Genomic DNA, 479,941 nt, shown 5'->3' on the forward strand with positions numbered 1-479,941 from the left:
TCAAATAAGTCATATCAAAAACAAAGTTTTTCCATTGTAGCTGATCATTTTTACTTAGAAATTTTTTTAAACGCGTCATTTTCATAGTGTTTCTTGGCAGTATTCATATCTGTATTCAGCTCTCAAATCTTTAATGAAAAATGAAAGGCGAAATGAAAGTCGCGAATCCAATCAAGGTCACTGTTCATAACAGCTCGTTGTTTAAAGCTGTATTGTTGGCCTCAGGGCAGCGTAACATCACAGTACAGTCTTTCTTCCCTCACGCTTTAATTACAGGCAATTACATGACAATAATGTTTCATTATATATTTGTTCTCTCCAATCTCCGCTATCGACTCTTCAATCCCACCTGGCCGTTCACCAGAAGCCTATCGGCGGCTCTCGACTGCGAGGAGCGCGGCTGAATTCTAATAAACTGCTATCAGCAAGCCACAGGGGGAGCTCCTTATCTGTAGTAGGCCAGCAGCTTGTATTACTGCCAGGGCTGCTTTTTTTCCCTGAGATATAAAATAAAATTGTCTTTGTGTGTCAATAAATCCATCCATCCAAAACTCATAAAAGCACCACTCCTATGGGTTCTTTACTGTATGTATGGATGCTGTATATACATTCTTTCATCTATGCTTCATCATGTGACCCATCAAGACGAATGATATTGACGTTAAGTGGCAGCTAACAGTTGTTGGTTACTGGAAATATTCCTGAATGCTACAATTATGCTTTACTTTCAGAGCATTTAGCATTTAGATGTTCTTATTCAAAGTCGGTCAGTGTTAGGAGTCTTGCCCAACGACTGTTATTAGTGATGTAATGCAGCATGCACCCAGTCACCCAGACCTGGAATTGAACCCCACTCTTCTCCCACATGATGTGGTAGCTCACTGGAAGATAGCGGTGTGATCCGCTGTGCCATATCAACCATAGCCATTAACGTTCTTTGACCAATCAATCTGTTCAATCAAGTTTTCTTGTTATTCTTATTAGAATGTTTTTATTTAACATTTTCAAACGTTCTGGTAAAGTCACTGCAATGTTATCAATGTTAACAGAGATTTTTAGAATCTCTGTAATCTCTTGTCCTCCTAAAATTGGTTGGTCTGCGGTTTGCTTCAAACAGATTTCCGAAGGACCAGAGATCGATACCCCAAACACAGCACATTGAGCAGATAGCTTGCACACCTGCAGCAAGCCAACCACAATAGAGTGTGTTTGAAGTGAACCCAAGAAACATGATTTCAGATGGACCAGGTATTGGTACTCTGACCAAAATGAACCAATCACTTAACCCCACACACAGCACAGGGAGCCAATAGCTTCTATGCCTGCAGTGGATCGCACCAGAGTCTGTTTGAAGTTAACCCAAGACAACACTTTTCAGGAGCTCAGTACTCTGAAGAGAATGAACCAATCACTTAACCCAACATACAGCACAGGGAGTGGATAGCTTCCATACCTACAGTGGACCGACCACCACAGAGTCAACTAGAATTGAACCCCAGACCACCAATTTCAAGAGGACCAGAGAATGTGTACTTTAAACAGAGTGACCCAATCATGTAACCCTACACATGGCAACAGGAGCAGATAGCTTCCACACCTACACTAAACCAACCACCCCAGACTACCAATTTCAGGAGGTACTAGAGATCTGTAGTCTGACCAGTTACCCAGCTTTAAACCCACTTGCACACTTTACCAAATTTACCAAACCCTCAGAGCAGGCATTCTAGTTCCGAAAGAAAAGGATAAACAGTCTAAACAGGAAAAGAAATGCATAAACATTTGAGAATGGCTGAAATTTATTGCATAATTGTTTAAAACCAGCCATCAGTCACTCCCACCACTGTACACATGCCTCCACCCAGACCAACTTCAAACTTCCGCAGAAGATATATCAGTCAGTGAGAAGCCTCGCAAACACCGTCTCTTATCCAGACTTTATTTGGAGGCGTGTTTACAGGCCCATTTCTCGTGTTCACAGGGAGACCGTGTGGGTGGGAGAGATAGGAGAAGGGGTCATCCGTCACGCCGCGCGATCTCTAGACGAATGTTTCCGCAAACTTATAAAAGACCCCCGAGTCAAATCACTAGCTCCTTTGGAGGGCAAGCTGGAAATTGCATAACACTTTGATGTGGCCACTTCCTCATGCTTTTCCCTCCCGAACATGGGGAGGAGATGCAGCAGGTTATTTATTTTTACAAATAGCCATCTGCTGTGGCAGATTGCAAGATGGCTGCTCTCTAAATAACATACCTGACCTGAATCGTGAGCAGAACCCTGCCCGGAGAACTGTCTGTGGAGGTAGATGAAAGAAAAAAAAATTAAGACCTGTTGTTTTTTTGTGTTAAAACAAATTGAGCTCCAGGAAACAAACATCCTGACACTTCCTGTTATTTCCTCTGGTAAAGGCGCGAGCTACGATGAACAGCAATCACTGCTGTATCTTCAACTGTTAGTCTTTCAGAACAATCCTGCAGGTTCTTCTCAAAGAAAGTAAAGACAATTTAGCTTCTACCAAATACTGTAGAGTCATGAGGCAAGCATGCAAGAATAAATGACTTAAAAAAACATAAGATATATAAGATAGATAACAATGCTTGCAAGTTAAAACTTTTGATGCAACCCCTGGTCTTGTAACACCTGGACCCTTGTAGATCATGCTGTACCTTCATGACATAGACAGTTCTTATCACCGGGGCAATCAGGCAATGATCAAACTGGTGGCGAGACTAAAGAAAAGCTAAGAGAAATATCAGCAACTAAAAACTGCCATGTGGACATGCAATGCCAAGTTGAATTTGCTTGATTTTATCTCAGACTTTCAATTGACAAACTGTTTTTGGAGATTACAGATAAACTATCTCCCATTTGCTTCTAGCCTTTAAGCATTTAGCTTTACTCCCCTTTCTGGTTAGCAAGTTTTTTTTTAGTCAATTTTAACCTTGATAAAGTATCTTCCAAAAGTAGCACTTTCACTAATGTAAAGGCATTTACTAGTGGATTGGGTTTATGTAAAATTTGGAAATTTGGTTTATCATTTTTAAGTGCAAAACTCTCATTTTCAACTATTACAAGGTAAAACACAATTTTAAACCCATTTTCTGAAAGGTTCTTTAGAATCAAAAAAGTTTCTTCCATGGTTTCCTTTAGTTAACCCGTTCTAGCATCTTTAGCCTTACAGCATTTTTTATGTACAGTGCTTGAAAAGTAAACCAAGAAAAATAGTTTGGGAATAGTCCTGCCCCTCTTCAAAATAAGTTTTGATTGGCTTATGTATTATGTTGACTGTACTTCTGTTTTGTTAAGCTACCAAAATGGATCTTACACAGCTCTGAAAAAAAAGACTACCCTCTAGAATATAATCAAGAGGAAGATGGATGATCACAAGCCATCAAACCAAACTGAACTGCTTGAATTTTTGCAACAGGAGTAAAGGCATAAAGTTATCCAAAAGCAGTGTGTAAGACTGGTGGAGGAGAACCGGCCAAGACGCATGAAAACTGTGATTAAAAACCAGGGTTATTCCACCAAATATTGATTTCTGAACTCTTAAAACTTTATGAGTATGAGCTTGTTCTCTTTTCTTTGCATTTTTTTTTTTGTTATTTCAGGCATTTCTCATTTTCTGAAAATAAATGCTCTAAATGACAATATATTTATTTGGAATTTGGGAGAAATGTTGTCTGTAGTTTATAGAAAAAAAACAACAATGTTCATTTTACTCAAACATAAACCTATAAATAGCAAAATCAGATAAACAGATTCAGAAACTGAAGTGGTCTCTTAATTTTTACCATAGCTGTATATCGTTATTGTTGATCAAGAACCTTGTACATTTATGTTTTCTGTGTTTAACTTTTAGGCATAATGTGAATCAATCACATAACTCTTACTGATTTCAGGTGATTCCAGAGGATGGTAATCTGAACAGAAAGAATCAATCACATAACCCCACACGCAGCACAGGGAGCGGATAGCTTCCAAACCTGTACGTAGTGTGAACCTTTTCTTGACAATTGGACCAAAGTAAATGTTTCATTCTGTCTTTTACTATTCATTATGATTCTTTCAACTAAATTATTTCAGTAAAGGTGTCTTTACAAGGAAAATTTCCTCTTCATCTGTGCCCAGTCAGAAAGCAGCACAGCATTCTCAGACTGGGCATGGTTGGCTCTGCTTGTTGGCGCTGCTCTCCTACCACTACAGGCAACTTTTCTAACTTTTAGTTTTAGTGAAAGTTCTCCATAACTGTGGATTACACTGATCTGATTGCACTGTGATTGCAACAGTCATTTGATGGAACTGATGGGCAATGAATCCGTTGAGTCGTAGCTCTATCATTTCCAGGCCGTATCATTTGATGAGTGCTAATAATGACCAGGCTAACTCCCAGAGTATCCATCTGCTGTGTGATGAGTCTGGAGGGAGTGACGGGCGTGGTACGGGCAGAGGAGAGTAAATTATCTGTGAACCATGTCGTCTGCTTGCAGTGTGGAGCCACCAGGTGTATATATGAGAAGATTAGTGCCAACCCTGCTGTGCTTTCCAAAGGCATGGTGAGTTCTGCTGCTGTACCACACAAAGGGCATATTTATTTTATGTTTTTATTATGCCTTTATTAAGATTTTTGTCCTTAATGGCATCCTTTCTCTTTAATTACTTTTACTTTTATACTTTAAAGCATCAGTCTGCATTATTTTGTTTCTAAACTGAAAGCAGAAGCATTTCTGAGTGCAGGAGGAACAACATATAGTGTTTAATGGTACCAGTGTGCTGGAACGGCCATCCCTGCTAAGCCTAATAATATATTAATTCTAAAAACTGGGGCGTCTGGTCGCTTTTTGAGTGAGTTTTTCTGGCCACGTCACGTGTCATTACATACTTACGTCACACGTACAGCCTCTAAAAGTCTCTAAAAGTGGATCTGACTTAGTTTTACTGAACGCGAGCGGCTAATGGAGCATTGGAGACTTCAGAAGGGGAAACTCAAAACTCAGTAGCTCATTCACTCATAGTAAAACCAAAGAAATGAAGGAGTGAAGTTTCTGACTGAGCTCTCTCTCTCTCTCTCTCTCTCTCTTTCTCTGACTGAACATAACCTGGATGCAGTCTCCTTTAAAAGGAGACCACATCACACCCACCCAGTTTAAAATGATTCTTCCGCATGCTCGATGTAATTACCCATTCTCACCAGAGAGGGCCCTAAATCCTGAAACTTACAGACATCAGCTTTGAGTAGTTTTAAATCCAGTACTTTTACTCTTTTACTTAAAGAGTAAAAACCTTGAGTTGATACTTCAACTTCTATAGAAGTATTTTAAACCCACACATTATTGTTAGCTTGTGCTAAACATACTCATTTTTTGTAAACAACTTTTTGCTTATGGAAAAGATGAGCAGTGGGACAGGTCAGTATGATACAGTGGATGATGTAAAACACCAAAATATATTGTCAATATACACAGTATTATAACATTAAAAAAATAATAAACATAATTATGTTGGACTGAGATACAACAAAAAAAAAAAAAACACAAAACAAATACAGCTCTGCAAAAAAAAGTTTCTGAATCAGTTTCTCTGATTTTGCTATTTATAGGTTTATGTTTGAGTAAAATGAACATTGTTCTTTTATTCTATAAACTACAGACAACATTTCTCCCAAATTCCAAATAAAAATATTGTCATTTAGAGCACAAGTTCATATTCAAAAAGAGTTCAGAAATCAATATTTGGTGGAATAATCCTGGATTTTAATCACAGTTTTCATGCATCTTGGCTTGTTCTCCTCCACTAGTCTTACACACTGCTTTTGGATAACTTCATGCCTGCACTCCTGGTGCAGAAATTCAAGGAATTCAGTTTGGTTTGATGGCTTGTGATCATCCATCTTCCTATTGATTATATTTCAGAGGTTTTCAATAATAACTTATTATTACTAAGTTATTAATGCTTCGTTTTATATGTCAGAATGTCAACTGTCTCCAGATTCTAGCTAGGAGGTGTTAAGCTACTTTGAGCTGGATAACGGTGGAAAAGGCGATTAATCACCCAGTCTGAAGGGTGTTTGGATAAAACTATTAAAATTTCTGGATCTCGGAATGCTGTGGGAGAGCGGAGGTGTGCTATTCATCAATTTTATCATGTTTCATCATTTTTATCATGTTTTACTACACCAAAAGTCCATTTTACTCCGGAGTTCTCCAGTAAGATGGAACTCCAGCAGAAAACGATGTTCAGAACCCATCCGGAGAAGAGCAGCGGGGATTGGATTAGACAACTGTCAGTCAATTGAGGACATGTAGATCCAGGCCCTCCATGAAACTTCCAAACAGATGGCCTACCATGGAGTCTTGAGATGGAAGCCCCCCCACTCCTACCCTCCCTCCCTCCTCCTCATCATCACCAATCCCTCACCAGAATAAAACCCGCTGGCGAGATGCTGTAAGCCCCTAAGATTGGTCTAAACTCCTCTGGTGGACGGGGGGCTAAATTCAGCACAATTTCTTTAATGCTGGTGCTTTTAATCTGCACTGCAGTGCTTTCCATCCGTTTTCAGACCTCAGTGCTCCTCAGATTGAGCTGCAGAGCCACGGGTTGCAGCATTACGCTGGTATTAGGCCCTGGTTTCATTTAGGGAAGTAATCAAATTTGTCACACAACTTTATACTGTTTATACTGTACACACACGAACACGGGCCCCGCAAATATTTGGACTCTGACACGTGTAAGTGTCTGTAAGTCTGTGTGTAAGTCTGTGTGTGTAAGGGGGGGCTCAGGCCTTCTTCTAGGGGGCCAAAAGCAGCAGCAGGAGGAGGAGGACAAGGAGGAGGACAAGAAGAAGGAGGAGGAGGAGGAGGAGGAGGAGGATGATGACCCTGTGGGCCCAAAGCTGAGGAGGAGGCTGAGCCTTAACCCAAGCAGGTGTCCCCGCTGACATCTGCCTCAATTCTCTGGGGAACCACCAGCACACAGCCAGCAGCACGACCCCAACAATAGACGACAAGCTTTGATGAACTCCATCTGCATATAAAAAGGTAGGTTTTTATTGCTTTCAGAGGCAATCTTCACTTTTTTTTTATTTTTGCTCGTTATTTTGGTGGATTTGGTGAAATGTGTATCATTAAGGACATGTAGAATTTGTTGGCTTTTGTGAATGCATTTTAAAATTTGTTTTATGGGATTTTGATGTTTGCAGGTTGGTAGATCTCGATTCTTTTTTTTTGACAAAAATTATTGATTGAGTAATTTATGATGACGCCAACTTTCTTCTACATGTTGACTGGCTTTAGAAGATGTTTTTTCTATTTCTTGCTATAGTTTTTTAAGGACTTTTGTATTCATTCATTTTAGCTTTAATGTGGTTGGTAGATAAAATTTCTTTGATAGTAAAAAAAAAAACTCTACCTGCATATAAAAAGATACTTTTTATTTTTGATAAAAAAGTTTTTGGATGACATTTTTATGATTTCTTGCTAAAGTGTTGAGCATTTGAATGATTTTTTTTTTTACATTTTAATTGGTTTATATGACATTTATGAGGTTTCTCAAAAATAATGATGAATCTTTTTTGGTCCTTATGAATCTGCTTTGATCCTAAAATGAGCTTTTAAAAATATCTATTTCTTTATTGGTTTTACAGGACATTTTTGAGTTTTCATTTTGGTAGAAACGTTTTTGAATTTTTTACTAATTTGTTTGTATCTGTAATCTGTTAGCTTTTGGATTTTTTTACATGTTTTGGATGTAAGTTTTGGGAAATGACTGTAACTTATTATAAGGCAAACTTTTGTGCACAGTTGTCGAGTTTTAAAGTACGAATATGTGAACAGAATTTAGATTTGATTTTAAGATTTGTTGTGGCTGGCCTACTATTCTACTGTATGGACAAATGGCTTGGTGATGAGGCCAAGTTGTTTGGCATTGCTTTAAGTATAAAATTATTTTTTACTTCATATAAAAAAGGTCCAATATTGATTTGTTTTTAAAGAAGAGGTTTATTCTAAAAGCTTTGGTGGATTATGAGATATCTATTCGTATGTTTGTTGAATTTTTTGGCATTTGGATATTGGATTGTTTTGAGTTTAGATGTGATTGGCTTTGGAATATCTTCTTTTTTGATCATTACTTCATACATTTCTTCAATACGCATTGCTTCAAGATACATTTTAATTGTTTTTAGTTTGGTTTTGAGTTGAGATTTTTGAAATTTCATGCTATTAATTTTTATTTGAGATTCATTCTATTGATTTATTTATTTTTTGAGTTTGCATGTGGTTGGCAGATCTCCGTTTTTGAAAAATCAGATGATGAGTCCAACTTTTTTCGGCACTGCTTCGAGCCTAAAGCCATGTAATGCAGTTATTTTGCTGCTTTTGCTGCTTGGAATCGTTGAACTAAGCGCTTGTATCATTTTCACAACAAAGCCATCAGCCTTGTCATCAAATATTCATGGATTTCATTAACCCATTTTTCCCTTTCTGAAATGTAATCAGGCAGAAAACTATCACCCCAAAGAAAAAACAGCCGTCCGTGTGGAATATTGATCCCTTCCCATCTAAAATTAAGCACTGAACAGCCCTCATCCGTTTCAGTCAACATGGAGCAGTTGGCTCCCCCTTCTTGACCTGGATAATAAGATTAAAAAGTCCTGTGATCAGCAATGCATCAAACAGCTCAGTGGGAATATTTTGAAGATTTGCAGAGATGTTGAGATGATCTGGATGTTTTGTGTGTCAAGTTGACTGCTGGGTGTTCGTGATGCTCCTGACAATAGTGACTGACTGGGATTTTACAGAATGATGCTGTAGATAGAAGAATAGTTTTTATTAATGAGATGTTTGAGTGCATAGAAAGCTTAGAGAATTTCTACATCATTTAAAAAATAATCTGGCCTATTTTAGAGAACCCCGACAGAGACTTAGACTCCACAGAAATACAGCATGAACTGAAGAAAGTAATGTACAGTATCTAGTCACTACTCAACTTGCCTCAGCTATACTTACTTTTTGGTATCTGGTACTAGATTCATTTTCCACTGCCACAATTTTTAGTGGCCACAAATTTTCCCACCAAATATCAATGATCACAAATGCTTTTGTTGGACACCCAATAAATCCACGGAATGTGTCTACCGATTAAAAAGATTTGGACCACTTGTACGTGGTTTAAATCCGATACATGTGACCCAGTCTGAACGGCCAGATTGGAATTCATGCAATTTTATGTCAAGCCAACCTACATTCTCCCAAGCCAAAGCCAAACCAACCCAACTTAATCCAATACAACCCTACACCAAACCAACCCAACCCCAAACCAAACAAATCGAACCCAACCCAACCCCCAAACCAAACCAAACCAAACCAGACAAGCAAAATTAATCCAAATCAAACCAAACCAAACCAAACCAACCCAACCCTAAACCTGACTGGCCAAATCGAGCCCAAACCAACACAACTCCAAATCATACCAAATCAAACCAAACCAACCCTAAACTAACCCCATCACAACCAAATTTAACCAAATCAAATCAAACTTAACCAGACAAGCCAAGCACAAACAACCCTGCCCCAAACCAAACCAACCCGATCCCAAACCTAACCCAAACCAGACAAGTCCAACCCAACCCAAAACCACACCAGAAATCAAACCCAAATCCAAAACCCAATAAAACCAACCCAACCCCATCTCAAACCAAACCCAAACCAGACAAGTCCAACCTAACACAAAACCACACCAAAGATCAAACCCAAATTCAAAACCCAATAAAACCAACCCAAACTTAACCCAAGTCTGGACCCAGACCCCAACCCAACCCCAAAATCCCAACCACAAGACCCAGACCCCAACCCAAACCTTCCTGAACTTTAACCTTAATCTAAACCACACCCAAAACCAAATCCAAACCCAAGCCCAACCCCAGACCAGCCCAACCCAATCCCAATCCTAAACTCAAACCCAAACCCAAACCAGCCCAACTCCAAATCAAATCAAATCAAATCAAATCAAACCAAACCATATGGAAAACAAAACTGCAAATGAACAACCGTATTAACTGATTTAGACCAGAGAAAACCAACTACACATGTTAATGCTCTACGAAAATGGTGAAAAAAATATCCAATTTGGGCCTTTTTCAACGTAGCCTTCTTAGAAAGACAAGGAGAAAGCAATCAAGGAGATGAAGGAAAGTGTGAAAGAGAGAGAGAGAGAAAGAGAGAGAGAGAGATAAAGAAAGACAAAGAGAGATAGAAGGAGAAGAATGGGAGATTGAGGCTGAAGTGGAACACTTTAGTATTCAGTGCTAACAATGAAAGTGAAGAGCAGGCGTTTGGCTTTTGGAGAAGCCTGTAGCTGAAAGGTCATTGAAGGCATGCTCCTTCCAGATGTTCAACAGCCAGAAGCTTTTAATGAGGGCAGCTCACTCAGTGGACATATTAATGACTTTAGCCCACGCTGATTTCTGCATGCAGTTAAGAAAGAAGACTCCTCGTTTGGACTGGATTTAATGAAAGTTCATACCACTTATATTCTATCTGTTCTGTGGTTTAAGCAAATTGCAAATTTTTCTGTTGCTAGAAAATATTCTACCATTTCAACCTGTGGTTGGGGAACAATGGCGTTCAATTAAATATGGATATAAGTGGTTGGGAGAATGATCTCCAGGATTTTTGTAAACGTTCTTTAGGTTCTTTTCTTAAAAACAAGGCGATTCTTCAGGGATTCTTTAGAAAATAAAAATAATAAAAAATAATGTATTTATGCAGAAACACATCAATTTCTGTTTTCATGATTTTTCCTACTGTGAGGAACAACATTATCACTATTATTGCCAAATTGACCCTATGCATGTTTAACAATTAAAAAATACAATACAATAATAATTTACCCATGATAATTCACATTTAAAAATTCACAATTGTTTTTTTAGATGTGACACAATGAGACAAACTTTGAGACAACAGATTAACATTATAAATTTCATATCTTTAACCTTTAAAGCCTCTAGTTAATGATTTATATGACCCAAACAATGTGTGTGCATTAAATTTGACATATTCCGTTTTCATGTTCACAAGTACACAAATTAAGCTTTGAAACTTAATTACAAATGAGTCAGTTTGTCCCATTTTATAACAGTGACGTTAGGCTTGCTAACGTAGCATCAGTTAGCTATTACTTTACCAATATTTACTTTTTTATTCTGCTTTATTCAATTCTTTATTCTTCTCACAGAGATTTCTAAAAGGATACTAAGGCTTTTTGCAGGACACTGTGTTTGCCTGTAAGTGTGTTCCGTACCTGGCAAACTGGGGTGTGGAAATAGGACTAGGGCAGGGGTGTCCAAACTTTTTTTGTTGGGGGACAGAACAAGAATTATATTTGAAGTCACGGGCCACAGACTCTGTAATAAAACAAATAATGAAATATACCACTTAAAATAATACATTTTCCTGAATACTTTCATTTACACATCATTTTACTTGATTTACTATCTTAATCTTTGACAGTGTTGTGTAAACTAAGATTTTTCAAGTTGATGTTTCATTTCATGATGTCTCTTAATATTAAACTCCTTAATTACGGCAACTTTTAGACTCTTTTGCCCTTTTTCTACACTAAAACCGCGCACTCTCTTCGCTTTTAGACTCTTTGGCCCGTTTTTTCTGCGCTAGAAATGCGCACTCTCTCCGCTTTTAGACTCTTTTACGACGTTTTTCTGAGCTAGAAATGCGCACTCTCTCCGCTTTTAGACTCTTTGGCCCGTTTTTTCTGAGCTAGAAATGCGCACCATCTCCGCATTTAGATTCTTTGGCCCGTTTTTCTGCACTAGAAATGCGCACCCTCTCCGCTTTTAGACTCTTTGGCTCGTTTCTGACACCCAGCGTTTAAACTTTGAATCTCACATTATAAAAACCTGCTTAACCGCGGGCCAACTTTCATTCTATTTTTAAAATACCTCGCGGGCCGCTCCAAAGAAGGAAACGGGCCGCAAATGGCCTGCGGGCCGTAGTTTGGACACCCCTGGACTAGGGAATGGGCAGTGGGTGGCATCAGAGGCTAAAACACAGAAACAGATGTCCGCTATGGAACAGACAATCCAAAGAAGGAAGAAGAACATAGTGTAAGAAGCTCTACTGTCAAGAGATACCAGTGCTAATATTTGTTAAACATGATTTCTTAATATGACAAAAACATATCTCAATTATTTAATGAGTTAGCACAGAAAAGTAGAGAGAATTCATGCTGCTCTACATTGAGAAATCTGACCGGTGTTCTGTCGAGTTATGCTATGTTGTCAAACCATGCTTCCCTAGTGTATATTTAAGTTCTCTGTAAAACGCAGAGTCAACCGGAGATCCTATTTAAACCTATAGTTAACGTTACTTACATAAGCTCTTTATCTGATGAGACAGCCTGGCTTCAGCTTTGTCTGTTTGCTGTCGTGAGGCGAGATGGGCGAGGCCATGAATACTTCATCACGGGTTGACGTAGACCTGTGTGCTTTTTCTGATCCATTCGTTTTTCTGAGGCTTTTTTTGTTTTCTTAGCTACTGCAGACAATGGTGTCAAGAACAGTTTCATGGGCAGCGTGTATATACAACTTAGAGAGATCTACAGTAGTGGAAGGAGACCTTTAATAAAGTAAATATTACATGCTAAGAGTACTCTTAAAACCCCATATTTTGGTACCACTTTAAAATAAGACTACCATTATAAAAGTTTTATAAATGGTTTATAAATTAGATTAATAATTATTGTTGATAAGGTTGTAAATAATGTCTCAAAAACCATTGATAAGCAGTTACAACACATCAATTGAAAAGGCAACAGTGATATATATATATATATATATATATATATATATATATATATATATATATATATATATATATATATATATATATATATATATATTAATATGACAGTTTAATTCTGATTGATGGAAAACACAAAGTAAGATCAGTATCTAGAAAGATCTGAGGTTTGACAGGATAAATGAGTGTGGAATGAATTTGTGTATTTATCTTGATATAGACTTTATTCTATTTTATTTTATCTTATATTTATCTTATTTTAACAATTGCTCTTTTGGGTGTAAACTGGATCATTTGTATACAATTTCGTTCCACCTCAATATACCACATGATGTGATGTGAATAACAATAAAGTCTTCTTGAATCTTTGAAAACTGCTTTTTAATGGGTTTTAAAGTATTTGCAACCTAGTTAATAACCATTAACCATTAATAAACTCCCTTATAAATCATTCATAAACCCTTTATAAAGGTTTAATAAAACCTTTTGTAACAATACAGTCACCTCAATCTTTCAATGTAAAAAAAAAATATATATATATATTTTTTTTCGATAACCCAACTAAAAAACGAATGAAAATGTGAATACTGAGGCTTCAGCACTTTTACTAGTGTAAAAAATCAAGAAGTTCACGTATATATTAAGACGTGGAGCTCAGTACTGAGACCTGCTCTGTGGTGGAGGATTCTTCCAGACGAGGGTGAGCCGAGGCTGGAGCTTCCTGAGCTGGATTCAGTCTGTCTGGGTTTGGGATTAAGGGGAAGATTTTTAGGCAGATCAGTAGCTTTGGGGTCTATACTCACGCGAAGACAAGGCCCTCGTGATTAGTGCCCCTATTGTCAGTGGTGGCATCCGTCACTGGAGCAATGCCAGCAATTCCCTGTGATCTTAATATCATCTTAATATCATCTTAATGATATGGATATGAGTTATGGAGGGACCAGGATGATGTTCTTAGTCAGTGGCTTTTGTGGTTCTCTCCTACAGAGCCAATGAAGGGACATGTTTTTTATTTTTATAAGTGTTAGGCATGGATATTAACAAGTGCGCACCAGATACTATTGAGAGCGCACTACTACATACTACTAGGTAAGCCTATTATATGAACAGGAGTGTACCATGTATTGGAGCCCCTGAGGGGATGTGTTTTTTATTTTTATAAGAGTTAAGCATGGATATTATCAAGTGCGCACTAGATACTATAAAGTGTCCACTACTACATACTAATAGGTGAGCATATTGTATGATCAGAGTTGTACTACCTATTCCTATGTACACTATGTAATGAAAACCAGATACTTTGTGGTGAGCACCATATACTATCAGGTGAGCACCAGATACCATTAAGTAAGATAACATGATATGGGCACAGGATACTATGTGGTGAGCATCTAATACTGTCAGGCGAGCCACTGAAACTAATAGAAAAAAAAACACTGTTCACTGGGCGACATAATATCTGGTGCTCACCTGATAGTATCAGGTGCCTACCAGATAGTATCTGTAGTGCTCTTAATACTATATAGTGTTCATCTGAAAGAATATGCTGCTTATCTGTATCCAGTGCTCAACTGCTTCTAGTTTCTAGCATTTACTGTATTATCTGGTGCGTGCTTAATGTTATCTGGGCTTACCCGATAGAACCTAGTGCTCACTTGATAGTATCTCATGTGACCATATAGTATTGGGTGCACATTTGATTGTATCTGATGCTCAGCTGATAGTATTGAATGTGCACCTGATAGTATCACGCAGGCACCTGCCGCTATCTAGTGCTCATCTAATAGAGTCTGGAGTGTATTTAATAGTATATAGTGCTCACCTCATAGTATTCAATGCTCACCACATAGTATCTAGTGTGCACCTGATAGTATTTAGTGCTAACCACATAGTATGTGGTGCTTATTACATAGTACATTGTGCTCATCTCATAGTATTTGGTGCACACTTAATGTAACCTAGTGCTCGGTTGATGTTATCCAGTGCTCACTTGATGTTATCCAGTGCTTACTTGATGTTATCCAGTGCTCACTTGATGTTATCCAGTGATTACTTCATGTTATCCAGTGCTCACTTGATGTTATCCAGTGATTACTTCATGTTATCCAGTGCTCACTTGATATTATCCAGTGCTTACTTGATGATGTTATCCAGTGCTCACTTGATATTATCCAGTGCTTACTTAATGTTATCTGGTACACACTTAGTGTTATCCAGTGCTTACTTGATGTCATCCAGTGCTTACTTGATATAATCTGGTGCACACTTGATGTTATCTAGTACCTACTTGATGTTATCTAGTGCTTACTTGATGTTATCTGGTGCTCACTTGATGTTATCTGTTGCTGATTTGATATTATCCAGTGCTTACTTGATATTATCTAGTGTTCACTTGATGCTATCCAGTGTTTCCTTAGTGTTATCTAGTGCTCACTTGATATTATCCAGTGCTTACTTGATGTTATCCAGTGCTTACTTGATGTTATCCAGTGCTCACTTGATGTTATCCAGTGCTCACTTGATGTTATCCAGTGATTACTTCATGTTATCCAGTGCTCACTTGATATTATCCAGTGCTCACTTGATATTATCCATTGCTTACTTGATGATGTTATCCAGTGCTCACTTGATATTATCCAGTGCTTACTTAATGTTATCTGGTACACACTTAGTGTTATTCAGTGCTTACTTGATATAATCTGGTGCACACTTGATGTTATCTAGTACCTACTTGATGTTATCTAGTGCTTACTTGATGTTATCTGGTGCTCACTTGATGTTATCTGGTGCTCATCTTTTCTTTTTTTTTACATAAAATTCACGTCTCTTCAGGGTCTTTATATTCTCTCAGTTACAGAATAAAGAAGAAGAATCATGTAAATAATGTCTGTGTGGTTTTCTGAGAGCTGGATGAAATTTTGATGGTATCCAGTTGGAGGGAATTCATACTAAATCCACACAAGCAGCCTAACATCTAATTCATATACTGAGAAATCCAAACGTCCAATTACCTCAAAGCAGCACATGTTCTCCAGCCCTCTGTAAAGCTTTCATTTATCCGCAGTGTGACTCAGTGTCTTCATATTGCCGGTTTGTGTGTTATCGTTTGTTGTCAGGGAGACGAGAGGAAGGATTGGAAAAGAGCTTCAGATCTTCAGGAACAGAAGAAGGTTAGAGAGTTCGCTCTGAATCCAGTTTCTGCAGCTGGAAAGTTAGCAGGCTACTGTTTTAACTCCTCATTAATAAGAATTAGCCTGTGATCTACAGCTATAGCCTCCGATGAACTTCTCAGGGTGTACGGGAATTTAGTGACTAAGAAATGTATATTCTTTACTTACTCACAAGCTTAATTTTTTAATATTTTGAATATTATTTTTTTTTCACAATTATTATGTCACGGATGACCCAGGCAGGGAGACGAGGAAAGCGGACACAAGTGCAGGAACAAAAGGAAATATTTAATAAATAAATAACAAAGATAAACAAAGAAACAAGTAAACACGTAACAAAGATAATAAACCAAAATAAACGAGGGAGACTAGAGAACATAAACAAACTAGAGATAATAATAATGATAAACAAACAGGGAATATATATAAGGAGCAAAACTAGAAAATAAACACAAAGCAGGGTATATACAAGAGAATAACAAGGGAAACTAGAAATAAACAGGACTAGGAAGACTAAACTGAGCAGGGCAATAAACAGGGAAAATAACAAGGAACAGAGGCTATAAAAAACGGAGAAACTACGAAACACGGAGAGACAAAACAACAGGGGTTAGTGCACAGACCGACGGAGACAAAGTGGTAGACGAGGGCTATTTAAAGAAACAGGAAACACTATAATTAAAAACACCTGGGGAAGGGGCAGAGCTACAAATGACACACAGGTGGAAAAGTACTGAGACAGGAGACACAGGGGAGCACAGGTCACGTGGGGAAGACACACAGACACGAGACGAGACCAGGATGTGACAGAAGCCTCCCCCTAAAAGCGCAGCTCCTGAGGCGCGTAAAAACGAACCCCGGGGGCTGGCGGCGGGGAGAGGCCAGGGAAAACAAGAGACAAAACCGGGGACTGAAACGGAGACAGGACAGAGGACAGAGACTGGACGGGAGACTGAACGGGAGACAGAGACTGGATGGGGAACTGGACAGGAGACGGAGACTGGTCAGGGGACGGAGACTGGACAGGGGACGGAGACTGGACAGGGAACTGGACGTTGGACAGAGACTGGACAGGAGACAGAACGGGAGACTGGACGGGGAACTGGACAGGAGACGGAGACTGGACGGGGAAATGGACAGGAGACGGAGACTGGACGGGGAACTGGACAGGAGATGGAGACTGGACGGGACTAGACATGGGAACAGGGACGAGGACATTAACAGGGACAGAAACAAACACGGTGACTGGGACAGGAACGGAGAAACCACCAGGGACAGGAACCGGAACAAACACAGACACGGGAACCAAGACAGGGAGAGACACAGGGACCAAAAACATGGGTGGGTAACCAGGACTGGCAAAAGTCTGTGGGGAAGTCCAAGGAGCCAGCCTGGGCACAGTTCTGGAGTGAAAGTCTGGGGGCCTCTGTGCCTGCCAGGGTCCTGGGGCCCTGGAGCCAAACAAAGTTCTGGGAGCAGGAACCGGTGGGGTGGCGACTCGGGCAGCGGGAGCTGGTGCTGGCGGCGCGGCGACTCTGGCAGCGGGAGCTGGTGCTGGCGGCGCGGCGACTCTGGCAGCGGGAGCTGGTGCTGGCGGCGCGGCGACTCTGGCAGCGGGAGCAGACACGGAGGCTTGAACAGCTGGAGCAGACACGGAGGCTTGAACAGCTGGAGCAGACACGGGGGCTTGAACAGCTGGAGCAGACACGGGGGCTTGATCAGCTTCTGCAGACACGGAGGCTTGAGCAGCTTCAGCAGACACGGAGGCTTGAGCAGCTTCTGCAGACACGGAGGCTTGAGCAGCTTCAGCAGACACGGAGGCTTGAGCAGCTTCAGCAGACACGGAGGCTTGAGCAGCTTCAGCAGACACGGAGGCTTGAGCATTTTCAGCAGACACAGAGGCTTGAGCAGCTTCAGCAGACACGGAGGCTGGAGCAGCACGCACAGCAGCATATGCAGGCTCTAGGACAGCAGGAGTCCGGGGGCGTGGCTCAGCAGCCGAAGACACCTCGGAGATGGGCGTGGCCGGCGAGAGAATTTTGGAGCTGGGTGTGTGCATATCCAGCGCTGCTGCTGTGAGGCCTGAAGCCGCGGGTGAAACAAAAACCCGGACTGGATCTGCAGCCTCGCCGGTAAAGTCCATTGCAAGCAGCGCGGGGCCGCCGGTAGAGACCGGCGCGGGAAAAGTTTCTAAAATAGTCCCGGAGCACGGCTGGGTTGCCGCGGAGATAGTCCCAGAGAGCGGTTGGATCGCAGCGGTGGAATCCAGCTCTGCAGCTGCCATGAAAGCCAGCTCCTCAGCCTGAGGTGCTGGCGCTACAGCTGTGGGGCTTGAGAGTGCGGTTGCCGCAAAATCCCGGACTGGATTTGTAATCCTGGAGAGCGGCTCAAGCACCGCAGCAGTCCCGGAGCCGGGTAGAGCACCGCCCCTGGGGGGAACGGCAATGGAGTGCGGGCTGGTGCACGGTAGAGCTCCTCTTCGTCCTCGGAGCTGCTGGGAGCGCACCCGAGAAAGTCCCACGGATCCCGCTCCTTGAGCCTCGGGTACTCGGAGGCACCGAGGCTCATAACACCAACCCTCATCGCCCCCCCAAGAAAATCCTCCCCGGAAAAGGGGTCTTTTTCCGGCTGGTGGGACCCCTTAGAGCGCCTACCCCGAGGCCTGCGGCGTCCATGAGGCCTCGAGGTTTCCTGCGCCGGGATCCCGCCTGGAGTACGACGAATCGCCATCCTGGAGCCTGTCCACGCAGAACCTGCTGTGTCCATGTTTGGTCGGTCTTTCTGTCACGGATGACCCAGGCAGGGAGACGAGAAAAGCGGACACAAGTGCAGGTAAGAACAAAAGGAAATATTTAATAAATAAATAACAAAGATAAACAAAGAAACAAGTAAACACGTAACAAAGATAATAAACCAAAATAAACGAGGGAGACTAGAGAACATAAACAAACTAGAGATAATAATAATGATAAACAAACAGGGAATATATATAAGGAGCAAAACTAGAAAATAAACACAAAGCAGGGTATATACAAGAGAATAACAAGGGAAACTAGAAATAAACAGGACTAGGAAGACTAAACTGAGCAGGGCAATAAACAGGGAAAATAACAAGGAACAGAGGCTATGAAAAACGGAGAAACTACGAAACACAGAGAGACAAAACAACAGGGGTTAGTGCAAAGACCGACGGAGACAAAGTGGTAGACGAGGGCTATTTAAAGAAACAGGAAACACTATAATTAGAAACACCTGGGGAAGGGGCGGAGCTACAAATGAGACACAGGTGGAAAAGTACTGAGACAGGAGACACAGGGGAGCACAGGTCACGTGGGGAAGACACACAGAGACACGAGACGAGACCAGGATGTGACATATTACTACTCTATTAGTAAAATAACAATACTTATAAAAAGCCTACAATAATTAATTGAACCCAAAACGCGTTAAAACACTCGAAAATTAAATTATTCTACTGAATGCTGAGAATAATTTGGAATACAGTAGTTAAATGAAGTTATGATCCTGTCATGTGGGCACCTGTCATTTTAGTGTGGGAGGTTTCATGGCTAAATTGGAGCAGCCTGGTGTCCAATCTTCATTAATTGCACATTATTGCACCAGTAAGAGCAGAGTGTGAAGGTTCAATTAGCAGGGTAAGAGCACAGTTCTGCTCAAAATATTGCAATGCACACAACATTATGGGAGACATACCAGAGTTCAAAAGAGGACAAATTGTTGGTGCACGTCTTGCTGGCGCATCTGTGACCAAGACAGCAAGTCTTTGTGATGCATCAAGAGCCACGGTATCCAGGGTAATGTCAGCATACCACCAAGGAGGACCAACCACATCCAACAGGATTAACTGTGGACGCTGTAAGAGGAAGCTGTCTGAAAGGGATGTTCGGGTGCTAACCTGGATTGTATACAAAAAACATAAAACCACGGCTGATCAAATCACGGCAGAATTCAACGTGCACCTTAACTCTCCTGTTTCCACCAGAACTTTCCGTCAGGACAATATATTATTGTGGTCTAAAACCAGGTGTTTCAGTTTCATTTCAGTTTTGACTATATGCAATTTATCATTTTCCATTTTTATTCATATGAAATTGATTTCTTGCTGCAGTAGCCTGAAGAAACATTGATCCGTCAGGGACCTACAGCACCAGAGATGAGGAATGAGATGAACCTACACTGATTGCTAAAAGATAGCCCTGCAAATATTTAACAACCCTTAGAGAGTCCACTCAGCTGTCAGTCAGAGGAAATTATGTGTGTGTGTGAGTGTGTGTAAGTGTGTGTAAAGGTAAAGGTTACAGGTGGGGGAAGGGGGTGTCTCCAGCGGTTGAGGAACCGCATGAAAGGCATTGGAGAGGGGGTGGGGTTGGGGGGGCGGGGGTAAAGGTCATTATGTCATTATGTTCCTCTTCCCTCAGCAAGAACCTCAGATACAGTGGAGATCTTCTCTGGTAGTCAAAATGCTTGAGTGGAAATGCACATTTTCCCTACGCTGATGTTTACCAGATGTTTCAGGCCGTGGTCAGGGCTCCACAGGACCACCATAGAGCAGATATTATTGGGGTGGTGGGTCACGCATCATCAGCACTGCAGATACAGCAGTGCTGCTGGAGTTCTTAAACACATTAGTGCAACTGCTGGAATAAACATGGTTTACCAACCAGAAATATCCAGCTAACAGCATCCTGTGGATAGCTTCCTGTGACTACTGTTGAAGGAAAACCTAGCAACCACCTAGCAACATGACAACAAGCAGATAGCAACCCCATAGCAACCACCTTGCAACCCCAGAGCAATCACAAATTAACATTTTATCAAATACAGTACATATAACACCGTGACAATAAGCTAGCACCTACCTAGTGTAGCAAATGATACACACCAAAGCAACCACCTGGGATACCACAGCATCCATCTAGCAATACACCTATTGTGTACCATTCCAGAAGTTTAGCAATCATCTAGCAACACCTTAGCAACACCATAGCAACCAGATTTGATTCCACAGAGACCACAGAACTACAGCTAGGAACTACCTAACAACACCACATCAATGAGTTGCTTAGCTACCTTAGCTACTACAGTACCTAGCAACACCATAGCATCCAACTAGCGAATGGTTAGCCACACCCCAGCAACCTCCTTGAATATCATAGCACCTACTTAACAACCACTCAGCAACACTATAGCAGCCACCTTGGATACCATAGCAAGCAGCTAACAACACCTTTACAATCATTTGGCAACACCATAACAAGCACTTAGAGACCATACCAAACCACCTTTGATAGCAAGCTAGCAAGCAGCTAACAACACCTTAGGAATCACTTAGCAACAACACAGCAACCAGTACGCAACTACTTACCAACACCATTGCTGTAGCACTTGGCAACACCAAAACAAACACCTTGGATACCTTAGCAACCACCTAATAACCACTTAGCAACACTATAGCAACCACCTCAGATACCATGGCAACCAGCTAACAACACCTTAAGAACTATATAGTAACCCCCATACCGTGGATACCATAGAAACCAGCTTGGATATCACAGTAACTATAACCATACCATAATCTGCAAAACCATAACAACAAGCATGCAATCTATTAACAACAACTTAGTAACCTCCTAGTAAGATATTAGCAAACACCTAGCAACACCATTGCAACCACCCAGCAACACCATAGCAACCACCCAGCAACAACCAAACAACACTTTTGCACCTACCTCACAAACAGCTTGGATACCTTAGCAACCACCTAATAACCACTTAGCAACACTATAGCAAATACCTAAGAATTAAATAGTAACCCCCATACCGTGGATACCATAGAAACCACCTTGAATATCACAGTAACTATAACCATACTATAATCTGCAAAACCATAACAACAAGCTTGCAATCTCTTAACGACACCTTAGTAACCTCCTAGCAAGATATTAGCAAACACCTAGCAACACTATAGCAACCACCCAGCAACCACCAAGCAACACCATAGCAACCACCCAGCAACAACCAAACAACACTTTTGCACCCACCTCACAAACACCTTGGATACCATAGCAACCACCTAATAACCACTTATCAACACTATAGCAAACATCTAAGAACTAAATAGTAACCCCCATACCGTGGATACCATAGAAACCACCTTGGATATCACAGTAACTATAACCATACTACAATCTGCAAAATCATAACAACAAGCTTGCAATCTCTTATCAACACCTTAGTAACCTCCTAGTAAAATATTAGCAAACACCTAGCAACACCATAGCAACCACCCAGCAACCACCAAGCAACACCATAGCGATCACTGGTGCAACACACAGTCAGTGAATGTAGAAAGAGAAGATGGTGTTGAAGTCATGGCTGATCTCTGTACAGTTTATACTCTAATTCATTAATTAAGTTGTGCATCAGGTTTTCTTTCACAGAAAAGCAACATTTGAGCAGTTATATTCCGCCTGTCACTGTATATCTCCTTCAATACTTAATGAAGACCAGGCAATGCATTGTGGGTAAGCAGAGGCAGCCATGTGTCTCCTGGGCTTTGGAAGATAACAGCAGTATAATACTGGAGAGAGTGAGGGGGGGGGGGGGTCTCAGTGGGCTGCCCACCAGGACCAGACTTTCTGAGGTATTTGATTGCAGAATTATCCTGGTATGCCTGCAGGTTACACTCCACTGGGAAAAGGCCGCCAGTGTTTTGTGCCAAGAAACTGGTGGGTATCATTATGGTATCATGTTTAAAGGGAGCCCAGTGCTTGCAAACATGCGAATACCCCCCCCCCCCTTTCAGTTGTGCCTTCCATCTCCATTTCTCATTTTCTTAATATATAGAACCAGTCAAATAGTTTTAAAAATATGAAACTCATAAAGAATCATATAGTAACTTAAAAGTGTTAAACAGACCAAAATACTCTGTGAAGAAGCATTTACGTGCTTTTATCTGGGGAGCTGTTAACTTTTAGTGGTTTCTGAGGCTGGTAACTCTGATAAACTTATCCTGTACAACAGAGGAAACTCTTGTTCTTCTTTTCCTGGAACGGTCCTGATGAGTGCCAGTTCCATCATAATGTTTTTGATGGTCTCTGCGAATGCACTTGAAGATACTTTTCTACTAAGTTTCTTAAAAAACATGAAACCGCCCGTTCTCTGGTTCATTATCTGGACTGTTCATTATATGGACTGGAGAGCTACTAGTCTGTAGCACTCCATCCCATTACACTTCATTTTCCAAAACAATTTTTTTGTTGTGGCCTTAATTGTGGACCCCTGGATTAGAAGTAGGATTCTGTGGAGACTTACAACAAATTCAGTGACCCCCGGTGACTCCAGTTAGACATCAGCTTCAATAGTTAAAGAAATTTGAACAGCATGCATCAAGTTATTGATGATTTGTCACATATATCGCTAAAAATCTCGACAGGCATACAGGCACACAGTGAGAACATGAAAAACCCCACCCAGGCAAGGACTTGAACCCAAGACCTCAAGATTGAGGTGTTGCTTGGTGGTTCCAACATCTTGAGGAAAGTAATGCAGATCCACAAATAATGATCCAGTGATCCAGTGATCCAATGATCCAGTGACCTGGATCATTGTTTTTGGACACCAGCTTCAACAGCTCAAAAAGAACTTTGTATTATCACTGATACAATGTGCTCCATTAATACCTACTTTTGCATTTCCATTTACCATTTTTGACTGGTACATAGGCAGGAGCAATTAGTGACTACGTGCATGAGTGACTACCTTCATTATTGCAATTCAAAGTGAATTAGAGAGAATTTTTCATGGGAATTTGTGAATGGAGGATGTAATGATAGGTTGCTGTGAACCCAGAAAAGAAAGAGTGACCGAATGCAGAGCACTGCACCGTAATGAATGGCCATTAAGTAGTTTAAGCATGGGTTAAAGCGTGGGGCACTCTTTCTGATTCATTTAGTTTGAGGAATGATTGAGATGCGGTGGTGATAGGGCATAGCTCACAAATGATCGCGCTCAGTGGGGAAACTCCATTTAAACACACTTAAGTCATTGTGAATGAAAAACTTAAAGTATAAGGAATATTGTGAATTCTAAAACAATGACATGTGTTTATAATTGGAGTATATATTAGATAGATTATCCCTATCAAACTGAACATCTGGTAATGGTGCATGGTCACATTGGCTATAGTAATAAATTTAAGGCCTCATTTCTTGTTGGATGCGTTGGATTTTTTGGAGCATGCAACCTCAGAACATCTACATACTACATCTACATACTAGTAACTGCTAGCCAACTGCTAGCCAAAATCAGATATTTGGGATGTGAAGATTGTATCCATATTGATACAGTATTTGATAGTCTGGACAGCAAAAGGTGAACCACGTGAGATTAGATTTTTTTTTTTCAAAGCAGATCAGCTCCACACTTCCAAACCACATTTGGAGGTGGTTTGAAATGTAATTACAAATCAGATGCATCTTGATTTGGGTGCTCTGGAGTGTTAAATCAGATTTTTTGTCTGATTTCTTTTGTTGGAGTGTTTTTTGCATCATTTGCAGAGCAATAAGTCAATGACTATGCAAAATCCAAAGTGATGGAAGTGTGTGGATCCAATAAAACTGCCAAAGGTTAGTTAGTGATGCTTATGTTGTTACTACAGCACCCATGCAGATGTGAATTTGATGTTTAGACACACAACTCTGGTCTGAACAAATCTGATTTAACTGCAGTGAGATGTATAAACACTTCATAAACTCTGGAGCAATGGCTTTGGATCTTTTTTCTAGAATAATGGAAGTCCATCCAATACCACTGGTTTCTGTGGTGATAATGGCATTTGCGATCCAGAATTCATGATGCTCTCATTGATGATGGCAGGCACAAATGGCTGTTTGCAACCAATCCTCACAGCAATGTTGAATAAATGAATGAATGTTGAACTTCCACAGTGCCTTTCAAGTACCAAATGATGCAAGATGAATGTAGACAGTGTTTTTACACCAATTTCAAAACCAATTTAGGGTTATCAATTCATATTTTTGGACTGTGGGAAGAAACCCTTCTGAACAGAGCCCAAGTAAGGACTTGAACCCAAGACCCCAACACTCAGAAGCGAATTTACATACCCTGAAGGTAGCTTAGTCATAGCAAAACCTAGAGGAAAGACTTCCATGCTGAGTAGAGATAGTTACTGAGGCATAGGTGCCATTTTTATTTGTTAAATTCAAAACAGAACCATGTGACCACGTACTGTAGCATCAAGTGTATCATCTAACAAAGTAAATGCTTTTTCACTTTCGAGAAATCAAATTACGCTGACTAACAGAAAGAATGCTCGATAACACTTTCTGTGAATCAGGTATCTATAAAGCATTATAAAAGCATTATAAAAGATATATAAAGCATTCATAATGCTTTATAACACTTGACATAAGCTTTTCTAACTATACATAAATGTTTATAATCTCAAACATAAAACATTATAACACCACAGTATAAAGCTTTATAGCGATTATAATATATGTGTAGTCGCTGTTCTTAACATTGTTGATGAGACCTGTTTCATAAAGCTTAATAGATGTTGAGTTCACTCACATAATGCTTTATCAAGATTCACAGCAATGCCTTCCCTCTAACTGCTTTATGTTATAATCAAAATTGTTCTGTAAATGCAATCTTAACATAACATAAGTGCTTTTTTTTTACAGACATGTGAAAAAGTCATGTTATTCCACATTCCAAGGCATATAACACATTCTAAAAAGGCTGTGATATTATGAAATATATTTTATTATATATTATATTATATTATAAATATTATACTTTCACATAATAAAGGTCATTATGTGAGTGAACTCAACATCTATTAAGCTTTATGAAACAGGTCCGACCAATAATGTTAAGAACAGCAAATGTGAATATATTATAATGCATTATATCGCTTTGTGATATAAAGCTTTATACTGTGGTGTTACAACAGTTTATGTTTAAGATTATCAACATTTATGTATAGTAAGAAAGGCTTACGTCAAGTGTTAAAAGCTGTTATTATAATGGTTTATGAAGCTTTATGAATGCATTTATAATGCTTTATAGATACCTGATTCATAGAAAGTGTTACCGAACATTCTTTATGTTAGTCAGCGTAATTAGATTTCTCGAAAGTGAAGTAGCATTTACTTTGTTAGATGATACACTTGATGCTACAGTACGTGGCCACAATGCTTTATAGATACCTTTTATAATGCTTTATAGATACCTGATTCATAGAAAGTGTTACTGAATGCTCTAAATAATATGTTTTCAAAATTATTTTTTTTAGTTCTTTCAGGCTTTCAGCTGTATCATATCCTAAATCATAAACATTGCCATGGGTAAACACTGAGACAACAGACAACAGCAATTCTCTTACTCTACAACAGATTGACAGCTTCTAACCACCCTTTGAACAGATCTCAACATCCAGACGTCTCCTCTAAGAGATGCAGGCTATTGTCTGTAAGCTGACACTAATGCAGAGGGCATATCTGTGAGAGTCAGGAGGATAATTGCCCTTAAAAGCTGTAAAGTGACATGTATATGTAGGCGGAAGATCCCTGAGCTAAGCTGGCGCACAGCTAAGTCAATACCACTGCACTGCGCTCCAGCACCTTGATTGACACGATGGGTCAAGGTGAGGATGGCGACTTGAGAGCCATTCAGGCAAAGGAAGGCTTGAGCTGAGCGGAGACTGGGTTTTTCACAAAGACCTGCTTGAAGAAACCGGAGACGTTCTGGTTTTTTGACTCTCAGATGGGGTCCTTTGCCCTTTCTTGACCAGTGATGATAGACCGTTGGGTTCCAGTCACAATGGCCGGCTTGTTAATGGGACCAGTGTGTTGACAGATAGACACCAGAGTGTGGCAGTGTGCGAAAATTACGTTCTATTTCCTGAGAACGTTGAGAAAAGTTCGCCAGAGATTTTGACAGAATGTGTTCTGATGTAACGTTGCATCAGCTAGTGAGCAGAGAGGAACTTTCAGGTCTTCTTATGAGCTTTTTTTATAAAAAGGATTGTAAAGAGAAATGTCTGAATGTATACATTTAGAGGTGCTACCTGGTGAGTGACGTTAAATGTTGGCCAGCATGCTTATGAAGAAGTTTGTACAAGACCTGATAGTGGATTCCAAATTGATTGGCCTATCCATTCCCATTTTAATTTCCATTTCTGAAGATGTGTAGGCATATAATATTGTATTTATTTTGGAAACATTGAAAGTATTACCACTCTGACTGGACAGTGCAGTGCAGTGGTAATGTGTTAATCATGACCGGCAGCATCTACTCTCAAAACTCTCAAAAAGAGACCACTTCAATATCTGAATCAATTTCTCTGATTTTGCTATTTATAGCAAGACGTTTCAGTAAAACGAACATTGTTGTTTTATTCTATAAACTACAGACAACATTTCTCCCAAATTCCAAATAAGAATATTAGAATTTAGAGAATTTGTTTGCAGAAATGAGAAATGAGAAATGGCTGGAATAACAAAAAAGATGCATACCCTGATTTTTAATAACAGTTTGTCAGGTTCTCCTCCACCAGTCTTACACACTGCTTTTGGATAACTTTATGCCTTTACTCCTGGTGCAAAAATTCAAGCAGTTCAGTTTGGTTAGATGGCTTGGGATCATCCATCTTCCTCTTGATTATATTCCAGAGTTTTTAATTTGGTAAAATCAAAGAAACTGGTCCAATGGTCCAAAGAGACAAGCAAATTTGGCATCCATATTCAATGCAAGAGACCCAACACACCTATACTGTAGGTCAGTACAGCTTTCTTTAGCCTTTATGTCCTATGACATGGCAAAAGTCATGGGACACAAGACTAGTTTGTGTAGGTTCGGAGTGTTTGTCAATCTGAACCTTCTGGGAGTCTGAGAAACACAACTGGCATTGGTGAGAACAAGCTCTAGACTAAGCCTAAGCCTACATTGCAAACGCAATTGCATTGCAAATGCACTCAAATAGTTTGTCTATTCCTTGTAGACGAACAATTACCAATAGAATTGGACTACAATATCCCTGGTGAAATAAATATAATGTCTAATACTATGTGAATGGATTAGAGGGGTTCAAAAAAGCCCCTCCTCATTGGGTTATGGAGCAGTGGAACTATGGAACTTCTGTTCTCTGGAATGGTGATGCTCCATCCTGTACCTTTTTTGGGGAGTAAAGTTGATGTCAATTGGATTCAGATTGTCTAAGCTAAGGTCTTTTTGGTGGTGAAAGTGCTTTGCTTTGAGTCTAGGGCCAACCAGCTTGAGCATTCTCAAGTCAATCCATTAAGCTCAAAGCTCAAATGTAATTTTGCCTATGCCTAGGCTTTTTTGAGATCGTGCTCAGGCATGTTTTCTCTTACCATAAACAACATACAGTACAGACCAAAAGTTTGGAAACACCTTCTCTTTTTCAATGCGTTTTCTTTATTTTCATGACTATTTACATTGTAGATTCTCACTGAAGGCATCAAAACTATGAATGAACATGAACCCAATCCAGATGGTTTGGGGTGAGCTGGACCACAGAGTGAAGGCCAAGGGGCAAGTGCTGAACACCTCTGGGAACATTACTTCAAGACTGTTGGAAAACCATTTCAGGTGACTACAGGGGTTGGACAATGAAACTGAAACACCTGTCATTGTAGTGTGGAAGGTTTCATGGCTAAAGGTTTCATATCTTCATTAATTGCACATTGCACCAGTAAGAGCAGAGTGTGAAGGTTCAATTAGCAGGATAAGAACACAGTTCTGCTCTAAATATTTCAATGCACACAACATTATGGGTAAAATACCAGAGTTCAAAAGAGGACATATTGTTGGTGCACGTCTTGCTGGTGCATCTGTGACCAAGACAGCAAGTCTTTGCGATGCATCAAGAGCCACGGTATCCAGGGTAATGTCAGCATACCACCAAGAAGGACCGACCACATCCAACAGGATTAACTGTGGACGCTGTAAGAGGAAGGGAAGGGTCTGAAAGGGATGTTCGGTTGCTAACCCGGATTATATCCAAAAAAACATAAACCACGGCTGAACAAATCACGGCAGAATTCAATGTGCACCTCAACTCTCCTGTTTCCACCAGAACTGTCCGTCACCACAATAAATTATTGTGGTCTAAAACCAGGTGTTTCAGTTTCATTGTCCAATCCCTGTATACTGTAAATAGTCATGAAAATAAAGAAAACGCATTGAAAAAGAGAAGATGTGTCCAAACTTTTGTTGCATTATGAGCATTTATGATCACATATAGGCCATCATTGTGGTTGATAATAGCATCCACGTTTGAGATCTTCTTCAATGAGATGTCTCCTCTTCAGATACACTCCTACTTGGCTCCCAAACTCCAGAGAGAGCTCTCTCTGAGCTGAGCTTGTGTGACACATAACGGCTATGTAAAGCCAGTGAATACACACCACCCAGCTGTCCGCTTGCCCCCCGCTGGGCGCTGGCACAAACAAAACTCATTTGGCCGCAGCTCCCCTGAATCAAGCGCAGCGTCCGCAGAGAGAGGGCTTCATCTTTCCACAGTCAAGTGCATTTGGCAGCCAATTACTGGCGAGCGGAGAGGAGGGGGATGGCACCTCGCACGGGGTCTTTCGCTCTGCCTCTACCTTTCTGTTGACAGAAGCTAGAGGAGGGTCAAACCGTCGCTGGGAACAGGTAGTGCCGCAGGCTCCTCGGGGCTCAATTAAATCCCTGTTTTCACGATCGATTGGAAACTTTCCAGCTCCGCAGTACGTGGGGGGCTTTCGCTCGCCTCTTTAGAGGCAGGCGCTTGTGGCCTGCCTGAGACCTCTTTTTTTTCTCTCTGGGAGAAATCGAGGCACTCTGCCACTGGATCCATTGCCAGCCGAGGTAAAACTAGGGTGCCAGCTCTTTTTTTATCCTTTAGAATCAAACTCTTGGTGTTTTTCAACTTGTTATGTCGCTAAAACAAGCAGACCTTCACCATTCCATAGAGCCATGCAGCCATTGGACTGTGGTTAAAGTATTCTGACGTAATACTCTGTAACTCTGTAATTTGTTATTTAACTAATTACACACTGAATTGAAATCACCATTGCTGCACATTTACAAAGGACTCTTAAAACTTTGCTATGCAAAACAGAAGCCTTGTGGATATTGATCCACAAAGCTTCTTTAAGCTTCTTTGGAGGTATCTTGGGTGGATCATTGAGTAGACAAATCTGTTTTCCATGTCTTTTTTAAAGAAATGGATGCTATGTGCTTTGGATCCATGATTAAAGAACTGTCACACTTAATGAACCTCATCACCAGAAGAGTGAAGATTAGCACACACTTCCCCCCTAATGCATGTGAAGCCAATCGATGCATCTTTTCGAGCTGCTGTTGATGCAGCATTGCCGAATAGCATCACAGCACGCTCGGAGGAAAGCGCAGCGACTCTGTTCCGATACATCAGCTCACAGATGCAGCCACATGCTGATCCACATCACCCTTTGGAGTGATGAGGGGAAAGAGCACCATCTACTGTACCTACCCATCCAGAGAGAGCAAGGCCAATTGTGCTCTCTCGGGGCTCCGGCAGCTAATGGCAATCCACATGACCAGGATTCGAACCAATCTCAATCTGTCGATCCTAGACTACTGGACCACTCGGCGCCCTTCACTTGGACTTTTTATTAGAGAAGTTATAAAAGCAAGGGTATGTCAGAGTTTGGAGTAGTTTTTTTGTGAGGAACATCATGTGCTTTCTTCAAGATGAAACTTTTCCATGTGTACTTTTTTCGACAAGACAATGCAAAAACAACATGCTGCACACATTGAAAAGCCATGGATCACCCTGTATTTGTTCAATTAAAGAATACAATAGGATCCATTGTTAAAAAAGCAGAGTTTTAAGCTCACTTAGATTTTTTATTAGGAATTCCCTAAAAGCAAGGGTATGTCATGGAATGAAATAGAATGGTTGTTTTGGATAGTATCATTCCATAATGGCATTATTAATGCAGAAAAGTACCCTGAGATGTTGGAGCAACATTTGCTGCCTTTAAGTCGACATGTTTGACAACTTTTCCAGGGATGCCAGTGCATTTTTCAACAAGACAATGCAAAACCACATGCTGCACACATTAATTACAAAGACATGGATTTGTATGTATTTCAATTGATGAATAAAATAGGAAACACCATTATAAAACCTATTTTTTTCTCGAGAACACATTAAAAAAAAGTCTTAAGAATATCTTATCCTTTTTTATTTAGCCGAAAGTTCTTTTTTTATGGCGTTGCTCAACAAACTCATTGTAGCAGCTTTATTTTTAGGACTGTATGAGATTATGTAACTTCACAGCTGGTTCCCACTAAAACAGAACCAATGGAACTCCATGAATCAGCAGTTACACCAGTTACACCACACTCCCTCAGACAGATATCGCCGCCTGCTCCAGACCCTCAGACTTGTAGCTCACAATGCCTGTGAATTTCATTTCCATGCCGTATTCCTGCCTGGGCTCAGCCCCTGCCTTAAGTGACCATTCAAGCATTGCAATTCTTTCTCACTTTGTCTAAACAACACAGAGAGAGAGAGAGAGAGAGAGAGAGAGAGAGAGAGAGAGAGAACGAGAGATAGAGAGGCAACATATGCGGCGTCTGGAACCGCTGCCGTACCGCTGTGTTCTGGTGTTGTTGGCCGGTTGCTGGTTCAGTGTTCGGTGTCTGTTCGGCTTCATTCAGTAAGCGGCCGCTTTCACAAGCTACCAGTCAGGCCAGTTCACAGCTATGCTAATGGCCAGACGCTGGCTGGGTCCTGCAGTACGTCTGAACGGACGACCAAATAGGATTTAGCGTGACATGGATTCCTGCCCTCCAACCAACAACAAAAGCAGCCAAAGCTCCTCGGCTTTCTTTTGGCAAACCCCCGAGCGGTGAGGTCATTTTCCAAGTAGGCCGAACCCATAGTTCTCTTTCTCTTTCTGTCTCCCTGTCTGTCTGCCTGTCTGTCTGTCTTTCTCTCAAATAATTGTTTTAAAGTCAAACACACAATCATAAAAGATGTCTTTCTCTGTAAGTCCGAAACTGACATAGAGCATTACGAGAATTCAAGAATTTCCCCCGGGGATCAATAAAGTATCTATCTATCTATCTATCTATCTATCTATCTATCTATCTATCTATCTATCTATCTATCTATCTATCTATCTATCTATCTATCTATCTATCTATCTATCTATCTATCTATCTATCTATCTACGAAATCTGTTCATTTTTTCCCAAATATATTTTTTGTCTTATTTTCTTTGTTCATGGATTTCATTTTTCCCTATTTAGATATTTTCTCACTTTTATGCTGCATTCAAAATACCTAATTACAATTACTTAATCTATAAAGTATTACTCAAATCCTTTATGATACATTTATTATAATTCCTGACATTTTAAATATTTCTAGTTAAAACACACATTCAAATATTTACATAGTCTCAAAGATTTATTTTGTAAACAGGATGGCATGTAATACATTTTATTTGCAGTATACTAAAAACAATGTATTACATGCCATCCATGTGTTGAGACAGTGTAATATTTGTGTTTAACTAAAAATATAAAAAATTCTGGAATTATTATATATTATGTATCATAACTTTTTTGAGTACTTTTGTCTAAATTAAGTGATTGTAATTAGGTAATATTGTTTGCAGAAATTAAGTGAAGTTTACTAAAAAAAACAAAGTTGTAAAAATGAAAAAGCATAAGATTTGCTCTGCAATTTCTGGTGATGTTAACAGTTTACTGAGAAGAAGACTTCAAAGGATAACACTGGGCAGAAATAGACTGATCAGTGTTTTAAAGACCGATTTCCATTGGCAATGATCTCTCTGCTTGATCAACTAATTGTACTGATTGGGAGCAGAGCTAGCTTCTACATTAATCACAAAGCATGAGCTGCAATTATTTGTTCACTTCTTCACAGGCATTTCCGAAGACTGTTCAGAATGGCCCTTCATATACAGCTGTGAAATGCAACTAATGTTTGTAGTTATTTTGAGGACACAACTGGTGTATCCTTCCAGGCCCTCAGCTAACCACAATGTGAATAAAAAAAATGGGCAAAAAAATGCAGAAACCAAAGTTTGGAGAAATTAAAAAGTGATGGGACCTTCTGGTGATGTTAGCAATTTATTGAGAGGAAGTCTTCAAAGGATAATATTGAGTAGAAATGGACTGATCAGTGTTTTAGAGGCTGATTTCTATTGGCAATAATCATCAGGTAATATTGTACGCAGAAATTAAGTAAAGTTCACTAAAAGAAAGGATTGACTGAAGTTCAGTTCACTTATTTACTCTATGAAACATTTTAGTCTTGAAACCGAGTTGAAGTTACTTAAATTTATCTGAAATTAAATTTACTTATAAATTTACTTATAAAATATAATAATTTTATTCATCATTTTTTTCAATGTAGTACAGTTTTAACACAAAAAAACAGTAATTGATCATTATATGTTTGTTTAAATTATGTAGTAAACTAAAAATCAACAAAAAGGAAGATACTTGTCTTTCATAGAACAGCGGCTATTTTCTCTCACAGCCATCGCCATGTTTTTGCCATCGCCATGAGTTTTCATTATATTGGATTTTTAATGACACATTACTCACTTTTATCTAATTGAAATAAATGTTCTGAATAAATGTGTTCTAATATACAGATCTTAACAGTCAGTTGGTACCACATGTGTGCTTTATGTGTCAGGATAACCCAGGCAGGGTAACGAGGAAAGCGGACACAAGTGCAGGTAAGGGCGAAATAAATAAATAATTTATTAAATAAATAACAAAGAAACAAGGAAACGAGGAACAAGTAAACATGTAACAAAGATAAACCAATAACCAAAAACCAAAACAAACCAGTGAAACAAAAGAACATAAGCTAAGCCAACAAGAGATAAAGATAATAAATAAACAGGGAATATATAAGGGAAGAAACTAGAAATAAACAAGGAAAATAACTATAAACGAGAAAACAAGAAATAAACAAGAAACAAGGAACTAAGGCTATGAGAGAACAAGGAAACACTGAGAAAAGCTATTAAACACTGAGAGAGACAAACGACAGGTGAAGGTGCAAAGACCGACGGAGACAAAGTGGCAGAGGAGGGCTATTTAACAAACAGGAAACACACTAGAATTGGAAACACCTGGGGCAGGGGCGGAGCTACAAATGAGAAACACATGGAAAAGTATTGAGACAGAACACAGGGGCACAGGTCACGTGGAACACACACAGAGACATGAGACAGGGCTAAGACCTGACATTATGTTATCCTATCTTAGTCATATTAAAAAAAAGGGAGGATTTAAGAAGTTAATATTCAGTAGTTTTACAGTATTATTATAAATGTGAAAACGACTCCTCAGAGTCTTCTACAGCTACAGACACTACACACAGCCCTGGCAGCTCAGGAGATACACACTCCGTAGGTCAGAGGAGCAGCAATATGTTCTCATATTTCGAGGCTTGCTGGCATTTACTGCTCCTCTCAGAATAATCTTTTACACGGCTCGGTCAGTGGGCACACATTAATCCCCCATCTCTAAACAGTGATGCTGTCAGGCTATCCTAATAATTGGAATTGACTGTCCAAACCTCCCGAGAGTTTCAAATCTCCACGAGAGAGAAGTTTTTTTACGGTCTGAAAAAGCTTCAAGTGTCCTATTTAATGATTTGCCTTAAGGAAACTACCCAGAAGCCCCCACTGGGGTGGATTATCAATGTCAAAAAGTACTGTTAAACAGTCCTAATTCTCTACGCCCCATTTGTACCCAACCTTGCATTGAGAATAAGCAGAAAATGAAGGGGAAAGGAATCCAACCAATTTTGATAATTGTGAGGCTCCTGAGTGGGGTAGCTCTTTAAAAGACCCTTTGACACCAAGCAACCAAGAAAGTGATTTTTACAGATACAAATAATTGTTTTAAAGACAAACACACAATCATAAATTATGTATTTCACTGTAAGTCCGAAACTAAAGTAGAACATTATGAAATCTGTTAATGATTTTGCCAAATTCATTTTTTTTGCCTTATTTTCTTTGTTTACGCTATTCTTTTTTCCCTATTTAGATTTTTTTTTTTACTTTTATGCTGCATCTCAAAGCTTAGACTGCAATTACTTGGCCGCTACTTCCCAGGCAGTTCCCAAAACTGTTTAAAAGTGAACAACCATTCGTATACAGCCAAGTATTGCATCTAGATTTGTAGTTATTTTGAGGACGCAACTGATGTATCCTTCCAAAAATGTGAAGAAATTAAAAAGCACAAGATTTGCTCTGCAATTTCTGGTGATGTTAACAGTTTTTGAGTAGAAATGGACTGATTAGTGTTTTAGAGGCTGATTTCTATTGCCAATCATCTTTCAGCTCGATCAGCCAATTGCCCATACTGATTGAGAGCAGGGCCAGATTCCACATTAACCTTAACCCTATGGGGATTTTTTAGCATTTAGTTTTTTCTTTTTAGTTCTATGCTGCACCCCAAAGGTTAGGCTGCCATTACTTGGCCGCTACTTCATAGGCAATTCCAAAGACTGTTCAAAAGTGTACAACCCTTTTTATACAGCCAATAAATGCATCTAAGTTTGCAGTTCTTTTGAGAATGCAACTGATGTATCCTTCCAAATTGTGGGGACCAAGGTTGAAGAAATTAAAAAGCACAAGATTTGCTCTGCAATTTTAAGAGATGTGATGTTCTGTTGATGTTAACAGTCTTCAAAGAATAATAAGGAGTAAAGATGGACTGATTAGTGTTTTTGAGGCTAATTTCCATTGATAATCATCTTTCAGCTTGATCAGTCAATTGCCCATACTGATCGAGAGCAGGGCCAGATTCCACTTTAACCTTAACCTTGTTGTACTTATAAAATGCTGTGGACCTTTAAGCTCCAGCTGAAAGACTCTTGAATTTTCATACTGAATTGCACTGTGGAGCTCAGACTGTAAACACAGCCAAAAAGGTCTACTTAACCAGCGATAAAAACTGCTTTAATTGCTGCTGTAATTTTGCTGTAGATAAATTGAGTCTGCAATGTTGGTTGTTTCATGTGGATGCTGCTGTGCTAATAACTACTCACTGTATAGACTGAAAGATGCACTTTTGAGAGGGATATCCAGTTATCAGGGTTTAAAGTCTTTATTACCTTTCCTCCATGAGCTGCGTTAGTCTTACACATTCTACAAATACATCCAGCAGATCGAAGGAGTGCTTCCAAGCTGAACCAATCCCAGTCGTGTGCTAGCCCCATAGTTCTTAGCATTATAGTGGTTAAACAAGGAACTGCTGCTTCCTGTCATTAAACACTCCCTACAAGGAGCCTGAAACAGATAATCTGTAATCTTTAACTCATGAATATTAATTTATCGGCTCTTATAATTGGCTAAATTAGAGAAATATTGACAGGTTGTCTATTGATACAGATACATAGCTGATTTATCTTTCCATCTTTACATACTTCTGAGATCTTGCCCTACCTTGCCATACCTGTAATATACTGCAGCTATTGTGTGATATGGGAGTTGTAGTTTCCATTGGAGAATAGGATATGACTACAAGTCCAGGTTTCCATATCCAGTTCAGTGGTTTGAGCATATGCAAGATGAAGACGTGCTTTTAGAGTTGTAGAAAGATTCCTTCTAAAATTGGCCAGAAAACTCCCAATATCACTTTTTGGACTTACAGGTTTGTCTGATTACTTTCCAGTGTGTGTCTGCACTCCATTTTACATCTAAATTAGGCATTGTCTCAGTGAGAAAATGCAGGAACCCGAGAACAGCATGCAATTTAACCGCAGCCAGAATGATTCACAGCGGCAATGCTTCCCTGCGAGTTAGAGGCAAAGGAAACGAGTCTGTTGAGAGTTCTTAAATAAGGCACATAAGGTAGGCTATATATGCTCATGTTCAAAGACTCTTATTTAAAAGCTAAATCTCTTAGTGCTGCTTTTCTTCTGGCTTAAAATCAATGAAACAGTTTGCTTCCTTCACCGGTATTCCTTTATGAGTTCCCTCGACTCGCATTAATACGTACCTTTTGAACTGTCTGTGATCTGTGATAGATGACTGCAACCATATGCATCCATCCTCAGGAATGACAGTGATGAAAGGTTAAACATTTTTTGGCGAGCAAAATTACATAGAGACAGATCAAGCTGTGATGAAGCAAGACATTGATTTTTTAATGCATGCAATATGCAATTTGAATGCTGTTATTGACCTTTACTGTGCATGTATTTTTGTACTGTTTCAGTTATGATATTTTACTGTCCTGTAGGACATTTAACAGTTTACTGAGAAGAAGTCTTCATAGGATAATCCTATGTAGAGACGGACTGATCATTGTTTTATGGGCCTATTCCTATTGCCATTTATCTTTCAGCTTTATCAGTCAATTGCTAGTAATGATCGAGAGCAGGGCTAGATTCCACATTAACCTTAACCTTGTAGGGATTTTTTGCATTTAGATTTTTTTACTTTTATGTTGCATTCCAAAGCTTAGGCTGCCAACATTGGTCTGCTTCCCAAAGACTGTTCAAAAGTGTAAAACACTCACATTAACACTATAATCTGTTGTAGGTCTTTGGAGCTCTGTAGGTCTGTGGGTTGACCATGACTGTTCTCACCATCCTTCTCCTCTGCTTATCTGAGATTTTTCTTGTTCTGCCACTTAAGGTCTTAACTAGAACTGTGCCTGTGGTCTTCCGTTTCCTCACTATGTTTCTCACAGTGGAAACTGACAGCTGAAATCTCTAAGATAAGATATTTTTGTATCCTTCCTCTAAACCAGGATGTTGAAGAATCTTTGTTTTCAGGTCATTTAAGAGTTTTGAGGCTCCCATGTTGCCACTTTTCAGAGAAGATGCAAAGGAGAAAAACTTGCAATTGTCCACCTGACCGCTTTTTCATCATTCTCAGGATTCACCTGTGTGTTTATGTAGGTCAAGGGTCAACGAGCAGGGCCAGATTCCACATTAGCCTTAAGCTTGTAGAGCTTATATAATGCTTTGTGAATCAAGAGATTCTTGAATTATCATACAAAATTTCACTGTGAAGCTCAGAGTGTAACCACAACAAAAAAGACCTACTTATCCAGTGCTAAAAAGACTGTTGCCGCTGTAATAAAAAAAGAGATAAATTGGGTCTGCAATGTTTGTTAGTTTTTTCGTGTAGATCATGGTATGTTACTGTGCTAATAACTACTCAATGTACAGGCTACAAAAGTTGCACTTTTGAGAGGGTTATCCAGTTATTGGGTTTTGAGTGTTTATTACCTTTTCTCCATGAGCTCCATGCGTTAGTCTTACACATTCTACAAATACATCCAGCAGACCAATGGAGTGCTTCCGAGCCAAGCCCGGCCAAACCCAGCCATATACATTGTGTCTAGTGTCTAGGATAAACAAGGAGCTGCATCTTCCTGTGATTTAACAGTTCCTACAAGGAGCCTACAAGGGTCAAAGAGCTTACCGAACTAATTTTGTTGTTTCAATGATTAGTGCTAAAGGTATTTCAAACAATAAAACGACAAGGGCGCCTAAATATATGCAGGTGATTCATTTAGTTTAAAGAATTATTGCACACTTCCTGTAAATCCTTTTAACTTCATTTTATTTAAATACTCAAATATCACTGTGTTCGTCTGCTATATGATATATTTAACTGAAATTGCTGATTCAAACAACCAACGATTTATAAAGTGTAAAATCATGAAAATTGTCAGTGGTGCCCATACTTTTCATACCACTCTAGGTAAGAAAGAGCGAGGCTTGGAAGGCTTTAAATGTAAGCGGCAAGAATCTGAGAGCTGGATTTTTCTGACAGTGTTTTGTAATGACTGTCCAACCTAATCTCAGTTGCTAAGAAAATTTGTGGGAGCTCCAATTGCGTTTTTACAAGTTCTAAGTCCAAGCAGACAGAGTCCATTCCATCATTCTATTCATTTCACACAATAAGCCTCAGAGACAGAAATACGGAGATATGGAATCTATGAAAACATATTTACTGCTAATAGGAAACGTCTTGAGGAGGCCCATAACTCCTCTAGAGTTTCAATAGCACTGCACATCATAGACGCCTGGAATTGTGCTGCCATATGTCTGCCTCCAGAGGAGCACTCTTGTTATAAATGTATCTCGAGGAGCCCAAGGCAGCCCCGGTGACAGTGGGTAGACACGCTTTCAGTCAATGCTTCGCTCGATGCAACGGAGCGATAGAAGCTGTAGAAGGAGGAGAAGATGGTGGAGGAGGGGGCTCGTGGAGTGGTGGTGGGGGTACGGCCGAGGATAACGTTTCAGGGCTTGGGTGATTTACAGCCGTTCTCCAGGTCCAGTATGAACGCTTTCACAATGCAGGTGATTGTGTGGTGGGGAGGATATGATTGAGCCTACTTACTGCTTTATTAGTGATAGCTTAGTGGGAGCTTGGAAGACACCAGTCATCCGTCTGAGCCTTATTACCATCGCCCAATCTCTTTTCTCATTTTTACCCCTACCCCTTGTTTTTGGGGGTCACCCTTCCCTTTGGTACTGAGGTACGAAATGAAAAAAGCCTTTAAGAACCCAATACATAAAGTATGTAAGTACATAAAAAGAAGGTTTCTTCATTACAAGGCTATTAGCAGTGCTAACAGAGGATGTGACAATTATTTATTTTTCATGCCAACGTCTCTAATTCCTGTGGGAAAAGGAGCTGAAGTTAGTTGTTTGCAGACTTCTTGTTCAATTTTTTCCATTCCACCTTAAATGCCTCAGTTAGAGCTCAGATCGGGCCCATAAAATCCTGTGCTTGTTCTACACGAACCTGTCCCGACCTTCACCATAAACTTTCATTACGAGTCTGAGCTTTTTAATAAAAAAGAGCGTTAAACAGACGCCGAGAATCTATGTTCTAGCCTCAGTTATTACAGCAGAACCATTTAAGGTGGAATGGGAAATTACCTAGCTAGCCCTTTTAAGCTTATTATGAAGAAAATGATCCATCCATCCATCCACTCCAATCCAACGTGAACTCAGTTTTCTCTCTCTACATTTTTCTATTTGCCAATAGTTGATGGCATTGTTATGAACTAACAAAATAATAGTTACTGTCATTTTTAACAAGGAAAGTACTACATTTTTGGGTTTGTTTGGTCACTTGTGCCGCAATATTTTTCAAAACCAACCAATTGGAGGCAATGTACCCGTAGCCACTTATGAACACTTCTCTTTACCCCCCCAATCCCAACAAGAATTGGGACGCCCTACCCCTAGGCATGAGTATTCGAGACAGAGGCATTTAAAATGGACTGATGCAAAATTTAAAACACTTTTACTTTTGTGATCAGAAGATCTAAAGGTCAGAAGATCAGAAGATCTATCCATCCATCCATCTATCTATGAACTCCAACCCAACGTAATCTCGTAAGTGTCCCCTCCCCTACGTTTTTCTCTTCCTGAATACTTATGTTGATGCTGTTGGCATGTTATGAACTAGCAAAATAATAGTTATTGTCATTTTTAACAAGGAAATTTCTACATTTTTGGGTTTCTTTGGTCACTTATGGCGCAATCTTTGTGTTGATTTCTCAAAACCCACCAATTGGAGGCGGTGTACCCCTAGCCACTTAGGTACACTTCACCCTACCTCCCCCAATACCAACAAGAATTGGCACACCCTACCCCTTGGTGGGATTTGTCAAGACAGAGGGGTAGGGCTAAGTGTTGAAATGGGATTGGTAGACAAGCCAATGCAGATGACCCATAGCATCTCCTCTCCTTCCACGCTCCAGTGGTCCCTGGTTCCCTGCCGTGATTGGCCGTGAGTGCTGGGCCACAATGGAAGCCCACCCATTCCCTGAGACGCCTCTCATGGCTGATTGTAAGTAGAGGAAGCTATAAATATCCACGTCTCACCTGTTCCTGTTCCTCTGAGGAACAGATGATATGACTCACAGAGAGACAACATGCAGGAGCTTTAGGCAGAGGGTGTACAGTCTCTCCAGGCACAGTAGGACAGCAGCTCCAACAGCTCCAACAGCTCCAGCAGCTCCGTGAGGTTCATTAGAGGCACCACACATCAAGTTTTTATATGGCAGTCTGAATGTGCCTGACTCAACTGTAGCAGCAACACAGCTAACAACAGTTGAGTTTCAGTTTCAGGGTGAAATATCAGGATGTTTGCAGATGTTTTCACAAATTTTGTTACATGATTTTGTTTGATCACAATGCATAAAGTATTTGTACTCATGCTCCCACAACAATAGAACACTTTAAAATCATTTATTTGATTAAATACACTAAAATTCACCATTCAAGACATATAAAGTCTTATTATATATTGTAAAGGGCAGGGTCATTTTGTTCCTGGCAGAGTTGTGTGAACCTGTTAGTTGCCAGGTTTGGTAGGTCTGTCCCCAGTTGACCTTTCGGTAACACTTTACTTGAATGGTCCATTTTATGGCCTTGTTGATGCTCAACTGACATTCAACTAACACTGAATTGAATGTCCATTCAATGTAACTTAACCCTATGTTGAAGGTAAATGATTCAAAATAGAACCTAACCCTACACCTAACCCTAACCTTAACCCTTAGTTAACCATAAAATCTAACCCTACACCTAACCCTAACCTTAACCCTTAATCAACCCTAAAATTTAACCCTACACCTAACCCTAACCTTAACCCTTAATCAACCCTAAAATCTAACCCTACACCTAACCCTAACCTTAACCCTTAATCAACCCTAAAATATAACCCTACACCTAACCCTAACCTTAACCCTTAATCAACCATAAAATCAAACCCTACACCTAACCCTAACCTTAACCCTTAATCAACCCTAAAATTTAACCCTACACCTAACCCTAACCTTAACCCTTAATCAACCCTAAAATCTAACCCTACACCTAACCCTAACCTTAACCCTTAATCAACCATAAAATCAAACCCTACACCTAACCCTAACCCTAACCTTAACCTAAGATTAAAATCTAACTTTAAACCCAATCCCAAAATGTTAAGATTAGAGTTTTGGTTAGAGTTGGATGTTGGGTTACATTCAATAGAGAATCATTTACTTTCACCTTTCAGTTCAATTGCATTTAATAGAGATGTAGTTGAATGCTAGTAGAATGTCAGTTAAGAATCAAAGAGGCCATCAAATGGACCATCCAAGTAAAGTGTTACCGACCTTTCCTAGACTATAGCCATGATATTCTAAGAAACATACTTTGTCACAAAAAACTCCCCAATAAAATCCACTTTAAACCCTCAAGCTCTACCTTGTTTTGCAGTTGCTACATCTTAATTTGACTGATTCTACTGTTTAAACTTCTCCCAAAGGGGACATATTTCGCAAAACTCACTTTTGCTTTTGTATTTTTACTTGGGTCTCAACCGTCCCAATAAATACTCAATAAAAACAAAAAAAATCCATCCATCTGTTTCCTGTGAATCAACCGAAAGAGTTTGGTGTCAGTGTGAAGCATATGCTTCAATGAGCCGTTTGGATGGTTTCCTTTTTGTGAGCCCCCACACACTAGTTGAAGAACCTCCATTTTGGTCATTTGGGTTGAGAACCTCTGACAGTGCACAGCAGGAGCAGGATTAGCCACCAGACTTTATCTGAAGGAGGGATCTGTACCGACTGTCCATGGCGATAGTTGCTTCTATACCGCAGTTAAGCGTGAACTAGCTTTTTTGTGTTTTGTCATTTAGCACAAGCTAAAACTAACACGTTATAATCAGTCAGCATAAACATGCCATGACCGGGAACAGCTTATAAGAACCTAAAAGTGTCAGAGCCCTTAAACGACCCCTTTTGAGGGGCTGAGGGGATTAAAGTGTCAAGAATGGAGCTGGTGAGATAACTAAACTTGTTTTTTATAGCCTATAGACTTAAAGATTTGGTTAAAAAAAGTGAAAACGTATTTGTTTTTTGTTTCGTATCTTAAAATAACTTTTTGCCTTGACTATGAATATACACAGGAATAATAAAAAAGTTATGAGGTGTTATTTTGTGAGTGAGAACATGAACACTGGTTTATGGAGTATGCTTATGGATCAAAGCATAACAGTGGGTGCAGGATAGATTGGACCTTCCAGTTCTGAAGTTTAACATTTCTCAATCCACAGTATCTTGTGTATACCGGGAATACAGTACATCATAGAAGGCATTACCAACCACAGTAGTCGGCTCAGTAGTCGTGCCGAGAGATCTCGTGAGATTAAAACAGACGATATTTCTCGTCAGGCTTAAACCTGTCTCGCGGGGCAAAAAAAAACAGTTAAGTGTGGAATTTTTAAGAGGGATCTGGCAACCCAGTAGCGATAGCGATAGAGTATGATGGCTGAGCAGTGAGAGTTGTAGGTCTGGCTGCATTTCAGCTCCAGTGGAAACAATAAACGGTAACAGAGTGACCAACAAGACATAAACCATATGTACATACTGTAAGTAAATCCTACATGTGACTGTTTCATAGGCAGTTGTACCAATCCCTTAGCTCTGTACTGTATTTAAAAAAATGTTCTGTCTCTGTTTGCACTTCAATCATAGTCTTAATATGACTGGTTGTGGTTTGCACTTATTGTTTGCTCTATATAAGACCTAGACAAGTTTTAGTTTTATTTTTTAATTCTTATTTCTGTTTCTTATAGAATCAATGTGTGAGAGAAACCAGTCTTTTAAGTTTGCGTTAAATGATTTTGTCAAATAAAACTCTAATTTTCAAGCCATTTTTCATTTTTGATGTTTTCTTTAAAATTTTATTTTTAAATCTCGTCTCGTCTCGTTCTCGTGAACCCAGTATCTTGTCTCATCTCGTCTCGTGATATTAGTGTCTCGTCACACCCCTAGTAGTAAGTATTGTGACCAGATGCATCTGGCTAGAATTGTCCGTAAAAAAGATAAGTGACTCTGAAATGACTCTGGCAGAAATCCCATTGGCATTCATTGGTATAAAGGTTTGGGCTTGGCCTGAGTGGGAATTGAACCGTAGTCTCCCCGCTGGGGGAAGCAATTTGCTCTACCACTATTTACCACTACGTTTTTATTTTATTTTATTTTTTTATTTTTTTTACAATCCTACATCATGCAGCTTTTGCAACTGCTACAAAATTTTGTAGCAGTGTAAGGGATGTGGTCACGGGTCTTGTGAAGAGCTTGTGATTTAAAGGGTATTATATTTCACCTAGATGACATCACTGCGTGCGGTAATGCGGACGTCGCATTTTTTCTTTTCGCAGCTTTCGCCACTTTTGCAGATTTCGCAGCTTTCGCAGTCCTTGCAGGAATGTGTACGTGCTGGTGTGTGTCCTCATCCCTCTCTCTCTCTCTCTTTTAAACACCTTGAGCCAGAAAACAGTGTGTTCTTTGTTTTAAATCTTGCCCAGTGGCACATACACACACACACACACACACAAGCACACACATACTGGAGGTTACTGGCGGAAACAAAAACAAGAGGACCACCGTGCCTATTCATTCCTCCATGATACTCCCCCAGCATTTTAATGCACAGCGCCTTTTCTCTAATGGACTTTGCAGGCGTCTCCAGCTCGGCCCACAATGGGTTCAGGGGTCCACTGTGCATGTCAGTCACACATGAATGAGCCCTGTAAGCCTAGCCCCTTCAGCCCGCCTTTATGCTATAGAGCGAATATTGAGACAAATGGAGGGCGAGGAACAGATATGGCAGTCTTCCGACGGCGGGGGCAAAACCAGCAGGATGTGAGAGCGTTATACATCCCGGCGCCGCACTTAATGTGTTTAAAAGTTTCGCTTTTCTTTTTTTTTTTGACAACTTCTACAACACTGCCGCAGTGTACCCCAGCTCCCCTGAGAACTGCTGGGGCCTTCGGAGTCTTCGGAAAACTCCAGAACAAGTGTATATATATATATACATATAAACCAGATGTGGAAAGTAACTAATTACATTTACTCACATTACTGTAATTGAGTAAATTTTATGAGTAATTAAAAATGTAATTTTTAAAGTAGTTTTTAAAATAGGTAATTTTACTTTTAGTCAAGTACATTTTGACACAAGTAATTTACTTCCCTACATTGGAAAACTCCCCATTGCTGAGTAAAAAATGAAATGCTGGAGAAAAAAAAAAAAGTTTTCCCATCGATATGTGCCTCTTTACGCATGCACCGACCGCGCATGCACCGATCAACATTTTTTTTGTATGTTTTCATGTTTTTCATAATAATTCCTTAAGTTTTTATTAGGAACATCTGCTTGGATGTTAAAAAAAAACATGTAAATATCAGTTAAAGCATAGCAATGGCAAGTTAAAAAATAATAATTAACTGTAAAACTATAAAAACACGGTTTATGGTCACCTATATGATCATAAACTTTTTAACAGTAAAGAAAAAAAATGGATCATAAAAACCTATGCCACTTGTTCTTAAAAATGTTTCATGGGGTGGTCTGAACAAATACTGCCTGAAAGGTCCAAATTATTGAATTTAATAATTAATCAATTTATGATTTGTTGTAGTTTTTTACATCAAATAAATAAAAGTAACTATGTAACTTTCACTCAAAGTACGTTTTAAATTGAGTACTTTTTTACTTTTACTCGAGTAGATTTTTAGATGGGTACTTTTACTTTTACTTGAGTAGGATTTTAGCAAAGTAAAGGTACTTTATTTAATTACACTTTTTCAGTACTTTTTCCACCTCTAATATAAACAATGTAATATATATATATATATATATATGTATATATACAGAAGTGCATTCCAAACACATTCTGGTTGATGGATTGAAAGGCATTTAAATGTTTAAATGTACCATCCCTCCTTTCTGTCTCATTTAGATGGATGTTACTATATGTGAATCCTGCAGAAGTGAATTCTAATATCTAATGTAGGATTACTTACTTAAAAAATGCTTTTAAACCTCTTAACATGTTAGCATTTTTGTCAATATTCCATCTGATATTACATGCAGTATTTTTGAGGATTTCTTTTCAAGCATTGTAATAGAAAGTAAATCCTGTGAAAGTTTGTCCTGTGTCTAATTTGTCTTCTCATCTTCTCACATTTTCCTAGCCATGTGCTCCTTAGCACCACGTGCCCTTGTTACCTTCCTCAGGTGTTTTCTGTTTCCTGTCTGTTTCTCTTGTGCATTTTACACATCTGTGTGGTTGCTTGTGTTTTTTTTTTTTTTTTTTGTTTTCTCTCTCATTGTATTACATATTTCTATGTTGTTTAGTTTTTGGTTTATTTTCATGTTTCGTTCACCTCCTCATCCCTATTCATATCTACCATCCCTCCTTTTTTTTGTCTAATTTGGATAGATGTTACTGTATGTGAATCCTGCAGAAGTGAATTCTAATGTCTAATGTAGAAGTACTTACTTAAAAAATGCTTAGAACTGCCTTTAAACCTCTTAACATGTTAGCATTCTTGGCAATATTCTGACTGATATTACATGCAGTATTCTTGAGGATTTCTTTTCAAGCATTGTGATAGAAAGTAAATCCTGTGAAAGTCTGTCCTGTTTCTAATTCATTTACTCATCTTCTCATGTTTTCCTAGCCCTTAGCACATGGCTCTGCGTTGTTCTCCGGTGCCTCCGCCCTATTGATCAGTGTTTTCACCTGTGTCCTTGCAACCCCTTGTAACGTCCCCTCGTTACCTTCCCCAGGTGTTTCCTGTTTCATGTCTGAGTTCTGTGTGTATAAATAGCCCCTTTGTTTCAGTGTTATGGTGTCTGGTCTTGTGCATTTTACACATCTGTATGGTTGCTAGTGTTTTCTTTTTGTTTTGTTTTCTGTCCCAGTGTATTCCATATTTCTATGTTGTTAAGTTTTCGGTTTATTTTCATGTTTCGTTTACCTCAATATTCTGTCTAATATTACGTGCAGTATTCTTGAGGATTTCTATTCAAGCATTGTAATAGAAGGCAAATCTGCACAAGTGTCCTGTCTTTTTTGATTTATTTCTGTTTTTTTCCAGTCTTCTCACATTTTCTGCGTTGTTCTTTGGTGCCTCCGCCCTATTGATCAGTGTTTACACCTGTGTCCTTGTAACCCCTTGTAACATCCTCTTGTTACCTTCTCCACGTGTTTCTTGTTTTCTTGAGTTCTGTGTGTATAAATAGCCCCTTTTGTTTCAGTGTTATGGTGTCTGGTCTTGTGCATTTTACACATCTGTATGCTATTGCTAGTGTTTTTTATTATTTGTTTTCTGTCTCTGCGTATTACATATTTCTTTATTTTTTAGTTAATTGTAGTTTCTTTCGGCTGCTCGTCCCTTGCTGCCGCTGATGTTTTACCATCCCAGCTTTTTTGGATTGGGTTGTATCACTGAAATGCAGGAAAGGATGTACTGTATATTGATAAATGAAGTGAAGTTGAGCACCCAAAACTATTATTCATGAAATATTTGGGGTTGTATTGTATCGTATTGTATTGCATTGTTTTTTGTAAAATAACTATAGTGACCTCGCTTCAAGTTACTGCACCAACTTACTTCATAGCTTACTTTACAGTATTTAAGTAAAAAACAAAGTTTGCTTCCCAGACAGGGATTACTGTACATCTACTCTTGGACTGATCCTCAAATCTTGCTTTGTCAAGGCTATAAAACAACCCAATAAAAGTTGTTGAGATGTTGTTAAGAAAACACTGAGAAACTCACAGAACTCCTGTTTTTACTGCATAAACACATCCCTGCAGAACTCCCAGCACGTACCGCTTCCGTACTGATTGACAGCTCTGGTTGCTGAAGGTTAGAGGCAGAATAATTGAGAGGCAGAGCCGTGCAGAAATCCTGGCCCAGGCCAGGAAGACTTCTGATGACTGCTAAGGCGAGAGAGAGAGAGAGAGAGAGAGAGAGGATTGCACCACGGTTTGTGTTGCATTTACATCAGCCATGCTCAATTGATCTTAAATCCTTTCCTTTCAAAGCAGGCTTTCTCTTTCTCAGCTTTCTAAGCATTATTCACCAGCTCTTAGTCTGCATTTTAGAGGCAGCGAGAGACGCTCCGCGCTCTTTAAGCTCGCTGTTTCATGGCAGGAGTACCGTTTACGGATGTTGGATGCTTTTGTTGGGTGCAGGCGTGGTGGATTTTGGCGGCACTTTGTGCGCTGCCTGTAAAACACGAGTCCATGGTGCCCATTCAGCAAAAACGCAGAAGGTCTGGTTTTATGGGTTTCAAACAACGTGGAATAAATATATCTTTAGTCTGTTATTTGAGGACATTCAGTTAGAATCTGGTGCTGAAATGAACAAAACTTAAAAATTTCTCCTTTATGTGATTTTTAAGTCAGCTGAACCAAAAATATTGCAGAATTACACCATAACTATAAAACTATAGCAAACTAATTTCCACAAATAACATCATTAATTTCTTGTTAAAAGTTGGTCTAACTAAATAACTAAATAATCTGCTGCCTTCTCCTAAGATTTCTATACTGTATGTGTTATATAATAGTTAGTAACTGTCAGTGTTGTAGGCTGTAAGAGCAAGCCCATGGTGCCCATTCAGCAAAAACGCAGAGGTCTGGTTTTATGGGTTTCAAACAACGTGGGATAAATATATCTTTAGTCTGTTATTTGAGGACATTCAGTTAGAATCTGGTGCTAAAATTTATATGAATTATAAAGAACAAAACTTACAATTTTCTTCTTAGTGTGATTTTTAAGTCAGCTGAACAAAAAAATATATAGAATTGCACCATAAAACTATAGCAAACTAATTTCCTCAACTAACATAATTAAGTTTCTTGTTAAAAGTTGGTGTACCTAAATAATCTGTGTTGGCAAAATGTACAAATTGTAGATGAACCCCAGTTGAGGCCAAGCCAACTTCTTTTCAGTACTGCACATGCTCAGTTAGACTCTTTCTTTAAACAGGGTCTACGGAGGAATTCTGCAGGGGGAGTTCACCTGATGTTGGTCACACTATTTACATAGACAGACAGACAGACAGACAGACAGATAGATAAATAGATAGATAGATAGATAGATAGATAGATAGATAGATAGATAGATAGATAGATAGATAGATAGATAGATAGATAGATAGATAGATAGATAGATAACTTATTAATCCCGAAGGAAAAATGCTGAATGAAGAATATATACATGAATATATAAATAAAAAGTAACCAGTCGCAGTCATGAGGTAGTGCAGTAATACAGAATAAATTAGGTATTATCAGATACGACAAATCCTAAACATAAATCTGTGCAGATATTGTATTAAAGTTAAGTGTGAGTAGTGTACAGGAATGTACCTTAAAGAGTCAATAGTACCCAGGAGCACAAATTAACAGGATGTAACGTAAGTGTAAAGTGTCCACAAGTGTGAATGTCCAGGATGTGCAGTAAAATTTTAAGAGTGCAGATGTACATGTTGTACATCTGTGATTATAGTACAGATAAAATAAAAATAGGCTATGATAAAAAAAACATATCAGACTCGTTCCTCATCCTTCCTTCTCTCTCCTCTGGCTCTACTTGGAAAAGTTGAAGAGTCTAATGGCTCTCAGGACAAAGGATCTCCTGAGTCTGTATGTATTTTTAGCAGAGACTTCATATTTGAAATCTTTATTCACTCATTTTTGTCGATTTTTAGTTTACTACATAATTTAAAAAGACAAACTGTCTGTTAAACTGTGCCAAAATTTCTTGATGAACGGACCAATAGAAACTCCTCAAAATGACCTCAAATAACTTCTTTCTACACTGACTTCCATTGAAAGGTTAAATGTTTTTTTTTTTTTGTAAAGTTGCTGTTTTGGAGATACTTGGTTTTCATTGGACAGTGACGATATGAAAAAAAAAATCTATTTAAATTTTCAACTGATGGTTTTCTTCAAAACTCAAAAATCTAGTGCAGGGTGTTGTCTTGTGACTCTGAGTTTTATTAACTTTCTTTCTCGATTTTACAGCGCATTTATGATATAAATCTTTGGTATTGTTGTACATTCATGAATGCTTCAGTTGCAATACTATGTTTTTGCTTAAAGCTTTTTTTTGCTTGCCTTCAATTCGATATCTTTTTTCCAGAGATGTCCATGCATTTTTCAACATCATCAACAATACTATGTTTTGCTTAAAGCAGCAGGTCATAGAAGTGGTCCTTATTTGGTCTGGTAGGTTTGTTAAATGTAATTACTCTTTATTTTGCTTTAAGTTAAAGCTAGCTATATCTAAACGCTGGTGATAATAGACCGCTTATTACACACTTTACATACTTTAGATCTCAAGAGATGCTTCAGCAGAGGATCTGCTTTCATGGCAACAAGCTGGCACATAAAGCACTCTTTACCCTTCAGAGTGTCGAAGTGCCAAGCTCTTAAAGATCCTCTATAAATGAGTGTTTAGCTTCAAAAGCTGAGGTTTGGTAAATGATGAAGGAAACTCTGTGGTGGTAGCCCGAAACCATAACATCCAGTCCAACTGGGTTATAGCCCAAGGCCTTTCCCCATCACTCCATTAATGGCCCACCGCATTCTCACGGACCTCCACAGCTGGAACAGAAGAATCAGGCTTCAGGCTTTTCTCTGACTCTTCTCCAACACACATTAAAGGATCTTCAGATGTGAAGCACAGCTGACCTATTCAACATTCACTGGACATATTTGAGATTTTTCCAACTATAAAGCCAGGATATATCGCAGGCACCTTTTTTAAGGTAGAAGAAATATCTATTGTTCACTTCAAAAGCTAGATAGGTCTTTATATTATAAAGAGGTTCGTACAGTTCTTCGAAAGGTTTTTCACAGTTGCAGATCTATTTCACAATTTTTCCTTAAATGTCATGTGAAAGATAAAAAGTGGTTATTCAAGGGCAAGGCTCGTTAACTGCAGCCTAAAGCCATATATAGCAAGAAGAATCGTACCGAGATTGGCTGCTCTATGTCAGCATTGGCTGAGTCTACACTGGCCATGTGAAACTGGGCTGAATGTAGTTTATACCTGGCAACCAGAGAGTTATCAAAAAGGGCTCGGGACAATTCCCGTTTTATACTCTGCAACCAGGGTGTTGACACTAGTGATGTGGGCCAACTCCCATATTATACTTGGCAACCAGGGTATTAGCACAAGCGATACGGGCCTATACCTTAATTATAATATGTTAAACAAAATGTTGACACAAGTGGCTTGGGCAAATTGCCATATTATACTCTGCAACCGGGGTGTTGGCAGAAGTGGTATGGGTTGATTCCCATATTATACCTGGAAAATGTGGTATTGACACAAGTGGTGGGGGTTAATTCCCAAAAATATACTTGGCAACTAAGGTGTTGACAAAGTGATGTGGGCCAACTCCCGTACTATACTTAGCAACCAGGGTATTAGCACAAGCAATACAGGCCAACACTTATATTATACTATATTGAACAAAATCTTGACACAAGTGGCTTGGGTAAATTGCCATATTATACTCTGCAACCGGGGTGTTGGCAGAAGTGGTGGGGCTTGATTCCCATATTATACTTGGCAACCAAAATGTTGATACTAGCGGTGTGGGTTGATTCCCAAAAATATGCATGGCAACTGAGGTTGTCACATGCAGCTCAGGACAATTCCCATATTATACTCGGCAATCGGGGTCTTGGCACATGCAATTCAGCAATTGGGGTGTTGGCACATGCAACTTAGGCCAATTTCCATTATATACTCGGCAATTGGGGTGTTGGCACATGCAATTTAGGCAGATTCACATTTTATACTCAGCAAACAGAATGTTGGCACATGCAATTTAGGTCAATTCCCATTTTATACTCAGCAGTCGGGGTGTTGGCACAAGCAGCTAGGGTCAATTGTATATATATATATTTTAATATACTATTTTACCTCAAACCTAATTTTCACTATTTTTCATTACAATTCAATTACTTAATTTTGATAAAAAATTTAAATATTCAATTCTGTTTCACCTGCATCATTTTCCTCTATACTGTATTTCACATCCTCATTTTATAGCCTCATTTTTTTAAAACCTTCAGAAATGGAGCTTCAGTATCCATCAACTTTACAACATCAATGATTTTAAATATCATTACTTTCATACTGTCATATTTGGCTATATTAAAAAATCACCAGCTGTCCTTTATGCTCTTTCTGAAGACCTCGTGACAAATGGACCAACAGAAATGATCTGAAATTGCATTGGCATAAAATCCCATTACATTATCATACATGAGTTAATTTTTTCTTTTTTTTCTTTGCTTCTCCGGAGTCATGAGGTTCCATTACGACAGAAGCCGTATATATAAATGACTACTTGAAATATGAAGCCTCAGAACTGCAGGGTCTCAAACTCAAACCCTCAAACAGACGAGATCTGCTGTCTGAACCCACGGCCTTCAATGAGCCGAGCCAAAAAAGTAATAAAGCGTAGTCATGGCAACCCTGCTAGGTGATATATCGCTCCATAATTGCATTAGTTACACTGTATTTTCCAGGATTGAATGACTGAGTGTTATTTTTCCACAATAAATTTTCATTTACTTTTGCCTCAGAGGGGGAGAAATTATATATCATCCGACGGCGCGAGCGAAATTGAATTTGAATTGAATTACTCAGCATACCTGCGTGCACACAGGAGGAAAAGTGCTGCGGGGTTGAACCATTTGTTGAGTTTTTATCATGTAATTTCATATTATAAACAGTCTCTTTTCACATATATGGGCAATTACAGTATACATAAGGTATCAGAGCTGCTGTATAGTTCTTTTTTTGATGGACCACCTGGAGGGCCGGCCTAGAGGAGGCAATTCTGCTTACTGACAGACAGCACAGCTAAAATATAAGAGAAAAAATACTTTTACTGAATCAGTTATATTAATCTTTAATTAGGGATGCATCTATGTGGGTATTCTGGACCAATACCAATATATGATGATATTTATAACACATTTATAACATACAGAGAGACTAGAAACCCTGTGGTATAACTTTATGACAACAAATGTAACATTTATTTAAACCTTATATTTTAGCTTTCAACCTACTGTGAACAAACAATATAATACAACGTTTTTCCTAAAAAAACATATTTTTTTTACATTTTTTTGGTAAAAGAAATTCCGATTTGTTGTACATTGAATGAAATGGTACATAAACTGTGCCACAACACCTTTTAAAAAATAAATGGTTGTCGAGCTTGTTTTTTTATATTATCTGAAGAATATTTAAAAGCAATAGTTAAGTGTGAACCTAAGCTGGAGTGAAAATCTTGACGAAGTTGACCCAGCATTCCACCTGTGCACGACTTAATATGTGTAACACCCAGGAAATTACTGGGAGGCCCATGAGTGAACAAAAGCCGATACAGGCAGCAGTGTGGAAGATTTTCTGCCACTTTAGTTTAGGAGCCAAAAAGTCAAAATACTTAATAAGTGTCATATTGGGTACAGAATACAGACACTCGCAGATACAGATAAAATGGCTGGTTATTAAAGGCTTAGACAACACAGGGGTAGTCGGAAGCAAAATAAGTAGAGCACTGGCAAACAGTAGCCACATAGACAAAACCAGACCGTAATTGGGAGACAGTCCAGAGTTCATACACGAGAGAAGCCAGCAGTAGAGATAATCCAAAAGGGGAGAAACGATAAACAGTCCAGATCAAACACGGTAAATCCACAATCAGAGGTACAGGCAAAAATTGGCGTTGAAAAAACAAAAGGCAAGGTCATACACGAGAAAAACAACAATAGAGAAAGTAACGCTTTGTAAAGTGGATAAACCAAACAATACTCGACAAAGGTGTGTGCGTGGAGTGTCCTTTTATACTGCAGGTAATCAGTATTCGGGGCTTCCTGGAGGAAGCAGGTGAGGTGTCACGTGATCGGGTGTGTGTGTGATGTCAGCGGGTGGTGCGTTCTTTTGTGCGTCTCAGCAGAGACAGACACTGAGCTGCATGTTCACACTGTGAAGATACACCAGAAGCTCATTTATTAAGGGAACAGCAATGTTATTTTATTCTTTATTCTGTTTATTGTTGATGTAAAAGCTGGATTTGCACACTGCTGGTGCTCCTGATTTGCACTGCATGGCGCTCCTGATTGGCTAGTATATGATTGGGCGGTTGACTGTTGACTGTTGTCAGGGTTTTAATCAGTCAGTTGTGCACCTGTGTTTCCGGTGCGGGTGCAAGGAGTGAAAATAGACTGTTGATTGCAACGAGCCTTGCAAAGGGTGTACAATCGGACCCATCATGAAACAAGGGGAGTTCTAATCTAGAGTATATATATGAACCATATTTACGTTCTGTCTTAGTGCACATATATTTATAAAAACAGTACATTTAATGTGATGAGATGTTCACCAACCCCACAACATTAATAAAACAATACTGTTTTTTACATGGTATAGCTTAAAGACAACCAATTGTTACTCCTTATATTTTTTAAAGAGTACATCAGCAAATTTAGACTTGATCTGATGGTGTTCTACATGCTTTTAAATGGTAATGAAGGTTATTATCTAAACAAAAGATCAACAAAAGAAAGTTCTGGGTAACCAGGCAACAAACTCTAAAGTAATAAGTATTTACTGTGTGACTTTATTGTGTGATTAAAGTAATTACACACTTATAAATGTGTAATTATCATATAATAACCATCCAATAGGTTCTAAACTTAAAGTATTTAAGGGCTTAGCTCAAATTCACTCAGTTTAAGGTACTGCTAAACAATGATTTGTAACAGAGTGATACGAAGGAGGTCTTACTAGGTTGGATTGAACAGCCTAAGAGCTTCTAGGTATGAACAGAATAATAAATAATTATTTAAGTTAATAAAATGATGATATTAGGGTTATAAAACATTCAGAAAACATTTAAAGCTTTGAAACTGTGAACAGCTTTTATACTTTTGTATTTTCTTTGTTACTTTAAATCGACCCTTTACTTCTGGTGAACTGGTGAACTAGTGAACTGCAGTGGTCTGCAGGAGACGGCTGTATATTAACTTGCTTGGGGACTTGGGCAGCTATTATTGCTAAATTCCTCAGACGAGGCTCTATAACCTTGCTCTGGCTACTCCAGCCTTCAGGGACGGAGTTTAAGTGGTCAGTGTTTGGAGAGGGATCATTGGTCTCTGTGATTAACGACACCGGGGCTTTAAAAATGGGCTCTGCTGATACAGATCTGCTTTATTTGCAAAAGTTAGACAACAGGACTGAGGAGCACGACTCAAGAAAACATCATTTATCATGAAGAACTTTCTTTTGTGTTTTCATAAGAAGTGATATTGTGATTCAGAGGTGATCTTGTTTATAATAGAAGCTTCTTTCTAATCCAGAATTCACTTTTATTGTGTGGATGTTGATCTTTCATGTCTCAAGAGACTACGATGGCGTTTTAGGGCCAGTCTTAAAAAAAACTTTGTTTCAAAAAAAAAATTTGTTTCAAGAATAAAGTCGTAATATTACGAGAATAAACTCTCAAGGTTATGAGAATAAAGTCGTAATATTTCGAGAATAAAGTCTTAAGGTCATGAGAATAAAGTCGTAATATTACGAGAATAAAGTCTTAAATTTACAAGAACAAAGTGGTAATATTACGAGAATAAAGTCTTAAGGTTACGAGAATAAAGTCATAATATTACGAGAATAAAGTCTTAAGGTTATGAGAATAAAGTCTTAAGTTTATAAGAATAAAGTCGTAATATTTCGAGAATAAAGTCTTAAGGTTACGAGAATAAAGTCTTAAGGTTACGAGAATAAAGTCGTAATATTACGAGAATAAAGTCTTAAGGTAACGAGAATAAAGTTGTAATATTACGAGAATAAAGTCTTAAGGTTACGAGAATAAGTGTAATATTAAGTGTAATAAGTGTAATATTATAAGATTAAAGTCGAAATATTAAGTAAATAAAGTTGTAATATTATGTACTATTAATTTTTTTATAGTGGCCTTAAAACACCATTCTGCAGCTTATTACTGTCACGTGGGCCAGACAAGACGTAGACATGCGCAGATACTTAACCTACGTTTATTTACAAAATTAAAATTTCAAAGTTACATTTGCAAGAGTAACATGGGACAGGCATGGTAAACATCGAAATAGGGCAGCAAGATACAACAAACCAGAGGCAACAGGCAAAAAAAGGTCATACACGGACGATCCAAAACAGAGACAGAAGGGCAAGGCAAACGAGTAGTCAAAAAATAAAAAAAAAACAAGGTCGGTAACAAAGTGGCAAAAACAAACAAAACACAGAAGAAACACAGAGTATGAGAGCTAGAGATAAAGGAATAATGTGAAACGATGGAAAACAGAAACAGAGGAGTATCTATACAAAGGGACACAGGAAATGACAATCGGAGTGTTCAGGTGAGCTGGAGCGCATGTCTGGAAGGTTGAGCACAGGTGCATTTTGGGTAATAGAGTCTTTAGAGCTCAAGGTTTGGTTTAAGGCCTGGTTTTAGGGTTAACTTATGTTTAAGGTTAAGGTTAGAGAGTTAGTACTAAGAGTTCAGCTACATTTAATAGATATTCAGTCTATTATGCTAGATGAGCATCTATAAAGCATCTAATGTATAATGGACTATCTAAATAAAGTGATACCAGCAATATTTATTTTTTTTTTTTTTTATTTAGATCAGTATTAAACCCAAAAAGAGACACAATTTAGATCTTTCTTTCCTCTGGGATAGTTACGCAAATCAAACATTCAGGGGATGTGTTCTGGAGTTGGTGGAAGTTCTCGTCCGTGTCTAAACTCACACAGGATAAGCTTCAGACCCTTCAGGCGTAAATTACCTTCACTCACCTGCTGCTGCATGGAAGTCACCTCTGTAATTAAGCGATTCTGCTCGGAGCTCTGTTCCTGCTCCGGCGAGAGAGCGCGAGAGCGGGAAGTGAAGGAGGCAGAAATTAGCAGATACGTCTGCAGATGTTTAGGCGCGAGAGCGTGTAGGAGCGTATAGGAGCATATGTACTGTGGCATGTGTTCATGAATAACATGCACTGAGAAGATTGTGCAGCTTTTAAACGCAAAATACATTGAGAAACACAAGGAAAAGGCTATGCAATACAATATCATGTATCAATAGATACATTTACTGTAGCATTGTTACATGAGATTCATAACAATAGGATTTTATTCTGGTAATATTACGACTTTATTTTCATAATAAAACGACTTTATTCTCGTAATATTACAACTTTAAACACATAATATTATGACTTTATTCTTGTAATATAACAACTTTATTCTCATAATATTACGACTTAATTCTTGTAATATTACGACTTTATTTTCATAAAATGATGACTTTATTCTCATAATATTACAACATTATTCTCATGATATTACAACTTTAAACACATAATATTATGACTTTATTCTCGTAATATTACAGCTTTATTCTTATAATATTACGACTTAATTCTTGTAATATTACGACTTTATTTTCATAAAATGATGACTTTATTCTCATAATATTACGACATTATTCTCATGATATTACAACTTTAAACACATAATATTATGACTTTATTCTCATAATATTACGACTTAATTCTTGTAATATTACGGTTTTATTTTCAAAAAATTATGACTTCATTCTCATAATATTACGACTTTATTGAATTTCTAATTTACCTGATCTCCATGTTTTTGGACTTTGTGAGGAAACCAGAGCTCCCAGAAGAAACCCACACAGACACAGGGAGAACATGGAAACTCCACCCAGAAAGGGAATTGAACCCAAGACCCCAGTGCTGGGAGACGAACGTGCTAACCACTAAGCCTCCCTATAAAAAGACTCTTGGACAGGGGCTCAAGGACTCAAGATTGTCTCTAATAAACAAAAAATCAAAGAAAAGGTAGATCTTTAATAGAATCTCACTGTAGAACCTGTAAACAAAGAGAAAGATGAATAAAAAAACAATGGTGTGAATCGATTTACATTAAAAATGTAAATTAATTTACTTATTAACTTAATAACTTATTTTGCTGAGCATAAACGGGCATTAAACTGGATCAATTGATGAGTTTGGAGTGTTTTCTCCCTCTGTTTGGTTTGGTTTCACACAGGCATAAACCTAAACACACCAAATACACACCAAAACCACACGAGCACATCGTCTCTTCTGACTGAAAAAAAAGAGATCACTTAAAAATCTTAAAAAGTTTCTTTGATTTTACCAAATTGAAAACCTCTGGAATATAATCAAGAGGAAGATGGATGATCACAAACCATCAAACCAAACTAAACTGATTGAATTTTTGCACCAGGAGTAAAGGCATAGAGTTATCCAAAAGCAGCGTGTAAGACTGGTGGAGGAGAACACACCAAGATGCATATTTTTTTTTTTATTGAAAACCAGGGTTATTCCACCAAATATTGATTTCTGAAATCTTAAAACTTGAACTATGAATATGAACTTTTTCTTGCATTATTTGAGGTCTGAAAGCTCTGCATCTTTTTTTTGTTGTTTCAGCCATTTCTCATTTTCTGCAAATAAATGCTCTAAATTGCAATACTTTTTTCGGGAATTTGGGAGAAATGTTGTCTGTAGTTTATAGAACAATGTTCATTTTACTCAAACATAAACCTATAAATAGCAAAATCAGAGAAACTGATTCAGAAACTCTGAAGTGGTCTCTTAATTTTTTCCAGAGCTGTATATTTATATATAATGATGGCTAATATGGCTTTTACTGTATTTGATTGCCAGAGCCTGACTGGGAAAATCAGTAGTCACAACTATTCTTTCTCAATAAAAATACTCTTTTTTGTTGCTATTTTTGCACAATTAAAAAAAAAAAAAACTATAGGAACTTACCTGGAGGTGTCTATGCAGTATCCTTACGGCGAATCTTCTCTCCATGTCTGTTCACAGGCCAGTTCTGAGATGGATCCACCTGAAATAAACTTCTGGCAGCTGTTAGAGGGTTAATTGGTCTGTTATCCGAGCCTCTCAATGGATTGCAAACAAGAAGGCCTATAAAGGAGCCTGTGCTTTATTTCCCCGCCATCACGAGTACATAACTTCCCTGTTCGTTTTATAGTTAGTGAATCGTTTATAGCATTTGCTGGAGATTAAGTGCTGAAACTCGGTATTGAATAATAGACCTCGGGTTCTGGGGGTTAAATGAGTGAGCTTTTATGAAATTTGCGATTTTTCACACATCGTATTTGGAAATGGAGCAATCCGCTAATGAGATTTACAGCCGTGTTGCTAAGCAGCCAGACGCAGGGCTGCTGCAGGTTTTCAGTAAACTCCAGTGGAAAGGAAGCGGTATGATTCAGCACGTCTGGTTTTGACAGCAGTGCGGCTCTGGCTGAGTTACATTAAACATGTTTTTTTAATGCATAATTAAGACGTTAAACGGTCTAGGGTTGAATAAGTTGAGTTTACTCAGAAATGTGGTTTCTAATTTGTTACTTCATCATTTTAAATTGTTCTAATTTTCAACTTGTTTACAGTGTAATTTAATTACTTTTAATTACTTACCTGCAAATAGCATTGCAAGTAATCTTCTTCAATGCTGGACAAAGTAAGTGTAACTTAATTACTTTTAATTACTTAATTGCAAATAGCATTGCAAGTAATCTTCTTCCATGCTGGACAAAGCAAGTGTAATTTAATTACTTTTAATTACTTACCTGCAAATAGCATTGCAAGTAATCTCCTTCAATGCTGGACAAAGCAAGTGTAATTTAATTACTTTTAATTACTTAACTGCAAATAGCAATGCAAGTAATCTTCTTCAATGCTGGACAAAGCAAGTGTAATTTAATTACTTTTAATTACTTAACTGCAAATAGCATTGCAAGTAATCTTCTTCAATGCTGGACAAAGTAAGTGTAATTTAATTACATTTAATTACTTACCTGCAAATAGCATTGCAAGTAATCTTCTTCAAGCAAGTCTCAGCTGGACAAAGTAAGCTGTAATACGACCCTATTGGAAAATATGTCATACGTTCTTATATTTCTTATATTTATCTTAACATAAAAGCTAAAATGTGCTTAATTTTGACTATTTCTACTTTATACTTTATTTCTATTTTCTGTTCTATATGAACGATCTATAGCGTATCAATCGATTGCTAATTGCGCAGCTGGATTTAGGACGTGTCGATGTGTCCTTGGTATAATGAGTTCGCAAAAAAAAAAAAATACACCTTGCCTGGCTCAAAATGCACAAATGGCATGAACTAATTCTCTTAATTAATCATGGGCGTGTTTTGGGCATGTAATAAATAACCAATAAACTAATCAGAGTGTCACTTTCTTTAAGCGCCATTCCCTTTAAGAGTCGGGTGAGCTCTGACTTTGGCACGTTCTTATCTTAACAACGCGGCACCTTTGCGCATCAGCAGTTCAAGCATTTAAAGGAACAGCAATGTTATTTTAATCTTTATTTCTGCTTTAAAGCCATTTTCCATTTTTTCTGTAACTAATGTTGGAAGTGAGTTACATTAAACATGTTTTTTTTTTGTAGTTTGTAATCTGTTACTTCATCATTTCAAATTGTTTTAATTTCAACTTGTTTACAGTGTAATTTAATTACTTTTAATTTATTTAACTGCAAATAGCATTGCAAGAACTCTTCTTCAAGTAAGTCTCAGCTGGACAAAGCAAGCTGTAATATGACCCTATTAGCAAATATGCTGTACTTTCTTATATTTCTCATCATAAAATACCAAAATGTGCTTTATTTATACAATTTCTTGCTAGAATTACTCACAATGTGGATGACTTTTCTGTTCTATATGAACGATCTATAGCGTATCAATCGATTGCGGGATGCACAGCTGGATTTAGGACGTGTCGATGTGTCCTTGGTATCATGCACGAAAGGCATGAACTAATACTCTTAATTAATCATGGGCGTGTTTTGGGCATGTAATAAATAACCAATAAACTAATCAGAGTGTCACTTTCTTTAAGCGCCATTCCCTTTAAGAGTCGGGTGAGCTCTGACTTTGGCATGTTCTTATCTTAACAGCGCGGCACCTTTGCGCGTCAGTAGTTAAAGCATTTAAAGGAACAAAAGTGTTGTTTTTTCTTTATTTCTGCTTATTGTTGAGTTGTTGAGTTGTTAAGTGTAATAATGAGATTTACAGCCGTTTTCCTCTTTTTTTGTAACTAATGTTGGAAGTTAGGTACATTAAACATGTTTTTTATAATGCATAATTAAGACGTTAAACGGTCCAGGGTTGAATAAGTTGAGTTTACTCAGAAATGTAGTTTGTAATCTGTTACTTCATTATTTTAAATTGTTCTAATTTCAACTTGTTTACAGTGCAATTTTATTACTTTTAATTATTTAACTGCAAATAGCATTGCAAGAACTCTTCTTCAAGTAAGTGTCAGCTAAACAAAGCAAGCTGTAATATGACCCTATTAGCAAATATGCTGTACTTTCTTATATTTCTCATCATAAAAGGCCAAAATGTGCTTTATTTAGACTATTTCTTGTTAGAATTACTCACAGTAGGGCTGAGCTTTCTTTATTTTCCTTATATTAACGATCTATGGCGTATCAATCAATTGCGGATTGTGTAGTTGGATTAAGGACGTGTCGATTTGTCCTTGGTATCATGAACACAAAATAAAAATACACCTTGCACAGCTCAAAATGCAGAGTGCAGTGTGCAGAGGTGAAAAGTAACTTATTACATTTACTCACCTTACTGTAATTGAGTAGATAAAATGACTAATTAGTAATTTTTAAAGTAGTTTTTAAAATAGGTCATTTTACTTTTACTCAAGTTCATTTTGACACAAGTAATAAAAAAAAAAGTAAAAAAAATGCTGGGGAAAAAACTAATTGTCTGAATAAAAAAAGTGCTTCTTTACTGCACTGCGCATGCACCGACCAACAGTTTTTTGTATGTATTCATATTTTTCATAATAATTCCTTACGTTTTTATTGGGAACATTAAACAATCTGCTTGGATGTTAAAAAACCATGTAAATAGCAGTTAAAGCATAGCAATGGCAAGTTAAAAAATAATAATGAACTGTAAAACTATAAAAACACAGTTTATAGTCACATATATGATCATAACCTTTTAATTTTTAAACATTAAAGAAAAAAAATAATTATAGAAACCTATGCCACTTGTTCTTAAAAATGTTTTATGGGGTGGTCTGAAGAAATCCTGCCTGAAAGATCCTAACTATTTATGATTATTTATTTATTATTTATTATTTGCTGTCCTTTTTTTTACATCAAATAAATAAAAATAGCTCTGTAACTTTTACTCAAAGTATATTTTAAATTGAGTACTTTTTTACTTTTATTCGAGTAGATTTTTAGATGGGTACTTAAGTAAAGGTAATTTTACTCAATTACAGTTTTTCAGTACTTTTTCCACCTCTGTCAGTGTGTCACTTTCTTTAAGTGCCGTTTTCTTTAAGAGTCGGGTGAGCTCTGACTTTGGCACGTTCTTATCTTAACAGCACGGCACTTTTGCGCGTCAGCAGTTAAAGCCTTTTAAGGAACAGCAGTGTTATTTTAATCTTTATTTCTGCTTATAGTTGAGTTATTGAGTTGTTAAGTGTATCGCTAATGAGATTTACAGCCGTGTTGCTAAGCAGCCAGACGCAGGGCAGCTGCAGGTTTTCAGTAAACTCCAGTGGAAAAGGAAGCGGTATGATTCAGCACGTCTGGTTTTGGCAGCAGAGCGGCTCTGGCTGATGGCTAAAGAGCCGTGTGAGATGGTAGAAGTCATTACCGCCAGAACAGGAACTGTGGGTCGGCGAGGGCTGCTTCTGCAGAGCTTGTGCATTCTTCAGAAATGTGCTCAACAAGGATTTACCTGAAATACAGAAACACATGGAGAGCAGCTTTTAGACTTTAGCAGACTTTCTCCATTAGCAATGTTCTGAGCTTTAGTGCTGAAGTGCTCTTCTGTCTTAATTTACCCTTTTAAGGAGAAATACAGTGATTTCATAGAAATGTACAAACTTGAACATAATTATACACTACCAGTTGAAAGGTTGGACACCCATTTACCCTTTCAGACCTGAATTATGTTCCAGTGAAAAAAAAAAGAAACCTGTTTTCTGTCTGCAATTCACAAAAAAATAAGACTCTAAAAGTCTAAAGAGAAACAAAAATTAAATTAATTGCTTTTTTTAGTGTCCGTTGCTTTGAATTCCTGTGTTTAAAAGTGTTCTAAATCACATAAAATTAGTTAAAAAATTTGCTCTTATTTGCTTAATTGGCTCTAGTGCTGTCATGCCCCAATGTCTGAGTTGCTGTCTTTTTTCTAATGCCGTGGGAGGGGCCTAAGCTGCTGTGAATGTTTTATTGGCTTGTTTAATGGCTTTCAGTTAACAGCTGTGCTGAACTCGTCAAGAGTTAATTACTTGAATATCCACAAGATCCGTTGCAAAGACATCAAAAAAGTTATGATGAAAGCGGCACTCATCAGGACCATTAGTCCAATTTTTTTAAAACATAAATTCAGTTCTTTTTTTGGAACTGGAGATGGAAGTTGGAAGTGTGTTACATTAATTTAATGCATTATAGAGACAATAAACGGTCTAGGGTTGAGTAAGTTGAGTTTACTTAGAAATAATTCATTAGTAATCATTTAAGTAGTTTTAACTTCCTTAAACTTGTTTACAGCGTAATTAAATAAATAGCAATGCAAGTAATCTTTAGTGTCAGATGAACAAAGCAAACTGTAATATGACTTTATTAGCAAATACATTATACTTTCTTATATTTCTTATGTTTGTCTTTACAGAAAAAGCCAAAATGTGCCTTTTTTTAGACTATTTCTTAAGAATTATTTGCAACAGTTATGATTTTTGGGCCCTATTTTAGCGATCTGTAGTGCATTGGTCAGTTGCACGTCACGCAGCTAGATTTAAGGCGTGTGTTTGGTATCATGAGTGCACCAAAAAATACACCCTGCACAGCTCGAAATGTGCAAAAGGCATGAACGAATTATCTTAATTAATCATGAGTGTGTTTTGGGCATAACATGAAATAAACTAATGCGCCAATCAGTGTGCCAGTTCTCAATCCCTTTAAGAGTCGGATGAGCTCTGACTTTGGCGCGTTCCTATCTTAACAGCGTGGTGCTTTTGTGCATCATCTCAGCATAGGAATCTAACCTGCATGTTCACATTGTAAAGATACACCAGCAGATAATTTAAGGGAACAGCAATATTATTTTATTCATTATTTCTGTTTATTGTTGAGTTGTTAAGTGTAGGATGTGCAGGATGTATGATAGTGGCTTTTATCTTTAATTATTGATTCCTCCCAGAAGTTGGTTATTCATTGGAAGGGCGCTATTAATGAGGAGCATGGATGTAACAAAAGCCAATATAACAAGACGAAAGTGGAAAAAAACACTTTATATACAAACATACAGAGGTTGGACAATGAAACTGAAACACCTGTCTCATTTTAGTGTGGGAGGTTTCATGGCTAAATTGGAGCAGCCTGGTGGCCAATCTTCATTAATTGCACATTATTGCACCAGTAAGAGCAGAGTGTGAAGGTTCAGTTAGCAGGGTAAGAGCACAGTTCTGCTCAAAATATTGCAACGCTCACAACATTATGGGTGACATACCAGGGTTCAAAAGAGGACAATTTGTTGGTGCACGTCTTGCTGGCACATCTGTGACCAAGACAGCAAATATTTGTGATGTGTCAAGAGTCACGGTATCCAGGGTAATGTCAGCATACCACCAAGAAGGACCAACCACATCCAACAGGATTAACTGTGGACGCTGTAAGAGGAAGCTGTCTGAAAGGGATGCTCTCCTGTTTTCACCAGAACTGTCAGGTCAATAAATTATTGTGATCTAAAACCAGGAGTTTCAGTTTCATTGTCCAACCCCTGTATATATACTGTATATATATACATATACATATATTATATATATATATTTTCCTGCAGGTGCGGCAGCACCTTAAAACCGCTAACCGTGTTAAAATGTGTAATGTGTTTTGTGACGCATCATCAAAACCCCTATATGTTTGTTGCAAAGTAAGTGAATATAAGGATGTGCTTGAACAGCACCAGGTGTCCTCCACCTCTATTGTCCTCTTTCACTCGTCCTTTTCACCCTCGCTGTAGATAAGGCTGTTTATTGTCCTCTCTGCTCTCTCTCTCTCTCTCTCTCTCTCTCTCTCTCCGTGTCCCTGCACTTAAAATGGCTGCAGGCACCTCCGAGTGCCAATCACTGCTATTGTTTGTGCTTACGTTTTTTCCTCCAGAGAAATTGCAAGTGCAATTACTGCCTCAACACTTTTCCCACCACAACGCTCCAGAAATCCCTGAGAAATCCCCTCAGGACCCAGGTGTTCATGCACAGTGCTGGCTTACACCTCCTTAAACCTGCACTAGCGTGGGCTCTGGGTTTCAGGCTCTGAGATTCTGGATCTGAGAAGGTTCGTAAAACCTTCAAAGTGGTTCTGTAGAAGATCTCACATCTGCTTTTCCCAAAAAAATGACAGATGCCTACTAAACTGAATAAAATACAGCTCTGAAAAAACCTCTGGAATATAATCAAGAGGAAGATGGATGATCACAAGCCATCAAACCAAACTGAACTGCTTGAATTTTTGCACCAGGAGTGTAAAGGCATAAAGTTATCCAAAAGCAGTGTGTAAGACTGGTGGAGGAGAAGAGAAAATGTGCTAAGCAACAGATAATTCATTTGAATAATCTAAAATCTAAAACATAATCTGTTTTTTTTTAACACTTTTTTGTTTAGTTTTAGTTTTATGTTATTAGACATTTCACTCTTTATTCTTTCATTCAGCTCTGGAACAAACAAATAAGAGACCACCTTAAAATGATGAGTTTCTTTGATTTTACCAAATTGAAAACCTCTGGAATATAATCAAGAGGAAGATGGATGATCACAAGCCATCAAACCAAACTGAACTGCTTGATTTTTTGCACCAGGTGTAAACGCATAAAGTTATCCAAAAGCAGTGTGCAAGACTGGTGGAGGAGAAGAGAAAGGTTCAGCACAGCTGTTAACTGAAAGACTGAGAAAATGCCAAGATGTGCGAAGCAACAGATAATTCATTTGAATAATCTAAAATCTAAAACATTATCTGTGTTTTTAACACTTTGTTGTTTAGTTTTCTAAATTATGAAAAAAAAACACTAAATTTAAGATGTGTCAAAACGTTTGACTGGTACTCTATATATTGAACATTTCTCTTTTTATTCTTTCATACAGCTCTGGAAAAAAAAAATAAGAGATCATCTTAAAAGTATGAGTTTCTTTGATTTTTTCAAATTGAAAACCTCTAGAATATAATCAAGGGGAAGCTGGATGATCACAAGCCATCAAACCAAACTGAACTGCTTGAATTTTTGCTCCAGGAGTGTAAAGCATACAGTTATCCAAAAGCAGTGTGTAAGACTGGTGGAGGAGAGGAGAAAAGTTTTTTTTTCAGAGCTTCTGTTGCAGATCTTGCATCTGCTTTTCTCCACACAGATGCCCTACTTTTTAACGGTAGTAATAGTGGTAGTTATTGAAGACCTGACACTGATCCCCTACAATAAATGACCTGGAGTTGGGATTCCTGAGAGGCTCTGGCAACCCCTCATGGAGAGCCGGGTCTGTTTTTATTTTCCTAACCCACACATGCTCCTCAAAAAAAAAAAAAAAAAAAACGAAAAAAAAAGCACACACACACACACACACCTTCACACCTTCACGCCTCCAACCCTCACATGTGCTGATTTAGAGGTAGTGAGCTTCAGGCACTTACACACACCGTGTATCTGGCGTTTACACACCGCGTGTAGCAAAGTGGAGGCTGTGCTGAATTCAGAATTTAGTTCATGCCACGCAAATGTATGCGTCTTGAAGTATCAATATAGGTGTTCGACCTAGGGCTGTTAAAAATGCATTCATTAAAATCAAAATAATGCATAAAAACATGGTTATCCATTAATCACCTTCCTTGGTGACCCAGCACTAAAACAGTTAAGTAGTTAATGGTTAATTATGGTCCTTTTTTGTTTTACTGCTTTCAGAAAGACTCTTATACCTTTTTATTTGTTTTATTCATTTATTTTAGTTTTTTTCTTTTATCTTTTTATTTAATTTCTACCATTTATTTATGTAATAATCTTTCAGAATTAAAGGCTAACTGGACAGGCTACAATGTACAGCAGTCAAATAAAGAGTTAAATAACTAGAAGATAAATATACATAAAAAATAAAAATAAGAAAAAATTACCAAAAAATATTGGTAGTCTTATAAACACAAATAAAGAAATAAAATTAAAAGCAGAATAAAAATTAAGCAATCTTCTGAACACAAAAAAGTAGTCTTCCTGAAACAGATAAAAAAGAAGACAAGCATAAGTAGTCTTCTAAAGACAATAAAAAGATAAAGAAGACTAAAAACTAAAATTAACTGGTCTTTTTAAAACAGATAAGAGAAGAAGACTAAAACATAAGTTGTCTTCTTAAAACAGATAAAAGAAGACTAAAAATTAAGTAGTCATCTTAAGACAAATCAAAAATGAAAAGAAGACAAAAAATTTGCAGTCTTCTTAACACAAATAAAAATAAAATTAAGTAGTCTTCTTAAAACAGATAAGAGAAGACTAAAAATTAAGTAGTCTTTTAACGCAGATAAAAGAAGACTTACAATTAAGTAGTTTTCTTAAAACAGATATATTTTTTAATTAAGTATTCTTCTTAACACAAATAAAAAAGGACTAAGAAATGAATTAAGTAGTCTTCTTAAAACAGATAAAAAATAAAAGAGGACTAAAAATTAAGTAGTCATCTTAATACAAATCAAAAAGTAAAAGAAGACTAAAATTAAGTAGTTTTTTATTATTCTATTCATTTAATCTTTATTTAACTGCTTTAAAAATTAGCCTGCCCACTTATCCTTTAATTCTGAATGATTTTATTTCTATTAATGAAATCTTAATTGTTTGTTAGCTTGTTTTGTCTAATGTTTTTTTTTCTATTAATTTTTTATTGTTTTGTTGTGAAGTTCTTTATTTTAGCTTAACCTGATTAGAGTTCATTGGGGATATAAATTCTCGACTGCATTGAAAATGAAGGTTTCCTTCAGTGTATTTCCAAGTGAAAATAAAGATTGATTGATTGATCGTGGTTTAAAGGTGCAGTTCTAGTGTAATTTCTTTAGATCTTAAGAAAAGTGTTCTTTACACTTTTAGTTTTAAAAGTCTTTTTTGTGCTCTGTTTTATAGACTCTTCTTAAAGAGTGCTCTGTTTTAAAAGAGACACTGTCCATTGTTGCTTTTTGACCTGCTAATGATGCGTCCGTCTCTGTCCATCTGGACGTCCGTGATGGACGTTTGAAGCGTCACTCACTTGCTCCCTTTAAAAGGTCTCATCAGATCTTCTGCAGAGGTGGCTTTATTTGTCCACTTCACTCCATGCGAGACACAACCGGGCTCAGAGTTCTGCCCCCTGATTCTGACTCCTCTGTGCTGCAGCTGCTCAGTCATGGTGGGAGGTTGTTTATCAGAATCTGCAGAGTCCAGCGCTCCTCTCTCCCCCCGAACCAGACCCTCGCTGAGTTACTGTGACCCGCGGCGGCCGAGAAACAACAGAAAAATTCCAGGACTCCGACATTCCCCCTTCAGTCCTCTGAGCTTCTTTTATAGACACTGGACAGGCAGTGAGAAAAGTGACAGGAAGTGAGTGCAGAGATACGGCCAATTCCTAAACCATAAGAGGAAAAGGTCACTTCCCAAAACCCCTCTATAGCCAGCACTACTACAAGACCACCTGAGACCCCCGACATTTAGCTACAGAATTACAGAGCCCTTAAAATCAGTCAGAATTTTAAAGCACTCAAATAAAGGGTTAAATACTTAGAAAAAAAAAACAAAAGTAAAAAAAAACATAAAAGAAGGTTAAACTATTAAGTAGTATTCCTCACAAAAATAAAAAATAAAAGAAGACTAAAATATTAAGTAGTTTTTTGAACACAAATAAAAACAAAAGAAGGCTAAAAATTAAGTTGTCTTCTTAAAACAACAAAAAAAAGAAGACAAAAAAAATTAAGCAGTCTTCTTGACACAAATAAAAAATAAAAGGAGACAAACAGCATTACTACAAGACTTCCTGAGACCCCTGACCTTTAGCTAGAAACATATAGAGCCCTTAAAATCAGTCAGAATTAAAGGACAACTTTAAAAAAATAATTTAAATAATTTAAATAAAAAATAAAAAAGACAAAAAATTAAGAAGTTTTCTCAACATAAATAATAAATAAAAAAGACAAAAAATTAAGTAGTCTTCTTAAAACAAGTAAAAATAAAAGAAGACAAAAAATGAAGTTGCCTTCTTAACACACATAAAAATAAAAGAAGACTAAAAATAACAAAAAAATAAGTAGTATTCTTAACACAACTAAAAAATAAAAGAAGACTAAAAATTAAGTTGTCTTCTTAAAACAAGTAAAAATAAAAATCAGTCAGAATAAAAGGACAACTGGACAGGCTATAATTTAAAGCACTCAAATAAAGGGTTAAATAATTACAAGAAACAAAAAATAAAAGAAGACAAAAAATGAAGTAGTTTTCTTAACATAAGTAAAAAAAAACATAAAAGAAGGTTAAACTATTAAGTAGCATTCTTCACAAAAATAAAAAATAAAAGAAGACTAAAAATAAAGTAGTCTTCTTGACACAAATAAAAAATAAAAGGAGACAAACAGCATTACTACAAGACCTCCTGAGACCCCTGACCTTTAGCTAGAAACATGTAGAGCCCTTAAAATCAGTCAGAATTAAAGGACAACTGGACAGGACAAAATTTAAAAACAGTCAAATAAAGGTTTAATAATTAGAAGAAACAAAAAAAAAGAAGACTAAAAATTAAGTAGTCTTCTTAAATAACTAAAAATAAGAGAAGGCTAAAATACTAAGTAGTCTTCTTCACAGAAATAAAAAATAAAAGAACACTAGTTCTTTTATTAAGTTGTCTTCTTAACACAAGTAAAAATAAAAGAAAACTAAAACTAAAGTAGTCTTCCTAACGTGAATAAAAAATAAAGACTATATATTAAGTATTTTTAACACAAGTAAAAATAAAGGAAGACTAAAAAATTAAGTTGTCTTCTTAAAACAAGTAAAAATAAAAGAAGACAGAAAATTAACTAGTTTTCTGAACACAAATAACAAATAAAAAAGACAAAAAATAAGTAGTTTTCTTAACGCAAATAAAAATAAAAGATGACTAAAAATGAACGCAAGAAAAAATAAAAGAAGACTAAATTTTTTATTGTCTTCTTAATACAAATTAAAACAAAAGATGATTAAAAATTAAGTTGTCTCTTTAACACAAGTAAAAATAAAAGAAGAAGAAGATTAAAAATGAAATAATATTCTAAACACAAATAAAAAACAGGTGATTAAACAGCATGGTTATACAAGAGCGCATGGACCGCTCTGCTCAAACTCTGTGGATGTGATTTATTTATAAATTAGAGCGATTAAGCAATACTTAGCCCTGGGTTCATGTTATGCTCTGTGTTCCTACATTGAAGAGATATGAATCATAGAGTCGTTCTGTCAGATCTGACACCTGCAGCTGATGGCCAATTATTCTGAGATCATCGTGTCTGTCGGAGATAGCCGTGCTGTCAGTGATAGATGATGGATGGGTGCGTGTATAGAAGTGTTCTGGGAAGTCGTTTCAAAGTCGTTTTCATCGGCGTACAGGACTAGACCTTTGCAACCGAGCAAATCGTTGCTGGCAGGTCAAAACCTTGTAACTCTATTGTAACTATCTTTTCTTTCATCTTACACCATTTAAAAATACCTGTTAGAGCTTTGGAATATGTGGATCTAGCACAGCGAAAGGTCTTAGAGCATAGAAATGGGAATAAAATATAATCTTTACAAGCTTCACAGACTTATATATTCTGTTACATCAGCTGAGCATTACACTGATATATGTACAGCTTATCTAATGCCTTTAAAGAGAAGTATTGCCAATAGAATAAGACTCTCTGAAGCAGATAAACATATATCTGGTTGCATAAGGCTCTCTGAAAGCATTGAGTTGTGAAGTTAAGCAGTAGAAGAATTGTGTTCTCTAGAATGATGGAGCTCCATCAATTCATTGATTCATTTTGGGATGAGTTAAGGAGTTGTGGATGAGATGATTCATGTGGTGATCATCCAACATCCCGACCTCCCTAATGCTGATGCAGAATTTGATGAGGAATGCAATCAAATTCTCACAGCAATGCTTCAAAATGTAGTCAAATTTAACTCTTTCCTAGAAAGTTATTCCAACAAAAGCAGAATAAACCTTGATTTTGGAGGAAACTGAATAAACAGGTGTCCCAATACATATTTTGTCCCCATAGTGTAGTTATTTATCAGATGGGGTAGATGGGTAGATGGATGGATGGATGGATGGATGGATGGATGGATGGATGGATGGATAGATAGATAGATAGATAGATAGATAGATAGATAGATAGATAGATAGATAGATAGATAGATAGATAGATAGATAGATAGATAGATAGATAGACAGACAGACCGTGAACCATCCAAAGCTTTAATGGATGCAAACTGGATGAACAAGTGTCCCAATACATTTTGTCCCCATAATGTAGTTATTTATTAGATTGGATGGATGGATGGATGGATGGATAGATAGATAGATAAAGATAAAGTAATCCAAAAGCAGTGTGTAAGACTGGTGGAGGAGAAAATGATGCCAAGATGCATGAAAACTGTGATTAAAAACCAGGGTTATTCCACCAAATATTGATTTCTGAACTTACACTTAAAACTTTATGAATATGAACTTGTTTTCTATGCATTATTTGAGATCTAAAAGCTCTACATCTGTTTGTTTTGTTTTTGTTTGTTATTTCAGCCATTTCTCATTTTCTAAATATATAAGCTCTAAATGACATTATTTTTATTTGGAATTTGGGAGAAATGTTGTCCGTAGTTTATGGAAGAAAACAACAATGTTCATTTTACTCTAACATTTACCTATAAATAGCAAAATCAGAGAAATTGATTCAGAAACTGAAGTGGTCTCATAAATTTTTCCAGAGCTGTGACCAGCCGCATCTCCAATCTCTGATTGAAAATGTGCGGGATGCTATTTAAATGCTCTATCAACACTTCAACCACCCTAACTGCAAAATCTACTGCAGGAACTGTGGCAGAACATTATCACAGGACCCCGTTAGGAACCTCTACAACTTCAGATTGCCGAGCTGTTATACATGAACTAATTTACACACTAACTCTGATTGTGTAGCTCAATAAAAATGACCAGGAGTTATAGCCTATACCAGTCTATTGACTATATTGAATCATTTATCGTTCCTTTATCTGCCTTCTGAATAGAATTGCAATTCAACACTTTAATCCGAAAAACAGAGGAATCTTAAGCACATGCATATGCTATAATGGTGAGGAACACAACGCCACCATCATGTAGCCGCCATCCATCACCACACAGGTTAGACTATCTGCTCACCCATGCAGACGTTCGGATCAGATTAATGGACGGGCCAATATTCTTCACACTGCTTTAGACTCGGTGACCCCGGCTCGGTTCAGGACTCGACAGCAGTGAAATAGCTTGTTCAATCATCCTGACGTGATAACGTCGTCAAGATAGCGCGCGTTATGAAGGTGAAGAGGACGCTATTTTCCATTTCGTCTTTATGTTGTTTTTTTTCTCGCTGGAGATTAGATAAAGATCGGGTGTGGGACTGTGGAAATACAGTGCAGTGTGTTTTTTTATTTTTGTGTGTTTATATGTTTGTGATTGGGTGTAAAGTAGTGTGAAACGTATGCTGACTTACTGAATGGGGTTATTATGGTCGGGAGAAGCTGTGATGGAATAAGATGGTAAGCATTTATATTGCGAAAGTCTGTGTTTTGGAGCAGCAATTTATCTTCATATTTCCCTCCATTTCCACGGATGAGTAAACGGCTGATGAATTTCATGCCTGCAGAGCTGCAGAGCTATGCAGCGATCTCTATACTGTAGTGCATTTCAGTATTTATATATATATATATATATATATATATATGTGTGTGTCTGGTGTTAAACTTTAATGAGAGCGATGCAGCGAGGCAGTATTCCCATGACCACCGTTTAAACTTTTCTTCACTTCACTTCAGTTCTTGCGCTCCAAGATTTTCTTATTAAATATTTTTTATGAAGTTGTATTATATAAGTTCTTTAAAGGTGATACATCTGATATTTTAAACATTAATACAGCAGCAGTTCACAGTTATGTTTATTGCTGTTCTGGTCATGCACATGAAAACATATGTTTTAATCCTGTCCTGTGAAAATTTAGACTTATTGGGCGGTGAGTGGTCCAGCCTGGTTCGAATCCTGTTCATGTAGCTTGGAGCCCTGAGAGAGCACAATTGGCCTTGCTCTCTTTCTGGGTGGGTACAGTAGATGGCGCTCTTTCCCCTTATCACTGTAAGGGGTGATGTTGATCAGCACAAGCGTCTGTGAGCTGATGTATCAGAGCCGAGTCGCTGCGCTTTCTTCCAAGCGTGCTGTGATGCTACTCGGTAATACTACATCATCAGCTGCAGTTCGAAAAGAGGTGCTAGTCTTTAACCTCCTGGTGTCGAGGCATCACTAGTGATAGGGGGGAGTCCTAATAAGTGGTTTGTGTAATTGGCTGTGTAAATTGAGGAGAAAATAGGAATAAAATACAATTAAAATGATCAGGTGAAATCGATTGACTAAATATATTAAGGGTTAATGTTGGCAGTTTTAGACTAAGCTAGCCTAGGTGGTTGCTATGGTGTGGCTAGGTGGTTACTAAGGCTCAATACAATTTCTCTTTTATAGTTGAGCCTAAGTGGTTACTGTTGTATCCCAGGTGGATGCTGTGGTGTTGCTAAGTGGTTATTAACGTCTCACGCATTTCGGTAGTGTCACATAGAGTCACATATGCATCATATACATCTCCCGGAATTCAGAACGAGCGCCCCAAACGCGCACACAGGCCACAGACTTTTTTCTCTAATTGCGTGTGGGAAGGAGAGAAAGAAAACAGAGAGGGTTCTGATTGGCCTGTTCTCTGCAAAGAGTCTGTGAGACAGCCAATCAGTTTTTAGTGTGGGCGGGCAGTGTTTTTCCCCCCTCCCGGATGGGATTTGTTCAGTGAGTGAGAGAAAGCAGATCATGGTGGAGGCAATATTAATAATTATTGTAATATGATATCAAATGTTTTTGATGTTGTGCAATTTTTTGTGATATTGTAACTAACAAATAAAGTTTTTTTTTTTTTTTAAAGGGAAAGCAGAGGCTGGGCCTTCCAAAAAGATCAAACTCATTTCACCTCTGAATACTCTAAATTTAACAAAAAACTAAGTAAAATTAATTAACATAAAAGTAAAGTTTCGTTAGCTTTTGGTGTGTGTGCAATTTTTTTATTTTTTATTTTATTTTTATTTTTTTATTTTTTTGCGGTAGGGTAACCTCCCTGAAATCAACTTTTGCAACTTGGGATGTCTGTGCTACCAATGAGTTACTAAGGATTTCTCAGTACCAAACTTTTTTATATTTTTTATCATTCAGCGATACAAGGAAAAACATAATTTATTTTACTTTTAAGGTACTTCTAAGCAGAATATAGAAGTATTGCTTGCTTGCATCTTCAAATATTCTGCAAATATTTATTTTTCTATTTACACCCTGTAGCAGGAAATAGATTTGCGTGGATTTACTTCTTCTTAAAACTTCTTAAAACATAATTATTATATTTTTTTTTTTTCGCTTCCGGATCTTCTTGAAATACTTATATTGAAGCAATAAGCAACATTTCGAAGAGCCAGTATGGGCATGTTGGGCATGTAGCAGGTTGTGGGAGATTAGCGACATTAGCATGTGTGTGTGTGCATGTATGTAAGTGTGAATGCATGTTCTGCATGATGTGTGAGGATGTTGGAGTGCATATGCCGGAGTGTGTGTGTGTGTGTGTTATGAGTGTGTGTGTGTGTGTGTGTGTGTGTGTTATGTGTGTGTAAGTTGACAAAGCTGGCTGCTGGTGCCGAGGCGTGACTTGTCCTCTATTTAACACCCCACAGGATTACTGACACGAGGGATGGTGATGTGCAGATGAAAGGAAGTGGTGATAAGCAGCAGAAAGAGAGAGAGAGAGGGGGGAGGAGGGAAGGACGGAGAGAGAGAGAGAGAATGAAATTTCAGCTCAGTGGTTGGTGAGGAAAGAGCGCAGACGTTGGAAATGGCACGCTGCCATATTAAATCCATGACATTTCAGTGGAGCTCAGCTCGATCTGGAGGCCGGGGAGGTGGACGCCGCTGGCTGTGGAGAGACGTGTGAAGATAGAGAGCCTCTTAAAAATACAGTTATGGAATTTCTGCAGGCGTGCATGTACATATAGCAATTTCACCCTATAGTGAAAAAAGTAGATTAAAGTATACTGAGCTTTATTGTGCTATAGTGCACTAAAGTGTAGTATAGTCTTGTAGCCACATTATTATTAATCAGTATATTTAAAGAGTGATAAAATAGAACAATTTTTGTGGTACTTATTATACTTTAATTGTAAAATAAAAATAGTGCAAAAGTCTTACTTAAATTGTGCTTAAAGTGTACTTAACTGTAATAAAAGGGAACTATTTTAAATATACTTAAGTAAAATTAAAACATACTATATATATATATGCTTACAGTAAAAGTATAATACATTTAATGAGTATTACAACTGTATATTAGAAATGTACTAAGAATTGATGTTAAATATATGTGATCTTTTGTAAGTAGCACACTTCTAGTACTTACCAGTAACTTTATTGGGTGTAAAAATATATTTTAATATACCCTACTACAATTTTTAGCGTGCTACAAATGAACTTTAATTTTTTATTTAAAATTTAAATGTTCTTTAACACGGTATCCTTTAATTTAAACTTGTGGTCAACAACAAGCAAAATCAGTATTTAAAGATAAAGATTAATACACAAGGCAATAAACATAATAAGACAGAATAGTGAGACAGTCCAGGTCAAAAAACATGGCAGGGTAGTGTATAGGAGGGCAGGGCAAAAAAAAAACTCTTGGTCAAAAATACGACAAAATACATAAACTTTTTGAAAAGGTGGAAGGAACCTATCTTTACAATCTAAAACTCGGCAGTGAGTGTATGAAATGAAGGGGTATATATAGTGAGATGAACAGGTGAAATCAGTACTCAGGTGATTGTGCTCTATGAAATTTCTAGGAATCAGTCATGTGCTGAATCATGTGAAGTGTAAAAGTGATGTCAGTGTTAGGTGCATTGTGGGAAATGGAGTTTGTAGGAAGAATAGAAGCAAATTCGATGCCAGTTGTCACAGTTTTTAAACAATACTACGTTTTAATGCTACAGAATGTTATAAATACTGTTAATTAAAAAATTAATTGAAAATAAATTACATTAGTTAAAAATTTGTAAACAATAATAATGTAAGCTTAATTAATGATAGTCGTAAGTACTCTTAATGAATGCACCCTTAATATAAAGTGTTCCAGAAGATTTTATGATGAATGAACCTGTAGAAATCAATAAAAATGAATGAATTTTTTATTTCTTTACATTTGCATATACTCATATAGATTTTCATATGCATGGTTGGGTGTTTCAGCTGTATTTGTATCATTATTACTGTATATTTGAAGATGCCCTAGCACCACATTTATACCTATAGAAGAAAAGGCTGTATGCAATCAAACGTCACATTTTTAGTCCGAACAATGTGGAGCTGAACAAAATATATATTGTACCTGCCAGAAAAGATATGTGCCAAAAATATGGCAAAAAATAAGAAAAAAATAAGAAGAATATACATCAATATAAAACAATATTCGGCAGTCGCGCATTGCTTTGCAAAGAACAATAATACGACAATATATTCTTTTTGGAAGGTAATAAATCCTTTATAACAGCAATCATATTTTTAAGAGTTTTGTGTGTTTTGTATTTTCAGAAAAAAATTAAAATCTACAATAATTAGCTATTAAAATAGTTATTAAAATTATCTAATAAATAGCTGTAATTTAGATTTTTCTGTACTTTGTAGTCCATTTGTACAAAATAATACAAAAACATATTGTCCTGCATTCTGTTCATATCCAGCAGATTGTTTTGTTGTCTTTTATATTCCATATTTCAAATTCTATGTTCTCATTCAATGCATAGATGTTTGTGTGCAAGAAAACAGCACAAAGCCTCTTAAAGCAGAGCCTGGTCTCATCAGCATTTCAATGCCTCCGTCTCTGGCTCCAGGTCCTCGTGGCCGTGCCCTTATCTGGCCTCCTGGGAGCGTCTGCGTGGAATTCAGGTACGAGCAGAAAAAGCAATGAGAAAAGCAGAACACACACTTTTACCGTGAGCAGAATCTCTGCCCACACTGTCTGATTTACCCTCCTCACCGCGCTGGACGATCCTGAGCTACTGCTGCATTTCTTCAGGATCGCCTGAGGAGGTTTTACCTTAAATCGTTCTGAGGACATTTAGAGAGATATCTTTATTAAATGGTTATTTATTATTAGAATACTATACAGCCCCTAAAAGTGACACAGTCTATTTTTATTAGGTACAAAAAGTGGTTCTAATATGTGGTGAGCACCAAATACTACTGCATGTGGTGAGCACCAGATGCTATGTGGTAAGCACCAGATACTCTATAGTAAACACAAGATACTGTGTGATGAACACCCAATGCTATTATGTTGTGAGCACCCGATGCTATGTTTTGAGCACCAGATGCTATGTTGTAGTGTACTACTGTATTTGGTGAGCACCAGATGCTATGTGGTGAACACCATATGCTATGTGGTGAGCACCAGAAACTATGTGGTATACACCAAATACTATATGCTGAGCACCAGGTACTATATGGTTACCACGTAGTTTGTGGTGAGGACCAGATACTTACTAGGTGGTGAGCACTACAGATTATGTGGTGAACATCATATACTATGTGGTGAGCACCAGATACTACTTTGTGTGGTGAGTACCAGATGCTATATGGTGAGCACAAGATACTATGTAGTAAGCACCAGATACAATGTGGTATGCACCAGATACTATTGTATGTGGTGAACACCAGATGCTATAAATGTAATGCCGAAAACACACAACCTAAAGTGTTCTATTGCTTTTATACAACAGTTTTTTTTATTTTATAAAATGAATAAAGAAAATAAATCAAATAAATTTAAGAAATTAAGAATGAATGCGCTTTAATATGGACTGTGCCTTCCGCCAAAAAATAGTTCAACAACAACTGTAACAGAACTGAAACTTAACTAATGGTGCATGGTTCATACAGACTAACACCACAAAAGTTAGTTTGAATTCAAAATTGGGAATAAGCGAAGATGGTAACATTAGGAGGGTGAAATGACGCTAAGCATTTCTGCCTGTTTTGCTGGGTGGTGTTGCTTTTAGCTATCCGGTTGGACTGTGGTTAGGTTAGCGTAGCTTGCTTTTAAACTCAGCATTAACTTAGCTTAGCCTAGCCTGGCTGGTTAGCGTTCTGGCTGCCGAGTGATTTTCTTTCCCTTTTTTCCACAAAAGTCGAGCCAGTGCTGCGGGCAAGCGTGCCATGGCTGAGCGCTAGCCTGTGCTAAGCTAACGCTGGTATTGGTGCCGCTGGAGGTGATGATTCAAAACTGTCCTGTGTGTAAACGCAGTTACTCGGCAACGCGTCGGCGGAGTGATACAAGTTTAGTATGAGAAGGCCGTGATGTTATCACGAAATATCATCACGGCTAGATCACTTCTCAACCAATCAGATTGTGAGGTCGGAACTAACTGTTGTATAATATGAAAATAATAACTGCTTCGCAAAGCAACCCCCCCAAAATGACCTCAGAACATCATTTGAGGTGAAATGTACTTAGAAAACAGGACAGTAAAGACTTTAAAACTACAGAGTTGCTTAAAATGCATTCAGGAAATTAGTGATATTTTTAAAAGTTTCATTCGCTAAATTTGTTAAGTACTTAAAATTATATTGATACACATTTTAATAGGAGTGAAAAGGATGATAGGAAGTCACTGTAAATCAGTCTAGTAAGTAAATGGGAAACTTCCTCCAGGAACATTGTCAGCAGCTCCAGAGCTGTAGCTGCCGAGTCCTTGGCTAAGCCAGGGTGTCCCAGAAAAGAGCCCGGATCTGCCCTTTGTTCTGCCCCCGGCCGCCCCATTCATTCAGCCAGAGACGCATCGCAGTGAGCAGACAAAGGGCAAGGAGGGCACAGCTCTCGCCTCAGACAGGGTGGGGAAAAGCACACCCACAAAAGCTGCTTCCTCAATGAGCCTGTCCAGCAATTCTTCAGCTTCTGCCAGTACAGCAATTCCTCTCTGTCTCAACACTTTCTTCTGCATTTTATTAGACGTGAAGCATCTCATAGACCTGATTTGTGACTCACTGACTCACTGAGTCCTTTAAATCCTGCAGACTTAATACTGTAAATCTCCACAAGGGGTGCTATCATGACTCGAGTATCTTTTTAAGGGCTTATCATATTGAAAGAGAGGAAACTTTAAACTCAATGTTCAGAATATTCATTGTAATGTCAATGACATGAATGCTGATCATGAATTATGCACATGAACAAGTCCAACATGACACTTAAGGAGACATTTAGGAAGACCATCCAGTTGCATCGTCCCTGGAAAAAGTTGGGAACACCTTAAGATACTTGAGAGTGTAGCTGTTAACATTTAGGGAAACATAGAGTTTCTTTAATTTTACCAAATCAAAAACCTCTAAAATATAATCAAGAGGGAGATGAATGATCACTATCCATCAAACCAAGTTGAACCGCTTGAATTTTTGCACCAGGAGTGTAAAGCATAAACTTATCCAAAAGCAGTGTGTAAGACTGGTGGAGGAGATCATGACGCCAAGATGCATGAAAACTGTGATTAAAAACCAGGGTTATTCCAGCAAATATTGATTTCTGAACTCTTAAAACTTTATGAATATGAACTTGTTTTTTTTATGGTAATTATTTTCTCATTTTCCGCAAATAAATGATCTAAATGACAGTATTTTAATTTGGAATTTGGGAGAAATGTTGTCCTTCATTTTTTTTTCCAGACCTGTATAAGGAAACCATCCAGTTGCACTCTGAAAAGAGTTGGGAACACCTTAAGATACTTTGAGGAAGCTTCAAGAAAATTTAAAGTGCTTCAATCAACCTTCAGTAAACATTGAATGTTTCTTAAAGCAGCTTAAGGGGTTCTTTAACATTTTTTTAATGTTATTAAAAGACTGCAGTTTTAAGACATTTAAGGACACATCTAAGAAGACTATCCAGTTGTATCGTCCCTGAAAAGACTTGGGAAAAGATTTGGGAAAAGAACTGGGCATCAGATGATTTATCAGTATACTCATGCTCTAGTCAAAAGTTTCTAGTCTAGTTTGAAGAGTAGTCTGAAGTTAGTAGTCTACATTGACTTGCATGTGGAAAGGTCGGGATAGCAGTATGTAAGTAACTGATCATAAAGTCTTATTTCAGGGGACAGCATAGGAATGCCCTAGGCTTATACATCTGTATAAGTTGTAAGGTGTTATCTAGTGAGTGAGGTTAAACAGTGGTCAGCATGCTTATTTTCCTAAAGCGTTGTGAATCGTTTAAACAATTTAAGCAAGGCCTGATAGTCGGAGTTCCGGGAATACATCATCATGGAGGAGTAGAAATGTCTCTCCAGTTCTGACTAGAACTGTCTATGTACAGGGGTTAAACAATGAAACTAAAACACCTGTCATTTCAGTGTGGGAGGTTTCATGGCTAAATTGAAGCAGCCTGGTGGCCAATCTTCATTAATTGCACATTGCACCAGTAAGAGCAGAGTGTGAAGGTTCAATTAGCAGGGTAACTCTGTACCAGAGTTTAAAAGAGGACAAATTGTTGGTGCACGTCTTGCTGGTGCATCTGTGACCAAGACAGCAAGTCTTTGTTATGTATCAAGAGCCACAGTATCCAGGGTAATGTCAGCATACCACCAAGAAGGACCAACCACATCCAACAGGATTAACTGTGGATGCTGTAAGAGGAAGCTGTCTGAAAGGGATGTTCGGGTGCTAACCCGGATTGTATCCAAAATACATAAAACCACGGCTGCCCAAATCACGGCAGAATTCAATGTGCACCTCAACTCTCCTGTTTCCACCAGAACTGTCCGTCGAGACAATAAATTATTGTGGTCTAAAACCAGGTGTTTCAGTATGATTGTCCAACCCCTGTACATGTCCATTTATTTCTAGTCTCTAACAAAGCAAGCAATCAATAATACCAAAAACATAATTCTTCAATAGCTAACTAATAACTAATTATTTTTTGAAGCTTCTTAATATGCCATGGAGCAAAATTGGCTAAAGAGGCTCTTGGAAACTCTAGTAATTGTTATCCACTTGACCTACCTCTACTCTAGTCTCATTGTATCGATGAGCCCTGAGTTATACTTAGGTTTTACCCAATCTCTGCTTTTTACAGCATGCCCCCGGCTCTCGCTATCAAACCGACAACAAGCCTCCCAGCTCGTAGACACAAAGACGTAAACCTCCAGGACGTCTTAATCTCCCTAGAAATACACCCTGACACCCGGCTCTTAGGCTCTACCTGCACAGCATTAATAAATCAGCCAGCCTGCCCGGTGAGAACCTGCCGGCACGTCCCTCTTCGGGAGATGTGGCATTATTCCCAACGTTGCCTTAGATGGGGCTTTATCCTTAGCAGGCTCAGACATAAGAGAAATGCCTGTCCCCAGATATCCACAGCAACTAATGCTAAAGAGAATGTCTGCACAGAGCTGTGATAGTGACACAATGTGCCTGTGATTATATATCATGCCATTCACTTTACAGGACATGAAGAAGAGAAAAGCTAGAGTCTTTTCCTTTTCCAATGAAAGTCGTAGTGTCAAGGAAGGTTTTTTTTTTTTTTCTAATTTTTCCAATTTTCTCCCCAATTTACTAGGCCAATTTTCCAACCAGGGTGTGTATTACATCAAGTCAAGTCAAGTAGTTTTATTGTCAATACTGCATATGTACACTGAAGGCATCAAACTATGAATGAACACATGTGGAGTTTTATGTACTTAACAAAAAAAGGTGAAATAACTAAAAAAAAAAATTATATTCTAGTTTCTTCAAAATAGCCACCCTTTGTTCTGATTACTGCTTCGCACACTCTTGGCATCATTCTCTCAATGAGCTTCAAGAGCTGGTCACCTGAAATGGTTTTCCAACAGTCTTGAAGGAAGGAGTTCCCAGAGGTGTTTATTAGCACTTGTTGCTCCCTTTGCCTTTTTCACTCTGTGCTCCGGCTCACCCCAAACCATCTGGATTGGGTTCAGGTCTGGTGACTGTGGAGGAGAGGTCATTTTTGTATGTTAAGTACATAAAACTCCACATGTGTTCATTCATACTTGTGATGCCTTCAGTGAGAATCTACAACGTATCTAGTCATGAAAATAAAGAAAATGCATTGAATGGGAAGGTGTGTCCAAACTTTTGGCCTGTACTGTACAGAGGATTGAAATTACGTTACTCTCCTTTCCAAAGTTACAACAAGAACAGCAAGATAAAATAAAAATATAAAAAGAATAAGAGACTCTCAATGCACAAAACAACAAGGTCAGAGATAAAGACGTACATGAGACAAGAGACACAAGACAATAGTGCGATAGTGATGGGGGGATTAAGTGGAAATGACAGGACACATGGGATGTAATCTGATGTGGGTAAAGGCTGGTATCCAGCATGCTAACACAGTGGTAGTGATGCTAGATGGCATTTGTTTGTGGTACTAATGCTAGTACTTTAGTAGTGATGAAATTGGGCGAAGACTGTAGCAATCTTGGACGAGGTCTGTACACTGTTGAAAGTTTCTTTTAAGGAACGTTAAGAGGTTATTTTCCATTTAAATCTGTGAAGAAGTGCCTTAAGATGCTTTGAGGAAAGTTCAAGAAAGCTGAAAGTGCTTCAATGAACCATCTGACAAAGTTAATGGTTCCTTGAAGCACATTAAATCAGGGCAGGAACATGAAACAAGACACATCCAACAATAGCAACTGTCTTGCAACTATTACGACACACTAAAGACATTAAACTTCCTGGTCCTGATTAAGCAACACAGCAGTGGAAAAGTGATTTCAGGATAAGCCCAGTTTTTGTTTAGCACAGTTAGCTAACCATACTTGGACATAGGACTGTAAGGATTATTAGTTTAGGATAGCTTAATGACTTTGGGATCTGCTGATTGGCTGGCCTTTGTGCTGATTGGGCCTTTCTAACATTGCCGCAGACTGGTAGGCAGTGTGCTAACACCATTGTAGTGATGTGAAATTAGACTATTAGCGAGTGTGCTAATGCTGCAGTAGTGATGTTGCGTGTTTATTGCTGTATGCTCCATTTCACAAGTTAGCATCCAACAACAGAAACTGTATCATAACTATAAGAAGACACACCATGCTATTCCTGGTTCTGCACATCCGCCATTGGCATGGAATGGTATGACTGGGTCTTTGTAAGCATTTGACCCTGCAGTGGTCTTAAAGACAATGGTCCAGATTCATGAAACGCCAGAACTACTGTACAATTATGCCACAGATTATGAGGCTTTATAGGCCAGGAAGTGAAAGGCTAGAGTCTTGTCCTTTTTGCTGACAACCATAAAAGTTGTGGGGTCCAGGAATAACCATGACCAAAGAGACATATACTTAGCCTTGCCTTGCTATTGTGAGGTGTGTATTACGGGTTATCTAGAGAGGCATCAGTCAGCACATGATGTCACCAGATAAGAAGTGTCTGGATGGGCAGATGGAGGAGGACGGAGAGATGAGGTGTCTTAAAAGAAAAGAAGAGAGGCAGAAAGGAGGAGTGAAATATCAGACGAGCAGGGAGGTCCTTTCCACGGCCAGTGCAGCTGGAGGCTGAGGATCAGGGTGATTCCTAAGGAAAAAAAAAATGCCCAGTGCCTGGTCTAAATTTGAAGATCTCTAGAGCTCTAGTACCCCAGATCCCAGATAGTGTGTCCATATGGGGCCTGTATGGATTGTCCAACTGGAAACCAGATGGTTTTTTCACTGGGTTCAAGATTGACATATGTAGTATAAAACAAATATCAGGGTCAGTTATGGAACCAGGAAGGGTTAAAAATGGGCCATATCTGGGATGTACATTGCACATGGGTCCATTTAGGAAGTACAATTGGATTCCACTAAAAACACAACATGTACCAACCCACTAAGAGCCTATAATGCCCACCTGAAACCCACTAAGCCCAATGTACCACCCATTTGAGCCCCACATGAGAATGCTGGCTAGGGATTTGCTAACTGAGTATTTGGAACAGGTGTATTAAAGCAGGGAGGTGTGTTCTTTAAGGGCAGGGTTGGGAACTATGGTCTAAACCAGAGTTGGTTACATTATATACATTCGCTCCAGTTAGTTTTAGTTTCACACTACAGTTTAGTGACTGAACAAACTAAAGAACTTTACTTCATCCTGTCGTCATCGCCTACATGGGTAAAGTCTTTCTACACTTCACCCTGATTGGTTGGTAGAATGACGCCAGCTCAACAAGTTGTCTTTCCAGGTTTTTGCTAAATTCTGTTTACCTGCCAGAAATTGAAAGAGTCAAACAGTAGAGCAAAAGTAACAGATTTCCTTTTAGCTCTGTGCAAAAACAAGGGTTAATCTACAGTTACAGTAGATACAGGAATCACCAGCCCATACTGTTTTGACCATACTGCTGCATGTCTTGTGTACACATGAAGAGTAGTCATATTTGGCCCAACAACTGTTCTTTTTCTTTTTCTATTGTTTCATGGTTGATGATAGCCTGTCTTAACTTCTTGCAATTGGTTTAAAAGTCTGAAACATCTAGACGAAAAGGGGTATCACACTGCAAATGAACCTGACCATGGTTTAGATGATCTTTTTTGTTCGGACCATGATTCCCAGCACAAATTTCACACCTGTTGGTTTGGTTTGGACTATAAATCACTCGTTCCCAAAGACAACACCTTCAGATTTGGACATATAAAGAGCATGTTGTCGCTGCTCAATGAAAAACACTTATCTCCAAAACAGCAACTTTACAGGAGAGAGAAAAAAACCTGTAAACTTTCAATGGAAGTCAATGTAAAAGGAGTTTATTTCAGGTCATTTTGAAGATTGTCTATTGGTCCGTTCATCAAGAAACTTTGGCACAGTGTAAGGGAGATTTTTTCTGTAACATCTAGAAGAAAAGGGGTATCACACTGCAAATGAACCTGACCATGGTTTAGATGATCTTTTTTGTTCGGACCATGATTCCCAGCACAAATTTCACACCTGTTGGTTTGGTTTGGACTATAAATCACTCGTTCCCAAAGACAACACCTTCAGATTTGGACATATAAAGAGCATATTGTCGCTGCCCAATGAAAAACACTTATCTCCAAAACAGCAACTTCACAGGAGAGAGAAAAAACCCTGTAAACTTTCAATGGAAGTCAATGTAAAAAGAGTTTATTTCAGGTCATTTTGAAGAGTTTCTACTGGCCCGTCCATCAAGAAACTTTGGCACAGTGTAAGGGACAGTTTGTCTGTTCAAATTATGTAGTAAACTAAAAATCCAATCATATTTTGGCACAGTGTAAGGGACAGTTTGTCTGTTCAAATTATGTAGTAAACTAAAAATCCATATCGATATGTGGCTTAAGATCAAAGAACATAAATATTTAGGATGTAGGTTAAACTGTACTTCACAGCTAAGAACCATTTAAAGGACTTTGTTCAGTTGTTCAGTTTTGTTCATAGTTTCCATAGTGATTCATACGTCCGGTGCAGCCCCGTCTGGGAGTTCCACAATGTACCCCCAAGAGTGTCCACTTTCTCCCAAGCTATGCCGCAAATGCCACAGTTGACTCATCTGTTGCCTGCGATGGAATTCCAATGTAGCCACTAAAGTGACCAAGGTCACATCCCAGGCCCCCTGGGGCCACCTTTCCCTTGCCCTCCTGCGTTCCTCCTCCAACTTCTTTTACAGCTACCCTCCCGACGAGTGGTCTTCACGCTTCTTAGCTCCCGGCTCCGGAGCAGGTGATGCTTTCTGCTCAATTATTTCACAACCCAAAGTCCTCAAACACTTCCTGCCGAGACGCCTTGCTTGATCGTATTACAGTAATCTGACCTCCCCCTTGTTAAACACAGCTGACACATCCATGATGCATCTCCTCTAAACCTGTCGAAGATCCTCCACTCTATTGACAGGGTCCCTAAAAAAGGAGCTCGGCTTTGGCCGGGGGTCACCGGCGGTGTCACAGGACAGTTTAAAAGAAACAGTGAAAAGCAGTTACGGCCAGTAACGGCTATGTTTTCTCCTGTTCCCCCCAATAAAGTGCCTTTCAGCTCTTCTGTCTTTGGCCTGGAAGACCCCCCACTCACTAAGCCGCCATTGTTGCGAGTCGCTCAAGAGGAAAGCATTTGTTTGTCTTTGGATGTTCAGCTCGGCCCTATTTGTTTTAAGGCAAGATGTGAAGATCAGCTGAAGATCTGCTTCAGATTTAGCCGTAGCGTTTTAGCCACAATGTCCATGTAGACATTAAATCATCCCTATGATTTCAAAGTAAACTCAACAATTAAACACAACAATCCCAAATCAGAAAAAGCTGGAACATCTTGCGAAAACTCACAACACTCAAAAAAGATTTTTGGCACTTTTGTTTCTCCTGCAAACACGACTCACATAAGTTGAGCAACACTACAGGGTTGTCATTGTTGCATATTTGTTTCAAAATTCCCCACATATTCTCCATTAGGGACAATTTAGTACAGTGCAGGCAAGCCAGTCCAGTACCCATACCCTCTTCTTCCAAACTCACGCATTTGTAATATGTATGCAGCATGTGGGTTTTAATTGTCTTGTTGAAAATGCATGGGTATCTTTGGAAAAAGATCTTGGAAAAGTCTTGTGTGTTGCTCTAAGATCTCAGTGTATTTTTTCTGCTTGAATGCTTTGTGATAGAAGTGTACTGATTCCACCCAATCCCAGGACACACCCTGGCTTTTGGACCCTTTTGGGTGGTCCTTTTTATCTTTGGTCCAGAGCTCGCAACATCAGTTTCTTCCAAAAAAGACTAAAAAAGTTCTAATCCATCTTATATCCACAATACACATTTTTTTTATATGGCGTGATGGTCTATCCTAGAAGCTTTCAAGCCCAGAGAAGTTGACTCTGGACATGTTTCTGGACATAAGGAGTCTGTTTTGCACGGTTACTTTTTAATTGACCCTTAAGTAAAAAAAGTACCTCTGTATTTTACTGCTGAACAAAGATTTGCCAAAGTAATCCCTTGTCCATGTAGTTCTATCATCATCTATTCCTGAATAATAATATTAGGTTCTTAATACAGTGTAATCTGAAGGATTGGAGGTCCTCTTGGTGTTTAGCTTATGCTTATGCTTGCGCTTTTATCCTCTATGGTCAAAGAATTCCTAAAAAAGGATTCCATGAGTGGCTTGATGATGTTATGTACTGTGAAAATTCTCAATCTCTATCCACTGATTCTACAAACGTCCTCCTCCATGGCCAAGAAAATGTCTCCACTGATGAGACCAAGATCTACTAGTATCAGCTGAAACAGATAAGGCTCTTAGAGAGGTTCACTGGGGTCATGGCAAAGTTCTAATCTTCCGTCGCCATCCGCCATAGCAGGAATCTACAAGACTTTTCTGACCTGTGTGTGGTCCGAACCTTTAAGGGTGGGCCTTCAGCATCTCTTTCCCATCTTTTCCCATGTTTTACCTTAACTCCTTTGCGCCACAAAGCCTCCAAAGCCTCAAAAAGCCTCCAAAGGCTGCCACAGGCTGCCAAAGGCTGCTAATACCCCAATACCTCCATGTCCGCCCAATAAAAGCCTCACTTCATTACTGTAAACCTTTATGTCGATTTATAGCCCGTTCTTAAAAGGGCTAAACGTGTGAAGATATACAAGAGAAGCCGTGAAGCAAGCAAATTGCTTTTTTTTCGCTTCTGCCTGCAGATCCCATCTTTTCTTTTCCCTTTTTTTATGCCGATTGCTGTCTTTGTGTTATAAATTATGAATCAGCCCTAATAGCCTGTTTGTGCTTCTTGCTGCTCACCAAAGCCGCAGGGCTAATTTTGCTGAGGGGCAATTTTTTACTTAGTCTATGCACTTTACACTTTAAACACAGCAGCACAACTGTTAATTTCCTGCACCAGAGGCTGTGCAGGTTATAGGAGGAAGAGGGCGAGAGACATACTGGGAGAGTTGACGGCTTCTGTGGCGAGCGAGTGGCCGAATGACCTTCCCTGAGTTAACCCATAACCCATCCTAGCCTGTTGGATGCCTCTTGCATAATGGATGACCAGGAGGAGAGAGAGAAAACGAGAGAGAGAGAGAAAGAGAGAGAGAGAGATGGTGAAGTGCCAATATTACCTGGCAATTCATTTTTAATGAGGTAAACAGGTCTGTTCGGGTCACCGGGGTGCCTCGGAGATGGGGGCGTGTCCCTCTAGCCTTCCGCTGGCTCCGAACTGTAGTCTCCTCAGCCCTTGACACTTCGCCACACTGCAGGCACTTATAATTAGATCTCTCCAGCTCTGACAGAAAGTGTCTTACTACCCGTCGAGGCCTTGTCCTTTTCTTCAAATGGACTGCCACCAATTACAGAGGAAAAGAAGCAAGAAAAAAAGAAAAAGAAAAAGAGAAAAAGAAAGAGAAAAAGCACTGCCTGCTAAGACAGTGCACCCAACAACCTTTCTCTTAGTTTCCGGGGCTGATGATGATGGTGATGATGATGATGCCTGCGGACCGATCTTGTTATGGAAGGGAAAATAAATGTGCCCTCCACATGCACTTAGCAATGATTGTGCTACTGGAGCAACATCGCTAACATATAGCTCCGTAATAGCCTGTTCCTTTGCTGTTGCTTTGTGATAAAGTCCTCCTTTCTTCCACCTTCCAATCGCTTTTTTAAAACACCATTAAGAGAAATGTCAAAATGCTTTAAAATAAAATCACTCCACTGCATTTTTCTCAGTGGTTCAAAAACTTGCACAGGGTCTCTATGTAAAATTCCCTGCAATTGTCCTTTGATAAAGTCCTCCTTTCTTCCACTTTCCAATCGCTTTTTTAAAATACCATTAAGAGAAATGTCAAAATGCTTTAAAAAGGAGCACCACTGTATTTTTCTCAGTTGTTCAAAAACTTGCACAGGGTCTCCATGTAAAATTGCCTGTCCACCCTGTTATCTTGAGATAATCTACCCCTTTAAAACATCCATGATTTCACACATCCAACCCTCACACTGTTATTCTCAGAGGAGCTGAAGGCACTTGTTGCAATCGTTCAGCAAATAAATTTTTTATTTTACTCAAAGAAAATCTCTGTGTACCTTTTCAACTGGATTGCTTCATCATACCAGGGCAAACCAAGGCTTTTGGAACCTATGGATGGTGTTTTTTTTATCTTTGGTCCAGAGCTCACACCATTAGTTTCTTCTAAAAAGTCTTAATACACAAATTCATCTAACCACAATACGTATTTCTACTGGGTAATGGTGCCAGAATCCCAGATGCCTCCAAGCCTAGAAAAGTTGACGCTCTTTCTGGACATGGCTACCATAAGACTGCTGTTTTGCACGGTAAAGTTTTAAGGGACATTTTGGAATGTAACTAAGTTGCTTTGCTATTGCTTTGTGATAAAGTCCTTCCTTCTTCCACCCTCCAATCGCTTTTTTTTAAAACACCAATAAGAAAAATGTCAAAAATCACCACTGCATTTGTGTCTTAGTGGTTTAAAAACTCGTACAGGGTCTCCATGTAAAATTTCCACTGCCCATCCTGTTATCTTGAGATAACCTGCCCCATTAAGGCATCCATGATTATTTTCAAAGGAACTGAAGGCACTTGTTGCAACTGTTCAGCAAATAAATGTTTTATTTCACTTAATTTTTTAGTCATAATATTGTCTCCATATTTAGTGAGTAAGAGGTGAAGCTTAAGCTGTCCACCCTGTTGTTGTGGTACAATATCATGGTAATTTAATGAATTTAATTAAATCATTTAAAAAAACTCAAAATGCATCTTTAAAACAAACAAGGTCACCATGAACAAGTCAGCAAGTCTGAAACATGTCAACATGTCATGTTTTCATCATTATCCAACATGTTATTGTCACACAGCTTACCATCACATGATGAACGCATGCATGCCAGGAAATAAAAAGTGATTAGTATAATTTCTGTGTAGTATTTTAATAGGTCTAAGATGCCAAAAGCTGCTGTATTCTAATAACAACTATCTGGAAATAAACCTGGTTCCCACCAGCCAGCGTCAGTTCCAGGCTAGAGAAATTGGCTGATGGGGGGGAGGATGGTTGCGCACGTTTCTGTCTGTCATTTGGGAAATCAGAACTGCATGATGCATTTTCCTCCGAATGTCAGCGGCGCAGGGAAAAGCCTGACGAAGCGAGGCGCGTGCCTCTCCCTGCGCTATTCCCTGTGAGGCTCAGAGATAGTGTGAGAGAAAGGTGAGAGGAGGAACAGATGGGAAGGGCTGCTGTGTGTTCTTATGAACCCAGTCTACCTCCCAGGAAGAGTCAGACAGACACACACCTCACAACCACACAGTTCTTACAGACTGGCCAAGATACTTAAGTGCTTCTTTTAATGCCAATGCAAAAAAAGGCTAATTTCTATTAGAATAGATTAGGTTGTCAAATGTTTACTCTAGCTGCACATTAATGGCTGTAGACAATCTTGAATCTGAAGGTTGTGACATTAGGTGACCAAAATTTAGCATCAAGATAACCATCTAATATCTAACTGATCTAATATTGAAGTCAATTAATTCAAATAAAAAAAATGTGAAATTAAGAATTCCAAAGTTGCATTGGCCTGGCTCTAGTTTGAATCTTGGCCCAATTCTGGTCCAAATGCTTTAATCATATCTGAGATGAATTGGATGTTCCAACACCCCGGTTGCAGAGTATAATACATCAGTCGGCCCAAACCATACGTGCCAAACACCCTGGTTGCTGAGTATAATATGCAAATCGTCCTGAAATGCATGTTGCAACACCCCTGGTTGCTAAGAGTAATATGGAAATCGGTCTGAATTACATGTTCCAACACCCCGGTTGCCAAGTATAATATGGTAATCAGCACAAGCCACTTTTGCCAATGCCCCAGTTGCTAAGTGTAATATAGAAAATGCCCTGAGTTGCATGATTCAACACCCCGGTTGCTAAGTGTAATATGGAATTCTTCCTGAGATGCATGTTGCAATACCCCAGTTGCCAAGTATAATATGGAAATCTGCCCATGCCACTTTTGCCAACACCCCGGTTACCAAGTTTAAAATGGAAATAAGCCCAAGTCACTTTTTAAGTGTAATATGGAAATCTGTCTGAATTGCATGTTCCAACACCCCGGTTGCTGAGTGTAATATGGAAATTGGCCTGAATTGAATGTTCCAACACCTCAGTTGCACAGTATAATTCATCAATTGGCCCAAACCACATGTGCCAACACCCCGGATGCTGAGAGTAATAAAGAAATCAGCCCAAGCCACTTTTGCCAACAACCTAGATGCTGAATAATATAAAAATCAGCCTAAATTGAATGTTTCATGTTTCAAGTCCCTGGTTGCTGAGTGTAATATAGAAATTGTCCAGAAATGCATTTTCCAACACCACTGTTGCTGAGTGTAATATGGAAATCGGCCTGAATTGAATGTTCCAACACCTCAGTTGTAGAGTAAAATACATCAATTTGCCCAAACCACATGTGCCAACACCCCGGTTGCTGAGAGTAATATGGAAATCAGCCTGAATTGAACATTCGAAGCAGTAATGTTGTTTAACACATTTGGTGCCAATGTAACTTTGGCTCAACTTCTTGTAATTGGTAAAATATGTAAAATTCATAGAGTAGATGAACCAAACGATGGTTTAGATCAGCCTGACCAAAACAGTTTTGATTTTGCTCTTTTGGTCCAGACCTTGGTTCATGGCACCATTCACATTTTCTATTTTATTTCTAATTTTGAATCACCCCTCCACTTCCATTTCTTGCTGGTCTAGAGAACTGGACCTTAAAACCTTCAGATCTTTAGCCTTCTTCTCTAACCTTCTAGCTACAGGTGTGTTATCAGTTACATCCTGATTGGTCTGTCTTTGTGCTCTGTGGACCTATCAGTGAGATAATGCTCTACAACTACCTGTATTGCCCATGGTGGGCAAATGACTGCCTTCCTGAAATTAGCTTAGGTAGGGTGGGATGTCTAGTATATTAATGTATGTTGGAAACAAAACGAGAAAACGTGGTACAAAATATCGTCGCTGTCCGATAAACACACCATTTATGTCAGATTTTTGTTTATTACATACTGGAATTTGAACCTACAGACTGTCCCTTACACTTTGTGCAAACGTCTAGATCAGGGGTGTCCAAACTACGGCCCGTTTTCTTTTTTGAAGAAAAAAGAAGAGTCTAAAAGCGGAGAGGGTGCGCATTTCTAGCGCAGAAAAACGGGGTAAAAGAGTCAAAAGCGGAGAGAGTGTGCATTTCTAGCGCAGAGAAACGGGCCAAAGAGTAAAAGCAGAGAGAGTGCATGTTTTTAGCGCAGAAAAACGGGGTAAAAGAGTCTAAAATCGGAGAGGGTGCGCATTTCTAGCGCAGAAAAAGGGGCCAAAGAGTCTAAAAGCGGAGAGAGTGCGCATTTCTAGTGCAGAAAAACGGGCCAAAGAGTCTAAAAGCGGAGAGGGTGCGCGTTTCTAGTGCAGAAAAACAGGCCAAAGAGTCTAAAAGTTGCCAAAATTAAGGAGTTTAATATTAAGAGACATCATGAAATTAAACATCAATTAGAAAAATCTTAGTTTACACAACACTTTCAAAGATAAATCAAGTAAAATGGTGTGTAAATGAAATAATCAGGAAAAAAGTATTATTTAAAGTGGTATATTTCATTATTTGTTTTATTATAGAGTGTGTGGCCCTTGACTTCAAATATATTTCTCCTTCTGGCCCCCAACAAAAAAGTTTGGACACCCCTGGTCTAGATGGATGGACCAATAGAAATTCTCCAAACTTACGATCTCCAGTAAAGTTGCTGTTTTTGTTGGATGGTGATGATATACTCTGGAAAAAGAGATATCCCTCTCTCACACCAACACACACATACTACATATATCCACACAAATAAACATACAGAAACCAATGGAAAATATCATCTTCCTCCACTCTTCCTCTCCTGCCATTTGTCACAGTGAAGGAGAAATGAGTCTGAATATACACTGCTTATATAGTTTTGTGCCCCGTGGTGGAGGAAGCGGCGTGAATTCGATCAGCAGCCCGGGTTTGATATGAAATGCAACGTTTCTCATCCTCCCCCCCGTAACGAGTCCCAGATTAAACTCCCATGTCGAGCGAGCGTGTTATCACTGATTCATGACTTATTGAGCTCGGTTTGATCAGACTTGATTTCCCTCATCACAAAAAGGATTCCCAATTCTTCCCTTGGGAAAAAAAGGCCCACCACCCTGGCTGGGGCGTCTGTAGCACACTATCCCCACATTCACAAGCCTCCGCCCCCCTCCCTCCACTCCACCTACCCCACTCCACCGTCTACACAACCCCCACCCAGGGAGAGAATGGCTCTGGGGTCAGATCTTCTCCTGATGAGAGTCATCATCCCCAGAGCTTGTGGAGACTCTTCAGAGATATCTCTGAAGAACACCTACTCTTGGTCTGGAAGACGCAGAAAAAATACTGTATTGCAATTATAGAGCTGCATGAATTGCGATTGTGATAATGTGCCTTGCAATATATTCAAAATACACTGGAGGATATTTGATTTGATGGCTAAGATTGACAATAAATATTCAAACCATCAAATGCATTGGTTTAATACTTCAATGTGCCCGCCTTCCATGTGTGTATAGAGGGGAGGGATAATAGGGTAGTATAGACAATGTAAAGTAGTATAGCGCAGTATAGTGGCTATAGGGTTGTATTCGATTGTTTAGGGTTGTATAGAGTAGCATAGAGAGGATATATTTCCTTAAGGTATATAAGGTAGTACAGTAGGGTGTAGGGTAGTATAAGAAGTAGTGGAAGTATAGAGTAGAATAGGGAGTACAGAGAGTATAGGGTGCTATGTAGTAGAATAGGGTAGTATAAGGGGTTTAGAGTAGTAGAGGGAGTCTAGGGGATTACAAGGAGTATTGGGAGTATAATGAAGAATAGGGAATGTAGGGTAGTAAAGGAAGTATTGGGAGTATAGAGTAGTTTAGAGTAGCATAGAGAGTATATAGTTCTATAGGGAATATAGTGTAGTATAGGGAGTATAGAGTAGTAACGAACACTATAGATAGTATATAGTATTATAGAGAAGATATAGAAGATATGTAGTATATTTAGTATAGAGAGTATAGGTAATATTGTGAGTTTAACATAGTATAGCATAGCAAATGAGTATATAGTTATATAGGGAATATATGGTAGTATAGGGAGTATTGGGTATTATAGGGCGTATAGGGTAGTATAGGGAGTATTGGGTAGTATAGGGAGTATAGGGTAGTATAGGGAGTATTGGGTAGTATAGGAAGTATAGGGTACAATAGGGGTATTGGGACTATAGAATAAAACAAGGAGTGCAAAGAGTATACAATAATATAGGGTAGCATAGGCAATATAGGGAGTATAGAGTAGTATAGGGTAGTATAAGTAATATAGGGAAATATAGAGAGATAGTATAGGGAGTGTAGGGAATATAGAGTAGAATAAGGAGTTCAAATAGTATAAGGTACTATAGCGTCTTATAGCTAGCAAAAAAGAGTATAAAGAGTATAGGTATTATAGGGAGTATAGAGCAGTATAGGGGTGTAAAGTAGTAAAGAAAGTGTAGGGTAGTATAGGGAGTATATTGGACTGTAGGGTAGTGTAGGCAGAATAGAGAGTAGAGGGCAGTATAGAGAGTATAGGGGAGAGTATGGAGTATATAGCAGTATAGGGGGTGTAAGGTAGCATAGGAAGTGTAGAGTAGTATAGGGAGTATAATGTACTATAGGGTAGTGTAGGCAGTATAGGGTAGTATAGAGAGAATAGGGGAGAATAGGGAGTAAAGAGCAGTATAGGGGGTGTAAGGTAGCATAGGAAGTGTAGAGTAGTATAGGGAGTATAATGTACTATAGGGTAGTGTAGGCAGTATAGGGTAGTATAGAGAGTATAGGGGAGAATAGGGAGTAAAGAGCAGTATAGGGGGTGTAAGGTAGCATAGGAAGTGTATGGTAGTATAGGGATTTATAGGGTAGTGTAGCGAGTATTGGGAGTATAGAGTAGTATAGCGAGTGCAGAGATTATAGGATACTATATGGTCACCACTGCAGAATAACTGTAGCGTAAACACTGCATATGGTCTTAATTATTATTTATACTGTATGTATTGTTCATTGCCTATTTGCATAAGCGTCAATTAGAGGACAAGCCCCTCCCACCATGTAAGTGGACTTGGCTAATGAACCTGATAGTGTTTATCTGAAGCACATGGCTGATTATTGAAGAGGTCTGGGGTCCAGTTGTACCTGCCGTCTACATGTATATGTGTGTGTGTGTGTGTGTGTGTGTGTGTGTGTGTGTGTGTGTGTGTGTGTGTGTGTGTGTGTGTGTAAATGTGTGTAAATGTGTGTGTGTGTGTGTGTGTGTGTGTGAGAGTGTGTGTGTTCTGGGGATGGGTTTAGGTAGGGGGTGGTGCGAGGAGAGTGGTGGAGAGGCTGGTAAATATTCAGACCCTCTGATTAAAAGGCGGGTACTTATGGAAGCACCCAGTCTGACACACTGAGGTAGCGGTATAACAGTGTGGGGCTGGTTGGGGGGGTGGGAGTACTGGGGTGTCGAGGGGGGTGGGAGTATTGGGGGGGGGGCTGAATTAAGCTTTAAAATGGTGGCTGCTGCTATCCTGACTAAAATGACCTTTTTGGGGGTCTTTTTTTCTCTTCACACTGTTGGAAGCGGGATTAAGTGTTGATTATGCTGATCAGCGTACAAATCCCCTCAGCAGCAGTGTCATCCCACCATCATCCCTCCATCACACACACTGTGCAGCCCTCCGCTCGCTCCGCACCCTCGTCTCCACACGTCTGTTAATGTTAATGCAGCGCTGCGCTTCCTCCTCCTGCTCCACTTTGTGCCTTTTAATGCTCGCTCTCTCTCTCTCTCTTTCCATCTCTCTCTTTATCTTTATCTCTCCTCTTCTCTCTTTTTTCTACCATCTGTATCTCCGTCTTTGAACACATACACACCCAATATCTCTATATCTTCTATATCCATTCTATATCTTACCCTCTCTCTCCTTCTTTTTTCTCTCTTTCTCTCTCTCTCTCTTCTCTCCCCTTTTTTATCTTTTCTCACACACTTTACTGTTTAAAAAAGTCCGCATTCAAATGTTGAATGGAGACTTATAGGAAGTATAGAATAATACAGGGAGTGCAGCATATACTACCCTATACTGTCTTATATCACCATATAATATCATATACTCCCCTATATCCCTATAATGTCTTAATATATTGTACCTTATACCCCATAAAAATACTTATATTCTCTCTACTCCCTGCAGTACACTTTACTTCCTTTTAGTACTTTGTACTACACTATCTACTACCCTATACTTACTATACTACCCTATACTATTCTATACTTACTATACTACACTAATCTACTTTATATTCCCTGTACAAACCTATATTTACCATACTCCCTGTATTACTGACCTATAGTGTCCTACAGTACCCTACATTATCCTGAACTCCATATAGTACTTCCCTATTCTCCCTATAGCCCATATACCACCTGGCCTATGTGCCAGATTTGACTCTGTGAGGTTGTTTGAACTATAATGAACGATAATTTATAAAAATAAATAAATAAAATGCTTCGCTGGCAAGCTTTTCTTTACAATCCTCCCCTGTGTCGCGCTGGGCGTGACTCTATATACTCCCTATAATTTGCTAATATACTGTACCTTATACTCCCCATACAAACTTATATTCTCTCTACTCCATACAGTACCCCCTCCATACAGTAATCCCTATACAAAGCTATACTAGTCTACACTCCTCTGCATTATCCTAAACTCACTATACTGCCCTATACTCCCCTATATCACTATATACTACCCTATAGTCTGCCAATCCACCCTAGACTTCCTATACAAACCTATACTCTGTACTACCCCATAGTCCACTGAACTCCATATGCTCCCCTATTCTCCCTATGCCCCTATATCTCCATATATTACCCTATACTCTACCAATCTGCCTTATATATATACTCTATAAATAAACCTATTTTCTATAGTACCCTATAGTATCATACACTACCCTATACTCTACTAATGTAACACATACTCCCTTTACAAACCTTTACTCTATATTATCACTCTTATATCTTACATGAATCTACCTTTCCTATACAAACATTTAATTATCTATACTATACTACCCTAAAAGTATTATACTTTACTATTCTACCTCATACTCCCTATACAAACCTATATTCTCCCAGTACAGTGTCTGGAAATGGCTTTTTCTGCCTTTTTTCTGATGAAATATTGTCATTTTTGAAACAATTGGACGGTTTCTTTTACATCTTCTCGCACTCTTATCTCTCTCTCTCTCGCAAATTCTCCGACAAATTCTCACATCCTTATCTCCCTCTATTTCTGTGTATCTTCTATGACTCTCTCTTTCTCTTAATTTCTTTCCTTTCTTGATTTCTCTCTCTCTTTCTTACACACTCATCCTTCTCTTTTATGTGCCACTGTGCCACATACTCACTCTCTCTCGTGCTCTCTCTCTCAGACACTCTCTCTCTCTCTCTCTCTCTTTCTCTCTATCTCAGACACACTCTCGCGCTCTCAACTCCTTGAGCCTTGAGGCATCCCGTTTCAGTTCTTCAGCTTCCAGTCAGTGAGGGAAAGGGTGAGAGAGGGTAAGAGAGAGAGAGAGAGAAAGTGGGTAAGAGACACATACCCAGTGAGGCAGAGAGAAAGAGAGAGAGAGAGAGAGAGAAGACTAGGGAGGGGAGGGGAAGAGCTGGAGCAGGAGGAGGAGGGGGTGTATATAAGAATGGTAGGTGGGAGTGGAGTGGGGTCTGACCGCAAAGTGTCTACTGTTTAAGAGAAAGAGGCTCGCCCTCCCTCCCTCTCTTTCTCTCTTTTTCTTTCACTCACCCTCGCTCACTCGCTCGCTCGCTCCCTCTCTCTCCGGCTGCAGCACCAGCAGGCTCTGTGCCTATATGGAACACTAGGCTTCTGCTGAGAAGAGAGAGAGAGAGAGAGAAAGAGAGATAGAAATGAAACAGCTGGCATCTCTGTGAGGGAAACAAACAAGCAAGCAAACAAACAAACAAACAGACAGAACAAGCAAAAGCAACAACAGCAGAGGAGCAGGAGAAGCAGAGGAGCGGAGCTTTCAGAGAGAAGTTAAAGCTGAAGTTTGGGAGGAAGAGAGGCATCCTCCAAAGGTAAGGTCTGAGGCACTTAGACATCCTCATCTTCTACCTCTTTTCTACTTTGTGTGCTATCTCAGTTCTACCTAACCTACTATCTCAGCTCTATGACAGCTCTACTTCATCTTTTACCTCAGTTTTATGTCATACAATCAATCAGCTCTATTTTATCTTCTACATCTACTATACCTCTGTTTTACCTCATCCATTCCTTCATTTCTACTTTCTGTGCTACCTCAGTTCTACCTAACCTACTATCTCAGCTCTATGACAGCTCTACTTCATCTTTTACCTCAGTTTTACCTCATACAATCAATCAGCTCTATTTCATCTTCTACTTCTGCTCTACCTTAGTTTTACATCCTCTACACCCTCATTTCTACTTTGTATGCTACCGCGGTTCTATCTAAGCTCTATGATAGCTCTACTTCATCTTTTACCTCATACAATAAATCAGCTCTATTTCATCTTCTATCTCAGTTCTACCTCAGTTTTACCTACCTCATCCACACCCAAATTTCTACTTTGTGTGCTACCTTAGTTCTACCTAACCTACTATCTAGGCTCTATGACAGCTCTACTTCATTTTTTACCTTAGTTTTACCTCATACAATCAATCAGCTCTATTTCAACTTCCACCTCTGCTCTACTTCAGTTTCATCCTCATTCAGTGCTTCAGTTTTACCTCATCTACTGCCTCATTTCTACCTAACCTATTATCTCAGCTCTATGACAGCTCTAGTTCATCTTTTACCTCAGTTTTTTTTAATCACATTCCATACCTCAGCTCTATTTCATCTTCTAGCTCTGCTCTACCTTATTCTACCTCTATCTATTTAGAGCTTCAGTTTTACCTCATCTACACACTCATTTCTAATTCTACCTTACCTAAGCTCTATGACAGCTCTAGTTAAGCTTTTTTCTCAGTTTTACCTTATCCCTCTGCTCTACCTCAGTTCTACCTCATTCACTGCCTCAGTTTTACCTCATCATTTACCTAATTTCTACTTTGTGCTCTACCTCGGTTCTTCCTAACCTACTATATCAGCTCTACCACAGTTCTACTTTATCTTTTACCTCAGTTTTACCTCATCCAATACCTAATTTCTACTTTGTGCTCTACCTCAGTTCTATCTAACCTACTGTTTAAGCTTTACATCAGTTTTAGTTCATCTTTAACCTCAGTTTTACCTCAGCCAATACCTCAGCTCTATTTCACCTTACTTTTACCTCAGCTCTTCCTTTGGTCTACATCATCTAGTGTTTCAGTTTTACCTCATTTACTACCTCTGTCCTCTATCTCAGTTCTATCTAATTGCCTGTTCTACTCCCTCCACTGTCTCAAATGTACCTCATCCACTATTCCAGTACTTCATCTGCTACCTCTATCTAAGTTCTATCTTATTTACTACCAGTACCTCATCTATTACCTCATTTACTACTTCAGTTCTACCTCATTCACTGCCTCATCTCTATTTGTTTTAACTCATTTAATACCAATATGAAGTAATACTCCATTTATTACCACAGTTCTACCTCACCTACGATCTTATCCACTATCTTGGTTCCACCTCATGTACCTCCTCTTCCACTGTAGTTCAGTGGTGAGGCTGGAGCCGGCAGCACTGCTCTCTCACTTCATTCTCACTTCATTCTGCCTCTCTCTCTCTCCCTCTTTCTCTCTCTCTCTCTCTCTCTCTCTCTCTCTCTCTCTCTCTTTCTTGCTCTATTCTGCTCTCTCGCTCTCTGCGCTGGCTGCTGATTTTAACAGTTCTGGGCTAATTAGCATTCTGTGTTTAACTCGATTGCTGAAGTGTGAGAAAGCTGGGATGAAGTCAGGGGGTGTGTGATGGTTAATAGAGAGTATGGTATTTAGCAGCTGTTTGTTTAATTTCTGTATTTTTTGCATTGGGTGTTTTTTTAATTGGTAATCAGCTGTTCTGTTGAGTGATGAAGTGATAGTAGAAGGCTATCTTGATATATGTTTGGTGACGCTGAATATATGCACTGTATGTTAATACATAGTGTATTTGCCTGCTTTTCATTTTTTCCACATAATATAAATCTGGCAATAGTCCTTTATACTGTCATTATAACTGCATCATGAATGGACCAATAGAAGTGCTTTATTGAGTTTTATTGGAAGTTAAAAAATGTTATTTCATCTTTTTGATGATACGAGGTTTGGCTGTCATATATATGAATGAAATTGCTGGATTTGATGTTGTGTGAAGTAAAGTTAAGATGGATGTGATTTCCATATCTACATATATGTTGTATGTATGTACAGTATGTATGTATATTTTTGCACAGGCAAATGTTGTGTGTCTGCTGTGATTAAGTGTGATTAATTCCAATTCTGAGTGAAGCTATTCAAATTTAATATCTAAAGGTAAAATAAAATAATTATTGTAAGACTAATGCAATGGGTTCAATTCGGTTTTAAAAAAATTAATCAAATTAATAACATTAATGTTCTGTGATTAATTGAGATGCTCTAGATAGTAATACATATACAACTTTTATCCTCCTGTCATTCTTTCATTCCTCTCAGTCTTTTATCCCCCCCCCTCGCCTCTTTCTCTCAGTATGAGGCTCCTAAAGCTGCTCTTGATGCTCTCCATTATGCCTCCCTAAAGGCCGCCCATTATGGTTTATGAGGGAAGCCATTAGCATTTCTTCACACTGTTTCTGGTGACAGCATACCGTTTCTGACCAGCTTCTGAACACTTTATGATCAGCTTATGAATAGCTACTGAACACCTAATAAATAGCTTCTGAAGAGCTCCTGCTTATGAATAGGTTGTAAACTAATTCTGATCAGCTGTTGTTCAGCTTATGCACACCTTCTGAACAGGTTTTAAACAAATTCTGAATATCTCCTGTTCATCTTATGAACACCTTCTGAACAGCCCCTAAGCAGCTTATGAACACCTCGTAAACAGCTTCTGGATAATTATGAATAGCTTCTGAATAGTTTGAGATGAGCTTCTAACCCTTATGATCAGCTTCTGAACATATTTTAAAGCTTCTGAACACCCTATGATCAGCTTCTAAATAGCTTATGAAAACTTCATAATCAGCTTCTGAATAGCTGCTGGGCACCTTATGATCAGCTGCTGAACATATACTAAAGATGAGCTTCTGAGCACCTTGTGAATATGTTATAAACAGCTTCTGAACACTTTATGATCAGCTTCTGAACAGTTTACAATCAGCTTCTGAGCACCTTATGAACATATTATAAACAGCTTCTGAACACTTTATGATCCGCCTCTGAACAGCTTCTGAACATAGAAAGCTTTTGATCACCTTATGAACACCTTATAATGAGCTTTTGAACAGTTTGTGGTCAGTGTCTGAATAGTTCCTAAACAGTTTAAGAACAGTTTCTGGATAGTTATGAATAGCTTCTGAATAGTTTATGATCAGCTTCTGAATAGCTTGCGAACAGTTTATGATCAACTTACTTCTGAACATCTTGTGAACATATTATAAACATCTAATCACTTTAGGTTCAGCTTTTGAACAGCTTTTGAACATATTATAAAGCTTCTGATCGCCTTCTGAACACCTTATGATGAGCTTCTGAATAATTTATGATCAGCTTCTAACTAGCTTCTGAACACCTTATAATCAGCTTGTGAACAGCTTATGATCAGCTTCTGAACATAATATGGTCAGCTTCTGAACGCCCAATAATCAGCTTAGGAACAGCTTCTGAACATGTTATAAAGCTTCTGAACACCTTAAGATCAGCTTCTGAAAAGCTTCTAAACACCTTGTGATCAGCTTCTGAACAGTTTATGATCAGCTTCTGAATAGCTTCTGAACAGTTTATGAACGCTCTATGAACAGTCTCTGATCAGTCTCTGTTAGAGGTATGTTCTGAGGTGGGAGGAGTCTGGAGTCCACTGTAGCGTGGAAGCTCAGGCAGGGTCAGCAGGTTTGGGTTACCTGCTGGAACGTCCACATCTGGCACTGCCAGGCTGCTCGGGTAACGGCAGGCTGGGTCAGCAGCAGCTGCTTTGCGTTACGGCTGTTCTTTAGTCTTCCTCCAGCTCCTGGTTGGCTGTCGGCTGCCAGCTTCTTAACTTTTTCACCTCATGTGTTTGGGGGCAGAGGGTTTGAGTTGCTTGGGGCATAATTTGTGTCAGATATTGGTCATTTGGAGGGGGTGTGGTTGAGTGTGGGTGTTGGATGATCATGACCCATCTTTTCTTTGACTCCACAACTTATCCTAAAGGTATTGGATGGGGTTTTATACCCATCTAGCCATTGGTAGACTGGCATTAGGCATTTTGATCTATATTCTGATGGTATTCTTTTAGCAGTATTGCTTTAAGAGGAATAGAAAAACTGTTGGTGCTCTTGCACATCAATGTCAGCAATGGGTGCCACTTAAAATAGCCCAAACTGTTTGTTAGCTTGGGTGTCCACAAACATTTGGACCTATATTGGGTCTTCCTGCTGAGGGATTGGTCTGTATGTGTGTGTGGTTGAGTGCGGCGGGTGTTGGAAAATGAGAGGAATTTGGAGTGTCGGTTGGGGGGCTGGGGGGCGGGGCTTTGGTGGGTGTTTCTGACAGAGACCCCCAGGATCTCCAGGCTCCAAGCTGGATGGAGGTTCCTCTTAATCACACACTCATTGCACTTTTCTTCATGAGTTTTGTTCATTTCTTCATTTCTTCAACCCAATATGGCGCCCGTGTTGTTATCCACTAAGCTAATCAACCTGTCTAGGTTCAAGAACTGCTGGCAACTGAATGTGATAACATGTAAGTTATCACAAATCAGTAATCATGAAATGCTACCTCAGGGTTGGAATGACTTGTGTAAGTTGTGAGGTGTTGTCTTGTGAGTGAGGTTGAACACTGGCCATCGTGTTCATGGCAAGATGGTTTGAAATATAGAGTTTCGGATTGAGTGAGGCCTTATATTGAGTGCAAAATAAATGGAATATTCCACTTCCATAGTGTCATAGAAGGCTAATATTACTGTAATGTAATGTTTGTGACTGGTGGCTTCTGGCTAGAATTGTCCATGTGAAGAGAAATCTGAAAGAAATATACATCCCACATCAGCATTTATTTGAGTATAGTGCTCTTTAGGTTACATGGGACATGGCAAAGATCATATTTTGTGCATTTTGACATAATTTGAATCTGTTTTTTTTTTTCTTTCCAAATGTAATAAGTAATAGACCAATAGAAATGCTACAAAATTAAGTGAATTTCTACATTCTACATAAACTTTCATTAAAAGTTGAGAACGATTTTCCCTTTTCCTAAAAGGTTGGCAGTTTTACCTTTCTTTTGTATATTTTTGTATATTTTTCTTTTATTTATTTATTTTTGTTTGATTGGTATTGATTAGTTATTGCTTATATATATATATAGATATATATATATTTACTCCTTTATGCGCTTAGATTTACTTATCTGTAGTTGCATTTTCATTATTTTTTTTTCTTGTTATCTTTATTTTATTTATTGTCTTAGTATCTTTAATATGTTATATATCTTATTAAAATGCTAGGTCTTTTTATTTATTTATTATTTTTCTTTGACAATCCTTTCCCTTTGTATTGGCTCGGCTACATTGTAAATGAGGGCCATCCTCAATGTACTCTGAGTTTAAATATAGGTTGATTGATTGATTGATTGATTGATTGATTGATGTTATTTTTTACTATATATGTAGAAATTGTGCAGTTTACTTGGCAAAACTTGCTTGGATGGTCCGTTATAAAGGCTCAACTAACATTAATCTGAATATCAATTACGTGCAACTGAACTCTAGGCTGAAAGTAAATGATTTACTATTGAATGTAACTCCACACCCACCAACAATAAACTCTAATTTTAATTTTTATAGTTACATTTGAGATTCAGATTAATAGTTTGGGTTAGGGTTTGGTTTTAGGGTTGATTCATGGTTGATGTGAGCTACATACATTTTGGTTCTATAGAGAATCACGTACATTTAGCTTAGAGTTACGTTTTTAAGCATTTAATTGATATTATTGTCAGTGTTGACTCTATAAGGCATCTATAATGGACCATCCAAATAAAGTGATCACAACTAATTTAATCAAAGCAAAATACAAAGCAATGCAAATCTACCTACTGTATCTCTTTATGTCACTTCATTTTCCACTATCACCAAATGACTGCCACTCTCCTGTGTTATCATTGGCCCTTCAGTCATCGGCTCTAATGATCAGGGCTACCTAACGGCTGCCAGCCACCCTGGTGGTGTTGCCCAGGCTCAGAGTGTAAATGTTTTATGAAGGGTGTGCTGTGAGCAGGGTATTCACTGACAGTGCCACTCAGAATAAAGACGAGCGAGAATGCTGCCTTTGTTTGAACAGCTGTTAGCGCTAGCTTTAGCGGCTCCTGGCTTAGTGCTGCGTTTGGAACAGCTGTTTGGAGCTGAGTGGGCTTCACTGAGATTCCACTCATTTCCGAGCCTGTATATCTGTCAAGAAGCTCCTGCAGAGCACCTGGTACAGAGAGGAGATAGAGGAGGACAGACTGCATTATTTTCTGCTTTTACTGCTTCAAACTCAACACCTCCCTGTCTGTCTGTCTGTCTATCTGTCTGCCTGTCTGTCAGGCTGTAGATTTGAAAGAAGAGGTATTCTGCTATTTATAAATATATGTTTCAGTAAAATGAACAGGGTTGTTTTATTCTATAAACTACGGACAACATTTCTCCCAAATTCTAAATAAAACTATTGTCATTTAGAGCATTTATTTGCAGAAAATGAGAAATGTCTGAAAAAAAAAACTAAAAATGCAGATGCAGAGCTTTCAGACCTCAAATGATGCAAAGAAAAGAAGTTCATATTCATAAAGTTTAAAAAAAAGTTCAGAAATCAATATTTGATGGTATAACCCTGGTTTTTAATCACAGTTTTCATGCATCTTGGCATCATGTTCTCCTCCACCAGTCTTACACACTGCTTTTGGATAACTTTATGCCTTTACTCCTGGTGCAAAAATTCAAGCGGTTCAGCTTGGTTTAATGGCTTGTGATCATCCAGCTTACTCTTGATTATATTTCAGAGGTTAATAAGGCATAAAAAGAATAAGAGATCAGAATTAAGAGATTTAAAATGATGAGTTTCTTTGATTTTACCAAATTGAAAAACCTATGGAATATAATCAAGAGGAAGATGGATGATCACAAGTCATCAAACCAAGCTAGCATAAAGTTATCCAAAAGCAGTGTGTAAGACTGGTGGAGGAGAACATGATGCCAAGATGCATGAAAACTGTGATTAAAAACCAGGGTTATTCCACCAAATATTGATTTCTGAACCCTTAAAACTTTATGAATATGAAATTGTTTTCTTTGCATAATTTGAGGTCTGAAAGCTCTGCATCTTTTCTGTTATGTCAGCCATTTCTCATTTCCTCATGAATTAACCCTAACACTGAGCCCAAAACCAAACCTTAAACCTAAACCTAAAAATCTAACCCTATAACTAACTCTAAAATGTTACGATTTGGGTTGGGTGGAGCTTTACGTTCTATGGACAATCGTGTTCATTCACCTTAGAGTTCAGTTGCATTTAATAGACATTTAGATTAATCTTAATTGAGCATCTATGGGGCATCATTAATACAGTAGAGTGAAAACAGATTCCAGTTTTCCAGCTGATAGCAGTTGACCTAGTGATAAAGTTAAAAGTCAAAACCCTAATGCTAAAGCTAACCAGTGATCAAGAGCTACAACATGAATAAGATATTTGGAAAACGTCTAGGAGCGTTCTGCATCTGCAGCATCGACTGTTGCCACATTAACTTCTTTAACAATTTCAACTCAATAGTGCATAAACCCATTATAGCCACTGTCAGCCAGGCAGCAGGCCATTAACACGCTCTAGAAAGAAAGAAGCTCCTCTTTCTCTTCCAAAAGGCGTCCGCAGAGGCTTTCCGTACAGCTCATCTAAATCAGAGCGAACAAAGATTTCCCTCAAAGTGTAAAAGTCCCACACAGCTCCAGATGGTTTTAATGTCTGTCTGAGGCTAATGTGAGAGGTCTAGGAAAAGCGAGCCGGCCCTGCGCCAGCGTCTGCACTGCCGGCGTCCAGAAGATGAGCACATGTGTCGGATTCCTCGGCGACTGAGGGCCAGCAGCGGTGACCCCTCGCACGGGAACGGCCACCATTACCATGACCGAGCACAAGGCAGGACTATTGAGTATTGAGCCGGGCGCAGATGCTGCTGGGTTTAGTCTGGGGGAAACTGGGGTCTGAAAAAGAGCCATAAAGCTGCTCTACAGCATAAAGTCCTGTAGAGCAGGGGTTTAGAGAGGAGTTCAAGGGTCTGAATGGATGGCACCCTTCAGCGTGACACAGGCCACACTTCTGGTCCTTCACTGCATAATAAATACAATATACAAAAAAAGAAAAACCCCAGCAAAAAACAGATGTCCGTACATCATAGCCAACAAATTCCTGCAGCCGGAAAACGCTCCTTTTCCTGCCAGGATGGAGGAAGCGATGGGTAATTTTGCAATTTCGGACTATAGGTTCTTATCGAAGCATATTTTTCAGATTTTCAGCTTTTTTGTTTTAACTCTGCCCTCGAACAACCCATAAATTATCCCCCCTCAATTGAGCCTGATTAGCATTAGCATGCAATATAGAAAGAAGAAGGCTTGAACCAAGGCTTTAGCAGAAAAGATTATCGAAGATTACGAAGCAGCATGTGTTTCCCGTTACTTCTCTTCGGTATGAATGGAGCGTCTTTCGGGAGCGTCTTTTTTTTTTCTTTTGACTTATTAGCTCGACACGTTTGCCATGGAAAATGTTTTTCATCAGCGTGGGCTTTTCAGCATTCGGAATTTCGCTCCCTGCTGCGGAGCTGTTCACTTCCACTGCAGTGCAGGAAAAGGAGTAGAAGCAGGACCAAGGACAGGGGAAGTCCTGCAGCATGGAAATTTACAGCAATGACTCTGTAGACTCTGTAAACCCATACGTTGTCTGTTTTGCACAATGTGGGCACATATACAGGGGTTACACAATGAAACTGAAACACCTGTCATTTTAGTGTGGGAGGTTTCATGGCTAAATTGGAGCAGCCTGGTGGCCAATCTTCATTAATTGCACATTGCACCAGTAAGAGCAGAGTGTGAAGAGTGTTCAATTAGCAGGGTAAGAGCACAGTTTTGCTCAAAATATTGCAATAAACACAACATTATGGGTGACATACCAGAGTTCAAAAGAGGACAAATTGTTGGTGCATGTCTTGCTGGTGCATCTGTGACCAAGACAGCAAGTCTTTGTGATGCACCAAGAGCCATGGTATCCAGGGTAATGTCAGCATACCACCAAGAAGGACCGACCACATCCAACAGGATTAACTGTGGAATCTGTAAGAGGAAGCTGTCTGAAAGGGATGTTCGGGTGCTAACCCGGATTGTGTCCAAAAAAACATAAAACCACGGCTGAACAAATCACGGTAGAATTCAATGTGCACCTCAACTCTCCTGTTTCCACCATAACTGTCCGTCACCACAATAAATTATTGTGGTCTAAAACCAGGTGTTTCAGTTTTATTGTCCAACCCCTGTAGATTCAAACAGAAATCTTTGAGTTGCATCACCTTATAATAACTTTAGTGAGGTAGTCTGTTGCCATTGGCAGCTTCTTTTTCATTGGCTTCCTTTACAACCTATTTGCATACTGGGTGTGTCCAACAGTTTCTGACTAACACTCACCATCAGTGTGTAGTGATTTCCTCTGGGCTACCTTAAAAATAAATCAATTTCCCCTTTTAGTTGTTAATTAAAAAATTAAGCAAACTGGCTGCCTTAAAAAGTTAAGTAAACTCAACTTATCCGGTCTTACAGTGTAACAAAAAAAAAAAAAAGTTAATTAAATTCCCCTTTAGTTGTAATAACCTGATGTTCTAAATTATGTGAACTTAAGTTTTATTACCTATAACTTACCAGGCAACCGGTTTCCTTACATTTTTTTAATAAATTTACCTTATCCGGGCTTACAGTGTAGAAGAGGTAAAGTAGTTAGCTGAGGGTATTGCAAAGTCCATTTCTAGTCCATTTCAAGGCCTGTGCCTTTGAAAAGCCTTTGAACAGCCTATGAACAGCCTATTAACAGCTTTTGAACAGCCTTTGAATTTCTGATTTCTGGTTTTGTTAAAGGAGCATTGGTCAAGATCCAAGAAACACAGTTTTTATAAGGTTAAAAGGTGGTGAACACAACTGCACTGGAGCTATTTTCCTTTTCTCTTCTCTTTCATTCCACAAATCTCTTTAGCAGAGATGCTGTATATTCTACATGCTGCTGTTTTATTACACATTTCTATTGGTTAAGCAGTCGTGTTAGACCAGAGCTGACAGACATCATGGAAAAAAATAAGAGATCATTTAAAAATTATGAGTTTCTTTAGTTTTACCAAATTGAAAAACTCTGAAATATAATCAAGAGGAAGATGGATGATCACAAGCCATCAAACCACCAAGCTGAACTGCTTGAATGTTTGCACCAGGAGTAAAGCAGCATAAAGTTATCCAAAAGCAGTGTGTAAGACTGGTGGAGGAGAACATGATGCCAAGATGCATAATTAAAACTTATGCATGATTATAACCAGGGTTATTGCACCACATATTGATTTCTGAATTCTTAACTCTTAAATTTATGAATATGAACTTGTTTTCTTTGCATTATTTGAAGTCTGAATGCTCTCCATCCTTTTTCTCATTTTCTGCAAATAATTGCTCTAATTGTTTATCATTTGTATTTGGAATTTGGGAGAAATTGTGTCTTTAGTTTATAAATATAAATAGCAAAATCAGAGAAACTGATTCAGTCTCTCATTTTTTCCCAGAGCTGTAGATACAGTGCTTTTTTTTAGCACTTTATACTACAGTTTATAGTTTATTGCCCTTATGCCCCTTTAAATTGAATCACAATTACAGTTCCTGTCTAAAGATACTTTTGCTGTTCTTAATCCTCACATGCTGTTTTTCCAAGAACATGGCATTTAGTCCAGCAGAATCCAGAATGCTGTTTTTTGCTGAAACTTGGCAAACAAGGCTTCCTACATCTGTCCCTGCGAGGCGTATTATCTGTAGCAGCTGAACAGCAGCTCCACTTCTTAAGCAAACAAGAAGTAATGAAGCAGTATTGGTCTACAGGCTTCAGAGGGGTGGGGGAGTGAGCAATCAATAGATTGTCATTTTGAGGAGAGTAGACTCCCAGAGTTTCGTGTTGAAGGGAGAATTGCTTCGTGCTGTTTGAGAGCTTTCTACCTATTTATATGTTGAGCAACCTCTCCGCGTCTGCGGTGGGGGATCAACATTATGCCTACAGGAGAGAACAACGCCATGCATAATTCACACAATGTTCTTCAGATATCAACACTGCTAAAATACAAGTGCTGCACTTTGTACGAGTTTATGGTGTGTAAAAGGATCTATTACCATGTTTATAACATTATTATAATGCATTTTTCATTGTAATAAAGCTTTTTTTATACTAGTTTAGTTTAGCTGAAACCAAAACTTCGCATAAAGCATTGCTTTTTCAGAGAATGTATAAATAGGAACTTTAGACTTGAAACTAAGAGTCTGCTAACATTGTTTCTGGTGTAGACTGAAAACATATGGATTTGAAATGAAAAGATCAACATTTTAGCTTTTATTATCAGATTTTACATCTGTATTTGTATACACACAGTTGATCTGAACACAAGAAGATCTGAGCAGCACCTTCTGTCTGCTCTACCTGTTCAACATCTGTGATCTAGTACACCAGTGATGACTTTCTTCTTCTTCAGGACTTGTAAAATTGGCTGTACTGGTTTTGCCCAATATTTGAGCAATGGTTCTGATTGATTTTCCATCTACTATAAATAAGACAAAAGAACATTTCAGCTTTTAGTTCCAGATTTTTATATCTATATCTGTATATACACAGTTAAGAAGTTCTGATCTGAACAGCACCTTCTGTCTGATCTACCTGTTCAACATCTTTGACTTAGTACACCAATGATGACTTTCTTCTTTTTCAGGACTTGAAAATGGCTATACTGGTTTTGTCCAATAGTTGAGCAATGGTTCTGATTGATTTTCCATCTTCTATAAATAAGACAAAATACAATTTAAGCTTTTATTTCCAGATATTTACATCTATATCTGCATATACACAATTCAGAAGATCCGATCTGAAAAACACCTTCTGTCTGCTCTACCTGTTCAACATCATTGACTTAGCACACCAGTGACGACTTTCTTTTTCAGGACATTTAAATCAGTTGTACTGATTTTGCCCAATATTTGAACAATGGTTCTGATTTTCCATTGTCTATAAATAAGACAAAAGAACATTTCAGCTTTTAGTTCCAGATGTTTATATCTATATCTGTATATACACAGTTAAGAAGTTCTGATCTGAGCAGCACCTTCTGTCTGGTCTACCTGTTCAACATCTGTTACTTAGTACACCAGTGACGACTTTCTTCTTCTTCTTCAGAATTTTCAAAACGGTTGTATTGGTTTTAGCCAATATTTGAGCAATGGTTTTGATTGATTTTGCATCTTCTCTCAGCTTGACAGTTGTTTGTTACTGTAAAAAAAAATAAGAATGTTTGTGGATTAACCATTTTGAAAGAATCCGGTCAGCTACTTTAACCCTTTATATAGTTCCAGACTCAACCCAACTGAATGGTTTGAGTTATTGCCCCCCAGGACCAGGACAACCACCATACAGCCTCACTGCTGGCATCCTCACAAATAAAGGAATTAAAGAGACCCCTGAGAACGCCTGTAGCTGCAGGTTGTAAACCCAGGCCTCGGGCTGATTGAGGACTGAAGGTCTGTGTTGTTATGACGGGGGCAGTATCAGGGGGTCCGTAAGTAAGTGTTGTAAAGAGAAACTACAGGCCTGCTATTCTGACTGCTGCAGAGGTTACGCTAATAAAGGTCAGGTCACCGGTCCTAACAAAGTAAAACCAGACAGACTCCCACTAACAAATGTTCCAGCCGTCCCCCGCGAGCAGACACCACAGCCTGGAGTCCGGAAACGTTCGCCTCCGTTTCAAGGTCACAGTTAGTGTCTCCGGTATCTGTTTCACCATTAAAATAGAATCAATGTCCGGCGCTGATGGAGTGTTTTAAATAAGTGCAGTCACTTAGACACTGTTGGCGACTGCAGACGGTTTACTTCAGCTCGGCCAGATCGAAATACAGCCTTAAAATAAAAATGCCAGAAAGGATTAGCTGAAATTAGAGTATAGACATTAGAGCATTCTCTCTTAAGAACCTTTGTTCTTAAGATACACCTAAACAAGTGTCTTTTCTTTGGTAACCGTGGTGTTTTTGCGTGTATAACACTTCTAAGATAATGTAAATGTTCTACGTTAATTAAACAGGGTATACACATTGAAGGCAAGAACTATGACAAGACAAGAACTTTTATTTTAAAGTATTAAACCAAATGTAGGAATGGAAAATACTTGAGAAGTTGTTCTTTATTGCTATACTTAAAAAAGAAATTGAATAGGAGTGAATGGGAGAAATGAGTGACTTGCTACGGACAGTAGGTACAGATCCCTCCCTCAGAAGAAGTCTACTGCTTAGTCCTTTTATGTACTGTCTGAGGTTTCTTTAACTGGTCTATCAAGTGGGTGGGGCTCTGGTGGGGGCAGATGGGTGAGGGGTGGTGCCAGGATGTTATTATGCAGGTTTCTTTTCTTTATAGAGGGGGATTTATACACTGAGCATTTTCCTTACATTATTGTGATTGAAAGTACTTACTCTTATCTCCCGCATCTGTTGTCTTGCTACGGACACAAGGTACAGATCCCTCCCTCAGAAGAAGTCTGCTGGCTATTCCAGGTGTTCACTGTCTGAGGTTTCTTTAACTGATCTATCTAGTTGGTGGGGCTCTGATGGCAGTTGACGGGTGAGGGGTGGTGCCAGGATGGTATATAGTAAGGTCATAACAAGGGAACTTCCAAATGGCTCTCTTCAATGACTCTTTCAGATTATTCATAGAAAAAAAAGATGGATGGATTTTATTGGGGGGTTTAGAGTGTTTATAGGGGTAATGGAGACGCAATTGTAAAAACAAAAGCATGCAAAAAGTGAGTTTTGCATATTATATCCACTTTAAAGTCTCCAAATTTTAAAATTTAGGTTTGAGTTTCATCTATTTTTGTCCGTGTTGAGTTTTTACTTAAATAAAAAAGCTGTTAATTGATATATCCTTTGAGAACCCATTACATTAGATGGTCTAGCTGCTGGAAAACTAGTCAACTATCTTTTTGACCTCAAGTTCACTTCTTAGCTCATCTCACATGTCAGCGTTACTTGCCCAAAACTTTCCATTTGCCCTTAATCAACAGGATAGCACTTACCCTTGGCAATGTCACTCAAGCCCAGTTCCATTTAGCTTAGTCTGGAAGCCGCTATTGTAGAGCGCGGTGAAGCCGGTGAACCGCCGGACCTCTCGGAGCAGCGTGTGAACGTAGCTATCTCTGCTCATCCACCCCCTTATCACCCTCACACACACACACACACACACACACACACCCTCCTATCAGCGCCATCTGAGCCCCCGGAATCATTAAAGCTCTATAAATGGGACCTGGTTGACATGAAACCCAGCCTTTCCACGCCTTAAAAAAATCAAACTGCCTCCGCTGACTTTCAATTATCCGTCCACACGGAATCACACGCTTCTCCTGCGCAGGCGGAGCGTCTGCAGGGTTCAGGGCTGCGAGAATTCAAATAGAGGGATATTTTCAATATATAGTGGGTTAATTTTAATATAATGGAAACTTTATTGGCTGCAGAATAGTTAACAATATGTTTAAATGTCACATAAAATCACTGTGCAACAATATTTCAATTGTTTTTCTAAATTTTACAATGATTAAAAAAAAAAATTATCATTTATTTGAAAAAAGGTTAAAAAATGACTCAAAATAAATACAAACAGTATGTAATATTACTTATACATTATTTATATGTATTTATAAATTTGCTCTACTTTTACACAAACAATGTTTAACAATATTTTAAAGGTTAAAAATTACTCTAATTTCGAACAAACGGTATGTAACAATATATTCTTTTTAATTTACATATTAAATTTAATACAAGCAAAATTTACTCTAATTTCATACAAACAGGTCGTAAAATTTTTTAGTGTTGTACACTAATTTTATATACGCAATTTAACTTTTTTTTTTTTTTTACATTTTTCTAACTTTTTTTACTTTAATTTCATACAAGCAGTATAAAAATAAATTCCCAAAAATGTATTCCATTTTCATACAAACAGAATGTAACACTACTTTTTGTCAGGATTCATTTTATTTTTTTATTTAATTTTTTTATTATTTAATTTTTATTTTTTAATTTTATGCAAACACTGTTAAATGTTTTCAAAATGTAAAAAAAAAACAAATTTAATACAAACATTATGTAGCAATCTATGTTTTAATAAACACTGTGTAACAATATTTTCAAATGTTTCAAGATTCAATATACAACAAATCTTGTTTTTTTGTCACTTTAAAGACAGTTTTTGTATCTTTTATACTTTTTTTATGATGTGTGGGATGTTTTGTTTGCCAGTGCTGCCTAGTAAGGTTGAATGATTCTTTCTTTTTGATTAAATTTTATTTATTTATTTATTTATTTTAGTTTTTTTAGGAATAAACCCCGTCTCTCAAGGATAAAAAGTAAAGATTGACATCAGTGACATCACATCATATCAATCGTGTTTTCATTAAATGCCAATTATTGCCCAAACTGTTGTCCACTCTGCCAGCCATGCAGCTTGCTGTGATAGGGTGGACAAATACATGCATGACAGGAAACATAAATAAAGAAAATGTAAATATATATATAAAGTGATTAAGTTTGGAAAATATGATTTATGTGTCGTCTGAAGTCCTATAAATATGATAAAAGGTCAAAATATTCAAGAAATTATCATTTTGAGGGCCAAACAGCACATTTTTCTAATAATTACCCACTTGTATTCATGCTAATTAGATTAAGAAGACTCTCATTAAGTGCAGGAATCATATTCGAGCCCCGGAACTCTAAAAGTGTCATTTAATTCTCAGTAATTACTCTATAATTGCATTATAGCTCATATTCCAGGGTTTAATACGTCTGTTAGCTTAAGCTCTGGTTGCTGTTAATTTCCCTCTCTCGCCTCGCCGCAGCTCCAGCGCTGCCTCCGAGTGCTGCGCTACTTTCCGTGGCATTTAAAGCCTCTTTGAGCTTCTCAGCGTGTGAGTGCGGGAGTGTGTGCAGGCGTGATTGTCAGCGCCGTTGATATTCATTTGCCTGGATCTTGGTCACTGGACTCGAGCCAAGCCTCAAACGGCTGCCTTTTAAAGAGCTCTATGGCCAAGCAAAATAAAGAGCCGTGCAGGAATCAACGCTCATAGCCATACACTATAAAACAGCATCCAACAATATCATGGATGTATCTGTTTAGATTTTATCTTTCTGGATCTACTGCATATTTATATGTGTATCTTTCTTTCTGGAATTTTAATCATCTATGCTTTGTCCAAAAGAACACACTTTCCAAAGGGGAATCCCCTCAGAGCCTATTAGACCTTTGGGCATAGTATAATGTTAGTCTGTTCTGTTTGCTACTGTTCTGTTTGTTTCTCAAGTCAGTTTTTTTTTTGATAATAATCTTCACAAATAATACTTATCTATCTGCATCCCATGTAGCACAAATAATCAGCCCAAGCTTGACTGATGTATAGCAGCTTTGGTTGAGATTTGGCATCGGCCATGCAGAATTTGACTCTATATGGTTTATATACAGCAACCGTGAGTTGTCAGTTTGTCAGAGTTGGCGGTTTGGGGTCAGTTGCCATATTATACTCTGCAACCGGGGTGTTGGCACATGTAGCTCGAGCCGATTCCCATATTATACTCTGCAACTGGGGTGTTGGCACGTGGGGCTTGGGTCAGTTGTCAAATTATACTCTGCAACCGGTGTGTTGGCACATGTAGCTTAGACCAATTCCCATATTATACTCGAAAACTGGGGTGTTGGAAAATGCAGCTCAATCCAACTCACATATTATACTGAGCAGCCAACAACAGCTTGAGTGGATTCCCATATTATACTCTGCAACCGGGGTGTTGGCATCAGCAGCTTGGGTTGATTCCCATATTATGTTTTGCAACTGGGGTGTTGGCAAGTTTGGTTTGGGCCGATTCCCATATTATTCTCTGCAACCGGGTGTTGGCACACGGGGCTTGGTCCAGTTGTCACATTCTACTCGGCAACTGGGATGTTGGCACATGCAACTTAAGCCAATTCACATAGTATACTCTGCAACCGGAGTGTTGGCACAAACAGCATGGTTATTTTGTCATATTATACTCTGCAACCGGGGTGTTGGCATGAACAGCATGGTTCTATTGTCATATTATACTCTGCAACCGGGTTGTTACCACCAGAAGGTTGGGTTGATTCCCATACTATGGTCTACAACTAGAGTGTTGGTAAATTCGATATGGGTCAATTCCCATATTATACTCTGCAATGGGAGTGTTGGCACAGGAAGCTTGGGTTGATTCCCATATTAAGCTTGGCAACTGGGGTGTTGGCAACAGCAGCTTGGGTTAATTCCCATATTATGGTCTGCAACTTTAATGTTAGCAAATGCAGTTTGGGTCAAATCCCATATTATACTCAGTAACTGGGGTGTTGGCACATGTAAACTGAGCCGATTCCCATACTATACCCTGCAACAGGGGTATTGGCACATGTAGCTTGGGCCAATACCATATTATACTCTGCAACCAGGGTTGTCAACACAGACAGGATGGTTCTATTTTCATATTATGCTCTGCAACTGGATTGTTAGCACCAGCAGCTTGCGTTGATTCCCATATTATGTCCTGCAACTTCAGTGTTTGGGTGAATTCCCATATTATAGTCTAGAACCATGGTGTTGGCACATGCGGTTCGGGCCAATTGTCAAATTATACTCTGGCACATGTAGCTTGGGCAGATTCCCCTATTATACTCTGCAACTTTGGTGTTGGCACATGGGACTTGGGTTGAACCTCATAATATACTCTGCAACCGGGTTGTTGGCACAGGTAGCTTGGGCCGATTCCTATATTTTACTCGGCAAAATGCCGAGTAAAATATAGCATTTGGCAATACCGGGGTGCATATAGCATTTGGCAATACCGGGGTGTTGCCAAATGTAGTTTGGGTCAATTGCCATATTATACTCTGCAACCAGGGTATTGGCACATGTAGATTCCCATATTATACTCGGCAAGTTTGATATTGGCAGTGGATTGTTGGAGTGTTGGCATATGTGGCTCGGGCCTGTTGTTGTTTTATACTCTGATTTGGCTCGATTCTCATATTATACTCTGCCAACAGGGCTGTGTGCTTGTGTAGCTCTTGGCCTGGATTTGAGCCGACCATTTGGGACAGAATCGGGCTGAGATTTGGATTGGTCGTCTGAATTATTCTAGTTTTGTTTTAAGCTTGATTGGACAATATTCTGCTTAGCATCGTTTGACGAATCTAATCTTTTTTTTTACCAATTTGTATTTTTTGTAGTAGTATCTATGTAGTAACAAATGCAGCTGTACCATTGGTTGAGACTGAAATTCTAAGATTAGCCTATTAACCATTGGTATCATGTTCTGATTCACAGAGAATTAAATCTATTCAAAAACTCTCAAAACCTGACCTAAAAAAACTGGCATAAATATGAGAATATCATAAATCAGAGAGGTGAGAACTTCGGAATCTGATTATGAACTCCAACTCCAGCAAATGTTTGCTTGCTGTGTCATCGATCCAAACCTCCCAACCTCCAAACATCCCACCCTCCGAACATCCCAACACACATGCCCAGACTGCCTTATGAGCTGAGCAGGAGATCTATCTCTGTGTTTGATGATTAGAAATCTCAATCATAGTGCTCTCCCCAGCAACACTGGCTGTGATTGTGACCTTGGAGGATGGCAGATCAATAAAAAGGAAGAGTGAGATAAAGAGGTAGGGCTCTGCTTTCTGAAGGGTATTTAATCGAGGCTTGTCTTTTTCTTTAGTTTTTTTTTAGTATTATCACCAAACTAGACACTTTTTTGTGGAGTTACTTCTCGAGAACTTTGCTCTTCATTGCTAAGCTTGGCTATTTACAGGGGTTGGACAATGAAACTGAAACACCTGTCATTTTAGTGTGGGAGGTTTCATGGACAAATTGGAGCAGCCTGGTGGCCAATCTTCATTAATTGAACATTATTGCACCAGTAAGATCAGAGTGTGAAGAGTGTTCAATTAGCAGGGTAAGAGCGCAGTTTTACTCAAAATATTGCAATGCTCACAACATTATGGGAGACATACCAGAGTTCAAAAGAGGACAAACTGTTGGTGCATGTCTTGCTGGCGCATCTGTGACCAAGACAGCAAGTCTTTGTGATGCATCAAGAGCCACGGTATCCAGGGTAATGTCAGCATACCACCAAGAAGGACGAACCACATCCAAAAGGATTAACTGTGGACACTGTAAGAGGAAGCTGTCTGAAAGGGATGTTCGGGTGCTAACCCGGATTGTATCCAAAAAACATAAAACCACGGCTGATCAAATCAAATGTGCACCTCAACTCTCCTGTTTCCACCAGAACTTTCCGTTGGGACAATAAATTATTGTGGTCTAAAACCAGGTGTTTCAGTTTCACTGTCCAACCCCTGTATCTACTAGCATTGATGGGGTCCATGACTGAGATCTTGATATGTGTGGAAATCTATGGATAAAACCTTCTGTATGTTATCTGGGAATGTCCATGTGGTAAACCCACATTAAACAAATTTTCATTCTGAACACACTTCAATACTTTCAATACTTTCTGCCAAAAAGCCCTACCACAGCTGATGAGTTATTACCAAGCAGTGTATGGTAACAATTCCCTAGTGTGCCTTAACACAGTAGGCTACAAAAGGCATATGGTTTTTATTAGACGTGTTACATGCTAATGGTTTTCTCATCTGTGGGTGAAATTGATGGATGACGGGTCGTTTGTCACTCCCTTTGCGTCTCATTATTTGAATAGTTCAGAGCATGGCTGCATTGTTTGCAGGCCTAAACTCAACGTCCACCAAACACCAGGACCAAATAAGTGGAGGTATGTATGTTTAGGGGCCTGTTGAGCTCTAGAAACAGTTTAAAACAACTGATGATATTTAGATATTATAACAGAACTGACATAATCTACTCATGACACCAATATTTTAAATGAGAATGTGGAATTGCATGCCAAAATTGTATGGAGAAATGTATTAGTGATTTTATCAAGAACTTTTTTGTGTTGTGCTCTCATTTATCTCACTAGCTAATTCTTAACTAGTTCTAATTCTGTGGGGTTTTCTTTCTTTCTTTCTTCCTTTCTTTCTTTAAAGCTGATGTCTGTAAGTTTTTGGATTTAGGGCCCTCTCTGGTTAGAATGGGTAATTGCACTGAGCATGCAGAAGAATCATTATAAACTGGGCGGGTGTGATGCGGTCTCCTTTCAGAGCAGAGCAGAATAAATCCGATTCCAGGTTATGTTCGTTCAGAGAGAAAGAGAGAGAGAGAGAGAGAGAGAGAGAGAGAGAGAGAGAGCGCTCAGTCAGAAATCTCACTCCTTCGTTTCTTTGTTTTTACTATGAGTGAATGAACTATTGATATCTGAGTTTCCTCTTCTGAAGTCCCCAATGCTCCACCAGCCGCTCACGTTCAATAAAACTGAGCCGGATCCTCTTTTAGAGGCTGTACGTGTGACATACTGTAAGTACGTAAAGACACGTGGAGTGACCAGAAGAACTCCCGCGAAAAGTTACCCGACACCGCAGTTTTTAGAACTAATATTGGGCTTATCATGGATGATCATTCCAGCACACTGGTACCATTAAACACAGTATTTTGTCTCTTCTCCCCTCAGAAATGCTTCTGCTTTCAGTTACAAAATAATATGGACTGCCACTTTAACAGCCACTTTGACAGCTCCACCCTAAAACAAACACTTAAAATTTACTCTTGCAAAAACTCACTCCATTAAACATTATTTTAGTATCACTAACAATGTTATAAATCTGTGCATGCAATTTTTCTAGTGCTCACCCAATTTATTTGGGTGAATAAAGTGCTTTTATGCCTTTTTATGCCTTTACCACCCTAAAGATTGAGTTTGTTGTTCTGATATCTCCAGGTTCGCAGTAGTGCTTGTAGTGTCAGAACTATTAGCAGCACTATTGGTGCACAAATGACCAGCAAATTCTGTCACGGCCAGAAAAAACTCCATAGAAAACCTACCAGATCTCCTTGTTTTTACAATTAATTTATTCAGCTTTTTATAGGAACAGCCGCAAATGCAAACTGATGCCATTTATTACAATATTTCATCCCCTCCAGACTCAGGAATACTACTACTGTACATTATATGCCCTGTTTTCCAGAATTACAGTAACTATCCGTGCACTCGTCTGACACCTCTCAAGGTGAACAGACTCTCCAGACAATAGCAGTTCATTCAGCTTCTGCACGCGACCCACATTAAGACCCAATGTCCCCGAGAAGGCTGGAGCCTTGCTGTCATGGGTGACCTACAAAACTAGGCAAGCTTGATGATTTCATACAAATGAACTGAAAGAGGGAGAGCGGGAGTGTGTCACAGTGCTTGTGTGCGCAATATTTCTTACAACTGAGAAGAATAGAGGACATGAGAATAGAACAGATCTTTGTTGAGGCTTAATGTCAGTGTGTGCTTCTGTGTGGAATAAAAAGTGTAGTTTATGTAAACCAAACCAAAGATAAAGTTGAAGCTAACTGTTTTTCCAAGCTGGATTACTTGCTGATAGTTGATGACAGTGTTGATGTCAGCCCAACCTTGTGTTAAAGGAGAACTCCGGTGTAAAATGGACTTTTGGTTTTAGTAAAACATGATAAAAATACTTTTAGACTCTTTGCTCCTCCCTCAGTGTTCCAAGATCCAGAAATTTTAACAGTTTGTCCAAGCACTCTTCAGACTGGGTGATACAGGGCATAATTTGCCCTGATAAATCGCTTTTTACAGTGTTATCCAGTTCAAAGTAGCTCCACAACTCCTTCCTAGAATCCGGAGAGCCCTGACATTTAAAACGAGGCATCAATAACTTAAAATGTGCGCAAGAAGCTTATTAAAAACCACTGTTTACATCCCATAACGCTAGCTTCAGCTCCGTGAGACACCATATTTGTATTATATTTGGGCAAACTGTTCAAATTTCTGGATCTTGGAAAGCTGTGGGAGAACGGAGGTGTGCTATTCATCCAAGGTAAGTACTTTTTTATCATGTTTTACTACAACAAAGGTTCTCCTTTAATAAGGTGCTACAACCAGAGACGCTTTTCTAAGTGCACACTTTACTCTTTGCGGTGCGCTATTCCAACAAGACAATGCTTATCCATATGCTGCTGCTTTTTTAAGAGCATTTAAAAGAGTTCAAGAGCAAAGACTGATACCACTGATACCAGACCTATTCCCAATTTTATTTAAAATGTTCTGCATTGTAGATAAATAGTAAAATCATGAATAAAACTATGAATAAAAACAAATTTAAATATTCAGTAAACAAAAATAGAACCAGAATATGTTTTATAATATTTTAGATTTTTCAAAGTAGCACCTCTTGCTTAGATAGAGACAGTTTTGCACATCTTGGCTTTGATTTTCTCAGTCAGCTTTATGAGGTAACTTCACCTGGAATTCAGGCTTTCAGTTAACAGCTGTGCTGAACCCATCAAGAGTTAATTATTACTTGAATTTCTTGCCTCTTAATGTGTTTGAGAGCATACAGTGAATAACTCTATTTGAGTAATTTTCTAATCCATATTATATCAAAAACTACTTAACTAAGTAAATAAAAAAATGCTTTGAAGATCCTTCAGCGTTTCAGACCTGAATTATGTGTCAGTGATGAAAAATATAAATAATAATAATAATAATAATAATAATAATAATAATAATAATGCTGTTTTCTGTTTGTAAAGCACACAAAAGAAGACTCTAACATTCTAATATAAATTTATATTAACATCAAATCAAATTCCTAACCATTTCCAATTCCCAAACATTCATAAACACTAAAATAAACATGAAAAAAATGTTCTAAATCACATACAATTAGTAAAAATAAGCTCTTTTAATTTGCCTCTTTGGCTCCAGTGCTGGGTTTTATTTCCAGTCCAGTTTAGTTGGCTTACAAATGTTTCATTGGCTCATTTTTTGTCTACTGTGATTAACAACAGGTCTCAATTAAAAAAATGTGCAACAAAACATTTGAAAAAATAAGAAAATACATGATGTCCATTGTACTGGATGCAGGGTCTGAAAGGTTTAAGTGCAGTCGCCTTCAAAGTCCATCAAAAAATGCTATGATAAAACTGGCTCTCATCAGGAACATCCTAGGAATGGAAGAGCAAGAGTTTTCTCTGTTGTACAGGATACGTTCATCAGACTTACCAGCCTCAGAAACCACAAGTTAACAGATCTGATGATTCCGCATGTTTTACTTCATAGTCGGACTATGAAGTAAAACTTCAGTATTGATTTGCAATGTTGGAAAATAATAAAAAATAAAAATATAAAAATATGACCAATAGTTTCCCATATCAGTCTAAATTATCAATCATTCATTGTTCCTGGAACCTTTATCTTTCTTTCAAAAAGCACTAGAATCCAACACTTCCTTCTGGGTGCGAGTATTTCTTTGACAATTAATGTATTATCCTTTGTTCAGTGTGTGGAACTGGAAAAGCCTGAGGTTGTGTCTTTGGCTCGAGCTTTGGAACAGCGTTCCAGACTGTGTTCCATCTTTTACAGCTCTTCAGGATCACTGGAATGCTGTCTTTGGAATCAGATTAGGAGAAAGTTTTATTATTAGCATGCGATACAGCCTGTGCGTCTACACCGAGTGTCTCCTGTGTTTTTGCACAGAGAAGTCAGAGAAGATTGCATTTCAGTGCAACGTCGGTCTCGATATTTCAGCAGTCAGTAGCTCTTGTGCGAGGTTGTGCGAGGTTTGTAATCACCTGAGAGTGAAAGACCTACATCATCCATCATCAGAACAAATTCACACTGCGAGAAAACGCACTGCAGAAAACACAACTAAAAAATATCATCTCTGAAACGTGAATGTTGAAAAGCAAGCAGCGAGTTTTTTTTTTGATACTCTACCACAATTCTCTTTTTAATTCTTTGTGATAATGAGAGCCAGTTTCATCATATATGGGACATTTCATTTCCAAAGTCATAGAAGACTGTGGTTTGGTGATAATGATTGTGACCGATGTAATCTGGCTAGAATTGTCCTTGCCTAAAGATAAACAACTCCACCTGAATTCACATCTACAGAACATTCAATGCACAATTAACTTTGGCAGCGGGCCAGATATTTTCCAAGCCATTATGTGGCGGGCCACAAAAAAAACTGTTTTAGAAAATGTAGTGTAATGTGATGGAGCTCTACAGACTAGTAGCTCTCCAGCCCAGAGGTTTGTTGAACCCAATTGCAGAACAGCTGATCTAAAAGCAGGTAAACCCAAGAAGAAAGGAAAAAATAAATAAATGATCACACGGGATCGAACCCGCGTCCTCAGGGTCACGGTCCAATACATTACCGCTGCCCCCGCTAGTGAACTGGGATACAGCTGGGAAAAAACACCCTCATAAGGAAAAAAGGGTTATCTTGGGGCGAGGTTGCCCTTGGTATTTTCAAGGCAATAAATCTTTCTTTTTCTCTGATAAAGAAATATTTTCTCTTTCTATTTCTAAGCATTGTGTAAGTGTAAGATAATTTATTATTTGTTTTACTCAGAATTCGAAGCAATTTGAACTCGAAATAAGCACAAAAAGTTACAGTTAAAGTCAAGTTATTCTGATTCTTGTATCCAAAATTAAGCCAAAACCAGTCATATTTGCTTGATTTAAGTCTTACGTCACTCACTTTGCCACTTTTAAGAAATTTTATTAAGAAATATTTGGTTACATCATTGGCAGATTTACTCCTTAGAACTGCCTTCAGACTATTTCTTTAAAAAAATCTTTAGATTTTATATAGTATTCTCCATGCCACAGAGATGCACGTAAACACAACAACGAGTGGAAATGGAGGAGCTACTGAACACTATGTCATGTGACCGAGAAAGACAAAAAGCTCACTGGTCCGGCTGTTTTATTTTTTCAGTTGCAGTCTGGATGCAAGAGTTTTATCACTTGTGAATCACTTGTGAAGTGTGAAATATTTTTCACAGATGTTCCCCTGAGAAACTAATCCCCCTGATAGGGCTTTAAATGACTCTAAACTTTCATTTCCCATCAGTCACTTTGAGTGTGTTCACTCTGCTTCTATGGTAGTTTCAATCTCCTCATTTCACGAGCTACCAGGGCAATTTCAATCTAATTTATAACAGCTGTTGGGACACAGATAATGTAGTTGTGTGATGCTACTGAGAGTGGTTTTATTTTATTCACGCTTTATTGCAATCTGGCGAAAATTACTTTGTGAGCAAATCCCATTTAAAGTTTGGGCACCTTCCCTTAAAGCCGTAAAACATGCCTCTACGCCAAGCTGCGGACAGTAAACTGTTGGCATGTTAATTGTTCGGTTATTACGATGCTTGAACAGCACAATTCATCACCTTGTTTACTGCGAGACCAGCTTCCTCTGGCTAATTCAACAAACTGCATGTTAAGCAAATAGTCTTTTTTATTAGGCATGAAGGTGGCCAACAGAGCTCAGGTCCAATTAACTTTGATGTTTTAGCTTAGCGGAGCGCTAACGGCTTATTAAAGTTTGCGTTTTAGGCTCTGTGTGAGGTACACCCCCGGCTGTTGGGGTCCATGGTCCATGTTCAACTTTCAGAAGCTCAGGAGTCGTGAATAACGAAGAGTCTTGGACTTATTTAGCTCACTTGTGCTACATTTATGTGCCAACAGGTTCAGGTTCACCCCTCAAGACATATCGTTGCCAACTGGCTCAGTTAGTTAGCGGTGCGGTTGCTTTAGAAAGCAGCCAGGGCATTATTTTGGGTCTGGGTCTGAAAGTGCCAGCAGCTAACAGCATTAGCATACTGCCCTGGAGCTGGTTCTGACTGGATGGAGATCCAAAAAAGCCGGCAAAAGTTTTAGTTTTTTTCTCAGGGAGGTGAAAGAAAAATATAAGCTAACTCTGGACAGGTTTCCACATGCTAATATGCTAAGCTAACTCCTAAAATTGCTTGTTTTGTGGTTCCTCACTATCGTATCAAACTGCTAAGAGGTAAACAAATAGATGTAGTCACAATAGAAGTGTGTTATTTTGGGTACAAAAATTTTAGCAGCTAACAGGATTAGCATACTGCTCTGGACCTGGTTCTGTCTCAATGGAGAGCCAAAAAAAAGGAAGCAAAAGTCTATGTTTGTTTCTCAGTGATGGTGAAACAAACTAAAGCTAACTCCTATTTTCAATGGTAACTTCTGGACAGGTTTCCACATGCTAATATGCTAAGCTAACTCCTTTTTCCTGGCTCAGTTAAATGACATGTTTCTGGGTCCAGGTCTGAAAGTGCTAGCAGCTAGCAGCATTAGCATACTGCCCTGGAACTGGCTCTTTCTTGATGGAGATCCCAAAAAAGTGGCAAAGACTTTTATTAGTAACCTCTGGACAGGATTCCACGTGCTAATATGCTAAGCTAACTCCTTTCGTCTGGCTCAGTAAACTATTATTTTTTCTATTAGATGTGACTGTTTGTGGTTCCTCGCTATTAAAGTTGTATTAAACAGGAAATAGTTGAACAAGTACATGTGGTTGCTTTAGAAAACAGACAGGACATTATTTTGGGTCTGGGTTTGAAAGTGCTAGCAACTAGCAGGATTAGCATACATACATCATACAACATACAACATACATCCCTGGACCTGGTTCTGTCTTGATGGAGATCCAAAAAAAGGGGCAAATATCTTAGTTCGTCTCTTGACAGGTTTCCACATGCTAATATGCTATGCTAACTCTTTTTTCCTGGCTCAGTAAAATAGCTTTTTTTTCCTTTTAGAAGGTGGCTAACAGAGCACAGGTCCAATTAACTTTGATGTTTCAGCTTAGTGGAGCGCTAACTGCTTATTAAAGTTAGCTTTTTGCCTCTGTGTGAGGCAAATTTTTCCCGCCATCTGGCTGTTGAGGTCTGTGGTCCATGTTCAACTTTCAGAAGTTCAGGACTCAGGAATAATGAAGAGTCTTGGACTAATTTAGCTCACTTGTGCAGGTGGTTTACTAGCAACTAGCAGGATTAGCATACTTCCCTGGACCTGGTTCTGTCTTGATTGAGATCCAAAAGGGTGACAAATGTCTTTGTTTGTTTCTTAGAGATGGTGAAAAAAAACTAAAGCTAACTTTTATTATTTATAATATGCTAAGCTAACTCCTTTATCCTTTATGGTTCCTCACTTTTGTATCAAACTGCGAGTTAAGCAAATAGTCTTTTTTTATTAGGCATGAAGGTGGCTAACAGAGCTCAGGTCCAATTAACTTTGATGTTTCAGCTTAGTGGAGCGCTAACGGCTTATTAACGTTTATTTTAGGGCTCTGTGTGAGGTAACTGGCTCAATAAAATGAATTTGTACCTTTTAAACTTGTTTATGGTTCATCATTTGGTATTAAAGCAATTTATCTTTTTTTTATTGAACATTAAGATGGGCAGCGGAGCTCAGTTTGGACTTATTTAAGGCGCTAGCTCACTTGTGCTAAATATAAGTGCCAGCAGGTTCACCCCTTAAGACACATGGCTGCCAACTGGCTCGAATAGCTAAAAGTCTGAGAACGTAGCCGTGTGGTTGCATTAGAAAGCAGCCAGGGCATTATTTTGGGTCTGGGTCTGGAGGTGCCAACAGCTAGCAGGATTAGCATACTGCCCTGGACCTCCTGGCTGTGTCTTGATGGGGGTCCAAAAAAAGAGTACATCTTTGTTTTTCGTTTCTCAGGGATGGTGAAAAAAAAAATAAAACTAAAGCTTACTCTCAGCATTTTCATTGGTAAACACATGCGAATATGCTAATGCTAACTCCCTTTTGGCTTTTTACCTTTTAGACTTCTTTATAGTTTTTTGATAAGTTTTTTTTTTTTCAGTACTTTTGGTGGTATTCATCTGTCAGTACAGGTCAGTCTTGGCCAGAGGTTTCAGGCAGTGGTGGTCCACTAAGACCATCCAAATCCTTCAAAGTGTTTTTTTTTATTTTTATTTTAATTCAGATTCTCGTGGCTACAAGCCAGGCTCCGAAGTGAAAAAGCCAGCTATCCACCCAGAACTAAAACCCTCGTCGCGACTCAAAGCAATTTTCTGGCTATTTTGTTGATTTAATCCCCGGCTCGAGAGGTAGGGGTTGTCCCCGACACCCTTGAGGGTCCAGATCGCGAGGCTCCCATCAGCAGGACGCCTCAGCGCTCCATCTCCAGGGTGCTCATCCCTGTCTGTCTAATCAGGGACGGGCGGCCGCAGCCGTGGGATCCCGCTCGGTCCAGCTCATCTGTCAGGACTGCTAATCACATGTCGAGGCGAAGGCTCTCACAGGATATTACCTGCTGGACACTTCACTAACTGTGGATATAACGCCCTGTCAGCCCTCTGCTCTTTCATGACCTGGGAAGAAGATTCATGTACCATTGAATCACTATCACTTCTTGTTTTGTTTTTTTTTTTGGTTGAAAGAGAAATGATATGAAGAAAAATAAAAAAAAATGTTTTATCTATTGTAAGATCATGTTCTTTTATGGGTCATTTTAACCCATAATAGGTCATTATTAACATCAGTTGTATACGCCCCAAGATTGAGCCTTGAGGAACCTTGAGGAAATAACAACACAAACCATATATATTTATTTATTCACAACAGTAGTATTAGTATCAGTGTATTAGGATTCTAATTCAACTAAACTAAACATTGAATGAATGGATAGCATTGGACATTGCACTGGCCAATGGCATCATATCAATTTAAATATGAATATGAATGTTGGTAGTACCTGTATTTAAAAACACCACTTTTAAATTTTACTGTTTTACTTTCATATATGCCATTAGTTTTTTAGGCCCCAAGATTGAACCTAGTGGAACTCCAAGTTGTGCAACCAAAAAAACAAATACAAAGTAAAGTCTCGAGTGGTCTTGTGGTTGAACATTGGTATTACAAACGTAAGGGCACGGCTGTATAAAAAATATCCTCTTTTTTGAGCTGAGGTTTTTCAAGTGTGTGGCATCAGTGCTGGGAGGTCCCTGCCCAGCAGGGTTACAGTTATTAAACACAATACTAGTCACAATAGTTTTTTTTTTTATTAATGCATTAAAACTATTAACTGAATATTAAATATATAAGGTATAAATGATTAAACACATTGCATTGGATAATGGCATTATTTCAATATACTTGATCATATTAACCCCTTTTAGACCATATATTTAAGGATACACTTTACTGTTATATTCACCATTGATTTGGGCCCCAATATTGAACTCTGTGGAACTCCAAGTTGTGCAAGTTATGCTAACCCATTACAGTTAATACAGTAAATAATTCACAATAGTATTTATTAATGCATTAAAACTATTAACTGAATATTAAATATATAAGGTATAATGGATTAAACACATGGCACTGGATAATGGAATTACTTCAATATACTTGATCATATTAACCCCTTTTAGACCCTGTATTTAAACCATTTAATTACTTAACCATTGATTAAATATTGCCCAATAGTATTTATTAGGACATATTAACAGAATAGTAAACAAAAGGCGGCATGAATTAAACACAAGGCATTAGAGAATGGAATTTTAAAAATACACTGTGTAAATATAGCATATTTTATCCAATGTTTAACGACATGATATAGGGGAAATTTAAGTTTTTTTTTTCTTTATTCTTATTAATAACCTTACAGACCATTAAGTCAAGGCCACACCTTGTTCTTCTCATAACTACACTACATTTTATTGCTGTAATTAACATCAGCTTTATAAGTCCTAAGATTGAACCCTGTGGAATATCGCAATATATGGTAAAACATTTCAGATTCAAATTTAAAATAGTAGTATGTAGTGCATTAGTACTATTAATTGACTATTAGCACAATACATTGGCTAACGCCATATAAACATGTAATATAAAACATCCAGTGTTAAACTAAACATGTTAAAAATATAATTTATAACAGATGTTGTCTAATGTTGAAAATAACAGGATATAAGGAAAATGTAAGTAAATCCTGTCATTTTTTACTTTGGTATTCCATGTCCTTATTAATTACAGGTCATGAATTGAGGGCCACACTTTGTTCTTTTCATAACTTCTTTATTTGACTGCCATAAATGGGTCAAATACAGTTTTTAAAAGACCCTAGGATTAAACCCTGTGGAACTCCACAATACACACTTTAAATTAGTGGGTAATATTAGGATATTTTATCTTCGAATTATATTGACAACATATATTTTTTTTAAGCAAATACTGTCAACGCTTAAAGAACATTTGACTCAACAACACACTTCACTACAGAGTGTGTAACTAATCCAGTTAAAGTGGGTGAAGGACCAGACACATAAAAGTCATTGTCCTCAGTATTGAGTTTTTGAAAATGTTTTGATATATATTTTGGTATCAAAATATTCATAATAGTTCATAATTTATTTGTATTTGGCTCTAAACAGTGCATGGATTTTGTCCATGTAGCCAGAAACGTTTTATATGAACCTGAAATATCACAGCATGTTTCCCCTCCCCTTCACAACCACACCCCACCCCCCACTCCTCCTCCACCACCACCACACCATGTTCCAGTGAAAACACCAGTTATTACCTCCTTTCACAGCTGCTCACACAGGCGTAAATATATGTAGCATAATAATATCTAAAATGAAAACATCTTCTCTTCCTCTCTCTCCTTAATGTCTTTCATCAGTATTTTTTGTGCTTCTTTGTCTAGTGCAGGTGCTGGTTACCTCATATGAGAAAAGAAATATAAGTTTGTTATAGATGTATAGAAATATATGGAAATATAATAAGTTGTCACCATCAAGTCTTTTCCTTTTTTTTTTTAGTTCTTATTTTATCTTTATTTTTGCAACAAATGATAGTTATAGGCTTCAACAAGCCAATGCTTCATAATGAGAACAACATGAACACATATTTATTAATTTATTGCAGATTATTCAATGTCATGGATCAAAAGGCATTCAAATTGCATTGTGTACATTAATCACATAGTGCGTTATTTTAAAATATCTTTATGTGAGCCATAAATTTTGCACCGTGCAGGGTGATTTAGGGTGTGCCAGTGTGTCTTTGCTTTCGTAAAGACGGGAAAAGTACACCTTACACAGCTCAAAATGTGAAAAATTATCTTAATTAAGCATGGGTGTGTTTTGGGCACAATGTGCAATTCTCTTGCCATTCCCTTGTCATACCCATTAAGAGCCAGATGGGCTCCGACTTTGGCGGATTGCTATTTTAACAGCGCAGCACTTCTAGAGGTGTCCAAAGTTTCGTTTAGTAGTGGAAACTGACCTTCTTGTTCATGCCTTGCATCCACCAAAGCTCCCCCAGGTGAAGCAGGCATGAGAGGATGTAGAATATAGAATACATAACATTGATGTCAAGTCAAGTCAAGTAGTTTTATTGCCAATACTGCATATGTACAGGACATACAGAGAATTTAAATTACGTTACCGTCCTTCCCAAAAGTTACAGCAAGTGCAAAAAATAGATATAAAATATAAAAGAATGGGAGACACTATATTTACAATACAACAAGGACACCAATAGACATACGTGAGACAGAAGACAATAGTGCAGTAGTGATGGAGGGGGTGAAAATAAGATATATAATATAAAAGAATGGGGGACACTATATGTACAATACAACAAGGACACAAATAGACATACGTAAGACAGAAGACGATTTTGTATTCTATTTATTGATGATGTAAAGTTTCCATTATATATGAATATTAAGTAGGGATGCACCTGTGTTGACAATTAACTGCCAAGATAGCAATTAACGTCTGACTGTTGACGTCTGTCTAGGGGGTATTCAGTCAGTGGTGCAGCTATGTTTTCTTGTGTTGCCAAGATACTGTTGCGGTTTGCCAGAAATTTACCTCAACACACTTCACCTCCAAACCACCTCGTCCAATCAGCGTGGATATATTCAGAATATTTAAACGAAGCAGGCGGAAGGCTTCAAAATAGACATATTGTTGGTGGGGTGTAAGATAGCAATGAGTATCATGACGTGTCTTACACAGGGTGTAAGATCCCACAGTCCCACAGTGTTACCTCATGTGACATTTTGGGAATGCCCACACCTGTGTACTGTGCAAGTAGTGAGGTGTTATCTTGTAACTGAGGTTAAACACTGGTTTTAACATGCTCATGAAAGGACAAGGAAAAAGATTCAAATAATGTAATGTACAGTACCTACAGGGAATAGAATAATCTCTAGTGGAAATTTCCACTGACCCTGCTGTTAGGGTCGAGACTTAACCCAACCATGTGGATATAAGATAAAAAAAAATCAGCTTTCCTTTTGGAACTTGTTCAGAAATACATGTCTAGTGTCTCGTTCACACATTCTAAAGGGTTTTACAGCTGGCTCCATTTCACTGTAATTCATTTTCCAGCAGGCCACTGCTCCTAAAAATAAGAACATGCCTCCTGAGCCCTGCAAAAAATAAGTACTGCTGTTATTTTCCTTCTATTTTTTTACAAAGGAAAAAATCTTGACGTTCCCCTTTTAGAAACATTTGCAAAAAGGCATATCATCATTCAAAAAAGTACGATTTTTTTACAGTGAGCTCTGTTTAATTTGGAGCCAGAATTAACGTGTAAAAATGTATCAAAGAAATTAAATGCAATTTTCTATGAATGTCGTGTATATGTGACTCTATAAACATAGTCATAACACATTATAATGCATTCATAAGGCATTATACGCATGGTTATAAATATTTATAAAACTGCACATTATAAACACATTATAGCCATGTTTATTATTGTATTATTATGAATTGTGGTCATAATACCTTATAAGCTGTGTTTATACTATGTATGTTAAAGTAGTATAAATCTATCTATCATTAATAATCTTGTCCCATCCATGATAAAAGTCTGTCACTTTACTTGAAATGCACAATGTTATAATACACTATAAGTGACTATTTAATATTATATTCAAGACAAAAATATGCAGCCTTTTCAGTCGTTATAATGCATAACTGAGTTGCTTGGTATTGACGTATAACATGTTATAAACACAGCTATTAATGCATTATAATCACAATTCATAATGCATATTAAACTTGGATATGATGGGTTATTCATCTTTATAAATATTTATCGCCATGTTTATAATGCCTTTTGGAATTCATTATTATATGTTTTAAATGTGTTTTTAGAGTCTTATAGACATAACATGCAAAAAAAGTGTTAAAAATGTTTTTTTTTTTTCTTTTTCCTTTTGAGACTTTTTGATAACATAGACAATTTGCCTTGTGGATATAGGATAACAATTGTAAAAAGTAGGAACATGACAAAATATACAATCACAAGTCATCATGCTTAATAAACATGGCTATAGTGGGTTATGCATTTTTTCAAGCATTTAAGTATTTATAGCCATGTTTATAATGCCTTATGAATGCATTATAATATATTATGAATGTAGTTATAGAGTCTTATAAAGATGACATTTATAGAAAGTGTTACCGAAATATTTTCTCTATATATGTTCCTATGTGAGACTACATGACAGTCTAGAGAGAGCTGGTAGTGTGTTCTATTTTATTGTTATTATTATTATTATTTTATTTTTTTTTTGCAACTAGAGCAGATCCAGATCTACCATGTTCTGGAAGGCAGTGCAGATGTCTTCCGTAGACCAGTATTAATCTGTCAGCTTGGGTTATGGGCTGCCATGTCAGTGGAGAGAGAGAGGAAACAGCTCCCGAGATGCAGGTGTTGCCGGCGCTGTGATCGCGGCAGCCTGTCACAGTAAACACCGTCAAGAAATACGCATTCGAGCACAAGGTCACAGATTCCTGCTCTGTCTTTAATTGCCGCAGGCGCTCCCCGGAGAAACGCGGGGCAGGGAAAGTGTGGTAGAGTGTAGAGTTAACCCTCCGAGACTCGCGTCTCCCCTGCCGAGTGCTGTGCGCGGCTGATACAACTTGTGGCAACCCGATAATGTATGGAGATGTTCTCCTTTTACAGGCAGTTATGTAAGGTTAATTGCTTTTGCGGGGATGTTTTGACACCGTGCGGCGCGGGGGATGCTCCCTGATGAGCTGTCGAGTGTTGTTTTTCTGGAATTTGATCCTCAGCAATATGGTTGAGTTCTCCCATTCAGCATGTTTACTAGGGCTGTGCGATTAATTGTATTTTTTATTGTTATCACAGTATGATTTTTCATGGTAAACGCAGTAAAAAAGACAGGCGAAAACAGTGTGAATAATAACTAGGCTGGAGGCAGAGCGAGGTAAAGCACACACAAAAAACTACTTTTTAAACCCTATTTGATTGTGAGTAATGTAATGTATTGTATCTTTATTACAGGACATTAGAAACATACAGTATATGATTATATATGTTTGTTTGGCACAGGATAAAAATTATAATTTGACTAAAACGGCTAAATGAAATGGGAGCGGCAACTTGATTTATGCAGTAAAAAAATAGTATACAATAGTATAACCAAAGTGTCAAATAACAAAGCACAAATACCTTCTTATCTTACCTAAGTAGAAATTATAATTATCTATACTAAATACTAAAATATTTTTCAGACGATTTTTTTTATTTCTACTCTTTTCTCACAATTATCTGTTCTTTCTACTCCTTACATTTTAACCCTTTCAGACCCTGCGTCCATTACAGTGGACATCATGTTGTTTTGTCTTTTATTTTAATGTTTTGTTGCACATAACACTAATTAAGACCTGCTGTCCATCACATAAGACATTTACAAATGTAAAAAAACAACAGCTGTAGTATGGCAAGACAGCACTCTAGCCAAGAAAGAAATGTAGGGGCTTTTTTAAAACGTGTTTGATCTAATTTAAAACACTTTAATCTTGTTTGTTTGGTTTAATCATGTGATGTTTGTGACGTAAAAAGGTCAATAGTAACAATGGTAAACACAGGATTCCAGTGCAATGGACATAAAAAGTAAAATATTATATGATAACATTTAGAATTGTACTAGAATTGTATTACATTTTAAATAACCTTGTCACTTCTACTTAATTTAAGCTTGATCTCATTCCTCATTCCGAAGATGATCCAAGATGAGACAATATTTAATGGAAGGCTTTATAAGCTACAAAGTCATTATCTAGCTCAGAAAAACTGTTAGCATCTTGCCTTAAACCCAGCCAAGGCCAGAGGCTATGTCTGTTGGCATAGCATCATTTACCTGGCTGTTAGCATAGAGGCTTCGACTTACTCCCACAAAGCTCAGATCAGCGGGTGTGTCTGTTGGCATAGCATCATTTACCTGGCTGTTAGCATAGAGGCTTCGACTTACTCCCACCAAGCTCAGATCAGCGGGTGTGTCTGTTGGCATAGCATCATTTACCTGGCTGGTAGCATAGAGGCTTACCCTCACTTCCACCAAGCTCAGGTCAGCAGGTGTGTCTGTTGGCATAGCATCTTTAACCTGGCTGTTAGCATAGAGGCTTCGACTCACTCCCACCAAGCTCAGGTCAGCGGGTGTGTCTGTTGGCATAGCATCATTTACCTGGCTGTTAGCATGTGTTTAATGTATTCAATGGATAAAAACGTGCAAAATGTGTTCAGTATTTGCTTATTTCAGTGCATCCCTAATTAAGATCTTAATCACAAATCTGTGTCTTTGACGAATCTGTACAAATATTAATTCCTCAATTTCTTCTTTCTATTCCAGGAATAAGGTTCAATCCAATTCATCAGGAAAAGGGAATTCTCCAAACCTCACTGAGAGTGCGTCATCATGGGGATGCGAGGCCTACTTCTGGCCTGTGTGGCTTTGGTCATCCTGCTGGACATTTCTAGAGCCGGCCTCGTCAAGAGAGTGATCCGGCACCGCAGGGAATCCCTCCTGCCTCCCAAAACAGAGAATATGACCTTACCCAATCCAGACCAGCCAGTGGTCTTTAACCACGTCTACAACATCAACGTTCCATCCGGATCCCTTTGTTCAGTGGACCTAGACTCACCCGGAGGATCTGAAATGAAGCCCAGGTCGGTCCCGTCTGAACAGCACATGGAGCACACTGTGGACGGCGAGAACCAGATCGTTTTCACCCACCGGATCAACATCCCCAAGCAGGCCTGCGGATGCAACAACCAGCTGCCAGATCTGAAGGACCTCCTGAATAGGCTGGAGATGCTGGAGGCGGAGGTGTCTAGCCTGAGGGAGCAGTGCGGCAACGGGGCTGGTTGCTGTGGAGCTCAGGTTACAGGTGAGTCTAAATGCGATATAAGCTTCACGGATTTAACGGTTTTGTTGCCGCACCCTTTGAAGGTATTATCTTTATACTGTTTGATCCTGACACTGTAAATCTTCCTGTCATTGGCGTCTTCTTTGTTACTGTCTTCTTTGTATAGTCCCAATTCCTAAAAAGCTGAGAACCTGTGTAAAAAAGAAATAAATGTATGTAAAGTTAAGACAGGGCAACAAAAGGCTGGAAATGTAAGTGTTACCAAAATAAAAAAACTGCATTATGAGCAATTTGAAACTAGTTTCCTTTTATAGGGTAAAAAGAGCATTTTAAAGAGGCAGAGTCTCTCGGAAACAAAGATGGGCAGAGGTTCACATGCATCTGCAAATAACTGTATCAAAAAATTTAGAACAATGTAAGAAAAATGTTAAAGAAGACTTGACTGGATATCCCATCATTAGCAATAAATAATACAATCTTCTAAATAGTTTTGATGAAATGGTAAAATGTCTCATTTTCCACTGATCTGATGTATGATCAGATTTTATGTTATATTGTGAATAAAAAAAATAATCTATGGGATTTGCAAATATGGGATTTGGGAATCTCAACTTTTTGGGAAGATGAGTTTGAAGGCTATGATTTCATAACCTGAAGGTTTTTTTTCTGTTTTCTAGGCGAAGTCACAACCAAGCCGTACTGCAGTGGTCGAGGCAACTACAGCACAGACACCTGTAGCTGTGTATGCGAGCCTGGCTGGAAGGGGGTCAACTGCTCTGAGCCTGACTGCCCCAATTTCTGCCAGGATCAAGGCCGCTGTGTGGACGGGAAGTGCATCTGCTTTGAGGGTTTCGGTGGAGAGGACTGTGGAATTGAACTGTGCCCTGTAGACTGTGGGGAATATGGAGAGTGCATTGACGGTTCTTGCATCTGCGAGGAAGGTTTCGTGGGGGAGGACTGCTCTATGACCAACTGTCTCAACAACTGCCTAGGTAGGGGGCGCTGTGTGGACAGCGAATGTGTCTGCGATGAGCCCTGGACCGGATTCGACTGCTCTGAGCTTATCTGCCCCAACGACTGCTTCGACCGAGGCCGTTGCATCAATGGTACCTGCTACTGCGACGAGGGATTCGCTGGGGAGGACTGTGGTGAGGTTACCTGTCCAGGGAACTGCAACAACAAGGGAATTTGTTTGAATGGTCAGTGCGTATGCAACTTTGGCTACACCGGAGAAGACTGTTCCAAGTTGACTTGTCTCAATGACTGCAGTCAGCGAGGCCACTGCTTCAACGGCAGATGCATCTGTGATCCTGGCTTCCAAGGCGAAGACTGTAGTGAACTGTCCTGCCCAGAGAACTGCAACGATAGAGGGAAATGCGTAAATGGCGAGTGCATATGCGAGGCTGGGTTTCAAGGCGACGATTGCTCTGAGCTGTCCTGTCTCAACGACTGCCATAACCGTGGGCGCTGTGTGGACGGGCAGTGCGTTTGCCACCAAGGTTTCACAGGTGAAGACTGCAGCATCAAGACCTGTCCTAATGACTGCCATGGCCGTGGCGAATGTGTGGATGGCAAATGCACCTGCCATGTTGGATTCACAGGCAAGGATTGCAGTGAGCTGACCTGCCCTAACAACTGCCATAACCGAGGTCGCTGCGTGAACGGTCAGTGCGTCTGTAACGAGGGCTTTACTGGCGAAGACTGCAGTGAAAAGACGTGTCCCAACAACTGCCACAACCGAGGTCACTGTGTGGACGGTCAGTGCGTCTGCAACAAAGGCTTCACTGGGGAAGACTGCGGCATTAAGACCTGTCCCAATGACTGCCACGGCCGTGGTGAATGCGTGGATGGCAAGTGTGTCTGCCACACTGGCTTCACAGGCAAAGACTGCAGCGAGCTGACCTGCCTTAATAACTGCCACAACCGAGGTCGCTGTCTGAATGGTCAGTGTTTGTGCGATGAGGGCTTTACCGGAGAGGACTGCAGTGAGAAGACGTGTCCCAACAACTGCCTGGACCGTGGCTTCTGCGATGACGGCAAGTGCGTCTGCTTCGAAGGCTACACTGGAATTGATTGCTCGGAACTTACCTGCCCAGACAACTGCAATAACCAAGGTCGCTGCCTGAATGGCATGTGTATCTGCGAACTGGGCTTCACTGGAGAAGACTGCTCTGAAAGTAAGTCAGTTCTTTGGTGCATATCATTGCTGTCTAATGAAAAACAAGATTGTAGCTTACTACATCATTTAGAAACAAGAACTATCCTTTAGACTGTGTCAACATATCCAAACTTACCTGATATCACAGTTGCTATGGTCTGCTTTGCAGCAATGTCTTAGACTACAGTGTAATTTGATGAATTGGCCTTTTCCCCAGAATAAAAGCCTGTGGGACTCCCCAAGAATTGCTCACCCTAATATACTTAAAAAATATTCACAGTTGTTTTTGCACTAGGCGTAATAGCTGAACAATAAACACAAGGTTTAAGGGGTTTAATGGTTCAATGTTCTATTTCTGTTTCTGCTCACCACAGTCACCCCACCAAGAGATCTGACCGTGACCGAAGTCACCCCAGACACAGTGGATGTATCCTGGGTTAACGAGGTGCAGGTGACCGAGTACCTAGTCACCTACGTGCCTACTGCCCCTGGTGGTCTGGAGTTGGATATGCGAGTAGCTGGAGACAAACGATCTGCCACTATCCGGGAGCTTGAACCAGGAGTAGAGTACCTGATCAGTGTTTATGCTGTTTTGAAAAACAAGATGAGCGTGCCAGTCAGCGCCAGAGTGGCAACACGTAAGTCGTTGTCAGTTACAAATCCTTTATCCAGTTACAAAGATTAGATGTATTTGGTTTTCTGTAGAAGTAGTAGTACTAGTATACTGGTGTGATATTAAATACTGTCTTTTTGTAATATCACTCTTGACCACCTTTCTTAGATCTTCCTGAGCCTGAGGGCCTGAAGTTTAAATCTGTCAGAGAGACATCAGTAGAGGTTCAGTGGGATCCTCTGAACATCCCCTTTGATGGATGGAATCTTATCTTTAGGAACACGGTAAGTCTTATATGTTATATTGCAAATCATAGACCAAAGTTTGGACTTATAGCAATTTAGCCTTTACACCTGGGAGAACCTCCACCGTAGTGAAAAAAACTTTTTTCTTCTAAAACCTAGAATGGTACCAGCCAGCCTACTAAGACTTTCTCAGTAAGACTTTCTCAGTAGACATGATTTCTCTGAAATAGAAAAACGGCAGAAGAACAAACATGGTGAGCTACATAAAAATAAAAAAGGTCCTATTCTATGGCCTGCCTCTTTTTTTTATTAGTGTGAACTCCTAGCATAGAAAGGTTAGAAAGATTTTGTTTTCTATAAACCATTGGAATAGTACAGAATTTACACTAAGATTTTTACCTTTCATGTAGATCCTAGGCTGAACCCTAAGCATCCTTAAACCTATACTTATACTTCCTATGAGGGGACCTAGCGTGGCTAGCATAAAGTATGTTTTTTTTTTGGCTTAAGTTTGATTGGTCTCTTAGAATGACCAACCTGACCAACAACCAGTGTTGACCAAGCTTAACAACCAGTGCTGACCAAGTTAGTCAACCAGTGTTGACCAAGCTAGTATACCAGTGTTGACCAAGTTAGTCAACCAGTGTTGACCAAGCTAGTCAACCAATGTTGACCAAGTTAGTCAACCAGTGTTGACCAAGCTGGTCAACCAGAATGATCAAAAACTTGTTAACCAACTGGTTTCACCTGGACAGCTATCTTTTCAACCACCTTTGACCATCTAAATCCAGCATAGGACGGTCTTAAGGTGGATTTTTCAGCAGAGCACTTATACTCTGTAGTAAAATCCTAGCATTATTGTAAAACCAGCATGACTAAGCAAGGCCAAAATTAAATGCAATCAAGAGCCAATTAACTAGCTGGTTATGACTTGGGATAATCGACTTTTCAACCACTGTGACCGTCAAGGATCAAGGACCAATCTAAACCATCTGAATAAAGCTACCAGTAGAATCTGGTCTACTCAGCAGAGCCTAGCATAAGCCTGAAATCTGCTGCAGTAGCTGTATATGTACTGTAATATGAAATGGGCCTTCTGTTAGCCAGTAATTGTTCCAAAGGGGAAACTGTAAGAGTATCCTGTGGAAAATAGTTGAGTGGTGCCAATATGCAAAAGGCTGCTGTCTGAAAGTCTGAGAATTATTTTTTTTTTCTCCTAAGAAGCTTCTGGCAACACGTCTGGTGGCCATGTGCAACAGGACGGTTACTGTTTTCACAATGCTTTATTTTCTTTTTCAAGGAACCCCAAAAAATAGCTCCTGTCAGGGCATGCAAACCAAGTCTCCCCTTACCCAGTTCTTTCAAATTCTTTCAAACGCAACCTGGCAGCTTCATTCATACATCAAGTTTGAGGTTGCTCATGCCAAACAAACCCTTCACTTTGAAGTAAAGCACTTAAACCCAAGTAAATGCGATTGAAAAGTCCCAATTGTTTACTCTTCAGGATCGCTCCAATTTTTTTTTCTTCCTGCATTTGGTGAAGAGTTGCTGAGTCCACACAGCCTGGAGCCATATCCATTTTCTGATTTGTGGTTCCTTTCTGCTGAAAAGCCACCGAACTGAATCATTTGCATGCAAATTATACGGCTACATATGCCAAAGTCAGTAAACATTATCCTTATTCATAATGGCAATCATTGTTTCAAAAATGCTTAGTATAAAACCACTGGGTATTTGTTTTGTCTTGGGTTGGTTTTTCACAGCTGGAGTAGCTTCCATATGCCAGACCAGTGGGCATAATATATATTTTTATGTATTTCTGATTTTAACCAACTTTCTACCAATTATCCAATCATTGCTCAGGCAATCGTTTCATAAGGATTAGTGCATGCCTCCTGTGATACATGTAAATCATCCCAGAATCATCTTTTCAAACTGAAGGCACCAAAGCACTGGATTCCCAGATATGAAACATCCACTAACAGATGCCTGTGTTGGCATATCTACCCACGCAAAGAGAGCATAGCCAATTAAAATTGTGCTCTCTCGGATTCTGGAAGCTGAGGGCTGATTGCAGTGTGATCTGAGATTCGAACTTCAGGTCTGCTTGAAACACAATGAATTTTTTTATTTTTTGATGATGTCACTTGACGCTCAAGGGTCGCTAGTTCAAATCCTGGTTCATGCAGCTTCTGCATCAGCAGCCGGAGTCCGAGAGAGCACTTTTGATCTTGGCCATGCTTTGTCTCTAAGTGGGTAGATGGTGTTCTGTTCCCTGTGATGTTGAGGTTGGTCAGCACAGGTGTCTCTTAAGAAAGCTGGGTACTTTCATCCAACTGGGTGCTTTCATCCAAAAGCTTTGGCTGCATAGTGATGCTGCTTTGGTGGCAGTTTAAAAAGAGGCGGAGTCTGACCTCAGACCTATCAGAGGAGGCGACTGCTTTTCTTGTGGTTGGGTTAATTTGCTAAGTAAAATGAGAACGTTTATTGGAAAAGCTGATACATTTGTGTAATGCAGCCTTAATACAAATGAACACTAAATTAATAAAATAATTGATTATACTGTGTTACTTTTAATTATGTTGCAAAATGGCAGAAAGAGGAGAACGGAGAGATTCTGAATTCACTCTCCCCGCCTGAGACCACCTTCGAGCAGTCCGGCCTGGGCCCTGGCCAAGAGTACGAGGTTAAACTGGAGGTGCTGAAGAACAACAGTCGTGGACCACCAGCCAGCAAGAATGTGGTTACAAGTAAGTAAGATAATGAAATTAATGCACTGAGTTTCTTTATGTTGCAACCATTCTTAACATACTGTAGATGCACACACACAGCTTGTCTAGTCCCTATGAAGAAGTACTGCCTATAGAATAGACAGTGTTGGGCATTACTTGGGTTGGGTTACTTTGAAAAAGTAATTATATTATAATAATTATGTTATATGTTATAGTTACTAGTTACTTCTCCAAAAAAGCAATTGAGTTACTAACTGAGTTACTCCACTATAAAAGTAACTAGTGACCAGTAAAAGTAACTATTGGGTTACTTTTGTGTTAATAAGAGATCGCTTACAAATGATGAGTTTCTTTGATTTTACCAAATTGAAAACCTCTGGAATATAATCAAGAGGAAGATGGATGATCACAAGACATCAAACCAAACTGAACTGCTTGAATTTTTGCACCAGGAGTAAAGGCATAAAGTTATCCAAAAGCAGTGTGTAAGACTGGTGAAGGAGAACATGCCAAGATACATGAAAACTGTGATTAAAAACCAGGGTTATTTCACCAAATATTGATTTCTGAACTCTTAAAACTTTTCTTTGCATTATTTCAGGTCTGAAAGCTCTGCATCTTTTTTGTTATTTCAGCCATTTCTCATTTTCTGCAAAAAAAAAATGCTCTAAATGACAATATTTTTATTTGGAATTTGGGAGAAATGTTGTTACTCAAATATAAACCTATGAATAGCAAAATCAGTTGTTGCCTGGAATATATTGCAGATCTGTTTAGAGAATATAGACATAACTAGAATAAAAAAAGAAGAATGTAGAAATGTTATAATTAAATGTATAATTGTAATTGCAAAATCTAGGTCAAAAACTCTACTTGATTCTCATGCTTTTAACTAAAGCTCTTTAGTTCACTGCACTTTTCAATTCTCACCTTATTTTATTATCTTACTTTGTTTTGTATTGGTTTTCTTAAATCTTTGTTTTACTTTTTAATGCATTTTTAAATTTGTTTTTTGTTATTTTAATTCAAACTGTTTTAATGCTTAGACCTGTATATTCTTGCATAGAAACTGTAGAGAAAGAGTTACTCCAACAAAAGCAGCATGAACTCCTTCTTATACCCCTGATTTAGTTGGAAACAGTGGATGAGCAATAGCTTGTGGGCATTGTGAAATGCGTATACTGTAATACAGTTTTGGGATTTGGCGATTTGATCTGGGGAATAAGGAAGCTTAGGTCTGTTCAATTTGTCAAACTAATTGGACACAAGCTGGTGGTGCAAGTGCAGCCAAATGCTTTCTAAAGAATTTCTCGTGTCATCTTGGGATGATTTAAATATATATTACTGTCTGGGTTTGTCTGGATGTAGCTCTAGTTTTGAGATAAAAGTATTTCTTTATGTATTTAGGCTTCTTGAATTGCATTAAATTGTAGTTGTCAAGAGTTCCCTAGTGATTAAGTTTAAGCAGTGGGAGTCTGAATCCAGAAAGTCTGAATCCATTGGCCTGCATACTCTTACTAACCTCTTATTAACTTAGCATTATATTAAATTACATTACATTACATAGCATTTAGCGGATGCAAATACTGAGCTACATAAGCAATAGAGGACTTAAGAGTCCAAGACAAAAAGTAGGAACATTTAGCAGGACCTGAAAGAGGACAGAAATGTAATTATTTAGAAAGAGGACAAAAAAAGAGGGGAAAGGAAAAGAAGTTAGAAGTAGTAAGTGTGTTAGAGGTGTTAGGAGAGTTATTGCTCTTTGAAGAGCTCTGTCTTCAGGAGTTTATTAAAGATAGTGAGAGATTCTCCTGATCTGGTAGTAGAAGGTAGTTAGTTAGAGGTGTTAGGAGAGTAAGTGCTCTTTGAAGAGCTCTGTCTTCAGGAGTTTATTAAAGATAGTGAGAGATTCTCCTGATCTGGTAGTGGAAGGTAGTTAGTTAGAGGTGTTAGGAGAGTAAGAGCTCTTTGAAGAGCTCTGTCTTCAGGAGTTTATTAAAGATAGCGAGAGATTCTCCTGATCTGGTAGTAGAAGGTAGTTAGTTAGAGGAGTTAGGAGAGTTATTGCTATTTGAAGAGCTCTGTCTTCAGGAGTTTATTAAAGATAGTGAGAGATTCTCCTGATCTGGTAGTAGAAGGTAGTTAGTTAGAGGTGTTAGGAGAGTAAGTGCTCTTTGAAAAGCTCCGTTTTAAGGAGTTTCTTGAAGATAGTGAGGGATGCTCCTGATCTGAAGCTCCAATTTCAATCTCACTTAAAAAAGACACTAAACTCCCTGATTTTTTCTGTCTACACCCAAATTGGAGGAGTTGTTTGGAAGAGTCACTGGATGATGTATGGGTTTAGATGCCTTGTGCTGCTCGACATCACTCTTTGAAGTGATAAGGGGAAAGTGCATCATCTACCCCCCACCCAGAGAGAGAGCAAGGCCAATTGTGCTCTCTCAGGGCTCTGGCAGCTGAAGGCAAGCTGCATGACTGGGATTCGAAAAGTCGGGATCCCTAGATCATAGTGGCAGTGCTTTAGAAAGCTGTAATTTTTAATAGTAAAATGGGATTATAGAGAAACTAGTAAAAAAGAGAGCTGAAATTCATCTAAATCAGTGCTAACATGTGACAAATTACAATTACATTACGGATAAGTTGTGATGGTAAAGCGACTAAAAAGCCAGAATCTGATAAAATAAGAATTTTACTAGTAAAATAGTCTATTTTAGACGCTGTTTTATAAGTCACAGTGTTTTCGCTACACTTCTCCTCTGACTGTGTTAGTAAGCTGTGTGTTTGTGGCTCAGTAAAGCTTTCAACAAAAGAAAAAAGCCTGGTTTCACATCTTTCAGCGACTCCCACACAGATCCGGGGACTGGAAACATGGCTAATGGTTGGTCTACATAAGCAGAACCATATGTGGGAAAGCTATTAGCGCTGTGACATTGTGGCATCTTTCAGTACGACCCTTTCCTTCTGGTGATTTGTGGTCAGCTCGTAAAACACCAGGTGTTGCAGAGATGTGTTCCCTTTTAATTTGGCTTTTACATACCTGAGAACTGTTTGCTGTGTGTTACTTCAAGCTAAAAGCTTTAAAAAAAGGGGAAAAGCTTATATTTTAGCCAACCAACAGTTTATGAGAGCACAATTCATTAGTTGTGTCATTATCAGTTTTAGAATACTGTGCCATTCTGTCTCTTACAACTTAAAAACAAATGAGATTGAGATTTTTAATACTTTTGACAGTTTATAATTTTTTTAGGGAGTTAAGGCTAAACAGAAATCCTTCATACAATATATCTTAATATATTGCGATAATATAAAATCAGATTTTCACATGGGACAAAATATTTTGCTGTTTTTTTTCCTGTATTATATTGATATACATGTTTATGACATATCCTGTATAATTGTAATTATTAATATTTTTTTATTATTTCTAATTTTGTTCCATTTTCACCTAGTAAGAGCAAGGCCAAATTTGCTCTCTCAGGGCTCCGGCAGCTGATGGCAAGCTGCATGACCGGGATTCGAACCAGCAATCTCTCGATTATAGTGGCAGTGCTTTAGAGTGCTGGACCATTTGTGGCCCCACTGTAATCCTTTTATATCAAGAGAAATTGAGACAAATGAAAATACATTTATTTTCAATGGTCAAACAGAAGATGCAGCTGAAACACTAGAGAGCCTAGTGCATCCCAAATTTATCAACATTACAATTTTATTTACAAAACATTATAGTCATTATGGCTTTTAGAAAAATGCGTTTTGGGGAGGGGGGGAGGTGGTATTGCATTATAGGACCCTATAGTGGTGCAGCCTAAGCTTTTGTCCTTAATAACTTTATTTTTTCTCTTTACATTACTTTTACTTTTATACTTTTTTTTTAAACACTTTTACTTAAAGAGTAAAAAGCTTGATTTGATAATTCAACTTCTACAGAAGTATTTTATTAACCTCTGGTATCTATAATTCTACCTACAGAGTAATGAATTCTATTGAATGTTAACGAATGCTGTCGCACCTTTGTATTAGAGACACTTTGTATTACATTATAAAGTGGGACACACATATTGCCATACTTTTTTTTTGTTGCTGTATTGATGATATATTCTTACACGTTCGTAAGCATGCTTGTTGCTGCTCTTCTCTGAGATGATATGCCAGTCAGGAAGAGCTTGGGGAGGGTGCACTAATTGCTGAAAGTAAGCTGAGCTCTCCTCGCTGGTGAAGCGCTGGTCTCCGGAGAGTTCCGCAGCTTTGCACAGCCGCAAAATCAGCTCCGAGCGAAAATGCTGATTTTCTGTTTTATCTACTGCTCACAGAAAGATGACCCCTCGCCGCAGTGTCTCATGTGGCGAAGCGATTTTCCCCCCGCAGGAGCCTCCTCTCGCTCCCTAGGAATACGTGATCTAAGGAAATTACAAATAATCCATTTCAATGACCTTAAATACACACGCCGTCAAATCCCAAAGCATGTCAGAAGCAGCTGATTTAGCATTCTCCACACAAACCTTTGATGCCGTGATCCGTGGGACTATTTATAATAAAAAAGTGAATTAATCTGTTTAGCCCGGGTATACAGCCCTGCCTTTTTGCCCTTGCTTAAATAAATCGCTTTTCAATTCACGTTTCAATCCTTATTTTCTCCTCCACGCAGTGATTGACGCTCCCAGCCAGGTGGACGTGCGAGACATAACGGACAGCACTGCCCTGATCACCTGGTTCCAGCCTGTAGCTCACGTGGACGGAATCTCCGTGTCCTACGCCCCGGTCACCGACTCCTCGGGCGTGAACACCGTGGAGCTCTCAGCTCTGGATACCCAGTACCACCTGGGTCAACTCTACCCAGATACGGAATACAGAGTGTCTCTGAGTGCCCACAGAGGGGAGATGACCAGTGTGCCCGTCCATGAGATGTTCACCACAGGTTCGAGACTCAAATCTTTATTTAATTTAATTTAATTTAACTTGGTTTAATTTGTGTACATAAGAGAAAAGAAAGTGAGGCTTTCCCTTTCCTAGAAAGTCCAACAATTGGTAGATCAACAGATCTGGGTATAGAACCCACAACCTTGTGATCAATAACCCATCACTACTGTAGTCAATAACCAATGTCCATAAAGGAAACAGGTCTACAGGTCTTGGACCATAAGGAACTAAAAAAAATACCCTTTTCTGGTTGTTGGTCACTAGGTTGTAGGTTCAATACCCATTTCAACTTTTGAGTGTTTTTTGAGCACCCACAGGGGAGATACAGTAGTTTAGACTTGGGTATTGAAACCTATTTTTGACCATGAAGACCTGAACAGCACGCTATTTCTAACAGTGTACTGGGTTTTTAATCACAAGGTTTTGGGTTCAATACCCAGGTCGACTTCTGAATGTTTCTGGGCACCTTAGGGATTGAACCTACATCCCACCATTTAGCCATTGTTGACCATAAAGACGTGAAAATGACTAATTTTTAACAATGTACTGGATTATTGACTATGGCTATGGGTTCAATACCCAGGTCGACTTGTTTGTGTTTCTGAGGTTGTCATGAGTAAAAATGAAATTTACTACAATGGAATATAATATATTATCTTCCCTAAATAAAGGTACAGAAATGAATGTACCCCCTGGGGTAACACATTGTGTATCTAATAGTATACAAAATATAATGTATATACTGAAAATCTACTGTAGTATCAGGTACCAGGTCCACTTTGCTAGTATTGCTGATATTTCTGACTTCAGCCTTCAGCCTCCACCCCCCTACCATGTCAATCAAAGGAAGCACCACAGGATGATTAACACTGCTGTGCCTTTGTAATTCTTAACCCAGCACAGCACTCATACCAGCACAGCCCACATTAACATGTCACCACCGTGTCAGTGTCACTGCTGTGCTGAGAATAGCCCACCATCTGGTGCTGTGGTGGTCTCTTTCCTTTTGATTGACAGCGTACACTTGGTTTAATAATTGCACACAAATAGATACAAATAGCTGCATACACGAGTTGCAAACCTGCCACCTATATATACAGTATATGGTAGATATGCTGGTTATAATGGGCATTGAGCTTAGACACAAAATTGTTGCAGATTTGGACCATGAGGACCTGTATGCTACCCTTTTTCTGACAGTGTACTGACAGCATTATTGATCACAAGGTTGTGGGTTCGATAGCGAAGTCTTCTAAGTTACCACCATTCTCCTTAAAATGTATAGTGGGTAAGCAGGTGGACCATAAGAACCTAAACACAATCCTTTTTTTGACAGTGTACTGATAGGGTTATAGATCACAAGTCTTCTAAGCTGCCACCATTGTCCATAACATATAGTGGGTAATCACTTTGACCATATGGACCTAAACACAACTCTTTTTCTGACAGTATACTGTCAGGGTTATAGATCACAAGGTTGTGGGTTCGATACCCAAGTCTTCTAAGCTGACTCAACTGTCTATACAGGATAGTGGGAGCTCTGTTTCACCATTAGTATCTGAACACTACCCTTTATCTGACAGTGTAATGACAGGGTTATAGATCACAAGGTTGTGGGTTTGATCTCCACAGTCTTCTAAGCTGCCACCATTCTCCATAAAGTATAGTAAGTGCTCAGGTGGACCCACTATCCTGTATAGACAGTTGAGTAAGTTTAGAAAACTTGGGTGTCGAACGCACAACCTTGTGATCAATGACCCTGTCAGTACACTGTGAAAAAAGGGAAATTTACAAGTCTGTAAATTTACATGTCTGTAAAAGACATGTAAATTTCCCTTTTTTTACAGTGTACTGACAGGGTCATTGATCACAAGGTTGTGCGTTTGACACCCAAGTCTTCTAAATATAGTGATAGTGGGTAAAGTATAGTAAGTGCTCAGGTGGACCATACGGACATGTAAATTTCCCTGTTTTCACAGTGTACTGACATGGTCATTGATCACAAGGTTGTGGGTTCAATACTCAGGTCTTCTAAGCTGACACAACTGTCTATACAGGATAGTGGGCACTTTGTTGGACCACCAGTACCTGAACACTACACTTTTTATGAGAGTAGCTGCTTAGCAGACTTGGGTATTGAACCTACAACCTTGTGAGCAATAACCCAATGATTTTAGTCAGTGAGACGCCACTGTCCATAAAGTTCACAGGTACACAGTTGAACCTGTGGACATAAAGACCTGTTCAATTCCCTTTTTCCAAAAGGTTGTTGATCACAAGGTTGTCTATTCAATGCTCGGGCCTATACACAAAACTCGTGCTTTGGTTGAATCAGGTTTGGAAGCAGGGTACAGATTAAAAAGTGTAGAGCAGGATACCTCCAAAAGCAGAGTTGACATAGATCTTCGTAGTTAGCTTCAAAGACCATGAGAAATGTCTTATAACTAAGCCGGGTTGTTGTGTTCCAGACCTGGATGCCCCCAAGAACCTTCACGCCATTGATCAGACTGAGGAGACCATCACCCTGGAATGGAAGAACAGCCAAGCTAACGTCCCCAGCTACCGCATCAAATACGGCCCACTGTCTGGAGGAGAACATGGAGAACTTACCTTCCCTACAGGACCACAGGACACCACTCAAGCCAAGATCACTGGTAAGACCAGCCATTTAACTATTATATAAAACATACAATATATAAATGCCAGGAGAAAGCAGCAGTAGCCTGTGGAGAATGACTACACACTGACGGTGAGTGACAGATGGGAGGATACACCCAAAATATACGTAAATAGCGTGAACATTATCAGGTGAAAACCTTTGCAAAATTACTCAGTAGACCCCCTATGAACTAAAAAGTCAAACTGAGCATGTGTAGAGAGGTTGGCTTGGTCTCAATTTGGGTTCAACCACAATTTGTACATTTTTCTAACTTAAAGTTTATTGAGATGCATTTTGGAGCTTGGATTTTTATCTATATGCTAACAAAACAATGCTAAACCAAATACTGCACATATTACAAAGGCGTGACAGAGGTAGAAGACATTATGGCTTCTGAACTGACCTGGCTAAAAGGTATAGCATGTGATTTTGCTGTTTAGACACTAAAGACACTCAGAGATGGAAGCTTCTTCCTGTATTTACTTTCTGGCTCTGCCCCAGACAGCTCTGACCAATAAGCATATCTCTGAGCTTGAAGGAATCTGGGAAAGAACTCAGAACACAGATTAAATATCGATGCATCCACTTTTTAACCAAACAATGCTAAACCATTGGGAGTGTACAGTTGTACAGCTATAAAAAAAAAGAGACCACTGATGAGTTTCTTTGATTTGACCAAATTGAAAACCTCTGGAATATAATCAAGAGGAAGATGGATGATCACAAGCCATCAAACCACCAAACTGAACTGCTCGAATGTTTTTGCACCAGGAGTAAAGGCATAAAGTTATCTAAAAGCAGTGTGTAAGACTGGTGGAGGAGAACAGGCCAAGATGAATGGAAACTGTGATTATGAAGCAGGGTTATTCCACCAAATATTGATTTCTGAACTCTTAAACCCTTATGAATATGAACTTGTTTGAGGTCTGAAAGCTATGCATCTTTTTTTTGTCATTACAGACATTTCTCATTTTCTGTAAATAAATGTTGTAAATGACAATATTTTTATTTGGAATTTGGGAAAAATATTGTCTGTAGTTCATTTTACTCAAACATATACTTATAAGTAGCAAAATCAGAGCAACTCTTTTTTTTTAGAGCTGTATGTATTTAGTGTTCAGTTCATTCATTGCACTTATGTCTAAATGAGTCTCTTCTTGTTTTAACGTCTTGAAACAATCGCTAGCCCAAAAGAAGATGGTCCGTCTTTGTGCGAAAACAGCCGGAGGGTCTTTTTTCTTTACATTCACACAGTAAATGAAATAACACTACACTTGTTTCAGTGTTAAAATCCTGGTCAAACACAGAAAGTAGACTTTTCTTTTCTTTTTCCCGTTTAAGCGCTGCTGCTATTATACACAGCGCTCTGAGGCAATCTCATTCTCCGCTGCCATGTGTTACTGCACGGAGGGATTAGCCGAGCTGGGGGGAAAAATATATTCAAAATGCGTAATAGATTCTTTGTCTGGTCTGCTCCTTTGTCCTTGGGAGGCCCGTTCCCTTCATAAGGCACTGAGTCTGTTGTAATAAGCGAGTGTGTTCTACACACACACACACACACACACACACACACCTCACTCCGCGTCTCTTTCACACAGTTATTATCTGTAATTGCTGTCACGCTCGTGATTTTATTGATAGTAAGAGTTTCCTCCGCATTAGGTGTAATTTCATGCTGGAAGGCTCCTGTGCAGTGACCTCTGCTGGAGCCAATAGAGGCATTAAGAGGAGTAAATGCTGGGATTTGGAGCTGGGGGCCCTTATCAGCGGGAGCTGCGCTGATCTAAGTGCCTCTTGTAAGACAGTAAATATTGCTTTTGGCCTTCAGTGAGAGCCTCTCCGACACGCCGACTGGAGAAGAGCTGATTGAAATGGTGCGCTGCTGAAATGTAAACCTGACTGATGGTGATTTGGTTTCAACAGCATGTTACAATAGAGGAGCTTCCAGACTGTCCGAAAACATCGTAAATAAAAAAAGACCTTCGTAAATATGGAGCTTCCTCTAGACTGTTTTGTATTAGCTGCAAAGTATAAGTCTAACACTGCAAAAACTAAATCTTAGCAATGGTGTGCAGTGAGGCCCTTCTAAACCTTTAAAGAAGGAGTGACAATAGGTGCATGTCAATCATTACATAATATTTAATCAAGAAATGTAAGCAATTGTACGCATATATTTCATAAACTAACTAAAATAAAAAAGCAACTAATTCAAAGCAATAGTGTTTTTCACTTGCTATAGGACGGATACAGAGGTACTGACTGACAGAGGTACTAACCAATCAACACTGCTTATTAAAATGGCTTCTGTACCTGCGTGGACCCTTCTACAGAATAGCAAAGTCAAAAGACAATCTAACCAATCAGATTCATGGCTTTCACTACGGGGGCTCTCTAACCCCTTCTTAGCGTTCTGATAAAGGGGCTATGCATTAGTTAGTCGTAAAATGGCGCTCATGCTGGATTAGTTCAATAGTTACCAAACTATTATATGACTATCAATTGCGACTGGAAATTAGATAGATATTGTACCATATTTCATTAAAAAGCCTTTTTAAAGGCTGCCCTTTAATGGGAAACTAATTCACAATAAAAGGCTGCCTGACAGGTAAGTTTTTGTGTGTACTTAATGTTTTGGCTGCCCTGATGTAATGTAGGCATACAAATGAGTGATCTGTGTGAGCTGTATTTGTAGGAAAATTAAGGTTAAAGTTATTAACAATATATTATACAATAGAGGCACTGTATTTAAACAGTAACAGGAACCATGAAACCCAATCAGATTTCCTCTAATTCATTCCAAAAAATTAATTTCCTACCCTCAGATGTCCTTGCAAAAAAGGGCAAAATTAGGGCTAATGTCAAAATATCATCACAATATTTAAAATGTTCATGGTGTTTTTTTAAGAAATTACAGAATTAACCCTTTGATCAATCTCTTCAACAGGGCTCAGGCCTGGAACTGAGTACGGAATGGGAGTGACAGCAATCAAAGATGAGAGGGAAAGCCTGCCCACCACTACCAATGCTGTAACTGGTAAGATATAATAAATGAGTGGTTTCTGAGATTTTATCACCCTTTGATTGATTGATTGATTGATTGATTGATTGATTGATTGATTGATTGATTGATATCTATATAATGCTACACAATATTTCTTTGCCTCATTAGCCAGCATGTGTTTTTCACTTGTCACCGAGGGTTCTGTATTACTTAGCTTGTCCAGAAATGCATGTAGGAGGAGCCAAGGAGCATGAAATACCAATTCTAACCAATTCTAAAACATATTGCCATGTCTTTAATGTAGTAAATATATGATGAAACCATTAAATCATGACAGTTGGCCAGTTTTCCAACATACCTGGCCTGGCTAATATTTAAAGTTAATACACATAAAGCACTACTGATATGTTGTTGGAATGCATTGAAAATCTGTCAAAGTTAGCTGTTTCCGAGATGTTACCATCCTTCATCCTTAATTAATTGATTGATTGATACATTATCTATTGATTGTAGCCTTCTTATCGTTTAGCACTCGGCTACAACTGACTTGTTTCAGAAACTGCACTGTGTAACTCTGGTGAAGCAGCCTGGACAACTTTGCAAGATCTGCATATATCTATATAACACAATGCTTTATTACTTTACGTCATTAGCCAGCATGTGTTTTTCACTTTTACTAAGGGTTCTGTATTACTTAGCTTGTCCAGAAATGCATGTGGAAAGTGTGTCCTTTAATTTGAAATAAGTACGAGTCTCAAAGCACAAATTACACGTCTAAACTGTATGTATTTATACATACCCTACAATTTGGCGTTCATTCAGGAGTTCCTTCCAAACAAATTATGATCATAATATTTAATGATTTAATTTAATCTTCCTCTCAGACCTGGATGCTCCTAAAGACCTGGAAGTGAGCGAGGCTTCAGAAACCACGCTGGTGCTGATCTGGAAACGACCTCTGGCTAAATTTGACATCTACAGGCTGGTGTTCACGTCCGCTGACGGCCACAGGACTGAGCTGGAGGTTCCAGGCAGTGCCAGCACCTACACCCTGAGGAACCTGAGCCCTGGCATGCTGTACACCATCACGCTCACTACTGAACGAGGGAGGAAGAAGAGTGCACCAGCCCATCTCTCAGCCACCACAGGTCAGTCCTGCACTGCTCTATACAGTACACACACTACCACCTGTTCATTTACTATACACTGACGTGTCAAAGAAGTCATGTGACCACAGAAGTCCCTGTGAATTGAATGTAAGGTGTTACATCAGTGGACAGTTGTGAGGTGCTATCTTGTGACTGAGGTTAAATGAACACTGGCCAGTGTGCTCATGGCAAGGCTATGTGAATTATTGGCGTGAAGTCAAACGAAGCCTGAAAGTTGGTGTCAAAAATCAGAAGTGGAAAAAGTCATAAAACATGACTGTAGTAGCTGTCCCATGAAATGTATAAGTTGTGAGGTGCTATTTTGTTAGTGACGTTACATAGACACTGGCCAATGTGCTCATGGCAAGGTTATGTGAACTATTGAAGCTAAGCCTGATAGTGTGTGCCAGTTTGTGATATTAGTAGCTGTCCTGTGACATGTATAAAGTGTGAGGTACTATCTTGTGAGTGACGTTAAATGAACACTGGGCAGCGTGCACATGGTAGAAATCTATACTCTAAGTCCACATTCAATGCAGAAGGCTTTATATATTTGTACTCCACCTTATCATAGCAGGCTTTAACTTCCATGAGACATGTATAAGTTGTGAGGTAATATCTTGTGTGTGAGCCAGTGTGCTCATGGCAAGGCTATGTAAATTGTTGATGTAAAGTCAAGCTAAGCCTGATAGTGTGTGCCAAATTAAATGTGGAAAAAGTAATGAGATGTCATATTAGTAGCTGTCCCATGACATGTATAATCTGTGAGGTGCTATCTTGTGAGTGACGTTAAATGAACACTGGCCAGTGTGCTCATGGCAAGGCTATGTGATTTATTGATGTGCAGTCAAGCTAAGCCTGATAGCGTGTGCCAAATTAAAGGTGGAAAAAAATCATGTGATGTGATATTAGTAGCTGTCCCATGACATGTATAATCTGTAAGGTGCTATCTTGTGAGTGACGTTAAATGAACACTGGCCAGTGTGAACATGGAAGAAATCTATATTCTAAATCCACATTCAATACAGAAGGCCTTATATATATATATATATATGTGCTCCAGATAGATAGATAGATAGATAGATAGATAGATAGATAGATAGATAGATAGATAGATAGATAGATATTGATGTGAAGTCAAGCTAAGCCTGGTAGTTGGTGCCAAATTAAAGGTGGAAAAAGTCATGAGATGTGATTGTAGTAGCTGTCCCATGACACATGTTGTGAGGTGCTATCTTGTGAGTGACATTAAGCTAAGCGTAATAGTGTGTGCCAAATCTGAGGTGGTAAAAGTCATGAGACGTTATACCAGTACCTATCCAATGACTTGTATAAGTTGTGAGGTGATATCTTGTGAGTGAGATTGTGTGCTCATAGCAAGGTGGCATGAATTATTGATGTGAAGTCAAGCTAAGCCTGATAGTGTGTGCCAAACTGAAGTTGGAAAAAGTCATGTGATATTATTATATTAGTAGATACTAGTACTTGTGAGGTGATATCTTGTAAGTGAGATTAAATAAACCTTGGCCATCATGCTCATAGCAAGATGAGGAGAAAATGTCTGATAGTGGATGCCAGATTATCAATGCAGATAAACATTATATCACATTATACACTACATTATAATAATTCTGTAATTATAGTAATACGCTATATGGCCACTGGAGCTTAAAAAAGTGAACAATGGATCTATAAACAAGCAGTTAGTCATATTGTGTCAGCATATTAAGTTATGCTTGATAATTATATATATATACAGCTCTGGAAAAAAAATTAGAGACCACTTTGCTGTTTCTGAATCAATTTCTCTGATTTTGCTGTTTATAGGTATATAAATTTGAGTAAAATGAACATTGTTGTTTTATTCTATAAACTACGGACAACATCTCCTCCCAAATTCCAAATAAAAAATAAAAATATTGTCATTTAGAGCTCTATTTGTAGAAAATGAGAAATGGCTGAAATAACATAAAATTATGCAGAGCTTTCAGACCTCAAATAATGCAAAAAACATATTAATTCATATTAATACAAGTTTAAGAGTTCAAAAATCAATATTTGGTGGAATAACCCTGTTTTTTAATCACAGTTTTCATGCATCTTGGCACTTTCTTCTCCACCAGTCTTACAGACTGCTTTTGGATAACTTGAATTCAAGCATTTCAGCTTGGTTTGATGGCTTGTGATCATCCATCTTCCTCTTGATTATATTCCAGAGGTTTTTAATTTGGTAAAATCAAAGAAACTCATCATTTGTAAGTGGTCTCTTATTTGTTTCCAGACAAAAATCAAATTTGATGAAGAATGTGCCGATATAATTTTCTTCTATTTAACTTCTGTATCTAAAAAAGGCTAACTAATACAGAATAATATTATTAATAATAAGTTGAATAATGTATTTTTTCCTGATTAATGTTCAGGAACATTAAATGCATTCACTTGCTTGCCAAAGATATGGACTACACACCACACCACACACAAACAAAGCTCATTCATGTGGTAATTGTCCAAATGAGGCCACGCCCCTCTGGCTTTGTGCGATTTGACCTCGATGAACAGTGGGGCGGGGTAATAAATAGGCCCCATGCTGAGGCTCTGACTAAAACAGTGTCTCCCAAATCAGGAGCGCTATAATCCCCGCCGATTCATTCCTGCTGCCATTATCCACCCCAGACACGGAGTGCAAACACGGAGCGCACACTCTCCACAGGCCTATAATGGGATGAGGTGGGGTCGGGTGGGGTGGGGTCGGGTGGAGTGGGGTCGGGTGGAGTGGGGGCAGGGAGACCCCTCGCTCCGGGCTGTTCTCCGGATGGACAATCACTCGCTGCCCTGCTGAAAGGATTACAAGGGTTTCAGCTGGAGCGTCTGGGGACCTGTCGTTTGTGGTCATTAAGTATTGAGAGACAGTATGCTCTCATCAGATCCGAGGCTATAGGTCTAGGTGTATCATTTTAATATAGGCATACATACAGTGTACATATATATCCTGTATTTAAAACCATTTATCTGGACAGGAAGTGTGTATTTTCTTGCAAAAGCTATTGATTATTACAGTAGAATAGATTAAAACAAAGATTAAAGCAATAAATAAGTGGAAAAAATAGAAAGTTGCTATGTTTTTAGTTCACAATAATTTGCTCAAATACATCAACTGAACATCTGATAAGAGAAAAAATAAGAGACCACTTAAAATGATGAGTTTCTTTGATTTTAACAAATTGAAAACCTCTGAAATATAATCAAGAGGAAGATGGATGATCACAAGCCATCAAACCAAACTGAACTGCTTGAATTCATGTTATCCAAAAGCAGTGTGTAAGACTGGTGGAGGAGAAAATGATGCCAAAATGCATATAAAAACTGTGATTAAAAAACGGGTTATTCCACTAAATATTGATTTCTGAACTCTTAAAACTTTATGAATATGAACTTGTTTTCTCTGCATCTTTTTTTGTTATTTCAGCCATTTCTCATTTTCTGCTAAATGCTAAGTAAATGCTCTAAATGACAATATTTTTATTTGGAATTTGGGAGAAATTTTGTCTGTAGTTAGAATAAAAGTATAGAATAAAACAACAATGTTCATTTTACTCAAACATAAACCTATAAATAGCAAAATCAGAGAAACTGATTCAGAAACTGGAGTGGTCTCTTATTTTTTTCCAGATATATATATTCAGATATATATATATATATATATATATATATATATATATATATATATATATATATATATATATACAATACAGTTACTGCATAATTGTTTACACTGGATTTTTTTTTTTACCATTTCTGGTTATTGACTGAATCTGAAAAGAGAATAAGGAAGAAAAATATTCTAAAGCTTTTAACTAGAAGTGTATATTCAGATTTTTATTTAATATCATAAAATTGCATCCCATACGGGGCAAATCCGTCCGTAGAGTTCTAAGGGTTAAGATCCAGAGTACCAATATAACTCATACCTAGTGTGATGAATCATGCGGAAATGCTTTATTTGACCAAAAGAACTTCACCTGGACCTGATGCTGATCTCTTTATAGTCTATATGACTGTACCGGTGGATTCATGCATGTATACGAATGCTCCTGCATCAAATATCCTGCCTGTGACTGCATGAACACTCTCTGGCACAATGCCCACCAAGAGAAACTGATGAGTATTCCAGTGTTTTCTAACAGATTTAATAGATTAAATGGTTCAATTCTAATAATAACAGAGGTAATAGAAGCACAGAAGAAGAAGAAGAACCTGAGGAAGAGACATTTTCCTCAGCTCTGTAAGTGTTTTTGTTGAAGGACACTGGAGTATTTCTTATTTCTTTGTGAGGTGAGGCTTGGTTGTTTATCAGAAGTCATCACCATATGAATGAAGTGAAGGCCATGTCTGAAGCATGCACACAGAAAGGCCAACAACAACATCATTCATATATATGTATACAGCTCTGGAAAAAAATGGATGATCACTAGCCACCAAACCAAGCTAAACTGCTTGAATTTTTGCACCAGGAGTGGCATAAAGTTAACCAAAAGCAGTGTGTAAGACTGGTGGAGGCGGACAGCCATTTCTCATTTTCAGCAAATAAATGCTCTAAATGACAATATTTTATTTGGAATTTGGGAGAAATGTTGTCTGTAGTTTATAGAATAAAGCAACAATGTTCATTTTACGCAAACAGATACCTATAAATAGCAAAATAAGAAATAACTGATTCAGAAACTCAAGTGGTCTCTTCATGTTTTCCAGAGCTATATATATATAAAATTCGCTGTTGGACAAAAACCTCATGTCTTTATTTTTGCTATAAATAACTTTTTGTATTTTATTAGTTCATATTTTAAGATAAATTAAACAATAGAATTTATTCAAAATTACGTGGAATGAGTGTTTTTATATTTGGCTTCCACTTCATTTTTTGAAGGTTTATTTATTTTTTTGTTTTGTTCTCCATTTGAACCATTTCTGGTCTATTTATCATAAAGTTCTCACACAATATTAAGCACAATTTCCAAATTCTAGTTTAAATTTATGTCAAAGTGAATTTAGTTTAATGATACTGACAACATATAGCTATTACGTATATATATATATAGATATATAGATATATATTTTACTCTTTTATAAAATATGAATATGTCAGGAGTTTGTGTCCAAATTTTGGATGAATGGACCAATGGCAGTTTTACATTAACTTGCATTCAGTGATCTTTCATTCTGAAATTATATACAGTATATCTGAAAAAAATATATATATAGTGAATTTAGCTGTGTATATATATATATATGTAAAAAAAAAATATATATATATATATATAGCTGTTGGTCAGGTGCACGGCTGCTGTTAATGGGCTAAGAGCGAAGAGGTGACTCCTCAAATGAGCCTGTTTATCACTGCATGCCTCTAAATATGCCTATATACAGCTCTGATTAAAAAAAAGATAATAGACTACTTAGAAATGATGAGTCTCTTTGATTTTACCAATTTTTAAAACCTCTGCAATATAATTAAGAAGATGATTGATGATCACAAGCCATCAAACCAAACTGAACTGCTTGAATTTTTGCACCAGGAGTGAGTAGCATAAAGTTATCCAAAAGCAGCATGTAAGACTGGTGGAGGAAAAAATATATATAGTGAAATTCTAAAAGTATAATATAAATAGTCAATGTAGATTTTAAACAATAAACAATAAAAAGACAGAGATACAAGGTTTTTGTCCCAGCAGTGACAATACATGTATATTACCCTATATATATGATGTGATGACCAAGATGGATGTATAGCCGATGTGCTACAATGGAGGTCAATGGAATGCTAATTGTAAGTTCTGAGTCTTGCTCACAATGTTACCTTTCATAAGCAAATGAAAGCTGGATGTCAGCTGATGCCTGAGAAAGTCATTCAGCCCGGGCTCATTGTCTTCCTCTCCGTTCTGCTCACCGTGCTTGTGCCCACTTCAGTGTGCACTGAGAGGATAATGGCAGCCTGTGGAGCATCTCCAGGCTATCTGCTCGTGTGTTGGTGCTGCTGAATGCTGACGGAGCACAATGCTACTCAATTACGGGTTCGGGCTGCACGCTCGCCTCTCGCGCTGCACGGCTGCTCTCGCGCTGCTCTGAAGTGTTGGACGTACTCCTGCTCCGGCGGGCTGCGCAGAACCTTCAGGAATTAATGGCTCTGTCTTTCTCCGAGTCATTAATACCGGAGCTGCCTCAGCAGGCTGATGATCAGGTGCACGGCTGCTGTTAATGAGCTAAGAGCGAAAAAGGTGACTCCGCAAACGAGCCTGTTTATTACTGCAGGCTTTTATTGCATCGCATGCCTTTAAACATGCCTATATACAGCTCTGAACAAAAAAATAAATAAGAGACCACTTAAAAATGATGAGTTTCTTTGATTTTACCAAATAAAAAAAAAACCTATAGAATATAATCAAGAGGAAGATGGATGATCACAAGCCATCAAACCAAACTGAACTGCTTGAATTTTTGCACCAGGAGTGATATAGCATAAAGTTATCCAAAAGCAGTGTGTAAGACTGGTGGAGGAGAACACTGTGATTAAAAACCAAGGTTATTCCACCAAATATTGATTTCTAAACTCTTAAAATTTTAAGAATATGAACTTTTTAAAAATTGACTTCAGCCATTTCTCTTTCATTTTCTGCAAATAAATGCTCTAAATTACAATATATTTATTTGGATTTTGGAGAAAAGTTGTCTGTAGTTTATAGAATAAGGAGAATAAAACAAAAATGTTCATTTAAATCAAACATATACCTATAAAAAGCAGAATCAGAGAAACTGATTCAGAAACTGAAGTGGTCTCTTAATTTTTTCAAGAGCTGTATATATATATATATATATATATATATATATATATATATATATATATATATATATATATATATATATATAAACTGCATCTATGGGTTAACTGCACCTTATAGTGACAACCAAGGATTAACACAGGTAGTGACCGATAAACTCAAACGAGCTCAATACAAAGTACAGACAAAGTGCATACATTAACTTTCTGCATATGTTCACACACACACACACACACACACACATATATATATATATATATATATATATATATATATATATATATATATATATATATATATATATATATATATATGTGTGTGTGTGTGTGTGTACAGTACAGGCCAAAAGTTTGGACACACCTTCTCTTTTTCAATGGGTTTTCTTTATTTTCATGACTATTTACATTGCAGATTCTCACTGAAGGCATCAAAACTATGAATGAACGCATGTGGAGTTTTATGTACTTAACAAAAAAAGGTGAAATAACTAAAAAACATAAGTTTATATTCTAGTTTCTTCAAAATAGCCACCCTTTGCTCTGATTACTGCTTTGCACACTCTCGGCATCATTCTCTCAATGAGCTTCACCAAAGAGATGGTCACCTGAAATGAAATGTTTTCCAACTCCTCAGGAAGGAGTTCCCAGAGGTGTTTATTAGCACTTGTTGCCCCTTTGCCTTCTTCACTCTGTGCTCCAGCTCACCCCAAACCATCTGGATTGGGTTCAGGTCCGGTGACTGTGGAGGTTCAGCTCATTTTTTTTTTTTGTTAAGTACATAAAACTCCACATGTGTTCATTCATAGTTTTGATGCTTCAGGGGGAATCTACAATGTAAATAGTCATGAAAATAAAGAAAACGCATTGAAAATGAGAAGGTGTGTTCAAACTTTTGGCCTGTACTGTGTGTGTATATATATATATTTTTTTTTTTTTTCCTTTATTTTTTGCTTTGTAAGCTCTTCAAGTCCAGTCAATAACCAGAAATGGTCACTCTGAAAAATATCACTTTGTGTGTAATACATCTACATAATATATGAGTTTCACATTTTCAACTGAATTACTGAAATAAAGTAACTTTTCAATGATATTCAAATTTTTTTAAGATGCACTAGTAGCGTATCTCACTGCACGGACAGATGTTTGCTCTGGTGGAGCAGATGGGATGGAACTGGAGATCAACAGGCACAGATGTTGATTACTCTTGGCTCACAGAGGGGAGACGTTTTTCTCTCAGATCAGTCCAAATAGTTTAAAAACTGTAGCCGAGTTGACATATTTCAACTGTTATGGAAAAAACCCTCCAGTATTGTTTGACATATTTTTTTTATTTAAGAAGCATTTTTTAACCCTTTATAACATTTAAAAAAGTAATGGCTAAAAACAAATGTTGTATTTTTTTTTTTTGTTAAGAGCAATAGTGTGCATTGTTTCATTTTAAACATCTTTTAAAAAGGTTTTTTTTTTTTTTTCAAATTTTTCCCATTTTCTCCCCAATTTACACGGCCAATTCCCCAACCCACTCATTAGGACTCCCCCTATTACTAGTGATGCCCCAACACACCAGGAGGGTGAAGACTTACACATGCTTCCTCTGATACATGTGAAGCCAGACACCGCTTCTTTTCGAGCTGCTGCTGATGCAGTATTGCCGAGCATCACGTGCTTGGAGGAAAACACAGAGACTCGGTTCTGATACATCAGCTCACAGAGGCCCGGTGCTGCAGACATTACCCTAGGAGTGATGTGGGGAGAGAGCGCCATCTACCCACCCGGAGGGAGCAGGGCCAATTTTGCTCCCTCTGACGCCGGCAGCTTGATGGCAAAGCTGCATGAGCTGGAGTTCGAACCTGCGACCTCCTGCTCATAGTGGCAGGGCCTTAGACCGCTGGACCACTCGGCGCCCCTTTAAAGAGTTTTATAAATATCTTTAAACACCTCTATCAAATGTTTGAGATAATACACACATACATACGGTGAAAGTGAAGTGAAGTTGCTGTAGTTACAGTATATATTTCCATTCATCAAAACCCTGAAACTAACCCTGAAACTATAATATGTTGAGAAATAGGTGGAATTCTCACCTGCATCGTTGTGTTTGGTGACGTAAGGCTTGGATGGAGCTGCTCGGCAATGGAAACTTTCCATTCAATAAATCCCTCTACACTCTACTGTTCTTAAGCAACACCAGCAGATGACATGTCTCTCCAACTCCAAGCCATCACTGATTGGTGGAAACTTCACACTAGACCTCGAGCAGTTTGGACTGTGTGTCTCTTCATCCACTCTTCCTCCAGACTCTGATCTCTTGATTTACAAATGAAATGTAAAATTTACTGATGATCACTGATGGTTTGGTTTGGAGAGTCATGTATGTCATCTGCTGGTGTTGATCCACTGTGTTTTATAAATATCAAGTCCAAAGTCAGCGCAGAACATTTTCCGACAAAATCTTACAGCACTTCAAGCTTCCCACTGCTGCTGACACCTTTTATGGAGATGCGGTTAGATTTCATTTTCCAGCAGGACTTGGCACACTGCCCACACTGCCAAAAGTACAAGTTGCTCTTATATAATATTCTAATCTTCTTCTAAAAGACATAAACGATTAAAATATATCACTCTGTGTAATACTGTACATCAATTCAATGATATTCTAATTTTTTGAGATGCTTCTATCTTTTCCCGTATTGTAAATGTGGCACTTTGCTAGAAGAATGAAGACTGGACCATTTACCAGACCTTCTCCTCCAAACTTTTTCCATGGTCTTCTTCCATACTCTTCTACAGGTCATGCTCAGCCTATACTCCACTTCCTGTCTGCTTAACCTGTTCTATTTATCATCCAGACGAGCAAAAGCCGCTGATCGGCAACGTGACGGTCTCCGAGGTGTCCTGGAACAGCTTCAATATCTCCTGGGAGCTGGAGAGAGGGGAGTTTGAGGGCTTTGTGGTGGAGGTGGCCGATCCGGACGGCCTCTCGGAGGGCCAGAACCACACTCTGTCAGGGCAGGAGTTCAGCTTAGCCGTCATTGACCTCTCTCCCAGCACCTTCTACAGGGTGGCTCTGTACGGGCTGTACAGGGGAGATCTCTTAGAGCCGCTCTTTGCCGAGGCCATCACAGGTACCACCGTTCGCTCGGTGCCGGGGCGTCACGTCTCCTTTACGCACCCTCTCTCTTTCAGCCTACTTTTACTAAGAATAACTCCTAACACATTCTCTAACGGCTTCACACTCTGTAGAATACAGTGGATGGTGAATGGATACTAACAGCTAACGTTTAAAGCTGGTAACCTATTAGCATGTACTAGCAAAATGTTTAGAGAGCACCCTCAAAATGATCTACTCAATACTCATTCTTCAGTTATCAGAAACAAGAGCTTTTTTAAGAAAACATCCTCAAGTTTAGTTGCAAAAAGACAGTCAAAAAAGTGATGGAACTGGCACTCATCAGGACAATCCCAGGAGTAAATAGTTCTATTTGAGTAAGGCTCTAATCCATATGTCAAGAACTACTCAACTAAATGAAGAAAAAAATATGACTTTAAGAAATGAAGGTCAGTCAGTTTGAAACATTTCAAGAACTTTGAAAGTATCCACAAGTCCAGTCGCCTTCAAAGACCATCAAAAAACGTCATGATTAAAAAACGTCTCTCATCAGGACTGCCCCAAGAAAAGAAAGAGCAGGAGTTACCACTGTTGCACAGGACCAGTTTATCATAAAGTATTGCCAGAAGAATAGGACTCTCTGGAGCATATAAAGATCTACTGAACCTACTGATACCATGCCTATAATGCATTGAGCTGTTAAGTAGAGGAACTGTGTTCTCTGGAATGATAGCAAATGGTGAACATCTTACATCCCAACACCACTAAGGGTTGGATACAATAAAAAAAAAAATCACAGTAAAATCTTGTAGAAAGGCCCTTGTAGTTACCCCAACAAAAGAGAGATAAACCCTTTTTTTAAATGATACTCTTGGTGTCCCAATTGTTTTTTTTTTTTAGACCTTTTCTGCATATGGTTTAACCGTAAATATACACTGTAAGCCTGGATAAGTTGAATTTACTTAAACAATTTATGGAAACTTTAACGACTAAGTAATGGATAATGAAAGCTTAAGTTAGCATAACTTAGAACATCAAGTTATTACAACTAAAGAGGAAGTTGATTTAACTTTTTTATCTTTGTTATACTGTAAGACCCGATAAGTTGAGTTTATTTATTTTTTTAAGGCAGCTGGTTTGCTCAAATGTTTTAGGTAATAGGAAATTAAAACTTGTGTTATTACACCTAAAGGGGAAGTTGATTTATTTCTAAGGCAGCCCAGGGGGAATCACTACACACTGATGGTGAGTGTTAGTCAGAAACTGTTGGACACACCCAGTATGCAAATAGACTGTGCCAAAAGCCAATGGAAAAGAAGCTGTTAATGGCAACAGACTAAACTCAGTTATTATAAGTTGGTTCAACTCAAAGATCTCAGTTTGAATAGTACAGTATACATGCCCACAAATGTTCAACTAACTCAAAATAGTTGAGTATTGTTTAGAAATATCCAATTTCATGTAAAACAGACTTAAATTATTTGAGTTCAAACAACGTATGGGTTTACAGTGCGCTACCACCATGTCAGCTGCGGTAGATCCGGCGAGTTTGAGCATGCTCACATTCAGAACACACCTGCAGCACAGCATAATGAAGCCCTGCGCTTTCTGCTGGGCCTAATCACAGACAAAGGCTGCAGGTGCACAGGCTGACCTCCCCCTATGATCACAGCCTTATTTATGTTCATCAGCCAGAGAAAAGTCAGCCTAATAATAGGCTTTTATTTTTAATGGGGCTCAGACTACAACACGCATTGTGGGCACGTCAGCGCGGCGTGTTCTGAATTTAAGCACCGGCTCCACTATATCAATTACAAAACCCTGCTTTCCCAGGACTGAGGAGATCAATATGACAAATGTTTCCAAACAGCCCCAGCTCCGATAGCTCTCCGCAGCCCGCTGCATTCTGCTGTTGACGCCGGTTATTAGCTCCAAGACGCAGTTTTTCGGCTTCGCTTGGTTACTCAGCAAATAAAGATGCCGACTGCCAGCGAAAAAAGCGATCCCAAGGAGTTTTTGTGGCTCCTTCTTAAAGATCTCGTCAGTATGCAGACTCGGTTTTCCAACTCCGCTACAGCCTTCATTCTCCAGCCTCACTTCCACACATTTTCTTGGCATTTGTCAAGCAGTGGCCGCAGGGGCCACAGTTGTGGCCGACGCGATAGCGTGCATGCTAATAGGTGAACTGAATTAGGCCAAACGATTAAGCCAGAATCAATCTAACGCCATTCTAACTTTTACAGACTTTATTCATCTTAAAACTATTTAAAACATTGAGCTTATTCCCAAAAAAGTGCAGGAAGTTGAGCCAGGACAAAGTTGACAATAGAAAAAATCTGAAAATTGAGGCTACATAGATATACAGCTTTGGAAAAAAAAAAAATTAAGAGACCACTTTTCCCAGTTTCTGAATCAGTTTATCTGATTTTGCTATTTATAAGTTTATGTCTGAGTAAAATGAACATTGTTCTTTTATTCTATAAACTACAGACAACATTTCTCCCAAATTCCCAATACAAAAAATATTGTAATTTAGAGCATTTATTAGCAGAAAATCAGAAATGTCTGAAAAAAACAAACAAACAAACAAACAAACAAACAAAAAAAGATCAGAGCATTCAGACCTCAAATAATGCAAAGAGTTAGAAATAGAAATCAATATTTGGTGGAATAAACCTGTTTTTTAATCACAGTTTTAATCATGCATCTTGGTTATCCATGTTCTCCTCCACCAGTCTTACACACTGCTTTTGGATAACTTTATGCCTGCACTCCTGGTGCAAAAATTCAAGCAGTTCAGTTTGGTTTGATGGCTTGTGATCATCCATCTTCCTCTTGATTATATACCAGAGGTTTTCAATTTGGTAAAATTAAAGAAACTCATTTTTAAGTGGTCCCTTTTTTTCAGAGCTGTATGATACAGTAGCAGTAGAGAGTTTGGACACACCTTCTCATTCAGACTATGAAGGAACATATAAGGAATCATGTAGTAACTTAAAAGTGTTAAATAAACCAAAATACTCTGTGGAAAAAGCATTTAGGAGCTCTTATCTGGGGAGCTGTTAACTTTTAGCAGTTTCTGAGGCTGATAACTCTGATGAAATTATCATGTGCAACAGAGGAAACTCTTGCTCTTCCTTTCCATTTGCGCTCCTGATGAGAGCCAGTTCCATCAAAGCATCAAGTTGTGCCATAAAAGTGTTGGGAGCACTGCAACACTAATGTCATAAAGGTGTCCTCTCTTAATTTGAAATGGACGTTTTTAGTAAATAACGTGTAAAGAACCTTGTAAAGGCAGTTTCTGGATCAAAAAAACACAGGTTGAACCTTATTTATGCCTGAAAATGCTCAGCTCACAGCTGGGCCAGGTTATCAACAAAACGGTTATCTAGTATAATATACATATCGGCCTGTGCTACATGTGCCAACACTGGTTACTGAGTATAATATGGGAATCAGCCCAAGCCATTTTTGCCAACCCTCTGGTTGCAGAGTATAACATGCCAATCGGCTTGAGACACTTGTGCCAGCAGCTCGGTTATTGAGTGTAAAATCACGTTCAGCCCAATTTTGCATGGCTTATGTTGCCATTACATACATCAGCCGAGCTTAATGTTAGGTCGATTCTTAATGCTATCTGGTGTAGCATGTGTTTATTGTGGCTCCTGCCTTTATTTTCTTGAGAGGCATTTTTGCTATATATGTTTAGTGCATAAAAAACGCTTTGAACCAGGCTGAGCAGTACATTTCACATCAATGGCCAACAGTTCACTTAAATACAAGTACAATGGGACAGCAAGTACAAGGCCTAAACTCTCAGTACCTCATGGTAATCCACCATTCAGCCCAAAGCAAGAAACAACAATGGACACCAAAGCCCTGAAAGCATCTGACATGACTTAAAACATCTCCTTACACTATATGCCCAAGCCATTTCCCAATCAGTCTGGAAAGAGTCTGGAAAAGCTGTACTCCAGTCCTAACCCAATGGTATTATCTCTATAATACTATATTACGATCTTTATGAAGTTCAGAATGTAATATTTGGTGGAATAACCCTGATTTTTAATCACAGTTTTTTTTATGCATCTTGGCATCATGTTCTCCTCCACCAGTCTTACACGGTGCTTTTGGATAACTTTATGCCTGCACTCCTGGTGCAAAAATTCAAGCAGTTCAGCTTGGTTTGATGGCTTGTGATCGTCCATCTTAACCCCAAGCCATTTCCCAATCACAGTTTGAGAATGCTGCATTTTTTTGGGGGGGGGTTCAAAACGTACTCCAGTCCAAACCCAATAGTATTATCTCTATTATGCTACGCTACAATCTTACCGCCTTGCACAAAGCTAGAATGAACACCCGCAAACCCCTTCTCCGCAGGTTAGCTGGCGCCCGGTTCCTCCTCGAGGAACAGACGGCTCTTTGTCCAAGCTGAGAGACTTAGCAGAGACCAGCTTGATGAAAGTGATCTGTGGCTACCACATGTTAGCACTCTTTAAAACGCCCACACACACAACCCCCCTCCAACACTCCCACTGACAGTTCTCTGCAGCTAGCGCTCGGCGCTAATGAAGAGTGACAGCTCCACGGGATTTGTCCTCGCCGGGCTTCGCTTCCAACCACTTCTTCTCCTCACAACAAATGGCCTGCGATTCTCACATCTTCCTGCACTGGAGAGGAAGAGGTGGTCCAGTCCGGTCAAGTGTTGGGAGGCCCACTCTAGAGTCTTTGCGCTAGTGTTCGGAGGAGTTAGCGCAAACGCTGAACAAATAGGAGGGGTTAGTTGAGGACAACGACATGATTTGCTAAGTGTTTGAAGTCTTGTGTTGACTGGGTTGTACTAATAATGGCTGTTTTGAAAGCTGTTTACTTGTTACTTTATTTGTTAGTTCACATTCTTGGTAAAATCCCACTTTAGAAAAGTTGGGATGCTGTGTAAAATGTAAATAGGTGTAAACAGAATGCAGAATCTAATTGACCCTTATTTTATTCACAGTAGAGTGTAGAACACATGAAATCACTCAAACGTTAGAACTATTGGGACACGGCCACAAAAGGCTAGAAAATTCAGATCCATTTCAAATGAGCTTTGGCACAGAGAAGATGGCGCCAATTTTGGATGGTCTTGACATATGGATGCATTAAACACATATATCATTTGCATTTGTGGAGATCTGTGGTTTCAAGAAGTGTTCCTGAGTGAGTTACATGCAGTGATTTCCAGTAAAAAAAATCAGTACAGCCTGTTTTTAATGCAGTGCCACCTGAGGGCCCGAAGATCACCAGCATCCAGCACTTACAGTTGGCCTTGTTCCTTACACACAAACATTTCTCCAAATTGATTTTTGATAATACTGTGAGTTTATAGATAAACAAAGAAATAACTCTCGGTATGCAGCTGAAAAACAGAGGCACTACTTCGCGAAAAGACTAGACAAACAGACTGGTATATATACACGGAAAAACACCAGTAAATAATCAGAACACAGGTGAAGCTGATCTTACAATCAGGTGCTGATTGGCAGGCTGAGACACATAACTGAGAGGTGCATTCTGGGAGTTGGAGTTTGTGAAGGTGGAAAAGTCAGTTAGAGGCATTGGAAGGTGTGACAAATTGGAGAACCTCAAAATAGTTTTTTTTATCACTAAACTTACTTTTTTAGTCTTTTTGCCCCCTTTTTAGAGATAAATTGCTTCCACAATATTGGATGCTGGTGATCTTCGGGCCCTCAGGTGGTAGTGCATTAAAAACAGGCTTTACTAATTCTGCACTGCAAATCACTGCTTGGAACTCAGGAACACTTCCAGAAATGAATCACAGTTTTTAAACAGTTTACCACATAATACACAAATGAAAAAAGCTAAAGCGCTAAATCATACAAAAAAAGAATATATGTCAACAGGATAGCTAAAGCTCAATTAAAATGGACTGATGTAAATGGAAAACTGTTCTGTTGTTTGATTAATCAAAATCTCACATTTTAAATGAACTTTTCCAGCTTTTTGTTGCTCTGTCTCTACATTCTTGAGTTGCGTAGCTTCCAAAAAGCTCTAAATATTAGCTTTAAATTGTGTTTTTAATGAAACAATAAAATGTCTCACTTTCCACATCTCTATTAAGAATCAAATGTGGGTGAATGAGACCAATGCAAATCATTGCATTCTGTTTTTTATTGTCTAAACTTTTTTTGGAATTAGATTTATACTTTTACTACCAAAGCAAACACTGATGTACTACTCCAGTGCTTTAGAGCACTTGCTCATATGCCCACTTAGCCTCGCTAGTTCAGTGTATCTATAGTCTGATGGATCTAATGGTGCTCTTATTGGCTTGAGATAATAATTGAGGGGATGCTTTGCTTTCTATATGGCTAATGCTGCACTTAGAACCTCCATTAATGTACTGCTTTAAGGCTTTAAAGCCACTGGCAACACAATTGACTTATTGAATTGTTTTGTATAAAGTTATGCGTTGACTGAACTGTGAAATGTTCAGCGAATAATATTATATATATGAAAATATTCCTTTAAAAATTGGCAAAATGCAGTTATCCAACCTCTCTGAGAATGAGAATGGACTGGGCATAGTTTAATACAGCATTCTATTTATCTCTAAAATCAAATTTCGGATCTGAGAATGATGCCACACTTAAATAGACAGCTTTCAAGCTAATTGAGCCAATAATTTTACACTATTTCAAAAGATTTCCAATAAGTAAAGCAGTTGGATAAAGACTACCAGAGTTTACCGCAACTGGCTCAACTGGCTCAACTGGCTCAACAATCTACCATTGTTTTTTAGCCAAATCTAGCCAAAATATGTCTCATATCTTGTCTCATATCTTTGTTAGCTTGCCCCAGACAAGCAATTACTGTTAGCAATTTTACAAAGATTCATAACAAAGAATCAAAGAGTATTTATACTGAATTTTATGCTGATTTAATGACTAATAAACAGACAGAAGTGATATGTAAATTAATTGTAGTCTAGTATAATAATACAGCTTTTACTGCTGTTGATGTGCAGTGCTGATGCCGCCATCTTGGATTCTGAACTTGATTCTGAACGAATCAGAGACCATCTGTATCGTTCTAGTTGGAATTTTCTACTTGAAACGTTAAGTTAAGTTAAAATGCTCAGACTCGAAGAGAGAGGGTAACGCTATTAAGCCTTGTGATTGGTCAGGGTTTGGAAAAAAAGATACTGGAAAAATATATACTGGAAAAAAGATACTGGAAATAGATAGTAGAAATAGATACTGCAAATAGATACTGGAAATAAATACTGGAAATAGATACTGGAAACATAAAAATTACTTTTAATTAGACTCTATTACAGGGGTCAGCAGTAGGTGGCAGTAAGCTTGAAACATCTTGATTGAACCATAATTAACGATAGTAAAAAAATGTAAAAATGCTTCTCTTGTGAGCTTTTGTTTACATTCCCCCCTCTCTCTCTCTTTGTCGCGTTTGGCATAACTTTAGTTTCCACTCGTTCTCATTTTTTTCTATCTCCTTATATCTCCTTACAAGGGCGTTTTTTTCCCGGCCGTGTCCCAAATTCACTAGCCTGGGCAGCGATATTATATTGGACCGCTACCCTAATGACGTGGGTTTGACCCTGCATAAGGAGTGGTGTGTTTAGTTTTTTATTTATTTATTTTTCCCTCTTTCTTCTTGAGTTTACCTGCTTTGAGATCAACTGTTCTGCAATTGGGTTCAACAACCCTCTGGGCTGGAGAGCTACTAGTCTTTAGCACTCCATCCCATTATATTTCAAATTTTTTTTTTGCGTCCCAACACGTAATGGCTTGGAAAATATCTTATTTTCTTAATTGCCCACTCCTGCTCTATTAGAAAATATTCATAAACCCTCGAATTAGCTTCCCAAAGGCTTCAGGGCTGTAGATGGTGTAACATTAGAGGAAAAGTAGAGGAAAGTTAATGATATTTCAGGTTCTGTTCAGGTGGTGCTGCTGTATTTGACTGGCACAAAGAGGATTAAGCTGCTAGGCTTCTCTTCACGATGATAGTCATACTAGTAATCCCCCGCCAACAATACACAATGAATTATGGATCACTTCAAAGGATATTCTGTCACACTCCCTTTTTATACGTCTATCCGAGCGCAGAAGAAAGCTAACGCTAAGCTGAGACGGGTTCCTACACACGGTACAGTAGATCATGTTGCGTGATGCTAATGACCTGAGATGGCTTGGAAAGTGAGAACAATCAGACTTTATGCATCCGAACACATTTTTGCGGAGGTAATTGCGCGGTTGGTTTTGGGAAAAACCAAAGGAATTAGAGAGAAAACCCTGGAGGTTTAATTCTTAACCAGCTTGGATTGGCAGCAACAAAGGCCTTTGTTTAAAGTGTGATGGTTTGTTTGCTCAGATCACCCTAGAGCTTCTTAAATCTTCTGTTATTTTGCTTTTGAAGATAAACTAAAGCCACATTTTTTGAACAGTGGGTTTCTTCTTCTTCTTCTTCTTCTTTTTCTTTTTCTTTGTTTTTCTTAAAATATCTGCTGCGTATTAAAAAAAAAGGACTAATTATTCCACACAACTACAATTTGAAATGCTAAGCTAAGCTCTTCAAAGCTAAGGCTAATGTAGAGCTTCTGAATGAAGAACATCAAGGACATTAATTATAATGGTGCTTAATGATGACACTACCCATGTGAAAAGGAAGTATACCAAAAATTAGGAAAAGAATAATAAAAGTGCATTTTTAATTACATTTAATATACTTCATTAAAATTTTTTTTTACAGTAGCATTAAGGTGCACATAATATGTGCATCAATACACAAAGTAGTACATTTACATACTTAAATCTACTTAATTTAGCAGAAAAGTTTCCACAATTCAATGTTTTTATGTTGTGTTTAAGTATAGCTTAATTACAACTGAAATATACGTAAGTTGCCATAAGTTGTTCCAAAATAGTATTTATACATACATTTATTATGTATTTAAGTACATATATTTAAATTGTAAAAAGTATGTACTTTTCCATGTTGAGTATACTTTTAAAAAATATACCTAACACGCTTTTCTTTTACAAGGGTAGAGCTTTACGAACCGATTTTAGGCTGGTTTTTGCAGCACAGTTAGCTAAATATTCTCAAAACCACAGAACCTAGCTAGCCAGATCAGTGCCACCGTAGCATTACGGGTCGAGTTCCAATTCCAGCATGCTAGCACTGTAGTAGTGATTTGGGACAGCAGCCTGCAGGAAAAGTCATGTTCTTTATTTCACATTTTGTTAGTATGGTCTGTTTCCAAAGTTAGCATGCTAGCGTGCTAACTGTGTGATGTTGACAGCAAATGTTGCATAAGTATTATTGTACCTATGTACTTACTTATTTGCTTTGTGGATGTTTAGTCAGGAAAGCTAAGCAAAGGCTAGCTAGCTTAGCGAGTGTGCTAAAAAACAAACAAACTACAGGAACAACTGGAAAAACATTTTGTCTTTCTGTACGTAAAAGAACATATATAATATAAGCTTGGAGTTTCAGTCAGTCAGACTTCAGCAGGCTCTGTGATGAGCAGAATGTTATCCTGCTAGCTATTTTGCTAAGCTAATGGTTAGTTAGTTGGTTGGTTGGTTGATTGGTTCGTTGGTTGGTTGGTTGGTTGGTTAGTTAGCTAGTTAGTTAGTTGATTAGTTAGTTGGTTGGTTGGTTGGTTGGTTGGTTAGTTGATTAGTTAGTTAGTTAGTTAGTTAGTTAGTTAGTTAGTTAGTTAGTTAATTGGTTGGTTGGTTGGTTGGTTGGTTAGTTGGTTAGTTGATTAGTTAGTTAGTTAGTTAGTTAGTTAGTTAGTTAGTTAGTTAGTTAACTGGTTGGTTGGTTGGTTGGTTGGTTGGTTGGTTGGTTGGTTAGTTGGTTGGTTGGTTGGTTGGTTGGTTGGTTGGTTGGTTGGTTGGTTGGTTGGCTAAAGGGTGGGCAAAGTCTTAAGGAGTTTAGATTAGTCCCTATGTTTCAATAAAAGTATCAATATTTGAAGCCATGTGTTTAAAAATATTGCTAACAAAAACTTATATATATTGATATTTTCATACATCCCTAGTGTTGGGTATTGGAAGCATTGTGATGTAAGTGATAGTAGGAGTCCTAGTGAGTAGATTGCTTATTTTTTAGCTAAATATGGCAGAAAATGGGTAAAAATGTATTAAATATCTTAATAAAAACCATTATCTTTCTTACTAACATTTTTTATATCTCTGCTGTTCCCACTACAATGCTAAACCTATTTTTTTATACAGTTATTCTGCTACTCAAAGCCATGTTTTTCTTTCTTTGCTTTTTCTTCTGCCAATTACAAATGTAACACCATGTAACACCAATTAACCCCCCTAAAAAAAAGAAGCATGCAGCCTAACCAGGTGTGGTCCTGTGGTTAATAGGTAGCTAATTAGCTTTAATAACCACTTGAGATGTTTGGAGCCCCCAGAAGAACACCTGTATTCTTTACACGTCTAGAGGCTGAACCGGTGGTGGACCATCTCCTCGTCTCCAACGTCAAGACGGACGGTTTCACGCTGGAATGGACCGCCCCCGAAGACACCTTCGAAACGTTCGGTATCAAAGTCTCTGATACCAACGGACTGGAAGACGCCAAGCAGATGAGGGTCTCGGGAGACAAGAGAACGGAAGTGCTGTCTGGGCTCGCTGAGGACACCGAGTACGAAATCGAGGTCTTTGGGATTATTGCGGGAAGGCACTTCCAGCCCGTTTTGGCCTTTGCTCGAACAGGTATTTGGATGCTTTTTCTACAGTCTACGATTTCCGCAAGCCGATGAAGGCGCATCTTGACGTTTGAGATAGCTGGTTCTTGACCAAATCCGTCTCTTCAGAAGACTTCTTCAGCTGTGTAGTCATGATTGTCTCTTTAGTCTTGATGATAACCTCTTCTTATAAGTGTTGTTTGTTCGCCAACAATGGTGTTTTGGGTCTTGTTTGTCTTGTTTGTCCTCTTCTATATGTTTTCCTGTTATTTCTACCATCATTTAATCTTGAGTCTGTAATCTAATCCCAAATCTAATCCTAGTCTTACATCCCAACCTGGATTCTGGAGTATATCCACCCTCTCTCACATTGGGGAATTGAGTTAAGTAGTTGATTGGGTGTGTTGAGAACAGCAAAAACATATGCTAACATATGCTAATGTATGCTAATCAGAGCAAGCCAGTTCAAGACCAAAGTTGGGAACCAATACTCTAAGGCTATGTTCACACAGCAGGTAAAAGTGGTCCAAATACAGCCTTTTGCCTTGTGAAACAGTGTGAACAGCACAAAATGGTCCAAACAGCCAGATTAGAACTTTCAGATTCAGACGTTTGAGATAGTTGGTTCTTGACCAAATCCATCTCTTCAGATAACGTCTTCAGCTGTGTAGTCATAATTGTCTCTTTAGTCTTGATGATAAACCTCTTCTTATAAGTGTTGTCTGTTCGCCAACAATGGTGTTTTGGGTCTTGTTTGTCTTGTTTGTCTTCTTCTATATGTTTTCCTGTTATTTCTACCATCATTTAATCTTGAGTCTGTAATCTAATCCCAAATCTAATCCTAGTCTTACGTCCCAACCTGGATTCTGGAGTATATCCACCCTCTCTCACATTGGGGAATTGAGTTAAGTAATTGATTGAGTGTGTTGAGAACAGCAAAAACATATGCTAGCATATGCTAACGTATGCTAAACATGGCAAGCCAGTTTGAGACCAAAGTTGGGAACCAATAGGGCTATATTCACACAGCAGGTGAAAGTGGTCTAAATCTAGCCTTTTGCCTTGTTAAACAGTGTGAACAGCACAAAACTGTCCAAACAGCCAGATTAGAACTAAGCAGAATGCTATTGAATGCTAAGCAGGGCAAGCCAAAAAAATCAGAAAAAACAGCCCTAGTCTCATAAAAAAAAAAAGAATTGAGCTTGGTTTGATTCCAGAGATTTGGGAAATTAGGAGACTTAAATGTACTAAAATCTCACTTTCTTGTTTCTAAAACCCTTTTATCTCTTCTTTGTTGTACTTTGTTGGTCTTTCTTTCTCTTTCTCTATCTCTTCCTCTCTCCGTTCTCCGTCTGATGTCTTTAACTATCCGTCTAGCCATGGCTCTTACTGCGTGTCTGTCCTGAAAGTGCGTTTGTGTCTCTGGTCGTCCGGCTCTGTCCAGGGGGGCTCTCTTTCCTCGTGAGTGTGACGCTGGCATGTCCCACCATTGTGCTCCCGTAATGGGGCAAGTTAATCTCCCCTGTGTCTGTCACGCAAGATTCCTCGGCCAGCCACTGACAAATGAGCTCTTTGTTGTGTGTGTTTCTCATCTGTGCTTTTTTCCACTGTTCTTATCTTGATATTAGCCTCTAAGCCACTGTCAGCTGGGGATTTCTGGGGGTATAAAATTGTTATTTCTCACTTTTCTATACTTTTCTGTATGTTTTTGAATGTTTCTTTGGGCTTCGGGGCGAATGAAGTGGACTGGTGGTGTCCATCCCAGAACCTTAAGTCTTCCCTTAAACATCCAGGCTTCTGATCATTTTGTTGCACTTTTTAATCAGTTGTGTTTTTCTGTGTCTTGTCTTGTCTTGTCTTCTCTTGTCTTATTTTGTGTCATCTCCTGCCTGGCAAGGCCTGGGAACGCCAAGGGGCATCCGCTTCTCTGAGGTCACCGACACTTCCGCCACCGTTCACTGGACCATGCCCAGAGCCCGAGTCGACAGCTATCGGGTCACTTACGTGCCGGTTCAAGGAGGTAAGATTCCACCGAATAAAATAATACAGTATAAATAAAAAACACAGCTGATACCACTTTTTGCATTGAGTATCTCTCCAATAACTTTTTACACATTTCTATTTAATAATTATTTAATTATATTATAAATATTAAGAAATATTAAGAGTCAGGATGGGTTGTGCAGCTAAAGTTAACAAGATGTTTATAGGCTGTCGGGACACAGAAACTCTATGTCTTGGGCGTGTGTGAAAATGAATGGGAGTGGAAGGAAGGAAGCCGCGGCGTGGAGCACGGCACGGGGCTGTGGTGGACTCAAGTCGTGCCTTTGTTTAGCTGCCCGAAGCCACACCTCAGTTTCGTTTTGCCTTTTTTTTTTTCTAAATAAATAAATAAATAAAAAAAATAAAAAAAATAAAAATAAAAATGCCTCGCCGGAGGAAAAAAGGGAGGCCTGCCCCCGGCTACTCACCGCTGTTCTGCGAGGACGCCGGGGAATTCCCCTTCGCCTCCCTACTCCTCGAGCCAGAGCCTTCCCCCAGCTTCTCTCCATCGCTCTGCAGCGGTAACGCTGGGGATTTCCCCTTCTCCTCTCTCCTGCCGGAGTGGCTCCGTCAGCGGTGGGAGGACGCCAGCGAGAGGTGGCTGCAGCAGCAGTGGACGCCTCGCCCCGAGCTCGGCTGGTGCGAGTGGTGTCCGGAGCCCAGACACCGCGAGGCGGACTGCGCTCACACCGGCCCGGACTTCTGCTGCTGCTGCGTCTTCCCAGAGGAGGAGGACGAGTTCTGCGCCTCTCTGCCCGGGCTAAAGTCCGACTCCGCCCCCTCTCTCCCGCGAAACTCTTCGGCGGCCGAGTCGGAGTCGTGGAGGGGGGAGAACGGCCCTGACAAGAGCGAGGCCGATCCAGCCCCGGCGCTACCGAGAGCCGCCGCTCCACAAGCCCCGGCGCTACCGAGAGCCGCCGCTCCACAAGCCCCGGCGCTACCGAGAGCCGCCGCTCCACAAGCCCCGGCGCTACCGAGAGCCGCCGCTCCACAAGCCCCGGCGCTACCGAGAGCCGCCGCTCCACAAGCCCCGGCTCTACCGAGAGCCGCCGCTCCACAAGCCCCGGCGCTACCGAGAGCCGCCGCTCCACAAGCCCCGGCGCTACCGAGAGCCGCCGCTCCACAAGCCCCGGCGCTACCGAGAGCCGCCGCTCCACAAGCCCCAGCGCTACCGAGAGCCGCCGCTCCGAATGCCCCGGCGATCACAAGCCATCAAACCAAACTGAACTGCTTGAATTTTTGCACCAGGAGTAAAGGCTTAAAGTTATCCAAAAGCAGTGTGTAAGACTGGTGGAGGAGAACATGATGCCAAGATGCATGAAAACTGTGATTAAAAAACAGGGATATTTCACCAAATATTGATTTCTGAACTCTAAAAACTTTAAATAGGAACTTGTTTTCTTTGCATTATTTGAGGTCTGAAAGCTCTTCATTGTTTTTGTTATTTCAGCCATTTCTCATTTTCTGCAAATAAATGCTCTAAATGACAATATTTAACTTGGAATTTGGGAGAAAACAAACAAATTGAAACAAACAATTTGTGGGATTCGATGCTTAACTATTATAATAGCCTAAGATGTAAATATGAAAGAAAATGTTTATTTTATATTATTAAGGAGCAATAAGAAAAATGACATCCAAAGATACAAAAAAAATTAATAAGCAGCATTTTTTTTATACTCTTCCCTCCTACAGTATGGATTTCTCCGCTGAATTACTGTATATTTCATTTTGTGCATAAGCTCTTCTCCATCTGAGGGCTGGTGTAGATTTAGAGTATCCTCAGGGGCGCCTGTAGCAGATCTGCTAACTCAGGAGATGACAAAACCATTTTCCGTAGGGCTACTGAATTGACAGCACACCCACTATAATGCATTACGCGTGCAATATAAAAGGTCTTATATTCCGTCTTAAATATGACTCGTATTATTTGGTATGACAGGCCTTTGGTCGCACTGCGAGTGTGATTTATTGCGTACGGCCGCTTATATAAGAAATAGCGCAAACTGCAAACTTGGCAAGAAGTCTTTTTTTTTTGACGCACAGACTGATCTGAGGTGACTGACTAAAATCTGAAGTATTCAAAAACATCGACATAAAACAGCTTCTTTTTCCTGCGATTTTAAACGTGATGTGTTTTTTCTTTCCTTGCAAAACGAAACAAAATGATAAATTATGAAAAATGTCAGGTCTTTAAACTCCCACGCAGACACACAGTGTCCTTTTTGGCCCCCAAAAAATGTGCCCCGGTTTTCAGATCATAAGCGCAGGCATGCATATCCGCAGTTATGAGGGCCCGTTAGTGGACCTCATCTATCATCGCTGTCTGCTTTACCCATCAGTCCCTGCTGTGGGATCAGAGAGGGCTTTTCTTTTACAGTGCTGACCCCTGGTGGCTGCTGGAATCAAGTGCATTTCATTCAGTGCTGTGGTTAAAAAAAAACCTGCATGTCTCTCTGTCGCCCCCTGCAGGAAGTCCCATGACCATCACAGTTGATGGAGGAGAGTCCCACACGGTGCTGCCTAACCTGACCCCTGGAGTGACCTACCAGGTGACCGTAACTGCAGTAAAGGGACTGGAGGAGAGCGAGCCAGGCTCTGACAGAGTTACAACAGGTACAGTTCATATACTTATCACTCAAATGTACTTAATTCAAAAAAACTGTCTTTCATCTATTCCAGATTAATAAAAATAATTATTAATACATTAGAAATTTTACCTTTCACTTCATCATCACTTCATATTCATTCATCTATATGTGTATCAATCCATCAATTCATTCTTGCATTCATCAATCCATGTATCCATCTATCTAGCCATCAATGCATTCATACATCCATTTATCCATGTACCCATCTATCAGTTCATTTATCTATGCATCTATCAATCCACACATTAATCCATTCATCCACCCATCCATGTATCCACTCACCCATCTATCCATCCATTCAACAATCCATGTACCCATCCACTCACCCATTCATCCATCCATCCATCCATCCATCCATCCGTCCATTTAGCTATTTAGCCATTCAACCATGAATAATGGTATAATATATCCACTCCCATACCCATCTATTGGTTTATTTACCCATTCATCTATCAATCCATCAATTCATACATCCATGTACTCACTCATTCATCCATCCATCCATCCATCCATCCATCCATCCGTCCATTTATCTATTTAGCCATTCAACCATGAATAATGGTATAATATATCCACCCACATACCCATATATTAGTTCATTTATCCATTCATCTATTGATCCATCCATTCATCTATCTGTGTATCCACTCACCTGTCCTCTATCCATCCATTCATCCATGTACTCATGTATCAATTCATGCAGTATATCCATTCATCTACCAATCCATCCATTCATACATCCATATATCCACTCACTCATCTATCTACCTATTTATCCATCCATTTATCCTTTCATCCATTCAACCATCCATGTATCCACTCATCCATTTATCTAGCCATCATTGCATTCACACATCCATTCATCTACTAATCCAACCATTTATATATCCTTGTATCCACCTACCCATGCATTCATTCTTTCATTCATCCATCCATCCATCAATCCATCTGTCCATGCATTCATATTTTTATGTATCCCCATACCCATCTATCCACCCATCTATCCAACCATTTATCCATTCATCCATTCAACCATCCATATATCCACTCACTTATCCATCCATCCATTTACCTATTCAACCATCCATGTACCCATCTATTACTTCATTTTTCCTTTCATCTATCAATCCATCCATTAATCTACTAATCCATCAAACCATCCATACATGCATTCATCCAACAATGTACCCATCTATCAGTTCATTTATCCATCTATCTATTGGATCCGTGCTTAATACCTTCTTGATTTATAATCAAAATGATTACATAATCCATACTTATTGTGTACTCGCTCTCTATTGTTTAGTCCATACTCATTAACTATTTGATCTATACTTTTAAGTAACAACTTAATACATAATGTGAGGTTACTATGTGGTCAATACTCAATAATTAAATTCTATAAATTATAGTAATTACATATAATGAAGTGATTATCTCATAGATTTGTGATTAATGTGTTTTATATCAGCTCTGGATAAGCCTCGGGGTCTGACAGTGATCAACATCACCGATACAGAAGCTCTGCTGCTCTGGCAACCCACCATTGCTACAGTGGACGGATACGTGATCACCTACAGCGCAGATACGGGTAATACTACAGCTCACACTCACTATCACTATCAGCAGTTAATCACCAAGTTCTAGATAAGGATGAATACTAAACACTGCAGTGTATAATTGTGTATATATATATTTTTTTTATGCAGTGCCTCCAGTGATGGAGAGAGTGTCTGGAAACATCGTGGAATTTGAGATGAACTCTCTGATCCCTGCTACTGAGTACACTGTTAAAGTCTACGCAGTGAAAGAAGCAGCTAAGAGTGCTGCTACTACCACACAGTTTACTACAGGTAATACACACACATACATACAGTAAATATATAGCTGCAAAAAAAAGTATGTGAACCCTTTGGGATTATTTGGATTTCTGCATAAATTAGTAATTAAATGTGAAGTCATATCACAGCATCTCAATTGGGTTGAGGAGATCAGGACTCTCCAGAATGCGTATTTTCTTCTGTTGAAGCCGTTCGGTTGTTGATATACTTTTGTGTTTTGGGTGCCGTTGCATCATCCATCCTCTGTTGAGCTTCAGTTGGTGTACAGATGGTCTTAAATTGTCCTGCAAAATGTCTTGGTAAACTTGGGAATTCATTTTTCCGTTAATGACAGCAATCCGTCCAGGTCCTGAGATAGCAAAGCAGCCACAAACCATGATGCCCCCTCCACCATGTTTCACAGTTGGGGTGAGGTTTTGATGATGGTGTGCTGTGCCTTTTTTCTCCACACATAGTGTTGTGTGTGTTCCTTTCAAACAACTCAATTTTGGTTTCATCTGTCCACAGTATATTTAGCCAGTAATGCAGTAGTGGAACATCCAGGTGCTCTTCTTTACAAAATTCAAACGTGCAGCAATGTTTTTTTTTTTTTTTTTGGACAGCAGTGGCTTCCTTCGTGGTGTCCTCCCATGAACTCCATTCTTGTTTAATGTTTTCCTTATTATAAATTTTTGTCAGCAAAAAATTTAGTTTGCATTTGCCAGAGATTTCTGTAAGTCTTTAGCTGACACTCTTTCCCAGAGGATTCTTCCTCACCTCATTGATCATTCTGCACTGTGCTCTTGCAGTCACCTTTACAGGATGTCCACGCCTAGGGAGATTAGCAACAGTGCTGAACTTTCTCCATTTGTAGACCGTCTTTTATCTTACCTTGGACACATGAGCATCAAGTCAACTATTCTGAAACATAGGTCTTCTAAGAGCTTGACTTTTTGTGTGAGGCATGATTCACATCAAGCAATCAAGCTTCTTAAGAACAGTAAACTCAAAACTGGTGTGTGTTTTTTTATAGTGCAGGGCAGCTTTAACCAACACATCCTGATAAGCTCCAATTAGCTCTTAAAAAAGTCACACATACTCTATATAATTAATTGTTTGTGTGATATTAGTTTAAGCAGACTGTGTTTGTCTATTGCTGTGACTTCGATGAAGATCAGAACACATTTAATGACCAATTTAATGCAGTAATCCAAGTAATCCCAAAGGGTTCACATACTTTTTCTCGCAACTGTAAATAATTGTGTCTTATATACTGTATATACCCCTCATGCTACTATTAAAGTTAGCTATAATAGCAGTGCTAAGTGTGTGTGTGTTCTCTGCTGCAGATGTGGATGCTCCTCAGGACCTGGCAGCCAGCAACATCCAGACAGAGAGCGCCATGCTCACGTGGAAAGCACCGCGGGCGGAAATCACCGGATATATCCTCACCTACGAGTCCGCAGATGGTGCAGTCCGGGTCAGTGGAACACCAAAAAATCTTACACTACAGTTTAAATAATGCTGTATGAACAAAATGCTGTGCAAAAGTCAGAGACATCCATTATTTATTCCATTTAAACATTTAAATTAAACATTGTCTTAATTCTGTTTCAGGAGGTGGTCCTGAGCCCCACATCCACATCCTACAACATGGGTCAGCTGAGCGCCTCCACCGAGTACAATGTCCGCCTGCAGGCCATCTCTGGCCCAATGAGGAGCCGGATCATCTCCACCATCTTCACCACCAGTAAGTCCATGCACAAAGAAAAATGAGCAAAATGTTAAAAAATGCATCTTACTGTTGATACAAACTTCCTTTATTCAGAACCAAAACTTTACAAATCTCTTTTACTGTGGCCCAAAACTTTACAAATCTATCTTTCTGTGGTCTAAAACTGTTATAAGTCTCCATCACTCTGGCCCAAAACTTTACAAACCTCTTTTACTATGGCCCAAAACTTTACAAATGTCCATTACTATGGTCTAAAACTTTACAAATCTCTTTTACTATGGCCCAAAACTTTACAAATCTTCTTTCCTATGGCCCAAAACTTTACAAATCTCCCTTACTCTGTCCCAAAATGTTACAAATCTCCCTTACTGTGGTCTAAAACCTTAAAAATCTTCCTTATTGTGGTATAACATTTTACAAATATCCCTTACTGTAGTCTAAAACTTTACAAATCTCCCTTGCTGTGGCCCACAACTTTACAAATCTCCCTTACTATGGCCCAAAACTTTACAAATCTTCCTTACTATGGCCCAAAACTGTACAAATCTCCCTTACTATTGCCCAAAACTGTACAAATCTTCCTTACTATGGCCCAAAACTTTACAAATCTTCCTTACTATGGCCCAAATTTTTACAATCTTCCTTACTATGGCCCAAAACTTTTCAAATCTACCTTACTCTGCCCCACAACTTTACAAATCTCCGTTGCTTTGACCCAAAACTTTACAAATCTACCTTACTCTGGCTCAAAATGTTACAAATCTATCTTATTCTGGCCCAAACCTTAACAAATCTCTCTCACTGTGGTCTAAAACCTTACAAGTCTCCCTAAACATTAGCTAAACATCTAGCAAATCAATGTTTTCTTTACTTTACAACTCCCCACTTACTCTGGCCCAGAGCTGCAATGTAAATTTCTAGGCTGCAATAAAGGGGCTATGTAAAGTTCTGGGTCTATGTAAAGTTCTAGGCTTCAGTAAGGGCTATGTAAAGTTCCAGGCCACAAAATAGGATCTCTATAAAGTTCTCGGGCTATGTAAAATTCTAGGACAAAATAAATGGTTTATGTAAAGTTCTGGGGGGGGTGTACAGTTCTAGGACAGAGTAAGGGGTCTATGTAAAGTCCTGAGGCTATGTTAAGTTCTAGGCTTCAGTAAGGGGCCTATGTAAAGTTCTAGGATTCAGTAAAGTTCTCTGTAAAGTCTAGGCTTCAGTTAGGGTCTAACTAAAGTTCTAGGCCACAATAAACGTTCTATGTAAATTTCTGGGGCTATGTAAAGTTCTAGGACAAAGTAAAGGGTCTGTGTAAAGTTCTGAGGATGTGTACAGGTCTAGGACAGAGTAAGAGGTCTATGTAAAGTTCTGGGGCTATATAAAGTTCTAGGCAACAATAAAGGGGGTTTTAAAGTTCTTGGCCACAGTAATAGAGCTTTGTAAAGTTCTGGGTATCTAATAAACCCCCCTTCTGTGGCCCAAAAGGTTAAAGACCCCCACTCTAGCTCAGAACTCCACTCTATAGCAGCTGCATACGTACCTAAGCCTGGTATCTGTGTGTGTGTTTTAGTCGGAGTGTTGTACAGACACCCCAAGGACTGTTCCCAGGCTCTGCTGAATGGAGACACCACCTCCGGCATGTACACCATTTACCTGCGAGGTGATGAGAGTCAGCCCCTGCAGGTTTACTGCGACATGACCACCGACGGAGGCGGCTGGATGGTGAGTAACTAATATTTAATATCCAGTTATGTTCAAAGGGCAGAAAGCAAAAGGGTGAAACAGTTCCTTCTTAATTTTAAAAACAATTACTGTATTATCTTTATTTTTGATCAATAGTTTATTTATAATTTTACCCTATTTCCAACCTGCTCCAAGGTATTTAGAAGGCTAATTACCCAATCCACATTCATATATACTCCAGCTATCAATAGAAATACGCCCAAACACCTGATACATCAGCCAACAGATGCCTGTGCACTAATCCAATTGTGCCCTCTCATAAAACTGTTAAACATGGGGGTGGATGCATCGTGTATTGCACTTATGTTGAAGCAAGCAGTATAGCAAACTTCTTTACTGGTAGATTGAAGAATGAATTTCAATTAAATGGCAGCAAATTCAAAGTTTGAATCCTGGACCATGCTGCTCTGCACCATCAGCGGCCGGAGTCCGAGAGAGAGCATAGTTGGCTCCTCACATCAATTCTAATGTGATGCTGAATTGCATAGGCATCTTCTGTTCGCTGATGTATCAGAACTGGAGATCTGGCGCTTTCCTCCAATCATATTGATTGACCAATGATGCTGCAAAGATCGAAAGAGAAGGAAGGCATGTTCTTGTCTTCACCTTTCTAGTTTTGGGGGCGTTTCTATATATTTGTGAAAATTGGGGGTAAATAATTAAAAATCTAAAAAATATCACAGAAAAAAAACACTTTTAAAGGGTAATTAAAGGCCTTAATTTTTGTTGTTTTCACTCTCAGTTCATATTTTAAAAAAGGCTTAAAAAAAAAAACAAGAGGGATAGTTAGGGAGGGGCACTGGGAGATGTATGGGTTTAGAGACGGTGTATTAAAGAAAGCTGATTGGCTGATTGGCATTGAGATGCAGCAGCAGCAGTGAGCCTTTGATAGCAGTAAGACGCAGATGGTTGGACGTAATAAAAGCATTTTTTTTCAAAGGTAAAATTGAAGCAAGTCTGGAATGTTTCATTACTTTTTTAGGAACATATTTCAGCTATTAATGGAAATGGTATATAAATGCATTAATAATTCTACTAATTTATTTCTATTTATAATACTCCAGGTGTTTGTCAGGAGGCAGAGTGGTAAAGTGGATTTCTTCAGGAACTGGAGGAACTACACCGCTGGATTTGGGGATATGAATGACGAGTTCTGGCTGGGTACGGAGCGTGAGATTATAGAATTATAATAAAGTGATATTAATATCGAGGTTAATCTCTCTGCTGACTGTGCTCCTCTGTGTTCAGGTCTGTCTAACCTGCATAAGATCACGTCTCTGGGTCAGTACGAGCTGCGGGTGGATCTGAGAGATAAGGGCGAGACAGCGTACGCTCAGTACGATAAGTTCTCCGTCTCAGAGCCTCGCACCAGGTATAAGGTGCACGTGGGCGGCTACAGCGGCACCGCAGGTACAATTACACCCCCACAAAAACTAAACATCCACATAAAAATACATATATAGATCAAAATAAGGATCATATAGGATCATAATAAAATTTTATTTGCAATTATTATCAAGTAAGCAAAATTAACATTATGATCAATAATAACATTATTTTTTATTATTATCATTTTTCTTAATTGTATTAATTGTTTAAAAATTTATTTTGAGAAAAATGTTAATATTTATTTTTTTTTATTTCATATTAACCAAAATAAATAAATAAATAAAAAATAATAATAACATTAAAAATCTGTATTCATTTTTTCCTAATTATAAATTACATTGTATTCAATTTTATCATATTTTTAAATAACAATACATTTTGAGAAAAATGTTAACCTTTATCTTTTTAATTCAAATACACATCATTTGCAAAAATAAAACATAAAACTTAAATACCAAAAAATGGAATAAAACTTTTTTACATTAATTTTTTTTATTTTTTTCATTAAACTATATTATTTTATATTTTTAAACACGATTTCTCATCTTTTTATACAAAACATTTAGGAAAAAAATGTTAATATTGATTTTTTTTACTTCACATGAACATCATTTTTACAAGAAAAAATATATATAATAAAACTCTTTTTTTGAAAATGATTATTTATAATAATAAAGTCTGTATTGATCTTTTTTCTTAATTATATTAATATTAACATTTTTTATCATATTTTTTTATACAAAACATTTTGAGAAAAAATGTAAATAGTGATTTTTTTATTTTACATAAACATCATTTCCACCAAAATAAATTAATAAATAAAATAATATTATAATATTTTAAAATGTTTGAATACTAAAAGTGATGATTAATAATGATAAAATATGTATAAATGTTTCATTTTCATTTGTGTATGTTAATATTAACATTTGTTTCATATTTTTATATACAAAACATTTTGAGAAAATTGTTAATATTTAACTTTTTTTTTATCAAATGAACATAATTTTCACCAAATATAAAATAAAAAAATAAATATAAATTAGGAAATTCTGAATTTGTAAACATTTTCATATTCAAACAAATAATTGGTACATGTACTGATATGACATGTAATTGTAATGAAATATGATATATCCCATAGAGCCTCTGTTCTTTATGTCACTTTTTCACCATGAAAAATCAGCAAAAGTTGATTTTTTTTTAATTACTTAATTAAATGATAATTTATTATTATTTTACTGTACATTTTTTTTGTTTTAATGTTTTTTTTTCATTTTATTTTACTGTATAAATGTTTAAAAGTGTAAAGTTATATGCATATACTATAGGACATACCTTCTGAACATCACTGGTGTTGATGAACTGTGAGAACCTGTGGCCTATTTTCTGTGAGCTACTATTAATAATCCATTTCCATTATAATAATGATCCTGTGTTTATCCTTTATCTCAGGCGATTCGATGACCTATCACAACGGCCGTCCCTTCTCCACCTATGACCACGATAACGACATCGCTGTCACCAACTGTGCTCTCTCGTATAAGGGAGCTTTCTGGTATAAGAACTGCCATCGGGTCAACATCATGGGACGATATGGAGACAACAGCCACAGCAAAGTACGTCTACTGAAGTACTAAACACACTGCAGGACTGACACACACACACCATTTTTAGTTTACAACATCAGTGGTTCTCAAACTGTGGTATGGCTACCACTGGTGGTACTCGAAGCATTCCAAGGTGGTGCAGTAACTAGATGACCTCAGAAAAAAAAAATCTGCTTGCATTGAAATATTAACAACTGAAATCTATACAGTTTCCTGTACCTGTAATTTTCCTCCCATTACATTAGTTAGTGATTAGTGATTTACCTGTTAGAACCCGCGTATGCTCACTTCAGTCCTTCACTCTTAGAACTACAGTTTTATCATTATTAACATCAGTTTTATTGGTCCTACAGTGTAAAAATAGTGTAAAAAAGTTGAGAAAACTCTTTTTTTTTTTTTTAGATTTTTCGAGTTTTGAGGCCAACTTAAACTTTTACGGTCTGAAGAAAACCACATGCGTTTTGCCAACTAGAAATCTTTAGCCCAGATAATACATTTTTTATATGTATTGAAACTTCAAATATTAACACTCACCAACTTAAACATTTAATTTGTGTTACACGTTAGAGCACAAACCTCGAGTGTGTTATTGTGAATACACTACAGTTCCATTATCACTGTTTATTTAAAGATTTTGAGTTAAACAGGACGAGAAAATGGCATTATCGGCCATTTTAGTCAAATCTGTGGAAATATAAGCATGCTGTAAATAAACAGAAGTGGTTTACTCACCCAAATAAAAAAAAACAGGGTTCAAGAGAAAGATCTGTGTAGAATAAAGTCCAGTGCTCGATTAACTGAAAGAATTTAAAAGTAAACATTTTGTTTACTTTGTTGCCCCCATCGATGAGGCCAAGTTAAATACAGCTAAAAAATACCCGATATTAACTGGAAAATATATACACTTAAGCTTTTATTTTAATAACAACAACTCCTAACCTGATATAACTGGCTGATAATGTGTGTAATAATGCATTTTTGTCTGTGTATAATTACATTGCATTTGGTTTGTATTTGGTTTGTAAGCCCTGCATCATTGCTAGGTTATTTGTATGTGGTGAAGTAATACATGGGGAGCTTCGGTTACAGTAACAGTGCATTACCGGCTGATAACGGCACTCATAGAACGCCTCTCAGCCAATCACATTGCAGGGTCGGAACTAACTGTGGTATAATTAGACATAATGGTATTATTACTGTTCTAAACAGAGTGATAAACATTTGGACCAATTAAATTAACACTCCAAACTATCCTTTTTTTCTGCCCCGTGCCTACGACCACATCACAGCAGTGCTGATGTTACACGCTAAAGCACAAACCTTGAGTGTACTATTGCGATTATACCAGAGTGCAATTATTGCTGTTTATTGAAAGATTTTGAGTTAAACAGGACGAGAAAATTGAATTATCAGCCATTTTAGTCAAAATCGTGGAAATCTAAGCGCACTGTAAAAAATAGAAGTGCTTTACTCACCCAAATAATAGGTTTTCAAGAGAGAAATTTGTGTAGATTAAAGTCCAGCACTCGTTTGACTTAAAGAAAATGTTTTTTTTTTTTTTTTTTTTAAAGAAGCGGAAAGACCTGTGGAATTACAAGAGTCCACCTTACATTCAGCCTAAAATACCCTATATTAACTGGAAAATATATACACTTAAGCTTTTATTTTAATAATTACAACTCTTAAACTGATATTGGTGGCTGATAATGTGTGCTATAATATTATGTATTTTTGAATTGGAGAGATGGCGTTTCTGCACTGTGCCTATATGGGATCCAGGGGCTCCCAGTGGTGTAAAATGACATCGCATTTGGTTTGTATTTGGTTTGTAAGCGCTGCATCATTGCTAGGTTACCTTTATGTAGTGAAGAAGTAATACATGGAGAGCTTTGGTTACAGTTACAGTGCATTACCAGCTGATAATGGCACTCATAGAACGCCTCTCAGCCAATCACACTGCAGGGTCGGAACTAAGAGTGGTATAATTAGACATAATGGTATTATTACTGTAGTAAACAGAGTGATAAACATTTGGACAAGTTTAATCAACACTGTGATTTTTTTTTTCTTTCTTCTGCAGGGCGTGAACTGGTTCCACTGGAAGGGTCACGAGCACTCCATTGAGTTCGCTGAGATGAAGATCAGACCGGCCAACTTCAGAAACTTTGAGGGCAGGAGAAAGCGCTCGTAAATCTGCTCCACTCATCTCCCCTCCCCCCACCGACCCATCAATCTGCCCTTACTGCATCAGCTCCGCCCCCTCAGCTACCAAAGCCCCCCCCCCGACAGAAACCTCACTTCCCATTCCCACTTCTTCTGCTCAGAGTAAACCAGTTTAAAATCTTACCCATAACCCATTACCACTACCGTTCTGAGCTACTGTGTGTGTGTGGCACCTACAGTAACTACCATCAGTGCCGGCCCAACGGTCAACCAACGGTCAACCAACGGTCAACCAAGCCAACTTGATTAACACACACACACACACACACCTACACACACATGTCTCAACACACGTATCATGCAGAACATCATAACCATAACCATCACACACACCCACACACACCAAAGACCAAAGCCACCCCGAGACCCATCTAACAACCCACAACTCATCTGATTGGATACTGGTGTGAGGGGTCACTCCTATATCTGGCATCTGATATCTCTATTGGTTCTCTATTGGTCCATCATGGTATACTCTTAAACATCAATGTGCTGAAGACATTCCTTTAATTAATATCATAGAACCTAGAAGTGCACAATAAGTGCACAATATAAAATGATAAAATTTTAATTTTATGTTTTATGTTATTGACGTTATTGCCAGTAATAATAAATGATGTTGGAGTTCTAATTTGTTGGATTTTCTACACAGAAAGATGTAAAAACCTCAACAGAACAGAAATAGTAGCAGAAATAGTGGTTAATTAATCGACTAATCGAAACTTATTTACCAATTTTTGTCGACTACCAACATTTTTTTTTTGTTGCGTTAGTCCCTACTGGTAATCTAGGACATTAAATGTGGGACATATTTTGGTTATAGTTGGTTGATTTGCTATAAAACATCAGTAAACTGTCAGCAAAACAGTTCAAAGTCTGCAAAATTAGATTCTATGAGTATTTTAAAGTGCTTACGATTTTTTAGAACGCGTAACTACAGGGGTAAAAACAGTTGGACAATGAAACTGAAACTCCTGTCATTTTAGTGTGGGAGGTTTCATGGCTAAATTGAAGCAGCCTGGTGGCCAATCTTCATTAATTGCACATTGCACCAGTAAGAGCAGAGTGTGAAGGTTCAGTTAGCAGGGTAAGAGCACAGTTTTGCTCAAAATATTGCAATGCACACAACATTATGGAAGACATACCAGAGTTCAAAAGAGGACAAATTGTTGGTGCACGTCTTGCTGCCGCAACCAACCAAGACAGCAAGTTTTTGTGATGTATCAAGAGCCACGGTATCCAGGGTAATGTCAGCATATCACCAAGAAGGACCGACCACATCCAACAGGATTAACTGTGGACGCTGTAAGAGGAAGCTGTCTGAAAGGGATGTTCGGGTGCTAACCCGGATTGTATCCAAAAACCATAAAACCACGGCTGATCAAATCACGGCAGAATTTAATGTGCTCCTCAACTCTCCTGTTTCCACCAGAACTGTCCGTCACCACAATAAATTATTGTGGTCTAAAACCAGGTGTTTCAGTTTCATTGTCCAAACCCTGTACGTTGCCAACTTAAGTTACTGAAGCATTACATTATGTTATAAACATGACAAATAGAGTTTACAGTAAAAATCGCAAAAAAAAACAACGTCTGCTGGAGGTTATTTTTTTTGACACTATGTACAGCAGCAGGTTTATCTTCCGCACCTTGATATTTAAGACTGTAGCTCATGTTCAGTTCATGTAAAAGGGCAGAATGTCTGTGTGTGTGTGTGTGTGTGTGGTTTGTTTGTGTTTGGAGTAGTTAAGAGCAGCTCCTGTTTCAGTCGGCAGTTGTCCAGTGATGACGCTCGCAGTGCAGAGTCTGTAGCGCCTCGCTGTGATGCTTCATGACTCTTCATACCCAACCTGTTCCTCCACCCTCCACAGCCGGTGATCAGTTCTGAGGAAGAGTGGCACGAGTAGCACATGTTCAGCATCACCATGTCATTCAGCATTACCATGTCATTACCATGATCACAGCACAGTGGCCAGTGTACAGCCTCTGCTCCGCCCACTTCAGCATGCACCTGTCCAAGTGTTTCTGAATTGATAATATGGTAAAGCTATTTCAGTTTCTTTATTTACAGCAGAAATTCAGTTTAAAATAACTTTACTTTAGAATTTAGTAGTAAAAATTACGTTTGACAAGAAACGGACTTTCGTTTACACTTAGACTTTCCCCAATAACTTTTGATTCTAGTAACAAATTAACAAGTTTTGCATGTAAAACTGTCATTTAAAAAAAAATACTAAATCACACATTTTTTCTGTCATTTAATTTTTAAAAAAAATTATTACAAATGGTCTAAAACTACTATTTATTTGTTAATTTGTTAAAATTCCACTCCTCTCAAAATTAACAATTTTCTAGACCCCAAAAATAAACAGAAACAAATTGTTATCAAATTATTAACCCCTTAACGCCTGAATTAATGTAGCTGTATATGAAAATGTTTCATGTGTGTTTTACCTTTAAGTAGATAGTAAATATTGTTGAGATTATTAATTTCACTTTTGCACAAAAATAAATAGGAATTTTGGTATGTTGCAAATTTGCAACAACAGGCAATATGGTCTATTTGGGGTAAATTTGGTATGTTGCAAATTTGCTACAGCAGACATAATGGTCCATACTAAGATAACAATAACAGAGTAATATAACAGTGAAAAATCAATGTTTTATTTATGCACCCAACAGCAGGCATTCAATAATAAATAACACCAATTACTGTCACCAACACAATATACACAAATATTACAGGAAACATTTCATTAATTTGAATTCTAGATTCATTTGAATTGTAAATTGTCAAAGGTTCCTAGGTCCGTGGCGAATATGCACTAACAGGCATTGGGGGAATGCAGGCGCTATCTTGGCAGGTTGATTGAATCAAACGGTTAGTCGCATATTTGCAACAACAGGCGTTAAGGGGTTAATACTTGTTTCTGCATAATGAATAAGGTTCAAAGTAAAAATTAAGTTATACGTACAAAATACAAATTGTTTCCTACATTTAATTATACTTTGAATTTTTTTATATGAACATGTCCTTCTCTTTTTAAAAAAAATTGGAATTTCAACATTTGTTATCTTATGAAAATGAAAAGAGATAAAGAAATAGGTGGAAAAGTATAGCTGTCTTTAAATTTACATAAAAAAATATTTAAAATGAACATTTTCACTCAATTTTCAAACTGATTTTTTAATTATTTTAACATTTTGAAAAGTACATTTCCTTACATGTAAAATTAGAATTAGAATTTTCTAATTATTACACTTTTTTTCTTTAGCGTGAAAATTGGTCCAAGACTCTGAACACGTTTTAAAATAGAAATTCAACATTCAAAAGCTAAATTTGCATGTCAAATTTTATTTACATGTGTTAAATACATTTTCTCTTTTTAAATTTTTGAATCAAAGTTTCGAACAGTAAATTTTTTCACATAAACTTTCATTTTCAACTGAAAAATACTTTATTTCAATAAAATAAAATGGGAAAAAACAGAAGTAGTAAAAACTAAATTCAGCTTATTATTTAAAACATTTTTTTTTTACACATGTAAAATCATTTTTCTCTTTTTAAATTTTTGAGTCAAAATTTTGAATAGTAAATTTTCACATAAACTTTAATTTTCAACTGAAAAACACTTTATTTCAATAGAATAAAATAGGAGGAAACATAAGTAGTTATAACTGAATTTAGCTTATCATTTAAAATAATCAAATGTATTTTTTACATTTTTAGGTTTCTGATACTAATACTAATAAGCTGTAATATGAATATGAAAAGCTAATAAAATGTGTTTATGATATTTATGGTGCTGTAACGGAAGTGGGTGGAGCTGAATAAAATTCCTGACCGTTAGATTTGATTGAGTTTTTGATGTTGGGCTTCATTCTGCTGGATTCTGCTGGATTCTCGGTGTGCTGACACTCAGACACTAAACAGAAGCTGAATTTTTTTTTTTTTTTTTTTAGTTTTTTTTGTTTGGTCAGTAGTTTGTTGTGAGAGTAAAGGCAGGACCTATATCAGTATCAGTATCAGTATCAGTACGTGGCTGAACTGCGAGAGTAACGATGGCGAGTGGTGAGGTAATATTTTAAGAAGGCCATTTTCATTTTTTTTTAATCAGCATTGTACATTTATATAAAGGTATTGTACACAAAAATGAATTAATATACAGAGTCTTTGTGAAACCCCTCCCCCTTTTTCCCCGCCCCCTACCTTCCCCTTCTATAGACTAAACCACTGACCCTATTGAATACCTGTGTAAATTAAGTCTCTGGTATTTGAACATGTTCTGTTTGTTTGTTTGTTTGTTTATTCGTTTGTTTGTTTGTTTGATTCGTTTTTTTTTTTTTAACTGGGTGAAAAAAAACAGGTGTTTCTCTGTAACCCCTATTACAATAAAATGGATTTTGTTTACAAAAATACAATAAGATTCAGTGATATTTGTTCAATTTATATATAAGATTTTAGAATATGTTCAATGTCAAATGCCAAAAGTCATGGGACAGCAGTATATTCTCCTGAGACCTAGACTTTAGCTTGGTGTGCATTTTTAATTTCTTTCATCTATTCAGGAGGACCTAACTAGTATAAAATCGTATCTTTGTCTTTGTATAGAACAGGGGTGTCCAAACTACGGTCCGAGGGCCATTTGCGGCCCGTTTCCTTTTGTGGAGCAGCCCGTGAGGTATTTTAGAAATAGAATGAAAGTTGATCCGCTGTTAAGCAGGTTTTTATAATGTGAGATTCAAAGTTTGAACGCTAGTTGTCAGAAACGGGCCAAAGAGTCTAAAAGCGGAGAGGGTGCGCATTTCTAGCTCAGAAAAACGGGGCAAAGAGTCTAAAATCGGATAGGGTGCGCATTTCTAGCGCAGAAAAACAGGCCAAAGAGTCTAAAGTTGCCGTAATTAAGGAGTTTAATATTAAGAGACATCATGAAATTAAACATCTTAGTTTAAACAACACTGTCAAAGATAAAGATAGTAAGTCAAGTAAAATGGTGTGTAAATGAAATAATCAGGAAAATGTATTATTTAAAGTGGTATATTTCATTATTTGTTTTATTACAGAGTCTGTGGCCCGTGACTTCAAATATATTTTGTCCTTCTGGCCCCCAACAAAAAAAGGTTGGACACCCCTGGTATAGAAAGTCGTTTTTGCAAAAAAATATTTTGACTGGGATTCCCGCCCAGTCATTCCCGTGTTTTCAATCACTTAACTATAATGTTGTCATGTGACCACTAGATAGACTACTAGATAGTAAAGACGGTGTCTCTATATAAAGCTAAAGGGTCAACCTTTTAAAAAAATAAGTATAATGGTGTAGAGAAGCAAAATGTAATGTCCTCATATGAGGACGCTGGGTCTCAAGAGGATATAAATGAATTGACTATGTAAATTAAGTGTTACCCAGGCTTGGGAACGCCCACACCTAATACACTTATTATACATAATACACTTAACACACACTTAAAACTACTTATTAATAGTAGTGATTAACACAGAAATGAGATGCACCCATTTTAGTGTTTAGAACAAGTTGTATGACCTTATAAAAGGAATGTATCCAAAACAGATCTAGACCCATACATAGATTTTATGGATGTAGGAGAAAAAAGATGGACAAGATGGCGGCGCGTGCACACGCTGCGGCTTCTCTCCCCCCCGAGGAAACAGCGTTTTCGTGTTTTTTGTCTCGTAAGTCGCAGTGTTTTTGTACGTCTTTGTCGTGCGTTCACGTCCTGAAACGCACCTACAGCCGTGAGTTTCTGCTTGGAATCGGCAGAAACTCACTTTTGGAGTTAAACCGCGGACTCCGAGAAGAACTGCGAGTCTGCGGCGTGCTCCGGACACCCGCACCCCCACCGACCCCCACCGCTGCAGCTCGCCCACAATGGAAGCGCCACAGGCGGCAGGCGAGAAGGCAGAAACGGGGTAAGCGCGGGGGTATCCGAGCGAGGCTAGTGGCTAGCCCACACAAGCCAGCTATCCCCACCGTACTTTTGGCCAATGTACGCTCTCTGGACAATAAACTGGATTACATCCGCTTACTTCAGTCAACTCAGAAGACCGTGAGAGACTGTTGTGTTTATGTTTTCACCGAAACCTGGCTCAACAACAGCGTCCCGGACCACGCCGTTCAGCTGGAGCGGCTAACATGCTATCGGGCGGACCGCGCGCTAGCTGACGGAGGTAAGAGCCGTGGCGGCGGGCTCTGTGTTTACATCAGCGATGCTTGGTGTCGGAACGTTGTTGTGGTCTGTAAACACTGCTCACCGGTATCTACCGATGAGCAGTGTCCGTTCTATCTACCGAGAGATTTCTCCGCCGTGCTGATCGCTGCTGTTTACATCCCTCCGACCTCCAACAACAGCGTGAGGAGTGAAGCACTGAATGAACTGTACCAGTACATCAGTGAACAGCAGACAGCGCACCCAGATGCTTTTCTCATTCTGGCTGGAGATTTCAACCATGCAGACCCAAAGAGTGTGTTTTCTGGACTTTTTAAACACATAGACTTTCCAACCAGGGGAAACAACATATTGGTATTTACTACACACAGAGGAGCCTACCGAGCCTCCCCCCTCCCCCACCTGGGAGCCTCTGATCACCTCACCATTATGCTAATGCCAGCTTACAGACCACTGGTTAAAGTCACCAAACCAGTTCTTAAGCAGGTACGAGTATGGCCAGAGGGTTCCTCAGAGGCACTTCAGGACTGTTTCAGCACAACAGACTGGAATATGTTCAGAGAGGCTGCCACCCACAACAACTCCACAGACATTCAGGAGTACACAGAAACTTTCTCTGCCTACATCACCAAGTGCACTGATGATGTAACCGACCTCAAGACCGTCACTGTTCGAGCGAATCAGAAACCATGGCTGACAGGAGAGGTCCACAAGCTCCTGAAGGCTAGAAATGCAGCCTTCAGAACAGGTGACCAGGCAGGCCTGAGGTCAGCCAGGGCCAACCTGTCCCGCGGGATCAGGAAAGCTAAGAGGCTGTACTCAAAGAAGATTTCCCAACACTTCAGTGACAGCAGAGACACACAGAACCTGTGGCAGGGTATCCAGTCTATCACAGGCTATAAACCACATCCACAGACCTGCGACAGTGACACATCTCTGCTGAACGACCTGAATGGGTTCTTCGCAAGGTTTGAGCCACTCAACAACACACCCGCCCAGAAATCCATCCTTCCTCCTGGTGACCAGGTGCTGACGCTGTCCCCAGACAGTGTGAGGAGAGCATTCAGCAGGATCAATGCTCGGAAAGCTCCTGGGCCTGACAACATTCCTGGCCGTGTGCTGAGAGACTGTGCCTGGGAACTCGCAGAGGTTTATACTGACATTTATAACACAGGAGCGAGGTGAGCCACCTGGCCTCCTGGTGCAAACACAACAATCTCTCTCTGAACACAGAGAAGACCAAGGAGATTGTTGTGGACTTCAGGAGAACTCACACACTGCACACCCCTCTGTTCATCAATGGAACTGCTGTGGAGAGGGTGAGCAGCACCAAGTTCCTGGGTGTGCACGTCACAGAGGACCTCTCCTGGAGCACCAACTCAGCGTCACTGGCCAGGAAGGCAAATCAGCGTCTCTACTTTCTCCGCAAGCTGAGAAGAGCTGGAGCCCCCACCCCCATCATGACCACCTTCTACAGAGGGGCCATCGAGAGCATACTGACCAGCTGTTTCACCGTGTGGTACGGGGCCTGCACAGCATCCTGCCGCAGGACCCTCCAGCGCATCGTGAGAGCAGCTGAGAAGATTGTTGGCACCTCTCTCCCCTCCCTTCAGGACTTGTACAGCTCCCGCCTCACGCGGAAAGCCCTCCGTCTGGCAGGAGATCCCTCTCACCCACTACACAGCTTCTTCATCCTGCTGCCATCAGGGAGGAGACTGCGGAGTCTCGGGGTGAGGACCAGCAGACTGCGAGACAGCCCCATCCATCAGGCTGTGAGGATGCTGAACTCTCTTCCTGCTCTACCCCCCATCCCAATCCTGCCCCCAGCACACACTCACTCAGCATCCTGACCCCCCCACTAATAAAGTACTGAAACTCTGCACTACAATGCACAAAGTACTGGTCCCTTCCAAACGGACTTGCACTACACAACACCTGCACTACTGATATACTTGCACTGTCAATACGCACTTTAATTCCACTTAATTAAACTGTGAACTTTAAGGACTTACGCACCCATTCACTTTACCAGCCTTAAGCTATATACCATATACCGTATTTGCACTACTGTTATTTACTATTTTTACTGTCATTCCGTCTCAATCACCATCAATATTGCACTATTGTCTTACGTATGTTTATTGTGTCTTGCTGTATTGAACATATAGTGTCTCCCACTCTTTTATATTATAATTATATATATATTTTTACTTATTTACTTATATTTATATATCTATTCCTCCCCCACACTACTGCACCTTGTTTTTGTCTCATCTATGTCTATTGTGTCCCTGCTGTATTGTACTCATAGTGTCTCCCATTCTCCTTTATTATATCTATTATCTGTACTTGCTGTAAAATTGGGAAGGAGAGTAACGTAATTTCAATTCTCTGTATGTCCTGTACATATGCAGTATTGACAATAAAACTACTTGACTTGACTTGACTTGAAAAAGAGACACATCTTGAAACCATATGCATCAGTTTCCCAGACAGGGATTAAGCCCAGTCTTGGACTACACAGTATTTTAAATTGAGATTTTCAATAGATGTTCTAATTTTCTTAAATAATCTCCTAATTTTGCATTTCTCAAAGATGACTTTTATGTGTGAAACTGTTCAGGTGTATTCATTCTAAATTCTGCATTTCATCGCCGTCCAATGAAATACAAGCAAAAATCTCCAAAACAGCGAAATTCCAGGAGAGATAAAAGCTTCTTAACTTTCAATAAAAATCAATGTAAAAACAGTTTATTTCAGGTCATTTTGGAGAAATTCTATTGGTACATACATCAAGAAATTTTAACACAGTGTAAGAAACAGTTGGTTTCAGGGTTCATACATTTTTTAACCAATACATTTCCAAACTTTTTTCATGACTTTGTTATGATCATATGATTTTTAAAACAGTGCAGACATGGACAATAAAATCAAAAATCAACTAAAACTATAATCGAAATTGATTACAGTAGGCCTAAAATGAATCTGACACACAATCATTAATAATAAAATGTGTGTCAGATCCTGAGAGCTTCATTGTGTAGGGCGGAATTTCTAAATGAACTCAAAATAGATTTTCTCCATTGATAAACGGAAACACATAGATTTGTAGACCAAATTACTTCTATTTTTTATTTTTGGGTATTTTTATATCCAGGCCTGGAAATTGCTATTTTCAAATTCCATGACTTTTCCATCAATTTTTTTTTTACTTTTTGATATAATGTGAATCTGACACTTTTTATATTTTATGAATTTTTTTATGATGAATAGACAGAATGGATAGAACATTTTTCATTCAATTCTGTTGAAAGTTAAGAAATGTTTTCCTTCTACTATAAAGCTTACGTGGTCAACTACAGGCTCCAAAATAATTTACTTAATTCCATATGAAGATATTTATAATAAGTATAATAAGTAATTTTGTTTTTTGACCAAATACATCGTAATAAAACATAAACTGAACCCATAATCATATCTTAACAGTGCAGAGTTTTGGAACTTTTCACTTATGTACAACTAGATGCTATATTTCAATGCAAAATTACATTTTTAAATTTTGCAGTTTTAGTTTTCTGAAAAATAACTTTTTTGTGTGAAACTTTTCAAATGTTTCCATTCTAAATCCTGCATTTCATCGCTTTCCATTGGAATGGAAGTCAATGAAAAACAGTTTATTTCAGGTAATTTTAAAGAACTAAAACAAAAATTGTGACATTCATTTTTTACTTTTGGCATAATGTGAATCAAATTTTATGATAAATGGATTTTTTTCATTTTTAGCATTTGTGAAAAATAAGTAGCATTTTTATATTTTTGAGCACATAAATCATAATAAAACACAATGAGAACTCATAAACTGTATTATACTTATAATAAGTGCTGCAGTGGGATCTCCACTGTGGGATCTTGGAAAAACACTGTCAGCCAGGAAGTGCTATTCCCAGCATGCCCTTCCTCCCTCCATGACGTTCACTGAGAAACTGTCAGAGGGGCACAGCGAGGTGGGAGGCGACTGAATGGTCCAACCAGCTCCAGGTCTTATCTGATAATGGAGCCCAGCACAGGCTCAGCAGAAACCATTATGGTAATACTGGGAGTGGCCCATATGTAACAGGAGGAGGGGAAAAAGGAGGAGGAGGACGAAGGTTGTCTTATTTCAGAGTAACCAGGAAATGTTCTTCTCGCTTCAGACAAAACATCAACCTGAGCCTTCTGTTGATGCCTTGCCATAATTTGAGGTATTATCTATCTCTTATCATCTCTAACCTATTATTTCTGAGCTCGCTCTAGCTTTGAAGTTCTAGGAAGTTCTAACAATGCTCAAATATCTCAGATCTAAGCTGTTTAGATGCGTCGTCTTGAGTTTAGCTGCTTTAGTTTCAGTTTCAGTTAATTTATTATGGAAAGACGGCTCATCTGAGCTTCCGTCTAGACGCTTGGAGCCTTTAGAAGATGAGCAGTACAAGATCATCTCACCAGCCACCTATAAATACCATATAAACCACCCCAGGCTGTGTGAAGGGAGGAGACCTTTCTTAGTGTTCATGATTCCGGTTAGAGGTGAAGACAGACAAGCCAGAGACGCCATCAGGAAGACATGGGGACAAGATAATCCAATTGTTCCAGACGTGGATGTTGCAAGGATGTTCTTCATTGGACAGACAGGAGAATCCAATCCACGGCTTGAGGAACATCTGCGCAAAGAAAGCGAAGTACATCAGGATATCGTCTACGTAGATTTTATCGATACGTACCAGAACCTCACCGTCAAGACGATGATGATCATGAACTGGCTGGCGACTTACTGTCCGTCAGCTCGATACGCAATGAAAGTGGACGCCGACATCTTCGTTAACGTGCCTTATCTTGTCCGCTACCTCCAGAACCAAGGTGAATCTTCTCAGAAGGACTTCATCACAGGCTCGGTCATTAACGACGGGTGCCCTCGCAGGAACCAACGCAGCAAATGGTACCTTTCCAAGGAAGCGTACCCAGAAAGCAGGTTCCCGCCGTACGTTTCCGGAGCCGGGTACGTGTTCTCCATCGATCTCGCCAAGAAGATATCGTGGGCTTCCAGATACGTGCGCCCGATACCCATGGAGGACGTCTACGTGGGCTTGTGCCTCCACTTCCTAGACGTCCAGCCGGTCTTCTCCAGGACGTTCCTCCCTTACAGGAACCTGTTCGAGATCCGGCACCTGGAGTACGACGCTTGCACCTACGCCCAGCGCATCATCGTGACTGGATTTACTCCCAGCCAGCTGCTGAACATCTGGACAGACTTTCAGAAAGACAGGTTGGCATGCTGATGCTAAAGCCTACAGTGTACATCCTACAGCTGCTACTGACCTGCTGGTGCACTTGGTTGGTCTACAATGGAAATAAGGACTTTATTAAAATGCTGCTATGATACTATTCATGGAGTTGAATGGAGAATGTTTCAAGTACCAAATAAATTAATATATATAGGTATATGTTTGAATAAAATGAATATTCTTGTTTTATTCTATAAACTACAGACAATATTTTTTCCAAATTCTAAATGAAAAAACAATGTAAAATTTGAGCATAAATTTGCAGAAAATAAGAAATGATTGAAATAACAAAAAAAAAATCAAAAGAGTTCAGAAATTAATATTTGGTGGAATAACCCTGGTTTTAAATTACAGTTTTAATGTATCTTGGCATCATGTTCTCCTCCACCAGTCTTACACACTGCTTTTGGTTAACTTTATGTCTGCACTCCTGGTGCAAAAATTCAAGCAGTTCATCTTGATTTTGATGGTTTGTGATCATCCATCTTCCTCTTGATCATATTCCAGAGGTTTTCAAATTAGATGTTTTTTTTAATTATTATTTATATATAGTATTAAGTGCATAGATTTCAAATGTATGGCTATAGCATGGCTATAGCATGCTTTTCTTCTACTGTTAAAACAAAGCCATTTAGGAGATACAAGGATTTTGTGTGATGTTTTGTGACAAGGTATTACTATTACAGCATCTGAAACTCTTTTAACTGTTGGTTTTATTTATTCCAATCACTGTGTTATTACACTGCGTTTGAAGCTACATGTAAGTGTTATAACGTGTTTAGAACTACATTTTGCACTTTTCTTTTTCTGATTTACAGGATTCTAGTTTTAAAAAGTGGGAAATAAACCTTTTTACAGTTAATTGCAGGTATTGAACAGATGAGGGAGCTGTTTCTCTTTCAGCTGATGTAACGACTCATACTGAATGATGCAATGAGGTGTTTACAGTATACAGTATATAATGTAGTGAAAACACTGCAGCAAATAGTTTGAATAGAGTGTACTGTATTATTTGTATTTATTACACTCATGCACTATGCTGTTAAAGTAACCTTAATACACAGCATTAAAGACTGCACAGAAGTTATATAAAGTATTATGATAACACCAAATTGTATTTTTATTATATTATTTGTACAATGAAAATAAATTCATAAAAACAAAGAAAACACATAACCATATTTTTCACACTATAAGGGGCACTATCAATAACAATTTTCCAGTCTATTTTCATACATAAGGCACACCAGATTATAAGGCACATTAGTAAGTTAAGTAAACAAAACTGTAATTCTTAAAAAATAAAAAATAAAACATTTTAGACTAGTCAAATGAGAATTTGAATGCTAATCTACACAGATTTCTCTGCTGACAACTGTCTATTTGGGTGAGTGAAGCACTTCTGTGCTTCTGTGATTTTTGTAAGCTTTTTATCAAGATTTAAAGAGTTCTCTAAGGCTCTAAGCACTGAGGCTGGAGCATTAGCATTAGTGGCTAACCGCTGCCGTTCAGCACGTTTAGCATTAGGTGCGAAACGCTTGTAGTTAGCCACTAATGCTAATGCCCCAGCCTTAGTGCTGGAAAAATCTGTAAATCTTACTAAAAAGCTTTAGGTGTTAAACTCAATATTATCTAGCGGTTTGTCCCACGTAGCTTATTTTAACACTACAAACATGCAAACTACAGTTTGATATACTCGCCTCTGAACAGCAAAAGAGCTAGTGCTGTGGTTAGCAAGTAATGCTAATGCTGCTTCAGCAGTGCCAGCCGGGGTTAGCAGCAGTCTACAGGCCGCTAATACTCACCTCTGAACAGCCAAATAACTTGTAATTAGCGCAGTTAGCAGCTAATGCTAATACTGCTGGAGAACTAAACTTAAACTCCTGTATAACTCTGTACTTCCGCATTACAACGTGACTGGTACAATTCGTACATAATGCTCACTTTTTATGAAATGTAAAAGATTTTAAGTGCACCATATAGTAAGACAAATACGATAAATGAGAAAATGTGTGTCAAGGTAATAAATGTATTAAATGGGCTGCTCTTATTTTTTACAGTCTTGTTTTCACAGTGGATGGATTTGACATTTCTCAGTACTGTAAACACAGCAGTTTTATGGATGGATAATATGGATAATGCAGTCATATTACATGTCATTCTGCAGCTGTTTTTGTTGTTAACGCTCAGTAAGCGAGTCTGTAATAAGGTAAATGAGACGTATCACAGTGTTAGTGTGAGTGCAGTGTTAGAAATGGTGAGGTAACAGAAATAGCACGGTGAATCATTAACACTGCAGTCGGTCGCTGTCAGTCTGAGCAGATGGTGAACACAGTCTGTGAGATGCACAGCAGCAGAGAAGTGAGGAGAGAGACTGTGTCTGTTATTCTCTGTGGTTCTACTGCTTTTTCTTCTTCTTCTTCTTCTTCTTATTATTATTATAGAGTAAAGAGTAACTGTTTATTATACTTTGGGTTGATTGACAAATATCTTTCTGTTTATTATACTTTGGGTTGATTGACAAATATCTTTCAGTTAATTATACTTTGGGTTGATTGACAAATATCTTTCAGTTATGATTACTTATCTTAGTATCTGTAATGACATAATCATTGTGTGAAACCTTGTATTCAATATGCATAACCAATACTCACATTGTATCTGATCATTTTTATTACTAACAGTGTATTTTACACGCATTGATATAAAAGATTAACCAATAATCACAATATATCCTTTACACATATAGTAAAACATTGTTTGATCAGGCATGTGACTAACACAGACTCTATTATATGATACATTTACTAACACATTAACATATAACATATGAGATGTAGCTCAGGCTTGAAGTATTTTGTTGACTGCATGACCCTAACTAACGGTCATCAATTCGACTGGTACGGGGCTAATTTGCTACAAAAAGGCTATTAGATCAAAGCAGCCTTTTGGTGAGTGAGTGCCTCCCTAAAAAACCTCTGCTTCAAAGCGGGGGGTGACGCACACACACAGATAGTGCCAGGATGGAAGAACACAGTCAAGGTCAAACACTAGTGGTCCTGTCAGACACGTGAAACTTCAGTATTAACACGTGCATGCTAACATGAGATGATTTTAACAACGCCTCATCAACAGGCTTACGTCATTTTGGGTATAAAACATGGAGTCAGATCAGGGGGGGGTCAGAACTTATGCTGGGTGGCTGTTAGACGGTCTCTCATGTGTTAGTTCTCCTGAATATTCAGTTTGTAATAAATACTTGGTTTGCTTTCAACTTCACTCCACTGTCTGACTCTCTCTATCAAACGAACACGCAGGGGAGTTGTACCCCGAACAAGAGGTGGGGGTAGCCCACCTTTCATTTTCTTTTCTACAACAATTTGGTGACCCGACCTCTGAACGAGTCTGACGAAGGACAGCATCCGGCACTGATCCACTCACGGCCGAACTTAACAAACCAGGTAAGCAGAGCCTGTTTAATCAAATTCTGCATATTGGCTATTTCAAATTTGAGTGGAGCGGCGCTCTGGCTGCTGTCCGGAGGGGAGCAGTAAGCATACCAATGTGTTTTACTCGTCTTTTGTACATATGTGAGTAGAGACAAAAGGGTCTCCTCGGGAGTTGAGACAAGGGTCTCCTCTGGTTTTATATATAGGTGAGTTGAGACAAGGGTCTCCTCAGGAGTTGAGACAAGGGTCTCCTCTGGTTTTATATATAGGTGAGTTGAGACAAGGGTCTCCTCAGGAGTTGAGACAAGGGTCTCCTCTGGTTTTAAGGATTGGACGCTGGCGTGTCCCCCCGGCTTCTGACGAGATGTTCGGATAACGGCCAGGTGTAAGCCTACCTCGAGATTGATCCGCTCGTGAATTGGTTCAGAAAATAACAAAAACAAATAAAAAACAAATAAAATAAAATATCATAAAAAGTACATAAATGAGGTTCAGAAAATAACAAAAACAAATAAAAAACAAATAAAATATAATATAATACAAAGTAAATAAATTAATAAATAAAAATATATAATAATAATAATAATATAAGCAGATACTGTTGCTGCTCTAGACATTTGGTATTATTAGTAGGCGCTGTAACTATTATGAACTTCTACTAGTTGTATAAATAATAGTTCTGGTATGATACGGTGGTTGTAAGGATTTGTTCTTACTGCAGATGTAAATGATGACAATTCTAGCATTGGATAACAGGTGTGCATTACCAGGCAGGGGGCTGTATTCCCATAGATTAATGATTTGTTATTAATACAGATAGAAATAATTGACAAAAGATCGGGTTCATATATTGGGCGTTTCATGTTGACAGTTGCGGGCTTTAAGAAGCGTGACTGGGATCATATGGAAAACCTTCATTAGCGTGTGAGTGTTAGTTTAAAATAAATGAGTAGCTTAAAAGTGTGAACGGGGGCCCTTAGGTATAGTCGAAGGCGGACCGGGAACGGTATCTCGCGGGTGGGCGGTGACCCACTGCTTGTGTGCATGGCTTATTCGTGTCTTATCTGGGGTACAAGAAAACAAATAAAAAGGGGTATACATGGCAGTATAAATTATAAGTTTGAGGGAAGTGAGTCTGTGGCCAATAAGTGTGAGAGGGTATGCATGTGTATGCTTCTTCCAGGGACTGAGTGTGTCTGACTTTGTGATTGTGTATGTGCGACTGACAGAGAGAAAAAGAAAAGGGTCTACGAGTGTCTGTTACAGGGATTAAAAGTGTGCCTGCGAGTGTGAAAGTGTGCGTGTCCAGTTTTCCTGTGAGAGAAACAGAAAATATGTATCTTGTGAGAATAAATGTGAAAATGTGAATACCCAATCATGAGTAAAGTATACTTTCATGTAAGCAAGGTTGGGGAAGTGTTAATATGAATAATTAAGTTGTTGAATAATGTCAGAGAGGTGTGTGACTGGATAGATAATTAGAGAATTTAGAGCATTTAATACAGGGATTATGGGGTTGGTTAGCAAAACTAATAAAACAAAAAAAAAAAGAAAAAAAGGGGGAGTCAGAATTGAGGAAAATAATTAGCTTAATTTTGGGTATTGGACTATATCTTGGGGGCGCTAACCTAACAGGGACATATGTCTAACTCTACATTATATAAGCAAATCTAATAATGGAAATAATAAAGGTGTGTGGCTGTGTCGGAATCGTTTCCTATTGCAGAAATACTAAGCAATTTGGATTGGCCATTTTTACAATGCTTTGTCGAAACTGAGCAGTACATTTTTCTCCATATATTTCACTATTCATTACATTATATTATGATAATATTGTACAGAAGATGTATGCGAGAAATTCCAAATATACTATGCCATGCAGTACTGGTGTAAGATGTCCTCAGAGCAGGACAAATAAACATGGTTTCTTGTTTGATTGTTAAATAATCAGTTCAATAAATAGGAAACTGCTACATAGTAAATAGTGAATGAGTTAATGAGTGAGCCATTCCAAACACAGTCAATTATCTTACTATTCGTTTCTTATTCAGACTGATCTCAGTTCGGTCCTAGCTGAATGAGACTTATATAAGACAGATGTAATATCTAATTTCTCTATGATCCCATGTATATCCGTCTATGCTAATGTTTTGATTATCTTAAGAGCGATAGTAGATTTCAGAAAACAGTGAGGACAGACTTTATTTTTATTATTATTATTATTTTTTTTTTTTTTAAGGAAACGCAGTGTTGCATCTATTTCAAGCTACAGGGAATTGGGTATCTTTCTGATAAGGGGATATAATCAAATGTAAAAAAAAAAATAAAAAAAAATTGAGCTTTCTATTTTGCTTTCAATAGGCTTTACTTTCTGCAATGAAGAACTTGCTTTGCTTCCTTTCTGTATAGTATTAAATTAGACTGGAAAGAGATCTGGAAAACAGCATAAATTTAGTTTTCATGCTTATACACTGCCACCTATAAAACAAATCCATAATTTTCTGGCTGTAGCATGAACAAAATCAGCTAAGCAATATAAAATTGTTTCATCTGCATAATGGTAAAGTTTGCAATCTGAGAAGCAGAGCCAGCACTATAATTTATGTATATATTAAATAAAACTGGACCAAAACTTAACCTTGTGGTACACCTTTAAGGTACAGATGCAAAATCTGAATAATTATTCATTGACATGCACTCTTTTGGGTCTCTTCCGGAGCAATGTCATCAAAGCAAATAATTTAAGCTAAATTAAGTGGGAGAGAAAAGGTGATAATGATGGTAATAAATAAAATATGTATACAATAATAACAAATGATAAACCATGGGTACTTGGTGCCTTGCACAGGCTTTTACGGTCGACATCAGAGTGTGAGTTTCTGACAATATGACATACCTGGGGTTGCGTTCCCTAGCTGTACCATGCAGGAACACTACAGCACTGAATGTTGATTAAACAGTGCTGCTACGCTGTGTGTGGTTCAGTGGGCTAGGCTGGTTAGCCAAAGACGGGTAAGATCCCAACGTAATACAACGGGACAACCTAAGGCAGGCACAGTCTCGATCTGACCACCACATGCATTTTAACAGAAAACGGAGAAAACATCGTGGAGGGGACGCGCAACCCAGGGGGAGAGTGAGTGGATGAATGAAGTGATGGGGTGTGGGTCAGTGGAGGCCTGGACGGGGTAGACCAGCCCAATGGACAGTAAAAGGGTGAAGCAATTTTGCGTTAAGTTCTCTGAAACAGAAATTCTGTTTCAGAAAAAGGGGGATATGTAAATAGATGATCATTATTACCACCATTATTTGCCCAATAATTATTTTATACTTTTTATCTTTTTTAAACCTATTACCTTTTTATCCCTCACCACTATTACTAAAATTTTTTGACCAATCATTATTTTATAGATATAGAGCATTTTTTAAACTTTTAACTTGTCTATCTTTTTAAAGTTTGGTTTTAAAACAACCTCTATGCAGATGAGCAATTACTTTCAACAATATTGTAAAAGTTTTAGCTTTTAAGACAAACTCAATCCTAACTTTAAAATATGAAATGTAGACACAAAATTAAACTTTCACTATTCAACATGTAAGCCATTTTTTGAACAAGAAAAACAATGTGTGAGGCTTGATAAATTGTTTAGGGAAATAGATGTATTGTTGATAATTGTGAAAAGCAACCTGCTGTGCATTGCATATGCATAAATACATATTGAACATATTGATCAGTAAATGAAAAGCATTGTTTGGATTTTATTTGCTAAAATAACGTGGACAAAGCAAAGCATAACATCTGTGTTTATTAATATTGATAATATTATTGTTTGTAATGGAACGATTGATACAGAGAAAAATAATCACGTTCCACTTCTCCCAATTTTTAAAGCACTAAATAAAATCAACTAAATATAGAAATCAAGGCTTTATAAAAATCTTGGGAACTGAATAAAGTCAGAAACATAATTTCTTAATAAAATAGCACGCCGCAGAAAATTAAAAGTGGCAGGTAAAATAATATAGCCACAAGCGGTGATTCTAAAGTCCAAGCAAAAGTAACCCAAGAAAGCCCAATACATCAATATGGAACCATTCCTGAGACAGAAGCCACATTATGTGTAGTTTGTGCTGAGTTTAAAACTTTGGGCCCTGATATTCTATCAATCAGTGTGGAGATGAATGGGAGAATAGAGCAGCTGATCATTAAAACTTTGCATGGAGCTATATATAAAAAAAAAACATGATTTAGATGTATTTCCAAGTGTTTCTTATCTATTATCTATATAGTGTTACCAATACAATATGAGAAGCTTTCAGTGGTAGGTTTAACAGCAGGTGCATTTAAAGCAACAGCTTTGGGCTGTGAAGCAGTAAAATATGGTCTGTACAATGATGCTGCAGAGTTGAGGTGTGTTCTTTGGCTTTATAGTGTTTGTGAGAGTGGAAGTGTTTGAGTTGGTGAGTGTGTGCATGCACGAGAAATAGTGTGTGTCTAGTGGTAAACTGGGTGGTGAACATTAGTAGTGTTTGTAAGAGCTAATTTGGATATAACAGAGCCACAGGGAAGCAGTTACACTAAAAGGGAAAGGGATGTGAACAAAAGGAAGGTAAAAGCAAGTAATTAATGGTGATGATAATTAAATGTTGCAATTTAAAATTGAAAATTCCTAAAAGTTAGGGATTTAAAGAAATGACTAAATGTTAGGGATTTAAAGCACTTTTGACAGTAAAGATCATGAATGAGTGTAACTGAAAATCAGGACAACTGAAGAAGGTAAGAAAACAAAAATTGGGCTGAAATCTGTGCACAGACAAAATTTAAATATGAAATAATTAACTTCCAAGGGGAAATTAGAGCTCAAGTTAAGTGTGATAAATGTATTTTAACCATGTATTTTAACTTGCAGGAAGGAGACGCGGAGGACCCCTAAAAGACTTCCAAAATGAATAGAGAACCTTAAACATGATTATAACGAATACAAAAGTCTCGTTTCAGATCTGTTTACACAGGGGGAGAAGGAGAACGTGGTGCAAAGGTGGACCAGTACAGACACAGAGTGAGGGTTCCTCCGCCATTGCGCACGAAAGGGGAACGAGTCTGGCTGGATTGGGCCTTTCCAGGTGACTGAGAGAACAACGTATGCAGATCAACTGACAGGCGAGGGTTCTACAGCTGTGCAACAACAGAGATCGCTTAGAGAGCCAGAGGGAGAGGTGAGCACAGCAGCTGAATCGTCTGACCCAGATGGAGGCCCGCAGCAGGAAGGAGGGGTAGCACACTCACCCCGCAGCAGCAGTAGCAGGAAGGAGGGGCAGCAGAGCCCCCGCAGCACGGGCCTGGCCTGGCCACAGCAGAGAACAGAGTTTCTCAAGAGCACAGCAGCAGCAGCACACAGCCTGGCTGTGACCGAGGAGAGGAATTGAGGGAGTGACTCATTCAACAACGTTTCGATTGCGTCAAAGTACACTACATACAGAGACTCTTAACACATCTCATTAAAAACACACATAGTCTTATCACACACCAACTCATACTTTTCATTCACTGATATTGCAGACATCAAGAGCCAGAATAAAGCTCTTCGTACGTGGGGCTGAGGTAGTCTACCTTCAGAACCCTGAAGAAAGAAGAAAGAAGAAAAGAACAACACGCATTGCAACTTTAACATTTACACATATAGGGTTATAAACTGTGATTTGCTAAATTAGGGGGGGAACACATTATTTTTTCTTTACAGGTTGTACTGAACATTGCTTTCCTTTACAGGTGGCCGAAAGACTCTTGAAAAAACGAAATTGTAAAAAATATATACACTCTGTAACCTTAACACTTACACATATAGAGCTATAGATAACAAGTTTACTAAATAGTGGAAAACTTAGAGGGAAAACACATTTATGGTTTAAGAATGGCTTGGTACGGGAAAAAGGGAGTGGGACAGGTCAAAGTACGGAAACTATAACGGACCAGCATTTCCTCTGGTTATTCCAATATGGCTCCAGATAATAGTAACAGTTGCCCTCATGGGTATAATGATAATAACACTGACCATTGTCTCAAAACAAGAACAACTAACAACGGAAGAGGGAACAATTGTAAACACATCAGCAACCGTACACCCGACAAACGCAACAACTACAGACCAGCCCACACGGCTTAATAGAACCAAACGATCAACCATCAATCAGCCTAACTCAAAATGCGTCAGGCGCTGGGGAGGTATAGAATTAGACTATTATTGGGGTGAGATGACCATATGGACAGTGAACTTATGCGACGTGGTTACTTGTGGTAAGCAGGGGTCCAAGGGGGAAGCGGTGTACTTGTGTTGGTCCCGTGATGATAATCTTAAGTGTAACCATAAGGGTGATTCTCACGAAGACCTTCACATTAACATAAAAAAAGTTTTTCACCTCATTGCAACATTATTTTTTTTTCAAGTTGAGAAGCTAAAATAGAATTTGCATTTTACTATATTGTTTATTTTTTCATATTTTTTTAAATAGAATTTTATTATCATTTGAATCTTATATGATCCAGAATAATTCTCATTACCTTTACAGTAAATGACGAAGCTAGATCAACGGTTCAAAACATTTTTTGATGATTAATTTCATATTTCCACAACAAATCCCATCAACTTAACAGCACAGTCCTTGACAATTACTTTGATCTTTTTTATTTATTTATTTATAGTTAAGCAACTCTCAATACCGATACAACATTTGTAAAATATCTTTTAATTTTTTTAATTAATGGAAATTATTTTAGAATATGTTTGATCAAAAACTCCTGTGGACAACAGGTGAGGGGTATACTATAGTAAAATGAAGAAAAGTTATGATAAGATGTGAAACATTTAAAACAATTAACATTTTAGATCCATAACGGTAATGAGAACACAATTAAACGGTAATGAGATGCTCTTAGCTAATTTCACAAATAACTTAAAATGCTAATATGCTAACAACCTATAACTTTGCCAGCTGTCAAAGCCTTATATTGTGATAATATTCATGAAATAATTTATTTTTATATTTTTAAAAGTAATGAGTATTAAACCATAACGGTAATGATAATACACAGTGTAACTGAGGACAGTTTTAGCAATATTAACACAGATTTCTCAAAGGGAGAGAACTGACCTTATCTCCATTTTGAAGCTTGTCTCTGAAGTAATGCATCATGGGATAGCTGATCAATTTAAAGGCACAGTGTAATTTTTTTAGGGGGGTAAAATCATGAAACGGTAATGAGAAAAATTGTTCGGACACAGTTATTCTGTTTAAAATCAAGTACATTTTTGTTCAACACCAAAAATATTTATATTATGTATAAATGTTGATATTTTAAATGACTTTAATCTATTTTATTGATTCGATATGCTTAATACTTTTAATATGGTTTAACTTAAAATTAGAAAGAAGGCGTACGGACACATAACGGTAATGAGAATTTCCATATATTTTTTATTTAATTTATATAAAAATAATTTTATATGATGATGAAAACAATTGATCCATACAGTACTACCTATTTGCGTTACACACAATATCGGAGTTTTTGTGAATTAAGTACTGATTTAAAAAAAATTGTCATGGACATGTTCCCTGCAGCTTCATGAGAATCACTCATAACACCGACCAAACAGCTTACAAGGCCAGACCTTGTAACGAGTGGGCAACCGTAATTAGGTCAACGCATGTTAATTGGGATCCAAGCGAACGCTGGGCGACTCGTGAGCGGGAGAACTGGAATAGTATTAACATACAAAGGGATAATGGTCCGATAAATAATCTGATAACCATTGCATTAGAGTGGCAATCTGATCCTAATGGGGAAAAATCATTTTTCATAGGGGTCCGGGTGGATGTAAGTGGTAATGACCCTGTGGGATGGATCAAAGTTAGAGCTACAGATAAACCGACCTATACTGGAGTGTGAGGAAGAGCTGGAGGAAATGCTGGAAACCAACCAGTCTTGGGGATGACTTTATTGCAATGATGTCACTTCCTCCTTTGATAGAGTTCGAATTTTTGGTCGCCTGGTGGCAGAGGGACCGTGGGAGAATTTTTCCTGTCATAAATTGGTTGGAAGGCTGCCGGAACAGGTTTTCGCTCCCACCGTTAGTAAAATGTTCACTCACATGTTGATCAAGTGTTGAACATATGTAAATATACATATTTGGAGGAATTACGATGTGTTGACGTATCTGGTTGATACGTCAAAAGGGAGAATTAAAGAGTAACTGTTTATTATACTTTGGGTTGATTGACAAATATCTTTCTGTTTATTATACTTTGGGTTGATTGACAAATATCTTTCAGTTATGATTACTTATCTTAGTATCTGTAATGACATAATCATTGTGTGAAACCTTGTATTCAATATGCATAACCAATACTCACATTGTATCTGATCATTTTTATTACTCACAGTGTATTTTACACGCATTGATATAAAAGATTAACCAATAATCACAATATATCCTTTACACATATAGTAAAACATTGTTTGATCAGGCATGTGACTAACACAGACTCTATTATATGATACATTTACTAACACATTAACATATAACATATGAGATGTAGCTCAGGCTTGAAGTATTTTGTTGACTGTATGACCCTAACTAACGGTCATCAATTCGACTGGTACGGGGCTAATTTGCTACAAAAAGGCTATTAGATCAAAGCAGCCTTTTGGTGAGTGAGTGCCTCCCTAAAAAACCTCTGCTTCAAAGCGGGGGGTGACGCACACACACAGATAGTGCCAGGATGGAAGAACACAGTCAAGGTCAAACACTAGTGGTCCTGTCAGACACGTGAAACTTCAGTATTAACACGTGCATGCTAACATGAGATGATTTTAACAACGCCTCATCAACAGGCTTACGTCATTTTGGGTATAAAACATGGAGTCAGATCAGGGGGGGGTCAGAACTTATGCTGGGTGGCTGTTAGACGGTCTCTCATGTGTTAGTTCTCCTGAATATTCAGTTTGTAATAAATACTTGGTTTGCTTTCAACTTCACTCCACTGTCTGACTCTCTCTATCAAACGAACACGCAGGGGAGTTGTACCCCGAACAAGAGGTGGGGGTAGCCCACCTTTCATTTTCTTTTCTACAACAAGAGGAATAGAGGAGATTCCACCAGCTAACAACAGCTTTTAACATGAGCCCTGGTGAGATGGATCAGCCGTAACATTAAAACCACTCACTTACCTAACCCTGCTGAGACTGGCTCCAACCTCACTAATTAGACTTTTTCATGCAAGGAGGAGGGGTTAAGTTCCAGGCGAGGTGATGGGTAAACCTATTTCCGGTTTGGAGCACCACTATGAAAATTGATGGGTTTTATTATTCCTCATCTTTTTCCGCACTTTAAGCAGGATAATGTTGCCAGAACCGTTGGGGACCAATCGAGAAACAAACAAGCGAAACTCGATAAGGGACAAAAGTTCTTTTTCGAGCAGTTTATTTTTGATTATGAAGGTAAATGGCTCCAGTTCTGTAGTTTAGGTTAGCCAAGTTAGCGTCTTAGCTCCGTGCTCACTTAACCTTCTATCATATAAGCCTTTATCAAACAGTTTGTTTATCTTATTGTTAAATAAAAGTGTACAAGAGAGAATGGGGCAAGGTCCCTTTAAGAGAATGACATTCCTAGTTAGTAATTAGCAATCAGTGCAGCTCTCAGCCAATAGGATCACTGGAGTGATTAAGAGGCTGTGGAGAGGCTTGAGCAACTAATTGCTTTAGTGCTCTGCTGCTGAAAGGACTGTACAGACCCTTTGTTTGATGTTCCTCTCTAACTGTGTGCGTTTGTGACAAAAAGTAAGTTTATTTCCTTTATTAAAACTGTTTAGAGGTTTGCGTAATATGATTTACTAAAGATATGTATTTCTGTTATTGTTTCAGACCACACATACATTTGTACAACAGCTTTGTAAAGTAAACTCAGTAAAACCCAATTAAAGATGTGCCCTGTCGTGTTCTGACCGACACACCATGGCGACGACCATTTTTCCTGAACCAGAGTCTCAGTAACAAAAAGATATCATTTATTGTACTATTATAGGCACCTGCAATTATTGTGCTTTATGATTTTGTGTGTTCAGTGTCCGCTGTTGTAGGTAAGGAAGTGGCAGGTGCTACCGGTGTTCTGTCCAGTTGTGCTACCCATCCGATATATGCTTCTTACCACCAGTGCGCCCAGAAGGACAAATGATGGGCGAGTAACACAGACAGACAGATTAATAGACAGATGGATGAACGGACAGACAGATAGATAGATAGATAGATAGATAGATAGATAGATAGATAGATAGACAGACAGACAGATAGATAGGACCAGATAGAGACATAGACCCAGGTAGACAGATAGGCCAAGACAGTGCATTGGTATAAAAACCAGACAGACAGACAGACAGACAGACAGACAGATAGATAGATAGACAGACAAATAGATAGATAGATAGATAGATAGATAGATAGATAGATAGATAGATAGATAGATAGATAGATAGATAAAGAAATAACTAAATAAACCCGTGACGTAAGTGTCACTGTTTCCATGACAACAAATCAAACACGTGTCACTTCGGCGGCTGTGTTTTGATCTCAGCGGGCAACGTTAGTTCTTTTGCCGCCCGCTTTCAGACAGACTGACAGCGCATACCAACTCCCAGCCAATCACAGCTCAGAACACGCCAAACAATCACCAATAGCAGAGGTCAGAAGGCGGGACATACCCCGGGGCCCTGGGAAAAACAGACACATTATCAAAGTGTGCTTTACCTTCAGAGAGAGAGAGAGAGAGAGAGAGAGCAGTATGTGTATTAGAGAGAGAGAGAGAGAGAGAGAGAGAGAGAGAGCAGTAGTGTGTTTTAGAGAGAGAGAGAGAGCAAGCGAGATAGAGAGAGAGCAGTAGGGTGTATCAGAGAGAGAGAGAGAGCAGTAGTGTGTATTAGAGAGAGAGAAAGAGAGAGAGAGAGCAGTAGTGTGTATTACAGAGAGAGAGAAAGAGAGAGAGAGAGAGAGCAGTAGTGTGTATTAGAGAGAGAGAGAGCAGTAGTGTGTATTACAGAGAGAGAGAGAGAGAGGTAGTGTGTGTATTAGAGAGAGAGAGAGATAGAGAGAGAGCATCAGTGTGTACTACAGAGAGAGAGCAGTAGTGTGTATTAGAGAGAGAGAGCAGTAGAGAGAGAGCAGTAGTGTGTATTAGAAAGAGAGAGAGAGAGTAGAGAGAGAGTGAGAGAGAGCAGTAAAGAGAGAGAGAGAGCAGCAGTGTGTATTAGAGAGAGAGAGAATAGTGTGGGCAGCAGTGCTGGTGCTGGTGCTGAAGCGATGCTACAGTTCTCTTGCTGCAGCTCTAGAGGAACGCTGGGTCTGAGCTGAGCTCTGAGTGGAGGAGGATCAGCTCTGAGGTTTTGAGGTTGTATTGAGGCTGTTGTTGGAGCTCCAGCTCGCTGTAAGTATCCGCTTGTTTTGCCCTCATCTGCTCTGAATCTGTATTTGCTGATTGTTGAATATAAACCTGTTTGAGTCCAGGTTTAATGATCTGCTTTAAACCTGCAGCTCTGACTCATGATATTTCCTCTCCAACAACTTTAACACTGAATGTGTTTCTTCTTTACCACTAATGCCTAATCAGTTTTAACACCAAGCAACACCATATTCAGTGCATCCTTTCTGCCTATATAGTAACTGATCATTCAGAATCGACTTATTATCCAGTGATTCAATAAGTAGTGATTATTCACATTCTACTAATTATGTAGTAGCATTAGTTCATCATTGCATTATCTAGTAAAGATTCCCTAAGTGGAAAAAATACAACTGAAACAACTAGCTATTTAATTTATGAAATGGTGAAAAAAAAGTGGCGAAGTGATTGAATGATTGTGTGTTATTTGGTTTTCGGCATTTGGCCAAATATATAGTTTTGGTCGGTTTCAGTTTTGTTTTCTGCATCTGATGCACAATAGACAGACAGACAGATAGTCAGACAGACAGATAGACAGGCACTGCTAAGGAAGCTAAATATGTAACCAGGATAGATTAGAAAAGGCATGCTGAGGTCAATGTATAATTAGAAAAAGCACCACTGCTGAGGTTAATTGATGATTAGAATAGCACAGCTGAAGTAAATTCATGATTAGAATTGCGCTTTGGGAATAAATTATTTTTATAATAGCACTACTGAGGTAAATAGATAAATAGATAAAAAGAAAAGCACTACTAAGGTAAATTTGGGATTAGAATGTACTGGTGAGATAAATCCTTGAGCAAAATAGCATTCTGAGGAAAATGCATGATTAGAATAGCACTACTGAGGTAAATTCATGAATGGAATAGTACTACTGAGGTAAATGCATGTTTAGAATAGCACTGCTAAGGTAAATTCTTGATTATAATACAATTACTAAGGTAAATTCTTGAATAGAATAGCTCTGCTGAGAAAAATCCATGATTAAAATAACACTATGGAGGTAAATTTATTATTAGTAAAGCCCAGCTAAGGTAATTGTACTGGTTTTATATCTATGTTGTGTTGGTGCACTAAATGTTGAGAAATGCTCATCAACTTTTACAGGGTTCATTACTGTTCGTATGACCTTTATAGCGTGTGTAGGTGTGTGTATATAAGTTGGGGATGGGGATTTTTGTTGGGGAACTTTACAACTTCTCAGGATTTCCCCTCAAACAGACAGCCAATCAGATTTCTTCGTCTCTGCCTTTGTAATCAAACTGTTGATGTCACTCTGTGCACTGTGTATTGTGTTCATGCTCTGTGTGTTACTGTCTTTCTGCTCAGTGTGTATATGTGTGTGTTTGTGTGTTCACTGCTGTGTGTGTGTTTGTGTGTTTGCTTTCCCCTTTTGGTTGTTGTGCTGTAGGGCTTCTCCAGACCCCGCCCCCCACCCCAACCTCAGCCAATCTCCCTCTGCTTTGTCTGGGTGGGTGTAATGCTTTGACAGGACTGTTCCTCCGACTGTTCCTCCATCCTCCACCCCGAGATGCATATGAATAGCTTATTGAACCAGTGGAGTAAGTAATTATATCCTAATTAAATCAGCTGATATATTGATTTCTGATATGATTATAAGCTACACTGTAAGACTGCATAAGTTGAATTTCCTTTAAAAATGTGTGGAAACCGGTTGCCATAAAAAAGTTTAGAAATGGGAAATGAAAACTTAAGTTAGCATAACTTAGAACATCAAGTTATAACAACTAAAGGGGAAGTTGATTTAACTTTTTTATTTTTGTTATACTGTAAGACCGGATAAGTTGAGTTTATTAACTTTTTAAAGTAGCCAGTTTTCTCAATTTTTTTAAGTAATGGGGAATGAAAACTTAAGTTAGCATAACTTAAAACATCAAGTTATTACAACTTGATTTATTTCTAAGGTAACCCAGGGGGAATCACTCGGAGTACATTGAGGGTGGCCCTCATTTACAATGTAGCCAAGTATTTGCATAGGGATAGGAATTAACAACAACAGCGAAAAAAAAATGTAAATAGAATAAAATAAGTCATTTAAAAAAACAGCATTTTAATAAGATATATAAGATAATTATTTAAAAATAATAATAATATTAAAAATATTAATATATAAAACAAATAAGGTAAAAATAATAATTTAAGAGTAGGAATCAAAATCATAGATAAAAAAAAGGTAACAGAACTAATAAAAATTCAACTACAGATAAATAAATAAAAACTAAACACATAAAAGTGTAAAATATAAATAAGCAAAACCTAAAAACAATAAAAGAAACTACTAAAAAGAAACGTGAAAAAACAGCTAAAACAAACCAACATTAAAACAAAAAAACGAAAATGAGCTAAAACAGGAGTTTAAAATGACTAAATGTATTTGTGCCCACAAATGTTCAACTAACTCAAAATAGTTGCGTATTGTTTAGAAATATCCAATTTTATGTAAAACAGACTTAAATCATTTAAATTCAAACAACCTCTGGGTTTACAGTGCACTATGACTGTTTACAGTCTTTATTCCAGTCCTGAGCTGGAGTGTGACTGAGCTGAGAGCAGTTGTATATTTGTAAGAGCAGAGTCAGCGCTGGGTCTCGTCTAACCTTGCTGAGAAGTGTCGCCTCAGTAAGTTTCAGATCTCATCATATCCTGTGTGGTTTGTCACCTGCACTGCATTTAAAGGGCCAGGAAGCACAAATAGCACACTGTCAGGATGCTACTGATGGAAATAAGTGGAATTAGCTTTTTAATGATGCTGTTATGGGTGATAATTTGTATATATTAAGGGGAAATACTATGCAAAAATCCATCCATCCATCCATCCATCCATCCATCCATACAAACAGTTTGGCATCCAGGAATCATTTGCTTCTACATAAGCTGTTTGGTTGAGAACCTCAGACAGTACACAGCAGGATTAGCCAGCAGACTTTTTCTGAAGGAGGGATCTGTACCTACTTTTCACAGCAAGTCATCAGATAAGGGCGATTTAAGAACTTAACTCTAATTATGAGTTTTGTGCTTCTACTGCAGTTAAGCATAAACTAGCTTGTTCGTGTTTTGTCATTTAGCACAAGTTAACACTAATGTTTGGTAAACTTTCAGAGAAAGTAAAAAGAGCTAAAATATAGAGCTCCATACTGAATTGAACACCTCTGGAATATAATCAAGAAGAAGATGGATGATCACAAGCCATCAAACCAAACTGAACTGCTTGAACTTTTGCATCAGGAGTAAAGGCATAAAGTTATCCAAAAGCAGTGTGTAAGACTGGTGGAGGAGAACATGCAAAGAGTAATGCAAAGAAAACAAGTTTATAGTCATAAAGTTTCAAGAGTTCAGAAATCAATATTTGGTTGAATAACCCTGTTTTTTAATCACAGTTTTCTTGCATCTTGGCATCATGTTCTCCTCCACCAGTCTTACACACTGCTTTTGGATAACTTTATGCCTTTACTCCTGGTGCAAAAATTCAAGCGGTTCAGCTTGGTTTGATGACTTGTGATCATCCATCCTCCTCTTGATTATATTCCAGAGGTTTTCAATTTGGTAAAATCAAAGAAACTCATCATTTTTAAGGTCTCTAATTTTTTATCAGAGCTGTATTCTGTGTCACAGTGCTCAGATTAGCGGGGTCTGATGAGCTGCAGATTTTTGCCCTCAGCTCTGCTACTACTGCTCTCATTAACACTGAGAACAGATTATTGAATTCACATGGAGCTCATCATCAGCCCCTATCAGCCATATCAGGCCTACAGCCCTCCTAATGACCTCCCACACTCATTTAATCACTCACTGACTCCCATTCTGTCACACACACACACACACACGATCATCCAACAGTCTGATCTTACTAATGCTCTTGTTGCTAAATACAATCAAATCTTTACAGCAATGCTCCAAAATCTAGTATGAAGCCAATTCATAGACAGTTACTCCAACAAAAGTGTTGTGTTTGGGCACTTTTGGAGACACAGAGTCGAGTGTAACCTGTGTGAGTGAGAGATTTATTTTATTTATATAAGGTACAGACAGGCCTGTCATGATAATTAGATTATAGACTTATATATGTGCAATAAACAGATTTGTATGTAATATTTGTCATAACATTTAATTATTATTGTTTTTTTATATTTTAAAAATCTATTATTGCAATTTAAATGTCTGAAAATTCTTAAGAAATGAAAGTTTTACATTTTTTTTTGTATACTATTAAACTATGCTTTTAATGATCAAATCAGGGGCTCCGAGTGGTCAAGGACAATAAGGCGCTGCTACTATGATCAGGAGATCGCTGGTTCGAATCCCGTTCATGCAGCTTGCCATCAACTGCCAGAGCCCAGAGAGAGCACAATTGGCCTTGTTCACTCTGGATGGGTACAGTAGATGGAGCTTTTTCCCTCATCACTCCAAAGGGTGATGTGGATCATCACAAGGCTGCGTCTGTGAGCTGATGTATCAGAACCGAGTCCCTGCACTTTCCTCCGAGTGCGCTCTGAGTGATGCTATTCAGCAATGATCCATTAAATTGGGGTAAAATGGGATAAAAATTAGAAACAAATTTAAAAATGGTCAGTAATATCATTTATCACAATTATTTTTTGGATGATATATCGTGCACACAAAAATAGATATTTTGTGACAGGCCAATTAAAAGTAGTTTATACGTCACAAATAAACAGATATCAGATTTGCTGTTTTTTTTATGATTTAGGCTCTTTAAAATGTTAGCATTAATGCTAATGCTAAGGCTTTTTTTGGTCTGTTTTTTTCTTCCTCTGGTTAATGAAGGGAAATTCCCGCAGTAAGGGTTATTGTTAAGGGTTATTTAGTGGGCATACCTCTCCGCCTGTATCCTAGTGATGCCATAACTGAGGCAGCTTTTCTCTCTGCCTTTAGTGTGAGACGAGAAAACACACTCTTCCCTCCTCCCGACATTACACCACACACACACACACCACACACACACAAACACTCACACAGAGAGCTTAACTCTCCCTCTGCTGTTGTAGTCGTCAGCCCAAAACCGACTGTACCACAATACAGTACAAGGTCGCGCTTGTAGCCAAGGCCTGACCTCAGAACTGTTTAGAGTGGGTTTTCTCACGGACGCATCGCCGCGCTTCTCAAGGCTGTGCGTGTTATTCATGTGATTCAGTGTGATAACAGTGATAAGCCATGATAAGCCAACTTTGTTCCCAAGATTTCAGATCTGCTGTGTGTTTCTCTGTTAGTACTGGGAGTACTGAGACTGACTGTACTGTACAGTACTGTACCTGTACTGATCCACACAATCACCAGTTCATTTCCAGTTAGATAAATTGACCATGAGGGAACTGGACACGGGGCATAATTTACCCCTATAAATTACTTTTTACACCGTTATCCAGCTCAAAGTAGCTCCACACCTGTTTGCTAGAATCTGGAGAGCCCTGACATTTAAAACGAGGCATTAATAACCTAAAAAGTGCACAAGAAGCTTATTAAAAACCACTGTTTACATCCATTAACGCCAGCTTCATCTCCGAGTGGCGCAATCACTCCTAGTCTACGTAGACTCCGCATAGCGTAGCAGCCGACTACGTCTAGGGAGCCAGGAGCCGGAGTTGAAGCTACCATTATAGGATGTAAACAGTGGTTTTTAATAAGCTGCTTGTGCACTTTTTAGGTTATTATTGCCTCGTTTTAAATGTCAGGGCTCTCCAGATTCTAGCAAACAGGTGTGGAGCTACTTTGAGCTGGATAACGGTGGAAAAAGTGATTTTTCAGGGTAAATTATGCCCCGTGTCACCCAGTCAGAAGGGTGTTTGAACAAACTGTTAAAATTTCTGGATCTCTGAACTCTGTGGTAGAACGGAGGTGTGCTACTTATCAAAGGCAAGGCTGTTTTATCATGTTTCACTACAACAAAAGTCCATTTTATACCAGAGTTCTCCTTTAAATGGGCCAATTCTGTGCATTTTGCTAACTCAAAAAGAAACTGTAGTAGAGTTTGATACACTTAGGCTACGTTCACAAGCCCCAATGCTCAAATCTGATATCTTATGTGAACAAATCTGTCCCTGAAACGCCTCACATGAGCACATTGATACCTGTTTAAACTTCGCCTTTTTCACCAACAACAAAAAAACTCATATTTAAGAGACGACTCGTAGCTTTAGAAAGGGAAATGGATGTGTTTGTTAGCAGCTCATATGTGGAGCATCTTTTGCTGGAGTGGAGAAACAGTAAACAGCTGGTCTGAAGTACTGAAGCTCAGGTCGAGGAGGTGAAAAAAGACCAGGCTGTTTGCTTTTGCTGTTTTTGCAGCTATAGCTGCACCAAGAGATAGAATGTGGGTATGAGAGAGCAACAGTGAAGTGCATGCTTAAAAGCAAAAGACGTATCCGATTTAGGAGCACATATGAAAGCGACTTAAATCTGATTTGAAAAAATCTGATTTGGCACGTTCGCACAGCCATGAATAAATCAAATCTACGCCTTCTTTTTTTTGTTAAGTACATAAAACTCCACATGTGTTCATTCATAGTTTTGATGCCTTCAGTGAGAATCTACAATGGAAATAGTCATGAAAATTAAGAAAATACATAAAAAAAAGAGAAGGTGTGTCCAAACCTTTGGCTTTGTCCTGTACTGTACTTACAGGAACATTTAATTTAACACTTTAGATTTAGATTATTAGTCTATTAGTTTGAAACAGTACTCTCTCAGATAGACGAGAGACAGATAAACAGATAGAGGACTGAGACAGGAATAGAGGAGGAATGGAAGCTGAAGGCGCTGTGCTGGTAAGAATGCCATGGATCCCACTGGATTGCGTGCTGTGTGAAGAACGGCGGCGGCGGTGGGAGGGAATGCGAGGGGGAGATTTCTGGGCTCCGTGCCATAGCTCTGCCATACAGATCAGATCTGACCCACGCCACATCAACAGATCTTTCCATTCCTATTGTTGATCTGAGGCCCGAGCTGCTCCGACAAACAAACACGCCGTGCCCTCATCGCTGTTTACGGCCTTTAAACCAGAAAGGGCGCAATCGGAATTCCAGAGTCCTCAAAAACGAATGAAGAACTTACTAATTAGAGCTTGTTTACATCTTGCATTAACTTTTGTCGTAATATCTGGATCAGATCTGGCTTTATTTGAGCCAGATTTGATTAAAAAAGAAGACTCATAACCACAGCTACCCCTTCAGTAATTTACCAGTGTTACCAGTGTACTAATTCAGTTCAAAATGTGAAACTCATATATTATATAGATATTATATAGTATTACACACAGAGTAATCTATTTTAAGCATTTATTTCTGATTATTATGAAAACCCCCAAAAAATCAGTGTCTCAGAAAACTAGAATATTATATAAGACCAATTAGTACTTTTGGAAGTGTGGACAGTATGCCAAGTCCTGCTAGAAAATGAAATCAGAAAAGTGCAAATTCAAATACAATGCCAGATCATCTTAGGTATTCATTACAGGCACTTTTCTCAGCACAGTTCTTCTGAACGTTCACTCCAGTGTGCTGTTTTAAAAGGACAATGCTCGACCATATACATACTGCTGCTATTTCGAGAGCTTGCCTCGAAGACACTACTAGATACTATTCCATGGCCAACTGCTTCACAAACAAGCTAGTTCATGCTTAACTGAGATAGAAACACAGTATTAATTAATTATTTGAAAGTAATTACAATTCCCTAATCTTCCGTAATCTGATTGCCACAGACAATAGGTACAGATCCCTCCCTCAGAAAAAGTCTGCTGGCTAACCCTACTGTGTACTGTAGAAGCATATGATTCCTAACACTTCAACACCACCACAACTCTTTCAACTGATCAACGGAGAACACACACAGGGGTTGGACAATTAAAAACTGAAACACCTGGTTTTAGACCACAATAATTAATTATCTTGACTGACAGTTCTGGTGGAAACAGGAGAGTTGAGGTGCACATTAAATTCTGCCGTGATTTGGGTTCAACTGTGGTTTTATGTTTTTTATTGGATACAATCCGGGTTAGCACCCGAACATCCCTTTCAGACAGCTTCCTCTTACAGCGTCCACAGTTAATCCTGTTGGATGTGCTTGGTCCTTCTTGGTGGTATGCTGACATTACCCTGGATACCGTGGCTCTTGATACATCACAAAGACTTGCTGTCTTGATCACAGATGCGCCAGCAAGACGTGCACCAACAATTTGTCCTCTTTTTTACTCTGGTATGTCACCCATAATGTTGTATGTATTGCAATATTTTGAGTAAAAATGTGTTCTTACCCTGCTAATTGAACCTTCACACTCTGCTCTTACTGGTGCAATAATGTGCAATTGATGAAGATTGACCACCAGGCTGCTCCAATTTAGCCATGAAACCTCCCACACTAAAATGACAGGTGTTTCAGTTTCATTGTCCAACCCCTGTTTTTTTATATAGGGAAAGTCGCACTTACAAAAATAAGTCCCCTTTAAATGCTTTTGCGTCTTTGGAGATGGAACGTTATGTCCTGTTATCTGGCACCCGTTGTTAGACCTCAAACTCAAAACTATAATTCATGTGCACTGACAAGATAACACCTCATAACTTGACAGATACAGATATGGGTGTTCCCAAGTTGCTGCTGTAACACTTCATGATCAATTTACATTATTATGCTATTATCACTGGTAATTACCATTGGATCCAAGATGTTTTTGATTTAATTTGATTTGATTTTACTGAACTGTACGTTAGAAATGAAGTACTTTAACCAGAGCTGCATACCACATCCCTCTGATTACTACCAGGAATGTATCTGGCAGCACACTCCACATCCTGGCCTGAGCCTAATGACACGTTTGGTCAGTATGTTGGTGGGAGTTGACTCTGGTGGGAGAAGATCTGGTGTTAATCATACAGCCTGGACTTCAATTATTGCTACAACAGAGCTTTGGATGGCTATTTCTGTTCGGGCAAAAGTCTAGAAATAGTAAAAGTAAGCTGGTTTTATGAGTTCAAAGGACTTTTAAGATCATTACTGTGGGTAATAATAGCCTTCTATGATGCAATGTTGCATTTTGAACAAGTTAGAAGTCAAGAATGGGTCTATGGGACCTACAGAACATGTTCATGAAGTTCTTTGTGCACTGAATCAATCTCACATAAAGAGATCTCACCAGCTCTTTTATTGCTAGTTTTTTTATCTAATTTTATTTCTATTTTTTTTTATCTAATTTTCTCCCCAATTGACAAAGCCAATTACCCAACCCACTCATTAGGACTCCCCCTACCCTGTAAGATTGAGGAAACCGGTTGCCTTAAAAAAGTTAAGTAATGGGTAATGGAAACTTAAGTTAGCATAACTTAAAACACCAAGTTATTACAACTAAAGAGCAAGTTGATTTAACTTTTTATTTTTGTTATACTGTAAGACCGGACAAGTTGAGTTTACTTAACTTTTTTAAGGCAGCTGGTTTGCTCAATTTTTTTAAGTAATGGAGATTAAAAACTTGAATTAGGGACTTCTGGTGACGTCATGCCAGGAGCAGCGGCTGGAATTCGTAGCTGCGGGAAAGAAACCCTTAAAAACTAACCAAATCAGAACAAAATTCTAAAATAATCAAAACAGGAGACCTAATAAGAAGCTTACAATGCCCGGGACGAAAAGAGACCCAGAAAAAAAAGGGAAATTGACCAAAAAAGAAGATAAACGCGATCAAACTGACGGTCCTCCACACACAGACGATACAGGTACGGGAGAAAGCATGGCGGCGGTGCTAACAGAGCTACGCAACCTACGAAAGGAACACGCCGTAGCCTCTCAAGACACAAAATCCACCCTTTCTAGGGTAGAGTCCACACTCCGAGATGTACTGGAGCGTACAACAAAACTGGAACAACGGGCAATGGACATTGAACAAATAGTGAGTGATATTGAGGACGGGGCACTCCGACACAAGAGAACCATCCGATATTTGCTCCACAGAGAGGCGAAGCTTTCTGCTAAGTGTGAGGACCTCGAATCGAGGGCAAGACGGAACAACCTGCGCATATACGGAGTACCTGAGGGTGAGGAAAGGAATGATATGATAAATTTCATATCCGACATGCTGCGTACCTCGCTTGAATTACCAGATGATATGGAGTTGTGCGTGGAGAGAGCACACCGCTCGCTAACTAAGAAACCACAGGAGACTGCTCCGCCGAGATCCATCATCATCAGGTTCTCTGACTACAGAGTTAAAGAATCAGTCCTTCAGAAAGCTTGGAAACAGCGAGGGGTAACGTTTCATGGGCAGCAGATATTCTTTGATCAGGACTACACAACGGACATTCAAAAGAAACGCAAGCAGGTTTGGGAAGTAATAAAACAGCTCAAGGAAAAGAAAGTGAAAGCCCAATCACCATTTCCTGCTCAGCTAAAAATCCACTTGGAATCCGGCGTGAGGACTTTTGCAACCTTAACAGATGCAGCACCTATTCTGAAGGAGCTGGGAATTCATGTACGGATAGACCAGCGAGAGAACCTCCAACGAGAACTGCTGCGCGGCTCCGCGTTCACCATGTCACCCGCGGACGGGAAGTGAAAAATGAGCAGAAAATAGAATAATGACAGATAATCTGTTAATAGATCAGATTTGTTGGTCTACCTGTTTAGATAGTATGACTAAGAGTTAATTAATCCTTAACAAGAAGGAAAAACAAAAGAAAAAAAATCAACAAGGCTTTCTTTTAGCGAATATAGACAGTTTTGTGTCTTATTTTGCTTTAGTTTATAGGCAACTGTAATCACAGCAACTTTGCTGTAAGCTAGTTGCGGTAGCACTTTGTGCCACCCCAGAGAGATTTAGTCTCAACTCTCTGTCCTCTGTTGTTTGTTCAACCAGTTGGGTATTTGGAAGTTAGTTACTGTTCTATGTTTGTTTTTTTGATTATAAGAGATGTGCAGTTGTATGTTGTGGTACAAATATTTAACAGGTGTAATGTCTCCAGGTGGAGAACAGAGATATAAAATAATATAGACACCTTTATCATGATTATATGAATAATTTTATAATTACAACCTATAATGTCCATGGATTAAATCATCCTATCAAAAGGAAAAAAGATATACAGTCAGTTAAAGAAAATGCAATGCTCAATTGCCTTACTTCAGGAAACCCATTTATCGAGAGAAGAACATATGAAATTAAGGGAATGGGTAGGCCAAGTATATAGTGCCTCATTTGGAAAAAAAGGGGAGTAGCAATTTTAATTAATAGAACATTCTCCTTTTCCTTAGAAAAGGTTGTTGAGGATAAAATGGGGAGATTTGTCTTGGTTGTGGGTACAGTACAGGGAACAGAAATATCCATTTTGAATCTGTATGCCCCAAATGAATATGACCCAAATTTTTTCAAGGAAATTGCAAACCTTGTTGCTAATAATGCTAAGGGCATGACAATAATTGGGGGCGATTTTAATGCTGTACAGAATGATATATTAGATAGAATACCAGCAGGGGTTGGAGCACAAACAAGAAAAACTAAAACACTAAATGGTATGATATCAGAATTAGGATTAGGGGACCCATGGAGGTTTATAAAAAAAATTTCTAATGTCCATAATAGCTATTCAAGGATTGACTTCTTTTGTCTCTCACAAAAAGATATGTATAAAGTAATAGATTGTCATATAGAACCAATAACATTGAGTGATCATGCTCCTGTTGTGCTGAAAATTGATTTAGGTAAAGAATTTTTTTTTAGATACGGGAGACTAAATGTCTCTTTACTGACTAATACAACAGTTGTGCAAGACCTAAAACAGAACCTGAAGGAATATTTTAAAATAAATGATAATGGAGAGGTAACGCCATCAATTTTGTGGGAAGGTGCTAAAACTGTTATAAGGGGGAAAATGATTCAGATTGCATCAAGGCTAAAAAAAAAACTCGACTAGCAGAGCAAATTAAACTAGAAAAGAAAATAAAACAATTAGAAATTGACCACAAAGCTACAGGAGCAAGATGCATCCTGTTAGAACTACAAGAAAAGAGGAAAATCTTAGATAAACTTCTTACATATAAAGCAGAGGGAGCTTTGCGATTTTCTAAACAGAGATATTATGAGAGGGGAAACAGAGCAAGCCGCTTATTAGCCTTTCAGATTCGTAAACCTCAAGCTAGCCGAGTGGTCCCTAAAATTTTACACCCCATACTTAACAGAATAGTATCTAATCTAAAGGACATAGCAGATGCTTTTGCATCATTCTATAAAAATCTTTACGAGGAACCTAAAACAGTAAATTATGATTGTGCAGCCTTTCTTACTAATTTAAATTTACCCTCCTTATCAGAATACGAAGCAACACAAATGATATCAGACATTACAGAAACCGAAGTACGTGATGCAATAAACAAATTAAAAAACAACAAATCTCCAGGAACAGATGGGTTCCCTGGAGAGTTTTACAAATGCTTCATAGTCGAGTTAGCTCCAGTATTAACCGATGTATTTAACTATACCCTTACCAAAAGAGACCCACCACGTACATGGTCAGAAGCTATAATATCAGTTCTCCATAAAGAAGGGAAAGACCCACAATTATGTGAGGGATATAGGCCCATCAGTCTGTTGTGTAATGATCAAAAACTACTAACATTTATTCTAGCCAAAAGGATGCAAAATATTATAGTAAAATTAATGAACCCGGACCAGACAGGCTTCATTCCTGGCAGACAAGGAGCTAATAATATAAGAAGAACTTTAAATGTCATTACATGTGCCAAGAAAAAATCACAAAATTCTATGATAATTAGCTTTGATGCACAAAAGGCATTTGATACTGTAAAATGGGATTTTTTATATAAAACATTAGCCACCATGGGATTCCATGCAGTGTTTATAGACTGGATAAGGGTGATATATACAAGTCCAAAGTCATGTGCACGGGTAAATGGATGCTGTTCAGACTTTTTCTATCTTGAAAGAGGAGTCCGACAGGGAGACTGTCTTAGTCCTCTCCTTTTTGCTTTAAATATCGAACCTCTTGCTGCATTAATAAGACAGAATGATCGTATCAAAGGTATAAAAGACGAAGGACAAATAGAACACAAGATTTCACTTTATGCAGACGATGTTCTGACATATATTAGTGATCCATTATCTTCTGTCCCCGCATTAATGACAAATTTACAAGAATATGGAGAATATTCAGGCTATCAGATTAACCAATCAAAATCCGTGGCAATGATGTTGGTGGGGCATCGCCCAGCACAATTAGGAAGATTTAAATTTAATTGGACAAATAAAGAGTTTAGATACCTAGGTATAATTATAACTTCTGATTTATACCAACTATTTAAGGCCAATTATGGAAAACTAATGGATGAAATAAAAGCTGACCTTGTAAGATGGGAAGTGTTACCCCTATCTTTAATAGGGCGTGTAGAAACAATACGAATGAATATACTTCCAAGACTGCTGTTTTTGTTCCAGTCTCTGCCCCTAGAGGTCCCCGCATCTACTTTCAAAATAATTAATAAATGGCTATCTAACTTTATATGGCAAAATAAAAAACCTAGAATTAAATTTACAAGAATTCTATGCACAAAAGAAAATGGAGGCCTAGAATTGCCCAATTTGAAAAAATATTACTGGGCAGCACACCTGAGATCAATGGTTTCCTGGGTAACTCAAGATAAGGAGGCTATATGGGTTGAAATGGAACAGAATGACAACCCAATATATATTTCTAGATACAACCCCATTTTTGAACTCTGACACCTGGAGAAAAAATTAAGTAATCAATGGGTAAAAAATACTTTAAAAATATGGTGTAATGTCAGAAAAAAAATTAAACTCCCCTTATCAATATCTAAAATAATGAAAATTACACATAATACTGACTTCCCTCCATCTAAACTAGATGCAGGATTTAAAAAATGGGAAGAAAAAGGTTTAAATGTATTGGGCCAATTATTTGATGAAGGAGACCGCATGTCCTTTGAACAGCTTAAGCAAAGATATAATCTTTCAACGATTTCTTTAGATACCTACAATTGAGACACTATTTACAGACACATAAAGAATGGGGTAAACTTTGTAGTTCAATATCCAATTTAGAACGCTTCTTCATGTTAACAATAGACGGAACAATTAAAAAGCAATTTATATCACATATATATAAGATATTACAAAATGAATCAATGGGTAATAGTACAGATATTAAAACAAAATGGAGTTGAATTGGAGATGAACATTACAATTTCAGATGAAAACTGGAAATTATCATGTAGTAAGGGACATAAAATCACCCATAGTCAAGTTTGGAAGGAATTTGAATGGAAAGTTAAGATGAGATATTTTAGGACTCCCCTCATTTCATCAAGGTTGGGAGATACATCAGATAAATGTTGGAGGGGCTGTGGTTTGGTAGGAGACCATACACACATATTTTGGGATTGCCCAAAATTATCAGAATATTGGAAAAAAATACAAAATGAAATAAACAAATGCTTAAAGATAGAACTGCCATTAGAACCATCATGCTTTATTTTAGGAATTATTCCAGAGGAAGTAACAGATAGAAACCAGATATTAATAGCAAGAATTCTTCTTTTGATCGCTAAGAAATTGATTACAATCTCCTGGCTAAAGCCACAGCCCCCTCAATACAACAATGGAAGGAAAGGGTTAAGGAGTTGTATTTAATGGAAGAAATAACTGCAAACCTACAACTAAAAACAGAATTTTTTTTGACAAAATGGTGTCCAGTTTTTTTTACATTTTTTCTGTTAGCATACACTTTTTGTTTTTTGTTTGTTTGTTTGTTTGTTTTGTTTTGTAATCCATGGACTGTCGAGTAAGACATTATACCTATATTATACCTGTATTATTTTGTACGCATATGTTTTATACTACTGCACTTGAAAGAAAATAAATGAATAAATAAAGTTAAAAAAAAAAAAAAACTTGAATTAGTATAAATTAAAACATCAAGTCATTACAACTAAAGAGGAGGATGATTAATTTCTAAGGTAGCCCAGGGGGAATCACTACACACTGATGGTGAGTCAGAAACTGTTGGACACACCCAGTATGCAAATAGACTGTGACAGAAGCCAATGGAAAAGAAGCTGCCAATGGCAACAGACTAAACTCAGTTATTATACGTTGGATTAACTCAAAGATCTTAGTTTGAATGTATATATGTGGCTTCTGATACATTAGCTCACAGACGCTTTGCTGATCTACATCACCTTTTGGAGTGATGTGGGGAAAGAGCGCCATCAACGCACCCAGAGAGAGAAAGCAAGGCCAATTGGGCTCTCTCAGGGCTTTGGTAGCTGATGGCAAGCTACATGAACAGGATTCGAACCGGCGGTCTCCTGATCATAGTAGCAGCGCTTTAGACTGCTGTCCCACTCAGAGCCTCCTTTTTCTTACCTTTCAGAATGAGCCATTTAAGGGCTTTGTCACTTTTTTGCAAATAACCTGTTGCTGCCACAGAATCCACCATGACCTGCCATAGATCCCTCCATCAGACGAAGTCTACTGGCTAATCCTGCTGTGTACTGATGAGGTTCTCAAACAAAATGACCAAAATGGCAGATCTTTAACTAATCTAATCTACAATTTCTATTTGGATGAAAGTCTATAAATAGTAATACTAAGGTGGGGTTTAAAAGAGTTTAAAGGAGCTTTAGAGTTTTAAGATGTAAGACTTATGATTAAGGAGCTCATTTGACTTGCAGAGTCTGGCTTTAGCTTTTTTCGTAAGTGCCTGCTTAGGTCTTGAGCAACCTTTCCTTCCTGTCTGGTTTTTGCTCGAGCTGTTTCATGTAAAACCGCTGCCACATGCTGCATTTCGACAAATCTGGCAACAAAACAAAGCTGGCCCAGACCTTTTGAAATAAGGATTTGGAAGCAGCGAGATGAATAACGGTGACGCATGGAGCTCAGTGACAGTGGTTTGAAGGCGTAGGCGGTAGGTGCTGTGTTGATGAGCATGATAAATGGCCAATTAGTTTATGTAAGGTCTGCACTAATAATATTAGAAGCACATAGATTTGGGCCTGCAATGTCTTACAGGACCTAGAAAATGATTTTGTACAGAGTTCTGTAGGTGTGCTGACTGTAAATGAATGCAATTAAACACAGAATGCAATGTTTTAAAAATCTCATGTACCTATATTTATCTCACAATATAACACAGAACACACATCACAGATTGTAAATACAATTAAAATAAAACATTTGACCATTTCTGGGACTAGATGGCAGCAAAAAACATCAAAAACATTGGTCATAATGTTATATAATAACATAAGTTATACTAATAAGAAAACAGCTGAAATAATTGGGCATAACTCAAATAATTGAGTATAAAAAGAGCATTTTAGGTTCTCAGAGGTAAGATGTCCACCAATCTCAGAAATTAGTGGACCTCAATGTTCACTTATTAATTCTATGTAAAATTAAGGTATTGAAACCAAGTTGAAATTACTGATTGATGAATATCTGAAATTAAATTTACCTAAAAAAAACAAATGCAGAAAGTTGCAAAACTTTTTTTTAAAGTAAATTTTACTCATCTTTTTTTTTTTTTTTTAGTGTAGTCTGGATCACACACACTGTAATGGGAAGTAGTTGAAATCTGGCTCTGTAGACTCTGGTGCTATTGATTGGATCTGAACACACAACCATTGATTGATTTCCATCCTGGTACAGATCTGAAATCTGTGGCTGTAGATTCTAACTGCACCAGAAATCCAACACCAACAACCAGAGTCTTCCTGATGTCTCCCCAATGTCTCCCCAATGTCTCAGACTCGTAAGATCGAAGATGCCATTAGCCTGAGCTTTAAAGGAAATCACTTTAACGTGTTCACATTATGGAAGTGCCAGTAGATGGATCAGCGCCATTAGCAGCTCAGGCTTCTACACGGCCTTGCTCTTTATCATCAAGCTCTCGGCCTCAAAACAAGCCAACAGTAAGAGTCCCGCCCATTAATCAGTGGGGAGATAGTGGATTTGTACGGTTCACGTAGCATCCGAGCAGTGTGTAAGCAATTATTTCAGCCAATTAACTTCTTTCCCAGTTATCTTTCTCTGATCTAGTTACTGGAACAGCACAAAGCCAAAGCAATCAGAGAGGCCTTTATAGTGAATGTATAACTCTAAAACAAAACAACACAAAACAAGAGAACATTTAAAAATGATGAGTTTTTTTAATTTACCAAATTTAAAACCTCTAGAATATAATAAAGACTCTAAACCCAAACCCAACTCTTAACTTAAACCTTAAATCTACACCCTTAAACCTAATCCTAAACCTAAAACCTAACCCAAAACTTAGCCTAAACCCTAAAACTAACCCAAACCTTAACCTAAACCTTCAATCCGTCCCTAGCCTGAAATCTGTACCTTAACCTAAACCTTAAATCTGACCCCAACCCTTAATTAAACCTTAAATCTGAATCTAACCTTAACCTTACCTTAAATCTGACCAAAACTCAACCCTTATCCCTAAATCTAACCCTAAATCTTAAATCTGACCCTAAACCTTAAACCTAACCCCAAAATCTGACCCTAAACCTTAAATCTGAATCTGACCCTAAACCTAACCAAAACTTTAACCTAAACCTTAAATCTGACACCAACCCTTAATTAAGCCTTAAAACTTACCCAAACATCAACCTAAACCTTAAATCTGACCCAAACTCAACCATTATCCTTAAATCTAACCCTAAACCTTAAATCTAACCCTAAACCTTAAACCTAACTCTAAACCTGAAACGTAACCCAAACCTTATCCTAAACCTTAAATCTAACCCTAAACCTTAAACCTAAACCTGAAACCTAACCCAAACCTTATCCTAAACCTTAAATATAACCCTAAACCTGAAACCTAACCCAAACCCTAAATCTGACCCTAACCTTAAACCTAACCCAAACCTTAACCTAAACCTTAAGTCTGACCAAACCTTAAACCTATTCCAACCTTAAACCTAAACTTAAAATCTGACCCTAAATCCTGCCTTAATACCTTTAAAACTAGAGTTTGGGTTAGGGTTGGGTGTAGGTTTACACTTTATAGGGGGTTATTTACTTTCACCTTAGAGTTCAGATGCAATTAATAGATTCAGATGAATGTTAGTTAAATGTTAGTTGAATGTTAGTTAAATGTTAGTTGAGCAGCCTACATTTTTGTTAGCATTTCAGAATGTTAGCTTAGCTTGCCGTCTAAAGGTCCACAAATCATAGCCTGGCCTTGTGTGACTGGACAGACGTACTAATCTACAGTGTAACCCCCTATGCCCTTTACATCCCGTCACACACTCGTGAAGACCACTCAACATCCTCATGATGTCATCACTGGATTTTTTGCGTGACTGAATCTCAGGCTGGACTCGACAGTGTAAACATAACTCACTTCTGCTTTAACCCACATTTATCACACATCTACACACAGATCTACACACGGAGCTCTGCTCCTCCCTGAACTCAGATCACTTTCAGATAGAGAGCAGAGCTTCAGAAGGGCTGGAGAGCGTACTTAACCCCACCCTGACGGAATTTACTCACCACTGTGTAAATTCTTTTACATTCTTTGCTGAAGACGGGAGTTAACCCTTTCAGCCATATGTGCAAAACTTCAGTGAAAACGTCAGATTTACTGATACAGATTTATTTAGGTTTTTAATCATGCTAACATCTCTTTATCATCTTATTTCTTTGGGTAATCACCAATTTTTAATCTCTACTCTATATATATTCACTGTGGTAACTAAGCAAAGTCACCATATTTTAGCTTGTGATACATCAAATATTACAGAATCACATTAATATTATTAATATCCCGGGATAGGGCATATATATATATATATATTTTTTTTTTGGCTTGTATAGATAAATTATCACAAATAAAAACAATATGATATATTGCAGTATCAATACTTTGTCTCACTCTTATATATACATATATATATAAATAAGAGACAATTAAAAAAATTATGAGTTTCTTTAATTTTACCAAATTGAAAACCTCTGGAATATAATCACCAGGAGTGGCAAACGTTATCCAAAAGCAGTGTGTAAGACTAGTGGAGGAGAACATGATGCCAAGATGCATAAAAACTGTGATGAAAATCCAGGGATATTCCACCAAATATTGATTTCTGAACTCTTAAAACTTTATGAAAATGAACTTGTTTTCTTTGCATTATTTGAGGTCTGAAAGCTCTGCATCTTTTTTTTTTTATTTTAGCCATTTCTCATTTTCTGCAAATAAATGCTCTAAATTACAATATTTTTATTTTGGAATTTGGGAGAAATGTTGTTTGTAGTTTATGAAATAAAACAGCAAAGTTCATTTTACTCAAACATAAACCTATAAATAGCAAAATCAGAGAAACTGATTCAGAAACTGAAGTGGTCTCTTCATTTTTTCCAGAGCTGTATACTGTATATATATTTAATATTTCTATTTTAGTGTATTTTCTTTAAGCCTATGTTACACAGCTTGTAAAGGATGACACTAATAAATCTAAAATTCCTGGTATTTGATTAATTAGAAGTTTTTTTTTGTATACTTTAGTAACATAGATTCTTGGTAAGCAGTTTAGAACAGGCTCCTCCAACAACCACTATTAAGCACTATTGAGTGTGTCCGTCCGAATTTTAAAGTGATATTAAATCACACCTGTTAATATTGTGTTATTATTGTCCATAGAATACTGTCAGAATTCCGATTGATTCTAGTAGGGGTGAGACATATCGTATGATATGTTATCACTAAATGTTTAATATCTTTATCGCAAAAACACCCTGAAATATGGTGATTTTATTGTAGTGACAAATGGGCCATTATGGTACAACTTTGGCTGTTTGTAACAAAAAAAATTCACACAGTTCTCATTTTTTTCCTGTTAAATAATATCTATTAGAGACAAATTATATCTATCCAGTATCATCATCCTGGATATATGGAGATATATGGTGTTAAGTCTTAAGGTTAATGTTTGACTCTAACTGGACCCTAAGGAGTTAACACGTCTATGTTTTACCGTTGTTTAAGACGTCAGTGGTGGTCTGTCTTTAGCTGGTATTCTGGTAAATGTGCGTGTGGTAGGATTGTGGGTAAAGTCGCGTATAGATGTGATAACATGCCGTCTACAGGAAGTAACTCTTCCACACTGTTTCACAAACCGGTCCACAGACGCAAGCTGCCGTCACTGCGTAACACGATGGTGTGAGCTTGCTTTAACCCTTTCAGGCTCTTGTAGAATTTTAACAAGAGTACAAGTGCAACTTCTTAGAAGATTTGCATTAAAAGTCATTTCTAAAGTGGTTTTGACTCATTGCTTGTGTTTTTTATTTAATAATAGTAGCCAGCTTGGGAGTTTTATTGCTTGGGTGCCATGCAGGTTGCTTTATTTGCTCATTAATATCATCAAATAGCAGTAAAATTCAGAAAATGTTCACTTTGCTACTCTTAAAATCCAGTGTTAGGATCAGATCAGTGTTAGCAAGGCCAGACCCTGGTTTGCTGATGAACAACTACAGTTGTTACATCACTTCTTATGTGTTGTAACTGTCTCTAGACAGATAGGTAAAGAGGTTTCCTCTTTAAACACAAACGCAAAATAAGAAATGGTAAAAAAAAAAAAAAAACTAGGTGGTTTCTTACAGAGCAAGAACACACAGGGCCCTACTTAAGCGATCCTTTGGTGAATTGTCAGCTGTGCAGCTTGATTTAATGCGTGTCAGTGTGTCTTTGCTATCGTAACGACGGGAAAAGTACACCTTGCATGGCTCAAACCACCCAAGGACATGGTCTAACTCCCCTAATTAATCATGGGTGTATGTGCAACAAACCAATCAGTATGTCACATACCTGACATTCCCTTTAAGAGCCAGGTGTGCTCTGACTTTGGAGGATTGCTATTGTATTGGCGCAGCTTCCTGGATGTGTCAGCAGAGGAAACTGACCCGCCTGTTCACGCTTGTTTATTCTGTTTAATCTTGATGAACGAAAAGTTTAAAGTTTGCCTAGCTGCCAACAGACATTTGCTGTTGTTGTGTGCTCCACAATTCACTGCCAAGATAGCAATGAACATCTTACTGTTGACATCTCTCTAGGATGTATTCAGTCAGTGGTGCATCTGTGTTTTCTCATGACAAGATAGCAATTTGCCTGAAACCAGAAACATCCATTGATATTAGCACAGATGTATTCACTAGTACTGTTGCTATTCAAATGACACAGGAGGCGCAAGGCGTGAACATAGATAATAGTTTATGAAATGTACGATTGCGACACAGGGTCTTGCACAGGATGTAAGATAGAACTCACAGTATCACTGATGTAAAGCACCATGATATTTATGAGTAGGAATAGCAGCACCCTCTTGTGGAGAATCTTCAACCTGCTAAATATGAGTAAGCGAGTGAGTGACTAAGATACAAGCCAGGTCTCTAAAGTTAATCGAATCACTTCTTCTATCTAAATATATAATATACAGGGGTTGGACAATAAAACTGAAACACCTGTCATTTTAGTGTGGGAGGTTTCATGGCTAAACTGGAGCAGCCTGGTGGTCAATCTTCATTAATTGCACATTGCACCAGTAAGAGCAGAGTGTAAAGGTTCGATTAGCAGGGTAAGAGCACAGTTTTGCTCAAAATATTGCAATGGACACAACATTATGAGATACATACCAGAGTTCAAAAGAGGACAAATTGTTGGTGCACGTCTTGCTGGCGCATCTGTGACCAAGACAGCAAGTCTTTGTTATGCATCAAGAGCCACGGTATCCAGGGTAATGTCAGCATACCACCAAGAAGGACCAACCACATCCAACAGGATTAACTGTGGACGCTGTAAGAGGAAGCTGTCTGAAAGGGATGTTTGGGTGCTAACCCGGATTGTATCCAAAAAAACATAAAACCACGGCTGCCCAATGTGCCCCTCAACTCTCCTGTTTCCACCAGAACTGTAAATTATTGTGGTCTAAAACCAGGTTTTTTAGTTGCATTGTCCAACCCCTGTACATTGCTTTATTGTAATATCTGTATATGTGAAGGAAAAGAGGTGTCATCCTCTAGTAAGTGTATACCCTGTTATCTGGGTGTGTGATTAAGTGAGATACTGTGTGTGTGTGTCAGAGGGAGAGAGACAGACAGTAATGGCAGCAGTATGTTAGTGTGTTCTGCACTGTAAGTGTTTTTAGACTGTAAGTGTTTTCTAGATTGGCGCAGGGCTGTATAGCTGATTGTTTGTGCTCTGCTGGGGAAGATAAAAACACAAAGCGGGTGTGTGTGTGTTGGCGTGATGAATGCCAGAGGATGATTCTGCCTTAAACGACAAAAAGCCGGCCAATTGTGTCAGAGTGCCAGGCCGTGCTTTTCCCCAGCGGCGGCTCGCAGTCGTCACACAGCTGCCCTACTTTCACTGTGTGTCTCCCCAGCTGTGCCGGCGGAGTTCACCACCAGCACAGTCAGGCAAACCCAGACTGATCTCTATATACTCACTGATCCACTATCATAATGCAAGGAAGATCTAATATCATACACTGTACTGTAGCTGCACCTGGAGGGAAGTGTCATAATAATAATAATAATAATAAATTGTTAAATTAAATCACCCCATTCAATTACCTACACACAGCTCTGTATGTAATAATTAAGAGACCACTTTAGATTCTGAATCAGTTTCTCTGATTTTGCTATTTATAGGTATAAGTTTGAGTAAAATGAACATTATTGTTTTATTCTATAAACTACAGACATTTCAACATTTCTCCCAAATAAAAATATTGTCATTAAAATCATTTATTTGCATACAATGATAAATAGCTGAAATAACCAAAAAGTTCCCAGAGCTGTCAGACCTCAAATAATGCAAAGAAAACAAGTTCTAAGAGTTCAATATTTAGTGGAATAACCCTGGTTTTTAATCACAGTTTCACACATCTTGGCTTGTTCTCCTCCACCAGTCTTACACACTGCTTTTGGGTAACTTTATGCTACTCACTCCTGGTGCAAAAAATCAAGCAGTTCAGCTTGGTTTGATGGCTTGTGATCATCCATCTTCCTCTTGATTATATTCCAGAGGTTTTCAATTTGATAAAATCAAAGAAACTCATCATTTTTAAGTGCTCTTTTATTTTTTTTCCAGAGCTGTATACAGTAATAACATTCAATTTACCTGTTTATCACAGGCTAAAGCTGCAGTTATGATTACCACATTTGTCTGTTTGTCTAAATGTACTTGTACATACAGTATCTACAGACTCCTCTAACTAACGCTGCATAATGAACCATATGTAAACAGCCAGCTCATTTGCATTGTGGGAAGTGAAGTCCTCCACCTGTTCTGAGCTCAGCTCTGAGCTATTTTAAGGCTTTATTAATTCCCTGCTTTTGTTCAGTGTTGCACTGGGGCTGTACTAGCTGCTTATTGGGCTAATTGAGTACTCTGAGATTCAAATCAGGCTTTTATGTAGGTTTCCTTTCATCTGACCACACACACACACACAAACACACACACAAATCCATGGTGTACATATCAACCTGCTGCAAGTGTTTTGGGTTTTATAATAATTGAATGAAGGTTAAATTTACCATTTTTTGGCATTGAAACCAACAGCGAAGGTGCAGACTCCTAATTAAAACGAAATCTAAATTATGCTATGATGAATATGAGATATATGTTATTATATAATTGCACTTAAATAGTGCTGTGATCTATTAACTCGACTCTAAGGCTCGAAATCTTCTGTGTTTTCGTAGCTGAGATCCCCAGGATGTGTGAGGTGGACGTGTCGTCTGAGCCCACCAGCCCCACGCTGTACGGCGAGTCGTCGGACACGTACTACCACGTGGACCGCTGGCAGAAGCTTCGCACGGCTGTCCGGAAGCTGGAATTCTGGGAAAACTTCAGCCACGAGCTGATCGGCAGCGGATTCTTCTCTAAAGTGTACAAGGTAAAGACTTTTAGGGTGTTTTCACACTTGTAGTTCACATTTGTTGTTCGTTTCTCAGCGTGTTTGGTTTGGTTTCACACAAGAAAAATCTCACCAAGTGCAACAACCATGTGAGCATGTGGTCTTTGCTTATTGGTTAGAGCTGTGTGTGGGGCGGAGCTACAAAGTAAACACAGGAAGAAGGTCCTGTGTTCCAGACTAGTGTGAACAGCAGGGCTCGGCAGCAGGCCAGATAATGGAAAATGAAGTGTAATGGGATGGAGGGCTACAGATTAGTAGCTCTCCAGCCCAGAGGGTTGTTGAACCCAATTGGAGAACAGTTGATCTCAAAGCAGGTAAACCCAGGAAGAAAGGAAAAACTAAATAAATAAACACACCGCTTCTCACGCCGGATCCTAGTCAGGGTCACTGCCCTGGCTAGTGAATTGGGACACGACCAGGAAAAAACGCCCTTATAAGGAGATAAAAACTGTCGGAAAAACAAGAACGGGTGAAAACTAAAGTCACGCTGAGTGTGACAGAGTGACAGGGGAGGGAGCAGCAATATGTACATATATATATGATGAGTTTCTAAGATTTTACCAAATTAAAAACCTCTGGAATAAAATCAAGAGGAAGATGGATGATCACAAGCCATCAAACCAAACTGAACTGCTTGAATTTTTGCACCAGGAGTGCAGGCATAAAGTTATCCAAAAGCAGTGTGTAAGACTGGTGGAGGAGAACATGATGCCAAGATGCATGAAAACTGTAATTAAAAAACAGGGTTATTTCAACAAATATTGAACTCTTAAACTCTTAAAACTTTATGAATATGAACTTTTTGTGGTCTGAAAGCTCATCATCTTTTTTGTTCTTTTAGCTATTTCTCATTTTCTGCAAATAAATGCTCTAAACGACAATGTTCATTTTACTCAAACATAAACCGATAAATAGCAACATCAGAGAAACTGATTCAGAAGCTGAAGTGGTTTCTTAATTTTTTACAGAGCTGTATATATATAATAGTTGGGTCAGATCGAGGAAGGATTAATTTCTCATCACAAACAAAAGAACAACTGTAAAGAACTCTGAAGTCTATTAGACTCAAGTGTGATTACTGTTTTCAACACCTGCCAAAATGGACCAACGCAACAAGAGTGCAAACGACCCAGAGTCTGTTTTAACTGGGCTAAATAGTTCTGGTGTAAAAAAAATAAAAAAGAACCCTTAGAATCATTTGTGATGCTGTGTTCCACAGTCCGCCCACACACACGCGCACACACACAAACACACACACACACACACACACACACACACACACACACACACACACACACACACAAGCTCTAAATTCATCTAAATGCATTTTTGTTATCTAAAGTGCACACGTGATGAGAATAATTATTGTTACAGTGTTTCTGATTAAGATATTGAGATATTAAATTTCACAAATGCAAATCAACTGATCAGTAATGTAATGATTCAATTATATTTTAATAAAATTAAGCAATATTTATCACAATTCCTAGAAAATAGAAATGTCCAAACAAACAAGTCCTTTTTAACCGGACTAAATAGTTCTGGTGTGAAAACACCCTTAAAAAAACATACATGATGCTGTGTTCCACAGTCCACCCTCCCGCACACACACACACACACACACACTCAGCGTACATTTTTTTAATTGTGATGCAATTGCATATGCTTTTTCTATATACCATATTTTTTAACTACGGATTATATATTTTAAATACGGAGCACTTAAAATCCTTTATTTTTTGTTAATTTTTATTTTTTCGTATGTATGAATTCTACCAAATATAAATATAGATATAAAATGTCTTTGGCTTGGATTTGCATCAAATGGAAACTTCTCCAAATCTCCAGCTTGTGTCGTTTTTCTGTGGCCTGATTTTCATCATGCATGATATCATAGCATGAGTCAGCTAGTGGGTGTTTGTGTGTAGGAGAATATATGCGTGTGTGTGTGTGTGTATCTGTGTGTGTGTGTGTGTGTGTGTGTGTTTCTGCACGCACTCTGATGCTGCTCAACAGTGTGTGCTTTGTGTTCTGCTAATTTGGACCACAGCAGGGTCAGCATGAAGCAGCCCTGTGGCTACAACCTGGTTTACTGCTGCCCCCCCTGCCCCCCCCTATCGACCCCCGGCTGCTCGGATTATATAACCCTTTAACCCCTTAGTTTAACATCAGAACAAGTTTATTCGCGTTATGACTCTATATGGAAACTAATTATACTCTTATGTGAAATTTTACGCTGACTTGCCAAAAGTCATGGGATAGCAATATACAGGTTCTTGTGAACACAGGCCACCATGCTCTCTACATTGTCCTAACACATAACACATAATTACCACTCACAGTGAACAGTAGTGCAGTAGGTGATAATGATTGATCGTGACTGGCGGCATCTGGCACGGAATGTCCATGCTATAGATACATAAAGCAAATATATATATGCCTAATCTATATTCAAAGCAGGGGAATCCAAACATAGATATTCCACACTTTAATGCAATGTTTTTTTAGCTTCTGTTTGATATGGCAAAAGTGACGGGATACAATGCTGGTTATTTTCTCATAAAACTTAATAAATAAATAAATAAATAAATAAAACTTAAATCGTTAATTTTCCCAAAAATCAACAGTGCCCCTTATAATCCAGTGCTCCTTATGCATGAATTCTCCCAGTTAGGTATTAAGAAGCAGTAAAGTCACTCTGCTGAAGTACAGCATTATAAGGGTGAGTTTTCACTGAAGTTTCTCCAGCACTAAAGCTGGGTGCAGCAGCATTAGCATTAGCCGCTAACCACAGCCATAGCGCTAGCACTTTTGCTGTTTAGAGGTGAGTATTATTAGACTGTAGTCTGTGTGTTTGCCATGTTAAAACAAGCTACGTGGGACGAACCGCTAGCTGATAGCGCCCTGGGTTACTCAGTCAAATGCAATTGGGCAGCATTTATGTCCAGCTAGCACTGCAGTTAGCAGCTAATGCTAATGCTGCTGCACCCAGCCTTAGTGCTGGAAAAACTTCACTGAAAACTCACCCTTAAAAACACAAAATATTGGAAATGGAAGCACTTTTCTCACCCAAATAAACAGTTTTCATGAGAGAAATCTGTGTAGATTAACATCCAGCACTCGTTTAAATTTTGAACGAAAATGTGTTTTTTAAGAATTACAGTTTTGTTTACTTAGGCGCTTCCCCATTAGAAGGCAAACATGGCAGCACCCTTGCTCACTCCGATGTAGGCATCCTAAATAGTGTCGCTCAATGAACGTTATAATCCTGTGTACCTTATAGTCTGAAAAATGTGCTTAAAATAGGGTTGCGATTCATTTTCTCGTGTTCTTGTGTTCTGATCTGTCTTGTGTGTGATGTGTCTGTTTTTAGGTGATGCACAACAGCACGCGGAAGGTGATGGTGGTGAAGATCTATAAGAATGACGTGGATCAGGACAGCATCGTGAGGGAGATCAGCCTGTTACAGAAACTCTCTCACCCCAATATAGTCAGGTAGCTCTCAACCAGGTTTCTCTCTCTACCAGCAATTATACTAACTCTGGCTGTAGCCATCGATCTACCAGTTAACTAAAGGAATAAGAATCACATTGATGCACCAATGGTGGAAGAATGGAGGCTCTGCACTATGTAACTTTGGTGGAGCTGCAAGAAACCATGTGCATAACCCATAATAACCATATTAGTGTAGAATCCTTTTATATTACTCTATCGCTTCAATCCACATGCCTCTCTCACTTCAGAAGCCAGTGTGATCTGTATTTGCTTTTTATTTTTGGATTAAAAATGAATTACTCTTCCCAACAATAGAAGAAATGCAAATGTCTCCTCATTAATAATGCCTCTGCTTCAACAGCCAAAAATCCCAAATTGGCTCATATTGTACATAAATCTCTGTAAAAAAAAAGAAAGAAAACACATAAAAATAATACGTTTCTCTGATTTTACCAAATTGAAAACCTCTGAAATATAATCAAGAGGAAGATGGATGATCACAAGCCATCAAACCAAACAGAACTGCTTGAATTTTTGCACCAGGAGTAAAGCAGCATAAAGTTATCCAAAAGCAGTGTGTAAGACTGGTGGAGGAGAACATGATGCCAAGATGCATGAAAACTGTGATTAAAAATCAGGGTTATTCCACCAAATATTGATTTTGTAACTTTTAAAAGCTTTAAAAGTCTGAAAGCTCTGCATCTTTTTTGTTATTTCAGACATTTTTCATTTTCTGCAAATAAATGTTCTAAATGACAATATTTTTTTAAACTCATCAAGAGTTAATTACTTGAATTTTTTTGCCTCTTAATAAAGTGTTTGAGAGCATCAGTTGTAAAGTTGTGAAAAGGTAGAATTACAGGTATACAGTGAATAATAGCTCTATTTGAGTAATGTTCTAATCCATATTTTAACAAGATCTACTTAACTTAGTCAAGAAAAGAATGACTTAAAGAAATGAAGATCAGTCGAAACATACGAAACATTTCAAGAGCTTTGAAAGTATCCTCAAGTGCAGTTGCTCTTGAACTTGAACTGGCACTCATCAGGACTGCTTCAGGTAAGAAAGAGCAAGAGTTTCCTCTGTTGCACAGGATAAGTTCTTCAGAGTTGAACATATTTTGGGTTGTTTAACACTTTTAAGTTACTAAATGATCCCTTATGTGTTCCTTCATAGTCTGAATCACTTCACTTTTCATTTACAATGTAGGGAAAAAAAAAGAAAAATCTGCTCTTAATCTCGTAGAAACGTAGAAACATAATCAAAACACAGTTGATGACTGTGATCCATGGAAAACACGGGTTTCCGTTACCTGTGAGATGATATAAACTGTATGAACAAACACAGTCCTGTGACGTCCAGCAGTGTTGGAGTACAGTCTGATGCAATATGACACCACGAGGCATGATATTTGTCTAAGCAATCTGAGTGTGGACTGATTTATTACGTAATGAAAGGAAAGGACACGGCGCTTATCAGAGAGCTGTGTGCGTAAGAACTCTCAGATATAAGCAGTCACAGCTCTGGAGTTACCTGGACGCCAGACGCACCTGTAATCTTACCCAGGCTGTTAGATCTTTAACATCACACTGATTCGGAAAGTGATTTATAAATAGCTCTGTGTGAAATATCCTGACCTATAGAGAACTCTCATGGGTGGATTTGTCCTCTCCCAAAAAGATATCGCAGAAAGAGCAGAAATTGTTTTAAAATAAACTTTTATTTTGAAAGCACGCCAAAATCTGCACCCCCGCCATGAAAAGCACCCCCTCTTAAGAGTCAGTGTAGCTTAGAACAGTATCTTGGGTATTTTTATTTTCTAAGTAAAGTTAAAGCCAAGAAGACGTGGGTCCGCGCTCCCGAGAGAGGGTGTTTTTCCTGGTCGCGGGTGCTGAATTCAGCGCAACACCTGCTTTACACACGAGGTCAGGGATGAGAGCAATGAATCGCAACAATGATAATATACTGCAATAAAAAACGACTTTTGCATAATATCTTGTACTTCTAACAGACTGGGAGGGTTTGGGTTATCTAACATTTTTATTAACTGCTGCCAAAAATCTCAATGAAACGTAAAGTTACATTCTTTTAATAAAAGAACACCATCGTAAAAAGTGCTTCTAGTAGAAAAAATAAATAAAAACACAGGACCCAATGCTAAGAGTGTAGAAAATGTACGTATACAACAGAATTGATATGCCAATACATAATAATACTAATAATAATTTTAATAATAACCAAATCTGTTATATTACTTTAAATATCATGTGATAACTGATCAGTTTTTGTCATATGTATATATTTCGGACATTGCACTCATCTTTTTTTCTAACAGTAAATATAATGTGGAGTAATATGTTTAGGTTGTAAAGTCACCTTTGGTTGGATTTAACTAATAATAAACAGAAGTATAAAAAAATATATTTCGTTTTTTTGTAATTAACTGTAATTCCGCAAATGTCGTTTTAAGTCACTATAGGGTTGGCTTTGATCTTTTTTTTAGCAAATGTGCCCCCCCCCCCCCCCCCCGAATATATGTTACCAAATGTTTACACATGACAAATGTTAACAAATTATTAGCTCATCAGAATTTTAACATTAATAAATCACAAGTTAATAAGAATTTCAAACCTAACAAATGTTTATCAATTGCAGCTTTAACTTTATGTTGCCAGTGTGTTCATTAGTATTTACAAATATATTTGCAACTTTTTAGTTTCTTAAAACGTGTAAAATAACAGTTATTAATCATTAGTTATTTGGTATAGGTATATTAACAAAAGTTATTATAAAGAGTTACCGCAAAAAAAAAAAAACATGGTTTTACAGTTTATACAGTATACAGTGGTCCCTATTTTAGCAATCTATAGCACACCGGTCAATTGCGTATCGTGGATTTCGGGGCGTTGGTGTGTCTTTGGTATTACGTAAAAAGCACATTACGATAATTATGCCTTGTTCAAGGCACTGCACGGCATTATTTCACTCTTTTCAGAAACAGAGTGTAACGCGGGACCAGACGGGAGGCGGACGTAAAAGCGGGTAAGACAGACTTTAATGAATAATAAGTAAACAAATAAACAAACAGGGGAATAACGAATAAATATATATACATAAACAAACAGGGAAAACAAACAAAGAGCTAAACTAAACAGATAAGTACAAAACAGGGCTAGGGATATATATACAAAGGATAAATACGTAAATATGTACAAAACAAGGAATATAAACAAACAAGAGATATAAACAAATAATACAAACTAAACAAAGAACTAGAAACGTGGAGAAGAGCAAATAGGATACGTGGCAAAACTCAGCTAAGACGTGACGAGACAGACAACGTAGGAAGGTGCAAAGACCGACCGCAAATGTAGACTAACAGGTACTATTTATACTAAACATGAAACAATGAACACCTGGGGAGACAGGTAACGAGGGGCGGAGCTACAAATTAGACACACATGACGGAAAAATTACAGGAGAAACACAGGGGAACAGAGCGAGACCGTGACACAGAGACAACCTTTTTCTTTCCCATATTGCTTGAAACCTGTGGCCTGCTTAATAATGTGGAACAGTACAATTTTAGTTTTTTAAAAAATATATATATATTGCTATCATTGGGGGGTTTCTTCATGATTTAAAAATTATACTGACTATCATTTGCATTAACCATTTAGGGAAATCTGAGAAAAATATCACTTTTAATCCATGATAATTTGGAACACAGTGTATTTAAGAGGATGTAGGCCACTCCTGACCTGCTCTCCTCTCCGATTGTTATTTCAGGTATCTGGGGATCTGTGTGAAAGAGGACAAGCTGTACCCGATTCTGGAGGTGAGATTTGTTTTTTTCTGTATTCTGTTTTTCATGCTGGTCAAATCTGTCCTACAATCAAGTCGACAGGGTTGAATTACTGTATGAAGGCAGAGGATTATGGGTGATCTGCTCACAAATGCTGCTTTTTCACTGCTTTTCAACACCTTTCAGTGATATTCACACACTTACACTCTGTCTCTCTCTCTCTTTATCTCTCTCTTTTTCTCTCTCTCTTTCTTCAGTATGTCAGTGGAGGCTGTCTGGAGGAGCTGCTAGCCAGGAAAGATGTTCCTCTCTGCTGGAGAGAGAAAGTGGACCTGGCTTCAGATATCACACGAGGAATGATCTACCTACACTATAAAAACATCTACCACAGAGACCTCAACTCCAAGGTAAGCTTCACAGAGAAAAAAAAATCTCAAAAAGCTCCTAAAGCTCCAACTGCATCTTAACAAACTCTGTTTATTGGTCAGATCTGTGTGGGGCGGAGCAAGAAAGTAAATACAGGAAGAAGGTTTTGTATCTAAATGTCTGAACCGAGGAATCACTTGCTGAACCTATAAGTCAGCCCAGTTCAGTTCAGTTTATTCCCTTTTCTGCTGCAGCCCGGCCTTATGTGCATGAATGTGTGCAGAACTTGGTTTAGCATTGTCTTTTTCCAAAAATCCATATGTGTTTTCTCTGTGTGATGATGAATAGGGTTCATACAGTTTTTAACCAAGACATTTCCATGATTGTTAAAACATCAGTGCAGACATGGACAATAAAACCAAAAATCAACTAAAACTATAATTAAAATTGATTACAGTAGGCCTAAAATTAATTTAATAAAAAAGCAATGTTGACACACAATGTGTAATAATAAAGTGTGTCAAGTTTTGAGAGCTCCATTGTGTTGGGCTAAATTACTGAATTAATAGCTGACGTATTTGTACCTTAAAATAGATTTTCTCCATTAATAAATCAAAAAACACAAAGTTTTTAAACCAAATTACAATAAACTGAAACACAACAATTTGTAGACCTAATTTCCATGACTTTTCCAAAACTTTCTGGGTATTTTTTTTTTCTAACAGTTATCCAGGCCTGGAAATTGCTATTTTCAAATTCCATGACTTTTCCAGGCTTTTAATAACCGTACGAACCCTGGATGAACCATCCAGCCTCTGAACTCGAAGAAGTCAACATTGCTTCTTGACCTGGTTAAAATTAGTATTAATGTAGAGGAATAATATAGTGTTTAGAGGAATTTGTAAAGGTTACTGTAAAAGGGCAGCAATCCTAATAGAAGATGAGCATAGTTGCTACATGTATTTGAATTCTCTAATGGGTAACACAGAGAGTAGTCAGAGAAAGTGGGGTCAATACCAGTAAACAGCAGTAGCAGGGGTTAAACATACCAAAAAACGAGAGACAGTCCAGGGGTCAAAACACGGCAAGGCGAGAATCAGGGTAAAACAAAACAAGGTCACAGTAACCAAGAGAGACCCAAAACAGGCAAGGATAATGCATCATAAAGTGAATAAACCAGGCAATACTCGGTTGAGGGGGAACTGAGGGGACCAGGTGAAATCAATACTCTGGTGATAGGCTTCTAGGTGATTGCAGGTAGAGCTGAGTGTGGGAGAGACAGGTGAGCCTTCGGCGGCAGGTTTAACATGTAGTTAATTTGAGTAGAAACAACATGGCCGCATTTAGACAAAGAAGAAAGAAAAATGGTGGGAAAACGAGGACAAAGACACCAAAACACAATCTAAAGGAAAGGGCTGATCAAACCCCAAGCACTTGATTTGTATCAAATAACTTAAAGACAGATGCTCTGGAAAAGGTTGGAAAGGCCAACTCTGTTTCTTTTACTTAGAAACTAATTAGAGAGACAAAAAAACAGAAATACATCAAAAGAAAGCAGTCTCAGGAAAGAACAACTATGGTTTTTCTTTACTTTTATTTTCTTTTCTTTTATGTTCAGTGTTTCAGTGTGATCTGAACAGAATCAAGACTCTGATCAGTGTTTGAACAGTGGGCAGTCCTTATAAAGGCACTAACCAGGCGTAATCAATCAGCCCTATTATGAGTGGTAGAGCGTGGCCTCCCTCTAGTGGCTGGAGGACAAAAAGCAGGCTTTCGTAGCACTAATAATCTACGTCATTAAAAACAAATTTTATAACTTGTGCAGTAGCCATGATATATGAAGAAGATCCATCAGATTTTAGTACCTTTAGAGCTATCAGTTATACAGTACAATATTATACCACACTTAGTTCCGACCCTGCAATGTGATTGGCTGAGAGGCGTTCTATGAGTGCCATTATCAGCCGATAATGCACTGTAACTGTAACCGAAGCTCTCCATGTATTAGTCCTCCACATACAGATAACCTAGCAACAATGCAGCGCTTACAAACCAAACAGCGCAGCTACAAACAGAGCATAAATGGAACTATTTTAACTCGCGGAGTGTTTATAACCAAACAGATCGTATTTTTTACGTCCTCTTTAACTCAAAATCTTTCAATAAACAGTGATAAAAAGGAACTGTGGTGTAATCGCAATAACACACTCAAGGTTCCTGCTATAACCTGTAATATTGGCACTGCTCTGCTGCGGTCGTAGGCACATTATAGCGTGTTACAGCACGTTATAGCACGAACCTCGAGTGTATTATTGCTTTAATCAAAATCAGTCATAACCTAAAATTGTGATAACTATCAAAAAACTAATACGTATATTAGGATAATTAAAAACTAGTTTAACTTGACTTTTAATTGGGTTATTTAGATTTTGTTTATAGTGGAAACCTGTACAACTTGTGTAGGTGCAGTGGACCAGACATGGGCGTGAACACACACACACACACACACACACACACACACAAAGAGGAAGAAGGTCATTAGTTGCCAGGATTCACACAAGTGCTCACCAAGCCTGTAGTGATGGGGAGGAGAGCTGCAGAAACAAGGCCGGCCCATTCTGATGCTAATACACTTACGCCCACACACACACACACACACACACACACACACACACACAGTTCCCACATCCACTGATAGATGCATAATGCATAATGAGAGCACAGGCCGGCCTCAGACACCCACCCAGTCTCTCAGTGTTTACTCTGGCCGTGTTTGGCATCTCAGACCCATTTGTCAGCCGTTTAGACATGAACAATAGAGCAACAGGATTACTGATCGCTCAGCTCACATACACACACACACACACACACACACACACACACACTCCTCCAAGACCAACTGCTGCATTTTACTCTGAAAATACTGGCAATACTAGCCAATTCCAAAACACTAGCACCCACCTGTCTCAGTGTCCAGCAGAACTAGAGCATGTTGTGGTAAATGCACCACCAAAAGACCACCATGAAGACACCATATATCCTTATAAATCTTAATCTGTGTAAAATATTTGACAATTTTGTGTCAATTTTTGTCTTTTATGTTTTTTGAATCTGCCAGTTCTTTACACTGCTTATCAACCAATTGAAATGGTTCAAATGGATTAAAAGAAAGGGTTAAATGCATTTTGAATGGACTAACATACAGGAAATGTCAAAAATTCTAAATTTCATAATGAAATTGAAAAATCTCAAATCCATCATTTATGAGGTAGATCAATATGAGAATAGTAAAATGTTCTGCAAAATTCAAAATGCATGAACATGAACAAGCCAATAGATAAATGGACCAATATAGAAAGCTGACATTGAAAAATATCTAGGACTGTTCTAAATTCCAAAATTTGCTAAAAAAATCCAAATTAAAAAAGGCTAAATGAGTGTATTATTATAAATGCTTAGACTCCTTAATTCCAAAAACTTTTATTATAAGTGTATCAATAGAAATGATGAAACTTTCATGATGAACAGGCCAATAGAGTAGATGAATAGACATTTTAAACACATCAATAGAAATGTTTAAAAAGGTTATTTGGATTCAAACTCCAAAAAAATACACTGAGTGGATACAAAAGTATAAAAATACCAACAATTTCATGATTTATAGAACAACAGAAATGTCCTAAATCATTAAAGGATAAAGTTTTATTTGTTCTTCCTTAAATCTTTTGTACAATTTATGTTCAGATGTTTGTGAACACACTTTCAGCCGTAAAATGAATGCAAATATATGTTTTCCAACTTATTGGACTCTGATTAGAAGAGAAGGCACTGGGCAGTTAGTTCAGAACTGATCTTAATAACTTTTTTATGCATCTTACCAGTCAATAGGTTTTCTGTTTATTAATTACGTTCAGAGAAACATGTTATTTATTTATTTTTTTTTTACATTCAACAGGAGCAGATAACAGTCAACATTATATAAAATTACATCATGCTATTTATCCGCAGTTTGCTTCCATTAATCAGCACATAAACCCTGTATTTTTTTCCCATAGCATTTAGCATCTCGCTGAGGAAACTGCTACCATTCTTCAGCTAACTCCACCCGTCCTCTCCTCCTCAGCGCTGTATAAACCAGTGCAGGATTTGGTCTGGATGCTAATTTTAGTGTTTGTGAGGTTTCTGGGCTGGAGCACTCCCCAGATACTGGTATAATCAGAGGCCGCTGCATGTGGAGACGGAGAAACAGAAACGCTTATGATGGAGAAGCTAATGCAGACCAGATGCTGAGCTCATGCTCATGCTCTGCTCCATTCATCAGCACTTTTTACCTCAAATGTCCCAGTGGCTCTTACATAACCCGTCTCAGACATGACTGCAGCTCCCCAAAACTCTTAGCAGTGTCTGCAGCACCTCATTACACTTTTGATACGGAATTCTTAAGAGAGGTGTTTACAGCTGAATCAACCAATAAAAACGTCCAAAATTTCAACATTTCTTGAGGACTGGACTAGTAAAAATTTCCATAATTACTAATTCCAACATTTCTTGAAAAATAGATGAAATTAGACGAAAGAGACTAGTGTATTTTTTGGAGTTGGAATCCAAATAACATGTTTAAACATTTCTATTGGTCTGTTTAAAATGTTTAAAATGTCTTTTCATCTACTAGAAAGAGACAAAATTCCAACATTTCTTGATGAATGGACCAATGGATGAGTCCATAATTCCATATTCCATGAAAATCCAGAGAAATTGACCAATAGAAATGTCCACAACTTCAAAATTTCTTCCAAATTTCTTTATTAATGGACCAATAGAAATATCCAAAATGTCATGGGTGGACCAAATTAAATGTCCATAATTCCAAATTCTAAGAATTAATGAGCAATAAACCAATAGAAGTATCCAAAATGTCATTATGTGTCTGTGGGGTCTCTTTTTTTGAATGTGGATGTGTAGAGTGGATTTCTGCCTCAGTCGTTTTTTGTTTGGGTGGACAATTCCAGCCAGACGCTGCCAGTCCTGATCATTACCACCCGCTGCATCACTGTTCAGTCTGAGTAGCAATGCACTATAGGATGTATTTCTAACTTCAGAAATTGAATGTCCCATCCGTCCGTCTGTCCACTGTCCCACTGTCTCTCAGAAAGAGAAGGTAAAGGAAGTGTCTAGACGTTCAGCTCATGGACGATATAGAAACAGTGAGAAATGAAAGCTATTAAGTTGCACTGTGGCGCCAGAAGCTGTGAGGACTGAGCAGAGCAGCGCTGGTCAGTTCAGACTGTTTGGAGCAGCACAGGGTCACACATGAATAATTCACACCGGCTGCAGGGTGCTGACGGCAGACCTCATTGAACCAGACCTTTAAAGAGAGTCTGGGAGATCTGTTAGATCCATCAGAGACTCTCAGCAGAAAGTACAGAAACAGTACATTACTTACACTTAAATCAGTGAATTTAATTAAGTAATCAAGAACGGCCAATCAAAAACCATTGACATTGAATTTCCATTGACATGAGGCTTTTTTTTTATATATTCTGGTGTAGATAAAAATTGATTTATGAGTTTTTATCCCACTGTAAAATCATTTTAAAGGTAGTCCTCAATACATTTATTGTTCTAAACACTATTCACTGTCAATTGAATGTGATCATCCTGTTTGATAACGCTTTTAAAATAAGGCTCCTTTATAAAGGGTTTATAAACTGTTTATAAAGGAGTTCAATACTGGTTAGTTGTAAATACTTTAAAAAACGTAATAAGCACTTATAACACAAACAAAAATAAAGAAAATAACTTGAATATAGCTAATAAAATAATATAAAAAGTCTGTTTAGTCGTTTGATATGTTATTATAGTAAAATGATAAAATTAACAGAAATATTAATGCCGACACATGGCTACCCACTGTTGCCCTTTCTATGCATGTGTTGTAACTGCTTATAATTGGTTTATAATCTAATTAATAGCCATAAAATATTTTGTAAACTATTTATAAACCCTTTATAAAGAAGCCTTATTTTACGCCTTGCTTAAATGTATATATATATATATATATATATATATATATATATATATATATATATATATATATATATATGTGTGTGTGTGTGTGTGTGTGTGTGTGTGTGTGTGTGTGTGAGAAAGAGAGACAGTGGATGGGAAGGAGAACTGTGGACTTTTAGGGTTACACTGCCATCTGCTGGAACCAATTTGTTTTTTTTTTTCAACTGACATTAATAAGAGTATTTAATTAGAACTAAACCATTAGTCTTTACCGAAAGTCTTGTTTTGAGTCACATAAATTGTCCAAAAAAAGTTATATAATGTGTAAAACAAAGAATAAAATTTAAAGGAGTGGCTGTATTATTTCATCACTATAATAAGTTTTTATCAACAACACAGTAATTTACTATTAAAACTATTTACTCCAAAGCTCTCCTCATGGAAGTCTAGTATTATTCATAACAGCACCTGGTTTGGTAAATCAGAGCTTAAAGGAGAAATCCGTTGTGAAATGGACGTGGGTTGTAGTGAAACATGATAACAAGTACAAACTTTTGTCCAAAAGCCCACCTCCATTCACCCCCAGTATTCCCAAATAAAGCACTTTTAGCTGATGCTCCCAACACGCTTACAATGCTAGTGATAGGGGCATAGATTTGTGCACGCAAAGAAATCAAAGTAGCTCCACAATACATTGGTAGAATTCTGAGGAGAGCCCTGACATTTAATATGAGGCACTGAGAGCTTTAAAAGTGCACAGATAGTTTATTTAACTAACTAGATAGTTTATAATAACTTTCAGCTATTGCTGAAAAAATAATTCTCTATAATCTTTGCTATTTATAGGTATGTTTAACTAAAATGAACATTGTTGTTTTATTCTATAAACTACAGACAACATTTCTCCCAAATTCCAAATAAAATATTGTCATTTAGAGCATGTATTTGCAGACAATGAGAAATGTCTGAAATAACAAAAAGATGCAGAGCTTTCAGACCTCAAATAATGCAAAGAAAACAAGTTCATATTCATAAAGTTTTAAGAGTTAAGAAATCAATATTTAGTGGAATAATCCTGGTTTTAATCATAGTTTTCATGCATCTTGGCATCATGTTCTCCTCCACTAATCTTACACACTGCTTTTGGATAACTTTATGCAACTCCTTGTGCAAAAAATCAAATATATACCATTATTAATGTAATCTAAATTGTTTTCCAAGTTTCAAGAGAAAAGTAGCTGCTATATTTACCCTGTCTGTGATTAATTTATACAGAACTGTCTGATAAGGGTGACTCCCAGAGGCAGAGAGGCGCTGGTGACGGACTTCGGCCTGGCCAGGGAGGTCGTAGAACTTCCTGCCAAAGACAGGAAATTGTCACTCGTCGGCTCGGCCTTCTGGATGGCTCCGGAGATGCTGCGCGGAGAACCGTATGACCGGAAGGTGACAGTAATAATAACAATACAATAACAGTACAATAACAGTACACAAAATATAGCCATTACATTATCCTGAGAACAGGACACTAAATGTGATTCTGCAATGCATATTTAACACACCATACCATCGGTGGGGCACCAAGTGGTCCAGAAGTCTAAATCGCTGCCACTATGATCGGGAGATCACTGGTTTGAATCCCGGTCATGCAGCTTGCCATCAGCTGCCGAAGCCCCGAAAAAACACAATTGGCCTTGCTCTCTGGGTGGGTGGGTAGAGTAGCTTGTATCCCTCATCCCTCCTAGGGTGATGTGGATCAGCACAAGGCTGCGTCTGTGAGCTGATGTATCAGAACCAAGTCGCTGTGCTTTCCTCTAAGTGCGCTGTGATGCTACTCAGAGAAAAGAGGCGGAGTCTGACTTCACATGTATCAGAAGAGGCATGTGCTAGTCTTCACCCTCCTGGTGTTTTGGCATCACTAGTGATAGGGGATATACAGCTGAGTAGCTAAATTAGCTAAATTGGGAGAAATTTGGAAAAAAATAAATAAATAAAATATACATGGCACCCAGCCCAGTCTTACACAATGATTGGTCCTGGCTGTTCTCAGCATGCTCCTGTAGGTGTTGTTGATGGCTGGCTGATTCTGTGCTTTCATTAGGTGGATGTGTTCTCCTTCGGGATCGTATTGTGTGAAATCCTGGCCCGAATCCCAGCGGACCCAGAAATCCTGCCAAGAACTCAGGTAACCGTAAAGGCACAATCGATCCTCTATAGAAACAGTAATGAGAGCAGCTGGGCTTTATTTTATTTCTATAAAATGCTTTAATCATTACAGGAATGTAATACTGATGTATTTGAACTCGGCTCCTGGTAAAGACTTGGAGACTCTGGGCAGCAAAGAACATAAAGAAATGGATCCAATTCAAGCCACTCCCACATGAAGCCTAGATAACTAGATAATATATATATATATATATATATATATATATATATATATATATATATATAAAACAAATGAAATGTAAAATGTACTGATGATCAGTGATGGTTTGGAGAGACATGTCATCTGCTGGTGTTGATCCACTGTGTTTTATTATCAAGTCTAAATTCAGTGCAGTTTTGTTTTCACACAAAACCTTACAGCAGCATTTCATGCTTCTCTCTGCTGACAACTTTTATGGAGATGCGGTTAGATTTCATTTTCCGGCAGGACTTGGCACACTGCCCATACTGCCATGAGTACCAATTGGTCTTATAGAATATTCTAATTTTCTGAGATACTGATTTTTGGGTTTTCTTTGGCTGTAAGCCATAATCACTATCAACAGTAAAATAAATAAACACTTAAAATAAATCACTCTGATACATCTAGTAATAGTAATACATCTATGTAATATATGAGTTTCACATTTTGAACCGAATACAGCAAGGTAGAGGTCTGCACTCCCGCGGGAGTCCCGCGGGACCCGCGGGACCCGTCAGAATATGTTGCGGCGCGGGACAAAACTGAATTGTTATTGGCGGGAGCGGTAATTTAATCAATACAGGCCATGCGGGAGCGGGACCACATTAACATGTGGTCCCGCTCCCGCAAATTGATAAATAGTTAAGAAAATTATAATAATCACGCTATGATTCCCATGCAAGCAACAAAAAAACACAAGAAAAATCTCTCGGAGGATGGACACACACACACACATTTTCAGCATCTCCAGCAGGCGTGTGCAGAGGAGGGGGGGGGGGGAGGGGGGTGTGTATGTGGGGCGGAGGTTGCTTAAGCACCTGCCCGTTTGGGTCGTTCTCACCTGAATTATTCCGCCAGCACTCACTCCACCTCTCTCATTTGTGGTGCCGCTCCGCAAATGAATAAGTAGTTAGGAAAATGATAATCAAAATAATCACGCAATGCTTCCCATGCATAATGAACAGAAGGAAAACAACCAATCATAGGAGAGCAATACACTATTTAAAAATATTGGCTAAGCATCTGATCACGTGAACATGAAGCGTGCACTGTGCGTCATTTTGTAATTTTGCCACAGAAATGGCGGAGCCCGTAGATGGTACACAAGTTTCAGCTGTGGAAAATGCTCTTAAGACAGGTGAATACTCCACAATTAAGCCAACTGCAGGCAAGTCTGACGTATGGCAGTCATTTTCAATTGTGATTAATGGAGACAGAAATCGTCTACCATTTGCTTGCTGTGATAAATGTAACAAAGTGTTTGTGTACAGTAGCCACAAATCAGGTACCTCTGGTTTAAAGCGTCACAGGTGCACAGCTCTGAAGGGGCAGACAAAACTGTCATTCACCAGTACCACAAAAGTGACAAATAACTTAAAGAAGGAAACGACCGAAAAATGTGTTCAATTTGTCTGTAAGGACATACGGCCATTTGATACAGTCTCTGGTCAGGGCTTTTCCAAACTTGCACAGCACTTGGTTGACACTGCAGCGAAGATTGGCAAATTTGACGTCAAAGAAATGTTGCCCCATCCCACAACTATTTCAAGACACATTGAAGAAGAAGCAATACAACAAAAAAGATCTCTGGTAGACATAATGACGGAGACCATCAGCAAATACGGGTGCGCTGTCACAACAGATATTTGGACGGAAAACTACAGGAAGACATCTTTCCTTTCAGCCACTATACATTACATAGACGACAGCTACAATCTTGTGTCAAGGGTGTTGTTTGCAAGTCCATTTGAGCCAGGAACCAGCAAGACGGGGGACAACATTAGATCTTTGTTGTTCCAAAACCTCCGTGTTTTTGGTATTGACTGCACATGCACCAACATGGTCAATAAGATCGTCTTTGTAACTGATAGAGGGGCGAATATGGTTTCTAGTTTGCGTGACTTCACCAGAATCAACTGCAGTGCACACATTCTCAACGTGATTTTGTCGAGTGCATTTGCCACTGCCGTGATGGAAAATGCGTGCGAGGTCTCTCAGCTTATAACAGATGTTAAAAAGTTGGTGACATACTTCAAGCATTCCGGACAACAAGGCAAACTGACGAAATCGCTGAAACAGGCAGTAGAGACCCGGTGGAATTCAGTTTTTGATATGACAGATTCTGTCTTGCAACAGTTTGAAGAAATTTCCACAATACTGCTGGAGAATAATCAATATGGCAAGATCGGGTGCATCAACAAAAACATGCTGACAATGGTTGTGTCCTTTTTGAAGCCTTTCAAAGACGCAACAAATGATTTGGAATCAGACAGCTCAACACTAAGTGGATCTCTAGTGCTTCCATGGTCTGTCAAACTAATGATGCACTGCACCGATGCAGTGGCTATACCTGCGCTGACTGAAGTTGCTTCTGTGTGTGTGAGACGTCTGAACGAACTTATGTCAACTGACAATTCAGCACCAAATGCTGTCCACAGGCTCTACAGAGTGGCAACATTTCTCACTCCAAAACTTCGACACCTAAAGATGCTAGACAATTACGCACGAGCAGATGTCATGAATGCTGTGAAAGAGCTGATAGCGAACCTGATGTTTGAGTCCAAAAATGACGAACCTCAGCCTCCAGCAAAGAGAGCGCATTTCCGTGAGTTTGAGGAATGGGAGGACAAGGGTTCCATGGCAAAGGATGGAACAACGACAGCAGAATCAGAGATAAATGACTACTTAAGTGTAAAATTGGACACAACTGAGGAATCAGGGTCACACCAGGTTCTTCAGTGGTGGAAAAATCACAGGCTTGAATTTCCATCACTTAGTAAACTTGCCCGTCATGTTCTCTGCATACCGGCATCCAGCGCACCATCGGAACGAGCCTTCAGTGTTTGTGGGCGAATTCTGGAAGAGAGACGCAGCGTGCTAAAGCCCTCTACAGTGAGCAACATCCTTTTCCTTCATGGGAATCTGAAGTAGGCTAGTGTAGCCCCCTGTTTGTTTATTTAATTATTAAAGAACTCTAATTTCAGTTCCAACATGTCCTTAACGAAAAAGGTCTCACAGCGTCCAGAATTTATTTGGTGAAATTTTATTTATACGATATATATATTTTTTTGTAAAATATTCCTCACTGCCTTTTTTCAATAATTTTTTGTAAAATGTTTCTGCTTCGTTCGTAGTATAGGCTGCATTTTCATTTGAATTGTTCTGTACAGCCATCTGATATTACTCCTATTTACGGCGGGTTTAGAAAAGCAGTCCCGCGCAGACCCTTACCTCACTGTTTTATTTATTCGCTACTTTTTGTAAAATATTCCCTTACTCACTGCCTTTTTTCAATAATTTTTTGTCAAATTTTTCTGCTTCGTTCATAGTATAGGCTGCATTTTCATTTCAATTGTTCTGTACAGCCATCTGATATTACTCCTATTTACGGGTTAAAATGTTTCTGCTTCGTTCATAGTATAGGCTGCATTTTCATTTGAATTGTTCTTTACAGCCATCTGCTATTTATGTATATTTACGTTTTGTGGTTTGCAGCCAAGCACAGCATACCAGAAGTATTGTATATTGAATTTTTTTTGGTTAATAAAAATAACAATCTTTTTAACTCTAGAATTCTTGATTTTTAAAGGACGACATTTACTATACTGGTGCAAAATAATAATAATAATAATAATAATAATAATAATAATAATAATAATAATAATAACAATAATAATAATAACAATAACATTGTTATTGTTATTATATTGTTATTATTATTATTATTATTATTAATAATAATAATACAAATATTAATTAAACTAATTGAATTTAATTTTATATATTTTTACATTTATTATTTTATATAATATAGATCCACTTCTAATCCACTTCTAGGATTCTTGATGCACCTGATGGCATGTGTTTGGACTGCGAACTGAATTGCTGTTTTAATAAATACATATGTAAATTTGAAGCACTAAATGTAATTAATTCAATTCATATTAGGACTGCGGGACGTGAGCGGCGGGAATGTGTATGTGGCGGGCGGGAGCGGGATTAAAAGAAGTGATTTTTTTGCGGGAGCGGGCGGGAGCGGGACAAAAAGACGCGGGAGCGGGCGGGAGCGGGTTTAAAAAAACAGTCCCGCGCAGACCTCTACAGCAAGGCAAAAATTAAAAGACCACTTTATAATGACTTGTTTCTCTGATGTTACTATTTATAGGTTTATGTTTGCATAAAATGAACATTGTTGTTTTATTCTATAAGCTACTGACATTTCTTCCAAGTTCCTAATTAGAGCATTTATTTGCAGAAAATGAGAAATGGCTGAAATAACAAATAAATGCAGAGCTTTTAGACCTCAAATAATGCAAAGAAAACAAGTTCATATTCATAAAGTTTTAAGAGTTCAGAAATCAATATTTGGTGGAATAAACCTGGTTTTTAATCTCAGTTCTTATGCATCTTGGCATGTTCTCCTCCACCAGTCTTACACACTGCTTTTGGATAAATTTATGCCTTTACTCCTGGTGCAAAAATTCAAGCAGTTCAGCTTGGTTTGATGACTTGTCATCATCCATCTTCCTCTTGATTATGTGTTTGGTTATGTGTGTTATTCCGCCAAATGTTGATTTCTAAACTCCTTCAAAGTTGAATGATTTCAAGTCTGCTTATACTTGTCTGTGTATCTGTGTGTATCAGGACTATGGTTTAGATGTCTCAGCCTTCAGGAAGATGGTGACGGGTTGTCCTCAGCAGGTATTGGACCTGGCAGCCAGCTGTTGTTTGGTAAGTGAATCTCTTAAGCTTTATTAACCCTAGAACACTACCATTAAAATTAGTAACACCATCACTAACGTCGGGTTTACACTGTATGACAAGTTTTGGAACCCTTCTATAATTTTATAATATAGAACATCACATAAAATAAAAAAGGTATCATGGATGACCCTCGCTTTGCCAAACATTCACACAAAGCAATCCAGACTGTTCTCATACAGAGTTCCCCAATGGTGGAAGACAGAGCTCTTCAAAGAGCACTTACTCTCCTAACACCTCTAACACACTAACTACTTCTAACCTCATTTCCTTCTTCCCCTCCTTCACTCCTCTATACCACCATTAATTCCCTTTGACCTCCTTTAGGCCCTATCTAAAAATGTTTTATCTTTAACTTCTATTACTCCAATGAAAAATCATTGGAAAATCAGATAATCCTTAACAGGTAATGTTGTAACAAAATAAATAATGCTGCTGGGAACTTGCTCTTTGGTCCACCCATTCCTGGGACATGTGAGCACCTGATACAAACACACAAATACTAACATCAGGTAAATTACACCCATAAAATATGTTACTATCTATCATTTACATCAGATGAAAATCACCTGAACGCATGTGGAGTTTTATGTACTTAACAAAAAAAGGTAAAATAACTAAAAACATGTTTTATATTCTAGTTTCTTCTAAATAGCCACCCTTTGCTCTGATTACTGCTTTGCACACTCTTGGCATCATCATTCTCTCAATGAGCTTCAAGAGGTGGTCACCTGAAATGAAAAGTTTTCCAACAGTTTTGAAGGAAGGAGTTCCCAGAGGTGTTTATTAGCACTTGTTGCTCCTTTGCCTTCTTCACTCTGTGCTCCGGCTCACCCCAAACCATCTGGATTGGGTTCAGGTCTGGTGACTGTGAAGGACAGCTCTTTTTTTGTTAAGTACATAAAACTCCACATGTATTCATTCATAGTTTTGATGCCTTCATTGAGAATCTACAATGTAAATAGTCATGAAAATAAAGAAAACGCATTGAAAAAGAGAAGGTGTGTCCAAACTTTTGGTCTGTACTGTACATATATTTGTCTTTTCAGTTGGAAGCGTTTCGGAGGCCGTCGTTCTCCGAGCTGCTGGACGAGCTCTCGGAGATCGCCGAAACCTTGGAGCCGCCTCCTCTCTCTGAGCTGACCACCGGCTGAACTCCTTCACACCGTCCCCACTGTACCACCAACCCAACGTCAGGAGAACCACCTCAGTTCTTTAGATACTGCAGACCTGAGAACAGGAGAGTTACAGCACTGACTGATCCTGATCTTTCATATCAAAACCAACTCTACAACTCACAGAGTGGGTAAACGATGCGTTGTGATGCGATGAATATATACGTAAATCCATCATCTATCGTTACTGGACCACATGATCTCATTATGACCTTTCTATGACTTTCCTTCAGTTTTTTTTCGGATAGTATCAACTGCTTAACATTTATAATTACATTTCAGCATCGAGATCCTTTAGATTTGCGATAAAAACTTGTTACAATAAGTACAGAAGCACAAAAGCAGATATACTTGGACGATCTGCTGCTAAATTCAGATTCAGAGTTTTGCATTACATACAGTATAATATAGTATATATCACCAATATCACTTCATTCACAGCATGTTTTATGAACATTTTTTGAAAGTGTTTTGAAGTTTGTACGCCTTAAAAACTCTCTGAGAAACGTTTCTAAGACTCAACAGACTTCAAAAACTCATTTTTTTCCATTTTAGAGGATTTTAAACTATTCAGATAAAAGATGACGATGACTATGATAAAGATCTGATCTGTTAATGACCTAAACGATTCAGATCTACCAAGTTCTTGATCTTAAAACTTACACGAGCTGATATTTTTGTATATTCTTGTAAATACACACAGTGAAGTAATGTACAGTATATGTATATATGAGTATTTTGGTACTAAATCCTCCATCTAGCTTTTGTATCTTGCTTTTCTGAGGATTCTCACAGAGTTCGATTTCGATGTTGAGAGAAAAGCCAGATTAATTCACGCACAGATTAAGAGTGGTCCTTTGTCTCCATTGTGGCCTAGCACGGTTTGCCTTATAGCACAGGAAGCCACCAACCGCACCTGCTTTTTTATTTATTTTTTGTTGATTTTAACATGGAACATGGAAAGCTAAGTTTTTTTTTTGTTTGTTTTTTTATTATTTTTGATTAGATTTTTTTTAGGTTAATTTTGCAGAGAGCACATCATCGACCCCAATCATCTCAAGCCTCAAATTTTTCACATGTACGTAGAGGATCTTTGGTACGTTCAAACTGTATTTGTTATATTTATCACGTTGTTGTGTCTAACAGGGAGATCCAGATATAGTTATCAGAAAATCAGGTAAATCAGGTCTTTATATTTTATATATTGCACATTAAGGCCATGTTCTTAAGGATATTGTGGTATATTGGTGGAACGAAATGAAACAGTTGGCTGGAAAGAATTGTGGATTGGTGTTTTCCATGTTTGACTCTTAATGCTGAGGTCTTGGGTTCAAGTCCCTACCTGGGTGGAGTCTTTAGTGTATGTTCTCCAGTTTCCTCCACAGCCCAAAAACATGGAGATCAAGTGAATTAGTTAAATTGCTCTAAATTGCAATTGTAGAGTGTAGAGTTTTTATTGTAGAGTGTCCTTGGGTTTCTTAAAACACATTTTATTGGAGATTTTTATATGTTTAAATCATAGACTGTGTATAGCTGGACAGAGCATCGCCTCTCAAAAGTGAAGCCACCACAGGTCGGGCGCCCCCTGCTGTTTGGTTGCAGAAAGCTGTGTAACCCCACCCATCCCCATAGGTTTCAATGGCAAAACAGACAACTTTCAATCACGTGTTTTTTCCCAATATACTATAATTCTACCTCCTTTATTTAAATGCAACAGCTAGTGTAACCTCTGCTTATATTGTCAATTTTTTATATCCAATAACAGACGTCAGCTCCGCTCTTCAGCCTGTGACCTCGAGGCAGCCCTCAGGGGCGGGGTTATTTAAATGAGTAGGCTGTCTCTCCACAGTCTTTCTCCCTCCTCTGGTCTCTACTGCGCTCTACAGACTCGGGTATCAGGATCGCCAACATGGCAGAAGATTTTGGCTTCATTTTCATTGAATGAATGAGAATGGCGACACGGCGTCCATCTTTTTTTACAGTCTCTGGTTTAAATTAAATAGTCTAAATGTGTTTTCCTTGCTTTTTTCCAATTGTTTAGTATAAATTATTCAGTCCTTTCACTTTGGTTCTTCCACAGTTAATTAACCCTTTCAGACCCTACGTCAATTACAATAGACATCATGTATTTTATTTTATTTTTTTAATGTTTTGTTGCACAGCACACTTGAACAACTGAGACCAGTTTAGTTTAGATTTCCAATTTTTAATTTTGTCTAAGGTTGAGTTTTCAGTGAAGTTTCTCCAGCACTAAGGCTGGGTGCAACAGCATTAGCATTAGCCGCTAACCACACCCTGAGTTTTCCAGTAACCCAGGGCGCTATCAGCTAGCAGTTTGTCCCACATAGCTTGTTTTAACACAGCAAACATGCAGACTACAGTCCAAAATACTCGCCTCTGAACAGCAAAAGAGCTAGTGCTGCAGTTAGCAGCTAATGCTAATGCTGCTGCACCCAGCCTTAGTGCTGGAGAAACTTCACTGAAAACTCACTCGTATGGCGATGTACTCCAGCAGAGTGGCTTTACAGTTTCTTAATACCTGACGGGTAGAATTCAAACATAAGGCGCACTGTTGATTTTTGGGAAAACTAAAGGATTTTAAGTGCGTCTAGTTCGAAAAGTACGGTACGATGAAGAGCATAAAAGTCTGTTGGTAGCTCAGCACCTCCAGAGCTGTACAATCAAGGTTTTAAAAAAGTCTACAGACGTGTCTGCTCTGAAGAAGAAGAAGAAGAAGAAGAATGGGAACCATGTTTCTGCTCATATTGCTCCTCAGTTCAGCAGTTCTTCATCCACAGCCATGAGTTTCTTCACAAATACACCAATATATCCTTGTGAACAGGTCTGGTCCTAAGACATGGCGTCATGTGTTACTGGTGCTATCTAGCGAGGGTTTCAGACTGAAGATCATGAACTTTGAACTGTTTTGATGCTATTTGTCCTGTATTTTTGTTAGATTTCTGTTTAACGAATGGATATTTTACTATAAAGAAGAATAAAGTAGGCTTATAAAGTGGACAATAGAGGTGATGCTCTAAAGAAACAATAGACGTTTGAGGACCATGAGAGTACCATGGAAAGCACTTGAGAAAAAACAGAAATTCTGGTTTATTCTGGTACATTTTGTACATTCACACATACCCCCAGTTATTACTATTGAGATCTGGTTATTAATATCATGTCTTACAGTACACAAGTTGTGCGATATCTGTATATTTGATGCCTTTACCTGAACCCTCAGTTGAGTGAGAGTAAAGCCTTTAAATCTGTATGATATTTTTTTGGTTATTTGGTTTTGAGGAAATAATAAATAAACTAATGAATAAAAGTGTCTCTTGTTGAATGGAGGATGTTGTTGTATAAGTCTGAAAAAAAAATCGAGATGAACAGAACTTTTGTCGAGTAAATTCACTCGGCATTAAGTGGTAAGTGTGGCTTTATGAACAAAAAAAAAACACAAAAAAGCCACAGAAAACTACACTGAGCTGGTGAAAATGATATGAAATCAGGTTAATCTCAAGCAAAACGTAAACATTATTTATTGTGAGCTTAATATAGTACCAGTATTTTTAATTTCCATATCAATACCTGCTGAAAAAACAGCATGGGCCGCTCAGGCTGGTTAAAATATTTAAGCTGGTTGACTAGTTTATTTTTTGTTTAATTTTGATTGGTTGGGTCCCTTGTGTCAAATGAAAAGCCCATTAAAACCCATTAAAATGATTCTGGGCCTTGGTATTCAATTAATATTGTCCTATTTTACAATCCACTGCACAACATTTCCCAGCATGCACTGCAATATAATGTGCATTACAACAGTGGTTATACACAGTGTTGCCAACTTTTAAAACCCTCTACATCAGGGGTAAACAATAATGAAAAAAAAAAAGAAATAAAACGCTTCTCAGGTGAGCTTTTGTTAACATTCCTCCCCTGTCTCTCTGTCGCGCTCGGCGTGACACTTTCGTTCCCGGGCTCCCTATCTCCTTATAAGGGCATTTTTCCCAGGCTGTGTCCCAATTCACTAGCTGGGGCAGTGGTAGTGTATTGGACCGCGACCCTGAGGACACGGGTTGGATCCTGCGTGAAGAGCTGTGTGTTTTTTCATTTATTTATTTTTTCCTTTCTTTTTGGGTTTACCTCCTTTAAAATCCCATTCCGCTTCATTTTCCAAAACAGAAAATGCTGATCCCTGACCTAGAGAGAGAAATGTACAAACCTACAGCTACATTCCACAGAGAAGAATCACCCAAACTGCCAAGCATGAGTGCTCTGTCTCTTTCTCTCTTACTTTTTATTTTTCTCCCTCTCCCTCTGAAAAATGTCATGGAAATACCTTAAAAATCTGTTATTTACCACTGACAGAGCACAGAGTCACTGTGGTTCTCAGTCTCTTCCACTGTCTTTCACTGACAGTTGGCTGTGGAATACTTAGTAGTGAGTAGTGAAATTTCACGACTGGACTTGTTGCTGAAAAGGTGCTGCATCATATCACTGTACCACAGTGCTGGAGTTCACTGAGACAGAGTTGCCAGGTTCACGGTTTTCCCGCCAAACTGGGCATGTTCGAAAATCCAGTCGCAGGTAAAAATTCAGAAGGGGGAGGGGTCAATTACAAGGCGATGAAAAAAAATATTAAAGAGGAGAGAAGAGAGTTCAGGAGGAGCAAGAACAGAAATAAGCAAGTAAAATCAGTTCTTTTTTGTGTTCTCTAAATATGTTACTATCAAATGTTATTGACTGGGATATAAAACTGTAATAAAATTAATAAATAAACCCTGATGTTACAATATTATTAATGACTAAGATAAATAGAAATACTGATAAATCCCTTATTAACCAATTCCTGATAGTTGTTTGACATTTGCTTCAAACGTGTGACAGACTTATGTTTTGGGTTAGTTTAAGCTTCTAAAGGGCGGGTTTTAGACTTTAGATTTTGGGCTGGATATTTTTGTTGGACCTGGCAACCCTGCACTGAACTCCTGTATAAGTAGCTGCTGATTTTATTAAACACCTGTGTTCATGGAAGTGATTCTAACCTGAGTTTAGTGATTTGGATTGGTGAGCGAATACTTACTAGTGTAAATATAGCATAATTATCTGGTAACTTTCATTATAGTGTAAACTCTAGCTCTTTGCATTCACTAACTGCATTTTAAAACCAGGCTTGTTTCCTTTGAAGCTTGATTCTCTCGTCCACTCGAAGCTAATAAGTGGAATAATCAGAGACTACTGCGAGTTTAATCTCTGTACTGATGAGCAGAGCTATTGATGGGCTATTGAGCTGCATAAAAGAGCCTAGAAGATACCTTACATGAATAATACAAGCCCTGTTTCTCTTTTCTCTGAGGAGTTTAATGAATAAACATCATTAAACTTGCAAAAGAAGCTGAAGGATTAGTTGTGAGGCTTTATTTTGATAAGAGGATATTAGATAAAACTGACATCGCATCTGTTGGCAACAGTACCAACAGCAGTAGAGTTTATCTACACAATAATATTCTATACCACTTCAGAATTTCTTCAAATTACATTGGATCCAACTGTATAATAATCTAACCTACAAATGCTCACAGTTTATACATCAAAGAACAACTTAGAATACTAAACTTTTAATAAATTTTAACATATAAATAATCTGGACAGATCAAAGGAACAATATATAAATCTAAACTAAATCTCACATGGGTTGCCATTAGACACTAGTCTGGATCAATTTACCTCTCTCAAATACTCACTGCTGAATTGAAAACCCAGCTGCACCCGGACCTCTGAGTAGGGGTGGGCGATATGGCTCTAAAATAATATCACGATATTTCAGGGTATTTTTGCGATAACGATATACTTGGCGATATAGGAAAACAGAAAAATAATTAATTAATTTCAGGAATATAGTATAAGAGTATAACAGCATAATCATAATGTAGCCAAATAAATAATAAATAAATAAATAGCATAAAATAATATAATGCAGCAAAAAATATTGCAGAATATTTAGTGCATGCATATAAACTGCAAACTAAAACAATTATACAATAAATAAACCTAAAGCTTCACAGTAAATAATAGACTACTTTTAAGACAGAACAGCCCTATTATCACGATATGGATTTTTTATATCATGATATTTCTGTGTCACGATTTATTGTATACGATATAATATTGCCCACTCCTACCTCTGAGGATGAATTTGAGCGCTTGAAATGTTGCATGACTCTAAATGCTCATCATCCCTACTACTTGTGAATACACTTGTGAAAAGGTTCTGTGCTATGGTTACCTAACCTTAGCTAAAGCTCAGTGCTTAGATAACTGTTCAGGAGAAAATTAGCAGCTCTGCATCTGTCTTGTAGTCCTTCCGGGCTCAAATCTCTAAAGCCCAAGGTACATTTCTGCATTAAATTTACAGTGTAGCCTATGCGTCGCTGCGTATCCTAAGCTGTAGCCTATGACGCGAGTAGCTTGACGCGCACCTCTTTGGAAATGTAACTAAGTGTTGTGCAACACAGAAAGCCACAGCTGTGATTGGTCTGTATGGCCTCACGCTCCCACCCACACATTCCCGCCTTTGTGGGAAACTTTAAACTGCAGAGCAAAGCAGAAGTTGCTACATCGCACACTCTCGCTGGATACACGTAGGCTACGGTGTAGGTTTGACAGAGAAGTATAAATTGGCCGTTTAGTCTCCATCTATTAAGCGAAATTGCTGATATTTTCTGGGTTTTTTTTTTTTACTCTGTCTCGGTTCATGGAGCTTTTTAGAAGGATTTTTGAAGTTGTGTTCTATACCTGGCAGTCCAGGGTGTGGAAATAAGACAGGCAAACCAGTAAATCTTCATATAGACAATAGAAAATTCAGCTACCCACATTTTCACACGTCCATACTTGCCTCCACCTGACATCCTGCCTTGAAAGTAAGAACACCTATAGCTCTGGGAGATCATAAAAGAATTAGCAGCCTGGTTTAAGGATTACACAATCGCCTCTGCTCTCAGACGCTATTAAAAAGCTGAATAGAAGGGAATGAATAAATAAGCAGTCAATGTTTCTTCATCAGCTTTTTGTGCGGTGGCCTTTGTTAGGTGCCAGCAGTAGACTGTGGCCTGCTACATCAAGGACCAACACCCAAGAGCTAATGTTCCTTTCCCTGCTGTTTTCATTAGCGGAGCTTTCGGCGGCGCCTTAGACAAATTGTGAAAACAGACTTAATCTAAGTGTTTGTGGAGTGTAGAAGTGAAGAGACTCTAAAGGCCTAGAATTCAGAAACCAGAGTCCACAGCAAGGTTACATTGTATTCTGTATGTAACACCTTCCTAAAGGCACCTAAATAAAATTTAGGTGATCCAATCCAATCCAATTTAACTTTATTTATATAGCACTTAAACACTTTCAAAGAAAAGGACAAAGTGCTGTACACAAAAAATAATAATAATAAAAATAGAAACAGACAAATATGACAACCCATACAATCAACACTCGAAGCACAAAAGCAAAGGAAAAGAGGGAGGTTTTAAGAAGTTTAGAGACTATTTATTAGACTATCTATTTAAACAATTAAACCACAACTTGCTTAGAATGAAATTAACAACAGATATTTTTTGCACTTTTTTACCCCTCCCCAGTTATTAAAGTTAATGAACAAAATAATAAAACAAATAATTCAATGAAGACCTTTTTTTTTAACTCAGTTCTTTAAACTTAACGTTGGGGCCCATTTAGTTAGTGCAGTTATATATATGAGAGCAAAGACGAAGGTGATTCAGTGAGTCAGATTCAAAGTTAGATTCAGACGAATCGATACTTACAGATCCAGGTAAGTAAGAGCAGAGACGGGAGATGATTCGAAGAGTCAAATTCAGATGAGTCGATTCTTACAAATCCTTCCTTTCCATGACAACCGCGCCACCGAGCAGTCCTCACAGTTCACCGAGCTGACTCTTGGATTCACTGAAGATTCAGTCTTCCCGTTTTTAGCTGATTGTTGGAGTTTTTCTGGAGGGCACGACGCTCAGAATGTCGTGAAATCCTGCCGCAGCTCGGCTGAGTTTATTAGAAGTTGTGTTTAGCGGCTCGCGCTGCGGTGGCCGAACCTCGCGCCGGCCAAACTGTTCTTAAACGGGACTGTAAGCTGTTCGTCTGGGCAGCCAGAGCCCATAAAGTCTATACATTGAAGTCCCCGTCCACACAAAGCCGGGAATTTATAAAAACGGATGTTTTTGTCTCTGTTTTGGCCTTCCGTCCACGCGAAAACGGAGCTTTTTGAAAACGCTGACGTCACACAGCGAGTCTGCGCATGTCTGCTTTTTGTTTAGCATAAGCTTAGAAGAAATCGGAAGGGGACTCTATTCGGCGCAACACCAGCGAACTCCAGTGTTCTGTCGAATTGTCCTACCTTGTCAAACCGTGCATCCTGCCTTAATGTATATTTAAGTGTAAAAATACAAAAGAAGCACCAGTTTAGGGCATATACCCAGTCAAATTACAGTAGATGTACGTTATTAGATTTGGATTGCATAAATCATTGTACCTTGGCCATGTTATGGCAAATATAGCTCATTACAAACTGCTTTTGTATTTATTTATTATAATAATAATTATTGTAATTATTAGTTTCCATTTACACTTTTGTGCAATGACAGTGCGTCCAGGTTGTTTAATGCACATAACCCCCCTAAAACAGATTCATTATAAATAAAAACACGAGAGATAATTAAATTGTGTTGGTCAGCGCATGGGTAGGACAATTCGACAGAACACCGGCCCCATGTTCTCACAGCATATTTACACACAGCTGATCCAACTAATGAACTAATTGCTCTCTCTGACCCAACAGCCTTTTACCAGTGTAGCTGAGAGGAGTAATAGTGGCGTGTTTAGCCACTGTTCTACATTCTACTCTATCGGTATGAGCTTTAATTATACTGGTCCAACATCACTCTGTTTATACTGACAGACCAGCTAACTTACACCAGCAAACTCAAAATACATCAATCTACTGCTGCTGGAGCTCCTCATCCAGCCTGTTTTCTCATCACCAGCCTCTCTGGATTTTACAGCAGGTCAGTAATGTGAGTTGTTTATAGATTCCGATTAAGATACAGTAAAAAAAAAAAAAGATGTTTGGTGTTTGTGGCTCGTTGTTTTAGTACATTAAGCCACGTTAAGATTTGTCCTTATGAACAGGCTTCAGTGGAAAGGAGAAACACATTAAGCATTTTTACGTTGTGTTTACGTTAGTGTTTTAGACTCTGTGAGTCTACAGTTAGCTGGGTTAGCTCTGTGGTTTTGGAGTAAAACTGTAATGCTAGTTTTTTTAATGCGAGGGCAGATATAATTAATTGAGAAGTTGGATCAGGTGTGTTGTAATCAGTATAAACCAGCGACCATAAAGTCTGAAACAGGGACAGCACTTGGATTGGTTCTTTTCTCTTGTGGATTATTAACATGTTCACATTTTAATTTAATGCTTCTCTCACATTATCTAACACAGCGGAGATAACTTTACTGAAATGAGCTCCGTGCAGTTTTTTCCTGTCCTCCTGTCCGGAGGTACAAACCTTGGGACACTTTTTCACTCTGGCCACTACATGTACAAAATGTTGCCAACTCCTCAGTAAGAAAAGTGGCTATTGGCTGTCCAAAAAGTTGCTAGAAGTCACTAAATGACGTCTTCGCCGAATTTGCATAATACACGTTTTTTAAGCTGTAAAGCATTAGGGTTGTGGGAGAGAAAAGTGAGTAAAAACACCATAAATGTGTTAGAAATGTTACAAATGAACAACGTCTGTTGTTTTTTAAATAGGTCACATTTTTACAGTAACTTCATTTTTTCCTGAATTACATAAATTAGTTTTTTGCCATGTTCTTAAATGTTATTATAAGAGCAGCAGTTATTCGGAACTGTTATTCTACGTTTTTTTAGTTTAGTTTGTTTGTTTTATTTTATTTTTATTTTTTACGTTTTCTTAAGTTTTCTTTATTTTTTAAACCTATCATAGACAAATTGTTCAATGGTTCAATAGATATTTAGCTTTGTTTTATTTATTTATTTATTTTTAGCTTTGTTTTATTTTATTTTATTTTTTTTACGTTTTACTATCATAGACAAATTGTTCAATAGATATTTAGCTTTTTATAAAGAGGCAGACACTGTGGAGGTGAGTGACAGGCTATGTGGTGAATGAGGTGAGTGAATGACTGAGACTGTGTGAGTTAAATTAAGGGATTTCTTTTCGTGTCACACTGAAGACACATCAATATTTAAACTTCTGCTCTGTAAATACAGAGCGGGGTCAGTCAGCGGCGGCTGTGGCACGCGCGATTCATTATATATCAAATATCCGGATTCGTGTGGACGGGGCTGAGCTGAAAAATCAAACGGAGAAAAAAAAATAACTCAGAAGAAACTAGCAACAGCCAGCCGACTTCCCTATCCCTCCTCTGTCTCTCTCTGTCTCACACTTTTAGGACCGCCCCTTCTAGATACTGATTTGCTAGTAACATGGCAACCAGGCCTCACACTCATCCCTTTGGTCGTGCTAAACAGGAAACAGGAACACAAAAACGGCGCGAAAACAGAAAAGGACACTGGGAAAGTGAGTTATTTTACACTTAGCGTGAAAACACTGAGAATACATAAATAAAAATACACTGGGCATTTTAACCCTTCTATTATGTTCATTTGTCAGCAACAGCAATGATGTTGTTACAAGGTTATTTTGTACCGCTGCATGTTTAATTATCAAAAAGATGTCTAACCCCCCCCCCCCCAAAAAAAAAATTCTTACAAGCAGTATAAATATTTTTAACTCCATTACTAATTATTCTATCAATATTTAGTGCAGTGGTGTTCCTTACCTCTTACAGATGGTGGTTCAATTTGGATAAGTCACTTGTTTTTCTAAAAAAAAAAAAATACATGTTCAAAATGTTTTAATGTTTCACTACTTTATTACTTTTGAAAGACCAACATATAAAACACAATAGTTTTACATAACATTGAAACATAACATTGCAATTTAGTTTTAGATTTTGTAGTTTTTGCAGGGTGTGGTTGCAAATATGTGAGATGAACCATTTTCATATTATATACTGATCACTGATTAATTAAGGCAAGCAGAAGTAGTTTCGTATTGAAAAAATTATTGTAACTATTTTCCCAGATTTTCAAACTTTAAAACGGGTCAAATTGACCCAGAACATAACAGGAGGGTTAAGGGTCCTACATGTACATTTGATCCGGTTAGTTTCGGTTTCACACTGCAGTTTAGTTTAAAGCAGACTTAAGAACTTTACTACATCCTGTCGTCATCAGTTCATATTAAATGGTTTGTACAATTTTAGATATGACTTCTTTTGTTTTACGAATCTGACTCTTCACTTAAATGCTTTTTGTTACAGTAAATACTCTTAAAAATAAGAGACCACTAAAAAATTATGAATTTCTTTGATTTTACCAAATTAAAAACCTCTATATTCCTCTGGAATATAATCAAGAGGAAGATGGATGATCACAAGCCATCAAACCAAACTGAACTGCTTGAATTTTTGCACCAGGAGTAAAGGAATAAAGTTATCCAAAATCAGTGTGTAAGACTGGTGGAGGAGAACATGATGCCAAGATGCATGAAAACTGTGATTAAAAACCAGGGTTATTCCACCAAATATTGATTTCTGAACTCTTAAAACTTTATGAATATGAACTTGTTTTCTTTGCATTATTTGAGGTCTGAAAGCTCTGCATCTTTTTTTTTTTTTGCTATTTCAGCCATTTCTTATTTTCTGCAAATAAATGCTTTTAATTACTATATTTTTATTTGGATTTTGGGAGAAATGTTGTCTGTAGTTCATAGACTAATGACCTAAACTAGAGGCCTGAGCCACTTGTTCCAAAATAAAAGTACTACACCTACCTCCCCACTAGATGTCAGCATCTCTTAAGGCTGGAACTACAAAAAAAACCTTGACTTGAGAATTTTGAGTCCTCATATCCTTCATACCCCAGAAAGCATCATCTCCCCCCAGCTTCCATTAGATTTAATCTATTTCTATTAAACTGTGCTTTACACAAACAACTCTGCACTCAGCCTACCCTACATCCACCATGTTTAATATGAGCTCGTGAAATGAAAACGTTTCATTTAAGAGCCATAGCCACAGCTCGGTCACATGCCTCACCGGTGTGAGTGATTGTGTTATGGCCTGAGGAGAAGATTGGGTTATGTTTAAAAGCTCCAACATCAGTCAGACCAGAGTTTTTTTTTTTTGTTTTTTTCTACAGAAATAATCACCGGCACCAGTTGAAGCTCCACTTTTTAAGTACATGATGTAATGATCACACCCTCACAGAGTCACACGCTGCTCAGAAGAGAGAAAATGACTAATATAAGATTAGCCATTAGCCAAGCTGCTGCACAAGAGGCATGGCCTCAGACTCTCAGACTTTTATTCTGTAATGACTTTTGACCCCTTTTCTAAAGCCAGGCTGGGGCTAAAAGAGGTAAAAGAGGTTAAAAAAAGTCAGTGACAGATCCCACTTTTGGAGGCCCACCTTGGTGGAGATGAAAAACAAGCTCATGCTCATTGCTATCTTACACCTTGTAAACAGTCTATTTACATGACTTGTGTCCATTCCATTAAAATAGTAGTGCCCACGCCATTAAAATCTACACTGATGGGCATGGTGGTCTGGAGGTGAGGTGTGTTCAGGTTAATATCTGGTGTGTATATATATATACTGGCAGTGGAAAACACAGGAGCTCCACTGACTGATTAAAACCCTGATAACAGTCAACAGTCAGCCATCCAATAATATCTTAGCAATGCAGGAGCAGGTACACCCTCGCTCCTACATTTTTTATAATTTATGTTACGATATCTTTCTTCTGAATAGCATTGCATTTCTAACTGTTTTTACAATGTGCGTACACTCCTGCTTGTTGCACACACATGGACTTCAAAGCAGAGAAGCATTGGACACATCCAGGTAGCTGCACCATTAAAATAGCAATTCCCCAAGGTCACATGAGTGCATGTGGCTCTTAAAGGGAATGGCAAGGGACACGCTGATTGGCTTATTTTATGTTACGCCCAAAACACACGTTTACTTATGTAATTAGTACATATCTTCTCAAAGTATACTTTTCCTGCCGTTACGATAGCAAAGACACACTGACGTGCCCTTAATTCGTAAGAAAATGGCATGTGCTGCCAACCACCTGCAGAGGGCCTGGACACTGCAGTGGAAGAGCTGGTGGATCTGGGTCAAAAAACTCCAAGTCCCAGAATCCTCTGCAGTAATTAGTGCAGACCAGGCTCAGCTGTGAACACTGCTTAAAAACCCCAGCCAAACCTCAAGTTCAGCGTCACACCTTTGTAGAGGGGTGACTGCTAATGGTGGGTAAAGAGAAAAGAGATAAAAAAAGAGGTTTCTTAAAAGAAGCCATAAAAAAGAGAAAAGAAAAGATCCAAGAGGAAACAAAGGCTCACAAAAAAGAAAGATCTTAAAAAAAACACAAAAAGAGAGAAAAGATCTGTGTTTTCTAAGTTCTGGTGTTCAAGAAGCCTTTCCTAAGTTTCTTTTGTTTGGGCCATGCCATGTGGCAGGTCCTTTGTTTGTTTTTTCCGCCCTTTTTCTCTACTGCCACATTCTCTACTGATCAGTAAATTAGGGCACACTTTCTTTGCCAAAAACCTATGAACAAAACTTTCTGGATCCTAATTGGTCTACATGTACAGACCCCACATGTGTGATCATGTTATCTGCTAAGATTAGCCAAGAACCAACAGAACACAATTATAAGCAGACGAAACACGACAAAACCAAAAATCCAAATCCACAAATTGAAAATGCTAAAGAAACAAATTTCCAAATGTTGCAAATCATAAAATCTCTCATATTATTTTTCACCATCATAATAAACCGTGTGTGAGCTGTTGTTCTCTCTTTACTCCTGGCTCTTAAATTCATTATTCATTGGCTTGTTTCTTATTGTGCTTCTCGTTACGTTTTTTTTTTCTCTCTCTCTCAGATATTGAACCTGTGCTAGGCCTCTACAGCAGCAGAGTGATACTGTTATACTGCGATATATTCAGATCCAATAAAGAGCCGGTGAAGCGGCATCTCTGTGTGCGTTCTGAGGCCTGGAGCTGCAGTAAATGTTTGCATAGTGAACAGCAGGTTGAGTCTCAGCCGGGGGGATTAGTGGTTTGGAGGAGGTTATGTAATCAATGGGGGAACAAAGGAATATAATAGCGAGAAACGTTATGGCCAGAGAGTTCTGCTCTCAGAGTCTCAGAGATGGATAAATGATATGCTTGTTAGAGCTGGAGAAAGAAAGACTGGCGGGCTTGAGGAGATAAAAAAATCGATAAAAAGCAGTTACAGTTAGGAGTTGATGACTGGTGTTTAGGGCATATGATGGGTAATGCCAGTCTGGCATGAAGGGCAAGAGTACCATTACATTTCTATTGGATTTTTTGACGTTTTGAGTGTTTGCATTTTGTCTTAACCCACCATTTTTTCTTGTGAGTGCACAACGTGACATGACAGGTGTGTCCTGATACCTTAACAAATAAACAGCAAATAATCAGGTGCTGAATGTCTATACTCCGGGTTTTGCCTGTGCAGATTGTGCATTTATAGTTAAAGGAGCCATAGTCAGAGTCATTGCACTATTGACCATATTCACCATATCCAGTTAAACCATTTATAATGCTCTGAAGAAGATAGTCATCACTGGTGTACTAAGTAACAGATGTCAAACAGGTAGATCAAGGAAAACCACAGCAGATAATGACAAAAACATTGTCAGTGGTGTAAAGGAAAACCTGATAATGGGGTGTAAGATAGCAAAGAGCATTGCGACACGCCTTTTTTGACAATTTTTGAGCCCTGTAAACTTCTTAAAATGCTCATTAAAATAAAAAGATTTTACATAAAATTATAATTTTGAACTTAATTTAAGCTCAAGTCCAGCTCAATATTGTGTGTTTATTTTGTTCAGAATTTTGTAGAATTTTGCATATAAATTTGAGTAAAGTTAACGAAACTTCAGCCTAGTAATCTTGGTTCATTATAATGATAAGACTTTACCTAAAATTATACTTTTTAAACCTTGTCTAACTAAAACAGCAAGTAAAACCCAATATTGTGTGTGTTAACGACAACACAATAGAACTGAGTGTGCCTAACAAAATATTTTAAGACTGTTTGGGACCCCATATTTTAACACTGAAGAGTCACCGTGTTCGCATGCTCTTATGCTAATGCCGCATTAGCGACTCCATAAGCAGGCCAGAGTCACCGCATTAGCATGCTGTTATGCTAACGCCACGTTAGCATCCCCCCTGAGCGGAACAGTCACTACATTGGCATGCTGTTATGCTAATTCCACGCTAGTGACTCCATTAGCAGGACAGTCACAGCATTAGCATGCTGCTATGCTAACTCCACTTTAGCGACTCCCGTGAGCGAGTTGGTTTAGGTTTATGGATTTGTAGTTACACTTAAAAACTAGCTTGCAAAAATGTTCCACTGTTTTTTTAAGTAAAACTAGCACATATATTTTTTACAGTGTATTATAGGGCCCAATGTGTCTTAAGTAGTTGGCAACTGGAGTGCTGGTGGGCCGGCATCAAACCCAGCAGAAATGGCTGACCTGTGTCAAGAGGAACAGTCTCAGCGGGAAGAAGAATGACAGGTTATTTTACAGGAGCGAGTGTACTACTCAGTGTGGAGGTGAAGAATGGGTGCCTGGAGGGAGGAGTGTAAGAGCTGAGAGTGTTCATTAGGACTTTTACCGTAATATCCTGCTCAGCTCTCAGCAGGGGTAAACACACAGGCAGCGCGGCAGGGTTAACGTGACATTACCCATAACCAGAAACTCAGAAACAGCCAGCAACGGTCAAAAAACTGCACACAATTCAGGCAAATAAAGTAGACTAGAAACTAGTCCCAAGACCAGGAACTGCAATTAGAACATTCCCAAAACAATAGGACAGTAGTTTGAAAATTGATCATGAAATATTACCTTAGAGGATGGCTTTGGAACACCAAAATCTATATGGTAAGTTGTGAAGTGCTAACTAGTGGGCAGTGTGCCAAGTCCTGCTGGAAAATGAAATCTAACCGCATCTCCATAAAAGTTGTCAATAGCAGAGGGAAGCATGAAGTGCTGTAAGATTTTGTGGGAAAACAAAACTGCACTGACTTTAGATAATAAAACACAGTGGATCAACACCAGCAGATGACGGACATTTCTCTTCAAACCATCACTGATTGGTGGAAACTTCACACTAGACCTCAAGCAGTTTGGACTGTGTGTCTCTCCACTCTTCCTCCAGACTCTGCTCCCTTGATTTACAAATGAAATGCAAAATTTACTGATGATCAGTGATGGTTTGGAGAGACATGTCACCTGCTGGCAACTTTAAAGAAAAACAGCAACTTTCAATAGAAGTCAATGTAGAAAGAGTTTATTCTAGAACATTTTGGAGAATTTCTATTGGTCTGTTCATCAAAAAACATTGACAAAGTGTAAGAGACAATTTGTTTGTACGTAGTAAAGTAAAGATTGACAAAATTTAATATACTCTACTTGTTTTTCATTGGACAGTGAGCTGAGCAACCACTGAAGACACCACAGCAACCACCTGAGAAGTGCTGTAAGATTTTCTGGGAAAAAACTGCACTGACTTTGTACTTGATAATAGAACACAGTGGATCAACACCAGCAGATGGCATGTCTCTCCGAACCATCACTGATTGGTGGAAACTTCACACTAGACCTCCAGAGGAGTGTGGACTGTGTGTCTCTCCACTCTTCCTGCAGACTCTGCTCCCTTGATTTACAAATAAAATGTAAAATTTACTGATGATCAGTGATGGTTTGGAGAGATGTCATCTGCTGGCATCTTTAAAGAAAAACAGCAACTTTCAATAGAAGTCAATGTAGAAAGAATTTATTCTAGAAAATTTAGAGAATTTCTATTGGTCCAGTCATCAAGAAACGTTGACACAGTGTAAGAGACAACTTGTGTGGTCTCTTACACTGTGTCACTGTGTCTAAAGTTATAGTATGTAGTAAAGTAAAGGTCATCAACAATTGATATACTTGTTTTCCATTGGACAGTGAGCTGAGCAACCACTGAAGCCACCACAGCAACCACCTGAGAAGAGATGTAAGATTTTCTGGGAAAACACTGCACTGAGTTTGTACTTGATAATAGAACACAGTGGATCAACACCAGCAGATGACATGTCTCTCCAAACCATCACTGATTGGTGGAAACTTCACACTAGAACTCAAGCAGTTTGAACTGTGTGTCTCTCCTTTGATTTCCAAATGAAATGCAAAATTTACTGATGATCAGTGATGGTTTGGAGAGTCATGTCTGTCATCTGCTGGTGTTGATCCACTGTGTTATATCAAGTCCAAAATTGGTGCGGATTTCATTTTCCAGCAGGACTTGGCACACTTGGCCCACACTGCCAAAAGTACCGATAATTGGTCTTATATAATATTGCAATTTTCAGAGACACTGATTTTTTATTTTTTTTATTGGCTGTAAGTCATAATATCAACAATAAAATAAATAAACGCTTAAAATATATAATTCTGTGTGTAAAACATCTATATAGTATATGAAATTCATGTTTTGAACTGAATTACTGAAATAAAGTAACTTTTCAATGATATTGAAATTTTGAATATATTAAGAGGCTTAATATCTCCTGAGAGCAGCAGATGTGAAGCTTGTCGTACTGAAGGCAGCAGCAGCAGTTCTAATGCGTGTACAGGAGGTATGAGGGAGCGCTGGGAGTTCAGTGGAAAAGCTGATGAGTATAATTTACAGCTCTTCTATCCTGCTTTGTCAGCAGAGGGTAATCATCAGCGCACTACAAGACATGCAGCGTGTTCTCTCTTAATGTAGTACATCATCAGGAGAGATCTGAACGGGTAGACTTCTGGCCTTCGCTCAGCTCTGCTGCTGCTTCTGACCTTCATTTCAGTCTTTCCTCTCCTTCTTCTCGTCCTTCTTTCACCTCCTTTCCTTCCCGAGTTTGAGGTCACACGCTCCTCCTTCAGCTTCACTGGTTCCCTGAGGGTTATTATGAAAGCTGTAACCGATGAAGACATCATATGATATAAAGTCCACCTGCACGACTGTAGAGACAAAAATGCAAGATGAAATATTTTAATTTTGATGAGTTTAAACCATTTAATGTTGACAAACATTGGTAGTTAAAGTCATTTAGTTTTTTTAAAGGAGAACTCTGGTGTAAAATGGACTTTTGTTGTAGTAAAACATGATAAAAAGCACTTACCTTTGATGAATAACGGACTTCCATTCTCCCACAGCGTTCTGAGATCCAGAAATTTTAACAGTTTGTCCAAACACCCTTAGCTAAGGAGGAGCTAACAGCTCTGTTTACTCAGCTTCTGTTAACAGAGATGGTTTACGTTAGCTATCTTGTGTAGGTAGTAACTGTAGGTTTAAATAGGATCTCCGGTTGATTTTGCGTTTTACCGAGACCTTAAATATACACTAGGGAAGCACGGTTTGACGAGGCAACTCAACTCAACAGAACACCGGTCAAAGCGGGCGCCGTTCATGTCGGATTTTATGTTCTAGAGCAGACTTTCTAGTATCTGGTGCCAGGAGTAATAGCGGTGCTCAGAGCTGAATCTAGCATTTTTTAATAGGCTTCTTGTGCACTTTTTAAGTTATTAATGCCTCGTTTAAAATGTCAGAGCTCTCCGGATTCTACCAAGGAGGTGTGGAGCTACTTTGAGCTGAATAACAGTGTAAAAAGTGATTTATCGGGGCAAATCATGCCTCGTATCACCCAGTCTGAAGGGTGTTTGGATAAACTGTTAAAATTTCTGGATCTCGGAACGCTGTGGGAGAACGGAGGTGTGATATTCATCAAAGCTAAGTACTTTTTTATCATGTTTTACTATAACAAAAGTCAATTTAACATCAGAGTTCTCCTTTTAGTTGGTGTGAAGGTGAAATATACAGTTTACTCAAGAGACGAATGAAGAGTGCTCACTTTTAATCATATACTATTATATACACATACTGTATCTATAAATCTCTATTCACATAATAAAAGAAATGGATTCAGTTATTCTGATCTAAATGGCCGGTTTGAAGGCTTGGGATCAATACATATTGATTAAGTTAGGGGGAAAAAAATGCTACACCCGTGCTGACGTGATAAATCTCCACTTTAGCTCTGACAGGGTCAGATTTATAGTGATTGTACTGTTTGACAGGAGAGTCCACTTCATTGATATTCTCTAGCTTGGCCCTATAAACCCTCTGCATTTGCATCTGCATCTGCAGTGGTGATGTCATCTATTGTTCTCCAAGAAAAATTGTTCAGCGAAGAAAAAAAATTTATCGATCTAAAACTGGGGCTAGAGGGAAAAAAAATAATGAAAGCTTAATGATGGCAACATCTGATGGTGAAGGTGGTCCTCTGGTGGACCACCTTGAAATACATTGGTGCTCTACATTTTAGTGACATATAGTGCACGGGTCAATTGCGGATCACACAGCTTGATTTAGGGCGTGTCTGTCATCTTTGGTATCGTGAGGACGCAAAAAATACACCTTGCGGAACTCAAAGCGCGAAAAAAGTGTCTATTGGGCATGACATGAAATAAACCAATCAGTGTGCACGTTGCCATTCCCTTTAAAGGTCTAATTCTGCTAAAAAACACTTTTTCTTGTTCTTTGTGAAATACTATAGGTCTCTCTTTTCTTCTGCCTTCCTTGTCTGCAGTAGCTAGTAAAAGAAAAGCCTCAGAAATATGAGTCGAGCAGAAAGACGTCAGGGTGTCTGCATGCGTCAACCAGTGAGTTCATGGCTTTGCCCACGTCGGCTCAAGACCGCCTACAGGCAGCGCTGAACCTGAGCTACAGCATTAAAAGCTATATCTAAAGAGGAGCTGACAGCTCTGTTTACTCAGTTTACAGCTTCTCTAACGTTAGCTATTTTGTGTAAGTAACTATAGGTTTAAATAGGATCTCCGGTTGATTCTTATTCATTCCTTTCATGCCTCAGAGATGACCTTCAAAGCTGTGTTGGTGATATGTGCAAAAGGCAACAGAACACAGCCTATAATGTATTATATTATATTAATTACACCAAGCTCGTTGCAAGTGTTGCATTGGTGATGATAATGGATGCATTTTTTTTTATCAAGATCCATAAAGCTCAGCAGGGTGAAGCTGTGCTATGCAACCTTTATGGATCAGTGGCCACAATGTTCAGCCGGAACCCTGTTTTTCGCCATTTGTGTTCCAGGACCGCGTCTCTGCGCTTTATGTAGGTGTGAATGGGGCTGTACATTACTATTGTTTTCAGTAATTGAACTGCGGCGATGACAGAGGATTTACGATTCTGCCAATAGTGGGCGGGAGCAGATAGATCAGAGCTGGCAGATCGCACTGGACTGGATGACAGGGCCGTTTGTTATCTGATGACCACTGGCCAAAAAAAACCTTCCAGCCGGCACTGAGAAACGGAGCGGAGGAAAAAGATGAAAGGGGACGCAGGACAGACGGAGAGAGGATGGTACTGATGCTGATAGATAACTGGCTGAATCTAGAACACTGGAACTGGCCGAGGAAGGAAGCTTCATTCTTCTTCCGTCTGGCTGGAGCCGTCTCACAGTTCACTCAGAAGTGATGTGTTATTTGTACAGGGCTGGGCTGGATTGGTATTCTGCTCACAGTATAGAGTATAGAGTGCACTATTCCCTCACTTTCTTTCTTTCTAAACGCACAGTTGTTTCTCTCTCTCCAGCTTTGCCGCTTTTCTCTCTGCTGTTACACTTCACTTCTTTCCCCTTCTTAACGGAGCGAAGCTGTAGATAAGCTGTAGCTGGTGAGTTATGACAAGAAACTCAAGAATCTTTACGTATGCTGAATGCAGACATACATATGTTTAAAAAAAAACTCCTCAAAAACTAGGCCTAACTATTTAAAAGTAAGCAAAAATGACAATACCTAAGCAAAAAAAAAAAAAAAAAAGGTCTCAATCCATGTGTGAAAATGATGATCTCATGCTCCCTGAATCACTCTTTCACAATTCCAGCCCCATGAATCCTGACATTGTCTTATCTTGGAATATGGCCGTGGGAATCATCAGAGAAGAAAAAATGTATCCATTGATGGAATAACCTGCTCTATATTCAGTATATTCAGGTAGTCAGCTGACCTCATTCTTTCCGCACATACTGTTGCTGAACCTAAACCTGCAGACCAACTGCAGCATCAACCAACCCCACATCATTTACTTACTTAAATCCAGTTGGAGACTTTTTTTTTTGGCCAGACTGTGTTTTTACAGCTCTGTAAAAAAATGAGAGATACTTAAAAATATGAATCTCTTTGATTTTACCAAATTTAAAACCTCTGGAATATAATCAATGGATGGACGGGCCCAAGTCGTCAAACCAAACTGAATGATTTAATTTTTGCACCAGGAGTAAAGGCATAAAGTTATCCAAAAGCAGTGTGTAAGACTGGTGGAGGAGAACATGATGCCAAGATGCATGAAAACTGTATTATTACACCAAATATTGATTTCTGAAATTAAAACTTTATGAATATGAACGTGTTTGTTTTTTTAGCCACTTTCTCCTAGAATAAAACAACAATGTTTATTTTACTCAAACATATACCTGTAAATAGCAAAATCAGAGAAACTGATTCAGAAACTGAAGTGGTCTTTACATTTTTTCAGAGCTGTATAAAATATACTTGCTGTGGAAAAAACACTGAATAAAGTGCAGAAGGGAAAGAGAATGAAAGAAGGTGCAAAAGATAAGAAGTGTATAACGAATAAGTACGATTGAGTATCTTCTGAATCTTCTAGGTCAATGTTAAAGAAATGGAGAGTGTGTTTTGAAGCAGCGAGCTGGGAAAAGGACGTCCCGGTTTCTGGACCGAAAAAATGTGTCACAGAAAGGCGGAGGAGGGTCAGCGGAAGGACGGTGAAGTGGATCAGTGCTGGATCTTGTGTTCTCCAGTCTCCGTCACTGCGCTGTTGTTTATGGGGTGGGCATTTAGGAGGCTAATATTCAGGCAGAGAATAGAGGAGTGGCTCAGGAGGTTCTGAGAGGAGAGACACTGTAATCACTGCTAATACTGCAGCCACAGCAACTCTAATACCAAAAGCCTCGCGCCAGGAGCCCGGTCCCTCACCGGCTCCTCACATTCATTTCCAGAGGCTTGAGGCGCCGTGGAGTGACCTAGATATGGCCTTGTTTTTAGGTTGATTGGATTTTTGTCCTGCTGAGAAAAAAAAAAAACTTTGTAGAGCAGAGTTAGAGAAGTGAATGTATAAAAGGTAGAAGATAGAAAACATATACATATATACAGTTCATGAAAAAATTAAGAGACCACTTCAGTTTCTTAATCAGTTTCTCAGATTTTGCTATTATATTTGAGTAAAATGAACAATGTTGTTTTATTCTCCTTATTCTATAAACTACGGACAACATTTCTCCCAAATTCCAAATAAAAATATTGTCATTTAGAGCATTTATTCGCAGAAAATTTGAAATACCTGAAACACAAAAAATATGCAGAGCATTCAGACCTCAAATAATGCAACGAAAACAAGTTCATATTCATAAAGTTTAAGAGTTCAGAAATCAATATTTGGTGGAATAACCCTGTTTTTTATCACAGTTTTTATCATGCATCTTGGCATCATGTTCTCCTCCACCAGTCTTACACACTGCTTTTGGATAACTTTATGCTACTCACTCCTGGTGCAAAAAAATCAAGCAGTTCAGCTTGGTTTTATGGCTTGTGATCATCCATATTCCTCTTGATTATATTCCAGAGGTTTTTAATTTGGTAAAATCAAAGAAACTCATCATTTTTAAGTGGTCTCTCTTTTTTTTCAGAGCTGTATGGCTGTGGGCCATTTTGATGAGAACCAACTTTTGCAAGACAGGCAAGTGGATATGTTTGGAAATATATAGTGTAGATCCTGATGCTAAGTTTAAAAACCTATAAACCCACACAACTGAACTGTCTGTGCCCAGAGTGAATTACCTCCGGTAGTAAGGTGATGCACCGCGGTAATGAAAAGGATGTGTGCAGTAAATTCCTGAGCTCATCTGTATCTTGTCTCTGCAGAAAAAGTACATTAGAAGAGGAGGAGAACGAGATAGATAATAGAAACGACAACAGCCGTGATGACGGCGGCACAGCCAGAGGCGAAAAAGAGAGAGATTAGAGGAGGTAGAAAATAAAAGGGAGGGAAGGAGAGAGGGAGAGGGGGAGGAAATGAGAAGAATGTGAGGGTGATAAATCTGAGACGCTGTGGAGAAGTGGGCTATACTTCCTGCTCACGTGCTGGAGGACTGATAAATAACCAGGGAGGGGAGATATTAATGGAGCTAACGTTTTTCTTGTAAGGAAGTGTGTGTGTGTGTGTGTGTGTGTGTGTGTGTGTGTGTTAGGATAGTAAGAAATAAGCTTGAGTGTAGAATGTGATCTTCATCCCTGATATCAGTGTACACCAGGCCTTACATCTAAACAAAGGGAGAAAGAGAGGACAAAATAACAGAAACCCCACATTAACAAATATATTTGGCTCTTTTGTTCACACTGCTGCACATTCACATTATTGGACTAATTATTATGATGGTTATACAGTATTGTGGCGTGGAAGAGGAAGGAAGACCCGTGAGACTCATGCTGAATGCTCAACAGCTCCTTTATTGAACCGGCTTGCCACTCACTTGCAGTCTTTAACAAGACTAGGAGAGCTAAAACCATCCCCACAGAGCTAAAACAGCCCAAAGGCCACCAACCCAGCTGTGTGTCTCCCAGACAGGGGCGTAGCAGCAAATTCTGGGCCCTGTACACCCTCTATGTTAATGGGCCCCTATCCATGCCAGTAAACAAAGGAAAGTGAGCGAAAATAAAATCAGGATTTTCATGGGCCCCTCTCCCTACTCGGGCCCTGGGTAGTCAGGTCCACTTTTCCCCCCACTACCACGCCCATGCTCCCAGATGGCAGATCCAGAGTGGTGCCCACCCTCTCTGCATAACCCCTCCCAAGGGAGATGCCCCACCCCTGTCATCCTCGCACACAGGAGAACAGAACCATGCCTACAGGCAGCCACACACACAACCCAGAGCCGCCACAGTATATTAGTGCTCTAATTTTTATGATTTTTCTTCATAAATCATTGGATGTTCACAAGAGTGCAACTACATACTGTTTGTGGTGTATGCAAAGTATCAGCCCCCCCCCGGTGGGGATGGGGGAGATAGTGGGTGGGATACGTTTTAAAATCATTAGGGGTGGGGGTACATTTTAAAATCGTCAGCGGGGGTGGGGAGGGGTTGCTAAATACAATGCGAAATTACTAGCCCACCGCGATCCGCAAAACCAGCTAGCTGATTGGCTGTTTCTCCTGCGCCACTGGATGTTCAGATGAGCAATTTCAGTTAAATATATCATATAGCAGATGAACACAGATATCTGTGAAGTGAAATGAAGTTTATAGGATTTACAGAAAGTGTGCATAAATTTAGGCACCTCAACATAAAAAATGACATCAATATTTAGTAGATCCTCCTTTTGCAGAAATAACAGCCACTGTAGCTTCCAATGAGAGTCTGGCTTCTGGTTGAAGGAATTTTGGACCATTCTTCTTTACTAAACAGCTCCAGTTTAAATCACACCACAGATTTTAATAATATTCAGGTCTGGGGACTGAGATGATCATTCCAGAACGTTGTATTTGTTCCTCTGAATGAATGCTTAAGTAGATTTTGAGCAGTGTTTATGTTTAGAGTTGTTGTCTTGTTGAACTAAGCACTATGGTTTCACAATATTGGCTTTGTGCATAGAATAAAGCACTCTTAAAAGGGGTATCCAGTTAGGTAGGTGTTTAAAGCCTCAAGGCTGGCTCATCTCTCATAACCAGCTTTCAAGTTGTTGACCAATCAGCGATCCACTTTTAGCTCACTGGTGTTGTTGACATCTTGTTAAAAATAAAAATAAAAATGACTAGACACTACAAACAGGGATATATTGCAATTTTTCTCACTGTTATTATAATTTAATTACTTTTCTTTAAAATTTCAGACAGCTCTTGCTCATGCTTATAGACCCCCTCTCAAGCACATTGCTATCAAAACTAATCTTTCACATAATGTCCTTCACACAACAATTCACATAACACTTGGGATTGAGAAACACTGTGTACAGGGTGAGAGCTCAGCAGTGCAGCAGCCTACATACGTAGTTCCCAAATCAAGACACAGGGTTACGCACCAGAAAATAAATATAGCTCAATATCATACTCAAAAAATGGACAAAAGGTGATTTTTTTTTTTCTAAATCATGTTAGCCATAGGAAGCAAAGTGGCTTTCTACAGAACCGTTCTGAAATAGAACACGGGTAGGCAGCAGCCTCCTTTTAGTCATCCAAGGAGAGAAACCGGGTGTCACTTATAGGATGACTCACAAAGCTGTGGCACACTCTGAGTGGAGGAACACCTTCCACATTCCAACACAGGATCTTACCTTTTATAGGGAAAAGAAAATGTGCGAAAGTGATGCTTAGTTGTCAAAAACATGTTTAAATGTGTACTTGTTCAATAAAAACCTGTGTACCAATGATTTGTTTAATTATGATGCAGGACATTCAAAATAAAGCATGTCTGATTACGTCAAAATTATACCACAGTGCAAGCTGATTGGCTAAGAGGCCTTTATGAGTGGTGTTATTAGCCGGTAATGCACTTAACAACGATGCAGCGCTTACAAACCAAATACAAAACCAAATGCGATATAACTATTCATCACTGGGAGCCTCTGTTTCCAATAGGCAGCGCAGACAAAGACGCGGTAGGCAGGTAGACGTTAACCCTTAGAACCCTAGGGACGGATTTTCTGTCCGAAATCGCACCTTGTGTTCTCAGCTTAATTACTCAAGAATCCCTTCACACATAAACATAATCCATATATGGTTAGAAAGGGCGGAACTTACTCTTTCTAAAAATAGCATCACATAATATCACATGCCAGTGTGGTAAGGCTAAATCTACAAGAAACCCATTGAGAAAAAAACACCTAAAAAAGTGAGATATTCTTCCCCAACCAATATTATTTACCTTTAGTGCTTCAAACATATTTATATGATGTTTCAAACCCATCTAAAAATCTCCTCGAGTAAAAGTAAAAAAAGAACTCAATTTAAAATGTACTTTGAGTAAAAGTTACATAGTTACTTTTATTTATTTGATGTAAAAAGTAAAACAAATCATAAATTAAATTGTTTTTAATAGAACTATTATTCCACATAATAATCTGGACCTTTCAGGCAGTATTTGTTCAGACCACCCATAAAACATTTTTAAGAACAAGTGGCATAGGTTTCTATCATCCATTCTTTTATCTTTACTGTTAAAATGTTATGATCATTTATGACTATAAACTGTATTTTTATAGTTTTACAGTTCATTATTATTTCTTAACTTGCCATTGCTATGCTTTAACTGCTATTTACATGTTTTTTTAACATCCAAGCAGTTTTTTTTAATGATAAAAATATTTACCACCACATGCTTTCCCAGGTTTGATGTGGAAGTTTTAAAAGCTGACAGCTCTGTCCGATGGGGCACGTTTTGTATTGCATGAGGACGTTATTGCCTCGTTATTCCACATGCGTGCCAATTTTTTTCATTTTTTTTTTCCATCAGCATTTTATTTTTTACTCAGTAACTTGTGTCAAAATGTACTTGAGTAAAAGTAAAATGACCTATTTTAAAAACTATTTAAAAAATTAAATTACTCATAAAATCAATACTCAATTACAGTAATTTGAGTAAATGTAATTCATTACTTTCCACCTCTGCTCAAAAGTGTGTGTGTGTGTGTGTGTGTGTGTGAGGGTGGAGAGAGAGAGAGAGTAACGGACAGTGACTTGGATAAGTAACTTTAATCTGATTACTGGATTGGAAATAGTAACACGTTAGATTACTCGTTACTGAAAAAAAGGGTCAGATTAGAGTAACGCGTTACTAAGTACTGACATCACTGACACACACACACTTGCGACTGTCTGTATGTGCGAAGTTAAAAAAAAAGCGCTCATTGAGCGGCTAAAGTAACGTGCAGTAACGGGGTGTCGGAAATGGTAACAGAGTTATAGTTACAGTCTGAGTAATTAGTTAGATTACTCCTTATTGAAAAAAGTAACAGCGTTATAGTTACAGTCTGAGTAATTAGTTAGATTACTCATTACTGAAAAAAGTAACAGCGTCATAGTTACAGTCAGAGTAATTAGTTAATTACTCGTTACTGAAAAAAGTAACAGCGTCATAGTTACAGTCAGAGTAATTAGTTAATTACTCGTTACTGAAAAAAGTAACAGCGTTATAGTTACAGTCTGAGTAATTAGTTAGATTACTCATTACTGAAAAAAGTAACAGCGTCATAGTTACAGTCAGAGTAATTAGTTAGATTACTCATTACTGAAAAAAGTAACAGCGTCATAGTTACAGTCAGAGTAATTAGTTAGATTACTCATTACTGAAAAAAGTAACAGCGTTATAGTTACAGTCTGAGTAATTAGTTATATTACTCGTTACTGAAAAAAGTAACAGCGTTATAGTTAGTCAGAGTAATTAGTTATATTACTCGTTACTGAAAAAAGTAACAGCGTTATAGTTAGTCAGAGTAATTAGTTAGATTACTCGTTACTGAAAAAAGTAACAGCGTTATAGTTACAGTCAGAGTAATTAGTTAGATTACTCATTACTGAAAAAAGTAACAGCGTTATAGTTAGTCAGAGTAATTAGTTAGATTACTCGTTACTGAAAAAAGTAACAGCGTTATAGTTAGTCAGAGTAATTAGTTAGATTACTCGTTACTGAAAAAAGTAACAGCGTTATAGTTAGTCAGAGTAATTAGTTAGATTACTCATTACTGAAAAAAGTAACAGCGTTATAGTTAGTCAGAGTAATTAGTTAGATTACTCGTTACTGAAAAAAGTAACAGCGTTATAGTTAGTCAGAGTAATTAGTTAGATTACTCGTTACTGAAAAAAGTAACAGCGTTATAGTTACAGTCAGAGTAATTAGTTAGATTACTCATTACTGAAAAAAGTAACAGCGTTATAGTTACAGTCAGAGTAATTAGTTAGATTACTCATTACTGAAAAAAGTAACAGCGTTATAGTTACAGTCAGAGTAATTAGTTAGATTACTCGTTACTGAAAAAAGTAACAGCGTTATAGTTACAGTCAGAGTAATTAGTTAGATTACTCATTACTGAAAAAAGTAACAGTGTTAGTAACACCCTTTTTGGATTTTAATCGCATACTGCTATAAGAAATTAAGTCGTTTGTTACTCTGTCATCTATAGTACTTCGTAACTGTATTTCATTGGTATAGATGGCATAATTGTTGGTCAGCAAATCTACAGTAAAGTGTGTACACGTGAGTGCTCGTGTATTTCACTTTTAAACACAAACACATGTAGAGACAGCAGACACTGTAGACCTCAGACGAGCAGAGACGCCTGCTGGCAGGTGCTGATGTAAAGTGTTAGACTGGAATAAATGTGGACAGTTCTTTCCTAAATGCTCAATGTCCAGACAGGCCCAGGCCTTCAGCGCCTGGAGGAACAACAGGACCTCTAGTTCTGTGTGAAGAAAGCAAATCAATACATGACTATCGGCATTTATTGATTTTTAACTTTATTGAATTTGATGAAGTTTCATATCCATAAAAAAGTTCAGAGAGTCCAAAGAGTCCGAAGAAATGATTGGGCACTATATGGACAAAAACATAAAAATCATACAAATATCAAAGGCATTTTGAAGAAAGAACAATTGTTTGTTCTTTGTTTTTAATTGTTTTTCAACCGTGGCAAACCAAACCCTCAGTCCAAACCCTGGAAGAGAGAGCAAATAAATGGTTTAAGTTAAGTTTAAGTTAATTTTTACATTTTTACTCATGCTGTCAGTCTGCCTGCTCTGGACCCTGAACCATACAAAAAAGACTCCAATTCCCAGCATGCACTCATGCATTCACACCGTATTTCCCTGACTCTGCTGATCACGTGAAGCTACAGTGTTCCCGCTCTCCCAGTTACTGATTGTTTGCACCTGGCCTGTCTTGTAGACATACCCCTCTGTTTGCTCTGTCACTTGCCAAATATTATATCTACAGAAGTTGAACAATGAAACTGAAACACCTGGTTTTAGACCACAATAATTTATTGTGGTGATGGACAGTTCTGGTGGAAACAGGAGAGTTGAGGTGCACATTGAATTCTGCCGTGATTTGGTCAGCCGTGGTTTTATGTTTTTGGATACAATCCGGATGCATTTCTTAGTCAACTAATTGATTTACTGTAGAATGGGATCTCAAACAAGGTGTAGATGTAATGCCTAGGTGTCCCATATGCTGTATATGACTTCAAATAAGCAAAACAAAAAAACGAAAACAGCGATCTCTCACCAGGAGGTGCACTACCCAAAAGTACTGCCCTCTAAGGAAAAAAAATCCCTTACACTGTGCCAAAACTTCTTAATGAACAGACCATTGAAATTCAACTTCAAAATGAGATAAAATAAACTCTTTTTACATTGATATCCATTGAAAGTTTAGAAATTGAATTTTTTTTTCTCCTATAAAGTTGCAGTTTTTAGAGATACTTGTTTTTTTAGCAATGATATGGCATATATGTCTAATTCAAGCTTTAAATAAAACATGAAACTCCTTTCACAAGCTGTAACCATCCATGTTTAATCGACGGCACACGTCTTTTTTGAAGTGCCCTTTATTTCTAAAGCCTTAATTCACTCTGTTTAAGAGCGCTCTTCCTTAATAATGCATCACGCAGCAGTAGCGTTTTATCCTCTGATCCACTCTAATGGCGGTGAAGTGTGTTGTCCTTTGGTGACTTCATCAGCGCTAAAGCAGTGCCGGCGCTCCCTGTCACAGCACCTCATCATCAGCTCCTGCAGGGACGGCACCAGCCGGAGCGCCGGTGACGGCCAGGACCAGACGGAGCAGCGCAGCGCACACCTTCCCTTCGGACCCCCTGGTTCAGGAGTGCAGGCACAGCGGGACCCTGCCGGGGGCCAACACAAGCCCCGGTGGTATTTAATACAAAATACCACTTACATAACCGCCTGCCGGAGCCTCTCCAAACAACAAAAGTGTCTCGCGTCCATTTAGCTTACCTGCTCTCGTCCATTAACGACCCTCTCAGAAAAACAGGAAAACAAACAAAAAAAACACGTCCTTGTCGGTTTTTCAGTGTTTTTAAAGAACTGGGACAAATTGTTTTAAGTGCAAAACACTTTTGGAGTTGTGTAATGTTCTTGGTTACATACAGTACATTCAATTGAATGGATGCTCTATAGTACCCTGTATTGCACCTCTAGCCTGGGTACCAGATGACATCCTTCAGGACATTTACCCACCCCCATAGTTTACCAAAGCCAGCAACAAAGCTGGTGCCATAAAGTCTTGATTTTTTTATAAGAAGAAACAGCAGCAATCTGGTAGAGACTTTTTTCTAAGAAACTAAAAAAATCTTTGCAGTGTGTGGACTAGCATTATCCTGTTGAATTCTGCCATTCGAAAGGACAGAACCAGAAGGTAACATAGACACGAGAGCACCTTAAAACACGGTCATTCATCTACTTCACGATCCACAGACCTGTTACTGTTAGTGTCCCTCATATCACTACTAGCGGTGACCAACTTTTGCATGTGATCTTGCTCCCCAGATCATCACACCAGCAGTTGGTAGTTAGGACAGTGTGTTGCTTTGTAGGAAAAACAGGACTGAAATTTCGGAGATGATCTTACTCCAGTCCTCTATAGTCCAATTCTTAAGATCTTTTGCTCATTGAAGAAGGTCATTTTTCTATTAAGTCCTGCCTCTAAGATATTGTTTTTTAACTGTTCTTTCCATGCACCTCACACCAGCTGCCATTTGCCATTCTTTTTATAGGTCACTCGATGTCATCCTGCGGTTGCTGGCTGACATTCAAATAAGTTGGCAGTCAATCTCCAGGCTCTGAACCCCTTTGAAAAACCATGTAAGATGTAAGATGTAAGTTACAAGGTCACAAGCCATCAAACGAACTGAACTGCTTGAATTTTTGAGCCTGGAGTGGAATAAGGTCACCCAAAAGCAATGTGAAAGACTTGTGGAGAGCATGCCAAAATGCATCAGGGGTAATTCCACCAAATATTGATTTCTGAACTCTTAAAACATTAGAATTGTTGTTTCTTAATGAATAAAAATTGTTTTCTTTGTATGTAGTAGCTTATATGGAATAAAAGTCAGTTTGACATCCTGACTGCAGCTCAGTTTCAGTTGCTCTCAGCCACTTCAAAACAGAGAGTTATTACAGCGCTCTGATTAAATAAATGAAGGGTGCAATTAGTTGCTGGCTCACAACTGAGGCCACCTGGAGAACATGCACAACCTGGGCACCCACTTGCTCTGATTACATTAGGATTACAGCAATCATATTATTAAACTGAGGAATCAAAACTTTCTGTTCCTACAGGGTTTATTAAATATCACTGATTATAGCAGTTTAGGCTATATTTCCAGTCAGCAAAGGAAAGCATAAGTGATCTGTACCTTCTGAATATGCTTAGAAAGCTTAATACGATTATGTGTAGTTAGCATGATGTTCTGTGATAACCTTTGGTAGATGTCTAGTTGGGCATGGGGGCATACAGGTTCCCTATGCCATTCTGTGGCACATTTTCCTGGAAACCCTGGAAAGCCTGATGCAACACATGGCAGCAGGATGTCCTGCACATACTGCTAAGTGGTTATTGTCCCTTCTGTCACTACTAGGGGTGACTGAATGTCATATGCAATGGTTCCCTATATCCCTATATCATGCTCAGCTCCCAATCCCACCCCAAAAGTACTGGATGGAGGTGCCATCATTCCAGGAAACACAGTTTTTCCACGTCTCTATAGGTCAGTGCTGGAAAAATTGTGGTAAACTAAGATACTGACATGGGTGGGTGGTGAAGTAGATGAATGGCAGTGTTATAATGCCCTTGTGTCTATGTTACCTTCTGGCTCCCTCCTTTTGTTAGCCTTTTCTAGTCAGATCTAAACAGGACTAGTTCTACAGCTTTACCTTTTCTGAGATAATAATTTGCTAATATTATTATTATTATTATTATTATTATTATTACAGTATAATTAAGCAATAATACACTCAAGGCTCACGTTACAGTGTGTAATATTGGCACTAGTATCAGCACAGCAGTGCCAATATTACACATTATAGCACAAACCTCGAGTGCATTATTGTGATTATACCACAGTTACATTATTTCTGTTTATTGAAAGATTTTGAGTTAAAGAGGATGAGAAAATACTGTTTATCTGTTTGGTTAAAAAAAAAACTCAGCAAATTAAAACAGTTCCATTGCTGCTCTGTTTGTAGCTGCTCTGTTTGGCTTGTAAGTGCTGCATTGCGTTGGTAGGTTACCTGTATGAGGCGGAGTAATACTCTAAATGGAGAGCTTTGGTTACAGTTACACTGCATTACTGGCTGATAACAGCACTCATAGAACGCCTCTCAGCCAATCACATTGCAGGGTCAGAACTAACTGTGGAATAATTACAAATATTAACACTCATTTTTGCTTGCATTATTCTTAACATTATTTTTTAATGATTTTATCAGTATATCTGAACATAATAATAGACTTTTTACGAAGACATTTTAAGCATTTTAAGTTTTGATCAAAGGAGGATGGTTCCACCTTTGTGATTTGTCTCGGATCTTCCGAATAATTTTTCCTTAAGCTTTAAGGGAGTTTTAGATTTTTTTGCATGTTTTATCCTTTGTATTTTGTCTTTTTAATGGATTTCTCTAAAGCTGCTTTGCAACAACATCAGATGCATTCAATTTAATGTTTTGGCTCTAGTCCAGAAAGTGTTTGCACCAGGAGTGGCATACATTTATCCAAAAGCAGTGTGTAAGACTGGTGGAGGAGAGCATGCTAAAATGCATGAAAGCTATGATTAAAAATCATACCATCATTTTGTATGATTTTATCAGTATATTTGCGCATCATAATAGACTTATGTGACTTTTTTTTTTATGAATACATTATAAGCAGTTTTGACCAAAGGAGGATGAGTCCACCTTTGTGATTTGTCTTGGATCTTCCAAAGGATTTTTCCTAAGCTTTGAGGGAGATTTTTTATTTTTTATTTTTTGCATGTTTTATCCTTTGTTTTTTTGTCTGATATTTTGTCTTATTAATGGATTTCTCTAAAGCTGCTTTGCAACAACATCAGATGGCATTATACCCCTCTAGCTAATTTTATGTTGTGGCTCTAGTCCAGAAAGTGTTTGCACCAGGAGTGGCATAAATGTATCCAAAAGCAGTGTGTAAGACTGGTGGAGGAGAGCATGCTAAAATGCATGAAAGCTATGATTAAAAATCATACCATCATTTTGTATGATTTTATCAGTATATTTGACCATAATAAAAGACTTATGTGACTTTTTACGAATAGATTATAAGCAGTTTTGACCAAAGGAGGATTGGAGGAAGGATTTTTCCTTAAGCTTTGAGACAGTTTTTTTTTTTTTTTTGCATGTTTATCCTTTGTTTTTTGTTTGATATTTTGTCTTTTTTTAATGGATTTCTCTAAAGCTGCTTTGCAACAACATCAGATGGCATTATACCCCTCTAGCCAATTTTATGTTTTGGCTCTAGTCCAGAGAGTCTATTATACTATTTTAATGGCAGCACTTTTCTACAGAGACTAAACAACCTGTATGTGTTCGCGCGTTTATACAGCTGCTTCAGCAGCAATGGATGCATCTTTAAGTAGCTAGCTGAATCTCTAATTGTAAAGGAATCCACACATATTTGGACATCTAGTGTAGATGTTTAGTGCAGTGGGTGGACAGGTGGATGTTTCTCCTTGTTCTTCATCAATCTCTCTCTCTCTGTGGTCCAGTAAAGAGAACTCCGAGAGCTCTGGCAGTGAAAAGTGAAACGCTGGGGGAAAGCAGGTCTGAGCAGAGTGCCAGACAGTATCAATAGGAGAAAAGCAGAGAGTGAGGAGACTCACACTGAGAGAGAATATTCCAGAAAGCCCTGTAGACCTTACGTAAGAGAGAGAGCTACCTTTCAAACATCCAGAGTGTTTACGGGAAGTGAAGAAAAACGCGCCAGTGTGTCGAACTTCACTGAAAGCATCCTTTCTGCTCAGAAACACAAAGAAGAAAAAGAAAAAGAAGATACTTCTGAGAACATCAGAGCCTTCAGACTTCAAACAATGAACTACCTGCAGATATTTCAGTGTCTATTTATGGTGATTTGTCATTTATGTACATGGAAAATAATTAAAAAAAATAATAAAAAACACAGTATTCTCTGTGTTTCTTATACAGTAATATGAAAAAGTTTGGGCACCCCTATTAATCTTAATCATTTTTAGTTCTAAATATTTGGGTGTTTGCAACAGCCATTTCAGTTTGATATATCTAATAACTGATGGACGCAGTAATATTTCAGGATTGAAATGAGGTTTATTGTACTAACAGAAAATGTGCAATATGCATTAAACCAAAATTTGACCGGTGCAAAAAGTATGGGCACCCTTATCATTTTATTGATTTGAAAACTCCTAACTACTTTTTACTGACTTACTGAAGCACAAACTTGGTTTGGTAACCTCATTGAGCTTTGAACTAGCCAGGTGTATCCAATCATGAGAAAAGGTATTTAAGGTGGCCAATTGCAAGTTGTTCTCCTATTTGAATCTCCTCTGAAGAGTGGCATCATGGGCTCATCAAAACAACTCTCAAATGATCTAAAAACAAAGACTGTTCAACATAGTTGTTCAGGGGAAGGATACAAAAAGTTGTCTCAGAGATTTAACCTGTCAGTTTCCACTGTGAGGAACATAGTAAGGAAATGGAAGAGCACAGGGACAGTTCTTGTTAAGCCCAGAAGTGTCAGGCCAAGAAAAATATCAGAAAGGCAGAGAAGAAGAATGATGAGAACAGTCAAGGACAATCCACAGACCACCTCCAAAGAGCTGCAGCATCATCTTGCTGCAGATGGTGTCACTGTGCATCGGTCAACAATACAGCGCACTTTGCACAAGGAGAAAGAAGCCATTTCTGCAAGCACGCCACAAACAGAGTCGCCTGAGGTGTGCTTTTTATTAGATATATCAAACTGAAATGGCTGTTGCAAACACCCAAATATTTAGAACTAAAAATGATTAAGATTAATAGGGGTGGCCAAACTTTTTCATATGACTGTATTAACTTTGACTTTTATTTGATTGAAGACAGTGTAAACCCCAGCTTTTTCATGTTTTGTCTGTTAAAATTAATTTAATTTAATATACATCCATTCCTGCTTCCTGCCTGAAGCAGGTTTACAGAAAGCATTTCCTACTTTGTAATGTTGCCAAAACTTTGAAGACTTTTTGATAGTGTACAATATTTTTTGGTCTTATTTTGTCTCCTTCATTAATAATGACTAAATACAGCCCTGGGAAAAAAAAATCTGAGACCACTTTTTCAGTGTCTGAACCAGTTTCTCTGATTTAGCTATTTATAGCTATATGTTTCAGTAAAATGAACATTATTTTATTCTATAAACTACAGACAACATTTCTCCCAAATTTCAAATAAAAATATTGTCATTTAGAGCATTTATTAACAGAAAAAGAGAAATGAATGAAATAACAAATAATGCAAAGAAAACAAGTTCATATTCATAAAGTTTTAAGAGTTCAGAAATCAATATTCGATGGAAATAACCCTGGTTTTTAATCACAGTTTCATGCATCTTTGCATCATGTTCTCCTCCACCAGTCTTACACACTGCTTTTGGATAACTTTATGCTGCTTTACTCCTGGTGCAAAAATTCAATTCAAAAGCAGTTCAGCTTGGTTTGATGACTTGTGATCATCCATCTTCCTCTTGATTATATTCCAGAGTTTTAAAAAATTGGATAGAGTAAAGGATTTCTGAATTAGAATCTAATTTGATGAGTTTAAAAGGGCATTTTCACACCTGTAGTTGGTTTCCGGAAAAACAGTCTGCGCATTGGGCAGAGGCGGATTAATTACATGGCAAATTAATCACATGCTTTAATGCTTTAATGTTGACAGCCCTGGTCATTTTATGAATAATTTGCATATAGTTTCGTTCCACTTATAAATAATGTTGTAAAATGTTCCTTTGAATGAAATTCAGCTAAAAAACGTATTATTTGGTACAACATGCTTTATTTTGTTTGATCTAGGTTCCATTCCATTTTGTTGAATCTCTACTCTTTATTTGGGAAAAGTGGGAAAAGGACAACGTCCTACACATTTAGATACTTGGAACTGGAATTATGAGCCATCGAACGGTCGAATAAACCGATGCGAGTGTCAAAATCTCTCTCCATATCACTCCATCCTTCTGTCATCTAATCCTCCATCTCTTCCCAGCCATCATGAGGATATTATGGTTCTAAATCATGTGGAGCCGTGGGACATGCTCCCCTGTCCCTCATAATCGTGATGGATAAGTCTGAGGAACACATCTGATATCTGCTCTTCTCCTCCATCCCTCCACCCCTCCATCCCCCTCAGCCTAATCGCATCCGACACCGTGATGCAGAAACCAATTACAGCTAATAAAGTGACTAGAAATAGAAAATGTCATCCAGGGGTTTAGGTCTCTCTCTCTCTCTGTATCTGTATATATGAGGTGGGGGTGGGGGGAGGGGGTGTAGGGGGGCGGAGTCAGTGCCCTGGAGCTGTTGCTGTATATAGAACAAATCTTGATCTTGATCAGTTTCACTCCGCAGATGGAGCGAGGTGTGTTTGGCTTTCGTCAGTCTCGCCTCGGGCAGTAGTCCATCAGACTCGTGCTACAATTTCAGTAAACCAATACGTGACCAGAACCTCACCTCTCGCTTCGAGTGACCTGTATTTGCTCCGCCCACAAATGTTCTTTTCACTCTCTTCCATGGCTCATGTTCCTAAAGATTGGAGAAGTTTTACTGAATGTTGGTTAAAACGTATGGAGTGAATTTTGTGCCAACAGTTTTATGTAAAAAGATAGAATCTGCAATCTATGTTTTTTTATTTAAAAGAAAAATTGTATGTTGCAAAATCAAAAGAGAAAAAATATATAGCAAATATATATTTTTAAACATACTTTTTTTTTTCAAGGATTCAAGGAGATTTTATTGTCATTTGCATCACATGTGGTACATGAGGTGGAACGAAATTGTGATCTCACGATCCAGTTTACACCCAGGAGCTGTTATTAAATTAGATACATAGATAAAATAAAATAAAATAAAATAAAATAAAAGAACACAATAAAATAGAATAAAACAAAATAGACATCAAGGTAAATACAGTGTTTTGTAAACAGTGTTTGTCCTTGTAAAGTGACAGTGCAGTGTTTTGTTTAGGTGGAGTTTAAGAGTCTTGCTTACTTCATGTAAAAAGCTACATGATACATTGCACTTTAAGTAAACGAGTGTAACAGCTGTTTTTTAACACACTTTGCTAAAACTGTGCAAAAGTATATTTGGAAATAAGTATTTTAAAAGTATTATTAATTGAATTGCATTACCTTAAAAGTGTAGTTCATAGTAGTCTATTTTTTTTTATTCTCTATGTTGCAATTTTATTTTGAAAAAGTATGTTTAAAGTTTACATTCAAACATTTGCTAAAAACATAATATTAATGTATTTTTAAGTACATAAATCTGTTAGTATATTTACAGCATACAGACATTTCTCAATATGTTTTAAGCACATATAAGTATCTGTTTTTTTCACCATGGGCAACGGGCCTGCCACTACAAGACTTAATGCAACACTTAAATCTTTACTTACTTAAAGGAACTTCAATACTTTAAGGGAACATATAGGAACTCCTTAAGATTTTTACCGTTAGATAACACCTAAGGCATTTTTTTTTTTTTGCAATACACTTTTACATCTTTAAGGGATTGTTATGGGCAGAAATAATTCATGTATGGTGTGAAAAAATATTTTACACTTCTACTCAGTGATAAAACTCTTGCATCCAGACTGCAATTAAAAAAACAGGAGGATCAGTGAGGTTTTTTTTTGTTTGTTTTCTCGTTCAGTAGCTCCTCCATTTCCACTTGCTGTTGTGTTTTTTACGTGGATCTCCGTGGAAACGCACGTCCAAAGTAATTACGGTGCACAGCAGTGGACAAATAGCTATATTATTAAACGTGAGGTGATGAAACTCAAAGATGTGCGTCTGGACAGGACTAAAATTACTGGAGGACCACAAAAAGAGTTTAGCGAAAAACAGTAGGTAATTTAGCCTGTAATTTTCTCAGAGGATGTCTGAGAAAAAAACACATACATGGTTGTTCCCATAAAAGAAAAAATGACCCCAGGACCCCCGGCGAAACTAATCCTGTCCGGATAGGGCTTTAAGCTGTAGATCTGTCCTCCTTCTACCCCTGTACTTCTTCTCCCAGTCTCCCAGTCTAGACGATTGATCAGATCAGTACCCTGTGTACCTGAGATCAATCCAATTAACCTTCTCGCTGCTTGTTTAGAGCCGCGAGCTCTAGAGACGTGGGCAGAAAAATGCCGACAGACTTGCTTTTATTCCCCCTTGTTGGTCCTCAGCTTGCCCTTCTTGTGGCGGGAAGCTTCATTTAGAAAATCAGAGCGATGAACACGGACTCCACCTGCCCCAAAGGTCACCAGGGATCAGAAAGCCCAATGCCCAGTAGGACCTCTTTATTAGAAACACAGCAGGTGGTGGATAAGGGTCTTAATGAGGCTAATCTAATAATGGCTGAAATGTGTTTAAAGGACACAATACACTGCATGTTTACTCACTCTGAATAATAAGCAGTAACCCCTTATAACAATAGTATGCATGTTTACTGCTCACAATTGTGAATATTCCTGTAGTTATGCCTTGATTAAATACCTGTGGTGTGCATGCATTAATTTCTCTAAAAAAAAAAAAAGAAAGAAAAGAAAACTCAAGACAAGGTGATAATTAGTCTGAGCTTCCTCACAGCAACCACTGGGGTATCAGCATGCTAAACTCAACTCACCTCTGGGAGTTCATGTCAAAGAGCAAATTCTGTTATGTTTTCTTAAAGGCTTCAGAAAGTCTCAGTCCTTTTGCTGAGGGCTTTAAAATGCCTGAATCACTTTCTTAAAAGCTTCAGAAAGTCTGAATCACTTCTTTGAGGGCATCACAAAGCCTGAATTACTTTCTTAAAAGCTTCAAAATGCCTGAATCACTTTCTTGAGAGCTTCAAAAAGTCTGAATCACTTTCTTGAGGGCTTTAAAATGCCTGAATCAGTTTTTTCAAAGCTCCAGAGAGTCTGAATCACTTTCTTGAGGGCATCAAAAAGCCTGAATCACTTTCTTGAGGGCTTCTAAAAGTCTGAATCACTTTTTTGAGGGCATCACAAAGCCTGAATCACTTTCTTGAGGGCTTTAAACTGCCTGAATCAGTTTTTTAAAAGATTCAAAAAGTCTGAATCACTTTCTTGAGGGCATCAAAAAGCCTGAATCACTTTCTTGAGGGCTTCTAAAAGTCTGAATCACTTTTTTGAGGGTATCAAAATGCCTGAATTACTTTCTTGCGGGCTTAAAAGCTTAAATCACTTTCTTGAGAGCTTCAAAAAGTCTGAATCACTTTCTTGAGGGCATCACAAAGCCTGAATCACTTTCTTGAGGGCTTTAAAATGCCTGAATCAGTTTTTTAAAAGCTCCAAAAAGCCTGAATCACTTTCTTGAGAGCTTCAAAAAGTCTGGATTACTTTCTTGAGGTTATCAAAATGCCTAAATCACTTTCTTGAGGGCTTCTAAAAGCCTGAATCACTTTCTTGAGGGCTTTAAAATGCCTGAATCAGTTTTTTAAAAGCTTCAAAAAGCCTGAATCACTTTCTTAAGGGCATCAACATGGCTAAATCGCTTTCTTGAGAGCATCAAAAAGTCTGAATCATATTATTGAGAGCTTCTAAAAGCCTGAATCACTTTCTTGAGGGCTTTAAAATGCCTGAATCAGTTTTTTTAAAAGCTTCAAAAACCCTGAACACTTTCTTTAGAGCTTTAAAATGCCCAAATCACTTTCTTGAGGGCTTCAAAAAGCTTGGATCACTTTCTTGAAGGCATCAACATGGCTAAATCACTTTCTTGAGAGCTTCAAAAAGTCTGAATCACTTTCTTGAGGGCATCAAGAAGCCTGAATTACTTTCTTGAGGGATTTAAAAAGCCTGAATCACTTTCTTTAGGGCTTTAAAAAGCCTGAATCACTTTCTTAAGGGCATCAACATGGCTAAATCGCTTTCTTGAGGGCATCAAAAAGTCTGAATCACTTTTTTTAGGGCTTTAAAAAGCTTGAATCACTTTCTTTAGGGCTTCAAAAAGCCTGAATCACTTTCTTGAGAGCTTCAAAAAGCCTGAATCACTCCCTTGAGGGCTTTAAAATGCCTGAATCAGTTTTTTAAAAGCTTCAAAAACCCTGAACACTTTCTTTAGGGCTTTAAAATGCCCAAATCACGTTCCAGAGGGCTTCAAAAAGCCTGAATCACTTTCTTAAGGGTATCAAAATGCCTGAATCACTTTCTTGAGGGCTTCAAAAAGTCTGAATCCCATTCTTAAGGGAATTAAAGTGTCTGAATCATTTTCTTGATAGTTAAAAAAAGTCTGAATCACTTCCTTACTTCCATACTGCTGTCCTAAGACTTTTGGCTTGTCAGTCTATGATAAGTGGAGGGTGTGAGGCTCTGATTTGTAGTCTAAATGATTTGTAGTCTGAAGGCTGTGTGTACTCACAAGGCCGGCAGTCTTATATTTAGACTACTCACTCTCAGCCTCTCTGACTGATTGAAGCAGATTGATCGTATTGATCTGCTTGTAGTCTTCTGGCTCCACCAACACAGTGCACACAGTTTCCTCTCCCTCTCTTAACTTAAAAATACACTTATAAAGCACTTTTTTTACCTTTTTTTTTGGCAAAATAGATTCTACACATTTACAGCACACAACCAACCAACACACAGACATTGTGTCCTCCACAATCCCCTAACCTAAACCTGATCAACTGAGATGGTGATGAGCTGGAACTGAGCTTTTAGTTTACAGAATAATTCTGCATGTGCTCCTGAATAGCTTTAAACTTTTAACATGCTTTGTTCCATATAGGGGCAACAGGTGTAGTTGATACAAAACCCTTTTTCTGCAGGAAAATAACTTATTTACATTATGAAAATTTGAGGACTTTAAAATCTCCTACAGGACACTTGGAGACGGTGCCCGTTTTCTCTCTATTTCACTTAAAAATTCAGTAACAGATCAGTAACAGTAATCAACCCAAATTCTGCAGGTTTGAAAATAGACATAAAAACTAGACAAACAAAACAAAACTAACGGTTTGGAGGACATGAACTTTTTGACTTATATTCAGGAAAGAGCCGATTTTATGATTTTATCCATTATATGTAGACATTAGCAGCTTAAATATTACTTAAATATTTATTTATATTTTCTATTACAATTACAATTATGATTTTAAGTAATGTTCCTTATAAAACATGAAAGCTTTTTATATAATGCTTGGATAGAAATCCTCAAGATTTAGTGGTGCAACATCAACCAAACAAATCCTGGCCTGTTAAGAGTTTAATTTAGTCTTTAATTTAGTCTTCAATATTGAATTTTTATTGTAAAAAATCTTTTTTAAAGAAAGAAACACATTGAATGAGTTGAGAAGAGGTGTGTCCAAACTTTTGACCTGTACTGGTCCTATACAGGAAGTCTTTTGCTGACGCTAAGCTTTCTCGTGTTTTTTTTTATGGGCGGGGCGGCCCTGCTGTATTCCGATTAGACAACAGAACATTGTGACGCTGATGAACTTTTCTGACTCATTATTTTTAATGAAGCCAGAACTCCCCGGGGGGAGGGGTTGAGAGGAGGGGGAGGGGGGGCACCAGCAGAATTTAAACTCCAAATGCTGCAACGCCAATTAAATGTGCAAACGCCCGGCGTGTGTCAAGAGAGCCACACAGGTGGCCTTTGGGGATGATGAGTTTGGAGAGGCTGTGAGGAAGAATAAAGGGAATAAAGAGCGTGAGATCAAGAGATGGGGGGAGAGAGATTGGGAGCGAGTGATTGTCCTATATTAGCATATGCGGTGCAGAGACTTGTCCTTTGTCTAATGACAGCATAGTGTCATCCGTCCCTGTGGGCCTTACATCACACTTTGACCTTTTCACCACTGGGAATCGTGACGAGAGCATCTTTTCAATTATTCACAGCTTTTCTGACCTGCTCTGTTCTCAGTACCAGACTGTCAGAACGATACAAAAGTATTGGGACACCTGATCTTTCGTTAATTCTTCTTCTAAAAAAAAAAAAAAAAAAAAAAAAACAGGATATTAACCCTTATTGCATCAAAAATCGTGCATTTTTATGTTTATACAGCTTAATTACTCAAGAACTAAGTAAGTCAAAGCACTAAAATGATTCATACATTGTGACAAACAGGGAACCCTATTGTGTTTTTGGGAAATCTAGTGTAAAATACAATTAAAGAATAAGCTTACCTTCATATTTCCATAATTCCATGTAAATTCTTTCATTATAACACCATTTATTGTCTGAAAAAACACCATAATTTTTTATTATGGTGTATTTACTTTCACTCTGGGGTCATTTTTCATCCAATAATAGGCACTTCTAGTGCTTTTGAAATAAGAAATCAAATAGCATTTGAATAAACCCAGTATTGTCCAGATTGGCCCAAATTACTCAAACTAGTCTTAGCCTGCTATGACTGTCAAGGTCTTAGCAGTCTGCATTCAAGAGGTGGGAAATCAAGAAAAAATAATATGAAGAAAAATGACATGTATTCTGTCACAGTAATGAAGCCATGTAATGAACTATCATCAAAATCCTTATTCTTTTAACTTATATACACTCTAACTATTACTGAAAAAAAAATCTTGTGTGAATTGATTCGAAGTCTGCACGTGAAAAAAACAATTCCATAAAGATTCACAAACATACCCTTTAAGAGGCAGGTGAGCTCTGACTTTGGCGTGTTCGTATCTTAACAGTGCGGCACTTTTGTGCGTTTCAGCAGAGACTGATACTGACCTGCATGTTCACGCTGTGAAGATACACCTGCAGCTCATTTAAAGGAACAGAAATGTTATTTTATTCTTTTTTCTGTTTGTTATTGAGGTAAAAGTGGGGTTTGTACTCTGCAGTGTGTCAGTGTGTATGTATGTGTGTGTGTGTGTGTGTGTGTTTAACGAGCGGAGTTTGTACCAGTGCTGGGTGCACCTATAGCAGGGGTATTTAATTAGAAATCAATTTGAGAAAATTTTATCAGTCCAAGGTCCGTATATATATATATATATAATAAAATACCTCTCTAGCCAGATTTTGTGTACATTCCTCCCCTGTCTCTTATGCTCAGCGTGTCTTTAGTTTCCGCCCGTTATTGTTTTTCTGCCAGTTCTCGCCATCTCTTTATTAAGGTGTTTTTCAGGGCCGTGTCCCAATTCAACGTCCGGGGCAGCGGTGATTGGTAGAGCACACAGATATGATTGGTAGAGGAGAGCGTTTGTTGATCTTACGCCACACATGATTGGTCTGTGAGTTTACTGAGCCGAAAAACACGTAAACCATAAAGACAAGAAAAGTTCCGCAGCTTTAAATAAACATAGTCAGAATTAAATCCTTCTCAGGAGTTTATCGGTTTGGGTCCGTATTGGACAACGTCTGGGTTTGGACCCAGTCCGCCTATTAGTGACCCCTGCCATATAAGAATGGACTCTGACTGTTGACTGTTGTCAGGGTTTTAATCAGTCAGTGGAGCTCCTGTGATTTCCACCACCAAAATAGAAACACTCCAGAAATTTACCTGAACACACTTCACTTCCAGACCACCACACCCATAAGTGTAGATTTATTACTAATCTCTAAAGATGCGTGAAAATATACTGTTGACTAAGAGTAAGATAGCCTAGACACAACTGACACAATTCAATACCCATACCATGACAGTCCTTGGCTTTTGGATGTGTTGCTGATAACAGTCTGGATGGTCCTTTCTTTTTTGGTCGTATTTTATCCTGAGTACAAAAGGTCTACTATTTATTTCAGGATAAATCCCATCTGGAATTCTGATTCGTCTGACCACAGTAGATGTTCCCATTGTGTGATGGTTCATCCCAGATGTCTCCAAGCCTACAGAGAAGTTGACGTATTTAAGGGTTCTGTCTTGTAAAGTGAGGAATTAGGTGGTATTTGTGAATTGTGAGTCTGGATTGATTAATGGTCAGATCAGAGTTTTACACTTTTAACCCTGAATTATTTATAAACCTGGGTAATAAAAGCCCCCATATTAAGGCCAGACCTGCTGTGAGGTAGGAGGTACTGCAGTGTGTGGTTCCCAGCCCCGGTCACATCTGTTTATAAGCAGAGGATACCCACCGGACCTCACACTCTCAGATTTATTACCCGAATGATGAAAGAGGAATGTGGAGGCCTGTGTGTGTGTGTGTGTGTGTGTGGTGGCAGATTATTGGAGATAAATAAGGAATAGAGATGGCGATGGTGATAAAGCACACTGAGCCCCAGGTAAATGTCATTCATATTTATCAGCTCTCTCATTATCTCAGCAGCAGAGCTGTCAGTTCAGCTTCGGAAGCATCCGGCAACAATCTGCTGTATATTATTTACAGTTATTTACCGTTCCATACTGTCTCTTCTGTTTACTCGCAGAATTATCACTATTCAGAATGTCATTTCTAAACAAATGCATTATAAATATCAGATTTTGCACTTAAAAGGTAAATCCGTAATTTGTATCCCAGCTAATGGAGAGCACTTTAAGAATGTTTATCAATGTTTTGTAAAGGTTCCAGAAAGGTTAGCCTGTAACGTTATGGAAGTAACATTTCAGGAATGTTCTGAAAACGTTTGACATAATAGTGATTTGCATCACAATGTTATTAGAATGTTTCTCACACAACACAACTCATATCCCAGCTAGACGAATACTAACATTATGGAAATGTTAAAAGTGTTAATGTTACAACATTTCCAAAACTAAAAAAGAAAACACTGACACAAGTAACATTTACCAGAATGTTTAAAGATGCAAAAAAAAAAAAAACGTTCTAAAAACATCCAAAAAAATTGCCAGATCGAACATTCCCAAAATCGTAATGGTAACATTCAAAAAATGTTCTACTAAACAAAAATTGTTGGCTGGGATTACTCTTATTTTTGTGTTTTTAATAACATCTCCTGAACATTCAAATGGTAACTGTAACATTTCACAAAACTTTCTACTAAACAAAAATGGTTGGCTGGGAATATTCTTATTTTTGTGTTTTTGATAACGTCCCTAGACATTCTTAGAATGGTAACTGTAACATTCACAAAACATTCTACTAAACAAAAATGTTTAGCTGGGATTATTCTTATTTTATTATCATTTTATTAACATCCTCTGAACATTCTAAGAATATTACTGTAACATTTTTGTCATTTTAAAGACGTCCCCTTTAAAGTTTGAAATTTGTCCGGTTCTACGTACCAAAATCAAAACCTCCATGATTAATAAACATTTAAAAGACATTTACACTCTTGGCACTATGCCTAATGCCAAAAGTCATGGGAGAGCATTAAGTAAACTGGCTATGAAGTTTTATCTCAGGGGTTTGTTAGGAAATGCCCACACCTGTATAAGTTTTGAAGTGTTATTTTGTAAGTGATTTTAAATGAACACATTCATTGTAAGGCGACATGAATTATTAGAGTCCAAGTAAGACCTGATATGTATGGGTTCCAGACCCCTTGATATTTGGTATGTCAGTGTGAAATGCAAAACCTTTAAATAACTTATTTATAAAGTTTTTTTTCAGACTATAAGACGCATTAAGCAACACTAGTGAGGATGCCTACATCAAAGTGAGCAAGGGCGTCACCATGTTTCCCTTCTAGTAGGGAAGCACATAAGTAAAAATTCTTAAAAAAAAAATTCAAACAAGTCAAACGTTAATGTTAATCTCCACAGATTTCTCTCCTGAAAACTGTTTATTTGGGTAAGTAAAGCGCTTCTGTTTATTTACAGTAAGCTTAGATTTACAGTATTTTGTCTAAGAATGAGTTTGCAGTAAAGTTTCTCCAGCACTAAGGCTGGGTGCAGCAGCATTAGCATTAGCCACTAACCACAGTGCTAGACTGAGTAACTGAGTTTTCTGGTAACCCAGGGCTATACTAGCTAGCGTTTCGTCCTATGTAGCTTGTTTTAACATTGCAAACACACAGACTACCGTCCAATATACTTGACTCTTAATTACGAAAGAGCTTTTGGCTTGCGGTTAGCGGCTAATGCTAATGCTGCGGCACCCAAGCTTAGTGCTTGAGAAACTTCATTGAAAACTCACCCTTATCATGCTGTACTTCAACAAAGTGGCTTTACTACTCCTTAAAACCTGACTGATAGAATTTATACATAATTCTCACTGTATTATAAGGCACACTCTTGATTTTGGGGAAAATTTCTGACAGACTAAAGACAAAGAAGAAAGACAAGACAGGAGTTGGTTTGAAACTAGGCAAAGTTTTACTGAAAAATCATCATTTTCAAAAAAACGTCTTCAATGCTCAGTGCTGTACTACTGTACTATTAGACAAGATAAAACATACAATACAGTTTGATTGTATAAGTACAGCTTTTACAGCAAAGGACTAGTTTGTGTACAATTTCTGCAATATATACTGAACTAATAAAGATATAGAAACCGTGAGTTAGCTCCTAGTTCTCTACAGTATCAAAATTACCAGAGGAGTTCATCTGTCTAATTACCAAGACTACTTTATCAAGATCAATATCGTTGTGTTAAATATATGGCAATGTTACCTGATGAAAAAAACAGCCCATATACTTATCGTTCACACTTCTGCACACTCTATATACCTACATATACTGTAGTACATACTATGAATCAGCTTTAGGCTCTGCCCACATGTATCTGGATATTTTTTTTAAACGACACAAATGAAACTAAGGTGCCCAACAGGCTACTAGAGCTACCTTTTAAGGACTGTACAATTTTCCCTAATACTCTTTAATATTGTAATAAATTACATAGATATATGATAATTACATTCAGAGATATAAAGTTTCATGCCATTCCAACAATTCCTTTTATGTGCATTAGATTGTTTTATTTTTGTTGAGAATTAAATCACATTTTTATCACATAATTTTGTATTGTTTTTTATAGTACACTACTATAGTACACTCCCTACTAGATAGGGAGTGTACAGTTTTGGGGGAAAAATAAGAGACCACTTAAAAATGATGAGTTTAGTTTTGATTTGACCAAATTGAAAACTATAAAATACGATCAAGAGGAACTGAACTGCTTGAATTTTAGGAGTAAAGGCATAAAGTTATCCAAAAGCAGTGTGTAAGACTGGTGGAGGAGAACATGAAAATCAGGGTTATTCCACCAAAAATTGATTTCTGAACTCTTAAAACTTTTATGAATATGAACTTGTTTTCTTTGCATTATTTGAGGTCTGCATCTGAAAGTTCTGCATCTTTTTTTTTGTTATTTCAGCCATTTCTCATTTTCTGCAAATAAATGATTTAAATGAGAATATTTTTATTTAGAATTTGGGAGAAATATTGTCTGTAGTTTATAGAATAAAACAACAACATTCATTTTACTCTAATATATACTTATAAATAGCAAAATCAGAGAAACTGATTTAGAAACTGAAGTGGTCTCTTTTAATAATCTCTCTAGTGCCCCCTACAGGGCTGGACTAGTCCTGCAATTGAAGTTGCTTTGTTTTGTCTCTGTTTGCATGAAAATACGTTTAAAAACTCAAGAGAAAAGTCAAAGGAAATCAATCTCAGTTGTCTTAACAAGGTATATCCAGATACATGTAGTGATAAAACACTCATATCAAATGTTTTTCCTTTTATAACGAAGCTTATAAAACTGGCGTTTTTCAGCAGGATAATGCTCACCCACACACAGCAAGGGTTTCCCACCTTTTTTTGTCTCAGTGCTACTAAAATAAATGGGCCTAAATGGCTGTTAGTTCCACACACCAGGCTTTTTACAGAGGTTTCAAACATTATAGTTCATATAATTCATTTTAAAAGCCTAGCTAGCAGCTGATCAACTGTTACTCCCAACCCCCCCACCACAACCCCCCCAAACCATCATTTCTCACCACTGAGCCACACGACAGCCAGCAGCGCAATCACCACACTGTCAATCAGACGTGATTTAATCCAATCTCCATCCTCTGATCAATCGCCGGGGTGTCAATTAGGAGAAATGGCAGGGGTGACGGGTCCAATACGAATGGCTCAGATTCCCACAGCTCTGGAATAAGGGGTTGATTTTCAATTGTAAAACATGTGAAGCGTTTTTTTATGAGAAATGATTCAATATCGGTCATTCCAGTTCACTTTCTTTTAGAGGAAGCCGATCAAAAGTAGCTTTTCTCTTTCTCTTTTTTAATTTTTAAATCTTTCTCACTCCAGATGGTTTTAAATAACTCCATTTTAATAATAATGTGAACTTTCTGTGTTTTCTGTGATTTTTTTTTTTTTGTCCATTTTTTTCTCTTTCATTTTGTTTCCTAGTAAAATAATCAGTTCTAAGAAGGCTAAACGCCCTATTTAAGCTCCACCCACAAATGCTTTGTATTAGTTCTGTGACATGGTTGGACAGGATTTACAGAATGCTGCAAAATGCAAAAACTTTTCACACACTTACGATTTTTGACTCAATTTTTTGATCCCATTTTCTAATTCTAATTTACAAGGCCAATTACCCAATCCACTCATTAGGACTCCCCCTATTACTAGTGATACCCCAACACCAGGAAGCCTCAACACCATTGCCTCTTTTTGAACTGCTGTTGATGCAGCACTGCCGAGTTTTATCACAGCGCACTCGAACGAAAGCGCAGCGACTTGGTTCTGATACATCAGCTCACAGATGCCTCCTGCTGATCGACATCACCCTAGGAGTGATGAGGGGAAAGAGTGCCATGATTAACGATTTTAAGCTTGGTTTTATCACATTTCTATCCAGCTACTGTTCTAAATGTAATGTTCTTCTAAATTATGCTAGATATTAAATATAACACTTAAATTTTAATGTATAATGTACAAATTTAATATTGTCTGGAATATTAAACAATGAGCTAATATTTTTCATTCAGTCAGTCCTGATGCTTTAAGTCTGCCTGCTCTGGACACACAAAGTCACAAAACAAAGACCCCATTAACCAGCATGCACTCATACCGGACTGTCCTGTCTCTGCTGATCACGTGTTCATGCTCCCCCAGCTTCTGATTGCTCACACCTGGTCTGTGTTTGTATAAATACCCCTCAGTTTCCGTAGTTCATTGCCAAGTATTGAATCTAGTTTGCTTAGTTTGCCTTTGTTATTGACCTGTTTTCTCTTTTTGACTACTCTCTCACCTTGTGTTTTGTATCGTTAGTTTATCGTTACTGATCTATTATTGTACATTTACTCTTTTTGCCTTGCCTTTTTTTCGCGCTGGATTTCCTGTGTCTGACCGGTTTTGCCTTCGCCTGTAAGCCTAGCTCCCTTTGGATAATACATTTTGTATTTAGTATCTGCGAGTGTCTGTCCTTGGTTTGGCCCGTGTGACATTCGTCTAAATGGGATTTTTCATTTCTTTTACCAGCAAACTGCAAAATCTGCCAACAATTGTTACAAAGGTTGATGCATTTGTGGGCAAAACTAGAACGCACAGAATAAATCATGTTATTACACACAAACATCACAGTCATTCTTGTGAAGAATAATCCACACATCATAATCGTACATCAACGCACTGTGAAAATCCTAGTGTTGTTCACTTTTTACAGCGACCAGCCAACGGCAATGGGAACGAAAACAGTTCCTGAGCCCAGTAATCAATCCTAAACGAGTATTGCAAAGCCAAAGAGTCCGTGATTAAAGACGATACAGAAGATACAGCTGAAACATGAACATCCAGGAACGTTCTTAATGTTCTAAATGTCACAATCAGTCTATTGCTACAAAGTAGAGCCGTGAGTACAAGATGTCTAAGAAGATCCAGGGAAGATCCAGAGGAGGTTGGAGGAGACATGCAGGTTTAAAATGGATCTGTGTTTTTTTAACGTTTCCAAGTCCAGTCTGAAAGCTGGGAAGATGTCAAAGCTCCAGTCAGTTCTGATCCACTTTATATAAATCAAATTGGCCGGACCAATGCCAGCCTTCATTGAGCTCTCAGACACGGGCAGTGCACATACAATACATGATATACAATATATGACAAATATGTATCAAAATGGCATGATTCAGCTCCATCGATTTTGAAGAAATGATTAAAATACAAGTGCAAAAAATCTAAACATATTAGAATATCATTGAAAAGTTACTTTATTTTATTAATTCAGTCCAAAATGTGAAACTCATATATATTATATAGATGTATTACACACAGAGTGATCTATTTTAATCCTTTATTGTTGATGATTATTATGGCTTGCAGCCAATGAAATCCCAAAAATCAGTGTCTCAAAAAAATTAGATTATTATATAAGACCAATTGATACTTTTGGCAGTAGTGTAGGCAGTGTGCCAAGTCCTGCTGGAAAATGAAATCTAATAACATGTCATCTGCTGGTGTTGATCCACTGTGTTATATGATCAAGTCTAAAGTGAGTTTGCAGTGTTTTCCCGCAAAATCTTACAGTACAGATGCGGATTTCATTTTCCAGCAGGACTTGGCACACTGCCCACACTGCCAAAAGTACCAATTGGTCTTATATAATGTTCTAATTTTCTGATTTTGGGGTTTTCATTGGCTGTAAGCCATAATCATCAATAAAATATTAAAATATATCACTCTGCGTGTGTAATACATCTATATAATATATGAGTTTCACATTTGAACTGAATTACTGAAATAAAGTAACTTTTTAATGATATTTAATAATTATATTTTTTGAGATGCACCTGTATTAACAAATTATTACACTGAATTAGAACAATACTATAAAAAAAATAGAAAAAAAGAATCCTAAGTGATTTTAATCCTCCAGTGAGGTCAGTGAGAGATGTCCTCCTGAGAACAATCCAGATGGTTCCACATCTCTTGCTGAGTCCTTATGGTTCTCTTATGTGTACAGCTGGCTCAAGGCCCGAGCCTCCAACAGCGTCCGCATGCCGATTTAAGCTCATTAAGGTCAGCACTATTGTTCCTGTCAGCTTCAGCACAGCTCCTTGGCTTTCATATTTATGGATAAAACAGAAAAGCAACCAGGAAAAAAAATAGAATTTAAAAAATTTAAAAAAGTTGGCCCACTGTGTAAATTGTAGATAAATGTAAATTTAGTGATTGAAATAAATCATGTAAGACTGTCAATCACTTAAAACTGTTGGAATTGTTGAGACACTTTAGTTTAGACTTTAAACTGGATGAAAATAGGCTGTTTTGTGAGAATTTGAAACATATGAAAATGGGCGATTCACTCTGTAACCAGCCAGCAAAAAGGCGCTAGACCTTAATTTATATCATTAGAATATTATCATATACATTTATATTAAATGTAGTGATTAAAAAAAAATACATCAACATCTGATATTGCACAATATATTGCAATATAAAAAGTATTGACCACACATTTCATTTTCCAGCAGGATTTGGCACACTGCCCACACTGCCAATAGTTCCAATTGGTTTTATATAATATTTAAATTTTCTATAGATATTTTTATAGTCAGATAGATAGATAGATAGATAGATAGATAGATAGATAGATAGATAGATAGATAGATAGATAGATAGATAGATAGATCATTCTTGTGGAAATACATATGTCATGTAGTTATGTTTAGCTTATTTAGGGTATTTAATAACATTTAATAATTAAATTAATAATTAAACATTTAATTGCTCTTAAAAAGTAAGGTCTTACTGAATTATAATGCTGTTGTATAACCATTATATCATTATTTATTAAAATGACAATAATTTCACAATTTATCTCTATTATTTCTGGGTCGATATAGTAAAAATGTAATATTATTAATAATTAAACATTTAATTGCTCCTAAAGAGTCAATTCTAACTGTATTATAATGCTTTTAGATAACCATTATGTTGTTATTTATTATAATGACAAAAATATTACTATTTATCACTATTATTTCTGGGTCGATATATCAAAAATTTACTTCTTTATTTAATTAAAAACATGATGTTCCAGCCCATGATTCAAGGCCTTTGTCAGATATATAAAAAACTGGAAGGTATTAAAGCATGTGCTGAAACATCACATTTTTAATTTAATAAAGAAGTCTATTTTTGATCTACCATTTTTGATGAAGAGTCATTTAAAATTTTCGGAAGCACCTTTTTTCTTGCTTTTGGGATAATATATCACCCATATATATATATGTGTGTGTGTGTAAAATTGTGTTATTGTGACAGACCTAATCTTAGGATTTGTGCTTTAAATTGTTTAAAGCATTCAGTTTTATAACACATTTATTAACATTTTACACAGCGTGCCAACTCTTCTCCATGAGAATGATACAATATAGCAAAACAGCCTCAGCAGCACCACACACACACACACACACATAGAGATTTATTAATATTTTAGCCTGGGTTTAGGGTTTAAGTGTGTGTGGGTGTCTGTGTGTGTGCATGAATGCTCTCAGAGGGAAAGAGTGTGTGAGCGTGTGTTGTGTGCACAAACAGGCAAACAGCTACACAACTAACAACTGTCACATCTCAGTGCCTCAGCCCAGCCCAGCCCATGTCTTTACGGTCAACACACACACACACACACACACACACATTTACAGAAACCCAGGGGATTTTTTCAGAGCATTTTTCTACTAGTTCTAGCCAAGCACTGTGAAAAGCTTATTGTAAGGGTGGGCGATATGGCAATGAAACATGATATTCAATATAATTTCCTAATAAACAATATGTATCACACAAAGTTACACTTATACAAATAAATATAAAAATCCAAACTAACAGAAAAACAGAAAAAGTACATAGTACAGTATGTAAAAGTACATAATGATGTCATCATGTATGGCATCCAATCAGCTACTGATGTAGATATGAAATGTATGTGGATTTCAAACACTCTTTTCTTAACAGGCCCTCTTTAGTTGGTCTAAATCTAGTAATTACCAAATTCATGATACATATTGTGACAACGTATTAAAAGTATAATTACCACATCATCATATTGCCCACCCTTAGCTCAACACAGAAAGCACAATCTTCTAAATAGTGAAGAAAAAGGAAAAATTTGCCCCATAAAAGCTTTAAAGGAACCATTTGGTTGGTAATGCTAATGATCATAAAATTATTATTAATCACTATTGCTGTGAAAAAGTACATTTCAACTATTTCACCTATTTCACCTTCTACTACCCCACATCATCTTTACACAATAACCAGAGTTTTACACATCAACACTGAATTTCTGAATGAATAATCAATCGTGTGCACACACACATCAATCAATGCATGACATCATCATGACATCATAGTGAGCATAAAAGTACAGTACAGTCTGAGGAAGCCGTTGTGAACTCTACAGTCTGATTCTGAAAGTTTATCTAATCAATAAACAGCAGATGACCTCTAAAACAACAAACATGAAAACATGTAAAATTAGACTCAGAGCACAATCTGTAATCTGGCATCTGTCCAGCGATTATTAAAACAGTGACTAATGTTAAGACAGCTGGAAATCTATGATCTAAGAAATTTTATTAGTCTAAATCTACTGAAATCTAACGCCCACAAAAAAAACGGTACAGTTAGAAAAGGTTTGTTTAGCCGACCTCGTGTTCAGACGTCTCAATCTCGCTAATTCACTATGACTACCTGTCGCTTCCTCTTGATCTCTCGCTTGTTTACGCTCTTTCTTGCTTTCAGAGTGCAGAAGGAAGTCAGTGAAGCTTATGAAACCTGAGATTTTCCCCCCGAAACAGTCAAGAATTAAAAAATGGAAAATGCGCGCTTTGAAAAATAGACAAAAATGGAAAAATGGAAAATGTGCACTTCGAAATATGGACAAAACTGAAAAAACGGAAAATGTGCACTTCAATAAACGGACAAAACTGGAAAAACGGAAAATGTGCACTTCAATAAACGGACAAAACTGGAAAAACGGAAAATGTGCACTTCAATAAACGGACAAAACTGGAAAAACGGAAAATGTGCACTTCGAAATATGGACAAAACTGAAAAAACGGAAAATGTGCACTTCGAAATATGGACAAAACTGAAAAAACTGAAAATGTAAGCTTCAATAAACGGACAAAACTGGAAAAACGGAAAATGTGCTCTTCAAAAAATTGGACAGAACATAAGAAACGGAAAAAGTGCACTTCAAAAAAATGAAAAAAATAAATAAAACTGAGAAAATTAACGGAAAAGGCCACTTCAAAAAACACGTGAAGTACCAATATTCTGATGTATTAACGAATACTACAATATCATCGATATATATATATATATATATATATATATATATATATATATGACTGACTATATATATATATATATATATATATATATATATATATATATATATATATATATTTATGTGGGACATACACTGTATAAAGATATATATATTCTCTTCCCTATTGCCGCCCCTGATAAAGAACATGTAAATATTGTGTTTTCTGTAAATATTGAGTTTCCTTAAAAGGCGTTAAGAAGACGGAAAGGCTTAAAAGACCCCAAATCCCTGTAGTTCACTACAAACACACACAGCTACTCAATAAAAACGTTAAGTTACTACGTTAGGTCGCTCTGTTCGGACGTGTTCTCTCCAAAAACCAAAAACACGACTTCCATCAGACCATGTCTTCAGACCTTCCCGGTCATAAATATATTAAATATATTAATGTTCCTGCAATCCACTTTTCCAGAGACACTTCTCTCCAGAGACAGATTCTCGTTGACGTCTCGTAGACGTCTCGTCCACGTCTTGGCTCTTCGACGACATTTGAAAAAGGACGGGGTAGACAAACAGCACCTTACAGCCACGCCCGAATCCATCTCCTGCCATCATCTGCATCCAACAGCGGAGAGTTCAACCAACCAAGCAACCAACCAACCAACCACACGCCATCATCGACCGTCGTCTTCATCACCATCCGTCATCTTCCTCCAGCCTCTACTCTAGCTCAGAGCGTTTGGGCCAGGGGAACTTGGCCACGCTGGGCTCTAAATGGAGCTACGCGCCTGTTTCAGGCTGTCTAAAGGAAGGGACTCTGGGTCACAAAAGGTCGTCGTAGTCCATCATTTTGGAGTGCTGTCGGCTCTTCCACAGCCGGAACAGACGGAAGTCGAAGTACATCTCGATCATCTCCTTCCCTGCAGGAGGAACAACAAGAGGAATTCACTTTTCAATCTGAGAATAAAGACATTGAGTGTTTAAAACTTTAAAAATGCTCTCAAAATCACTATGTGCAAAGAGGACAACTATATCCCAGCTAACAGAGAACGTTGTAAGAACGTTTATCCATGTGTTTTGAGAATGTTGTAAAATGGTTAGCCTGTAACATAGAACAGAAATAATGTTCCAGAAACATTCTGAAAACGTGTGATGTAATAATGGTTTGCATCACAGTGTTATACAAACATTTAGCAACCTTACAGAAATTTCCAGGAACGTTCTGAAAACCTTTCAGGAACCTGGAAACTGCTCATTCATCGTTTCTCTCAAGATCACAGCATAGACTTTTTTTTTTTTTCCAAACAAGCATATTTTAAATCTCAGCGTGATCATGTGGTCATGAGGTCCACAACAGCCAATTTGATATATATATATATATATATATATATATATATATATATATATATATATATATATATATATATATATATATATATATATATATATAATCATCTACTGTCATTTACTTGTATACAGCTCTGGAAAAAATTAGAGAGCACTTAAAAATGTTGAGTTTCTTTGATTTTACCAAATTGAAAACCTCTGGAATATAGTCAAGAGGAAGATGGATGATCACAAACCATCAAACCAAACTGAACTGCTTGAATTTGGCACCAGGAGTAAAGGCATAAAGTTATCCAAAAGCAGTGTGTAAGACTGGTGAAGGAAATAATTTCAAATTGCATGAATAAAACTGAGTAAAAACCAGGGTTATTCCACCAAATGTTGATTTCTGAACTCTTAAAACTTTATGAATATGAACTTGTTTTTGTTTTTTTGCATTATTATTATAAGGTCTGAAAGCTCTGCACCTTTTTTTTTTATTGTTATTCAGCCATTTCTCATTTTCTGTAAATAAATGCTCTAAATGACAGTATTTTTATTTGGAATTTGGGAGAAATGTTGTCTGTAGTTTATAGAATAAAACAACAATGTTCATTTTACTCAAACATAAACCTATAAACAGCAAAATCAGAGAAACTGATTCAGAAACTGAAGTGGTGTCTTGATTTTTTTCGAGAGCTGTATATATAATTCAGACTTGATGTGCACTATAGGCACACGGTATTGGATGGTGGTACTGGAACCTCCTTTGCAATCAACACCAGTATCAGTATTCATGCCTCTCTCTCTCTCTCTCTCTCTCTCTCTCTGTCTCTATATATATATACGTATATATATACGTATATATATATATATATGTATGTATATGTAATTTACATGTAAATTGCTCTGGGTAAGAGCATCAGTCAAACTCCACAGATCTCTACAACTGCCTAAAACTAAACTTTTGAAGGTTAGCATCTCTACAGTCTATATTATCAATAGATGTGTTGCACTGATAATACAGTATAAAGTGTAAAAAGGCCTTGAGTTTAGACCGCTGTTCATTTTCTGAGCGAGGCTTAAATACACTTCTCCATTTAAAACACTAATTATCCTGCCGAGCTGATCACTCTGTGTGGGAGTCCGGTGGGGACAAAAAGAGAGAGAGAGAGAAAGAGAGAGAGAGAGAGAAAGAGCGTAGAAGGAAAGATGGAGGGAGGATGAGCCGAATCTCCTGGGTCCAATAAGGAGACAGAGACTGTGGGGGAAGATAATAAGATTTTAACTGAAGAGTAATTACCAACAAATCAATAGTGCAGTGGAGGAGGGGAGTGTGTTACAAGGTCAGAGGTCGCACGGTTTGTACATATTTGCTTGTATATGCAGTCTGAGGAGATGTCGCTCACGTGTGTGTGTGTGTGTGTATGTGTGTGTTTGTGTGTGTGTGTGTGTTGGTGTGTGTTTGCCAGGGTCTGATTGATGGGCATCATTTGCTGCTGCTCTCCTCGGCTGAGGAGGAATATTGGAAACAGGCCACATGACTGAGCAGCACTGCACGATTTTATGAGAGTATAATCTAACTAAACGTGTGTTTCAGTGTGTGTATTTTAGTGTGTGTGTGTGTTGGTGTGTACTCACCCTGTGCCGATAACTCCAGTGGACTCTTAAACTCCACAGCGTAGGGTCTCATCAGCCGCTTAAGATTCTGAAACAGCTGAAACAGAAACAGTCATTTTTGATTTTCACTTAATCACAAATTCTACAAATTCAATGCACTGTTCGTGAAAACGAATGGGACTAATATACAGTACACTATATGGACTAAAGCATTGGGACACATGCTTATTAGTGTGATTGCAGTAATGCAATCACAGTACTGATCTTCTTAAGTCTTATTCTTCTTCTTCTTATTAGTGTGATTGCAGTATGCAATCACAGTACTGTTCTTCTTAAGTCTTATTCTTATTATTATTATTATTATTATTATTATTAGTGTGATTGCAGTAATGCAATCACAGTATTGTTCTTCTTAAGTCTTATTCTTCTTCTTCTTCTTATTATTATTATTCCACCTGTTTTTTGTCCGGTTAACTAGTGCCGCAGTTTTCGAAATATCGACTTCGTCCAAAAGAGAAAACGTGCGTCCTTATCGGGAATGGTGGGCTTGTATACAGCTTTCCGATCGGACTTACGTTTTTCGTAAAAACTTCGTAAGTACGCGTTTTTTTGACCATTGAAAATGAATGGGCAGAACTTTGCACGCCCGTGGACGTCGCAATTTTTGAAATACGAAGATGAAACCAATTGAGGACCTGTAGAACTTATTGAGCTCTTTCCGAAAATATGCGTTACGAAAAGTTACGACGTACGGATTTCGTACGAATGTCGTACGAAGTGGCCCCATAGGAATGAATGGGGCCAATCGGAGGACGGCAGCTAGATCGAAGGACAGGTAGCTAGAACTCCAGTACTGTGAGTGTATGGAGCAGCTATGGGATAAAACAGCATTAGGTCAAAAGTTTGGACACCCCGGCCCCCCCCAGTACTGTGTGTAATGGAGCCATGGGTCAAAAGTTTGGACACCCCGGCCCCCCAGTACTGTGTGTAATGGAGCCACGGGTCAAAAGTTTGGACACCCCCGAACGGCCAGAGCAACCTAGCGTGCATAGCTGATTGATGTATTTGCACGTTGCGTAGCAACGTGCAAACACCATTTAATCTAATTTATGCATATACATCACCTAGCAACCACCTAGCAACCACCTAGCAACACCTTAGCAACCACCCCGGATACCATAGCAACACCTTAGCAACCGCCTAGCAACACCTTAGCAACCACCTAGCAACCACCTAGCAACACCTTAGCAACCACCCCGGATACCATAGCAACACCCTAGCAACACCCTAGCAACCACCTAGCAACACCTTAGCAACCACCCCGGATACCATAGCAACACCCTAGCAACACCCTAGCAACCACCTAGCAACACCTTAGCAACCACCCCGGATACCATAGCAACACCTTAGCAACCGCCTAGCAACACCCTAGCAACCACCTAGCAACCACCTAGCAACACCTTAGCAACCACCCAAAATACCATAGCAACACCTTAGCAACCGCCTAGCAACACCCTAGCAACCACCTAGCAACCACCTAGCAACACCTTAGCAACCACCCCGGATACCATAGCAACACCTTAGCAACCGCCTAGCAACACCTTAGCAACCACCTAGCAACCACCTAGCAACACCTTAGCAACCACCCCAAATACCATAGCAACACCTTAGCAACCGCCTAGCAACACCTTAGCAACCGCCTAGCAACACCTTAGCAACCACCTAGCAACCACCTAGCAACACCTTAGCAACCACCCCGGATACCATAGCAACACCTTAGCAACCGCCTAGCAACCACCTAGCAACCACCTAGCAACACCTTAGCAACCACCCCGGATACCATAGCAACACCTTAGCAACCACCTAGCAACATCTTAGCAACCACCTAGCAACACCATAGCAGATACCAGCCAGCACTGCAATCACACTCGCAGTTTCTGTAGGAACTGCAATCTAGTTATTATTATTATTATTATTATTCCACCTGTTTTTTGTCCGGTTAACTAGTGCCGCAGTTTTCGAAATATCGACTTCGTTCAAAAGAGAAAACGTGCGTCCATATCGGGAATGGTGGGCTTGTATACAGCTTTCCGATCGGACTTACGTTTTTCGTAAAAACTTCGTAAGTACGCGTTTTTTTGACCATTGAAAATGAATGGGCAGAACTTTGCACGCCCGTGGACGTCGCAATTTTTGAAATACGAAGATGAAACCAATTGAGGACCTGTAGAACTTATTGAGCTCTTTCCGAAAATATGCGTTACGAAAAGTTACGTCGTACGGATTTCGTACGAATGTCGTACGAAGTGGCCCCATTGGAATGAATGGGGCCAATCGGAGGACGGCAGCTAGATCGAAGGACAGGTAGCTAGAACTCCAGTACTGTGTGTAATGGAGCAGCTATGGGATAAATCAGCGTTAGGTCAAAAGTTTGGACACCCCGGCCCCCCCCCAGTACTGTGTGTAATGGAGCCATGGGTCAAAAGTTTGGACACCCCGGCCCCCCAGTACTGTGTGTAATGGAGCCACGGGTCAAAAGTTTGGACACCCCCGAACGGCCAGAGCAACCTAGCGTGCATAGCTGATTGATGTATTTGCACGTTGCGTAGCAACGTGCAAACACCATTTAATCTAATTTATGCATATAAATCACCTAGCAACCACCTAGAAACACCATAGCAACCACCACAGATACCATAGCAACACCTTAGCAACCACCTAGCAACACCTTAGCAACCACCTAGCAACCACCTAGCAACACCTTAGCAACCTCCCCGGATACCATAGCAACACCTTAGCAACCGCCTAGCAACACCTTAGCAACCGCCTAGCAACCACCTAGCAACACCTTAGCAACCACCACAGATACCATAGCAACACCTTAGCAACCGCCTAGCAACACCTTAGCAACCACCTAGCAACACCTTAGCAACCACCCCGGATACCATAGCAACACCTTAGCAACCGCCTAGCAACACCTAGCAACCACCTAGCAACCACCTAGCAACACCTTAGCAACCACCCCGGATACCAAAGCAACACCTTATCAACCGCCTAGCAACACCTTAGCAACCACCTAGCAACCACCTAGCAACACCTTAGCAACCACCCCGGATACCATAGCAACACCTTAGCAACCGCCTAGCAACACCCTAGCAACTATCTAGCAACCACCTAGCAACACCTTAGCAACCACCCCGGATACCATAGCAACACCTTAGCAACCGCCTAGCAACACCCTAGCAACCACCTAGCAACCACCTAGCAACACCTTAGCAACCACCCCGGATACCATAGCAACACCTTAGCAACCGCCTAGCAACACTCTAGCAACCACCTAGCAACCACCTAGCAACACCTTAGCAACCACCCTGGATACCATAGCAACACCTTAGCAACCGCCTAGCAACACCTTAGCAACCACCTAGCAACCACTTAGCAACACCTTAGCAACCACCCCGGATACCATAGCAACACCTTAGCAACCGCCTAGCAACACCCTAGCAACCACCTAGCAACCACCTAGCAACACCTTAGCAACCAACCCGGATACCATAGCAACACCTTAGCAACCACCCCGGATACCATAGCAACACCTTAGCAACCGCCTAGCAACACCCTAGCAACCACCTAGCAACACCTTAGCAACCACCCCGGATACCATAGCAACACCTTAGCAACCGCCTAGCAACACCTTAGCAACCACCTAGTAACCACCTAGCAACACCTTAGCAACCACCCCGGATACCATTGCAACACCTTAGCAACACCTTAGCAGATACCAGCCAGCACTGCAATCACACTCGCAGTTTCTGCAGGAACTGCAATCTAGTTATTATTATTATTCCACCTGTTTTTTGTCCGGTTAACTAGTGCCGCAGTTTTCGAAATATCGACTTCGTTCAAAAGAGAAAACGTGCGTCCATATCGGGAATGGTGGGCTTGTATACAGCTTTCCGATCGGACTTACGTTTTTCGTAAAAACTTCGTAAGTACGCGTTTTTTTGCCCATTGAAAATGAATGGGCAGAACTTTGCACGCCCGTGGACGTCGCAATTTTTGAAATACGAAGATGAAACCAATTGAGGACCTGTAGAACTTATTGAGCTCTTTCCGAAAATATGCGTTACGAAAAGTTACGTCGTACGGATTTCGTACGATTGTCGTACGAAGTGGCCCCATTGGAATGAATGGGGCCAATCGGAGGACGGCAGCTAGATCGAAGGACAGGTAGCTAGAACTCCAGTACTGTGTGTAATGGAGCACCTATGGGATAAAACAGCATTAGGTCAAAAGTTTGGACACCCCGGCCCCCCAGTACTGTGTGTAATGGAGCCACGGGTCAAAAGTTTGGACACCCCGGCCCCCCCAGTACTGTGTGTAATGGAGCCACGGGTCAAAAGTTTGGACACCCCCGAACGGCCAGAGCAACCTAGCGTGCATAGCTGATTGATGTATTTGCACGTTGCGTAGCAACGTGCAAACACCATTTAATCAAATTTATGCATATACATCACCTAGCAACCACCTAGAAACACCATAGCAACCACCCCGGATACCATAGCAACACCTTAGCAACCGCCTAGCAACACCCTAGCAACCACCTAGCAACCACCTAGCAACACCTTAGCAACCACCCTGGATACCATAGCAACACCTTAGCAACCGCCTAGCAACACCATAGCAAGCACCTAGCAACCATCTAGCAACACCTTAGCAACCACCCCAGATACCATAGCAACACCTTAGCAACCGGCTAGCAACACCTTAGCAACCACCTAGCAACCACCTAGCAACACCTTAGCAACCACCCCGGATACCATAGCAACACCTTAGCAACCGCCTAGCAACACCCTAGCAACCACCTAGCAACCACCTAGCAACACCTTAGCAACCACCCCGGATACCATAGCAACACCTTAGCAACCGCCTAGCAACACCCTAGCAACCGCCTAGCAACCACCTAGCAACACCTTAGCAACCACCCCGGATACCATAGCAACACCTTAGCAACCGCCTAGCAACACCCTAGCAACCACCTAGCAACACCTTAGCAACCACCCCGGATACCATAGCAACACCTTAGCAACCGCCTAGCAACACCCTAGCAACCACCTAGCAACCACCTAGCAACACCTTAGCAACCACCCCGGATACCATAGCAACACCTTAGCAACCGCCTAGCAACACCTTAGCAACCACCTAGCAACCACCTAGCAACCACCTAGCAACCACCTAGCAACACCTTAGCAACCACCTAGCAACACCTTAGCAACCACCCAGGATACCATAGCAACACCTTAGCAACCGCCTAGCAACACCTTAGCAGCCACCTAGCAAACACCTAGCAACACCTTAGCAACCACCCTGGATACCATAGCAACACCTTAGCAACCGCCTAGCAACACCTTAGCAACCACCTAGCAACCACCTAGCAACACCTTAGCAACCACCCCGGATACCATAGCAACACCTTAGCAACCGCCTAGCAACACCTTAGCAACCACCTAGCAACCACCTAGCAACACCTTAGCAACCACCCCGGATACCATAGCAACACCTTAGCAACCACCTAGCAACACCCTAGCAACCACCTAGCAACCACCTAGCAACACCTTAGCAACCACCCCGGATACCATAGCAACACCTTAGCAACCACCTAGCAACACCCTAGCAACCACCTAGCAACCACCTAGCAACACCTTAGCAACCACCCCGGATACCATAGCAACACCTTAGCAACCGCCTAGCAACACCTTAGCAACCACCTAGCAACCACCTAGCAACACCCTAGCAACCACCCCGGATACCATAGCAACACCTTAGCAACCGCCTAGCAACACCTTAGCAACCACCTAGCAACACCTTAGCAACCACCTAGCAACCACCTAACAACACCTTAGCAACCACCCCAAATACCATAGCAACACCTTAGCAACCGCCTAGCAACACCTTAGCAACCACCTAGCAACCACCTAGCAACACCTTAGCAACCACCCCGGATACCATAGCAACACCTTAGCAACTGCCTAGCAACCACCTAGCAACCACCTAGCAACACCTTAGCAACCACCCCGGATACCATAGCAACACCTTAGCAACCACCTAGCAACACCTTAGCAACCACCTAGCAACACCATAGCAGATACCAGCCAGCACTGCAATCACACTCGCAGTTTCTGTAGGAACTGCAATCTAGTTTATACTGTTTCTTCCAAAGTCAAGGATATTAAAAAGAAAAAAAAAATGAGTTTATCCTGCTTTTGCTGGAGTGTGAAACTTATATACAGTATTATATAGATGTATTAAACACAGAGTGATCTATTTTAAGCAAAAAAAATCAGTGTCTCAAAAATTTTGAATATTATATAAGACCATTTGGTACTTTTGTCAGTGTGGGCAGTGTGCCAAGTCCTGCTGGAAAATGAAATCCATATCCAAATCCATAAAAGTTGTCAGTAGCAGAGGGAAGCATGAAGTGCTGTAAGATTTTGAGGGAAAACAAAACTGCACTGACTTTAGACTTGATAATAAAACACAGTGGATCAACACCAGCAGATGACAGACATGTCTCTCCAAACAATCACTGACTATCAGTAAATTTTACATTTCATTTGTAAATCAAGGGATCAGAGTCTGGAGGAAGAGTGGAGAGACACACAGTCCAAACTGCTTGAGGTCTAGAGTGAAGTTTCCACCAATCAGTGATGGTTTGGAGAGATCCACTGTGTTTTATTATCAAGTCTAAAGTCAGTGCAGTTTTGTTTTCCCACAAAATCTTACAGCACTTCATGCTGAACCTCTGCTACTGACAACTTTTATGGAGATGCGGATTTCATTTTCCAGCAGGACTTGGCACACTGCCAACACTTTAAAAATTACCGATTGGTCTTATATAATATTCTAATTTTCTGAGACACTGACTTTTGGGATTTCATTGGCTGTAAGGCAATAGATCACTGTGTTTTTATCTAAAAAAACAGTTCAGTCCTATACAGCACAATAGCATTGTGGGATCAGTGATCTGTGTCAGTCACAGCTTCAGCTTCAGATTTTTCTCTGCACAGGCTCTTGGGAGAACCCCTGCTGCTATCTTGAAGGTCTTTCTGATTTTCCAAAGGTTCAAACGGCAAGTTTCTTTCTGGCAGCCCATCAAATCTTCAGTCTGACTCAGGGGAGAGAGAGCTTACAAAACTGTGGACTTCTAATGGAGCAATGACCCTAGATATGAAGACCTGGACTTTATAACAAAATGCTTTCATTCATAACACAAAATGCTGTTTTTTTGTGAGTGATCTTATAAACTTACAGGGGTGGGACAATGAAACTGAAACACCTGGTTTTAGACCACAATAATTTATTGTCCTGATGGACAGTTCTGGTGGAAACAGGAGAGTTGAGGTGCACATTGAATTCTACCGTGATTTGATCAGTCGTGGTTTTAAGTTTTTTGGATACGATCCGGGTTAGCACCCGAACATCCCTTTCAGACAACATCCTCTTACAGCGTCCACAGTTAATCCTGTTGGATGTGGTTGGTCTTTCTTGGTGGTATGCTGACATTACCCTGTATACCGTGGCTCTTGATACATCACAAAGACTTGCTGTCTTGGTCACAGATGCCCCAGCAAGACGTGCACCAACAATTTGTCCTCTTTTGAACTCTGGTATGTCACCCATAATGTTGTGTGCCTAATAATGTTTAGCCATTAAACCTCCCACACTAAAATGACAGATGTTTCAGTTTCATTTTCCAACTCTTGTATGTATGTATGGAAAATAGAGACAGTTATTTCAACAAAAGCATGATCAACTTTTGACTTCAGAATAAACAATGAATAAGCCGGTATCTCAACACTTTTTTTAATATACTGTATATATGGCACATAGCAGTGAACAGCAGCTTTTTGAAGATGTTATCTCGCCCTATTTCTCAGTGAACTGCTTTGAACCGCTCTCATGCTAAAGTTCAGGTCTTTGTGCAGAAGAAGGGAAGCCAATCAGACGCCAGAAATCATAAACGGATCGGACGGCTATCTCCTGCCGTCCTCAGAAACTAGCATTTCCTCGCTGCTGAACTTTCCTGCAGACCGCGTTAGGTGGAGGAGCCGAGGACGCGGTGCTCGTCACTGCTGTCGTGAGCCTGAGGGAAGCGGAGGCGGTGTGTATAAATGTGTGTGTGTGTGTGTGTGTTGTGTGTGTGTGTGTGTTTGTGTGCAGTGTGGAGCAGAGGATGCTAAATTAGAAGGAACAGCAGAGTGTTAAACTGCTTGTTTTGATGAGCATTATGGGCGACCTTTGCCGGAAGGGGGTCGGTCTGTTGTACGGTCTGAGAGCGTCCCTCACCGCTAGTCACACAGCAGCCTTCTGCATTTGCATTGTATTTACACTGACATACTAAGACAAAAGTCATGGGACACCACACCTGTATAAGTTGTGGGGTGTTATCTTGTGAGTAAGTTGGAGGAACAGTGTATATTCAGTGCATATCCCCATCACTAGTGATGCCACAACATAAGGTGAAAGTGTCCTCTGACACATGTGAAGTCAGCCACAGCCTATTTTTGAATTGCTGCTGATGCAGCATTGTTGAGTAGCATCGCAGCGGGTTTGGAGGAAAGCGCAGCGACTCGGTTCTGATACATCAGCTCACAGATGCAGCCTTGTGCTGATCGACATCACCCCAAGAGTGATGAGGGGGAAAAGAGCACCATCTACTGTACCCACCCAGAGAGAGCAAGACCAACTGTGTTCTCCCAGGGCTCTGGCAGCTGATGGCAAGCTGCATAACAGGGATTCGAACCAGCGCTCTCTCGATCATAGTGGCAGTGCTTGAAACCACTGCTGGAGTTGAAGTTACTTAAATTCACCCTAGGAGTGATGAGGGGAAAAGAGCACCATCTACTGTACCCACCCAGAGAGAGCTTGGCCAACTATGCTCTCCCAGGGTTTTGGCAGCTGATGGCAAGCTGCATAACAGGGATTCGAACCAGCGCTCTCGTTCATAGTGGCAATGCTGGAAACCACGGTTGAAGTTGAAGTTACTTAAATTCATCTGAAATTGAATTTACTTAAAGAAAGCACAAGCAGAAAGTTGCGAAACTTTTTTAAAGTAAATTTTATCCATCATTATTTGAATGGATGGGACAATCTAACAGCTCTGAACCGCCGGCCACACCTGGCCGAAACAGTGCACTTATTTATAGCAGCATTACTACATCTCCCAGTTCAGCTGAGTGAGAGAGAGGAGGGGGAGGAGTCAGGCAGGCCGGAGAGAGAAATAAGAGGGTAAAAATGCTTATCAGAGCAAAAAAAACAAGCTACGCTCAGGCTTTCTGTCTTTATCCTAAACTGCACTTTTCTACAGATCACTGAACAGAGTGGCGATGAATCAGGGGAAATGTCAAAAATGTTTTTTTTCAATTTAAAACGTATTACTCAGGCTTTTTTTTTTACTTTTTGTTTATTGTACATAAAAAAACTTTCCTATAGTGTAGACTCTTTAAATATTTAAAGAAGAAATCCGGTAAGGGCTCCGAATGGTCCAGCAGTCTAAAGCACTGCCACTATGATCAGGAGATCGCCAGTTCGAATCCTGTTTATGCAGCTTGCCATCAGCTGCCAGAGCCCTGAGAGGGCACAATTGGCCTTGCTCTCTCTGGGTGGGTACAGTAGATGGCGCTCTTTCCCCTCCCCATCACTCCAAAGGGAGGTGTCGATCAGCACAAGGCTGCGTCTGTGAGCTGATGTATCAGAACTATGTGCGCTGCCGAGCTCAGCATTAGCAGCAGTTTGAAAAAGAGGCAGTGGCTGATTTCACATGTTTCGGAGGAGGCATGTTTTGGGGCATCACTAGTGATAGGAGGAGTCCTAATGAGTGGGTTGGGGAATGGGCCTTGTAAACTGGCAAGAAAATAAATGGGAAAAATAAATAAAGGAGAAATATGGTGTGAAATGGACTTGGTTTGTAGTGAAACATGATAATGAGTATAAACTTTTGTCGAATAGCCCACCTCCATTCAGCTCCAGCATTCCCCTAATACAACACTTTTACCCTTTTGCCTATTTTCTCAGGCAGCTTTATGAAGTAGATTCTCCTGGAATTCAGGCTTTCAGTTAACAGCTGTGCTGAACTCATCAGGAGTTAATAATTACTTGAATTTCTTGTCTCTTAATAAAGTGTTTGAGAGCATCAGTTGTAAAGTAGTGAAGAGGTAGAGTTACAGGTATACAGTGAATAGTGAATATTTGAGTAATGTTCTAATCCATATTATGAGAAGCAAGAACTACTCAACTAAGTAAAGAAAAAATGAGTTTAAGAAAAAATGAAGGTCATTTATTTGAATTTTGAAACTTAGGAAAAGTAAATAAACACAGAGAGAGACAGGAGAGACACAGAACAGGATGGAAATGTGACCATACAAAACATAGCGCATCCAACAAGAGCAAAAATATTTTATGGGAAAAGGATCACTAATGTATGTAAAGGTTATGTTAATATTTAACGATTGAAGGTTGTTTACAATCTATGTTTTTTGCTAGCACCATTTAGAAAAAGGACATTTTAAGACTGTAAAAAAGTTAGACCTGATAGGGTTAAACAGACCCACAGTCTCAAAGACCATCAAAAACATTATGATGGAACTGGCACTCATCAGGAGCGCCCCAGGAAAGGAAGAGCGAGAGTTTCCTCTGTTGCACAGGATAAGTTAATCAGAGTAACCAGCCTCAGAAACTGCTAAACGTTAACAGCTCCCCAGGTAAGAGCAGCTAAATGCTTCTTTACAGAGTAGTTTGGTTTGTTTAACCCTTTTTTAAGTTACTACATGATTCCTTATTTGTCCTTTTATAGGCTAAATCAATGCAAAGATTTTCATCAGTGGCCAAAAGAGTAAAAATTGCTCTTTTCGAACTCTTTAAGTCCTTAATCAATCAAAACAAATTTGGTCTTGATGCAATCTTGAGACCCTGTAGGTAAATAATTATCAAAAAAATCTTGACATTTTAACTATTTGAGGCCCATAAACCTTGATCAAACATGTACGTGAAAGCCTTTTCAGAGTTATTTGGCCAAGTTTAAAACATGCCAAAACTGTTGAAGCTACTAATTAACAATGACATTTGAAGTACATGTGCCAAGTATGAGCCAAATAAGTCTTCAGTAGGCTCTACAGTGAAAAAATAACTATTTTCAATTTATTCTATTTATCGCTATTTTCCAACCTAAATGGACAGAAGACAGGAACCTTTCACCCTATCAACACACAAATTTATACACATATATAGACTGATAATCTGATCTTGATAACTGGCTGTTATTTTATAAATTTAACTATTTCTTTCCACCTTTCCTAGTGCAGGAAGTGCTGTGGCCACACCTGGCTGAAGCAGAGCATTTATTTATAGAAGCATTACCCTCAGCTCAGTGGGACACAGGGGGAAGAGGATGGGAAGGGGGTGCAGGAGGGAGGGGGGGTGCAGGAGGGAGGGGGGGAGGTGCAGGTGGGATGGAGGGAGTAGAGGAAGACTGAAATTGCTAAACCCAGCGAAAGTAAAGCTGTTCTCGTACTCTGCACTTCCTCTCAGACGCAGAGGAATCAGGAGAAACGCTCAGCGGTTGTAAGAGCAGAGGTACATGAGTGAGTGAGGTTTTGCAGAGTGTTCGGGAGTGTGTGTGTGTGTGTGTGTGTGTGTATTGATGTGAGACCAGGCTTCTTGTGTGTAAAGTGCTCTGGTCTGGCTGTAAAGAGCAGAATGCTTTATGTTCAGCTGAATAGAATAGAAAAGCCTGGTCTTCAGCCACTGCAGAGTCTGACTCTGGGTCTGTTTAACCCTTTCAGATCCAACTTTTCGTAAAAATCTTAAAAATTCCTTTTCCTAAATGTTTCTAGTAAAAAACACATTGATTTTAAAGAACCATTAATTGATACATATTATCATAACCTTCGCATATATTAGAGATCCTATTCCCATTAAATATTTTTGCTCTTGTTGGATGCGCTATGTTTTGTATGCACTGTTCTAAACTTGCAGCACAAACAACCAGTGGTATAAAGCATATATTTATCTAGAAATAAATCCTACTGTTTCTTAAAAATGCAGTGTCATTACACTCCAGTGAGAATCCGTGATAAATTGTGGAAAACAATAATAATCTGTTTTCGTTTAGTGCATTTTTTCTCAATTTTTTGTCAGAAAACCGCATTCTGAAGTATAATGCAGTTTCTCCGTGGCTATGTAGACACAAGGTCAAAGTCGACTCAACAGATCACATGATTATTTTACAAAATATCAGCAGAGTTTATATGTGTCTCTATGTGTGTGTGTGTTGTTCTAGTTTTAAACCATTTCTTTGTCATATGTATTTTGATTTTTAGTAGGTGAGGAAAAAAATAGATTAAAATTAGGCCATATCGCCCAGCATTACTTCCACACAATCTTTTCATGATGAATTTTGCAAATATACAAATTGTTGCAGTTTCTAAAAATATTTTTCACTTATCACTTTTCACTTCGGTTAGTAAAATTAGTTAAAAAAAATTAAACAGATTTAATGGGACCCTATCCAGATCCGATTCTTAAATTTGAAGACTTCGTCTTCAGCTTCTCTAAACAGTGAATTACTACAGTCTTAATGTGATTTTTAACCTTAACAACAGTTGCTACCTCAGAGTGTGTTTGTGGGCGGAGCCTGGCTATGTCATTTGTTCTTTAGGTATAATTTAATCTGTATCTGAAGGAGTTAATGTGCAGAGAGACGTGAAAATTAAATGTTGAGATGGTTTAAAGCAAAGTCTGGCCTACAAATCATTGGAATCCATTCCAGGCTCGGACGCTGATGAGAGCTGGAATGAGGCTGTGATGGTGAATACAGTGAATACACTCTGCATTATGAAGGAGAGATTTGGGGGCTGATGGGTAATGGGTACCTTCTCTCCGTTAGCGTTGCCCAGCACGTAACAGCCCATGATGTGAACGAGATTGGGCTCAGGGTTCAGCAGACTCATCATTCGCGCCAGTTTCTTCCAGAACCTGCATTTAAACACACACACACACACAAACCAAAAAACATAATTTAGCAACCAGCTCATACTCCCTGCATGTCCAGTCTGTTTAAACTAAATTAGAAAGCCCATATTGCAACAGCTTTATGTTTAACATAACAATTTATCAAAGAAATGTCTGAAAGCAGCCACAGGGGGGAAAAAGGGGGGCGTGGCCAAATAATGTGCCCTTTCTATTTCTTTTTTTTTCTCCCCAATTTACCCAACCCACTTATTAGGACTCCTCCTATCACTAGTGATGCCCCAACACCAGGAGGGTGAAGACTAGCAAATGTCTCCTCCAATACATGTGAAGTCAGACTCCGCCTCTTTTTGAACTGCTGCTGATGCTGCACTGCCGAGTAGCATCACAGCGCACTCTGAGGAAAACAAAGCAGCTCGGTTCTGATACATCAGCTCACAGACGCAGCCTTGTGCTGATCCACATCACCCTGTAGAGTGATGAGGAGAAAAAGCGCCATATACTGTACCCACCCAGAGAGAGCAAGACCAACTGTACTCTCTCAGGGCTCCGGCAGCTGATGGCAAGCTGCATGACCAGAATTTGGACCAGCAACCTGTTGAACTGTTCAGATATTGCCATTTTATAATATTACCATATTCTAACCTAATTATTCCTTTTCCTTAAACTGAAACTGAAGAACATGAGGTTTGATGTTTTGAAGCTGGAACTCACTGGATCATATCCTCCTCTTTCTCCACTTTAGCGAATGTGGCCACTTTGTTCTTCAGCAGATATAGATGACCAGGCCCTCCCTGGAATTGTGAGAGGAGAAACATTAGATTAGACATTACACAAACAATCAGAGTCTCTTTACAATATATTGCAAAAGTATTGTGACATCCACTTATTCACTATTTAGTTTTTTTTTTTTTTTTGCATAGCCAATTAGCCAACCCAGTCAACCCCTATTACTAGTGATGCCCCAACACCAGGAGCGTGAAGACTAGCACATGCCTCCTCCAATACATGTGAAGGTTCTGATACATCAGCTCACAGACGACTTGTGCTGATCAACATCACCCTAGGAGTGATGTGGTGAGAGAGCGCCAATTTTGCTCCCTCTGAGCGCCGGCAGCTTGATGGCAAAGTATTTAGTTTTTTCTTCCGAAATCAAGGTTTCATAAATCACGTATTAGAAATTGTTTTAACTTGCTTTTGTTGTTAGGCTGGAGGGGTAGGTTAGGGGAAGGTGAGGTCAGTCAGGATGTTGGATGCTGATCACCACTCCACCTTTATTCTGAAACTTATCCCAAAAGTGGGCCTTATAGTCCTGCAGCTCATGTCTGTCTACGTCAACACGTGCATTCATTGGAAGGAGTGTCCACAAACATTTGGACACTTTAGCACTGTCCTCACTGTCCTCACCTGACAGAAAATAAGCATGTTCCAGATTTTGCAGCCTTTTCTGTAGGCGGTCAGCTTCTTCTCGATCTCCTCTGAGAATACAAGCAGAGAGAGAGAGAGAGAGAGAGAGAGAGGAAAACAGAAAAATAGAGAAAGAGAGAATAGAGAGAATGAGTCAGTCAACAAAAGGCAAAACGAGTGCAGGAACACCTACATTAGCTGACCTGTGAGTAAGTGTGATCTTCTCATAGTAAACACACAGCAACAGTACAGCGGCCTCCAGTTAATCACACTCACCCAGTATATCATCAAAGGTAGCGTGCTCGTGATCCTGTGGGGACACACACACACACACACACACACACGTACACACACACAGAGAAAGAAAGAGAGAGAAAACGTGAGATAGGAAAGGGAAAGTTAGGAAACTTTATCAGAGTCATGGAAGTGACCACTTAAAAGCTTTTAAAGAGCTGCAACAATGCTATTTTAAGGTTAGATATAAGTTAGACAAAATACGGGGCCGATCCATTCACTGAACCTGTTGCCGCACTCTGGGAAGCTACATCATTAGCACTGTAGCTTAATTAGCCTTAATGAACTTTTATGAATATTAGCAAGAAAACGTGCTATGAAAAAGACCAGAAAAAAAGACCTGTTTTAAAACCAGTTTTAGCTCCAAACCAGCAGAGCCTGGCTGTTAGCATAGTGGCTAAACCACTCCAAACCTGCTACGGTTGGTGGCTGTGTCTATTAGCATCTCGGATTTAACCGGACTGATCCCACCTGTTAGAACTGTGGCTAACCCACTATTCTTTTAGCCAATGCTCCCAATAGGCTTACAATGCTAGTGATAGGGGCATAAACCCTATCTATTATGTTGTGCTCATCAATCAAAGCTGCGTTGAGCTTGTTCATGTATAAAATGTGTAAAAATAGTGATTTCTTTGCTTTGGCAGCTTTATGCCTCTATCACTTGTATTGTAAGCCTTTTGGGAGCATCGGCTAAAAGCGCTGTATTTCAGAATGCTGAAGGGGAACAGAGGTGGGCTATTCAACAAAAGTTCATGCTAATTATCATATTTCACTACATCCCAAGTCTATTTCACACCAGATGTGTGTGTGTGTGTGTGTGATTTTTTTTTTTTTTTGGTTTGGTTTTGGATGGTTAAACATGCACCGGGTCAATATGACCCAGAAACAGCATTGCTGTTCCTGATGAACATAAAAGGAGGGTTAAGTATTTTAACCCTTGTGTGGTGTTCATATTTTTGTTAGTCATTTACTTTGTTACTTGTATTTAATTAAGCAATTCTACATTAAAACGCTTTACACATGCTTGCTTCACCTAAATTGCAAGCAATATAAACAGCTTACGTGGTTAATATTTGCCCTTTACCTTTCTTATGTTACATTTCTTTCAAAAAGTGCCTCTCTTTTTTTATTAGTTTTTTAATAAAATGTAAAAGAAAATGAATTAAACTCGAGATATGAGTAGAAAATTTGTTTAGTTTCAAATTTACAAATGAAGCAATGTTTATTAGCCCTTGGCCAAACATACTGTATGTAATATAAATGTGTAGGGGGGGGGGGGGGGGGGGGTGTACAGTGTGTTTATCAAAAATGTGTTTTGATATATGTTTTTCACAAAAAATGAGCCAATGCCAATGAGTTTGAGTTAGAAATATATATTTTTTAGTATCATTTGATGAAAAATGAAAAATGAACACCACACAAGGGATAAATGTAAAAAAGTGTATTTATCAGTATCAGAACTGAAAACGATGGATCGGTTCATCCCTAGATGCTTTATTAAATTCAAATCTATTCAGAACATCAAAATCATAATTTCATATTCGCTGATCAAGTACAGTTACAGACGCTACACACACACACACATATCATCTGCATTGCTAACACTTCCAAAATAACAAGCCTGGCCGTCAGATCAGCATTTGCATTACCAAGTAGCTTTTCGTTTTTTGTTTTTTTTTTTCTTTTCTTTTTTTTTTACATAACATCTGACAAAAGACGCTTTGATCCGGGCGAATAAAACAGCAGCGGGTGAAAGACTCACATAGAGGATGGGGATGATGGAGGGGTCACTCCTGCGTATGATGTTGGGCACGTACTCCGCCTTCGGAACCTTGGATGAAATCAGCTACACAAAGAACAAGAGAGGAACACGACCCCAATCAATGAGCCGGCCTGCGGTCTGCAGAGGAGCTGCTGCAATTAAGGAGGCTTTCAGTTCAAAGGGAGGACATGCTTATGGGTCTTCTGCTTTACACATCAGCGTTTAGAAGACGTCTGAGTCGAGGAGCGGCTCTGTAACTTGTTACACGGAGATCTGAAGATCAAGGGAGTCTGAAATTAGACCTGTAGCTTATTGTAGGTGGTAGAAATGAGTTACAGTAGTGATGAGATTCATGTTTAGAGTTCTATTCTATTCTATTGCCAATACTGCTCTATATAGATGAGCTGTAGACAAAATTCAATTATTAGATGTGTCATATACAGCTCTGGAAAAAAAAATAAGAGACCACTTAAAAATGATGAGTTTCTTTGATTTTACCAAATTAAAAAACTCTGGAATATAATCAAGAGGAAGATGGATGATCACAATCCATCAAACCAAACTGAACTGCTTATGAATTTTTGCACCAGGAGTAAAGCAGCATAAAGTTATCCAAAAGCAGTGTGTAAGACTGGTGGAGGAGAACATGATGCCAAGATGCATGCCAAAAAAAACTGATTAAAAACCAGGGTTATTCCACCAAATATTGATTTCTGAACTCTTAAAACTTTATGAATATGAACTTGTTTTCGCATAATTTGAGGTCTGAAAGCTCTGCATCTTTTTTGTTATTTCAGCCATTTCTCATTTTCTGCAAATAATAAATGCTCTAAATGACAATATTTTTATTTGGAATTTGGGAGAAATGTTGTCTGTTGTTTATAGAATAAAACAGCAATGTTCATTTTACTCAAACATAAACCTATAAATAGCAAAATCAGAGAAACTGATTCAGAAACTGAAGTGGTCTCTTAATTTTTTTCCAGAGTTAAATAATGACTTTTATTGTTATATATTGTTATACATTTTCCATTAAAACATTTTTACTTTTTCTGTAAAGTTGCCATTTCCAGATAAGAGGTTTTTGCAACAACTACAAAACTTTTCGGATCACTGAACAGTATAGCAAAATTCATTCTTTTATTTATCTTTAGTTAGCACCAAGGTTTGTGTCTTTGTTACACTGCATATATTTGATCCGGTTTGATTTGGTTTCACACTGCAGTTTAGTTCAAAGCAGACTAAAGAACTTTTCTACGTCCTGCCGTCATCAGCAGCTATGTGGGTGGAGTCTCTTTATACTTCATATTCATTGGCCTGTAGCTGCTACTAAACCCAGCTAGCACTGCTGGAGCAATATTAGCATTATCCGCTACCTGTGCTAAGTATTTCAGGATTAGGAGGTCAGGATTATCAGACTGTAGCCTTTTTTGTTGAGAATAACAGTTTTGTTTACTTAGCTTAGCTTTAGAGGTCTCGCCACCATGGAAAACATGGTGACACCCCTGTTCCTTACTAGTGTCACATAATCCTTATAATCCGGTGCGCCTTGTGTATAAAAATAGACCAGAAACTACGCGTTCATTGCTGGTGCGCCTTATAATCCAGTGTTATAGTAAATAAATCAATTTCCAGTGTAAGCTTGTGTGTTTGTACTGCTGCATGACATGCCTGCTTGCCAAGGTAAGAGACAGATTTCTGCACAATACCAAATTTAATTCTGTGATTTGTTTAAAGCAGGGCCAAAGAGTCTAAAAGCGGAGAGGGTGCGCATTTCTAGCGCAGAAAAACGGGCCAAAGAGTCTAAAAGCGGAGAGAGTGCGCATTTCTAGCGCAGAAAAACGGGCCAAAGAGTCTAAAAGTGGAGAGAGTGCGCATTTCTAGCGCAGAAAAACGGGCCAAAGAGTCTAAAAGTGGAGAGAGTGCGCATTTCTAGCGCAGAAAAACGGGCCAAAGAGTCTAAAAGCGGAGAGGGTGTGCATTTCTAGTACAGAAAAACAGGCCAAAGAGTATAAAAGCGGAGAGGGTGCTCATTTCTAGTGCAGAAAAACAGGCCAAAGAGTCTAAAAGCGGAGAGAGTGCGCATTTCTAGCATAGAAAAACAGGCCAAAGAGTATAAAAGCGGAGAGGGTGAGCATTTCTAGTGCAGAAAAACAGGCCTAAAAGAGTCTAAAAGCGGAGAGAGTGCGCAGTTGTACGGTAGAAAAATGGGCCAAAGAGTCTAAAAGCGAAGAGGGTGTGCATTTCTAAAAGGGGCGAGAGTGTTCAGTTGTTCCGCAGAAAAAGGGCAAATCAGTGTAAAAGTTGCCATAATTAAGGAGTTTAATATTAAGAGACATCATGAAATTAAACATTAATTTGAAAAATCTTAGTTTACACAACACTGTTAAAGATAGATAAAGATAGTAAGTCAAGTAAAATGGTGTGTAAATGAAAGTAATCAGGAAAATGTATTATTTAAAGTGGTATATTTCATTATTTGTTTTATTACTTGGACTTCAAATATATTTCTAGTTCTGGCCCCCAACAAAAAAAGTTTGGACACCCCTGGTTTAAAGTCTATCTCAACTTCCTGTAAATGGTCTGAAAGTCCAAACCAGCTAGAAAGTGTTTAATACTGCGTATGAACCATGGTTCAGTAGATCCGATTGGACCCCTGGCATTGCCCCTTCCCTCTGTACCGCCTCCTTGTTTGCTAGAACAGCAAATTCAAAATGAACTAAATACAATAAATACAGATATATGTTTGTAATTATTTTGTATTGTGTATGTTGGCTACATTTAAGCTCTGTAATGCTTGTGATTGGACGGTGTGTTCACCATGATTTTTGGAGGTATGAAGTCGTCGCCCTCGCAGGCTAACCGCTCCAGCTCCTTCTCTTTCTCCCAGTCCACATCATCATACTCCCCCTCATCCAGAGTACCGGAGGACGCCTGCAGGTCCCCACCTGAGACACACACACACACACACACACACACACAATACACACACAAATATAACAGCATTATGACAGTGACAATTTTTTTAAAAGATTGCCACCAGAAGTAATACTACTGTACTTATAATGAACAGACAGACAGATTAAAAACACTCTCAAAAAGCTTGTTAATAAACACATTTTTGGTATTTTGCATTTTGACACACTTTTGTGTCAAGTTGTGTGTTAAGTGTGTATTAAAAATAACACAAAATGTGTTGTTTTTGGTCATTAACACTGTTTTGAGAGTGTAGAGCAGCATATATAAATGATGTGTGGTCACAGTAACACACATACACACCCTAGTAAGAACTGGTGTGTGTGTGTTTGCGTGCGTGTGTGGTAGTGAAAGAGGTAGAGAGGCTCCCGTGTGCATGGATGTGTATGTATGTGCAAATTCCCAGATATGACAAAAGTCATGGGACAGGAACTGACAGGAATCCTCATCTGTTCGCATGGACAATTCTAGCCAGGTGTTGCTGGTCACGATCATTACCACACGGCACCCACTATTAGGCCTCGTTCCTTCTATTTGCCATGAGTGTGCTGGTCAATCTCACTCACTAGATAACACCTCACAAGTTATGCAGGTGTGGATGATCCATATCCAAGCCATATAATAAAATACGACTTCAAGGGCAGTTAGCAAGGGGCTGTCCCATAACTTTTGACTTGTCACAGTGTGTGTATATATATATGTGTGTGTGTGTGTGTGTTTTCTACTGTATTTGTGAACTGTGGGTGTGTGTCTTTGTATGTGTGTGTGTATCTGTGTGTGTGTTCGACTGTATTTGTAAATTAGGTGTGTACTGTATTTGTGTGTATGTCTGTGTGTGTATGTGTGTATCTGTGCATATATGTGTGTGTTTGTGTATGTATACGTGTGTGTGTATTGCGTGTATTGTGAATTGTGTGTGTATTTGTGCATGTATGTGCATGTATGTGTGTGTTTGTGTATGTATGTTTGTATGTGTTTTCTGTGTGTGTATTTGCATGTATGTGTGTGTTTGTGTATGTATGTCTGTGTGTATTTGTGAATTGTGTGTGTATGTGTGTGTATTTGTGCATATATGTGTGCGTTTGTGTATGTATGTCTGTGTGTATTTGTGAATTGTGTGTGTATGTGTGTGTATTTGTGCATATATGTGTGCGTTTGTGTATGTATGTCTGTGTGTATTTGTGAATTGTGTGTGTATGTGTGTGTATTTGTGCATATATGTGTGCGTTTGTGTATGTATGTCTGTGTGTATTTGTGAATTGTGTGTGTATGTGTGTGTATTTGTGCATATATGTGTGTGTGTGTTTGTGTATGTATGTTTGTATGTGTTTTCTGTGTGTGTATTTGCGTGTATGTGTGTGCTCTGTTTTCTAATGTATTTGTGTATATTTGTGTATAGTGTGTGTGTATTTGCGTGTGTGTGTATTTGTGTGTGTGTGTTTACTTTGGGTGTGTCATTTGTGAGTGTGTGTATGTTTCTGTGCATGTGTTTTTGCGTGTGTGTTTTTCTGTGTGTGAGCATTTATGTGTGTGTGTTTTTGCGTGTGTGTTTTTCTGTGTGTGAGCATTTATGTGTGTGTGTTTTTGCGTGTGTGTTTTTCTGTGTGTGAGCATTTATGTGTGTGTGTTTTTGCGTGTGTGTAATTGTGCATATATATGTGTTTGTGTGTGTGTGTTTGTTTTTGTGTATGTGTGAGTATTTGTGCATATATGTTGGGGTGTATATATGTGTGTTTTTGTGTGTGTTTGTGGGTGTGTATTGTACTTGAGTGTGTGTTTTGTGTATGTGTGTATATGTGTGTGTGTGTATGTGTTCTACTGTACTGTATTTCTACTGTATTTATGTTTGTGTATTGTGTGTGTATGTGTGTATATGTGTGTGTGTGTGTGTGTGTGTGTGTAGACTCACTGTCTCTGGAGTCATGGATTGGGTCAGGCTTGATGGGGGTGGGATCACTCCAGGAGCGACTGAAGCTCTTCGCTTTGCGATCGGCGAATGCTAATAATGGAGTGGAGGAGGACAGCATCACACACACTGCCCTTCAGCGCACACACACACACACACATACACACACACACACAAACAATCCTCCTCTCACACACATCACTCAGCCGGCAGTATCTCGCTGTTGTCAGTGTGATTACTGGAGTGATGTGCCCTGATAGGCTCTTCTATCAAACTGTCAGGCTTTTCAATCAGCTGTATGGAATTTAGCGTAAAACTCTGCGTTCAGTCGGATGCCAGAAAAAGAAACTATGAGCATAATGATGATCGTCGCTGTCATATCAGATTTAGCATTTTGCATCAGTGTGACCCTCTCAAATTGTCCAAAATCATTGACATATACACCTATCGAAAGCGCAGTGACTCGGTTCCTACACATCAGCTCACAGACGCAGCCTTGTGCTGATCAACATCAACCTAGGAGTGATGAGGAGAAAGAGCACCATCTGCCCACCCAGAGACAGCAAGGCCAATTGTTATCTCTTGGACTCTGGCTGCTGATGGCAAGCAGCATGACCAGGATTCAAACCAGCGATCTCCTGATCTTTGTTCTATAATTACAGAGTAGTTGTGTTGTAGTTCTGTTGAGCTGGTATAAGATGATCAGACCCTGCAGCAGTGCTGCTGGAGTTTTTAAACACCTCAGTATCATTTGTGTTCTACATGTTTTTATAATCAATCAATCAATCAACCTTTATTTTCACTCGGGAAGAAACATTGAGGGTGACCCTCATTTACAATGTCGCCGAGCCTTTCTAACATCAAAGGGATTGAACACATTGATAATTTAGAAATAATAAGAAATAAAATAGTAAAAAAAAAAAAATAAAAAAAAAAATAAAAGTACGCGTTTTAAATCAACATTTAATAAAAATATATATGTAAAACAGAAAATTCTAAAATACCTTAAAAAAAAAACTAATTTGACATAAAAATTAAAAAATGTATAAAATATAAAATAAGTAAATAGATAATAGTAAAAGTAAAGTAAATATTAAAAATAATAATGGTAGATAGTGCTTGGTCCCCAATGATTGCCACCAGCAACTTAATATAAATCTAAATCTAATAAATTTAATTAAATAAAGCAGTCGCTACTCTTTATTAGCAGCTATGTTTAGACTATTTGCTCAATCAACCTGATAAAAAAAAGTGATTCAAACATTTTTATTTTAAGCTGGAATTTTTACAGAGTATGGAAATTTAGTGTGACTGGCAGCAAAAGCCTAACAAAGTTTTATTGAGTTTATTGGGTTACTAAAGTAAAGCTAGATAAGTAAACACAACAGTAATTTCTAATAAAATATTTTTTTCTCTCAAGCGAGCACTGGATGTTAATCCACACAGATTTATCTCCTGCGAACTGTTTATTTGGGCGAGTAAAGTGCTACAATTGAATATACTTGCCTCTGAACGGCGAAAGAGTTAGCGCTTAGCACAGTTAGCGGCTAAAGCTAATGCTGCTTCAGCAGTGCTAGCCGGGGTTAACAGCAGGCTACAGGCCAAAAATACCTCTGAACAGCGAAAGAGTTACCGCTTAGCACTGTTAGCGGTTAATGCTAATACTGCTCCAGCCTTGGTGCTGGAGAAACTTTATTAAAACGGATTGGCTTTATTTTTTAATTCAGAATAACTCATTAACCCTCCATGATGCACAATAATGGCACACTCATCAAATAAAAAATAAAAACTATCCCTGATTAGGTTGCCATTTTGGAAACAGAAAGTTTTGATATGACAGCGACGTTATGCTTGAAAATAAATCATCAGCCTCAGGGATTTATTTTCTAAATTGCTGCTATTAAGCAACAGGTAAATAGCAAAACAACAATACAGATGGGGTTGAATATCATACAGTAGAGATGGCATTATACAATTTGTATAAAAACCTTTATTATCAGCGGATATCTGTGTCAATATTTCTGCTTTTCCAAAAATGAGCAGGCTTTAAAATGAGCATATCAACAGCACACTGCATAGTGTTTAATTGTTTATTTGTAAAGAGGATCAAATCAAATTAAATAAAAAAATAATAATTACCAGTATTTTCTGCTGATATCAGCCTTTAACACAGATAGCCACAGATGCATATATGCCATTTCTACCATACCCACGCCTCATTAACTCTTATACACTGTGAAATAAGTGTGACTCACTCTGAGCCTTCATTCTCCTGCTGCCCACCATCCTCAGATGCTTCCGGAAGTTTCTGAGGGCAGGAAAGATCGGGTGGATCAGAGAGAGAGAGAGGATTAGGATAAGAGAGGAAAGTAAGAGGCAGGGAAACAAACAGAAAGACAGAGGAAGAAGAACTTTTTAGAAATATAAAAAAAACACTAACAGTGATTCATATCTGATACATATATATCTGATGATGAATACTAGGGGCAGAGTGTTTGAAGTTACGCAGCAGGATCATACTTGTGTTTAAGCTTAAAAATAAATTAATATGATTTGATAACAACCTACAGTGTTTTTACATGTGAAAATCTGCGCCCAAGCCGAAAAACGTTAATGTGTTTTATGGTCGGTTTGCTTTTCTAGGTGTTGTGCCGGATTCTGCACACCTGCCAGAATTCAACCTGCGGATACCCAGTAAATCAAACTGTTATCAAATGACACCATGCAATCTTTGAAGGAAACATTCCATTCAATTAATTTTATAAGCATCAAGTGATATTACTTGTGTTAGAGGAAAGGATGTCAAACTTTGAAAATTGTCTATTTAGTTGTGTATAAACCAGATTTTGCAGTTCTATAAAACTAACAATAAATGACACCATGAAATCTTTAAAGAACACTGCACACCAAAAAAATAGCCAGATTTTATCAGGGCACTGGTTCTTTTTCTTCTTCTATTGTTTAATGGTTGATGATAGTTTGCCTACAATTCCTGGTATTGGTCCAAAAGTCTGAATCATCTAAACTCGGTTCTTTGATCTGGATTATGGACCTCCAGATCCGGTCTCCCAGCCCTAGCTCACAAACATACTGACCAGCATTTCTCTGTAAGCGCTTTTCCACCAGCATGGAATCAGCACCGTTTTGGTTTGTGAGCCTAATTTTGAATTATTTGCCATGTTTTCACCAAAAAAAAAGTAGGTTCCGGAACCAGGAACGTTTGTTCACAGCAGGAACCGAAGACCACAATGTTTTTCATCGCAAACCGTGTTCACCACCACTGTGCAATGCCCTCTGTTGATGATATATGATGTGATGCTTTGACAATTCCACTTAAACTGGTGGTAATGTTGACTAGTTCACTGAAAGGCACCATGGCACCAGAACTAGAGTTCTTTTGGTGGTCCTTTTTAATCCCTACTTTCTCACATTTATTTTCATTCATATTCAGCTACAGTAAATGCCAATCACTTGGAACAAACTTCTGGTATACCACACCTCCTGGCAACTCTCTTAAACAGCCAACAACTATACCAAAGTAACACCTAGCAACTTACCAAGCTACAGTATAGCAGCACTGTTCTGGTTCGCAAATGTAATTTTTGGTACGTTTACACCAACAAAAGTAGGTTCCGCAGCCAGAAACCAAAGAATACTAGGATCTTCAGTGTGAAACATGACAACATCTGTTCACCACGACTGTCCACCACCCTCTGTTAATAATGTATAATGTGACGTTTTGACGGTTCCACTAAAACTGGTGGAAACGCGGGCTGGTTAATCTACAGTTACAGTAGATATACAACTAAACAGCTGCATGATGTGGCTGCACACAAAGATTTCGTCAGGTTTCAGCACAGCACTGCTTCTTTTTCTTCTTCTATTGTTTAATGGTTGATGATAATGTGCCTGCAATTCCTGGTATTGGTCAGAAAGGCTGAATCATCTAAAATAGGTCCTTTGATCTGAATCATGAACCTCCAAGCTCTAACTCACAACCATACTGATCAGCATTCCTCCTTCCTGTTAGCGCTTTTCCACTGATGTGGAATCAGTACCGTTCTAGTTCGTGAACCTAATTTTGAATCGTTTGCCACATTTCCACCAAGAAAATTAGGTTCCGGAACCAGGAACACTTGTTCACAGCGGGAACCAAAGAATGTATGATGTGACATTTTGACGGTTCCACTAAAACAGGTGGAAATGTGGGCCGGTTCACTGAAAAGCACCACGGTTCTTATAAGCCAAACAAACTGGTTCAATAACCAGAGTTCTTTTGGTGGAAAAGAGCTGTGTTTTTCATTTTTGATCCCTTCTTTTTCCTTTTACTCCCATTCATATTCAGCTACAGCAAGTGCCAATCACCATTAACAACCAAAAGCTCTACCACACTAACACCTAGCAACTTAGCAAGCTACAGAAAGCTACTATACCAACGAGAAATCGCCAGTGTTCTGTTTTGCAAACCTTATTTTGAACCATTTGCCGCATTTCCACCAACAAAAGTTGGTGAAAACGTTTTTTTGAGGTGGAAACTGAATTTTGAACCGTTTGCTACGTTTCCACCAACAAAAGTAGGTTCTGGAACCAGGAACACTTGTTCACAGCGGGAACCAAAGAATGTATGATGTGACGTTTTGACGGTTCCACTAAAACTGGAGTAAAAGTGTATAAGCCAAACAAACTGGTTTAATAACCAGAGTTCTTTTGGTGGAAAAGCGCTATGTGTGTCATTTTTTCCCTTCTTTTTCCCATTTACTCCCATTCAAATTCATCTATAGCAAGTGCCAATCACACTTAACAACCAACAGCTATACCACACCAACACCTAGCAACTTAGCAAGCTACAGAAAGTTATACCAAAGCTATACCAACGAGAAACCGGCACTCTTCTGATTTGCAAACCTCATTTTGAACCATTTGCCGCGTTTCCACCAACAAAAGTCTGTTCAGGAACCAGGAACATTCGTTTGCAGTGGAAACTGAAGAATACTTGGTTCTTCAGTGTGAAATGTGACAACATCTGTTCACCACCACTGTCCAGCGCCCTCTGTTAATAACGTATGATGTGACGTTTTGGCGGTTCCTCTAAAACTGGTGGAAAAGTGCTCTGAGTGGTTGTTTTTCTGCTCCAGTAGCAGCTCTATGAAAACCCCACAATGCTGTAGTGCAGAGTAACGTTCACCATCGATCGCTGAAGACGAGTCCAAACTCATCCCCCTCTCCACACGTCTTCACTCCACGTCCTGCTGAACAGCCTTTCTTCAGGAACGCTGGCTGTCAGGTGTAAAACACACCCATACACACTCAAAACACACACACAGCTCTACATGCACAGTCGTGATCTCAATCTCGTCCACTCCCCCCGACTAGTCTTCATTTCCACGCTCTACAGCGCTGCTCTTCACTCAGCATTGTGTCGCCATGGAGACGCGTTGTGTTTTACTCAGAGAGGGTGAGTACAGTACGAACAGAGGCTGGCCTGTCCTCAACTCAACCATCTGCAGGCCAGTAGAGCGGAGTACACACTAGGCCTGGACTGTACATTACATGGTGTTCAATGCTGGGTTGTATACAGCTCTGGAAAAAAAACTTTTCTTTGATTTTACCAAATTAAAAACCTCTGGAATATAATCAAGAGGAAGATGGATGATCACAAACCATCAAACCAAACTGAACTGCTTATGAATTTTTGCACCAGGAGTCAGGGGCGTAGCAGCAAATTTTGGGCCCTGTACACTCTCAGTGTCAGTGGGCCCCTATCCATGCCAGTACACAAGGAACATGATTTTCATGGGCCCCTCCCCCTACTTGGGCCCTGGGTAGTCAGGTACACTTTTCCCCCCACTACCACGCCCGTGCCAGGAGTAAAGCAGCATAAAGATATCCAAAAGCATTTATGATTTTTGGGGGGGAATTTGGGAGAAATGTATAGAATAAAACAACAATCTTCATTTTACTCAAACATAAACCTATAAATAGCAAAATCAGAGAAACTGATTCAGAAACTGAAGTGGCCTCTTATTTTTTCCAGAGCTTTATATACTAAACTCCCTGGCCAAAATAAAATGTGTTCAAAAACGTAAGAGCCTCCCATTGTATAATTACTGCATGGGTGATTATAATATTTCAGCTGGCAACAAGTTAGTTAACACAAACTGATGCAGGGAGTAGCTTCTCATTTGTCACCCTGCATTCACAATGGAAAGAGACAAAGTGACAGGCAACCATTTATTTCCTATGGCAATGGCATCTTTGTTTCCACGAGACATGAGAAGCAGGAAGCGACAATATGGCAGAATGACAAGAAACACGGAGTTGAAATGTTCTCAACTTTATGCAAACTTTGTAGTCAGTGGGGAAAACATAATGAAATCTTAAATGATGTGATCAGTAATCACTTATTGCAACGTATTGTGAAATAAAATCATAAAACAACAACACTAGAACTCAGAGATATGTTTAATAGTGAAAGTAAGAGCATTTCCACTCACACAGTGGGAAGGGAACTCAAGGGATTGAGGGACTGAAAATGAGACTTAATCCAATGTTAAGCTGAGCTAATGTTGCCATGTGGATCAGCCAGAAGTGTCTCTTCCTGTAGCTGTTTTCTCCAGTTTCTATGCATCTTTTGAAGGTCTAAAAACCAGTACAGTGCTTTGTGTAAACATGTACATTCTGCAAGAAAAAATGTAGTAATACAATCTGTTCCAGGACTTCTTTACTACAAGAAATGGCTTTGCAAATTGGCATTTTTTTATTTAATTAACATTTCCAAAGCTCAGTTTATTCCCAGTTTTTTAGTTCACTTGTTTCCCTTATAGGCCTTGTACACTGGATTTTGTACTATGTCCTGTTTTAAAGAGCTTAAATGGCAAAAATGAAGGGAAAAACTAGGTTCTAAAACTTCTATCTCTACTACAACACTCCTGAGTCAGGCCATATCGAGTAGCAAGAGTCTGCTCAAATCTCCACTCAGAGCAGACACATGCAGATGCAGAACAGGGCTCCGCTGGTCCAGAACAGCAGTTCTTTGAGCCGTTGTCAGCCGTTGTGTCTCTCTACACCTGGTGCAGAGTCAGAGCTGCAGGTGACGCAGATCTTTAGCAGCTTTAAAAGCGCCGGAGAGCCGCAGAACTTCTTAGAAGGATCTATTTCTCATTAAACGCTCTAATGAACCGGCCACAATCCCTATTTGTGACTGTAACAAAGAGCAAGAGTGTTCAAAATAGAGAGATGAGTCATGAACTGTGTGTGTGTGTGTGTGTGTGTCTGCAAGTCTGACATATTCATGGAGAGCTGCCTACAGTCTACAACAACAACAAAAAAATGAAAAGATAAAGCCTTACAAAAACCTGCAACACACTCGCAAATCACTCACTTATCACTTATAGACTCCAGACTACTTCAGTCTCTCTGTTTGTTTACCTGTCAGACCCGCTGCAACGTGGCAAGCAAACCAATCAACTGCCTAGTTTTGATTCTTGATACAAGAAGTAGATACACAGCGCTGTCTCTGTGTCTGTGTGAGTGACAGGCTGCTGCTGCCTGAGAAGCATGAGGGGGAGGGGGAGGAGTAAACACGAGGTAACCACATGGCCTCAATCCACATGGTTGGGCATGTGCTTGTAAACGTGAGCACATGTCGAAAGCTGTGCACTGAGGAGTCCAGCACAGTTTTGCAGCGCAGATATTTCCAGTTACAGCTGAATTCACTCTTTTAATTGCTTTAAAAAGAGTGCTCTGTGCTGACTAAGCACTTGATTGGTCTGGATGTGAGACAGCGTGCTGGTGGGGCGGGGCTTGAGACGTCATGGTCCCTTCAGTGTTTAATATATATCACCATATATTGTCAAAAAACATTTTTATTTGCAATGTAACATTTTTCCAATGTCGTGCAGTCCTATCATATGGTAAGCAATAATGGATGATTACAAGCCTTCAAACCAAGCTAAACTGCTTGAATTTGTGCACCAGGAGTAAAGACATAAAGTTATCCAAAAGCAGTGTGTAAGACTGGTGGAGGAGAACATGATGCCAAGATGCATGAAAACTGTGATTAAAAACCAGGGTTATTCCACCAAATATTGATTTCTGAACTCTTAAAACTTTATGAATATGAACTTGTTGTCTTTGCATTATTTGAGGTCTGAAAGCTCTGATTCTTTTTTGTTATTTCAACCATTTCTCATTTTTAAAATGTTGTCTGTACTCAAACATATATCTGTAAATAGCAAAATCAGAGCAACTGATTCAGAAACTGAAGTGGTCTCAATGCCAGTAATAATCTAGAAAAGTTATTTGCTTTTTTTGCTATTTTCTTGGGCCCCTAAAATCCTTAAAACAACCCTGGTATCTGTGCATAACTGTGAAAATAGGTGTGTATACTGTATGTGTGTATACTATCCTTTAAAACTACACAACAGCCTAGAGAGAGTTAAAAAAAAAACATCAGACACGTTCTGACAAGTACTTATACACACCTACACAACTATACAAGCACACACACACACACACACACACATACTGAACTGATCTCAGATATCCCTGATTTTTGGTACAATCGGATCATCCAGTCCTCAGATGTGGTGTCATGTATTCTCTCTGGAACAAAAGAGATTAAATGTAGTGACTCAGAAACACTGTTTCAGCCAAATAAGCACTCAGTAAAGCATCTGCTGGCACTTAGCGCTCTGCTTCAAACATTCGAACATTCACCAGCCAGAAAAAATGCCAAAAAAGGCCACTCAGGACTTTTAGTAGGCTAAATATTAGTAATCAGTGCAAAACTGAACTTATTCAGAACTGTGCAGATGTTTGGGGCATCTAATTACATGATTATACATAATTACTCTCAGTAAAAAGAGAGTTTATACTTTATACAGACTGGTGTTAAAGGGAATGTAATCCTTGCTTGTAATCACTATTAAAGCCAAAAGATCCGCCATGATCTAGTATGATGATGTATGAAATCTTTTGGCTTCACTTTTCAACCATTATTGTGCACCCCACTCTTATATATAATCTTATAACTTCAATTAGCAGGGTAAGAGCACAGTTTTGCTCAAAATTTTGCAATGCACACAACATTATGGGAGACATACCAGATTTCAAAAGAGGACAAATTGTTGGTGCACGTCTTGCTGGAGCATCTGTGATCAAGACAGCAAGTCTTTGTGATGTATCAAGAGCCACGGTATCCAGGGTAATGTCAGCATACCACCAAGAAGGACCAACCACATCCAACAGGATTAACTGTGGACGCTGTAAGAGGAAGCTGTCTGAAAGGAATGTTCTGGTGCTAACCCGGATTGTATCCAAGCCCAAAATCACGGCAGAATTCAATGTGCACCTCAACTGGTGTGGTGTTTCAGTTTCATTGTCCAACCCCTTGTATTTCCATACAACAACAACATTTTAAGCAATTAAAAATCACTTTTGATTTTTCATGAGAACATAAGAGCTCTGAGCCGTAGTTAAGACTGAACCCACACAAATCCAGCATAAATCACCCCACCCTGATCCTCCACCAGCTGAAGAGCTGAACTAAGCAGGACTCTTGAGGTCATGGCAACAGAGCTCAAGCTGTGATCTGTGAATGCCAGAGAGACACCCAGCAATTTACACATTCTGACCGGCATTTCAACACAATAACACCTTTCTGAGACTCTGAGAGCTGCTGTTATTCAGCCCTCAGTAAAAGTGTCACTGCTTTCCTCTGCTCTGGCCGGCATGTACATCGTTAGCTCTCTGTTACTGCTGAGAAGTTCTCCAGCTGTGAACAGATACGGGTTTGGCGGCAGGGCTTTGGCACTTTGGCTTCTGTTGTTTCTACATTTCAGGTTTGTGTTTGAAGCATCTACAGAGGACTATCTGAGTAAAATAGCAAAGATTTACCCATCTGTACTGTACAGATCTGCAATAGGCTTGCTAAACGAGTAAATGTACACTAGGGGCCCTATTTTAACGAGCTAATGTGCACCAGTCAATTGTGAATGCCGCAGCTGGGTTTAGGGTGTGTCGGTGTGTCTTTGTTATCGTGAAGGTGCATAAAATACACCTTGCGCAGTTTAAAATGCGAAAAAAAAACAAGTACTAATTCTCTTTAGTTAATTAATCGTGGGTGAGTTTTGGCCGTAACGTAAAATTAACCAAATCAGTGTGCCAGTTGTCATTCCCTTTAAGAGCCAGGTGAGCTCTGACTTTGGCACGTTCGTCAGCAGCTCATTATTTAAGGGAACAACAATGTTATTTGATTCTTTATTTTTCTCTGGTGTAAAACACTTTAGGTGTTGTAAAACATGATTAAACGTACTTACCTTTGATGAATAGCACACCTCCGTTCTCCCACAGCGTTCTGAGATCCAGAAATTTTAACAGCTTGTCCAAACACCCTTCAGACTGGGTGACATGGGGCATAATTTGCCCCGATAAATTGCTTTTTAGCTAGGAGGTGTGGATAACGGTGTAAAAAAGTGATTTATTAGGGCAAATTATGCCCCGTGTCACCCAGTCTGAAGGGTGTTTGGACAAACTGTTAAAATTTCTGGATCTCTGAACACTGTGGGAGAACGGAGGTGTGCTATTCATCAAAGGTAAGTACTTTTCATCATGCAGTTTTTGGAAATACTGACATGTTGTTAAAGCCAGGCTTCCAAATGGTCTGCATGCAGGTGCAGGAGTTGGACAATGAAACTGAAACACCTGATTTAAGACCACAATAATTTATTGTGGTGACGGACAGTTCTGGTGGAAACAGGAGAGTTGCAGCCGCGGTTTTATGTTTTTTGGATACGATCCGGGTTAGCACCCGAACATCCCTTTCAGACAGCTTCCTCTTACAGCATCCACAGTTAATCCTGTTGGATGTGGTTGGTCCTTCTTGGTGGTATGCTGACATTACCCTGGATACCGTGGCTCTTGATACATCAGAAAGACTTGCTGTCTTGGTCATAGATGCGCCAGCAAGACATGCGCCAACAATTTGTCCTCTTTTGAACTCTGGTATGTCACCCATAATGTTGTGTGCAGTGCAATATTTTGAGCAGAACTGTGCTCTTACCCTGCTAATTGAACCTTCACAATCTGCTCTTACTGGTGCAATAATGTGCAATTAATGAAGATTGGCCACCAGGCTGCTCCAATTTGGGTGTTTCAGTTTCATTGTCCAACCCCTGTAGTCCTGCGTCATGCAGCCATCTGCCAATGGTGCTGACACTTACAGGTTGACTTGTAACAATCTGGACAGATTTTCACAATCCATTTTACCCTTTCCAGTGTTTATGTAGGTCTTTTAGATCCTTCAAGTCACTAGTGGCTTTACTGAATTTATTCATAAGGTGCACCAGATCAAAGGCACAATGTAAATTATTGTGAAAATGAAAGGGTTTTAAGTGTGCCTTATAGTTAGAAAAATACGGTACTATGGTATCACATCATGCTTACCTCAAAGAAAATAGAGGCTGATGTATTTTCAGCTTGTAGAAAATCTGAAGGTATCTTGTCCTTGTGGACAGTTATGGACATCTCTCCTGTCCAGCTAGATGGATTAAACAGTCCTTGTGCTGAGTGTTGATGTATCTGGCTGTGATATTGATCTGCTGGTGGATGGTTATTATGGTCTGTAGGTTGGGGGATGTGTCTGTATGGATGTAGTTTGTAGGGTGTGTAGAGTATACCTGCATATGAAGAGCTAAAGGCTGAGAGAAGCTTCCAGAATTGCTGCAGGCACTCTGCTCAGAGGGCACAGGGTCCAGGTGTGTGTACGAGCGGTACACACAACCTCACACACACACACACACACACACATTCTGTGCTCTTAAGAGCCTGGCATTTTCATCAAAACACTCACTCACACACGCTGCATATATTAGTACCTTGCTTTTAGACACAGCAGAACTGCTTTTAACCCTTGAATAATGAATAATGTTTGTATAAAATCAATTTTGCACGATGCCAGATGATAACGCTTTACAGCCAAACGTTATGTTCATGAGGTCCTACAACCAGTGGACATACCTTTTCTGAACCCAGTCTCTAGTTCACTATTTCAAAAAGGACAATGCTCATTCACATACTGCTGCTGTGAGAAAATATCTATATTTATTGAAGTATAAATGTCCCAAAGTGTTCTGAACGCACTCTCCGGTTCATTATTTCAAGAGGAAAATATGTGAGAAAATATCGATATTTATCGAAGAATCGTAATATTGTTTAGCAATGTCTAGCAATATTGTCTTGATTCTCGAAAGCACCATATCGTTTTTTAATATCAGTTCACTTATAAAGATTGGTGACAAGTAGGGGTGGGCGATATGGCTCTAAAATAATATCACAATATTTTTATGGTATTTTTGCGATAACGATACTTTTGGCGATGTGACTAAACACTGAATTAGAAAAACAATTTAGAATTTAGAATTTAGAATTTCATTATTGCATGCAATATGACATGGCTAACTGAGATATAAAAAAAAAGAATTTTATCAGATTTGTAACAGAAGTCAATGATCCAGAATGTCATGATACTATTAATAATTCACTCCATTTATCTCCATATATTCAGGATTAAAGTTAAATAAATGACACTGGACAGATATAATCTATAGTCTCCAGTAGATAGATAATAGGAAATGAGAACAGCATAAATTTTTTAACTAAATCTTTTACTAAAAAATGCAAAAGTAGTACCCTGATGTGATAGTTAGGGGTGGGTAATATGGCGCGATATTTCAGGGTATAATATATCGTTCACGATGATTTGTAACATTTTTGGCAATATTATTACATACAATATGCTATAGCACACCCCTAATGGCAAGCCATGATTCATTGTAGCGTTTTTCCAACAGTTTTTAGGCACAGATATTTCCCGAAAAATGTATCCCTAAATAGTGTGAGATGTTGAATCAAAAACTCTGGGTTCTAGCCAACACACAGACCAACTATAATGATACTAATTCTTAAAGAAACAATCAGTAAATCTTTAATGGGAATGAGTGTGATACCAGATTAACACACAGTGGCAACCAACGTTGAGTCATACTCTGTAGCTGGTAATTGAATATACTAGTGGTGGTGGTAAATTTATCAGCTACAGTTAGTGAACCTTAGTGAAGCTCAGTGATTACTTGTTAAGCAGAGAAATAGCCAGCTCACCTGTTTCCACAGCTTCAGTACACAGTTTGTGTGCTGTTGTGTTATGTACCTGGCACCCCAGGGTGTGGAAATGGGACTGGGGGGATTGCGGTTGGCAGATTCAGAGGCCACAACCCACACAAATTACCTTGATGTACCACACAGTTCAAATACTGTAAGAAAATACTGGGTGAAGCTCTGCTTTCAGGAGCTGCTAGTGATTAAACTCATTCTTATAATTCATACATATCTTATAATACATCCTGATCATGTTAGGTGTTATTACAGAAAATATGATCCTTAATGCTCCTTTAAGTACAGATTTATGAATACACCATAGGTCACACTGAACTTATTTACACCTAATAATTCTAAGAATTTGCTAGAGGGGCTCAAATCCCCCCATCCAATTCTTTGAGTTGATGAGTTAGAAAGTATAAAGGATAAAACTATACTCTATTTTACAGACTATATTTTATAAATACATAAATATCTGTGATTTCCAACGAAACATGCAGTTCAGTCTTTTAAATTCCACAAGGCGCAATCAAATGCCTCTAATCCACGTCACCGTCCTCCCTGCATTTCTCTTCAAAATGCTGACAGCACTGCTGTCACTGCAAATTAGCATGATGAGATGCGCTTAAATTTAGCCTCGGAAACTGAGGAGGAGTTGGAGTTTGAAGAGTTTGGGACAGCTCACAGTGAGCATGATTAATTAAAGTGGGATTCTGGTTAAACAGTGCTACAAATACACTCATCGTCAGAAAATTAATTGCACCTGCAGTACAGTGGCGTGAAAACGTATTTACCCCCTGTTACGACAACTGGTCGTATTGGTTTTATTTGTGTGCCCTTTGTGCTGTTTGTGTTTAGTTTTTAGTTGCAGGACCATGATTGGCCACCAGGGGCACACTCTACAAAAGGACAAAAGGAAACCTGACCTGGGAGAGACATCCAGGGCTCATCCCCTTTCATGACCTGGAACAACTTTCTGCTCAGACCAATCCTGCATCTCCATTTTGTATTCTGTGTGTTGCTTTAGTTTTTGTTAAAGTTTACATTATTCTTTGGGTAAAGTAGGGGGTGAGTGCCATTTTTTTGTACGTTTTGCTACCTTTTTCTCCTGTTCTGGTGACAGGAATTCAGGGTAGTTTATGTATTTTGTTTTCTTTATTTTGCAGGTTCAGTTAGTTGTCTTTGTTTGTTAGTTGGTTTTATTTGTTATTTTGGCCTATGATAACTCCTGAAGTCATATTCCCCTGATTTTATCAATAAAATTGTTCTGTTTTTATTAATTTTAGTGTCTGGTGTTTGGTCTGGCAGAGGGTCTAGGGAGAGAGCCCACTCTCATTTTCTGTTACGGCCTGACCCTAGATCGGGTCGTAACATCCCCTTATAGGATTTTTTTTGTTGCATTTTTCTCATACTTACATTTTTCAGATTATATAACCAGAATAAATACTAAAAGCGCTTTTTAAATTATGATTTATTTTATTACAAGAAAAAAAAAACTATCCAAACAATCTAGCCCTTTGTGAAAAAGCGCCCCCCCCCCCCCCCCTATGAATTAAATGTGATTAATCAAACTTTTCTTGAAAGCTGAGTTCACTTTCACTACTAACCACCAGCCTGATTACTGACAACATGAAGCAGATAAAAGATCTCAAACAAAAACAACACAAATTCAACAACAGATGAGAAAACACGTAATTGATCATCTCTCCGTCTGGAAAAGATCACAAAGTCATTTATAAAGCTTTGGGACTCCAGTGAACCACAGTGATTCACCATTATTCACTAATAGAGAAAACATGGAACATTTGTGAACCTCCCCAGGAGTGACCGGCCTACAGAAATGACTACAAAAGGCATGGACAACTCATCCAGAAGGTCACAAACAAAAAACGCAGAACAGTTATTAAAGGAGACACTTAGGAACCTCTACAATTTCGTGCAGAGGTGTCTGGCACGTTGCAGCATTACACATGCATTACACCTTACTTCTCATATTAATCAATTTGTTTTATTATTTATTATTCCTGCAAAGTAAAAAAAAAAAAAAAAAAAAGGTGCTGAACTGCCAATGAACAGCCGGAATCAGCATCTCTGCTTACATGCACAGTCTGAGCACGCTCGCCTGCGGTATATGGTAGCACTCGCTATAGCTCAGCTCACACTGCAGGTGAACGATAAAGAGGACCTGATCCTCATTCAGTCACGACAAAATAAAATTATTAATGACTCTCTGACCTTTCTCTCTTATCCAAACTTCTACTGAGCTCCAGTTCCTTCCTAAGCTTTTCTGTGCTGCATGACCATTTCTGAAGGAACTCATTCATTACTCTGTAGGTAAAAGTGTAGATACTTGGGTTTAAAATACTTCTGTAGAAGTTGAAGCATCAACTCAAGCTTTTTAATCTTTAAGTGAAAGTGTTTAAAAAAGTAAAATAAAAAATTAAGCCATTAAGGACAAAAGCTTAGGCTGCACCACAGGATCCTATGGTGCACTACCCCTCCCCAAAACACATTTTTCTAAAAGCCATAATGACTACAATGTTCTAACTATTAAAATGTTAACGTTGATAAATTTGGGATGCACTAGGCTCCCTAGTGTTTCAGCTGAATGTGTGCCCAAAGAAAACGAATGTACTGTATTTTAGTACAATGCAAATAAATTAAAGCTATTAAAGCTTAGTTGCAGTTTTCTTGAGTCTCTGCACGGATCATCTTCATACTAGACTACATACAGTCATATGAAAAAGTTTGGGCACCCCTATTAATCTTAATCATTTTTAGTTCTAAATATTTGGGTGTTTGCAACAGCCATCTCAGTTTGATATATCTAATAACTGATGGACGCAGTAATATTTCAGGATTGAAATGAGGTTTATTGTACTAACAGAAAATGTGCAATATGCATTAAACCAAAATTTGACCAGTGCAAAAGTATGGGCACCCTTATCATTTTATTGATTTGAAAACTCCTAACTACTTTTTACTGACTTACTGAAGCACAAACTTGGTTTGGTAACCTCATTGAGCTTTGAACTTCATAGCCAGGTGTATCCAATCATGAGAAAAGGTATTTAAGGTGGCCAATTGCAAGTTGTTCTCGTATTTGAATCTCCTCTGAAGAGTGGCATCACGGGCTCATCAAAACAACTCCCACATGATCTAAAAACAAAGATTGTTCAACATAGTTGTTCAGGGGAAGGATAGAAAAAGTTGTCTCAGAGATTTAACCTGTCAGTTTCCACTGTGAGGAACATAGTAAGGAAATGGAAGAGCACAGGGACAGTTCTTGTTCAGCCCAGAAGTGGCAGGCCAAGAAAAATATCAAAAAGGCAGAGAAGAAGAATGGTGAGAACAGTCAAGGACAATCCACAGACCACCTCCAAAGAGCTGCAGCATCATCTTGCTGCAGATGGTGTCACTGTGCATCGGTCAACAATACAGCGCACTTTGCACAAGAAGAAAGAAGCCATTTCTGCAAGCACGCCACAAACAGAGTCGCCTGAGGTGTGCTTTGATGATGGTAGAGTCTGACCACTGCACAAAGCAGCTCTTCTCCATCCAGCACATCCCAAAGATTCTTAATGAGGTTAAGATCTGGACTCTGTGGTGAACTCTCTCTCAATCCATGTGTGAAAATGATGATCTCATGCTCCCTGAACTCTGAACTCTTTCACAATTCCAGCCCCATGAATCCTGACATTGTCTGTATCTAGGAATATGATCGTGCCATCAGATGGAATAACCTGGTCTATATTCAGTATATTCAGGTAGTCAGCTGACCTCATTCTTTCAGCACATACTGTTGCTGAACCTAAACCTTTTAAAAGACATTTACTTATTTTTTTAACCAGGAAGTGGATTAATGTTAAATTATGATTAATTTCCAATTAAATGCACAGCTCTTTGTTTCTTCCTGAGGGGTTTAGTTGTTTAAATGTTTGCGTAGCTGGAACATAATGACCTACTTTCAGATCCTCAGTCAAATGCTTTAGTTAAAAAACAGCTAAAGCTCAGCATTTTTCAACAAGTAAAAAAATATATATAAATACATATTTCTCATTTTTATTTCAAAGCTGCTCAGTAAAAAGCTCAAATGAAGTAAAGCCTTCCCAAACGGCACCTCATTAATCTCTTTAGGACCTGATCTGGATCTGAGCCTCAGGTTACACTCCATGTTCAGCACGGTGTGTTCCGTCCGGAGGCACGTAGCAACAATAGCGGTGATCATTACGAAACCCGGATCAGAACAGCACACTTAAACACCGCGGGCCGATAATAATCAGAACACAACAGCCCAGATCCCTGTTCACGAGAAGATCGCTCTCATTTCCCCGAAACAATCATCCCTCACTCCCCTCATCAACTCAGCCAATTACACTTCTGCTGTAGATCAGCAGAACCGCCCGGCCGAACAAATTTCATTTATTCTCTCAGAGAATACAAATCAGCAAACATTAGCTTTATACGCTCCTCCGCTCCCTCCTGCCCTGTCATCCAAACAAAGACCCGCCGGAGAGGAGAAGAGCCGCTAATCGAGCCAGCTGGACTCCATTCATCCACTAGCAGCAAGCTCTGGCTTACCGTACAATTAGAACTGGGCAATATAATATAAATATTATATCACGATTAGTGATTAACCTTCTGTTTAGTTACAGATTAAATTGACCCGTTTTAAAGTTCGAAGGTCTAAGAAAAATACAGGGGTTGGACAATGAAACTAAAACACCTGTCATTTAGAGTGTCTATGTTGGTGGCTGTAGTTTTCTACAGACAACATGAGCCAAAATACGAACGTTGAGATCTGAGGCTTTTTTTTAAGAACACTTGGCATTCCCACGGTGGCAAAACACTCGTGCCCACAGTGAGAGAAGCAGCGGGAATAGAAACAGTGTGTGAGTAAGGAGTAAGGAGTAAGGAGCAGTGGGGCGGGGGGATAGGGGGTTTAAAGGGACACTGTAGAGTGAGAACAGCATCATATGATCACTGACAAAGTGTTAAAAACAGGGGGATTTAGGAACTCCAACAAAAGCAAGGCAATAGTAAATGTCCTGTGTGTGTTTGTGTGTAATGATTTTAGACTTGATTAAACAGATGCATTGTTAAAGAAACAGTTGCAAAAATGCAAAAATAGTTGCAGCCAGAAGGAAGCATCAGATTGTAATGCTATTAGGAATGAAGATAATAAATAAATACAAAATTTTAAATACAATGACAGCAGTCTGTGGAGGAGCATTGTCCTGCTGCAACAGAGCATTGGAGTAGTGCATTTAGTAAAGGTATATAGCTGCGACAGTTGATAGAATCGACATTGTCGATTATAAAAATTGCAGACTCCAAAAGTTAATTGTCGACTAATCATAAAATACATAAAATACTGGGGACAGAAACACAAAGGGAAAAAGGCAATGTGCTCACTCACACAGTTCACACTCAACTCGTCCTGCGTCTCCAAAAGTGCCCAAACACAACAGTTCATACATTTTGTCACTAAATATTAGCACTTTTCACATTTAAAGGACAACGTAATGTACATTTCAATAGCATTCAAATTCCATGTTTAGCAGTTTCCATCATTTTAAAGCAAAAAAAGAGAGGGCTGGAAACAGGAGCAGTCAGAGATAGAGCATATTGCAGATATAATCTTTGACTATGATCGACTAATCAGAAAAATGGTAAGATTAGTCGACTATCAAAATAAATAATTAGTTTCGGCCCCTAAAATGTAGGCATGTTCTCCCTCCTGCATGATCTCACATGAGTCTATTCAGACCTATCTTCAGACTACCCCCTGGTAAGGGGTTCTGTATGTAACTGACAACCCGCCTGGGGGTTCTATACAACCCTGGCAACCTATGACAGAATCTTATAACTAAATCGCATTAACACACTGCCTCTGCATGAGATCACGTGGCTTGGAGGACCACATGAACAACGGAACGTGTTAAAGTCAGCTGATACAGAGAGGCAGGTATATGTGTGCGAGAATGCACATCAAACATTTGTTTTGGTTACCTGTGCATAAGTTTCGTTAGACGCAATTATATCATGTTGAGAATTATCGTGCTGCTTTTATCTTGCGAGATCTCATGCCACGAGATCTCATCACACCCCTAATTATTAATGTAACAGTGAGCTGGAATTTAGACTAATAGTGGTCTGGAATCACCAAGATCATCAAGACAAAAGTGACCCAGTGTCATCATGACAATCTGGTGTGAATACCCACCAAGTTTCATTCCTGTTGGTTGGTTCCTTCTGGGTGCAACTCTTTTCTGAGTATAAGTGTAATGTAGTTGCTGTGTATTTGGGAGAGTAGGGGTGTGTTTGAGAGAGAGAGACACTGTTTGTGTGTGTGTGTGTGTGTGTGTGTGTGTGTGTGTGGTGGGGTCGGGGGGATTAGGGTGGGGTAGGAAAGGCACAGCACTGGGACACAGCACAGCACAGGCAGTGGACAGTACCTCTCCATCAGTGCGGTCGCCTCCTGCTCTCTTTTCCTCCGCTTTCTCTCAGCATTGCCGCGGAAAGCCCTGCCGGGACCGGTCACACTGTTAGTGCAACTGCCAGTGTGTGTGTGTGTGTGTGTGTGTGTGTGTGTGTGTGTGTGTAGAGTGTGTGTGTGTGAATACACGGAGGGGCAGTGTGGGGTTAGTGAAGGAAAAATCAAGGGACCACGTTTTGTTAAGAGCTGCAACAACTGTCAAACACACATTACAACAACTCCAGCGAGAAAACACACGCACACATACCACACACACACATACCACACACACATACCACACACACAGAGTCAACGTTAGGTGAAGTACAGCAGAACTCAGAGACAAACACACACCAGCAGGGACGTTCGAATTTAAATGGACTAGGAGGTACAGTTCAAATATGTGTGGAAGTGTTTGCATGTGTGGAAGTGTGTGTGTGTGTGTGTGTGTGTTGGCCCACTGCCTATCATATCAAACACACTGAGAAATGAGCTTTGACAGGGTGACAGAACACATAGCCATCATCATCGACAGCCAACGTCAGAACCACACACTGCCCTCAACTATAACACTTGTGACAGCACACAGAGAGAGTGTGTGTGTGTGTGTGTGTGTGTGTGTGTGTGTGTGTGTGGGTGTGTGTAGGTGTGTGTGTGGAGAGAGAGAGGGACAGAAAAAGAAAAAAAACACAGAAGGCGAGTTCCCATCTTAAGTTTTGTACAATTAAAAAAAGTGATGTCAGCTTATCATTCAATATAATTATGTGAATAAATTTGAGATAGATAGCAGATTAAGAAGATTTTATTGCATCTTTACTTATATCTATATTCCTGACTCTTGACATTTGGGAGTGCAAACACACCAGACAGTTTTGGGATGGAGAGTAGTCTATTCAAAAAAACATTAGATCCCTGTCTTACATCTATCCAAAGTGTGCTGCAATGCTCATTGCTATCTTACACGCAGCCAACAGTCAATTTTCACATTTAATTAGCAAAGGCGCTTGTGATTATATCTACGCCGAAGAGTGAGGTGTGTTCAGGTAAATTTTTGGTTTAGCTTGGCAACGGAAAACACAGGTGCACCACTGACTGAATACAACCTAGACAGAAGTAAACAGTCAGATGTTCATTGCTATCTTGGTGCGCCACTGAAATAGCAATACGCTAAAGGTTATGGAAAGTGACACGCTGATTGGTTTATTGTGACATACAAATGCAGTGTGAAGTATCAAATCAAGCACATCTCTGATTCTATCTGTTATGATGGTTCATACTGATAACAATCACATCTAATCCTGTTTATTAGATCTCCTGTTCACACTCGCGCTCAATCTGTTGTTTTGTTGATAATTAGCGGCATTAAGCAGGCGGCAGGTGTGAGAGCTAAGATAAAGATCCAGCATAACTCCAAACACTCTACGCTGTGCTGGAGGAGGTAGGGGAGAGATGGGACTGATCCAATACAGTATCGGTATCGAGGCAGATATTGACGTAATTGAACTTATCAATCTATATTCCAGTCCGCAGCTTGAGCTGGACAATAAACCCGCCATAATGTGAACAGGAAACACATCACTGATCCAGATTCCAGCTCCACAGTTTACCCTGAACCCCCAGCAGCTTCAGTCTGCGGCTGACTGAGTAAACTTTAGCTGTTTGTCTACCAAAAAAATTTCAATTGTGTGGAGAGTTTTCACCTTTAGCCTAGCTAGCATTAGGCCGTCAGCTGCATTGATGTGTTGTAAAGGTATTAGCTACAGACTGCAATAAACTATAGTCATAATCCACATATCCTATTAAACCACAGGATCTACAAACACTAACCAGCATAAACACACCCATCTGTTGTTAAAAACTGGTTTATGTCACTTGGAAATACAGTTAGCATCACCAGTTAGCCATTAGCCATCTCCATTGACAACTGCAATCTGTTAGCCTAGTTAGCATCAGACCAACAGCTGCATTCTGGTGTTGTAAAGTTAAGGGTATTTACTACAGACTGGAGTGAACTATAGTCATAATTCACATATCCTATAAAACCACAGGATCTACAAACACTAAACAGCACAAACACACCCAACTTTTATTAAAAAAACAGTGATTAATTTAGTTTGGAAATACAGTTAGCATCACCAGTTAGCCATTAGCCATCTCCATTAACAACTGCAATCTGTTAGCCTAGTTAGCATTAGACCGTCATCTGCATTCCTGTGTTGTAAAGGTATTAACTACAGACTGGAGTGAACTATAGTCATAATTTACATATGCTTTAAAACCAAAAGATCTACAAACACTAACGAGCATAAACACACCCATCTGTTGTTAAAAACTGGTTAATGTGGCTTGGAAATACAGTTAGCATCGCTAGTTAGCCGTTAGCCATCTCCATTAACATCTGCAGTCTGTTAGCCTTGTTAGCATCAGACCGACAGCTGCATTCCGGTGTTGTAAAGTTAATAACTACAGACTGGAGTAAACTATAGTCATAATTCACATATCCTATAAAAACACAGGATCTACAAACACTAACCAGCACAAATACACCCATCTTTTGTTAAAAATCAGTGATTAATTCAGTTCGGAAATACAGTTAGCATCACCAGTTAGCCATTAGCCATTAGCCATCTCCATTAACATCTGCAATCTGTTAGCCAAGCTAGCATTAGACCGACAGCTGCATTCCGGCATTGTGAATGTAATAAGTAACTAACTTAAGTGAACTACAGCAATAATATAACATTAAATATCAAACCACAGATCCTTCCCAGCCTAACCAGCACTAATAAATCAATCTGTTATTAAAAAACAGTGATTATTTCAGCTCGGAAAGACAGTTAGTGCCGCCAGTTAGCCGTTAGCTATCTCCATTAACATCTGCAGTCTGTTAGCCTAGCTAGCATTAGACCGACAGCTGCATTCCGGCATTGTGATGTAATAAGTAACTAACTAAAGTGAACTACAGCCATAATCCACATTAAATATCAAACCACAGATCCTACCCACTCTAACCAGCACTAAGAAATCAATCTGTTATTAAAAAACAGTGATTAATTCAGCTCAGAAATACAGTTAGCGTCGCCGGTTAGCCATTAGCCATTGCAGCTAATCCACTACGCTACATGTCAAAATAAAAGTCTCCTGTGCAACCAGTGCAAAAAAATAGTCTAGAGCCATGTATTTAATATTTACCTTTTTTTTAAATATTTAATAATAATAAAAAATAATAATTAGAAAGATAACTATTGTGTGTGTGTATATAAAGGGTGTCAAATAAATGATTTTGGAATGCATTTACATTAAATGCTCTTGTGTATGACTTACTCTTCAAAGGGCTGCGTGGTCTGTTTCAGCCTCATTATGTAACATTAATCATAGTACCAATAATAATAAACTAAAATAAAGAACCTTTTATGGGTATTTGTATCAGTATCAGCAGTTTTATATCAGAATCGGATCAGAGCTAAATAAAAAAAAAAAGTGGATCATCCCATCACTAGGGTGAGGTGGGGGGTCTTGGGGAGCAGACGGTGGGACAAACGTGAGACAAAGAGTGGGACGGCGGCGGCACAGAGTTGGGGTGGGAGGGGAAAAGCTCGCTCTTTCAGAAGCGAAAGGAGTCAAAGAGAGAAGGGTTACTCACGATATTCTGCCCAGCCGAAGAGTCAGGAAACGAGGAGTGAGAAATAAAAAAAAGAGAGAGAGAGAGAAAAAAAAAGATAAAGTGAGGTGTGACAGGCCATCGTGATTCATCAGAGGAGATAAAACGGACAGTTGGCTGCTTAAGAGATTAGAGACACGATGTCCGTGTCCACTATCTGACAATAAACCACACAGTAAAGGACAGAAGGTGTCTTCAAAATCCTCAGAAGAGGATGAGAACTTGAGTGACAGTATCAGTCAAAACTTTTCCCTACACTGTAAATTAATTCTATAAAGGAACACATAAGGAATCATGTAGTAACTTAAAAGTGTTAAACAAACCAAAAATACTAAATGTGAAGCATTTAGGTGATGTTAAATTGCGGTTTCTGAGGCTGGTAACTCTGATTTACTTATCCTGTACAACAGAGGAAACTCTTGCTCTTTCTTTTCTGGGGCGGTCCTGATGAGTGCCAGTTCCATCATCAAACCTTTTTTTATTTTTTAGTCAGTTTTTAGGCTTTCTTGGTCACGTGACATCGTGTTCAGTAGCTCCTCCATTTCCACTCGCTGTTGTGTTAACGTGGATCTCCGTGGAAACGCACGTCCAAAGTGTGATCACGATTCATAGCAGTGGACAAATAGCTGTTTTATTAAACTCGAGGTGACGAAACTCTAAAACAGGACTAAAATTACCAGAGGGATACGAAAAGAGTTCAGCGAAACACAGAAGGTAATTCAGCCTGTAATTTTTGTCAGAGGACGTCTGAGAAAAACACAAACATGGTCATTCTGGACTGGAATAAAATCACAGAGGACCCTTCATAAAATAGAAAATTACCCCAGAACCCCCCTGAAAAACTAATCCCATCTAGATAGGGCTTAATTTGAGAATTTCTTGCCATAATATGTATTAGCACATTACTCAAATAAAGCTATTCACTGTATACCTGTAACTCTACCTCTTCACAACTTTACAACTGATGCTCTCAAATACATTATTAAGAGGCAAAAAAATTCAAGTAATAATTAACTCTTGACTAGTTCAGCACAGCTGTTAACTGAAAGCCTGAATTCCAGGGGACTCTAACTCAAAAAGCTGACTGAGAAAAGGCTAAGATCTAAACAAGAGGAGCTACATTGAAGAATCTAAAATATAAAACATATTCTGGTTTGTTTTACACTTTTTTTTTGTTCACTCGTTTAATAGTTCCACATGTTGTTCTTTATAGTTTGGATGACTTTAGTATTAATCTACAATGCAGAACATTTTAAAATAATGAAAAACCACTGAATTTAAGAAGGTACTTTAGATTCTACAGCAAAAAGCTTCATGAGATGATTTATGAAAAGCTTTCTCTAGAGTTTCTCAAGTTCTTTGTGAAGGCTCCTCATATACTGTAGCTGCTTTCTCAAGTAGTTTTACTAGGAGGTCAGCATATGTGGAGCTTCATCTTCAAGTTCTTTATAGATTGTTCTCAAAAAGCCTCTTTCTTTTTCTTGAGCAGCTTACAAATATACAAAGATAACAAAAAAATATATAGGTACATATATGAGCACAATACATTATTAAGCATTTAATAATAACATATCCTTTGCAAAATTCCTGAAGTAATAAGTTTACCATATAGTATAGGCCAAAAGTCTGTACACACCTTCTCTTTTTCAGTGCGTTTTCTTGATTTTCAAGGCTATTTACATTTTAGATTCTCACTGAAAGCATCAAAACTATGAATGAACACATGTGGAGTTTTAAATGAGCTGATCTCCACAGTCACAGGACCTGAACCCAATCCAGATGGTTTAGGGTGAGCTGGAGCACAGAGTGAAGAAGGCAAAGGGCCAACAAGTGCTAAACACCTCTGGGAACTCCTTCCTTCAAGACTGTTGGAAAACCATTTCAGGTGACCACCTCTTGAAGCTCATTGAGAGAATGATGCCAAAAGTCTGCAAAGCAGTAATCAGAGCAAAGGGTTGCTATTTCGAATAAACTAGAATATACATATTTATATTTTTTTGTTATTTCACATTTTTGTTAAGTATATAACTCAACATGTGTTCATTTATAGTTTCGATGCCTTCAGTGAGAATCTACAATGTAAATAGTCATGAAAATAAAGAAAACGCATTGAAAAAGAGAAGGTGTGTCCAAACCAATCAAGTGTTCCCAAATGTTTAACTGGACCTGTACAAAATGATCTGTACACGGATTTTTTTTTTTTACATTAAACGACAGTGAGCTGCAAAAATACAAGACTACGTAGAAAAGAAGGAACAAATGAGAACATCAGGACTCATAAAGGATGGAGAGTGAAAGAGAAAGACAGAGAAGAGGATGGGAGTGAAGCATCCGAAGAAGAAAGGAAGACAGAGGCTTAGCGGGGGGCTCAGCTTGTGGGGTCTGTCATTAAGTCATCTAGCGGGCAGGTGATAATTAAACAGTCAGGGCAAAAGAAAGCCAGCCTGAGAGGACTGAGAATAACCCGACACTACCACACTACTGTAAGCCAGAGAAAAGGATTGTGGGAAGGAGAATGGAGGAGGGGGTGGAGAGTGGATCTGTACTCCTACGACTCTGAGGATGTTTTTATTTTCATGCTATCGACAAAGTGGTATGAATTGTTTCGAGCTTATGAGTGGTCCAGAGTAGCCTTAAGCTGACTCTGCAGGTGTGGAAGCTATCTGCTCCTGGTGCCTCGTGTGTGGTCGTCTGATTGGTTCACTTTGTTACCTGACTATTTGGACTTTAGATCACATTATTTCGCCCTTTCACATTGGTTTGCACAGAAGAAATCCATCATCGATCAATCATGTATTGATTACACAAATCTGCACTGCATTGCTTTACTGCATGTAGGTTTGCAAAAGCTTGGTCTGTTTAAGTTTCCTTGAGATCCCATGCTTTCTTTTCTTCTCTACTTTTGTGTGGTTTGCTGCAGGTGTGGAAGCTATCTGCTTCCAGTGCCACATGTGGGGTCAAGTGATTGGTTCATTTTGTAACCTGACTATTTTGACTTGATGCTTACCTTTTTTTTTTCAATGCAATAGTAATTGTTCTGCAAGTTTGTTAGGACCTGAGTGGCATAGTGACTGAGTGGCATGCTAGTGTGGTGGAAGGTGCAGGTGTGGAAGCTATTCGCTCCCGTTGCCACATGTGCGGTCGAGTGACTGGTTCATTTTGTTAATTGACTATTTTGACTTATCGCATTACTTAACCCTCTCACACTAACATTTTTATGAACACATGATTAATTGATGAGCAGGTTTGGTAAATTGTTAAAGCTGTCATGGAGCTCAGGAGAAGTCTAGAGCACCCATCTCTGGGTCCTCCAAAAATCAGTTTTCTGGGGTAAACTTAAAGCTGATTCTGCTGGTGTGGTTTGCTGCAGCAGGTGTGGAAGCTATCCGCTCCCGGTGCCATGTGTGCGGTCGAGTGATTGGTTCATTTTGTTACCTGACTATTTTTACTTATCACATTACTTTGCCCTTTCACACTACCTTCGTTTTACAAACATGGACGCACTCGCTCTGCGAGTTTCGTACATTTGGTAAAGGATTAAAGCTGTTTTGGTGCCTGTGTGCAGTCTAGAGCACCCATCTCTGGGTCCTCCAAAAATCAGTTTTCTGGGGTAAACTTAAAGCTGATTCTGCTGGTGTGGTTTTCTGCAGCAGGTGTGAAAGCTATCCGCTCCCAGTACCACATGTGCGGTCAGGTGATTGGTTCATTTTGTTACCTGACTATTTTTACTTATCACATTACTTTGCCCTTTCACACTACATTTTTTTACGACCATGGATGCACTTGCTCTGCGAATTTGGTACATTTGGGAAAGGGTTAAAGCTGTTTTGGTGCCCAGGATCGGTCCAGAGTCCCCATCTCTGGGGCCTTCTAAAATCAGTGTTCTGGGGTTCACTTCGCCCTTTCACATTACCACATTATCCTTTTTTTTTCAAACATAGAAGCACTTGCTCTGCAAGTTTTTTGGGTTTGGTAAGGGGTTAAAGCTGTTTTTTAGTTTTTTATCTGCTCCCAGTGCCATGTATGCGGTCACATGATTGGTTCATTTTGTTACCTGACTATTTTGACTTCGCATTACTTCGCCCTTTCGTGCTAACTTTTTTTATGAACACAGGAGCACTAGCACTGGAAGTTTAATAGGTTTGGTAAGGGGTTAAAGCTGATTTTGGGCCTGGGAGCAGTCCAGAGCAACTGCAGATGTGGAAGCTTGCTGCTCCCAGTGCTGCATGTGGGGTTGTGTGATAGGTTAATCTTGTTTGTAACAGGACTACTCCAACATCATCTTTTCATTGGTATGTCCTAATAAAACTATCACATTCTGATAGAACTGGAATGTCTGGAGGGTCACTGTAAAAGCTCAGCTTCGTGAAGTTAATGTGTATTAACAATGTAAAAAACACAGAATCTCAAGGAAGCGTGAAACAAACCAAGCTTTTGCAAACTTATTTGCAGAAAAGCAATGCATAGATTTTTTTGTAATGATTCCATGATTCAGATGGAGTTCTACTTGTGTGCAAACTACTGATAATAAGCCCCTCCCAAAACAATCTCAGAATGGGCCCCAGGTGCAGAATCAAGTGTGAAAACACTCTAACACTGGCGTCGGTCACTTTCTGAGCCAGTCCTTGTCCTGTAGGACTAAAGTGAAAGCTATGCGGATGGCAGAGCTTAGTCACGAAGTGTGATGTACTCACGCTTGCATGGTGGTGGTCGCAGTCTGAAAGCTGAACATGTTCTCCTTAGGGAACCAGTTGTTGGCCTGCTCCTCTGAAACACAAAAAATATGCAGACAGAATCAGAAAAGATTGGTATGGAGGCAGAAGAGATGCATGCAGCACAATTTTTCATGAACAGGAATTTAAAAAAAAAATCGCTGCCAGTTCCAGGAATGAAACGCTCGCCCCCCAAGAGAATCCCGGCTGCCTGGAGAGGAATTTCATTTTCAAAAGAGGTGAGAGAAGTTTCTACTCGCAGCTCATCAAAGGATTATAAAATTTACCCCCCAAAAATGTCTATACGTGCACAGCGCTGTAACTAAAACAGAATTATGTTAACATCATGTATAACAGAACAGAACTCAAGGCCTTACTGAGCAGTACTCAGGAAGTGCTACACTGATGGCTCCTTAAAAATGCTCTAGGAAGGAGGTCTTCAAATGTCAGCATATCACCAAGAAGGACCAACCACATCCACATCCCTTTCAGACAGCTTCCTCTTACAGCGTCCACAGTTAATCCTGTTGGATGTGGTTTGTCCTTCTTGGTGGTATGCTGACATTACCCTGGATACTGTGGCTCTTGATGCATCACAAAGACTTGCTGTCTTGGTCACAGATGCTCCAGCAAGACGTGCACCAACAATTTGTCCTCTTTTAAACTCTGGTATGTCACCCATAATGTTGTGTGCATTGCAATATTTTGAGCAAAACCGTGCTCTTACCCTGCTAATTGAACCCTCACACTCTGCTCTTACTGGTGCAATAATGTGCAATTAATGAAGATTGACCACCAAGCTGATCCAATTTAGCCATGAAACCTCCCACACTAAAATGACAGGTGTTTCAGTTTCATTGTCCAAACCCTGTATTAGTATTACATGCATCATGCAACAGCAGTTCTCCTTCAATAGTAGGAGTGAGCGATGAAAACGTGCTATGGTATTTTCAGTTCAGGACAGTGTCTTCTCTCACCTCGCTCTTCTGAACACACCCGGTCCTCGCTGTACATCCTCTCCAGCTTCTTGCGGTGCTTGCCCCCCTCCCGGGGCGAGGTCTCCAGGTCGAGGGAGCGCTGGCTGCGGCAGGGCGGCCGGGCGCAGGCCGTGCAGTCCGGGCTGCAGTACTCCTCTCTGGAGCCGCTTCTCCTGGAACCCCAGTCCCGGATGTTGTGGGCGCTGCCCGAGCTCTGCAGGGGCTGGGAGTGAGGGGGGGTGTGGCCATACTGGTGATGTCCGTGACCTTGATTGCCACGGTGATGACTTCCTCTGTGATGGCTTCCACGGGCCTGTGTGAATATGTATGCTTTAAATATGTATAGAATTCCCCAGCATGTATGTTAACATTCAGTGCACAAACTAAAAGCAGTACAGTATTACTTAATATCGTGATACACAGCAATAGTATGCATCATATACAGCTCTGAAAAAAAGAGACCACTTAAAAATGAGGAGCTTCTTTGATTTTACCAAATTGAAAAACTCTGAAATATAATCAAGAGGAAGATGGATGATTACAAACCATCAAACCAAACTGAACTGATTATGAATTTTTGCACCAGGAGTAAAGGCATAAGGTTATTCAAAAGCAGTGTGTAAGACTGGTGGAGGAGAACATGCCAAGTTGCACGAAAACTAATTAAAAACCATGGTTATTCCACTAAATATTGATTTCTGGACTCTATTCAGAAATAAACTTTATTTATATGAACTTGCTTTCTTTGCATTATTTGAGGTCTGAAAGCTCTGCCTTTTTTATGTCAGACATTTCTCATTTTCTGCAATTAAATGCTCTAAATGACAATATATTTATACTTGGAATTTGGGAGAAATATTCCTACCTAGAAATAGCAAAATCAGAGAAAATTATTCTGAAACTGAAGTGGACAAATTTTTTTCTAAAGCTGTATTTATAGAACATAATGCATACTGTATATGTTCTATACATGATATTTGTATGTGTACTGTGTTGACCATATTTGTAAACATATATGTAAGATTCATACATTATGCATATGTGTCCAATACATAAAAATGACATATCTCTATTTGTTTTTGCTATTATAAAATAAACACATAATATATATACAAATATGAGAATAATTATGTGTTTGTATATGCTGATATATGACCAAAATATATGTCTGAAAAGCCACAATTAAAAAGCATTGGACTATACAGTATTTTAGAATAAAATATACAAAGAATATTTAATTGAATACTAATTTTGAGTTAAGTTTAACTAGTTACTTCTTAGAGCCTTAAAAATTGAGTTCCTCAGTGGGTCTTTTTTAAAGGGAATAATATAAAAAATATTTTTTTAATACAACCATATAATATCTATACGGACATCACAACTCAAAAAGAAGAATTTAATGCATAAATGGTCCTTTGTGTGGTAACGAGAAAGGAAAACTTAATGAGTTTAGTTCTTTAAACTGATTTTAAACAACGTATGATGCTAATATGACAACAAAAATAAGAATACTTAATATAATATAATAGCATGTATAATAATAAAAAATAAAAATAAAAATAATACAAAAGTGACAAATGCATTATAAAGATTTTTAAAACTAAAAAAAATAATAATAATAATAAAATAAAATTGTACATGCCTGTGAGGCAGCAGATCGAGGCTGCTCCGAGTTTCCCTTCAGGACCTCGAGCTCCAGGCTCTCTTCGCTCCCCCGGCCGGCCAGCATGCCGCCCTCTTTGGTGATGGTGTACACAAGCGCTGGCTTCCCTGAACCCTCCACACACCGCGCCTGCTGCTGGGGCTGCTGGGGCTGCTGCTGGGACTGCTGGGAAGGCTGCTTGGGTGGCTCCTCGGCGGAGAGGCTCCGCTCGACTGAGAGCCGGCGCTTGGAGCTGGCAGGGGCGGGCACGGGCAGGCTGCCCGGCTGAAGCTGCTCCTGGCTGGGCTTGGCTGCTGAAGCTGCTCTGGGGTACGGGTGCAGGTGGTTATTGTTGTGCAAGTGGCTGATGTCTGGGGACTCAGCGTCCTGGCCAATGAAGGTGTCAGACAGCAGGTGATCTAAAGAGATAGAGAGAGAGAAAAAGAGAGAGAGTAAATCATCTGAGCAAGATGAGCACCATCCTGGCAACAGTTGCACCAGCCTGAGGGAGCCAATAAAGCTCTTCTCTAATGAGGAGGAGGTTGAGGAGGACGTTGAAATGTAGTAACCTTTGTTTCTTCATTACAGACATTATGACAGCCCAACTTTACAATAATCCTGTATATAATATGCAACCAGTAGCTATATTTTCTCAACACACTCTTTGGTGAGCTATTTCAACAGGACAATGCTGCATCCACATACTGCAGCTAGCTTTCGCAAAGAAAACAAGTTCATATTCATAAAGTTTTTAAGAGTTCAGAAATGAATATTTGGATGCATTAGGAATATCCCTGGTTTTTAATCACAGTTTTCATGCATTTTGGCATCATGTTCTCCTCCACCAGTCTTACACACTGCTTTTGGATAACTTTATTCCTTTACTCCTGGTGCAAAAATTCAAGCAGTTCAGCTTGGTTTGATGGCTTGTGATCATCCATCTTCCTCTTGATCAAAAAAAAAAAAAAACTCTCCAATTCCTCCAGCACTAGGGTTGGAGCTATATTAGCATTAAACCCAAATAAACCAATTTTCAGGAGAGAAATCTGTGTAGATTAACATCAAGCACTAATATGGACTTAAATTACAGTTTTGTATACTTAGGCGCCCCCAGCGATCAGACCTTTTGATGGTGACACCCTTATTCCTTACTAGTGTCTCATAAAATGTGCTTTATAATCCAGTGCACCTTATGTATGAAAATAGACCTGAAAATAGACGTTCATTCATAGTGCACTTCATAATCCAGTGCGCCTTATAGTGTGAAAAATACATTAATGAATTATCTGTTCTTTTAACCTTTATCTTCCTTTCAAATAGCAAAAACAAAAGAGCAAATGAAGACTGGCACGACTGTCATAGTGAAAGGATTTGTACACTAAAATGACAGAGGTTGAGGAGGATGTTCAAATGTAGTGGTGTTCAGAGGTAGAGGAGAGATTAGTGGGCCAAAGTGAAAGTTAAATAAGTGCTGATTTAAAAAAAAAAAAGAGCCTCAACGGATGTCAGAAATACTTAAAAAAGAAGGATTTGAGCAGGAGTGTGTGTGTGTGTGTTCTGAGAGGGTGCTGACCTGATCCGTTGCGGTTCTCAGGATGAGCGTGAGACAGGTATTCTCCAAATGCTCGGGCTGCTCTAGAGAGAGACACACAAACATAACAAATCAGATCAAAACGAGGACACATTCATCGTCACACTGTTTTTAAATACGTCCTTTTAGTCAAATCAGAGTGTTATTTGGTATTTTGGTGGAAAAACAGGCCTTTAAATCTTAAAATCTCTCCTTTTAGGCTGACTTGAATTTTTCATTGGTCAGCAACTAGTATTGGGTCCCATGACTTTTGCCATGTCTCACAGAAGCTAAGGAAGGCTGCACTGACCTGCAGAATATGCATGTGGGGTCTCCTGCACTGAATGTAAATGAGATTGATTTTGGCCAGAGACACTTGTCACCTGTTTGAATGGACAATTCTGGCCAGACACTGCCGGTCACGAACATTACCACCTTATGTTCTCGCTGTCTAATGTAATATACAACTGTCAGAACCATATTTTTTTTATTTATTTTTTTAATTGTTTGTTACAACTTAGTTCCACGTAAAACTGGTCAAGCTCAAAAGTTCCGGACAGTTCTGGTGGAAACAGGAGAGTTGAGGTGCACATTAAATTCTGCTGTGATTTGGGTTCACCTGTGGTTTTATGTTTTTTTATTGGATACAATCCGGGTTAGCACCCGAACATCCCTTTCAGACAGCTTCCTCTTACAGCGTCCACAGTTAATCCTGTTGGATGTGGTTGGTCCTTCTTGGTGGTATGCTGACATTACCCTGGATACCGTGGCTCTTGATGCATCACAAAGACTTGCTGTCTTGGTCACAGATGCTCCAGCAAGACGTGCACCAACAATTTGTCCTCTTTTGAACTCTGGTATGTCACCCATAATGTTGTGTGCATTGCAAAATTTTGAGCAGAACTGTGTTCTTATCCTGCTAATTGAACCTTCACACTCTGCTCTAACTGGTGCAATGTGCAATTAATGAAGATTGGCCACCAGGCTGCTCCAATTTAGCCATGAATAAACATATTTATTCTGCCTTATATGTTTAATTGTTAGTTACACTTCATGCACAGTCCACAGGCAGATCTAGACAAAATATCTTGATGCAAACGTATGAAGGTTAAGAGTTCACAAAAACCCACAGTCACTCAGCCAACAGTATCAGCTGACCTGAAAGGAATTGACTGCAGACAGTGATAGGTTATTGTTTACTGAAGGGGAACCTGTAGGGAAACACGATGTTCCTGACCACCGTCAGCAACCCAACGCCTCACTGCAGCCTTCCCAGCGGTACAGACATCCGGACCAACGTAGCAGCTGAAGGTTATTTTTCTTGGCAGTGCTAAAAATGTTGTGCTCTAACAGTTCGGTACTTTACAGCCTGAGCTGCTTTACCAACATGATGCTCCTTACTTGTGTGAGCATTTTCATACACTTTTCAACCATAACATTACCCTGGAGAAAAAAAAATAAATAATAAATATATATATATATATATATAAAATATATATAAAATATATACTATACTTGTGCTTAAAAAATACTGAGAAATGTCTTATTTATGTACTTATTTAAAATGTACTTATTTAAAATATATTAAAAGTACATTAATATTATGCTTTCATCAAATATTTGAAAGTTAACTTTGATCATACTTTTTAAAAAGCACAATATAATATATTAAAAAAAATAGACAACTATGAAGTACACTTTTAGTTTAAAGCAATTCAATATACTTCTAAAATACTTATTTCCAAATAAGCCTTTGTACATTTTTTTAAGCAAAGTGTGTTAAAATAACTGTTAAAGTAGTTCACTTAGTAAATCAAATTACTATGTTGGTAAAATGTTTAAAATATATATTTAGGTATTACATTAATGTAACAGCTAAAATGCTCTGTAATAATAATACTAAGGAAAATAATTATATAAATATAAGTAAATTATAGGCTACATTGTTTATAACACATTTAAATGTCAAATAAAAAAATAAGTAAATTTGTAACAAAATAAAAGTTGTAATTCTGTATATTAAAATATTTTTTATACCATACAAAGTATACTAGAAGCATACTGAGAAATGTCTTATTTATGTACTTATTTAAAATGTACTTATTTAAAATATATTAAAAGTACATTAATATTACGCTTTCATCAAATATTTGAAAGTAAACTTTGATCATACTTTTTAAAAAAGAACAATATAGTGTATTTAAAAAATAGACAACTATGAAGTACACTTTCAGATTAATTCAATTCAATATACTTCTAAAATACTTATTTCCAAATATACTTTTGTACATTTTTAAGCAAAGTGTGTTAAAAACAACAGAAGTTCACTTAAAGTACAATGTATCAAATGGGCATTACAACTGTATCACTATTTTTTATACACCAGGTATATTAGAAATGTACTAAGAATTGATGTTAAATATATGTGATCTACTTCCGGCGCCGACGCGAGTGGCTGCCTGTTCCAGTAGCTCCGTCTCTTTGTGTGTTTTTTTACGTTTATTTATCGTCTCTGTGCTACTACACACGTCTAGTGTGCATCTTATTCAAGAATTTCCCCCCGGGGATCAATAAAGTATCTATCTATCTATCTGTCTATCTATCTATCTATCTATCTATCTATCTATCTATCTATCTATCTATCTATCTATCTATCTATCTATCTATCTATCTATCTATTTACTGTACATTAGAGTACAAATATATGCTTCTTGTTCCTGTCTTTTGTAAGTAGCACACTTCTAGTATATACTTTTTTGTGTATAAAAATATATTTTAATATACTGTACTACAATTTTTAGCGTGTTTCAAATTTACTTTAGAATTTTTTTTTATGTTACGTAACACTGTTTCCTATAATTTCCTAATTAAAATTACAGAGCATTGAAACACATTTTAACTGTTATATTAATATAAAACCTAAATATATGTTTTAAACATTTTACCAACATAGTCATTTAATTTACTTTCTAAAAAGTTATATTAAAAAAATATATTTGGAAATAAGTATTTTGGAAGTATACTGAATTACATTAAACTAAAAGTGTACCTTATAGTAGTCTATTTATTTAAATAAATACACTATATTGTACTTTCAAACATTTAATTAAAGCATAATATTTATGTACTTAAAAAGTACATAAATCTGTTAGTATATTTACAGCATACTTAGAGTTAGACATTTCTCAATATGTTTTAATTACAATTAAGTATATATATATTTTCCACCAGGGTGATAATGATTATAATATAAGCACAATGGAGCTGAAAGAAATAGAGAATAATTGTTCTAGAAACAAGGAGGTGTTCATAATGTTATGCAATACCTTAAACTGCAGTAAAATCTGTTTTAAAAACTGTTTTATACAGAAGTACTTTTATCGTTCCTTTCATTTATATGGTGTCCGAGGTGACATTATGCCGTACCTCCTCTTACCTCTTGTGTCTATTGCCAGTATTTATGATCTGCGATTTCACACTTACACTTTAATGTCTAATATATATAAAATACAACGGCCTGCTTTTATTACAGCGCTTCCCAGAATCCCATTTCTACAGTGTAAATACCGTATTGTGATATTGCAGCCATGATGATCCCTTTATGGAACAATTCCCTGTATTACTCTTTAGTTATGTGCCAGACCGTGAGGAACACAAGCCTGGAACATTACCCAGCATTCCTCAGCTGCCGAAAAAATAGTGCCCGGCTCAGCAGAACAAGAAAAACCATTAGGAGATAATGTCATGAGCTGTGGGCTCCTGGTTAAATTGGATGTGTGAAACGTGGCCGGCCTGCCTACACACGGCCGTGCACCACCCGATCGAACCACCAGTCCACCCCCCCCACCCCCACCCCCCGCCACACCCCGGCCTCCTTCAATAACAGGAGAACCCAATGAGACGTGAAGCAGGGAATTGAGTCCAGTGCTGCTCTGTGACTCTGGGTCACGTACAGCACGGTGGCTGTTGGAGAAAATGACTAAAAATGGCTCCAGCTCGAATCAATGGACCAACTAAACCAGATGATTCAATACCCTGAAGTTAGGGCTCAGTGGTTTCTAAATCATAGCAAATCAAAGCAACGTTTATTAACAAGACCTGCTCGTTCAGTTTCTTCTGTATTAACAAAGAGTTTATCCTGCTTTTGATGGAGTAACTCCCTCTTCTGTCCAGATATTGCTTTCTACTAAATACTAGATTCTACTGGATCTCTGTGAGGTAGTGTTGTAGTCGAGACAGCTAGAGCCAAGTCAAGCTCAAGACCAAGACCACATGAAAATTATATATATTTAAAAAAAATAATGGTCAGTGCGCTTTATAATCCGATGAGACTTATGTAGGAATTCTACCAGTCAAGTATTAAGTAGCAGTAAAGCCACTCTATTAAAGAAAAGAGTTAAAAGGGTGAGTTTTCAGTGAAGTTTCTCCAGCACTAAGGCTGGGTGCACTAGCGCTAGCTCTTTCACCATTCAGAAGTGAGTATATTTCACTGTAGTCTGTGTTTTTACCGTGATAAAACAAGCTAACCGCTAGCTGATAACGCCTTGGGGTACCGGATCACTCATGGTTCCTCAGTCCAGCACTATTGCGTGGCATTTATGTCTCACTAGCATTGTGGTTAGCAGCTAATGCTAATGCTGCTGCACCCAGCCTTAGTGGAAATCTGGAAATGTGGAAAACTTTGCGAAGACCGATTCTAAATGAGTTTACACTGAGACGAGACCAAGGCCAAGCATTTATGGTCTCAAAACCATGTCAAGAGGTGCAGGCAGAGGACACGCCCACTAAACAAAGAGACGTTGAAACATCATCTTTTCAAGGTAATTTTTGCACGTTCAATTTTGGTCTCCTGAAGGTGCAGACTGTGACGCGAGATGACGTCTTTTTTCCGACGTCTTCCACACGTTCAATATTGACGTCCCCCAGAACTTCAGATAAGGGCTAATTCTAGTCCAAATTAGGTTGTTGCTTAGGTCGTTTTCTACTTCAATCTGCCATCAACCACTAAAAGCAATGGATAAATTACTTTAATTACCTCTATCGTACCACTGTGTTGATTTTAAATGGACTCCTCTGTTGTGTAAAAAAAATATATATATTAAAACAGCACATTTTAAATATGGACAATATTTAGCTATCCTTAGCTAGTTAGCTAGTTTGCTATTTAGCTGCCTAGGAAAAGAGGCAACGCCAGCAGGTTCGGGTGGTTTAAGACTTCAGACCTAAAACTACTAACACTACAAACACATACATGATCATAAAATTAACCGACCTGGCCAAATTTACCTTATAGCTTGTGGCACACGAGTGTCCTGAGCTGAGCTGATTTATTGAAGAAATACAAATAAACAAACGATGAACTAAATAAACAAAGAAACAAACAACTGAAGGCAAACTTCACTATAGAAGACTATAGAAACAAAGAAACACGAAATCCTGACTGACATAAAAACATACAGGAACCGACAAAGACACACTGAAAAACCCGGACTATATATACAAGCGGACAAGGACAGGAAACAGGAAACACCTCGGGCTAGGGGTGGAGCTACAAATGAAACGCAAGTAAAGGCATTTAACACAAAAGAAAACGGGACGAGAAACACGAGCACAGGCGGGAAACGCAGGGCAACAGGGCAAGGAAGTGACAAACCAAGATCATAACTGTCAAGATAATTAGATGAACAATGATCTCAATAATATTTGATAATCGTAATATCGTCTATTGTCTTTTATTTGTTTGTTTGTTCACATATATAACAGTGAACAGTATTTTAGCCAGTCATCATAAATGACCAGTCAGTGCTTCAGTAACTGAAACTCCATACACACAGTGTGCACAAACTCCAGAAGGTGAAGAAAAAAGTATAAATTCCCAATATATGATTAATTGATTAATAAAAGGGTTTTTTTTTACATAATTTCATTATGTCAGTGGAATTTAATCCTCTTAAAAATACAATAATATAATCGCAATAATATCTGGGACATTATATCATCCACAAAAATTGATAATCGTGACAGGCCTACACATCCCACAGGGACGTAATGTTAGTTACTAATACGACTCACCTAAACATGGTGATTTTTTTTTTTTTTTTTTTTAGCCCACACAATACGAGGCAGCCAATCAGATCAGAGGTTATTTGTACCAGTGAGCATGGAGAGAGAGAGGTACTTTTTAAAGGAAATGGGGTGAGAAAGAGACGTACTGATTCTGCATGAGCTGTGCTGCAAGGCTCATTAGAGCGTCCTTGCTTTTATTCCTGTCGTGCTGAACTCATCAAACTGCAACTGCAAGGTGACCTCACATTGATTTTCACGTCAGAGTAGAGGAAGGAAGTTAAATATGAATCATTACTTTGACCTCCGTGACATGATACAGTATATATATCAAGCACCAGCAGCTCAAACCTAAATCATCTGCTGCCAGAAAATGTATGGCTTCCTTGCTTGTTGGATGCGCTATGTTTTTTCCAGGTGAATAAAAAGGTAATTCCGAGCCTAGATTACATCAATAAGTGCTTATTTTAGTTGTTTCAGATTATTAGAACTCACAGTGATATGTGACTTTAATCACTTTAATCTATTAATGTGTTTGTATGTTATGTTTACAAAATAAAAGTCTCTATAAGTCAAAGCATTGCTGGGTTTGATGAATCATGAAGATACCATTATGTAAACTGATACTAAAATGTGTTACCTCAGAGGATGGCTGGGGAACACCCACACTTTAAGTATAAGTTGTGAGGTGTTATCTTGTGAGTGAGGTTGGTTGAACACACCAAATTATGAGATACCATTATGTAAACTAATCCTAAAATGTGTTACCTCAGAGGACGGCTGGGGAACAACCACACTTTAATTATAAGTCGTAAGGTGTTGTCTTGTGAGTGAGGTTGGTTGAACACTGGCCAGTGTGCTCATGGCAAGGCAGCATGAATTTGTTTTGAATTGTTTGAGTTGGAATGAAGCTTAATAGTGGGCGGGGCTAGGTGGATGGGTTTTAGGGGTGTGCCATATTGTATCATACGCAATAATACCACCAACAAATCTCACGTGATATAAAAGAATCCATATCATAATATCGAGATATATTCTTAAAAGCAGTCTCTTCTGTATTTGTTTTGCTATTTACTGTATTTACATTTAAATACAGTTTGTTTGCAGTTTATATGCATGCCTTGAATATGCTGCACTTGTTTTTTTTTTTGGCATATTTACACTTTAGTTTTGTTATTTTTTTTTTTTGGATACATTATTGGTTCCATTATATACAAAATCAGGGTCCTGGTGAGTATCTCGTTATGAAATAGACCAACATATATATAAGTTTAAATACAACTTTAATGTTTATTTTGTTACAGTAGTATATTTTTTAAATTAAGTTAAAAAAAAAGTATGTTTTGACATATCGTGTCATGATCAATAATATCTTTATCACCCCAAAAAAAAAAAACATGAAATATCGTGATATTGTTTAAGCACCATATCGATTGTTTGCACCAGGAGTAAAGGAATAAAGTTATCCAAAAGCAGTGTGTAAGACTGGTGGAGGAGAACATGATGCCAAGATGCATGTAAAAAGCTGTAATTAAAAACCAGGTTTATTCCACCAAGTATTGATTTATGAACTCTTAAAACTTTATGAATATGAACTTGTTTTCTTTGCATTATTTGAGGTCTGAAAGCTCTGCATCTTTTTTGTTATTTCTCAATTTCTGCTTTAAATAAATGCTCTATATTACAATATTTTTTTTTGGAATTTGGGAGAAATGTTGTCTGTAGTTTAAAGCATAAAACAGCAATGTTTACTTTACTCAAACATAAACATATAAAGAGCAAAATCGGAGAAACTGATTCAGAAACTGAAGTGGTCTCTTACTTTTTTCCAGAGCTTTATATTTCAGTTCATATCACTCACCTACATCATATATGTGTGTGTGTATGGGTGGGTGTATGGGTAGACGGGTGATGCCACAGTGTGCTTGAATTTCTGCAGCTGTTTCTACCATTGCATCATGAAGAATGACTACAGCGTTCTCCGAAAAGCCTGAAATGTGCACCATCCTTCTTACATATTCCACCGCTGAACCCAGTGACCTCACTCTAACCAGACGAGAAACACAGCTAATATCACTAAATCAAGAGCAGAAATCTTCAGATTTATCATCCAGAGCATCACTGCTCTTCACAATCATCCTGCAGATTCATCTGCTGCACTCACTCGCTCGCTCTCTCTCTCTCGCTCGGTCGGCTCCTGCTGGAACGCTCACTATTGCAGCCCTAATTGCTTTCATGCACTGCTCTGAACATGTGCAATCTGTCTCCATCAGTTTCCCTCTCACTCACACACACACACACACACTCACACACACACTCCAGAGATAATGATAATACCTTCCCACACACACATGCTTCTCCTGCAGGCAGAACTCTCTTTATACAAACACACACAAACATAACATCATACACTCTCCGGCACTCGTGATGATTTTTCTTACGGCCTTGTGGCCCTTTTCATAAAGACTGTGCTCACAGACATGCTGTTGTGATAGACGGGTCATGCATAGGTCATAATATAACATACAACATCTTTAAAGAAATAGTTGCAAAAATAGTCAAGGAAATGTTGTATTGCAATTGTATTCGGAAGGAAGATAAATGTAGCACATTTGCTCAAATAAATCAAAGCCCACCCTATAGTGACTTAGAACAACTTTACGTATACAATGTAAATACCCAAGATACTGTTCTAAGCTACGCTGACTCGTAAGAAATAAGAAACATCATCTGCAGCACCTCCAGGGAGAGGGTGCTTTTCCTGGTGGGGGTGCTGAATTCTGCACCCCCGCCATAAAAAGCACCCTCTTTTGGCAGCACGTACGCTTTAGGGGGTGCTTTTAGTTGAGGGGGTGGAGGTTTTCGGTGCGCTTTCAAATTAAAAGTTTATTTTAAAACAGTTTCAGATTTTTCTGCGGACTCATTTTTGGGGGGGCAAATCCACCTATTTCTGACACTAAAGACTGTACTTTTACATTGTACATTCTATTATTTTATTTGATTGTATTTATATGTATCTTTATATTTTTATATTTTATATTTTTCATTTTGTAACTTTGTGTATACCTGCTGCTGGATGTCTAGAATTTCCCCTCTGGGATCAATAAAGTATGTATGTATGTATGTATGTATGTATGTATGTATGTATGTATCTATCTATCTATCTATCTATCTATCTATCTATCTATCTATCTATCTATCTATCCATCTATTCATTCCCTTTAAGAGTCAGGTGAGCTCTGACTTTGGCGCGTTCTAATCTTTACAGTGCTGCGCTTTTGTGCATCTCAGCAGAGACAGATACTGACCTGTGTGTTCACACTGTGAAGAAACACCAGCAGCTCATTTAAGGGAACAGCAGTGTTATTTTATTCTTTATTCTGTTTATTGTTGAGTTAAAAGTATATATATATATAACACACATATATACACACATAATAATAACTATTATTAATATGCCATAACATATGTCTGTCTTTGTTAAAGAGCATAATACCAAGTATTTCAGAATGAAAGCACATATTTGTAATGTGTGACAGTGTCCTGAATCATTACTACATCTCTGCTGTTTGTAAGAAACCATTATTATATATCCTCAGTGTAAATAAATGCACTGGACGCCGGGAGGCACGCTATGTGGAGTCTATGTATATATGTCTACGACATTATCAGTTCAATGATGGCGGCTGCCGGAGATTTACCTGAGTTACGGGATGTAAACAGTGTTTTTTACTAATCTACTTGTGCACTTTTTTAAGTTATTAATGCCTCGTTTTAAATGTCAGGGCTCTCCGGATTCTACCACTGAGGTGTGGAGCTACTTTGAGCCTAGATAAAAGTGGGAAAAGTGATTTATTGGGGCAAAATATGCCCCAAAGCAGCCGTTGAGTGCTGGGCAAAAAGCTCAAAATGACTAGATCTTAGAACGCTGTGGGAGAATGGATGTGTGCTACTCACGTAACAAAGGTTAGTACTCTTTATCATGTTTTACTGCACCCATAGGAATGAACGCTGATGATTGACTGTTGTCAGGGTTTTAATTAGTCAGTGGAGCTCCTGTGTTTTCCGCCGCCCATCAGTGTAGATTTATTCCTAAACTCTAAAGATGCTATTTTAACAGTGCGGACACAAGGCGTGAAAATAGACTGTTGACGGACGGGGTGTAAGATAGCAAAGAGCATCGTGACGCACTTTGCGTAGGGTGTACGATAGGGCCTTTAGACATATAGACACATACGCAGTCTTCTCTCTCAGCTCTTGGAAGCACATAGACCCATAATTGTCAGGCTGTAGGCAGACTGTACAGTCTCAGCCGTCTCCGGGGACATGGACGAGATGGAATTGCTGTGCTGTTGATGCAACGAAACGTTTAATAATTAAACACCAGCCAGCACGTGCATGCCACTCTCTTTCTCTCTCTCTCTCTCTTTCTCTCTCTTTCTTTTTCTCTATCTCTCTCTCCATCTGCTCCCTCCACTACTCTCTACTCTACTGTACTCCCTCAAACAAAGTGTGTTTATTGCTGAGATAAAAGAGGCTCACTAAAAACGAATCATAACACAGAGGAAGTGTGTAACAGGTAAGATAAGCAAGCAGCAGCTTTATCACACTTACACATCTGAGTGTGGAGCAATATCGACTTCCAGTGTAAATAAGTGTGTGAGCCGAGCTTATTTTTATCACTCTCCCCTCAAGTAGTGTAACTAACCCAATTCTCACTACTTACACAGTTGCATGTCTTCCAGTTTCACCATTACTGCTTTTAAAAAGTCTTACTTAAGCAATAATACACAAGAGAGGGAGTGCAGAGAGCAGCACAGCAGTGCCAATATTACACGTTATAGCACAAAGCTCGAGTGTATTATTGTGATTTTTATACCACAGTTCTATTATTTCTGTTTATTGAAAGATTTTGATTTAAATTAGATGAGAAATTATGATCTGTCTGGTTATAAAAAACTCTGTGAGTTAAAATAGTTCCATTGCTGCTCTGTTTGTAGCTGCTCTGTTTGGCTTGTAAGCGCTGCATCGTTGCTAGGTTACCTGTATGAGGCGGAGTAATACTGTACATGGAGAGCTTCGGTTACAGGGCATTACCGGCTAATAACGGCACTCATAGAACGCCTCTCAGCCAATCACACTGCAGGGTTTAATTTGCATTAGGGGTGGGCGATATGGCCCTAAAATTCTTAGAATAATTATTAAATATAATAATTCAGATTCAGAATTAACAACAAAAAATATATTATTTCAAAGGTCCTATTTCATGTTTTTTTCATTAATGTTGTAGTGGTCTCTAGTATAACTAAACATTCTGTGAGTCGGTTTTTATGCTCCTGTTTCAGGTTGTTGTTGTTTTTTTTTCAACATTTTTCTTATTTTTCTCCCAATTTAGGCCGATTGTCTTAACCATTCAGCTGCTACTTAGCCGTAACTCAGCTGTATATCCCTCATTATCAGTGATGCCACAACACAAGGAGACCAGTACATGCCTCTTGCGATACATGTGAAGTCAGACTCCGCCTCTTTTTGAACTGCTGCTGATGCAGCATTCGCAAGTAGCATCACAGCACACTTGGAGGAAAGCGCAGCGACTCGGTTCTGACACATCAGCTCACAGATGCAGCCTTGTGCTGATCGACATCACCCTAGGAGTGATGAGGGGAAAGAGCGCCATTTACTCTACCCACCCAGAGAGAGCAAGACCAGTTGTGCTCTCTCAGGGCTCTGGCAGCTGATGGCAAGCTGCATGACCGGGATTCAAACCAGTGGTGACTGGGTGATTTAAATTATAAAAGCACAGCTGAGCAACAAGGCTGTAAATGCAATGAACTCTCTGTCCTCAGAGGCCTTTAATCTCTGGTTAGCCGGCTATTTGTACTTTTGTAACACTGTTCTGAACTGTTGATTGCAGTCTAAGCACAGGGCAGAAGCAATTATGCCCCATTAATGGAGGATATCTCCCTGACCCTGCGCAGTTTCTACTGGACAAAAAAACAAAAAGCTGCTCTGTTGGGACCAATTAAAGAATGAATAAAACATGGCACGAAAATCTCTCCCTCTCTTTTTCTCCTTCTCTCTCTCTCTCTCTCTCTCTCTTTCTTCACCTCTCAACCTCTGATGCCCTCCTTCTACTGTCTGCTTGAGACACGTACACATTAAATCCCATCAGTGTGGAGTCGCTTCCCCTTTGCATCTTTAACAGCAACAGGTGTGGAGCTCTAATGCTATTCAGGTCAGTATGAAGTATTACAGAGTATTAATTTGAGACATTTCTGCACTATGGACTTGAGGAACGACCCGAACTTTGGCCGGGTCGGGCCGAGATTTACGACCATCTTGGTCAGGCCGGGCTCTGTTTTGTATTGCTATATTTATTTTATATAAAGCTATGGTGTGACAATCGTAATTTAGTTAAGTAACAAATAAAAATGCATTTAAAAAAATGTTGCAAGAGTCAGAATGTAAAATCGCACTGTGCACACGTGAGCTCCTCCGCTTGTCTGTGCATAGCCTTATTGTTGTTTTATGTGTTTTGCACGTAGACTCTATATGATTAAAAAAAATACTTTGTTCAGAATTGTTTCATATTCTTAAACATCGTTAATTATATTAGAGTAGCTAATTGTTTTTGGTCTATTTCGGTTTAATGAGTGTGCATTACGCAGTTGTTTTATATGTTTAAAATAAATACATTTGCATTTATTTGCAGAAAATGAGAAATGAGAAATTTGCTGAAATAACAAAAAAAGATGCAGAGCTTTCATGCTTCAAATAGTGCAAAGAAAACAAGTTAATACTTATAAAGTTTTAAGAGTTCAGAAAAAGTAATATTTGATGGAATAACCCTGGTTTTAAATCACAGTTTTTAATGATCATGGCATTTTCTACTCCACCAGTCTTACACACTGCTTTTGGATAACTTTATGCCACTATTGGTGCAAAAATTCAAGCAGTTCAGCTTCATCTTCCTCTTGATTATATTCCAGAGGTTTTCAATTTGGTAAAATCAAAGAAACTCATCATTTTTAGGTTCTCTCTTATTTGTTTCCAGAGCTGTATAAGAATCATTCTGAATCATTACCTATTATAAATCCTATAAATCATTAGTGTGGAGGCGGTCCTCTTTTGGAAGCTCTAACAGAAGGTTGTAGAACTTTGTGGAGACGAATTAAAGCATGAATAAAACATTAAAACATGACACAAAAATCACAGAAGAGTGTGACAAATCTCTCTCTCTCTCTCTCTCTCTCTTTTAAACTCTCAACATCTCAGGCTCTCATGCTCTCCTTATACTGTCGGCTTGTTCTGAGGAATGACAAAAATGAGAAATGAGTGATTGATGAGTGAAGTGAGAAGAAATGAGTAAATTTTTAGAAAGAAATTACTTTTTAGTTACAGGATTATTCTGAATGACCTTTTATGAATCCATAAACATTAGTGTGGAGGCGGTCCCCCTTTTGAAGCTCTAACAAAAGGTGTAGAACTTTGTGGAAATGAATTGAATAAAACATTAAAACATGACATAACTCTCAAATCTCTCTCTCAGCATCTCATCCACTCATGCCTTCCTCATACTGTCGGCTTGTTCTGAGGAACAACAAAAATGAAGAATGAGTGATTAATGAGTGAAGTGGAAAGAAATGAGAGCATCTTTAGAAGAAAAAAAAACTTTTGAGTTACACACTTACAGCTCTGGAAAAAAAAAAGAGACCACTTTCATTTCTGAATCAGTTTCTCTGATTTTACTATTTTACTATTCCAAATTAAAAATATATTGTCATTTAGAGCATGAAAATAACAAAAAAGATGCAGAGCTTTTAGTACCCAAATAATGCAAAGAAAACAAGTTCATATTTATAAAGTTTTAACAGTTCAGAAATCAGTATTTGTTGAAATAACCCTGTTTTTTATTTCACAGTTTTCATGCATCTTGGCATCGTGTTCTCCTCCACCAGTCCTGCACACTGCTTTTGGATAACTTTATGCCTGCACTCCTGGTGCCAAAATTCAAGCAGTTCTGCTTAGTTCGATGGCTTGTGATCATCCATCTTCCTCTTGATTATATTCCAGAGGTTTTCAATTTGGTAAAATCAAAGAAACTCATAATTTTTAAGGGATCTCTTCTTTTTTTCCAGAGCTGTATATGGAAAAAGCTACTGATCTACCATAAACATTAGTGTGGAGTCGGTCCCTCTTTTGAAGCTCAAACAGCAGATGTAGAACTTTGTGGAGACGAATTAAAGCATGAATAAAACATGACTCAAAAATCACAGAAGAGTGTGACAAATCTCTCTCTCTCTCTCTCTCTCTCTCTCTTTCTGTATCTCTGTCTCTCGACCTCTCCCATGCCCTGGTACTGTCTGCTTGGTTTGACTGCTGCTTCAGGGAGCACCGCACATGTTTCCAGCCATGTGACAGCGTCAGAAAACCAAAAGAGAGGTGGAAGAAAGGAGGGAATAGTGTCAGGAGACGGAAGAGTGGGCCGTCAAAAGGAAACAGGAAGACAGTGGTCCGATTAGGACTTGAATAGAGACTGGGGTACGAGAACGAGGTGTTCGAACAGGAGCTTCTGGACACTGTGGACCCTCTAAGCTCTGAAGCTCAGCTCGTTTCCTGAGATGGTGGAGGGGCTTCACGTAGTGATACCAGAAGAGCACATGCACACAAGAGGCAGAAACAAGCATGAAAAAAGAACACACACAAGCACACACACACACACTCGCCCACACACTCGCTGTATAGCTGTACAGTCTGTGCCTCTGTCAAAAGTAGGTTGTGTGCAGTTAGTTTATCTCACTGAGTTCATTGAGGACGTCAAGTCCCAGGGAACGTAGTGTAAAATCTTACAACTGCTTCCATGATGCTGAAATTGAATTTATTATCCAGCTCAAACTTGTAGCAACGTTTGAATGAAAAACAATAGATAGAAATATGATAAAATTTGATTTTACCAAATTAAAAATTCTCTGGAATAAAATCAAGAGGAAGATGGATGATCAAAAGCCATCAAACCAAACTGAACTGCTTGAATTTTTGCACCAGGAGTAAAGCAGCATAAAGTTATCCAAAAGCAGTGTGTAAGACTGGTGGAGGAGAACATGATGCCAAGATGATTAAAAACTGTGATTAAAACCAGGGTTATTCCACCAAATATTGATTTTTGAACTCTTAAATCTTTATGAATATGAACTTGTTTTCTTTATTTGAGGTCTGAAAGCTCTGCATCTTTTTTGTTATTTCAGACATTTCTTATTTTCTGCAAATAAATGCTCTAAATGACAATATATTTTTTTTTTCAACAACACCCGCTCACCTTCACCCAATCACGTTACGCTCCGACGCTCTGACTTGCCTGTGTTCTGAGTTAGTTCCGGTTCATTCCCCTCTAGCTTCCTGTATTTAAGGCGGCCGTTTAAGGCGGTCACTCCTCACTACCTGGCGTTACAATTTTTTATATATTTTTTAATTTTGCCGTTTCTGTTTATTGTTTATTTTTTTCTTCAGGTCCAGTAAATAACCTGAAATAGTACAACATTTAGCAGTAAATTGTCAGCACTTTTAAGCAAATTAAATTAAAAACTGGAAAAATTGTCACAAAACTTTTCAAAGCCTTTGTCTGTAGTAAATCAGTGCTGGAACAGATGGTGTTAATGCTGTTACTCTCTGCTGCAGCATTTACTGTACACACTTACACACTTACAGCACACACAGTTCATTTGTAGCATATTTAGGGTGTTTTTACTGACTTTTTTCTCTCCCACAACCTTAATTCTTTAGAGTTTCAAAAACATGTATTATTCAAATTATGCGATGACTTAATTTAGCGACTTTTGGGACAGCCAATAGCTACTTTCCTTACTGAAGTGTTGGCAACACTGCAGATGAGGCAGATAAGGTAGATTTTTTCAAAAGAACAATGAGTCTCTATTGTTCAGCTCTCATGAGTTTAATAACGTAAAGCATGTCGCAAACCGGCACGTTCGTGTGTGTCCGTCAAATAACGTAAAGCAGAGTCATGACGCAAACCCACATTTGCAAAGATTACTTTATTATCACTTATATAAACTGAGTTTATGCAAAATGACCACGCCAATACATTTCATCATAGCCTACTTTATATATTTGCATGAATAATTGATGAAATGACTGTAGAAACGATAGAAAAGATAGAAGGTAAGTAGCACTATAGACACTTTTATATCGTCCCCACGATATTTATCATCATATCGGACAGCACTAGGTTAAATCCTTAACCAGAGTAAAAGCATATTCCGCGGTAAGGTTTTGATGATGCTATGACGGTGAGAAAAATGTGAATACAGCACCCAAGCCCAGTCCTGTGGCTAATTCAGTAAATTCAGCACAGTTTGTTCCTCAGAGCCCCGGCTTGGCCACGCGCCACGTCTACGTGTGACATGACCTCCTTTTCTTCTCTCCTCCTCCTACTCCTCATCACACGCTCACACCCTTCTTCCTCTCCTCCGTGCTAATCCCTCGCTCCGCACAGCCGTAAGTGAGCAGCAGGACGAGGTGAGCTGGTAAACAGAAAGCTGGCTCATCTGATCTCTTGGACTCTTGTTCTTAAGCTCTCCCACTCTCTTTCTTGCTCTCTCTCTCTTTCTCTTTTTCTATCTCTCTCTCTTTTTCGTCTTTATCATCTTTCTATCCATTTCTATTTACCTCCTACATTCATATCCGTATGCATGCTATGCATTCTGCTGTGTATATTTGTGATTCAACTGGACAGCGTTAAACCTCACTCACAAGATAACACCTCACAACTTATATATACAGTACCAGTCAAAAGTCTGGATGTCTGGATACACCTCTTCTCAAACACCTCTTAAAAAAAAAAGCTCTATTCATATTAGTTTCTCATGGGTAATTTTGCCTTTCATGGGAGGGTCTTCTGTGATTTTATTCCTGTCCAGAACGACCACGTATATGTGTTTTTCTCAGACGTCCTCTGAGAAAATATCAGGCTGAATTATCTACTGTTTTTCTCTGAACTCTTTTTGTGGTCCTCCAGTAATTTTAGTCCTGTCTGGATCCACATTAGTCTCCTCACGTTTAATAAAATAGCTATTTGTCCACTGCCGCGCACCATAATTACACTTTGAGCGCTCGTTTCCATGGAGATCCACGTAAACACAACAGCGAGGGGAAATGGAGGAGCTACTGAACGCCTCGATGTTATGTGATCGAGAAAAAAGCCAAAAATCTCACTGGTCCTCCTGTTTTTTATCACTGAGTAGAAGTGTGAAATATTTTTCACAGAGGTCCCCCTGAGAAACTAATCCCGTCTGGATAGGGCTTAAGATTACCTTTTATAACAAGTTTATGAACGGTTTATAAAGGAGTTTATTAATGATCTCTCTTTCACTGTTTATCTGTCTTGCTTTCTCTCACTCTCTCACTTTCTCTCCCTCTCTCTCTCTGTCTCGCTTTCACTCACTCTCTCTCTCTCTGACTTTCTCTATCACTCTCTATTTTTTTCTTTACTTTTTCTCTCTCTCTCGCTTTCTTTCTCACTACTCACTTTCTCACTCTATTACTCTTTCTCCCTCTTTCGCTTCCTCTCATTCTCTCTTTATCACTCTCTCTCTCGCTTTCTCTCACTCCCTCTCTCTCTCTTTCTCTCACTCTCTATATCTCTATTTTGCTTTCTCTCTCACTCTCGCTTTTCTCTCACGTCCAGAATTTCCCTCTGGGATCAATAAAGTATCTATCTATCTATCTATCTATCTATCTATCTATCTATCTATCTATCTATTGTGGGACCCTAAATTAGGATATTAGGGATCAATATATGTTATATTACTCATATATTAGTACAATTTGGCCATATATGAACGAGTTTATTGAGTTCAGTTAAAACTCTGTCTGCTCTTCCTCAGCAAGGCCCAGTCTGTACTAGGCACGCTGGGAACCGAGGGGGAGACAGTTATGAATATGATAAGGACTGGCCATAGTTGGAGAAGCGCCCAGGAAAGCTCTTCATAACTGCTGAGTCATACCAGGTGTCTAAAGTTGGTGCTTAAAGCCCCCACCTTTGTTCACCCAAATACTGTATAAAAGTGTGTGTATTCCTCTGTGTTTTCAGAAGATCGGAGCTTCCTGACTGATAGAACAATAAAAAGATCAACTTAGAACTTCAGAATGACCCGACTTCTCCTTTCTTTAAAACTCGAGGCACTCGTCTGTTTTTATCTTCTTTCTTTTGAATTTAGAACTTTACATCGATGCATGACTAGATAATTTTTAAGAGTCTATTTTAAGCTAGCCCAAGGCTTCCCTTTAAGGGAGGCCAAGAGTCGTCAGATTACGAACGACATTTTGGCGCCCAACTAAAAGGGGCCTTGAAAAGAGCCCATACGCAATAACGATTAGAGACAAACAGCTGTTGACATCCTGTGGCGAAGAAAGACAATTCACTTCAATGCTGAAGGAAAGGTGAGCATAAAACCTTTTTCAATTTAATTACTGAAAAAGAAAGTGTGTTTTCTTGCTCACAAAGATGTCATTGCCTTAGAGATTAAAAAGAAAATTAAAACTTTCATAAAAGACAATATAACCACTAAGTGTATTTGTAGCGTATTTGTAATTGTAATTGTAATTGTATAACAAGCAGACGAGCGCTATGATTTAAAGAAAGATATATACATGTTTAGAAATATGTATGTAACATTACAAATTGAAACCAATTGATCAAATTTAATAAATTCTGATGAGCATTTTTAGCGTCTAGACGCCTAAATTCAAGTAAATTAACCTAAATTCAAGTAAATTAACCTAAATTCAAGTAAATTAACCTAAATTCAAGTAAATTAACCTAAATTCAAGTAAATTACAATAAAATAATTGTATGTAAATGTCTGTCTAGTGTATGTTGTATGTTTTATCTCCCGGGCGTTAAAGACGGGACACGTCATAAGGTGCGATCTCGAAAGCACGACGTTAGACTTGATAACAAAGAGAATACAGAAAAAGAGAAATATATAAGAGCGACGCTAGAGAGAGAAGCGTGCGCCAAAGAGAAATATAATAAGAGCGACGCCAGAGAAGAGTAGCGTGCGCTAAAAAAGGCCTAAAAGAGTAAGCGATAAAGGGGAAACGGCTTGGACACCGTCTGTTTAACAGAGGGTCGTAAGAGACCAAGTCCGTCTCTTTGTTCCATGAGCGTAAGTTGAGACACTCTATCCTTGACTGTTTTTACAGCGGAGATTGATTCTCACTCGGAGAAAAACGCTTAGTGCAGAACGCCACTGTAACTGACGGAGAGACGAGGGAAAACTATTCAAATCTGACTAGTGGGGTATATGTTTTGTGTTGTCTGTTTAAGGTCTGTGTTTAACTAATGTCTGAGATCTCCATTTTTGTTAAAATATTAAAATGATGGCTGTGCAACATAGAGGTACCTATGATCATTTTGTATAAATTATTATTGTCACATGTATGAGTGTGTCAGTGTTGAAAGGGTTTGTGATGATTGATTCCCAGGAGAGAGGTGATTGCATGTATGTAAATGTTATTAGAAATGGTTGAATTTGATATATGTACATTATTGCTGTGCAATATTGCTGCATAGAATGAACTACACTAATTAGCACAGACGTGTGCTGAGAAGAGTTGTTAGAATAGTATCTGTTTACGTAAAGCCTAACAGGAAGTTTTGATAGAGTGTTGAGTGTTGACAGAGAGAGAGAGAGAGAGAGAGAGATAAATAAATAACAGAGATCTCTAGAGACCTGGGAAAGGTAAATGTTATGTGTTTGTTTGTCACTGTCTTTGTTTAAAAGCATATGCTGTGGTTACCATCTTGAATGTTTTTAGTATATACAGAGCTCTTAATATATGTAAATTTATAAGCACAAAGCAAGAAAATACACAATAATTAAATAGATATATGACACAAGAGAAAAAGCGCTATAAACATAAATGTTTGTTTGTTTGTTTGTTTGTCTGTAAACTATATGTTTGTTTATAAACTATCATGAGCTTCTTTGAGCCCGAGCAGTACAGCTAATATAACGGGACAAAGACAGTTATTATAAGTATAAAATATTATTGATTCCATAGACCCCAATACACTGTATTTAATGGTAATATAACTTTTATGAGCTCCTGAGCCGAGTCATAACGGTTGAGGAGACATAGACTGAGATATTCCCGATAATGAGCCTTTTGGAGAGACAGAGATGTTTGCGGTTAAACGCTGATCAACGAAGAATGTTGAAAAATAAGCTCTGATCTACCTCTAAAGGGACAGAACAGTGAGTGTCACTGATAATTATACTAGTGAAGTGTTCAGTATTACTTATCAATAAAAATATGTTAAAAATGGATGCTAATAATTATGGAAACATGCTTATGAGCTTCAAATTTATATTGTTAGGGTGATTATATAAGAATTATGACTATACTGAGATTGAATATGATTTAATGTTTCAGCTCTTGCTCAATATGTTTTACAAGTGAAAGTGTTAATTTCCTTGAAAAGTCGTTAGGAACTTAAGTACGCTACAATTAATAGTACGTAAATTAATAATGAATGTTTATATTAGTCTATGTTTGCAAACAAAGCCATTACTGCCTAATAATATGTGCGTCTCTTAGTCTATTCATTTTTACAGGCATTCAGTTAACCTCAGTTTGCAGAGGGAAGGAGAGACCGGGGGCGAGAGAGGGGCAGACAGGCCCTCACCCACACACACACACACTCACATACTCTCTTGCAAACACACACTGAAAAACACTCTTACACACTGCGCACCTACACGCAGGCGATAATGCAAGTCAAATTATCCTGCTTCTTTCACACATGGAAAGACTTTAATCAAATTCTTTCAATATGGAAAACCTTCTAAAAAGAGTACCATAAATAATGTGACCTTTGCTGGTACTATTCCTCATCTGTCACGTTGATGAGGTTATGATACATTACAAAATCCTTATTTTTCATTCTGAAACTCTCACCATAAGACCTGGTGTCACACCATCTGACAGATCACATCACACAACAATCTGAATGCAAAAATCTGTATTGTCTGCATTCAGCTAACAAATGAACTTGTTTTGGCAAATGACTGAAACCATTTTCAGTTACAGCAGAATCACAAAATTGTTGAATAACATGTGAATCATGCTCAACATAGAATACATTAGCTACTCCACTTACTGTATTCATTACACTTTAGATACAGGAATTCTATTTTTTATTTTATTTTATTTATTTATTTATTTTTTTCTTTTTAGTAAATCATTGCATTTTTTTTAATGAATATTATTGACATGAAAATAAGCCAAACAATGTTGGATCTGAAAGCTGTTGATGTATAATTATAAACAGTGGGCTGGTAAATATTGTGACACATTTTGGTTTCTACTTAAAACACAAACTGAAGACTCATGTGTTTATGATATATGACTCTGATATTGGACTATTTTGTGCTGAAACTGAATGTTCAGGTGTACTATAGTGAACTGCAACTGTGTTAGATGAGCGAATGCTATACAAGTGTTAAATTTGTGAATAATATGCTATAAACATGAGTTAAAATGACAACTGCCCATTTAAAAATAATAACAATTATAATAATTAATTAATTAATAAAAATGTGATATGGCATGGCACCATATAACATTCATTTTTGGGACAAAATGTTTTTGTTAGGGGTGGATTATCAATACATGATTGATAAATAAATTACTTAATTTGTTTATTTGTATTACAGATCTAACTTTGTGAAATGTGATTGGGACAGTCACTTCATATAAGCTTTTTCTGGTTTTGATTGTAAATTATAAGAAATTAAATGTTAACCCCCATTAATGCTCTGTAAGTTCATATAAAACAGCACTTTGTACACAATCTCATCAAAAGTTTTTACATATTCTTCTGTAATTCATCTATATATATTTGACACGCCAATGTACAAAACTCACAGGCTGCTCAATTTCTTTGTTTTTCCTAGTTATTTTCTGGTAAACAGAACGCTATGTTAATGACATTGGGTATGATTCTTTCGTATGTTATTTTATTTTGATGTTTGTTTTATTGTGCCTTGTGTTAAAAATTTTGGTTAAGCAAAATATTTCTGGTCTTACTGTCCAATGCGCTGTGATTCACGTTTCCTTATTCTTCTAATGTCGGACTGACTTGTCATTTTATGTCCTTCGACCCTTTCTCTGGAGACTACGGGTCAGGGTGAAGTGCTAGTAACCTCTCCCTTGACCTGCACCGTGCCTTTCTACGTGGCGTAAAGTCACAAAAGGCGGAAGACCATCGTTTTACCTTTTTTTTTTGCTACTTCCTGTTTTCTGGATTTGAACTTTGTACTCGTTTCTTGATCTTTGCATTTCTTCTCCAACTCTGTGGACTACTTAATCGAGCACCCTTTGCATTTTCGTCCCATTGCTCCATTATTTGACATTATAGTTTGTTTATTGTATTCCACGAGTGCCTTTCACTGTCTGGTGAAATGTTTCAAAGTTACATATGTGTATTGTGCGCAAGGGGGGACAGGCTTAATTGACCCTTCATTACCTAGGCTTATTTCTGGGTTATGATTTTTTCTCTGCTCGCATTCCCAACATCCTCTGAAGAGGCGTGAAGAGGAGCCTCTTGAATGTGCATTGTTTTGGTAACACTACACACTCCCATAAGGGACCTAGTGGTAGTTTTTCCAGGAAGCCACCAAATGACGTCGCTACTCTCTCATCGGCAAAGTGCCTTTGGTTCTAAGGGGGGTTGGCCATCCTTGACTTTGTTCCGGGGTGGTTTGCCTTAACCCTTGGTTCTTGGGGTACGCTGCTGCTTGTGGGGTCACGTTGGGTCGCTTTGCCAGGGGCCATGTTTGACGTGCCGCTCTATGCTCGATTAGTCGCCAGTTTCCAACTGAGGTGGGGAATGTGGGGCAAAGTAAGATACTTATACCAAAAAGTTGTAATATATGGCCATCTCAATACTTGAGATGTGTAAATTCCTTTGGACCTGTCTGACCCTCCTAGTGGACAATATAGTAATATGAAACTTAAACCAAATTTTATACATGTGATCTTATGTAATCCATTTGTATGTGTGAGTCTTCATACCTTTTGTAGTTACACCATCATTTATTCATCTGTTTTGGTGTTATAGATGCTATGTATAATCATGTATTTCCTACTACTCTGTCATATTTGCTCGCATGGCTTGATATGGGTTTGGGACTTATAAATAGCACGGAACCTGCACCTTAAAAATGTTTAAACTTAGTTCAAAACTTGATCTTTATTTACTAGATAACAGCAAATAACTTAACCAATCCCACCACAATTGATGCGTGGGATAAATCCCACGCAAGGGGGGAATGTGGGACCCTAAATTAGGATATTAGGGATCAATATATGTTATATTACTCATATATTAGTACAATTTGGCCATATATGAACGAGTTTATTGAGTTCAGTTAAAACTCTGTCTGCTCTTCCTCAGCAAGGCCCAGTCTGTACTAGGCACGCTGGGAACCGAGGGGGAGACAGTTATGAATATGATAAGGACTGGCCATAGTTGGAGAAGCGCCCAGGAAAGCTCTTCATAACTGCTGAGTCATACCAGGTGTCTAAAGTTGGTGCTTAAAGCCCCCACCTTTGTTCACCCAAATACTGTATAAAAGTGTGTGTATTCCTCTGTGTTTTCAGAAGATCGGAGCTTCCTGACTGATAGAACAATAAAAAGATCAACTTAGAACTTCAGAATGACCCGACTTCTCCTTTCTTTAAAACTCGAGGCACTCGTCTGTTTTTATCTTCTTTCTTTTGAATTTAGAACTTTACATCGATGCATGACTAGATAATTTTTAAGAGTCTATTTTAAGCTAGCCCAAGGCTTCCCTTTAAGGGAGGCCAAGAGTCGTCAGATTACGAACGACACTATCTATCTATCTATCTATCTATCTATCTATCTATCTATCTATCTATTTCTCTTCCTCAATCTCTCTTTTTCATTACTCTTTCTCTCACTCTTGTTCTTACTTTCTCTTTCTTTCTTTCTTTACTTTTTCTCTCACTCTTTACTCTCTCTCCTCTCTCTCGCTCTCTCTCAGTCTCTCACTCTCTCTATCACTTTCTCTATCTATCTACTGTTTCTTTTTCTCTCTCTTGCTCTCTCTCCATTTCTCTCTCACTTTCTCTCTCACTATCTATCTATCTATCTATCTATCTATCTGTCTATCTATCTATCGCTTTCTCTCTCTCTCTCTCTCTGATCACATTACTCCTGTGGTCAGTTGATTGTATCTGTTATTGACAGTGATAATTAATGTAAGATGATAGTGAGAACAGCAGGCTGACTCACTGTTCTCTCAGGATCCACCAGCTCTCATCACCTCTTCTCACCACAGCAGCTCATCGTCTGATTCACGTCTCATAACTTCAGTTAACATGATTATGAAAATGCCACGGAACTTTGTAGTGAAAAATGAAGTGATGAAGCTTATACTTTACTTATAGTTCTGACAAGGTCAAAAGTCATAGCGAACAGCATGTAAATTACTCAATGAAGTCATACCTCGGGGAACAGTCTGGGAATGGACAGCTATACGTTGTGAGGTGTTATCTTGTGAGAGAGGTGGAACACTGGACAGCAAGGAGACATAACTGATCAGAGTTGAAGTGAGGCAAGGGCACCGAGTGGTCCAGCGGGCTAAGTGCTGCCACTATGTTTAGGAGATCGCTGGTTCGAATCCCGGTCATGTAGCTTGCCATCAGCTACCAGAGCCCTGAGAGAGCACAATTGGCCTTGCTTTCTCTCTGGGTGGGTACAGTAGATGGTGCTCTCTCCACTAATCACTCCTAGGGTGATGTTGATCAGCGCAAGGCTGCGTCTGTGAGCTGATGTATCGGAACCGAGTCGCTGCGCTTCCCTCCGAGTGCGCTGTGATGCTATTCAGCAGTTAAAAAAGAGGCGGAGTCTGACTTCGCATGTATCAGAGGAGGCATGTGCCAGTCTTCATCCTCCTGGTGTGTTGGGGCATCACTATGTGTGATGGGGGAGTATTAATGAGTGGGTTGGATAATTGGTCGTGTAAATTGGGGAGAAAATGGGAAACAAAAATAGAAATAAAATGATATAGTGGGTTCCAGATGTGGGGTACATTTGATTTCCTAAGATATAGAAAGCATAGAAGGGGAATATTACCACCCAGAGTAGACAGAGCAGTGGGTGATAAAAATCGTAGCCAGCGATGTGTAGTTAGAACTGTCTGTGTCAACAAATTAAAGTAAATTCTAACAGACTGTGTGCAGCCTTTTCCTGCTCTTTTACCAAAAAAAGAAGGGGGTTATATAACTTTATTAAACTCTAATATCAGCCTGTTCCAAAAAAGGTACTCATTATTTTTTTCCACTTGTTTATAAACCAATAATTAGATTTTTTTTTGGTACATTGCACTCTTACATAAGACCCATCACCCTAATATAGATATACACCACAGTATTAAAGGGGAGGAACCAACCCATCACAGATAACACACAGCACTGACCTGGTGCATCACCCCAACACACACATAATGATAATTACACGCTTCGTCTGAGCCTCGCCGTCGCTGCCGCACCACCCCAGACACTGCAGATAGCTTCATCCTTTCATTAGCATAATTACTGTACATTCAGCTATTTACAGACATACCCCCCCCCAACCCTTTATACAGGTCTCATCTGCTTAGCACTGTATAATTAAGACATGTGCATATGTGTGTATATATATATATATATATATATATATATATATATATATATATATATATATACTAGTGCATCTCAAAAAATAAAATTTCATTGAAAAGTGAAAAGTTACTGTATTTCAGTAATTCAGTTCAAAATGTAAAATTCATACATATATTATATATATATATATATATATATATATATATATATATATATATATATATATATATATATAAGACCAATTGTTACTTTAGGCAGTGTGGGCAGTGTGCCAAGTCCTGCTGGAAAATGAAATCTAACCACATCTCCATAAAACTTGTCAGCAGAGGGCCCGATTGGTGGAAACTTCACACTAGACCTCGAGCAGTTTGGACTGTGTGTCTCTCCACTCTTCCTCCAGACTCTGCTCCCTTGATTTACAAATGAAATGTAAAATTTACTGATGATCAGTGATGGTTTGGAGAGACATGTCATCTGCTGGTGTTGATCCACTGTGTTTTATTATCAAGTTTAAAGTCAGTGCAGTTTTGTTTTCCCACAAAATCTTACAGCACTTCATGCTTCCCTCTGCTACTGACAACTTTTATGGAGAGGAGGATTTCATTTTCCAGCAGGACTTGGCACACTGCCCACACTGCCAAAATTAACAACTGGTCTTATATTACATTCTAATTTTCTGCGAAAACTTTTAGAAAGTAGGTCAAAATCTGGTCAGAAAATCTTTAGATCATCAGGTACAGTAGATATTGTGGAGGTATTGTGTTCAATAACCATCAATGAGGCGGTGCCTACACACACACACACACACACACACAGCGGAGAGTGTGTGGAGATGTGTTAGCTGGAAAACGTATTCAAGTGTCTGACAGTTACATTAAAAAATACATTTATATTAAGAGCTATGACCTGCTGAGCCATCTCTGTCTTTGATCAGATGGACACGTGTGTTTTAAGCTAATTTGTGTTTTACAGCATATATATATATATATATTATACATATATACATATATGATCAGAAAAAAGGAATCTGTAAGTGCCTTTGTGTCTAGAGTTAAAAAAAATAATTCATGTAAATGTTACTTTAATCTATTTGTTGTTACTTTATTTTTTGTATAAAGGTCTGTTTAATATTTAGTGCAGATTTTTCAGAACTCACAGAGTCTCAGGGTGGTTGTACTTTTTTTGTTTTATTTATTTAGGATATTAAGATCTTAAGCTTAATCTTAAATATAAGTTCTTAATAATATAAAGTTAGTTTCACTGTAAAATGGTGTAATAGTATTATGCTAGTATATTATTACTGTGGCACACTGTCTTAAAGCTCCTTTGGGAGCTCAGAAGCAGGAAAAAAATTATTTAGCGTTGCTTTAAAATGACAATATTATCGTTTATCGCAATCATTTCAGGGACAATATATCGTCCTGAAAATGTTGTTATCGTGACAGGCCTAGTCACATGACAACAAACCTTGGTGATGACCACAGCAACTTCATATATGGATATGAATGGTTAATTTCTCAAAGACTAAATCAAGACTTTTTGTGAGTGAAACGGTAAAAAAGTGGCAAATGTAATATAAAAAACGGAGATTTGTGAAGCAAAAAAGCGTTTTCAGGCTTTAGTTTTTGTTAAAATTGTTAAACTTTGTTTAGTTTTGCTTTGTGGACAAATTTTCATACTGGTGCACCCCAAAAATCTATTTATTTGTCTCCATTTCTCAGATTAAATATGTTACAGTCTGTAACTACAGATTACTCTCAAACAAATATGCTCATTACACAATTATGAGAGCAAGGACCTGCAGTTTGAGCCCACACACACACACACAGTCCCTGTCAGTTTAAAGGGTTAATCAGTATAATTACGATGATACACAGACAGCTGTGATCTGGACAGCAATCAAATACACCCTAGAACTGCACCTGTTTAAAATCTGTTACACTGACTGTCTGTACAGCAGCACACTGCAATGATTCATCCACTACCACACACTCACACACACAACATACAACCGTGTGCTGATTACCATAACAATACACACACACTGTCCCCACACACACCAGATAATGCAGATGTCACTACCACTCACTGCCGGATTGAGGGAGGATTGAGCTTAAGCCTATTTCTGGAGCTCGGTTTTGTGTGTCTTTGTTTCTAATAATGTACCGTACTCTCGAGCTGTATTATTTAGTTTATTCAAGATGCTTAATGAAAGTGAATGCTTTGACTCATCACAGCTGCTCTAAATGAATGCTGACAACAACAAAAAAAAACTATATAAAGACTATATTTATTTATATCCTCCTCAAAATAAAGTGTATATATAACTGCATACACTTCACAATGATTACTGTGCAGTTTTCTTGATAATAAATTAGAGTTTGCACTCTTCTATGACAGTGATTGATCTATTAATATTCTGTTTTAGGACATTTTAATAAGGTCTTTTAGTAGTTTACGTAAAACAGCGTCTCTATTCTTCAACACAGTAGAATTTTCTTCACTGTCATCATTACCCAACACCATCCTGAACCCATTACCTATCTACCATGCTTCAACACTGTCCCCATCCTTTAACCCCGCCCCCTTTCCTTCCCAGCATTACCTAAAACCAGAGCCAGACAAACAAACAAACTAACGCATGACGTGAGAAAAGAACGAGCCAGTTCTGTAAGTGTTTCCCAAACAGCTTTGCACAGCGAAAATTGACAAACGAGATCAAATAACGTCTTTGTATTTATTAGTATTTATTCTCTATTACACCCAAAAAACATAGAAATGTGTGTAATTAATATTGTTATTCTGAAATTTTACATAATCAAAAATAGCATATGGAAAATACTTGTAAAGACACATATGACTAAATAAATATACAGTTGTGCTCAAAATAATAGCAGTGTCTTTTAAAAAATGAGTAAATGTCAAAGTTCTTCTAACAAATTGTACTTTAATGAACATAAATGCATTGGGGACATAGCACATTCTATTCCAAAGCAGGACAATTGGGAAAAGTAATTAAAACTCAAATAATAATAATGATATTTCACAGAAAGTCAGAAATGTAATGTTCAAAAAAAATAGCAGCGTTGACATCTTTTCTTGAAAACTCAAAAATGTACTGCACAAACTAATAAATAAGTCAACTAATCTTAATAAGTCAACTTGGCTGAGTATCCTAAACTAATATTTTGTTGCAAAACCACAGTTTCTGATAACTGCTTCACATCTGTGGTGCATGGAGTCAACCAATTTCTGACAACGGTCAACAGGTATTGCAGCCAAGGCTTTTTTATTTTTTATGTCAGCCCACAAGTTTACTATGGGATTAAGGTCCGGGGATTGTGCTAGCCACTCCATCAGTTGAATCATGTTCATCTGGAACCATGCTTTTGCTCGCTTGCTGGTATGTTTTGGGTCATTATCTTGTTGAAAGGTCCACCTCAAAGGCATTTCCTCTTCAGCATATGGCAGCATGACTTCTTCCAATATCCTGATGTACTCAAATTGATCCATGATCCCTGGTATGCGATAAATAGGACCAACAACGTAGTAGGAGAAACATCCCCATATCATGATGCTTCCACCACCATGCTTAACCGTCTTCACTGAGTACTGTGGCTTGTATTCTGTGTTTGCAGGACATCTGACGTACTGTCTGTGACCCTTGGACCCAAAAAGAAGAAGAACCTTGCAGTCCACAAAATGTTACGCCATTTGTTCTCAGGCCACTCAATGTGTTTTTTGGCGAATTCTAACCGCTTCTGCACATGTCTTTTATTTAACAGTGGGACTTTGCGGGGGCTTCTTGCTGGTAGGTTGATTTCACCAAGACGTCTTCTGATTGTACCAGTACTCACAGTCAACTGAAGGTCTTCCTTGATCCTCTTGGAGCTGATCATTGGCTGAGCCTTTACCAGTTTGGCTATTCTCCTATCCATTCGAGGAGTTGTTTTTCTTTTTCTTCCGCGTTTTTCTGTTTTTCTTCCCATTTCAAAGCATTGGAGATTATTTTAGCTGAACAGCCAATCACTTTCTGTACTTCTTTATAGGTTTTCCCCTCTTTTATTAGTTTCTTGATTAAAAAACACTCGTCTTTAGAACAGTGTCTTGAACGACCCATTTTTCTTGTTTTTTGAGGACAAATGCACAGCCAGCATGTTAGTTGCCTTGCTCCTTAAATAAGGATCACCTGTTAACACCTAATGCCCTCCCTAATTGACGGCCTCCCTAATTGAACTCACCACTGCTATTTATTTGAACACATCCCTTTCAGTTAATCATTCAATTTCACACAATCTGCAGTATGCATGGGTGGCCTGTTGGGTTTGTTAGTTTTCTATGCTCTTATTATACCCTCCAAAAACTTACTTGTGGTGTAGAGGTTGAAATTTTAACAAAAACAGTGATTTATCTCGCTGCTCTTGAGGCACTGCTATTATTTTGAGCACTACTGTACAAAAATTACTATATTAATGCTACAAATCTGTTTTCAAACATTAAGCTGCTGTATATACAGCTCTGGAAAAAATAAGAGACCACAGTTTCTTTCATTTTACCAAATTAAAATCCTCTAGAATATAATCAAGAGGAAGATGGATGATCACAAGCCATCAAACCAAACTGAACTGCTTGAATTTTTGCACCAGGAGTAAAGGCATAAAGTTATCCAAAAGCAGTGTGCAAGACTGGTGGAGGAGAACATGCCAAGATGCATGAAAACTGTGATTACAAAAAACAGGGTTATTCCACCAAATATTGAATTCTAAACTCTTAATACTTTATAAATATGAACTTGTTTTCTTTGCATTATCTGAAAGATCTGAAAGCTTGACTAAGCTAACTACTGTTTACGTTTTGGAAGTAAGAGAAAATAATAAAGCGCAGCGGTTAATTTACGAAGCGTGTGAAGGAAAGTGTGGCGTGATTTGGAAATTAAGTGCAAATGAGCCTAGAAAGGTGTTAATCAAGGTGCTGCCTTATTGGAAGGAACAGTAGGAACAGCAGAACTGTTCACTGAGGGGCAATGACACTAAATCTGCAACACCTAGCCTCATGGGCATGCTTTTATTTTAAGGAAAACCCAGATGTTTAAAACACATGCAGTGGTGTATAATATGGGGGTCACACATTAGTGGTTGCACAAAATATTGATATTGCTATAAATTAATGTCACACCCTATTGCTCTTGTGCGCCTTGTATGTTTTCGTCCCACATTTGCTCTTTAAAGAGCCACTAAACCATATATATTTTTAAATTTATAGCTAAAATTTGTTGCTTTGAAGTAATTACACACACCAGTCCTGCTTAAATTTTTTATAAACATTTCCGAACCTTTAAAAAACACTTTTATTGTGATAATTTCTGCCTCTGCAGCGCCCTCTCAGGTTCGGCTGTGCTATAGGCGAGGATGATGTGTACTTTGGTACGTGGACACATCAAAATATGCAAATCAGTCAATCAATGATACCATCCCCCATGCTGACATCCAACCATCTGCATCTCCTCGCTAACAGAGGCTGCTACTGCTGCTGCTGCTGCTGCAGCTCAGCCAATCGCCTCTCACTTCTGCCTTGCCTCTAAACCCATACATCACCCAATGGCCCTCTCAAACTACACCTTCTATATTTTTAGTCAGCTAAAATCAGGGGGTTTAGTTACCCTTTAAGCACATGTCTGTGTTTTGTTGTTGTCTTGTCTCTGCCCCAGTCACACCCTGTCATTAGTGTTCTCACCTGTCTCGTTTGTAACTCCGCCCCCTCATTACCTTCCCCAGGTGTTCCCAGTCTCCCTGTGTATATAGAGCCCCTTTGTTTCAGTGTCTTGTGTGCTTAGTGTTCTGTTTCTTGTTCTCTTAGTCATGTTTGATCAATCTAATTTTATTTAGTCTTGTCTTTGCAGTTTTCTTAGTCTTGTTCCCTTGTCTCATCCCTCCCCATTCGTGACAATTAAAATGTTTTGTTTGCGATACATGATCAATTATGTGGCATCAAATAAAGATTTTTTTTTAAACTAGACATTTTAAACTCCTTTAGACTAGTGAACATTTTTAAATTGCTATAATTCTTGAAAAAGCACATCAAAAACACATTTAAGGCATGTAATTAATGCCAATGTGAAAAAGTGTCAAAATAAATGACAAAAATTATATAAAGAAAACGTTTCATTTTCTTCACTGTTAGTCAAAAATGCTTTATTTTGAAATGTTTTAAGGATATTTATTTATTTGATTAAATTTAAAAGTCTTCACATTCATATATCTACAAAAAATTATATTTCTTTATGGAAAGCAAATGGTTCTCCAAAGGCATCACCTTTTTTGCAGAGCCTTCTTATTAAAGAGTGCATTTCACAAATGCCTCAGTATCAGCATCATAATGCATGTTAGAGCTTAGATTCTCCGCCTGAACCTGACCCGACCCGCAGTGCAGTTTAGTGTATAGCCTTATTACTGTTTTTGCACGTAGACTATAAGTTCAAAATAAAAAAAAATTGTTTGTTGTTACATTAGATTAGAGAAAAATTATTTACACATCCTTCTTGTAGCCTAAACATTTTTCCTTAAATAACAGGTCTATGCTTCTTCAGTGTTGCAATGATAATTTGCATTTACACTGATTTTGCTCATTTAAACAGCCCGAAAATCTTTTTAAAAAGCTAAATTTTAAAGCTCTACTTACTCAAAAAATGGGTCAACTCAACCATTTGAGGAGGAAACATGAGTCAGAGTGTCAGAAGCAGAGGTTTGTATTTGATTTCTGCTGCCACTGGAAGAGGAAGAGAAAAAGAGAGGATCTCCTCTGTCTAAGAGTCTCGTGGAAGAACTTTAGGAGGTTATGGATCAGATGAGCCACAGTGTTCTGAACGCTCTCCAGAGGAGAAATGTCATCCGAGGCGAGGAGGAAGCGGCAGAAGTCAGGTCTGGGGATGAGCAGAGTTTGACTTCATGCTGCTGATGAAACTGAGTGTGACAGGAGTCGTCCAGCCAGGTAAATGAATTAGTGAGAAGGAAAAAACTCTCTGTGGTAGAAAAGAACATGCAACTGCAAACCCAGAATTACTGCAATTCTGGACTGAACTGGGTCAACAGATACTACTACATGTGCTTTATTAGTCTACCTAAAACACTGACAACACATGGAAATGTGACATCTCCCTGGTGAAAAAAAAAAAAAATATATATATATATATATATATATATATATATATATATATACACACGTATATGAATAAATATATACTTAATTGTACTAAAAACATTTTGAGAAATACCTAAGTATGCTGACACATTTATGTACTTACTTAAAATAGATTTTAAAAGTACATTAATATTATGCTTTTATCAAAATTTAAATGTAAACTTTCATCATACTTTTTAAAAAGTACAATATAGTGTATTTTTAAAAAATAGACTACTATGAAGTACACTTTGAGTTTAATGTAATTCAATATACTTTTAATATACTTCTAATACTTATATATAAAATACTTATACAAATATACAAGTATTAACAAATATACTTTTGAAATATACATTTTTAACTATTTTTAACTTTTATCTAAAAACAACTGTTACAGTAGTTCACTTAAAGTGCAATGTATCATATATTCTACTTTTTAGAAAGTAAATTAAATTCCTACTTCTAATTTAAAAAATGTAATGTAAATTTGTAACACGCTAAACATTGTAGTACAGTATATTAAAATTTTTGTAAAAAATTTTATACCCAAGAAAGTATATACTAGAAGTGTGCTATCTACAAAAAACAGGAACAAGAAGCATATATTTGTACTGTAGTGTAAATATATATATACACATATATATTTGTACACACATATACATACATATACATACATATATATATTTAACATCGATTCTTAGTACATTTCTAATGTACCTGGTGTATAATAAATAGTGATACAGCTGTAATACTCATTAAATATATAAATGTTAATTTTACTGTAAGCATATTTAAAAAAAAAAAAATATATATATATATATGGGGCTACATACTGTACATGAAGTAGTATGTGAAGTAAATGTTACTTAAGTATATTTAAAATAGTGCTATTTTAGTACAGTTAAGTAAACTTTAAGTAAAGCACAATTTACGTAAGATTTGTATTTTCTATTTTTATACAATTAAAGTATAATAAGTACAAAAAAGTTGTTCCATTTTAGCACTCTTTAATTAAATATACTGAATAATAATAATAAAGTTGCTACAAAAACACTTTAGTGCACTATAGCATAATAATGCTTAGTATACTTAGTATAATCTACTGTTTTTGTTTACTAGGGTTTTTAAAGAGTAGGCCACAAATGGGAGCACTTGTGGACTATTTATTGTCCAGATCTCTAGATATCAGAGGTGTGGCGTGAGTCAGGAGACATCAGCCACGTTCTTCTTTCAGAGGGCGGCATCTGTGTCAAACAAGTCAAGGTGCCTTGTCATTCACCCAGACAAAGAGCCAGAGAGGAACCGGAGCCGACAAAAGGCAAGGAAATGGTATTAAGGTGAATTATAGAGATAACCCGACACCCAATTCAATCACAACAGTAAGCCGAGCCTCAGACGCTTTTGTCTGTCGGAGATTAGAGTTTAAAAAGTGCCCCGGACACTCATTTACGGTAGCCTGTATAACGGTGTACATTCATTTAAGACAGACGAGACTCCCATTTAAAAGCATGACAGCAGTTAATGAGATTAAATGAGGCAGTGAAACTACTAGAGGAAAAGGAAGACAAAGAGACGAGAAAGAAGGAGAGGAGAGGAGAGGAGAGGGGGGTAATGGCTAAAGAGTCAAAAGGATGCTAATGCTATTACGATTACCTCAGTGAGGTCAACTTTGGTAAAAGGTCATGCCTCACAAATGCCTCATAATGGTGCTATTCTATCAGTAAAAAATACTCTGCCTGGCCATAAAAAAGGTCACACACTCTAATATTTCAATTACTGTGGCTTTGTTTAAATAAGCTTCTGCAATGTCCCAAGATTTATTTTGATCCAGTGTTGCTGGATTCATTTTTCACCAAGATCTTGCAGCAGCATTGATGATGGTAGAGTCTGACCACTGCACAAAGCAGCTCTTCTCCATCCAGCACATCCCAAAGATTCTCAATGAGGTTAAGATCTGGACTCTGTGGTGAACGCTCTCTCAATCCATGTGTGAAAATGATGATGATCTCATGCTCCCTGAACCCTGAACTCTTTCACAATTCCAAACCCATGAATCCTGACATTGTCTGTATCTAGGAATATGGCCGTGATCATCAGGGACGAAAAAATGGATCCATTGATGGAATAAGCTGGTCTATATTTAGTATATTCAGGTAGTCAGATAACCTCATTCTTTCAGCACATACTGTTGCTGAACCTAAACCTACAGACCAACTGCAGCAACTACAGGTCATTTACTTAGTTACATCCAGGTGGAGATTTTTTTTTTTTGGCCAGGGAGTGTATATACACATATACGAAACAAATACTAAAGACTAGGGGTGGGCAAAATGGCCCTAAAATATTATAATTATATTTTAACAGCAAAAATGGCCCTAAAATAATATGACAAAACATAAGAAAAAAGAAAAAATATATATATATTTTTAGGAATATACAGTACTACTGCAACAAAATTCATGTTAAATATTACTTGACATTATTTGATATTATTACGATCATACAATATGATGTGGCTCACCTAACTGAAATTTTCCAGAGATTGAACAGTCAAAGTCAATGAATCAATGAAATGTCATGTCACAAATAATACACTCTATATATCCAGGACTGAAGTAAAATGAGTAATACTGGAACAAATATACTGTCTCTACTAGATATTAAATGAGAAATGAGAACAGAATTATTTTTTTTTCCTTTTTTTCATAACGACATTCTTAGCAATATGACAAAACATTAAATAAAAAAGGAATATGCTACTGCAACAATATGAATATTAAACTTTATTTGGCAATATTATTGCATGCTGGATGTATATATTACAAGGGGTGTCTAGAAACATCTGGACATATAATAAAGTCAACTGCCATTCAGGGCTAAGATTATTTTTTAGGAAATATGGCACATTATATGATTATAACGAATCACATATTACAGCGTAATAAATATCACAATACTTTGCATATACATATACTGAAATGCATGTAATAACTCCTGTATAGTGATAGGCAGGCTATCATAAGTATTTCCAGGTCCTTCCTTATAAACATCCCTATACTCCAGAGATTTCTGTTTTATTGCAAAAAGCTGAGTTTTGTGTGCGTTTGTAGGTGCAACGTAAAAAGTAGCTGAATGCATTTATTATAAAAGGTTCCCACAACTTTGGATGCATAGTAAAGCCAATTGCCATAGAGGGCTATATGACACAATACATGCCTACACAGTATCACATATTGCATCCCAATAAATATCAGTAAATAAATAATTGTGACAGGTAGGCTATCATAGGTATTGCTGGGTGCATATTTGCACTGCTATGCTTGTAACAATGGATGTACCTTATAAAGTAGCTGAATGCATTTATTATAAAAGGTGTCCACAATCATCTGGACAACAGCATCAGCATGCCATATCGGAATAAGGTTATGTTTTAGAAAATATGACACAATATATGCTTAAACACAATCACATATTGCATCACAATAAATATCACAATACTTTGCATATGAAATGCAGTAGCTGAATGTAATTGTTATAAGGGGCAGCCATAAACATCTGGATACATAGTGAAGCCAATTGCGATATAGGGCTTTATAAAAATTAAGAGACCATTTCATTTTCTGACTCTGATTCTCTGATTCCTGTTTATTCTATAAAACAAATTAAAGTATTGTCATTTAGAGCATTTATTTGCAGAAAATGAGAAATGGCTGAAATAACAAAAAAAAAGAGGCAGAGCTTTCAAACTTCAAATAATGCAAAGAAAACTAGTTCATATGTATAAAGTTTTAAGAGTTCAGAAATCAATATTTGGTGGAATAATTACAGTTTTTATGCATCTTGGCATGTTCTCCTCCACCAGTCTTACACACTGCTTTTGGATAACTTCATGCCTTTACTCCTGGTGCAGTATGTTAAGCAGTTCAGCTTGGTTTGATGGCTTGTAATCATCAATCTTCTTTTGACTATATTCCAGAGATTTTCAAATTGGTAAAATCAAAGAAACTCATAATTTTAAGTGGTCTCTTATTTTTTCCCCCAGAGCTGTATATGTAAATACATTGCATACACATATATTGATATGCATTCATTATAAAATATGTTTACAAACACCTAGACACATAGTGACGCCAACTTCAGCTTCCTGAAACTAGTATTTATTATATTATATAATAAATATATATATATATATATATATATATATATATATATATATGTATATATATATATATATATATATATATATATATATATATATATATATATAACTGTATTATATTATCAGAATTTCAGTGTGTGCACGCTGTTGAAATGCTGGAATGCGCAGTGCGCGTGGAGGTCTGCACTCTCTTGATGGTAAACACTGATCTACTACAGGCGTTTTCGCGCTTTACAAAAAAACGCAGCAGAACCCCCAGCCCTGAAACAGCCCCCCGGGACAGAGTTAAAGCCCCCCAGCAGCGGGGACTCACCTGACTTTAGCCGCTACAGAAGAAATGGCATCACTCCTCAGACTCTTCCTCTTAGCCACGGCGCTGCCCATGCTGTAGTGAACAGCTCATTCCACTCAGCGCGCGCTGCTGCAGCACGAGGAGGAGGAGGAACGCTCGCGCTCTCACGCGCGCACGCACACACATAAACACGCTCACACACACACTCTCTCTCTCTCTCTCTTACACACACACACACAGCAGATATTCTCTTTACACTCCCCTCAGTGTTATTCCAGTTCCCGTATGTTCCTCATGTTTCCAGCAAATTTACACCTATAAAAAGTGCATTGCACTAGTAAATGTGTGTGTGTGAGAAAGAGATAGAGATAGAGATATATAGAGAGAGAGAGAGCATCCAATGCGTTTCGCGCATCTCACGCACGAGCGCAGCGCGTGCTCTACACTCTCCTTCAGCCCCGCCCCTTTCTCCTTCTACCTCTCTCTCTTTCTCTACCACTACATCTCTCTCTCTACCTCTCTCTCTCTCTACCTCTCTCTCACTCACACACACACACTCTACCTCTCTCTGTCTCTCTCTCCTCCAATTTCTTATTCTCTCTCTCTCTCTCGCACACACACACACACACACTCTACCTCTCTCTTATTCTCTCTCCTCCAATATCTCATTCTCTCTCTCTATCACTACATCTCTCTCTCTCTCTACCACATTCTCATTCTCTCTCTCTCTCTTGTTCTCGTTGCTTCTCTGTCTCTATCTTTCAATTTCTCTCTCCCTCTATCTCGAACTCCATCACTTCCTCTCTTTTTTTATTCTCCCTACCACATTCAATCTATCAAAATTATCTCTGTCTTACTCTCTCTCTCTCTACCATTTTATCTTATCTCTCTTACTTTCTCTCTATCTCTAACTTTCTGTACCTTTCTCTTTCTTTCTCTCTATCACTACCTCTTTCTACCACATTCTCATTCTCTATCAATATCTCTCTCTTTCTTCTTCTTTCTCCCTACCATTTCTCACCCCTCTCTCTCTCTCTACATCTCATTTTCTCTCTCTATCTATCTCTCTAGTACTTTCTCTTTCACATGCACACACAGAGAGCACAGCACATAAATATTCTGTTTCTCTTTGTTTTTCTTTTTCCCAGATTGCTTTAATCTGTCAGCAATTTTATCTTATTTCTTTATTTCATATTCACTCTTGTTTCTTTCTCATACTATTTTTTTATTATTATCCAATGTTTCTGATTGTCACATGCTTCTCTTCTTTTCTCATTCTTTTATTCACTCTCATTTCTTTCTCATTCTTCTCTCAAATTAATTTATTTTGTGTTCCTTAATTTGTCTCTTATGTTCTTATCCTTTGCTCTCTTTTTGTTTTTAAATTATTTTCAAATTCTCACTTCTTTCTCTCATACTGTTTCATTCACACTTTTTACTCCATCTTTTTTTTTTCTTTCTACTTTACATATCTCACTCCCTTTTTTTTAGTAAGAAATCAGCAGGATTAGTGTTGATTGGTGGTAGTGCAGATTGCAGGACTGCTCAGCAGACCACAGCTCTGTGTGTATCTGTTCTTAAAGCACAGGAGAAATAACGGAGGTTGAGGAGCTGAGAGCCTCTTCATCTCCTGATCTACACAACAGTGCACAGTAACACTGATTACTGAAAGTGAAACAAAGACAAAGAAAAAAGCTAAACGAGATCTGGAGGATGGGTCATGGGATATTTCCTGGTCTGTAAGTGCAGTTAAAAATCAGTGAAAGCTGGAAAAACAATAAGAAAGAACTTATAGTTTCATATTACGCACATGGATTATGTTATTGATTTACCCTGGATGCAGGAAACAATGCCTTCGATCAATAAAAAGATCATTTCAAATTTGCATACTTGTCATATTTGCATTAATCCTGTTATAGATTAACTACACACTGTACAGTATGTTGGGGAATAAAACTGAATAAGATCTAAAGTCCAAACCTGATACTTCCAGCCAATATGAGGAATATTGATATACTGTAGAATAGAATGGCTCGATTAAAGGTGCTCATATTTTTCAATGAATGTAATAAGGTCATTTAATAAATGTAAATAAAAGTAGAATGCTATCATTTGTGAATTTCATAGACCCATATTTACATATATACAGATGTTAAAAGAGCAACATTTTACCATTTCATAAAAAAAATATAATAATAATCATTTACCACCATTTTATGGCAGGAACACATCTAAAAAAAAGTCGGGAGAGAAGCAAAGATGGGTTGAGGTTCTCCAATTTCCAATAAACTGTTCAAAACTACTTCAGAAAAAAGTTTAATTATATATCCCACCATCTACACAGTGCATAATATCAAAATCCCTGTGTGCAAGGGGTGAGGTCAACAGTCAGTGCTGGATGCTGGTGATCTTTGGGCCCTCAGGTGTGAACTGCATTTAATACAAGTTGTACTGAATCTGTACTGGAAATCACTGCATGGAACTCACTCAGGAACACTTCCAGAAATTAATCAAGTGTGCAATGTCGAAGAACTTCTAGTATGCTGCCCTCTAAAAGAGAACTTGTACAGAAAAGGGTTCACACAGCCGCTCAGGAATGTTATTGCCCTGGCCAGTCTTCCAGCAAGTTCAAATGTTTTCAGAAGACTTTCATTCTCCAGTGAAATCGCAATGATATTTAAGATGTTCACAAGGGGAATCGCAGCGTAAAACATGAAGAAAGCCAAGACGATCAGCGTCACCAACTTAGTCAATCTGTTGCTACTGAAGAAAGGTGATTGATTGACCCCTCGATGAAGACAATAGTAGAAGATAGCCAGCAAGAAGAAGCAGATGAAGAACTGAAACATTTCTAAGAGTGAAGTCTGTAATTTCTCTGAATCACTCTTAAACTGTTGATAACAGTACTGGAATCCATATGGTGTACAACCTACGTCACGCTGGACGGGAATATATGAAGCCAACAGCCCACTCACTATCCAGATCCCAGCCAGAAGACCCTTCTCTCCATGGTCTCCAAGTTTGGCCCATATCTGAGGATGCAGCACCTGCATGTATCTCTGGAAGCTCATCAGGGTTACACAAAATGTGCTACAGAAAGCACACCAATATCCAATGTAGGAGACGGTCTTGCAAGCAACAGAACCAAAGATCCAGTCATGAAGAAGAGCCCAGATCCACACCGGCAGTGGAAGAAGAGTCAGGAGATCCGATATCGCCAGACTCAGCATCAGACGGAGGGTGAAGTTCTTTTCCTTCAAGCGTCGGACGAGCATCACCAGCACTGCTACGTTACCAGGAACCCCCAGTCCAAAAGATAGTCCCATCACTACGCTGCGTCTGTGAGCTGGGCAGTGCCGGAGCATGTGTAGTTGGTATCCAGCATGATGTTGGGGTTGAATGTCCACTGCTGACGAGAAAACAATGTAGAATGTAGAATGCACTTTCGCTCTACTAAAAGAAATAATCAAATGAAAGTCATATAATGGTTTGCATATGCAAAAGTGAAAGCACCTACAGTATGAGGAAAAACAATGGACTTATAAACCTACGCACTTAGAAATAAAGGAGAAATCCTTTACAGTTTTTCCCGAATGTTTAAATGCATTTCTAGAAACTTGCCTCAGTTTCTCAAAACTCTAAACTCTAAACACAAACTGAAAATTATGAACTGCTTTGTTGAAATTCTACAAATCACAAGCAAAACTTGGGGATTCCTTCCACCAAAAACAACACACACACACAGAGCTATTTATTTCTCCTATCGCAGAGCACTGTACAAATTCAAATACATACAAATCCATGGAAATATGTTGGCTTACTGTTCTCTATATTTATTTGGTGCAGTGTAGGACCCCCCCCCCCCCCAGTGATTCTTAGGTGACCAAGCTGTACTAAATGATGCAGTTTGTGTTTAGTGTGATTTAGAATGATATTTGAGTGAGAACATGTGAAATTGTGCTCAGAGTTCAGCAGTTTGGAGTCACAATGTTGAAACACGAGCTTCATGTTTTTGGATTTGTGTGCATAGTTCCATTTTTTGTGTTTATACAATGTGGAAAAACTGTAATTCTATGTGAAATGGACTTGGGTTCTAGTGAAAAATGATAACGAGTACAAACCTTTGTCGAATAGCCCACTTCTGTTCACCATCAGTGCCCATGCAAAGAAATCACTATTTTTACACCATTAAAAACCTCAAAGTAGCTTCACTTTTCATTGGTAAAATTCTGAGGGTCCTCGTCATGCTACACTATCTATTTTAATTACTAATATGCATCTGTAATACTCCCCAGCTTGCACACAACCAACCTTCAATGTTGAAATGTGGTTGAAATATGAATAAAATAATGTATGTTGTTGTTTCATCAACGTTTAATGTTCAATGGTTGTGCTAACGTTGAAATTTTAACGTTGAATCAACGTTTAATGTTCAATGGTTGTGCTAACGTTGAAATTTTAACGTTGAATCAACGTTTAATGTTCAATGGTTGTGCTAACGTTTAATGTTCAATGGTTGTGCTAACGTTGAAATTTTAACGTTGAATCAACATTTAATGTTCAATGGTTGTGCTAACATTGAAATTTTAACGTTGAATCAACGTTTAATGTTCAAAGGTTGTGCTAACGTTGAATTTTTAACGTTGAATCAACATAATGTCAGCCTTTTGAATCAGCATTTTACATTTCATCACCATATCATTTTTAAAAACGGTTGGATGAAGGAATGAAACAGTGTTTTACTTCTATTTGCAGTAACTGCTTTTTAATTTAACATCATGCTCATGTTATAATATTTTTATGGTTTTAGTGTTTTTGAGATCAGATGTTGAATCAGGTGTGTGTGCGGAGGTGTGTGGAGGAGGGAGGGCTCCACGCTGACAGTCACGCTGTCTACTGCTCTCTGGTCCAATGAAGGTAATTTAAAAACCAGGACATTTCCTCACTTTCTGAAAAAAAAACGGGATGCCCAGGACAGGTCGTGAAATACGGACGTTTTGTCACCCTAAGTTTGTATGTTAAGAACTTGTATACTAGCCTGCCAATCCCACACTATTAAAACCAGACATCCCAAGTTGCAAAAGTTGATTTCAGGGAGGTTACCCAATCACCCACCCCATCAAAACCCCCGCGCGCCAAATAAAAAAAAAATAAACACACTCCAAAGGATACAGAAAATTTTCTTTTAAATTAATTAATTTTGCTTTTTTTAAATTAATATATATTTTTAAATTAAATATAGAGTTTTCAGAGGTGAAATGAGTATTATCTTTTTTCTTTTTGGAAGGCCCTGCCTCTACTTTCCTTTTTTTTGGAAAAAAAAGCCTTGATTTGACATAAATTGACAGTTACAACATCACAAAAAATTGCACAACATTAAAAACATTTGATATCATATTACAAAAATTATTAATATTGCCTCCACCATGATCTGCTTTCTCTCACTCACTGAACAAATCCCATCCAGGAGGGGGGAAAAACACTGCCCACCCACACTAAAAACTGATTGGCTGTCTCACAGACTCTTTGCAGAGAACAGGCCAATCAGAACCCTCTCTGTTTTCTCTCTCTCTCCTTCCCACACGCGATTAGAGAAAAAAAGTCTGTCGCCTGTGTGTGCATTTGGGGCACTCGTTCTGAATTCCGGGAGATTATATGTGACTTGGTTTGTCTGTAAAACCAATATTTAATATATGTTATAGTATTTGTGTGTGTAGTACACAATTGGGACACAGCCTATGACTTATTTAAAGAATTTATTAGTATATTTGAGCTTTTTTTGTTTTTTACAAAAAAAAATAATAATAATAATTCACACATATACACACTATTTGTACCAAATATTTATGGAAACACCTTTTAATAAATACAGTCAGCTACTTTAAGTTGCACCCATTGCTGATACAGATGTGAAAATGTACATACAGAGCTTTAGCTCTAGTCTCTGTAGAGGTGAAGTATTGTCGATAAAATAGAAGAGGAATATGAAGCCAAACACAACTTTTCCCTTCTTCCTTGTATTGAGCTGTTGAGCAGTGGAACTATGTTCTCTGTTTGTTTTCTGGAATGATGGAGGAGTTGGGGATGATGAGATGGGTTGGTGATCATTCAAAGTCAAAAGTCAAAGTCAAAGAAGAGACAGTTACTCCAACAAAAGCAGCATAAACTCTTGCTTAATACCCTTGGTGAAAGGTGTAGGAGCAGGTTTGACATTGGGGGCGGGGGCACATTTGTTAAAATGAATCAAAGCCCACCCTATAGGGACTTATAGAACAACATTTGCAAAATTACAGTTAATCACAAAAATATTTTTTTTTCTGTACATCTGTTTATTATTACTTAAATCCATCCAAAGGTGACTTTACAAAGTAAACATGATATTAAATTATGCATTTATACATGAAAAATACACATATGACAAAAACTAATCAGTTATCACCTAATATTTAAAATAATATAACAACAGATTTGGAATATTATGATTATTATTATTATTATTATTATTATAATACATTAGTTACTTTTATTAAACAAATGTAACTTTACGTTTCATAGAGATTTTTGGCAGCAGGTAATATAAATGTTAGATAACCCAAACCCTCCTAGTCTATTAGCAGAACATGATATTACCCAAAACCCGTTTTTATTGCAGTATATTGTTATTGTTGCAATTTATTGCTCTCATCACTGACCTCGCGTGTAAAGCCGGTGTTGTGCCGAACTCAGCACCCCCGCCAGGAAAAGCACCCCCTCCCGGGAGCGTGCACCCATGTCTTCTTGGCTTTAACTTTACTTAGAAAATAAAAATACCCAAGATACTGTTCTAAGCTATGCTGATTCGTAAGAAATAAGGAAAAAGGAACACGTCACCTTTTTTTGCTTTTCCTAGTGGGGGTGCTGAATTTGGCACCATAGTAGTGCCTAAATCTGCACCCCTGCCATGAAAAGCACCCTCTCTCGGCAGTGCGTACCCCCTCTTGGCACGTCTTCTAGATTAAAGCAGAGATAATTGCTTCTTTAGCTAACTGTACTTAGAAACACGCTCTCGAGAAGGGGTGCTTTTTATGGCGGGGGTGCAGATTTTGGTTTTAAAACTTTATTTTAAAACAATTTCTGCCTTTTTGTGGTATCATTTTTGAAGGGGGATAAATCAACCTATTTCTGATATTCTTACACAAATGCCTCCCTTGGTCTACCAATACTTTTATACATATAGTGTAGCTAAGTTTAGCAGACCACATAAAAGAGAGTCCGAAAAACTGGGTTATGCTACTTCAGCATCAGCAGCCGGAGTCCGAGAGAGCACAATTCAGTTCAGTAATCAGCTGGTCATGCTCTGAGTGTTCTCTCCACTCATTTTTCTTAAAGTTATTGCTGGCTGGCACATCCGTCTGTTGGCTTATGTATCATAAGCCTCAGCATCAGACTGAGGGTGAAGTTCTTCTCCTTCAAGTGTCGGACGAGCATCACCAGCACTGCTACGTTACCAGGAACCCCCAGAACGAAGCATAGTCCCATTACAGCACTGCTAACAATGCATATGGGAAAGTCATCGGTGAGCCGGCAGCTGCTGGAGCAGTTGGCCTCGTCCATGGTTGTGTGGTTGAACATGATGAGAAGAGATCTGAAGTGGTGCACTGATCTGTCAGCGCAGCAAACAGCAAATAAAGGAATATCACCGTGTTTTTCTGTCTCTGCTTTCATTTCAGTGCTGAAAGTCCTACTGATTTGCCTAGGCAAATAAGAGAGGCTGTTATTTTGAAGGACTCTTTACTAATGTTTAGCCAAATGTAACAGACCAATAAACCCATCTAAGCCTTTCGGGGAACTCCAGACCAAAAAAAAGTTTTGCATTTAATAAACAAAAATCTTTTTTTTTTTTTTGTCAATGCTTGAAATATTTATTCTCCAGCATGACACAGCATCACCTTCAAACTAGGACTCGCCGCTGTAGACAACAGGCAATTGCTAACTTCACATGTATCAGAGGAGGCATGCGCTTGTCCTGTCCTCATTTTCGTAGTGTCTTTCGTAGTGTCATTCTGAAATACAGCGCTGAAATATGATAGGAGCATAGAGTTGTCCATTCAAAGATATTCAGATATCCAAAGATATTTATTTAACGTTTTAAGCTTTCTGGTAATGTTGTTGCAGCCAGTGATGTCAGTAACGCGTTACTTAGTAACGCGTTACTCTAATCTGACCCTTTTTTTCAGTAACGAGTAATCTAACGCGTTACTATTTCCAATCCAGTAATCAGATTAAAGTTACTTATTTAAGTCACTGTGCGTTACTCTCTCTCTCTCTCTCTCCACCTCATCTCCTCCACACACACACACACACACACACACACACACACACACACACCGCTCCCTTACCCATTCCTCCGCTCTTCCCCAATCACACGCGTCTCGCTTTCTCCCCTGTCTCTCTCTCGCGCGCTCGGCGTGTCTTTAGTTTCCGCCCGTTTTCGTTTTCCGCCCGTTTTCCGCTCACTATCTCTTTATAAAGGGAAGAAAAGTTCCGGTGCTTCAAATGAACACTGTCAGAATTAAATCCTTCTCAGTAGGTCCGGACCCAGACCGCAGTCTGCAAATATGTGATCCTTGGTCTAGACCATATACACGGTTCTGTTTTATAAAACCACTCCTTGCTGCCCTGCAGAGAACAACAAGTTCAATGTTCAGTTTTACAGTGTTAAATATGTCAGGTCAAGAAAGACTTTCTTTATTTTATATATTTGTTATAAAAACAAGTATTTATGTTTAGTAAAATCAAGAAAGACCATAATTTATTTTTTATAAAAAAATATATTTATGTTAAGTTAATTTTTTTATTTTTATAAAAAAAAAAACTTATTTTTTTTAGGAAATAGTTCAACTTAATAGAGATAAATTGTTGCTGTTAAAAATGCATTTTGTGTCTGCAGCTGCTGAAAGTAACTAATAAAGTAACTTGTAAAGTAACTTAGTTACTTTTAAAATCAAGTAATCCATAAAGTAACTAAGTTACTTTTTAAAGGAGTAATCAGTAATCAGTAATCAGATTACTTTTTCAAAGTAACTATACCATCACTGTTTGCAGCAATGTCACTTTTAAAGCACTCCTCTAATATTCTCTGTTAATAGTTTTACTTTTACTTCTACTAAAGTAATTATTATTATATCATAATTGCCATCAGCTGCCGGAGACATGAGAGAGCCTAATTGTCCTTGCACCTTGGGTGGGTATAGTAGATGGCGCTCTTTTTTACCTCATCACTCCAGAGGGTGATGTCGATTAGCACAAGGCTGCATCTGTGAGCTGATGTATCGGAACCGAGTCGCTGCGCTTTCCTCCGAGCGTTAGCGCTGTGATGCTACTCGGCAATGCTGCATCAGCATCAGTTCGTATAGATGTGGTGGCTGACTTCACATGTATCGGAGGAGGCATATACTAGTCTTCACTAGTAATGGAGGATATATAGCTCAGTAGCAGCTAAATGGGTGGGACAATTGGCCTAGCTTAATTAGAAAGAAAATAAGAGAAAATCAGAAATAAATCATGTGGAGTAACTGCTGTCCAGGGAAGGTGTTCTGCTAGAGTTTGGCGCATTGCTGTGAGGATTTGATTGCATTCAGTTACCTGAGCATGAGTAACCCTTAATAGCCAGCACTCTCAGAGGAAAGTGCAGCGACTGTGTTTCGATACATCAGCTCACAGATGCCTTGTGCTGATCCACATCACCCTTTGGAGTGATGAGAGGAAACTGCGCCATCTGCTCACCCAGAGAGAGCAAAGACAATTGTGCTCTCTCAGGACTCCGGCAGCTGATGGCTAGCTAAATGACCGGGATTCGAATCAGCGATCTCCCAATTATAGTGACAGCACTTTAGACCGCTTAATCACATGGCACCCCTGTTGGAACCACTAATTTGTACTTAATTACTTTATTATTATTTTTGTAATTGAAATTATATAAATGCACACTAAATGTATACTGAGAATATTAGTCATATATTATTTTGGCCACAATGTAATACAGTTCAAGTACTGTATATTTGTGTGAGCTGTTCAACTTGACATAAACTGTCCAACTAAGCTGTTAAAAAAAGTTATTTTACCTACACTAAACTAACTAAAGTAACCTTTTAAAGTATAGTTCAATACATAAAACATTAATTAGTACCGTTTTCATTTGTATAAACAAAACAAAAAGCATGTTGGCCAGCTAATTTCACTGAAGTACAGTTTTATTGCACAAGTATCGGCTCCTAGGACACATTTACTAAAAGTATATTTTTATCATTAAAAAGTACAGTTTCATAACATTATACTAAGTGTATGTTTTTATTAAGCACATCCCTAGTACCAAAATAGCACAAGTATGCGGAAATACGGATTAATAATTGATTAATAAATTAGGTAAAAATGTAGGTTTAAGGAGAAGAGATATATCCTCACTCCCCACTTCCTCAACCCAAACTCTACTGATGATAATGATAACCAAATTTGATCTGAGAATCGATAAATGTGGTTAGCCAATGATCTAACATATATATATATATATATATATATGGTGATCCTGCGTCATAGTAATAGTGAGAGGCTGATGTGGTCGTTCGTATGCAAACCGTGAGCAGAGACACTCGTCCTGTGGTTAAGCTTGGACATGCTAGTGGTGGTTTCTGTGCTTGAATGTACTGTATACATTTGCCTATGCAAATGAAGGCGTGTTGAGCACAGGTTTAAACAAGGAAAAAAATGTAATTGCAATTGCTATAATATGTAATTGCATTATGACAGACAATATGAATGACTAAATGTATGCTTCTTAAAGAACATAAAAAAAACTCTCATTGATGAAAAATGTATATTTGCATAAATTTACACTAAATAATTATAGGCGAGGTCTGATTAGACACCGGCTCTTTTTTTCCACTGCTGCCCTATAAAAAGCTTATGTTTAGTGTTCCTCTTGGTGAGGACTCACTGAGTGCTTGACATGCCTCTGAGATACAGTCTCTAATACAGAGATTCTCAACTGGTGGGTCAGGACCCTAAAGTGGGTCGCAAACCCAACGTTCGGGGCGGGTTGTGAACAGGTTGTACAAAATAAATACATTAAAATATATACAAATAAAAAATAATTAATTCTCAACTGATTTTTTTTTATTTATGTATTTTTTTGTTTCCAATTTTTCCCATTTTCTCCCCAATTTACACGACCAATTACCCAACCCAGTCATTGGGACTCCCCCTATCATTAGTGATGCCCCAACACACCAGGAGGGTGAAGACTAACACATGCCTCCTCCGATACATGTGAAGTCAGCCACCGCTTCTTTTCGAGCTGCTGCTGATGCGGCATTGCCGGAGGAAAGCACAGCGACTCAGTTATGATACATCAGCTCACAGACGTCCTATGCTGCAGACATCACCCTAGGAGTGATGTGGGGAGAGAGTGCCATCTACCCACCCGGAGGGAGCAGGGCCAATTTTGCTCCCTCTGAGCGCCGGCAGCTTGATGGCAAAACTGCATGAGAGCGGTTTGAACCTGCGACCTCCCGCTCATAGTGACCGCTGGACCACTCGGTACCCCTTGCTTAACTTATTTTGTAGTACAATGGAGCGTATACAGTATATATTATATATAGTATATATAGTATTCACTTACATTCAGCTTTGGAAAAAAATAGAGGCCACTTCAGTTTTTGAATCAGTTTCTCAGATTTTACTATTTATAGGTAAATATTTAAGTAAAAATGAACATTGTTGTTTTATTCTATAAACTACAGACAACATTTCTCCCAAATTCTAAATTAAAATATTAATTTAATAATAAAATAGTCATTTAGAGCATGTATTTGCAGAAATTGAGAAGTGGGTAAAATAACAAAAAAAAGTATAACAAATATTGCAAAGAAAACAAGTTTTAAGAGTTCAGAAATCAATACTTGATGGAAAAACCCTGTTTTTTTAAATTACGGTTTCCATTCATCTTGGCATCATGTTCTCCTCCATCAGTCTTACACGCTGATTTTGGATAACTTTATGCTGCTTTACTCCTGGTGCACAAATTTAAGCTTGTGATCATCCATCATCCTCTTGATTATATTCCAGAGGTTTTTAGTATTTCGTTTTTTGTTAGTAATTTAGTAAATTCATTGAAACTCATCATTTGTAAGTGTATAATTGTTACATTTAATATCACATATTCACATATAAAGTTTCATTTGATTCGGTCAATCACTTTCAGATTTTATCATCTGAAAAAAGAGCAATTAAGTGTATTACACATGCAAAAGTCTAACTTAACATTAGGGGTATTCCTTATCATATCATACACAATAATATCGCCAACGTTTTGGAATATCGTGAACGATATTATACCGTGAAGTATCGTGCCATATCACCCACCCCTAATTCTCACATCAGGGTTTTACTTTTTTGCTGTTTTTAGCAAAAGAAAAATTCACACTGTTCTCATTTTCCATTATATATCTACTAGATACAGATTATATCTGTCCAGTATCATTTATTTTACTTTAATCTTGGATATATGGAGATATTTAGAGTACATTATTAGTATCATGACATTCTGGATCATTGACTTCTGTTACAAACCTGATGAATCTGATACAATTTTTGTATTTTTAATATCTCAGTTAAGGGTGTGCCCCCTACTTAACACAGCATAAATTCTTAACAAATCAAGCCAAACCATCAGCCAACTATCCATCAGACGCAGCCTTTACCAACTATTTTGTGAAATCTGATCCGTTCACCTTTCTTTCGTCGCAGTAAACGGACATCGCAGCTCTTGCAGAGAGAATGCATACAAAAAAGGGTTCACACAGCTGTTCACCAGTGTCAGAGCTTTAGATACTTTGGCACAATAGTCTGCGATTGAGGAGAGATTGTGATTTTCAAGCAAGACTGCAATAATAATCAAGAAGTTGGCAAACGGAAGCAAAATGTACAAAATAAAAAACACTGCAATGATTCTCGTCACCAGTTTGGTCATTCGGCTGCTGCTGATGAAGAACTGCGACTCTTTAACTCCTCGGTGGAGACGATAGTAGAAGACGACCAGCATGAAGAAACAGATGAAAAACAGCAGGATTTCCAAGGATAAAGTGATCACTTTTTCTGTATCTGTGCTGAATTTCTGAAAACAGAACTGGAATCCATGCTGGTCACATCCAATGTCGCGCTGGATGAGAGAATATGAAGCCAACAGTCCACTCAGGATCCAGATCACAGCCAGAAGACACATCTGTCCTTTATCTCCAAGTTTAGCCCAAGCCTGGGGATGAAGCACCTGCATGTATCTCTGGATGCTCATCAGAGTAACGCAGAACACACTACAGAAGATCCCCCAATACTGAACGTAGGAGATGATCTTGCAAACAATAGAGCCGAAGATCCAGCTGTTTAGAAAAGCCCAGATCCACACCGGCAGTGGAAGAAGAGTCAGCAGATCAGACACTGCCAGACTCAGCATCAGACTGTGGGTGAAGTTCTTCTCCTTCAGACGTCGGACGAGCATCACCAGCACTGCTATGTTACCAGGAACCCCCAGAACGAAGCACAGGCCCAGCACAGCACTGTTAGCTATGCATACCGGAAAGTCGTGGGTGAGCCGGCAGTTGCTGGAGCAGTTGGGTTTCTGCATGGTTTAGAACGGTCAGATGTCAGAAACTGATGTGACTGCGCTGAGAGAACAGTGCAGGCTGGAAATAAACAAAGTCATTGTTCCTCTTTCCTGCTGCACAGTCACGGCTTTCCCAACAATGCCGTATGAATATGTATGAATATTTCTCAGAACTGGTTTGCATATGCAGAAAAATGATAGCATTGGTGCAACTGTATATCAAACAATTCCACTTGCTATAAATGTGATCAGTCATTACCAAACACATATCAAAAGCTGACACCCCTCTGAAGTTGAGAGAGTAAGAAAAAAGCAAAAAAAAAGCAAAAAAAAAAAATGCTGCGTTTCTTACATTTATTTTGACTCACTTGATTCATTAGATTGCACACAAAAAAATTAACCTAAGATATTTTATGTTTTGTCTGCACAGATTCATTTCATTTTCACTTTGATTCATTGACAATTAATACAATTCTGATGCAATGCAAGGATTTAATTTTTTTTTTTTTTCATTTTCTCCCCAATTTGCATGGCCAGTTACCCAAACCACTCACTAGGACTATCACTACTGTTTCCCCAACACCAGGACGGTATACAATTACACCCTTTTGGTGTAATTACCAACACAACACACATTCAAATTCAAATTCCATTCATTTTTATTATGCATTAATGAATTATGGATTTTTATTATTAAAATGTGAAAACAATTGCCCTCAAACAGATCCTGGCTTGTTACTAAGGTTAGCTAGCTCGTCATAAGGTTAGCCAGCTCATTGCTAATGGTAATTCACTCTCCAGCAACATTACTATTTTAGCTAGATTGTTGCTAAGTTTAGCTAGCTCGTCATAAGGTTAGCTAGCTTATTGCTAACAGTAATTCTCTCCCCAGTAACATTACTATTTTAGATAGATTGTTGCTAAGGTTAGCTAGCTCATTGCTAACAGTAATTCACTCCCCAGTAACATTACTATTTTAGCTAGATTGTTGCTAAGGTTAGCTAGCTCATTGCTAACAGTAATTCTCTCCCCAGTAACATTACTATTTTAGCTAGATTGTTGCTAAGGTTAGCTAGCTCATTGCTAACAGTAATTCTCTCCCCAGTAACATTACTATTTTAGCTAGATTGTTGCTAAGGTTAGCTAGCTCATTGCTAACAGTAATTCTCTCCCCAGTAACATTACTATTTTAGCTAGATTGTTGCTAAGGTTAGCTAGCTCATTGCTAACAGTAATTCACTCCCCAGTAACATTACTATTTTAGCTAGATTGTTGCTAAGGTTAGCTAGCTCATTGCTAACAGTAATTCTCTCCCCAGTAACATTACTATTTTAGCTAGATTGTTGCTAAGGTTAGCTAGCTCATTGCTAACAGTAATTCTCTCCCCAGTAACATTACTATTTTAGCTAGATTGTTGCTAAGGTTAGCTTGCTTATTGCAAGCTTTAGTTCTCTTCCCAGTAACATTACTATGTTGGCTAGCTCACTGCTAATTTAAGTTATCAACACATGTGAAGTCAGCCACTGCCTCTTTTGGAGCTGCTGCTAATGCAGCATTGCCGAGTAGCATCACAGCGCACTCGGAGGAAATCACAGCGACTCGGTTCTGATACATCAGCTCACAGCCCAGGGATTTGATTTTAAGATAAGTTTAAAGAAGTATTATTACTTCTGACTCTACGAAGGTCATAACTAGATGAAGCAAACCTTTCTGCAATCATGAAAAAAAATGGCTTGTCCAAGAGGTTGTGTCTTGCACTGCTAACTTATTGTCAAAGCAGAGCTGAAACAATCCAAACATTTTCATAAAAAATGAGGACAAACACCTTGACAAAAATTGTGCTGTCTATCAGAAGAAGCCTTTAAGTTCAAGTTACATACTATTTTGCACTGTCTGAGCAAAGTCTGTGACCGTACCTCGACGATGTATTCGTCTCAGAGCGAACGTGTACAGAAAAGGGTTCACGGCGCTGTTCAGGAATATTAGAGCTGTAGATATTTTTCCAACAAGATCTGCAGTTACGGAGAGCTGGTCGTTCTTTAGCAGCACTGCAACTGCAATTATTGCGTTCGCAATAGTGACCGGCACACCGAAGACGAAGTATGTCACAACGATTCTCGTCACCAGCTTCGTCATCCTGTTGCTGCTGAAGAAGGGCGACTCGTTAACCCCTCGGTGAAGACGATAGTAGAAGTAAACCAGCAGGGTGAAACACATCGAGAAAAGAAGTACCTCGTATAATGAAGTGGCTACTTGCTCTGCGTCGCTGCTAAACCGTTGATAACAGTACTTGAATCCATATTGGTCACATCCTGATTGACGCTGGACGGGAGCATATGAAGCCAACACTCCACTCAGGATCCAGATCCCACCCAGAAGACCCTTCTGTCCTTTATCTCCAAGTTTAGCCCACTTTTGAGGATGCAGCACCTGCATGTACCTCTGCAAACTCAGTAAAGTCACGCACAGCATACTACTGTAGAGGCACCAATACTCAACGTACGAGATGATCTTGCACGCAACAAATCCGAAGATCCAGTCATGAAGAAGAGTCCAGATCCACATCGGCAGCGGCAGGAGCGTCAGCAGATCCGACATCGCCAGACTCAGCATCAGTCTGAGGGTGAAGTTCTTCTCCTTCAAGCGACGGACGAGCATCACCATCACTGATACGTTACCAGGAACCCCCAGAACGAAGCACAGGCTCAGCACAGCACTGCTGGCTTTGTATATTGGAAGAGCCTCGCTGAATTGAGAAGTATTGGAGCAGTTATCCTGCTGCATGGTGTACGGCCACCAGCACAGCTGAACAACAGAGAACAATGCAGAACAGTGCATCTACAGTATGTTTACAGTCTTAGCGACTTGCATGGAAGTATTATAATGAGTATTGTTTGCATATTTCAAAGGAAAGGCAAGATTATATTTAAATACTATGTTTGATGCTAAGCCATAAGTAAGATCAGGTATCAGCTGATCAACTTTAAGCTAAAGCAAAAGTTTTATATTCCAATATGTCCAATTTACTTGATTAAATTGTGAGAGTTAAGTATATAAGAACATAAGATGTGTACTTCCAACACTACTACTGTTTCCTGACAAAACAAGAAATACAGCATGGTCAGTTTTAAGGTGGTCAACGCTCCGGTTGCTGAGTATAATATGAGAATCAGCCTGTGCCATTTTTACAAGTCCCTGGTTGACAAGTATAAACCATATTCGGCCAGTTTTGAATTTACGATATCAGGTCCCAATGCTACATTCAGGCTGATTTATTTTTTTTGGAAATTGTTTAACTGGAACATTCTCAACTATGGAGATAAATGGTGCAGAGCATATGGATCATCATGTTTAAAATAAACCAACAAGCAGCTCTTAGAATACACAGAAGAGATAGCGTGTTATTTTAACCATTTCTTTCTTTAATTCAAAGTAAAATATGGTGTTCTGCAAGGTTTGATATTGGGTACATCGCTCTTTCTTCTCTATATGCTGCCACTCTGAAAATAACCCATAAGCATGTTATTAATATTCACTGCTATGCTGATGACACCCAACTTCATTTATTTTAATTTATTTCTTATTTTATCCCCAATTTACAAGGACAATTACCCAACCCACTCAATTGGACTCCACCTATCACTAGTGATGCTCCAACACCAGGAGGGGGAAGACTAGCACATGTCTCCTCCAATACATGTGAAGTCAGCCACAATCGGCTAATACAGCATTACCGAGTAGCCAACGCACTCGGAGGAAAGCGTAGTGATTCAGTTCCAATACATCAGCTCACAGACACCTTGTGTTGATCAACATCACCCTAGGAGTGATGAAAAGGTGCATAGAATGTAAAGACCGCCATCTACTCACCCAGAGAGAGCAAGGCCAATTGTGCTCTCTCAGGGCTCCAGCAGCTGACGGCAAGCTGCATGGCCGGGATTCGAGCCAGCAATCTCCTGATCATAGTGGCAGCGCTTTAGAGCGCTGGACCACTTAGAGCCCCAAAATTGATTATTTATAGGAAATCCAGTATGAACATTTATTGATTAATGAGGTTGTAATACAAACATAGCCAAAGCCACTGTCTTTTATACATATGCTTTTATAGTCATAGTGAGGTGCTGATATGGTCACTGGTATATAAAAATGTGACAATGCCACTGATATTAAATGCTACTGTAGAGAATACAAATACAAACAACACACACCAATACACAAAAAATTCACACATTTGAGTAGATAAAAAAGCAAAATGCTAAATTGTCAAAATTGTCTATCGCACACCCTGCGCAAGCCGTGTCTCAATGTTCATTGCTATCTCACGTCAACAGTCTGAGTTACGTCAACGAACTTTTGTCAGTTTAGGAGTTTAGGAATAAATCTACACTGATGGGCGTGGTGGTCTGGAAGTGAGGTGTGTTCAGGTTCATTTCTGGTGTGTTGATATATATATATTTTGGAGGTGGAAAAAACAGGAGCTCCACTGACTGATTAAAACCCTGACAACAGTCAATTATCAGAGTCCACTACTATAGGTGTGGTCAGCTCGTGTACACCTCTGCTCATTAAACACACACCAACACGGACAACAGAATAACAAAAAACAGAATAAAGAATAAAATAACATTGCTAAATTTAGCCCAAGAGAAGAGTCTTAAAAAACAATATAATACAATAGCTACCAAACATCCAAACAATCAAAGTATCCATCAGAGCAGGTATTTACACGTTATTTTCTTAAATCTTTAAGAGTGAATGCATACAGAAATGGATTCACAAAGCTGTTAAGGAATGTCAGAGCTCTTGATATTTTGCCACAAAAGTTGGCGATTTTGGTCAGATTGGGATTTTTGAGCAGCACCGCAATTATAATCAACAAGTTTGCAAACGGAGACATGATAAATAAAACAAAAAACATCACAACGATCCTCGTCACCAGCTTGGTCATTCTGCTGCAGCTGAAGAGCGCAGACTCTTTAACTCCTCGGTGAAGACGATAGTAAAAGAGAACCATCGAGAAGAAACAGATCAAAAACAGCAGGATTTCAAAGAACAGAGTGGATACTTCCTCTGTATCACTCCCAAACTGTTCACAACAGAGCTGGAATCCATGTTGGTCACTTTGTACGTCACGCTGGACGGGAGCATATAGAGCAAACAGTCCACTCAGGATCCAGATCCCACCCAGAAGACCCTTCTGTCCTCGGTCTCCAAGTTTAGCCCATGTCTGAGGATGCAGAACCTGCATGTACCTCTGGAAGCTCATCAGAATTACACACAGTGCGCTGCAGTAGAAGCTCCAGTACTGAATGTAGGCAGTTATCTTGCAAACCACAGATCCGAAGATCCAGCCATGTATGAAAGCCCAGATCCACACCGGCACAGGAAGCAGAGTCAGCAGATCAGACACCGCCAGACTCAGCATCAGACTGAGGGTGAAGTTCTTCTCCTTCAGGCGTCGGACGAGCATCACCAGCACTGCTACGTTACCAGGAACCCCCAGAACGAAGCACAGGCTCAGTACAGCACTGCTGGCTTTGTATATTAGAAGAGCCTCGCTGAATTGAGAAGTATTGGAGCAGTTATCCTGCTGCATGGTGAACGGCCACCAGCACAGCTGAACAACAGAGAACAATGCAGAACAGTGCATCTACAGTATGTTTACAGTCTAAGCGACTTGCATGGAAGTATTATAATGAGTATTGTTTGCATATTTCAAAGGAAAGGCAAGATTATATTTAAATACTGTGTTTGATGCTAATAAGTAAGATCAGGTATCAGCTGATCAACTTTAAGCTAAAGCAAAAGTTTTATATTCCAATATGTCCAATTTACTTGATTAAATTGTGAGAGTTAAGTATATAAGAACATAAGATGTGTACTTCCAACACTACTACTGTTTCCTGACAAAACAAGAAATACAGCATGGTCAGTTTTAAGGTGGTCAACGCTCCGGTTGCAGAGTATAATATGAGAATCAGCCTGTGCCATTTTTACAAGTCCCTGGTTGACAAGTATAAACCATATTCGGCCAGTTTTGAATTTACGATATCAGGCCCCAATGCTACATTCAGGCTGATTTTTGTTTGGAAAATGTTTATCTGGAACACTCTCAGCTCTGGAGTAATATAATTCCCAACTCTGATATACGACTTCTGAGATAAATAGAGCAGAGCATATGGATTATCATGTTTAAAATAAACCAACAAGCAGCTCTTAGAATGTACAGAAGAGTTTGCGTGTTATTTAAACCCTTTCTCTCCTTAAATGAAAGTAAAATATGGTGTTCTGCAGGGTTTGATATTGGGTACATCGCTCTTTCTTCTATATATGGTGCCACTTGTTAATATAATCCATACAAATTGTATTAATATTTACTGCTATGCTGATGACACCCAACTTCATTTATTTTAATGTATTTCTAATTTTATCCCTAATTTACAAGGAAAATTACCCAACCCACTCAATTGGACTCCCCCCATCACTAGTGATGCTCCAACACCAGGAGGGGGAAGACTAGCACATGCCTCCTCCAATACATGTGAAGTCAGCCACAGTCGGCTAATACAGCATTACCGAGTAGGCAATGCACTCGGAGGAAAGCGTAGTGATTCAGTTCCAATACATCAGCTCACAGACACCTTGTGTTGATCAACATCACCCTAGGAGTGATGAAAAGGTGCATAGAATGTAAAGAGCGCCATCTACCCACCCAGAGAGAGCAAGGCCAATTGTGCTCTCTCAGGGCTCCAGCAGCTGACGGCAAGCTGCATGGCCGGGATTCGAACCAGCAATCTCCTGATCATAGTGGCAGCGCTTTAGACCGCTGGACCATTTGGAGCCCCAAAATTGATTATTTATAGGAAATCCAGTATGAACATTTATTGATTAATGAGGTTGTAATACAAACATAGCCAGAGCCGCTGTCTTTTATACATATGCTTTTATAGTCATAGTGAGGTGCTGATATGGTCACTGGTATATAAAAATGTGACAATGCCATTTATATTAAATGCTACTGTAGAGAATACAAATACAAACAACACACACAAAAACACAACAAAAATCACACATTCAAGTAGATAAAAAAGCAAAATGCTAAATTGTCAAAATTGTCTATCGCACACCCTGCGCGAGCCGTGTCTCAATTTTCATTGCTATCTCATGTCAACAGTCTGAGTTACGTCAACGAAATATTTAGTTCGAGTTTAGGAATAAATCTACACTGATGGGCGTGGTGGTCTGGAAGTGAGGTGTGTTCAGGTTCATTTCTGGTGTGTTGATATATATTTTGGTAGTGGAAAAGACAGGAGCTCAACTGACTGATTAAAACCCTGACAACAGTCAATCAACAGAGTCCGTTACTATAGGTGTGGTCAGCACGTGTACACCTCTGCTCATTAAACACACACCCACACGGACACACTGCAGTGCACAAACCCGACTTTTAACTCAACAGAATAACAAAAAAGAGAATAAAGAATAAAATAACATTGCTAAATTTAGCCCAAGAGAAGAGTCTTAAAAAAACAATATAATACAATAGCTACCAAACATCCAAACAATCAAAGTATCCATCAGAGCAGGTATTTACACGTTATTTTCTTAAATCTTTAAGAGTGAATGCGTACAGAAAGGGATTCACAAAGCTGTTAAGGAACGTCAGAGCGTGCCAGGAATGAGAAAAAAATGGGTTAGGTAAATTTTGGGGGTGTAAAGACTAGTGTTGCAAAATTACCATATTTTTCGCATTAAAAGGTGCGACTAAAATCTTTTAATTTTTCCAAAAATTATCATGAATTTTACCAGTCAAGTATTAAGGAGCAGTAAAAGCACTCTGCTGAAGTACAGATTTTTACAGGAGTTTAAGTTTAGTTATCCAGCACTGATACTGGGGCAGTAATAGCATTAGCTGCTAACCATGCTAATTGCTAGCTCTTTTGCCGTTCAGAGGTGAGTATTATTGAGAGGAAGACAATATATAAGAGAGATACCAAATAATACTAGGCAGCCTGTACACTACAGTATATACAACTTGATGATATCACAAAGGTTTAGCTACTTTTCTCCATGAAAAAAGTTGGCACCACGACCCCAGACCACGAGTGAAAAATGCTGTTGATTTTGCAAATTAATTCCAGCTTTAGCTGAACCACAAGCATTTTATTTGTATGCATTATGCATAACACTGTAGTAATCCTGATTTATAATCATAGTGAGAGACTGATGTGTTAACTGCTTTGCAATGCCAACACGGTTTAATTTGGACACATTCACAGTTGTTACAGTACAAATTTGCTTATGCAAAAGAGAAGGCATGAAAACTAGCCACAACATCAAGTCTGAAAATGTCAGCACATAAAAAAAAGAATGATATTGTGAGCTTGGTTCCAGCCGTTTGCAAAAGGGGTTGGGTCTGTCCCTGCCTTCCAAAGACTTTTACTTTAATTCAAAGACTTTTCCTTCAATATAAATACTTTTACTTTGATTCAAATACTTTTACTTTGAATCAGATATTTGTAAAGAGTATATCAAAGATTTTTTTTTTCAAATCAAAGACCTTTTTTAAAAAAAAACTTTTTTCTTTTAATTCAAAGACTTTTTCTTTGAATCAAATATTTTTACTGTAATTCAAAGATGTTTTTCTTTGAATCAAAGACTTTTACTGTAATATAAACACTTTTTTCTTTGAATCAAATATTTTAGACTTCAACTTCGATTCAAAGATTTTTACTTTACAAAAGTATTATTAAAATTAAAAGTTATCTCATGTATACTTGCCTTCTTCTGGAGTTGTCTGGTAGTCAGATGCCTACTTGTTCAGCAGAAGATCTACTGATTTATTATTACAAAATCCTAACTAACAGTCTAAGTGGTTCCTCAAAGCAAGGAAGCTACACCATATGTACCGCCCTCACGCTGAACCACGCTTTATCAGGGAAAGGTGTCACACTGTTCTGCAGTACTTTATCTTTTACAGTAAAAGTGTCTGATTCACAGGTCTGATATTGTCAGATGTTTCTGTCTGTGTCTGTTGTAAAAAAGAAAATGTGTTCTTTATGACTTGTCTGGTTAAATAAAGAATAAAAAAAGAATGACAATTTTCTTTTAAATCACAAAACATGAAAAATGCTACATCTATCAGTTGTGCACTATTTCAGTTTTTTTTTTTTTTTGTCTTTTTAGTCTGTAAAAACAGAACTTGGTGTAAAACAGGTGTCGGCCAGAGGCGGCCTGCGAGCCAGATGTGGCCTGCAAGCATGAAACATCTGGCCTGTGAGGTTATTTGAAGGATAATGAACGATAATGAAAAAAAAATAAATAAATAAAATTCTCTGTGGTGTTTGACATGACTTTAGTTTCCACCCATTCAAGTTCTTTGGCTCCCTATCTCCTTATAAGGGCGTTTTTTCTTGGTCTTTTCACAATTCACTCGCCGGGGCAGTGGTAGTGTATTGGACCGCGACCCTGACAACACAGGTTTGATCCTGCGTGAGGAGCGGTGTCTTCATTTATCTATTGTTTCCTTTCTTCTTGGGTTTACCTGCTTTGAGATCAACTGTTGGTTCAACAACCCTCTGGGCTGGAGAGATACTAGCCTGTAGAGCTCCATCACATTACACTTCATTTTACAAAACAGATTTTATTTTTGCGACCTGCCATGTAACGGCTTGGAAAATATCTGGCCCTCGGACAAATTTAATCGCTGACCCCTGGTGTAAAAGGTTCTTGAGAATAAGTGTTCTAGTTTGGAACATGCTATAAATTTCTTTACACTCATAGACTGTCTCTTTAAGTGGTTGTTCTGAAGAAGTAAGTGGCTGAGGTGATAACCTCCATTTCAACCTTTTACCTTCTATTGCTACTGTTCCTCATCAGATTAACCTAAAATGATCTTGTCATCTAACATCACTTCTTCTTTTAGCTTTCGCAGTTCCTCAGCTACAACCACATTTAACACATTTAACTCCTCTAACTCCTCTAACTCAAAGCCATGCAGCAGTGGATCAACAGCAACTTGTCCAACATATCGCTTCCTTCCTCACCTGAAACCTTGGTGACCAGCAGTGTACTAGGCCGATGCTTTGCACTGGGGGTCCCTGGAAGCATACATAACAGTGCTGGTGCTTCTTTCTAGATCAGGGGTGTCCAAAGTACGGCCCGCGGGCCATTTGCGGCCCGTTTCCTTTTTTAGAGCGGCCCGCGAGGTATTTTAGAAATAGAATGAAAGTTGGCCCGCTGTTAAGCAGGTTTTTATAAGAGGGTGCGCATTTCTAGCGCAGAAAAACGGGGCAAAAGAGTCTAAAAGCGGAGAGGGTGTGCATTTCTAGTGCAGAAAAACGGGGCAAAAGAGTCTAAAAGCGGAGAGGGTGCGCATTTCTAGCGCAGAAAAACAGGCCAGAGATCTAAAAGCGGAGAGGGTGCGCATTTCTAGCGCAGAAAAATGGGCCAAAGAGTCTAAAACCGAAGAGAGTGCGCATTTCTAGCGTAGCAAAAACGGGGCAAAAGAGTCTAAAAGTGGAGAGAGTGCGCATTTCTAGCGCAGAAAAACGGGCCAAAGAGTCTAAAAGCGGAGAGAGTGCGCATTTCTAGCGTAGCAAAAATGGGGTAAAAGAGTCTAAAAGTGGAGAGAGTGCGCATTTCTAGAGCAGAAAATCGGGGTAAAAGAGTCTAAAAGCGGAGAGAGTGTGCATTTCTAGCGCAGAAAAACAGGGCATAGAGTCTAAAAGCGGAGAGAGTGCGCATTTCTAGCGCAGAAAAAACAGGCCAAAGATCTAAAAGCGGAGAGGGTGCGCATTTCTACCGCAGAAAAACGGGCCAAAGAGTCTAAAACCGAAGAGAGTGTGCATTTCTAGCGTAGCAAAAACGGGGCAAAAGAGTCTAAAAGCGGAGAGAGTGCGCATTTCTAGCGCAGAAAAACGGGCCAAAGAGTCTAAAAGCGGAGAGAGTGCGCATTTCTAGCGTAGCAAAAATGGGGTAAAAGAGTCTAAAAGTGGAGAGAGTGCGCATTTCTAGAGCAGAAAATCGGGGTAAAAGAGTCTAAAAGTGGAGAGAGTGCGCATTTCTAGAGCAGAAAATCGGGGTAAAAGAGTCTAAAAGCAAAGAGAGTGCACATTTCTAGCGCAGAAAAACGGGCCAAAGAGTCTAAAACCGAAGAGAGTGCGCATTTCTAGCGTAACAAAAATGGGGTAAAAGAGTCTAAAAGTGGAGAGAGTGCGCATTTCTAGAGCAGAAAATCGGGGTAAAAGAGTCTAAAAGCGGAGAGAGTGCGCATTTCTAGCGCAGAAAAAACAGGCCAAAGAGTCTAAAAGTTGCCGTAATTAAGGAGTTTAATATTAAGAGACATCATGAAATTAAACATCTTAGTTTAAACAACACTGTCAAAGATAAAGATAGTTAATCAAGTAAAATGGTGTGTAAATGAAATAATCAGGAAAATGTATTATTTAAAGAGGTATATTTCATTATTTGTTTTATTACAGAGTGTGGCCCGTGACTTCAAATATATTTCTCCTTCTGGCCCCCAACAAAAAAAAAAGTTTGGACACCCCTGTTCTAGATAGCTAAAGACAGGAGGAAGCTTCACCTAAAGGCTGATGATGATCCTTGGCGTGTCAGACCTAATTAGGGCTGCAGTCATCAATTATTTTAGTAATCGAGTACTCTTCTGAAAAATAAATTAAATTAATCGAGTAATCGGATAAAACATATTTGTTTGCATAAAGAGTAATGAAAAAAACACAAGAGAAAACGGTACCACTTTAAAATAAGACTACCTTTATAAAGGGTTTATAAATGGTTTACAATTAGTTTATTAATGGTTACTAATTAGGTTGCACATGCCTTAAAAATCATTAATAATCAGTTATAACACATATGTAGAAAGGGCAACAATATAGATGGCTGTGGGTTCACTATTTGGCAAACAACAGGTCATTGTTGCCCTTCCTAATTATGTGTTATAACTGATTATTAATGATTTTCAAAGCATTCACAACCTAATAAGTAACCATTAATAAACTAATTGTAAACCATTTATAAACCCTTTATGAAGGTAGTTTTGTTTTAAAGTGGTACCGAAAAAACAAGACATTTCACTTAACAATGAACGACCAATTAATTTCCTTTTTAAAATAAGTTATATATTTTTAATATATATTTTAATTCACAACATACATTTCCACACTGCAAACACAAATAGAAATAAATAAAGGGGCAATAATATTTTAATAATTAGTACTTTAATCAATTAAGCTAAATTATTTTTAACAAGGATTTCTTGTAAATATCAAAATATAGGGAATTAATCAATAAAAAAAGCATAAACATTTGCATTATGTTGTTCAGCTTAGCTTCTGAACAGCAGAGATGTTGCCAGTTTGTCTCATAAAGCCGGAGACATGTATTTTTTAATAAACTCCACAGCGCTGTGTTCACTTACATAAAGCCTGTATTAAATCCAGAATTGTCTGTTTTTATAAACTAACCACACATTAGACAGTATGTCTAATATTAAGCGCTCCACAGCGCTGTCGTTGTGTTAATAAGCTACATTAATATTAATCGATACATTTTTTTAAATCGAGTAACTCGAATGACTCGAGTAATCGTTTCACCTCTAGATGTAATAACCCTGCTCCTTCTGCCAAATGTATGGATCTACTCTCTTCTTCACGACTGGGTCTTTGGCTTGGGCTTTTATATAGTTAGTGATTCCTATGCTTGTTTCGCAGAAGTGAAGGTATGTTAAGAAGGAGTTTATGTGAGGAATTGGGGAAAAAAGACATCAAAAAGCAAGGTGAAGAATGAGGAAGTAAGGATAAGACAAAACAATTTAATAAAACATGAAAATAAGGACGTTTTCACACCCGCATTATTTGGTCCGGTTAAAAAAACGAACTCTGGTCCGTTTGTAACTTTAGTGCGGTTCGATTGGGCAGGAGGAGGTGGTCTCGGTCCGGTCTCAAACGAACTCTGGAGCAGTTTCCTTGTGGTAAAAATGACTTTCAGATTTCAGCTACCAAAAACATATAAATTAAGACTATTATACAAACAATAGCCAGACTCCACCCTCAGCTCAAATTTAAAAAATGCTAGAAAAATAATATAAGGGGTAGTTTGGGAGGGGCGCTGGGTGATGTATGCGTTTAGGGGTGGGGCAGAAGAGAAAGCTGGTTGGACATCCCAATGGGGGGGTGGTATTATTAAGAGATTATTGAGAGATGGAAATTACCACAGTAAAAGCGTTTTTTAAAGGTTAAGAAAGGTCTATAACATTTTAAGCAGGACTGGTATGTTTCAGCTATTAATGATTTTTTTTAAGTAACAATATAGTATCTTTTTAAGAAAGAATATACAGTATCCCCTAAAATTTAAGTCAAACAATAACAAAAAGAGCTGATAAACTGTACAAAGATCTTATTAAAAGGAGACCAACCACTGACTGAAATATAAAATATAACAAGACTGGGAGTAATGCTTAAGCCAATGTACATTCAATAAATAGGTATAGCCATACCAAGTCAAAAGATCACATTTTTGTGCATTTTGGAGCCAACAGTTACACACTAATCAATCTTTTTTTTTTTTACGAGATTTTTTGAGTGAAATAAAATATGTTATAGGAATAGTAATTTAGTAATTATAGTAGCAATAAAATATAAATTTTCAGTTTAGAGAATTTTGGTCTCTCCACATTCAAACAGATAAAGTACCTAGTGTTGCAAAGATGGATGCCGAGTAAATTGACTTATAAACACTTTGTGCATCCACAAACATGTTTTATTTTATTTTTTCATGGCATTTCTAAGGTTCTAAAGCAAGTCCATTATACTGTACATTAATGCATAGTAAGGCTGAGAAAACTACACAAAATGTGTTACAGTGTATTTATAAGTGCTGAGAAGGAAAATTCACTCATAGAACATATAGAAATGGAAGAAAAATCTGCATTTATCAAAAACACATGAAAAAACATGTTCAGCACTAAATAACCTTTTACAACAGTAATATCATCAGCTCTCATACAGATCAACAACACAACAAGTATACTATTTAACCATTCTATACATCCAGCACCTCTACACACACACACACACACACACACACACATCACACAGATTGGGCAGATCTATCTTTATTCTCTCTCTTTCTCCACAGCTTTTATTTCTTTTCTCTCCATTTCTAAACAAAAAATATTTAAAAAAAACAAGTGCAAACTATAAAGAGTAAATAGAAAGAGTAAAGAAAGACACAGAACAAAACTTGTATCTCACATTTAAGAAAACCACCCATAAAAACAGCATTTAAATGAAAACACAGCTATTCTCAGGCAAAAAACAGAGTATAACAGGGTGGTAAATAAACGTATGTAATCAGATTTTTTTTTATCCTCTAATGATGAACAGTAATGAAGCAAATGTAATTTGTTTCACTGTTTTGTATTCATGATCAGTATCCAGCTAATTAATGCCATTTTATTAAAGAATCAGTTAACCAGGATTTAAATTAGTTGTAAATTAGATTCTTTTCACCTAAAATAAGATAATCAAGCAAGAGTTTACAAGAATATACAATATATTAGATCCATAATAAATTATGGTACTTTTACTTTCTATACTTAAGCACATTTGAAGGCATTCGAAGGTCTAAAGGGTGGATATTTACTTTTACTAAAGTAATATTTTACCCTGGCTATCTCAATTTAAATATCTCAAGTACATGGTTTGGGTACTTAATTTAAAACTGGTTAGTGTGACATTTAGCAGTTTATTTTTCTGACTGTATCAAGATACGTAAATTAAAAAATACATAAATTAGGTATAAAACTTAATCATTATTATTTTTTATATTCAGTATAGTAAAGAAGAAATTGGTTTTCATCCATTTTTTCAATTATCTAGTTTTTGATTTCAGCTTTTTGCAAACAGAATTTCAAAAAATGAAAAGGGGAATCTTCTCTCGATTTTAATTTTTCAGTTTTTGTGTCTTGTAACACAAATCTGATGTTGAAATCCAACTTTCAAAATGCAAAAATGACAAAATCTGTAAATAAAGAACATTTTTTTTCTGAAATTCAGATTGTGAGGGGCAGAGATGAAAAAACAAACACTGAAAAAATGAAGGGTCAGTGTAACAATTATTAATCACATTTCCTGATAGTTTTAGGCTAAACACAAAAATAGAAATTTTGATGTAAAACTCATTATTGTTATTTTTTTATGTAGTGCAGTGTACAAGAAATAAGTTTTCATCCATTTTTCAATTTTCTTTTTTCATCTCTGCCCCTCATAATCAGAATTTCAGAAAAAAAAGAATAAAATGGATATTTCTTTATTTTATGATTTTTCAATTTTTGCATTTTGCAAGTTGAATTATACGATCAAATTTGTGTTAAAAGATCGAGAACATTTAATTTATTTTTTCTTAAAATTCTGTTTGTGAAAGGCAGAAACAAAAAAATATATCATTTAAAAAAATGATTAAAACACATTTCTTCTTCTTCACTATACTGAACAGAAAAAAATATATAATTGAGTTTTATACCCATTTGTTTTATTTTCAAATTTAGCTTGATAAAGTCAGAAAATTTAATTGCTAAAGGTTACACCCTGATGATGGATAAAAACTTGTTTCTTGTACACTGTCCTACATAACAAAATAAATATTGAGTTTTTACATCCAATTTTCTTATTTCTAATTTTGCATTTAGTCTCAGACGGTCAGAAAATGAAATTAATAAATGTTACACTGACAAAAACCTTTTTTTCATTAATCAAAAACACACATTGACTATTTAAACATCAAACAAAAACATATAAAACTCAATAAATGGATTCTTTGGTCATTTTAAAAGAAAGAAATCACTGCTTGAGAAACATCAATTCCGTGAAAGACCTAAGCACTGTCTGTTCCGGGTCTCGGCTGCCTTAGAGCCCGAGCTGAGAAGGCATATACAAATGGATTTACACAGCTGTTGATGAAAGTCAGAGCTCCGGTAACATTACTTCCAGCTTCGGCGAACTTCAAAAGCTGCTCATGTCCGATTAACACTGCAACGATCAGCGTAATGTTGTTGATGTGATGCGGGACCCAGAAAAAGAAGAAAGTCAGCACAATTCTGATCACCAGTCTGGTCATCCTGTGTGTGGTGATGAAAGCTGATTGACTGACGCCCCGGTGAAGACGGACGTAGAAATAAACCAGAACAGGGAACGGCAACGCGAACAGCACTGAGGTCTCCCAGACCAGAGTGGTCACTCTCTCTGAGTAATTCTGAAAGTACGCCCTGCAGTGCAGACGTCCATCCTTCCCCGTGGTTACGCGACGCTGGACGAGAGAATAGCAACTTAGCAGTCCACTCAGGATCCAAATCCCACCCACAATTCCATGTCCTCGAGCTCTGAGGTTCGCCCATTTCTGAGGATGCAGCACTTGCACGTACCTCTGTACACTCAGTATCGTCACACACAGCACGCTGCTTAAGAGGCTCCAGTAGACCACGTAGGACAAGATCTTACACAAGGCCAAGCCAAAGACCCAGTCGTGAAGAAGAGAGTAGATCCACACCGGCAGCAGGAGCAGGGTCATTAGGTCTGACACGCCCAGGCTCATCAACAGCCTTGGGGTGAAGCTTCCTCCTGTCTTCAGCCATCTAGAAAGAAGCACCAGCACTAAGATGTTTCCAGGGACTCCCAGTGCAAAGCACAGCCCCAGCACACTACTGGTCGCCAAGGTTTCTGGTGAGGAAGGGAGCGAAATGTTGGACGAGATGTTGGACGAGATGTTGGACGAGATGTTGCGGCCGACCTGCTGTTGCTGCATGGCTTTGAGTTAGATGAGTTGCAGTAGATGTGGTTGCGTCTGTGGACAATAGAAGTCTGTTTACAGCTGAGGAACTTAAGATGCAGAAAGAAGAAGTGGTGGGAGGGGAGTCGTGGTTAGTAAAGCGTTGTTGATGCATTTTCTCAAGGGAAAAGTTCTTAGCAGAAGCACAGTGGTTAGAGCGTTGGGTTATTGACAACAAGACTGTGGGTTTGATGCCCAGGACTGTTGAACGACTACTGTTGGGCTTCTGGGCTTCAGGTCAGCTGAAGAATGTGGGTTCAATACCTATGTCTGAAGGGACTTTGGACAAGGCCCTTAACCTTCCTGTTATGTTCATTTTCATGTTGTATGTTGATTACACTAATTCTAGATAAACAGAAGAAGTTTCATACTGAAAAAATAGTTTTAACTACTTTTTCTAGATCTTCAAACTTTAAAACAATCAATGGTACAGGGTAAGCCAAAGAATGGGTCACCATATCATCTCAGTGAAGGTCAGTAAAATTGGAAGGTCAGCCATTCCATATTCCAGTGGTCAGACCGTCCACTCTTAGAACATTGGATTATTAATGACAAAGTTGTGGATTTGATATACAGGTTCAGCAAGCTTCCACTGTTAGGCTCTTGAGGAATTTTTGGACTCTTGATTTTGACTATTGGGCTCTTAGTGACAGTCTTGTGGGTTTTATACCTGTCTTCAGGAAGGTCTCAAACCCTTGAGCAGTATTTGAGCCTTTGATAAGCACTATTGGGCCTTTTTTTGATACCCAGGTTTAGGGTTTTATATCCAAGTTCAGCAAGCTTCCACTGTTGTGCTCTTGAGCAATGGTTGAACCCTTGATGTTCACTGTTGGGCTCTTAATGAGAGGCTTGTGGGTTTGATACCTGGTTTAACCAATGCCCCTAACCCTTAGAGCTTCCCCGGTGTGGCAAGGAAAGCTGTCCCCAATTACCACAGTTGGGTTAAGGGTGTCATCATTGGGTGTGATAATGTTGGAACTCCGAGAAAGGCCCTTAACCTCCTCTTCCCCAGATCAGCCGAGCCATATCCCATTCTTTGGCTGATCCTTCACCTTGACCACTTTGGATATGATGGTCCAGTGGTTAGAGCACTGGGGTTATCAATGGCGTGATTGTGGATTAAATTTTAGGCTTCAGCAAAGCTTCCACAATTGGGAACCAGTTTTGAGTAATAATTGGGCACCACAATGTAATATCTCACTGTTGGGCCCTTCAACAATGGTTAAACTATTGAAGATAGGCTTGTGGGTTTGATACCCAGGTTCAACAAGCTTCCAATGATGTGCTCTTGGGCAATGGTTGGGTCTTAAATGGGTTTGGTGGGCCTTAAATGACAGTATTGTGATGATGGTATTGGTTGCCCAAAAATTACTACAGTGTACTGCACTACAGCACAAAAGGGTTAAAGGATGTCATCACTGGGTGAGAAACTGCATGAGGTCCTTTGGGACTGCTGCTTCTAGCCACTTCCTGTCTGTGCACGCATACCAGCCAGTATATCAGACACTGCTACATTTTCACAAACCCACAGTGCAAAGCAAAAAGCATAGCTACAAAAACTGAAAGCGCTAAAAAAGAAGACAAAAGGGTTCCTGTGGCTTTTGTGTTCATGATTAGGTTTCCTCAAGCCAAGACAACAGCAACACTGCTGGAGGTAAAATGTTTTGATGGCTTTGGTCATTTTTGCTTAGTAGCTGCAAAGAGGCTACTCAGAGAAGCCATCAATCAACAATAAACTACCTTCTGCTTGGTTAACCCCTTAAAATGCCTTATCACATATACGACCTACAGGTGTAGGTGATAAAATAACTTTTTAACATTTTGAAAATTTGAGGGATTTGAAATCTCCTACAGGACACTTGGAGAAGCTATCTGTTCACATTCTACTCCACTTAATCATTTCAGATCAGCAACAGGAATCAACCCAAATTCTGCAGGTTTGAAAATAGACGTAAAAACTAGACAAACAAAACTAAACTAAAGGTTTGGAGGACATGAATGGTTTAACTCGTATTCAGAAAAAAAAATCGATTTTAAAATGAAGATCAGGAAAGAGCGAGTTTTATGATTTTATGAATTAAATTTTGACATTAGCAGATTTACTTACATATATTTTTATATTTTCTATTACAATTACAATACTGCTTTTCAGTAATGTTCCTAATCAAACATGAAATGCTTAATGCTTTTCATGTAATGCTTAAATAGAAAATCCTCAAGGGAGACAACTGACAAAAAACCTTGGTCTGTTAGGGGGTTGATGACAGTTTTTTATGCCCTTTTTTGCACCTCCATACTGCATAGATTGATAGATTTATGGGTTTTCATTTTAGTTTTAGACATAAATATATTGACTTATTGCTCTAATATGTATACACCCCAGATTGGTGGGAGTCTTACCACATAACTAAAAGTTTCTTTTGTTGCCCTATCGAAAGGCTCTCAGAGGCTACATTGAGGTAGTGTACCTCCTGGTGAGAGATTGTTTGATTGCCCAGGACTGAGAGAACAAATAGGTCATTTTGGTAGATTCTACCCACCATCTAGGCCATTCATCAGCCAACCACCATCAACTTTTGTTTGCAGTAGGCTGCTACAGACTGCTAACAGATAAACCTAGCTGTCATCCAGTGGAATTCCTCGTTAACTTGTTGTGATGCTTGTGAAAACCAAATGACCAGAATTAAAAAAGAGACCTGAAGCTATAGGTCACATTAAAAAGAAACACCACATAGAATTTGGGCCATGTTATTTGCTGTGTGAATGCAGCCTTCCTGTGGTCTTTGTCAGGCACTAGCGTAGCATGTTTGGGTTTGAACAGTATGTGTGTGTGTGAGTGGAACTTAGCAAATGTGTGCCACAGCAGGAGAACACACACAGATGGGCTCTTTAATATTCATAGTCTCTGTTTGTTGGCATGTTTGTTGTAGTGACTGGCATCACATGTGGGAGGGAACTGGCCTGTTATTACTGGCCTCGGCTGAGTGGTGTGTGTAGAAGACGTACTCAGATACAACTCTGGAAAACAAAATAAGAGACCATTATTTCACCAAATTGAAAACCTCTGGAATATAATCAAGAGGAAGGTAGATGATCACAAGCCATCAAACCAAACTGAACTGCTTGATTTTTTGCACCAGGAGTAAAGTAGCATAAAGTTGCCCAAAAGCAGTGTGTAAGACTGGTGGAGGAGAACAAGCCAAGAGGCATAAAAACTGATTAAAACCAGGGTTATTCTACTAAATATTGATTTCTGAAATCTTCTTATGAATATTAACTTGTTTTTGCATTATTTAAGGTCTTGTTATTTCAGCCATTTCACATTTCCTGTAAATAAATAAATATGCTCTAAATGACAATATATTTATTTAGAATTTGGGAGAAATGTTGTCTGTAGTTTATAGAATTAAACAACAATGTTCATTTTACTCAAACATAAACCTATAAATAGCAAGATCAGAAAGAAAAATGATTATATACAGAAGCACACATGCGTGCAAGCACACACACACATTCTGATTTAAGTGTTGCACCATCCAAAGGTGTTGCACTAGCAGGTGGGTGTATTTTAAGTGAAACGAATCTCGGAGCGGTGGGGTGGTGGGTCGTTTTATATGCCTCATTCTGGAATTGCTCTCCCAACACATCTTCCTCCTGCTGCTCTCACTGTTGATAGATTTCCTTTGAACCTCAGTTTTAGGTCAAGGTCCTTCCTGCGCCGACACACATCGCTCAGCACGGTGCGAGTGGGGCTCAGCTGCTCTGTAAATCAAAAGTAAACAGATTGATTATGTAATCTCATTGGAGAATTTCAGCTCTTCAGCTCTCGTCACTCCCTCTGATTCAGCCCATAAGGATTTATCTTGGTTTATCTGACCTCTTTAAATGTGCCCTAAAAACTCAAGTCTCGGGTCCTTTTGGAACAGTCAGCTGTCACATTTTAAGCCAAAATCAGTTTATTTCACCTGGATGCTCAAGATTTAGGTCTGATCTTCAGTCTCCAGAAGATAGAGGAGATGTGTTCATTTTTGATGATACATAAATAGTAAGGACTTTAATTGAACAGCTCTGGTAAAAAAGAAGGGACCATTTCAGTTTCTGAATCAGTTTCTCTGATTTTGCTATTTATAGGTTTATGTTTGAGTAAAATTAGCATTGTTGTTTTATTATATAAACTATGGACATTTCTCCCAAATTCCAAATAAAAATATTTTCATTTAGAGCATTTATTTACAGAAAATGAGAAATGTCTGAAATACAAAAAAGATGCAGAGCTTTCAGACCTCAAATAATGCAAAGAAAACAAGTTCATATTCATAAAGTTTTAAGAGTTCAGAAATCAACATTTGGTGGAATAACCCTGGTTTATTCACAGTTTTAATCATGCATCTTGGCACGTTCTGTTCTCCTCCACCCGTCTTACACACTGCTTTTGGATAACTTTATGCTGCTTTACTCCTGGTGCAAAAATTCAGGCAGTTCAGCTTGGATTGATGGCTTGTGATAATTTATCTTCCTGTTGATTTTATTCCAGAGGTTTTCAATTTGGTAAAATCAAAGAAACTCATCATTTTTAAGTGGTCTCATTTTTTTTTCCAGAGCTGTATTTACCACCTTGTTATTTTAACTTGAAAACATTGATATGAACCCCCTCCGCCATCACAAGGTAAGAAATAAAGATTAGCGTTGGTAAACAATATACGAGCATTGTTAACCCTAAAAATGTCAGTAGTTACTATTAAATAGAACTAGTTGTTTTGGGGATTTAGTGTTTTGGATTTGGAAAATACAGTTTTCCATTCAAACACATTTTAAACACTATTTGCATATAAGATTTTGAGAAAAAGCGCAGATATGTTTTCTCCATGATACAGGGCCTCCAGCCTCCTGCTCGTGTGCTCCATGTGTTAATTTTTGCATGAGCAAATAGCACATGGAAGTGTGAGCATATGCATGTGCAGAAGCGGGTCTGGTGAGCATCGGATATGACTAATGTGATAAAAACGAGGTGCAATCAGGCATCGTCTGTGAGTCATCTGTATTGACATGCATGCTTAATATAGTCTACAGCGCAGACAGAGGCACGGAGGGTTCCGAAATTAGCAGCAATCAGAGAGTTGGACAAAAATAATCCATATCCTGTCATGTAAATAACTTATAACAGTGACAACTGTGATTAAAGATCATTGACTGTTCATCTGAGCATCTATGACACTCATTGAGACATTTTACCCAGTTGACAGATTTAGAGGGGGGCATATCAGAAACATTTATTTAGCAATGCCGATAATCCCACCCACACCTTTTTAGCTGTACTCCCCCTAGGAGGTTAAAAATTAGCACATGTGAAGCCAATTTCCACCTCTTTTTGAACTGCTGCTGATGCAGCATTGCCGAGTAAAATCACAGCAGACTCGGAGGAAAGTGCATCTACTCGGTTCCGATACATCAGCTCACAGACGCAGCCTTGTGCTGATCGACATCACCCTAGGAGTGATGAGGGGAAAGAGCGTCATCTACCCACCCAGAGAGAGAGCAAGACCAATCGTGCTCTCTCAGGACTCTGGCAGCTGATGGCAAGCTGCATGACCAGTATTCGAACCAGCGACCTCCTGATCATACCCAGAGCCGACATAAGATGGTCATTTTGATGTCTACATTGTTTGCTACACTTCTTCGGCTTGCCCTGTCAGCAGATTTGTTGCCAATCGAGCTTTTATGGGGCCAGCTGGAATTCCAGCTTTAGCGAACTATGAGTGTGGTGGTTCTACAGGCCCAGCTGCAACATCTACTGCATAAACTATATACTACTAAATAGGGCAGCTTTTTTCCCAATAACTTATTTCCCCAATTCATTCTTTGTCTCTAATATTGCAATAATTTATAAAATAATTCTGTCGCTGTCCAATGAAAAACACTTATCTCCAAAACAGCAACTTTACAGGAGAGATAAAAAACTTCGTAAACTTTTAATGAAAGTAAATGTAAAAAGAGTTTATTTCAGGTCATTTCGAAGAGTTTCTATTGGTCTGTTCATAAAATCAATTTTGATTCAGAGTGTAAGGGACAGTTCGTACGTTCAAATTATGTAGTAAACTAAAAATCGACAAAAAAGGAGATAAGTGTTTTTGTCACAGGATAGCGACAATATACAGTCATTAGATTACATCCACAAATTCACATATTTCAATGGACAGCAGTATATACCTCAGTGTAATCTCAGTCGACGCCTGTATAGGTTGTGAGGAGTTATCTTGTGAGTAAGGTCTGATTGGTAGGCGATTGATGGGTGCCGGATGGAAGGGACACTCCATTTTCGTAGTTTAAAGTGCAGTTATTTAACATTCCTCAATCCACAGTGTCATGATTGCACCATAAATTATCATAGAAGGTGTAATTACTATCCTTTAGCTTCAGTGGGACGTGGCAAAAGTCATGGAACACAATAGTGGTCGCAGTTGTGACTAAACTTTTACGAAACTGTCAAGCTTTTAAGAAAAAGACTAATGTGGATTGTAGTTTTAAATGTTAACCATAGGTACCCCACAGTCCATCTCTCTAACAAGAGCAGCACACTGTCCCGCCTCCACACTGTAACTGAAGAAAGTGAATCCTGACAGCAGGTAGGAAAAGAGACAGAGAGAGAGAGAGAGAGAGAGAGAGAGAGAAAGAGAGAAACGTGAAGTCTGCCAACATGAGCATCAAAACTATACCTTACCAAACAGCCCTAACTAGGCCAGTTACACTCATAAGTGCCGTCCCAGCACAGTGTCGCTGTCTCGCCGCACACCAAAGCCTTGCATCTTCCCAAAAACTTGGCATGCAAAAAAAAAACCCTGTCAAATTTTCCACTCTTCCACATTTCCATTCTGACAGGTGAGCCAGACACGGCTCCTATTAGCTACTGCTCTGAGTCACCTGACGGCCATCCCTGGGGAACCTGTCCTGGATCAGCTTGACCCAAATATTGTCAGAAAAGTGTCTGGAAAATTTGTTGTGGATAAAAAGGTCAGGAGCCTGAGGAGACTTTAAATCATAGGAAAAATCATTTTTATTTCACTGCATTTTGAGATAAAACAGCATGAACCCAATTAAATGTTTTGATTATTAAAATGTCAGTTTATCAAATCCACATCAGCACTGCCAAAGAGCTGAAAATATCATCTGTATTCATTTCAGAATTATTGGACTATGTTAAATCAAGTGATTTGTCCAGAAGTAAGCTTTTTGCATAGATAAATACTGTAACTGTAACTTTTTCTGAGTGTTGCACCCCCTATAGGCTGAAAATTCAGTTCTGCTGCATGCCTAAATGTGAGCAGATTATCAGAGTGTGGCAGGTGACTCCGGAAGATCTGACAACTACTAACAACCTACTAAAACAACGAGAGCCAGAAGGTAACATATAGACATAAGCACGCCATAAAACACTGGTTTCTAATAGGGGTGTCACGATTCTCTAAATCCTCGATTCGATTTTATTTCCGATTTTAGGGTCATGATTCGAATCGATTTTCTTTTTTTTTTTTTTTTACAGCAGAGAGGCCTATGCCAGTTTTAGATTAGTCTATGCTCAGTCATTGGTTTGATTCATCAAATTTACAATATCTTATTTCAAAAGGTGGGCTTGATATAAGTGATGCAAAGTGATACAAGTGATCTGTAATACACCACATTAGGCACTAATGGTCAAATTTAAATAATTTAATTAAGATATATATGTAATGCAATCTAGTGGCTTTTTTTGGTAGCAGCAGTGTGCACTATTAAAACAGCAATGTGCAACATAAAATAAATAATACAAAAATACAGGAACAGTCATGTACAAAATAATAGAACAATTAGAGCCTTAACAAACTGAACTCTATCCTACTGTAACAGTTAAACATGAAAAATAAGACTTTAAGACTTTTTTAGTCCCTGAGAGTTTTTTTCTTTAATAAAGATATATTATTAACTTTATCTGAGAGAAAGATGCTCCTTAAGGTACCAAAACTATTAATATATTTGAGGCTAGACAAAACAACTGTTATTTTTATATTTTCAAGTTTTTCTTTAAGAAGATGAGAATGTCCACATTCTCTGGAGAAAGGGCTGCTCTTTGAGCAGTCACAATGTCCGCGGCGTCGGCTACAGTGTGCTGCACCATTTGCGTAGAGCGCGCGCACGCTTGCGTAGCTTAGAGGGAGGGATCGTTGATCCTCTTTTTGACTTTGTGGCTCGAGACCATGACATAATTTCGATTGATTTTGATTAAATATCGAAAATCGTGACACCCTTAGTTTCTAACTATGGGGATTTTTGGTGTTCTTCACCATGATGTGTTCTTGTGGGTTTCTAAACCATCACTAATTGGTGGAAACTTCACACTTAGACCTCAAGCAGTTTGGACTGTGTGTCTCTCTGTACTCTTTCTCCAGAATCTGCTCCCTTGATTTACAAATAAAATGAATTCCAAATGAATGTACTGATGATCAGTGATGGTTTGTAGAGACATGTCATCTGCTGGTGTTGATCCACTGTTTTTATTATCAAGTCTAAAGTCAGGGTTTTGTTTTCCCACAAAATCTTACAGCACTTCATGCTTCCCTCTGCTGACAACTTTTATGGAGATGTGGATTTCATTTTCCAGCAGGACTTGGCGCACTGTCCACACAGCCAAAAGTACCAATTGGTCTTATGTAATATTTAAATTTTCTGAGACACTGATTTTTGGGTTTTCATTGGCTGTAAGCCATAATCATCATCAATAAAATAAATAAATGCCTAAAATAGACCACTCTGTGTTTAATATATGAAATTTACATTTTGAACTGAATTACTGAAATAAATTTTAATAAACTTTTCAATGATATTCTAATTGTTTCAGATGCACTAGTATATTTTTTAGTCATATCCATACAAAGCATTACCAAATTTGACCGTAACATATCTGCTGTCCAATGAAAAACATGCATCTCCAAAACAGCAACTTTACAGGAGAGAGAAAAAATCTTCTAAACTATCAAAGGAAGTCAATATAAAAAGAAACCTTGTTTTTTTCCATGAAAAATGAAGCAAATGAGTGGAAAAATTAGCATGTGCGTGGTAAATTGAACCCAATTTTGCACAGAAATGAAAAAAAAGCACTTTTCAATTTTTGACCCAAATCAGAAAAAAAACGTTAAAATTTCAACCAATCATGAAACCTTGGCATGGAAAATTCGACCAAATGTTGCTCAGAAATGCGAGAAAAAGCACTTTATTTCAAGTCATTTTAAAGTATTTTTTCAAATTATGTAGTAAAATAAAAAAACAACAAACATGGAGATAAGTGTTTTTCATTGGACAGTGACGAATATACTTGACCAAAGATGTGTCTGATAATAAAAAAAAAAATCACAGAAAATCTTGCAGCTTTTTGTTTTCACTCTTAAGTTTTACTCTGGGGAGTTAAGGGGCCACAATGGCTCTTTCCATCCACAAAGGGAGCATTCGACCAACGGTTCTAATCAACACAACTAGGTTGAAAATGGTACATAAGGTGACTATTTCTGCTTCATACATCCACACAAATGTTCTGAGTGGACCTCAAGGGGAAAATTACAACAAGAAAAATGTAGGAAACAAGCCTTTTAACGGCACACTGGAGGAGTGTTTGGCCAAAAGACCAGCACGCATGGCTTGGTGTGGTCTGAGAGGAGGAGTCCCTGGTGGGAAGAGAGCGAGGAGAAGATGAGAGCGTTCTGGCCGTTGGATTTGAGAACAGCTAATGCCACTTCATGCCAAGCTGGCCCATGGGTACATACGTGCAGAGAGCTTGAAATGGTAATGATGGGGAAGATGGGTGCTGCCAACACATGCCTGGGCATGAGCTCACCGAATTTATCAAAGCTTTCTCTACACACCACAGCGTCTGCCAGAGCTCAACAAATTCAGATTCCAGCAAAATGCAGGCAAATATGAAACGACATCCAATGGAAATGTCATTTTTTAAGGAATAAAAGGAAGCAAATGGGAAATTTTGTATTGTATAATTTATGGATGTATGTTTAAATACTCTTTGAACATGTCTTGGTATTTTCTGATGCATAAAACATGTTTAAAATGATTACAGCTCTATTAGAGTAAAGTCAGTGAAGTTAAAAAGATACAAAAATGCACCAGAACAGGGTTCCATTATAGGCTCTACGTAAATTGTCGCTGTCCAATGAAAAACAAGTATCTCCATTTTGTTGATATTTGGTTTATTACAATTTGAACAGACAACCAGTCCCTTACACTGTGCCAAAATTTCTTGATAAACGGACCAATAGAAATACTTCAAAATGACCTGAAATAAACTCTTTTTACATTGACTTCCATTGAAAGTTTAGAAGATTTTTTTCTCTCTCCTGTAAAAAAGTTGTTGTTTTGGAGATGTTTTTTTTCCGCACAATAAAGCGCACTTAAAATCCTTTAATTTTCCCAAAAATCGTCAGTGTGCCTTATAGTCTGGTGCGTCTTATGTATGGATTTTACTAGTCAGGTATTAAGGAGCATTAAAGCCACTCCGCTGAAGTACAGCGTTATACAGGAGATTCAGTTTAGTTCTTTAACACTGAGGCTGAAGAAGCATTAGCATTAGTTGCTAACTGCTATTTCCCCATTCAGAGGTGAGTATTATCGGCCTGTAGCCTGCTGCTAACCCTGGCTAGCACTGCTGGAGCAGCATTAGCATTAGCTGCTAACCCCGCTAGCTCTTTCGTTGCTCAGAAGTGAGTATATTGGACTTTAGCCTGTGTGTTTACCATGTTAGAACAAGCTACATGGGATGAACCATTAGCTGATATCACCCTGGCCTATCGGAGCTCTCAGGGTTCCTCAGGGTAGCTCTGTCAGATCGTAGCGGTTAGCCGCTAATGCTGGTGGAGATTTTCGGGAGTCTAAATTTACTGTTAATAAACAGAAGTGCTTTATTCTCCCAAATAAACAGTTTTTAGCAGAGAAATCTGTGTATATTAACAAAAAGTTCTATTTTACAGTTTTGTTTACTTAGCTTTGCTTTATTTAACTTAGTTAGCTACCCGCACACCACCACCCAGCGGCAAGACCTGCTGAATTAGACATTCCTTATAGTGAGTGTCTCCTAAAATGTGCCTTATAATTTGGTAAGCATCTCCTTAGATGACCTATGCTGCTGGTCCTTTAGAGTCAAAAACAACAAAAACATTTAAAATGAAATGATGACACACACAGTAGACTTTGCTCATCCGAAAAAAAAAATACAGTCTATTTTTCCATTTCTAAAGAGTTGATTTGGACTTCCAGTAAAAGCAATCTGCTCAATTTGTCTTCGAATCACTGCACCCAGCATATTTCATAATGAATTGATGGTGCAGCAGGTGCACACAATCATAAGGCATGGAGATCATTTAGTACAATTTCAATAAAGAGAGCAAACGCTCAGAACAGATGGGACACTGCTAACTCTGCTCGCTGGCCCTGTTAAAATGAGTTTTGTGTGTTTTTCTTCTCTTTTTCATGTAAACAGGATACAATTCTTATCCAAGAGTAAGGGATTTGTTGGGGAAAAGGTTTAAAAATGGTGTGGAAATTGGGATGTAGGAAAAAATCAATGGTAGTTACTGAACTTATGGACTGTTATTTTTTGGCATTAGTTTTAGATTATTTAATCTTTAAGAAGGTGCGTTACTCAAACTTATTTATTCCTAACTTTCTTGATTTCTTTTTATTTTAGTTCTTCTTTTAGTCCTTTATTTCCTTTTTATTTCTTTTCTTATGTTATATATTTTAATAGTTTTGTACTAGTGCTTTTTACTTATTATTATTTTCTTTTAGTTAATTAATTTTAATAAATTTTTATTGTATTATGTAAAACTGTTTTTAGTGTTATCTTATCTTAGCTTTTTTTTACATTAATTTCTTATCAATTGAACCAAGTTTTAGTAATAATAATTATTATTATTATTATTATTATTATTATTATTATTATTATTATTATTATTATTTTATTCTAACTCTATTTTTATTTTTTCTATTTTTATCTTTCATTTACTGTTATTTTAAAATGATTAAATTTAGTTATTATTTTCTTTGTCATGTTAATCCCTGTTTTTGTAAATGCTCGGCTACATTGAAAATGCCCTCAATGTACATCTGAGTCAATATAAAGTTGACTGATTGATTGATTGATTGATTGATTGACTGACTCATTGGTTGGTTGGTTGGTTGATGGATGGATGGATGGATGGATGGATGGATTGATTATTTGATTGATTGATTGATTGATTGAGTGATTGATTGATTGATTAAACAGACACTAGAATATCTCAATCCATTATTTAAAATGTTTTTTTTATCATATTGAAAGTGCCTCTTTTGTACAATTGCTCTAAATAACTATGTTTGGCATTTAAACTGTATTTTTAAATCGCTATTCACTTTTATTAGAGTTTCTTAGTGATTTGATTCCATTTTATTGCCTACTGCAATCACACTAATTAATAATAAGGTTTTGCAACCAGTGCTATTTCATCCACAGCTGCATCGCCAAACCGATCACTGGTTAAAAAACGGTGAGATGCTATTGGGATGCATGGATTTACATGGATTAGTGCAGGACACCATTAGAAACCTCTACAACTTCATGCTGACTGAGACGTTTAGCTACTTCTGTAAGTGTAGCTCAATAAATCTAAGCCATATCGGTCTAAATGTTTAATCATTTATTGTTCCTGGTAAAAAAAAAAACTTTAATCTTCCTTCAGAATAGCATTGCAATCAGACACGATGTTCTGGATGCAACTATAAAGATACAGAAAAAAGATAAGAGAAGATGAATAGACAGTGTAGATAGAAGTATGTGAAATCCCAGAGGTGCAGTTCCAGTGTTGACTCAATCTCAGTCTGAGAACAAGCTGCTGATTTATCACTACCAACACGAGCCCCAGATCAGACAGCTTACTCACCCGGCCGGCTGGAGTGTGTGTGTGTGTGTGTGTGTGTGTGTGTGTGTGTCGCGTGGGTCTTCACGTGTTTTCTGAGCTGTTTTTAGAAACCCAGTGACGCACGAGGCTCCCACCACCCCTCCAACCCAAAACATCAGATTCTATTAATAGCCCCGCCGCTGGTGCTGAGACTACCTGTGATCTCTCCACGGCTCTATATTGGGATCGATGGAGTCCCACTTTGCACAAACAGAGAGAATGAGAGCTGGAGAAGAGGCACCTGGAGGTCAGAGAGACGCTGTAAAATCTTCAGTCACGACTGCAGTAGTTTAAAGGGGACATATTATATTATACCTCTTTTTTTACACAGGTTAGAATATATCTATAGGCTCTACAAAACATGTTCATGAAGTTATTTACACTAAAATCACCCTCATATAAAGAGATCTCAGTTACAGATCCCTCCCTCAGACAAAGTCTACTAGCTAATCTAGCTGTGTACTGTCTGGGGTTCTCAACCAAACTCAGAGGACTGACACTGAGGTGTTTAAAAACTCCAGCAGCACTGCTGTGTCTGATCCCCCCATATAAGCATCTCCATGTCAGTGTTACTGCAGTGTCCTGACAAAAACAACAAAACAACATTTGAAATGAAATGATGACACACACAAAAGCCTTTTTTTCATTTGAAAACAATCAATACAGTCTATTTTTCCATTTCTAAAGAGTTCATCTGGACTTCCAGTAAAAACAATCTGCTCAATTTGTCTTCGAATCACTGCACCCAGCATATTTCATAATAAATTGCTGGGTCAGCAGGTGCACACAATCACAAGGCATGGAGATCATTTTGTACAATTTCAAAAAAGAGAGCAAACATTTCTTTCATTATTTGAAAGTGCATACTCTTATTGTCATGGTGTGCACAGAACGCAGACAAGTACAGATACTGTTAAAAAGATTATTAAAAATAAACAGAGGTAAATCGTTGGTCGGTACAGAAAAACAGGTAATCACCAAAAACAGGAGCAACGTAGATAAAACCATACCATAACCATGAAACAGTCCAGAGTTCATACACGAGATATCCAGCAGCAGAGATAATCCAAGAGGTAGTAGTGATTGTTGGTATCACTCCTTTCCTCTAGAGGGCTCCACACTTTATTACATTTCTTTTACATTTTCTGTGCAGCAAGGGGGAAGGAGGCAATATAGCCTTCTCAGCATCAGAGAGACACACAAAGAAAACTAACCTAACAAAGCTTAAACCTGTCGCTTGAAAACCTAAACTACATTGCCCCAGCGTGGTAAGTTTATCTGATTTAATGTTAATCACTTGTTTAATGGGTAGACAGACTTTTTGTTGTTCTGAAGATGTAAACTACAATGTTTGTACAAAAGTGAACTACTGTTCGGTGAAATGCACAAATTTAGTTTAATTTGTGTTTAGATCACTAACATGGTCTTATTGTGTAATCTGAGGTATTGTTGTTTTTTCGCTTAGAGTTTAACTGAAGATTTGTGAGCGTATTGTTTTTTTTGATAAAGTATAAAGCTAAGTTTACTGACGGTTTATTTTGCTGGGAAATGTAATGCTTGGAGATTGCAAAGTGTTTATTTGTTGTATTTAAATCCCAGAGTTATATGTGATTAATTTAACAAAACTTTGAATGTGTCTTATTCGGAGAGTTTGTTGTGAAAGCTTCTAAATATGTGTTTATTTGTAGTGTTATTCTAAATATTGTAATTTCATTTTTTATTTACAGTTTAACCGGCTGTCAAATATGCTGTGTATAGCCAGAGGGCAATAAAAACAACAACAAACAAAACAACAAGTTTATGTTATTCGTAACATAAAGTTAAACACGAAGGCGACATGTCTAACCCACAAGAGTCTGAGGGAGAAGAAGACCTCGCAACACTGAGGAGAAGGCGAGGACAAGCTAAAGCAGCAGTAACTAAAATGATAACAGCTGCAAATGTAAAAATAAGAGAAAATGAGCCTGAAGGGTTAAAGGCAGTACTGGAGAGCCTCAACCTAGCTGTCACTCAACTCCGAGAAGCACACAGGCTTTATCATGATAGGCTCACTGATGACACTGACAAAGAAGAGTCAGAAGCCTATGAGACGGTCATCTTGAGGAGTGTTCATGATGTGCGCCACGACGCTCTAGCCTGGCTGCAAGAAGTAAACACTCCTGGTGAATTTGATGATCAGTTAATTGCTGGTAAACTGGACACCATAAATCAAGATCATCCAGATGACACGGAGGATGATGACCTCGTGTCAGCTGAGCTAAAAAACTTACGTGCCTTGCGAAAGAAAGAACAAGAAAACTTTGAGCTGTTACTTCAACGCAACAAAGAGGAGTTTGAACTGGAACTCCAGCGAATGCATCACAAGGCCGAGCTTGATGCACAGATAATACGCAATCAACAAAAGATGCAAGCTGTAACAACAGATCTATATTCTACACCTAAAGCTGGCAAGAGCCCACCAACAACACGACTATCACTGTCACCAGTATCAGAAGAGTCAATCTCACAACTGCTTGAATTATCAAGGCAGCAGTATCAGGCCCAAGTAGACTCCCTGAGGCTTCCACCAAATAACCTCATAAAGTTCAATGGTGACCCCCTTCAGTACTGGAGGTTCATAAGGCTTTTCACCACAGTGGTGGACAAAGAATCTGTTGCTGCAGAAGAAAAGTTAACTCGTCTACACCAGTACACTGAAGGAAAGGCTCAAGATGCTATAAGTCACTGCTTATACAATCCTGATCCCAGTGCAGGCTTCAAGGAAGCACTTGAACGACTAAGAACAAGATTTGGAAATCCTCATACCATCTCCCAGGCTTGGGTTGAGAAAGTTTTGAACTTTAAAGAGATAAAAGACAATGTGCAACTCCGAGATTTCGCAGACCAACTGAGAGGCTGCAAGGATACGCTTTCTGCTATGAAATGTGAGGAAGAGCTCAGTGGTCGCCGCACACTAGTTGAAATCATCAGCAAACTGCCACCAGATCTTAGGTCCAAATGGCTAAACATAAACTATGAAATCACTAAGGGAGGACGTCTACCTAAACTTGAGGACGTTGTCAACTTTGTTGAGACAGAGGCTGAGAAGAGATCTGACCCAGTCTTTGGTGGCATAGTGAGTTACAAGAAGCAGGAGAAACCAAGCAATGTAATGTTATCCACCAAAGGCTCAAAGAAATCTCGCCCAAGTTACTCTGCAAATGTTAAGGCAGCTGCAGTTCAAGAGAACAGGTCTTCACCCACCAAACGGCCAGCTAATTCAAAATGCCTAAAGTGTTCAGAGCTCCACTTCTTGAACCAGTGCCCAGCTTTCCGATCACTAACTGTGCCAGAGCGCCTCATGTTTGTCCAGGAGAAACACCTGTGCCAAAACTGTTTCATGATGGGTCATAGTGCTGAGGTATGCACACGAAATTGGGTATGCAATGTACCTGGCTGTGGTCAGAAACATAACAAATGGCTACACCCAAGCCACACTAACAAGCAAAATACAGGAGCAAGTCAGAATGCCACTAGTGACAATAAAACGACTCAACGAACGCAACCTACCCAACCACCTAACGTCACTTGTGGTTTTGCTGGTGCTGGAAAGGGTAAAGTTTGCTTACCTATTGTTCCTGTGATTGTTAGAGGCAAGGCTGGCAACATCAGTTCTGTCACATATGCATTGCTTGATCCTGGAGCCAACACAAGTTTAGTGTCAGAAGAACTCACAAAGAAACTCAAGCTCAAAGGCAAACCTGCAAGGCTGGATCTTGATACGGTGGGAGGCAGTCAAGAAGGCTTACTTTCTCTATGTGTGAACCTTGAGATAGACTCTCTTCATGATGGCAACATGTATACGCTCAATGGTGTGAGAACCCTAAGTAAGTTAAACATAGGCCTCAGCTGCCTTGCCACACCTGATGAGGTTGCCAGATGGGATCACTTAGCGGACATTCCTATCCCCAGTGTTAACTCTGATGATGTGCACCTCGTCATTGGTCAGGATGCCCCCCGCCTTCTCAGAGCTGAAGAATATCGTGTAGGTGGGGATAATGATCCATATGCCACAAGGACAGTGCTTGGTTGGGCCATAAATGGACCAATTGACTACAAGGAAGGCGGCAAGAATGTCAAAGCCTACTTCCTCAAGTCAGATCACAGTCTGCTAATGCAGGTGGAGAGGTTCTGGAAACTCGATGACACCCCCCAAAGGGACAGTCTATCAATCAATGACCAAAGGGTGATTAAACAATGGGAGAATTCAGTCTCTAAAGATGGCTCACATTACGTCTTAGACATACCCTTTAAGAACAAGGCAGTGGCACTACCAAACAATGTCAACTTAGCTGCACACAGACTGCGACTCCTGGGACGTAGACTGGCAAAGAATGCAGACTTGCAAATTAAGTACGTGGATGCTATGAAGTCAACCATCAGCAATGGCTATGCAGAAGCAGTTCCCGCTTCATTTTCTGATCACAATGAAGGGAAAGTATGGTACCTCCCGCATCATCCGGTAATTCATCCTCGTAAGCCGGACAAGGTACGAGTCGTCTTTGATTGTGCAGCTAAGTACGATGGAGTATCGCTCAATGATGTTGTCCATCAGGGACCAGACCTAACAAACAAATTAATAACTGTGCTGATCCGATTCAGGCAAGGTCCTGTTGCTATGATGGCAGACATCGAAGGCATGTTCAACCAGATTTATGTAACACCAGACCACAGAGACGTTCTGCGTTTCCTGTGGTGGAAGGAACATGACCAAAAGAATGAGGTAGTTACCTACCGTATGACATCTCACCTCTTTGGCGGAGTGTGGTCTCCAAGTGCAGCAAGTTTTGCTTTAAGAAAATGTGCATCCGACCATGCACATTTGTATGATGCAGACACCGTCTCCACTGTAGAAAGGAATTTTTACGTGGATGATTGTTTGAAATCTTCTGACTCACCTCAACAAGCCATCCAGCTAGCATCGCAGCTGACTGATCTACTCAGACAAGGAGGGTTTCACTTGACCAAATGGACAAGCAATTCTGCAGAGGTCCTGAAGTCTATCCCAGAGCAGGAACATGCAAAACGCTCACCATCGTTAGATCTGGATCGAGATCCATGCATGGAAAGTGCTCTGGGCGTGTTATGGGACATAAAAGGTGACTGCTTCACATTCAGTGTAAATGTTAAAGACAAACCCAACACCAAAAGAGGCATGTTAAGCACAATAAGCTCAGTTTATGACCCCTTGGGTTTAGTTGGCCCATTCATTTTACGAGGAAAGGCATTATTCCAGTCACTGTGTCGTATGAAGCTAGGCTGGGACGAACCCATTCCTAGCGAGATTGCTGAGCAATGGGGCCGGTGGTTGGATGACCTGCCAAGACTCTGCAAGTTACAAATTCCTCGATGTCTCAGACCAACAGTCTATACTGTACCTTCAGTCACCATGCAGCTGCATCACTTCAGCGATGCGTCTGAGTTGGGATACGGTGCCGTCTCCTATCTCCGGCTTGTTAGCCATGATAACATATACTGTAACATCATCATGTCCAAGAACAGGCTGGCTCCAGTCAAAACTAGGAACTAGGCAACTTACCTCCAGAAGCTGAAGTAAAGAAATCAAGTCAGACATACACAATCTCATCTAAGGTCACCACTAATTCAGCAGTTGATTGTTTCATTCAGAAGTATTCCTCCTGGTACAAACTCAAGCGAGCTATTGCATTGATCTTACGTGCAAAGGATATTCTTTTGAAGAAGACGAAAACCAAACTATGCGCATCGATAACGCTTAATGACCTGAAGCGTGCAGAGAGTTCCATCATTGACTATGTTCAACGCTCCCAGATCACCAAACAACTGAAGGATGACAACTTGAGGAAGCTAGCACCAGTACGCCTCGGTGATGGGCTACTTCGAGTCGGAGGCGGACTCACCCATGCTCCAATACCCGAAGCAGCAAAACACCCAGTGATCTTGCCACAGAAGCATCATGTCAGTGAACTCATCATATGGCACTTCCACAAACTTACAGGTCATTCAGGAGCTGAGAGGGTCCTCTCAGAGATTAGGCAATCCTTCTGGATAGTCAGAGGACGCAGCACAGTGAAACGAGTTCTAGCACAGTGCATACCATGTAAGAGGCACAGAGCTCCAGTCAGTACACAATACATGGCCGACCTGCCAGCTGACCGTGTGACTCCAAGTCAACCACCTTTCACCAGTGTTGGAGTGGATTACTTCGGTCCCATTAACATCAAGAGGGGACGCAGTGAGGTGAAGAGGTATGGTTGCCTGTTCACGTGTCTAACTACCAGGGCCATTCATTTAGAGGTAGCGCACAGTTTGGATACAGATTCTTTCATAAACGCGCTCCAGCGTTTCATGGCTCGTAGGGGAACGCCTCGATTGATACGCTCAGACAACGGATCAAATTTCGTCGGTGCCCGTCATGAACTACAAAAGGCACTGGACGAATGGAATCAACAAAGGATTGAAGAGCATCTACTCCAAAGAGAAACACAATGGAAGTTCAACCCCCCAGCAGCCTCACACATGGGAGGTGTATGGGAGAGGCAAATCCGTACAGTGCGTTCTATTCTCATGGGCCTTACAGGACAGCAGACTTTGGACGATGAAGGATTAATGACGCTCTTCTGCATCATTGAGAAAATTGTCAATGGTCGACCACTAACAAAGCTGTCGGAGGACCCAAGAGATGGTCAGCCTCTGACTCCCAATGATTTGCTTCTGTTAAGACCCGAATGTTCTCTACCCCCTGGTCACTTCGTGAAGCAGGATCTATACCGTCGACGCTGGCGCCAGGTCCAGTACTTGGCAGATGTGTTCTGGGCTAGGTGGATAAAGGAATATTTACCTAGCCTACAGCAAAGGCAAAAGTGGACCTACCATTCCAGAAACTATCAAGTAGGTGATCTAGTGCTAGTTCTGCATGAATCTACTCCTCGTAGTCAGTGGCCCCTTGGATTGGTCATTGATGTCAATGTAGGAGCTGATGGACTGGTACGCTCAGTACAAGTAAAGACAGAAACAGGCATTTACACTCGACCTATCCACAAATTATGTTTGCTGGAAGGGTATATGGATAAGTAAGCTCTACAGACTCTCAGCTTTTACTTCTCGTGAGACTGTTACAATAGTTGTTGATTATATGTTTGTTTTAACAGTTATTTCTCTAAAGTGCATTTATTTCTGTATCATTAAGTAGTCGTTCACCAATTTTTACTTGGATGACCATCTGTTGAGGTCATCGGGGCCGGGATGTTGGTATCACTCCTTTCCTCTAGAGGGCTCCACACTTTATTACATTTCTTTTACATTTTCTGTGCAGCAAGGGGGAAGGAGGCAATATAGCCTTCTCAGCATCAGAGAGACACACAAAGAAAACTAACCTAACAAAGCTTAAACCTGTCGCTTGAAAACCTAAACTACATTGCCCCAGCGTGGTAAGTTTATCTGATTTAATGTTAATCACTTGTTTAATGGGTAGACAGACTTTTTGTTGTTCTGAAGATGTAAACTACAATGTTTGTACAAAAGTGAACTACTGTTCGGTGAAATGCACAAATTTAGTTTAATTTGTGTTTAGATCACTAACATGGTCTTATTGTGTAATCTGAGGTATTGTTGTTTTTTCGCTTAGAGTTTAACTGAAGATTTGTGAGCGTATTGTTTTTTTTGATAAAGTATAAAGCTAAGTTTACTGACGGTTTATTTTGCTGGGAAATGTAATGCTTGGAGATTGCAAAGTGTTTATTTGTTGTATTTAAATCCCAGAGTTATATGTGATTAATTTAACAAAACTTTGAATGTGTCTTATTCGGAGAGTTTGTTGTGAAAGCTTCTAAATATGTGTTTATTTGTAGTGTTATTCTAAATATTGTAATTTCATTTTTTATTTACAGTTTAACCGGCTGTCAAATATGCTGTGTATAGCCAGAGGGCAATAAAAACAACAACAAACAAAACAACAAGTTTATGTTATTCGTAACAGTGATACACAATCCAAGTCAAACACAGAAAATCCAATATCAGAGGCAAAGGCAAAAATCGGCGTCGACAAAACAAAAGGCAAGGTCATACACAAAAAATAGTAGAGACAAGGAATTCAGAAACGCTTTGTAAAGAGGTAGAACCAACAATATGCGGCGTGGGTGTGTTTGCGGTGTGCTCTTAAATAGTGCCAGTGATTAGTATTCCAGACTTCCTGGAGAAAGCAGGTGAGGTGTCATGTGATCAGGTGTGTGTGTGAAGTCAGCGGGTGGTGCGTTCTGGGTAGTGTAGTTGTTAGATACAGAGCCTTCGTTAGAGCTGGGTGTGGAAGGGACAGAGGAGCTAACAGCACCAGACGTGACACTTATCTCCCTCATGCTGACTTGCCACGGACAGCAGGTATAGATCCCTCCTTCAGACGAAGTCTGCTGGGTAATCTAGCTGTGTACTGTCTGTGGTTCAGCTTGTTAACTGTAGTCTGGGTCAAAGCAAGAAAGTAAGTACAGAAAAAACAGGTCTTGTGTTCAGGAATACAGCATATTTCTGTGCAGTATAATATGGTGATGGTGTCAGTTCATCGCTGTAATTATCTGATTAATTACCAAAACAACAATACAAGGTAAAAGCGAGACACAAAAACAGACTAAAAAATGCTTTGCATGCTACGATTGTTGGCAATGCTTCGCAAAGAGGCAAACAAAACATAAGCCCAAAAAAACAATACAGGTGAGCTAAATCAGAACTCAGGTGATGAAGAGTCAGAGACGTGTACAGGACCATGGATGCTGAACATAATCAGTGTTCATACTGGATGAAGGGAAACATTGCATGGCTTGAAATGAAGTCTGACTCCGAGTTAATTTTAGTGTAAAAATGATTATAAGAAAGAAAGCCAACTGACCCTCACAGCTATTCCTAGCATGAAGCACTGAAACATTATTCTCAGTATTCTCTAAGTCTCTCAGTCAGTCAATTTCTAAATTCATTTGGACGTGTCAGTGTGTGTGAGTGAGTGTGTATGTGTGGGTGTGTGTATCATTTGCCCAGTCGGTGCCCATAGAAACTTTAAAAGGTCAAAACTCTGAGCTGCTGGAGACCAATTACTGCTGCAATACTGAGAGACAAACTAAATACATAACATTCTTATTTCGAGCATCAGCTCAGAGGCTCCTATGGAGCTTAATAGAAGTCCTTTTGACCCCCCAAACAAAAGCCCACCGCTGCCGGTTAGCATGTAGCCTGTAGCATGCGGCTCACCAGTAGCTCAAACACAAAAGTGCACTTCTGAAGGAAACAGAAGCAGCACAGTCAGCCTTCATTTCAATCAAGAATGACCTGAAGAAACCAGTAAATCAGTAAATACACTGCATGGATGTCAAAATGCAATGCTATTCAGAAGGAATATAAAAGTTACCAGGGACGATAAATTCCTTATTCATAAATTCAGATTTATTGAGCTATACATATAGATATCTCCACATTGTAGAGGTTCCTAATGGTGTCCTGCGATAATCTATTTTATGCAACTAGAATACCGTATTTTTGGCACTATAAGGTGCAAAGGATTATAAGGCACACTATCAATAAACGTCTATTTTCTGGTGTATTTTTATTCATAATCCTCACATTACCAATAAGTAACTATTCTTAAGAACAGGGGTTTCGCCATGTTTTGCTGGGTGGCGAGACCTGTAAAGCTAAGCTAGGTTAAGTAAACAAAACTGTAATTCTTAAAAAGTCAAGTAAAATGAGGATGGATGTTATTCTACACAGATTTCTCTCCTGAAAACCTCTGTTTAATTTTAAACAGTAAAAAGGCTTCTGTTTATTAACAGTAAACTACAGTAAGATTTACAGATTTCCACTGCAGCTGGAGCATTAGCATTAGCGGCTAACTGCTAGCTGTTAGCGGCTAATGGCACCCGACAGAGAAACACTGAGGAACCCTAAGTGTTTCGGTAAGCCAGGGTGATATTAGCTAGGGGTACGTACCTTGTTTTAACACATCTCATCCCTGCACAGTAAAAGAGGTAGCACTTAGCGTGGTTAGCGGCTAATGCTAATGCTGCTCCAGCAGTGCTAGCCAGGGTTAGCAGCAGGCTACAGCCCGATAATACTCACCTCTAGACAGCCAAAGAGCTAGCATTTTGTGCAGTTAGCAGCTAATGCTAATACTGCAGGAGAACTAAACTGAAACTCTTTCTCCGTCTTTACTGCTTCTTAATACCTGACTGGTAAAATTTGTGCAATATAAGGCCAATTTTTGGGAAAATTAAAAGATTTTAAGTGCACCTTATAGTGCATTCTGGTCTCATTAATCTTCACAGCAATTCTCCTAAAAAACTTAGAAACATTTACTTTAAAGAAAGCAGGATACACTCATTTTTAATACCCCTGATTTCAGATAAAACAGTAAAAGAGCTGCTGTCCCAATACTTTTGTCCATACAGTGTAATTTGTGTCACAGGAAGAAAAACAAGCTTCTTATGAAACCAACAAATTCATTAATGTCATCTTTGATTAATGGAAAGAGACGGGCAATGAATTATAAACACTACTTGACTTCTTCATTGTAATCTATTATAAATAAAGTCATTCTAGGAGTGAATCTTAATAATCAGCATCTAAACTTTCATGTTTCATTTATTGATTCATATTACGTGATCATTTTCACAGTTCTACGATTTCTCTTGAGGTTCCTCAAATTTTAAAACCACATGATTAAAGCAGAAAAGCAAAATCACAATTTCTACACTGAGCAAAACAGATGTGCATAGTTGAGTCCCATAGTCCTTAACTAACTATTACAGAGCAAGGTTTTAATAAGTGAAGAAACTTCATGGCCATCCAGGCTATTAGAAAAGTCTAATGGTTTCTGAGATAAAATCAATGTATATATATATTTTTTAGATAATTATTATTAATTTACAGTGTGTTTGTGTTTAAACTTTAAGAGTTTTCCTCTCAAATAATTATTCCAATAACAGCCCGTTATTGGAATAAAGTGGGTGTGTTAAAGCAGGAAAAGCATTAAAATGATAAAAAGGTTTGAGAAACACTGATCCAGTTCTTCTGGAAGTCCTCAAAAAAGGGCAAAACTACTGAAAGACCATTAGCTATTAAAAGACTAAAACCAGAATGCAAACACTACCAAAAAATTAAAACAAAATAATAAAGTGAAAATACAGGGTTGGGTAACTTAGCAATGTAGCAAACAGAAATAACACTTAAAACAAAAAACAAGGAAGTCAGTAACTAAAAAACACGTTTAAATAGACGGACTTAAATGAGAAACAGGTGAAACTGATCAGCACTCAGGTGATGATCAGGAGATGATTAGCAGGAGAAACAGCTCCTGGTTGGTTGGTTATAAACTTGTGACTGTTTTACCAGACCATGAGGCATTATGGGAAATGTAGTCAGGGCAATCGACAGAGGCAGAGGGAGAACTATATTATGTCATGATACAATTTCCTTTACAATTTTACTTTAACACAAATGCAGCAGTATTGATTGAAAGTTTAACAGAGTGCTTCTGCTTGTTTCAATCAGCTACGAACAGAAGATGATATCAGATTACACTAAAATTTAGTTATCGTTGTCAATATCTGTAACGTCCAATCATTAATCAGACAGGATCGCCACTTTCTGCTGAACTTAAGTGCCTGAACATTTTAAAACAGAGCTGTATGAGATGAGAGCTAAGTGAGATAGGGTCATACAGAACAATCGCTCCTTTTAAGAGGTCTCAGATTCTCCTCCCAGGAGAAATGCTATAATTTAAGGCACACAGATCAGATCAGAGTGACCATAAGTGTCCTAAAGTGAACCTGAATTGATTAAAATGACGATGTCAAAGTCTTGGAAACTTTCTTGGACACTTTTTGCACCACATCCAATTTTTTTCCAGTCACTGTCTGGAGGGATACCCATGGCTCTCTGAGAAACTCCAGACATGACCAATCAGGTCACGTCTGCTTGGCTTCATTTTGGGGGGCAGAAGGGATGTGAAGGGAAGAGCAGGAGGAGGACATCTCCATGAGGAAAACTACTTTTATCTGTACAGTCAAATCCAACACACTTCACAGCTTCACTTGTGTAAGCATTGTGTTATGAAATAACTACAGGGGTTAGACAATAAAAACTGAAACACCTGTGATTATAGTGTGGGAGGTTTCATGGCTAAATTGGAGCAGCCTGGTGGCCAAACTTCATTAATTGCACATTATTGCACCAGTAAGAGCAGAGTGTGAAGGTTCGATTAGCAGGGTAAGAGCACAGTTCTGCTCTAAATATTGCAATATACACAACATTATGGGTGTCATACCAGAGTTCAAAAGAGGACAAATTGTTGGTGCACGTCTTGCTGGAGCATCTGTGACCAAGACAGCAAGTCTTTGTGATGTATCAAGAGCCACGGTATCCAGGGTAATGTCAGCATACCACCAAGAAGGACCAACCACATCCAACAGGATTAACTGTGGACGCTGTAAGAGGAAGCTGTCTGAAAGGGATGATCGGGTGCTAACCCGGATTGTATCCAAAAACATAAAACCACGACTGATCAAATCACGGCAGAATTCAGTGTGCACCTCAACTCTCCTGTTTCCACCAGAACTGTCCGTCACCACAATAAATTATTTTGGTCTTAAAACAGGTCTTTCAGTTTCATTGTCCAACCCCTGTAATTGTCTCCTCAAGAGCCTCAATGATTGAGAAAAACGGCAAAAATGGCAAATTTCCACATTATTTATTAGGGTATTGAGGTGAACATTTTGAAATTTTTCTTGGACACTTATTGCACCACATCCAAACTTTCTTCTAGTGACTGTCTTGAGCGATAACCATGGCTCTCTGAGAAACTTTAAACATGGCCATTGGCGTGTCTTCGGGATTTGACTAAGGTTTGACTAAGGACTAAGGACTTCAATTAACCAAGTTATCTGTGCTGTTTACAATGGAACTAAATGTCTCAAAAAGAGCCTCTATACTTGAGAAAAACGTAAAAAAAATTCTTATCCACAGCACCTGTTGGAAAATTAAACCCACTTGTCGAGGCTTGAGAAGCCTTGGTAATAGTTGCACTACACCATCTCCCCCTGCAAAAGTCTGAATAGGGCTTGACCAAGAACGCATGTTCTACTTTGATGTTATTTTTCTTATTCTATTATCTCCTAAACTCCACTAATAGAATTTGTAAGAGTGTCCCGTAAATATGGGTCTATATACAGGAATGTGCTCTGTTTTGATTGGCTGCCCTGTATTATGTGTCTCACTCAAGAGGCAGTCTGGTCTAAAATGTGGGACAGACTTCAGACTGAATCATTACGGCTGTCTGGATCATTTGGGAGGGATCTATTTGCATCTTGATGGTGAGGAACAGTACAGAGCTTTGGTTTAATATCACTATCTTCTACCATGCAACAGACCAACCATTATACTGTACAGCTCTGGAAAAAATGAAGAGACCACTTCAGTTTCTGAATTAGTTTCTCTTATTCTGCTATTTATAGGTTTATGTTTGAGTAAAATGAACATTGTTGTTTTATTATATAAACTACAGACACCATTTCTCCCAAATTGCAAATAAAAATATTGTCATTTAGAGCATTTATTTGCAGAAAATGAGAAATGGCTGAAATAACAAAAAAGATGCAGAGCTTTTAGACCTCAAATAATGCAAAGAAAACAAGTTCATATTCATAAAGTTTTAAAAGTTCAGAAATCAATATTTGGTGGAATAACCCTGGTTTTTAATCATCAGTAATCATAAGATTTCATGCATCTTGGCATGTTCTCCTCCACCAGTCTTACGCACTGCTTTTGGATAACTTTATGCCTGCACTCCTGGTGCAAAAATTCAAGCAGTTCAGCTTGGTTTGATGGCTTGTGATCATCCATCTTCCTCTTGATTATATTCCAGAGGTTTTCAATTTGGTAAAATCAAAGAAAATCATCATTTTTAAGTGGTCTCTTATTTTTTTATCCAGAGCTGTATATAGCCACATGCCAGCACAACCACCATGCCAGTACAGTCACTGCAGTGCTGAAAATGAATATTCCACCACCTAAATACTTAGTAATACATAGCCGCTCTGTGGTGGTCCTGAACATTGAAGAAAAGGGGTTAAAGAAGGATAATAATTATAACGTATGCAGAGAAACAGATACAGGACTACAGTCTCTTATGGTTATGGAACTACAAACTGCCCTACAAAATCAATGCAATGGTGCAAGAAGCTGCAGACATGCTGTACAGTAGTCGGCTGAAGGTTGAGGTAAGCTGAGGGCCGCTGGCTTCACGAACAATGTAAAATCAGTTCAGCTTCATTTTTGGCCATTCCCTCATATTTCTGCTCTCTCGCACACAGCAAGCGCAGCGGCATCGTGTGCGTAATTACTCACGGGGCTGATTGCCCATGACGCAGGAGCTGGAGGGGGGTCCAGATTTTCCACGCCCTGACCTACTTACCTGCTGCTTTAAAATAAATGAGGTCTGAGGTGTAGAAGCTGCGGGTGGAGCAGCGGGGGCTGTATGGGTTTATTAAGGTGGGGAAGAGTCTAAGAAGAGTAGCTGTTAAACTACGACTGACCTCAAAACAGAAGAGAGTAATCCTGTCCTAAAGGGCACTCGGTAACTCGGACTGAATTAGACTGAATCAGACTAGATGTCACAGGAGCCAAAATGAGAGCGTGAATAAACAACATACCAGACCGTGTCCAGGCAAAAGGAGGTCATACACAAGGAATCCAAACACTAGAAAAAAAATCAGCTAGGCAAAGATTGATAACTAGAGAGACCTAACAATAACAAAATTACTAGGCAAGAAAGAGAGATCAAAAAGAACAAAAAGGGTCGGCAACGAGAAAAACAAAGTATAACAAAATAAATGCGACTCCCCCTTAAAAGAAAAAAGAAAAGGGCAATCACACACCCACCATCAACAAATAGCGCCTCGATCCCCTCAGGCTTGCTTGTTAACAAATAGTGACACGACCCCTTCATTGAAAAAAAAATGCCACGACAAATACGCCCCCAACAAATAGTGCCACTATAGCCCAGCACCCACTGATGCATTCTCAAAGTGTGGGATGTCTGCCTCTAAGATGCACTCAAAGACATTTTGTCCAGTTCACAGACAGTTAATGACAGGGGAGCATTATGCTTAACAATCTAGCATATCCATAAGTTGGCATAATTCACAGAAGTGTTCACCTTCATTTGTTTTTCAGTGGTGTCATAAACAAGTAAGCTGGACTGCTATAGACTGCTGGAACTGTATTGTCTTTAAAACCAAATCCAGAATCTGTCTGGCAACCAATGATGATCAGAGTAAGGTTGGAGTAAGGATGAACCATGGTGAGCTCTTCAATCCTGCCTTTGCTATGTAGTAAAGCACTGCCCCAGATGTTAGTGCCGAACAGTCCCGTTGCTCCTAGTAGTGAAACTAGGGACACTAACATTGTATACAGGGATTGGACAATGAAACTGAAACACCTGTTATTTTAGTGTGGGAGGTTTCATGGCTAAATTGGAGCAGCCTGGTGGCCAATCTTCATTAATTGCACATTGCACCAGTAAGAGCAGAGTGTGAAGGTTCAATTAGCAGGGTAAAAGCACAGTTCTGCTCAAAATATTGCAATTTACACAACATTATGGGTGACATACCAGAGTTCAAAAGAGGACAAATTGTTGGTGCACGTCTTGCTGGAGCATCTGTGAACAAGACAGCAAGTCTTTGTGATGTATCAAGAGCCACGGTATCGTCAGCAGGGTAATGTCAGCATACCACCAAGAAGGACCAACCACATCCAACAGGATTAACTGTGGACCCTGTAAGAGAAAGCTGTCTGAAAGGGATGTTCAGGTGCTAACCCGGATTGTATCCAAAAAAAGATAAACAAAAACCACGGCTGCCCAAATCACGGCAGAATTCAATGTGCACCTCAACTCTCCTGTTTCCACCAGAACTGTCCGCCGGGACATTGTCCAGCCCCTGTATGTAATATGCTTGTCCACATACAGCAAGGGTTTCCAGGAATGTCTCCAGATGCCAGATTGCAACAAGTTCTCGGCCGTTCTCTCACCAGATTTATTGCCAAAGTATTTATTGGAATCTTGCTATATTATGGTTGTTGTGTAAACAGATGTCACCTGTAACGGGTTATGAGATTCAATTACGATGTTATTGATTGTGCCCTCACACCTCCTTTCAAATTGAATTCTCCTCAGTTCGTGTCAATGTCTCACACCAGTCAGAGAGCGTCACTCTCAGGGTGCTGTGCTTTTTGTCAATATGTTATATGGTCTTTTCCCCTCTAAACTCCCTGGTGCCTAAGCCGAGTCTGTTGTTTCTCTCCCTCCACTCCACTCCTCTGTCTCGCATCGATCTCGCTTCATGTCCCACTCCTGCGCTGTATTGATCCGCCTTTTTACATGGCCCACTCGTGTCCCAGTTCTCGACAGCCACCTCCCTGACCTCATTTCTTTTTAGTGCACTCTTCATCAAGGGTCAAGAAAGTCATTCCCAGGAAATCAAACCAAAGCACCCTTCCCTTACACCCCCCACCAACACCACAGTCGCTCAATCTGCTGTTGGGGAGCCGCCCTACACCTCCTACACCATCTCCTAACATTCCCTCAAGGGAATGGATTGCTTACTTACAAAGATCTTTGTACCCAAGGCTTAACTCTGCAGAACCCTTTAATCAAATGGCAATCAGCTGAAAGACACTGAGAACAGCACAGCCAACAGAGAACATTATAAGAACGCTTAGTAAGGGCCGTTATTATCAGTACAAAGATGGTGGCGCTCAAAGCTGAAGCTAGCGTTAAATGAGGTAAACAGTGTTTTTTAATAAGCTTCTTGTGCATTTTTTAAGTTATTAATGCCTCGTTTTAAATGTTAGGGCTCTCCAGATTCTAGCAAGGAGGTGTGGAGCTACTTTGAGCTGGATAACGGTGTAAAAAAAATTTTATCGGAGCAAATTATGCCCCGTGTCACCCAGTCTGAAGAATGTTTGGACAATTCAAAATTCAAAACTGCCATTCATCAAAGGTAAGTACTTTTTATCATGTTTTACTACAGCAAAAGTCCATTTTACACCGGAGTTCTCCTTTAACTTCACAGTCCAATTTGTCAACAAATGCATGTGTACAGTTGTTTAGTATGGAAAGCTTATCATTTGTATTTACTGCAGTGGTGTAAAAATGAATGACTCTCCCATCCTCTAGGGGAAGCCCAGGAGCCAAAAATACAAACTCTCACACCTATGTACAGTTTTGGTTATTTTTAATGTAATTATTTAAATTAGTTGTATACCTTAAACATTGATCATGAACTATTACCTCAAGGCACAGCTTGGGAAGGCCACACACTTGTGAGATGCCGGGTTCCAGGTGGATTGTATATCCCACTGCCAAAGTTCAGCAAGCATTTAACTAATCGTAGTCCTACTTTGTCAATAATACATTAATACATAATCTCATTATTTTAAAATATTATTTTGAGATACTATCTCAATATTTTGTGATAGTAAGTCATTATTTTGTGATACTATCTCATTATTCATTATAAATAAATCGTTATTTTGAAAGAAAAAGCTTTTCCCCCCAAAAGCAAACACACTTGCTATCTCAAAATAATGACTTAGTATCTTAAAATAAGGACTTAGTAGCTCAAAATAATGACTTAGTTTCTCAAAATAATGACTTAGTTATCCAAAATAATGACTTTCTATCTCAAAATAATTACCATGTATCTCAAAATAATGAGCCTTCTCTCAACCCCGCCCAGGTTGACAACTACAGACCGGTCTCACTGCTACCCTTTCTCTCTAAAACACTAGAAAGAGCAGTTCTAAATCAGGTCTCTGGCTTCCTCTCCCAGAATGACCTTCTGGACCAGAACCAGAACCAGAATCTGGGTTCAAAAAAGGACCCTCTACCGAGACGGCTCTGTTGTCTGTGACTGAAGCGTTGAAAACTGCTAGAGCTGCAGGTCAGTCCTCAGTGCTCATTCTGCTGGACCTCTCGGCTGCATTTGACACAGTCAACCATGACTTCCTCCTAACTATACTCTCAAACATGGGGATCGCAGATAATGTGCTGTCATGGTTCAGATCATACCTCACTGGGCGCTCGTTCAAGGTGTCGTGGCAAGGACAGCTGTCCTCAGCCCGCTCCTTATCCACTGGGGTTCCCTAAGGTTCGGTACTGGGACCCCTTCTCTTCTCCATATACACCACCTCTCTTTGTCAGGTTGTCTGCTCACACGGATTTTCCTACCATTGCTTTGCTGATGACACCCAGCTATACCTGTCGTTCTCACCTGAAGGTCACTCAATCTCTGCACGGATATCGCAGTGTCTCTCTGACATATCCTCATGGATGAAGGAGCATCACCTTCAATTAAATCTCTCAAAGACTGAACTTCTGGTTATACCAGCAAAACCATCTTTTCTATAAGTATCGACTCTCTCTCTCTCTCGCCGACAAAGGTTGCTAGGAACCTGGGTGTTCTGGTTGATGACCAACTCTCCTTCACGCATCATGTGGCCTCAGTTGCTCGGTCCTGCCGCTTTGTGCTCTATTACATCCGAAAAATTAGACCGTTCTTGACGCAACAGGCCACCCAACTCCTGGTGCAAGCGGTCGTCATCTCACGCCTGGACTACTGCAATGCCCTGCTAACTGGCCTCCCGGCCTGTGTAGTAAAACCACTCCAGATGATCCAGAACGCAGCAGCACGTCTGGTCTTCAACCAGCCAAAACGGGCACATGTCACCCCGCTGCTCATTGAGCTCCATTGGCTAGCAGTTGATGCTCGCATCAAATTCAAAGCTCTTACAATCGCCTACAAGGTGATGACAGAACAGGCTCCTTCCTACCTGCACTCGCTCCTGAAGGCTTACGCTACCTCCCGGCCGCTGCGCTCCTCCAATGAACGTCGCCTCGCTTTGCCAAACACTCACACAAAGCAATCCAGACTGTTCTTAGACAGAGTTCCCCAACAGTGGAACAAACTACCTTCCACTACCAGATCAGGAGAATCTCTCGCTATCTTTAAGAAACTCCTGAAGACAGAGTTCTTCAAAGAGCACTTACTCTCTTAACACCTCTAACACACTAACTACTTCTAACCTCATTTCCTTCTTCCCCTCCTTCACTCCTCTATCCTATTATTCCCCATTTGACCTCCTTTTATCCCTATCCAAAGATGTTTTACCTTTAAACTTATTTTACATTGTACAAGTACATTGTACTTGTCGCTTTGGACAAAAGCGTCTGCCAAATGTAATGTAATGTAATGTAATGTAATGACTTGCTATCTCAAAATAATGACTCAGTAGCTCAAAATAATGAGTTAGTATCTCAAAATAATGACTTAGTATCGCAAAATAATATCTCAGTAGCTCAAAATTATGACTAAGTATCTCAAAATAATAATTTGTATCTCAAAATAATGACTTGCTATCTCAAAATAATCACTATCTCAAAATAAGGACTTAGTATCTCAAAAATAATGAGATAGCAGTTTACTTAATAATAAGAAATGTGCTGGATTTAGGACTTAATAGCTAGGACTTGCTATCTCAAAATAATTACCATGTATCTCAAAATAATGACTTAGTATTTCAAAATAATGACTTAGTATTTCAAAATAATAACCTGCTATCTCAAAATAATCATTTAGTATCTGAAAATAACTACTTAGTAGCTCAAAATAATTACTAAGTATCTCAAAATATTGACTTAGTATCTTAAAATAAGAACTTTCTATCTCACAATAAGGACTTACTATCTCAAAATTATGAGATAGCAGTTTACTTAATAATAAGAGAATAAATGTGCTATATATTTTTTTTTTTGTTAATTTTAGATTGTGGAAATGGGCTTCCATATATCCAGATATGATAGTAGAATCGAACACTGACTGAGACAACAGTAACATTTAATACTGTCCCCATCATGCTCTACCCTGCAGCTGCTGATTTTTACCTGGAGAGCACAGGGTACGAGATAGCTCTCGCTCCTGGTCCAGCCTCTGTACATTTCTCTGAGCCCTTCATCACACTGTCTTCTCAGACGGGTGGGGTTCAGTCACCTGCAGGTTGTGCTGTTTGATCTCTTGCTGGGACAGTGTGAGAAGGACAGATGAGGAGAGGCAGTGAGAGAGAGGGAGAGACACTGTAATGAGGTGACAGGCCTCTCACACGTACTCAGGAGGCTTACATCTCAACTACAGACAAACAGGCTGCAGGCAGATCTCTCACCAGTGACAGACAGGACTGAAAAAAAAACTCAACCAGGCCATCATCGTTCAGCTCATGTAATCAGCACTTTTTAAATTTAGTGTTTACACTGCTCAGCATTTTATTACACGTTTCATTGTTTTTAGATTATGATCCATTATACACTGGACAAGAAAATTATGCAAAAATCAGAAAAAAAATATATATAAAAATGCTTTTTCGAATGCCTTAGGCAGTTACTGTTGGGTAGTGTACTCCCTGGTGAAAGATCATTGACTGCTAGACATCCGTCTACATGCGTCACAAACAAAACGTTTTGCCCAGTTAACAGACTTTACTTTAAAAGGAGAGGTGTTATTAGGACATTAGCACTGCAGCTATCTTGCTTCAAACTTTGAAACTTTCAAACAGAAATCCTAAATATATATTTATAGATGAAATGAGGCAAATATTTTCCTATCTAGGAACAAATGGAGGTTTGTGAAAGATTAGAAGCCTATGAATAGGTAGAGGTCTGTGGATAGGTAGAGGTCTGTGGATGGGCAGAAGCCTGTGAATGGGCAGAAGCCTGTGAGTAAGCATAAGCCTGTGGATGGACAGAAGCCTGTGGATGGGCAGAAGCCTGTGAATGGGCAGAAGTCTGTGAGTGGGCAGAAGCCTGTGAATGGGCAGAAGCATGTGAGTAAGCATAAGCCTGTGAATGGGCAGAAGCCTGTGAATGGGCAGAAGCCTGTGAGTAGGCAGAAGCCTGTGAATGGGCAGAACCCTGTGGATGGGCAGAAGCCTGTGAATGGGCAGAACCCTGTGGATGTTCAGAAGCCTGTGAATGTTCAGAAGCCTGTGAATGGGCGGAAGCCTGTGGATGGGCAGAAGCCTGTGGATGGACAGAAGCCTGTGGATTGGCAGAAGCCTGTGGATGGGCAGAAGCCTGTGAATGGGCAGAAGCCTGTGAGTAGGCAGAAGCATGTGAATGGGCAGAAGCCTGTGAATGGGCAGAAGCCTTTGATTGGACAAAAGCTTTTGAAATGTCCTGAAATCTGTGAATGGGCAAAAGTCTTAAACGAGTAGAAGCATGTGAATGGGCAGAGGTTTGTGGCTGTAAATTTGTAAAGGCCTGTGCCTAGGCAGAAGCCTGTGAGTGGACAGAAGCCTGGGACTGGGCAGAAGCCTGTGAATGGGCAGAAGCCTGTAAATGGGCAGAGCCCTGTGAATGGGCAGAAGCCTGTGAGTGGGCAGAAGCCCGTTGATGGGCAGAAGCCTGTGAATGGGCAGCGGCCTGTGAATGGGCAGAAGCCTGTGGATGGGCAGAAGCCTCCTCTCTTTAAGATGCCTGTGAATGGGCAGAAGCCTGTGAATGGGCAGAAGCCTGTATCTGGGCAGAAGCCTGTGAATGGGCAGAAGCCTGTGAATGGGCAGAAGCCTGTGAATGGGCAGAAGCCTGTGTCTGAGCAGAAGCCTGTGAATGGGCAGAAGCCTGTGTCTGAGCAGAAGCCTGTGAATGGGCAGAAGCCTCCTCTCTTTAAGATGCCTGTGAATGGGCAGAAGCCTGTGAATGGGCAGAGGCCTGTGAATGAGCAGAAGCCTGTGGATGGGCAGAAGTCTGTAAATAATCAGAAGCCTGTGCGTGGGCAAAGGTCCCTGAATGGGCAGAAGCCTGTGAACGGGCAGAAGCCTTAAATAGGCACAAGCTTCTTTTGGGCAAAAACCAGTGAATGGGCAGAAGCCTGTGATTGGGCAGAAGCCTGTGAATGGACAGAAGTTTTAAATAGACTGATACATCTGAGGGAATCATATTCCGCTCTAAGCACCAAGCAAATGCAAAAAATGTAAAAAAAAAAATCTCAAATCTCTCTCTTTACATGCTAGGTAAATAATACTGACCCTCAGAATCACTTTCTGTGCTTGATCATGATGTTCTCCTCCAGAAAGCTCTACATCTGAGGTGATGACAGCTTCATGAGCCCTCAAGATTAAGAGCTTAAATAGCACAGTCTTCTATCAATAAAGAGGATCCAGGCTGCTGTTCTTTGCCAGCTCTGGGGATGAACTCCTTAAACTCTCAGAACAGGACAGACGGGCACTTCAGCTTTAGTCCCTCATCTTCTCCACAGCAGCCTCTTACTTTGCCCTCTCTGAGCCACTCCTGCAGGTACGACCAGAGAACAGCACAGATGAACTGTAACAGGTCCCTGAGTGCGACCCAGTCAGCCGATGAAATGGGATGAATCTGATCTGTGAAATGGCCCGGCCCATTAGGACCCTCATGCAGATATATGCGGTGGTGCTTAATGCGCAGTGAATTACGATCCCTTGGTCACAGATGGCAGCGTAAACCATTTTTATCTGCTGGTGTATCGCTCATTTCAGAGATTGGAAGAAAAAAGAAGACAGAGGATTCTAGGAATGTCCTTTTTTTAGTGCCTAGCAAGGGCATTCAGTAATGGAACAAGCTGAGCGCCTTCATTTGCTAGCTGTTGATGAATTCTGACCTTGGCTGGCTTGCAGCTTATTCTATAGTAGAGGTCTAAAGTGCTGTTCTACTCCAGTCTTCAGTCTTAAGCCCCGCCTAGGCCTTGGACTGTCTGCTCTTCCATTAGTGACATTGCAAACGGTTGTTTCCAAGCTCCTCCTTCAGCCCTTTACATTTAAATGCATAGTAAGCTTTTACTTTCACTACGCTATATGGAGAAATGTATGGGGACACCTGTTTAGTCACAGTTTCTTTCAAAATCAAGAGTAGCCTTCAGTTTATCCTGCTTTTGTTGAAGTAACTGTGTCCACTGTCTGGCATAGTATTGCTGTGAGGATGATATGCTCCACAGCTCAGTGCTGGAAGTTTATATCCCTTTAGCCGAGTGGTTCTCAAACTTTTTAGACTATGTACCACCAATGACCAAACTAAAACTTCCAAATACCACCTACAATCCATTTCACAGGAACACACAGGAACACACCTTTTGCCAATCGTTTTATTCACCTGTTGTGTGGAGCTTGCCTGCTTTTGCACACTGTAATTTAGTAATATGGTAGGTATAGTAAGTACTGAGACATTTTAGAAGGATTACAGTGTTTACTACCTTATTTAGCTATTAACTTTAATGAAAAAAAGGTTGTGAACTGTTGGTTTATATATCATATCTTGTGGCATTCCACAGGGTTTTACTCTAGAGCCCATGAAAGTGAAGTTAATAATTATGAAACTCTGAAGATTGCTTGTTCAAATCCTGGTCATGTGGCTTGCCATCAGCAGCCAGAGCCCTGAGAGAGCACAATTGACCTTACCCTCTCTGGATACAGTAGATGGCACTCTCTCTCCCCTCATCACTCCAAAGGGTGATGTTGAGCAGCACAAGGCTGCGTCTGTGAGCTGATATATCGGAACTGAGTTGCTGCGCTTTCCTCCGAGTGCGCTGCGATGCTACTCGGCAATGCTGCATTAGCAACAGTTGGAAAAGAAGCGATGGCTGACTTCACATGTTCTCCTTGTGTTGCGGCCTTACTAATGATGGGGGATATACAGGATTGCTCAAGTGGGGAGAAAAAATGGGAGAAAAAAATAGTAATTATGAAAGTGTAGTTCTGAGAATGAAGTCCTGAAGTGTGGGCTTTCATACAGGTTCTAACAGGTAAATCACTAAACACAAGCAGATGTAATAGTACAATATAATTACAGGTGGAAACTTTATAGAATTACTTTTTTTTTCTATGGCCATCTAGTTTACCACCTTGGGATTCTTTAAGTCCTACCAGTGATACACGTACCAAAGTTTGAGTTTAAGTTACCACGGCTCTAGACCATGACTGGCATTAGGCATAGAGTCTAATCATCATGCTAATCGCATATTAATCATTGACAATTCAGCAAGTAGTTTATTTGTATAGATTTTTTTTGTAAAGTGAGTAACTGACATAGCTATAATCTCATTATTGTAAAGCCAAGCACGGTGCAGAGTGCAGCTCAGCCCATTTCCTCACGCGAGGAGAAAAAAAGACCTTACATTGCTTACAGCGCAGACATCGCTAATCATGCTAACCGCCGCTCCTGCAGACAGAGATCAAGTTCCAGTGAAATGTCTTGGTCGGTTCTGGTCTGATCATGATCGACTGAGGGGCTTAATGAGTTTCTTCTGCTGCTGAACTCGCTGAGCACACAGATACATGCCTGCATTAGCGGTACGCTAGCTGAGATTGTAGTGATTTACTGTGTAGAGTGATGCTTGAGTGCTGACCCTGCTCTGCATTATTGCTGCCGCCGGGTTTAGTGGACAGGGTCTTTTTGTTCTGCGCGACAGAACATTTCTCACAGCTGCTCACGGATCTCTGATTGACGTCTCGGCTGATTCGTATCGAAATGTTTTTCATTCTTCAGCCACCCTCACCTCCAGTGGTCCTTGCGATTAACGACCCACCGGCTAAACGTTCAATACGGGACTTTATTTTAACGCCTTAATCCGGTCAGACACATGGGCCTGGGCTCCTCCATGTGGTTCCGCTCTTCATATACTGCCTTCATACAGAATTCAGCAGCTGTACAGCACTGTAGAAAGAGCTATAAACCTGAGACAGGATAATAGGCTAGTTTAAATGGTGCCATTAAGCATGGCGTTTTTGTTCCCCTGAGGCTGCTGGTTTATTGTCTGTTTAAGAGGGCACTTTAACCAGGACTGGCAATTAAACCTGGGGCTGTTTGAGGTGCCCAAGAACCATGAGGCATGGACTAAAGGGCTGATATCATGTAAAACGTATTTTCTTAGCTTTACCGAGCAGAGAAATGTTCAAAAACCATAAACTTCACAGTCTATACGATGCATCCGAACGACATAGTCAATATTTAATTATGGTTATGCTTTTAATCAGTACTCAACAGAGGTGGAAAAAGTACTGAAAAATTGTAATTAAGTAAAAGTACTTTTACTCAAGTAAAAGTAAAAGTAAAAATACCCATCTAAAAATCTACCTGAGTAAAAGTAAAAAAGTACTCAATTTAAAATGTACTTTGAATAAAAGTTACATAGTTACTTTTAATTATTTGATGTAAAAAAGTAAAAACAACTCATAAATTAAATCGATTTTAATTAACTATTATTCCACATAATATTTTAAACCTTTCAGGCAGCATTTGTTCAGACCACCCATAAAACATTTTTAGTGGTATAGGTTTCTATGATCCATTTTTTTCCTTTACTGTTAAAAAGTTATGGTCATATGGGTGACTATAAAATGTATTTTTATAGTTTTACAGTTCATTATTAATTTTTAACCTGCCATTGCTATGCTTTAACTGCTATATCCGCGCGCCGGCACATACACGCCAATTTTCTATTTTTAATTCAGACAATCATTTTTTTTCCCAGCATTTTATTTTTTACTCAGTAACTGGGAGTTTTCCAATGTAGCAAAGTAAATTACTTGTGTCAGAATGTACTTGAGTAATAGTAAAATTACCTATTTTAAGAACTACTTAAAAAATTACAAATTACTCATAAAATTTACTCAATTACAGTAACTTGAATAAATGTAATTCAATACTTTCCACCTCTGGTAACCAATTTGATCAGTTGTGGTTAAAATGTTTAGATTTTTGTTCTTTTTCTTATTTTTCTGCCATATATTCATTACCTGGTTTGATTATATGAGGTGTTCAATCTCATTCAATCATTGACCCACACTCGTTTATTTGCCGTTTTCACGTCATCCCTCATTTAATCCCAACTAATTCACAGTCATACTGACCCACACTCATCTATTTATAGCTTCTTTTATCACTCATTTCTTACATTCATTTCTATTCTTTTTCGTCAACACCTACTACCTACCTACTGTACTTTTACTTTCAGTATTTCAGTACTACATTTTACAATGAACTACTCGCAATAGTTAAGAACAACATTTTTTTATTTTATTTTATTTTTTTTTACATTTTTTAGTACTTACACTTGAGTGTGAAGCTTAAAGAACACTTCAACTTCTACTCAAGTCACTTTTTTGGTAGAGCACTTGGACTTCTAAAGTCTGGCTCTCTAGTACTTTATGCATCTCTGAAAAAGTGAGATAACATTGTGGAAATGTTAAGAAAATTTTAAATAAGGTGGAGGTGACATGTTTAATAACATTCATGTAATTGCAGAACATGTGTTCAAGGAGCATTAGGGATGTTGAGGTAACATTTCAAGACACCTTCTGGGAACATTACATTATTGTTGCAAACGTTACGTAAACATCTGGACAGAAATAGAAAGTTTAGAAAACAACTGGGAATGTGGGAATGTGAAAAAAATGGATAGATTCATGTTGAGGGACAATGTTCTGGTAATGTTAAATTATTGTTGCAGCTTTGGACAAGGTAACTTTTTTGATAGAGTACTTGTAATCTATTATACTTCACTGAAAATACATGAGATAAATGTGTTATTACAAGCCTACCTAAAATGTTACCTGTTATTTTGCCTAAGAATGAAGCACGCTAAATAAAAAATAGCCTAATATCGTATGAGGTACAGCATCATATAAAGAAACAGACAAATGCTAACAGTGGATCAGTGCAGACTGGAGCTTCAGACTGGAGCCCGTCAAGGTCCTAAACGAGGTTGACCATCTACTGTTAGTGCCCAGCTGCTCTGTGGACCACTGAGGCCCTGAAGAGAACACACACACATATAAGAGTGAGGAGGTCAAGCAGAATAACACCCCTGCAACTAGTGCTCTTGTTCATTTCAGACCTTCACGTAATCGACATTTCCAGCTTTTCAAAAACACGTCCAAGACAGCCGCTCCGACCAGTCGGGGCCACAGCTGCAGTCATTTCATCCACAGTGACTCTACTCACAGAAGCTCAGAGGATACAGAAAATACAGAAGATA

The 479,941-nt window shown here is 38.6% G+C and overlaps 9 protein-coding genes and 1 long non-coding RNA gene across 14 annotated transcripts; 3 read left to right on the forward strand and 7 right to left on the reverse strand.

Annotated features, from left to right (window-relative positions):
* Window positions 1-6,976: 6,976 nt before the first annotated feature.
* tncb (tenascin Cb) lies at window positions 6,977-189,481 on the forward strand. 4 transcript variants are annotated; one of them, XM_049470312.1, is made up of 23 exons: window positions 6,977-7,038; window positions 134,536-135,073; window positions 135,730-137,229; window positions 137,585-137,848; window positions 137,992-138,107; window positions 140,665-140,818; window positions 145,446-145,715; window positions 148,186-148,371; window positions 151,321-151,410; window positions 152,262-152,525; window positions 162,207-162,482; window positions 172,955-173,227; window positions 175,097-175,219; window positions 177,715-177,858; window positions 179,365-179,484; window positions 179,603-179,746; window positions 181,063-181,193; window positions 181,331-181,463; window positions 183,013-183,164; window positions 184,250-184,346; window positions 184,434-184,595; window positions 186,030-186,193; window positions 188,265-189,481. In XM_049470312.1, the coding sequence occupies exons 2-23, from the start codon at window positions 134,602-134,604 to the stop codon at window positions 188,373-188,375; spliced, it is 5,346 nt and encodes a 1,781-aa protein (XP_049326269.1). In that variant the 5' UTR covers window positions 6,977-7,038; window positions 134,536-134,601; the 3' UTR covers window positions 188,376-189,481. The 4 variants fall into 4 exon arrangements, with proteins under 4 accessions (XP_049326269.1, XP_049326268.1, XP_049326271.1 ...); XM_049470311.1 differs by lacking the exon at window positions 6,977-7,038 and adding an exon at window positions 98,257-98,553; XM_049470313.1 differs by lacking the exons at window positions 6,977-7,038; window positions 162,207-162,482 and adding an exon at window positions 98,260-98,553.
* Window positions 189,482-198,764: 9,283 nt separating this feature from the next.
* On the forward strand, window positions 198,765-201,953 carry b3galt8 (beta-1,3-galactosyltransferase 8). Its single transcript, XM_007230091.4, has one exon. The coding sequence runs from the start codon at window positions 198,913-198,915 to the stop codon at window positions 199,903-199,905; it is 993 nt and encodes a 330-aa protein (XP_007230153.3). The 5' UTR covers window positions 198,765-198,912; the 3' UTR covers window positions 199,906-201,953.
* Window positions 201,954-214,623: 12,670 nt separating this feature from the next.
* zgc:162952 (PKc_LIMK_like_unk domain-containing protein) lies at window positions 214,624-264,181 on the forward strand. Of its 2 annotated transcripts, XM_022667467.2 has the most exons (10): window positions 214,624-214,834; window positions 216,264-216,414; window positions 238,620-238,813; window positions 242,208-242,329; window positions 246,120-246,168; window positions 246,393-246,542; window positions 253,786-253,953; window positions 254,609-254,692; window positions 259,559-259,645; window positions 260,725-264,181. In XM_022667467.2, exons 2-10 carry the CDS (start codon window positions 216,384-216,386, stop codon window positions 260,827-260,829), a joined length of 990 nt encoding a protein of 329 aa, XP_022523188.1. In that variant the 5' UTR covers window positions 214,624-214,834; window positions 216,264-216,383; the 3' UTR covers window positions 260,830-264,181. The 2 variants fall into 2 exon arrangements, with proteins under 2 accessions (XP_022523188.1, XP_022523190.1); XM_022667469.2 differs by lacking the exon at window positions 216,264-216,414.
* On the reverse strand, window positions 259,320-269,400 carry LOC125786796 (uncharacterized). The gene is made up of 2 exons (XR_007428824.1): window positions 268,659-269,400; window positions 259,320-260,905 (listed from the first exon to the last, which is right to left on the reverse strand). It is a non-coding gene; the product is annotated as an uncharacterized LOC125786796 (long non-coding RNA).
* Window positions 269,401-315,569: 46,169 nt separating this feature from the next.
* On the reverse strand, window positions 315,570-409,758 carry nsmfb (NMDA receptor synaptonuclear signaling and neuronal migration factor b). The gene is made up of 17 exons (XM_022667420.2): window positions 409,401-409,758; window positions 371,980-372,041; window positions 370,407-370,825; window positions 368,765-369,077; window positions 367,770-367,842; window positions 363,058-363,063; window positions 359,395-359,463; window positions 342,037-342,089; window positions 339,785-339,874; window positions 337,720-337,847; window positions 334,900-334,983; window positions 333,120-333,153; window positions 332,844-332,914; window positions 332,151-332,230; window positions 331,340-331,442; window positions 318,432-318,507; window positions 315,570-316,384 (listed from the first exon to the last, which is right to left on the reverse strand). The coding sequence occupies exons 1-17, from the start codon at window positions 409,469-409,471 to the stop codon at window positions 316,287-316,289; spliced, it is 1,830 nt and encodes a 609-aa protein (XP_022523141.2). The 5' UTR covers window positions 409,472-409,758; the 3' UTR covers window positions 315,570-316,286.
* A 1,881-nt stretch (window positions 409,759-411,639) lies between these two features.
* On the reverse strand, window positions 411,640-412,710 carry LOC103039406 (leukotriene B4 receptor 1-like). The gene has a single exon (XM_022667419.2). It carries the CDS (start codon window positions 412,703-412,705, stop codon window positions 411,890-411,892), a length of 816 nt encoding a protein of 271 aa, XP_022523140.2. The 5' UTR covers window positions 412,706-412,710; the 3' UTR covers window positions 411,640-411,889.
* A 7,905-nt stretch (window positions 412,711-420,615) lies between these two features.
* Window positions 420,616-423,067, reverse strand: LOC103039710 (apelin receptor A-like). The gene has a single exon (XM_007230101.3). The coding sequence runs from the start codon at window positions 423,034-423,036 to the stop codon at window positions 422,143-422,145; it is 894 nt and encodes a 297-aa protein (XP_007230163.3). The 5' UTR covers window positions 423,037-423,067; the 3' UTR covers window positions 420,616-422,142.
* A 909-nt stretch (window positions 423,068-423,976) lies between these two features.
* On the reverse strand, window positions 423,977-425,799 carry LOC103040030 (leukotriene B4 receptor 1-like). Its single transcript, XM_049470332.1, has one exon. The coding sequence runs from the start codon at window positions 425,797-425,799 to the stop codon at window positions 424,888-424,890; it is 912 nt and encodes a 303-aa protein (XP_049326289.1). The 3' UTR covers window positions 423,977-424,887.
* A 1,904-nt stretch (window positions 425,800-427,703) lies between these two features.
* Window positions 427,704-428,615, reverse strand: LOC107197656 (atypical chemokine receptor 2-like). The gene has a single exon (XM_015606231.3). It carries the CDS (start codon window positions 428,609-428,611, stop codon window positions 427,745-427,747), a length of 867 nt encoding a protein of 288 aa, XP_015461717.3. The 5' UTR covers window positions 428,612-428,615; the 3' UTR covers window positions 427,704-427,744.
* A 10,189-nt stretch (window positions 428,616-438,804) lies between these two features.
* LOC103040339 (leukotriene B4 receptor 1-like) lies at window positions 438,805-439,928 on the reverse strand. The gene has a single exon (XM_007230102.3). The coding sequence runs from the start codon at window positions 439,837-439,839 to the stop codon at window positions 438,913-438,915; it is 927 nt and encodes a 308-aa protein (XP_007230164.3). The 5' UTR covers window positions 439,840-439,928; the 3' UTR covers window positions 438,805-438,912.
* Between the last annotated feature and the right edge of the window lie 40,013 nt (window positions 439,929-479,941).

Source organism: Astyanax mexicanus, chromosome 22 (assembly GCF_023375975.1).
Source record: "Astyanax mexicanus isolate ESR-SI-001 chromosome 22, AstMex3_surface, whole genome shotgun sequence".
Taxonomy (NCBI): Eukaryota; Metazoa; Chordata; class Actinopteri; order Characiformes; family Acestrorhamphidae; genus Astyanax; species Astyanax mexicanus.

Excerpts from the sequence above, each read along its gene's own strand:
- b3galt8 (XM_007230091.4), top strand. The coding sequence starts at position 198,913 with ATGCTCAAATATCTCAGATCTAAGCTGTTTAGATGCGTCGTCTTGAGT.
- LOC103039406 (XM_022667419.2), bottom strand. The coding sequence starts at position 412,705 with ATGGGACTATCTTTTGGACTGGGGGTTCCTGGTAACGTAGCAGTGCTG.
- tncb (XM_049470312.1), top strand. The coding sequence starts at position 134,602 with ATGGGGATGCGAGGCCTACTTCTGGCCTGTGTGGCTTTGGTCATCCTG. Across the intron at positions 138,108-140,664 it reads ATCTTATCTTTAGGAACACG|AAAGAGGAGAACGGAGAGAT; the intron begins GTAAGTCTTATA and ends GCAAAATGGCAG. Across the intron at positions 162,483-172,954 it reads CTTTGCCGAGGCCATCACAG|AGGCTGAACCGGTGGTGGAC; the intron begins GTACCACCGTTC and ends TTACACGTCTAG.
- LOC103040030 (XM_049470332.1), bottom strand. The coding sequence starts at position 425,799 with ATGCAGCAGGATAACTGCTCCAATACTTCTCAATTCAGCGAGGCTCTT.
- LOC107197656 (XM_015606231.3), bottom strand. The coding sequence starts at position 428,611 with ATGCAGCAGGATAACTGCTCCAATACTTCTCAATTCAGCGAGGCTCTT.
- LOC103040339 (XM_007230102.3), bottom strand. The coding sequence starts at position 439,839 with ATGCAGCAACAGCAGGTCGGCCGCAACATCTCGTCCAACATCTCGTCC.
- zgc:162952 (XM_022667467.2), top strand. The coding sequence starts at position 216,384 with ATGCATATGAATAGCTTATTGAACCAGTGGA. Across the intron at positions 246,543-253,785 it reads ACAGAGACCTCAACTCCAAG|AACTGTCTGATAAGGGTGAC; the intron begins GTAAGCTTCACA and ends TAATTTATACAG. Across the intron at positions 259,646-260,724 it reads TGGCAGCCAGCTGTTGTTTG|TTGGAAGCGTTTCGGAGGCC; the intron begins GTAAGTGAATCT and ends TTGTCTTTTCAG.
- nsmfb (XM_022667420.2), bottom strand. The coding sequence starts at position 409,471 with ATGGGCAGCGCCGTGGCTAAGAGGAAGAGTCTGAGGAGTGATGCCATT. Across the intron at positions 332,915-333,119 it reads TACCTTTGATGATATACTGG|AGGAGATCGAGAAGAAGCTG; the intron begins GTGAGTGTGATT and ends TTGTATTCTCAG. Across the intron at positions 318,508-331,339 it reads GCAACGCTAACGGAGAGAAG|CTGTTTCAGAATCTTAAGCG; the intron begins GTACCCATTACC and ends TTTCTGTTTCAG.
- LOC103039710 (XM_007230101.3), bottom strand. The coding sequence starts at position 423,036 with ATGCAGAAACCCAACTGCTCCAGCAACTGCCGGCTCACCCACGACTTT.